The sequence below is a fragment of the Ranitomeya imitator genome, chromosome 8, assembly GCF_032444005.1.
Source record: "Ranitomeya imitator isolate aRanImi1 chromosome 8, aRanImi1.pri, whole genome shotgun sequence".
Lineage (NCBI taxonomy): Eukaryota > Metazoa > Chordata > Amphibia > Anura > Dendrobatidae > Ranitomeya > Ranitomeya imitator.
In genome coordinates this window covers 8,922,514-9,435,927 of record NC_091289.1, presented here as the reverse complement: position 1 = coordinate 9,435,927, position 513,414 = coordinate 8,922,514, and the positions used below count along the sequence as shown (strand labels likewise).

The 513,414-nt window shown below is 47.3% G+C and overlaps 16 protein-coding genes across 31 annotated transcripts in view; 7 read left to right on the top strand and 9 right to left on the bottom strand.

The window, feature by feature from the left end:
• The window catches only part of TMCC1 (transmembrane and coiled-coil domain family 1), a 60,512-nt gene extending 57,761 nt beyond the window's left edge, over positions 1-2,751 (top strand). For all 3 annotated transcript variants that reach the window (XM_069736236.1, XM_069736239.1, XM_069736237.1), the window contains 2 exons: positions 1-68; positions 1,149-2,751. The exon at positions 1-68 is cut by the window's left edge and continues 68 nt beyond it. In XM_069736236.1, coding sequence (XP_069592337.1) covers positions 1-68; positions 1,149-1,463 — 383 coding nt within the window. In that variant the 3' untranslated portion in view covers positions 1,464-2,751. The remainder of the gene's footprint in view (positions 69-1,148) is intronic.
• Positions 2,752-28,572: 25,821 nt separating this feature from the next.
• Positions 28,573-132,736, top strand: PLXND1 (plexin D1). 2 transcript variants are annotated; one of them, XM_069736235.1, is made up of 36 exons: positions 28,573-29,799; positions 74,024-74,200; positions 80,573-80,704; positions 80,788-80,888; positions 81,766-81,898; positions 85,749-85,926; positions 86,572-86,680; positions 86,760-86,856; positions 94,491-94,595; positions 96,722-96,811; positions 97,223-97,316; positions 98,881-99,044; positions 99,234-99,385; positions 99,894-99,993; positions 101,395-101,534; positions 101,917-102,090; positions 102,202-102,292; positions 102,529-102,801; positions 102,906-103,055; positions 107,133-107,247; positions 107,362-107,469; positions 107,736-107,848; positions 113,581-113,688; positions 118,034-118,164; positions 120,037-120,235; positions 121,722-121,868; positions 124,092-124,248; positions 124,340-124,443; positions 125,033-125,096; positions 125,485-125,519; positions 127,492-127,596; positions 127,819-127,982; positions 128,843-128,990; positions 130,681-130,821; positions 130,905-130,979; positions 131,068-132,736. In XM_069736235.1, the coding sequence occupies exons 1-36, from the start codon at positions 28,660-28,662 to the stop codon at positions 131,182-131,184; spliced, it is 5,631 nt and encodes a 1,876-aa protein (XP_069592336.1). In that variant the 5' UTR covers positions 28,573-28,659; the 3' UTR covers positions 131,185-132,736. The 2 variants fall into 2 exon arrangements, with proteins under 2 accessions (XP_069592336.1, XP_069592335.1); XM_069736234.1 differs by having other exon boundaries at positions 28,573-29,805.
• A 745-nt stretch (positions 132,737-133,481) lies between these two features.
• Positions 133,482-135,038, bottom strand: H1-8 (H1.8 linker histone). Its single transcript, XM_069736594.1, has 5 exons — positions 135,002-135,038; positions 134,416-134,699; positions 134,181-134,322; positions 133,912-133,964; positions 133,482-133,673 (listed from the first exon to the last, which is right to left on the bottom strand). The coding sequence occupies exons 1-5, from the start codon at positions 135,036-135,038 to the stop codon at positions 133,482-133,484; spliced, it is 708 nt and encodes a 235-aa protein (XP_069592695.1).
• A 10,125-nt stretch (positions 135,039-145,163) lies between these two features.
• On the bottom strand, positions 145,164-149,249 carry RHO (rhodopsin). Its single transcript, XM_069736233.1, has 5 exons — positions 148,755-149,249; positions 147,467-147,635; positions 146,760-146,925; positions 146,425-146,664; positions 145,164-145,774 (listed from the first exon to the last, which is right to left on the bottom strand). The coding sequence occupies exons 1-5, from the start codon at positions 149,113-149,115 to the stop codon at positions 145,646-145,648; spliced, it is 1,065 nt and encodes a 354-aa protein (XP_069592334.1). The 5' UTR covers positions 149,116-149,249; the 3' UTR covers positions 145,164-145,645.
• A 5,015-nt stretch (positions 149,250-154,264) lies between these two features.
• Positions 154,265-214,123, bottom strand: IFT122 (intraflagellar transport 122). Its single transcript, XM_069736227.1, has 29 exons — positions 213,963-214,123; positions 211,063-211,129; positions 207,978-208,062; positions 206,897-206,975; positions 205,011-205,087; positions 204,655-204,721; positions 203,364-203,510; positions 203,200-203,275; positions 202,901-203,092; positions 202,678-202,816; positions 202,359-202,561; positions 202,071-202,208; positions 200,429-200,593; positions 200,084-200,281; positions 197,368-197,508; positions 196,064-196,117; positions 194,158-194,319; positions 191,798-191,964; positions 177,972-178,143; positions 176,219-176,321; positions 175,974-176,114; positions 175,165-175,262; positions 174,745-174,845; positions 174,386-174,551; positions 167,867-167,978; positions 159,272-159,400; positions 158,591-158,667; positions 158,217-158,381; positions 154,265-155,147 (listed from the first exon to the last, which is right to left on the bottom strand). Exons 1-29 carry the CDS (start codon positions 214,019-214,021, stop codon positions 155,058-155,060), a joined length of 3,570 nt encoding a protein of 1,189 aa, XP_069592328.1. The 5' UTR covers positions 214,022-214,123; the 3' UTR covers positions 154,265-155,057.
• On the bottom strand, positions 154,311-155,058 carry LOC138647535 (proline-rich protein HaeIII subfamily 1-like). The gene is made up of 2 exons (XM_069736593.1): positions 155,044-155,058; positions 154,311-154,991 (listed from the first exon to the last, which is right to left on the bottom strand). The coding sequence occupies exons 1-2, from the start codon at positions 155,056-155,058 to the stop codon at positions 154,311-154,313; spliced, it is 696 nt and encodes a 231-aa protein (XP_069592694.1).
• Positions 214,124-214,199: 76 nt separating the features above from the next.
• Positions 214,200-220,743, top strand: MBD4 (methyl-CpG binding domain 4, DNA glycosylase). 5 transcript variants are annotated; one of them, XM_069736231.1, is made up of 7 exons: positions 214,200-214,348; positions 216,462-216,689; positions 217,098-217,807; positions 219,771-219,905; positions 220,059-220,208; positions 220,290-220,393; positions 220,518-220,743. In XM_069736231.1, exons 1-7 carry the CDS (start codon positions 214,323-214,325, stop codon positions 220,593-220,595), a joined length of 1,431 nt encoding a protein of 476 aa, XP_069592332.1. In that variant the 5' UTR covers positions 214,200-214,322; the 3' UTR covers positions 220,596-220,743. The 5 variants fall into 5 exon arrangements, with proteins under 5 accessions (XP_069592332.1, XP_069592333.1, XP_069592331.1 ...); XM_069736232.1 differs by lacking the exon at positions 220,290-220,393; XM_069736230.1 differs by having other exon boundaries at positions 220,290-220,743.
• A 1,560-nt stretch (positions 220,744-222,303) lies between these two features.
• Positions 222,304-240,051, top strand: EFCAB12 (EF-hand calcium binding domain 12). The gene is made up of 9 exons (XM_069736226.1): positions 222,304-222,354; positions 227,400-227,978; positions 228,118-228,318; positions 230,389-230,548; positions 230,626-230,867; positions 231,020-231,233; positions 231,315-231,486; positions 233,135-233,320; positions 239,885-240,051. The coding sequence occupies exons 2-9, from the start codon at positions 227,523-227,525 to the stop codon at positions 240,000-240,002; spliced, it is 1,749 nt and encodes a 582-aa protein (XP_069592327.1). The 5' UTR covers positions 222,304-222,354; positions 227,400-227,522; the 3' UTR covers positions 240,003-240,051.
• A 2,373-nt stretch (positions 240,052-242,424) lies between these two features.
• On the top strand, positions 242,425-249,494 carry RPL32 (ribosomal protein L32). Its single transcript, XM_069736224.1, has 4 exons — positions 242,425-242,530; positions 248,218-248,318; positions 248,404-248,585; positions 249,311-249,494. The coding sequence occupies exons 2-4, from the start codon at positions 248,223-248,225 to the stop codon at positions 249,438-249,440; spliced, it is 408 nt and encodes a 135-aa protein (XP_069592325.1). The 5' UTR covers positions 242,425-242,530; positions 248,218-248,222; the 3' UTR covers positions 249,441-249,494.
• Positions 249,495-249,901: 407 nt separating this feature from the next.
• LOC138647302 (cullin-associated NEDD8-dissociated protein 1-like) lies at positions 249,902-267,060 on the bottom strand. Of its 2 annotated transcripts, none has more exons than XM_069736223.1 (14): positions 266,895-267,060; positions 266,255-266,398; positions 264,030-264,184; positions 259,478-259,601; positions 258,833-259,089; positions 258,507-258,749; positions 255,954-256,246; positions 255,734-255,875; positions 254,162-255,655; positions 251,545-251,640; positions 251,261-251,430; positions 250,693-250,857; positions 250,472-250,579; positions 249,902-250,297 (listed from the first exon to the last, which is right to left on the bottom strand). In XM_069736223.1, exons 1-14 carry the CDS (start codon positions 266,960-266,962, stop codon positions 250,070-250,072), a joined length of 3,687 nt encoding a protein of 1,228 aa, XP_069592324.1. In that variant the 5' UTR covers positions 266,963-267,060; the 3' UTR covers positions 249,902-250,069. The 2 variants fall into 2 exon arrangements, with proteins under 2 accessions (XP_069592324.1, XP_069592323.1); XM_069736222.1 differs by having other exon boundaries at positions 249,949-250,297; positions 258,833-259,092; positions 266,895-267,027.
• Positions 267,061-271,125: 4,065 nt separating this feature from the next.
• SEC13 (SEC13 homolog, nuclear pore and COPII coat complex component) lies at positions 271,126-288,989 on the top strand. 2 transcript variants are annotated; one of them, XM_069736221.1, is made up of 10 exons: positions 271,126-271,252; positions 276,637-276,681; positions 277,320-277,435; positions 277,938-278,089; positions 278,228-278,361; positions 278,498-278,631; positions 285,151-285,274; positions 285,684-285,794; positions 286,465-286,576; positions 288,858-288,989. In XM_069736221.1, the coding sequence occupies exons 1-10, from the start codon at positions 271,250-271,252 to the stop codon at positions 288,875-288,877; spliced, it is 951 nt and encodes a 316-aa protein (XP_069592322.1). In that variant the 5' UTR covers positions 271,126-271,249; the 3' UTR covers positions 288,878-288,989. The 2 variants fall into 2 exon arrangements, with proteins under 2 accessions (XP_069592322.1, XP_069592321.1); XM_069736220.1 differs by lacking the exons at positions 285,151-285,274; positions 285,684-285,794; positions 286,465-286,576; positions 288,858-288,989 and adding exons at positions 279,442-279,562; positions 279,643-279,789; positions 279,871-280,976.
• A 4,227-nt stretch (positions 288,990-293,216) lies between these two features.
• Positions 293,217-308,079, bottom strand: TATDN2 (TatD DNase domain containing 2). Its single transcript, XM_069736219.1, has 7 exons — positions 308,018-308,079; positions 304,403-304,839; positions 295,736-296,149; positions 294,461-295,231; positions 293,862-293,989; positions 293,581-293,764; positions 293,217-293,407 (listed from the first exon to the last, which is right to left on the bottom strand). Exons 2-7 carry the CDS (start codon positions 304,823-304,825, stop codon positions 293,267-293,269), a joined length of 2,061 nt encoding a protein of 686 aa, XP_069592320.1. The 5' UTR covers positions 304,826-304,839; positions 308,018-308,079; the 3' UTR covers positions 293,217-293,266.
• A 4,740-nt stretch (positions 308,080-312,819) lies between these two features.
• IRAK2 (interleukin 1 receptor associated kinase 2) lies at positions 312,820-329,527 on the bottom strand. 4 transcript variants are annotated; one of them, XM_069736215.1, is made up of 15 exons: positions 329,407-329,527; positions 328,265-328,408; positions 326,833-326,856; positions 324,010-324,189; positions 323,675-323,785; positions 323,489-323,592; positions 322,701-322,889; positions 322,518-322,573; positions 321,931-322,042; positions 320,971-321,077; positions 320,101-320,293; positions 316,106-316,168; positions 315,814-316,023; positions 315,109-315,511; positions 312,820-314,502 (listed from the first exon to the last, which is right to left on the bottom strand). In XM_069736215.1, exons 1-15 carry the CDS (start codon positions 329,423-329,425, stop codon positions 314,390-314,392), a joined length of 2,028 nt encoding a protein of 675 aa, XP_069592316.1. In that variant the 5' UTR covers positions 329,426-329,527; the 3' UTR covers positions 312,820-314,389. The 4 variants fall into 4 exon arrangements, with proteins under 4 accessions (XP_069592316.1, XP_069592318.1, XP_069592317.1 ...); XM_069736217.1 differs by lacking the exon at positions 329,407-329,527 and adding an exon at positions 329,223-329,358; XM_069736216.1 differs by lacking the exon at positions 326,833-326,856.
• Positions 329,528-333,428: 3,901 nt separating this feature from the next.
• On the bottom strand, positions 333,429-336,689 carry VHL (von Hippel-Lindau tumor suppressor). The gene is made up of 3 exons (XM_069736214.1): positions 336,354-336,689; positions 336,090-336,218; positions 333,429-334,915 (listed from the first exon to the last, which is right to left on the bottom strand). The coding sequence occupies exons 1-3, from the start codon at positions 336,652-336,654 to the stop codon at positions 334,734-334,736; spliced, it is 612 nt and encodes a 203-aa protein (XP_069592315.1). The 5' UTR covers positions 336,655-336,689; the 3' UTR covers positions 333,429-334,733.
• Positions 336,690-341,388: 4,699 nt separating this feature from the next.
• On the bottom strand, positions 341,389-348,175 carry THUMPD3 (THUMP domain containing 3). Of its 3 annotated transcripts, XM_069736211.1 has the most exons (11): positions 348,078-348,172; positions 347,228-347,484; positions 347,075-347,152; positions 345,856-346,306; positions 345,392-345,807; positions 345,179-345,309; positions 344,580-344,649; positions 343,777-343,892; positions 343,551-343,658; positions 343,346-343,469; positions 342,098-342,429 (listed from the first exon to the last, which is right to left on the bottom strand). In XM_069736211.1, exons 2-11 carry the CDS (start codon positions 347,459-347,461, stop codon positions 342,250-342,252), a joined length of 1,908 nt encoding a protein of 635 aa, XP_069592312.1. In that variant the 5' UTR covers positions 347,462-347,484; positions 348,078-348,172; the 3' UTR covers positions 342,098-342,249. The 3 variants fall into 3 exon arrangements, with proteins under 3 accessions (XP_069592311.1, XP_069592314.1, XP_069592312.1); XM_069736210.1 differs by having other exon boundaries at positions 341,389-342,429; positions 345,392-346,306; positions 348,090-348,175; XM_069736213.1 differs by having other exon boundaries at positions 341,389-342,429; positions 345,392-346,306; positions 348,078-348,159.
• A 21,339-nt stretch (positions 348,176-369,514) lies between these two features.
• Positions 369,515-475,255, top strand: SRGAP3 (SLIT-ROBO Rho GTPase activating protein 3). Of its 2 annotated transcripts, none has more exons than XM_069736209.1 (22): positions 369,515-369,822; positions 430,659-430,854; positions 435,083-435,245; positions 440,639-440,701; positions 440,779-440,964; positions 442,205-442,333; positions 449,518-449,739; positions 449,821-449,922; positions 458,091-458,288; positions 461,412-461,496; positions 461,615-461,642; positions 464,248-464,278; positions 464,853-464,913; positions 465,051-465,128; positions 466,141-466,275; positions 466,424-466,529; positions 470,624-470,851; positions 471,322-471,401; positions 471,729-471,909; positions 473,098-473,247; positions 473,353-473,680; positions 474,233-475,255. In XM_069736209.1, the coding sequence occupies exons 1-22, from the start codon at positions 369,765-369,767 to the stop codon at positions 474,647-474,649; spliced, it is 3,225 nt and encodes a 1,074-aa protein (XP_069592310.1). In that variant the 5' UTR covers positions 369,515-369,764; the 3' UTR covers positions 474,650-475,255. The 2 variants fall into 2 exon arrangements, with proteins under 2 accessions (XP_069592310.1, XP_069592309.1); XM_069736208.1 differs by lacking the exon at positions 464,248-464,278 and adding an exon at positions 461,936-462,038 and having other exon boundaries at positions 369,536-369,822; positions 474,233-474,797.
• The last annotated feature ends 38,159 nt before the right edge of the window (positions 475,256-513,414 follow it).

Sequence of the window (513,414 nt, the reverse complement as noted above, 5' to 3'; positions counted from 1 at the left end):
AGCAGGAATTGGCCAGCATGGAAGAGAAAATCGCTTACCAGTCTTACGAGAGGGCGCGAGACATCCAGGTGAGGGATCAGGGGAGCCGCTTATACCTGGTCTTGGGGATGTGACTGCTGTGATCCGGGTCTGCAGTACGGCTGTGTTCACACACTGACCACTGCACTACCGTCCATATAGTTCAGTCTCTATGGAACTACCACACTGACGGGAACGTGTGCTGAGTTACCGTTCACCCGTATATCCATGTAGTCCATGGCTGCTGATTTGTACACACGGTGTGATATGACCCACGAGATGTAGCCTCAGACCTCCTAATCCGAAGAGGCTGCCGATGGTCAGGAGGAGGCTCGTCGGCCTTGTCTATCGGTCACTGACTACCGGCATGTTTGCTGAACCAGAATCTATTAATCGATTCACTCATCACATGTTTGGAAAATAATCTGGATTACTGCAGAAAGTCTGCAAGAATTAGTAGCCCGCTCTGTATTTTCATACATGCCGCAAGGAGAAGCTGAATGGGACTAATCGTCACACGGGTCTGCAGCACGTCGCCCTGCAAATCCACGGCAGAAATGCGAGAGTCAGCCGTTCTGCTGTGGATCCTCTAGTAAATCTGTGCAAATCCAATACGTGTGATCACAGCTGAGGGTTTGCTGCAGATGTACGCAGACAATCCAGTGTAACAGACCGATACATTGTAGCAAACCACCTGCTGAGACAATTGTGCAGCTCACAATCAACAGCTGAACAGTAGCCAATCGTTTAGCTATTAAGTTGGTTATATTTCTATTCAGTGACAGGAAGCAGGAACGTGCCGCAGAATTGAATATTTGCGATTTATTTAGGTCTCATGATATTTGCTGATATTATTTGTAACAAATTCATCAAAATGAACACTGTCCATGAATTCTGCGCAAAACCTAAAATTCCCTTTTTTTTCTTTCTTTCTTTAGTCTGTTCTGTGAATTCATAGCCTAAAAGTCTCCTGTTCGTCTAAAAATGTTTCAAAAATTGCACCAAAGTTTGTCATACATAAAATCGCTGCGGGGGCGACTGGAGTATATGGCATGCTGGGAGTTGTAGTTTTGCAGATTGGCTGTTGGTTTTCTACATCTGATCTGACGGTGTATTTTTTTGTCCTCTAGGAGGCGCTAGAAGCTTGTCAGACCAGGATCTCCAAGATGGAGCTGCAGCAACAGCAGCAGCAGGTGGTCCAGCTGGAGGGACTGGAGAACGCGACGGCTCGTAACCTTCTGGGCAAGCTCATCAACATCCTGCTGGCCCTCATGGCCGTGGTTCTGGTGTTTGTGTCCACTGTGGCCAACTGCGTGGTCCCGTTACTGAAGACCCGTGGCCGGACGTTGGGGACGCTGCTCCTGGTCCTACTGGCCGCGCTCCTATACAAACACTCGGATTCATTCTCTGGGTACCTGGAGAGACTGCTGTCACCGCCGAGATAACCAGACTCACGGACACCCCCAAGATTGGGAGTTGGATGGTACAGTCTTTACTTGGGTACATTGGGAGAGCCCACCTGGCCTGTGCCTGTGGGGGTCATACAGATTCTGATCACAGGGATAGTCCTTGAATTGAGGCCATTTTGAATTGGATAACTGCCAATTCACGCTGCCCCCTCCTCCTCACGCCTTAAAATCCAGGAGGGTCACAACGGGCATTCTGCAACACTCCAATATGAGTTATGTTTGCCCTTTGGGACTTGCAGTTTCTGGATCGGACTGGGGGGCAGTCGGACGTGAGAGTTTACTGTTTACATTGTGAGAGAATTTTGGACTTTTTACATGTTTTTACTTTTTTTTTTTGGAGGGGAGAGGGGTCTCCTCTACGACTGAAGGACGAGTGCTGCAATATGTTTTGTGCTCTGCTACTCCAGCACCTGCACCCCCCCGTCACCCAGGTCGGTGCCCCAAGGGGCGCCTCTGAATGCAGCAAGAGGTGGACGCTGTGCGTGGCAATAAGGCACGCCCGTCTGCTTCTGCCACCCTCCTGACCTGGGCACCATCAACTCGCCCAAGTGCCTTATTGCATCCATCTCTCGGGGAGGGGGGAAACTGTTTTGCAACTAAAATTTTGAGGTCAATAGGTGGCAAAATAGGTGTTCGAGGGGCTGGGGGGTCCAAACTGCCTTTTCACTGAATCCGTGCACTTCAGTCATTCTTCTCTGATTCGATTTAATCCTTTCCCGCCTGGAGCCGGCATTACAAGCGCCCACGGTGACACATTCCTGGAGATGACAGGCGGCCGCGACACCGGGAGGAGTGAGGAGAGGGGCGACCGAGGAGAAGATGGGGGGGGGGGGGGGGGGGGGGTAAAAGTCGCCACGTCAGCCCCTTTGCTGCTCAGGATGTTGTTTCTGGTGACATCTGCCTTCCTCACCCCCTGTGTAAACACGTGAGCGCAGTATTTCTGGTCGTTAGGTCCTTCTTTAATATTTTACGGTAGCATTGACGCTGTTGTTTGCCAGTGGGGCGACCTGCCGCAGTATCCGAGCCCCTCTGGTAGAGAAACGTGCACATCGATCAATTGGCCGCACTTTTTTTTTCTGAGATGCTCGTGCTGCTGTGAGCCACTAGGGGCAGTAGTGGTGTCTATGGGTGTGACTGGACGCAGCGCTCGCTCGGTACAGTGTTCCCTTCCTGCTGTGTGTACGGAGGTTTGTTATATCCTGTTTAATATTTTAATTATTATTTGGAGTGGGGAGCGTGGAATAAAAGTTATGTTTTTGAAGAACAGTTTCGTCGTTTTTGTTTGAAATTGTCACGTCAGACAAGAGAGGTGATGGCAGCCGAGGGAAATCCGGGAACGACCGGTGATGTCTTCTGATTGGCTTCTGACCACCGCCATGATGACGGCTTCCTGCCACAACTCAACCCTACAGACGATATTAGCTCATTGTCACCAGCGGCCACTACACCTATTTATCACAGACTAGCCGTGCCCCAGACAGGGGTAAAACCCCACATTGAGACCTGCGCGGTAGTCGTGCCCCACATTTTATCCCCATACAAACACTGATTGGACCCGGACCTGTAATATACCCCCATATAGGCCTCACAAAGCAGTAATGGCTCCGTCTGTCCTCCCTACACACTGGTGGCTCACTTTCTGCCCCACACAGCTGAAACATTCCCTATTGTGCCTCAGTGCAGTAGTTGTCCCGTGGTGCCCCCGCACAGTAGTAGACCCCACTTGATACCCTAGCACACAGTGATAGACCTTCTTGACACCCTAGCACACAGTAGTAGACCCCCTTGATACCCTAGCACATAGTAGTAGACCCCCTTGATACCATAGCACACAGTGGTAGACTCCCTTGACACCCTAGCACACAGTAGTAGACTCCCTTGACACCCTAGCACACAGTGGTAGACTCCTGTGACACCCTAGCACACAGTAGTAGACTCCCTTGACACCCTAGCACACAGTAGTTGACACCCTAGCACACAGTAGTAGACTCCCTTGACACCCTAGCACACAGTAGTAGACTCCCTTGACACCCTAGCACACAGTAGTAGACTCCCTTGACACCCTAGCACAGTGTTTCTCAACTCCGGTACCCAAGAGCCACCAACAGGTCATGTTTTCAGGATATCCTGAAAACTTGACCTGTTGGTGGGTCTTGAGGACTGGAGTTGAGAAACACTGCCCTAGCACACAGTAGAAGACCCCCTTGATACACTAGCACACAGTAGTAGACCCCCTTGACACCCTAGCACACAGTGGTAGACCTTGACACCCTAGCACACAGTAGTAGACCCCATGATACCCTAGCACACAGTAGTAGACTCCCTTGACACCCTAGCACACAGTGGTAGACTCCTGTGACACCCTAGCACACAGTAGTAGACTCCCTTGACACCCTAGCACACAATAGTAGACTCCCTTGACACCCTAGCACACAGTAGTAGACTCCCTTGACACCCTAGCACACAGTAGTAGACCCCCTTGACGCCCTAGCACACAGTAGTAGACCCCCTTGGTGCCCTAGCACACAGTAGTAGACCCCCTTGACACCATAGCACACAGTAGTAGACCCCCTTGATACCCTAGCACACAGTAGTAGACCCCCTTGATACACTAGCACACAGTAGTAGACCCCCTTGATACCCTAGCACACAGTAGTAGACCCCCTTGATACCCTAGCACACAGTGGTAGACCCCCTTGACACCCTAGCACACAGTGGTAGACCTTGACACCCTAGCACACAGTAGTAGACCCCATGATACCCTAGCACACAGTAGTAGACTCCCTTGACACCCTAGCACACAGTAGTAGACTCCCTTGACACCCTAGCACACAGTAGTAGACTCCCTTGACACCCTAGCACAGTGTTTCTCAACTCCGGTACCCAAGAGCCACCAACAGGTCATGTTTTCAGGATATCCTGAAAACTTGACCTGTTGGTGGGTCTTGAGGACTGGAGTTGAGAAACACTGCCCTAGCACACAGTAGAAGACCCCCTTGATACACTAGCACACAGTAGTAGACCCCCTTGACACCCTAGCACACAGTGGTAGACCTTGACACCCTAGCACACAGTGGTAGACTCCTGTGACACCCTAGCACACAGTAGTAGACTCCCTTGACACCCTAGCACACAGTGGTAGACCTTGACACCCTAGCACACAGTGGTAGACTCCTGTGACACCCTAGCACACAGTAGTAGACTCCCTTGACACCCTAGCACACAATAGTAGACTCCCTTGACACCCTAGCACACAGTAGTAGACTCCCTTGACACCCTAGCACACAGTAGTAGACTCCCTTGACACCCTAGCACACAGTAGTAGACTCCCTTGACACCCTAGCACACAGTAGTAGACTCCCTTGACACCCTAGCACACAGTAGTAGACTCCCTTGACACCCTAGCACACAGTAGTAGACTCCCTTGACACCCTAGCACACAGTAGTAGACTCCCTTGACACCCTAGCACACAGTAGTAGACTCCCTTGACACCCTAGCACACAGTAGTAGACTCCCTTGACACCCTAGCACACAGTAGTAGACTCCCTTGACACCCTAGCACACAGTAGTAGACTCCCTTGACACCCTAGCACAGTGTTTCTCAACTCCGGTACCCAAGAGCCACCAACAGGTCATGTTTTCAGGATATCCTGAAAACTTGACCTGTTGGTGGGTCTTGAGGACTGGAGTTGAGAAACACTGCCCTAGCACAGTAGAAGACCCCCTTGATACACTAGCACACAGTAGTAGACCCCCTTGACACCCTAGCACACAGTGGTAGACCTTGACACCCTAGCACACAGTGGTAGACTCCTGTGACACCCTAGCACACAGTAGTAGACACCCTAGCACACAGTGGTAGACCTTGACACCCTAGCACACAGTGGTAGACTCCTGTGACACCCTAGCACACAGTAGTAGACTCCCTTGACACCCTAGCACACAATAGTAGACTCCCTTGACACCCTAGCACACAGTAGTAGACTCCCTTGACACCCTAGCACACAGTAGTAGACTCCCTTGACACCCTAGCACACAGTAGTAGACTCCCTTGACACCCTAGCACACAGTAGTAGACTCCCTTGACACCCTAGCACAGTGTTTCTCAACTCCGGTACCCAAGAGCCACCAACAGGTCATGTTTTCAGGATATCCTGAAAACTTGACCTGTTGGTGGGTCTTGAGGACTGGAGTTGAGAAACACTGCCCTAGCACACAGTAGTAGACCCCCTTGACGCCCTAGCACACAGTAGTAGACCCCCTTGACACCATAGCACACAGTAGTAGACCCCCTTGATACCCTAGCACACAGTAGTAGACTCCCTTGACACCCTAGCACACAGTAGTAGACTCCCTTGACACCCTAGCACACAGTGGTAGACCCCCTTGATACCCTAGCACACAGTGGTAGACCCCCTTGACACCCTAGCACACAGTGGTAGACCTTGACACCCTAGCACACAGTAGTAGACCCCATGATACCCTAGCACACAGTAGTAGACTCCCTTGACACCCTAGCACACAGTAGTAGACTCCCTTGACACCCTAGCACACAGTAGTAGACTCCCTTGACACCCTAGCACAGTGTTTCTCAACTCCGGTACCCAAGAGCCACCAACAGGTCATGTTTTCAGGATATCCTGAAAACTTGACCTGTTGGTGGGTCTTGAGGACTGGAGTTGAGAAACACTGCCCTAGCACACAGTAGAAGACCCCCTTGATACACTAGCACACAGTAGTAGACCCCCTTGACACCCTAGCACACAGTGGTAGACCTTGACACCCTAGCACACAGTGGTAGACTCCTGTGACACCCTAGCACACAGTAGTAGACTCCCTTGACACCCTAGCACACAGTGGTAGACCTTGACACCCTAGCACACAGTGGTAGACTCCTGTGACACCCTAGCACACAGTAGTAGACTCCCTTGACACCCTAGCACACAATAGTAGACTCCCTTGACACCCTAGCACACAGTAGTAGACTCCCTTGACACCCTAGCACACAGTAGTAGACTCCCTTGACACCCTAGCACACAGTAGTAGACTCCCTTGACACCCTAGCACACAGTAGTAGACTCCCTTGACACCCTAGCACACAGTAGTAGACTCCCTTGACACCCTAGCACACAGTAGTAGACTCCCTTGACACCCTAGCACACAGTAGTAGACTCCCTTGACACCCTAGCACACAGTAGTAGACTCCCTTGACACCCTAGCACACAGTAGTAGACTCCCTTGACACCCTAGCACACAGTAGTAGACTCCCTTGACACCCTAGCACACAGTAGTAGACTCCCTTGACACCCTAGCACACAGTAGTAGACTCCCTTGACACCCTAGCACACAGTAGTAGACTCCCTTGACACCCTAGCACAGTGTTTCTCAACTCCGGTACCCAAGAGCCACCAACAGGTCATGTTTTCAGGATATCCTGAAAACTTGACCTGTTGGTGGGTCTTGAGGACTGGAGTTGAGAAACACTGCCCTAGCACAGTAGAAGACCCCCTTGATACACTAGCACACAGTAGTAGACCCCCTTGACACCCTAGCACACAGTGGTAGACCTTGACACCCTAGCACACAGTGGTAGACTCCTGTGACACCCTAGCACACAGTAGTAGACACCCTAGCACACAGTGGTAGACCTTGACACCCTAGCACACAGTGGTAGACTCCTGTGACACCCTAGCACACAGTAGTAGACTCCCTTGACACCCTAGCACACAATAGTAGACTCCCTTGACACCCTAGCACACAGTAGTAGACTCCCTTGACACCCTAGCACACAGTAGTAGACTCCCTTGACACCCTAGCACACAGTAGTAGACTCCCTTGACACCCTAGCACACAGTAGTAGACTCCCTTGACACCCTAGCACAGTGTTTCTCAACTCCGGTACCCAAGAGCCACCAACAGGTCATGTTTTCAGGATATCCTGAAAACTTGACCTGTTGGTGGGTCTTGAGGACTGGAGTTGAGAAACACTGCCCTAGCACACAGTAGTAGACCCCCTTGACGCCCTAGCACACAGTAGTAGACCCCCTTGACACCATAGCACACAGTAGTAGACCCCCTTGATACCCTAGCACACAGTAGTAGACTCCCTTGACACCCTAGCACACAGTAGTAGACTCCCTTGACACCCTAGCACACAGTAGTAGACTCCCTTGACACCCTAGCACACAGTAGTAGACTCCCTTGACACCCTAGCACACAGTAGTAGACTCCCTTGACACCCTAGCACACAGTAGTAGACTCCCTTGACACCCTAGCACAGTGTTTCTCAACTCCGGTACCCAAGAGCCACCAACAGGTCATGTTTTCAGGATATCCTGAAAACTTGACCTGTTGGTGGGTCTTGAGGACTGGAGTTGAGAAACACTGCCCTAGCACAGTAGAAGACCCCCTTGATACACTAGCACACAGTAGTAGACCCCCTTGACACCCTAGCACACAGTGGTAGACCTTGACACCCTAGCACACAGTGGTAGACTCCTGTGACACCCTAGCACACAGTAGTAGACACCCTAGCACACAGTGGTAGACCTTGACACCCTAGCACACAGTGGTAGACTCCTGTGACACCCTAGCACACAGTAGTAGACTCCCTTGACACCCTAGCACACAATAGTAGACTCCCTTGACACCCTAGCACACAGTAGTAGACTCCCTTGACACCCTAGCACACAGTAGTAGACTCCCTTGACACCCTAGCACACAGTAGTAGACTCCCTTGACACCCTAGCACACAGTAGTAGACTCCCTTGACACCCTAGCACAGTGTTTCTCAACTCCGGTACCCAAGAGCCACCAACAGGTCATGTTTTCAGGATATCCTGAAAACTTGACCTGTTGGTGGGTCTTGAGGACTGGAGTTGAGAAACACTGCCCTAGCACACAGTAGTAGACCCCCTTGACGCCCTAGCACACAGTAGTAGACCCCCTTGACACCATAGCACACAGTAGTAGACCCCCTTGATACCCTAGCACACAGTAGTAGACCCCCTTGATACCCTAGCACACAGTAGTAGACCCCCTTGATACCCTAGCACACAGTGGTAGACCTTGACACCCTAGCACACAGTAGTAGACCCCATGATACCCTAGCACACAGTAGTAGACCCCATGATACCCTAGCACACAGTAGTAGACCCCATGATACCCTAGCACACAGTAGTAGACCCCATGATACCCTAGCACACAGTAGTAGACCCCATGATACCCTAGCACACAGTAGTAGACCCCATGATACCCTAGCACACAGTAGTGGACCCCCTTGATACCCTAGCACACAGTAGTAGACTCCCTTAATACCCTAGCACACAGTGGTAGACTCCCTTGATACCCTAGCACACAGTAGTAGACCCCCTCGACACCATAGCACACAGTAGTAGACCCCCTTGACACCATAGCACACAGTAGTAGACTCTCTTGATACCCTAGCACAGGGGTCCCCAACTCCAGTCCTCAAGGCCCACCAACATGTCATGTTTTCAGGATTTCCTTAGTCTTGCCCAGGTAATAATTGCATCACCTGTGCAATGCAAAGGAAATCCTGAAAACATGACCTGTTGGTGGGCCTTGAGGAGTGGAGTTGGGGACCCCTGCCCTAGCACACAGTAGTAGACCCCCTTGACGCCCTAGCACACAGTAGTAGACCCCCTTGGTGCCCTAGCACACAGTAGTAGACCCCCTTGACACCATAGCACACAGTAGTAGACCCCCTTGATACCCTAGCACACAGTAGTAGACCCCCTTGATACCCTAGCACAGTGGTCCCCAAGTCTGGTCCTCAAGAGTCACCAACAGGTCATGTTTTCAGGATTTCCTTAGTATTGCACAGGTGATAATTGCATCACATGGACAGGCAAGCATTCAATAACCTGTGCAATACTAAGGGTATGTGCACACGTCAGGATTTCTGGCAGAAATTTTCCTGACAAAAACCGGACATTTCTGCCAGAAATCGGCATGTGTTTTTTTGCGTTTTTGATGCGTTGTTTTTTTTGCGTTTTTTCCAAATGCATAGAATAGCGGGAAAAACGCAAAAAAACAGCAAAATTAATGAACATGCTGCTTTTTTTTTTTACCGCGATGTGTTTTTTTTCGTGGAAAAATACGCATCATGTGCACAAAAATTGCAGAATGCATTCTAAATGATAGGATGCATAATGCATGCGTTTTTAATAAATTTTTATAGCGTTTTTATCACGAAAAAAATGCGAGAAAACCTGAACGTGTGCACATTCCCTAAGGCTATCTTCAAAACATGACCTGTTGGTGGCTCTTGAGGACTGGAGTTGGGGAACACTGCCCTAGCACATAGAGATCCTCTGTTTACTGCCTGGCAGCCAATAGAAATAGCTTTCTGCCTGCTGGTTGAGGAAGGAGTGGAGACTACTATAAAGCAGCTAAGTCTCCCTCTACAGGAGGAGTAAAGAGTATATTGTGAGCTGCCAGAGGGGGTAGGAGACTGATTTCTATTCACAGTCCACCCTCTGCAGTAGAGATTAGCAGCAGCACCAAGTGGGACACATTACTGGTGAATGAATGTGGTTGCTTCTGCATCATGTACATAGAAACCTACATGGTTGGGACTGTCCAAAACATTTCAGCAACCAACCTGCTGTGTGTGAACGTGGCCTGGACGGGGAGAGATGTGCAGCTGATAGAAAGCAGGGCATGAACCGCACAAGGTGTAATATGTGTCACAGACAGGAGATGGCGCTGCGCACACAACATTGGTGCTCACAGAAAAGGCCACTTCAGGTCTTCACCTTTGTTGTTACTTTTCTTGCATTTCTTTTTTTTTTTTTTTTTAGAATTCCTAGCTGCCTAAATGGAAGGATCATAGTGACGGCCAATCAGGGTTATATCATCACTCCATTTAACATATGACCGGTGTTGCTTTGATGTCATTGACCCCAGGTGATAAGGTCATTGGTACCCGGGGCATTTCCCATGTGAGGCCACAGGTTGGCGCTGCAGTGCTGCCATCTTTCCCGCAGCCTGTCCTGCTGCCAATAGGGTGACTTCATCTCTTATCAAACCTCCCAGCTTCGCTCCCCGTTTCCCCCGGATCTGAAAACCCAGGCGGCCGCTTATCTACAGGAAACACAACCTGGACAGACACAGAATTTCAGCTTGCGCTTCTCGAAGGGAAATGGTGACCCCTTCTTCTACCCTCGCCCTTCCTCAGACCACCCCCTGCGCCCTCTAACAATGTCCTCCAGTGCAGCTCCTGTAAGCCGCTGCCGGATTAGCAGATGTCCTGGATGATCAGAAAACTCTGCAATACACGATGCAGCCAAATGCAAATCTGGAGCGGAATTTCCTGCAAATTTTGCAGTCGAAGCAACGAATCCTCTCCATTATATTGGAAGCTTCTGGGGCACTGTTCACTTTGTTCCATCTGTATCCCTGGCCGGCCGAGGAAGATGATGGCACCTGAACGGGTGGTCTCCATCGCGGGGACGTGCGATCGGACCGAGGTTATCTGGAGTTGCAGTGGGGAGACTGTGGCAGGGGGAGGCCCAGGAAAGGTCCTGGTGGAGGCGGCTCCATAGACCCCACCAGCACCACCACCCTCCCCCAGCTTCGATGAAGGGTCAGGGGGCGCCTGTGATTAGGGGTCATCAGTAGGCTCCAGATATTATATTTTATGTCTGTAGGTCTCCATCATCCTAAATCCGGCTCCTGTCTTATAGCGGTGACATTAAGGTCCTAGCGTTTGGGGGACCCTGCGCTTTGGTGGTGCATTGGTTATAAGCCCCTCACCATGACGCAGCGCCCCCCATGGCTTCCATTCCTTTCATGCCTGAATATCCAGAGCGATGATTCAGTCACAGATCCGGATCTGTAAATCCTGGGCCCACCACAGTGACTCACGATGGCAGCTCTGAGACTGGAGGGGCCGCCGGGGGTCACTAAGCCTCAAACTACCCGGTCAATGCTGCAGGAGGGCACAGGCCAGGGACGCAGCGGCTCGTATTCGGTCCATCACCCTGGATTTGGTGCGGAACTTTGGCAAACAACGTTGGGGTCATGGCGCCGCTTATCTCCACTGCAAGAAATGCAAAGGGGGGGTGAAATCATATTTTTAACAAACAAAAGATCCTGGACCCAAATCCAAAAATATCTGCTGTGCTGTCACTTCTTGTGGCACACGGACCCCCACCGGATCCAGCGCTCATGTGCACCGGCCACAGATTTACACGGACTGCGATAGCGCCGTGGTTTCCTTATAGTAAGGGTTAATTCTGCATATCACAGCGTGATGGAAAGCGACGCCTCACACTCTGTATGTGACTATAATGAGCCCCCCCATGAACAGAGACCCCAAACCTGCAGGTGATAATAGAGCGGCGAACGGATTTAGGGGTCTATTGGGGCTGCATTGTTCTGCAGAGGAGACCCCAATTATCAGTATCTTTCCCTGGAGGAGGAGAAAGGATGTAAAATACAGAATAAACAAATTGTCACTTAGTCTCTTCCAGCTTTACTGGGGTCCTACATCCCCCCCGCTCATATAGGATGTGGCATCAGCGGCGATAATGACTCACAACCCCCCGTGCAGACGCCAGAGCTGTATAAACTGCCGACACACAGAAGCGGGCCCCTCCGAGCCAAACACCCTGCACAAAGGGAGAAGCCCAGGTTATACCGGCTGTACATATAGAATTATATACAGGAGATGCCCAGGTTATACCGGCTGTACATTTAGAATTATATACAGGAGATACTCAGGTTATACCGGCTGTACATATATAATTATATAGGAGATGCCCAGGTTATACCGGCTGTACATATAGAATTATATACAGGAGATGCCCAGGTTATGCCAGCTGTACATATATAATTATATACTGGAGATGCCCAGGTTATACCAGCTGTACATTTAGAATTATATACAGGAGATACTCAGGTTATACCGGCTGTACATATATAATTACATACAGGAGATGCCCAGGTTATACCGGCTGTACATATATAATTACATACAGGAGATGCCCAGGTTATACCGGCTGTACATATATAATTATATACAGGAGATACCCAGGTTATACCGGCTGTACATATATAATTATATACAGGAGATGCCCAGGTTATACCAGCTGTACATATATAATTATATACAGGAGGTGTCCAGGTTATACCGGCTGTACATATAGAATTATATACAGGAGATGCCCAGGTTATACCGGCTGTACATATAGAATTATATACAGGAGATGCCCAGGTTATACCGGCTGTACATATATAATTATATACAGGAGATGCCCAGGTTATACCGGCTGTACATATAGAATTATATACAGGAGATGCCCAGGTTATACCGGCTGTACATATAGAATTATATACAGGAGATGCCCAGGTTATACCGGATGTACATATATAATTCTATACAGGGGATGCCCAGGTTATACCGGCTGTACATATATAATTATATACAGGAGATACCCAGGTTATACCGGCTGTACATGTATAATTATATACAGGAGATGCCCGGGTTATACCGGCTGTACATGTATAATTATATACAGGAGATGCTCAGGTTATACCGGCTGTAAATATATAATTATATACAGGAGATGCCCAGGTTATACCGGCTGTACATATATAATTATATACAGGAGATGCCCAGGTTATACCGGCTGTACATATATAATTATATACAGGAGATGCTCAGGTTATACCGGCTGTACATATATAATTATATACAGGAGATGCCCAGGTTATACCGGCTGTACATGTAGAATTGTATACAGGAGATGCCCAGGTTATACCGGCTGTACATGTAGAATTGTATACAGGAGATGCCCAGGTTATACCGGCTGTACATATATAATTATATACAGGAGATGCCCAGGTTATACCAGCTGTACATATATAATTATATACAGGAGATGCCCAGGTTATACCGGCTGTACATATAGAATTATATACAGGAGATGCCCAGGTTATACCGGCTGTACATATAGAATTATATACAGGAGATGCCCAGGTTATACCGGATGTACATATATAATTCTATACAGGGGATGCCCAGGTTATACCGGCTGTACATATATAATTATATACAGGAGATACCCAGGTTATACCGGCTGTACATGTATAATTATATACAGGAGATGCCCGGGTTATACCGGCTGTACATGTATAATTATATACAGGAGATGCTCAGGTTATACCGGCTGTAAATATATAATTATATACAGGAGATGCCCAGGTTATACCGGCTGTACATATATAATTATATACAGGAGATGCCCAGGTTATACCGGCTGTACATATATAATTATATACAGGAGATGCTCAGGTTATACCGGCTGTACATATATAATTATATACAGGAGATGCCCAGGTTATACCGGCTGTACATGTAGAATTGTATACAGGAGATGCCCAGGTTATACCGGCTGTACATGTAGAATTGTATACAGGAGATGCCCAGGTTATACCGGCTGTACATATATAATTATATACAGGAGATACTCAGGATATACCGGCTGTACATATATAATTATATACAGGAGATGCCCAGGTTATACCGGCTGTACATATATAATTATATACAGGAGATGCCCAGGTTATACCGGCTGTACACATATAATTATATACAGGAGGTGCCCAGGTTATACCGGCTGTACACATATAATTATATACAGGAGGTGCCCAGGTTATACCGGCTGTACATATATAATTATATACAGGAGGTGCCCAGGTTATACCGGCTGTACATAAATAATTATATACAGGAGATGCCCAGGTTATACTGGCTGTACATATATAATTATATACAGGAGATACTCAGGTTATACCGGCTGTACATATATAATTATATACAGAAGATGCCCAGGTTATAGCGGCTGTACATATATAATTATACACAGGAGATACCCAGGTTATAGCGGCTGTACATATATAATTATGCACAGGAGATACCTAGGTTATAGCGGCTGTACATATATAATTATATACAGGAGAAGCTCATGTTATACCGGCTGTACATATATAATTATATACAGGAGATGCTTATGTTATACCGCTGTACTGTATAGTGAGTGGCACAAATAGAAAAAACTGACCAGCACACCCCAACTAGTGTGAATAGGTGCCAGCTAACATGACAATTCTAAGACAATATAAAGCTGCACCGTCGATGCGTGCCTCATAGTTGGGCCCCTGTCCTGAGACGCATTGACGTTGTAGTTTGGCTCATCCATATTGGCCATTTATGTGCTAAGTTCCTTCTTTTTACTGTGCAGCGAGTGATCCCAGCCCCGGTGTATGTCAGTGACTTCCATGTATACAATGAGCGTCTCCCCGGGGATTCTGCAGCATTATTCCCTGACAGGCAGCGTGTTGTGAGGCTGCGGCCCCCGCAGTCCCCACTTTCCTGTATGTACATTGTGGCCATATCCTCTTCCTTATGGTGGTCCCGGCTCTTTTTTGTCTGGTTCCTGCCTTTAAACCTGTGTTTCCTTCGGCCACTTCCTTGTTTTATAATAGCAGCAGATCCCTCTGGACGGACGCTTATATTTGTGGAATTACAAGTCCCAGCAGTACAGTCAGGGGTGCAGCTATAAGGGGTGAAGATCCATTGCGCCCCTCTACCAATTAGAAGACTCAAGCATTGTTAGTGGCCACTGCAGATGGGGGGCGCTGGTGGCTATTCGCACTATCACGTGTGCTGGAGTACATGGTAATTTCCCCCGATCACTATCACGTGTGCTGGAGTACGTGGTAATTACCCCCGATCACTATCACGTGTGCTGGAGTACGTGGTAATTACCCCCGATCATTATCACGTGTGCTGGAGTACGTGGTAATTAAACCCAATCACTATCATGTGTGCTGGAGTACGTGGTAATTACCCCCGATCATTATCACGTGTGCTGGAGTACTTGGTAATTACCCCCGATCACTATCACGTGTGCTGGAGTACGTGGTAATTACCCCCGATCACTATCACGTCTGCTGGAGTACGTGGTAATTACCCCCGATCACTATCACGTGTGCTGGAGTACGTTGTAATTACCCCCGATCACTATCACGTGTGCTGGAGTACGTGGTAATTACCCCCGATCACTATCACGTGTGCTGGAGTACGTGGTAATTACCCCCGATCACTATCACGTGTGCTGGAGTACGTGGTAATTACCCCCGATCATTATCACGTGTGCTGGAGTACGTGGTAATTACCCCCGATCACTATCACGTGTGCTGGAGTACGTGGTAATTACCCCCGATCATTATCACGTGTGCTGGAGTACGTGGTAATTACCCCCGATCATTATCACGTGTGCTGGAGTACGTGGTAATTACCCCCGATCACTATCACGTGTGCTGGAGTACTTGGTAATTACCCCCGATCACTATCACGTGTGCTGGAGTACGTGGTAATTACCCCCGATCACTATCACGTGTGCTGGAGTACGTGGTAATTACCCCCGATCACTATCACGTGTGCTGGAGTACGTGGTAATTACCCCCGATCACTATCACGTGTGCTGGAGTACGTGGTAATTACCCCCGATCACTATCACGTGTGCTGGAGTACGTGGTAATTACCCCCGATCACTATCACGTGTGCTGGAGTACATGGTAATTACCCCCGATCACTATCACGTGTGCTGGAGTACGTTGTAGTTACCCCCGATCACTATCACGTGTGCTGGAGTACGTGGTAATTACCCCCGATCACTATCACGTGTGCTGGAGTACGTGGTAATTACCCCCGATCACTATCACGTGTGCTGGAGTACGTGGTAATTACCCCCGATCACTATCACGTGTGCTGGAGTACGTTGTAGTTACCCCAGATCACTATCACGTGTGCTGGAGTACATGGTAATTACCCCCGATCACTATCATGTGTGCTGGAGTACGTGGTAATTACCCCCGATCACTATCACGTGTGCTGGAGTACGTGGTAATTACCCCCGATCACTATCACGTGTGCTGGAGTGCGTGGTAATTACCCCCGATCACTATCACATGTGCTGGAGTACGTGGTAATTACCCCCGATCACTATCACGTGTGCTGGAGTACGTGGTAATTACCCCCGATCACTATCACATGTGCTGGAGTACGTGGTAATTACCCCCGATCACTATCACGTGTGCTGGAGTGCGTGGTAATTACCCCCGATCACTATCACATGTGCTGGAGTACGTGGTAATTACCCCCGATCACTATCACATGTGCTGGAGTACGTGGTAATTACCCCCAATCACTATCACGTGTGCTGGAGTACGTTGTAGTTACCCCCGATCACTATCACGTGTGCTGGAGTAGGTGGTAATTACCCCCGATCACTATCACGTGTGCTGGAGTACGTGGTAATTACCCCCGATCACTATCACGTGCTGGGGAAAATGTGAAGTTTTGCAAAAATAATTGCATCCCTAAACTTAAAAACGACTGTCTGATACATCCTTAAAGGAAACCTGTCATCACATACATATACCCTAACAGAACACGCCGATGCACCTCAGGAAAAAAACAAGCTAATCGATCTCAGCTCCAGGGCCAGACCGTGCTCCCTTCCCCTCTGGCTGTCACTACAGTAAGCATTTATTTCCTGACTCAGACCTATAACTAACCCTTTATCTACTGTAAGCAAAAAAAATTCTTCTCTGGACCTGTACACACTACAAATGCTGCTGCATCAGTGTGCATCTTCTTTACAGACAACTCGCCTGCTCATCTCTGCTGCCAGCTTCTATGCATTTTCAGTCTGATTAACCCTTCATCTGCTCTAAGTATAACAAACTCTTCTCTGGACCTGTACACACTACAAATACTGCTGTATCAGTGTGCATCTTCTTTACAAACAAGCACACCTGCTCATCTCTGCTGCCAGCTTCTATCCATTTTCAGCCTGACTAACCCTTCATCTGTTGTAAGCATAGCAAACTCTTCTCTGGACCTGTACACACTACAAATGCTGCTGCATCAGTGTGCATCTCCTTTACAAACAAGCTCACCTGCTCATCTCTGCTGCCAGCTTCTATCCATTTTCAGCCTGATTAACCCTTCGTCTGCTGTAAGCAGAACAAACTCTTCTCTGGACTTGTACACACTACAAATGCTGCTGCATCAGTGTGCATCTTCTTTACAGACAACTCGCCTGCTCATCTCTGCTGCCAGCCTTTATCCATTTTCAGTCTGATTAACCCTTCATCTGCTGTAAGTATAACAAACTCTTCTCTGGACCTGTACACACTACAAATACTGCTGTATCAGTGTGCATCTTCTTTGCAAACAAGCACACCTGCTCATTTCTGCTGCCAGCTTCTATCCATTTTCAGCCTGACTAACCCTTCATCTGTTGTAAGCATAGCAAACTCTTCTCTGGACCTGTACACACTACAAATGCTGCTGCATCAGTGTGCATCTTCTTTACAAACAAGCTCACCTGCTCATCTCTGCTGCCAGCTTCTATCCATTTTCAGCCTGATTAACCCTTCGTCTGCTGTAAGCAGAACAAACTCTTCTCTGGACCTGTACACACTACAAATGCTGCTGCATCAGTGTGCATCTTCTTTACAGACAACTCGCCTGCTCATCTCTGCTGCCAGCTTCTATCCATTTTCAGACTGATTAACCCTTCATCTGCTGTAAGTATAACAAACTCTTCTCTTGACCTGTACACACTACAAATGCTGCTGCATCAGTGTGCAACTTCTTTACAAACAAGCTCACCTGCTCATCTCTGCTGCCAGCTTCTATCCATTTTCAGCCTGATTAACCCTTCATCTGCTGTAAGCAGAACAAACTCTTCTCTGGACCTGTACACACTACAAATGCTGCTGCATCAGTGTGCATCTTCTTTACAGACAACTCGCCTGCTCATCTCTGCTGCCAGCTTCTATCCATTTTCAGACTGATTAACCCTTCATCTGCTGTAAGTATAACAAACTCTTCTCTTGACCTGTACACACTACAAATGCTGCATCAATGTGCATCTTCTTTACAAACAAGCTCTCCTGCTCATCTCTGCTGCCAGTTTCAATCCATTTTCAGCCTGATTAATGTAGACAATTCTCTGCTGTGGACTCCAGACTGATAGATTTTCCTGAACTGATACATTGTAACAAACTATCAGCACTGAACAGAGGTTTGTGCTGCTTATGTCCTTAGCTCATGGAGGCTTCTCAAGACAACATATAATTGTAACAAACCCTCAGCTGAGAGATATCTTAGTCCCATGTAGGGGTAAACAATGTTCACATTCACTGACAGCAAGCACAGACCTTATAGATAGTGAAACATTAAACACAAGGTGTAAAGTTGCATGATTCGGCTTATATACATGTGATTGATCCATGCTGAGGTTGATCTCTCGCTATTGTTTTTTTTTTCGTACTTTTATTTTTCACTTTACAAGTTATTATTGGACTTTTCATGGCATTAACACAACAATAGTAATAATTGACTGGAGAAGCCTTTCAATCTATTTGTATATGGTTTAATATTATTACTTATATTACGTTTTTATTGTTAGCTAACTTTTAATATTTCAAATGTGTTATACCCCAGATGACCACTAGAGGTGCTGGTCACCTGACTATATAGATGGTCATCCAAAACTGTATAGATGAGCAAATAACTACTAATGAAAAATAATTGTATTTACATATTAATGACACCTAATCACACAATATCAGACCATCTCCTGAGTAAATGTCCTGAGACAAAGAGGTTATGGCTGATACTGAGGTTAACTTTTCACCCAAGACCAAAAAACATGGAGGAATTCCTCATCCCAGACCGGACGGGAAGTCTCCAAACAACAGGAATTGGTGTTCCTCAGTCAGCATGTTAACGCTGCAGGCTTCCTTCCTGCTGTTTCTTAGGGTCTTTACAGAGTCACAAATTCCCTTTCATCATTATTCTGCCCCCATCCATATCCCAGACCTTACACATTAGTTTCCATTATAAATCTGGTGTAAAACAAAGACGGGAATTCTGCAAAGAAAACATCTCAAGATGGTTCGATTAGAGAAAGTGTCACCTAGAATGTCCATATGACTGCGATTCAGAGAGCTAATGAAAATTGCCCCTATGTGCAAGAACATAACTACTATAATACTGCCCCTATGTACAAGAATATAACTACTATAATACTGCCCCTATGTACAAGAATATAACTACTATAATACTGCTCCTATGTACAAGAATATAACTACTATAATACTGCCCCTATGTAGAAGAATATAACTACTATAATACTGCCCCTATATACAAGATTATAACTACTATAATACTGCCCCTATGTAGAAGAATATAACTACTATAATACTGCCCCTATGTACAAGACTATAACTACTATAATACTGCCCCTATGTACAAGAATATAACTACTATAATACTGCCCCTATGTACAAGAATATAACTACTATAACACTGCCCCTATGTAGAAGACTATAACTACTATAATACTGCTCCTATGTACAAGAATATAACTACTATAATACTGCTCCTATGTACAAGAATATAACTACTATAATACTGCCCCCTATGTACAAGAATATAACTACTATAATACTGCCCCTATGTGCAAGAATATAACTACTATAATACTGCTCCTATGTACAAGAATATAACTACTATAATACTGCTCCTATGTACAAGAATATAACTACTATAATACTGCCCCTATGTACAAGAATATAACTACTATAATACTGCCCCTATGTAGAAGAATATAACTACTATAATACTGCCCCTATATACAAGATTATAACTACTATAATACTGCCCCTATGTAGAAGAATATAACTACTATAATACTGCCCCCTATGTACAAGAATATAACTACTATAATACTGCCCCTATGTAGAAGAATATAACTACTATAATACTGCCCCCTATGTACAAGAATATAACTACTATAATACTGCCCCTATGTGCAAGAATATAACTACTATAATACTGCTCCTATGTACAAGAATATAACTACTATAATACTGCTCCTATGTACAAGAATATAACTACTATAATACTGCTCCTATGTACAAGAATATAACTACTATAATACTGCCCCTATGTAGAAGAATATAACTACTATAATACTGCCCCTATATACAAGATTATAACTACTATAATACTGCCCCTATGTAGAAGAATATAACTACTATAATACTGCCCCTATGTACAAGACTATAACTACTATAATACTGCCCCTATGTACAAGAATATAACTACTATAATACTGCTCCTATGTACAAGAATATAACTACTATAATACTGCTCCTATGTACAAGAATATAACTACTATAATACTGCCCCTATGTAGAAGAATATAACTACTATAATACTGCCCCTATATACAAGATTATAACTACTATAATACTGCCCCTATGTAGAAGAATATAACTACTATAATACTGCCCCTATGTACAAGACTATAACTACTATAATACTGCCCCTATGTACAAGAATATAACTACTATAACACTGCCCCTATGTACAAGAATATAACTACTATAACACTGCCCCTATGTAGAAGACTATAACTACTATAATACTGCTCCTATGTACAAGAATATAACTACTATAATACTGCTCCTATGTACAAGAATATAACTACTATAATACTGCCCCCTATGTACAAGAATATAACTACTATAATACTGCCCCTATGTGCAAGAATATAACTACTATAATACTGCTCCTATGTACAAGAATATAACTACTATAATACTGCCCCATGTGCAAGAATATAACTACTATAAAACTGCCCCTATGTATAAGAATATAACCACTATAATACTGCTCCTATGTACAAGAATATAACTACTATCATACTGCCCCTATGTGCAAGAATATAACTACTATAATACTGCCCCTATGTGCAAGAATATAACTACTATAATACTGCCCCTATGTGCAAGAATATAACTACTATAATACTGCCCCTATGTACAAGAATATAACTACTATAATACTGCCCCTATGTACAAGAATATAACTACTATAATACTGTCCCCTATGTACAAGAATATAACTACTATAATACTGCCCCTATGTACAAGAATATAACTACTATAATACTGCTCCTATGTACAAGAATATAACTACTATAATACTGCCCCCTATGTACAAGAATATAACTACTATAATACTGCCCCTATGTACAAGAATATAACTACTATAATACTGCTCCTATGTACAAGAATATAACTGCTATAATACTGCCCCCTATGTACAAGAATATAACTACTATAATACTGCCCCTATGTACAAGAATATAACTACTATAATACTGCCCCCATGCACAAGAATATAACTACTATAATACTGCCCCTATGTACAAGAATATAACTACTATAATACTGCTCCTATGTACAAGAATATAACTGCTATAATCCTGCCTCCTATGTACAAGAATATAACTACTATAATACTGCTCCTACGTACAACAATATAACTACTATAATACTGCCTCCTATGTACAAGAATATAACTACTATAATACTGCCCCCATGTACAAGAATATAACTACTATAATACTGCTCCTATGTACAAGGATATAACTACTATAATACTACTCCCATGTACAAGAATTTAACTGCTATAATCTGTTATTTCTCAGCTCTTCTGAATCTTTCGGTAAGTTTTAGGTGTCAGCGCTGTGCCCGGGTACGTTGGCAGGTTCCATATAGTAATCACACATCAGCAGTGACACCGATTCCTGCTCATACCCCCCTGGCAGATGGTGACACGTTCAGACGTGGCGCGGTACGCACTGTGACACATTTACTTGTGTTGACACCTTCAGGACTGATAATCTTATTTTTGGGACTGTTCTGTAATCCGCCAGGTGTGGATCCTTCACAGCTGCCATCCCCCCTCCCCATCCTTAATCCGCACCATGTACGGCGGAGTGGGGCGAGTGCATCGCCCCTTTAATTCTACCCACTCTTGAGTCTTTGCTTATCTGTTATTTCTTTCTGAATTCTATCTGCTTCTGGGAAAGCTGGGTGACTACAAATATGGTCATTGTTATAGCCCCCTTTGCAGCCATTGGTGGCGCTGTGGCCCCGTCTTTATACTCAGTAACGGCCTTTGATTGGATCGGCAGATAATTTTAGATGATTTATTTTTATCAGAGTCAAGGCCGGGGCCCGAGGACTGTGTCAGATCTCCAGTAACGCCGACGAGATTTAACCCCTTCAGCCCAAGCACGGATTATTACGTACCGCGAAAAGTATTTCTGCCTCAAATCACTTGTTACTCAATCCACAAAACGGGAATCCTCACTTGATCTCAATGAGCTGTTCATCCTGAGCCACCTGGTTCACGGATTTAATGCTAGGAGAACAGTAGAGACTGACACAAAAACACAACATTTTTTGGGGAAAAGGAACCGGGGGTAATTCTCTACATCCAAGAGGCAGAACTCACAATCCAGTGACCCCCGATGAGGCCTGCTGAGGATGCCCGGCCCAGGGATTGACCCAATGACCCCACTGCCGCAGGGTATACGCTATATAACCACAGTATCCATTTTCGGAGGTTTCCAGCTCGCGGCACACCAAGGAATTTGATTTTTTTAAGCCAATCCCAGGACATGTGCCAGTTCTGCGTCTTGTGACATTGGCGGGTATATGATGAGATCACCCAAGAAGTGATGCCAGGAATGTGGTGGTCGGCACCGACCACCGCTGTGAAGGATACATTGTATCGTTTATATGGCAACTACAGGGTCCTCCATCCTTCTGTGCCTGTTAGCGCCTTGCTGTTTGCTCATGTTTATTGTATCTGTCTATATTTGCCCCCTTTTCACATGTAAAGCGCCATGGAATAAATGGCGCTATAAGAAAGTATAATAATAATAATATTAACTGCTACTTATATTGCCCACTGCATTGTATTTTGCTCATAGTGCCCCCTTGTGGCACAGTACCATAGAGAACAAGCACAGACACAACCTTGGACGGTAGGACCGGCTCTTCTTACGGAGACCATCTGAATATGGCAATGCTCCATGGGAAAATATGCAAATGAGCTCTCTTCAGGAAGGAAAGAATGATATCTCACTAGTGCCACCAACTGGAGGGAGGTCAGATGTAGAATTACACCTTTAGGGTTCACTTTATTTTTAATGCTCCCCCCATTTTTTGCTCCACAGCCACATTCCTCCCCTAGGGGACGCCGTTCACAGACGCTACACTAAGGCATGAACGCCCACATAAAAATGTATAATAATAATAATAATAACAGCCCACCTGCGCCCGCCGGCTGGAGACTTTCTATTCATTCCCATGGACGTTCCCATTAGATTCCCCATTTCAGCAACTGATTTTTTTTATTTTTTTTGTTATTTTTTTTATTGGTTTTGGACTTTTTTTTGTCTTTTTAGTTTCTACATTGATGAAACTTTCCAGAAATGCTATTTCACCATCCTGATCAAGGAGCATCGGAATTACACCCTGGTAACTGGGTCAAAAGCCCCAAACTGGAATTAAAGGGGACAATTTCCCAGAATCTGTGATTTTTGTGCTGGGATTTGTAGTACAGAGGTAATAATTACACCTGGACCCTGGAACCTGAGGGGCCACAAAAGTGCCCACAAGATAACACCAGGGCTATAAATGGCAGGTTTTGCATTGGTTTTCCCAGACCTGCAGCACTACTGAAGCCGACGGACACAGGCCACTCCTGCTGAGACTTGTAGTTCTACAGCCAATAGACACAGGTCATTTACAATCAATTATGCTGAGACTTGTAGTTCTACAGCCAATAGGCACAGGCCGTGTATACTCAATTGTGCTGAGTTCTACAGCCAATACACAAACTACATATAAGTCACTGTGCTGAGACTTGTAGTTCTACAGCCAATACACAGGCTACATACAAGCCACTGTGCTGAGACTTGTAGTTCTACAGCCAATACACAGACTACATACAAGCCACTGTGCTGAGACTTGTAGTTCTACAGACAATACACAGACTACATACAAGCCACTGTGCTGAGACTTGTAGTTCTACAGCCAATACACAGACTACATACAAGCCACTGTGCTGAGACTTGTAGTTCTACAGCCAATACACAGACTACATACAAGCCACTGTGCTGAGACTTGTAGTTCTACAGCCAATACACAGACTATATACAAGCCAGTGTGCTGAGACTTGTAGTTCTACAGCCAATACACAGACTATATAAAAGCCAGTGTGCTGAGACTTGTAGTTCTACAGCCAATACACAGACTACATACAAGCCACTGTGCTGAGACTTGTAGTTCTACAGCCAATACACAGACTACATACAAGCCACTGTGCTGAGACTTGTAGTTCTACAGCCAATACACAGACTACATACAAGCCACTGTGCTGAGACTTGTAGTTCCACAGCCAATACACAGACTACATACAAGCCACTGTGCTGAGACTTGTAGTTCTACAGCCAATACACAGACTACATACAAGCCAGTGTGCTGAGACTTGTAGTTATTATTATTATTATTTATTGTTATAGCGCCATTTATTCCATGGCGCTTTACATGTGAGGAGGGGTGTACATAATAAAAACAAGTACAATAATCTTAAACAATACAAGTCATAACTGGTACAGGAGGAGAGAGGACCCTGCCCGCGAGGGCTCACAATCTACAAGGGATGGGTGAGGATACAGGAGGAGAGAGGACCCTGCCCGCGAGGGCTCACAATCTACAAGGGATGGGTGAGGATACAGGAGGTGTGAGGACCCTGCCCGCGAGGGCTCACAATCTACAAGGGATGGGTGAGGATACAGGAGGAGAGAGGACCCTGCCCGCGAGGGCTCACAATCTACAAGGGATGGGTGAGGATACAGGAGGAGAGAGGACCCTGCCCGCGAGGGCTCACAATCTACAAGGGATGGGTGAGGATACAGGAGGTGTGAGGACCCTGCCCGCGAGGGCTCACAATCTACAAGGGATGGGTGAGGATACAGGAGGAGAGAGGACCCTGCCCGCGAGGGCTCACAATCTACAAGGGATGGGTGAGGATACAGGAGGTGTGAGGACCCTGCCCGCGAGGGCTCACAATCTACAAGGGATGGGTGAGGATACAGGAGGAGTGAGGACCCTGCCCGCGAGGGCTCACAATCTACAAGGGATGGGTGAGGATACAATGAGGAGAGAGGACCCTGCCCGCGAGGGCTCACAATCTACAAGGGATGGGTGAGGATACAGGAGGAGAGAGGACCCTGCCCGCGAGGGCTCACAATCTACAAGGGATGGGTGAGGATACAGGAGGAGTGAGGACCCTGCCCGCGAGGGCTCACAATCTACAAGGGATGGATGAGGATACAATGAGGAGAGAGGACCCTGCCCGCGAGGGCTCACAATCTACAAGGGATGGGTGAGGATACAGGAGGAGAGAGGACCCTGCCCGCGAGGGCTCACAATCTACAAGGGATGGGTGAGGATACAGGAGGAGAGAGGACCCTGCCCGCGAGGGCTCACAATCTACAAGGGATGGGTGAGGATACAGGAGGAGAGAGGACCCTGCCCACGAGAGCTCACAATCTACAAGGGATGGGTGAGGATACAGGAGGAGAGAGGACCCTGCCCGCGATGGCTCACAATCTACAAGGGATGGGTGAGGATACAGGAGGAGTGAGGACCCTGCCCCCGAGGGCTCACAATCTACAAGGGATGGGTGAGGATACAGGAGGAGAGAGGACCCTGCCCGCGAGGGCTCACAATCTACAAGGGATGGGTGAGGATACAGGAGGAGAGAGGACCCTGCCCGCGAGGGCTCACAATCTACAAGGGATGGGTGAGGATACAGGAGGAGAGAGGACCCTGCCCGCGAGGGCTCACAATCTACAAGGGATGGGTGAGGATACAGGAGGAGAGAGGACCCTCCCCGCGAGGGCTCACAATCTACAAGGGATGGGTGAGGATACAGGAGGAGAGAGGACCCTGCCCGCGAGGGCTCACAATCTACAAGGGATGGGTGAGAATACAGGAGGAGAGAGGACCCTGCCCGCGAGGGCTCACAATCTACAAGGGATGGGTGAGAATACAGGAGGAGAGAGGACCCTGCCCGCGAGGGCTCACAATCTACAAGGGATGGGTGAGAATACAGTAGGAGAGAGGACCCTGCCCGCGAGGGCTCACAATCTACAAGGGATGGGTGAGGATACAGGAGGAGAGAGGACCCTGCCCGCGAGGGCTCACAATCTACAAGGGATGGGTGAGAATACAGGAGGAGAGAGGACCCTGCCCGCGAGGGCTCACAATCTACAAGGGATGGGTGAGAATACAGGAGGAGAGAGGACCCTGCCCGCGAGGGCTCACAATCTACAAGGGATGGGTGAGAATACAGTAGGAGAGAGGACCCTGCCCGTGAGGGCTCACAATCTACAAGGGATGGGTGAGGATACAGGAGGAGAGAGGACCCTGCCCGCGAGGGCTCACAATCTACAAGGGATGGGTGAGGATACAGGAGGAGAGAGGACCCTGCCCGCGAGGGCTCACAATCTACAAGGGATGGGTGAGAATACAGGAGGAGAGAGGACCCTGCCCGCGAGGGCTCACAATCTACAAGGGATGGGTGAGAATACAGGAGGAGAGAGGACCCTGCCCGCGAGGGCTCACAATCTACAAGGGATGGGTGAGAATACAGTAGGAGAGAGGACCCTGCCCGTGAGGGCTCACAATCTACAAGGGATGGGTGAGGATACAGGAGGAGAGAGGACCCTGCCCGCGAGGGCTCACAATCTACAAGGGATGGGTGAGGATACAGGAGGAGAGAGGACCCTGCCCGCGAGGGCTCACAATCTACAAGGGATGGGTGAGAATACAGTAGGTGAGGATAGAGCTGGTCGTGCAGCGGTTTAGTCGATCTGTGGTTACTGCAGGTTGTAGGCTTATACAGCCAATACACAGACTACATACAAGCCACTGTGCTGAGACTTGTAGTTCTGCAGCCAATACACAGACTACATACAAGCCACTATGCTGAGACTTGTAGTTCTACAGCCAATACACAGACTACATACAAGCCACTATGCTGAGACTTGTAGTTCTACAGCCAATACACAGACTACATACAAACCATTATGCTGACACTTGTAGTTCTACAGCCAATAGACAGACTACATACAAACCATTATGCTGAGACATTATGTCAATACACAGACTACATACAAGTCACTGTGCTGAGACTTGTAGTTCTACAGCCAATACACAGAATCCATACAAACCATTATGCTGAGACTTGTAGTTCTACAGTCAATACACAGACTACATACAAGTCACTGTGCTGAGACTTGTAGTTCTACAGCCAATACACAGAATCCATACAAACCATTATGCTGAGACTTGTAGTTCTACAGTCAATACACAGACTACATACAAGTCACTGTGCTGAGACTTGTAGTTCTACAGTCAATACACAGACTACATACAAGTCACTATGCTGAGACTTGTAGTTTTACATCCAATAAGCACAGACCTCTTACATTCCACTATGCTGAGACTTGTAGTGCACCAACCAGTAGGAATAGCCTGCTGACAAGCCCTTATGTTGGGACTTGTAGTTCTACAATTGAAAGCTGTAAGCCTTCTCTGCCTGAGATGAACAATGCATTAATGACTTCCATATTCTGCCTGGTACAATTAGAATCTGCCAGCAGACGATGCCCAGTGCCACACGCCATACCACCCTGTGCCACTCCCTTATCCAACTGGTTTCTAGGAAAGGGTAAAGCCGGACACCAGGGGGGAGATTTCTGCTGTAGAGACCCTAAAACTCCACATTCACCCCAGCCCCCCTCCTCCCCGCCCCCGCCTTACATTACTCATTGTTCTGACTTATTATTTAGGGTGACAAAGTTTATTTTTGCAACATTAGGAACAAAAGGAAGAAAAAAAATGCAAAATGTAATCATTCTCACATGACAAAGCTGGGGAACATAGTGGTGAGGAGGGAGAGCCCGCAGGAGCCGGGGGAGAGGGCAGAGACGGGGGGCTCCGGCATATGTGACAGTCTGCAAAGTTGGAGAACAAATGAGAGTGGAGCAGAGGGGAGAGCAGGAGGAGTGAGGGGGAGGGTCGGCGGCGGGGAGCTGGGGGGCTGCACACTGCGGAGGAGCCAGCACAGACACATCACTAAGCGGTGCCATGCCGGACTGTGCCCGCACCAGCTGAGCCCGCACCATGGCTCCAGCCCTGGGCATCGCGCTCCTCCTGCTCCTCGCCCCGGCTCTCGGGCTGGAGCTGATCCACAGCTTCCACTGCAGCCAGCCCACGAACAGCTTCGCCTTGGACGCCGCGGGGCGCCGCGTCTACCTGGCCGCCGTCAACCACCTGTACCAGCTGAGCGGGGAGCTGCGCCTGGAGCTGGAGGAGCCCACGGGGCCCGTGCAGGACTCGCCCCTGTGCCATGCCCCCCAGATCCCCGAGTCCTCCTGCGACTTCCCCAGGACGTGGACCCCCAACTATAACAAGATCCTGGAGCTGGACGCGGAGCAGGGGCTCCTCCTGGCCTGCGGCTCCGTCCACCAGGGGCTGTGCGACCTACGGCTCCTGGGCAACATCTCGCAGCGGGCAGTGCCATTCCCCCCGCGCAGTGTGGTGCCCAGCATGCTGAACGTGGCGGCCAACCACCCCAATGCCTCCACCGTGGGGCTGCTGCTCCGGGGCCAGGAGGGGGGCACCAGGCTGCTGGTGGGCGCCACCTACACCGGCTACGGGAGCCAGTTCTTCTCCTGGAACAGCAGTGTGGCGGACCTGCGCTTCGAGAACAGCCCCGAGATCTCCATCCGGGCGCTGAACACCAGCCACCCCACCCGGCTCTTCACCTTCGACATTAGCCCCTCGGATGATAACATCTTCAAGGTCAAACAGGGCAGCAAAGTGCAGAACCGCATGGTGTTCGTGCGGGCGTTCCTCCAGGGCGGGTTCGGCTACCTGGCCATGAACGTAGACCCCGCCTCCACGGAGAAGGAGAGCTTACCCAGCAGCGTGCTGGCGCGGATCTGCCTGACGCCGGATCCGCGGGGAGAACCGCGCAAACTCACCGAATCCTACATCCAGCTGCGGCTGCGCTGCGAGGGGCCCCGGGGCGCTCTGTACGGGCGCCTGCTCTCCGTGTTCGCGGAGCCCGGACGGATATTCGGGCTGTTCGAGGGGAAAAAAGAGGCCGCGCTCTGCGCATTCGGGCTGGAGGAAGTGGGGCGCAAGATCCGCGGGGCGCGCACCGGCTGCTTCGTGACCCCGGGCAATGGAGAGGTGTCGGTGCTGGCCAGTGTGGTGCAGGGAAGTGGCCCCAGCTGTGAGAGGAAGAACATCCTGAAGGTAAAGGTAATGCCCAAATACTGGTAACTATGTGTATAGTCCTTGGGTCCTGTGTGTAGTAGAGCATAATAAATATGTGCACCCTCATTTTCTAAAGACCACCACTAATTCTAATCATCTGGACTGAAAGGACTCGAAACCCAATGTTGGACGTGCCATTGGTGCAAAATGTGCAGCTCCACAGGGGCCCAAGAGTTCAGGGGGCCACATCCACCTCCAAAGAAGGAGAAGTGGTGCATTAGGATGAGCTATTGGATGGCAAAGGGCCCATATATTGCTCTTGCACAGGGGCCCTCATCTGTCTCTGCCCGACACTGTCTAAACCCTTTGGTACTGCTTAGAGATTTCATTTATGCAGGGTCTCCATGTTATCGCAGCGTGAAGGATGCACTTGTCAGTAGTGCAGCCTCAGGCCTGGGCCTGCTGTGGTCTCCTCTTTGATCTACATAGTGGCGGCTTTACAAGAATGAGGCATGGATCACTGAGCCTAGGGGAATGGATGGGGAGACTCTATGAGGCATGGATCACTGAGCCTAGAGGAATGGATGGGGAGACTATGAGGCATGTATCACTGAGCCCAGAGGAATGGATGGGGAGGCTCTATGAGGCATGGATCACTGAGCCTAGGGGAATGGATGGGGAGACTCTATGAGGCATGGATCACTGAGCCTAGAGGAATGGATGGGGAGACTATGAGGCATGGATCACTGAGCCCAGAGGAATGGATGCGGGGCTCTATGAGGCATGGATCACTGAGCCTAGGGGAATGGATGGGGAGACTCTATGAGGCATGGATCACTGAGATTAGAGGAATGGATGGGGAGGCTCTATGAGGCATGGATCACTGAGCCTAAAGGAATGGATGGGGAGACTCTATGAGGCATGTATCACTGAGCCTAGAGGAATGGATGGGGAGACTCTATGAGGCATGGATCACTGAGCCTAGAGGAATGGATGGGGAGGCTCTATGAGGCATGGATCACTGAGCCTAGGGGAATGGATGGGGAGACTCTATGAGGCATGGATCACTGAGATTAGAGGAATGGATGGGGAGGCTCTATGAGGCATGGATCACTGAGCCTAAAGGAATGGATGGGGAGACTCTATGAGGCATGTATCACTGAGCCTAGAGGAATGGATGGGGAGACTCTATGAGGCATGGATCACTGAGCCTAGAGGAATGGATGGGGAGACTCTATGAGGCATGGATCACTGAGCCCAGAGGAATGGATGGGGAATCTCTATGAGGCATGGATCACTGAGCCCAGAGGAATGGATGGGGAGGCTCTATGAGGCATGGATCACTGAGCCTAAAGGAATGGATGGGGAGACACTACGAGGCATGTATCACTGAGCCTAGAGGAATGGATGGGGAGGCTCTGTGAGGCATGGATCACTGAGCCTAGAGGAATGGATGGGGAGACTCTATGAGGCATGGATCACTGAGCCTAGAGGAATGGATGGGGAGACTCTATGAGGCATGGATCACTGAGCCCAGAGGAATGGATGGGGAGGCTCTATGAGGCATGGATCACTGAGCCCAGAGGAATGGATGGGGAGGCTCTATGAGGCATGGATCACTGAGCCTAAAGGAATGGATGGGGAGACACTACGAGGCATGTATCACTGAGCCTAGAGGAATGGATGGGGAGGCTCTGTGAGGCATGGATCACTGAGCTTAGAGGAATGGATGGGGAGGCTCTATGAGGCATGGATCACTGAGTCTAGAGGAATGGATGGGGAGGCTCTGTGAGGCATGGATCACTGAGCTTAGAGGAATGGATGGGGAGGCTCTGTGAGGCATGGATCACTGAGCCCAGAGGAATGGATGGGGAGGCTGTATGAGGCATGGATCACTGGCCTAAAGGAATGGATGGGGGGCTCTACTGGAATCACTGAGTTTAGAGGAATGGATGGGGGTTCTATGAGGCATGTATCACTGAGCCTAGAGGAATAGATGAGGGGCTCTATGAGGCATAGATCACTAAGCCCAGAGGAATGGATGGGGAGACTATGAGGCATGGATCACTGAGCCCAGAGGAATGGATGGGGAGACTCTATGAGGCATGGATCACTGAGCCCAGAAGAATGGATGCGGGGCTCTATGAGGCATGGATCACTGAGCCCAGAGGAATGGATGGGGAGACTCTATGAGGCATGGATCACTGAGCCCAGAGGAATGGATGGGGAGGCTCTGTGAGGCATGGATCACTGAGCCTGGAGGAATGGATGGGGAGGCTTTATGAGGCATGGATCACTGAGCCCAGAGGAATGGATGGGGAGACACTACGAGGCATGGCTCACTGAGCCCAAAGGAATGGATGAGGGGCTCTATGAGGCATGGATCCTCACTGAGCCTAGAGGAATGGATGGGGAGGCTCTATGAGGCATGGATCACTGAGCCCAGAGGAATGGATGGGGAGACTCTATGAGGCATGGATCCTCACTGAGCCCAGAGGAATGGATGGGGGGCTCTACTGGAATCATTGAAAATCAAAGGGGGCAATAGATCGCTTGCATTTTTTGGCTTGAGAATAGACGGAACCATGACCCAGTTTGTATTGGATGGCGGAGACTTTTTGGCGTGGGCGCAGTTGTCAGTAATGTGCCAGGTCTGGGTGACCATCAGTCTATTTCCTGTACCTGCAGCCACAGCAATTGTTTGTTAGGCAACGTTCACATTAGCGTTTCCCGACGCTGCGTCGGGAAACGCTGCGGCAACGCATGCGTCATGCGCCCCTATATTTAACATGGGGGGCGCATGGACATGCGTTGTGCTGCGTTGTGCAACGCATGCGTTTTTTTTGCCGCAAGCGTTGGGCGCAGAAAATGCAACAAGTTGCATTTTTCTTGCGTCCAAATTTCGGCAAAAAAGGACGCATGCGTCGCAAAATGCAGCGTTTTTGCGAGCGCTTTGGTGCGTTTTTATTTGCGTTGTGCGTTGCGTCGCCGACGCAGCGGCGCACAACGCAAATCTGAACGTAGCCTTACATTGTGGTCACCAAGATGTTCTGCAGCAGCATCCACAAGTTAGAATATTGGCTTGTACCTCTCTATTTCTGTTCATGCTCAGATCTGCAGCTTAAAGGGGTTGTCTCAAGTTGCTAAATGACTAAAATTGCAACGTGCATCTAAGACACAGAGCTTTACAATTTACCTTTTATTTGGAAACAAAAAAAAAGTATCTTTAATCCTTTCCTGTGTAGCACTTTGTTAGTTTGTTTGCTAGTTTACTGGCCACCTGTGGCCTCAGAGTAGCCGGCTAGCTCAGCTAGCAGTGTATGGTTGCCATCTCTATGTTTTAGAGAAAAGCACCAGTTCCATTAAGTATTCGCGATTTTTGGCAACCCATAGCGCGAATACTTAATGGCGCTTTTCTCTGCAATCTGAGTTTGATAACAGCCCATGTTGTAGGGTCAAAACGTTACTACTACTATTTTTGGGATTGTCTTATAAATAAAAGTATATTTTTCCTGATTTTTTTCAATGCAGAGTATTTGTAATTTTATTACTGAAAAGTTCTGCATCTTTATTACGGTATATACTTTGTGCATTAATTTCTTATCAATTTCAAGATCTCTGCTTGTTTTAAATTAATGGGAAGATTTGTGTTAACATCTAGAGACTAAAAAACCTCTACAGACCTAAACTTCTCATACCTGAGCGTTTATTAACGTTGTATCAAGTGTAGACAATTGTCTATAAACTGAACACATCTGGAGGAGCTTTTCTCTCTCTCCAAGTCCTAGTAGTTTGCAACAATGTATCAGTCTGGAGTCCAGGCTACATAAAGAAGTCCTGTCGCCAGGTCAAAATGGGCAGTTTTTGCTATTCATGCTGCTCCCCCATTTCTTGTTTTTTTGTTTGTTTTTTTTGCAGAATAAAAAGGCTAATTAGTCAAATGGTTTCCAATAATAAAAGTAAAGAAACGGAAAAACAGAAAAAAAAATGGAGTTTATTGCCAAAATGGCGTGCAATGTGTCAGATGTGGTATCCTTTCTCAAGCCCTTTTTAAATTTCTTGTGCTGTTTTTCTATATATATATATATATATATATACAGTTAGGTCCATATATATTTGGACAGAGACAACATTTTTCTAATTTTGGTTATAGACATTACCACAATGAATTTTAAACGAAACAATTCAGATGCAGTTGAAGTTCAGACTTTCAGCTTTCATTTGAGGGTATCCACATTAAAATTGGATGAAGGGTTTAGGAGTTTCAGCTCCTTAACATGTGCCACCCTGTTTTTAAAGGGACCAAAAGTAATTGGACAGATTCAATAATTTTAAATAAAATGTTCATTTTTAGTACTTGGTTGAAAACCCTTTGTTGGCAACGACTGCCTGAAGTCTTGGACTCATGGACATCACCAGACGCCGTGTTCCCTACTTTTTGATGCTCTTCTTTGAGGCCTTCACTGCGGTGGTATGCAGTTGCTGTTTGTTTGTGGCCTTTCTGTCTGAAGTTTAGTCTTTAACAAGTGAAATGCTGCTCAATTGGGTTGAGATCAGGTGACTGACTTGGCCATTCAAGAATATTCCACTTCTTTGCTTTAATAAACTCCTGGGTTGCTTTGGCTTTATGTTTTGGGTCATTGTCCATCTGTAGTTTGAAACGACGAACAATCCATTTGGCTGCATTTGGCTGGATCTGAGCACACAGTATGGCGGCTCTGAAGACCTCAGAATTCATTCGGCTGCTTCTGTCCTGTGTCACATCATCAATAAACACTAGTGACCCAGTGCCACTGGCAGCCATGCATGCCCACGCCATCACACTGCCTCCGCCGGGTGTTACAGATGATGTGGTATGCTTTGGATCATGAGCTGGACCGCGCCTTCGTCATACTTTTCTCTTTCCATCATTCTGGTAGAGGTTGATCTTTGTTTCATCTGTCCATAGAATGTTCTTCCAGAACTGTGCGGCTTTTTAGATGTTTTTTAGCCTTTTTCTTCTTGATGCTTATGAGTGGCTGCACCGTGCAGTGAACCCTCTGTAGTTACTTTCATGCAGTCTTCTCTTTATGGTAGATTTGGATATTGATACGCCTACCTCCTGGAGACTGTTGGTCACTTGGTTGGCTGTTGTGAAAGGGTTTCTCTTCACCCTGGAGATTATTCTGCGATCATCCATCACTGTTGTCTTCTGTGGGCGCCCAGGTCTTTTTGCATTGATGAGTTCACCAGAGCTTTCTTTCTTTCTTAGGATGGACCAAACTGTAGATTTTGCCACTCCTAATATTGTAGCAATTTCTTGGATGGGTTTTTTCTGTTTTTGCAGCGGCTTGTTTCACCTGCATGGAGAGCTCCTTTACCGCATGTTTACTTCACAGCAAAACCTTCCAAATGCAGCACCACACCTCAAATCAACTCCAGGCCTTTTATCTGCTTAATGGAGAATGACATAACGAAGGGATTGCCCACACCTGTCCATGACATAGCCTTGGAGTCAATTGTCCAATTACTTTTGGTCCCTTTAAAAACAGGGTGGCACATGTTAAGGAGCTGAAACTCCTAAACCCTTCATCCAATTTTAATGTGGAAACTCTCAAATGAAAGCTGAAAGTCTGAACTTCAACTGCATCTGAATTGTTTTGTTTAAAATTCATTGTGGTAATGTCTATAACCAAAATTAGAAAAATGTTGTCTCTGTCCAAATATATGTGGACCTAACTGTATATATATATATATATATATATAAATATATATATATATATATATATATATATATACGTATATATATATACCGTAAATATATATATATATATATAAACGTATATATATACCGTACCATGAATATATATATACCGTATATATATATATATACACAAACACTATCTTAGTTCCTCCATTTTTTTTGTTACAGAATAAAAAGGCGCATATCTCCTGAAACCGTATAGCAGATAAAAATAAATAAATGTGAATATATGGAGCAGCCCACAAGAATAAATGTGACAGGTCCTCTTAAATACAGAATTGTCTATACTGAATACACACTCATATGTTAGAAGTATTATGTCTGCTTATGACTAGTAAGAAAAATGTTCACTGACAGCAAGCGGAGATTCTGAAAATGGTGTGGAAATTAAAAATAAGGTTGCAGAACTTGATTAACAAAATATATAAAACCCCAATTATTACGGCAGATGGATAACAGCACTTTCGTCCGGAACTTTGCGCCTCTGACCTGGGCCTGCCCCTGGCATTTTAAAGTTGCTATATAAATTAAAAATTAGGCGCTTAATCACACGGGACTTCGGGAAGGTGATTGAGCAATTAAAGAAATGTCCCTTCTGTCTGAAGACTGTTGCTTTAAGATTGAGCAGACATTAAAGATGTGACATTCCCTTGGAATCCGCTGAGGTCGCTCCTCCATTATTGTCAGACATATGTTATCCTGTTCCCACACACGTCACCTTTACAATCCCAGGACTGACCCTTTGCTGTGGATGACCCTTCTGTTGCACCAGGGGCATAACTGACCTTATGTAGTTTATTTAGAGAGTTGTAAGAGGTCCTCATTCTGCCATACTGGCACTTGTAGTTCTACAACTGCTTCTTATTCCAGTTTTCTGTATGATCTCCGTACAGTGGGATAAAAGCAGCAGAGACATCAGGGGGCATGATGCCCAATTAGGGAGGCATGAGGTCCGGACTTGTCTGGTGCCTCCTGGATGTGACTTCTTGGGTTTTTTCCAGGCTGGATGATTTTTTTTACTCCTTGTAAGCAGTTTGTCCAGAGCTGGCCACAATAATAAGAAAAAAAATCAGCGTACGTTGTCATAGATGCCTGAGCGATGCTTTATGGGACCCAAAAAACTTAAAAAAATAAACGTGTAGCGAAAAAAGTTCCTTTGTACCCAGTCACCACCCAGTGTTTGATTTAAGGGGGAATTCTGTCTTTCCGCACATGAAGCTTCCAGTTCGCTGTTGTCAGATTTGCGGCGGCGGCAGACTTACAGGAATGGGATCGAGTTTTATTACTTGTTCTAGTAAAAAGGAAGCAAAGTGGTGAAGTTTATGGACTGAGTAAACTTCCTCCTGAAGAGAGACGTGGGTGACAGAGAGGTGTAAAGGCCCAATCTGAGCACGGAACCATTGACACCTGAATGTAAGACTGTTCACAGCTTTTGTTACAATGTATCTGTGCAGGTAAGGCCACGTTCACACGTTCAGTATTTGTAGCCAAAGTCAGGAGTGGAAATTCCAGAGGAGAAGTAGAATAGAAACCCGTCACCGCTTCTGTATTTAGCACCCACTCCTGGTTTTGGCTTATAAATGCTGATATAAAATACCGACCAAATAGTGAACGTGTGAACTTGGCCCAAAAGGAATCAATCTGGAGCCCTGAATGTCCACCTTAGGCCGGTTTCACACGTCAGTGGCTCCGGTACCTGAGGTGACAGTTTCCTCACGTACCGGAGACACTGACTCACGTAGACACATTGAAATCAATGTGTCTCTGCACATGTCAGCGTGTTTTCACAGACCGTGTGTCCGTGTGCAAAACACGGAGACATGTCAGTGTTCGTGGGAGCGCACGGATTACACGGACCCATTAAAGTCAATGGGTCCGTGTAAAACACGTACCGCACACGGATGGTGTCTGTGTGCAGTGCAGGAGACAGCGCTACAGTAAGCCCTGTCCCCCCAGCGTGGTGCTGAAGCCGCCATTCATATCTTCTCTCCAGCAGCGTTCGCTGGAGAGAAGATATGAAAAATCCTTTTATTTTTTATTTTTCGTGTTTAAAATAAAGATCCCTGTCCCCCCCCCCTCCCACCCCCTATGCGCCCGCCCGCTGTTAATAAAATACCTACCCGGCTCCCTCGCAGCTTCCTATCAGCGCCAGCTTCTCCTGTATGAGTGCTCACGTGGTGCCGCCGATTACAGTCATGAATATGCGGCTCCACCTCCCATAGGGGTGGAGCCGCATATTCATGACTGTAATGGGCGGCACCACGTGAGCACTCATACAGGAGAACGTGCGGTGAGGAGAGGACGCTTCGAGGGAGCCGGGTGAGTATTTTAGTAACAGCGGGCGGGCGCACAGGGGGTGGGAGGGGGGTGGGGACAGGGATCTTTATTTTAAACACACAAAAAAAGGATTTTTCATATTTTCTCTCTAGCGAACGCTGCTGGAGAGAATATATGAATGGCGGCTTCAGCACCAGATGCAGGGGACAGCGCTTACTTGTAGCGCTGTCTCCTGCACGGTCCGTGTGGTACCCAGTTGGCACACGGGCGGCACACGGCTGCCGCACGTGTGCCACACTGATGTTCACGGTAAGCACACGGACACGGATAATTCCGGTACCGATTTTTCCGGTACCGGAATTATCTGGACGTGTGAGACTGGCCTCATAGGGGATTGTCTACACTGGTTGCAAATGTAGCAAACCCTCAGCTGGAAGGAAATGTTTCAAACACAATTCCAATCACTGGCAGCAAGCAGAACTCGTCAAAGTGATGAGAAATTCAAAAATAAAGTTTATTAGAAAATTGCAGAAGTTTAAATTATAAGAATTTACTAACAATTACACAAACCAATAGACACTTTAGGCCGTAAATTCTGAGCTTTTTCTGCTGCCTTTTATTCTCATGTTTTGGGCAGGTGTCCGCACCATAAGGCTATGTTCGCACTAGGCCTTTTTTTCAGCTTTTTCTTTATAATTTTATTATGCACATTTTCAGCTGCGGTTTTACAGTACCAGCTATTTCACAAATTTCATGCGCACACCTTGGATTTTAGGCTTTCCGTGTTTCTTTGCACAATAGAGGCTGTCACTTCTTTTAGCGCAAGAAAAACCAAGCAAAACCTGCTTTTTTTCAGCAGCTTCTTTCCTGCTAAGGGAACAGGTCAATTTGCTGCAGAAAAAATGCTGAAATAACGCCTAGTGTGAACATAACCTACTACATAATAACACTTCTATTGTGTTTTGCTGTGTTTTTATATCGCCTTTTTCCTTTACTTGATGTGGGGTTTTTGTGCAGACATAAAGCACAGTTTCTTCATTGCAGTTATTCTTTTAGTACATAAAACATGCATTTTTTCCAGGCTTGAAGCCAATAGAGAAAAAAAAATGCACAGAAAAAAACAAACATGCACAGTGGACAGGAATTACACACAAAAAACGCAGCAGATAGCATGCGGGAAGTCCTGGGGGACCTGCCTCTTGGACAAATCATCGAGATATATACAGGAGCTTCTCACACAATTAGAATATCAGGCGGGTTTGCTGCCAATCAAGCCCAGTGATACTGTTGTTTTTACACCAGGTATTGGTACATTTGGCAGTGTGGACAGGGGCCAAGTCCTGCTGGAGAATGACATTTCCATCTCCAAAAAGCTTGTCGGCAGAGGGAAGCATGAAGTGCTCTAAATTGTCCTGGTAGACGGCTGCGCTGACTTTGGTCTTGATAAAACACAGTGGACCTACACCAGCAGATGACATGGCCCCCAAACCATCACTGATTGTGGAGACTTCACACCAGACCTCCAGCAGCTCAGATTGTGGCCTCCACTCTTCCTCCAGACTCTGGGACCTTGATTTCCAAATTAAAGGGACACTGTCACCTGAATTTGGAGGGAACAATCTTCAGCCATATAGGCGGGGTTTTCGGGTGTTTGATTCACCCTTTCCTTGCATGCTGGCTGCAATATTGGATTGAAGTTCATTCTCTGTCCTCCGTAGTACACGCCTGCGCAAGGCAAGATTGCACCTTGTGCAGGCATGTACTACGGAGGACAGAGAATGAACTTCAATCCAATATTGCAGCCAGCGGGTAAGGAAAGGGTGAATCAAACACCCGAAAACCCCGCCTATATGGCTGAAGATTGTTCCCTCCAAATTCAGGTGACAGTGTCCCTTTAAATGCAAAATTTACTTTCATCTGAACACAACACCTTGGACCCCTGACAATAGTCCAGTTCTTTTTCTCCTTGGCCCAGGTAAGACGCTTCTGGCGTTGTCTCTTGGTCATGAGTGGCCGGACACAAGGAATGTGACACTTGTCGCCCATGTCCTGGAGACGTCTGTGTGTGGTGAAGCAATGACCCCAGCAGCGTCCGCTCCTTGTGAATCTCCCCCACATTATTGAATGGCCTTTTCTTAACAATCCTTTCCAGGCCGCGGTTATCCCAGTTGCTTGTGCTCCTTTTTCTACCACACTTTTTCCTTCCACTTTCCATTAATATTCTTGGATACAGCACTGTGTGAACAGCCGTTTCTTTAGCAATGACCTTTTGTGGCTTCCCCTCCTTGTGGAGTGTGTCAGTGACTTCCTTCTGGACATCTGTCAAGTCAGCAGTCTTCCCCATGATTGTTCAACCCATAGCCTAACCTAACATGCCCTAACATGTTGATCCAGAGGAAGGCAAAAAAAAACCATGTGGCAAAGAGTAAGCTCCACATTGGGGAAAAAAATTCCTTCCCGACTCCACATACGGCAATCAGACTAGTTCCCTGGATCAACGCCCTATTGTGGAGCTACTGAAACAGACTAAGGGACCTTTATAAACACTTAGGAGCCTTTACAGGTGTTTTTTTGTTAATTATTCTAATTTACTGAGATAATGACTTTTGGGGTTTCATTGGCTGTAAGCCATAATCATCAACATTAACAGAAATAAACACGTGAAATAGATCACTCTGTGTGTAATGACTCTATAGAATATAGGAGTTTCACTTTTTGAATTGAAGAACTGAAATAAATTAACTTTTTGATGATATTATAATTTTGTGAGACGCACCTGTAGACCTCGGCTTTGAAATGTATTTTTTTCTCTGAAAGGTTGAAGTTATTATTATTATTATAAGTGTTACAGAATAAAACAACCAGTATGAAATGACAGATCTGGATCAATTGTTGGGTTCTAAAGTTAAAGTTTATCAACATAATCCAGCCGGCCGGGTTGATATTACCTGTGGCCGCGGCCTGTTAGATTAGGTAAATGAAGATATAGGGGTGCAGCAGAACGTGACCCCAATTTTAATATTCTACTTCTGTGTAACACACCACTAAAATGGCTTAAAAATATTTTGTAATATTTACAATTGATTTACACAATATGATGCATTATTTCTTGACACTGAGGACTCTCAATTCTAAATATTTTTCTATCTACTGGCGAACACGGTACCAAGATATATTTCTTTCCTGTATCAAAATGGAGGATACCAGAATGTACCGCATCTTTATGGAACTTTTCAGTTCGCCATTAAAAGGTATCAACCACTTGAGGACTCTCAATTCTAAATATTGTTTTATTTCTTGATAACATCTCACTTCTTCTCACAGACAGGATGTGACATTGTTACTCTTCGTGGGTTTTCTGCCTCTGCGGAGGGTGGGCCGTGAAAGTTTGCTGTGTTGTGAAATTTCTCAAGAATTGGAAAACTATCTGACAAGTAGTTAAAAACATCCTCCCTTTAATCTATACCAAAAATTTGGCCTCATTCCGACGTCAGACTTTTTTCTGGCAGAAATTGGGAGCCATTATTCTGATCAGAGTGTGGAACGAGTGTCATCCGATTTCTTGTATGTGGAAAAATTAAGAAAAAAACCCCAATTTCTTCACTTTCTCCATTCCGAGAGTCCGTGAATATCGGCCGCACTCATATCTTCGGAGTGTGGTCCGATTTTGTTCATAGACCAAGTGACTTCCATTGACAGTTTTGATCTGACCCTCCGATCAAAATCGGACATGTCTCCCAATATTTGCCGAGGGCCACTTAGTCCGAATAAAAATATTGAATATGTGAATGGGTCCCTTAGAATATCATGGGTAAGAGTGCTGTCTGTTAAAATCATGGATAGGAGACGACCGCCGAAATCTCAAGTCTGAATGAGGCTTTATTTCCACATAAACAGAGCTGCGTTCAGAATTCTGCTGGAAATCCGTTCCGTACATAGGGTTGTTTCTGCAGCCGGTACATGGATTTTTGCAAGCAGCGTTCATATTAGTGCAACATTTCGGTGACAACACACTCATTTTAATTCATTCCCTAGGCTCCTGCAATGCACTGCTCTATTGTCACAGTAGTTTTCTGTGCGCAGCTCTGAATGTGACTGGAGTAGAAACCATAATATAATATGTACCATTGCTCCATATTGTAGGACTTTCCTGTTTCATAGCGCAGACAAAGCCGATCATCTTATGTCTCAGAATGGCGTAGAGTTAGGCCGGCTTCACACTCAGCGTATGAAAATACGGTCCGTATATTACGGCCGTAATACGCTGAAATGTCCCGAAAATAGTGGTCCGTAGCTCCTCCGTAGGCAGGGTGTGTCACCGTTTTTTGCGCATGGCATCCTCCGTATGTAATCCGTATGGCATCCGTACTGCGTGGTTTTCTCGCAGGCTTGCAAAACCAACATACCGCTATAGAAATGACCCATGTGTCCCAAAAAGAAAAAAAAATATATATATACTGTCTATATATATATATATATATATATGTCATTAGACACATATATGTATATATATTAATATTTATTCCAGCGCTATACAGCTTGAAAGCCGGTAATTCAATTACCGGCTTTTTCTTTCTCCTTCCTAAAACCCGACATGATATGAGACATGTTACATACAGTAAACCATGTCTTCTCTCCATTTTTTTTGCAGATTCCACACTACTAATGTCAGTAGTGTGTATCTGCAAAATTTGGCCGTTCTAGCTCTTAAAATAAAGGGTTAAATGGCGGAAAAAATTGGCGTGGGCTCCCGTGCAATTTTCTCCGCCAGAGTAGTAAAGCCAGTGACTGAGGGCAGATATTAATAGCCTGGAGAGGGTCCATGGTTATTGGCCCCCCCTGGCTAAAAATATCTGCCCCCAGCCACCCCAGAAAAGGCACATCTGGAAGATGCGCCTATTCTGGCACTTGGCCACTCTCTTCCCATTCCCGTGTAGCGGTGGGATATGGGGTAATGAAGGGTTAATGCCACCTTGCTATTGTAAGGTGACATTAAGCCTAATTAATAATGGAGAGGCGTCAATTATGACACCTATCCATTATTAATCCAAAGGAAAGTTCCCACGATCTATGAACATCCAGCAGAGGGCGCCTCACCGCAAATGAAGCTAAATATAGCTCATTGCTCTATATTTAGCCTCATTCCCCGGGGTTTTGCAGCGAGGAGCAGCCTGCATTAGCGGAACTCCTTGCTGCAAAATGTTTTAACCCCTTCAGAAGGATTTACATCGTTGGACGTTACAGATCTGCGGAGGGTAAGTATATTGTTGGTTTATTATGTTTTTTTACTCACAGAACGAGGGTCTTCAGTGACTGGATTGGGCGTTGAATAAAATACTGCAACAACCATTGTTTTTATTTCATTAAAATAATTTTAAATAATGTGTTTGTGTTTTATTTAACCCTTTACTACAATTGGATTAATAATGGATAGGTGTCATAATTGACGCCTCTCCATTATTAATTAGGCTTAATGTCACCTTACAATAGCAAGGTGGCATTAACCCTTCATTACCCCATATCCCACCGCTACACGGGAATGGGAAGAGAGTGGCCAAGTGCCAGAATAGGCGCATCTTCCAGATGTGCCTTTTCTGGGGTGGCTGGGGGCAGATATTTTTAGCCAGGGGGGGGCCAATAACCATGGACCCTCTCCAGGCTATTAATATCTGCCCTCAGTCACTGGCTTTACTACTCTGGCGGAGAAAATTGCGCGGGAGCCCACGCCAATTTTTTCCGCCATTTAACCCTTTATTTTAAGAGCTAGAACGGCCAAATTTTGCAGATACACACTACTGACATTAGTAGTGTGGAATCTGCAAAAAAAATGGAGAGAAGACATGGTTTACTGTATGTAAACCATGTCTCAAATCATGTCGGGTTTTAGGAAGGAGAAAGAAAAAGCCGGTAATTGAATTACCGGCTTTCAAGCTGTATAGCGCTGGAATAAATATTAATATATATACATATATGTGTCTCACTGACATATATATATATATATATACCTATTCTATGTGTACACATTTATTCTACCTATTCTACTGGAAGCTGTCAGTGTGATTTTACTGTATACCGCACTGAATTACCGGCTTTTCTCTCTAACAGCGCTGCGTATTTCTCGCAAGTCACACTGCTTGTCCGTGTGTAATCCGTATTTTTCACGCTTCCATAGACTTTCATTGGCGTATTTCTTGCGCAGTACGGTGACAAACGCAGCATGCTCCGATTTTGTACGGCCGTAGAAAGCCGTATAATACTGATCAGTAAAATACGGCAGATAGGAGCAGGGGCATAGAGAATAATTGTGCCGTATTTTTTGCGAGTTTTACGGACGTAGTTTCTGCGCTCTTACGTCCGTAAAACTCGCAAGTGTGAAGCCGGCCTTACAAGTAGCTTCACTTACTATTGATAGGACCAACATCCCCCGTAGTATTATAGCATTTATAACATAAGATTATTTATAACATAAGATTATTGTACTTGTTTTTATGATGTATACCCCTCCTCACATGTAAAGCACCATGGAATAAATGGCGCTATAAGGGTACGTGTCCACGTTCAGGATGGCCGGCGGTTTGGACGGAGCGGCAAAATCGCTCCGCCCCCTTCCGGAGACGCTGGATGTGTTCATTGCACACATCCGCAATCATCGCTCCCCACCATAGGGTCCTGTGTTATACCTTGCGGTGGCGCAGCGGCGCCGCAAGGTAAACGGACATGCTGCGTTCTAAAAAGATGCGCCGCATGTCCGGAATCGCAGGGCCGCCGGATGCGTGTTACCACGCATAGTGGAGACGGGATTTCATGAAATCCCCTCCACTATGCTGTAACATCTGGACGCTCTATGCAGCGTCAAACACGCAGCGTTTCCTGAACGTGGAAGCATACCCTAATAATAATAATCTATTTGTGTGGGCAGCTTTGCTGGGAGCAGACCCCACATTTGGAGCCTGATCCCAGCTGTGTGGGCAGACCTTGCACCGGACCTGTCTTATCAGCACAGGTCACAATCCTTCCCCTAGAACAATTGGCTTTATGGCAGCCTATAGACACAGCTCTGCACCATTGACCTTAATGGGCTCACACCTGCATTCAGTCCTGAGAGTATCGGTGCAGTAGCAGTGGCGAGGTCGCATACACCGCAGGAGATGATTGAGCCCTACTTAAAGGAAAAAAGCAATGCATGGATACTGCAAAAAAATAAGTACAAAATTGGGTATTTTCCAGATTTTAATATAATCTTAATATTCTCGCTTTTGTCTCCTGTTTTTTTTTTTTTCTTTCATGTCACTTTGCTTTCAGATTGTGTCTCGTTTAGACGTCTAATTACTCATCAATGCCTGGGAGATGTATTTTTGACGGCGGCTATTTCCGACCGAGTATACGTTGCGGATATTTTTGTGCTTCCTTCTTACATGTACAGTCAGTAATTATATTAAGACCATTGTACTGGACTCTGCATGGAAGAAGAAGAACTAGCGGGAGGTAGCCGGTGGGGGGGCCTGTATGAAAAGGACATTAAACCCGCCATCAATCTTCACTTGATAATTATCTCTTGCTCTCTGTTATCAGCCACTTCAGTCTGGCTTCTCTCCGGGGATCACACACAACATTCCACAGATATAATTGCATCAAATGTTGAGTGGTTCTGTATATTTTTGCTTTTCGTGTCTTGAGTTACATGATTTCTTCTCCACTCACATCTAAAGCTGAAGCCAGGATTGCGCTGGTTTCCTGTTACCGGAGAGCAGAGCATTGTGGGAGTTCAGATATTAGCGCTCGGCGGATTGGAAATGAACCGCTATCTGTTTTCAAGGTCAACCAGCAAAACAAAATTGGAAGCAGCTTTGGATGTGAATGGAGGAAACAAAACAGCAAAGTTTTTATAAAGTTGCTAAACTTTTTCTGTACGTCGTCTCATCCACGACACAGGGAGCCCACAGCGGTCACGTCTGGTACATGAAAAGTAAAGAACACGTATGTGCGGCGATACTCGATCCCGCGATGTATTTCCGCCGCCGCCGCTTTATGAGAGGGCTGTGGATGTAAAGATGCCAGAAGAGTGAATTCCGACTCCTCTTTTAGCCAATAAAGCATTTTCTGGGAGGGAAATAGAGAGTTAGTTTGTTTTCCCACGTCCTCTGTCCCCTGCGCCTTAATGAGTCACAGACGCTCGGATCCCGCACTCACAGCTGCTCCATTTCCCACGTCCCCTCCATCCGGAATAACTTGGATGTAGCAAGTAGCCCTTTTACCCCGGGTAGGCGGACAATGTGGGGACTACTAGTCCTGTTCTCCTTAAAGGGACACTGTCACCTGAATTTGGAGGGAACAATCTTCAGCCATGGAAGCGGGGTCTTTGGGTGTTTGATACACCCTTTCCTTACCCGCTGGCTGCAATATTGGATTGAAGTTCATTCTCTGTCCTCCATAGTACACGCCTGGGCAAGGCAAGATTACCTTGTGCAGGCATGTACTACGGAGGACAGAGAATGAACTTCATTCCAATATTGCAGCCAGCGGGTAAGGAAAGGGTGTATCAAACACCCAAAAACCCCGCCCCTATAGCTGAAGATCGTTCCCTCCAAATTCAGGTGACAGTGTCCCTTTAAGATCGGTTATGTCAGGGGTTTGTAATCTGTAGCCCTCCAACTGTTGCAAAACTACAACTCCCAGCATGCCCCGACAGCTGTAAGCTAGGTTTAGCAAGTAGTCCCTCTACCATGGCCAGGAGTGTATTGTAGGGACTGATATTTCTGGGTGTCCTGGTATCCATTATCCCATTGATTTGCAAATTGTGGCCTTCCAGTTGGTGCAAAACTACAATTCCCAGCATGCCCCGACAGCTACCGGCTGGATGTATCCAGTAACCCCCCACCTTTATGCAGGGGTGCATTGTAGGGACTGGTTTTTCTGTTCTCTATGAGACCAGTTGCCTCCTTGGTTGGCACCCTGTGGCCCTCCAGCAAAACTACAACGCCCGCCAACATGCCCCGAGACTGAGGGTATGTGCACACGTCAGGTTTTTTTCCTGACAAAATCCGGAGAATTCTGGCAGAAAATCGCGTTTTTTTCCGCGCGGATTTTTCGCGGTTTTTGCGCGTTTTTTTTGCGCGGATTTTTTGCGGAATTTTTGCGTTTTTTGTTTTTTTTTCCCTGAAAGTCATTTTGGCTTAGAAATCCGCAAAAAATCCGCAAAAAGAATGAGCATGTCCATTTTTTTTGCGGAATGCGTTTTTTTTTGCGGTAAAAAAACGCATCCATCTGCACAAAAAATCCGGAATGCATTCTAAATGATAGGATGCATATTTTTAGCGTTTTTGATGCGGAATTATAGCGTTTTTATAGCGAAATTCCGCACAAAAAAAAGCTAAAAATCCGGACGTGTGCACATACCCTGACAGTAGCTCTTAATCTCTATTCCATGACTTGCAATGTAGAGACTAATATTTCTATATTCCTCACTTGTTCACAATCTGTGATATGAACTACAAATGCCAGCATTCCCTAATCATTGGCAGAGCGTGCATGCTGAAAGTTGTAATTTTGCGAAAGCTAGAGAAAATATAAATAAAATATCCCTCCGAAATAAACTGCATACATTTGTGTTTCTTTAAACCTTATTTTTGGGAATTGCATTATGAGCAATTGTCTAATGCAATGTTACTATCAGAATCAATCCCTAAATTCAGAAGTGATTGCAGCAGGTTGTCCGGCCATGTTGAGAGTTGTAATCTTGCATATTGGAGGGTCACAAGTCGGAGCCCCTGTGTTTCTTCTAAAATATGCTACACTCACTTTTGTTTGAAGCCACTTTAAATAATTTGGGTCCTGAATTTGGTTCACAAACACTGATGTAAAATACTGACCAAATACTGAACGTGTGAACGTGGCGTAAGGAGTCAGTGAGCCCAGTAATGGCCCTATTCCTCCGCTGTAGCCACTTCTATTTTGGCAAGAAAAGGAGTTTGGTGTCGCTGGATTTGCTTTTCCTTTATCTCTTTATTATAACGAGTTGCATTTGTAAAGAGGCAATCGCTAAAATAGCAATTCCCCAATATATTTGAGATGACTGGATCTTGACCGTAATCTTATATCTTTCTATTTCTGCGTTCTACAAAGTTTAGAGATTCAGTAAATTCTGGTTGTTGGGGAGAAATCTGCTGTTTCAGGGCTGGAGGAAGAGCGATGTCTGGGAGTAATTTCTGAAATGGGCATTTGAAGCACAATGTAGATTACCAGATCTATGTCAGATGTGTTTGCGGCACAATGTTTGAGCTGGTTATTATAATCCTGCGCAGCGTCTGCCATACATTCGTGCCAGACGCGTTTTACATCCTTCCATTGTCCTCTTGCTTTCGGTGACTTCTCGTCAGGCTACAGAATTTAAGCCCAAAAATGTTTGCTGGTTAAAAAAAAAAAAGGAAATTGTAAATGAATCTGCCTGATCTGCGGGTTATGAAAATAGACCCTACTCCGAGGAATCTGGGGGAAGCGTTGGAGATTTTGGATTCCTTTCCAGGATCCTGTGCTTTGTATGAACTCTGCCAATTGTCGTGTTGTGTCCCCCTTAAATACTTTGTGGCCGCATCGTGAATCGGTGATATGGTTTGATACGTTTATGAAGGGTTCAAAACAATTAATCCTGAAAATCACTTTTCCTTCATTCAAACCTTATTGAAATATGGCAGGAAAAAGAACAATAACATCTGCGCTGTTTCAGGACGGGTTGCGACCTTTCATTTCCGCACCTCGGCCGTTATATTCTATGAATATTGAGTTTGAATCTGCACGTTTTATGGACGAAAAGATCCGCCATTTCTTAACTCACTCCAATAAAACTGTCAATTCTTGAAAAATTCCAATATTATGGAATCCAACCATCCAGAAACCTCTTCCCCCCATCAGTCAGTAGAATTACATGCTACCACGATGGTAATGTAGTAGTAAAAATCGCTATGAATAAAACCTCCATTATCGCGTTCTTCAAGTGATCATAGGTTAAGCTACTAATTAAATGTGTAAAAAAAAATCTAGCAATATAACCACCCTTTCCCCAAACATAAATGACACAATGTAAAAAAAAACACTTTTTTTTTCAGTATTGCCGCCTGTGTGCCCGAGCTAGTAAAATATACAAATATTAATTCCACATGGTAAATTCCAAAATAGAAAAAAGAAAAATGATTGCTGTTTTTCCACGATTTCATAAATAAAAAGCAATCAAATCATCATGGGCACCCGAAAATGGTATCTATCAAAACTGCAACTTGTCCTACAAAAAAGAACCAAGCCCTCGAACGGCTAAATGATAAAGTTGCTGCTTTTGGAAGAAGGTGAGGGAAAAAAGTGCAAAAATGAAAAATCAGCATGGCCTTAACAGGTTAAACGTTATTATGTCGCACTTTATGTCGTCCCATATTTTTATTTATTTTTCTTTCTGCAGATCCCCATTTCCGGGCCTCACATTGCGAATGTTTCCTCTTGACCAGTTTTGCGGGTGTAGGAGTTTGCTCCTGACCACCCTGTGAAATTCGTCACTGTCACGTCCCCATGGGGGGCCATCTTCTTCTCCTGTGTCCCCCCATGGCTGCAGTTATGAGCCGCTCCCAGCATGCACTGTGTAACCGCAATGTCTCCGTCTCTGAAATGCGCCGGTTTTGTGTAAACAATTCATCGTGTCATTTTCAGAGAGAGAGTTACTCAGAGGGAAAAAAAAGAAAAGCCGCAGAACAATTTTCCCAATTCTGAAGGACCATTCCCTTGGGGGAACACAGAGAACATTCGCTCCTTAGATAATTCACTGCTGTTACGCCATGCTTCAATCAGCCATTTTCAGACAGATAGCGAGATAAGAAGTGCGTCAAAAGCAAAAGCGTTCACAACGCCCATTGTACATGTCTCAGGTTCTTGGCGGCCATTATACATATCTCGGATTCACATTGGCCATTGTACATGTGCCAGATTCATGGCGGCCATTGTATATGTCTCAGATTCACATTGGCCATTGTACATGTCCAGAATTCAAGGCGGCCATTGCGTATGATTCAGATTCATGGTGGCCATTACACACATCATGGATTCACGACGACCATTGAACACCTCTTGGATTCATGGCGGCCATTACGCACATCTCCGGTTTCATGATGGCCATTGTATAGGTCTCAGATTCCCCTTGGACATTGTACATGTCTAGAATTCATGGCGGCCATTATACATATCTCGGATTCACATTGGCCATTGTACATGTCCAGAATTCAAGGCGGCCATTGCATATATGTCTCAGATTCATGGTGGCCATTACACACGTCATGGATTCACGACGACCATTGAACACCTCTTGGATTCATGGTGGCCATTACGCACATCTCCGGATTCACGATGGCCATTGTATACGTCTCAGATTCACACCGGCCATTACACACTTCTCTAATTCACTGCGGCCATAGTCTCTGGTTGGCATCCTTAATGGTTCCTTTTAGGTGGCACTCTGGTTGGCACTCTTATCTTAATCTAACCCTTGTTCCATACAGGACCATCTGCCCCTTTGAGGGGATGTTTGGGAAGTATGGTTATTGGGGCATTTTATGGGGCACTCGGACTGGCACTAGTAATGGGCACTGCCAATGCGGACAGTCTATGGCCGAATCTGTTTATGGAGGCTCTTTGCCTGGTACTGATTATTGGAGCACTCTGGCTGCCATTTTTACTGAATTAACAGCTCCTGGTCCCACTGACTGACATCTTAATGAGGAAGCTTTAAGGGGGCACTCAGACTGATATCTTAATTAAACTGATGGGACTAATTATGGGGATTGTTAATAGAGGCAGTCATTTTGAGCCTGGGTAATAATTAACGCTGGGGCTTATGAGGAGTAAAGAAATCTGGTCTGTGGGTGGTTTCACACTTGCGTTTTTGTCTGCAGCATTTTTTTTCAAAAAAACGCATGCGTTTTTTTTCCCTATATTTAACATTGAAAACGCATGCGTTTTTTTGTGTACGCGTTTGGTCGCGTTTTTTGACGCATGCGTTTTTTTACTGCATGCGTTCATTTTCTGAAATGCTACTTGTAGTATTTTTAGAAGCGTTTTTTGGACCAAAAAAAAACGCATGCGTTTTCATGCGTTTTTTTTTGGGTAAAAAAATACATTGGAGTCAATGAGGACGCATGCGTTTTTTGGTGCATGCGTTTTTTGCGGTAAAAAACGCATGCGTTTTTTTACTAAAAAACTAGAAAACACACTGATATGCCACCCCCCAGCATAAAGGTGATAAAATGAACCTAACCCTACCCCTAACCCTAACCCTACCCCTAACCCTAAGGGATCCTAACCCTAACCCTACCCCTAACCCTACCCCTAACCCTAAGGGATCCTAACCCTAACCCTAATCCCTTTATGGTTAGGGTTAGGGGTAGGGTTAGGGGTAGGGTTAGGGGTAGGGTTAGGGGTAGGGTTAGGGTTAGGATCCCTTAGGGTTAGGGTTAGGGGTAGGGTTAGGGTTAGGATCCCTTAGGGTTAGGGTTAGGGGTAGGGTTAGGGGTAGGATCCCTTTAGGGTTAGTGTTATGATCCCTACCCCTAACCCTACCCCTAACCCTAACTATTTCTGTTTTTAGTGGGTTTTTTACTTTATTTTGATGATTGGCAGTTGTCACACATTTTTCTGCATGCGCTTAAAAAACGCAAACGCATGAAAAAACGCATGTAAACGCGGTAAAACGCCGCGTTTTTTTCACCACATGCAAAAACGCATGCATTAAAAAAACGCAGCGTTTACACGCGTTTACATGCGTTTTTTCACCATGCGTTTTTTTTTGCGTTTTTTTTACCGCAAAAACGCACCCGAAAAGACGCCAATGTGAAACCAGCCTTAAGCGTTTCTGGAATCTATTGAGTAACGATGGTTCTCCTCCATAATCACCAGTGACAACTATTGTACAAAAAAGCAACAAGAGCAACACGCCGAGCGGCACTATCCTCGATGGCTTAAAACATCTGACAGGCTGTGTCAACAGATCCGACAAATAGAAGCACAACTCCAACGAATCCTGACTTCGGGTGCTCCCCAGAAAAAACAGTGTTCAATACGATCCAATACAAGAAATGAGGGCACTCACCAGTCTTCACCGTGATTCGTACTTTATTAATAGATACAACTTGTTAAAAATCCATGGCCGGAGTTGAATGAGCCGTAGCTCGTGTGAGCAGGGGGGGTCAGGACGACGATCGTTTCGCGCTGTGCTTGCGCTTCAACAGGTCCTGTTGAAGCGCAAGCACAGCGCGAAACGATCGTCGTCCTGACCCCCCCTGCTCACACGAGCTACGGCTCATTCAACTCCGGCCATGGATTTTTAACAAGTTGTATCTATTAATAAAGTACGAATCACGGTGAAGACTGGTGAGTGCCCTCATTTCTTGTATTGGATCGTATTGACAACTATTGTACACTTGAGGCCTGCTCTGAGGAACAAGATTTATTCATAAAATGTCTGTTTCTTATGTATCCCATGGCAACCAATCAGATTGCAGCTTTCATTTTTCCACAGTAGGTCTTGCACATGTAAGAAGCAATGTGATTGGTCGCTCTGGTAACTAGGGACTTGGTTGTGAAGCATAGCAACAGGACTAACTCCATACTCACTACTGACCAGGCCATTATTCTAGTCTCAGGTCCATACGCCATTATTACTCGTGTCCGCTGTGTTCTTGGCAGTTTTTACATCTCAATTTTTAGGTTTTCTTTCGGTCATCGCAGTGTGTGGTCAAAATCATCTGTTCTTTCTAGTTTATTGTTGGTGATGGAGGCAGAGAAGCAGATGTTTAATGATTAAAAAATGCACTTATTATGGATAACTCTGTTTGGCACTGATAATGAGGTGCTAATTATGGGGCCCTCTACCTGGCACTGGTAATGAGGCACTAGCTATGGGGCACTCATTCTTTTGGCACTGATAATAAGGGACGACTTATGGGGCAGTCTAGCTACTGCTGTAAATTGGGGCATAGCTTAAGGGGCACTCTTATGGGCGCCATTTATGGGGCACTGCTTCTGTGGCACTCTGACTGGCACCGATAGTGAGGTATTGCGTATAGATGCACTAACAGACACTGCTTGGGGGGCACTTCTTGGCTGATAGGTTTTATAGGGGGACTAACACCTTGTTTAAAAGCGTTTTCTTGATGACACTGTTGGTAAGGCCACCATGGGAGCACTCTGGCTGGCACTGTTATAGTCATCATGATAATGGCCTTGCTGTTTTTCATGCCAAACTTATTTTGGACTATCTAAAATCAGCAACGGGCATCTCTGGCTGGCATGCAGGCACTGTTATGGGGGCTCTGTGTGAGTCCTTGTGCTTGCAGGGTCCATAGTGTAACTCGGAGGTTATGGGCTCCAATGCAAAATCACCATCAGGACCCCCAACTACCCAAGGTCTATAATAGTTGAAGACACAAAAGAGCACAGTGAGGTCAAAAATACTCTGTTGTAAAAAAAAATCACAGTAATAAGCAAGTGCTAGTCAAAAGATGGAAAAAACAGGGTATTTAGTTGATACGTTTTTTGCAAAAAAATGTATACTAAGCTGCTCCACCAATCGTCAAGGTATACCCATATAGAGCAGTCCTAACTAATGTATATAATCCCTATCTGATGTATTTAAAAACCTGATCATCTGTATAGTACCTGTATAAGCAGGGTTCAGAGAGGGAATATCCATGTGGACATGCTAGATGGAACAGCTTTGATTCAAATGACCCATAAGGAGTGGTGGGCTCCCTAGTATTGTAGAAACAAGAGAACAATTATAGAACCAGAAACACATGGGCTACTTGCACATTGAACAAGTCTGTAGGAACCTGTTCACACACACCACCAAGAAACTTGAAGACACAAAAGAGCACAGTGAGGTCAAAAATACTCTGTTGTAAAAAAAATCACAGTAATAAGCAAGTGCTAGTCAAAAGATGGAGAAAAAAAAGGGTATTTAGTTGATACGTTTTTCTGCAAAAAATGTATACTAAGCTGCTCCACCAATAATCAAGGTATACCCATATAGAGCATTTGCATCAAAGCTGTTCCATCCAGCAGGTCCACATGAAATTCCCTCTCTGAACCCTGCTTATACAGGTACTATACAGATTATCAGGTTTTTAAATACATCAGATAGGGATTATATACATTAGGTAGGACTGCTCTATATGGGTATACCTTGACGATTTGTGGAGCAGCTTAGTATACATTTTTTTTTTGCAAAAAAACGTATCAACTAAATACCCTGTTTTTTTCCATCTTTTGACTAGCACTTGCTTATTACTGTGATTTTTTTTTTACAACAGAGTATTTTTGACCTCACTGTGCTCTTTTGTGTCTTCAAGTTTCTTGGTGGTGTGTGAACAGGTTCCTACAGACTTGTTCAATGTGCAAGTAGCCCATGTGTTTCTGGTTCCAAGGTCTATAATAGTATTGGAATTCTTATATGGGCCCAAGGGGCCTTGTGAACCCCCACATCCTAGGCTCCAGGTGCACCTGCAACCCCTGCACCCAATATAGTTACGCCCCTGTGCAGGGCTTATAGACCCATCCTCAGAGAACAGGACATGCCATTTGGGGGGCACTATTACAGCATATTGATGTAGGATCTGCGGGGGCTTTGGGTGTTTTTGGTGATTTACAGTTTGTGGAGCCGCAGTCGGAGTGGATTTTGCTTGGCAAGTGTTTAAATATCACTAAATTGCACAATTGCTTATTTCTACAGGAAGTGGGGGGCAGCGCGGCCTCATTGCGCAGACCTGACCCATATAAAAGGTGATGGTGGTTATTAGCAAAACGTCTTGGGGTTTATGCGAAACCTAGAATACATCTCGCCTCGAAAGTGTTCTGTGCAGTGGGTGGGCTGGCACCCGTATCCTCTGCCCGTGTCTGCGGGTGTGAACACTTTGCAACCTGCGGTCTGGGTACTTTATACTTTGTGTTATAATGAAACTGTGTTCCACATTGATCTTACTGTGCTGGGACAACGACAACATTCAGCAAAACCAATTCCCTTATTCTTCTACTTTCATGAACTACAACTTCCAGCATTGCAGTGCACTGAATCAATTCCTACTTTTTCAGTGTCTGTTTTTGCAAGAATTCTCACTTCTCCCTTTAGATCTGAATTTCTGGGTGATGCCTTCCTGACACAGCAAGTCACAGGCTGAAAATAAATGACTTGTAAATAGGAGTTTTACACCTTTCACTGCTGCTTCACCTCGTTTTACTGTCACAGTTTATGAGACTGCTGTGTGTCTAGGTCGTGTCAGCGCCTCTCGCTCTCTGGGGGTTGTGATTCATTACTTGGCACTGACTCACTACCTGATAGTCACCTTTAAGGTATTTTCTCCCTCAAAAAAATACATAGGGAGACTTGCCATTCTCCAGAGCTGCACTCTCCATTCTGCAGACAAGATTTCATGTCCCAGCATTCCCTGCTGCTTGATCAGAGTCTGCACAAGGAGTGCAGCTCTGGGGTATAGGGTAATACATGATGTAACTTAGGATCAGTAATGTAATCTATGTACACAGTGACTGCACCAGCAGAATAGTGAGTGCAGCTCTGGAGTATAATGCAGGATGTAACTCAGGATCAGTAATGTAATGTATGTACACAGTGACTGCACCAGCAGAATAGTGAGTGCAGCTCTGGGGTATAATACATGATGTAATTCAGGATCAGTAATGTAATGTATGTACAAATAGTGAGTGCAGCTCTGGAGTATAATGCAGGATGTAACTCAGGATCAGTAATGTAATGTATGTACACAGTGACTGCACCAGCAGAATAGTGAGTGCAGCTCTGGAGTATAATACAGGATGTATCTCAGGATCAGTAATGTAATGTATGTACACAGTGACTGCACTAGCAGAATAGTGAGTGCAGCTCTGGGGTATAATACAGGATGTAACTCAGGATCAGTAATGTAATCTATGTACACAGTGACTGCAACAGCAGAATAGTGAGTGCAGCTCTGGGGTATAATACAGGATGTAACTCGGGATCAGTAATGTAATCTATGTACACAGTGAATGCAACAGCAGAATACTGAGTGCAGCTCTGGAGTATAATGCAGGAGGTAACTCAGGATCAGTAATGTAATGTATGTACACAGTGACTGCACCAGCAGAATAGTGAGTGCAGCTCTGGAGTATAATACAGGAGGTAACGCAGGATCAGTAATGTAATGTATGTACACAGTGACTGCACCAGCAGAATAGTGAGTGCTGCTCTGGAGTATAATACAGGAGGTAACTCAGAATCAGTAATGTAATGTATGTACACAGTGACTGCACCAGCAGAATACTGAGTGCAGCTCTGGAGTATAATACAGGATGTAACTCAGGATCAGTAATGTAATGTATGTACACAGTGACTGCGCCAGCAGAATAGTGAGTGCAGCTCTGGAGTATAATACAGGAGGTAACTCAGGATCAGTAATGTAATATATGTACACAGTGACTGCACCAGCCGAATAGTGAGTGCAGCTCTGGGGTATAATACAGGAGGTAACTCAGGATCAGTAATGTAGTGTATGTACACAGTGACTGCACCAGCAGAATAGTGAGTGCAGCTCTGGGGTATAATACAGGATGTATCTCAGGATGAGTACAGGATAAGTAATGAAAGTGTATGTACTGTATATAGTGAATATATAATACAAGCTGTAAACATCACATGGGAGCTTTGGAAAGATCTTGATACTGTAACCTCCTGCTCTGTGACCTCCCCTCTAACACTCTCGCACCCCTCCAATCTATTCTAAACTCAGCTGCCCGACTAATCCACCTGTCCCCCCGCTATTCCCCGGCGTCTCCCCTCTGTCAATCCCTTCACTGGCTCCCCATTACCCAGAGACTCCAGTACAAAACCCTAACCATGACAGACAAAGCCATCCACAACCTGTCTCCTCCATACATCTGTGACCTCATCTCCCGGTACTTTCCTGCACGCAACCTCCAATCCTCACAAGATCTCCTTCTCTACTCCCCTCTTATCTCCTCTTCCCACAATCGTATACAAGATTTCTCTCGTTCATCCCCCCTACTCTGGAGCCCTCTACCACAACATATCAGATTCTCGCCTACCATCGAAACCTTCAAGAAGAACCTGAAGACCCACCTCTTCCTACAAGCCTACAACCTGCAGTTACCACCGATCGACCAAATCACTGCATGACCATCTCTACCCTCTCCTCCTGTATCCTCACCCATCCCTTGTAGACTGTGAGCCCTCGCGGGCAGGGTTCTCTCTCCTCCTGTATCCTCACCCATCCCTTGTAGATTGTGAGCCCTCGCGGGCAGGGTTCTCTCTCCTCCTGTATCCTCACCCATCCCTTGTGGATTGTGAGCCCTCGCGGGCAGGGTCCTCTCTCCTCCTGTATCCTCACCCATCCCTTGTAGACTGTGAGCCCTCGCGGGCAGGGTCCTCTCTCCTCCTGTATCCTCACCCATCCCTTGTAGATTGTGAGCCCTCGCGGGCAGGGTCCTCTCTCCTCCTGTATCCTCACCCATCCCTTGTAGATTGTGAGCCCTCGCGGGCAGGGTCCTCTCTCCTCCTGTATTCTCCCCATCCCTTGTAGATTGTGAGCCCTCGCGGGCAGGGTTCTCTCTCCTCCTGTATCCTCACCCATCCCTTGTAGATTGTGAGCCCTCGCGGGCAGGGTCCTCCCTCCTCCTGTATCCTCACCCATCCCTTGTGGATTGTGAGCCCTCGCAGGCAGGGTCCTCTCTCCTCCTGTATCCTCACCCATCCCTTGTAGACTGTGAGCCCTCGCGGGCAGGGTCCTCTCTCCTCCTGTATCCTCACCCATCCCTTGTAGATTGTGAGCCCTCGGGGGCAGGGTCCTCTCTCCTCCTGTATTCTCCCCATCCCTTGTAGATTGTGAGCCCTCGCGGGCAGGGTTCTCTCTCCTCCTGTACCAGCTGTGACTTGTATTGTTTAAGATTATTGTACTTGTTTTTATTATGTATACCCCTCCTCACATGTAAAGCGCCATGGAATAAGGGGTGTAATAATAATAATAATAATAATAATAATAATAATGTCACAATGTGACTTCAGGCTTTCCCTGGGAAAGAGTTACAAGGCTCACTGTGACGATCATAGCTGTAATTCCTGCAGGAGTCACTGTGACTTTGTTAGGCTATGTGTGGTCCACTGCGGATTTTTCCTCAGCAGATGTGATAAATCTGCAGGGCAAAAACGCTGCCATCTGTCCATCTGTCCATGCTCAGTGTTTGGTATGGAAGGGAAGTCCCATTGACTTAAATAAAGACGAGCTGCAGTACCAGACCCGGCCCGTGCAGAGGAGCGGCACGATTCTGGATAAATCATGTAATGTATTCTATTTCCAGAAAGCCCCTTTAAAGTAATTTTAGGTCATTTGGTTTGATTCCAGGTCCTAATGGAAATATGTCCTACTCCACGCAGGCCGACCACTAATTTAAAGCACGACTGCAGTCAATGGGTTGTGATTGAAATTTCTGAGGAGCAGCCTGGTGTAAATTACAGGATGAACATTTGTGAGAATCCAGATAAATAGAAGCAGATTTAATAGTAATAAAACAAGGGGGCTTCAATGATTTATAATTTTTTTTTTAATAAAGGCCACCCAAATATATTCCCCATCCCCCACTCCAGGACATTCCCTATTGCAGGTCTGTATAGAGCCAGGATTTTATGGAGAGCGAGCAAGACCCATGTCTATGCCATAAGTGCCACCGTGTAACAGCGCCCATACAGCCGAGTCACCACATACTATAGTCTCACTGTACAGACGTTGGGGCAATCCTACCAGTGCCCATATAATAGTACCAGTCCTACCAGTGCCCATATAATTGTGCCAGTCCTACCAGTGCCCATATAATAGTACCAGTCCTACCAGTGCCCATATAATAGTACCAGTCCTACCAGTGCCCATATAATTGTACCAGTCCTACCAGTGCCCATATAATAGTACCAGTCCTACCAGTGCCCATATAATTGTGCCAGTCCTACCAGTGCCCATATAATAGTACCAGTCCTACCAGTGCCCATATAATAGTACCAGTCCTACCAGTGCCCATATAATAGTACCAGTCCTACCAGTGCCCATATAATTGTGCCAGTCCTACCAGTGCCCATATAATAGTACCAGTCCTACCAGTGCCCATATGATTGTGCCAGTCCTACCAGTGCCCATATAATAGTACCAGTCCTACCAGTGCCCATATAATTGTACCAGTCCTACCAGTGCCCATATAATTGTACCAGTCCTACCAGTGCCCATATAATAGTACCAGTCCTACCAGTGCCCATATAATTGTGCCAGTCCTACCAGTGCCCATATAATAGTACCAGTCCTACCAGTGCCTATATAATTGTACCAGTCCTACCAGTGCCCATATAATAGTACCAGTCCTACCAGTGCCCATATAATTGTGCCAGTCCTACCAGTGCCCATATAATAGTACCAGTCCTACCAGTGCCCATATAATTGTACCAGTCCTACCAGTGCCCATATAATAGTACCAGTCCTACCAGTGCCCATATAATAGTACCAGTCCTACCAGTGCCCATATAATAGTACCAGTCCTACCAGTGCCCATATAATTGTACCAGTCCTACCAGTGCCCATATAATAGTACCAGTCCTACCAGTGCCCATATAATTGTGCCAGTCCTACCAGTGCCCATATAATAGTACCAGTCCTACCAGTGCCCATATAATAGTACCAGTCCTACCAGTGCCCATATAATAGTACCAGTCCTACCAGTGCCCATATAATTGTGCCAGTCCTACCAGTGCCCATATAATAGTACCAGTCCTACCAGTGCCCATATAATTGTGCCAGTCCTACCAGTGCCCATATAATAGTACCAGTCCTACCAGTGCCCATATAATTGTACCAGTCCTACCAGTGCCCATATAATTGTACCAGTCCTACCAGTGCCCATATAATAGTACCAGTCCTACCAGTGCCCATATAATTGTGCCAGTCCTACCAGTGCCCATATAATAGTACCAGTCCTACCAGTGCCTATATAATTGTACCAGTCCTACCAGTGCCCATATAATAGTACCAGTCCTACCAGTGCCCATATAATTGTGCCAGTCCTACCAGTGCCCATATAATAGTACCAGTCCTACCAGTGCCCATATAATTGTACCAGTCCTACCAGTGCCCATATAATAGTACCAGTCCTACCAGTGCCCATATAATAGTACCAGTCCTACCAGTGCCCATATAATTGTGCCAGTCCTACCAGTGCCCATATAATTGTGCCAGTCCTACCAGTGCCCATATAATTGTACCAGTCCTACCAGTCCCCATATAATTGTGCCAGTCCTACCAGTGCCCATATAATAGTACCAGTCCTACCAGTGCCCATATAATTGTGCCAGTCCTACCAGTGCCCATATAATTGTGCCAGTCCTACCAGTGCCCATATAATTGTGCCAGTCCTACCAGTGCCCATATAATTGTACCAGTCCTACCAGTCCCCATATAATTGTGCCAGTCCTACCAGTGCCTATATAATTGTGCCAGTCCTACCAGTCCCCATATAATTGTGCCAGTCCTACCAGTGGCAATATAATTGTAAAGAGAAGGAGATCCAGCTCAACGAAATAGTGAAAAATCCATAATTTATTTCACTCAAAATACAATGAAAGGACAAAACATCAGCATACAGAAAAAATTATAAAATCAAGGTCAACGCGTTTCCGGTGACTAAGCACCCTTAATCATGATACCTGGTACAAGACATGTCTGTATTTTGAGTGAAATAAATTATGGATTTTTCACTATTTCGTTGAGCTGGATCTCCTTCTCTTTCCTGTTCGTCCACGCCCTGACACAGCGGTTCCGTGCTCCGAGCTCCTGGGAATGTCGGTATGGTGAGCTGGATTTTGTTTTTTGCAATATAATTGTACCAATCCTACCAGTGCCCATATAATAGTACCAGTCCTACCAGTGCCCATATAATTGTGCCAGTACCCCCAGGGTCCATATAACTGTGCCAATCCTACCAGTGTGCATATAATAGTACCAGGCCCACCAGTGTGCATATAATAATACCAGTCCTACCAGTGCCCATAAGTGTGCTAACCCTTTCAGTGCCAGTATTATAGTGCTAGGTAGAGAGCTGTATTTCCACGTTCACACATTTTATCAGGCAGGTTTGGAGTCGCCGCGTTCCATAACTTGTCTTCTCGGAGTCGTCCATTCCGAAATTGCTCTGTACCTTACTGGAAAGCTCAGAAGACACTTGAGCATGTTTTTGAGAATTTTCTCAGCGGTTTTGCTTGAAAAAGTTGCTGGTAGTTTTTCCTATTGTTGAATGGTGTTTAAAAAAAAAGTCAGAAAATGTCAGTAAAAAAAACAAAAGGTCCAAAAACATTGGAAAAAAAAAACACTCAGCAGCCAAAACATCAAAAAAAGTGCTAAAGGAAAAACAATTTTCCTGAAAAATAAGAAACACGTTTCCTGAAGCATCTTCCTTTAGAAAAACTCCTGGCCTGAAGAAGACGTCATGAGTCCACGCCCTGAAACGTAGAACCACCCAATATATATAATGCCGGGGTCTCCGCTCGAGAGGTCAGTGGTGACGATTTTCTGAGCCGTCATTTCGCATAAAACCGCTTGTCGGCTGAGAGAAAGGCGAACAATCCGAAAACCCTGCGGAGCTGCAAGGAACAAGATTCCCGGTGTATTACACATCTCAGTAATAGAAACATTATGAAGCCGTGAACGCGCCAAAGAGCGGAGAGCGCAAGTCCCATCCCAAAGCTACTAGTCCTGCGGTGCGCAAACTCATGTGCTAACGATTCATACAAGACTCCAGCGGTCTGCGCGATGGGGGTAGGAAGGAGACCCTGCGTGTAATGTCTGCACATCGGAAGCTGGCAGCTATTGCTTTCTGTTATCAATTGTTCTGGAAACCAACAATAGCCTGAAAAGTCTGTGGCTTATTAACAGCATTAACTCCACCAGCGGGTCCTCCACCATCCAAAAATAATCTACAAAAACAGTGTGTTGCTGTATCTAAGCCTATGCTGTGTGATACTGTCTGCTGAGCTGTGTATCTAATCCTATCATGTGTGATACTGTCTGCTGAGCCGTGTATCTAATCCTATCCTGTGTGATACTGTCTGCTGAGCCGTGTATCTAATCCTATCCTGTGTGATACTGTCTGCTGAGCCGTGTATCTAATCCTATCATGTGTGATACTGTCTGCTGAGCCGTGTATCTAATCCTATCATGTGTGATACTGTCTGCTGAGCCGTGTATCTAATCCTATCATGTGTGATACTGTCTGCTGAGCCAGGTATCTAATCCTATCCTGTGTGATACTGTCTGCTGAGCCGTGTATCTAATCCTATCATGTGTGATACTGTCTGCTGAGCCAGGTATCTAATCCTATCCTGTGTGATACTGTCTGCTGAGCCGTGTATCTAATCCTATCATGTGTGATACTGTCTGCTGAGCCGGGTATCTAATCCTATCCTGTGTGATACTGTCTGCTGAGCCGTGTATCTAATCCTATCATGTGTGATACTGTCTGCTGAGCCGTGTATCTAATCTTATCATGTGTGATACTGTCTGCTGAGCCGGGTATCTAATCCTATCATGTGTGATACTGTCTGCTGAGCCGTGTATCTAATCCTATCATGTGTGATACTGTCTGCTGAGCCGGGTATCTAATCCTATCCTGTGTGATACTGTCTGCTGAGCCGTGTATCTAATCCTATCATGTGTGATACTGTCTGCTGAGCCGTGTATCTAATCCTATCATGTGTGATATTGTATGCTGAGCCGTGTATCCAATCCTATCCTGTGTGATATTGTATGCTGAGCCGGGTATCTAATCCTATCATGTGTGATATTGTATGCTGAGCCGGGTATCTAATCCTATCATGTGTGATACTGTCTGCTGAGCCGTGTATCTAATCCTATCATGTGTGATACTGTCTGCTGAGCCAGGTATCTAATCCTCTCCTGTGTGATACTGTTTGCTGAGCTGTGTATCTAATCCTATCATGTGTGATACTGTGTGCTGAGCTGTGCATATAATCCTATCGAGTGTAGAACAGTATCCTGGGCGTTGTATCTAATCCTGTCCTGTGTGATCCTATCTGCTATGCGAATGTAACCAATCCTAGCTGAGCTGTGTATCTAATCCTATCATGTGAGATATAGTCTACTAAGCTGCGGTATCCAAGCCCATCACATATATGATAAGTTCTGCTGAGCTGACTCTGTGCCCCCTTGGCTCGCACTATTGTATCTGGAGGACGATCTATTGTCATTGCTTCTGCAGAAACCTTATGACGTGACCAGCGATTATATCTCTAATAGTAAGATGACGAGTTCATAGATCACTGTAACCGAACATCTACTAACAGTGAGAAAATCTCCGCACGTCAGTAAAAAACAAAACCACTGGAGTTTCCATGTACTCGGCACTTTCTGTAGATCGTGACCTCAAACCTCTCTGAGATTTTTATTAATGGGAAAAGAGTTATGAGTTTATGAAAGGACTGTGGCTGCAAACCCCGAGACCAAAGAAATAAAAGGAAAAAAAACCCCGAGACAAAAGCAATAGAGGGAAAATCCCCAAGACCAAAGTAGTAGAAGCAAAAACCCGGAGACCAAAGCAATAGAGGCAAAAACTCATAGACCAAAGCAATTGAGGGCAATACCTGGAGACCAAAGCAATAAAAAGAAAAACCCAGATGTGGTGACTCGGAGGGTCGGCGGGGCGGTCCACTAGTCGAAACCGCATGGACCAGAGATTGTCCTGCCGAACGCCCGCACTTCCTTTAATATGGGCAAAACGCTACTCAGACAACATAGGGTGAGGGTAATACAGTGTGGCTATACTTTATTGAACCCCCAAACAGGCAGATAACACGTAGAACAGTCCCAGCACAATACCCAATATGGTGCACTTTACAGAGTCTCACCCTTCCGCTGACTCGCTGGGATAATGGCAGCTGTTACTTCAGAGCTTCCAGGGTCTACTACCCCACCTGTGGCACACACAGAGATGAGGTAACGACAAGCTTAGGGAGATGACAGTCCATTGAGGTACAAGGCCAGTTGACCCAAGGGTCACAACCTGGCTTCTCCCAACATCTCCATGGAGCCAGGAGACCAGCGGGTCCCAATCCTGGTTTTCTCCAAACGTAACCATGGTCCAGCGATGGTCAATGGAGCAGATTTATATTCTTCCAACCGGGGCCGAGGTCCTCTAGGTTTTTTCCTATAAGATGATAGATCTGTGTCTCTCGTGACGGATCCAAGATGAATTTTCAGCAGTCCTGTAGGATCCCCTGTATGTTTGAATGTCTTGGCAGAATCTATAGCTGTCTCTCTCTCTGCCTGTTTAGAGGCATGTAACCTCTTTTTATACTTAACAAGTGTCCTTCATTCAGTATTGACATAAAGAGTAAGATTGGAGATGAGATCAAGTAGCATTACTTCAAACATGGATAAGTCCCTAAAAAAATACATTTTGTAAATTTTATTGAAAAAAATGAAAAAATATTGCTACATTTTTAAACCTTCTAAAATGCTAACAAAATAAAAGAACATTTTGCAAATAGTGCTGATGTAAAGCCGACATGTGGGAAATGTTATTTATTAATGTTTTGCTGTGGTATGACTATCTGGATTAAAGGGATAATCATTCAAAGTTTGAAAATTGCTAATTTTTTGAAATGTTTCTCAATTTCTGATATTTTTTATAAATAAACACAAAACATATTGACCTAAATTTACCATTATCATAAAGTATAATGTGTCACAAAAAAATCAGTCTCAAAATCACTGGGATTTGTTGAAGCGTTCCAGAGTTATTACCACATAAAGTGACACTGGTCAGATTTAATACATTTGGCTCCGTGACTAAGGGGTTAAGGTTAAGGGGACCAATGTGGACCTTGTATTTTCTGCCCAGTTTGGCAGTGAGGGGGTTACTGCGATGCGGATGGCGCCCTGCGCACTTTCGTAGTGTGCGGTATTCTGACACTGTATTGCGGCACACTTGATGCGGATAGACATGTCTCTCCATCCCGGGCTGTCAGCGCCTCCTAATCCCACTTCAGATGCTATGAAAACACAAGTGCGGGTGCAGCAGTGGTCGGCGGCGATGATCACTTCTCTTAACAGGAGGATCGGATTCTGGTTGCAGTCTCATGACGGTCACAAGTGAGCAGGACAAGGGCGGCCGCAGTGTCAGGTTCCCATGTGAGGTTACAGGGCAAAGCCGAGCAGCCGGAGCTGAAATCATACAAGGAAATGCTGCACCACGTCTACTGGCTGAAATGTGGGACAACCTTGGCCTGGCTGCACCGGTACCTACGTACTACCCCCAGGGAGGAAGATAAGGGGGCTTATCCGGGGGGCAGCTGGGGTATTGTGTCGGGGGGACGCCAACAAGCTATGTATTCAGATTATTTAGACAAAGTGCTAATAGGGCAGCAAACTGAACCTTTACCCCTGGGTGTAAGAAAGCCCCTCTGCGGCTCTGGGATGGTGGGCTCCAGTGCTGAGTGATACCAAGGGGCGATGGAAAATCAAAAATACGATACCCGTTGCAGTTAAAGAGAAAATATGACAAAGACATTTCAGAAAATTACAATAGTGAGCTGGTACCGCCACAAACACTGGACTGAGGAACCCTCCACTCTTGGGGTTACATAAGTGCGGGGCCCCTGTGCACTCCCATGGGCATCGTAGGTTCCCGGGTCCATCGCTTCCTGTGGGAATAGCAGGAACATTAGTATTGAGCTGCTCCGTGACCATAATGGGTGCAGCAGCTGCAGTTGCCCCCAGGCCCTAGAGCCTCAGGGCCCATTATCAGAAGAACATCATCAGTAAAGGTAGTTGGGAGCCTGGTTAGAGATTTTGCATTCAGGCCCAGGAGCTTTCGTTACACCTCTTGTTTTCGGGGACAGACTTAAAAAAAAAGCATTGGGGGCCCCGTCCTGAAGCTGATCAGTGGGGCCCTTGTTCATGGCTTCAGGATAACCCATAAGGCAAGATTCACATTGTATCATGATGCCAGAATATACAACCGCAGATGTACAGTTGTGCTCAAAAGTTTACACACCCCGGCAGAATTTTTGCGTTCTTGGCGTTTTTTCAGAGAATATGAATGATAACACTAAAAGTTTTCTCCACTCGTGGTTAGTGGTTGGGTGAAGCCATTTATTGTCAGACTACTGTGTTTTCTCTTTTTAAATCATATTGTCAACCCAAAACATCCAAATGACCCTGATCAAAAGTTCACATACCCCATTTCTTAATATCGTATATTGCCCCCTCTAACATCTCTGACTGCTTAAAGTCTTTCGTGGTAGCAGTGGATGAGGTTCTTTATTTTCTCAGATGGTAAGGCTGACCACTCTTCTTGGCAAAAATCCTCCAGTTCCTGTAAATTCCTGGGCTGTCTAGCATGAACTGCGCGCTTGAGATCTCCCCAGAGTGGCTCAATGATATTGAGGTCAGGAGACTGAGATGGCCACTCCAGAACCTTCACTTTGTTCTGCTGTAGCCAATGGCAGGTTGACTTGGCCTTGTGTTTTGGATCTTTGTCATGTTGGAACTTCCAAGTACATCCTATGCGCAGCTTCCGGGCTGATGAGTGCAAATTTGCCTCCAGTATTTGCTGATAACGTGCTGCATTCACCTTTCCTTCAACTTTGACCAAGTTTCCTTTGCCTTTGTAGCTCACACATCCCCAAAACATCAGCGATCCACCTCCATGCTTTACAGTAGGAATGGTGTTCCTTTCATCATAGGCCTCGTTGACCTTTCTCCAAATGCAATGTTTATGGTTGTGGCCAAAAAGTTCAATTTTGGTCTTATCACTCCAAATTACCTTGTTCCAGATGTTTTGAGGCTTGTGTCTGTGCTGTTTTGTGTATTGTAGGCGAGATACTTTGTGGCTTTTTTTGTGCAGTAATGGCTTTCTTCTGGTGACTCGACCATGCAGCCACACCGCTAGTTTTCAGAGAGTCCTGTATTTCAGCTGATGTTATTTGTGGGTTTTTTTTTTGCATCCTGAACAATTTTCCTGGCAGTTGTGGATGACATTTTTGTTGGTCTACCTGACCGTGGATTTGTTTTTACAGAGCCCCTGATTTTCCATTTCTTAATCACAGTGTGAACGCTGCTGACTGGCATTATCAATTCCTTGGATATCTTTTTGTATCACTTTCCTGTTTTATACAGTTCAACTACCTTTTCCCGTAGATCCATTGACAATTCTTTTGCTTTCCCCATGACTCACAATCCAGAAACGTCAGTGGCTGGATGAAAGATGCAAGAGTCTGTCTGGATCCCAGAAACTCACTCCGCTTTTATGCACACACTGATTACAAGCAAACAGGTCACAGGTGAGGATGTTACCTTTAGTAGTCATTCAAACCCATTTGTGTCAACTTCTGTGCATGTTATCAGGCCACTGTGTTGTGCACTACAACCCCCAGCATGGAGGTGTCCATGGTGCTGCTGTTCTGTGGTCACCCGATAACTGGCGCTGAGATCTGAGCCATTACGGTTAACGTGAGACATCTCCTGTTGGATGTGACAGATGCCAGCTCTGCTGCCAGGTATCCGTGCGAGTGTGAAGCATCTGCCCCTGATAACGTGTGAACAGCGGCGTCAGCCTGCCTGGAACCGCCACTCTCTGGATCCATCTCCCTGCCGCACTCCTGACACTAATCTAATGAGCGCTGATAAAAAGCCTGATATCCGCTCCGTGATCATGGATTCTGCTGAGTGTCAGCTGCCAGAGACCGCTGCTGTTTACCACCCAGATCAGTGCAGCTGAGGATGTGTGCCACCTGGGTCTGCTGGGAACAGCTGCGGCAAGGCAGCAACAGGTTATGGCTGAGTACAGCTGCATCAGGGTGCCACCTGGGTCTGATTGAACGCAGCTTTACATAGGAAACATCTGAGCCTGGGTGGGCACATCTGGGGCCGTGTGTCACTGGGGACTGTTTGACTACAGCTTTACCGGGGAACGTTCTGAGTCTGGATGGGTCCAGGTGCTGCCTTGATCAGATTGACTTCAGCCTAACAGGGAAACCTTTTAGATGGGTCCAGGTGCCACCTTGATCTGATTGACAACAGCTTTACCAGGGAAACCTTTTAGATGGGTCCAGGTGCCACCTTGATCTGATTGACAACAGCTTTACTAGGGAAACCTTTTAGATGGGTCCAGGTGCCACCTTGATCTGATTGACAACAGCTTTACTAGGGAAACCTTTTAGATGGGTCCAGGTGCCACCTTGATCTGATTTACTTGAGCCTAACAGGGAAACCTTTTAGATGGGTCCAGGTGCCACCTTGATCTGATTGACTACAGCTTTACCAGGGAAACCTTTCAGATGGGGCCAAGTGTCACCTTGATCTGATTGACAACAGTTTACCAAGGAGCCATTTGAGTCTGGATGGACACAGCTGGGTTTGGGTGCTACTGGGGTATGTTTCAACTTTACCGGTGAACTTTCTGAGTCTGGATCGGTACAGGTGGTTCCAGATGCCACCTTGATCTGATTGACTACAGCTTTACCAAGTAGCCATCTGTTGGGTTGGATGGGCACAGCTGGGTTTGGGTGTTACAGGGCTATGATTCGGCTTTACCTGGGAATCCTCTGAGAATGGATGGGTACAGATGGTTCCAGGTGCCACCTTGGACTGACTGACTACAGCTTTACCAAGGAACCATCAGAGCCTGGTTGGGTACAGTATTAGGATGGCACCTGGATCTGATTGACAGCTGTGCCAGGTAACCATCTAAAAATGGTAGAGCTGAACATGGTGCCATCTGGGTCTTACTTGGTATAGCTAAATTAGGATATCGTAGATTGGCTACAACCTGTCCAGTAAACTATCTGAGCCTAACTGGGTGCAGCTGGGTGAGGGTGGCACTATGGTCTGACTGGGTGGAGTCCTGAAGGATGGGGTACAATGTGTTTAGAGTGACACTATGGAATGCCATGGTATAGCTAGGTCGGCATGCTGCGCGAGTACAACGGATCAGGATAGATCTGTTTCAGTTGGTTCAGTGTCACCGTAGGCCTCCTACACTTCGGCTGGACTCGTGTGACTATATGGTCGTAAGTTGCCCCTTGGTTGGACGTTGGTATACTGGTGCTTCTGGAGCGGTCCAACTGGATACAGTTGGTTCTGTACCAATGGACCAGGATATTGGCCAAACGCAAACCAGTCCAGTCCCGCAGGCAGGTCTAATCCATCCATGTAGGAGAAAGATGCCATTTGGCATGACCTCAGGGCACTCGGCAAGGCTGCGTCCATCAAGTCCCAAGACTTCCTGATGATTTACTATGGTATTTCAGGAGGGAAACAGAACTGGGCAGAGATCCGGAGAACCATTGATGAGAGCAGAACATCAGCTGCGGCCTCATTAGCCCTGGCATCAATGGGAAATAGATGGACCATATACAGGGCAGGGGTCAGGACTTTTCCTTCATCATGGCGGCCGTCTGTGACCATCGCACTTCCCTTGGCGCTCCCCTTCTGTAGTAGGACGATATAACCCTTTGTCCTATATGAAGGACCAGTGCCAGAGAACGCCGGGCACACGTCTGAGCGCCATTGATGTCTCCGATCCTCTGTCTTTGTTTTACTGGCAAGGACCGCAAACAGCTGTGAGGATGAGGGGGGTTGTATTCCATAGACTCTAGATCTATTCACACAACTGGAAACATCTGTGGTTGGAAATCCTGGAGAGCGCAATGTGTGGGGAAGTGTGTGCGGCCAGTGGAATAATGCCGCCAGACCTACACATATCGCCACGGCAGGCAATGGAAGCACTGCAGGCATTCCTCACTAACCTATAGCCGGGGATGTGAGATCCAGGATTATCTCTGTCTGGGTCTTCACTGAAAAAACAGCCTCTTAGGGTAATAGTAGTAGCAGTTGTAGACAGCCTTAAAGGCGAAGTATAACAAGTAAAGCATTTACTTCTTTAAAGTTACTATATGACAGATGTGTCCCTTTAAGTGACATCATTTAAAGAGTATGTCCACTTGTCATTTTTTATTGCTACATTGCATTCTTACATAAAAAGTAAAGCAACATTTCAATTTATCCTAATTAAAAATGTACTATCGTTTCGAAACTACAGCTCCTATACAGGTTTATGTGTCACCATAGTAACAGACTACAAACAAAGTCTGCGTAGTCTGATTTCACCTCCCATTTTCTCGCTAATATAGAATTGAATGTATGTCAGTAAAAGTTACAGAGGCTACAGAAAGGAACATAAACTGCAAGATTGGACTAAAGAGGGTTATTTGTAGGTTGTTAATATGGATGGAGACACATACATTTGCAGTGGAGCTGCAGACACAAAATGGTTACTTTTTTTACCTAAATATATGTATTTTGACTAAAAATAATTTTTGCAATTAGGTTTTTAAACATTTTTTGCTTGGATTGCCTTCGGTAGCCGCTGTGCTGCACGTTCTATTGCTGGCTGTAGAATGAGTTAACTGAGAATCCATCAGTGAGCTCGCTATGACGGTCTGCCTATAGCTGAGCTCCTCTCGGCTGATTTATGATCACACAGACCTCATCAACGTTGAATGTGCAGGAAACAGAGAGCCCGAAAAAAGCAAAATGGTGCAAATTTTTCAATGAAACTCAATTGAAAAAAATATTTTTAGCCCCAAATTTATGTAAGTAAAAAAAAAATTGTCCCAAAAGATCAACAACCCCTAATGTATCAGCAGCAGCTTCTTAATATGAGACATAAAGGAATCTTAAGTGCTTATTAGTAGAAAGTTCTAGTTTGGTGTCGGAAGCGTCTGAACAAACAATTTGGTAATTTTACAAATGTCGCTGACCCCCGTCTGAGACGAAGGATCCAGAATGAGTGTTTGGGGACTTGGGAATTCTGCAACATAAGTCCGATGGAATTTTCTAAATTTAGTCTGCGTGATTCTCAGGGCTGAGAAAGAAGAGAGGGTCTATCCAGATCAGAGAGCGGAAGGGAAACATGGGCACAGGTCAGAGGAAGAAAATAACATGCTGCAACAATGTATCAGGAGTCACGTGACTCTCCTGTATCTATACGCCAGTCTTCTACACCTGCCCTTCACTACAACTCCCAGCATGCCACCAAGATTAAATCTGCAAGATTGTAACATACTTTGGGTCCGATTTATGGGGGGGGGGGGGGCAGTCGCTTTTCTGTTTGTTCATGTATATGTTGATTTTTTTTTTTTTTTGTGCCAAACTGGGGAGTGTGATTCATAAGTTTTGCGCAAAATCAAAAATGTCCTTTTTTTTGAGTCATTTTATACCTAAGTCACGTTTCGTTAAAATGTCTCGCGCCTCTTTTTAGCATTTGCAGAAAAAAAATGTAAGCTAAATTTTGAGATTTTTTGTAAATAGTCACAATTGATGAATCGGCTGCAAATATCAAGGAAACAAACGTGGCCATCAGAAAAAAAATAAGCAGGCGAGATCATGTAAAATAGGCTTAAAAAAATCAAATTAGAAGGAGAACTTGGCACAAATCAAGAAGAAAACTGGACAAAAAGGCGCAAATCAATAATCAATTGGGGCCTGTCAGGCGTTAGGTATATAGCGGAGGTACAGTGTGATGATAGGTATATAGCGGAGGTACAGTGTGACGATAGGTATATAGCGGAGGTACAGTGTGACGATAGGTATATAGCGGAGGTACAGTGTGACGATAGGTATATAGCGGAGGTACTGTGTGACGAGCCGTGCGGCACATTGTCAGGCGATAGGTATATAGCGGAGGTACAGTGTGACGAGCCGAGCGGCACATTGTCAGGCGATAGGTGTGTATAGCGGAGGTACAGTGTGACAAGCCATGCGGCACATTGTCAGGCGATAGGTATATTGGAGGTACAGGGTGACAATAGGTATATAGAGGAGGTACAGTGTGACGAGCCGTGCGGCACACTGTCAGGCGATAAGTATATAGCGGAGGTACAGTGTGACGAGACGTGCGGCACACTGTCAGGTGGTAAGTATATAGCGGAGGTACAGTGTGACGAGCCGTGCGGCACATTGTCAGGCGATAAGTATATAGCGGAGGTACAGTGTGACGAGCTGTGCGGCACATTTTCAATGAATAGGTATATAGCGGAGGTACAGTGTGACGATAGGTATATAGCGGAGGTACAGTGTGACGAGCCGTGCGGCACACTGTCAGGCGATAAGTATATAGCGGAGGTACAGTGTGACGAGCCGTGTGGCACATTTTCAATGAATTGGTATATAGCGGAGGTACAGTGTGACGATAAGTATATAGCGGAGGTACAGTGTGACGAGCCGTGCGGCACACTCTCAGGCGATAAGTATATAGCAGAGGTACAGTGTGACGATAGGTATATAGCGGAGGTACAGTGTGACGAGCCGTGCGGCACATTTTCAGGCGAGGCGATAGGTATATAGCGGAGGTACAGTGTGACGATAGGTATATAGCGGAGGTACAGTGTGACGAGCCGTGCGGCACACTCTCAGGCGATAGGTATATAGCGGAGGTACAGTGTGACGAGCCGTGCGGCACACTGTCAGGCGATAAGTATATAGCGGAGGTACAGTGTGACGAGCCGTGCGGCACACTGTCAGACGATAGGTATATAGCGGAGGTACAGTGTGACGAGCCGTGCGGCACACTGTCAGGCGATAAGTATATAGCGGAGGTACAGTGTGACGAGCCGTGCGGCACACTCTCAGGCGATAAGTATATAGCGGAGGTACAGTGTGACGAGCCGTGCGGCACACTGTCAGGCGATAAGTATATAGCGGAGGTACAGTGTGACGAGCCGTGCGGCACATTTTCAGGCGAGGCGATAGGTATATAGCGGAGGTACAGTGTGACGATAGGTATATAGCGGAGGTACAGTGTGACGAGCCGTGCGGCACACTCTCAGGCGATAAGTATATAGCGGAGGTACAGTGTGACGAGCCGTGCGGCACACTGTCAGGCGATAAGTATATAGCGGAGGTACAGTGTGACGAGCCGTGCGGCACATTTTCAGGCGAGGCGATAGGTATATAGCGGAGGTACAGTGTGATGATAGGTATATAGCGGAGGTACAGTGTGACGAGCCGTGCGGCACACTGTCAGGCGATAAGTATATAGCGGAGGTACAGTGTGACGAGCCGTGCGGCACATTTTCAGGCGAGGCGATAGGTATATAGCGGAGGTACAGTGTGACGATAGGTATATAGCGGAGGTACAGTGTGACGAGCCGTGCGGCACACTGTCAGGCGATAAGTATATAGCGGAGGTACAGTGTGACGAGCCGTGCGGCACATTTTCAGGCGAGGCGATAGGTATATAGCGGAGGTACAGTGTGACGATAGGTATATAGCGGAGGTACAGTGTGACGAGCCGTGCGGCACACTCTCAGGCGATAGGTATATAGCGGAGGTACAGTGTGACGAGCCGTGCGGCACACTGTCAGGCGATAAGTATATAGCGGAGGTACAGTGTGACGAGCCGTGCGGCACACTGTCAGACGATAGGTATATAGCGGAGGTACAGTGTGACGAGCCGTGCGGCACTCTCAGGCGGAATGGTTTCCATTCCCTGACTGCATTCCATCACTTGGTCTTCAGCCATGATGCACGCAGGGAACGTGCAGATCGCTGCGCGCGGCTCCGGGGAGCAGTTTGCTTCGGAGTGTTTCTGCTTAGAAAAGTATTTTTATATTGTGTTTTATTTGCGTGTGCCCCTGAGGAGGATGCATGGCGAGGGATGGTGGGGGTGGGAGGCAGATGGGTGGGGGTGGGGGTGTCAGCCGCCTTGGCACGATCCCAAATAACAGTTTGTAGTAATTATCCCAGAGACTCCAGACAGAAACAATTAGACCCTGATTATTAAATCCCATGTTCATTGGCAAGTGTTGCGAGCGCCCTGGCAACTGTAGGGTTAATGGCCCGATCCTCTGACCTTTTGCTGAAATGAGCGATTTACGTAACGATAAAATCTATGTATTTTATGATCTGAATATACAGACCCCACCCCCCCTCCCCGGGTGCCTCCGTCTTTGGTTCTCATGGAGGCTCCATGAAATTGATTGAGCTGATGGTGCCAATGTCTGTTATAATAAGTGTGTTGTGCGGCCGGGTGCCCCCGGTGCCCTCCGCGCGGCTCTGACCACTTCCCTTGTCTCACACTGCTCTCTATTCTTTCCAGCTGCAGGATGAGCAGAAGGACTGTGGAGCGGCTCATCTCCAGCACCCGCTCGCTATCAATCGCCCTCTGTCCGCCACCGCGCTCTTCAAGGCTCCGGGGTTGACCTCAGTGGCAGTGGCCAATGTCAGCGGCTACACGGTGGCATTTCTGGGCACAGCCAGCGGGCAGCTTCACAAGGTAATTCACGAGATTGGGCCACCTGTCTGATCAATGGATGTCAAAGAAAAGGAATATGTGTCATAGATAATCTAGATAAAGAGATAGATAATAGATAGATAATATATAGATAATAGATAGATAGATAGATAATAGATAGATAATATATAGATAATAGATAGATAGATAGATAATAGATAGATAATATATAGATAATAGATAGATAATACATATATAATAGATACATGATAGATAGATAGATAGATAATAGACAGATAATAGATAGATAGGTAATAGATAGATGATAGATAGATAATATATAGATAATAGATACATGATAGATAATAGATAGATAGATGATAGATAATGGATAGATAGTAGACAGGTAATAGAGGATTGAGATAGATCAAATGATTGATCACTTTCATAGAATCTGAGTAAAGGGGTATGTCCACAAACATTTATCATTAATAAACTCAATACATAGTAACATAGTTAGTAAGGCCGAAAAAAGACATTTGTCCATCCAGTTCAGCCTATATTCCATCATAATAAATACCCAGATCTACGTCCTTCTACAGAACCTAATAATTGTATGATACAATATTGTTCTGCTCCAGGAAGACATCCAGGCCTCTCTTGAACCCCTCGACTGAGTTCGCCATCACCACCTCCTCAGGCAAGCAATTCCAGATTCTCACTGCCCTAACAGTAAAGAATCCTCTTCTATGTTGGTGGAAAAACCTTCTCTCCTCCAGACGCAAAGAATGCCCCCTTGTGCCCGTCACCTTCCTTGGTATAAACAGATCCTCAGCGAGATATTTGTATTGTCCCCTTATATACTTATACATGGTTATTAGATCGCCCCTCAGTCGTCTTTTTTCTAGACTAAATAATCCTAATTTCGCTAATCTATCTCGGTATTGTAGTTCTCCCATCCCCTTTATTAATTTTGTTGCCCTCCTTTGTACTCTCTCTAGTTCCATTATATCCTTCCTGAGCACCGGTGCCCAAAACTGGACACAGTAATCCATGTGCGGTCTAACTAGGGATTTGTACAGAGGCAGTATAATGCTCTCATCATGTGTATCCAGACCTCTTTTAATGCACCCCATGATCCTGTTTGCCTTGGCAGCTGCTGCCTGGCCCTGGCTGCTCCAGGTAAGTTTATCATTAACTAGGATCCCCAAGTCCTTCTCCCTGTCAGATTTACCCAGTGGTTTCCCGTTCAGTGTGTAATGGTGATATTGATTCCTTCTTCCCATGTGTATAACCTTACATTTATCATTGTTAAACCTCATCTGCCACCTTTCAGCCCAAGTTTCCAACTTATCCAGATCCATCTGTAGCAGAATACTATCTTCTCTTGTATTAACTGCTTTACATAGTTTTGTATCATCTGCAAATATCGATATTTTACTGTGTAAACCTTCTACCAGATCATTAATGAATATGTTGAAGAGAACAGGTCCCAATACTGACCCCTGCGGTACCCCACTGGTCACAGCGACCCAGTTAGAGACTATACCATTTATAACCACCCTCTGCTTTCTATCACTAAGCCAGTTACTAACCCATTTACACACATTTTCCCCCAGACCAAGCATTCTCATTTTGTGTACCAACCTCTTGTGCGGCACGGTATCAAACGCTTTGGAAAAATCGAGATATACCACGTCCAATGACTCACCGTGGTCCAGTCTATAGCTTACCTCTTCATAAAAACTGATTAGATTGGTTTGACAGGAGCGATTTCTCATAAACCCATGCTGATATGGAGTTAAACAGTTATTCTCATTGAGATAATCCAGAATAACATCCCTCAGAAACCCTTCAAATATTTTACCAACAATAGAGGTTAGACTTACTGGCCTATAATTTCCAGGTTCACTTTTAGAGCCCTTTTTGAATATTGGCACCACATTTGCTATGCGCCAGTCCTGCGGAACAGACCCCGTCGCTATAGAGTCCCTAAAAATAAGAAATAATGGTAGGTAACAGGTTTTTGCCCGGGTAGGGGGGGGGGGAGGGGGTGACAGACCGGGCCCCCACCAGTTGTCATAGCAGAGAGCACAGAGGGCAGAATACCCCATTACACCATTACAGACGCCGATAGTCCAGAATGAATCACAAAGGTTTGTTCTCCAGCAGGATTTCTGGATTATTGGGGGCCGTATTATCAGAATGTCAGCAGATTTAGGGTATCAGCTTCCAGTAATACTGGTAAATCTCAATACAGGAAAAACATATGTCTTTGCACTGTGTTAGCCAGTAGCAAAATATTTAGAATTGGGAGTCCTCAGTGGTTGATACTGTTTAATGGCTAACTGAAAAAATGGTAACAAATTGCAGCTGTGGTGACTCCTCAGGCCCCTTCATCAGGCTCAGAATGACACAAAATCTGAAGAGTCACATATTTATGCACAAGACACAGGCCATTTATAATGACCACGGGCAAGATAAAGATCCTCAACTCACATCAGGACCATGAGATCCCAGGTGCTTTCAGCTGCATCACATCTAACGGGGTGTACTTAATTATATGCACCAAATGTCCAGATGGCGGTTTGTATGTGGGGTAGACAGGGCAAAAGCTTAGAACAAGGATGAATTCTCATCCCCACACAATAAGAGAAAAAACAATGGATCCACCTGTATCCCAGATCACAGCACCATGGACGTGAGATTACTTGGCTTAAAAGGTAACTTCAAATCTCAGAGACACAGGAGAGTCTGGGAGCATAAACTGATGACAACCTGTGACACACTCAGTGCAGGAATTAATGTGTCTCATGGATTTGTCTTTCTACATGAACCATGGAGTGTGCTCCTCAGACCATGTGGGGTCATCACAACCCTGGACCAGACCCCAATCACAGGACAATAAAACTTCCACACTCCTTATCTTTCAACTGTTCCAATATTTACAACCACTGGGGACTCTGAAATGTTAATAATTTGGTAAATCACGATAAATTTATGCTGCTTGCAGAAGTTTACAGCGAGGGCGCCATTACTTCGGATGGCCCACTGTATACTTATCTCACACTTTCCCCTTGTTTTCCACTTTGTTCGTCGGCAAAGAGTTTGGCACAAGCACCAAAATGTATCTGAGCAACACCTGCCACAAGTGTCCCTGGACGTCGCAGGGTGGGGGAGGGGAAGTAGCTGCACCTGCTCCTCGTCACGTCCGATCCCGGTGGGTGATGTGTTGGGATCGCTGTGAGCATTTTCATGTTGCTTTCCCCAGATCCTGACTATACAATACACCCATGGAAACTTTTAGAACTTTTCTAATTTTTTTTTTCCTGAATGTTAATGGTGCAGAATTGCAGAGTTTGCTGCTCCAGATTTTTGTCTCACCTTTACCTGGTAAATATGCACTGCCGCCCCTCACCCGCAGAACTTGTGTATTCTGCATTCATACCTTTCCTGTGAAAATTGCAAATTCACTTAGCAATGAAAGAGATTATTTTCCAGGCTGGAGGTCGGGATGCCGCTCTGAAGACGCACGGCTGAAATACAGAACTCGAGTAGATATAACTGATCGCTATGGGGGATCACAGATCAGCTCCACATCTTCGCTGCCCTTCATCACTGCCCATTTTTCGCTCTGATCTGGTCATTATGGTGATCTGGTAAAACTCTCCTGAATTTGCATGGAAGTGGCCTCCTATCTCCAGCGATCGCTCGTTTTCCCTCTCGCACATTACTAATCCAATTCTGCCTACTTACGGAGACCTCTAACCCCTCGTTAATAGCGTGTAATTGAAATCCACATTTCTCGGAGAGGTTGTGATAATACATTAACGGCTGGAAAGAAAGCTTCCCCAGGATCTAATCCTCCGGAGGGGGAGGCTGGTCACTAGGGATCCTGGAACACAGAATTTCATCTCACACCTATCTCCCCCGATAACACCGCGCTATAGCGTCACAGCCCCAGTAATGGAGTAACATCCAAACAGATGCAAAGCTGTAATTGGGGTGACTTAGTTCTACGGGAGAGAACGGCTGATGTTGTGGGGGGCACTGATGAGTTTATTAATCCCAACAGACTGTGGAGGCAGAGTGACAAATCTGAGGTTATGAGCTGGAGGTAATGAATGAAGGAAGAAGAAGGGTTCAATTAATGGAAATGCTTTAATCAAATTTCCTCAGTGGTCATAGATTATTGTTTTGTTATCAGTGACAGCAACGACCTGAGGAGCATGAAGCCCTATGTAAAAGAAAACAATTACTATAATACTGCCCCTATGTGCAAGAATATAACTACTATAATACTGCCCCCTATGTACAAGAATATAACTACTATAATACTGCCCCTATGTACAAGAATATAACTACTATAATACTGTCCCTATGTGCAAGAATATAACTACTATAATACTGCCCCCTATGTACAAGAATATAACTACTATAATACTGCCCCTATGTGCAAGAATATAACTACTATAATACTACCCCTATGTACAAATATATAACTACTATAATACTGCTTCTATGTACAAGAATATAACTACTATAATACTGCCCCTATGTACAAGAATATAACTACTATAATACTGTCCCTATGTGCAAGAATATAACTACTATAATACTGCCCCCTATGTACAAGAATATAACTACTATAATACTGCCCCTATGTATAAGAATATAACTACTATAATACTGCTCCTATGTACAGGAATTTAACTACTATAATACTTTCCCCTATGTGCAAGAATATAACTACTATAATACTGCCCCCTATGTACAAGAATATAACTACTATAATACTGCCCCCTATGTACAAGAATATAACTACTATAATACTGCTCCTATGTACAGGAATTTAACTACTATAATACTTTCCCCTATGTGCAAGAATATAACTACTATAATACTGCCCCCTATGTACAAGAATATAACTACTATAATACTGCCCCTATGTACAAGAATATAACTACTATAATACTGCCCCTATGTACAAGAATATAACTACTATAATACTGCTCCTTATGTACAGGAATATAACTACTATAATACTGCCCCTATGTACAGGAATATAACTACTATAATACTGCCCCTATGTACAAGAATATAACTACTATAATACTGCTCCTATGTACAAGAATATAACTACTATAATACTGCTCCTATGCACAAGAATATAACTAGTATAATACTGCTCCTATGTACAAGAATATAACTACTATAATGCTGCCCCTATGTACAAGAATATAACTACTATAATACTGCTCCTATGTACAAGAATATAACTACTATAATACTGCTCCTATGTACAAGAATATAACTACTATAATACTGCTCCTATGTACAAGAATATAACTACTATAATACTGCCCCTATGTACAAGAATATAACTACTATAATACTGCTCCTATGTACAAGAATATAACTACTATAATACTGCTCCTATGTACAAGAATATAACTACTATAATACTGCTCCTATGTACAAGAATATAACTACTATAATACTGCTCCTATGTACAAGAATATAACTACTATAATACTGCTCCTATGTACAAGAATATAACTACTATAATACTGCCCCTATGTACAAGAATATAACTAGTATAATACTGCTCCTATGCACAAGAATATAACTAGTATAATACTGCTCCTATGTACAAGAATATAACTACTATAATGCTGCTCCTATGTACAAGAATATAACTACTATAATACTGCCCCTATGTACAGGAATATAACTACTATAATACTGCTCCTATGTACAAGAATATAACTACTATAATGCTGCTCCTATGTACAAGAATATAACTACTATAATACTGCCCCTATGTACAGGAATATAACTACTATAATACTGCCCCTATGTACAGGAATATAACTACTATAATACTGCCCCTATGTACAAGAATATAACTACTATAATACTGCCCCTATGTACAGGAATATAACTACTATAATACTGCCCCTATGTACAAGAATATAACTACTATAATACTGCCTCCTATGTACAAGAATATAACTACTATAATACTGCCCCTATGTACAAGAATATAACTACTATAATACTGCCCCTATGTACAGGAATATAACTACTATAATACTGCTCCTATGTACAAGAATATAACTACTATAATACTGCTCCTATGTACAAGAATATAACTACTATAATACTGCCCCTATGTACAGGAATATTACTAATAATACTGCCCTACGTACTATAATAATAATGATAATAATCTTTATTTTTATATAGCGCTAACATATTCCGCAGCGCTTTACAGTTTGCACACATTATCATCGCTGTCCCTGTTGGGGCTCACAATCTAAATTCCCTATCAGTATGTCTTTGGTGCTATAAGGTGTCACCATTAGTCGTTATATACATATCATTATTGAATACCGGTCTGTACTTTGGCAGATTAACCTTGATGCCGGGATGAATATTGTCAGCAGACAGTCTGTCCTGATCGCTCGGGGGCAGCCGGTTCACCACATCATGCAGTTTGACCCTGTGGATCCCACCTACCTCTATGTGATGAGCTCCCACCAGGTAGCCTGTGGACCGTGGTTTCTTTCTCCTGGTTCCGTGATTCTCCTATTATTCCTCGGTGCTTTATGTTCCTCTTCGTGCAGATGAGTCGCGTGAAAGTTGCCGACTGCGAGAAGTTCCTCTCCTGTGCGGAGTGTCTCCAGGCTGCGGACCCTTATTGCGGATGGTGCACCATGGAGGCCAGGTGAGTCTCTCAGCTCTGAGATGTTCGTGGATGGTTAGTCCTACAGTTATGACTATTATTCAGATATTTTTTTTACTATAATTAAAGGGACGGGCATCATAGATAGTTTTGAACAATGGGAATAATTTCCTACAGACATAATTGTTCCTTCAGTTGCAGTTCTTGTATTGCCCCCATGGTCAGTCCCTCTCAGACCCTCCTACTAAACCTCCTGTTCTGCCTTTTAGCCCCATCCCTTCCAGTGCCCCCCATTACGCGCCGGCCATAGTATTTGCTCCATGATGGCGACATGTTTATTTTTATGCTCTTATTTCCCCATTGACTTCTACAAGGTGAAACATTTTAGATAACAAGTTGCAACAATGTATCACTGGTCATGAGGCCACATTCTGCTCCGATTTGGGGCTGCTAATTCCTTCATTTGTTTGCAGCAATCTAATACGATTGTAGAGAACTTAATTTGCCGTTTGTCACCGGGTAGCGGCACAGACACAAATCTCACGGCGCTGACAATAGAACATAGAATGTGCTCATTACCGGGCCGGACGTAAATCACCAGCCACGGCCCAGGTTCACGCTGATGCTTCCATCTGATTAATTAGGCAGCGGATTAATATATGCCGCTACCTGCGACGGCAGCTATAGATACTGTCAGCGAGGTGTGAAGGTCACCGGAAGCAAAAGTGTCCGATCCCAGATAATTCCACATCACTATTCCGGCTCAGATCCCGTCAGCCTCATTAATTTCTCTTCAGCTCACTTCTATTAACTCTGGGAATTTTCCATTGTCTCTGCTGATTCTGCCTCTCTGGAGGGTGATGTGGGGGACGTCAGGGTGCGGCGGGGGACGCTCATATATATCCATGTGTATATACAGGTGCTCCATGCAGCAGGAATGTCGCTATTCTGAAGACTCCGTGTTCTGGACTGGCCCCAGCACAAATGGCACATACCGGTGCCCGGCCCTACAAGTCATCCCTAGGGAGATCGATGTGTCCTCCAACACCCAGGTGATAATAACGGGGCGCAAAAGACGGGGGGACAGGAAACGGTAGGATCGTCAGCGCATTCATAGCAAGATGAGCTACAGTGCCTCCATAACAGAGCCAGACACAGGGCCTCCATAACAGTGCCAGACACAGGGCCTCCATAACAGAGCCAGACACAGGGCCTCCATAACAGTGCCAGACACAGGGCCTCCATAACAGAGCCAGACACAGGGCCTCCATAACAGAGCCATACACAGGGCCTCCATAACAGTGCCAGACACAGAGCCTCCATAACAGTGCCATACACAGGGCCTCCATAACAGAGCCTGGCACAGGGCCTCCATAACAGTGCCGGACACAGGACCTCCATAACAGTGCCAGACACAGAGCCTCCATAACAGTGCCATACACAGGGCCTCCATAACAGAGCCTGGCACAGGGCCTCCATAACAGAGCCAGACACAGGGCCTCCATAACAGAGCCAGGCACAGGGCCTCCATATCAGTGCCAGACACATAACAGAGCCGGACACAGGGCCTCCATAGCAGAGCCAGACACAGGGCCTCCATAACAGAGCCAGACACAGGGCCTCCATAACAGAGCCTGGCACAGGGCCTCCATAACAGTGCCAGACACAGGACCTCCATAACAGTGCCAGACACAGGGCCTCCATAACAGAGCCATACACAGGGCCTCCATAACAAAGCCAGACACAGGACCTCCATAACAGTGCCGGACACAGGACCTCCATAACAGTGCCAGACACAGGACCTCCATAACAGAGCCAGACACAGGGCCTCCATAACAGAGCCAGACACAGGGCCTCCATAACAGTGCCAGACACAGGGCCTCCATAACAGAGCCAGACACAGGGCCTCCATAACAGAGCCAGGCACAGGGCCTCCATAACAGAGCCAGACACAGGGCCTCCATAACAGAGCCAGACACAGTGCCTCCATAACCGTGCCAGGCACAGTGCCTCCATAACAGAGCTAGACACAGGACCTCCATAACAGTGCCAGACACAGAGCCTCCATAACAGAGCCAGACACAGGGCCTCCATAACAGAGCCAGACACAGGGCCTCCATAACAGAGCCAGACACAGGGCCTCCATAACAGAGCCAGACACAGTGCCTCCATAACCGTGCCAGGCACAGGGCCTCCATATCAGTGCCGGACACAGGACCTCCATAACAGTGCCAGACACAGGGCCTCCATAACAGAGCCAGACACAGGGCCTCCATAACAGAGCCAGACACAGGGCCTCCATAACAGAGCCAGACACAGGGCCTCCATAACAGAGCCAGACACAGGGCCTCCATAACAGTGCCAGACACAGGACCTCCATAACAGTGCCAGACACAGGGCCTCCATAACAGAGCCAGACACAGGGCCTCCATAACAGTGCCAGACACAGGGCCTCCATAACAGAGCCAGACACAGGGCCTCCATAACAGAGCCAGACACAGGGCCTCCATAACAGAGCCAGGCACAGTGCCTCCATAACAGTGCCAGCTACAGTGCCTCCATAAACGAGCCAGACACAGTGCCTCCATATCAGTGCCAGACACAGGACCTCCATAACAGTGCCAGACAGAGGGCCTCCATAACAGAGCCAGACACAGGGCCTCCATAACAGTGCCAGACACAGGGCCTCCATAACAGAGCCAGACACAGTGCCTCCATAACAGAGCCAGACACAGGGCCTCCATAACAGAGCCAGACACAGGGCCTCCATATCAGTGCCAGACACAGAGCCTCCATAACAGAGCCAGACACAGGGCCTCCATATCAGTGCCAGACACAGTGCCTCCATAACAGTGCCAGACACAGGACCTCCATAACAGTGCCAGACACAGGGCCTCCATAACAGAGCCAGACACAGGGCCTCCATAACAGTGCCAGACACAGGGCCTCCATAACAGAGCCAGACACAGTGCCTCCATAACAGAGCCAGACACAGGGCCTCCATATCAGTGCCAGACACAGAGCCTCCATAACAGAGCCAGACACAGGGCCTCCATATCAGTGCCAGACACAGGGCCTCCATATCAGTGCCAGACACAGGGCCTCCATAACAGAGCCAGACACAGGGCCTCCATAACAGAGCCAGACACAGGACCTCCATAACAGTGCCAGACACAGGGCCTCCATAACAGAGCCAGACACAGGGCCTCCATAACAGAGCCAGACACAGGGCCTCCATAACAGGGCCAGACACCGGGCCTCCATAACAGAGCCAGGCACAGTGCCTCCATAACAAAGCCAGACACAGGACCTCCATAACAGAGCCAGACACAGTGCCTCCATAACCGTGCCAGGCACAGGGCCTCCATATCAGTGCCGGACACAGGACCTCCATAACAGTGCCAGACACAGGGCCTCCATAACAGAGCCAGACACAGGGCCTCCATAACAGAGCCAGACACAGGGCCTCCATAACAGAGCCAGACGCAGGGCCTCCATAACAGTGCCAGCTACAGTGCCTCCATAACAGTGCCAGACACAGGGCCTCCATAACAGTGCCAGACACAGGGCCTCCATAACAGAGCCAGACACAGGGCCTCCATAACAGTGCCAGACACAGGGCCTCCATAACAGAGCCAGACACAGGGCCTCCATAACAGAGCCAGACACAGGGCCTCCATAACAGAGCCAGACACAGGGCCTCCATAACAGAGCCAGACACAGGACCTCCATAACAGTGCCAGACACAGGGCCTCCATAACAGAGCCAGACACAGGGCCTCCATAACAGAGCCAGACACAGGACCTCCATAACAGTGCCAGACACAGGGCCTCCATAACAGAGCCAGACACAGGGCCTCCATAACAGTGCCAGACACAGGGCCTCCATAACAGAGCCAGACACAGGGCCTCCATAACAGAGCCAGGCACAGTGCCTCCATAACAGTGCCAGGCACAGTGCCTCCATAACAGTGCCAGCTACAGTGCCTCCATAAACGAGCCAGACACAGTGCCTCCATAACCATGTTAACCATAGTACCCCTAGATCTTCGCCTGCTACCTGCCCTATTAGAGTCCACACATAAGAAGTCCCATTACAGTGACAGTCGTCATATTACCACACTAGTACCCATTCCGCTATGGAGGTGCCCACACTGTGTCACCATTATAGCTCCAGCCTGATTTGTCTGTATACCCAGTGCCAGCCTTCAGCCATTATACCAGGGACTGTGCCCATGTGCCAGTCTTTAGCCATTATACCAGGGACTGTGCCCATGTGCCAGCCTTCAGCCATTATACCAGGGACTGTGCCCATGTGCCAGCCTTCAGCCATTATACCAGGGACTGTGCCCATGTGCCAGCCTTCAGCCATTATACCAGGGACTGTGCCCATGTGCCTGCCTTCAGCCATCATACCAGGGACAGTGCCCATGTGCCAGCCTTCAACCATTATACCAGGGACTGTGCCCACATGTCAGCCTTCAGCCATTATACCAGGGACAGTTCCCATGTGCCAGCCTTCAGCCATTGTACCAAGGACTGTGACAACGTGCCAGCCTTCAGCCATTATACCAGGGACAGTGCCCATGTGCCTGCCTTCAGCCATTATACCAGGGACAGTGCCCATGTGCCAGCCTTCAGCCATTATACCAGGGACTGTGCCCATGTGCCAGCCTTCAGCCATTACACCAGGGACAGAGCCCACGTGCCAGCCTTCAGCCATTATACCAGGGACAGAGCCCACGTGCTAGCCTTCAGCCATCATATCAGGGACAGTGCCCACGTGCCAGCCTTCAGCCATTATACCAGGGACTGTGCCCATGTGCCAGCCTTCAGCCCCCCATATCTCTGCTTCCAGCCCCTGTGATTGGGCCATGTGTGACTCTTCTCTCTTCTCCCATAGACAATCCTCTTGCAGATCACAGGGAACCTCCCCAGCCTGGCGCAGATGAACACATCCTGTGACTACGGCACTGGCGCGCTCCTGCCGGCGGCCACCTATGATGCCGGCAGTTCCCAGCACTGGGCCTACTGCGCCTTCCTCCCCAAAGATCAGATCCCAGCATTCGCTGCAAATCAAGGTACAACGTTCTGCAGCCCGAAACGTTCCAGTAACTTCTCTAGAAAATGTGGCTTTATTGGGAGTATTCCTTTCTTACTTTTTCCAATAACTCTGCTTGCTGTCAGTGATTGAGACCATTCTCCTTTACTTCCAGAGGCTGAAAACCTGACTGCTACTTTTTATGGCTGAGGGTTTGTTACAATTACATCCAGTCTAGATAATGCTTTAGATTTCATACATTTGATCTGCACTGACATATTGTAGCAAATTATCTGTACAGAAGAGAGATTTGTACTGTGATTGCGATTACAAGCCAAAAAGATTCACATTTGCCTGATACACTGAAACAAAACTTCATCTGTGAGCAGAACTAGTTTAGAGGTTTTTTTATCCTCTAAATATAAAAAAATATATATTTATTCACTGACAGCAAGTAGAGGCCTTGAAATAATATAAGAACTGTTCAGAACTATAGAATAACTAGGATTTAGTTACATAGGGCCGGAAACTTCTTAATGGCCAAATTACCGTGAAAATGGAAGCATTGAGCAGCCGCGGGTGATGGCAGATTACCGTGAAATTGCCCTGCGATTCGACCATTTGTCAGTCGGCCTGTACCTTTAAGGCAAATATATATGACCCCGACGGTCCGTCTTTCATCCAGATCACGTGACCATTACTATGGCCGTCGCTGTAGACGGGATCCACCTCGCCCAGCAGAACATTGTGATCTATGACTGTGAGAGGACACAGAGGATCCACCGGAAAACATCGTAAGATCCCGCGTTCTCTGTGTTCCGTTGTGGAACCTCCGCGAGAAGTTTTCTAACATTAGTGCCCACGATATTACAGGTGCACGAGCTGCGTGACGTCTCCATGGCCGTGTACGTGGTGTGAGAGGCAGCACAAGTGCGTGTACAACACTTCACACTGCGACGCCGCCATCAAGGTAAGAAACCCAGAGCCGAATAAAATGTAACATAATGCAGGGATGTATCCTGCAATCTGCTGCTCTGCTCACCGTTACATAGAAATGTGCATAAAAAGTTTTATATTATTTATACTGTTAATAAGTTACATCCTGTATTATACTCCAGAGCTGCACTCACTATTCTGCTGGTGCAGTCACTGTGTACATACATTACATTACTGATCCTGAGTTACCTCCTGTATTATACCCCAGAGTTGCACTCACTATTCTGCTGGTGCAATCACTGTGTACATACATTACATTACTGATCCTGAGTTACATCCTGTATTATACCCCAGAGCTGCACTCACTATTCTGCTGGTGCAGTCACTGTGTACATACATTACATTACTGATCCTGAGTTACATCCTGTATTATACTCCAGAGCGGCACTCACTATTCTGCTGGTGCAGTCACTGTGTACATACATTACATTACTGATCCTGAGTTACATCTTGTATTATACCCCAGAGCTGCACTCATTATTCTGCTGGTGCAGTCACTGTGTACATACATTACATTACTGATCCTGAGTTACATGCTGTATTATACACCAGAGCTGAACTCACTATTCTGCTGGTGCAGTCACTGTGTACATACATTACATTACTGATCCTGAGTTACCTCCTGTATTATACTCTAGAGCTGCACTCACTATTCTGCTGGTGCAGTCACTGTGTACATACATTACATTACTGATCCTGAGTTATATCCTGTATTATACTCCATAGCTGCACTCACTATTCAGCTGGTGCAGTTACTGTGTACATACATTACATTACTGATCCTGAGTTACATCCTGTATTATACTCTAGAGCTGCACTCACTATTCTGCTGGTGCAGTCACTGTGTACATACATTACATTACTGATCCTGAGTTACCTCCTGTATTGTACCCCAGAGCTGCGCTCACTATTCTGCTGGTGCAGTCACTGTGTACATACATTACATTACTGATCCTGAGTTACATCTTGTATTATACCCCAGAGCTGCACTCATTATTCTGCTGGTGCAGTCACTGTGTACATACATTACATTACTGATCCTGAGTTACATGCTGTATTATACACCAGAGCTGAACTCACTATTCTGCTGGTGCAGTCACTGTGTACATACATTACATTACTGATCCTGAGTTACCTCCTGTATTATACTCTAGAGCTGCACTCACTATTCTGCTGGTGCAGTCACTGTGTACATACATTACATTACTGATCCTGAGTTATATCCTGTATTATACTCCATAGCTGCACTCACTATTCAGCTGGTGCAGTTACTGTGTACATACATTACATTACTGATCCTGAGTTACATCCTGTATTATACTCTAGAGCTGCACTCACTATTCTGCTGGTGCAGTCACTGTGTACATACATTACATTACTGATCCTGAGTTACCTCCTGTATTGTACCCCAGAGCTGCGCTCACTATTCTGCTGGTGCAGTCACTGTGTACATACATTACATTACTGATCCTGAGTTACCTCCTATATTACACCCCAGAGCTGCGCTCACTATTCTGCTGGTGCAGTCACTGTGTACATACATTACATTACTGATCCTGAGTTACCTCCTGTATTATACTCCAGAGCTGCACTCACTATTCTGCTGGTGCAGTCACTGTGTACATACATTACTGATCCTGAGTTACATCCTGTATTATACTCCAGAGCTGCACTCATTATTCTGCTGGTGCAGTCACTGTGTACATACATTACTGATCCTGAGTTACCTCCTGTATTATACTCCAGAGCTGCACTCACTATTCTGCTGGTGCAGTCACTGTGTACATACATTACTGATCCTGAGTTACATCCTGTATTATACTCCAGAGCTGCACTCACTATTCTGCTGGTGCAGTCACTGTGTACATACATTACTGATCCTGAGTTACATCCTGTATTATACTCTAGAGCTCCACTCACTATTCTGCTGGTGCAGTCACTGTGTTCATACATTACATTACTGATCCTGAGTTACATCCTGTATTATACTCCAGAGCTGCACTCACTATTCTGCTGGTGCAGTCACTGTGTACATACATTACATTACTGATCCTGAGTTACATCCTGTATTATACTCCAGAGCTGCACTCACTATTCTGCTGGTGCAGTCACTGTGTACATACATTACATTACTGATCCTGAGTTACATCCTGTATTATACTCCAGAGCTGCACTCACTATTCTACTGGTGCAGTCACTGTGTACATACATTACATTACTGATCCTGAGTTACATCCTGTATTATACCCCAGAGCTGCACTCACTATTCTACTGGTGCAGTCACTGTGTAGATACATTACATTACTGATCCTGAGTTACCTCCTGTATTATACTCCAGAGCTGCACTCACTATTCTGCTGGTGCAGTCACTGTGTACATACATTACATTACTGATCCTGAGTTACATCCTGTATTATACCCCAGAGCTGCACTCACTATTCTGCTGGTGCAGTCACTGTGTACATACATTACATTACTGATCCTGAGTTACCTTCTGTATTATACCCCAGAGCTGCACTCACTATTCTGCTGGTGCAGTCACTGTGTACATACATTACATTACTGATCCTGAGTTACATCCTGTATTATACTCCAGAGCTGCACTCACTATTCTGCTGATGCAGTCACTGTGTACATACATTACATTACTGATCCGTTATTTACATCCTGCATTATACTCCAGAGCTGCACTCACTATTCTGCTGGTGGCGTCACTGTGTACATACATTACATTACTGATCCTGAGTTACCTCCTGTATTATACCCCAGAGCTGCGCTCCCTATTCTGCTGGTGCAGCTGTTGTTGCCTCCTGTAATTAATGCCGTGTTGCTCCCCATGTCTCTGCTGTGGGCGTCTGATTCACGGCCTCTCTTACAGCAGCTGCCATTTAGGACTCAGCAAAACAAAAAGATTAGTTGCTCATTAGCTGCTGCCCGGAGTTACTAAGGTGTTTGTACAGAAGGCCATAAACTAATGATGCCGCTACCTGAACTGCGAGGCCTCGGCCATAATCCCATTAATCAGGACCCTGCACTGGGGCTGAAATTGAATCTCTTTCCACCGAGCGCCTCATCCCTTAATTAGAGAAGATGGCTCTGAGGACTCATCATCTCGTTACCAGCAGCATTAGCCCCGGTGACTGGAGAAGGTTTTGTGTTTTTTGTCCTGTTGACGTGAGAATTTGCAGGAATCCGTCATAGACATCACTGATGTATCTCAGCCCGGAACATCTGAGACACATTTATCTTCATGGCCGAATGGGAAGATCCCGCGCTTCATTTGTGCTCGTTTTCGTGTTTTTCGCACACTATGAAGTATGCAGGGTCACGGGCGTAAGAATTATTTGTATACACTACAAGTACGGTCACCAGTTACTGAAAATGAGCAGAATTTCCCACAGTGAAGCGTTCTGGTTGCAATTTATGGAATAATCTAGAGTCATTGGGGCTGTAAGAGAGACTGGCAGCGAATCCGGGGAAAATGATATGCAAATGACATTCTCCAAAAGTAAAATGTCCGGGTTTATGGTGACGGCGTGAACCACACTTTGGGTCAATTTTTTTTCAAGGAAATAAAGGCGATAGTGGAGTATATTTGGTGCATTTTGAGTTTTAATACTGTGAATGTGAAAACTGCTCAGTTTCTTCTTCTACCTTTGCCTAAAATACATCTTTTTCTCGAGACTGCTCCACTTTTTCCATCATTTTTCAAATTTGAAAAGTCCCAATTTCTTTGTGCAGAACTATCCCAGGTAACAATGTAACTTTCTGAAAAGTTTCATTTCATGCAAAAATTTGGCATAAAGTTTGATAAATGACACCTTAAAGATGGGATTTTGAGAATTCAGAGCTCTAAAGGGATGTTTCTGTTTCTGCTTAACAGCAAAAATAAAGCAAAAAGTGGAGGGTTGTATGGGGTGAGGACGCATCGTGTGGCGGAGCAGCACTGGGTTGTATAGGGCGAGGACGCATCGTGTGGTGGAGCATCGCTGGGTTGTATGGGGCGAGGACGCATCGTGTGTGAGAGCATCACTGGGTTGTATGGGGCGAGGACGCATCATGTGGCGGAGCATCGCTGGGTTGTATGGGGCGAGGACGCATTGTGTGGCGGAGCAGCACTGGGTTGTATGGGGCGAGGACGCATCGTGTGGCGGAGCATCGCTGGGTTGTATGGGGCGAGGATGCATCGTGTGGCGGAGCAGCACTGGGTTGTATGGGGCGAGGATGCATCATGTGGCGGAGCATCGCTGAGTTGTATAGGGCGAGGACACGTCATTTGGCGGAGCATCGCTGAGTTGTATGGGGCGAGGACGCATCGTGTGGCGGAGCAGCACTGGGTTGTATGGGGTGAGGACGCATCATGTGGCGGAGCATCGCTGAGTTGTATAGGGCGAGGACACGTCATGTGGCGGAGCAGCACTGGGTTGTATGGGGTGAGGACGCATCGTGTGTGGGAGCATTGCTGAGTTGTATGGGGCGAGGACGCATCATGTGGCGGAGCATCGCTGAGTTGTATGGGGCGAGGACGCATCGTGTGGCGGAGCATCGCTGGGTTGTATGGGGCGAGGACGCATCGTGTGGCGGAGCATCGCTGGGTTGTATGGGGCGAGGACGCATCGTGTGGCGGAGCATCACTGGGTTGTATGGGGCGAGGACGCATCGTGTGGCAGAGCATCGCTGAGTTGTATGAGGCGAGGACGCATCGTGTGGCGGAGCATCGCTGAGTTGTATGGGGCGAGGACACGTCATGTGGCGGAGCATCGCTGAGTTGTATGGGGCGAGGACACATCCTGTGGCGGAGCATCGCTGAGTTGTATGGGGCGAGGACACGTCATGTGGCGGAGCATCGCTGAGTTGTATGAGGCGAGGACGCATCATGTGGCGGAGCATCGTTGAGTTGTATGGGGCGAGGACGCATCGTGTGGTGGAGCACCGCTGGGTTGTATGGGGCGAGGACGCATCGTGTGTGAGAGCATCACTGGGTTGTATGGGGCGAGGACGCATCATGTGGCGGAGCATCGCTGGGTTGTATGGGGCGAGGACGCATCGTGTGGCAGAGCAGCACTGGGTTGTATGGGGCGAGGACGCATCGTGTGGCGGAGCATCGCTGGGTTGTATGGGGCGAGGATGCCTCGTGTGGCGGAGCAGCACTGGGTTGTATGGGGCGAGGATGCATCATGTGGCGGAGCATCGCTGAGTTGTATAGGGCGAGGACACGTCATTTGGCGGAGCATCGCTGAGTTGTATGGGGCGAGGACGCATCGTGTGGCGGAGCAGCACTGGGTTGTATGGGGTGAGGACGCATCATGTGGCGGAGCATCGCTGAGTTGTATAGGGCGAGGACACGTCATGTGGCGGAGCAGCACTGGGTTGTATGGGGTGAGGACGCATCGTGTGTGGGAGCATCGCTGAGTTGTATGGGGCGAGGACGCATCATGTGGCGGAGCATCGCTGAGTTGTATGGGGCGAGGACGCATCATGTGGCGGAGAATCGTGGGTTGTATGGGGCGAGGACGCATCGTGTAGCGGAGCATCGCTGGGTTGTATGGGGCGAGGATGCATCGTGTGGCGGAGCATCGCTGAGTTGTATGGGGCGAGGACACGTCATGTGGTGGAGCATCGCTGAGTTGTATGGGGCAAGGACGCATCATGTGGCGGAGCATCGCTGAGTTGTATGGGGCGAGGATGCATCATGTGGCAGAGCATCGCTGAGTTGTATGGGGCGAGGACGCATCATGTGGCGGAGCATCGCTGAGTTGTATGGGGCGAGGATGCATCGTGTGGCGGAGCATCGCTGGGTTGTATGGGGCAAGGATGCATCGTGTGGCAGAGCATCGCTGGGTTGTATGGGGCGAGGACGCATCGTGTGGCGGAGCATCGCTGGGTTGTATGGGGCAAGGACGCATTGTGTGGCGGAGCATCGCTGGGTTGTTTGGGGCGAGGACGCATCGTGTCACGGGGCATCACTGGGTTGTATGGGTCGAGGACACATCATGTGGCGGAAAATCGCTGGGTTGTATGGGGCTAGGACCCATCGTGGGACGGAGCATCGCTTGTGCGGATAACCAAGTGCATCCGGTAGTAGATTGAAGTGTGCACGACTCTCTGAGGAGTGGAGCACACAAACACGATGCAAAAGTGAGTACTTGTAGTGAATATGGTGGACCTGTGCTTCACCATTGATCTCGGCAGGGCCCACCTGAGGATTCTTTGGATATCCGGGGGGCCAGTCCGTCCCTGGGCGAGGTCATTTGCAGCCACCGAATGGCACTTTGATACTCAGTAATACTTGTGTCACAGAAATAAGTTTGACTTTGCTACTTTTTTGGAATATTTCCATCCCTTGGCACAAAGCTTGACCTTGTTCTCTGAGAGTCCAGATCTTTAGGCTCCTCAAAAATGAAGGGCGAACCCGGCCAAAACCTAATCATCCTGACATTCCTGTGTGCGTCCTCCTCTATCATCGCACACATCCCTGAATTCCTCGTTCCTCAGACCACACACTATCAGCCCATTATCCCCGTCCAAAATAAAGTCATGTAAAAATAGCCGAGGTCACCTGTCCATGATGTGATCTCCCAAACGGAAGCTCTGAAGACTCCGCTATTGTTTGCCGAAAGCCGAGAATTGGAGGAAACTTGGACATCGAACAATAGGAGTACAGTATGATATCCCATGAGATCATACGACTCGAGACTACAGAAATATGTCGGCCCACTCCACTTCCTGACAAATTGTATTTTTCATACGTTGGGTGGCAATGTCTGTAATAGGCGAATGCTTCAACCCTTCTGCATGATTATTGATCACAAATTCCTAGACCTATGTCCTGCCTTCTGCACAATACTAAGACTACAAAAAAGTCACAAAATATCCTTGCAAGGAAAGAAAGTACAGGAAAATCGTAGAGAGCGGTGTAACATTTATGCACTAAGATAAGGTCAGGTTGGTTGCTTAAAGCCCTTATATAAAGGTATTGCAGAAATAAAAGCAGGCAATCTGATTTTCCTCTATTCTGGGCCATTTTGGTTGTCTACTTGTCCTTTGACCCCTCTGACTGATTTGTGTGTTGTTTTTAGATTTTTTTTACTCCCACTAGGATATAATTGTATTCATCAAGCCAAGGTCAGCCGGAGACCTCCAGGACTCTTAACGAGACAAGCCGATAATTCCCCATAGTATATTTCCAGTAACTGCTATTTGCCAGGATAAATCTCATTTCAAAAAGTAAATTTTTTTAGTAAAGTCCAAATCCCAAACGTGATATTGTGTCCCCTTCCTGCAGTACATTATGGGAATTAGCGTTGATTGTTATTGTGCCGTGTGATGTATGATTGCAAAATGTGTTTGCCTACACGTAGAATGAGTTGGTGCGAACAGCTGAAAAGGCCGTATTGTGGGTTATTTTATATAAAAAATAAATTATTCCCACTGAACATGGACGACAAATATAGGTGGGTAAATGAGGTTGTTACATGTGCCATTGTGGGGTTTACAAAAAATAAAACAAAAAGAGACAATAATATAAAAAATCTTCATTTTTCTTTACCACTACTAAAATGGATAGCTGTGCAGCAGCTTACTGACCTCTTTATATATCCTCCATAGAACAGCACAGACTGTCCTCAGATCACCACCAGGCACATTGCACCCACTCCTACAGGGATCGCCAAGGACTTCATCCTCTCTGTGGCCAATGTCAATGTGTCCCAGGTAATGTATCCACTCGTACAGCAGATTATGTGTAGGATTAGACATCGTACCCCAATATCACGTGGATCCACTGACAATGTAAGATCTATGGGAATACATTAGACCCTAACAGATTCTATACTGGAAGTGATCTCCCGATTCTCAGAGAGTGTTTGGGCTCAAACATAGTTTTGACAAACTTTTTAAAACTTTAAATATTTAAAAAAAAAACAAACAAATAAAATTCTTTTAAAAGTTAAAATATTGTGTACCGCCATTTTCTAAGTATAGACTATATGCCAGTAGTGGAGTTTGCATTTCACATAGTCAATGTTTCCATATCTTAGCGCATTAGTTTATATGTATATATACAGTTATAGCCGAAAGTGTTGGCACCCTTGATATTGTTCCAGAAAATTATTGCAATTCCACATGTTTTGTTATACACACGTTTCCTTTATGTGTATATTGAAACACAAAAAAAAAAATAAGGAAAAAAAATGCAAATTGCAGATCATTTCACACAAAACCCCAAAAATGGGCCGGACAAAATTATTGGCACCCTCAACTTAATATTTGGTTGCACCCTTTGGAATAAATAACTGCAATCAATGGCTTCCTATAACCATCATCAGCTTCTTACTCCTCTCAGCTGGAATTCTGGATGACTCTTCTTACAAACCGCTCTTGGTCTTTCACATGTGAAGTCGTCTTCTCCCAACAGCAATTTTAAGATCTCTCTCCACAGGTGATCATTAAGATTTAGATCCGGACTCATTGCCGACACTTCGGTACTCTCCATCGCTTTGTTTCCATCCATTTCTGGGGGCTTCTTGAAGTGTGTTCGCAGGAAGACCCATGACTTAGGACGCAAGCGCAGCTTTCTGACACTGGACATTACATTGCAGTCCAAAATCCTTTGGAAATCTTCAGATTTCATGATGCTTTGCACACAGTCAAGGCAACCAGTGCCAGAGGCAACAAAGCAACCCCAAAACATCTGTGAGCCTCCACCATATCTGACTGTAGGTACTGTGTTCTTTCCTTTGTAGGCTTCATTCCATTTTCGGTAAACAGTAGAATGATGTGCTTTACTAAAAAGCTCTATCTTGGTCTCATCTGTCCACAAGGCGCTTTCCCAGAAGGATTTTGGCCTACTCACATTTTGGCAAACTGCAGTCTCAATTTTTTATGTCTTTGTTTCAGCAGTGGGGTCCTCCTGGGTCTCCTGCCATAGTGTTTCATTTAATTTACATGTGGACAGATACTTCACACGGACACTGATCCACCCTGAGCCTGCAGGACAGCTTGGATTTCTTTGGAACTTGATTGGGGCTTATCCACCATCCGGACTATGATGCATTACATCCTTGCATCAATTACTCTCTGTCGTCCACGCCCAGGGAGATTAGCTACAGTGCCATGGTTTCTAAACTTCTTGATTATGTTGCTGACTGTGGACAAAGGAACATCAAGATCTCTGGAGACGGCCTTGTAACCTTGAGATTGCGGATATTGTTCAACAATTTTGGTTCTCAAGTCCTCAGACAGTTTTCTTCTCCTCTTTCTGTTCTCCATGCTTAGCGTGGCACACACAGACACACAAAGCAAAGATTGAGGCAACTTCTCCCCTGTTTATCTGGTTTTACGTGTGATTTTCTTATTGCCCACACCTGTTACTTGCCACAGGTGAGTGTGAACGAGCATCATATGCTGCAAACAAAGTTGTCTATCCACAATTTGGAATGGTGCCTGCAATCTTGTCCAGACCATTCTGGAGGTTTTGCGTGAAATTATGTCCAATTTGCCTTTTTTTTTTCTCTTTTTTTGTTGTACAAAAATAAACATTTGTATAACTAAACAATTAAGTGTAATAATTTTTGGGGAGAAATACTTCACTTTCTGCCATGACTGTTTATATGCCAGTGACTGCCCAATCATTTATTGCATATTAATGCCGCCATGTGTCACACACAAAGCACGTGCACCCTGCAGAGATCGCCGTGATCTGGAGGTTCCCACAAGTATAAGGACAGATATAAAATAATGCAGAGCAGAGTAATCTCAGGACCCAGCTGGACCCGGACGGTATAAATATGGCGGCGCTGTAGACCCGGCAGATGTTTCCTATGTCTCTCACCCTCTAGGATCTCGCCTTGGAATGTGACTTTGGAGCAGAACAGACTTTCCCGGCCAGATGGTTAAATTCCACGTCCGTCCTGTGCAGCAGCATCCTGGTGAGTAGAATGACCATCTATATGTGACGGGGGTCCGGCTGCAGTGTCACCCTGTGCGTGCCGCAGACTATAGCATGCACACTGCCCCCATTGGGCATCCAGGACTGTAATAATGATCGTCCTTCATGGATATAACATGTGTCCAGTCAATGCAAAATCTGAGCGAGACCCCCCCCCGCTGCAGACCTCAATCACCTGGGCCTGGGTACCACTGCAAATCCTGCTCCCCAGACACCCATTCAATATAATGGAGCAAGGGCACTGCATGCAAAAGTATTGGATCCCCCTCTCCAGACACAGGGCATCCTTAGTTATTGCACGTTTTTGGTCTAGAGGTCAACGTTTGGGGTCAGTGCAGCACTACACGTCTGTCTCCAGGACCCTGATCCACCATTGTATTCCTCCCACCAGCTCCACACGTCGGAGAACAGCCAGAAATTCCAGGTGAATTTGCAGCTAATGGACCATTCTGGACAATTTCTCGACAATCCGGACATGCTGACTGGTGAGTTAATGACATTTATTGCACTTATTATGCCGTAGATTAGGTTTATTGTATAGTTTACCATAGTTTTATCACATATGGAGGATGGAGTAATAACATAAAACGTCTTAAGGGATTGGATGAAATTTAAAGGGCAACTCCAGAGAGCATTAATATTAACACAAATGATATAGTAATCAACCCTAAGATGTATAGTGAAGATTTTTTTTAAATAAAATTTTGCAAATTTAGTATTTTTTTCACCAATTACTATGCAGAGATTTTCTTGCTGGGAGGAGCTTTGTCTTGTGCTCATTGTCGCCCTCTGCAGATGTTCTTGTGTATTTCCTAGGGCAGGAGTGACAGGACAGTTTTTATGTGATATATACTATATACAAGAAGACAGCTCGGGATGATAACAGGCTGCGAAGTTTGGCCCACGTTCCTTTACCAACTCATCAAATCCTTCCACTACAAAGACTCAGAGCGGTTTATCTGTGTGGGAGGATGAGTCGGTAGTTCAGGCTTTTGTGAAGTCTGATCATTTTTTACGCCTCTGTACAGACAAGGGGGTGAACTTTACAGTAAACACGTAGGATATATGGTCTGCACGGTGACCCCCGGGCGGACAGTCTGCAGGGAAGAAGAGCAGGCGCAGGGTAAAAGTTTGGAAAAAGTTTTTGCAAGTTATGATAACTGGAGTTACAAAGTTGTTACATTCATTGTTTTTTTTTCTCCTATGTTGTCTCATTCTCGCCTTATCTTTTCTTCTTATAATATACGGTAAATCAATACAAATATTTGAAACCAAAATATGTGCGAGAAAGTATAATGCAACATTGTATTCCAACAACGATCCGTATTTACATGTTCCCAACAAAGACCTTTATCGTAATCTACTCGTAAAGTGGGAATCCCATTGTTTCATTCTCCGGTCACTCCCAGAGCTGCATTCACAATTCTTCTTATATTCGTCAGTTCTAATGTGATTGGAGCTAGGAACTAAACATGGGCAAGATGGTGGACGCAAAAAGTTACATTGTGATAATATTGTATCTAGATGAGTAAAATTATATTTAAAGGGGAACTTACATTTGCAAAGTGGCCATCACCTTTAAATTCAATGCACGTTACATGCAATTTGGCTATGATACAGGTTGGCACCCAGCTTTCTCAGATCTCCCCATGACGACAAACTTCGAAGGTTCGGAGAGGAGTTGCCCTTTAAAGTGAACCTGATGGTACATTTCTGGAAGTATTGATACGGCTTTATAGGATCCTGTCCCCTAATAAAAATGATTTTTTTTTTGCAGAGATCCATAAGAAGTCATTCAATATGCAAATCAGACTGGAAGTGCACTGGGGGCGTGTTCAAGAAGAAGTCTTTGTTGTTTGTAACACGCCCCCGTGCACTTCCATCGTGATTTCCATACAACTTCTGTGCTGGATTTCTCATGACTGGTACAAAAAAGGAGTTTTTTTCGGAGACCGGATCCTATCCAGCCGTTCCTATACTCCGATATCCAATAAATGTAGAGATACATTTTCTTTTTACGGACACGTGGTCCCGTCTTTTGTCTCGTAGTTGAAGTCTATAACTGCGGGTCAGAAACCACGGACTGCTCCCGATGTCTCGGCCGGACAGATTTAGGACACCTGTGCACCTGGAGTGACAGCAGCGCCTCCTGCAGGCTGAACAGTGAACTGCTGCCCATCCAGAGCTCCTGCCCGTCCCCGGAGATCAGGAAGGTAGCACCGGCTGCATATTTATGGAATGAGGCCACTGCAATGTGATGTTTGCTCCATGTAAAATGCCTCATTATTAGAATTACCAGAGCCGGCTCATAAATATGGAGACAATACCAGGGGCCCCGGGGATCCGTTCTGCAGCTCATGTCATTTTAATAACGTGGTTTGCTCATTTGCTTCCCTTTGCAGATAGAGCCGGTGAGCGGCCCCCTGCTCGGAGGCACCATGCTCACCGTACAGGGGCGCAATCTCGGCAGTCGCTTCAGTGACATTACTGACAAGGTGAAGATCGGAGACGTTCCGTGTTTCCCCGTCATGGAGAGATATCTGGTGTCTGAAGAGTGAGTGCACAACAGTCAGAAGTCTAGGACACTAGCTCCTGAGATCTCTCCTACTGACAACCATTCCACGATGCAGTGGTTGTCAGCAATGCTGAACATTACCTGTGTATCGGGGTCTCCTTCCTGGCAAGATTTGGGGTCCTAGATCATAGCCACCCACAATAAGCCAATATGTCTGCCATCATGGAGCATGTCACCCAGCTCTCCCAGACTCCAGATAGGCAAATCTGCCCAGACATATAGTGATGAATTCTCTGCCACCATGTAACTTCATAACAAGGCAGAATACTGGGAAAGCTGAGTGATAATCCCTATAAAGATAAGCTTTAATGTTTAAATGCCTGATAACAGCAGACAATAGCATGCCATCACGTAGAGTAAAAGCTTGGACATCTTTTATCCTTCTCAGTCATCATGTCGATATATGTACTGTAGCTTACCATTGTATCAGCTTTACATGGCGGTGGTATATGGATACATTGTATACATTAGTGTTCTTTACATCCAGGATTGTGTGTGTGACCGGAGAGGCTCCCGCAGAGCTCAGCGACTGGGTGTCCGTGGACATCAATGGGAGAGGGCGATCTAAGGAGAAATATTCCTTTATGGTAAGTATCACCTGGTATCAAACATGTGGCAGCGTATCCACATACAGGAGCAGGAATAGACTAACTGCCGGAGAAGCCACCATGGTGGCCGGGAGGATCGGAATAGACTAACTGCCGGAGAAGCCGCCATGGTGGTCGGGAGGACGGAATAGACTAACTGCCGGAGAAGCCGCCATGGTAGTCGGGAGGATCGGGATAGACTAACTGCCAGAGAAGCCGCCATGGTGGTCGGGAGGACGGAATAGACTAACTGCCGGAGAAGCCGCCATGGTGGTCGGGAGGATCGGGATAGACTAACTGCCAGAGAAGCCGCCATGGTGGTCGGGAGGACGGAATAGACTAACTGCCGGAGAAGCCGCCATGGTGGCCGGCAGGATTGGGATAAACTAACGGCCGGAGCAGCCGCCATGGTAGTCAGGAGGATTGGGATAGAGTAACTGCCAGAGAAGCCGCCATGGTGGTCGGGAGGATCGGGATAGACTAACTGCCGGAGAAGCCACCATGGTGGTCGGGAGGACAGAATAGACTAACTGCCGGAGAAGCCGCCATGGTGGTCGGGAGGATCGGAATAGACTAACTGCCGGAGAAGCCGCCATGGTGGTCGGGAGGATCGGGATAGACTAACTGCCAGAGAAGCCGCCATGGTGGCCGGGAGGATCGGAATAGACTAACTGCCGGAGAAGCCGCCATGGTGGTCGGGAGGACGGAATAGACTAACTGCCGGAGAAGCCGCCATGGTGGTCGGGAGGATTGGGATAGACTAACTGCCAGAGCATCCGCCATGGTAGCCGGGAGGATTGGAATAGACTAACAGCCAGAGAAGCCGCCATGGTGGCCGGGAGGATTGGGATAGACTAACTGCCAGAGAAGCCGCCATGGTGGCCGGGAGGATTGGGATAGACTAACAGCCAGAGAAGCCGCCATGGTGGCCGGGAGGATTGGGATAGACTAACAGCCAGAGAAGCCGCCATGGTGGCCGGGAGGATTGGAATAGACTAACTGCTGGAGCATCCGCCATGGTGGCCGGGAGGATCGGAATAGACTAACTGCTGGAGCATCCGCCATGGTGGCCGAGAGGATCGGGATAGACTAAATGCCGGAGAAGCCGCCATGGTGGCCGGGAGGATGGGGATAGACTAACTGCCGGAGCAGCCACCATGGTGGCCGATAGGATCGGCCACCGCTCCAAGATGAGGGACAGGTAGCGAGGGTGCAGAGCGATGGATAGAGGAAGGCAGAGCGGGCGAGAGAAGAACATGATTAGACATTTCCAATCTTCATCTCATTTGCCATTATGATGGTCAGAATGTCAGAGTGTGACCCCGTTATTTATGGGGCCCCTGATCATGTGGAGATCTAATACTCCTCTCTCAGATCTTTCCTTACTTTGGGTCTTTGCAGTTACCGGAAGTCTTCAGCCTGACTCCAAATCTTGGCCCGAGAGCTGGAGGAACGAAGATCACCATATCCGGCACACATCTAGACATCGGAGGAGCGGTCCGCGTTCTGTTCAATGAGTCCCTGGACTGCGGAGACCTTATGTGAGTCACACAGTGTAGTGATAATTGCAGAATATACGCTTCTGTCTTGTGTTTTTACAGAAGTCTCCTTTGAGGCCACTTCCAGAATTCTTGATATCTCTGTGTCCTTATTCTCAATGGTTTCTACTTAACCTATTAGTGACCTCTGGTTGATCCTCTCACACTCAGGAGCACCTTTAACAGAGACAACCCATTGATCTGAATGGACACGGTGTAATACCTTGTTTCTTTTCTAGGGGTGCTGCAGGGAATTTGAGCACTTACTTGCAAATTTCCCAATAGATCACAGCTTTTTGCCAAGCACTGTATCAAGAAACCTGTCCAACAAGTAGGTTTAGTCCAAATCGGAAGACCCCTTTATTGTATTTTCCTTTCTTTATAGGCGAACGGAGAGCAGTATCCGCTGCACGGCTCCAGCAATGAAGGCCATTCCCACCCAGAGCGTCAGCATCTGTGTCCAGTTTGAGCAAAAGTCGTGTCTGAATGGCAACCTCACATTTCAGTACAAGGAAAACCCGGTGATCAGAAATATGGAGCCGAGGAGCAGTCACATGAGGTATGGATGCCCCCCAGGGTCATGAAGACCCTTATAAGACAGTCTGGAGGTCCCTGGTCATCATGGCAGTAGTGAACGCTTGCACACCTAAAATGTCTATGTCGCCCGCAGTGGTGGCCGAGTCATCACATTGACGGGAGAAAGATTCGATATGGTGCAAGATATGAAGATGAAGATCAGAGATCACAAGGGAGGACTAATGGTGAGATATCTTATTACCTATTTGGCGCACAACCATAAGAATAAAAAAAATGACTGCTATATTCCAAAAACAGCGCCACACCCGTTTGCAGGCTGTGTGCGGTATTGCACTTCATCGCCATTCATTTCAGTGGAGCTGAGTTGCAATATCAACGTCAACCTATAGACAGGTGTGGCGCTGTTTTTGGAAGAACTATAAGTTTAAGGAGCCAATCGTGACCCTTAGATTTCTCCTAGAATTGCTCCGTTCTCAGCGATGTCGTGATCACCTGCCCTTCCCCCACGGCCCCAAACTCCACCCTGGAGAGGAGAAACGTCAGCGTTGGGTTCTACATCAATGGTGTCTATGTGTCCGGTGATAGAAGCGACCTTGATGGTGACCCGTCCGCGGAGGAACATTCAGACGACAGGTTCATCCTGGAGTATCAGCCCGATCCAATGTTCTTCACCGCCAAGAAGGAGAAGTTGATCAAGCACCACGTCGGGGAGCCGCTGACTCTGGTGATACATGTAAGGAATCGCCCTTCATCCCACCATCGTGGTCGCCCCCCCAAACCGACCAGTCACAGCTCGGCGGGACGCTGACATAACCAGGTGACTATGATGTCTTACAGAAGGAACACGACGACCTCGGGCTGAGGGTGGATGAATATCAGGTGAAGGTCGGGCACATTCCCTGCGAGCTCATCGTCTTTAATGACAAGGTCATCCACTGCAGCATCAACGAGTCGCTCACGTCATCCGACCACTACCTGCCGGTCACGGTAAGTCATCCGACCACTACCTGCAGGTCACGGTAAGTCATCCGACCACTACCTGCCGGTCACGGTAAGTCATCCGACCACTACCTGCCCGTCACGGTAAGTCATCCGACCACTACCTGCCGGTCACGGTAAGTCATCCGACCACTACCTGCCGGTCACAGTAAGTCATCCGACCACTACCTGCCGGTCACGGTAAGTCATCCGACCACTACCTGCCGGTCACGGTAAGTCATCCGACCACTACCTGCCGGTCACGGTAAGTCATCAGACCACTACCTGCCGGTCACGGTAAGTCATCCGACCACTACCTGCCGGTCACGGTAAGTCATCCGACCACTACCTGCCGGTCACGGTAAGTCCTACCGGGCATCAGCTGCGGGCTCAGCCTCTTGGCATTCACCATATGTCCTGACTTTTAAGGGACATACACCATCTTTTTACTCTTTAGGGTTAATAAAGGAGGTCTCTACTATTTGGGGTCTTCAACTGTAACCTGTAAAGTGTGAAGCGTCCTCTGTCTTTGTCCTGTCCGGCATTACATAGACGTCCCCTGAGATTTGTGTAATTCTTCATCCCACCTGTGGGGGCGCCGCAGTGAAAAGGAACATTTCCTCCCGATCACTGAAGTCGCGTTATGATCGCTTATTGTCCAAAGCGGGGAACTTCTATAATATCTACAATCACATCATTGAAGAACCTCTTAATATCTTATTATGGAATTCTTAAAGGGATCCTCCAAACTTTTCTTATAATAAATGTATGGCCCATATGTGCTATACAAAAAGAAATGGCAGAAAGTCCCCCAGAGATCCTCTGCTGCTCCTCAGAGGCTCCTTCTGTTTTGGCCTGGTTAGCAGTGATGCATTGCCTCCGATTGGCTGCAGCGGTCATGTGCTGCAAAAGAAGAAGAGGGAATCACCCAGAGACCATGAGGACAGAAGAGCTGGGTGACTATGTGCTTTTTTCTTTTTTGATAGCGCGCTGGGGCCATAGGTTTGTTTATATGCAGAATCCCTCTAACGGGTAGAGGTCCCTAATTCGGGACCCCCTCTACTAGGCAAAGCGGAGAGAGGCTACAAAGAGCTTTGTGGGATGCAGCAAGTCCATAAATTACACAATGAGCTTATTGATTTTAAAGTGGACAGTGTAAAGCCTCAATTCTCCTGCGGGGGCAGTGCAGGGAATGTGAGCACCTGCTGCCAGATCACGACTGATCCAGTTCCAGTAATGAGTCCATGACTAATCCAGGACTAGACCAGTCATGTGATAACGGTCCCCATACACATTAGATCGGCCGGACCCGCTGATACCGGTGGTCTCAGCCGACAGTCCCATGTATTTGGGGTCCTCTGAATCTCTGCTGGCAGATGATGCCGGGGGGAGATAAGGATCCGACATGTCTGATTTTGGACTCCTGATCCTTTACTCTGGCAGCGCCTCTCCTAGAGAACGCGGGAACCCTCCTGTGCATGGGGCTGACAGCCATGCATTGTGTATGGGGCCCCCCAGCCACGGTGGCCGCTGCCCCCATAATATCGGGTTATCCAGCCGGTCTGTTACGCAATCGTCCCTTGTCTCATAGTGACCCATCTGCAGATTTACACGCGGGTCACATGCTGTCAGACCACAACCCTCATCATCATGAGAATAATCCTTGTTCTCTATTCTTGGCACCAAGTCTCCCAGAAATGAGCGGCATTCACTGCTGTCTGGTCAGATGACGGATGAACGTTACTGCGAGAGACTGGCCAAAATCCCCTAGAATAACCCAGAAATCCCCTGGTAGCCGGAGACCATCGTGTCCACGGGGGAACTGATAGATTTGTGGGTTTTAAAGGGTCACTTCTGAAGGGGGCGGCCAGGAAGGACATTATTCAGGCCCATGTGGCGGCATTTCGTTCTGGAGTTTATTCAAGTGAATGAGTTATAGGGGCTGATACTTAGTAATCAGGATAGTGATCAATGTATGACGGCCGGGGGTCCGACCGCCGGATGCAGGTTATTGCTATATACAGATCCCGATGCAGATTATTGCTATATGCAGATTATTGCCATATGCAGATTATTGCTATATGCAGATTATTGCCATATGCAGATTATTGTTATATGCAGATTATTGCTATATGCAGATTATTGCAATATGCAGATTATTGCTATATGCAGATTATTGCTATATGCAGATTATTGTTATATGCAGATTATTGTTATATGCAGATTATTGCTATATGCAGATGATTGCTATATGCAGATTATTGTTATATGCAGATTATTGCCATATGCAGACTATTGTTATATGCAGATTATTGCTATATGCAGATGATTGCTATATGCAGATTATTGTTATATGCAGATTATTGCCATATGCAGATTATTGTTATATGCAGATTATTGCTATATGCAGATGATTGCTATATGCAGATTATTGTTATATGCAGATTATTGTTATATGCAGATTATTGCTATATGCAGATTATTGCCATATGCAGATTATTGCTATATGCAGATTATTGCCATGTGCAGATTATTGTTATATGCAGATTATTGCTATATGCAGATTATTGTTATATGCAGATTATTGCTATATGCAGATTATTGTTATATGCAGATTATTGTTATATGCAGATTATTGCTATATACAGATCCCGATGCAGATTATTGCTATATACAGATCGCGATGCAGATTATTGCTATATGCAGATTATTGTTATATGCAGATTATTACTATATACAGATCACGATGCAGATTATTGCTATATGCAGACTATTGTTATATGCAGATTATTGCTATATGCAGATGATTGCTATATGCAGATTATTGTTATATGCAGATTATTGCCATATGCAGACTATTGTTATATGCAGATTATTGTTATATGCAGATTATTGTTATATGCAGATTATTGCTATATGCAGATTATTGTTATATGCAGATTATTGCAATATGCAGATTATTGTTATATGCAGATTATTGCCATATGCAGACTATTGTTATATGCAGATTATTGCCATATGCAGATTATTTCCATATGCAGATTATTGCCATATGCAGATTATTACTGTATGCAGATTACTGTTATATGCAGATTATTGCCATATGCAGATTATTACTGTATGCAGATTACTGTTATATGCAGATTATTGTTATATGCAGATTATTGCCATATGCAGATTATTGGTATACGCAGATTATTGTTATATGCAGATTATTACTATATACAGATCACGATGCAGACTATTGTTATATGCAGATTATTGCCATATGCAGATTATTGCAATATGCAGATTATTGTTATATGCAGATTATTTGTATATGCAGATTACTGTTATATGCAGATTATTGCCATATGCAGATTATTGCTATATGCAGATTATTGCCATATGCAGATTATTACTGTATGCAGATTACTGTTATATGCAGATTATTGCCATATGCAGATTATTACTGTATGCAGATTACTGTTATATGCAGATTATTGTTATATGCAGATTATTGCCATATGCAGATTATTGGTATATGCAGACTATTGCTATATGCAGATTATTGCCATATGCAGATTATTGGTATATGCAGACTATTGCTATATGCAGATTATTGCCATATGCAGATTATTGGTATATGCAGACTATTGCTATATGCAGATTATTGCCATATGCAGATTATTGTTATATGCAGATTATTGCCATATGCAGATTATTGTTATATGCAGATTATTGCCATATGCAGATTATTGTTATATGCAGATTATTGTTATATGCAGATTATTGCCATATGCAGATTATTGGTATATGCAGACTATTGTTATATGCAGATTATTGCCATATGCAGATTATTACTGCATGCAGATTACTGTTATATGCAGATTATTACTGTATGCAGATTACTGTTATATGCAGATTATTCCTATGTGCTATGATGACAGTGACACGTTCCCTTGTGAGAACCGAGTCTGCAGCGGTGTCAGGTTGTCAGTGTGCAGCCACCTTCAGGCTGACGGACGCCGTCACTTTGTCGCCTCCTCTTCTGTGGATCCTTATTTTTTCTGTTTGTGGATGAATCTTTTCTCTTGTGTTCCGTAGATCCAAGTGGGTAAATTTAACCAGACGATCACCATGCTGCACCTGGCCGGGATCGAGACGTCCATCATCGTCTCCATCGTCGTCTTCATCATCTTGCTGCTGTTCTGTGTTGTGGGTGAGTTGTGCGCCCGGCGCTCGCGCAGCGTCCGGCCCCTCTTTCGGTGATTTTTGGGGTCGCTTGCATCACCTGATCGATGCAGTCTCAGCTGTCTCTTCTCTTCTTTTTCAGCGCTCTTTGTCTTTTGCACCAAGAGTCGCCGGGCCGAGCGCTACTGGCAGAAAACTCTGGTGCAGATGGAGGAGATGGAGTCTCAGATACGCGAGGAGATCCGGAAAGGTAAGGAAGACGCCGCATTTTGCAGCAGTGTCACCAATGAATGCACAGAAGCCACGATGCTTTACTGTAGGATCTGGATATAATTTGCAGATAAATTATTAATTTAGGCCCCAGGACTAGGGGCCCCGTTGTGGCTGGTCCTCGTTTCACCTGCGTCACGGGGTGCACGTTCTCATCTCATCTTCTAACCCCAGAATTTTTCCATTTTTCATTGCAATTATTGTGACTTTTACATCAGTAAAACTTTCCTGTTTTTCTTTTTCAAGGATTTGCTGAACTTCAGACCGACATGACCGACCTGACCAAAGAGTTAAACCGCAGCCAGGGAATCCCATTCCTGGAGTACAAACATTTTGTCACCCGGACTTTCTTTCCAAAGGTAAAGCAGCTTTAAAGAAAAAAAAAACACACAAAAAACCCTCTAACCCAGAAGTAGCTGATAACAGAGAGCAAAAGATTACATGACCTGTCCTACAATCAACTTCTTCCTAGTTTTAAAGGGGTTATCCAGGATTAGAAAGAAACATGGCTGCTTTCTTCCCATTCAATTCCATGGAGCCAAGCTGCAATACCAGATACAACCCTTGGGTGGCGCTGTTTTCATAAGTAGCATTCATATTTTTCTAAGGATGAATAACCCATATATATGGCTGATAACAGGGAAAAATAGATTGTAGGTCTTTTATTAAATAAAAAAAAAATACCTTCACGTGACAATAACTATGATACATTACAAATAAAACACAACAGAACAAAACCTATGAACAAAGCTCCAATCACAAAGAAATAAACCGGAAATGGAACCAAAATGGAGAAAGTTCATGACCTACAAAACAGGTACAAGAAAGAAAAATTCCAATAAAATAAAGACAGCAAAACTAAAAGACAACAAACAAAATACTCATAACTTACATGAATACTGTAAAAATGATAAATAATAAATAATATAAAATCATGTAAGACCCCCGGCCCAGCTTCATTCATACTACTATATACACCCCCAACTACATTCACACCGTCCTATATACAATATTATATACAATATATACACTATAAACACATTATACTAAACCGAATATTATACAACACCGCAAACACAACACAACCCTACTGGTCCCACTGCCTTACCTTACAGCCCCCCTTACACCACCACATTCACCCTACAACAAACCGAAATACAATACAGTGTACAACATTAACATTTGTTTTTTTTTTTTTTTCCTTTTTCAATTTTTATTTTATTTTATTTATTTTATTTTATTTTAAATATATATATAATCACACACCTACTCTAACGATCCCGCCACCCCAGATCCAACTCTGACCCCAAAGTTCAGGAATTATCCGAGCTAGGATCAGGCCAGATCAGTCTCTTATTACCGCCGTTGAACCCCCCAATCCCCCACCCAACCTAACTAAGACCCTCTATGACAGTGGTCCCCAACTCCAGGCCTCGAGGGCCGCCAACAGTGCAGGTTTTCAGGATTTCCTTAGTATTGCACAGGGGTTGGAATCATCACCTGTGCAGATGATCACATTACCACCGATGCAATACTAAAGAAATCCTGAAAACCTGCACTGTTGGCGGCCCTCGAGGCCTGGAGTTGGGGACCCCTGCTCTATGAGGCTGGGATCACACATGCGAGAAACACGTCCGTGTTGCTATGCGGCCGCTCTCCGCTCCACAGTGCCGGCGCCAGAGCTTGGTTTTCACATGGGAGACAGGGACGTGTTTCTCGCATGTGTGATCCCGGCCTAATACACACTATGTACAATATATACAATACACTATATACAATATATACATAAACCAACATCACAGAACACAACCTACATTCTCACCACCCGAGGCTCAAGTTCGATGCCTGCAAACCTTCTATTCAGGGAACAGAAATACAAAACAAAAGTCTAGGGTGTAAAGATATCGGCCCACCACCAGGATATAGGAGCGTTAACGGACTAAGGCACCCCGAAGGAGAAACCCCTCCAGAGATGGGCCGCCCTCCGGATATGATGAGAGTCGGGGGGGATATGATGAGAGTGGGGGGATGTGATGAGAGTGGGGGGATATGATGAGAGTCGGGGGGATATGATGAGAGTGGGGGGGATATGATGAGAGTCGGGGGGATATGATGAGAGTCAGGGATATGATGAGGGTGGGGGGATGTGATGAGAGTCGGGGGGATGTGATGAGAGTGGGGGGATGTGATGACAGTCGGGGGGGATATGATGAGAGTTGGGGGATGTGATGAGAGTGGGGGGATATGATGAGAGTGGGGGGATGTGATGAGAGTCGGGGGGATATGATGAGAGTGGGGGGATGTGATGAGAGTGGGGGGGATATGATGAGAGTCGGGGGGATATGATGAGATTGGGGGGATGTGATGAGAGTCGAGGGGATGTGATGAGAGTCGGGGGGATGTGATGAGAGTCGGGGGGGATATGATGAGAGTCGGGGGGATATGATGAGAGTTGGGGGGATATGATGAGAGTGGGGGGATGTGATGAGAGTTGGGGGGGATATGATGAGAGTGGGGGGATGTGATGACAGTCGGGGGGGGATATGATGAGAGTGGGGGGATGTGATGAGAGTCGGGGGGGATATGATGAGAGTCAGGGGGGATATGATGAGACTGGGGGGATGTGATGAGAGTTGGGATATGATGAGAGTGGGGGGATGTGATGAGAGTTGGGGGGATATGATGAGTCGGGGGGGATGTGATGAGAGTCGGGGGATATGATGAGAGTCAGGGGGGATATGATGAGAGTGGGAGGATATGATGAGAGTCGGGGGGATATGATGAGGGTGGGGGGATGTGATGAGAGTCGGGGGATGTGATGAGAGTGGGGGGATGTGATGAGAGTTGGGGGGATATGATGAGTCGGGGGGGATGTGATGAGAGTCGGGGGATATGATGAGAGTCAGGGGGGATATGATGAGAGTGGGAGGATATGATGAGAGTCGGGGGGAAATGATGAGGGTGGGGGGATGTGATGAGAGTCGGGGGATGTGATGAGAGTGGGGGGATGTGATGAGAGTCGGGGGGATATGATGAGAGTGGGAGGATATGATGAGAGTCGGGGGGATATGATGAGAGTGGGGGGTGTGATGAGAGTTGGGGGGATATGATGAGAGTCGGGGGGATATGATGAGAGTGGGGGGTGTGATGAGAGTGGGGGGTGTGATGAGAGTTGGGGGGATATGATGAGAGTGGGGGGATATGATGAGAGTGGGGGGATGTGATGAGAGTCGGGGGGGATATGATGAGAGTCAGGGGGGATATGATGAGACTGGGGGGATGTGATGAGAGTTGGGATATGATGAGAGTGGGGGAATGTGATGAGAGTTGGGGGGATATGATGAGAGTTGGGGGGATATGATGAGAGTGGGGGGATATGATGAGTCGGGGGGGATGTGATGAGAGTCGGGGGGGATATGATGAGAGTCGGGGGGGATATGATGAGAGTCGGGGGGGATATGGTGAGAGTGGGGGGATGTGATGAGAGTCGGGGGATGTGATGAGAGTTGGGGGGATATGATGAGAGTGGGGGGATATGATGAGAGTGGGGGGATATGATGAGTCGGGGGGGATGTGATGAGAGTCGGGGGATATGATGAGAGTCGGGGGGGATATGATGAGAGTCGGGGGGGATATGATGAGAGTCGGGGGGATATGATGAGAGTTGGGGGATGTGATGAGAGTGGGGGGATATGATGAGAGTCGGGGGGGATATGATGAGAGTCGGGGGGATATGATGAGAGTCGGGGGGGATATGGTGAGGGTGGGGGGATGTGATGAGAGTCGGGGGGGATATGATGAGATTGGGGGGATGTGATGAGAGTCGAGGGGATGTGATGAGAGTCGGGGGGATGTGATGAGAGTCGGGGGGGATATGATGAGAGTCGGGGGGATATGATGAGAGTGGGGGGATGTGATGAGAGTTGGGGGGGATATGATGAGAGTGGGGGGATGTGATGAGAGTCGGGGGGGGATATGATGAGAGTGGGGGGATGTGATGAGAGTCGGGGGGGATATGATGAGAGTCAGGGGGGATATGATGAGACTGGGGGGATGTGATGAGAGTTGGGATATGATGAGAGTGGGGGGATGTGATGAGAGTTGGGGGGATATGATGAGTCGGGGGGGATGTTATGAGAGTCGGATATGATGAGAGTCAGGGGGGATATGATGAGAGTGGGAGGATATGATGAGAGTCGGGGGGATATGATGAGGGTGGGGGGATGTGATGAGAGTCGGGGGATGTGATGAGAGTGGGGGGATGTGATGAGAGTTGGGGGGATATGATGAGTCGGGGGGGATGTGATGAGAGTCGGGGGATATGATGAGAGTCAGGGGGGATATGATGAGAGTGGGAGGATATGATGAGAGTCGGGGGGATATGATGAGGGTGGGGGGATGTGATGAGAGTCGGGGGATGTGATGAGAGTGGGGGGATGTGATGAGAGTCGGGGGGATATGATGAGAGTGGGAGGATATGATGAGAGTCGGGGGGATATGATGAGAGTGGGGGGTGTGATGAGAGTTGGGGGGATATGATGAGAGTCGGGGGGATATGATGAGAGTGGGGGGTGTGATGAGTGGGGGGTGTGATGAGAGTTGGGGGGATATGATGAGAGTGGGGGGATATGATGAGAGTGGGGGGATGTGATGAGAGTCGGGGGGGATATGATGAGAGTCAGGGGGGATATGATGAGACTGGGGGGATGTGATGAGAGTTGGGATATGATGAGAGTGGGGGAATGTGATGAGAGTTGGGGGGATATGATGAGAGTGGGGGGATATGATGAGAGTGGGGGGATATGATGAGTCGGGGGGGATGTGATGAGAGTCGGGGGGGATATGATGAGAGTCGGGGGGGATATGATGAGAGTCGGGGGGGATATGGTGAGAGTGGGGGGATGTGATGAGAGTCGGGGGATGTGATGAGAGTTGGGGGGATATGATGAGAGTGGGGGGATATGATGAGAGTGGGGGGATATGATGAGTCGGGGGGGATGTGATGAGACTCGGGGGATATGATGAGAGTCGGGGGGGATATGATGAGAGTCGGGGGGGATATGATGAGAGTCGGGGGGGATATGATGAGAGTCGGGGGGATATGATGAGAGTGGGGGGTGTGATGAGAGTTGGGGGGATATGATGAGAGTCGGGGGGATATGATGAGAGTGGGGGGTGTGATGAGAGTTGGGAGGATATGATGAGAGTCGGGGGGATATGATGAGAGTGGGGGGTGTGATGAGAGTTGGGGGGATATGATGAGAGTCGGGGGGATATGATGAGAGTGGGGGGTGTGATGAGAGTTGGGGGGATATGATGAGAGTTGGGGGGATATGATGAGAGTGGGGGGATATGATGAGAGTGGGGGGATGTGATGAGAGTCGGGGGGGATATGATGAGAGTCGGGGGGGATATGATGAGACCTGATCTGATGATTCGCAGATGATACTTGTGATTCCACAGGAGACAGAACAGACACATTGTATCTGCTCAGTAATTAGTGTTTGGTGGGGATTTGGATGTGGACAATGGACTAGACGGGGGGCTTCATTATGGGCTATTGGGGGGGCTGCTCAGGCGGTATATGAGACTGCAGATACAGAAGAGGAGGCGGGGGCAGCAAAGTGATGATTCTTAGAACCGCAGATCCTAATTTTTTGGGAGGGGGGTGAATGAATAAAGGGAAGTAGAGCACATGTCTCCTACATAATAAAGCGTTCGATTGTGAAAGTCTGTAACACAACTTCCCATTCTGCACATCTGTCTCCCGAATCAGACCCTAATTTGGCCAGAGATCATCATGATCGTTAATTAAAGGGCCACTCCAGTCATAAAATCATCAGTGAGAGTGGGGTAGTAAATGGCGGGGGGATACAGGACCCTCAGGCATCCTAGTATAGTGGCTACAAAGTGGGTTTCTTCCTTGAGGACTGGGCTCGTCTGTTTAATGAGAATTCTGTAATGCTTCATTTACCCTCTGGGGGCGCTGTAGGAAGGCCGAGCATTCACTGAAGGTCATGAGCAATCATGTGATCAGCGTAGGTCTGTTCCTTACACCTAGGTGTGTTTCTTACAACCCATCTTTTCACAGTGTTCGTCCATCTATGAAGAATGTTACATCATCCCCCCGAAAAACTTCAACAGCCAGCTGGGGGTGCAGGTCCCAGAGACGCATCCATTACTGTGCGCAGAGTGGAAGGTGAGTCCCTCACTTCTCTGATTCTGCCTCATGTGACTAGAAATCCCCCCATGTAGTCATCAGAATCCAGCGATCAGTGGGAATTCCCAGCTATTCTCCATGCCGGTGGTTTCCATTGCTGTCATTTTTAGTGTTCTCACATCTATAAGAAAAAAATTATTTCTTACTTTTTCTCTCTTATTTCCTGGTTTGTTGAGCAGCAGTGACACTGTCATCTTGTAGGCAGAGCGGACACATGAGGGGTTGTCAAAGCCCCACCTGTGTCTGGAATCTGCCCCTCCATATTATTGGGACTCTTCCAATCACATCTCTGATCATTTCCCATCCCATCTCTGATCACTTCCAATCCCATCTCTGATCACTTCCTATCCCATCTCTGATCACTTCCAATCCCATCTCTGATCACTTCCAATCCCATCTATGATCACTTCCCATCCCATCTCTGATCACTTCCAATCCCATCTCTGATCACTTCCAATCCCATCTCTGATCACTTCCAATCCCATCTATGATCACTTCCCATCCCATCTCTGATCACTTCCAATCCCATCTATGATTACTTCCAATCCCATCTCTGATCACTTCCAATCCCATCTATGATTACTTCCAATCCCATCTCTGATCACTTCCAATCCCATCTCTGATCACTTCCAATCCCATCTCTGATCACTTCCAATCCCATCTCTGATCACTTCCAATCCCATCTCTGATCACTTCCAATCCCATCTATGATTACTTCCAATCCCATCTCTGATCACTTCCAATCCCATCTCTGATCACTTCCAATCCCATCTCTGATCACTTCCAATCCCATCTCTGATCACTTCCAATCCCATCTCTGATCACTTCCAATCCCATCTATGATTACTTCCAATCCCATCTCTGATCACTTCCCATCCCATCTCTGATCACTTCCCATCCCGTCTCTGATCACTCCCTATCCCATCTCTGATCACTTCCCATCCCATCTCTGATCACTTCCCATCCCGTCTCTGATCACTCCCTATCCTGTCTCTGATCATTTCCCATCCTGTCTCTGATCACTTCCCATTCCTTCTCTGATCACTTCCCATCCCATCTCTGATCACTCCCTATCCCATCTCTGATCACTTCCAATCCCATCTCTGATCACTTCCAATCCCATCTATGATTACTTCCAATCCCATCTCTGATCACTTCCCATCCCATCTCTGATCACTTCCCATCCCGTCTCTGATCACTCCCTATCCCATCTCTGATCACTTCCCATCCCATCTCTGATCACTTCCCATCCCGTCTCTGATCACTCCCTATCCTGTCTCTGATCATTTCCCATCCTGTCTCTGATCACTTCCCATCCCGTCTCTGATCACTCCCTATCCTGTCTCTGATCACTCCCTATCCCGTCTCTGATCACTTCCCATCCCGTCTCTGATCACTCCCTATCCTGTCTCTGATCACTTCCCATCCCGTCTCTGATCACTTCCTATCCTGTCTCTGATCACTTCCCATCCCATCTCTGATCACTCCCTATCCTGTCTCTGATCACTTCCTATCCCATCTCTGATCACTCCCTATCCTGTCTCTGATCACTTCCCATCCCATCTCTGATCACTCCCTATCCTGTCTCTGATCACTTCCCATCCCATCTCTGATCACTCCCTATCCTGTCTCTGATCACTTCCCATCCCGTCTCTGATCACTCCCTATCCCGTCTCTGATCACTTCCCATCCCGTCTCTGATCACTCCCTATCCTGTCTCTGATCACTCCCTATCCCGTCTCTGATCACTTCCCATCCCGTCTCTGATCACTTCCTATCCTGTCTCTGATCACTTCCCATCCCATCTCTGATCACTCCCTATCCTGTCTCTGATCACTTCCTATCCTGTCTCTGATCACTTCCTATCCTGTCTCTAATCACTTCCCATCCCATCTCTGATCACTCCCTATCCCGTCTCTGATCACTTCCCATCCCATCTCTGATCACTCCCTATCCTGTCTCTGATCACTTCCCATCCCGTCTCTGATCACTCCCTATCCTGTCTCTGATCACTTCCCATCCCGTCTCTGATCACTTCCTATCCTGTCTCTAATCACTTCCCATCCCATCTCTGATCACTCCCTATCCTGTCTCTGATCACTTCCCATCCTGTCTCTGATCACTTCCCATCCCGTCTCTGATCACTCCCTATCCTGTCTCTGATCACTTCCCATCCCGTCTCTGATCACTTCCTATCCTGTCTCTGATCACTTCCCATCCCATCTCTGATCACTCCCTATCCTGTCTCTGATCACTTCCTATCCCATCTCTGATCACTCCCTATCCTGTCTCTAATCACTTCCCATCCCATCTCTGATCACTCCCTATCCTGTCTCTGATCACTTCCCATCCTGTCTCTGATCACTTCCTATCCCGTCTCTGATCACTTCCCATCCCGTCTCTGATCACTCCCTATCCTGTCTCTGATCACTTCCCATCCCGTCTCTGATCACTTCCTATCCTGTCTCTGATCACTTCCCATCCCATCTCTGATCACTCCCTATCCTGTCTCTGATCACTTCCCATCCTGTCTCTGATCACTTCCCATCCCGTCTCTGATCACTCCCTATCCTGTCTCTGATCACTTCCCATCCCGTCTCTGATCACTTCCTATCCTGTCTCTGATCACTTCCCATCCCATCTCTGATCACTCCCTATCCTGTCTCTGATCACTTCCTATCCCATCTCTGATCACTCCCTATCCTGTCTCTAATCACTTCCCATCCCATCTCTGATCACTCCCTATCCTGTCTCTGATCACTTCCCATCCTGTCTCTGATCACTTCCTATCCCATCTCTGATCACTTCCCATCCCGTCTCTGATCACTCCCTATCCTGTCTCTGATCACTTCCTATCCCATCTCTGATCACTCTCTATCCTGTCTCTGATCACTTCCCATCCCATCTCTGATCACTCCCTATCCTGTCTCTGATCACTTCCTATCCTGTCTCTGATCACTTCCCATCCCATCTCTGATCACTCCCTATCCTGTCTCTGATCACTTCCTATCCCGTCTCTGATCACTCCCTATCCTGTCTCTAATCACTTCCCATCCCATCTCTGATCACTCCCTATCCTGTCTCTGATCACTTCCCATCCTGTCTCTGATCACTTCCTATCCCATCTCTGATCACTTCCCATTCCATCTCTGATCTCTCCCTATCCTGTCTCTAATCACTTCCCATCCCATCTCTGATCACTCCCTATCCTGTCTCTGATCACTTCCCATCCTGTCTCTGATCACTTCCTATCCCATCTCTGATCACTTCCTATCCCATCTCTGATCACTCTCTATCCTGTCTCTGATCACTTCCCATCCCATCTCTGATCACTCCCCGACATAGTTCCGCCATCCTAGACATTCATGGCCGCCAATTCCTGCATTGTTCTTAGGGTCCTTACTAACAAGTCCCCTAATCCTCGGACCCCTGTAGCCCTCTGGTGATCCTGAAACCTGAGCCGTGATTGCTCAGACTTAGGAGTTAATGAAGTGTCCCCTGTGCTTATGTGACGTGATTGGTGAAGACGTCTCCGCTTCCTCCTGTGGAATTTTTCGTCTGTGACACTCGAATCCCCTCGACCTTGGACTGTTTGTTTTGGCTCAGGCTCCAAAATGGCGCCAGAAATGAGACCGGAGAGGCGACATGGAAGGGTGTCATACCGAACGGGAGCAATACGACCAGCCGCCGTCCATCTCCATCCAGTGCTGTGGGACTGCGCAGAAGTTTAGGGGCTTCTATTAGGGTCCAGTCTTCGGTCCCCTTCAGTGGTGGCAATATTAGACTGCGAGCGGCCAGATCCCACGTCCCATTTTTTTCATTGTTAATTTCAGTTCCTGGTGGGAAAGTCGTCGTCCTACAGGAAATCACGAATCATCTCGTGTATCTGGGGCAGAAGCTCCTTATAAAACCGGTGGGGAAAAAAGGCAAAATGATTCCAACACTTAGACCCCAAATTTCGGAACATTTTAAGCGCCGCTTGGTCCCGGCCATGAGCCCCCAAAACTGCAACTGGTGGGAATGTTAGGAGAAGGGATCGGGCAAACCCGACGGGAACCTTTTTATTTCATTTATTGCATTCCTGCATAGTAAAAAGTTCTGCAATATCTCTGCTAGATGTCAGGGAATAGATCAATTCTCATGTATAAAAATGAGATGCAGGCACACGGTTCGTAGCAATCGTTGCAGCTTGAGTCGGACATGATGGCCTTTGGATATAAACCATAATGTTTCCATTCACCGGCAGCAAGCAGAGATCTTAGGAGCTGTCATCTATAGGAAAGACATGTGACTGCTCTGCATTAATTCCCACCGTCTGTGGCAGGTTCCAGAGAATTGCCGCACGAACATGGAGGAAGGAATCGCGACCCTGTCCACTCTGCTCAGCAACCGCCACTTCCTGGTCACTTTTATCCACGCGGTGGAGGCGCAGAAGGACTTCGCCGTGCGGGACAGGTACCGGCGCCATCTCACGCTCTCATCCTCCTTCGCCTCGAGGAAGGGACGTGTTCTGCAGCTGAAAAAATAATCTGCAAGTGAAAATGACTTTGGAGATCTCACATAAATAATTTCCTGAATATTCATCACATTTCAGTGAATTTTAAAACTTTTTCTATAGTTTTTTTGCTGCTTGGCCTCATCCGGTTCATTTATATGGAAAGCATTGGTGTGTAGAAAATGAGTGGGCATAAGGGTGGAGGGGCGCTGTGTCAGAGGGGAATGGGGCTATGGAGGGTAGTAGTATAAGGGGGGCATGGAGCACCAGTGGTGAGTAGTCGTGCCTGTAAAGAAGAGCTTAGGACAGGCTATTAAGCAGGGGTGGGACTTTTAGCAGTAACACAGCCTGTTAAGCAGGGGATAGGGGTTACAATAGTGGGACAGTGTCAGGGGGGGTCTAGCTTGTGACAAATGGAGGACAAATGTAGGAGGGTATGGAGCGTATGGCAGGAGGAGAGGATGGGCTTTAGTCAGACAGCATGTTAAGCAGGGGTGGGGTTTATGACACAAGTACAGCTTGTGAAGCATGAGTGGGAGTCATGATAGTGGGCCAGCCAGCTAATAATAGGTGGGGCTTATGATAGTGGGCCAGGCAACTAAGCATGGGTGGGGCTTATGATAATGGGCCAGCCAGCTAAGCATGGGTGGGGCTTATGATAATGGGCCAGCCAGTTAAGCATGAGTGGGGCTTATGATGGGCCAGCCAGATAAGCATGGGTGGGGCTTATGACAGTGGGGCAAACAGGAAAAGAAATCCAGCTTCCAAAAATATCAAGATTTATTGAGGACAAAATCCAAAGTCCAATGACATGGTTCACAGGAGACAAGCAAACAACTGACAGCACTCACAGTCCTGGGGCGCCCGTACACATCCAGGGAACCGTCCCGGATATAGTAAACCAAGAGAAGTAGAATGAACAGCGCTCCATCCGGGTGTAGAAGTCTTGGAAAAGAAGTTTATTGAGCCATAATACAGCAACGTTTCGACTGATAGACGGTCTTTGACAAAGACCATCTATCGGTCGAAACGTTGCTGTATTATGGCTCAATAAACTTCTTTTCCAAGACTTCTACACCCGGATGGAGCGCTGTTCATTCTAGTTCTCATGTTTCACAGGAGAATGAGTAGCAGCAGGCTACGCGTTTCGAACAATGAGTTCTTTTTCAAAGCTTTGAATAAGAACTCATTGTTCGAAACGCGTAGCCTGCTGCTACTCATTCTCCTGTGAACCATGTCATTAGACTTTGGATTTTGTCCTCAATAAATCTTGATATTTTTGGAAGCTGGATTTCTTTTCCTGTTTGCCTTATCGTTCCACGTGATGACTGCACGGTATCCGGGCTTCCCCACAACAAATGCCTAATAGGTGAGCTGGTTTTTCACTATTTTTCCTTATGACAGTGGGCCAGCCAGCTAATAATGGGTGGGGCTTATGATAGTGGGCCATCCAGCTAATAATGGGTGGAGCTTATGATAGTAGGTCAGCTAATGGGTGGAGCTTATGATAACGGGTCAGCCAGCTAAGCATGGGTGGGGCTTATGATAGTAGGACAACCTGTTAAACATTGGTGGAACTTATAATAGTTGTACAGCCTCTTGATAAACTGGGGAAATTATGTTGGTTTTCCATGGACAAGTCTGCAAATCTGCCAGCAGACAGCTCTTTCCCACCTAAAGGAAAAAATTGTACAAGGTGCACAAACATTGCCTCAAATACTCACATCCGTTACCATGCAGAAGCAGCAATTCTCACAAGGTTCCCTTGGTACACTGTGACCCATCTTTAGGCTCCTCTGACCGTTTCTCTCAATATTATATCCCCAATTCAGGTGTAACTTGGCTTCTCTGCTCACCATCGCCCTCCATGGAAAGCTGGAGTATTACACGAGCATTATGAAGGATCTGCTGGTTGACCTCATTGACTCGTCGGCTTCCAAAAACCCCAAACTAATGCTGCGCAGGACAGAATCAGTGGTGGAGAAGATGCTGACCAACTGGATGTCCATCTGCATGTACAGCTGTCTGCGGGTAGGGAGACTGCACGGTCTGTATAATGGGCCCTCCCATGCTGTAACTGGGGTCACACGTGCAGATAACACCTGCATGAAAAGTGAAGTAAGCACTGGAGTCATCACAACAGGAAGTGTAGCGTGCAGCTATAAATCCCTTCCTCCATTGACTAAAGCTAGGCACATTTTAAGTATCATTTTCCACACACGATATTTATACAGTCCTCGCTGCCGGCCGCCTGGCACTGAGGTGAAAGGTCATAAGTTTTGTTATGGTAGTGAAGCCCCCACTAATAAGCGTGAGCTGTAAGGAGCGGTGTCAGGGGGCGGCCTGGAATTGATTAGTTCCAGTCAGTTGGACTGTGCAAACAAATCCAAGTACAATTACCACCATGACCGTGAGATCACAAGGGAGAATGGGGATGATGGGGGGACGGCAAAAGGCGATCGCCTGACTGACTGCAGCCCTCCATCCATTGCTCCCCCACTGACTGCAACCCTCCATCCACTACATCTCCGACTGACTGCAGCCCACCATCCACTGCGTCTCCGACTGATTGCAGCCCTCCATCCACTGCACCCCCACTGACTGCAGCCCTCCATCCACTGCATCTCCGACTGACTGCAGCCCTCCATCCACTGTGCCCCCACTGACTGCAGCCCTCCATCCACTACATCTCCGACTGACTGCAGCCCTCCATCCACTGCGTCTCCGACTGACTGCAGCCCTCCATTCACTGCACCCCCACTGACTGCAGCCCTCCATCCACTGCACCCCGACTGACTGCAGCCCTCCATCCACTGCGTCTCCAACTGATTGCAGCCCTCCATCCACTGCACCCCCACTGACTGCAGCCCTCCATCCACTGCATCTCCGACTGACTGCAGCCCTCCATCCACTGTGCCCCCACTGACTGCAGCCCTCCATCCACTACATCTCCGACTGACTGCAGCCCTCCATCCACTGCGTCTCCGACTGATTGCAGCCCTCCATCCACTGCACCCCCACTGACTGCAGCCCTCCATCCACTGCATCTCCGACTGACTGCAGCCCTCCATCCACTGTGCTCCCACTGACTGCAGCCCTCCATCCACTACATCTCCGACTGACTGCAGCCCTCCATCCACTGCGTCTCCGACTGACTGCAGCCCTCCATCCACTGCGTCTCCGACTGACTGCAGCCCTCCATTCACTGCACCCCCACTGACTGCAACCCTCCATCCACTGCACCCCGACTGACTGCAGCCCTCCATCCACTGCACCTCCGAATGAATGCAGCCCTCCATCCACTGCGTCTCTGACTGACTGCAGCCCTCCATCCACTGCGTCTCCGACTGACTGCAACCCTGCATCCACTGCGCCCCAACTGACTGCAGCCCTCCATCCACTGCGCCCCCACTGTCTGCAGCCCTCCATCCACTGCGCCCCGACCTCATGTGTTATAATATCAGTCTTTGATGCTTAGTGGGCATTTAATTCAGACTGTCCAATCTTTTTCCCGCAGGAGACGGTCGGAGAGCCTTTTTTCTTGCTCCTGTGCGCCATAAAGCAGCAAATCAACAAGGGATCCATTGACGCCATCACAGGAAAGGCCAGATACACCCTGAACGAGGAATGGCTTCTAAGAGAGAACATTGAAGCTAAACCTATGGTAAGCAGCGCCCCCGCAGGATGGGAGATGGTATGGCATGCACAACAGTTATGGTAGGGGGCTTCACCTATCGACGCATTACAATACCGAAATGAAGGAGCCCCTCCCATTCTAACAGCTGAAATGAGTCCATTATAGGAGAGCCATGGTCGGGGTCCCTTCTCCCCCCACTAGCCAACGTGCTGGTGGATATAGAGGTGATACCAGTGCAGGAGGGTAGATTGCACCCGGACCCTTGTTCCTGAGGGGCCACAGTATCATACACAGCAGAGGTCGCTGCAGATTTTGCATCGGGGTCCACCCCTGTAATGGGAAAAGCATGGTACAAATTCAACCAATGAAAAGTGTCATGTTCCTATGACAAAACTGACTGGCCAGTGCCGCAGAGCGCGCGGTGACATCAGCAGAGCCGCTCACTGACAGACAGACTGACAGAATGACAAATGGGCACAAAAATATTTCATGTTTTTACAAAAAGTTTTGAAGTGTTACTTTGATGGATGATGGAAATGATCCATTGTTTTTCGAGCCGTCTCTTCTAACATTCCCTGAAATATCCCAGACAGAGGAAAGATTTAACCTAGAGCCGCATCCGCCCCGTCCTGGAGAATGGATGGAGGCGCTCGGCCCCAGGAGGGCTGTGATTTATGGCCCCTACCTCACGGGGAGAAGGGAAGACACTCAGGGGCAGAGAAGCTCCAGACAATGTGTCACCTCCAGAGAATCACAAATACCGGCGAGATTCATCACCGAGTTCTGCAACTTCCTACACTCTCCCTCACCTTCTCAAGATCTCTGCTTGCTGTCAGTGATAACATGAATTTCTCCTATTCCTCGCAGGCTACAGAACAGCCTGGACTCCAGACTCATACATTTTACTTGCACTGACACATTGTAGAAATTTTCAGGACATGGAAGAGATTTGTGCTGGTAGATAAAAGTTGTGGCTAAATCTCAGCATCCGGATGTGATACATTGTTATGTTGTGTGATTGAAGCAGAACGTCCGGCTTCAGGATCAACATTATCTTATATCTAGTAATGGACGCCAGTCCACTCAGCCGGCTCCCCTCCGCTGACCCCTTATAATATCACAGCTGATAAAATCAGCGGAGTGTCAGATTCCAGCCATTCAGATTATATAATCACATTATATCATTAAGACGTAATTACACAAGAATGTAACGTAATAGCAAGTAAGTAAACGAGGCTCACAAGACAGTATAGACGGGAAGGAGAAAACGCATAAAATGTGCAGTCAATGTGTACATTCATTATTTATCCTGTATTATACCCCAGAGCTGCACTCACTATTCTGCTGGTGCACTCACTGTGTACATATATTACATTACTGATCCTGAGTTACATCCTGTATTATACTCCAGAGCTGCAGTCACTATTCTGCTGGTGCAGTCACTGTGTACATACATTACATTACTGATCCTGAGTTACCTCCTGTATTATACCCCAGAGCTGCACTCACTATTCTGCTGGTGCAGTCACTGTGTACATACATTACATTACTGATCCTGAGTTACCTCCTGTATTATACTCCAGAGCTGCACTCACTATTCTGCTGGTGCAGTCACTGTGTACATACATTACATTACTGATCCTGAGTTACCTCCTGTATTATACTCCAGAGCTGCACTCACTATTCTGCTGGTGCAGTCACTGTGTACATACATTACATTACTGATCCTGAGTTACCTCCTGTATTATACTCCAGAGCTGCACTCACTATTCTGCTGGTGCAGTCACTGTGTACATACATTACATTACTGATCCTGAGTTACATCCTGTATTATACTCCAGAGTTGCACTCACTATTCTGCTGGTGCAGTCACTGTGTACATACATTACATTACTGATCCTGAGTTACATCCTGTATTATCCTCCAGAGCTGCACTCACTATTCTGCTGGTGCAGTCACTGTGTACATACATTACATTACTGATCCTGAGTTACATCCTGTATTATACCCCAGAGCTGCACTCACTATTCTGCTGGTGCAGTCACTGTGTACATACATTACATTACTGATCCTGAGTTACATCCTGTATTACACTCCAGAGCTGCACTCACTATTCTGCTGGTGGAGTTCCCATACTGTTCTGTGCAGCTATTCATACTAGACACTTTTGTAGATATTTCCTTGCATGTTTTGCTTATTTCGTTCTTATCGTTGGTCAGCGACTAATCTCCTCTAATGATCTCTTTGCAGAATACCAACGTCTCTTTCCAGGGCTGCGGCATGGACTCATTAACCGTACGTGTGCTGGACACAGACACCGTCAGCCAGTGTAAAGAGAAAATATTGGAGGCTTTCTGCAAGAACCTGCCCTACTCACAATGGCCGCAGGTGGAGGACGTGGACTTAGGTAATCACAGAGGCATCATACACCCATAATCATCAGACAAGAGCTCTGTCCAATCTTACATGTGTATGACTTTGTTTCAACCTTCCCACAGAGTGGTTTGCATTCAGTTCGAGGGGCTACATCCTCCGAGACCTCGATGACTCGTCCATCATGGAGGACGGAAGGAAGAAGCTGAACACATTATCGCACTATAAGGTACCAGGAAGTTTGGATGCCACTTTGTTCACCAGAACAGCTATGACTTTGACACCAGTATTGCCCGTGATCCCGTATTTATTTACCTCCAGTGTATACTAAGACCTTGCCACTGTAACACTTAAAGGGGACCTGTCACTTTCCATAAATATGTAATTTTTTTGCTTGGTGTAAATGCTGCTGTTCTCCTGAATCCGGCGATGTTTTTCTTTTGTCCCTGCTCCTCTCTATTCCTGAGATACGGCCCTCTCTTCCCTGTATATAAATTTAGTCTTGCAGCGAAGTAGGTGTGGTCATGACATAGTCTCTGTGGGTGTCACCATGAGGACCCGCCCACTAGGAAAGGATAGCTTCATATCCAGCGAATATGAAGCCATATCTTAGGAACAGAGAGGCACAGGGACAAAAGCAAAACATCGCCGGATTCAGGAGAACAGTGGCTTTTACATCAAGTAAAAACAATATGTAGTTATTGTAAGTCACTAAATCTGCCTTCTCCATATTAAATACATGTAGACCCGAGAAACTGCTCAATACTGACATATTATATGGATTATATCCATTATAATGAGGGTTTTGTCTGTGCCAGGTGTGTGATGGGGCATCGCTGGCGATGAGTCTGAAAGATCAGCGGGATAACACCCTTGGGCGAGGTGAGACGATCTTGAGGTCAGAAACCACGTGGAAAAGTAGTTTTCAATTTTTATGTTCTCATTGGTAAATAGAAAGTTTTGTAACATTTTAATATCCTTTATTATTACTTTCAAGATCTCTGCTTGCTGTCAGTGAATGAAATCATTCAGGTTTACAGAGACCTCGTTTATGTGCAGCTGACACCCACATGTAGGGTCTGACGCACTGAAAGGAGAAGCTCAGTTGCTTGAGATGTCTCATCTTTGGTTTATGAGCTGGGAAGGATCCATTAAGTTGTCCATAAAAGGGATCATTTACTATCCAGACGTTAAAGGGTCACACACTGCAATTTATCTGCAATTATGGGAGTAATTGTACAAATTAAGTGCGCTCTTTTTTTTCTTACAGTTAAAGATTTAGACACAGACAAGTATTTTCATTTGGTAAGTAACATATACAGCACGCACCACTGTGTGCATTATTGTAAGTACTCCGGTCACATCCAGAGCTGCATCAAAACTTTCTGCTCTCTCTGACACTGTAGAAGATGCTGGTTCAGTGTCTGCTCATTTATATTCTGGAAACTGTCATCTTTAGGATTATTCACATGCTGCAGATTTGTTACAGAAGTTTCTGCATACATCTGATTATTTCTGTGTCGGGTGCCTAGAATTATGCAAACCTTTTTCAGATGAACGGACTAGACTAACTCTGCCGTTTGCAAATATTTCCCTACATCAGGAAAAGAAATTCAGCATTACAGATCAGCTAAGCTGATGTAGGCCTTCTGTCAATTATCTTACTGTTTCCAGCAGAACAGTGAATTCAGCTCTGGAGTATAATGGAGTATTCATGCAAGGCAGAGACTTCTGCAACTGAAAATAAGTTCTGCTCATCTACGTAGATGTTCATGAGACGTTCTTGGGAATTTCTACAACAGATCTGCCACTTCTAATATATACGGTGCATTTACAGTGTAGGTAATGAAGAAAAAAGGACTACAATTCCCAGAATGCCTTCGACAGGGCATTGATCTGCAGCCATGGGCTGCTGCATTTGTAGCAAAGTGTTAAAAGCTTCATCCTGCTGCGTAAGGGTATGTGCACACGCTGCGGATTCCATTGCGGAATTTTCCGCAGCGGATTTGATTAAATCCGCAGTGCAAAAAGTACTGCGGATTTATCGCGGTTTTTTGTGCGGTTTCCACTGCGGTTTTAGACACCTGCGGTTTTTTTATATGGAGCAGGTGCCAAACCGCTGCGGATTCCGCACAAAGAATTGACATGCTGCGGAAAATAAACCGCAGCGTTTCCGCGCGTTTTTTTCCGCAGTATGTGCACAGCGGTTTTTGTTTTCCATAGGTTAACATTGTACTGTACACCGCATGGAAAACTGCTGCGGATCCGCAGCAAAAAACGCAACGTGTGCACATAGCCTGACAGGGGGATAGGGAGTGGCCACAATAATGATGGCGGCAGCCCCAAAAATTTTATTTATACAGATTAGATGGCGGCGGGATAGCAAACAATTTCACAGATAGGACTCAAGACTAATTGGAAGCCGTCTGCACTCTATTAGCTCCAGTGAGGGGCACAGGAATTTGGGGTCAGCAGAGGAATGTCAGGTGACAGCCGTGCCCCCCACACTGCGCTCTTCCTGCAGAGGAATGGGACATTTACACGAACCGATGATCGATAATCATAAGAATGTTCAATCCCAATTATCACCCCGTGTGAACGTGTCGCCAGTCACCCGACTAATGGGAACACAATTGTCAGGTGATCGGATTAGGATCATTATTGTCGGCAGCACATGGGGGTTCGTTGGCCATATCGGCTCCCCTCCCCCCCCCTCATAACGGGCCTCAAATGCCCACTGTTTACATAATCCTATCCCTTTAAGGTCTGTTTCATAGGGCTATCCTGTAAAAAATAACAGGCTCTTTGGAGATCATGATAATCCACTGCGTGTATTCATAGAGATATGATTCCAAAGGATCGGACAGCTAAGGAGGTCCCTACAGGTCTTAAAGAGACCAACTTGACCTCAATCTCCTTACCCCAAAAGAAGGGGTAAAAAGTGTAAAGTTGACTAAGATTCTAAATAGGTGATATCAGGGGTGCTCCCCTCATTCTTCATTGTCAATGTAGCTAGCCACAGAGACTGGTTGCTATGGAAAACCCCGCTTAACAACCAGCCTGTCAGATTAGGCCTCATTTATCAAAACTTTTGATGCCCAGAACGACCAGTCAGAGCTCAGCTTTCATGTCTTACACAGCTTTTCAAACATGAATGCTGATCTCTGATTGGTTGCTATTGGGCAACTAAAATGGTGCTGATGAACGAGCCCTATAAAGTTCAGTGAACTGATATAAATATATAAATTCTGATTATTTATGATCCGTAATGTTTCAGGTTCTCCCGACGGACGATATCCTCGAACATAAGAAATCGCATCGGCAAAGTCACAGGAAGAAGGTTTTACCCGAAATCTATCTTACCCGCCTCCTCTCTACCAAGGTACGAAAATCTGCTCCTGCCATTACCACTTATGTCAGGAGAACTCCGCCATGCTTTTCAGAAAAATGGCTGCTATCAAGACAGCATAGATGCCGAATATCGAGATTCTTGGCGGGTTACTCGCTGTGTGTAGAGAATGTTACCAGGGTCCGGACGCCGCTCATCGCCCCTTTTTTACATTGGTTCTCGGGGTTCGTCATCTCTATGTCTACTGGTTTTCAGGGAACGTTGCAGAAATTCCTGGACGACCTCTTTAGAGCCATCCTCAGTATCCGTGACGACCGGCCGCCCCTGGCCATCAAGTACTTCTTTGACTTCCTTGAAGAGCAGGCGGAGAAGAGGGGGATCTGTGACCCCGACACCCTGCACATCTGGAAGACCAACAGGTAGGAAGCAAATTCTGCATCCGGATCTACGAAGCACAAAAAAAACAAAGATATTTTCCAATTTCAACATCTCTGCTTATTGTCAGTGAATGGAAACATGTTGATTCACGCGGTGCTCCAAGAGCTCTTCGGGTTTCGATTTTTTTTCCTCCTTGCGTTTCATTTTTTTTGGTACCAGCTGTAGTTTTTATTTATACCATTTTAGTGTCCAAGCTACTTCCCGATTCCCTCTACAAAAATAAATGTAATAAAAAGAAAAGTGACAACAAAACAGCGATTTTGCATTTTTTTTTCCATTTTGACATTCACCACTTGGGTTACGTATTCTGATATTTGATTGTATATGCACATCATTTTTTTGGGAGGATGTTTGCGTTTTTTAATTTTTTTATTTTGTCCTCCTCTGGTTTATTGAAACTGATCGCTTGCGTGTATTGTAAAATTACTCATCTCCTCCTTTAAGGGTACAAACATGGCTGCCGTGTTAATGCCATCAGCACCTTGCGATCGTGGGGCTGGTGAGCATTGCAAGGGAACCGTTCCACCATTGCTAACCTCTTAAATGTCACTGTCACAGTTGACAGCAGCATCTAAGGGGTTAAGCGGCAACAATCCGGCTCGGACTCAGAATTGCAGGGTTGCATTTTGCACCACGGTCTTGTCACGAGGGCTCATAGTAATTACTGCTTCACATCTTGACTAGAGTAACGCTTTGGTTCCCCAAGACAAAAAAGACAAAATTAGCGCTACACTGTAACGAGCTCTGCAGCTTTGTGAGCAGGACAGGTCTCCAGGATGTAATGGCGGGGTCGTGTAGGTGCTGCATCTTCATCTCACCATTCTGCTTCTCCATCCTCCAGTCTTCCCCTGCGCTTCTGGGTGAATATCCTGAAAAATCCAGAATTCGTATTTGACATGGAGAAGTCGGACCACATGGACGCCTGCCTGTCAGTCATCGCCCAAGCGTTCATCGACGCCTGCTCCATCTCCGACATGCAGCTGGGCAAGGTGAGTCGGAGTGACGTGAGCAGAGATAATTATCGTCTCTGTTTATTTCCTCCCTGGGAGATTATATAGTATTTGTAAGCGCCCAGAACCCACATCTACCACTGTGTACATGTTGTCTCTCTGGGAAAATGCCCGACATGTTACTCACATCCCCTGGGACCGTATAAAACTCTGCCAAAAACACACAGGCTTCATATTTCCTCTGCTCCTCTCTGGCTCCATCATCAGCAAATACCAAACCCAGCGTCCTTGTAATACGTATTTATTAACTTTTATGCAGTTTTTTTTTCATCTTTCTCTACTCGGAAACCATCAGCAAGCTGGATAAGGCGGAAGTTCAGACAGAGTCTAGGCTGTGAATTTTGTCTAACTCATCAGCCTAATAAATACCCATGAGATCCGCGTCCGGCCCGGACTTTGCAGTCCGTATTTAGACCGTGGATGTCGGCCGTGTGACACCAGCCTAATACAATAACCTTTACGTTTTTAGTGTAAGATGATGCAGAAATCCCAGGTTACAATGTATGATCTATATGTAAAAATCTGAGCTCTTTTTTTCTAAATTAATTTGTGCTGATAAAAGACATCATGTGCTTTACTCCAGTCACATCCAGAGCTGTGCTCATGATTCTGATTGTGAAATGACTGCAATAACTTGGTCCCTATAATTTAGGGCCGCCGCGCTCTGCCGCTCTTACATTTACGTAACGCATATTGACAAGTTTCCTGCCATATCCGAAACTTTCTTAACATACAGTAAACATGGTGGGCACACATAACGGGGCACACGTGGTGGGACACACATGACGGGGCACATGTGATGGGGCACTCGTGGTGGGGCACATGTGACGAGGCACTCATGACGGGGAACACGTGGTGGGGCACACATGAGGGAGCACACATAAGGGGGCACACATAACGAAGGACACGTGGCGGGGCACACATGATGGCGAACACTTGACAAGGCACACATGGTGGGCACACATGACGGGGCACACATGATGGGGCACATGTGGCGGGGCACACATGATGGGGAACACGTGGCGGGACACACATGAGGGGGCACACATGACGGGCCACTCATGACAGGGAACACATAACGGGGCACACATGATGGGGCACACATGACGGGGCACACATGACGGGGAACACGTGATGGGACACACATTACGGGGCACACATGATGGGGAATACGTGCTGGGACACACATTACGGGGCACACATGACGGGGAACATGTGATGGGGCACACATTTCGGGGCACACATGATGGGGAACACTTGACGGGGCACACGTCGCGGGCACACATGATGGGGCTCCCTTTACATGCTCACAGTGACGCGTGGGCTCTTTGACAGCCTGCAGTGCAGATTTGGCCTCTGTGGGTCTCCGGGCTCCCGGCACAGCTGGGAATGTTTTCGGAGAGTTCACTGACCCACACTGATAAATACTTGCAGGAAACTGCCTTTAGGGGGACATGAAAAGAGCGCAGAGTAACAGTACCAGCGGCCACACACAGCTGCTCCGGAGACGGCGTGAGAGGGCAGCTATGGGGTCGGAACGACCCCCTGAAAGGTCGGGAATGCTACTGTTTAAAGGAGAAATTCTGAGCTTATTGGTGTATATGGGCTTCTGATTTCTGGGGTCTGGAGACCCTTCCTAATATATGCATGTAATCTAAATCTTTCCCAGGATTCCCCCACCAACAAGCTGCTGTACGCCAAGGAAATTCCGGAGTATAGGAAGATTGTGCAGAAATATTACCGGCAGATCAAGGAAATGAGTCCTCTGAGCGAGCAGGAGATGAACGCCCACCTGGCCGAGGAGTCACGGGTACGAGACAGCCGCTTAACGGTGCGGAGACATCTAGGGGTCCTTCATTGTAATCCACATTGTAATCCCCCCTTTTATTTTAGAAGTACCAGAATAAATTCAACACCCACGTGGCGCTGGCGGAAATCTACAAGTACGCCAAGAAATACCGCTCCCAGGTAGGCTGTGCAGAAAGCCGCTGACAACACCCTGCTCCTGTCAGCACGGCCACGGGCCCTCACCCGTCTTTACCTTCTCACCCCACAGATCGTCAGCGCCCTAGAAGCCAATCCCATCACCAGACGGGGCCAGCTGCAGCACAAATTCGAGCAAGTGATCGTCCTGATGGAGGACGATATCTACACATGCAGCAGTGAAGCGTAGAAGGGTCAGCACGGACCCCTGGACACAAGTTTTTGGTGAGGCCACCTCCAAGATGGTGGATATTCCTGCCCGTCAAGATGTGCACTGGACTCTACATGGAGTCATAAAAGAGCTCTTCACATCTCCTTGGTGGGATTGTCAAGGCTCGGGCCACACAAGGACACTCTTGGCCCCCATCGGGGTCCTACTCGCCAAATTACTTCATCCCTGTTTGTAGACCCACATTTCTTTTCCCCAACACTTTCTAGGAAAGACTCTTCTTCCTTTCTGCACTTCAGACATGAAAAAAAAGGGTGTCATCTGCGAAACGTGATAATACTGCAAGGGCACAACCACTGGAGTTACGAGTCCGTAATTCCCTCCACCCAGAACTCTGACTTCTGTCTTCGGAGCCTCATTCCGTACATCGCTCTACGAGTGCCTTATAGTCACAGATCTCAGGATACTTAAAGGCAGGATCTAGTGACCCATGAAATGCGTGGAGCACATGAGCCGCCGCTGTGCACAAAAATCCATTCCACCAAGGTAGGAAAGGAAGGGTTTACTTGATGTATACTGAGGCAGTGATGTATTATTGGGGGGACCACACGTTTAGTTGGTTGCATTGAGTCCTGGTCCTTGCAAGACTTTCCCTTTAAACATGGCTGCTCCATGGTGCAGAATGCAATCAATATTCCAGATGACTTGTGATGTCGCTGCATTACGGACAATCCACGATGATGTCACAGATCGTCAAGATATAAATGTAATATGAAGGAGCCGAGTAGTGAACGCCGTGAAGATCTGCAGAGCAGAGATGACGAGACAGACGAGGACCACCAAGCGGCAGCCATTGTATTGGACAATGGATTTACAATCTGGGGTGGTCCAGGGTAGTGAACGGGTTAACGTTATATTGCCTGGTGATCAGGGAAGTGAAGAGATCGGTCCCGGGGATCCACCTGGAAGAAGAGAGGATGATGTAACATGGCTGACATCACCACGGTGGTCAGTGGCCTCCTATTGATTTATTGCTGTGTGACGTGTGCACGGGCCACTGGGGCTCCACAGTCACTGGCCCCTGCTAGAAGGGTATTAGGAGCCATCGTTATCTTCCTGAGGACCCCCCAGGGTCTTTGCAAGGTTTGTAGTGGAATTGGGCTGGTTGACCACATGTGATCTGTACAGCAGACCGCCTCTCCATGCAGCACAGACTTGTTTAGGTTACACCCATGGAGTCTACGACACCACAGCCAGCTACATAAAACAAAGATGTGGCAAAAGTCTTCATTCCCAGCCATCTGCAATGCATTATGGGACACAGCCATGGCTAAACGCATTCTGTAAGCCACGGTCATGAAAGAGGAAGAATATATATATGATCCATCCAGACAACCACCCCCACTCTCCTTAGCGTTGCAGGCAGTGGATCAGGCTCTGAAATTCAGACCTTAACCCTTTAATGCCTCACAGCAGGGGCGATTATGCACACTGTATGTAGATGTATATAGAGGAAGATCCGTTTATGTATTAAAGTTCTATGTGATCTTTGTAATAAAATATTTAAAGCCCACGTCTTTATTTCTTATCACTCCAGTGACAGCCGGAGCTGCAGCAACACGGCCATTAACTCCCACCTTCTTACCACTGATTCTGCATCTACGGCACCAGAAAATTAGCAAATGTTTGTCGTCAATTTTTTTTGCCTATATCACAATCTGTAAAAATAAGTTCTAAATCTTTAAAACTCTCATTCAGTAACTATACATTAGCAGCAAGACGGACAGACCAGATCTTTTGTACTGAAGCATCTAATGAGCGTGTACAAAGATGGTTGTACGGGGGGGAGAAGGTGAGCTGTGACATGTGAACGATGGATCCATGTCACTTCGTGTCATTAAAGTTACAGTAGTGTCCTTTGCACACGCTCATTAGATGCTACCTGCAACATATAATGTCTGAGTCGGTCTAGTGCTGCTTGTGTGTGGATTTCTTGAAATATGAAGAACCCTGGCAGTGAGTGAAGAGTGCAATATTTTTATACGCAGCTTGTGATATGAAAATGTTAGTGTAACCCCAAAGCCTGGTTTAAAGAGCTCATATTCTGAGGACACATTCCCTTTAACACCACCATGCTTGAATCCAATGTACAGTTCTGCAGCTCAGTACTCCAGAGCTGAATTCACAGATGTACCAGCACCATGAGGGAAGGGGGTGCGGGAAGACACACGGACAGCTCCCATCTTATTAAACACTTTATTCAGAATAAATTAAAGTCACATTTACATAAGTTAAAAACCCCTGACGCCCCAGGGAGGTCACTTCTTCGCCTTCTTGCTACTTTTAGCTGTAGGTTTCTCCTCGCCATCCTTTGTCTTCTTGACCGGTTCCTTTTTGGGTTTCGCACCTTCTGCAGACAGAGCTTGGGCCTTTGGCTTCTTGGTCACTGTCGAGCCTTTGTCCGTCTTCTCCGCAGCAGACTTCTTTGGTTTGCTGCCAGCAGCTTTGGCCTTAAAGGAACATGAACAAGTCATTAAGTACCAGCACATCATACTTATAAGACAATGCAATCTTAATAGCCTCCAGCTGTTGTGGAACTACAGTTCCCAGGATGCTTAGACCAATTTCCACCTTCCTCTGGATCACCACAACTCCTAGCCTGCCCAATGGTGGGAGCTGTAGTTTTACAGCAGCTGCAGATCCTGGGAATAGACCACACACACAATGGTGGTCCGCAGATGTTCTCACCTCCGGGGGACTTTCCTTCTTGTCCGCAGCTTTGTCCTCCATGTTCTCAACAGCTTTAAAGAAAACAAGTGTTAACCAGACAAGCAGCAGCCTCCATCGCCCCCAGCACTGCACTCTACATACAGGAGCGGAGCCATCTCTCCAGTCACACCCAGAGCTGCATGCACCCATAGAATTGGGAGTAAGGTGAGCGGATTCATATCCAGGCACTGGTATCCGGTCTATAAAGGGGGGCACACACTGGTTTAGGTATAAAGACCCCAACATACCTTTAGATCCCACTTTTGCAGCCTTTGGTTTCTTGGAGACAGTTACCACCTTCTTCTTGGGTTTCACAGTCTTCTCCTTTGGTTGCACATTGGGATCCATGTTCTCACCCTCCACCTTAGGTTTGGCTCCAGGCTTCGCCAGCTGCAGAGAAGAGCATAACCCCCCTCATTACAGTACCAGCACCCCCAATATCCGGGGCAGTGGTGCGCAGCAGACAATCGTGACCCATCTTACCTTGAATCGGCCAGTGGCGCCCGATGCGTTGGAGTTTCGGGGTCTGACGAGGATCCCCTTCTCGAGGCCTTTGTTCAGAGCATTTCTCAGTAAATACCTCAGCCTCACCGGGTCCGCAGTGGGATGCGCCAGCAGGATATGTTTGCGGATGGCCGGCACAGACGTCCCCTTCCTCTCGGGGTTCTTCTTCAGAGCTTCCACCACCATGGAGAGCGTGGAGGGGCGGCTCAGGGTCTTCATCTTCACCACTTTAGGCTTTTCTTTGGTTTTCCCTGAAGTGGTCTCTTGTGATACAATGGAACAGAATGAGAAATAAGGCAGATTAAAGGGGCGGTTTCATCACAAGCAGCCACTTCACGGCAACACACTGGGCGTCCATGTATAGGGGCAGCAGACTAATAGTTTCTTTCCAATGGGTCAGTCTGGCCATACATGATGCCGCCATTTTATTTTAAGGTGCAGACCTTGTATTGTTAGCATGACCAAGGGTCTCACACATCGCACTGATCAGCCACGTGCACCCCCAATAGTACAAGGGTCCGCCACAAGTGTGACCCCAGCACAGACCGCACGCCCCCCATCTTACCTCCATCAGCCGCTGCAGCCATCTTTTTAGGCCCCATGATTCCTTCTCCGCCAGCCTCCTGGGCTCCTTATATCCACCTGTCCTCACTCCCATCCGCCCTGATGATCTCTGAGCTGCACCTGACCCACAAACAAAAAAAAAAGTTCTCCCATCACTGATCCACAGAGGGAAAATCAGCCCCAAATTCTGCAGCTTTCACCTTGTGCGTCTGAAAGGAGGAGATTTTTTCTTGCGTATCTGCAGCTCAGAGGTTTATTCAAGTCTTATCCACTTTTCTGCTGCTGTAAAATGCAGATTTTACCCATGGAAATCCTTGTTAGAAAATGTGGACGGCACGATAGTCGCGGTGCCGCACATATAGCGGATGTGTGTGATCAGTGCCCCTGATTAGTCCATGTCTGCACAATACAGGGCTATTATGGCAGGTACTGCTGTGTGCGGGCTGCCTGATAATACTGTATAGGAAGGGACTATATGGAGGGATGGTCCGTACTATATAGGGCACTGTTATGTACAGGCCGTGATACACTGCACTATGTGGCGGCTGCATGGCGGCATTACATGGCAAGCATATAGGGATATAGTGTGCAACTATTATCTGACCACTATATAATACTAGTATATGGCACTGTATGGTGGCATGACTCTATAGTAGTATATGGCACTGTATGGTGGTATATGGCACTGTATCACCATACAGTGCCATATACCTAACAAAGCCATATACCACTATACAGTAATATATAATACCACCATACAGTGGCACTGTATAGTATATGGCACTGTACGATGGTATTATATGGCACTGTATAGTATATGACACTGTATGGTGCTATTATATGATACTGTATGATGGTAGCATTATATGACACTATAGTACTATATGGCACTGTATAGTGGTATATGGCACTGTATCACCATACAGTGCCATATACCTAACAAAGTCATATACAGTGGCACTGTATAGTATATGGCACTGTATGATGGTATCATATGGCACTGTATGATGGTAGCATTATATCACACTTTATAGTACTATATGGCACTGTATGGTGGTATTATATGACACTGTATGATGGTAGCATGATATGACCCTCTATAGTACTATATGGCACTGTATGGTGGTGTCATTTTATGACACTATAGTAATATATGACATTGTATGGTGGTATTATATTGTACTATGGTAATGTATGGCATTGTATGGTGGTATTGTATGATGGTGGCATTATATGGTATAGTAGTATATGGCACTGTATAGTGGTATTTTATGATACTATGGTAATATATGGCATTGTATGGTGGTATTGTATGATGGTGGTATTATATGGCACTGTAAAGTAGTAGCTGTATGATAGTAGTATGTGGCTGCTCTATGACCGTGTTATATGACTCTGTATGTCGTTATTACTTAAGCACTATCATGTAGGTGCGGTATAATACACCAGGTTGCAGTCAGCCCTCTTGTTGTGCGCGGGGGCGACATAGAGAAATCATAAAGGTAAAATATTATTTTTTTTATAGGACAGTCCTGACTACAGTTATTCTTATTACTTTCCCCTAAGACGTAAAGGTGCAGCATATCGGCCATATTTGCCTTTGAACCTGATGCATAGTGCGGCATGTGCAGTAATTTGCCCATCTACCCTCAGTCGCCCTCTTGTGGTCATCACCGATATCACCATATACCAAAAGACAGAGGTTTAAGCAGGAAACGTTTTATGTGGAAATAATAATACAGTAATAATCTTTATTTTTATATAGTGCTAACATAATCTGCAGCGCTTTACAGTTTGCACACATCATCATCACTGTCCCCAATGAGGCTCACAATCTACATTCCTTATCAGTATGTCTTTGGAGTGTGGGAGGAAACCGGAGGAAACGTGGGGTGAAATATCTACAACACTATGAAGAAAAGACGAGACAACATTCAGATGATTCGACCGCGTTCATAACGCCTCATACATGCCTATGCGGACCCTCGTCTACACAAAATGGCGGTAAATTTCCTATTTACATCAGAATCGTGGCAATACCTGATGGACGCCACGGCCTCTGCATAAAGACTTTTCCCCTAAGTGGAAGATATCTACCTCCACAGAGATGAAAATCCATCTCCGAAGCACCAACCTGGGGAAGGAGAACTCCGCACCCAGATTAATCCATTCCAGATTGTCATGACATTTATGGGGCAAGTGATTTTTGGGGACTGTTAAGCTATTGATGAAAAAATATTAGCAATTTCTTAGTGAAGGTCTCAGCAATTAAAGGATTGCCCGGACTGTAGGCTCTTAGAGAAAGAAAGGCTTCAGAGTTATGCCATCTCCTGTGTTCCATTGGGTGGTGAGCGTGCCCCTCCTGCACCAGCCGAGCTCATAGACCGATGAGCGTGCCCCTCCTGCACCAGCCGAGCTCATAGACCGATGAGCGTGCCCCTCGTGCTCCAGCCGAGCTCATAGACCGATGAGCGTGCCCCTTCTGCACCAGCCGAGCTCATAGACTGATGAGCGTGCCCCTCCTGCACCAGCCGAGCTCCTAGACTGATGAGCGTGCCCCTTCTGCACCAGCCGAGCTCATAGACTGATGAGCGTGCCCCTCCTGCACCAGCCGAGCTCATAGACTGATGAGCGTGCCCCTCCTGCACCAGCCGAGCTCATAGACTGATGAGCGTGCCCCTTCTGCACCAGCCGAGCTCATAGACTGATGAGCGTGCCCCTTCTGCACCAGCCGAGCTCATAGACTGATGAGCGTGCCCCTTCTGCACCAGCCGAGCTCATAGACTGATGAGCGTGCCCCTTCTGCACCAGCCGAGCTCATAGACTGATGAGCGTGCCCCTCCTGCACCAGCCGAGCTCATAGACCGATGAGCGTGCCCCTCCTGCACCAGCCGAGCTCATAGACTGATGAGCGTGCCCCTCCTGCACCAGCCGAGCTCATAGACCGATGAGCGTGCCCCTCCTGCACCAGCCGAGCTCATAGACTGATGAGCGTGCCCCTTCTGCACCAGCCGAGCTCATAGACTGATGAGCGTGCCCCTTCTGCACCAGCCGAGCTCATAGACTGATGAGCGTGCCCCTCCTGCACCAGCCGAGCTCATAGACTGATGAGCGTGCCCCTTCTGCACCAGCCGAGCTCATAGACTGATGAGCGTGCCCCTTCTGCACCAGCCGAGCTCATAGACTGATGAGCGTGCCCCTCCTGCACCAGCCGAGCTCATAGACCGATGAGCGTGCCCCTCCTGCACCAGCCGAGCTCATAGACTGATGAGCGTGCCCCTTCTGCACCAGCCGAGCTCATAGACTGATGAGCGTGCCCCTTCTGCACCAGCCGAGCTCATAGACTGATGAGCGTGCCCCTTCTGCACCAGCCGGGCTCATAGACCGATGAGCGTGCCCCTTCTGCACCAGCCGAGCTCATAGACCGATGAGCGTGCCCCTCCTGCACCAGCCGAGCTCATAGACTGATGAGCGTGCCCCTTCTGCACCAGCCGAGCTCATAGACTGATGAGCGTGCCCCTTCTGCACCAGCCGAGCTCATAGACTGATGAGTGTGCCCCTCCTGCTCCAGCCGAGCTCATAGTGATGAGCGTGCCCCTTGTGCTCCAGCCGAACTTATAGACTGATGAGCGTGCCCCTCCTGCTCCAGCCGAGCTCTTAGAGTGATGAGCGTGCCCCTCCTGCTCCAGCCGAACTCATAGACTGATGAGCGTGCCCCTCCTGCTCCAGCCAAGCTCATAGAGCGATGAACGTGCCCCGCTTGTTCCAGCTGAGCTCATGGAGCGATGAACATGCCCCTCCTGATTCATCCAAGCTCATAGAATGATGAGTTTGCCCCTCCTGTTCCAGCCGAGCTCATAAAGCGATGAGCGTGCCCCTCGTGCTCCAGCCGAACTCATACACTGATGAGCGTGCCCCTCCTGCTCCAGCCGAGCTCATAGACCGATGAGCGTGCCCCTCCTGCTCCAGCCGAGCTCATAGACCGATGAGCGTGCCCCTCCTGCTCCAGCCGAGCTCATAAAGCGATGAGCGTGCCCCTCCTGCTCCAGCCAAGCTCATAGACCGATGAGCATGCCCCTCCTGCTCCAGCCGAGCTCATAAAGCGATGAGCGTGCCCCTCCTGCTCCAGCCGAGCTCATAGACCGATGAGCGTGCGCCTCCTGCTCCAGCCGAGCTCATAGACCGATGAGCGTGCCCCTCCTGCTCCAGCCGAGCTCATAAAGCGATGAGCGTGCCCGTCCTGCTCCAGCCGAGCTCATAAAGCGATGAGCGTGCCCCTCCTGCTCCAGCCGAGCTCATAGACCGATGAGCGTGCCCCTCCTGCTCCAGCCGAGCTCATAGACCGATGAGCATGCCCCTCCTGCTCCAGCCGAGCTCATAGACCGATGAGCGTGCCCCCCCTGCTCCAGCCGAGCTCATAGACCGATGAGCGTGCCCCTCCTGCTCCAGCCGAGCTCATAGACCGATGAGCGTGCCCCTCCTGCTCCAGCCAAGCTCATAGACCGATGAGCATGCCCCTCCTGCTCCAGCCGAGCTCATAAAGCGATGAGCGTGCCCCTCCTGCTCCAGCCGAGCTCATAGACCGATGAGCGTGCCCCTCCTGCTCCAGCCAAGCTCATAGACTGATGAGCGTGCCCCTTCTGCACCAGCCGAGCTCATAGACTGATGAGCGTGCCCCTTCTGCACCAGCCGAGCTCATAGACTGATGAGCGTGCCCCTTCTGCACCAGCCGAGCTCATAGACTGATGAGCGTGCCCCTCCTGCACCAGCCGAGCTCATAGACTGATGAGCGTGCCCCTTCTGCACCAGCCGAGCTCATAGACTGATGAGCGTGCCCCTTCTGCACCAGCCGAGCTCATAGACTGATGAGCGTGCCCCTCCTGCTCCAGCCGAGCTCATAGACCGATGAGCGTGCCCCTTCTGCACCAGCCGAGCTCATAGACTGATGAGCGTGCCCCTTCTGCACCAGCCAAGCTCATAGACTGATGAGCGTGCCCCTTCTGCACCAGCCGGGCTCATAGACCGATGAGCGTGCCCCTTCTGCACCAGCCGAGCTCATAGACCGATGAGCGTGCCCCTCCTGCACCAGCCGAGCTCATAGACTGATGAGCGTGCCCCTTCTGCACCAGCCGAGCTCATAGACTGATGAGCGTGCCCCTTCTGCACCAGCCGAGCTCATAGACCGATGAGCGTGCCCGTCCTGCACCAGCCGAGCTCATAGACTGATGAGCGTGCCCCTTCTGCACCAGCCGAGCTCATAGACTGATGAGTGTGCCCCTCCTGCTCCAGCCGAGCTCATAGTGATGAGCGTGCCCCTTGTGCTCCAGCCGAACTTATAGACTGATGAGCGTGCCCCTCCTGCTCCAGCCGAGCTCTTAGAGTGATGAGCGTGCCCCTCCTGCTCCAGCCGAACTCATAGACTGATGAGCGTGCCCCTCCTGCTCCAGCCAAGCTCATAGAGCGATGAACGTGCCCCGCTTGTTCCAGCTGAGCTCATGGAGCGATGAACATGCCCCTCCTGATTCATCCAAGCTCATAGAATGATGAGTTTGCCCCTCCTGTTCCAGCCGAGCTCATAAAGCGATGAGCGTGCCCCTCGTGCTCCAGCCGAACTCATACACTGATGAGCGTGCCCCTCCTGCTCCAGCCGAGCTCATAGACCGATGAGTGTGCCCCTCCTGCTCCAGCCGAGCTCATAGACCGATGAGCGTGCCCCTCCTGCTCCAGCCGAGCTCATAAAGCGATGAGCGTGCCCCTCCTGCTCCAGCCAAGCTCATAGACCGATGAGCATGCCCCTCCTGCTCCAGCCGAGCTCATAAAGCGATGAGCGTGCCCCTCCTGCTCCAGCCGAGCTCATAGACCGATGAGCGTGCCCCTCCTGCTCCAGCCGAGCTCATAGACCGATGAGCGTGCCCCTCCTGCTCCAGCCGAGCTCATAGACCGATGAGCATGCCCCTCCTGCTCCAGCCGAGCTCATAAAGCGATGAGCGTGCCCCCCCTGCTCCAGCCGAGCTCATAGACCGATGAGCGTGCCCCTCCTGCTCCAGCCAAGCTCATAAAGCGATGAGCGTGCCCCTCCTGCTCCAGCCGAGCTCATAGACTGATGAGCGTGCCCCTTCTGCTCCAGCCGAGCTCATAGACTGATGAGCGTGCCCCTCCTGCTCCAGCCGAGCTCATAGACCGATGAGCGTGCCCCTCCTGCTCCAGCCGAGCTCATAAAGCGATGAGCGTGCCCCTCCTGCTCCAGCCAAGCTCATAGACCGATGAGCGTGCCCCTCCTGCTCCAGCCGAGCTCATAAAGCGATGAGCGTGCCCCTCCTGCTCCAGCCGAGCTCATAGACCGATGAGCGTGCCCCTCCTGCACCAGCCGAGCTCATAGACTGATGAGCGTGCCCCTTCTGCACCAGCCGAGCTCATAGACTGATGAGCGTGCCCCTTCTGCACCAGCCGAGCTCATAGACCGATGAGCGTGCCCGTCCTGCACCAGCCGAGCTCATAGACTGATGAGCGTGCCCCTTCTGCACCAGCCGAGCTCATAGACTGATGAGTGTGCCCCTCCTGCTCCAGCCGAGCTCATAGTGATGAGCGTGCCCCTTGTGCTCCAGCCGAACTTATAGACTGATGAGCGTGCCCCTCCTGCTCCAGCCGAGCTCTTAGAGTGATGAGCGTGCCCCTCCTGCTCCAGCCGAACTCATAGACTGATGAGCGTGCCCCTCCTGCTCCAGCCAAGCTCATAGAGCGATGAACGTGCCCCGCTTGTTCCAGCTGAGCTCATGGAGCGATGAACATGCCCCTCCTGATTCATCCAAGCTCATAGAATGATGAGTTTGCCCCTCGTGTTCCAGCCGAGCTCATAAAGCGATGAGCGTGCCCCTCGTGCTCCAGCCGAACTCATACACTGATGAGCGTGCCCCTCCTGCTCCAGCCGAGCTCATAGACCGATGAGCGTGCCCCTCCTGCTCCAGCCGAGCTCATAGACCGATGAGCGTGCCCCTCCTGCTCCAGCCGAGCTCATAAAGCGATGAGCGTGCCCCTCCTGCTCCAGCCAAGCTCATAGACCGATGAGCATGCCCCTCCTGCTCCAGCCGAGCTCATAAAGCGATGAGCGTGCCCCTCCTGCTCCAGCCGAGCTCATAGACCGATGAGCGTGCCCCTCCTGCTCCAGCCGAGCTCATAGACCGATGAGCGTGCCCCTCCTGCTCCAGCCGAGCTCATAGACCGATGAGCATGCCCCTCCTGCTCCAGCCGAGCTCATAAAGCGATGAGCGTGCCCCCCCTGCTCCAGCCGAGCTCATAGACCGATGAGCGTGCCCCTCCTGCTCCAGCCAAGCTCATAAAGCGATGAGCGTGCCCCTCCTGCTCCAGCCGAGCTCATAGACTGATGAGCGTGCCCCTTCTGCTCCAGCCGAGCTCATAGACTGATGAGCGTGCCCCTCCTGCTCCAGCCGAGCTCATAGACCGATGAGCGTGCCCCTCCTGCTCCAGCCGAGCTCATAAAGCGATGAGCGTGCCCCTCCTGCTCCAGCCAAGCTCATAGACCGATGAGCGTGCCCCTCCTGCTCCAGCCGAGCTCATAAAGCGATGAGCGTGCCCCTCCTGCTCCAGCCGAGCTCATAAAGCGATGAGGGTGCCCCTCCTGCTCCAGCCGAGCTCATAGACCGATGAGCGTGCCCCTCCTGCTCCAGCCGAGCTCATAGACCGATGAGCGTGCCCCTCCTGCTCCAGCCAAGCTCATAGACCGATGAGCATGCCCCTCCTGCTCCAGCCGAGCTCATAAAGCGATGAGCGTGCCCCTCCTGCTCCAGCCAAGCTCATAGACCGATGAGCGTGCCCCTCCTGCTCCAGCCGAGCTCATAAAGCGATGAGCGTGCCCCTCCTGCTCCAGCCAAGCTCATAGACCGATGAGCGTGCCCATCCTGCTCCAGCCGAGCTCATAAAGCGATGAGCGTGCCCCTCCTGCTCCAGCCGAGCTCATAAAGCGATGAGGGTGCCCCTCCTGCTCCAGCCGAGCTCACAGGGGCAGATGCCAGCGAAGTAATTTTAGCTGGGGTATTAATAGTTGGGCATGGTGCAGTTGTAAGGAAGTGGATGTGCTGTCCACGGCCCCTTGAAGATATGTGTTGTGATATAATGCATTGCATGGTTTTAAACATGATTTTTTCTGTTTTGTAATTAGCATGCACTTAATGGAGTTAATAATTGGGACTGGCCCAGAATGGGAGGGGCTATGTGGGAAGTCAGAAGATGCTTCCTGATAAAGAGTCAGAAAGGGTCCAGTGTTCAGCAGAGAAAGACCTAAGGTCTGACAGATGGCAGACTGATATGTTATAGTGTGTTGTGTGCAAAGAGGTAAGACCAGAGATCATCCGATAACACGTCCTAAGCACCAAGTGGAACGTGAAGAGATATTTGACAGCCCACATGGCTGCCACCAGGAATTTCAGGGCCAAATAGTGGCAAAATTTCTGGGCCCCTTGAGACTCCGCCCAAGCTCCACCCCAGCTCTGCCTCCACCCCTGGATCTTTCCACAGTCCCACCGCACACTCTTGTGAAAACTCCACTTCTGCACAATATTGGGTCTCCAGAGCAGTAGGGTCGGGTCTACCAGCCAGTGTGGGCCGGGGTCGGGTCTCCCGGCCACTATGGGATGGGGGTCGGGTCTCCCGGCCACTATGGGATGGGGGGTCTGGTCTCCTGGCCACTATGGGATGGGGGGTCAGGTCTCCGGGCCACTATGGGACAGGGGATCAGGTCTCCTGGCCACTATGGGATGGGGTCGGGTCTCCCGGTAAGTATGGGATGGGGGTCAGGTCTCCCGGCCAGTATGGGATGGGGGTCAGGTCTCCCGGCCACTATGGGATGGGGTCGGGTCTCCCGGCCACTATGGGGCGGGGTCAGGTCTCCCGGCCACTATGGGACAGGGTCGGGTCTCCCGGCCACTATGGGATGGGGGGTCGAGTCTCCCGGCCAGTATGGGACGGGGTCGGGTCTCCCGGCAACTATGGGACGTGGGACGGGGGGTCAGGTCTCCCGGTCAGTATGGGATGGGGGGTCAGGTCTCCCGGCCACTATGGGACGGGGTCGGGTCTCCCGGCCACTATGGGATGGGGGTCGGGTCTCCCGGCCACTATGGGATGGGGGGTCAGGTCTCCCGGCTACTATGGGGCGGGGTCGGGTCTCCCGGCCACTATGGGACGGGGTTGGGTCTCTTGGCCACTATGGGATGGGGGTCGGGTCTCTCGGCTACTATGGGACGGGGTCAGGTCTCCCGGCCATTATGGGATGGGGTCGGGTCTCCCGGCCACTATGGGGCGGGGTCAGGTCTCCCGGCCACTATGGGACAGGGTCGGGTCTCCCGGCCACTATGGGATGGGGGGTCGGGTCTCCCGGCCAGTATGGGACGGAGTCGGGTCTCCCGGCCACTATGGGATGGGGGGTCAGGTCTCCCGGTCAGTATGGGATGGGGGGTCAGGTCTCCCGGCCACTATGGGACGGGGTCGGGTCTCCCGGCCACGATGGGATGGGGGTCGGGTCTCCCGGCCACTATGGGATGGGGGGTCAGGTCTCCCGGCCACTATGGGGCGGGGTCGGGTCTCCCGGCCACTATGGGACGGGGTTGGGTCTCTTGGCCACTCTGGGACGGGGTCGGGTCTCTCGGCCACTATGGGACGGGGTCGGGTCTCTCGGCCACTATGGGGCGGGGTCAGGTCTCTCGGCCACTATGGGGCGGGGTCAGGTCTCTTGGCCACTATGGGGCGGGGTCGGGTCTCCCGGCCACTATGGGACGGGGTTGGGTCTCTTGGCCACTATGGGATGGGGGTCGGGTCTCCCGGCCACTATGGGATGGGGGGTCGGATCTCCCGGCCACTATGGGACAGGGTCGGGTCTCCTGGCCACTATGGGATGGGGGGGGGGTTGGGTCTCCCGGCAACTATGGAACGGGGTCGGGTCTCCTGGCCAGTATGGGATGGGGGTTCGGGTCTCCCGGCCACTATGGGATGGGGGGTCGGGTCTCCAGGCCACTATGGGACGGGGTCGGGTCTCCCGGCCACTCTGGGACGGGGTCGGGTCTCTCGGCCACTATGGGACGGGGTCGGGTCTCTTGGCCACTATGGGACGGGGTCGGGTCTCCCAGACGGCAGGAACTTCAGTGACACAAAAAGACATTTGATTTTTTGTTTCTTTTTACTTGCAAAGTGCTCTTTATTACAGGTGCAGCGGGTCGGCCTAACCGTCACTACCAGACCTTACCGAGAAAAAGCAGAAGACGATAAAACTTTACAAAAATATTCTCTTCTGTTGCATTGCAAAAAATATAGGAGGTATGAAGTGTCCGGAGACTGCGGCTCTGCCCCGGGGGATGGCGGCTACGGAGCAGTGGCGCATGGAGTCTCTCGTCGTTGGGACCTAGTGGGATATTTACAGTCTTCGTAGGACGACCCCTGCGCTGCCGTGAGGGCCCCGAAGCGTCTGCGTCAGCAGTGAAGGGGTTCAGCGCGGCTCTTCTTTCTCGGGGGGCAGATACGTGTAACGTAATGGAAGGGGGCTTTTGCGTAAATCGTCGCCTTGGCGAGAAGGAGGCGGAGTGGGGGTGGTGGGTGCTGAGTGAGGCAGCGGACCCTGAGACAGGCCTGGTGGGCGCTCTTATGCCGGAGACACCTGGCTGGAAGACACAGAAGAAGCTTCTGTTTTGGAAGTGGCGGCAGAGGAAGTGTCATCATCACCAAAGGGATTCTTACCGCAGCACAGGGTGGTGATCATGCAGTTACGGAACTGTGGGAGTAAAGAGGAGACGTCAGCGATATCGGGGAACTGCAAGTTTACAAACTTTATGAGCTGGAATTTTTTTTTTCTCTGTCCCCCATGCTTTACACTGCTGCTCTGGTTTTATTATGGCATGTGTATATCTGCATTTCCCTTTGAAGTCTATGGTGGTCTGAACTCCACCTCCTGACTCATTAACGTCAAGGGCTTCTAGATTGTCCCTCATGCTTTACACTGCAACTGTTCTATTAAATCATAGCTACGATCGTCGGCTCTCGCTTAGCTGAGTTTTCTTTGGAAGTCTCTGGTAATCAGAAATCTAAGGCTTCAACTTTTGTCTTTCATGCTTTACACTGCAGCTGTGGTTTTGGTTGCTGTGTATAAGACAGGCTCAGCAGGAGGTCGGTGCATGGGGACATGATGATAATATCACACGAAGGGATGAAAAATTATAATCTTATAATCTGCAAGTAGCTAAACCTCCAATGAGAAAAATAAGATCCTCGGGGGCGGAGTCTGTTAGGGGGAGGAGCTTGAGCTTGGAATCTTCTATTTACCCTTTCTTGTGATGGTCTCATGCAGCTTTCTTATTGGTCAGACCCTAGAGACACCATATTGGGAGGATCGGGGAAAGTTCGGAGACTTTTGAGGTGACCTACCTGCTTGTTGAGCATGATGTAGATGACGGGGTTGTAGATGGCAGAGCTCTTGGCAAAGAAAGCCGGCAGAGTCATGAAGACTGGGCCGAATTCAGAGCCTTGATGGGTGAAGATGAAGAAAGCGACACTGGCGTAGGGAACCCAGCAAATCAGGAAGAAGACCACCATGATGACCACCATGCGGGTGACCTCTTTCTCGGCCTTCTGGGTGGTGGCGGATTCCTGCTGTTGGGCTGCTGCCTGTGGAGCGAGGACAGGAGTGAGCACAATGTCCGGACCCCTGAGGGACAAGGTGCCAGCGACAGAACGGAGGCCCCCGGTGCCTCATGCCTCACCTCCTTCACGGTGCACACCAGTCGGCCATAGCAGAAGAAGATGACGGTCAGGGGGATGGTGAAGTGGACGATGAACATGTAGATCACAAACGACTCGTTGTTCACCTCCGGCTTCAGGGTGTAGTAGTCAACTCCGCACGAGCACTGCATCCCCTCAGGGATGTATCTGCACAAGGGTACGGAGGCTTAGATACGGCAGTATCACACGACAGTTGTTTTTTTCTCACAGTACAAACTGCTTGCATTATTATATAGATCCTTTAGACCTGATGAGGCTGGTGACCTTACCTTTTACCCTCCATGTTAGAATGGATGTATAATAATTTTTAGTCATTCTCCGCCCACCTTTCCTGATTGACAGCTCCTCAAGGTCCCTCCTCCCTACTGAGATCTCACACTGCTCAGTACAAGCTGCGGCTGTCAGTAAGGCTGTAGGGGGGCAGAGAATGAATACATCAGACTCATGAGCTCTCTGACTCTTTAGCTGGACTCACAAAGTGCTTATTTTACTCGTATGATCACTCAGCCATTGATTGTCACAGTAAGTACACCAATCTCACTAGGTCCAAGACATCTATTTAATAATCTATAGTCTATAAAGTGAAATCTGATATTAGAACTATTGTAACTGAGAAATTAGATTAATATGTATATGTAGTAGCATTACATGATGTGGGTTGTAGTGCTATTCTTGGTTCTAGACCTACCTGGACCATCCAAAGAGTGGAGGCATAGCACAGGACAAAGCCATGATCCAGGTGAACGCCACACCCATGATCGCATGGTTCTCACCAAATCGGAAGTTGCTCATGGGCTTACAGACGACCACGTATCGCTCAATGGCCAAGACCACCAGCGACCAAAGGGACATCTCACCTGTCAGAGAGAAGGAAAGAAATTCAGGGCTGGGCATGGTAAAAGTCTAACATGATGAGGAAGACTTGGAGAGTCCGGGATGGAGGATGGCATCCAGAACCTCAGTGCAGGACAGTATTTACGTTCCCCAGTGGAGGACGACATCTGGGACCCCCAGTGGAGGATGGGAACTGTGACCCCCAGTGGATGATGGCATCTGGGACATCCAGTGGATGATGGCATCTGGGACCCCCAGTGGATGATGGCGTCTGTGACCCCCAGTGAAGGATGGTATCTGGGACCCCCAGTGGATGATGGCGTCTGGGACCCCAGTGGATGATGACATCTGTGACCGCCAGTGAAGAATGGCTTCTGGGACCCCCAGTGGAGGATAGCGTCTGTGACCCCCAGTGGAGGATGGCTTGAGACCCCCAGTGGAGGATGACGTCTGGGACTCACATTGGAGCATTGGATCTGGGACTCCCAGTGGAGGACTGGATCTGGGACCCCCAGTGGAGGATGACGTCTGGGACCCCAGTGGAGGATGGCGTCTGGGACTCCCAGTGGATGATGGCGTCTGTGACCCCCAGTGGAGGACGGCATCTGGGACTCCCAGTGGAGGATGGTATCTGGGACCCCCAGTGGAGGACTGGATCTGTGACCGCCAGTGGAGGACGGCATCTGGGACTCCCAGTGGAGGATGGTATCTGGGACCCCCAGTGGAGAATTGGATCTGTGACCCCCAGTGGAGGACGGCATCTGGGTCTCCCAGTGGAGGACTGGATCTGGGACCCCCAGTGGAGGACGGCATCTGTGACCCCCCAGTGGAGGATGGCGTCTGGGACTCCCAGTGGAGAATTGGATCTGTGACCCCCAGTGGAGGACTGGATCTGTGACCGCCAGTAGAGGATGGTATCTGGGACCCCCAGTGGAGGATGGTATCTGGGACCCCCAGTGGAGGACGTCTGGGACCCCCAAGTGGAGGACGGCATCTTTGTACTCAAAATCGACCATAACTTGGTCTAATTATTAAAAAAGTATTCACACCCCCATCCTGCGCGGAACAAAGGACCTGCCACTCGATGAAGCAGAAGACCCAGAAACCCAATCCCCAGCCGGGGAAATGGACGCCCAACTCACCACCAAGGGTAGCAAAGAAGCCTTCGAAGTAGCACCCGGTCTGCCCGAAGATGAAGTATCCGTGCATGGAGGTGTACATGGTGACGGTGAATCCACACAGGATCATGAAATGGTTGGCAAACGCCAAGTTCAGCAGGATATAGTTTAAGGGTGTTCGGAGTTTCTTGTGCTGGATGGTGACGTACAAGGTCATGAAATTGATTGGGAGCCCAAGAAGAATGAGCAAGAACATGTAAGCGGCCAAAGCGGAGTATTTCCATGGCTCTGCCAGGTAGTACTGAGGGTAATCAAAGGGGCTTCGTACCACCCCAGTCTTGTTGGACATGGGTATGTAAAAATTAGGACCTTCTGTTCCATTCATAGTGGCGGCTCTTAAAAGTCCCCTCCCCCACTAATCTAGAAAGAAACCACTTTTTTGTATCTCGTGCTCAGAGACACCCGAAAAACCCTCTGTTCCCAATAGAGCCGCTCTACAGAGTGAGCGCGGGACCCCGGCTCTTTATAACGTGCCACTTTGGGTAAGCCCCCATCATCGGTGTCAGCACCAAAGGATTTAGGTCTCTATTAATCATTTGCAATCCGCGCTAAGGTGGCAAAGTGATAATTGGCTTCACATAAACGTATTAAGAATACACCTGTCTGATGGGTAAGTACCGAGGAGGAAAGTGACCGGGGACAAATCCAGGTCACAGGGAGAGAAGGGGCCGAGCGGAGGAAATCGGGGGGAAATGTATCAATTCTGCTTCACAGAACATACAATGTATCCAGTGCGGATTATTGGGGTCACATAGAAAATAAAAGCAAATGTTCAAAAGTAATATCTCCTGCATTATTGTCTAGGACTATACCCCAGAGCTGCACTCACTATTCTGCTAGAACAGTCACTGTGTACATACATTACATTACCGATCCTGAGTTACATCCTGTATTATACCCAGAGCTGCACTCACTATTCTGCTGGTGCAGTCACTGTGTACATGAATTACATTACTGATCCTGAGTTACATCCTGTATTATACCCCAGAGCTGCACTCACTATTCTGCTGGTGCAGTCACTGTGTACATACATTACATTACCGATCCTGAGTTACATCCAGTATTATACTCCAGAGCTGCACTCACTATTCTGCTGGTGCAGTCACTGTGTACATACATTACATTACTGATCCTGAGTTACATCCTGTATTATACTCCAGAGCTGCACTCACTATTCTGCTGGTGCAGTCACTGTGTACATACATTACATTACTGATCCTGAGTTACCTCCTGTATTATACCCCAGAGCTGCACTCACTATTCTGCTGGTGCAGTCACTGTGTACATACATTACATTACTGATCCCGAGTTACCTCCTGTATTATACCCCAGAGCTGCACTCACTATTCTGCTGGTGCAGTCACTGTGTACATACATTACATTACTGATCCTGAGTTACATCCTGTATTATACCCCAGAGCTGCACTCACTATTCTGCTGGTGCAGTCACTGTGTACATACATTACATTACTGATCCTGAGTTACCTCCTGTATTATACCCCAGAGCTGCACTCACTATTCTGCTGGTGCAGTCACTGTGTACATACATTACATTACTGATCCCGAGTTACCTCCTGTATTATACCCCAGAGCTGCACTCACTATTCTGCTGGTGCAGTCACTGTGTACATACATTACATTACTGATCCTGAGTTACATCCTGTATTATACCCCAGAGCTGCACTCACTATTCTGCTGGTGCAGTCACTGTGTACATACATTACATTACTGATCCTGAGTTACATCCTGTATTATACCCCAGAGCTGCACTCACTATTCTGCTGGTGCAATCACTGTGTACATACATTACTGATCCTGAGTTACCTCCTGTATTATACCCCAGAGCTGCACTCACTATTCTGCTGGTGCAGTCACTGTGTACATACATTACATTACTGAAACTGAGTTACATCCTGTATTATACCCCAGAGCTGCACTCACTATTCTGCTGGTGCAGTCACTGTGTACATACATTACATTACTGATCCTGAGGTAGCTCCTGCGCTCTTTTTTCGGCTTTTATACAGCCGTCATCCAGCATATGGATTCGTACACTATTTTCTGCCTCTCGGGGTTTGTATACAGTGGTGGCAAAAATATTTACATATAAAATCTGGGTCACTATTTCACTTCTTAATAAAAGTGCAGACAATGGGAGAGATAATCATCAGCATAACTGGCTTAGCTGCCGATACAAGTAATGTAACGGTGATGTGACATAATACTAATTGTAACAAAATGTCCACAGTGAAACACTAGAATGTTAAGATTTTGTGGTTTCTTTGAACTTGTAAAGATTTTTTCCCTGCACTGTGTCTGGTCCTGGAGGTTGTCAGCGGAGCACAGGCGCGGTCTCTGGCTCCATGTCACCCTATTGGTTTGTCATGTGGAGCCTTATTCACGCGGCTGCCGGAGGTGAATGTGGCGGTGAGGTTACGTGTCGCACATGTGTTGTGTATTGGGATTGTGTTAGTTGATTCTGTGTAAGGATTCGGCGGCAGATTCCAGGAGAGAGAACTACAATCCCCAGAGAAGATGCTGCAGTGATTGCTGTCCGCGGAGCCCGGAGGTCATTAATCCCGAGGACGGAAGCAGGAGCCCCGTGTCCTACATCCCTGCAGCTCCAGAGGAAAGAACTGAAAGTATTAATATGATGAAGCGCAAGACTGTGCTGAGCCGTGTATCTAAGCCTCTCTTGTGTGATACTGACTTCTGAGCCGTGTATCTAATCCTCTCCTGTGTGATACTGTCTGCTGAGCCGTGTATCTAAACCTATCCTGTGTATACTGTCTGCTAAGCTATGTATCTAATCCTATCCTGTGATACTGTCTGATGAGCTGTGTATCTAATCCTCTCCTGTGTGATACTGACTGCTGAGCTGTGTATCTAATCCTATCCTGTGTGATACTGTCTGCTGAGCCGTGTATCTAATCCTCTCCTGTGTGATACTGTCTGCTGAGCTGTGTATCTAATCCTATCCTGTGATACTGCTGAGCCGTGTATCTAATCCTCTCCTGTGTGATACTGACTGCTGAGCCGTGTATCTAATCCTATCCTGTGTGATACTGTCTGCTGAGCCGTGTATCTAATCCTATCCTGTGTGATACTGACTGCTGAGCCGTGTATCTAAGCCTCTCTTGTGTGATACTGACTTCTGAGCCGTGTATCTAAGCCTCTCCTGTGTGATACTGTCTGCTGAGCCGTGTATCTAATCCTCTCCTGTGTGATACTGTCTGCTGAGCTGTGTATCTAATCCTATCCTGTGATACTGCTGAGCCGTGTATCTAATCCTCTCCTGTGTGATACTGACTGCTGAGCCGTGTATCTAATCCTATCCTGTGTGATACTGTCTGCTGAGCCGTGTATCTAATCCTATCCTGTGTGATACTGACTGCTGAGCCGTGTATCTAATCCTATCCTGTGTGATACTGTCTGCTGAGCCGTGTATCTAATCCTATCCTGTGTGATACTGTCTGCTGAGCCGTGTATCTTATCCTCTCTTGTGTGATACTGACTTCTGAGCTGTGTATCTAATCCTATCATGTGGGATACTATCTGCTGAGCCGTGTATCTAAACCTATCCTGTGTATACTGTCTGCTAAGCTATGTATCTAATCCTATCCTGTGATACTGTCTGATGAGCTGTGTATCTAATCCTCTCCTGTGTGATACTGTCTGCTGAGCTGTGTATCTAATCCTATCCTGTGTGATACTGCTGAGCCGTGTATCTAATCCTATCCTGTGTGATACTGACTGCTGAGCCGTGTATCTAATCCTATCCTGTGTGATACTGTCTGCTGAGCCGTGTATCTAATCCTATCCTGTGTGATACTGACTGCTGAGCCGTGTATCTAATCCTCTCCTGTGTATACTGACTGCTGAGCCGTGTATCTAATCCTCTCCTGTGTGATACTGACTGCTGAGCCGTGTATCTAATCCTATCCTGTGTGATACTGTCTGCTGAGCCGTGTATCTAATCCTCTCCTGTGTGATACTGACTGCTGAGCCGTGTATCTAATCCTCTCCTGTGTGATACTGTCTGCTGAGCCGTGTATCTAATCCTATCCTGTGTGATACTGACTGCTGAGCCGTGTATCTAATCCTCTCCTGTGTGATACTGACTGCTGAGCCGTGTATCTAATCCTATCCTGTGTGATACTGACTGCTGAGCCGTGTATCTAATCCTATCCTGTGTGATACTGTCTGCTGAGCCGTGTATCTAATCCTATCCTGTGTGATACTGACTGCTGAGCCGTGTATCTAATCCTATCCTGTGTGATACTGTCTGCTGAGCCGTGTATCTAATCCTATCCTGTGTGATACTGACTGCTGAGCCGTGTATCTAATCCTCTCCTGTGTATACTGACTGCTGAGCCGTGTATCTAATCCTATCCTGTGTGATACTGTCTGCTGAGCCGTGTATCTAATCCTATCCTGTGATAGACTGCTGAGCCGTGTATCTAATCCTCTCCTGTGTGATACTGACTGCTGAGCTGTGTATCTAATCCTATCCTGTGTGATACTGTCTGCTGAGCCGTGTATCTAATCCCATCCTGTGTGATACTGTCTGCTGAGCCGTGTATCTAATCCTCTCCTGTGTGATACTGACTGCTGAGCTGTGTATCTAATCCTATCCTGTGTGATACTGTCTGCTGAGCTGTGTATCTAATCCTATCCTGTGTGATACTGACTGCTGAGCTGTGTATCTAATCCTATCCTGTGTGATACTGTCTGATGAGCTGTGTATCTAATCCTCTCCTGTGTGATACTGACTGCTGAGCTGTGTATCTAATCCTCTCCTGTGTGATACTGACTGCTGAGCTGTGTATCTAATCCTATCCTGTGTGATACTGTCTGCTGAGCCGTGTATCTAATCCTATCCTGTGTGATACTGACTGCTGAGCCGTGTATCTAATCCTCTCCTGTGTATACTGACTGCTGAGCCGTGTATCTAATCCTATCCTGTGTGATACTGTCTGCTGAGCCGTGTATCTAATCCTATCCTGTGTGATAGACTGCTGAGCCGTGTATCTAATCCTCTCCTGTGTGATACTGACTGCTGAGCTGTGTATCTAATCCTATCCTGTGTGATACTGTCTGCTGAGCCGTGTATCTAATCCCATCCTGTGTGATACTGTCTGCTGAGCCGTGTATCTAATCCTCTCCTGTGTGATACTGACTGCTGAGCTGTGTATCTAATCCTATCCTGTGTGATACTGTCTGCTGAGCTGTGTATCTAATCCTATCCTGTGTGATACTGACTGCTGAGCTGTGTATCTAATCCTATCCTGTGTGATACTGTCTGATGAGCTGTGTATCTAATCCTCTCCTGTGTGATACTGACTGCTGAGCTGTGTATCTAATCCTCTCCTGTGTGATACTGACTGCTGAGCTGTGTATCTAATCCTCTCCTGTGTGATACTGACTGTTGAGCTGTATAGCTAACATTTTATCATTTACAGTAGAATCCAGGGAAGAATTAGTACAAATGATTTAATAATTTATATAAAATAATAATAATTATAAACAAATATAATTTCCCTGCTGGTCGGTGACGGCCGGTTCTGGTCTCTGCTGGTCGGTGACTGTCGGTTCTGGTCCCTGCTGGTCGGTGACTGTCGGTTCTGGTCCCTGCTGGTCGGTGGCGGTTGGTTCTGGTCCTTGCTGGTCGGTGGCGGTCGGTTCTGGTCCCTGCTGGTCGGTGACTGTCGGTTCGGGTCCCTGCTGGTCGGTGACTGTCGGTTCTGGTCCCTGCTGGTCGGTGGCGGTCGGTTCTGGTCCCTGCTGGTCGGTGATGGCCGGTTCTGGTCCCTGATGGTCGGTGGCGGTCGGTTCTGGTCTCTGCTGGTCGGTGACTGTCGGTTCTGGTCCCTGCTGGTCGGTGATGGCCGGTTCTGGTCTCTGCTGGTCGGTGGCGGTCGGTCCTGGTCTCTGCTGGTCGGTGACTGTCGGTTCTGGTCCCTGCTGGTCGGTGATGGCCGATTCTGGTCTCTGCTGGTCGGTGACTGTCGGTTCTGGTCCCTGCTGGTCAGTGATGGCCGGTTCTGGTCTCTGCTGGTCGGTGACTGTCGGTTCTGGTCCCTGCTGGTCGGTGGCGGTCGGTTCTGGTCCCTGCTGGTCAGTGACGGCCGGTTCTGGTCTCTGCTGGTCGGTGACTGTCGGTTCTGGTCCCTGCTGGTCGGTGGCGGTCGGTTCTGTTCCCTGCTGGTCAGTGACGGCCGGTTCTGGTCTCTGCTGGTTATCGGGATCCAGCGGCTCGTGGTCCCATCACTGTCCGGCCTCCTCGATGGGTTTCCGGCAGTACGGGCAGCAGTTGTGCTGGAGGACGAGGAGCTCGTAATCTTCTGTGTGAAACATCTGCAAGAAAAGAAACGTGACTGAGGACGTGATGAGGGCGGAGCGTTGAGGACGTGATGAGCGCGGAGCGACTGAGGACGTGATGAGGGCGGAGCGACTGAGGACGTGATGAGCGCGGAGCGACTGAGGACGTGATGAGGGCGGAGCGACTGAGGACGTGATGAGGGCGGAGCGACTGAGGACGTGATGAGGGCGGAGCGACTGAGGACGTGATGAGGGCGGAGCGACTGAGGACGTGATGAGCGCGGAGCGACTGAGGACGTGATGAGGGCGGAGCGACTGAGGACGTGATGAGGGCGGAGCGACTGAGGACGTGATGAGGGCGGAGCGACTGAGGACGTGATGAGGGCGGAGCGACTGAGGACGTGATGAGGGCGGATCGACTGAGGACGTGATGAGGGCGGAGCGACTGAGGACGTGATGAGGGCGGAGCGACTGAGGACGTGATGAGCGCGGAGCGACTGAGGACGTGATGAGCGCGGAGCGACTGAGGACGTGATGAGCGCGGAGCGACTGAGGACGTGATGAGCGCGGAGCGACTGAGGACGTGATGAGCGCGGAGCATTGAGGACGTGATGAGCGCGGAGCGTTGAGGACGTGATGAGCGCGGAGCGTTGAGGACGTGATGAGCGCGGAGCGACTGAGGATGTGATGAGCGCGGAGCATTGAGGACGTGATGAGCGCGGAGCGACTGAGGACGTGATGAGCGCGGAGCGACTGAGGACGTGATGAGCGCGGAGCGACTGAGGACGTGATGAGCGCGGAGCGTTGAGGACGTGATAAGCGCGGAGCGTTGAGGACGTGATGAGCGCGGAGCGACTGAGGACGTGATGAGCGCGGAGCGACTGAGGATGTGATGAGCGCGGAGTGTTGAGGACGTGATGAGCGCGGAGCGACTGAGGACGTGATGAGCGCGGAGCGACTGAGGACGTGATGAGCGCGGAGCGACTGAGGACGTGATGAGCGCGGAGCGACTGAGGACGTGATGAGCGCGGAGCGTTGAGGACGTAATGAGCGCGGAGCGACTGAGGACGTGATGAGCGCGGAGCGACTGAGGAAGTGATGAGCGCGGAGCGACTGAGGACGTGATGAGCGCGGAGCGACTGAGGACGTGATGAGCGCGGAGCGACTGAGGACGTGATGAGCGCGGAGCGTTGAGGACGTAATGAGCGCGGAGCGACTGAGGACGTGATGAGCGCGGAGCGACTGAGGATGTGATGAGCGCGGAGCGACTGAGGACGTGATGAGCGTGGAGCGACTGAGGACGTGATGAGGGCGGAGCGACTGGGGATGTAATGAGCGCGGAGCGACTGAGGATGTGATGAGCGCGGAGCGACTGAGGATGTGATGAGGGCGGAGCGACTGGGGATGTAATGAGCGCGGAGCGACTGAGGATGTGATGAGCGCGGAGCGACTGAGGACGTGATGAGCGCGGAGCGACTGAGGACGTGATGAGCGACTGAGGACGTGATGAGCGTGGAGCGACTGAGGACGTGATGAGCGACTGAGGACGTGATGAGCGTGGAGCGACTGAGGACGTGATGAGCGCGGAGCATTGAGGACGTGATGAGCGCGGAGCGACTGAGGATGTGATGAGCGCGGAGCATTGAGGACGTGATGAGTGCGGAGCGACTGAGGACGTGATGAGCGCGGAGCGACTGAGGATGTGACGAGCGCGGAGCGACTGAGGATGTGACGAGCGCGGAGCGACTGAGGATGTGACGAGCGCGGAGCGACTGAGGACGTGATGAGCGTGGAGCGACTGAGGACGTGATGAGCGACTGAGGACGTGATGAGCGTGGAGCGACTGAGGACGTGATGAGCGCGGAGCATTGAGGACGTGATGAGCGCGGAGCGACTGAGGATGTGATGAGCGCGGAGCATTGAGGACGTGATGAGTGCGGAGCGACTGAGGACGTGATGAGCGCGGAGCGACTGAGGATGTGACGAGCGCGGAGCGACTGAGGATGTGACGAGCGCGGAGCGACTGAGGATGTGACGAGCGCGGAGCGACTGAGGACGTGATGAGCGCGGAGCGACTGAGGACGTGATGAGGGCGGAGCGACTGAGGACGTGATGAGCGCGGAGCGACTGAGGACGTGATGAGCGCGGAGCGACTGAGGACGTGATGAGCGCGGAGCGACTGAGGACGTGATGAGCGCGGAGCGACTGAGGACGTGATGAGCGCGGAGCATTGAGGACGTGATGAGCGCGGAGAGACTGAGGATGTGATGAGCGACTGAGGACGTGATGAGCGTGGAGCGACTGAGGACGTGATGAGCGCGGAGCATTGAGGACGTGATGAGCGCGGAGCGACTGAGGATGTGATGAGCGCGGAGCATTGAGGACGTGATGAGTGCGGAGCGACTGAGGACGTGATGAGCGCGGAGCGACTGAGGACGTGATGAGCGCGGAGCATTGAGGACGTGATGAGCGTGGAGCGACTGAGGATGTGATGAGCGACTGAGGACGTGATGAGCGTGGAGCGACTGAGGACGTGATGAGCGCGGAGCATTGAGGACGTGATGAGCGCGGAGCGACTGAGGATGTGATGAGCGCGGAGCATTGAGGACGTGATGAGTGCGGAGCGACTGAGGACGTGATGAGCGCGGAGCGACTGAGGATGTGACGAGCGCGGAGCGACTGAGGATGTGACGAGCGCGGAGCGACTGAGGATGTGACGAGCGCAGAGCGACTGAGGACGTGATGAGCGCGGAGCGACTGAGGACGTGATGAGCGCGGAGCGACTGAGGACGTGATGAGCGCGGAGCGACTGAGGACGTGATGAGCGCAGAGCGAATGAGGATGTGATGAGCGACTGAGGACGTGATGAGCGCGGAGCGACTGAGGATGTGATGAGCGCGGAGCGACTGAGGACGTGATGAGGGCGGAGCGACTGAGGATGTGATGAGCGACTGAGGACGTGATGAGCGACAGGAGATGTGGTGAGCGCAGAGCGAGTGAGGACATGATGAGCGCAGAGCACGTGATGAGCGACTGGAGATGTGGTGAGCGCGGAGCGTTGAGGACGTGATGTGCGGGAAGCAGCGTATAAATGGCGGCTCGTACCTGGAAACAGGACTGACACATGGTGATGGAGACGTCGGGCAGCAGGGAGCGGTAGTACTGCCACTTCAGGGGCTTCGGCCAACGCTTCACCATCACGTCCCGCCGGCTCATGGACCTCAGGACCGAGCGGTTCACGATCACAGGGACGAACTCGGAGCCGCCCTGCTGCAATTGTAGGGAGAGAAGAACGTCAGCCACATCTTCACTGCAGGACCCCAATAATGAACAGGAGGGACGATCTGAAAGCTGCAGCGTCTCCCGCAGGGGCTGCGGACCCTAGACCAGTATATCTCTGGGGCATTTTTTACGGGTCGGAGATATAGGACATTTGGGGGCGATTTCTGGCCGCTCTCCTCAGATAACATAGAACTCACCTCAAAACTTAACTTTGCAGTGAACGGGTCGTCGTCCGGCGTCCTTTCATCCTCGTCCAGCCGTAGTGTCTGCGCATCTATAGTTGTGGGTTAAGGTAATGGCGGATGCGCTGTCACTATATACACGCGGCCCGGGACACTGCATATACCGCAGGAACCTCCCCTTAAAGGGCTCCTACACTAGAGTATTATTATTTTATGAAGGGGCCCATGAAGGCTATAAATTATAAAAAAATAATGTAATCACTGACCAGACCCCCCAGCCGCTCCCCTGCTGTCAACATTCCCCCACGGGTCTTCTCACTTCCTCTTCTGGTGGGAGAGGTCACGTGACTGCAGTAGCCAATCAGCAACCACTGATGACAGGAGATCTCAGCAGCCAGAGAGAGGAAGCGAGGAGACTGTTGGGGGGACACGGGCAGCGGCATATATATATATATATATATCATTTATTTTTAATTAGTCACATTTTTATATTTGTTTTCTTGGTGAAACTGCAAAATAAATAATTGGCACACAGGCACAAATCTAACCCGCGGCAGGTTCCCCTGCGGTTTTGTCCTTCTTTATATGCCGATTGGTCTATAGATGCAAAGTGTGAACGACTTTTCTCAATGTCATTTTTACACCATAATGTAAAACCCATGAATACTGCTGTGTGTGCACAGCGCCTGAGGATACCGGCTGAGGACAGCTCCTGCCACCTGTCCTTACTGGCGTTGCTCCTGGGGGCCTCCAGGTCGATGAGCGACGTGGCCTCTTCATCCGAGATCTCGTCCTCCAGGTAAAACTCTACCAAAGGCAGCACTTCTGCAACCAGAGGAAAAAAAACTGTGATTATAACAGCGGATACAGAAACTGCAAATCATTAATCATATTTATCAGGGTAAAACAGGATGGATAAAACTTGAAAGTGTCCATTACAGTCAGACTTAGTGGCTAAACCTCAAATCAGCTTCTTAGGTGGAAGGTAATCCTGCGAAACCGGAGTGTGATTATGGGAGATGAGCGCTGCAGAGGAGACAGGACCGTATACCCGCTGCTGTGAATACGGGAGATGAGCGCTGCAGAGGAGACAGGACCGTATACCCGCTGCTGTAAATATGGGGGATGAGCGCTGCAGAGGAGACAGGACCGTATACCTGCTGCTGAGTGTGATTATGGGGGATGAGCGCTGCAGAGGAGACAGGACCGTATACCCGCTGCTGAGTGTGATTATGGGGGATGAGCGCTGCAGAGGAGACAGGACCGTATACCCGCTGCGGAGTGTGAATATGGGGGATGAGCGCTGCAGAGGAGACAGGACCGTATACCCGCTGCGGAGTGTGAATATGGGGGATGAGCGCTGCAGAGGAGACAGGACCGTATACCCGCTGCGGAGTGTGAATATGGGGGATGAGCGCTGCAGAGGAGACAGGACCGTATACCCGCTGCTGAGTGTGAATATAGGGGATGAGCGCTGCAGAGGAGACAGGACCGTATACCCGCTGCTGAGTGTGAATATAGGGGATGAGTGCTGCAGGGGAGACAGGACCGTATACCCGCTGCTGATTGTGAATATGGGGGATGAGTGCTTCAGAGGAGACAGGACCGTATACCCGCTGCGGAGTGTGAATATGGGGGATGAGTGCTGCAGAGGAGACAGGACCGTATACCCGCTGCTGATTGTGAATATGGGGGATGAGTGCTTCAGAGGAGACAGGACCGTATACCCGCTGCTGAGTGTGAATATAGGGGATGAGCGCTGCAGAGGAGACAGGACCGTATACCCGCTGCTGAGTGTGAATATAGGGGATGAGCGCTGCAGAGGAGACAGGACCGTATACCCGCTGCTGAGTGTGAATATAGGGGATGTGTGCTGCAGAGGAGACAGGACCGTATACCCGCTGCTGATTGTGAATATGGGGGATGAGCGCTGCAGAGGAGACAGGACCGTATACCCGCTGCGGAGTGTGAATATGGGGGATGAGTGCTGCAGAGGAGACAGGAACGTATACCCGCTGCTGAGTGTGAATATGGGGGATGAGCGCTGCAGAGGAGACAGGACCGTATACCCGCTGCTGAGTGTGAATATGGGGGATGAGCGCTGCAGAGGAGACAGGACCGTATACTGGGATACACACTGCTGAGTGTGAATATGGGGGATGAGCGCTGCAGAGGAGACAGGACCGTATACTGGGATACACACTGCTGAGTGTGAATATGGGGGATGAGTGCTGCAGAGGAGACAGGACTGTATACCCGCTGCTGAGTGTGAATATAGGGGATGAGCGCTGCAGAGGAGACAGGACCGTATACTGGGATACACACTGCTGAGTGTGAATATGGGGGATGAGTGCTGCAGAGGAGACAGGACCGTATACCCGCTGCTGATATAAATATGGGGGATGAGTGCTGCAGAAGTGACAGGACCGTATACCTGTATACTTTCCTGACAAGCACATTGGGTCGTGGGCGAAGAGTTTGGGTCTCTGCATACACAGAGGTCACTCTGGGCTTTCTGCCCGGTGAGATCTTATGGCAGCCGGACTATATATAGCTCCATTGACAGACGTATCACTTAACCCACAGCTAAACCCTGATGTGCGGATTAGAGAAGGATTACCCCACTGTCCTGTAGTTACTGCTGTGCGGACGATTCAATGCGCCATTTAGTATGCTGCAATCCTTCCTCCTGCGCCTTGTAAAATATCATAGGGAACCAGGGGAATACAATGGACTCTCAGTGTAATAAAAAATTTGACAAGAATATCAGGGATTACAAGCCACAAGCTGGACCAAACTCTATCCTTCCACACCGCTCTCCTGATCCTCCTCTACAGACAATCATGAAGTTGCTTGATGAAACTCTGTCTGAAGCCACCACTAGGGGGAGCTCCCTGTACACAGAGACACATGATAAGATCCTGTCTGCAGTCACCACTAGGGGGAGCTCCCTGTATACAGAGATACATGATAAGATCCTGTCTGCAGCCACCACTAGGGGGAGCTCCCTGTATACAGAGATACATGATAAGATCCTGTCTGCAGCCACCACTAGGGGGAGCTCCCTGTATACAGAGATACATGATAAGATCCTGTCTGCAGCCACCACTAGGGGGAGCTCCCTGTATACAGAGATACATGATAAGATCCTGTCTGCAGCCACCACTAGGGGGAGCTCCCTGTATACAGAGATACATGATAAGATCCTGTCTGCAGCCACCACTAGGGGGAGCTCCCTGTATACAGAGACACATGATAAGATCCTGTCTGCAGCCACCACTAGGGGGAGCTCCCTGTATACAGAGACACATGATAAGATCCTGTCTGCAGTCACCACTAGGGGGAGCTCCCTGTATACAGAGACACATGATAAGATCCTGTCTGCAGCCACCACTAGGGGGAGCTCCCTGTATACAGAGATGCATGATAAGATCCTGTCTGAAGCCACCACTAGGGGGAGCTCCCTGTATACAGAGATACATGATACAATCCAGTCTGCAGCCACCACTAGAGGAGCTCCCTGTATACAGAGATACATGATAAGATCCTGTCTGCAGTCACCACTAGGGGGAGCTCCCTGTATACAGAGATACATGATAAGGTTCTGTCTACAGTCACCACTAGGGGGAGCTCCCTGTATACAGAGATATAGGATAAGATCCTGTCTGCAGTCACCACTAGGGGGAGCTCCCTGTATACAGAGATATAGGATAAGATCCTGTCTGCAGTCACCACTAGGGGGAGCTCCCTGTATACAGAGATACATGATAAGATCCTGTCTGCAGCCACCACTAGGGGGAGCTCCCTGTATACAGAGATACATGATAAGATCCTGTCTGCAGTCACCACTAGGGGGAGCTCCCTGTATATAGAGATATATGATAAGATTCTGTCTGCAGCCACCACTAGGGGGAATACATTTCAAAAACCTGACCTGCACATCCAAACATAGACTCAGTGTGAACAGGTGCTGAACCTAGAGTCGCCAACTCGTATATAGTTAAGTAAATAAGGCAGCACACCGCAGCGCTAGAACATACAAACTTGAAAAACGAAATTTGAACTGCATTACTGCACTAGAAATATGAAAAATGAGAGCTTTTAGTGCATAAAAATGGCCAAATTTATGTGTACCTGGTAGCCCCTTTACGGTATCTCTCATATACCAGGTCCTACGCTTGCCTTACCTCGCTGAGAATAAACGTCTCCATCTGAATGGGTACATGTGAAACCTCTTAAACACCTGTAGGCTAGGTCAGGTTTTTGAAATGTATTCTCTAGCCTTCTGATCGTGCATTCCGCCTCCTAGCCTACAGGTGTTTTAATTACAGCAGGTCCAATACCCCTCCACAGAGAGAGAGAATTCTAGTCTAAGAAGAGGTTTCACATGTACCCATTCAGATGGAGACGTTTATTCTCAGCGAGGTAAGGCAAGCGTAGGACCTGGTATAAGAGAGATGCCGTAAAGGGGCTACCAGGTACACATAAAATTGGCCATTTTTATGCGCTAAAAGCTCTCATTTTTCATATTTCTAGTGCAGTAATGCAGTTCAAATTTCGTTTTTCAAGTTTGTATGTTCTAGCGCTGCAGTGTGCTGCCTTATTTACTTAACCACTAGGGGGAGCTCCCTGTATACAGAGATATATGATAAGATCCTGTCTGCAGCCACCACTAGGGGGAGCTCCCTGTATACAGAGATACATGATAAGATCCTGTCTGCAGCCACCACTAGGGGGAGCTCCCTGTATACAGAGATACATGATAAGATCCTGTCTGCAGCCACCACTAGGGGGAGCTCCCTGTATACAGAGATACATGATAAAGATTCTGTCTGCAGCCACCACTAGGGGGAGCTCCCTGTATACACAGATACATGATAAGATCCTGTCTGCAGTCACCACTAGGGGGAGCTCCCTGTATAAAGAGATACATGATAAGATCCTGTCTGCAGCCACCACTAGGTGGAGCTCCCTGTATACAGAGATACATGATAAGATTCTGTCTGCAGTCACCACTAGGGGGAGCTCCCTGTATACAGAGATGCATGATAAGATTCTGTCTGCAGTCACCACTAGGGGGAGCTCCCTGTAAACAGAGATACATGATAAGATCCTGTCTGCAGTCACCACTAGGGGGAGCTCCCTGTATACAGAGATACATGATAAGATCCTGTCTGCAGTCACCACTAGGGGGAGCTCCCTGTATACAGAGATACATGATAAGATCATGTCTGCAGTCACCACTAGGGGGAGCTCCCTGTATACAGAGATACATGATAAGATCCTGTCTGCAGTCACCACTAGGGGGAGCTCCCTGTATACAGAGATACATGATAAGACCCTGTCTGCAGCCACCACTAGGGGGAGCTCCCTGTATACAGAGATACATGATAAGATTCTGTCTGCAGTCACCACTAGGGGGAGCTCCCTGTATATAGATATACATGATAAGATCCTGTCTGCAGTCACCACTAGGGGGAGCTCCCTGTATACAGAGATACATGATAAGATCCTGTCTGCAGTCACCACTAGGGGGAGCTCCCTGTATATAGATATACATGATAAGATTCTGTCTGCAGTCACCACTAGGGGGAGCTCCCTGTATACAGAGATACATAAGATTCTGTCTGCAGTCACCACTAGGGGGAGCTCCCTGTATACAGAGATACATGATAAGATCCTGTCTGCAGCCACCACTAGGGGGAGCTCCCTGTATACAGAGATGCATGATAAGATTCTGTCTGCAGTCACCACTAGGGGGAGCTCCCTGTATACAGAGATACATGATAAGATCCTGTCTGCAGCCACCACTAGGGGGAGCTCCCTGTATAGAGATACATGATAAGATTCTGTCTGCAGCCACCACTAGGGGGAGCTCCCTGTATATAGATATACATGATAAGATTCTGTCTGCAGTCACCACTAGGGGGAGCTCCCTGTATACAGAGATACATGATAAGATCCTGTCTGCAGCCACCACTAGGGGGAGCTCCCTGAATACAGAGATACATGATAAGATCCTGTCTGCAGCCACCACTAGGGGGAGCTCCCTGTATACACAGATACATGATAAGATTCTGTCTGCAGTCACCACTAGGGGGAGCTCCCTGTATTCAGAGATACATGATAAGATCCTGTCTGCAGTCACCACTAGGGGGAGCTCCCTGTATACAGAGATACATGATAAGATCCTGTCTACAGCCACCACTAGGGGGAGTTCCGTGTATACAGAGATACATGATAAGATCCTGTCTGTAGTCACCACTAGGGGGAGCTCCCTGTATACAGAGATACATGATAAGATCCTGTCTGCAGCCACCACTAGGGGGAGCTCCCTGTATATAGAGATACATGATGAGATCCTGTCTGCAGCCACCACTAGGGGGAGCTCCCTGTATACAGAGATACATGATAAGATTCTGTCTGCAGCCACCACTAGGGGGAGCTCCCTGTATACAGAGATACATGATATAATCCAGTCTGCAGCCACCACTAGGGGGAGCTCCCTGTATACAGAGATACATGATAAGATCCTGTCTACAGCCACCACTAGGGGGAGCTCCCTGTATACAGAGATACATGATAAGATCCTGTCTGCAGCCACCACTAGGGGGAGCTCCCTGTATACAGAGATACATGATAAGATCCTGTCTGCAGCCACCACTAGGGGGAGCTCCCTGTATACAGAGATACATGATAAGATCCTGTCTGCAGCCACCACTAGGGGGAGCTCCCTGTATACAGAGATACATGATAAAATCCTGTCTGCAGCCACCACTAGGGGGAGCTCCCTGTATACAGAGATACATGATAAGATTCTGTCTGCAGTCACCACTAGGGGGAGCTCCCTGTATACAGAGATACATGATAAGATCCTGTCTGCAGCCACCACTAGGGGGAGCTCCCTCTATACAGAGATACATGATAAGATCCTGTCTGCAGCCACCACTAGGGGGAGCTCCCTCTATACAGAGATACATGATAAGATCCTGTCTGCAGTCACCACTAGGGGGAGCTCCCTGTATACAGAGATATAGGATAAGATCCTGTCTGCAGTCACCACTAGGGGGAGCTCCCTGTATACAGAGATACATGATAAGATCCTGTCTGCAGTCACCACTAGGGGGAGCTCCCTGTATACAGAGATACATGATAAGATACTGTCTGCAGCCACCACTAGGGGGAGCTCCCTGTATACAGAGATACATGATAAGATCCTGTCTGCAGCCACCACTAGGGGGAGCTCCCTGTATACAGAGATACATGATAAGATCCTGTCTGCAGTCACCACTAGGGGGAGCTCCCTGTATACAGAGATACATGATAAGATCCTGTCTGCAGCCACCACTAGGGGGAGCTCCCTGTATACAGAGATACATAAGATTCTGTCTGCAGCCACCACTAGGGGGAGCTCCCTGTATACAAAGATTCATGATCAGCATCGCAATCATCCCTAGTGGAGACTTTGGGGGGTGGTAAGAGGCCATGACGTTTGCAGAATGACTGCTTTCTCATGAAGGTGTACCGCGGGTTTATCTCCTGGAGACATTACATTGTGAGCTTCTCCGCTGCCGATGTATAAACAGCAGATGGCGGCTGCAGGACAATATATCGGGGTCTGCGCGGCTCTGCTCGGTTAGGACACGTTATATATATTAGTAACGATTACAAGATGTCGTTGTAGGACGGCCATTCTCTGCGTGTTAGATCGTCTCCTCCATATGGAAGTCGTTTCTCGGCTTATTTGCTGATACTTTTGTAGACGTCTTGTGGGGCCGTCGTGTGGAAACAGACAAGGACTCGGCTGCAGCCGGATATTAGGGGGAAGGAACAATAAGTCGTGAGGTTTCCTTATAGATCAGGAACATTAATGAACAAGAAAGCAACATGGAAGCAGCTGCCGGCCAGCCTGCGAGTATACATGTATACACCTCCCGGAGCCATCACCACTCACCATACATCCACTACATGGGGAAACGTATGTGCCCCCCGCCCCCAGGAGAATTTCTGGCCTTCCGTACACATTAATATGGAGTCGCTGCTCCGCAGATATAATGGCGCTGCTCTTCTGGGAAGATTTTCTATAAGACTTTGGAGGCGTCTGTGGGACTCTTCATCCAGAAGATCATTTGTGGGGTCAGACCCTGATGTTGGGGTCCGGGCTCACAATCTCCATTATAGGATGGGGCTGAGGTCCGGGCTCTGAGCGGCCCCTCGTGTTTCCCCTCATGTCTGTATGGAGCTTGTGCCCTGGGCGCAGTCATGGGGGGCAGATAAGGGTCTTCCTCCAAACTGTTCCCACAAGGCTGAAGCTACAATTGTCCCCAATGTCTTGTGCTGAAGATGAAGATTTCCCATCACAGGAGCTGAGGGTCCGAGGCCGCCCCCTGATAACAGCCCATAGCATTATCCTCCTCCACCATCTGTACAGGGGGCACAATGCAGTCAGGGGGGAACGTCCTCCTGGAATCACCAAACCCAGACCCCTCCATGAGACGCAGATAGAGAAGTGCGATCCATCAGTGCACAGAACCCGTCTCCTCCTCCACTCCATCCGACGCTCGGCATTGTGCTTGGTGATGTACGGCTGCCTGCAGCTGCTCCGCCATGAAGCTCCCGGCAGGGGGCGCAGTGTTTGTGCTGGACTCTGCCGTTATGGGGTCAGCAGAGCGGTGGGGACTTTTCTGCCCTCTGCTCCTGAGGGTACGTGCCCTTGATCAGGAATTGCTGTGTTTTTCATAACCAGAGGTCAGATGATACAGCATAGTGGATGGGATTTCTAGAAATCGTGCATGTGCTCCTGTGATCGCCCTGAGGACGACAGATACAGCGACAATAGAATGTACTGGATGCGGTAAATCCGCACGGTGAAGACAAAGGATTTACCTCCGTGATTAGATCCTGACCATGGGCACGTACCCTCAGCACTCGGCCCCCCGCTCTGTAACATTACGGGGTCTCCACTTCGTGGCTGAGGTTCCTTCCACTTTTCAATGATATCTGTCACAGGTGATGGGGAAGATTCAGGAGGAGAAGTGTCATGGCCGGACTTGTTCCCCCAGTAGATCCTAGGACCGCGCTGGTATCAGGAGCTCTACACCACCGGCTGTTCTCACACATGGTAGTACAAGCAGACGGCATAGTGGGGGGCGGAGGTTATACCAAGGGAGGGAAAGGTGGTCCGGATATTACACACCGGGGGCAACGAGACTGAATGAGAAACCTGAATTCACAGTGTCCCCCTGGAGCCTGCAGCGACACAGACGCCATTGTCCATCCAGCACAACTCACCATAGGAGGATGCGGAGAAGACGAACTGCTGCCGGCAGTTGATGCACACGTTCCCCAGGTTGTTGAGGAAAGGATTGTTGGTTGAGCATCTGTAGCACATGGGGACGAGCTCCTGCGGGAAGAAGACGTGAGAGGTGAGCGAGTGTGGACACACCTGTCAGAGGAGGCCGAGAGTGGCCACAACTGTCAGAGGAGGCCGAGAGTGGCCACAACTGTCAGAGGAGGCCGAGAGTGGCCACACCTGTCAGAGGAGGCCGAGAGTGGCCACACCTGTCGGAGGCAGAGCGCGACCACACCTGTCGGAGGAGGCAGAGAGCGGCCACACCTGTCGGACACAGAGCGCGACCACACCTGTCAGAGGAGGCAGAACGCAGCCACACCTGTCAGAGGAGGCCGAACGCGACCACACCTTTCGGAGGAGGCAGAGCGCAGCCACACCTGTCAGAGGAGGTCGAGCACAGCCACACCTGTCGGAGGAGGCCGAGCGTGACCACACCTTTCGGAGGAGGCAGAGCGCAGCCACACCTGTCAGAGGAGGCCGAAGGCGACCACACCTGTCGGAAGAGGCAGAGCGTGGCCACACCTGTCGGAGGAGGCAGAGAGCGGCCACACCTGTTGGAGGCAGAGCGTGACCACACCTGTCAGAGGAGGTCGAGCGCAGCCACACCTGTCAGAGGAGGCCGAACGCGACCACACCTGTCGGAAGAGGCAGAGAGTGGCCACACCTGTCGGAGGAGGCAGAGAGCGGCCACACCTGTCAGAGGCAGAGCGTGACCACACCTGTCAGAGGAGGCAGAGCGCGGCCACACCTGTCAGAGGAGGTCGAGCACAGCCACACTTGTCAGAGGAGGTCGAGCGCAGCCACACTTGTCGGAGGAGCCTGAGGGGACCACACCTTTCGGAGGAGGCAGAGCGCAGCCACACCTGTCAGAGGAGGTCGAGCGCAGCCACACCTGTCGGAGGAGGCCGAGCGCGACCACACCTTTCGGAGGAGGCAGAACGCAGCCACACCTGTCAGAGGAGGCCGAACGCGACCACACCTGTCGGAAGAGGCAGAGCGTGGCCACACCTGTCAGAGGAGGCCGAACGCGACCACACCTGTCGGAAGAGGCAGAGCGCAGCCACACCTGTCAGAGGAGGCCGAACGCGACCACACCTGTCGGAAGAGGCAGAGCGCGGCCACACCTGTCGGAAGAGGCAGAGCGCGGCCACACCTGTCGGAAGAGGCAGAGCGCGGCCACACCTGTCAGAGGAGGCAGAGCGCGACCACACCTGTCAGAGGCAGAGAGCAGCCACACCTGTCAGAGGAGGCAGAGCGCGGCCACACCTGTCAGAGGAGGTCGAGTGCAGCCACACCTGTCGTCGGAGGCAGAGAGCGGCCACACCTGTCGGAGGAGGCAGAGCGCGACCACACCTGTCGGAGGAGGCAGAGCGCGACCACACCTGTCGGAGGCAGAGCGCGACCACACCTGTCAGAGGAGGCAGAGCGCAGCCACACCTGTCAGAGGAGGCAGAGCGCGACCACACCTGTCGGAGGCAGAGAGCAGCCACACCTGTCAGAGGAGGCAGAGAGCAGCCACACCTGTCAGAGGAGGCAGAGCGCAGCCACACCTGTCAGAGGAGGTCGAGCGCAGCCACACCTGTCGGAAGAGGCAGAGCGTGGCCACACCTGTCGGAAGAGGCAGAGTGTGGCCACACCTGTCGGAAGAGGCAGAGCGCGGCCACACCTGTCGGAAGAGGCAGAGCGCGGCCACACCTGTCAGAGGAGGCAGAGCGCGACCACACCTGTCAGAGGCAGAGAGCAGCCACACCTGTCAGAGGAGGCAGAGCGCGGCCACACCTGTCAGAGGAGGTCGAGTGCAGCCACACCTGTCGTCGGAGGCAGAGAGCGGCCACACCTGTCGGAGGAGGCAGAGCGCAACCACACCTGTCGGAGGAGGCAGAGCGCGACCACACCTGTCGGAGGCAGAGCGCGACCACACCTGTCAGAGGAGGCAGAGCGCAGCCACACCTGTCAGAGGAGGCAGAGCGCGACCACACCTGTCGGAGGCAGAGAGCAGCCACACCTGTCAGAGGAGGCAGAGCGCGGCCACACCTGTCAGAGGAGGCAGAGAGCAGCCACACCTGTCAGAGGAGGCAGAGCCCAGCCACACCTGTCAGAGGAGGTCGAGCGCAGCCACACCTGTCGGAAGAGGCAGAGCGTGGCCACACCTGTCGGAAGAGGCAGAGCGTGGCCACACCTGTCGGAAGAGGCAGAGTGTGGCCACACCTGTCGGAAGAGGCAGAGCGCGGCCACACCTGTCGGAAGAGGCAGAGCGCGGCCACACCTGTCAGAGGAGGCAGAGTGCGGCCACACCTGTCGGAAGAGTAATTTGTAAGAACATTTTTCTGAGCTTCGCCATAAACTGTGCCGGAGACGACCACACATTTACTTCTCTTCTAATAACTTGGCTTCGCCCCTAAAAACCAGAATGTTGCAGGTCTTAAACTGGTCTATGATGGGACGTACTGGGGTGCATTCATCTATTGGCCATAATACAAGTCAGATCGGCAAATGTGATCCGCGGCTCTGCAGCTTTGGACCAATGGTTCAGCACTTGCTGCCAATTAATAAAGTTGATGAATCAGACCCGCAGCGCGGTCACCCCAGAGGTGTCTTATTTATCCTTGTAAACGATCCGCATCGTGCTGGCTGATGGGAGTAGTAGTTTCTGGTATCACTGAGTTGCCCCCTACCCCGGATGACGTGGTCCTGGTGGTCGCTGACATCTCAGAGCAGAAATCTCAGCATAAATCAGATACGTCGGTGGAATACAGTGACGCCACAGCCGGGACCTTGAGCGCAGCTTTCCCCCGGGTCCCGCCGTTCTGTGTGACCTCAAAAATCTTCTGTGTAATTCTCTGGCAACTGGGAACGCTCAGTGGAAACAGATGTGCGCTCCAGCGCCGACATTAACCCCCTCTCCGCCGCCGACTAATCACATAATGATTTATTGTAGGTGAGCTCCACAGTATATTTTGGGACGCGAAGCGCAGATGACAGATGTTTATGTGAGCATTAAACAAGTCGTCCAACATAATGAAGCCGGGAAGTGGACGGATCCGCCGGAGCCGATTCATGTCACCGCTCTGAGCTTAATTAAAGGGACGGTTACACCGGAGGAGTCTCATCGGGTACAGAGTCACACGTGACAGATTTGGTGCAGAAGTTTCCGCCACTGAACCTCCCTCCATCTTACTGGGGTCCCTTCTGTGGAGGGTGCATGGACTTCTGCAATCAGTTGAATGGGACAGATTTGCAGATATCTACATGCCCTCAGAATCTGAAGCAAGGGCAAAAGTTACCGCTATAAAAAAATAATACCCAGTCAAGGTGGAGGAAATATATTCACGATGCCTAAGTAGCACGAGACGCTCCCTCTGAGGATGGCGCATTTCTCATTTACATGGCGGCTGTATTTATAGAGCGGCGTACTTGGGCTTACAGTCCTGGAAATACTGAAGGATCACGGCCCCAATGATGCACCAAAGCCGCCATTAATGAATCGCAGAGCGATAAGTCCCATTGTCCGATACCTTCCCCCATTCTATGGTTTCACTAAACACACAAACAGATGCCGAGATGTAGGGAACGGGCTTTACAATCTCCGGCTCAGCCTGACAAGGTCACGTTATATGTCTGCGGACTCATAGCCGGCTGTGTGCCCATGCCGTACCCCCAAAGTTATATCACCATGCTGGAATATCACCGTGTGCATGGTCACTTAACCAAGGCGGAGGCAAATCACAGAACAAACCTGGCACTAATGTGATTTACTGAGTTCAATGACTGCCGTGTAATGCAGAGGCCACACAATCTGCCAAGGAACATGACTGCAGACAAGGACAGAGATGGCAATCCAGACCTGGGTAACATTTAACACACAACCAAAACCTGTCAGAATTAAACTCATGCTCCCTCGTCATCATGGAGGTCAGTGCACCCTGCAGTCAAAGATTTGCAATCACTCTCATGATCATGGAAGTCAGTGCACCCTGCAGGCTTGGATCACGCTCATAATTATGGAAGTCAGTGCACCCTGCAGGCGTGGATCACTCTCATGATCATGGAAGTCAGTACACCCTGCAGGCGTGGATCACTCTCATGATCATGGAAGTCAGTGCACCCTGCAGGCCTGGATCACGCTCATGATTATGGAAGTCAGTGCACCCTGCAGGCTTGGATCACGCTCATAATTATGGAAGTCAGTGCACCCTGCAGGCGTGGATCACTCTCATGATCATGGAAGTCAGTGCACCCTGCAGGCTTGGATCACTCTCATGATCATGGAAGTCAGTGCACCCTGCAGGCCTGGATCACGCTCATGATTATGGAAGTCAGTGCACCCTGCAGGCTTGGATCACGCTCATGATTATGGAAGTCAGTGCACCCTGCAGGCTTGGATCACGCTCATGATTATGGAAGTCAGTGCACCCTGCAGGCTTGGATCACGCTCATGATTATGGAAGTCAGTGCACCCTGCAGGCGTGGATCACTCATGATCATGGAGGTCAGTGCACCCTGCAGTCAAAGATTTGCAATCACTCTCATGATCATGGAGGTCAGTGCACCCTGCAGGCTTGGATCACTCATTCTCATGGAAGTCAGTGGACCATGCAGGCGTGGATCACTCTCATGATCATGGAAGTCAGTGCACCCTGCAGGCGTGGATCACTCATTCTCATGGAAGTCAGTGCACCCTGCAGGCTTGGATCACGCTCATGATTATGGATGTCAGTGCACCCTGCAGGCTTGGATCACGCTCATGATTATGGATGTCAGTGCACCCTGCAGGCTTGGATCACGCTCATGATTATGGAAGTCAGTGCACCCTGCAGGCTTGGATCACGCTCATGATTATGGAAGTCAGTGCACCCTGCAGGCGTGGATCACTCATGATCATGGAGGTCAGTGCACCCTGCAGGCGTGGATCACTCATGATCATGGAGGTCAGTGCACCCTGCAGGCTTGGATCACTCATGATCATGGAGGTCAGTGCACCCTGCAGGCTTGGATCACTCTCAGGATTATGGAAGTCAGTGCACCCTGCAGGACTGGATCACTCATGATCATGGAGGTCAGTGCACCCTGCAGGACTGGATCACTCTCAGGATTATGGAAGTCAGTGCACCCTGCAGGACTGGATCACTCATGATCATGGAGGTCAGTGCACCCTGCAGGCCTGGATCACTCTCATGATCATGGAAGTCAGTGCACCCTGCAGGACTGGATCACTCATGATCATGGAAGTCAGTGCACCCTGCAGGACTGGATCACTCTCAGGATTATGGAAGTCAGTGCACCCTGCAGGCCTGGATCACTCTCATGATCATGGAAGTCGGTGCACCCTGCAGGACTGGATCACTCATGATTATGGAAGTCAGTGCACCCCGCAGGCGTGGATCACTCATGATTATGGAAATCAGTGCACCCTGCAGGCGTGGATCACTCTCAGGATTATGGAAGTCAGTGCACCCTGCAGGCCTGGATCACTCTCATGATTATGGAAGTCAGTGCACCCTGCAGGACTGGATCACTCATGATTATGGAAGTCAGTACACCCTGCAGGCGTGTATCATTCATGATCATGGAGGTCAGTGCACCCTGCAGGCTTGGATCACTCTCAGGATTATGGAAGTCAGTGCACCCTGAAGGACTGGACCACTTTCATGATTATGGAAGTCAGTGCACCCTGCAGGCCTGGACCACTTTCATGATTATGGAAGTCAGTGCACCCTGCAGGACTGGATCACTCTCATGATTATGGAAGTCAGTGCACCCTGAAGGACTGGATCACTCATGATTATGGAAGTCGGTGCACCCTGCAGGACTGGATCACTCATGATTATGGAAGTCCGTGCACCCTGCAGGCCTGGATCACTCTCATGATTATGGAAGTCAGTGCACCCTGCAGGACTGGACCACTTTCATGATTATGGAAGTCAGTGCACCCTGCAGGACTGGATCACTCTCATGATTATGGAAGTCGGTGCACCCTGAAGGACTGGATCACTCATGATTATGGAAGTCGGTGCACCCTGCAGGACTGGATCACTCATGATTATGGAAGTCCGTGCACCCTGCAGGCTTGGATCACTCTCATGATTATGGAAGTCAGTGCACTCTGCAGGCTTGGATCACTCATGATCATGGAGGTCAGTGCACCCTGCAGGCTTGGATTACTCTCATGATTATGGAAGTCAGTGCACTCTGCAGGCGAGGATCTGCGATCACTCTCATGATCAGGGAAGACATTGTTGTATTACAGTTTACATAAATTTTACTATGTGCAAACGCTCAAGCTGCGCTTTCCTTTGCAGTGGACTTATGATAAAAAAAACGCATGGTATACATTATTTTTCCAACGAGTCGATAGACATTGAATGTCCCTGTTGGCCTATACATTGCATCCTAGCACTCCGTTGGGGGATATGATTTGGCTGATCTTCCCCACGTAGACCCCTTAGTCACACACTTACCTCACTGTCATGGAATGGTTTGGAGCGGATAGTCAGAATTCCCAGCTCGATTGCCTCCTGGAATTTGCTGGGAATTCGGAGACCTTGGAGTCTCTCATACACGTGCCGGGCGAGTTTATAGGCACCCAGGGCTTTGCTTTGTTTGGCCAACGTGTACAAAGTGTTTCTGATGGTTTAGTCAAGGAGGATGCCGGCACAAAGGGCACATGGTTCACAAAGACTTAAAGGAGACGTCCAGTGAGAAGTCATCACCTAACCACAGGAGAGGTGACTGACCGCTGGGACCTGTAGTGATCAGCAGAACAGGGGTCTATTATCCCCATATGAAGGGAGTGGCGTGGCTCTAAGATAAAGGATACACTTTGGATATTCCCAGGGGACTCTCTTTGGTCAGACTGTGCAGCAGGAATCTGGAGATGTTGAATAACGTCTCTGGTAGGTGAGAACTGAATGGTTCATCCTGAAAAAGAAAAACAGAAAATGATAAGAATGGTGAAAAAATCTATACACGGAAATGCGCCTGGACACGACGCTAATCTATGGAAGCTACAGATGCTCGGTGACAATCACAGCACTTAAGACTGCAGGGCTTGCAACCCATCATATAAAATGGAGCAGTGGTGGTACATGCGTGTTCCCTGCACTATGCATGCTCAATGGGACGGAGCCGAGGACTGTACTTCTGGATTGGTGGGGGTCCTAGCAGTCAGACCCCACCGATCCACACGTTAGCACCTATCCTGGGGGTATCAGTTATTCGGCATTGCCCGGATACTCACTGTGTATCTCTGAATGGAGTGGTAGGCATGGTAAAGTTCGGCCAGATGCTGGAAATGGTGAAACTTGTGCAGCATGGCGTCCTGCTTCTCCTCATTATCTACAGGAAGGAATAAACAAAGTCATTAACACAACACGAAGCTTCCTGTAAAACCTGCAGATGTTAACGTCTGGTGTCGCTGACAGATTTGAAGGTCGGTAAAATGATCTCTTAGATCTCATGTGCTCGACGGACAGGTTAGTTTATGCCGAATGAATGGGACTTTTAACGTTTCACTGAGGATATGCTGGAAGCAAAAATACGAAGGGTTAAGACAAGTTCATGTCTGAGCTTCATGGTCTGTACACGGACCCCAAATAACAGGATATGTAGATATGAGGCTGCTAGTTCGGGGCCGGAGACCCTGCAGTTGGATTGTGGTCCGTACAGGGACTGTGACTGCAGCCGCCATGTAAAAATATGTGCAAATCCGACAGTAAGGGTGAATAGACAGTGTGCGTCGGAGAGTAAATCCGGCCATACACCTTCTATGGAGGCCTCGGATATAAGCAACGCTATAGGCATGGGGAGGCAAAGCCCAGGGCTATAGAGCAATACAGATGTACACAGCATGGCATCTGTCCCTCCATATAGCATATGTATAATTCATGGGTGTACGAGGTACATGGTATATAGCTACATACACAGATGTCTCCCATCCATGCAGCACCTGTATGGACAAGGTACATGTGCACAATCCCCCGATTCTGCACTATCGCTCCCATAAACAGCAACGCTGAATGCAGAACAGGACAGTAAAGCCTCTCTCACCTTGTGCAATATCCAGGCACTGCACAGACAGCATCCAGTAATAATAAGATGCGTCATTAAATCTGCTTTCCACCACGGCATTGTGGGTAAGCTGCTCCAGGACCCTGACGGCTTCGTCCTGGCGTCCGGCTTTGTGGAAGGCTATTAAGAGGAAGGCAGATAGTGAGGGTTATGGTGGACACATTGCAGCAGCCGTTCCCAATGGACGCCATCATCAGGACGAAGCAGAACTGCGGCATACTCACCCTTCTGGGCCTCTTCAAAGCGGTCGTTCTCTGCCAGCCATTGTGCGTATGGAACGTACACCTCGTCCTTGTATTCCGGATATTTCTCCACTAAAGCAAATGCCTGGAAATAGACAATGGCACTGTGTGACTGACGGGAGCGATGAGACAGGAGCACACGGCCCACCGGCAGAAGACGTACAGTGGGCAACGTTACAGCGTGCGCGTTGTCCTGATTCCGCCCTGCAGGGAATTCCCAATTTCTCAGCTTAAAAGGGGTCAAAAAATCAGAGTCCAGGTGTAAGTGGTGTCTGCGGCCTCGTCCATGCACTGGAGGAGGACGGGGTCTTCACGTATTGAGCAGAACTCTGTCGGGGTCTTGCACACAAGGTCCGGACGGTGGCCATGGACCGGTCTGGGTCATGGAGTTTGGAGGTTTTTTATTTCTGGTCTGGAGTTTTAAGATATGTGCCCACGTTATGGATTTTTAGCGTATTTGCGGTGGTTTTCCTCTGCGGAAAAAAAACCCGCTTACATTAAGCATCCCATTATTTTAATGCATTCCGCAATTTTTGTGCCCATGCTGCGTTTTTTTCCGGAGCGGAAAAGCATTGCAGAAAAAAACAAAGCATGTTCATTAATTTTGCGGAAAATCCGTGGTTTTACCGCTATAGAATTGTATTTGGACCATTGTAAAAAACGCTAAAAATCCACGGAAAAAAAGTGACAAATACGTGCAAAAAAAAAAAACGCAAGCGAAGGGAGTCCGGATTTGATCAGGAAATTTCTACATACTTTCTGCAATGTGGGCACATAGCCTTAGTAATTTTAGGGTCCCGTGTGGTCTAAATGATGTCGGGGTCTGTTCTGGCTCTGAATGAATTTTTATGGCTTTGGGTCCAAGGTCTGGTTACTTTTAGCATTTTATTTTTATTTTGGAAGGCTCATCATGAAGACGGTAAATTTAGAGTGAGTCACAGAGGCTATTCATGTTAAGGATCTTTAATGGGGTCTGAATTAGTTTTAGGGTCTGAACTGGGGTCTCAATGACTTTAATGTTTGATATGGGGTCTCAATGACTTTAATGTTTGATATGGGGTCTCAATGGCTTTAATGTTTGATATGGGGTCTCAATGACTTTAGGGACGTGAGGTCTTAATTCACTTTGGGGCCTTCTCCGATTTTAACACAAATAGATAATAATAAATCCTTAAGTTTGGAAAACTGTAAGAAGACCTCATCTTTGCTGCCGGTGTTCAGCGCAGACCCTTTACCTTACCGCAGACCATGTCCCACGCCATAGCGCAGTCTCTGCCATGTAGCCGATAACCAGTCTGGCGGGCTCCATGATTAGCACTGGTGATGGATGTGATGTTAGGCTACGTTCACATTAGCGTTTCCCGACGCAGCGTCGGGAAACGCTGCGGCGACGCATGCGTCATGCACCCCTATATTTAACATGGGGGGCGCATGGACATACGTTGTGCTGCGTTGTGCGACGCATTTTTGCCGCAAACGTTGGACGCAGAAAACACAACAAGTTGCATTTTTTTTGCGTCCAAAGTTCGGCAAAAAAGGACGCATGCGTCGCAAAACGCAGCGTTTTAGCGTGCGTTTTTATTTGTGTTGTGCGTTGCGTCGCCGACGCAGCGGCGCACAACGCAAATGTGAACGTAGCCTAAACGAGCACCAGGTCCCAATAGCCATTAGTGAGGACGTTACTTACTAAGCTGCGGGGACTCGCTGAGGTCCCTAATCCAGACCGGGCACTCACCTCCTCCCAGTGCTGTGTCTCCACGTGCAGCAGGACCAGCGCCTTCAGATCCCCGATCTTCATGTACGTCTCGGCCGCGTAGCCATGATGCTGCAGTTTCTTGAAGTAGTGAGCGCACCTCGACAGCGGCTCCCGCTCCGCTTTGTCCAGCTTCCTCGCTATGTCTATCAGCCTGCGGGCAAAATGCGACAATTCACATTGGCTCTAGAGCATCTGCCCAAAAGTAAAAACATCAGCTGTGAATATGAGCGGCAACCTGCACTAAGTACTGACATGTATGTATGGCACATGTATGATAGACACCCCTCCGGGACAGAAAACCCACCGAAATAATGCAGCTCCATGGGAGAGGGAAACATACCGCTACATAACTACATGTACACGTACACTACGTACTGCTACATAACTACATGTACACTTACATTACATAGCACTACATAACTACATGTACACGCACACTACGTACCGCTACATAACTACATGCACACGTACATTACATAGCACTACATAACTACATGTATACGTACACTACGTACCGCTACATAACTACATGTACACGCACACTACGTACCGCTACATAACTACATGTACCGCTACATAACTACATGCACACGCACACTACATAGCACTACATAACTACATGTACACGTACACTACGTACCGCTACATAACTACATGTACACGCACACTACGTACCGCTACATAACTACATGTACACGCACACTACGTACCGCTACATAACTACATGTACACGCACACTACGTACCGCTACATAACTACATGTACACGCACACTACGTACCGCTACATAACTACATGCACACGCACACTACGTACCGCTACATAACTACATGTACACGCACACTACGTACCGCTACATAACTACATGTACACGCACACTACGTACCGCTACATAACTACATGTACACGCACACTACATACCGCTACATAACTACATGTACACGCACACTACGTACCGCTACATAACTACATGCACACGCACACTACGTACCGCTACATAACTACATGTACACGCACACTACGTACCGCTACATAACTACATGTACATGAACACTACATACCGCTACATAACTACATGCACACGTACATTACATAGCACTACATAACTACATGTACACGCACACTACGTACCGCTACATAACTACATGCACACGCACACTACGTACCGCTACATAACTACATGTACACGCACACTACGTACCGCTACATAACTACATGTACATGAACACTACATACCGCTACATAACTACATGCACACGTACATTACATAGCACTACATAACTACATGTACACGTACACTACGTACCGCTACATAACTACATGTACACGCACACTACGTACCGCTACATAACTACATGTACACGAACACTACGTACCGCTACATAACTACATGTACATGAACACTACATACCGCTACATAACTACATGTACATGAACACTACATACCGCTACATAACTACATGCACACGTACACTACGTACCGCTACATAACTACATGTACATGAACACTACGTACCGCTACATAACTACATGTACATGAACACTACATACCGCTACATAACTACATGTACATGAACACTACATACCGCTACATAACTACATGCACACGTACATTACATAGCACTACATAACTACATGTACACGTACACTACGTACCGCTACATAACTACATGTACATGAACACTACGTACCGCTACATAACTACATGTACATGAACACTACATACCGCTACATAACTACATGTACATGAACACTACATACCGCTACATAACTACATGCACACGTACATTACATAGCACTACATAACTACATGTACACGTACACTACGTACCGCTACATAACTACATGTACACGAACACTACGTACCGCTACATAACTACATGTACATGAACACTACATACCGCTACATAACTACATGTACATGAACACTACATACCGCTACATAACTACATGCACACGTACATTACATAGCACTACATAACTACATGTACACGTACACTACGTACCGCTACATAACTACATGTACATGAACACTACATACCGCTACATAACTACATGTACATGAACACTACATACCGCTACATAACTACATGCACACGTACATTACATAGCACTACATAACTACATGTACACGTACACTACGTACCGCTACATAACTACATGTACATGAACACTACATACCGCTACATAACTACATGCACACGTACATTACATAGCACTACATAACTACATGTACACGTACACTACGTACCGCTACATAACTACATGTACATGAACACTACGTACCGCTACATAACTACATGTACATGAACACTACGTACCGCTACATAACTACATGCACACGTACACTACGTACCGCTACATAACTACATGTACACGCACACTACGTACCGCTACATAACTACATGTACATGAACACTACGTACCGCTACATAACTACATGCACACGTACACTACGTACCGCTACATAACTACATGTACACGCACACTACGAAGCGCTACATAACTACATGTACACTACATTGCGCTACATAACTACATGTACACGCACACACACACTACGTACCGCTACATAACTACATGTACCGCTACATAACTACATGCACACGCACACTACGTACCGCTGCATAACTACATGTACACGTACACTACGTACCGCTACATAACTACATGCACACGAACACTACATACCGCTACATAACTACATGTACACGTACACTACGTACCGCTACATAACTACATGTACACGTACACTACGTACCGCTACATAACTACATGTACATGAACACTACATACCGCTACATAACTACATGCACACGTACATTACATAGCACTACATAACTACATGTACACGTACACTACGTACCGCTACATAACTACATGTACACGCACACTACGTACCGCTACATAACTACATGTACACGCACACTACGTACCGCTACATAACTACATGTACACACACACTACGTACCGCTACATAACTACATGTACCGCTACATAACTACATGCACACGCACACTACGTACCGCTGCATAACTACATGTACACGTACACTACGTACCGCTACATAACTAAATGCACACGAACACTACATACCGCTACATAACTACATGTACACGCACACTATGAAGCGCTACATAACTACATGTACACGCACACTATGTACCACTACATAACTACATGTACACGTACATTACATAGTGCTACATAACCACATGCACACGCACACTACGTACCACTACATAACTACATGCACACATACACTACATAGCGCTACATAACTACATGTACAGGTACACTACGTACTGCTACATAACTACATGCACACGTACACTACATAGCGCTACATAACTACATGTACACGCACACTACGTACCACTACATAACTACATGTACACGCACACTATGTACCGCTACATAACTACATGTACACGTACATTACATAGCGCTACATAACTGCATATAAACGTACACTACATACCGCTACATAACTACATGCACATGTGAAGCTATGGAGAGCGTGCAAACAGAAAATCCAATGTGATGATCATCTCCGGAGATGGAGCGTCTCTGCGGGGGACGATAATGAGGGACCTGGTTTTGGACTCCACTCCCCTCGCTGCTCTTCTGCTACCAGGAAATGTTCCTACTTTCGATACTTTTGTTCAGATTTTTTACAACCCTTCCCCGTGCCTCTCTGTGCGCCCGTAACGTGATCGTGGGGCGCTGATGGGTAACACAGCTTTGTACGTGGCAGGTGGACAGAGTAGAAGAAGCTACCAAGTGGCTTCAAACACCTCATCTCCAGAGACCACCCATAAAGCCGACCGGTTTCAATGGGCTCCATGGAATACTTAACCCTTTATAACAACACGAGGGCTTGTTTTTTGCGGCTCGAGATGTACTTTTGAAGGACAACACCCATTTTATCATATGATGTACTGGAAATCGGAAACAATTTCCAAGTGCAGCAAAATAGAAAAAAAAAAGCAATTCTGCAATGTTTTTTTTTCTCTATTTAAAGCTTTTATTTTATGGTAAAAATGACCTAGGAATAGGATTCTCCAGGTCAGTACAAGTACGCAGATACCAAACATGCATTATTTTTATTTTAACTGGTGAAAAAAATATGAAATTTGCAAAAATAAACAAATAAATAAAAATGTTGCTTTTGTCGCAATTTTCCGAGAGCGGTAACTTTTTCATTTTTGGGGATATGGAGCTATGTGACGGCTTAATATTTGCGGGCTCGGCGTGTGGGCCTGCATCAAACTCAGGAAGCCGGCATATGACGTGCCAGGGGATCATATGTCTGTAAGGAGTTAATTTTTCCAGTGGTGGCGCTGCATGGAAATTGCACATATGGTCACAGGTAATGTAGAGATCACAGATGACCGCTGCTGATCACTGGGGCTGCCAGGATCTGATTTTAGGGGGAAGGATGATAAAGTCCTTTGAAAATGATCCAAGTTTTCAGATCTTTCAGTAAAACCTTTACACCTTCAGTTGCTTGACAAAGTCTTTATGTCCACGGCACAGACCATAAACGTGATGTGAGCGGAGCCCGGACCTGGAACATAAGGAAACATTTCCTCCTGGAAGTGGAAAAGATGAGCGAAGGGAAGAGACTGGTCAGGAAATCGCGTCCAGCTGCAAATAACCCTCTTCCTGCTCGGCTTTTATTTCCACTTGTTTTTCAGGTATAAAGCAAAACAAAAGGCTAAAGATAACCGAGGAGGGAGCAGCTGGACAATGGGGGTCCGGCTATTCTCTACTAGGAGCCTCTCACAGGACGCATCGCGCAAGGGCTGGTCCAAGGGTGACGGCTTCAGGGCCGGAGAGGTGGAAGGCCGGAAACTAAAGCCGGCTGAAAGCCGCTCCCAGCCCATGTGCCCAATAATCAGGTGATCCTGACACCTCAGTACTGGGGGATGTGAGCGCAGCCTGTCAGTACCGAGAGGTCCATCTACTAAACTGGACAGTATCCCCACCAAAAACATGGATATAATAACATCCAGGACCAGCATATGCCTGAGGAGTGTCCTGACACTGACTCTAGATGTCACACATCCTGTATTATCCTCCAGAGCTGCACTCACTATTCTGCTGGTGCAGTCACTGTGTACATACATTACATTACTGGTCCTGAGTTACATCCTGTATTATCCTCCAGAGCTGCGCTCACTATTCTGCTGGTGCAGTCACTGTGTGCATACATTACATTACTGATCCGCAGTTACATCCTGTATTATCCTCCAGAGCTGCACTCACTATTCTGCTGGTGCAGTCACTGTGTACATACATTACATTACTGATCCTGAGTTACATCCTGTATTATACTCCAGAGCTGCACTCACTATTCTGCTGGTGCAGTCACTGTGTGCATACATTACATTACTGATCCGCAGTTACATCCTGTATTATCCTCCAGAGCTGCACTCACTATTCTGCTGGTGCAGTCACTGTGTGCATACATTACATTACTGATCCTGAGTTACATCCTGTAGATCTTTTATTATAAAAATGAAAAACATAACAATAATAATAGCAGAAAACATAACAAAAATATTAGCCAGAAAATAATCAGTATACTGAACACTGGTCCAGCCGCTCATTCTCTCCTCTCGCACATATTATACAGTATATACAGAATAACTACTTTGACCTTCTGGTCCGGTCACCAAACAAAAATAACAAATAAAATAAACAATGGCAAACAAAAACTATATACATGAACTTTTTTTTTTAAATAAAATAACTACAAATATATACAATACTAAGCTATCCTTCATTCCCAACCCCCCGCACTGACCTGAGAGCTGGTCCTGCGTCTCATGCCTCAGTCCAGGTCCAACGTCCATAGGCCAGATCAGGCAGTGCCAGTTTTCCCCCAAACAACCCAGTGTCCCATAGTCCCACAAGATAATCCCACCTCCCCCCTTTTCCCACCACCCAACCTAACACCTACACCCAAATCTATATCCCTATATACAATATATACATTATATACAGCAGCACACACCACAATAATTACAAATCACGAAGCCCAAGTTCGGCGCCTGCAGCCCTACATCACTGTATAATGATCAAACAAAACAAAAATCTACAGTGTCAGCATCAGCCCACCACCAGGAAAGGAGATGACCAGACTAGGGTACACTAAAAGAAAAGCCCCTCCAGAGGAGAGCGGCCCTCCGTGCGCCCAGTCTCCCATACTCCAGAGAGCGCACCTTCACCAGGTCACCGAGTATGGTCCTAAACACATCTTCCACTGGGAGGATTTTTCGTTGCGTCGATACTAAGCACCGTGCGTTCCACGTGTGATACCTAACCACTGCGCTAACTAGAAATAAGGTGCAGCGGTCCCGACCACCAAGGTCTCCGAATGCTCCATAGGCCCATTCCGCATAGGAGAGACCGGCCAGCCGAGACCAGCCAATGAAGGCGCCCACCCTGTTGTACACCTCTGTGTTGAAGGGACAATGAAGCAGGAAGTGGTCCATGCTTTCCAGCAAGGTACCACAATGCTCCCGAGGACAATTCCTGTCCTCAGAGCTCCTACACTTCAGATTGTCCCTCACACACAGTTTCCCATGGAAGCAGCGCCAAGCTAAGTCCCAAAACTTCGAGGGGATCCTGATAGAATTCAAAAGATGCAAACCCACCCCAAGATCCCGACTTGGGCAGTCCCTGAGCGCCAGAGGCCTCTGGAAATGGGTCAACAGAACCCTATTGTCAAGGAGTTTCCTTGGCAGAGTCCTGATCTCCCACATTCCCAGACCCCACCGACGAATTACCTTCAGAACCAAGGTAGCGTAAGCCGGAAGATGTCCATGCGGTGTGCGAAGATCCTTCACTTGCCCTCCTGTCTCCCATTCCTGGAAGAAAGGCTGAAACCATCCCCTACAGGAGAATACCCACGGAGGAGCCCTCTCTTTCCAGAGGTTTGCGATATTGATCTTAATGAAGGTATCCACAAGGAATACCACAGGGTTGACCATACCCAACCCTCCTAGTCTCCTCGTACGGTAAGTAACCTCCCTCTTGACCAGGTTCAGTCTATTCCCCCATAACAGTTGGAAGAACAAACTGTAGACCCGAGTCCAGAGAGATTCCGGCAAGATGCATACACTGCCCAGATAAATCAGTAAAGGGAGCAGGTAAGTTTTGATCAGGTTTACCCTTTCCCTTAGGGTCAAAGACCAACCCTTCCATTGGTTCACCTTCTGAGTGGCGATCTCTAGCCTGCTGTCCCAATTTTGTTTGGGGTAATCCCCCTGGCCAAATTCGATGCCAAGGACTTTTGCAGAGACTTTGGGTCCTGGAAGGGTGTCCGGGAGATCAAAACCAGGATCTCCTCCTCCCAGCCAGAGACTCTCACACTTATCCCGGTTGATCTTGGACCCGGATGCCTCCGAGTAGCGATCTACCTCTGACACCAGCCACCCTGCCTCCTCATGAGAGGAAACAAACACAGTGACATCATCGGCATACGCCACCACCCTCAGAGTGGCTTCCGGTGCTGCCCGGTCCATCCCGATCCCGGCCAACGGTCCACGCTCCACCCTCCTAAGAAGAGGGTCAATCGCAAACACGTACAGCAGCGGGCTCAAGGGACAACCCTGGCGAACACCGGACCCAACCTCAAAAGAGCTGCCAATCCAACCATTCACAAGCGGGAAACTCTCTGCCCCACTGTACAAGGTCTTAAGCCAATCAACAAACCCCCCGGGCAGGCCATATCTCAGAAGGACGAACCAGAGGTACTCATGATTAACCCGATCAAACACTTTTGCCTGGTCCAGTGACAGCATGTACCCCTTCCAGTGACCAGCCCTACCCTGCTCCACTGCCTCTCGGACACTGAGCACAGCACTAAATGTGCTGCGGCCTGGAACAGAGCAATGCTGGGCCCCCGAAAGGAGTCGGGGTGCAAATTTCACCAGCCGATTAAACAGCACCTTTGCCAGAACCTTCCTGTCTGCATTGAGAAGCGCTATGGGACGCCAGTTCCCAATGCAAGACGGGTCCTTACCCTTTGACAAGATGATCAGAGCAGACCTCCTCATTGACTTCGGCAGAATGCCCGAGGAAAGACACTCATTGAATACCTCAGTCAAGAGGGGAACCAAAACGTCCTTAAAGGTCTTATAGAATTCAGATGTTAAGCCATCTGGACCAGGCGATTTTTTGGGGGCAAGCCCTTCAATCGCCAACTGAACTTCCTCTTCCCTGATCATTTCTGTCAAAACGTCAAGAGAGGGGTCTACCCCTGGTTCGGGGACAGCTTCAGCCAGGAAAGCCGACATCTCATCCCAATCAAGATCCCTCTTCCCCAAGAGGTGCGAGTAGAAGGATCTGACAACCTCCAGGATCCCTGATCTGGATCGTCTCAGGGACCCCGCAGTGTCGACCAGTCCTGTAACCACTTTACTATTCACTGACATCCTGCAGTTTCTGTAAGGGTCGGGCGAGCGGTACTTCCCGTAATCCCTCTCAAAAACCAAAGATGCGTGTCTATCGTACTGACACCTCATAAGCAAAGATTTCACTCTGGAGATCTCCTCGCGGCTACCTCCAGTTGAGACAAGATGCTCGAGTTTCCTCCTCAGACCCTGATACAGACGGTACCTGTTCAGACTCCTGAGGCTCGAGAGCTGGCGGAAGAATCTCGCCACCCTTTCCTTAAACATCTCCCACCACTCTGACTTACTACTACAAAGATCCAGTAATGGTACCTGGCCCTGAAGAAATTCCTCAAAGGACTGTCTTATCTCCGCTTCTTCCAAGAGAGACGAATTGAGCCTCCAAAAGCCTCTTCCCATCCGGAGGGTCTCTGTAACATTCAGAGAAAACAAAATTAAACAGTGGTCGGAGAACTCCACCTCAACAACAGACACTGCTGAAGAGACAGCTTCCTCCTTTAAATAAAACCTATCTATTCTGGACCTACAGTTACCTCTATGATAGGTGAACCCCTCGTGGCCTGGGGTGTGCCGAATGTGGACATCCACCAGGCGAGCCTCACTAGCTATACTATTAAGGGCGACGCTATCATAAGTCAGCTTGTCTCTGGAACCTCCTCTATCTCGGGGCCTCGTGACAGCATTGAAGTCCCCTCCAAAGACAACCTGCCGACTTGTAAAAAGGTAGGGCTTGATCCTCATAAAGAGACACTTCCGGTCCCACTTAGATTGGGGACCATAAATGTTGATGAGCCGGAGCTCTTGTCCCTTCATGAGGACATCTAAGATCAGGCACCTCCCCATTTCTAACTCAATAACCCGTCGGCATTCCACCGGTGCGGTAAAAAGGACCGCCACTCCGCTATACGGCTCGGCCGCAAGAGACCAATAGGAGGGCCCGAGTCTCCACTCCCTCTTAGCTTTAAACACATCTGCCATGTTTGGCAGCCTGGTCTCTTGCAAAAAGAAAATGTCAGCTTCAACCCGGCTGAGAAAATCAAAGGCCGCAAATCTAGCTGTATTTGACTTTATGCTGGCGACATTAATGGACGCCAGCGTCAACGGAGTGGGTACCGCCATCACTGGTGATTGAGTTAGATGGCTTTCTTTTTCCCACTCCCCTTATCCTCTGCCTCAGAGGAGGAATCCTTCCCCCTCTTTAATGACAATGAAGTATCCATTCCCACGTGTTTTTTATTTTTTTGGTCCTCGTCTCCGGACTCTGGGCCAGTCCCTCCCTCCAAGGATCTTACATTCCCAGAAGGAGGAGACTCGGCGTCCCCTGTGAGCCACGCCGAAGCCAGAACCTCACCCTCAGCTTCCTCCTCAGAGGAAGAGATGTTTTCAAGGGCTTGGAACCGGTTAGAAAGACCAACCAGAGGGGAGTCGGTTTTTCCTTCCTTAGGTACCTTGGTCAGAGCGGGAGAAGATGTTTTATCTCCCTTCTTTCTCTTCTTTTTGGTGCCGAGCTTACGCTTGTCCTCTAGCCACTGCCTATTATCCTCATCCATACTTTCATAATGGGAGGACTCTGAGGCAGTGGCACTTTCCTCCCTGTGGATCCTCCTGACCTCCTCATCCAACTCATCATCCCTCGGGGCCTCAGCAGCAAGACTGGCATCCAGGACAGGGGCCGCCCCAGTAGTACGAGGCTCGCCCAGCTCCCTATCCTGTCTGCGCTTGTCTAGACGCCTTAGCTGTGCAGGCGTCTTTTTATTGCTTTTCTTCCTTGGCCCCTCAGCTCCCTCACCCCTGCTAGTCCCTTCCCCAGCAGAATCAGCCTCACGGCTTTCTCCCACCGGGGTCACGACTGCATTAGCGAAGGAGCGAGGACAACGGCTGAATGGGTGACCTAACTCACCACACAGGTGACACCTAATCTCCACACAAGATGCAGCAAGATGGCCGATATCCCCACACAATACACACTTCTGCACAGTGCAGTTTGCGCTGAAGTGTGTGGGGTCGCCGCACTTGTGACAGAGCTTCGGTTGCCCCTGGTAGAAGACCAGGATACGATCCCTACCCAGGAAGGCAGATGATGGTATGTGGGCAACCGTACCACCTGAACGCTTAAGTTTTACCATAAACGTCCAGGCCCCTGACCAGATACCAAACTCGTCACGGTTTTTCTTTGGCATTTCTACCACCTCTCCATACCGGCCAAGCCACGTCATGATGTCATAACAAGAAAGTGACTCGTTACAAGTCATCACGGTCACTTTCTTGACTTGGTTTTGGCGAGACACCACCTGAACGGCAAAGTCTCGCCAGCCGGGCTCATTTTTTGTCAACTCATAGTTCGACCAGAAGAGCTCAAGCCCCTCCGGCCGAACAAAGCTGACATCAAAATTAGGTGTGGAATAGGGATGTATCAAGGCGTAGATGTCAATCGCACTAAAGCCCATCCTCAGCAGGAGCTCCACAACTTTAGACCTTGGAGGACACGCATCATTGCCCCTCCACTGAAGACGGACCACATTCCTACGCACACTACCCGGCCCGGCTGTTGGGAGGGACCACACTGTATTCCCCCCTCTTTGCTCTCGGAAGGCCCCGAGGCCATGCCTCTCTATCCAGAAGGATAGATCAACCTCTCGACCCTCTACTATTAGTGATCTCTCCCCCCTCTTTAGAGCCTCCAGGAGACGCCGTTGCAACATGCCGTCCCCAGAGCCCGGAGACGAGGAGGATGCCCTATTTCCCCCGGAGGTGACAGCGGCATAACTCCTGACAGGCGCTGCCACCACCGGGGGGGCAACCGGACCAGTGACCACATCCACACCATCAGCATCACCATTACCCACCTCCATAACCCCCTCACCCTCTACCAAACCAGCAACCACACCACTAGACAAAGAGTTTTCTGCATCCATACCCACCACCACATTCACTCCTGCTGGACCAGTGACAACAGGGGGTGACACTTTGGCCTCCGCATCATCAGGCACAAGGGGCTGAGTCTCCTCCACAGAACTGGAGGTGACCTCACCCCTGGTTTTTTGTGTGCCCTCCGCATCATTAGTTAATATTTTCCGCTGCTTCATGGTTGCTACCAGGCGTCGTTGATCTTTAGCTGCTGTGGGGCACCGCTGATCCTTAGCATCAGGATCTTGTTGACCAGCGGCACCAACACAAAATAGGACTTTGGGAAGACCGGAACTCCCAGCCCCGGTAACCCACTCACACTGCCGCCGCCCCTCAACTAAGTGATCAGCGGCAACAGCATTCAGGGGCACCGAGGCTACTGGAGCTGCCCCCGACACCGGGCCGCTCCCCCCTCCCACTGAGGAGCGGACCACAGTATCGTGGCCTGATCGTATGCCCGCCGCCGGGCCGCCCTCACTGTCGAGCCTTTCGGCTGATGCACCTGCTGCTACGTCCCCGCTACTACAAGCAGAGACGGAGCTCTGCGCCTCATTACCGTGCTCTGTAATCTCCCCGCGCCTTTGCACCGGATCCACAGCAGAACCCGGGCTGGGCTGGGCAACGGGGCTTATACAGCGAGCTGACCCTGCAGCCGACTCAGGGGGTACAGGGAGGGGGGCATATACATAGCTTACCGCTTCCTGCAGCTTTGGCTTGGTGGTTTTCTTTGCCTTTTTCTTCTGGCCCCCAGGTGCCTCCTCTGGTAAATCATCACCAAGATGGAAGTTCTGAAGGCACACTGGGGACTCCAGCAGCTTGATCTCTGCCATTAGCGCCCCTCCCTGGCCGATGTCACTGTACTCCCCAGAGCCAGCAGAACTGCGACGAGATGTCATTGTCGCCTGTCCAGCAGGGAGCTCGCTGCACGTGGCCTCTGAGTGGCTAAGAGGGCTGCCAGGTGGAGCTTTCTGCTGGTCATCCTCCTCCTCATCATCATCATCATCCACCTGGCACTCAGGCTGCAGCCCCATCTGCCTTTGCTCTCTGTTATCAGCCATTTCTCTGAATCTGTCTTCATTTATAAGCTTTTCTTTAAATGGTCCACTTTTTTCTCGAATAAATGTTTTTCTTACCTCCAGGTCATTAATTTCAAGCTTCAGAATCTTTACCTCCGCCTGGAATTGCGTCTTCCTGGGTCTGGAGGCGCCTGCAGCTTTAGCGCTTGTGCAGCGCAGCTCCTCCCGGAGCCTTCTCAAGGTCTTGCTAGCATCTTCATACTCACGAAGGTGGCTCATGACCCGGGAGGCATAGGTGGACACAGACTCCCGGGGTCTCTGCAGCGCCCAACCCTCCTCAGTGAGGTCAGCCTCACCTCCGTGAGCACTCAGCTTTCCTCCGGAAGGGCTGCCATCTTGCACGCTAGCAGGCTTCTCCTCCATGGAAGCCTTGCGGCTTCTCTGGGTCTCTGCAGACCTGGGGGGAGTAGGAGCCACATTGCTGCGACTCCTGGTGGAGCGTCTCACCCCCGAATCCTCTGATGTGCAGGCTGGTTGCTGGTTCCTTCTGCCCCCCGCCAGCCTGGTCCGGGAAGCAGAAGCCTGGGACTTGGCTCCTTCACTCATCCCAGGAAACCCACTCCCTCCCTGGGTAAGAGAGAGAGCAGGTCCCCGGGTGGAGAGATGGTGGTTCTCTGGAGCTCAGGAGCACACTGCAGGTTCAGCAGCGACCGCACCCACAATCAACACAATGAGCAGCAGCTGAGCTGCACTCACTACTCTGAAGGTGCAGTCACTGTGTACATACATTACATTACTGATCCTGAGTTACATCCTGTATTATCCTCCAGAGCTGCACTCACTATTCTGCTGGTGCAGTCACTGTGTACATACATTACATTACTGATCCTGAGTTACATCCTGTATTATCATCCAGAGCTGCACTCACTATTCTGCTGGTGCAGTCACTGTGTACATACATTACATTACTGATCCTGAGTTACATCCTGTATTATCCTTCAGAGCTGCACTCACTATTCTGCTGGTGCAGTCACTGTGTACATACATTACATTACTGATCCTGAGTTACATCCTGTATTATACCCCAGAGCTGCACTCACTGTTCTGCTGGTGCAGTCACTGTGTACATACATTACATTACTGATCCTGAGTTACACCCTGTATTATACCCCAGAGCTGCACTCACTATTCTGCTGGTGCAGTCACTGTGTACATACATTACATTACTGATCCTGAGTTATATCCTGTATTATACTCCAGAGCTGCACTCACTATTCTGCTGGTGCAGTCACTGTGTACATACATTACATTACTGATCCAGAGTTATATCCTGTATTATACCCCAGAGCTGCACTCACTATTCTGCTGGTGCAGTCACTGTGTACATACACTTCATTACTGATCCTGTGTTGACCCAGTGCTGTATTCAGAATTCTGCTGGCTACTATTGGTCTTACATCTCCACCCAGCCGTGGTCCCCGCTTAGCTCGATGGCCTTCATGTGCTCTCCAGCTGACAGATACATCTCGGCTGCCGCTTTTGGCTCCCGGATATTGCGGGCCCAGTCCGCTTGCTTGGTGATCAGAGTCTTAGTCTCTTTTGGGTCTCCAGATCCCAAGAAATCCTGAAAGAGAGCCAGCGTGTCAGTGCATGGTACAGAGAGGCGTTCGCGGCCTACCTTCCTATGGCTCGGGGAAAGCATCGTTATATATAATCGATATAGCGCCATCAAGAACCTCGTCCCAGGACCCAGCAATTCTAGATTGCCAGCAAGGGAAACTGACATTAACCCCTGCTGGCCTGAAAGGAAAAAAAGCTATATTTAAAACAGAGTGGAACCAGAGCTGCCACAATGGATCGTGACACATAATATGTCAATACTATTTGGGCACCTGACTAATTTATTTAGATCTGTGAGTTGATGTATCCGGGGGCGGCACATTCTCCTAGAACGCAAACAAGCATTATAATTCTGACTGTTTACTGAACACTCACTGAGCAAACAGATAGGAATGAGGTTCTGTTATTAATAATCACTGAAGCACTTTTGTTTATAATGTTGGTGTTGATTTAGTGAGGCATTCCCTTAAGGGTCAGATAGGGTAGTTGACGTGGAGTGGGGGCGCCATTTCGTCTCCCCCCAGGGTGCAACCTCCGCTGCCAGGTAGGGAGAATACTTAGTATCATCTCGATTTCCCTAGGTTATATCCTTTTGTAATTAAGTCATTTTTGGACCTGCATAACACAGTGAGGCTGATGGTTCAGATTATAATACCCTGATTTCATTAATATACCGGTTGTAGAGAGAAATCTTCCCAACGTTCCTCCATTCATTTGTAACGTGTGCCTGATGGAATCTCCAGAACTTGTCAGTGGAGGTCGTGCACATTTTCGCACACCTCATAACAGCTTCAATGTCTGAGACCCCAATAGGAAACGTGCCAAATAATGATGCTGCTTCTGTAACCGGAGGTCCTGACTGCAGCGGTGCCGAGTGTTACCTACACCGCGGTATTATGTAACCCCCTCCATAAATGAGCAAGGACAAGCATTGTCACCAAGTGCCGATGATGGCCGCTTATGACAGCTGCCCACTCATGGACCCCCTGAAGTGCATGTGGGGTCATTGCTCTAACATGCGGAAAAATGCAGCGATCTGCTCCTTACATAGCCCGATTCTCCCCCAAACATTGGACAAAGACTAGAATTCATGGAAGAAAATGGATCAAGAAAAGTGAGAAGAGAGGACTAGCTCTGAAAGAAAAAAAATGCATGAGCTACCTTTATGTTTCTGGTTAACTTTGGATATCCTTAGCCAAAAAGAAAAGGTAAGGAAGGATGTAACAGTCTGTGGCTCCTGTTGACTTCAATAGGAGCTGCATACAGAGAGCCCCCTTGTGCTGACAGTCAAGGTGGTCACAATCTTGCACATTGATTTATTGCTGCCCTTATTTGATTATTAGTGGAGATCCAACATCTATGATCCCCCTGAGGGGAAGCGGCACTGGTAGAGCCATGCGATGCATCTCATTTTTTAGCCACCAGACCGTGCACAGAACGGCAGATCCAATTCACTTGAATGCTGGAGACTGGGAAGAAAAAGTGATACAACACTACAGTGGTGCGGCAGCTACTAATTCACCCCGAGGTCGGATCCCTGCCGATTATAAAGTGATGGCGTATGTCAGTGACGTGCCACGGCTTTATAAAATCGGAATATCCTTTTAATTATGTCGCGTTCTAAAAAAAGAGCAGCCTTATCAAGTATATGAAGGAATCAGGAGGAGAGGGCTGGGAGCTTCCACGCAGTGTCAAATTAGGCTAAAGTAGAAAACACAGCGAAAGATACCGATCCTGCTGGTGAGCACAGCCATGATAGGAAAATAAAGGCTTTGCTCCGGCCGACCATCCGGGTAATATGTCAATATTTTATTAGAACATGTTAGAAAAGTTGAAAAGAAACCTGACGCGTTTCTGGCGCAGCAGTGGTCATCCTATGAATAATTATTATTTATTTATTTATATAGCACCATTGATTCCATGGTCTGTACATGAGAAGGGGTTACATACAAGTTACAAATATCACATACAGTAAACAAACTAACAATGACGGACTGATACAGAGGGGCGAGGACCCTGCCCTTGCGGGCTTACATTCTAATGGCGCCACTACCGCGCCAGAAATGTGTCAGGTTTCTTTTAAACTTTTTTTTTTTAACATGTTCTAATAAAATATTGACATTTTACCCGGATGGTCGTGCCGGAACAAATACTTGCGTTTCCTATATGAATCAACGGTCTTATCCGCGTACAGTACCTTGGCGTAGTCAAACATGCGCAGGTCTGTGAACATGTTGAGCGCTCGGCCCTCCTGTCCGCCCCTCTTGTACAGTTTGCCGGCCTCGTGGAACTTGCCCTGGTAGGCGTAGACGTCTGCTAAGAATAAGTCGTCGTTGGAATCTCCTCGCTTTTTCCGTTCCTTGAAAACACGTGAATAAAATATAATAATAATGTGTGCAACCTGTAAAGCGCTGCGGAATATGTTAGCGCTATATAAAAATAAAGATTATTATTATTATTAAAAATAGGGAAGAAGTGTTAATATTGGAGATTTTATCAGCAGACTATTCTCTGATCATTATGGCAGCAAAGTATAGTCCTCGATTAAAGGGAATGAATGGCGCTGAACATTTCTGCATGGGGAGGTCAGTGGTGCTGATGATGCTGCAGCGGCAGATGCATGTCTGGAGGCGGGCACGATGCATTATGCACGATACCCACTGATGATGCCCACGTCCTGGCAGGCACCTGCCGATGTAACGTCATCAGGGCCACTGACCTCCCGATGCGGAGGCGACAAGGTTGTGTGCACAATATCTGCCGATCACATACGTGTCCTGGCGAGCATCTCCCACGCAGTGTCACCACATCAGATACAACGCTGAGATCTACTAGGACGGCTTTCCCCGTTCACTGACAACAAGCAGATATCTTACCAGGCTGCATATTTTATCGCTGGTTTGACTATACTGAATATTTACTAGAAGATCCTCTGCGCCCCCCACCTGGAATCTGCTGCTATGTGGCAACCCATGGGATTTCACGGGGTTAACCATTAACCCCCGAGTCTAATGCATCTTGGAAGTAACAGGTGGCTCTGAGGACACGTTCGTGGACTGAACCTCTTTCCATATGTGTGTATCATACGTGGTCCCAGGTGGGGGGCTGACGTGAAAGGAGCATTGTGATCCAGCTGCCGTGTGAGCTCTGTGCTGACAGCGACCAGACTGGATTTAATATAAGAGCCGAGCGTCCAGCCTATAAATCTCGGAACGTCCTAAATACACTTTCGGCCTGTCTGCAGCAGTTATTAGCTCCTTTCTCTCACTTATAGACCTGCAGTGCACTAAACTACGACACACAGCGGGGTCTTTACTGCAAGAACTACAGGTGGGATTCTCCAGACCTCAGCCATTATCCAGGATAAGTGTTTCACTGACAATGCCGGGATGTATAGTAAAGGCGATCATTCCTGAAAGGTAAAAATCTCTCTGAATCTTTACATACTATATAAGGAAAGGCCATCGATATCCAAATCCCGAAAACCCCCTTTAAAATGCTCAAGGAAGGAAATGCCGGTCTTATTTTCCAGTCACAAACTTTTATAGACTGGCATAAAAAAATAAAATGTTGATTATATTGACAGAAGCGTTCTAAGTCCATCAGCACTGTGTGGCGGCTGTATACAGGAACAGCACGGATATCGCACAATATAAGAAATTTAGGTTGGTGGAGACGTCCATTTATAACAAGATTGAGGTCATCGGACTGAAGGCAAACAAGAAAAGGAAGGAAAAGGAAAAACGTGCAGAATGATCTACGGCACTCCCAGCTCCTGAGCCCCACACGTCAGATAACACAACTATATATAGTTATAAACCATTCTGCAGCACGCGATAGAAAAAGAAACTTACCCAAAAGGGCCGAGCTTGCATGAGTTTTGTCAATGAAAATGGATCAGACAGGTTGGATTATACCCGTGTGACCCTATTGTTCCTTTGGAAGGTAAACAAGTTATTTCGGGGAATCAGACGACTCCTTTAAGCAGCAATTTTATCAATGGATAAATGACTTATGACAGGAGTCAGTCGAGCGTGGGGAAGATTTACAGAAGTTGCACTGAATGGATCGGAGACGGGAATGACCCTCATTGGTGGACGCACCTCAATACTGTTGATCAGTTCCAAGTAGCGAAGATCTCTTATACGTATAAAAGCCTGAAAAAAAAAAAAAAAAACAGAAAAAAAAAATTAGATGACCCCGTGACAGCAAATCACTAGGTTAGGAGATAACTTGGGCAACGCCTTTGCTGTCTGCCGAGATCGCTATTTGCCGCTGCCACATCGTATCATGATACAGGCGGATGAGGACTTAATGCAACCTCAAGCAAGCTACAAAAAAAATCCACCACTTTTCATGACTTGCTTGTCACGGTGCACTGTGGGTTGCAATGCCACTTCATTTACCTGCATTATGATGCAATGTGGCCGTGGCACGCAACAATCTTTAGCCTCGAGACCACCAGCCTAAATGATCACTAGGGGTCTGACCAGGGAATTCTGAAGGGGCACAACACTGCATTTCCCTGTAGTGAGGATCCAGACTACCCGGCTGTGCAGGGAACTGTAGTCGGCCCTATAGACTTGCATGAGGCTGAGCAGCAGTGAAGGGGCCTGAGAACATCCTTGTAAAGGGAAACCAATGCTCCAAGCCCCTTCATTCTTAAAACCAATGTCAGTCCCAGCGTTCAGACCCCCCAAGATTATTGCACTGGAATAAACTAGCAATGTGCCATCACTTACCGAGATGGAAATACCCTGATGATTCACATTTTCACACAAGTGGCCTATCCCAGCCTTAAAGATTACAGATGATACTAATTACAGATTTGCAGCACATTAGCGTCCTCCGATCAGCAAAGAAATGTCATTATCCAAACTACAATAAGATTGGAGCAATGACTCAGAAAGAAATGAACACGGATCACAGTAATGAGGCCGTAATGGCTGATGGTAGTAGTGAGAGTCCTTGGACGAGCCGTCCGGTATCTAGAAGTGATGGTGCATGTAAAAAATAAAAGGCGTCTTCAGTTGTCAGAAGGATAAATAACCTGTTCATACACCTGTACGCTGTGCACGGAGTTATAATGAGGGAGAGGATGATGCGCCCCTGTCTGACACCTCGAGCATTGTCCCACCACCATCTAGTGCTGTAATCATCATACCCGATCTGTTAGCAGGATTGGCCACCATTGATGTGTATGGGGCTTTCAGTATACTCCGTGCTGCCGCTCTCTTTAATGATTTTACCAGAGTTTGTATTGGTGTCAGCAGTTTTCCATCCGAGCCCCAGACAGGATGGCCCTGCGAATTACAGGACGTGGCCAGGGCCTTCGTCTCAGGAACACACAGCAAACAAACAGATGAGGTCAGACAAAGCAACAAAGCATCAGGAAGCAGCTTGTCACCTTCTTAGAGGTCTCAAAATCCAGCCCTTCCAATGCTTCCATGGCCAACTCCCTCCAGTCCAGATCGGTGACCCCCAGGCAGGCGATCTGATAGGCTTCCCGAAACAGCTTTCTTTCCAGGTACTGATACATTGGAGTAGACTGCAAGGAAAGACACAAGATAAGTCAGGGTCACATCAAATGATCCAACACAGCGCACGACTATCTGAGACCCCGCTTACTATTCCAGACCGTTTCAGGGTGCCATATAGTCTGGACCCCTGACTGCCTGGCATTATGCAAGTCCTATGGACTCCAATATCTGCATCCATCTCTTTAAGTAAACCAAACTTTTTTTTTTTAAATACGAAAATCAACAATTTAAAAAAAATGACATCATCAAGGCATAAAATAGGTGAGCCGACGGGAATGCTCCCGAATAACTGACTACAGATCATACGTTTCATTACTAGAGTCCAATGGTCTCCAATCTGGTGTAAAAAGTTAGTCTCAGCATGTCCTAAAGGTTGTAGCATTGCAACAGCAGACTAATCCCAGGCTGTAGACTATTGTAATAACTGTAATTATTTTGTTCCTGCGCTATCTCTTGCTACTCTATCGCTCCTGTCTACAGCCTTGCACTTCTCTTCCTGTGTGAACAGGTCCCAACCTGTTCCTTCATTCTCCTTTCCTTCTGGCTTGTTTCTGTACCTGCATCTCCTGTGTGAACAGGTCCCAACCTGTTCCTTCATACTTCATTCCTTTCTGCTTGTTTTCTTACCTGCACCTCCTGTGTGAACAGGTCCCTACCTGTTTCTTCATACTACATATCCATACCTGCACCTCCAGTGTGAACAGGTCCCTACCTGTTCCTTCATACACCACACCAACCAGTCCTGTGTTCCTGCCAGCCCTGTGTTCTCTGCCGTGCCTGCCAGCCCTGTGTTCTCTGCCGTGCCTGCCAGCCCTGTGTTCTCTGCCGTGCCTGCCAGCCCTGTGTTCTCTGCCGTGCCCGCCAGCCCTGTGTTCTCTGCCGTGTCTCTGCCAGCCCTGTGCCTCAGTTTCAGCCATGCTCTTCTGCCAGTCCTGCCTGATGCCCGCACCTGTCCTAGTGTTCCGGTTCTCCAAGTGGGATCAGCAGCCACAGCCAGACACCACCCTGGAGTAGCACCTGGCAGCTGCCTGCTGCACAAGCCTGTCCTCACCATCAGAAGCTCCAGTGAAAACCCAGGCAGCTGTCATAGTCACGCCCCTTCCAGGGTAGTCTGGTTTGTGGCACAGTGGAGCCACAAACCCCCTGAGCTCACGCCCACCAGTCAGGGCGTGAGCGTGACATAGTCAAGTGCAAGTATAAACCCACACCCACCTGATGGAGGCAAAGATTGTAATTTTAGCCTCTAACAGGCTGGTGTGCATTGGTTTACCTTGTTTTTGTTGCATAGAATAGTATAGCTTCTTCACTATTCTGTACAGAGGTATCCAGTAAAGTGTGCAGCATTTGACACAGACACCTATGGGTGAAGTAAGCTGCTGTATCATACATTCTCCCCTTCACCGCCTTGGGATTCTCTGTCTTTGTGTTTTCATTTTTTCTTCCCTTTCTTCCCAGAAATAAATGGATTTACCATGTTCAATAAATGCCAAAACCGACCTGCTATTAGATTCCCCAGTTCATTACGAGTTCTTACGCACCAAACATGTTATTTTTCATTTAAGTAGGGGAAAAAAATTCCAAATTTTGTAAGAAAAAAAAAACTAATTCAAAGTTTTCTGAGACTCATAGCAGCTCTATTTTTCAGGATCTGGGCCTGGGTGGGTGCTTACTTTTTGTGTGCCAAGATGACATTTTTATTGATACCATTTTGGGGTAGATACGATGTATTGATCGCCTCTTATTGCAATGTTACGGTGACCAAAAAAACCCTATTTGTGGCGTTTTGATGATTTTTCTTATTAGGTTGACCGATCTGATTAATTTGTTATATTTTCATAGATCAGACATTCCTAAATGCAGCAATACCAAATATACGTATTTTTTTTATTGCTTTATTTTGAATGGGGGCAAAAGGGGGGTGATATGAACTTTTATGCTTTTTTTTAATAGCTTTGAAAACTTTCTTTCCCTTTTACTTGCTTCAATAGTCCTTTAGGAGACTTGAAGCTGCGATGATCTGATTGCCTGTGCCTCTCATAGTAGGGCTTCAGCACTGATAGGAGTAGCAATAATTATCATCTCCTATAAACGATGGCCACAGGTTGTCATGAAAACCCATCGGTGACCCATGATCACGTGAAAGGAGCGCCCATGGGTGTTTCTTGTGATGTTTCCTGATCACGCATATTAAATGCCGCTGTCAGAGATTGACAGCGCCATTAAACATGTTACCAGCAGCGGACGGATCGCAAATCCACCTGCGGCTGCTAAATGCACATGACAGCTGATTAAATCAGATGTCAAGTGCAGAAAAAAATTCAGGCTCAAGGCAGGAGCCCGCATCAAATGCAGGGACATGACCTTGGACGTATCTATATGTCTAAGGTCGTGAATAGGTTAAAAGCATCCGTTGGGGATATTGGTCCCTAAATCCTTCCAGCATAACCCTCTGATGTACACGGACTACTGACCTCTTAATGATGGCCGCCTGCACTGACACCACTAGGGCAGAGCATGGCCTGGCAGCATGTAGTGATGACACATATACCCGTCCCCCAGGGCATCGCAGATTACCAGTCTCACCTGGGGCACATCGACAGAAGACATGGAGTAGACGTGCAGACAGAAGATTTTGGAGCCGTTGTACCCCACCACAAAGCCCTGAAGCTTCTGCTGATGTACGGGGAAGTTACTGGCTTTGATGTTTAGGTATCCTCCTCCAGAAAAGCACAACATGTCCTCGCACTGCGTATTCCAGGCTACACTGTTAGCGTTGGGCTCCTACGTGGACAGAGACGTAACATAAATATCTGTAAGAACATTAGACGCCATACTGTATGTTTGTTGTAAGCCGCTCACATTTGACATTCCCGACATTCTGCATCCTTTATAAATTCTCAATGAGCCCCGATAATCTACAGTCCTGACCTGAAACAAGAGCTCCTTGGTCGTGATGTCATACACCAGACACGTGTTGTTCTCGTCCACCACGGCGAGTTTGTTGCGGCTGGCGCTCATGTCCAAGCAGCGGACGGATGTTGCCTGTTTCAGTAACGTGATGGCAAAGAGATTGTCCACGAAGATCTTCAGGATCTGATTGGAGACAGAAAGCGTTACACAAATAATTAATCACCACTTCAACAGAAGGTGATGATGCAGGAAAATAATTTGAGAGAAAAAGATCAACACGGACCACGAGAGCAAATAATGGGGGTAATGGGGGCACGAGCTACCAACTCTTTGCAAAAAAAGTTAAGTACATTTGTAAAAACATGAAACAGTCGCACAGCGCCACCCAGTGGTCATTGAGTATCAGAACATTACAATGACTTTGTGGGAGAAGTTAATGTTGTCTCTTGTCACAGGAAGCTTTTGATAACCTGCAGGTTGTTCCCCAACCTCTTGCAATGTGTAACATTTAAGCAAATCCCTTTAAAAGCAAATGTAAAATATTTTTAAGTGAACTTTTAATATAATTCAGAATACACATTGTGGGACATCTATTGACACCGTGCAAATTTAGACCAAACAATCATTAAGATTCGATAAATTTATTAAAACATATCCTTCTGATGATAAATTTTGGGCAATTCTAAATGTCATCACCTACAGTATTAGTTGGCTTCCTTTGTCCGAATATTTTTGAGACAAATTCTAAATTTCTCCTTAACACCTTCCCTAAGGAGAACGTACTTGTAAGTCTCATGTCGAGTGTGTGTGCACAGCAGTATACATGGCGGATAACGGCTGTGGTATACAGCTGGAACCTGCCCCTAACAGCAGCGAATGGAGTGAGCTCCGATCACTGCCATTTAACCATCTAGATGCCACTGTCAATCTCTGACAGCAACACTCAAATGGTACTAATAAGCGTCAGCGTCCGATCAGACGGCCATTATCCCCCCGTCACACAATCAAGGGTGCGACGGAAGCTGGGGACCCACAATCCTATCTTTGTAACCGCCTATGGCTGGGCTTCATAGGAGATTTTTCATTTCAGGATATGCTGATACTGTAGCATTGCAGTATATAGTAAAAACAATTACAGGCTCAAGTCAACTAAAAAAAAATGAGTAAAATTTGGTTAATTTAACAAATAAGTATCCAAATAAATAACATACAATAGTTCAAATCAGATGCTTTTTCCAATCTAAAAAAATAAATAAATGCCACATTTGGTACTGTCACATCTGGAAAAGTCTAAGCTATGAAAATATAGAATTAAAAAGTTATTTCCTTCTTTAGAAGCTATCACCTATCCCACAGGTAAATGATAACTTGCTGATTAGGCAGGGGCTGCCGCCGGGATCTCCATCACTCCAGGGGGCCCATGTCTCCTCTGCGACTGGGGCTGTACTGAGATTATGCAACCACTTCTCCATTCTTAGGATTGGTAGTTGCACATGTTCACTACGGCCCCGTAAACACAGAAGATTATGGCCCCTCTATTCTCGGGATTGGTGGGAGTCTCAGTGGCAGTTTCATACATTTATCATTTGGCCGGTCAGTAGGTCCTAAATGTTTTTTGGGCACTCCCTTTAAGCATTCATAGCAACCAAACAGATATTACCTGTCCGTTTTTCAGTCCCACTAACAAGCCTTCCCGTCCAGCAGGGCCTCCGATCACCTTTATGTACCGGATTAAAGATTCCATCATCCACTCTCGCTCCTTCACACCCTTGAAGGATAAACACTGCAAACGCTTCTCCTGTGATAAGACAAATACATAAAGTACACACAACCTCCAACATACACGAACAGTAAAGATCAGTAACATAAATGATTCAAGAGACACGTGAAAAGATATAGCATTAAGATACTATGCAGATCAGTGTTTGTGGAGGATGCTGTCACTCACCTGGCACAGGATAACATGCTGGGAGCAAACCACAAGCAAATTACATTCAAACTGTTTGATAATTTTTTCTTTGACTCGGTAATGCATGTCGGCGGCATCTTCGGAGTATAACTCATAGATCAGGATCTTCTCGGGCATCTGAATGGCCAGTCTGTTCTTATAGATGGCAATCTTCTTCACCAGCTCCCGGCATTTAATCCGCACTGGATGAGAGCACAAATCACCATGACTATCCATGATCAAGGCCAATATCATCTAAGCGGCAGGTGTATAAATTGTGCACATAGTATATACGTGTATATTCAGTACTGTGCTTTACCTTTCTGCTCAGTGATGAGATGCTGGACTATAACATCGGTCATGCAGTCCCTGAAGGCGTATCTGTCTTTATACAGTCCGTGCACCGTGCTGAAGATCAGCTGGTAGAAAGCAAGAGTACCATCCTGACATCCAATGACCTGGAACATAACACACAAATATTGGGCTTATTACCCTGTCACGCTCCTACTCAGAATCTCAGATATTGCATTACTCCGCCTTACCACATAGTTTGAGTCAGGTTTAACTTTGCATGTCCACACCCAGGAGTTCTGCTCCCCGATAGTTCCCAACCGTACCCCGTCCTTTGTGAACAGAGACACCTGCCTGTCGGATCCGCTCAGGACGATATATTCACCTTTAGAGAAGTAGCTGACGCAGCAGGGATCGCAGCCCAGGGATCTGTCCTTCCCAACCTACAACACATAACAATAGAGCAAATGCTAATGTACGATGACGGTCTTGGAGGACAAGTACAGGAACATGGGACCTAAAAGCTGCCGGATTATCAGATGTGCTGTACCTGCTTGCCGCTAAGCTGATAAAAGGATAACTTCTGCCCCCAGTCTGCCACCGCCAAAATGTCGTTGTGCTCGTCTCTAATGAGAAACACTTGGATCGTTAAGACGTGCTGCAACCTACTGATTATATTACACCAGCACATAAGCAGATATCAGAAATACTCACTTTGAAGGGTTCCAGAAGATAGACCAGATCGGTGACAGAGATCCTCCAGGTCGCTCGATTTTTACTTTCTCCTCGCCATTCTTGTTCCTTATGCTTACGACGCCGTTGAACATCCCCAGAGCGAGATACTGTCCGTCATTTGTCCAGCTTGTAATAAAGCAAAGATGTGGAGTTATAACAGTCTGTGTGTGCGGCGGGGGCCCGTAATTAAGTACCAGGTGGGCTACAATAAACGGCGCTGAATTGACAACCATGCACAGTGACACAACAATATTAAAGTGCGCCCCCGAATATATAGGAAACCATTGTAGGTCAGGAGTGTGCACTACCGTCATGTTTCTAAATAGCTCATCGCAGAGACTGCTTCTAATTGACAGCACAGATGAAAGATGGCCCATCATTTTCTTCTCAGGAGAGATATTCCACTGCCACATGTGGGTGGTTGCAACTTTCTCCACTCTCCCCACTGAAAACACACGAGTCAAGCTGAGAGTTCATCTGGATGAAGAATCAGTCTCTCGTGTGTGACCAGTCTTAAGACCCCCAGCAACTAACTCTCCGGCTCCTCCATACACAGGGAGAGCTGCATATCTCTTGGTGGAGAATCTTTATCACACTCCTGCACTATAATCGTTTTCTCTATAATTAAAAGTACATTTTAAGGGGAACGTCATAAAAAAAGATTAAAAAAACTGCTTAGCATGTTGTAAAAAAAAGAGTCCTAGTCATCTCGGCAATTCGCTGCCTCCCCTGTTCTGATGATTCCTGGTGCCTCACCTGTCACTATAAATCCCAGTAGCTGATCACGCCATACTGAAGGGACCACTGCAGCTAATCACCGCTTGGCTGCAGAGGCCACGGGGATAGATGATGCATGAAGTCTCTTTATTTCCATGCACCTAATCATGCGGCAAGAAAGTCATGATCAGCTGTAGATACTGACAGTGACTAATGAAGAACTGGGAAGCAATGGTCCGGAGCAGTGTTTCTCAACTCCAGTCCTCAAGACCCACCAATGGGTCAAGTTTTCAGGATTTCCTTAGCATTGCACACGTGGTAATTTCATCACCTGCTCAAGCATAAATTCCATCACCTGGTCAGTACTAAGGAAATCCTGAAAACATGACCTGTTGGTGGGTCTTGAGGACTGGAGTTGAGAAACACTGGCCCGGAGCATCAGGGGATTGGGGGACATGTAATGACAACATGACTTATTTTTTACTTTACAATATTCTAAGCTATTTTCATTTTTTTTAAGGAAAACCCCCTTAATAACGTGAGGATAAGTTACCTGCAGCAGGTGATCTTACTGCTCACTTTATGCTTGGAAACCGACTTCTGCTCTGGAGACCAAAGTCCTAATAAAAAAAATACAATATAAAAAAAAACACTTTTTTCTGTGTCTTTCCACGGTTAGTAGAGGCTTTCCTTCTACTGCTGAAATATCTGGAGAATGTCAGAAAAAGCAAAGTGGAATTCTACATGCACCGCTCTGACCAGACTTAGTGATGATGGCTGGATTGATACGAAATGCCAGCAGGTCCTACTCTAGCTCCTCCGCCATCATACCTACATATTATCTATACCAGTAATGTACATGTACCCGGCTACAGAGGCCAAGTAATGATGTGACTGTGAGGGACTCACCGAAATCACTAGAGGAGCAGGACGCCAGCTGATGGGTGACCGGGTTGTAGGATACACACTGGATGGAGTCATTGTGCCTGAAGAGAGAAAACACATAAGAAGTGCACCAAGGAAACACACAACAGGTCTACAAGATGTTACATTGTGGGATTCTAACACAAACTTCCTATAAATACTAGGTTAATAAGGGTTTTTCTTGACTTTATTATCGATTTAATATCCTAGGTAAGTAGATAGCACTGAACACAATAATGGAGCAGTGAGCGTCAGCCCCCGATGCCACCATTCTTTTTTTTTTTTTATAAAATAGATTTTTATTGAAAGCGAATATGAACAATACAATTTATGCATTTTCCAGTATATTACAAAATTTTAACATTTTCTAAACCCCCAACAATCCCAACAAAACCCAAACCTCCCCCTCCCCTGACAGCTCATACCCAGTTATACTTTTGTTACCAGTATTGATGGCTCTTTGAGCCATTTGACTCACTTATGTCCGCTTGTTCCTTTAGCACTCTCTACCTTTCAGAGGCCCTCATCCTCCCATTTCCCATAACTACTCATCCCAGCTCGAGCCACGGAGACCACATTTTGTCAAACGTTTCTATTTTCCCACGTCTTTTGTAGACCCGATGCCACCATTCTACCTGTCAGTCTCTGACTATATCGCTTGCAGTGCCGAGCCGCAGTCTGCACAATGAACACACAAGAGAAGAAAGTAGGAAAATGGGGGCGAGGTGAGGAGCATGTGGTCTTCTGTTATTCATTACTTTGTGAGGTGCTGTGGGGGCCGTCATACTCGGTGCGAGGATGTGGGAACATCATATTGTGGGGACAAAGGGGACTTGCATTATACTGTGTCTGGAATCACTGCGCAGGAATTATACTGGGGGCTTCATGTGGGGTCCTCATAATGTGCATGTGAAGGCTGGATCATACTGTGTGGGCTTCATACTGTGTGAGGGGGTTACTGTGCAGGCGTTATACTATGGGGGTTAAGTACTGTGTAATAATACAGTGGGGGCTTTCTGTGGGGTCCTCAGTGGGTGTGAAGGATGTTGTGGGGAAAAATTGTCTGGGGGAATTCACTGTAGGATACCATACTGTGTGTAGAGGGCATTTTGGGGGACATCATACTGTATTGGGGCTATAAAGGGGTATCATAGTGAGTGAGAACACAATATGTGTGAAAATACACGTTCCTTGTGTTTAAACGCTGGGAGGTTTGCTCTATTGTGACTATACCCATGTGCCCCGACACCTCCCACATACAGATTCTTGCTACAGGCTCTCATGATTTCTATGGATGCCTCTTGCTATGGTCCCATTATTATTACGGCAGCATTTTTTTTTATTGGTCCTTGTCCCTAGTCTTATACTTACCCGCCGCTATCTTCACCTTCTATCTCCAGAGTCTCCTGGAACGAGCCGAAGGTCACTTTTCAATGCAAGTCTATGAAAACCTTGTTCCGGCCTTGTTCTGGCTCTCACAGACTTGCATTGAGAAAGCTTGACATGTAACGTCTGACTTGTAACGTCTGGCTAGTCACAGGATGCGCCACATGACCAGAACGGCGCTGAAAACAAGTGAAGACGCCAATGGGTTAGTATGAGAGTACGGTTAGGGACCTTAAATTAGAAGCAACCCTGCAGCACTGAAAAAAAAAGCAAAAACAAAAGCACTGGAGTGGTGCTTTAAAGAACGACACTTAATCTATTTACATCTGATATTAGGGTTATATTACACATCCGTGTAATGTACGGACCCCAGGCTCCCCCAGGGTGACAGACATTCTCTGCCAGTCCCCAGCCCTATAACCTCTATATGTGGAGAACCAGCAGGCATAGCTGTAGAAATATGTGGCTCCCGATAACAGACTTACGTATACTTCAAAATCCCCTCCAGATCTGATGTCCAGATGATGACACTTTTATCAGCAGATCCAGATGCAAATCTTTGTCCTGAAAGCACCAAAAATTAAACAAGGAGGTAAGTGAGGGGCTCAAATTAGGAATTTATTCCTACATAGGACACACAGAAGGAAGTAGTAATTTCTATCAAATATATCAGGACTACTCTTCTTAAAGTACAAAGATGTGAAGGGATATTGTCTTCTTTGCTGGAGGCTGTATATGTAACATATTTTTGGAGGAACTAAACCCTATGTTCTCTCATTCTGACTGATATCTATAACCCTGTATGTAACCCCTTTTCCCATGTACAGCACCATGGAATTAATGGTGCTATATAAATAATAATAATAATCTGAGCACTGTGTGCATATTGAGGTAGGACCCCACGGCATCCCCAACACTGGATTACATCGTGTACTGTATACTACTTCTATTGGCTCTTGTGTCTAGATAGGTTGCTCCAATAGGGGCTGATATATAGGGGGCCATGATATAGGGAACCCTTGTGGGATATTGTGTATCTATATTCTAAATTACCTTTTTGATAATACCTCATTTACTTTTGACTACATTGACATCCCTATAGGATATGTGGGGATTGTCATATCTCATTTTTTCTTTATTGCATATGATATCTTATACCTACTATCTATTGCATCTATCTAGATTATTGTATCATTTACTGTATATATGTATATATATTCTTGATAGATGTATGCACTCTATTCTTATGTAGGGTCATTTAGGGCCACTTTGAGCGGGGGCGCCGCATCATTTACACTAGGGTGCCAACCTCCACGGACAGGTAGGGGTATTGTAGGACAAAAAGCAGGGACGATAGAGCTAATTTCCTAACCTTACACCTTTGGATATATATTTATCCTCAAAATGAAAGAAAATTGCACTGTCAAATGTACAGACAGAAAACAATAAAAACAAACATCAGGATCCAGCAAAGTGTAAAATGTCTGATCTGTGATCACTGTGCGCTGCTGTGCTCTGAGGTTATTCTGCATCTCCTCGGTATATGGTAGTGATCTGGGCATTCACCATCTTTAGCGTAGGCCACGCAGTACACCATGTCCTTGTGCCCCTTCAGAGGCTGCAGCAGGGTCCCGTCTGATGTGTCATACACCTAAAAAAAAAAAAAAAAAAAATCTTAAAAGAGCATCTAGAGCAGCTAATAAGATAAAGCCCATTACACTGTATAACATAACCCTGGAGATAATGCTATTTAAAGGGAGATTCTGGGTTTTATGTAAATCACTGTGAAATGAAAACGTCCACAACTTTCTAATAAACTTTGCTTCAATTCCTCATAATTTCAAGATCTTGGTTTAAGTAAATAGGGACATTACTAGATACATGAAAATCCGTGTGGTTTGTGTCTGACACCAGGGCCCGGTAAAACACGGCTCAATGCTTTACCCTGCAGCTCAGCTCCATTAGCTTGCAGAGATGACCAGTGACTTTAGCTACACTGTCTATTGGGGGAACCTGAAATCCACTTTCTGTCTCATCAGGTTGCTGATCTGTCCCCCCCCCCACATGCTTTAGGGTCACATTGCGTTAGTGCAACCCGTTTAGCGCTAGCGGGTTGCGCTAACGCAATGTTTTTAATGTGGCCGCGTCCCGGGGTCGCGGTAACGTCCCCGCTCTCGCAGATCCCCGATGATTACCCTTGCTGGAACTGCAGGTTTCTGTTCCCCAATCTATTTCAGGGTAGTTGAAGTCCCCCAAATAAAGACATGAACATGAAGAGGACGTCCATGCTGCTGCTGATAAGAGCCCCCCTGAAAGTGAGAGCCGACACTGCAGGAATGGCGACAGCACAGGAGGCGAGTATAAGCTTTTTTTTTTCTTATCGGTGCCAAACATGGGGTGTGAGAAGGTGCTGTCCAAGTAGTGGACAAAATCTTTAAATGATAACCAAGGCGGTGGAAAACAACTAAGAAGCCATGTAAGGCAATGTTCACACATCGCGATTTTTGCGGCTTTTTTTTTCTGCTAGCAAAACCAGCTACAATAAACACGTGTTGCTGCATTTTTGGTGTCTTTTGTGGATGCTTAGAGTTTAGTATCCCCCCAAATGGCAAAAAAGAAAAAGTAGGCGCGCACTTACCCTGTTGCGGTGAATATCACTTTATTAGGACATATAAACAAACGGATAGCAGGGAGGGATAGGGTCAGCCACGGACAACGATCGTTTCGTGCTCTACGGCACTTCAACGGGTCTCTACTATTGGACTTTGGATTTAGTATCCCCCCAACCCACTCCAAAAAAAAAAAATCATGATGCAACTTCCTTAAGGTTTTTGCACCAAAGACGCGGCAAAACCCGATTTTGCATTTTTCACACTTACCCATTGTTTCCTAGGGGTGAAAAAACACTGCAAAAACTCTCAAAGAAGTGACATGCTGCAGCTTTAAAAAAACACAGCAGTTCACCAAATCAGTCAGGAAAATAAAACCAATGTGTGTGCATGAGATTTCTGGCTTGGCTGGTACTGTAAAAAGCAGCTGAAAATTAGCATAAAAAAAGCAGCAAAAAACAATTCCTGGCCTTTCCTTGTCAGCAGAGAAATTCTATAGTGCCTTCAGACAAGGTTCAGACAGCAGCACATAGTGTTTCCCTCAGAACACAGTCATTCTACATGCTCTTCATGCCAGGAAAAAAAACATGTAAAAGTCCTAACATCAGCCTAAGGCCGGCGTCACACACAGCGTATGAAAATACGGTCCGTATATTACGGCCGTAATACGCTGAAAAGTCCCGAAAATAGTGGTCCGTAGCTCCTCTGTAGGCAGGGTGTGTCAGCGTTTTTTGCGCATGGCATCCTCCGTATGTAATCCGTATGGCAGCCGTAATGCGTGTTTTTATCGCAGGCTTGCAAAACCGACATACGGCTATACAAGGGATCCATGTGTAAAAAAAACAAAACATATATACTCTCTCTCTCTATATATATATATGTCAGTAGACACATCTATGTATATATATTATTACTTCATACAGTGCGAGATAGCAGAAAGCCGGTAATTCAATTACCGGCTTTTGCCTTTCTCCTTCCTAAACCCGACATGATATGAGACATGGTTACATACAGTAAACCATCTCATATCCCCTTTTTTTTTTTGCATATTCCACACTACTAATGTTAGTAGTGTGTATATGCAAAATTTGTCCGTTCTAGCTATTAAATTAAAGGGTTAAATGGCGGAAAAAATTGGCGTGGGCTCCCGCGCAATTTTCTCCGCCAGAGTAGTAAAGCCAGTGACTGAGGGCAGATATTAATAGCCTGGAGAGGGTCCACGGTTATTGACCCCCCCTGGCTAAAAATATCTGCCCCCAGCCACCCCAGAAAAGGCACATCTGGAGGATGCGCCTATTCTGGCACTTGGCCACTCTCTTCCCATTCCCGTGTAGCGGTGGGATATGGGGTAATGAAGGGTTAATGCCACCTTGCTATTGTAAGGTGACATTAAGCCAAATTAATAATGGAGAGGCGTCAATTATTACACCTATCCATTATTAATCCAATACTAGTAAAGGGAGCAGCGTCCGCGGCGCGCCAGGAGACACCGGCGCGTCGCTAGCGCGTGCCGAACATGGCACGCGCTAGTGCTGCGCGTTCCCATTGCCGTGAATGGGCGCGCTAACGGACGCGTTGCACGGCGTTAATTTCGCCGTGCAACGCTGTCTGTTAGCGCTTTCCCATTAACGCAATGGGAACCAAGCCAGTACTGCAGCTCTTCTTGTTCTGAGTTGCTCAGATCAATGCATGGAGATTTCTATTACCCCAAAGACTGAGAGTTTCTAAAATATATCAGGAGGCAAAACCGACACGGAGATAAACCGCGGCACATGATTCGAGGGGAGAGGCTCGGATACCATAAGGATGTGATTACACGTAGCGACTGGCAAAGGCCAATATGTGACGGCACTGATACAGTGTAATGTGGCGCTGAGTCCCTGCGCGGTTTCCCACCGTGATTGCACTTTACAGAAGCAGCATCACGTCCTTTCCGGTGTGTTTAATGCGCGGTTTACCCAATTCACATGAATGGAGCGGATCCCCGCTGCCACGTGTGAACCTTCCCCATGGATATATCTTCTCATACACTTATTACGTACCAACACTTTGTTTCCTGCGGCCACTATCAGCTGAGTCCCGTCAGGCTTAAATGCGAGGTCATAAATACTGGAAAATAAGAGGACGCAGCATTACGGGAAAATAAGAGGACGCAGCATTACCGGAAAATAAGAGGACGCAGCATTACCGGAAAATAAGAGGACGCAGCATTACGGGAAAATAAGAGGACGCAGCATTACCGGAAAATAAGAGGACGCAGCATTACCGGAAAATAAGAGGACGCAGCATTACGGGAAAATAAGAGGACGCAGCATTACGGGAAAATAAGAGGACGCAGCATTACCGGAAAATAAGAGGACGCAGCATTACTTGCCATCATTCTTATTCCCTTCCTATAACCTAGATGTGGATGCCGGACTAAGGTCCATGGCACTGTGCCTGCCAGACATAGCTGTCTACAGAGCCACAAGGCTGAATAGCTGCCACAATACGCACAATCAGCCCTTGGGTGGCATGCTGGGAGTTGTAGTTTGTCCACAGCCACGGGTTATACTCTGGCCAAGCATTTCCCAATGTCAAGAATCTGGATAAAATCGATAGGACGTCCTAAATCAGTTTTGTCTGGTCTTTAGAGATGATCTTGGCCCCCGGGCCACATCAATAGTCCACGACCAGGAACCTCCATACCGGGTTACTATGCAGCTGAGACCTCCGTACCTGGTTACTATGCAGCTGAGACCTCCGTACCTGGTTACTATGCAGCTGAGACCTCCGTACCTGGTTACTATGCAGCTGAGACCTCCGTACCTGGTTACTATGCAGCTGAGACCTCCGTACCTGGTTACTATGCACCTGAGACCTCCGTACCTGGTTACTAAGCAGCTGATACCTCCGTACCTGGTTACTATGCACCTGAGACCTCCGTACCTGGTTACTAAGCAGCTGATACCTCCGTACCTGGTTACTATGCACCTGAGACCTCCGTACCTGGTTACTATGCAGCTGAGACCTCCGTACCTGGTTACTATGCAGCTGAGACCTCCGTACCTGGTTACTATGCACCTGAGACCTCCGTACCTGGTTACTAAGCAGCTGATACCTCCGTACCTGGTTACTATGCACCTGAGACCTCCGTACCTGGTTACTAAGCAGCTGAGACCTCCGTACCTGGTTACTAAGCAGCTGAGACCTCCGTACCGGGTTACTATGCAGCTGAGACCTCCGTACCTGGTTACTATGCAGCTGAGACCTCCGTACCGGGTTACTATGCAGCTGAGACCTCCGTACCTGGTTACTATGCACCTGAGACCTCCGTACCTGGTTACTATGCAGCTGAGACCTCCGTACCTGGTTACTATGCAGCCGAGACCTCCGTACCTGGTTACTATGCACCTGAGACCTCCGTACCTGGTTACTATGCACCTGAGACCTCCGTACCTGGTTACTATGCAGCCGAGACCTCCGTACCTGGTTACTATGCAGCCGAGACCTCCGTACCTGGTTACTAAGCAGCTGAGACCTCCGTACCTGGTTACTATGCAGCTGAGACCTCCGTACCTGGTTACTATGCACCTGAGACCTCCGTACCTGGTTACTATGCACCTGAGACCTCCGTACCTGGTTACTAAGCAGCTGATACCTCCGTACCTGGTTACTATGCACCTGAGACCTCCGTACCTGGTTACTAAGCAGCTGAGACCTCCGTACCTGGTTACTAAGCAGCTGAGACCTCCGTACCGGGTTACTATGCAGCTGAGACCTCCGTACCTGGTTACTATGCAGCTGAGACCTCCGTACCGGGTTACTATGCAGCTGAGACCTCCGTACCTGGTTACTATGCACCTGAGACCTCCGTACCTGGTTACTATGCAGCTGAGACCTCCGTACCTGGTTACTATGCAGCTGAGACCTCCGTACCTGGTTACTATGCACCTGAGACCTCCGTACCTGGTTACTATGCACCTGAGACCTCCGTACCTGGTTACTAAGCAGCTGATACCTCCGTACCTGGTTACTATGCACCTGAGACCTCCGTACCTGGTTACTAAGCAGCTGAGACCTCTGTACCTGGTTACTATGCAGCTGAGACCTCCGTACCTGGTTACTATGCAGCTGAGACCTCCGTACCTGGTTACTATGCAGCCGAGACCTCCGTACGTGGTTACTATGCAGCCGAGACCTCCGTACCGGGTTACTATGCACCTGAGATCTCCGTACCTGGTTACTATGCACCTGAGACCTCCGTACCTGGTTACTATGCAGCTGAGACCTCCGTACCTGGTTACTATGCAGCTCAGACCTCCGTACCTGGTTACTATGCAGCTCAGACCTCCGTACCTGGTTACTATGCAGCTCAAACCTCCGTACCTGGTTACTATGCAGCTCAAACCTCCGTACCTGGTTACTATGCAGCTCAGACCTCCGTACCTGGTTACTATGCAGCTGAGACCTCCGTACCTGGTTACTATGCAGCTCAGACCTCCGTACCTGGTTACTATGCACCTGAGACCTCCGTACCTGGTTACTATGCACCTGAGACCTCCGTACCTGGTTACTAAGCAGCTGATACCTCCGTACCTGGTTACTATGCAGCTGAGACCTCCGTACCTGGTTACTATGCAGCTCAGACCTCCGTACCTGGTTACTATGCAGCTCAAACCTCCGTACCTGGTTACTATGCAGCTCAGACCTCCGTACCTGGTTACTATGCAGCTCAGACCTCCGTACCTGGTTACTATGCAGCTGAGACCTCCGTACCTGGTTACTATGCACCTGAGACCTCCGTACCTGGTTGCTATGCAGTTTTCAGTCCTCCATATCTGGTTGCTAGGCACCCATGAACCCTCAGCTCCCGGTTGCTATGCACTTTTACACCTGAAGCCACTGGTTGCTAAGCACTCGCAGCTCCTCGGTCCGCCTGCAGCGCCCGCGGCCTCCTTACCACTGCTCCACCTTGTCCCGGTCATGGACCTTGTCCACCCAGGTGGGTACGGCCCTCATGGCTCCGGTTTTCTGTGGTTCAGGAATCCGTTACCGTTGCTCACCGGACTCCGGTGTCACCACAACAGACAGGAGATTATTACCATACTGAGCCCCGCCCCGTGTCCTAGCTCACACAGCGCATGCTCCAACTAGACAGGTATGCGGGGAGCATGCGTAGTCAGGAGCGCTGATCAAGTCACGTGATTCTGCAAGGCTCAAACATGGCTGCGCCCATCCAGGACTGGTGACTATAAGCTGCTTCTTACTGCTGGGCATCAAGAACGATTGATAGCAGGGAGGAGGCGCTGCTGGCGATCAGATGGGCAGGATGAGGCCTAGGTGCAGGTAATGTTATGCTGTATTGTTATTTTTCATATTTGTGCACAAAATGGAAATAAAATCATAAATAATAATAAAGTCCCGTCATTAGGAGTAATGATGTGCCAGTCTGACCCAAGAAATCCTCAGTGATTGTCAGATCTGAAGTAATACAACTTTCGAATTGATTATTTTCCCTTTGCAGTTAATAACTCTGCTTGCTGTCAGTGACACGACATCTCTTGTCTACATTGCAATGCTGTGAACGTGTCATGCTTCTCACAGCTGAGGGTTTGTTCCTTTGTATCCAGTATAAACAATCATCTGTGGGGTAAATGCCTGTTCATCTGCACCAGTCTCCCTCCTCATGATACTTTGTTGCGCTGAGACGTTGTGGGGTCCAGAATAAAATGTCTGAGTGCAGGAAAAGTGCAACCAAGTATCAGGAAGGTAGGAGATCTGTGCAGATGGTGTAAGTATCCGGAAGGAAGGAGATCTGTGCAGATGGTGTAAGTATCAGGAAGGAAGGTAGGAGATCTGTGCAGATGGTGTTAGTATCAGGAAGGAAGGTAAGAGATCTGTGCAGATGGTGTAAGTATCAGGAAGGAAGGTAGGAGATCTGTGCAGATGGTGTTAGTATCTGGAAGGAAGGTAGGAGATCTGTGCAGATGGTGTTAGTATCAGGAAGGTAGGAGATCTGTGCAGATGGTGTAAGTATCAGGAAGGAAGGTAAGAGATCTGTGCAGATGGTGTAAGTATCAGGAAGGAAGGTAAGAGATCTGTGCAGATGGTGTAAGTATCAGGAAGGAAGGTAAGAGATCTGTGCAGATGGTGTAATTATCAGGAAGGAAGGTAGGAGATCTGTGCAGATGGTGTAAGTATCAGGAAGGAAGGTAAGAGATCTGTGCAGATGGTGTAAGTATCAGGAAGGTAGGAGATCTGTGCAGATGGTGTAATTATCAGGAAGGAAGGTAAGAGATCTGTGCAGATGGTGTTAGTATCAGGAAGGTAGGAGATCTGTGCAGATGGTGAAAGTATCAGGAAGGAAGGTAGGAGATCAGGACAGACGGTGTTTACTCTACAGCCTCAACTGTTCAGCTACAATTGTAACAAACCTTCAGCTGTGAGAAGCATTAGCAGGCGGTTTCCACTCACTAACTGCAAATGGAGATCTTGATCTGCACTGGAGAACTGAGAAGCAAAGTGTATCGCTTTTTTTTCTATGCCCTATTGATATACATTATGGTCTCTGACACTTATCAGAGGTTGGTAATTATATTTTTAATTCCGGTGCACCAACCTCTGGGTCCGCCACCAGTCTAAAGAGTGAAGGGGCCACAGGTCTGGTTTCACGCGTCGTCCCCGTGTATAGTTTCCCTGCACAGTGGCGCTCCCAGCCACCAGACTGTGTGGAGAATTACGGTCAACCCTATTCACATAAAGGAAAAGACCACCTTAAAGGGCTTTTTTTTTTAACTTAATTGCAAGTATTTTGGGATAAAAATAATTAATACTATTGATTTTCATTAACAATGTTTGACTTCAATAGCTTCTATGCTGCGCTGACTATTGTTGGTTCCAGAATGATTTGACTGAGAATCCATCAGTGAGCTCGTTCTACTGGGGACTTTGACTCTCTCTTATGTGTTCCTGAGCTGTTCTCAGCTAATTTATGGTCACATGAACGTTTAGATCTACTTAGATGTGGTCATAATTCCATTTTGGAGAGATCACAAAAAGACAAGTAAATGAAATACAAATTCCACTTCGACATTAACTCGCTAAAGGATTCTTAGTTAACTCGTTTGACAGACAGCCATGTGGATGAAAAGAAAGCGCTCAAAAGTGTCCAACGCTGCAAAATCTTTAGTGAAGCTCAAAATACATCCACTGTAGCAAAAAAAAAAAAAACACCTCCCAAAGTGTCCACTCCCTTTAATATGCCACAGATCCCAATACAAGGAGTCTCCAGGAGAAACAATATAGGAGGACGCATCTCCACACCACAGCTGTATTCCTTATGTTTCTTTGGTTCCAGAGGTTGATTCCTCCTTGAGGGAGGAGGGGATAGGGGCGTAAACGTTACCCCCTTCTGGGTTTGTCCACATTCATCTTACTTTTATTTGCTAATTTCTTCCAGGAAAGCGGCTAAAGATCCTGTGGAATCTGAAGCTAAGGATCCTGTGGAATCCGATGTTCTGCACTCACAAGGTGCTGCAGTGAATCCCTGCACTGACACAGAACTACCCAGCGATGACGGAGATTCTGGGCCTGACGTCCTGGATACAATTCCCGAGGGCTGGAGAAAAGTCATAACCCAGAGGAAGTCCGGAAAAACAGCTGGAAAATACAATGTATTATTTGTGAGGTCAGTCCCGTACAACAAGCAACTCACAGCTGCTGTGTACACTTACTGTGAGTCTCCAGAGTGCGGACGTCAGCAGTGTAGATGTGAATCCAGCTCTGGGTTGCGAGAAAACATTTACTAAGAAGCTGCAGCGCTGATCTATGTGTGTCTTTCACTCTCCTCCCTCCATTGGCTTCAGCATTCAGCTGTAATCTGATTCCTCAGTGAGCTGGCAGTCTGTCTTGGTCATATATCAGCAGAGAGAATAATGAGTTTAGGATGCAGGGAAGAAATAGAAGAGGCTCATAAGTGGAGAAAGGACTAGATTTCTCTGATAAGATATACTGCCAAGATTTTTCTATGCTCTTGTATTACGGGAATATTGCTCTATTGCACAGGAATAAGTTATTTCCTTGACTTGTTTCTCAGCCCCCAGGGGACCAAACTCCGATCAAAATGTGCCCTGGTCAAATATCTCCACGTCAATCACATCAAGGTCAAGATCGAAGACTTTGATTTCTCAGCTTCACCACTGAAGCAATTCACAAAGTGTGAAAGGCAAAGAGCGGCCAAGGGGAATGGAGCTGCAGGGAAGGACAAAGAGGAAGGACCAGCGGTCTGTGATCATGGGACCGAGGCTTCATACAATACCAGGACTGCGCAGGACGCGGAAGACAATAATGTCACCGTCCCGGAAATAGAAGTCAACACGAAGAAAGGCGGTGACCGGAAAAGAGTAAGAAGTGTCAGGAGGGCATCGGCAAGACAGCTAAACAGACCAAGGAAGCGTTCGGCATCCAAGCAAGAGGCTCAGATACAACAAAACACATCCAATCAAAGGGTTAATTCAAGGAAAAGAAGCAAAGAACATGGAGAGGATTTGATGAATGACCCCCAAATACTGTCGCCTGTTGACTCTGAAAAGATGGATAGGTCCATAGACCGGACTGAGACGGGTAGGCCGGAGGAAACCCATGACCAGTCCGTGTCCTGTGCTTTACAGCTGCCGACTGACACTGAGCAGGAGGGAACGGCAAGTGATTCCCACCAGGATAACAGCGACTCCGATCCCATCCCAAGATCACAGGTGGAGAAGAGGAAGACCAGCCCGTACTTCTCCAAGAAAGCCAAACGTGAAGGTTTGTGCTGATTTCATCTATGTGTCTATAAAGTGTGTGTGAATCATATATATACAGTATATAAGATTCAGCATATGTGCAATAATACTGGAAAAAGCGATTGCAGCAGCAGAATAGTGAGTGCAGCTCTGGAGTATAATACAGGAGGTAACTCAGGATCAGTAATGTAATGTATGTACACCGTGACTGCACCAGCAGAATAGTGAGTGCAGCTCTGGGGTATAATACAGGATGTAACTCAGGATCAGTAATGTAATGTATGTACACAGTGACTGCACCAGCAGAATAGTGAGTGCAGCTCTGGAGTATAATACAGGAGGTAACTCAGGATCAGTAATGTAATGTATGTACACAGTGACTGCACCGGCAGAATAGTGAGTGCAGCTATGGAGTATAATACAGGATGTAACTCAGGATCAGTAATGTAATGTATATACACACAGTGACTGCACCAGCAGAATAGTGAGTGCAGCTCTGGGGTATAATACAGGATGTAACTCAGGATCAGTAAGGTAATGTATGAACACAGTGACTGCACCAGCAGAATAGTGAGTGCAGCTCTGGGGTATAATACAGGATGTAACTCAGGATCAGTAATGTAATGTATGTACACAGTGACTGCACCAGCAGAATGGTGAGTGCAGCTCTGGAGTATAATACAGGATGTAACTCAGGATCAGTAATGTAATGTATGTACACAGTGACTGCACCAGCAGAATAGTGAGTGCAGCTATGGAGTATAATACAGGATGTAACTCAGGATCAGTAATGTAATGTATATACACACAGTGACTGCACCAGCAGAATAGTGAGTGCAGCTCTGGGGTATAATACAGGATGTAACTCAGGATCAGTAAGGTAATGTATGAACACAGTGACTGCACCAGCAGAATCGTGAGTGCAGCACTGGGGTATAATACAGGATGTAACTCAGGATCAGTAATGTAATGTATGTACACAGTGACTGCACCGGCAGAATAGTGAGTGCAGCTATGGAGTATAATACAGGATGTAACTCAGGATCAGTAATGTAATGTATATACACACAGTGACTGCACCAGCAGAATAGTGAGTGCAGCTCTGGGGTATAATACAGGATGTAACTCAGGATCAGTAAGGTAATGTATGAACACAGTGACTGCACCAGCAGAATAGTGAGTGCAGCTCTGGGGTATAATACAGGATGTAACTCAGGATCAGTAATGTAATGTATGTACACAGTGACTGCACCAGCAGAATGGTGAGTGCAGCTCTGGAGTATAATACAGGATGTAACTCAGGATCAGTAATGTAATGTATGTACACAGTGACTGCACCAGCAGAATAGTGAGTGCAGCTATGGAGTATAATACAGGATGTAACTCAGGATCAGTAATGTAATGTATATACACACAGTGACTGCACCAGCAGAATAGTGAGTGCAGCTCTGGGGTATAATACAGGATGTAACTCAGGATCAGTAAGGTAATGTATGAACACAGTGACTGCACCAGCAGAATAGTGAGTGCAGCTATGGAGTATAATACAGGATGTAACTCAGGATCAGTAATGTAATGTATATACACACAGTGACTGCACCAGCAGAATAGTGAGTGCAGCTCTGGGGTATAATACAGGATGTAACTCCGGATCAGTAAGATAATGTATGAACACAGTGACTGCACCAGCAGAATAGTGAGTGCAGCTCTGGGGTATAATACAGGATGTAACTCAGGATCAGTAATGTATGCACACAGTGACTGCACCAGCAGAATAGTGAGTGCAGCTCTGGAGTATAATACAGGGTATATTATGTAACCTATGTATAGAATTCATCACTGATTACGCAGGAATCACGTTTGTGATTTTTTTCCTGTCATTGAACCTCTTCCTATCTAATTATATAAGCCACTAATAATAATAATAACTATGTTTTCACTATGTGTAGATTGTAAAAGTATTGTTATTTTTCCTCCGCTCGCAGCTATGGATCCGCCTCGGAGGAAAGCTTTCTGTAAATGGACTCCTCCTCGCTCGCCCTTCAATTTAGTGCAAGAAACGCTCTTTCACGATCCTTGGAAGCTTCTCGTCGCCACCATCTTCCTGAACAAGACGTCTGGTGAGAATTCGTCACATTTACTGCTCTTCACTTCCCTTCCCCCTTTCCCCTCACAGCTGTATAACTGGGAGGTGCCACTCAGGAACCCTGGAAAGCTGGGTGACAGCCTCCGGTGGGTGCCGAGTTATCACCTGTCACCATCTGTACTAATAGGAAAAATGGCCGTCCCCGTCCTGTGGCGCTTCCTAGAGAAATACCCGACCCCAGACGTGGCGCGAGCAGCCGACTGGAAGGAGATGTCTGAACTTCTGCAGCCGCTCGGACTCTACGAACTCCGAGCGAAGACGATCGTCAGGTTCTCGGGTATAGCTGAGCACAGCCGTGATATAGCGGGGTCTGCGGCGGGGGAGGGGGCACTCATCAGCCCTGTGTTCTGTAATGCAGATGAATTTCTCACAAAGAAGTGGCGCTATCCCATCGAGCTTCACGGAATCGGAAAATACGGAAACGACTCGTATCGAATCTTCTGTGTGAACGAGTGGAGAGAGGTGCGGATCCCGCCGGATCCCGGATACAACGTGTCCATCAGGACTGTTACTTCTATTGTAATCCTGCTGTTTTTTATTCCCTTTCTATCCCCATAGACCGTTTTATTTTGTGTTTTTTTTTCAGGTTCGTCCGGAGGATCACAAGCTGAACTCGTACCACTCCTGGCTGCGGGAGAACAAGGACGCGCTCGGATTAGGCTGACGGCTTTATACGGATACGGCGCCATTATCTCTCCTATGTCACGTATTGTGTCATTTGTCACTTTTATAAACGTTGTATCTTTTATATCTGTAAAATATTAAATTGTTATAAAACCTTTTGTACAATAAATGTTTTATACCATTGAAAACTTTTTTTTTTATATAATGCATTAACCCCTTCACTACATATGACATACATTAACGTCATATGTCCTTTTCGGGTGGCCCGCATCTTTCCCTGCAGATGATGGTTGATTTAATCAGCCATCATGTGCCCCTAACAGCCGCGGGTGGAGTTGTTAACCTATTAAATCCCGCTATCCATCTCTGAAAGCAGCATTTAACATGCACCTTCAGGGGGAACGCGCAGTTCCACACTCCCAACAGTGCTCCTGTAATATGATCGCGCTGCGTCAATGGCTTGTCATGACAGCTGAGGGTCTGCTGAAGACCCCCCGTTCTTTCATTACGATCCTCCAGTGAAAACCAGCCAGTAGGAGGTCGTGATTTACCCTATACCAAGAGCTGAATCCCCGCAGTGCATGGCACAAGTGATCAGACGATTGCAGCTTCAAGTCCCCTAAGGGGATTATTAAATACAGTACAAAGTGAGAAAATAAGTTTTTAAAAATATGAAAACAAAAACACAAAAGTTAGAATATCGCCCACCTTTAGCCCCATTAAATATAGTACAATTTAAAAAAAAAATAATACACATTTGTTATCGCCGCATTCAGAAACATTGTATCTACCCAAAGTGGTATCGATAAAAACATCAGCTTTGTCCCAGCCCCAGATCCCCAGAAATGAAGGCTTTATGTAAATGGTGACAAAAGCAAATTTATTAATTTTTTTTTTTTTTTTACAAATTTATGAATTTTTTCACCACTTAAATATAAAAAAAAACTATATATGTTTTGCCATCTGCGAACTCGCACTGACCGGGGGGTCGTGTTCCCAGGTCAATGTTACCATATAGTGAACATGTTAATTAGGAACCTTTTAAAACCAATTGTGGCATTGCACTTTTTTTTTGTAATTTCAACGCACTTGGAGTTTTTTTTCCCTGGTTTCCAGTACGGTATATAGTATAATCCATCATGTCACTGAAAAAGAACAAAGCCCTCATACGGCCATATTGACGGAAAAATAAAAAATGATGGCTCTAGGAAGAAGGGGAGCAAAAAAACGATAGCGGTAAATCGCTATGTCATGAAGGGGTTAAAGCTGCTTCATCTCTCCAAGTGGAATATTGAAATAAATGTATTTAATTCTTTTTTTTTATTTTTATTTTTTAAGAAAACTTTTTCGATCACCCACATTTTCTAGTTTTAAAAACTAAATCAAAAGGCAAAGAAAAAATAAATGTGTCTGGTATCGTCCCGTCCATAAGAATCTGATCTATCAAAATATTTATCTTTTTTTTTTTTTTTAAATGTCATAAATGCAAATAAATAAATAAATAAAAAAAAAGTCAGAATTACCAGTCTAGTAGTTTATAGATCCTGGAAGAAAAAGAACAAAAAATAAAATGGAGAAATTAGCGGTGCTGGAAAGGGTTAAATTTCACAATTTGGCTATTGCATTGTCTCTGCCCTCGGTAGATGCGGTTTTGGTCTTAGCAAACATGGCGGCCAGGAGACATTCTGCAGTTGGGCCTCTTAGGTCTGCAGAGTTTGGCTCTTATCCAATCAGTGAGTGGGGGCGGTGCTGTTACCATGGCGAGCTGTACACACTGTGCGAAGGCGCTGGCTGCTCAGGTGTGTGGGGAGGCGTTCTCTGCACCTGGGGGGATAACACTGGTCCTCTACATCTGTGGGGGGATTCTGACAGATCAGGGGGCTTCTAAAGGAAGACAGGATACAAACAGCAGCCCACCCTCCAATTAGTGCTTTGCCGGGGAATATGCAAAACTTTTTGTACTTTTCCGTGTGTCCGCTAATCCAGAATATCTGATTGTTCGGCGCTTTCTGTTCACACTGATGTAATAATGCCCGGATGAGCGCGCGGTCTGAGACGTGTCGCCCCGCAGCGTTCTAATGTGCTTTGTCTTTTGGTTCCTCACGAATTTCACGAACTGCTTGTTGTCAGTGAATGGGAACATGGCTTACTTCTACAGAATGAGCGTCCGCTCACGGCTGATTGTTCGCTACTATTGCAACCAGTCCAGACATTGATATGAGGTCAGGATGGGGGGGCTGGGGCCAATGCTGGGGGGGGGAGGGGCGTAAAATGTTAGGATTAGGGCGAGGGTAAGAAAATATTTACATAGAAAACAGATGACAAAAATAATAACAACGTGTAACTTTATATTCTGATTTTGTCGGACTTCAGTGGAAAGTGGAAAATAAAGAATTATAACGAGAAAAGACAAATTATAATGAGATCGGCGTTTTCACAAGTGATTGGGGAATTCGTGGCTCAGGGACGGGGCTGGGGACCGCTAACAGTCCATGGACTAAGGAACACAAAATACTGACTGCGCCCCAGGTGTCCCGCGCTGCGTGTAATGTGTTGTGGGGCACTGTGGGGGCATCGTATTGCGTTGGGGTCACTATGGGGGCATAATATTGGGGTCATCGTACTGTATTTGGGTGGGAGAACTGTGAGGACATCATTATGTGTTGAGGGGCACTGTGGGGGCATCTTATTGTGTTTTGAGACACTGGGGGAGCACTGAGAGGACATCATAATATGTTGGGGGCACTGTGGGGGAATTATACTATGTTGGAGGCACTGTGGGGGATTTATACTATGTTGGAGGCACTGGGGGAATTATACTATGTTGGGGGCACTGTAGGGGAATTATACTATGTTGGGGGCACTGTGAGGGAATCATACTATGTTGGGGACACTGTGGGGGAATCATACTATGTTGGGGGCACTGTGGGGGAATCATACTATGTTGGGGGCACTGTGGGGGAATCATACTATGTTGGGGGCACTGTGGAGGAATCATACTATGTTGGCACTGTGGAGGAATCATACTATGTTGGGGGCACTGTGGGGGACTCATACTATGTTGGGGGCACTGTGGAGGAATCATACTATGTTGGGGGCACTGTGCAGGAATCATACTATGTTGGGGGCACTGTGGGGGACCCATACTATGTTGGGGGCACTGTGGAGGAATCATATTATGTTGGAGGCACTGTGGAGGAATCATACTATGTTGGGGGCACTATGGAGGAATCATACTATGTTGGCACTGTGGAGGAATCATACTAGGTTGGGGGCACTGTGGGGGACCCATACTATGTTGGGCGCACTGTGGAGGAATCATACTATGTTGGGGGCACTGTGGGGGAATCATACTATGTTGGAGGCACTGTGGGGGAATTATACTATGTTGGGGGCACTGTGGGGGAATAATACTATGCTGGGGGCACTGTGGGGGAATCATACTATGTTGGGGGCACTGTGGGGGAATCATACTATGTTGGGGGCACTGTGGGGGAATCATACTATGTTGGGGGCACTGTGGAGGAATCATACTATGTTGGGGGCACTGTGCAGGAATCATACTATGTTGGGGGCACTGTGGGGGACTCATACTATGTTGGGGGCACTGTGGAGGAATCATACTATGTTGGGGGCACTGTGCAGGAATCATACTATGTTTGGGGCACTGTGGGGGACCCATACTATGTTGGGGGCACTGTGGAGGAATCATACTATGTTGGAGGCACTGTGGAGGAATCATACTATGTTGGGGGCACTGTGGGGGACTCATACTATGTTGGGGGCACTGTGGAGGAGTCATACTATGTTGGAGGCACTGTGGGGGACTCATACTATGTTGGGGGCACTATGGAGGAATCATACTATGTTGGGGGCACTGTGGAGGAATCATACTAGGTTGGGGGCACTGTGGGGGACCCATACTATGTTGGGGGCACTGTGGAGGAATCATACTATGTTGGGGGCACTGTGGGGGAATCATACTATGTTGGAGGCACTGTGGGGGAATTATACTATGTTGGGGGCACTGTGGGGGAATAATACTATGTTGGGGGCACTGTGGGGGAATAATACTATGTTGGGGGCACTGTGGGGGAATCATACTATGTTGGAGGCACTGTGGAGGAATCATACTATGTTGGGGGCACTGTGGGGGACCCATACTATGTTGGGGGCACTGTGGAGGAATCATACTATATTGGGGGCACTGTGGAGGAATCATACTATGTTGACACTGTGGAGGAATCATACTATGTTGGGGGCACTGTGGGGGACTCATACTATGTTGGGGGCACTGTGGGGGACTCATACTATGTTGGGGGCACTGTGGGGGACTCATACTATGTTGGGGGCACTGTGGGGGACTCATACTATGTTGGGGGCACTGTGGAGGAATCATACTATGTTGGGGGCACTGTGCAGGAATCATACTATGTTTGGGGCACTGTGGGGGACCCATACTATGTTGGGGGCACTATGGAGGAATCATACTATGGTGGAAGTAATGTGCAGGAATCATACTATGTTGGGGGCACTGTGGGGGAATCATACTATGCTGGGGCACTGTGGGGGAATCATACTATGTTGGGGGCACTGTGGAGGAATCATACTATGTTGGGGGCACTGTGCAGGAATCATACTATGTTTGGGGCACTGTGGGGGACCCATACTATGGTGGGGGCACTGTGGAGGAATCATACTATGTTGGCACTGTGGAGGAATCATACTATGTTGGGGGCACTGTGGGGGACTCATACTATGTTGGGGGCACTGTGGAGGAATCATACTATGTTGGGGGCACTGTGCAGGAATCATACTATGTTTGGGGCACTGTGGGGGACCCATACTATGTTGGGGGCACTATGGAGGAATCATACTATGTTGGCACTGTGGAGGAATCATACTATGTTGGGGGCACTGTGGGGGACTCATACTATGTTGGGGGCACTGTGGAGGAATCATACTATGTTGGCACTGTGGAGGAATCCTACTATGTTGGGGGCACTGTGGGGGACTCGTACTATGTTGGGGGCACTGTGGAGGAATCATACTATGTTGGGGGCACTGTGCAGGAATCATACTATGTTTGGGGCACTGTGGGGGACCCATACTATGTTGGGGGCACTATGGAGGAATCATACTATGGTGGAAGTAATGTGCAGGAATCATACTATGCTGGGGGCACTGTGGGGGAATCATACTATGCTGGGGGCACTGTGGGGGAATCATACTATGTTGGGGGCACTGTGGAGGAATCATACTATGTTGGGGGCACTGTGCAGGAATCATACTATGGGGCACTGTGGGGGACCCATACTATGTTGGGGGCACTGTGGAGGAATCATACTATGTTGGGGGCACTGTGGGGGACTCATACTATGTTGGGGGCACTGTGGAGGAATCATACTATGTTGGAGGCACTGTGGGGGACTCATACTATGTTGGGGGCACTATGGAGGAATCATACTATGTTGGGGGCACTGTGGAGGAATCATACTAGGTTGGGGGCACTGTGGGGGACCCATACTATGTTGGGGGCACTGTGGAGGAATCATACTATGTTGGAGGCACTGTGGGGGACTCATACTATGTTGGGGGCACTATGGAGGAATCATACTATGTTGGGGGCACTGTGGGGGAATCATACTAGGTTTGGGGCACTGTGGGGGACCCATACTATGTTGGGGGCACTGTGGAGGAATCATACTATATTGGGGCACTGTGGGGGAATCATACTACATTGGGGGCATTGTGGGGTACTTATACTATGTTGGGGGCACTGTGGAGGAATTATACTATATTGGGGGCACTGTGGGGGACCCATACTATGTTGGGGGTATTGTGGGGTACTCATACTATGTTGGGGGCACTGTGGAGGACCCATACTATATTGGAGGCACTGTGGGGGAATCATACTACGTTGGGGGCATTGTGAGGTACTCATACTATGTTGGGGGCACTGTGGGGTACTCATACTATGTTGGGAGCACTGTGGAGGAATCATACTATGTTCGGGGCACTGTGGAGGAATCATACTATGTTGGGGGCACTGTGGGGTACTCATACTATGTTGGGGGCACTGTGGAGGTATCATACTAGGTTGGGGGCACTGTGGGTAACTCATACTATGTTGGGGCACTGTGGGGGAATTATACTATGTTGGGGGCACTGTGGGAGACTCATACTATATTGCGGGCACTCTGGAGGAATCATACTATGTTGGGGGCACTGTGGGGGAATCATACTATGTTGGGGGCACTATGGAGGAATCATACTATGGTGGAAGTAATGTGCAGGAATCATACTATGTTGGGGGCACTGTGGGGGAATCATACTATGGGGCATCCTGTGTTTTGGGCACTCTGGAGGAATCATTATGTTGGGGGCACTGTGGCATCGTACTGTGTGGGGAGCACTGGTGCTTCATGATGTGTTGGGGCACTTCACTGCGTTGGTTCACTATAGTAGCACTGTACTGTTTTGGGGGAACTGTAGAGGCCTCATACTGTGTGTGGGGGTAAATTGGGGGAAATCACTGTGCAGACATCACTTTCTGCGGGGACCATGCAGTACCTCAGTCTGGGGGCTGCGATACGTGTCCCACTTCCCTTTTGTTAGCAGTGCGTACTCCCTTCTGTGCGGCACAGTGGCTCTGCCACATCTTTGTTTTTAGAGGGGTAGCACTTTGCCCTTTTGCTTTGGGTCCCATGATGTCTCTTATCTCCCTGGATCTGATGTCCCGTTCCATCTGGTGCTGCTGACGCTACGGGAGGTTCGGATGCAGCCATTATCCCAGTCTGAGCTGATAGAACTGGTAATTGTTGGCAATTTGTACCTTTTTCAGCCTTTTTTTCACCTCCTGATGTCACCGGTCAGCTCCGACTCAGTACCTGCGACGATCAGACGGCCATAAGTGCTGACATCCCCCAGCACCCGAAACCCATGGTGCCCGGCCCAAATCTGTACGATGGCTAAAGAGGTTTCCTTCCTAGACCAGACCCCCAATAATGGGCCGACGGGGTGGAAAGAGCGGGACCTGGCCCAGACTCGCTTCTTCAGGGTGGCTTGCAGGACGTTCGGACCTCCAAAGTCAAGGATCCGACGAATCTTTGCTCCCCCAATGGAAAAATTGGAAGCGGAGAGACAAGAAATTAAAGGGGAGACCAATGTGGACTCCAGGGGCCTCCACAAGTCACAAGGTGATGGGACGAGAGTGATGGAGGAGCCGAGCCCGGCCGGGAGGAGCGTGTCAGACTGGATACTGGACAGGAAGAATCTCCGGTCACAAGTGGACAATATGGGGGACGTCGAAAAATGGCTGCAAGGAAAATCGGAGCTGACGGATCTGGAGAAACGTGTACGGAAAAAAATGGTGGAGAGACGAGAGGAAAGCCGGGCGTCCAGGGAGGATTCTGAGGATGTGGTGAGTACAGCAAGCCGAGGTCTACAACTACAATGCCCATCATGTAGGGACTACACCAAGAGGCAGCCGAAACCTCCGCTCCCCCTGATGATGGGAGTCATAGTCTTCTCTCATCACTCCTCCCTAATGTGATCTATAGGATGAAGAAGTCAGCGCGTCAAAGAGCGCACAGCGCAACAGGGTCACCCCCAGCATCCAGCAACCCAGCCCCGAAGCCCTGGCAATAATGGCCAACTACCTGCACCAACGACGGCTGCGCCTGGTGGATCTCTACAACCAGACGAACAAACGCAAGAAGAAGGAAATCTCCAGTCACGACCTGAAGTCTGTGAGGAAAGAGGTGACGAAAACATGTCCAGACTGTACTCATCGTGTAACCCGTCCACAGAGTTTGAGTGCTGCGGTAGTTATATCATCTACATAGGACGGTATTATAGTAGTTATATTCTTGTACATAGGGGCAGTATTATAGTAGTTATATAATTGTACATAGGAGCAGTATTATAGTAGTTATATTCCTGTACATAGGGGGCAGTATTATAGTAGTTATATTCTTGTACATAAGAGCAGTATTATAGTAGTTATATTCTTGTATATAGGAGCAGTATTATAGTAGTTATATTCTTGTACGTAGGAGCAGTATTATAGTAGTTATATTCTTGTACGTAGGAGCAGTATTATAGTAGTTATATTCTTGTACATAGGGACAGTATTATATTAGTTATATTCTTGTACATAGGGGGCAGTATTATAGTAGTTATATTCTTGTACATAGGGACAGTATTATATTAGTTATATTCTTGTACATAGGGGGCAGTATTATAGTAGTTATATTCTTGTACATAGGGGCAGTATTATAGTAGTGATATTCTTGTACATAGACAGTATTATAGTAGTTATATTCTTGTATATAGGAGCAGTATTATAGTAGTTATATTCTTTTACATAGGAGCAGTATTATAGTAGTGATATTCTTATACATAGGAGCAGTATTATAGTAGTGATATTCTTATACATAGGAGCACTATTATAGTAGTTATATTCTTGTACATAGACAGTATTATAGTAGTTATATTCTTGTACATAGGAGCAGTATTATAGTAGTTCTATTCTTGTACATAGGGGCAGTATTATAGTAGTTATATTCTTTTACATAGGAGCAGTATTATAGTAGTTATATTCTTGTACATAGAGGCAGTATTATAGTAGTTCTATTCTTGCACATAGGGGCAGTATTATAGTAGTTATATTCCTGTACATAGGGGGCAGTATTATAGTAGTTATATTCTTGTACATGGGGACAGTATTATATTAGTTATATTCTTGTACATAGAGGGCAGTATTATAGTAGTGATATTCTTGTACATAGGGGCAGTATTATAGTAGTGATATTCTTATACATAGGAGCAGTATTATAGCAGTTATATTCTTGTACATAGACAGTATTATAGTAGTTATATTCTTGTATATAGGAGCAGTATTATAGTAGTTATATTCTTGTACATAGACAGTATTATAGCAGTTATATTCTTGTATATAGGAGCAGTATTATAGTAGTTATATTCTTTTACATAGGAGCAGTATTATAGTAGTTATATTCTTGTACATAGGGGCAGTATTATAGTAGTGATATTCTTATACATAGGAGCGGTATTATAGTAGTGATATTCTTATACATAGGAGCAGTATTATAGTAGTTATATTCTTTTACATAGGAGCAGTATTATAGTAGTTATATTCTTGTACATAGGGGCAGTATTATAGTAGTGATATTCTTATACATAGGAGCAGTATTATAGTAGTGATATTCTTATACATAGGAGCAGTATTATAGTAGTGATATTCTTATACATAGGAGCAGTATTATAGTAGTGATATTCTTGTACATAGGGGCAGTATTATAGTAGTTATATTCTTGTACATAGACAGTATTATAGTAGTTATATTCTTGTATATAGGAGCAGTATTATAGTAGTTATATTCTTTTACATAGGAGCAGTATTATAGTAGTTATATTCTTGTACATGGGGCAGTATTATAGTAGTTATATTCTTGTATATAGGAGCGGTATTATAGTAATTATATTCTTGTACATAGGGGCGGTATTATAGTAGTTATATTCTTGTACATAGGTGCAGTATTATAGTAGTTATATTCTTGTACATAGGGGCAGTATTATAGTAGTTATATTCTTGTACATAGGGGCAGTATTATAGTAGTTATATTCTTGTACATAGGGGCAGTATTATAGTAGTTATATTCTTGTACATAGGGGCAGTATTATAGTAGCTCTATTCTTGTACATAGGGGCAGTATTATAGTAGCTCTATTCTTGCACATAGGGGCAGTATTATAGTAGTTATATTCTTGCACATAGGGGCAGTATTATATCATGTATGTATGTTTCCAGGCCATGATACCTATCAGTGACTTGCAGTTTGATGATTTGGTCATCTCACTCGGCATCAAACATCCAAATCACGTCAATTACAAGGAGCTTTCAGTTGGGCGCCATTTATGGTGGAAGAATACAAGAGCCGAGAGGAAGAGCGGCGGGTTGGTGACTCACGGTGCGGTAAAGTGGTCATGCGCCTTCCGACGCTCTGGACTTTTTTATTCTCATATGTCCTTTGTTTTGTGTCCGCAGATAAAGCACAATGGTTCCCGCCACCCGGTGATGCTCGGCCCGAGGCGTCTGTTTCTGTAACTCTCGATGGCTCATTTTTTTCCAGATGTAGATCCCGTCCACCACACAGTGCGCCGAGCGACAGCAGCAAATCGCACTTTTTACAGGTGCCCCCCATCAGTCTGGATGAGATGAGACCCCTCAGCTACGAGGACATGGAGGAAATCGGAAAAAATTACAGGGAAAGGAGACGAAGAGCACAGGTGAGGGCATCGGATACGAAACCACAGGGATGAAACATGGCAGGAACTACAAGTCCCAGCATCCTCATTTACCCTGGGGCTGTGATCCATCTTTCCTAAGCTCCTGATTGATAAGTCTAGTTATGCCTGTTGGGTATTTCTTCTGTCCTTAGAGCAACACCCGGCTATTAGAATGGCTGGAGCAGTGCCGCCTGGTGCGTAGCGGTAATGCCGCCATCGATGGCCACGCTCTGCCCTCTACGCTGGGAGAGGAGGCAGCGGACCGGGTGGAGCAGTTCAGACGACTGGGCCTGCAGCAATACTACCAGATCCTAAAACTGTGCCAGGCCCGCGGGGTGCCCCTCACCGAGACGCTGCTGGAACGAGGTGACACCCCGACTTCATCCCCACATCCTCGCGCTACAGCCGCTCTGAGCCTGACGAGATCCCATTTTTTCCTATGCGCAGCTTTACTGCACCCCGGGGATAAGCTGATCTGTGAGTCTAAAGAACATCTGCAGCTCCGACAGCCCGGGACAGCGCTCAGACCCAAGCATACGACCAGGATGGCGAACAATGGGGCGACGTCTCCAGAGGCGGCAAGAACGGGCAAGACGATGAGGAGTTCTTCAGAGTCCGGGTAAAAAGCTATGAGAACAACACAAATTATATGGGATCAATCCTGGCCCCAAAAACGAGAAAAAGCCCCTTATGTTAGGGGTTCAAACCATACCCCATCCTGGTGATAAAAGGGCAAAATCCAGCCATGGCCGAAAGTGTTGGCACCCTTGAAGTTGTTCCAGAAAATTAAGTATTTCTCCCAGACAATTATTGCACTTACACGCGTTCTGATATACACAGGTTTATTTCCTTTTGTGTTTATTGGAGCAACACAAAAAAACTGAGGAAACAAAGGGCAAATTGGACATAATTTCACACAAAACCCCAAAATGGCCTGGACAAAATTGTTGGCAACTTTCTGAAATTGAGTGTAAACAACTTTGTTTTCAGCATGTGATGCTCGTACAGACTCTCCAGTGGCAAGTAACAGGTGTGGGCATTATGAAAATCGTGTCGGAAATCAAACAAAAAGGGGAAAAGTTGCTTCAATCTTTGTATTGTGTGACTGTGAGTGCAACACTAAGGATGGAGAACAGCTTTGGAGACATCATACGAAGAGATTGGTCACTGGAGAAGGACATCATGGAAGAATAGAAGGAACAAGGCGAAGAGGAAGACCAGCAACCCGAGGGCTTGATACAATCATGATAACGAAACGAAGACTCTGGTGGACCCATCTAGGTTGGCACAAGATGGATCTTCCTAAAGATCGCTCATTCATCAAGTCACCATGGCTCGAGATCCAGCCTAAGGCTGTCAATAATAATAATAACAACAACGTGTAATTGTAAGAATTCTCTGGAACAATTTCAAGGGCGCCAGCACTTACGGCCATAACTGTATGTGTCTACCTGCCCTACTTATATCAGGAAACGACAAGATGGATCTCCAGAAACATATTCTCTTTGGTTTATTGCAAGGTGTGCCCCGATCTCACCGACCGATAGATAGAAGCAAGAGGACAAACTAATGTGAGGCCCTAAACTCATTGAATATCCTGAGTTACATCCTGTATGATACTCCAGAGCTGCACTCACTATTCTGCTTGTGCAGTCACTGTGTACATACATTACTGATCCTGAGTTACATCCTGTATTATACTCCAGAGCTGCACTCACTATTCTGCTGGTGCAGTCACTGTGTACATACATTACATTACTGATCCTGAGTTACATCCTGTATTATACTCCAGAGCTGCACTCACTATTCTGCTGGTGCAGTCACTGTGTACATACATTACTGATCCTGAGTTACATCCTGTATTATACTCCAGAGCTGCACTCACTATTCTGCTGGTGCAGTCACTGTGTACATACATTACATTACTGATCCTGAGTTACATCCTGTATTATACTCCAGAGCTGCACTCACTATTCTGCTGGTGCTGTCACTGTGTACATACATTACATTACTGTTCCTGAGTTACATCCTGTATTATACTCCAGAGCTGCACTCACTATTCTGCTGGTGCAGTCACTGTGTACATACATTACATTACTGATCCTGAGTTACATGCTGTATTATACCCCAGAGCTGTGCTCACTATTCTGCTGGTGCAGGCACTGTGTACATACATTACATTACTGATCCTGAGTTACCTACTGTATTATCCTCCAGAGCTGCACTCACTATTCTGCTGGTGCAGTCACTGTGTACATACATTACAGGCGAATCTTCTCTGCAAAGTCAGAATACAAGCAGGAAGAAGCTTCCAGAATCTCCGTCGGGGAAGCTCCGTACCCTCCAGAAGAATATGTCAAATGGGTTAAGGGAAAAGTCAGAGGGAAGAAGAAAGTCAGGACAGAGGCTCTGAAATGTTGGACGACCTTCGAGGAGTTCGAAGAAATGAGTCGGTAAGACGGAAAAGGAAAAAGCAGCTCCGTGTGGTGATGTAAACGGGGCCGGTCATCTTTGGCAGCACAGAGTATTTCAGGAGAGCAGTGCACTGTTGTGAATTCTGTGGCTGAATTCACTCCTGTGGTCACAAGTGGTATTGCAGCCTCTGGGCTTCCTCCCTCAGGTGTTTTGGTGAGCTCGTTGGCTGCCTTGCTATTTAACTCCACCTGAGTCTGTCTTCCTTGCTCCTTGTCAATGTTCCAGTGTTGGATCTGAGCTACTGCATCTTTCCTGTGGCCTGCTGCTCTGCTAGATAAGTGTTACTTTGATTTTGTTTCCGTTTTTTCTGTCCAGCTGTGCTATTCTCTTTTGCTGGAAGCTCTGAGACGCAAAGGGTGCACCGCCGTGCCGTTAGTTCGGCACGGTGGGTCTTTTTGCCTCCCTTTGCGTGGTTTTGCTTTAGGGTTTTTTGTAGACTGCATAGTTCTCTTTGCTATCCTCGCTCTGTCTAGAATATCGGGCCTCACTTTGCTGAATCTATTTCATTCCTACGTTTTGTCTTTTCATCTTGCTAACAGTCATTATATGTGGGGGGCTGCCTATTCCTTTGGGGTATTTCTCTGAGGTAAGTCAGGCTTGTATTTCTATCTTCAGGCTAGTCAGCTCCTCAGGCAGTGCCGAGTTGCATAGGTAGTTGATAGGCGCAATCCACTGCTGCTTTTAGTTGTGTGAGGATAGGTTCAGGTATTGCAGTCTGCAGAGATTCCACGTCTCAGAGCTTGTTCTATTGTTTTTGGGTTATTGCCATATCACTGTATGTGCGCTGATTACTGCACACTGTGTTGCCTGATAGCACAGCATAACAGTACAAGGAGCCCAAACCAATGATTCTCAATAGAGGGAAAAAAGAAGTCCTGACATCATTTTTTTTTCCTCAGCTCTGTCTTCAGTTTTTTTTTTTTTTTTCCCCTAGACATTAGAGTGCTTCAGGACACAGCTGTGGACATGGATATTCAGGCTCTGTGCTTCTCAATGGATAATCTCGTTATAAATGTACAAAAGATTCAAGATACAATTGATCAGAAATCTATGCTAGAACCAAGAATTCCTATTCCTGATTTGTTTTTTGGAGATAGAACTAAGTTCCTGAGCTTCAAAAATAATTGTAAGCTATTTCTGGCCTTGAAACCTCATTCTTCTGGTAATCCTATTCAACAGGTTTTGATTATTATTTCTTTTTTGCGCGGCGACCCTCAAGACTGGGCATTTTCTCTTGCGCCAGGAGACCCTGCATTGAGTAATGTTGATGCGTTTTTCCAGGCGCTTGGATTGCTTTACGATGAGCCTAATTCAGTAGATCAGGCTGAGAAAAATTTGCTGGCTTTATGCCAGGGTCAGGATGATGTAGAAGTATATTGTCAGAAATTTAGGAAGTGGTCAGTACTCACTCTGTGGAATGAATCTGCACTGGCGGCTTGGTTCAGAAAGGGTCTCTCTGAAGCTCTTAAGGATGTAATGGTGGGATTTCCTATGCCTGCTGGTTTGAATGAGTCTATGTCCTTGGCCATTCAGATCAGTCGTCGCTTGCGCGAGCGTAAATCTGTGCACCATCTGGCGGTATTGTCTGAGAGTAAACCTGAGCCTATGCAGTGCGATAGGACTATGACTAGAGTTGAACGGCAGGAATACAGACGTCTGAATGGGCTGTGTTTCTACTGTGGTGATTCCACTCATGCTATTTCTGATTGTCCTAAGCGCACTAAGCGGTTCGATAGCTCTGCCGTTATTGGTACTGTACAGTCCAAATTCCTTCTGTCCATTACCTTGATATGCTCTTTGTCGTCGTTTTCTGTCATGGCGTTTGTGGATTCGGGCGCTGCCCTGAATCTGATGGATTTGGATTATGCTAAACGTTGTGGGTTTTTCTTGGAGCCTTTGCGGTGTCCTATTCCATTGAGAGGAATTGATGCTACACCTTTGGCCAAGAATAAACCTCAATACTGGGCCCAGCTGACCATGTGCATGGCTCCTGCACATCAGGAAGTTATTCGCTTTCTGGTGTTGCATAATCTGCATGATGTGGTCGTGTTGGGGTTGCCATGGCTACAAACCCATAATCCAGTATTGGATTGGAATTTCATGTCGGTGTCCAGCTGGGGTTGTCAGGGGGTACATGGTGATGTTCCATTTTTGTCTATTTCGTCATCCACTCCTTCTGAGGTCCCAGAGTTCTTGTCTGATTATCAGGATGTATTTGAAGAGCCCAAGTCTGATGCCCTACCTCCGCATAGGGATTGTGATTGTGCTATCAATTTGATTCCTGGTAGTAAATTCCCTAAGGGTCGTTTATTTAATTTGTCCGTGCCTGAACACACCGCTATGCGCAGTTATGTGAAAGAATCCCTGGAGAAGGGACATATTCGCCCATCGTCATCACCATTGGGAGCAGGGTTCTTTTTTGTAGCCAAAAAGGATGGTTCGCTGAGACCGTGTATTGATTACCGCCTTCTTAATAAGATCACTGTTAAATTTCAGTATCCCTTGCCATTGTTATCTGACTTGTTTGCTCGGATTAAGGGGGCTAGTTGGTTTACTAAGATAGATCTTCGTGGTGCGTATAATCTGGTGAGAATCAGGCAGGGAGATGAATGGAAAACGGCATTTAATACGCCCGAGGGTCATTTTGAGTATCTGGTGATGCCGTTCGGACTTGCCAATGCTCCATCTGTTTTTCAGTCTTTTATGCATGACATCTTCCGTGAGTATCTGGATAAATTCCTGATTGTTTACTTGGATGACATTTTGATCTTCTCAGATGATTGGGAGTCTCATGTGAAGCAGGTCAGAATGGTTTTTCAGGTCCTGCGTGCTAACTCTTTGTTTGTGAAGGGATCAAAGTGTCTCTTCGGTGTGCAGAAAGTTTCATTTTTGGGGTTCATCTTTACCCCTTCTACTATCGAGATGGATCCAGTTAAGGTCCAAGCCATCCAGGATTGGACTCAGCCTACATCTCTGAAAAGTCTGCAGAAATTCCTGGGCTTTGCTAATTTTTATCGTCGCTTCATCTGTAATTTTTCTAGCATTGCCAGACCATTGACCGATTTGACCAAGAAGGGTGCTGATTTGGTTAATTGGTCTTCTGCTGCTGTGGAAGCTTTTCAGGAGTTGAAGCGTCGTTTTTGTTCTGCCCCTGTGTTGTGTCAGCCAGATGTTTCTCTTCCGTTCCAGGTCGAGGTTGATGCTTCTGAGATTGGAGCAGGGGCGGTTTTGTCACAGAGAGGTTCTGGTTGCTCAGTGTTGAAACCATGTGCTTTCTTTTCCAGGAAATTTTCTGCTGCTGAGCGTAATTATGATGTGGGCAACCGAGAGTTGCTGGCCATGAAGTGGGCATTCGAGGAGTGGCGTCATTGGCTTGAAGGAGCTAAGCATCGCGTGGTGGTATTGACTGATCATAAGAACTTGACTTATCTCGAGTCTGCCAAGCGCTTGAATCCTAGACAGGCCCGTTGGTCGTTATTTTTTGCTCGTTTTGATTTTGTGATTTCGTACCTTCCGGGTTCTAAAAATGTGAAGGCGGATGCTCTGTCTAGGAGTTTTGTGCCCGACTCTCCGGGGTTATCTGAGCCGGCGAGTATTCTCAAGGAAGGAGTCATTGTGTCTGCCATCTCTCCTGATTTGCGGAGAGTGTTGCAGAAATTTCAGGCTAATAAACCTGATCGTTGTCTGGCCGAGAAACTGTTCGTCCCTGATAGGTGGACTAATAAACTTATCTCTGAACTTCATTGTTCGGTGCTGGCCGGTCATCCAGGAATCTTTGGTACCAGAGAGTTAGTGGCTAGATCCTTCTGGTGGCCATCTCTGTCACGGGATGTACGTACTTTTGTGCAGTCCTGTGGAATTTGTGCTAGGGCTAAGCCCTGCTGTTCACGTGCCAGTGGGTTGCTTTTGCCCTTGCCGGTCCCGAAGAGGCCTTGGACACATATTTCGATGGATTTCATTTCTGACCTTCCCGTTTCTCAAAAGATGTCGGTCATTTGGGTGGTCTGTGATCGCTTTTCTAAAATGGTCCATCTGGTGCCCTTGGTTAAATTACCTTCCTCCTCTGATTTGGTGCCTTTGTTCTTCCAGCATGTGGTTCGTTTGCATGGCATTCCTGAGAATATTGTTTCTGACAGAGGTTCCCAGTTTGTCTCGACGTTCTGGCGAGCCTTTTGTGGTAGGATGGGCATTGACTTGTCTTTTTCCTCGGCCTTCCATCCTCAGACTAATGGCCAAACCGAACGAACCAATCAGACCTTGGAAACATATCTGAGATGTTTTGTTTCTGCAGACCAGGATGATTGGGTGTCATTTTTGCCGTTGGCTGAGTTCGCCCTTAATAATCGGGCCAGCTCGGCTACCTTGGTCTCTCCATTTTTCTGCAATTCTGGGTTCCATCCTCGTTTCTCTTCAGGACAGGTTGAGTCTTCGGACTGTCCTGGTGTGGATTCTGTGGTGGACAGGTTGCAGCAGATCTGGACTCAGGTAGTGGACAATTTGACCTTGTCCCAGGAGAAGGCTCAGCTTTTCGCTAATCGTAGACGCCGTGTGGGTCCCCGACTTCGTGTTGGGGATCTGGTTTGGTTATCTTCTCGTCATATTCCTATGAAGGTTTCCTCTCCTAAATTTAAACCTCGTTTTATTGGTCCGTATAGGATTTCTGAGATTCTCAATCCGGTGTCTTTTCGTCTGACCCTCCCAGACTCCTTTTCCATACATAATGTATTCCATAGGTCGTTGTTGAGAAGATACGTGGCACCTATGGTTCCATCTGTGGAGCCTCCTGCCCCTGTTTTGGTGGAGGGGGAATTGGAGTATATTGTGGAGAAGATTTTGGATTCTCGTGTCTCTAGACGGAAACTCCAGTATCTGGTCAAATGGAAGGGTTATGCTCAGGAGGATAATTCCTGGGTTTTTGCCTCTGATGTCCATGCCCCAGATCTTGTTCGTGCCTTTCATGTGGCTCATCCTGGTCGGCCTGGGGGTTCTGGTGAGGGTTCAGTGACCCCTCCTCAAGGGGGGGGGGTACTGTTGTGAATTCTGTGGCTGAATTCACTCCTGTGGTCACAAGTGGTATTGCAGCCTCTGGGCTTCCTCCCTCAGGTGTTTTGGTGAGCTCGTTGGCTGCCTTGCTATTTAACTCCACCTGAGTCTGTCTTCCTTGCTCCTTGTTAATGTTCCAGTGTTGGATCTGAGCTACTGCATCTTTCCTGTGGCCTGCTGCTCTGCTAGATAAGTGTTACTTTGATTTTGTTTCCGTTTTTTCTGTCCAGCTGTGCTATTCTCTTTTGCTGGAAGCTCTGAGACGCAAAGGGTGCACCGCCGTGCTGTTAGTTCGGCACGGTGGGTCTTTTTGCCCCCCTTTGCGTGGTTCTGCTTTAGGGTTTTTTGTAGACTGCATAGTTCTCTTTGCTATCCTCGCTCTGTCTAGAATATCGGGCCTCACTTTGCTGAATCTATTTCATTCCTACGTTTTGTCTTTTCATCTTGCTAACAGTCATTATATGTGGGGGGCTGCCTTTTCCTTTGGGGTATTTCTCTGAGGTAAGTCAGGCTTGTATTTCTATCTTCAGGCTAGTCAGCTCCTCAGGCTGTGCCGAGTTGCATAGGTAGTGTCAGGCGCAATCCACTGCTGCTTTTAGTTGTGTGAGGATAGGTTCAGGTATTGCAGTCTGCAGAGATTCCACGTCTCAGAGCTTGTTCTATTGTTTTTGGGTTATTGCCATATCACTGTATGTGCTCTGATTACTGCACGCTGTGTTGCCTGATAGCACAGCATAACAGTGCACTGAACCTGTGGGGAGTTTCCATCTGAGGATAGCACTCTCAGCAGAGTCCTAGCAGCACAGAGTATTTCAGGAGAGCAGTGCACTGAACCTGTGGGGAGTTTCCATCTGAGGATAGCACTATCAGCAGAGTCCTGGCCGCACAGAGTATTTCAGGAGAGCAGTGCACTGAACCTGTGGGGAGTTTCCATCTGAGGATAGCACTCTCAGCAGAGTCCTAGCAGCACAGAGTATTTCAGGAGAGCAGTGCACTGAACCTGTGGGGAGTTTCCATCTGAGGATAGCACTATCAGCAGAGTCCTAGCAGCACAGAGGATTTCAGGAGATGAGTGCGGTGATCTCGTATGAGGCACACAGAAGCAGTGGACGTGTGCGGCACAGATCACGGGGTGACAGTAATATTCTCTCTGCTGCTGAAACATGTCTCTTCACCAATATCAGGAGAGTGTTAAAGGGGTTGTCCAAGACTGTGGTATCCTTAGAAAAGGTCATTAATTACCAATCACTGGGAGTCCGACATTCAGCCCCCACCTCTCCCCCGCTGATCAGCTCAGCACAGCGCCGCACCCTGTGTAGTGGCCAATCCCGGAACTGCAGATCTGCTCCTATTGAAGTGAATGTATCTTAGCTGCAGTAGTGAGAACATCCACTACGCAGTGTACGGCGCTGTTCCACTCTGTACTGCTGATCTGTACGGGGGTCCCGGGTGTCGGACCCCCACCCATCTGATATTGATGATCTCTCCTATTTTACTAGGGCCCTGAGGCACCGATTCCCCCACAGCTTCTATACGTCTGATGATAACGCGTTCTGGCCGGGGCAGATGCTGGACAAGCTGCGTATTTATCTGCCCAAAGTGTCGGAGGCGTCCTGAGGCCGAGACCCCAAATTCTACATAATGGAGGGAGTAATAAACCGACTGTCTCACAAACCTGGTGACTTATTTGTAATGCGCTAACTAGAACTTCCAGTAATGTTCCGCGTGTCACAGCTGCGATATGAGGGGCTGTAGGTGGTCCGCGTTCTGCAGTGCAGCCCCTTGTGCTGCCAGTGACATGCAGGGGGCGCTGTCCTCACCGGGATTTCTCACCGTGCGGTGGGGTCACCTGCGGCTTCCGCGCCCCTAGACGAGGGTCCCACCTTTCATGTTCCATTTTCAGCATTGGGGTCTTATGTGGAAGAAGAGGCTTTCGGCCCCTCCAGCACCAGGTCCTGGGTACGTCTGCTGCCTCTGAGCTGTTCTGGGGCGCGTCCAAAACTTACTGGAGAAATTAGGCAATAACTGTGACCCCAACCATCCAATCTAAATGACAGCACAGAGTATTTCAGCAGAGTGATCTTGTGCCACAGTAGGAGAATGGCTCCAGCAGCGCAGAGGATTTCAGGAGTGGCGTGCATTGATCTGGTGAGAGGGTCACAGACTAAAGCTACACACCGGAAGCTGCCGTGTCCGCAGCAGCGCAGAGGATTTCAGGAGTGGCGTGCATTGATCTGGTGGGAGGGTCACAGACTAAAGCTGCAGACCGGAAGCTGCCGTGTCCGCAGCAGCGCAGAGGATTTCAGGAGTGGCGTGCATTGATCTGGTGAGAGGGTCACAGACTAAAGCTACACACCGGAAGCTGCCGTGTCCGCAGCAGCGCAGAGGATTTCAGGAGTGGCGTGCATTGATCTGGTGGGAGGGTCACAGACTAAAGCTGCAGACCGGAAGCTGCCGTGTCCGCAGCAGCGCAGAGGATTTCAGGACTGGCGTGCATTGATCTGGTGGGAGGGTCACAGACTAAAGCTACACACCGGAAGTTGCCGTGTCCGCAGCAGCGCAGAGGATTTCAGGACTGGCGTGCATTGATCTGGTGGGAGGGTCACAGACTAAAGCTACACACCGGAAGTTGCCGTGTCCGCAGCAGCGCAGAGGATTTCAGGACTGGCGTGCATTGATCTGGTGGGAGGGTCACAGACTAAAGCTACACACCGGAAGTTGCCGTGTCCGCAGCAGCGCAGAGGATTTCAGGACTGGCGTGCATTGATCTGGTGGGAGGGTCACAGACTAAAGCTACACACCGAAAGCTGCCGTGTCCGCAGCAGCGCAGAGGATTTCAGGAGAGAAGGGAGATGATTTTTTGGGAAGTCTTCGGGCCCCGATGCAACATCTCTATGATGGCTCCAACTACTTTACACCATTATGATGAAGAGGGGTCTTAGCCCCATAGGTATGGCGGTCCGTGTGTACGTGCCACCTCTGCACGCTTATAATACACTATGCGACCCTTATAGGGACCACCATAACCGGGGCCCTGAGGATGAGCGAGATGCACGGCTCCTGGGGGCCACGCTGCACAGGTCTCAGTTGCATCTCAGACGCTGAGCCCACTGCACACATGGCGGCTGCCGGCAGCGTCACACAGCCCGCACCCGAGTCTTACTGCTTTACTGACTTTCATCATGACAGTAACATTTATAGGGAATCTGTGAGTAGGATAAACCCTCCTGTGGGCATGTACGGCACAGGACGGTGAATAAAATGACACCTTGATATCTGTGATCCCATGTCTTATTCCAGAGAAATCCACGTTTTCTTTATATGTAAATGAGCTGTTAAGATCTATGGGCGGGACATAGATCTCCCTGAGAATCCGCCTCCGAAGATTGCTGTAAATGACAGGGAGCGTCACCAGACTGTCGGTCATTATATGTCTCACACCGGTAACGCCCCCTTCATTTTGGCTAAGCTCTGGAGGCGGAGTCTCAGGGAGATCTATGTCCCGCCCACAGATCTGAACAGCTCATTTACGTATTAAGAAAACCATGGATGTCTCAGGAACTATTCAGGGGATCGCAGACATCAAGGTGTCATTGTATTCAGCGTCCTGAGACCTACATGCCCATACAGACGGCTCAGGAGGGGCGATCCCACTAACAGGAGTGGGGGAAGGTGGTCGTTCTGATCTCATCAGCCTCCTGCAACGGGATTGTGCTGGCACTGTCAAAATGAGAAGAAAGAGAAACAATAATTGTAATGGCAGAATCGCTGTTTTGTGGCCACATCGCCACCCTACAAAATGGAATAAAGAAAGATCAGAAGGTTCCACAGACCCCAATGTGAATGAGAGGAAAAAACAAGAAAGATATAGATCTTGGTACCGTGTTAGCCAATAGATAGAAAAATATTTAGAATCAGAAGTGGCTTTAGTTCCATAAAGGAAAGAAGAGAAGACTCTCAATTCTAAATAGGAAAAAACAAGAAAGTCCAAGAAAACTGAATTATACAAGGCTGCAGTACCGCCGGGTGCCGCTATAGCAGTGGCGCTGTTCCGCCGGAAGTCCGCGGCTCCTCTTCAGCTCGCGCAGCGCCTCTCGCTCTCTCTTCCTCGGGCTGTCTGCGGAGAAGGCGGACGCTCCGGACCGGTGAGTGAATCTGTCGTCATCCGCGCGGATCCTGTCCCCTTCCCGTCCCTGCCGGTACCGCAGTGTAAGCCGGTGGTGTGACTGGGGACAGCCGTTGTTATTTTGTCCCTGGTGGGCCCTGTATACAGCCGGGATAGGAGGTGTTGGGTCAGCGGGGCCTGTGCTGAATATGGCGGCTTGTGTGTGCACGGGATAGGAGCGGAGTGTGGTACTACAAGTCCCAGCATGGAGGCCAGACTGATAACTGCGGACCCTGCAGACAGCCCCATAGCTCGGCTTGCTGAGGGCTTGGTGGCGCCCCCTCAGTGCGGGGTGATATGAGGTGGACTCTGGCGGCGGAGGGTGTTATATCCAGGGCCCGAGGTGCAGAGGGGGTGCTATAGAAGTGGAGTGGCGTTATATATGGACACTATAGAGGGGGGTGCTATATACAGGTCCTGTGGGGTGGAGGGGTGCTATATACGGGTCCTGTGGGGTGGAGGGGTGCTATATACGGGTCCTGTGGGGTGGAGGGGCATTATGTACAGGTCCTGTGGGGTGGAGGGGTGCTATATACAGGTCCTGTGGGGCGGAGGGGTGCTATATACAGGTCCTGTGGGGTGGAGGGGCATTATGTACAGGTCCTGTGGGGTGGAGGGGTGCTATATACAGGTCCTGTGGGGCGGAGGGGTGCTATATACAGGTCCTGTGGGGTGGAGGGGCATTATGTACAGGTCCTGTGGGGTGGAGGGGTGCTATATACAGGTCCTGTGGGGTGGAGGGGCATTATATACAGGTCCTGTGGGGTGGAGGGGTGCTATATACAGGTCCTGTGGGGTGGAGGGGCATTATATACAGGTCCTGTGGGGTGGAGGGGTGCTATATACAGGTCCTGTGGGGTGGAGGGGCATTATATACGGGTCCTGTGGGGTGGAGGGGCATTATATACGGGTCCTGTGGGGTGGAGGGGCATTATATACGGGTCCTGTGGGGTGGAGGGGCATTATATACGGGTCCTGTGGGGTGGAGGGGCATTATATACGGGTCCTGTGGGGTGGAGGGGCATTATATACGGGTCCTGTGGGGTGGAGGGGCATTATATACGGGTCCTGTGGGGTGGAGGGGCATTATATACGGGTCCTGTGGGGTGGAGGGGCATTATATACGGGTCCTGTGGGGTGGAGGGGCATTATATACGGGTCCTGTGGGGTGGAGGGGCATTATATACGGGTCCTGTGGGGTGGAGGGGCATTATATACGGGTCCTGTGGGGTGGAGGGGCATTATATACGGGTCCTGTGGGGTGGAGGGGCATTATATACGGGTCCTGTGGGGTGGAGGGGCATTATATACGGGTCCTGTGGGGTGGAGGGGCATTATATACGGGTCCTGTGGGGTGGAGGGGCATTATATACGGGTCCTGTGGGGTGGAGGGGCATTATATACGGGTCCTGTGGGGTGGAGGGGCATTATATACGGGTCCTGTGGGGTGGAGGGGCATTATATACGGGTCCTGTGGGGTGGAGGGGCATTATATACGGGTCCTGTGGGGTGGAGGGGCATTATATACGGGTCCTGTGGGGTGGAGGGGCATTATATACGGGTCCTGTGGGGTGGAGGGGCATTATATACGGGTCCTGTGGGGTGGAGGGGCATTATATACGGGTCCTGTGGGGTGGAGGGGCATTATATACGGGTCCTGTGGGGTGGAGGGGCATTATATACGGGTCCTGTGGGGTGGAGGGGCATTATATACGGGTCCTGTGGGGTGGAGGGGCATTATATACGGGTCCTGTGGGGTGGAGGGGCATTATATACGGGTCCTGTGGGGTGGAGGGGCATTATATACGGGTCCTGTGGGGTGGAGGGGCATTATATACGGGTCCTGTGGGGTGGAGGGGCATTATATACGGGTCCTGTGGGGTGGAGGGGCATTATATACGGGTCCTGTGGGGTGGAGGGGCATTATATACGGGTCCTGTGGGGTGGAGGGGCATTATATACGGGTCCTGTGGGGTGGAGGGGCATTATATACGGGTCCTGTGGGGTGGAGGGGCATTATATACGGGTCCTGTGGGGTGGAGGGGCATTATATACGGGTCCTGTGGGGTGGAGGGGCATTATATACGGGTCCTGTGGGGTGGAGGGGCATTATATACGGGTCCTGTGGGGTGGAGGGGCATTATATACGGGTCCTGTGGGGTGGAGGGGCATTATATACGGGTCCTGTGGGGTGGAGGGGCATTATATATGGGCACTATAGAGGGGGCATTATATACAGGTCCTGTGGGGTGGAGGGGCATTATATATGGGCACTACAGAGGGGGGTGCTATATACAGGTCCTGTGGGGTGGAGGGGTGCTATATACGGGTCCTGTGGGGTGGAGGGGCATTATATATGGGCACTATAGAGGGGGCATTATATACAGGTCCTGTGGGGTGGAGGGGCATTATATATGGGCACTACAGAGGGGGGTGCTATATACAGGTCCTGTGGGGTGGAGGGGTGCTATATACGGGTCCTGTGGGGTGGAGGGGTGCTATATACGGGTCCTGTGGGGTGGAGGGGCATTATATACGGGTCCTGTGGGGTGGAGGGGCATTATATATGGGCAATATTGAGGGGGCATTATATACGGGTCCTGTGGGGTGGAGGGGCATTATATACAGGTCCTGTGGGGTGGAGGGGCATTATATATGGGCACTATAGAGGGGGCATTATATACAGGTCCTGTGGGGTGGAGGGGCATTATATATGGGCACTATAGAGGGGGCATTATGTATGGGCACTATAGAGGGGGCGCTATATATAGGTCCTGTGGGGTGGAGGGGGCACCATAGCTGTAGAAGACATGGACGGCACATCCAAAACTCTGACATTAATCAATTGCACAGCAAAAATGTACAAAACTGAACACAAGGATCTTGGGTATCATCTGATTGGACTGTATGAAGCCCCCTGCTGCGTCATGGCAAAGCTCTTACGCTACGTTCACATTTGCGTTGTGCGCCGCTGCGTCGGCGACACAACGCAAATAAAAACGCTGCGTTTTGCGACGCATGCGTCCTTTTTTGCCGAAATTTGGACGCAAGAAAAATGCAACTTGTTGTGTTTTCTGCGCCCGACGCTTGCGGCAAAAAAACCGCATGCGTCGCACAACGCATGTCCATGCGTCCCCCATGTTAAATATAGGGGCGCATGACGCATGCGTCGCCCGACGCAAACACGCAAAACGCTAATGTGAACGTAGACTTAGTGGGTCCCTTCCCTTAATGGTGCGGCGCCAACCTCTGCTGAGAAGACACTATCAGCTAGTGCAGCGGCCTGGGTGCCCACATAGCATCTATGCTGGATGGAAAAGCACCCCACAGGCAGAGCAACAATGGCCGCCATGAAACACCAAGTGAAAGGAGATAAAAACTAGAAAGCTGAGAGCGATATAGGAGCAGCCCCCCTGCAGTATCCTGCTGAGGAGGCGACTATTGTTCCTGTGGGGCCTTCTCCTGCAGCATGGCTACTATTGGGCGCCTGGCTCTCTCCACCTGCTGGTGCTTTATCACGTCATCCCTGACCCGCTAGGGCCCCACTAAGAGGTGGCTCGCTGATGTTACCTGAGATCCTCGTCTTCAGTTTTGTACATTTTTGCTGAGCCGCCGTAGATCAGTCAGTTCAGGATTTTATTTTCCTGCCGTTGCATCTTATTGCATCTATAGGGTACAGCCACATTCACTCGCTCTTATGTCCGCAGACCCCCATGGTGTATTGTACCCTGCGTGTTATAGATTACTTCTCAATGGAGTCGCACAGAAGACTCTGCTCTTCTATACCGAGGAGGAATGTGTATATACTGTATACCGGCCAAAGGGGCACAGTTCTGGCCCCTGGTGTATATACACCGCCATATTCCCAGCCCATGTGATAAGCGCCAGGTGCATTCAGCCTAAGAGGCGGCCGTACTGGTCACCAATACTGGGTTATGGCGGACATTTTACTGGTCACTTGGAGGGTCTATGACTTAGCTGCTTAAGGAGATACTGATGGGTTAACACTCGAGCATGCTCACTCATCACTATTAGATAGGAATACCCCTTTTAAAAGATGGTATCTTGTTGCAAGGATGTGGCATCACGGTACGAACGGTGGTAACCTGACCTCTAGGGTTCCCTGAGAATGAAGGGGGCCCAGTTTGCCGCTGCTTCACCCTGACAGTGCAGCTGAGAGCCTGTAATCAGTGCAGGGTCCAGCTCTCGGCCCACCAGGCATGTTGTATGTTAGTGCGGACAGTAAGCGCCTCCATCCTTTAGTCTGTGGCCTGTGCTCTTGCAGCGTGCGGACAGTAAGCGCCTCCATCCTTTTGTCTGCGGGGCAGCCTGTGCTCTTGCAGCGTGCGGACAGCAAGCGTCTCCATCCTTTAGTCTGCGGGGCAGCCTGTGCTCTTGCAGCGTGCGGACAGTAAGCGCCTCCATCCTTTTGTCTGCGGGGTGGCCTGTGCTCTTGCAGCGTGCGGACAGTAAGCGCCTCTATCCTTTTGTGTGCGGGGCGGCCTGTGCTCTTGCAGCGTGCAGACAGTAAGCGCCTCCATCCTTTTGTCTGCGGGGCGGCCTGTGCTCTTGCAGCATGCAGACAGTAAGCGCCTCCATCCTTTTGTCTGCGGGGCGGCCTGTGCTCTTGCAGCATGCAGACAGTAAGCGCCTCCATCCTTTTGTCTGCGGGGCGGCCTGTGCTCTTGCAGCGTGCAGACAGTAAGCGCCTCCATCCTTTTGTCTGCGGGGCGGCCTGTGCTCTTGCAGCGTGCGGACAGTAAGCGCCTCCATCCTTTAGTCTGCGGGGCGGCCTGTGCTCTTGCAGCGTGCGGACAGTAAGCGCCTCCATCCTTTAGTCTGCGGGGCAGCCTGTGCTCTTGCAGCGTGCGGACAGTAAGCGCCTCCATCCTTTAGTCTGCGGGGCGGCCTGTGCTCTTGCAGCGTGCGGACAGTAAGCGCCTCCATCCTTTAGTCTGCGGGGCAGCCTGTGCTCTTGCAGCGTGCGGACAGTAAGCGCTTCCATCCTTTTGTCTGCGGGGCGGCCTGTGCTCTTGCAGCGTGCGGACAGTAAGCGCCTCCATCCTTTTGTCTGCGGGGCGGCCTGTGCTCTTGCAGCGTGCGGACAGTAAGCGCCTCCATCCTTTTGTCTGCGGGGCGGCCTGTGCTCTTGCAGCGTGCGGACAGTAAGCGCCTCCATCCTTTAGTCTGCGGGGCGGCCTGTGCTCTTGCAGCGTGCGGACAGTAAGCGCCTCCATCCTTTAGTCTGCGGGGCAGCCTGTGCTCTTGCAGCGTGCGGACAGTAAGCGCCTCCATCCTTTAGTCTGCGGGGCGGCCTGTGCTCTTGCAGCGTGCGGACAGTAAGCGCCTCCATCCTTTAGTCTGCGGGGCAGCCTGTGCTCTTGCAGCGTGCGGACAGTAAGCGCCTCCATCCTTTTGTCTGCGGGGCGGCCTGTGCTCTTGCAGCGTGCGGACAGTAAGCGTCTCCATCCTTTTGTCTGCGGGGCGGCCTGTGCTCTTGCAGCGTGTGGACATGGAGGCAGAGCACTGCAGCCAGATACCCATTCCATGGCTGGTTCCTTATATCAGTTTATGGAAGTTGGTCTGCGACAAGTCAGCAATGGCGTCGATCGTCACCGTAAATACCGACAGTAAAGATCTAACTAATCATCTGTTGTCTTTATTTAGATATCATGGCGGCTCTCCGACCTCTCATCAAACCCAAGATCGTCAAGAAGCGGACGAAGAAGTTCGTTCGCCACCAGTCAGACCGTTATGTTAAGATTAAGGTAAGTGCAGAGACCTACGAGTGTAATATGTGATCGATGCCAGCCCGGAGATGGCGATACCTCACGGCACATCTTCTTCCTGCAGCGCAACTGGCGTAAACCCAGAGGTATCGACAACAGGGCCCGCAGGAGGTTCAAGGGTCAGGTCCTGATGCCCAACATCGGTTATGGTAGCAACAAGAAGACCAAGCACATGCTGCCCACAGGTTTCCGCAAGTTTCTGGTCCGCAACGTCAAGGAACTCGAGGTTCTGATGATGAGCAACAAGTGAGTGACCGAACCTGGAGGGGGGCAGGATGAGGCCTGACGGGTGCAAAATCGCCTCTTGTAAAAGGACGTGTAAACGTCACTCCCTGTGGAGTCTGTCCACATGGTGCCACAGGACCTCAGTGTCATTATACCCCAATGTCTTCAGATCTCTGCTTGCTGTCAAGAATAGAAACTCTTGTTTACCCCATGGCTGGAAACTGATGAGGAATAGTTTTCATTTTACATTAATTTGTATAAAACTGGAGAGTTCTTTAATACTGAACTGGGAGGAGGTTATATAAGAGGGGAGGGGGTAATACTGGAAAATGGGAGGCTAAATGGTGATCCTTAGATGTAGAATATCACTTATTTAGGGGCTAGGTTTATCAGCAATCTCAAGATCGGGGCTCTGACATGTCCAAATTTCATTAGTTCTCAATGGAACAGCCAGAGAAAGCTAGATATCTGATTTATTACTTTGCTGTTCAGCTATTCCATGATGTGCATGTAGTAATTCAACATTGGGGGGCGCCAGTAAAGAGCATTTTTGCATGTGATGCCCCCTGACGTGACCCAGAAAGGCCCATGTGCATTACATGCTGGTTGCTGGTGAAAACTGTCTGCATGAACTCCTAATTTATACTGGTGCCAGTAAGACGATTGTTTAAGAAAATGAGGAACATCGTGCGCGGAATAGATTAGACGTATATCATACTAGATTCTCACAATCTGCTTCTTTCCAGATCCTTCTGTGCAGAGATCGCTCACAACGTCTCCTCCAAGAACAGAAAGACCATTGTGGAGCGGGCGGCACAACTCGCCATCAAAGTGACAAACCCCAACGCCAGACTGCGCAGCGAGGAGAACGAATAAACCAATCGCTCCGAGTATTTGTGCTAATAAACATAATGGGAGTTTTGGACTTTAGTCTGTGTCTTGGTTTTGGATTAGATAAAGTAATGATAAAAGGGCAAAGTATCTGAGCCTCATGTTCCACGAACGTAAAGAATTGCTTTCAGCGCAGCTCACTTCTTATTAGGCGCTTGCAAAATCGTATGCGCAACCGGTAGGTATCGTCCATGGGTCCCGTCCTGCATTTGTGGACTCATTCACCACCTGATCCAGAAGTCAGCAGCACTGGAGCCTCCTTTAAAGGGACTTTACATACATAAGTGACCCTGTTCTGAGTAGTTCAGCATCCGAGGGGATGGGGCCCAATACCTCCTGACACATTCCCCTCCCCCAGTCCATACCACCTGCTTCCACTTCATTGTATAAAGTATGGCTGCCGGTAGCCTCAGTTTTCTGCTCTATAATAACTTTTCCTCTGTAATCGGGTTTTAGGATTTTATTTATGAACACAACTTACACTTTGGTTTCCTATTTGAAGCCCTTCTAGATGCAGTGAGGCAGCCTCCTCGGCTTGGGCGGAGGTCACACTTGGTAGCCACTGCATTCAGTGAGTCGGGTTGGTTTTCTGCGCTGCAGCTGCTGTCCGACTCTTAGCTGATGTCCATCATCTCCGTGCTGCAGGCGGTCACCGAGTCTTTCTGGATGTTCTCCATCAGGGACGAGAGCTCGGGGTTGGCTCTGATCTGCATCAGGAACTCGGCCATGCTGTGACTGGTCTCCACCTCCGGGATTGTGAGCAGCGCAGTGATGGTTCTCATAGCCGAGCGCTTCAGCTCATCCTGCTTCTCGAACTCCTGCTTCACGGAGCCAGCCTTTACCTGCGAGCAGAAGGACAATATTATGTATCATTAGGAGGGACAATGATCGGGCTGACTGTTCTGCCCCGGTTACATCACATCAGGGGTCTACACTCCATCTATGCTGAGAAAATCTCTGGACATGTATCCAGTCTCCACGCGCACTCCTGGACTGGTTATTACCAGTGGCCATACCTTGGTGGTGCACGTGGCTCTAAGGGGTTCGATGAGCTGGTCCAGGCGCTGCAGAACGGCACTGGGGCACAGAGTAGCCAAACGGGTGAGGATGATGAAGGTGAGCATCTGCAAAACAAGTAGAGTGATGGGCCGAGAAGGCTTTCGTGGTGCAGACAAGTCGCCCTTCACGGGTCATGTCGGATGATTTCTGGGCTGTATGGAAGCCGCGGCTCAGTTACCCTAATGTCGTAGTGATCTTTCAGTCCGTCCTCCACGTGGTTCAGATATTCGTAGATGTCCAGCTGGTCCAGGCAGCTCTCCAGCAGCGTGTACATGCACTCGAACGCCGCCTTCCGGACATCCAGGCCGTCGTCCACCGTGTGCTTGAATGGGCCCATCTCCACCTGCCATGAAAATACCGGCAAAGATCAGCGAATACCTTGCAGTTACTTATTAAATTACATTTTTTTTATATTAAAGGGGCTACAATGTGCTGTTAAGTGGTGGTTTGAGGACTGGGACCCCCCACCATTCTGAAGTGCGCAGCGGCCGGCACAGAGTGGTGTCCATGCGTCCTTGCACGCTCCTGCAAGCGCTGCCCATTTTGCAGCAGTGTTTTCACTGACCGTGGGGGGTCCCGGTACACAGACGGACAAATATCAGTAGGTCGTAAACACATGAATTAAATGATGGAAAGATGTGAAGAGCTGCAGTACCACACCCAGCCTGAGGACAGGTGTGGCGCTGTTAAGAATCATCCCTTAGAGCATTGATAGTTGCACTGCTAGTCTGATACTGTCTCCTCACCTCACGGATCAGTTCTTTCCGTACTTTGGTCTCTTCGTACACAGGCGGAAGGACTCTGCTCAGAAGTTTCCGCACCAGAGACGGTTTGTTGTGAGCAGCTGAATTAAACATGACCAGAGTGACGCGACGGACATTGGGCTCCGAGTCCTGGAGGGGTTTTAAGAAATCGCCTGTGAATAAAATGCAGGTAAAACTATTTTAGTTCAGGTCGTCTTTACGTTTTCCGTTCACACTTGTAATGCAGGTTGGTGACCACTAGGTGTCAGTCTTGTGTCAGCCCTTACCGATGCAATTCTTCAGGAGGGGGTCAATGGGAGCCGGCTGGTCAGATATGGTGAATTTGATAGCGGTGACAACTGTGCTGCGAGTGTACGGGGAACCTGCGAATCGGGGAACAAGTGATGAAAAGATACACGGCGCATCTGCATGGAGGGCCTGTCATGTGGATGCTGATCTTGTAAATCACACCAGTAAGGCTACGTTCACATTTGCGTTCTGCCGGGCTGCGTCGGACGCAGCCGCGGCGACGCATGCGTCATGCGCCCCTATATTTAACATGGGGGGCGCATAGACATGCGTTCTGCTGCGTTTTGCGATGCATGCGTTTTTTCTGCCCCAAGCGTAGGGCGCAGAGGACGCAGCAAGTTGCATTTTTTTTGCGTCAATTCGGCAAAAAAGGACGCATGCGTCGCAAAACGCTGCGTTTTAGCGTGCGTTTTGTTGCGTTTTTGTTTGCGTTGTGTCTCCGACGCAACATCGCACAACGCAAATGTGAACGTAGCCTAAGGGAACTGCAAAAGCTTAGGAACACACAAGTGTTTAATATTGAGTCCAACAAGATCTCTTTACATCTGCATGTCGCTCCCCCTAGTGGTGACTAGAAATATGTAGTGATCTCCCCCGGTTGGTACTGTATAAATATTTAGTGAACTCCCCCTAGTGGTGGCTGTAAAAATATGTAGTGCACTCCCTCTAATAATGGCTGTATAAATCTGTATGTAGTGAGCTCCCTCTACTGGTGGCTGTATATAAATCTACGTAGTGAGCTCCGCCCAGTGGTGACTGTATAGATCTGTATGTAGTGAGCTCCTCCTAGTAGTGACTGTATAAATCTGTATGTAGCGAGCTCCACCTAGTGGTGGCTGTATAAATCTAGTGAACTCCCCCTAGTGGTGACTATAAGTCTGTATGTAGTGAACTCTCCCTAGTGGTGGCTGTATATATGTGAATGTAGTGTGCTCCCCCTAGTGGTGGCTGTATAAATCTGTATATAGTGAGCTCCCCCTAGTGGTGACTGTATAAGTCTGTATGTGGTGGCTGTATAAATCTGTAGTGAACTCCCCCTAGTGGTGACTGTATAAGTCTGTATGTAGTGAGCTCCCCCTAGTGGGGGCTGTATAAATCTGTATATAGTGAGCTCCTTCTAGTGGTGGCTGTATAAATCTGAATGTAGTGAGCTCCCCCTAGTGGTTGCTGTATAAATTTGTATGTAGTGAGCTCCCCCTAGTGGTGACTGTATAAGTCTGTATGTGGTGGCTGTATAAATCTGTAGTGAACTCCCCCTAGTGGTGACTGTATAAGTCTGTATATAGTGAGCTCCCCCTAGTGGGGGCTGTATAAATCTGTATGTAGTGATCTCCCCCTAGTGGTGACTGTATAAGTCTGTATGTAGTGAGCTCCCTCTAGTGGTGGCTGTATAAATCTGTATATAGTGAGCTCCTTCTAGTGGTGGCTGTATAAATCTGTATGTAGTGATCTCCCCCTAGTGGTGACTGTATAAGTCTGTATGTAGTGAGCTCCCTCTAGTGGTGGCTGTATAAATCTGTATATAGTGAGCTCCTTCTAGTGGTGGCTGTATAAATCTGAATGTAGTGAGCTCCCCCTAGTGGTGGCTGTATAAATCTGTATGTAGTGAGCTCCCTCTAGTGGTGACTGTATAAGTCTGTATGTAGTGTGCTCCCCCTAGTGGTGGCTGTATAAATCTGTATGTAGTGATCTCCCCCTAGTGGTGGCTGTATAAATCTGTATGTAGTGATCTCCCCCTAGTGGTGGCTGTATAAATCTGTATGTAGTGAGCTCCCTCTAGTGGTGACTGTATAAGTCTGTATGTAGTGTGCTCCCCCTAGTGGTGGCTGTATAAATCTGTATGTAGTGAGCTCCCTCTAGTGGTGACTGTATAAGTCTGTATGTAGTGAGCTCCCTCTAGTGGTGACTGTATAAGTCTGTATGTAGTGTGCTCCCCCTAGTGGTGGCTGTATAAATCTGTATGTAGTGATCTCCCCCTAGTGGTGGCTGTATAAATCTGTATGTAGTGAGCTCCCTCTAGTGGTGACTGTATAAGTCTGTATGTAGTGTGCTCCCCCTAGTGGTGGCTGTATAAATCTGTATGTAGTGAGCTCCCTCTAGTGGTGGCTGTATAAATCTGTATGTAGTGATCTCCCCCTAGTGGTGGCTGTATAAATCTGTATGTAGTGATCTCCCCCTAGTGGTGACTGTATAAGTCTGTATGTAGTGAGCTCCCTCTAGTGGTGGCTGTATAAATCTGTATATAGTGAGCTCCTTCTAGTGGTGGCTGTATAAATCTGTATGTAGTGAGCTCCCTCTAGTGGTGACTGTATAAGTCTGTATGTAGTGTGCTCCCCCTAGTGGTGGCTGTATAAATCTGTATGTAGTGAGCTCCCTCTAGTGGTGACTGTATAAGTCTGTATGTAGTGTGCTCCCCCTAGTGGTGGCTGTATAAATCTGTATATAGTGAGCTCCCTCTAGTGGTGGCTGTATAAATCTGAATGTAGTGAGCTCCCCCTAGTGGTTGCTGTATAAATTTGTATGTAGTGAGCTCCCCCTAGTGGTGGCCATATAAATATGTAGTGAACTCCCCCTAGTGGTCGCTGTATAAATCACCTGAGCTCAGCTGTTTGCACAGCCGCGGCAGGAGTTGTTCTGGGTTCACAAGGGTCAGTTTTCCCACACATTCGGCCACCACGTTCCTGGTGCCTTCCTCTGCAGCCTCGCAGTGCTCCAGCAGCAGTTTCCAGACATCTTCCTGGTACGGTCGCAGCTCCTCGCTGGGTAGGCATGTAAGCGCTTCTTTAAGAGAGTGGAGGAGCAGATACTGCCTTCTGAGCTGACCTCCAATTTCATGTAACAGGAAGGGCAGGAAATCTGCAGGGCTGCCCACACAGGCATTGCCAAGGGCATACGATGCTGCAGATTTCACCTCCTCGCTGGGAGACGCAAAAGCCTCGAGGATCACAGTCTTTAGCTCCTTCTGCTGGCTGCCAAGGCTCCGCTTGCGCCCAATTTCTGCCAGTGTCAAGAACGCCAACACCTTCACTGGGTCTCCAACACGGGGATTTTTGGCATCTTGTATGAATTGGGTAATGGAAGCATTGGATTCCTTAGGGCAGGCACTGGCCAAAGTGGCCACGCACTTGGCCACGGAATGGAAGGCCTGTTTGTGAAGGGTGGGCCCAGTGGACTGGACAGGACCGGTGAGTTGTTTGAGAAGATCGGCATATCCAAGGTGAGCTGTGTGGCTCATGACCAGCGCCTGCAAGAAGGAAAGAATGGACGCCAAGGCGCCTCCTTGGAGGAGAGCCGAGTGCACCAGCTGGAACAATTGGGGAAGGATGCGGGAACTAAGTTTGGGAAGAGAAGCCGGATGTGCAGATACCAAGGTGGTGAGAAAGTCTACAGACACTTGAGCCAAATGCATGTCCGATTCCACCAGAAGAGACGGAAGCTCCTCCAACACGGGCTCCAACATGGCGGGCTTCAAACAGTCATTGTAGTTCCTGACTAACACCTCAAGGGCCGATACTGTTCCTAGCCTGAGGGCTCGCTGGTTCTTACGTAGGAAGGACGCCAGAATCGGCAGTGCGTCCTTCAGCAAAGGCCGCAGGTCAATCTTGAGAGGAGATCCTGCAATGAGGGTGAGAACCCTCACCGCCGTCAGTCTCGTGATTTCATTGCGGAGACGTTCAAGAATGAGTAGGAGAGTGGATGGGAGATCATTCCCCAGTTGGTCTCCAAGATGGCTTATGAGATGACCCATGCAAGACAAAGCCCTCTCCTTCACCTCCTGGTCAATATCTGTCGCCTGCAATCTTTTCAATGTGGCGCTGAATAGCTCTTTGGTATAGGGCGAAGGCTCGGGGATCTTGGCCTGGTCCAGCGGTCGGATCACTTTTACCAACTGTTGAGCCACCAGCAGGGCTTCCGAGGTGATCTTGTAGAAGGTGTCAGAAATACAGGCGACCACCGGAGGTAAGAGGGCTGGAAGGTGAGGCTGGAAGCATTCGGGGGGATGACAGTTGAGGATGACGTGAAGGAACATCAGCGTATCCAGGCGCATGTTGGAGCTGCTGCCTTTGTCCGTCAAGGAGAAGGCGAGACCTATCGGTGGAAACACATATGGCCACTACAAGAAGACTTCTCCACCCAGTGCTGTCTATGGATATCATGGAGTCCTACCTGGAACCAATGCAGGGATATGCTGGGAGAGGCAGCCAGGAAGGGCAGCGGTCAGCTCTGTAAGAACTGCAAAGCATCCCTGACGAGACTTGAAGCTCTTATCCCTGAGCAGTTTCTGGAGAGACTTCATAACCGATGGAACCTAGGAAGGAAGGAGACCAAGGTGGTGACCAACAAGCATTGGCATTTAGAAGGCTCTTTGCCTCCCGACTTTGGTCACCTGTTTCTGCAGAGCGCTAAGAGGACTGTCCCCCTTATCTGAGGCCTCCACATTCTGTCTGCAGCTGTGAGAGCAGCGAGTCTGCCTGAGCATCGAGATGTACGCAGAGAACATGTCCGCCTTCACGTTCTCCTCTCTTTCCTTAAATCGTGAAATGATCGCTGGAGCCGCTGACCTATAAAATTCTGATAAAAGATCGGGTCTGGCGGTGATCAGAGTCTCCAGGCACTTAGCAGCTGAACGCCTGACTTTCCAGCTCATATCATCATCATCGCTGTATTCTTCATCACTCTCTAGAGACACAAAACCAACAGCAATGTTTATATTCTACTGTACATAGGGGCAGTATTATAGCAGTTATATTCTCATACATAGGGGCAGTATTATAGTAGTTATATTCTCATACATAGGGGCAGTATTATAGCAGTTATATTCTACTGTACATAGGGACAGTATTATAGCAGTTATATTCTACTGTACATAGGGGCAGTATTATAGTAGCTATATTCTTGTACATAGGAGCAGTATTATAGCAGTTATATTCTCATACATAGGGGCAGTATTATAGTAGTTATATTCTTGTACATAGGAGCAGTATTATAGCAGTTATATTCTCATACATAGGAGCAGTATTATAGTAGTTATATTCTTGTACATAGGAGCAGTATTATAGCAGTTATATTCTCATACATAGGGGAAGTATTATAGTAGTTATATTCTTGTACATTGGAGCAGTATTATAGTAGTTATATTCTCATACATAGGGGCAGTATTATAGCAGTTATATTCTACTGTACATAGGGGCAGTAGTATAGCAGTTATATTCTACTGTACATAGGGGCAGTATTATAGCAGTTATATTCTACTGTACATAGGGGCAGTATTATAGCAGTTATATTCTACTGTACATAGGGGCAGTATTATAGCAGTTATATTCTACTGTACATAGGGGCAGTATTATAGCAGTTATATTCTCATACATAGGGGTAGTATTACAGTAGTCATATTCTTGTACATAGGGGCAGTATTATAGAAGATATTCTTGTATATAGGAGCAGTATTATAGTAGTTATATTCTTGTACATAGGGAGCAGTATTATAGTAGTTATATTCTTGTACATAGGAGCAGTATTATAGCAGTTATATTCTTGTACATAGGAGCAGTATTATAGTAGTTATATTCTTGTACATAGGGGCAGTATTATAGTAGTTATATTCTTGTACATAGGGGCGGTATTATAGTAGTTATATTCTTGTACATAGGGGCGGTATTATAGTAGTTATATTCTTGAACATAGGGGCAGTATTATAGTAGTTATATTCTTGTACATAGGGGCAGTATTATAGTAGTTATATTCTTGTACATAGGGGACAGTATTATAGTAGTTATATTCTTGTACATAGGGGGACAGTATTATAGTAGTTATATTCTTGTACATAGGAGCGGTATTATAGTAGTTATATTCTTGTACATAGGGGCGGTATTATAGTATTATATTCTTGTATATGGGGCAGTATTATAGTAGTTATATTCTTGTACATAGGAGCAGTATTATAGTAGTTATATTCTTGTACATAGGAGTAGTATTATAGTAGTTATATTCTTGTACATAGGGGCAGTATTATAGTAGTTATATTCTTGTACATAGGAGTAGTATTATAGTAGTTATATTCTTGTACATAGGGGCAGTATTATAGTAGTTATATTCTTGTACATAGGAGCAGTATTATAGTAGTTATGTTCTCGTACATAGGAGCAGTATTATAGTAGTTATATTCTTGTACATAGGAGCAGTATTATAGTAGTTATATTCTTGTACATAGGAGCAGTATTATAGTAGTTATATTCTTGTACATAGGGGGCAGTATTATAGTAGTTATATTCTTGTACATAGGAGTAGTATTATAGTAGTTATATTCTTGTACATAGGGGCAGTATTATAGTAGTTATATTCTTGTACATAGGAGCAGTATTATAGTAGTTATGTTCTCGTACATAGGAGCAGTATTATAGTAGTTATATTCTTGTACATAGGAGCAGTATTATAGTAGTTATATTCTTGTACATAGGGGCAGTATTATAGTAGTTATATTCTTGTACATAGGGGGCAGTATTATAGTAGTTATATTCTTGTACATAGGAGCAGTATTATAGTAGTTATATTCTTGTACATAGGAGCAGTATTATAGTAGTTATATTCTTGTACATAGGGGGCAGTATTATAGTAGTTATATTCTTGTACATAGGAGCAGTATTATAGTAGTTATATTCTTGTACATAGGAGCAGTATTATAGTAGTTATATTCTTGTACATAGGGGGCAGTATTATAGTTGTTATATTCTTGTACATAGGAGCAGTATTATAGTAGTTATATTCTTGTACATAGGAGCAGTATTATAGTAGTTATATTCTTGTACATAGGGGGCAGTATTATAGTTGTTATATTCTTGTACATAGGGGGCAGTATTATAGTAGTTATATTCTTGTACATGGGGGCCAGTATTGTAGTAGTTATATGTTTGTACATAGGGGCAGTATTTGAGGGTCATACCTGGTTCTTCTTCACTTTCTGTCTCCATCGTCTCCTCTTCCTCTTCACTATCATAGTTGTAGTTAGGGTCATAAGAAATATACTTCAGACATAAATCCATGACTGTGGGGACATAAGGTGATATTTCTTTGGGGCAGCGTCTGATGAAGGAGTCCAGAGCCTGGAAACACTGCTCTTGCAGCTCATCATCTTCCACTTTACAGAACCCCACCACTAGGGGCACTATTCTCTCTAGATGTGGCCCTGGAGAAAGGACAGATGGGATGAGGAGGTAATAAATGATAATGTTCCTATAATATGCATTGGCATCGTGCCGCCTTCCTTACCCAGTCTGTGTCCGGCCTGCATGCTGACAGCGGCCACACACTGAATATACGTTCTAGTGGTGGATGTGGATTCGTTCTTTTTCATTTCGGCCACCAGATGTTCCAGCAGTTCTGTGAACAGGTTTCCATTGCAGGTTTGCACCAGGTGCCCCAGCGCCAGCACCGCTCTCTTCCTCACTGCAAGACGAGGACTGGTGAGCTGGGGCAGAAGACAGCTGAGGATGGAGGGGTGGAAGGAGTAGAGCGCTCCTCCCAATCTGCTGGGGGCATAGAGGAGATGAGATGGAGCCACAACAAAAATACACTCAAATATCAAAAGACTGACCGTCACCTGCAAACCGAAATCAGGTGTGTACAGGAGCTTACTAAGAGCAGCCATCGCCATATGTAACTAACAAAATAATGCTGTACTCTGTAGCGCTATAGCATGACAACGTGAAATATATGGAATATGAATCACATTACTGCACTAGAAAATATGAAAAATTGAGAAAGTATGAGATAAGTATTCTCAATTTTTCATATCTTCCAGTGCAGTAATGCGAATCATATTTATATATTTCATGTTGTCATGCTACAGCGCTATAGAGTGCAGCATTATTATGTTGGTAACAAAAATAAACTTCCTATAAAGAATCATCTCACCTTCCCAACATGTCCGACAATATATCAAGAGCCTCCAGCTGCACCGCAGCATCATCCCGCTTTCCTATAGCTCCGGTCAGTTGTCCTGTGATCTTCCTGCACACATTGGCGGCTAAAGTAGAGCCTGCAGGAAAACCATAAGAAATTAATTGATAATATGCATTATACTACTGATCCTGAGTTACATCCTGTATTATACCCCAGAGCTGCACTCACTATTCTGCTGGTGCAGTCACTGTGTACATACATTACATTACTGATCCTGAGTTACCTCCTGTATTATACCCCAGAGCTGCGCTCACTATTCTGCTGGTGCAGTCACTGTGTACATACATTACATTACTGATCCTGAGTTACCTCCTGTATTATACCCCAGAGCTGCGCTCACTATTCTGCTGGTGCAGTCACTGTGTACATACATTACATTACTGATCCTGAGTTACATCCTGTATTATACTCCAGAGCTGCACTCACTATTCTGCTGGTGCAGTCACTGTGTACATACATTACATTACTGATCCTGAGTTACCTCCTGTATTATACCCCAGAGCTGCGCTCACTATTCTGCTGGTGCAGTCACTGTGTACATACATTACATTACTGATCCTGAGTTACCTCCTGTATTATACCCCAGAGCTGCGCTCACTATTCTGCTGGTGCAGTCACTGTGTACATACATTACATTACTGATCCTGAGTTACATCCTGTATTATACTCCAGAGCTGCACTCACTATTCTGCTGGTGCAGTCACTGTGTACATACATTACATTACTGATCCTGAGTTACATCCTGTATTATACCCCAGAGCTGCACTCACTATTCTGCTGGTGCAGTCACTGTGTACATACATTACATTACTGATCCTGAGTTACATCCTGTATTATACTCCAGAGCTGCACTCACTATTCTGCTGGTGCAGTCACTGTGTACATACATTACTGATCCTGAGTTACATCCTGTATTATACCCCAGAGCTGCACTCACTATTCTACAGGTGCGGTCACTGTGTACACACATTACATTACTGATCCTGAGTTACATCCTGTATTATACCCCAGAGCTGCACTCACTATTCTTCTGGTGCAGTCACAGTGTACATACATTACATTACTGATCTTGAGTTACATCCTGTATTATACCCCAGAGCTGCACTCACTATTCTGCTGGTGCAGTCACTGTGTACATACATTACATTACTGATCCTGAGTTACATCCTGTATTATACCCCAGAGCTGCACTCACTATTCTGCTGGTGCAGTCACAGTGTACATACATTACATTACTGATCCTGAGTTACATCCTGTATTATACCTCAGAGCTGCACTCACTATTCTGCTGGTGCAGTCACAGTGTACATACATTACATTACTGATCCTGAGTTACATCCTGTATTATACCCCAGAGCTGCACTCACTATTCTGCTGGTGCAGTCATAGTGTACATACGTTACATTACTGATCCTGAGTTACATCCTGTATTATACCCCAGGGCTGCACTCACTATTCTGCTGGTGCAGTCACTGTGTACATACATTAATGATCCTGAGTTACATCCTGTATTATACTCCAGAGCTGCACTCACTATTCTGCTGGTGCAGTCACTGTGTACATACATTACATTACTGATCCTGAGTTACATCCTGTATTATACCCCAGAGCTGCACTCACTATTCTGCTGGTGCAGTCACTGTGTACATACATTACATTACTGATCCCGAGTTACATCCTGTATTATACCCAGAGCTGCATTCACTATTCTGCTGGTGCAGTCACTGTGTACATACATTACATTACTGATTCTGAGTTACATCCTGTATTATACTCCAGAGCTGCACTCACTATTCTGCTGGTGCAGTCACTGTGTACATACATTACATACTGATCCTGAGTTACATCCTGTATTATACTCCAGAGCTGCACTCACTATTCTGCTGGTGCAGTCACTGTGTACATACATTACATTACTGATCCTGAGTTACATCCTGTATTATACTCCAGAGCTGCACTCACTATTCTGCTGGTGCAGTCACTGTGTACATACATTAGATTACTGATCCTGAGTTACATCCTGTATTATACTCCAGAGCTGCACTCACTATTCTGCTGGTGCAGTCACTGTGTACATACATTACATTACTGATCCTGAGTTACATCCTGTATTATACTCCAGAGCTGCACTCACTATTCTGCTGGTGCAGTCACTGTGTACATACATTACATTACTGATCCTGAGTTACATCATGTATTATACCCCAGAGCTGCACTCACTATTCTGCTGGTGCAGTCACTGTGTACATACATTACATTACTGATCCTGAGTTACCTCCTGTATAAGGGTATGTTCACACGTTCCTGATTTCCATCCTTTTTTTTTCAGGACTGTTTTTTAAAAAACTGCAGCTCTTGGCAGAAAACGCAGGTCCTTTTTTTGGTCCTTTTTTGGTCCTTTTTTGATGCGTTTTTTGATGCGTTTTTTGATGCGTTTTTTGATGCGTTTTTTGATGCAGTTTTCTAGCCAGAGTCTGTGTGTTTTCTAGGAATTTTTTTAGGGTTAAAATGGCTGAACATACCCTAACCCTACCCCTAACCCTACCCCTAACCCTAACCCTACCCCTAACCCTACCCCTAACCCTAACCCTAACCCTACCCCTAACCCTACCCCTAACCCTACCCCTAACCCTATTCTAACCTTAGTGAAAAAAAAAAAATTCTTTATTTTTTTATTGTCCCTACCTATGGGGGTGACAAAGGGGGGGGGGGTCATTTACTATTTTTTTTATTTTGATCACTGAGATAGGTTATATCTCAGTGATCAAAATGCACTTTGTAACGAATCTGCCGGCGTGCAGATTCGGTGGGCGCACTGCGCATGCGCCCGCCATTTTGCAAGATGGCGGCGCCCAGGGAGAAGACGGCCGGACGGACAACGGGACCGGGTAAGTATAAGGGGGGGGAGATGGGGGCACGGGGGGGGCGTCGGAGCATGGGGGGGTGGGATTGGGGCACGGGGGGGCAGCCACACTGCAGCGGTTCTGCACCACAAACCGCAGTAAAACCCGCAGATATTTTTTTCATCTGCGGGTTTTACTGCGGGTTTGACCTCACAATGGAGGTCTATGGGTGCAGAACCGCTGCTGTTTTACAAAAAGAAGTGACATGGTACTTCTTTTTTACCGCAGCTAATCAGTGCGGTTTTTTTTTTCAATTCAGGACCATGTGCACAGTGGGTCCTGTTTTCCATAGGGTACAGTGTACTGTACCCTGCATGGAAAACAGCCGCAGAACCGCAGCGGCAAAACCGCTGCGTTTCCGTGGTAAAAAACGCACTGTGTGAACATGGCCTTATACTCCAGAGCTGCACTCACTATTCTGCTGGTGCAGTCACTGTGTACATACATTACATTACTGATCCTGAGTTACATCCTGTATTATACTCCAAAGCTGCACTCACTATTCTGCTGGTGCAGTCACTGTGTACATACATAACTGATCCTGAGTTATATCCTGTATTATACCCCAGAGCTGCACTCAATATTCTGCTGGTGGAGTCACTGTGTACATACATTACATTACTGATCCTGAGTTATCTCCTGTATTATACTCCAGAGCTGCACTCAATATTCTGCTGGTGCAGTCACTGTGTACATACATAACTGATCCTGAGTGACATCCTGCATTATACTGCAGAGCTGCACTCACTATTCTGCTGGTGCAGTTACTGTGTACATACATTACATTACTGATCCTGAGTTACATCCTGTATTATACTCCAGAGCTGCACTCACTATTCTGCTGGTGCAGTCACTGTGTACATACATTACATTACTGATCCTGAGTTACCTCCTGTATTATACCCCAGAGCTGCACTCACTATTCTGCTGGTGCAGTCACTGTGTACACACATTACATTACTGATCCTGAGTTATCTCCTGTATTATACTCCAGAGCTGCACTCACTATTCTGCTGGTGCAGTCACTGTGTACACACATTACATTACTGATCCTGAGTCATCTCCTGTATTATACTCCAGAGCTGCACTCACTATTCTGCTGGTGCAGTCACTGTGTACATACATTACATTACTGATCCTGAGTTACATCCTGTATTATACTCCAGCGCTGCACTCACTATTCTGCTGGTGCAGTCACTGTGTACATACATTACATTACTGATCCTGAGTTACATCCTGTATTATACTCCAGAGCTGCACTCACTATTCTGCTGGTGCAGTCACTGTGTACACACATTACATTACTGATCCTGAGCATGTAAAGCGCCATGGAATAAATGGCGCTATAAAAATGTATAATAATAATAATAATCTCCTGTATTATACTCCAGAGCTGCACTCACTATTCTGCTGGTGCAGTCACTGTGTACATACATTACATTACTGATCCTGAGTTACATCCTGTATTATACTCCAGAGCTGCACTCACTATTCTGCTGGTGCAGCCACTGTGTACATTAGTGACCCAGAGTTACATCACCAATAGTCTATGTCTCTCCTCTGATGTTTCCCAATTTTCTCCATTGTGCCCCAGCGTGTACCTGAGGTTGCTGCGGGAAGTTCCAGTATAACAGTCTTTAGTCCGATGCTGCAGATATCTCTCAGCTGTTCCTTCTCGGATAGCATGTTACTGCACAGAGTATCCACGATCATCTCCACCTGATGCTCCTTCACTTTTCCCACCAGAGGTCCAAGGCTGCAGAAAGCCATGGGAGTCCAAACCAACATTCAAAATCAGGAATAGAGTAAATATGGAGGCATGAAAAAGCCATAGAATGTGTAACTGATTGGTTATCCTTTACATGTGGGGCTTGTAGAACCTCAATAACTGTGAATGTATAGTGGAGAACTAGAGATAGATGGACCTCAACTATAAATATATGGTGGGAACTTGGAGATAGAGGGACCTCATTTGTGAATGTATGGTGAGAACTTGGAGATAGAGGGACCTCAACTGTGAATGTATGGTGGAGAACTGGAGATAGAGGGACCTCATCTGTGAATGTATGGTGGAGAACTGGAGATAGAGGGACCTCAACTGTGAATGTATGGTGGAGAACTGGAGATAGAGGGACCTCAACTGTGAATGTATGGTGGAGAACTGGAGATAGAGGAACCTCAATTGTGAATGTATGGTGAGAACTTGGAGATAGAGGGACCTCAACTATGAATGTATGGTGGAGAACTGGAGATAGAGGGACCTCAACTGTGAATGTATGGTGAGAACTTGGAGATAGAGGGACTTCAACTATGAATGTATGGTGGAGAACGGGAGATAGAGGGGCCTCAACTGTGAATGTATAGTGGAGAACTGGAGATAGAGGGACCTCAATTGTGAATGTATGGTGAGAACTTGGAGATAAAGAGACTTCAACTGTGAATGTATGGTGGGATCTTGGAGATAGAGGGACCTCAACTATGAATGTATGTTGGAGAACTGGAGACAGAGGGATCTCAACTGTGAATGTATGGTGGGGACCTGGAGATAGAGGAACCTCAACTATGAATGTATGGTGGAGAATGGGAGATAGAGGGACCTCAACTGTGAATGTATGGTGGAGAACTGGAGATAGAGGGACCTCAACTGTGAATGTATGGTGGAGAACTGGAGATAGAGGGACCTCAACTGTGAATGTATGGTGGAGAACTGGAGATAGAGGGACCTCAACTGTGAATGTATGGTGGAGAACTGGAGATAGAGTGACCTCAACTGTGAATGTATGGTGGGGACCTGGAGATAGAGGGACCTCAACTATAAATGTATGGTGGAGAACGGGAGATAGAGGGACCTCAACTGTGAATGTATGGTGGAGAACTGGAGATAGAGGGACCTCAACTGTGAATGTATGGTGGAGAACTGGAGACGGAGGGACCTCAACTGTGAATGTATGGTGGAGAACTGGAGATAGAGGGACCTCATTTGTGAATGTATGGTGAGAACTTGGAGATAGAGGGACCTCAACTATGAATGTATGGTGGAGAACTGGAGATAGAGGGACCTCAACTGTGAATGTATGGTGGAGAACGGGAGATAGAGGGGTCTCAACTGTGAATGTATGGTGGAGAACTGGAGATAGAGGGACCTCAACTGTGAATGTATGGTGGAGAACTGGAGATAGAGGGACCTCAACTGTGAATGTATGGTGGAGAACTGGAGATAGAGGGACCTCATTTGTGAATGTATGGTGAGAACTTGGAGATAGAGGGACCTCAACTATGAATGTATGGTGGAGAACTGGAGATAGAGGGACCTCAACTGTGAATGTATGGTGGAGAACGGGAGATAGAGGGGCCTCAACTGTGAATGTATAGTGGAGAACTGGAGATAGAGGGACCTCAATTGTGAATGTATGGTGAGAACTTGGAGATAAAGAGACTTCAACTGTGAATGTATGGTGGGGACCTGGAGATGGAGGAACCTCAACTATGAATGTATGGTGGAGAACTGGAGATAGAGGGACCTCAACTGTGAATGTATGGTGGAGAACTGGAGATAGAGGGACCTCAACTGTGAATGTATGGTGGAGAACTGGAGATAGAGGGACCTCAACTGTGAATGTATGGTGGAGAACTGGAGATAGAGGGACCTCAACTGTGAATGTATGGTGGAGAACTGGAGATAGAGTGACCTCAACTGTGAAAGTAGTGTAGACAATAATGGTAGAAGTGTATGAAGACCATGAATGATGTTTAGGAGCTGATGGGGAAGTGATGAATTTTACAGACAATGAACAGGAGGGTCACTGGGTCCCCACACCTCTCTCACCATTTCACTGCTAAGTTCTGCACCTCTCCATTTTTGTCTTCCAGCAGCTTCAGCAGCATTTTCACCACCCTCCGCTCGCTGTCCTCATCTAACTTGATGGAGTCCTTCTGCAGCTCCACCATCAGGTCATTTGTGGCCATGAACCTTTAACAGGAAGCAGAAAAAGTGTAAAATCCAATATCTCCAGGCCACGTGCCCTACATTTTATCATTGAATGGTATCTAGTGTTCTCTGTGATCAGCCATGGAAACCTGAACTGTAGTTTATATACGTAAACCGGGTGACGGATCAGAAGTGCGGAAATCTCCCCACCCCCCTGACCAGGTATCTCCAGCACTGAGGACCTCTATATACATTAATATCTCATTATAATGCTCCTGCACGATTATACGGCGGGCATTTTTGTCTTGCGGAATTCCGTCTACTTGGCAATCAGTTCTCTACTTAAAGGGTCATTGCTATAAAAATGTCTTCAGAATAAATGAAATCCAGGAACGTGCGGTGGGGTCCCGTAGGAATGGCGAGCACCTGTGCCCCCATTATTTCCCGATGACTGATCGGAGGGTGTAGCATTTATCTCCATAGATGTAATCCTACATAGATCCCCTGCCCTCCGGTTCCGTCCAGGCCCCCTCCTCACCTGAAGTCCTTGTCACTGGAAGTCATCTTCTCCAGCAGGCTGGAGATATGATAGGTGACATTGCTCATGGTGACAGCAGCACTGCAGCCAGTCTACAGGGAATCGCAGGGGGACACGGGGGCTGCAACTTTTGACCCCTGTACGGAGAAAATATGGCGACGAGAGTCATGCGGGGGTGAGGGGATTGTGTTTGCTGTCCCCTCTTTGGAAGTAACTGGAAAACCTGACACTGCTGGGATATTAATAGATGGAAAGACCCCTGCTGGACACCAGGCAGAAATACAGGGGGGGGGGGGTGCGCGACCATAATAACAGGGGGATACTGAAAAGTGAAACAAACTAACAACAAAAGTCAGATGGATAATAGTAAAACCTGGCAACCCCTGCAACAATCCAGCATAGAAATAACATGCAGAATCAACTGACAACAATGAATTAAAGTAAAAGATACAATGAAGGGTCAGAGAAATAGCCACAACCTGACTCAATGCACATAATAATCAATCATCACACCCCAGGGAAATGCAGGATTGTAATAATTGTAATAAACACCATGGCTGGCAATTAAGTGCAAATGGAAACTTGATATTTTTGTGAAACCTGATAAAGTGCCAGTGCATGAAATCAATAATAAATATCACTGCACCATCAAGTCTAAAGCAGTGAAGTGCATGATATAACTAGATATAATAAGTGGGGATGTGATTGTCTATTAGCAGCTGTCAATCTGATTAATAAGAACTATATCAGAAGTTTGCGCTGACACTGATGCCCCCTGGGCCTGCAGGACAGCTTGGATTTCTTTGGAACTTGATTGGGGCTTAGCCACCATCCGGACTGTCCTGCCTTACAACTTTTCATCAATTTTTCATTCCACGTCCAGGGAGATTAGCTACAGTGCCATGGGTTGTAAACTTATTGATTATGTTGGGCGCTGTGGACAAAGAAACATCAAGATCTCTGGAGACGGACTTGTAACCTTGAGATTGTGGATATTGTTCAACTATTTTGGTTCTCGTGTCCTCAGACCTGTCCTGTGTCCTCTGACCTCTGTCCCCTGTCCTGTGTCTCCTGTCCTCTGTCACTTGTTCTGTGACCTCTGTCCCCTGCCCTGTGTCCTGTCCTCTGTCACATGTCCCCTGTCATTTGTCCTGTGTTCCCTGCCCTGTGTCCCGTCTCCTGCCCTGTATCCAGTCATTTGTCCTGTGTCCCCTGACGTGTCCCGTCACTTGTCCCGTCTCCTGTCCTGTGACCTATGTCCTCTGCCCTGTGTCCCCTATCCCGTCTCCTGTCCCCTGCCCTGTGTCCTCTGTCCCTTGTCTCCTACCCTGTGTCCCCTGTCCGGTTTCCTCTGTCTCCTGTCCTGTCACTTGTCCTGTGTCCCCTGTCCTCTGTCCTGTGTCCCCTGTCACTTGTCCTGTCTCCTGTCCCCTGCCCTGTGTCCCCTGTCCTGTTTTCTCTGTCTCCTGTCCTGTGTCCCCTGTCCCTTGTCATCTGTCTCCTGTACTGTGTCCCCTGCCCTGTGTCCTCTGTCCCTTGTCTCCTGTCCTCTGTCACTTGTCCTGTGACCTCTATCCCCTGCCCTGTGTCCTTTGTCCTGTCCTCTGTCACATGTCCCGTCATTTGTCCTGTGTCCCCTGCCCTGTGTCCAGTCATTTGTCCTGTGTCCCCTGACGTGTCCCGTCTCCTGTCCCTTGTCCTCTGTCTCCTGTCCTGTGACCTATGTCCTCTGCCCTGTGTCCCCTATCCCGTCTCCTGTCCCCTGCCCTGTGTCCTCTGTCCCTTGTCTCCTACCCTGTGTCCCCTGTCCGGTTTCCTCTGTCTCCTGCCCTGTGTCCTGTCACTTGTCCTGTGTCCCCTGTCCTCTGTCTCCTGTCCTGTGTCCCGTCTCCTGCCCTCTGTCTCCTGTCCTCTGTCCCGTCTCCTGTCCCCTGCCCTGTGCCCCCTGTCCTGTTTTCTCTGTCTCCTGTCCTGTGTCCCCTGTCAATTGTCCTGTGTCCCCTGTCATCTGCCTCCTGTCCTGTGTCCCCTGTCCTGTCTCCTGTCCCCTGCCCTGTGTCCTCTGTCCCTTGCCTCCTGTCCTGTGTCCCCTGTCCCGTCTTCTGCCCTGGGTTCCCTGTCCTGTTTCCTCTGTCTCCTGTTTCCCCTGTCCTGTTTCCCCTGTCTCCTGTCCTGTGTCCCCTGTCCTCTGTCACTTGTCCTGTGTCCCGTCACTTGTCCTGTCTCCTGTCCTGTGTCTACTGTCCCTTGTCCCGTCTCCTGTCCTGTGTCCCCTGTCCTGTTTCCTCTGTCTCCTGTCCGGTGTCCCCTGTCACTTGTCCTGTGTCCTCTGTCTCCTGCCCTGTGTCCCGCCTTTTGTCCCCTGTCCTGTTTCCTGCCTCCCTGTCCTCTGTCACTTGTCCTGTGTCCTCTGTCTCCTGTCCTGTGTTCCCTGTCATCTGTCTCCTGTCCTGTGTCCCCTGTCCTGTTTCCTCTGTCTCCTGTCCTGTGTCCCCTGTCACTTGTCCTGTGTCCCCTGTCCTCTGTCCTGTGCCCCCTGTCCTGTCTCCTGTCCTGTGTCCCCTGCCACTTGTCCTGTGTCCCGTCTCCTGTCCTGTGTCCCCTGCCACTTGTCCTGTGTCCCGTCTCCTGTCCCTTGTCCTGTGTGCCCTGTCCTGTGTCTTCTGTCTCCTGCCCTGTGTCCCCTGTCCTGTTTCCTCTGTCTCATGTCCTGTGTCCCCTGTCCTGTCTCCTGTCCTGTGTCCCCTGTCATCTGTCTCCTGTCCTGTGTCCCGTCTCCTGCCCTGTGTCCCCTGTCCCGTCTTCTGTCTCCTGCCATGTGTCCCCTGTCCTGTTTTCTCTGTCTCCTGTCCTGTGTCCCCTGTCCTGTTTCCTCTGTCTCCTGTCCTGTCACTTGTCCTGTGTCCCCTGTCCTCTGTCTCCTGTCCTGTGCCCCCTGCCCTGTCACTTGTCCTGTGTCCCGTCTCCTGTCCTATGTCTCTTGTCCCCTGCCCTGTGTGCCCTGTCCTGTGTCTTCTGTCTCCTGCCCTGTCACTTCTCCTGTGTCCCCTGTCTCCTGTCCTGTGTCCCGTCTCCTGTCCTCTGTCTCCTGTCCCCTGCCCTGTGTCCTCTGTCCTGTCTCCTGTCCTGTGTCCCCTGTCCTGTTTCCTCTGTCTCCTGTACTGTGTCCCCTGTCACTTGTCCTGTGTCCCGTCTCTTGTCCTGTGTCTCCTGTCCCTTGTCCCGTCTCTTGTCCCCTGCCCTGTGTCCCGTCTCCTGTCCTGTGTGCCCTGTCCTGTGTCTTGTCTCCTGCCCTGTGTCCCCTGTCCTGTTTCCTCTGTCTCCTGTCCTGTGTCCCCTGTCCTGTCTCCTGTCCTGTGTCCCGTCTCCTGCCCTGTGTCCCCTGTCCCGTCTTCTGTCTCCTGCCCTATGTCCCCTGTCCTGTTTCCTCTGTCTCCTGTACTGTGTCCCCTGTCACTTGTCCTGTGTCCCCTGTCCTCTGTCCTTTGCCCCCTGTCCTGTATCCCGTCCTGTCACCTGTCCTGTGTCCCCTGTCCTCTGTCTCCTGTCCCCTGCCCTGTGTCCTCTGTCCTGTCTCCTGTCCTGTGTCCCCTGTCCTGTTTCCTCTGTCTCCTGTACTGTGTCCCCTGTCACTTGTCCTGTGTCCCGTCTCTTGTCCTGTGTCTCCTGTCCCTTGTCCCGTCTCTTGTCCCCTGCCCTGTGTCCCGTCTCCTATCCTGTGTGCCCTGTCCTGTGTCTTGTCCCCTGCCCTGTGTCCCCTGTCCTGTTTCCTCTGTCTCCTGTCCTGTGTCCCCTGTCCTGTCTCCTGTCCTGTGTCCCCTCTTCTGTCCCCTGTCCTGTTTCCTCTGTCTCCTGTACTGTGTCCCCTGTCACTTGTCCTGTGTCCCCTGTCCTCTGTCTCCTGTCCTTTGCCCCGTCCTGTATCCCGTCCTGTCACTTGTCCTGTGTCCCCTGTCCTCTGTCTCCTGTCCCCTGCCCTGTGTCCTCTGTCCTGTCTCCTGTCCTGTTTCCTCTGTCTCCTGTACTGTGTCCCCTGTCACTTGTCCTGTGTCCCTTGTACTCTGTCTCTTGTCCTGTGTCTCCTGTCCCTTGTCCCGTCTCCTGTCCCCTGCCCGGTGTCCTCTGTCCCTTGATCTGTTGGTGACTGCATTGGGGACGCATTATACGGTGCACACAGGACTCTGCATCCACAGCTGTGCGCGGAACCTTTGTACTTGGGAAACTTCCCCTATCCGGACCGGAAGTCGCTCTGCCCTGCCGGAACCGGAAGTGCTTCGTGCTGCTGGAGGCGCCGGGAGTTGCCACGTCTGACAGACACCGAAGAGGCGGCGAGCACAGCGGCCGGGAGCGGCACCATGGTGCGTATCATCCCCGCGGTGCACACTCCGGGCGGCCGCAGGGGGCGGGAGGGACAGGCCGGGGCTCCCGGAGGGACAGGGCCACGGCTCCCGGAGGGACAGGGCCACAGCCGAGTTCTGCTGTTGCATAGGACTGCGGGCAGGGTGTTATACTTACATAGGACTGTAGGTGACGTTACATTCTTACGTAGGATTTAGGGCAGCATCTGACATTTACATAGGACTGCGGATAACGTATGACGTTTACATGGAACTGCAAATAACAGTATTTACATAAAAGTGCAGGCAAGATAAATGTACTTAGGACTGCGGGGTATATACAACATGTTTACATAGGACTGCAGATTGCCATACATTTTTTCTACAAGGGAGGAGTCATTTTCATAGTGCTGTCTGTAAGATGAAATATAATCTTTAGACTGCATTAGAGACAACATTGTTACATGGGGCTGCGGTTGATAGAACATTGTGACATGGGGCTGCGGTTGATAGAACATTGTGCCATGGGGCTGCGGGTGCTACAACGTTCTTACATGGGGCTGTGGGTTATACAATGTTCTTACATGGGGCTGTGGGTGATAGAACATTGTGACATGGGGAGGCTGGTGATACAACGTTCTTACATGGGGCTGTGGGTGATAGAACATTGTTACATGGGGCTGTGGGTGATAGAACAATTACATGGGGCTGTGGGTGATACAGCATTCTTACATGGGGCTCTGGGTTATACAATGTTCTTACATGGGGCTGCGGGTGATAGAACATTGTGACATGGGGCTGCGGGTGCTACAACGTTATTACATGGGGCTGTGGGTTATACAATGTTCTTACATGGGGCTGTGGGTGATAGAACATTGTGACATGGGGAGGCTGGTGATACAACGTTCTTACATGGGGCTGCGGGTGATATAACATTCTTACATGGGGCTGCGGGTGATATAACATTCTTACATGGGGCTGTGTGTTATACAATGTTGTTACATGGGGCTGTGGGTTATACAATGTTGTTACATGGGGCTGTGTGTTATACAATGTTGTTACATGGGGCTGTGGGTTATACAATGTTGTTACATGGGGCTGTGTGTTATACAATGTTGTTACATGGGGCTGTGTGTTATACAATGTTGTTACATGGGGCTGTGTGTTATACAATGTTCTTACATGGGGCTGTGTGTTATACAATGTTCTTACATGGGGCTGTGTGTTATACAATGTTCTTACATGGGGCTGTGTGTTATACAATGTTCTTACATGGGGCTGCGGGTGATATAACATTGTTGCATGGGGCTGTGGGTGATGCAGCATTCTTACATGGGGATGTGGGTTATACAATGTTCTTACATGGGGCTGCGGGTGATAGAACATTTACATGGGGTTGTGGGTGTTACAGCATTCTTACATGGGGCTGTGGGTTATACAATGTTCTTACATGGGGCTGCGGGTGATATAACATTCTTACATGGGGCTGTGTGTTATACAATGTTGTTACATGGGGCTGTGTGTTATACAATGTTCTTACATGGGGCTGTGTGTTATACAATGTTCTTACATGGGGCTGTGTGTTATACAATGTTCTTACATGGGGCTGTGGGCGATAGAACATTCTTTCATGGGGCTGTGGGTTATACAATGTTCTTACACGGGGTTGTGGGTGATACAGCATTTTTACATGGGGCTGCTACCCCACAACGTGGTATTTATTGTTTTGAAGGTTTGCATTAGTACATGTAAAGAACATGCCGACACTTGTGAACATTTTGTTTTCTTTTTATTGTGAAGTAAACAACAAATAAGACAAAATGACTGACACGCTCAGTGTGCAGAACTGCTCACCCCCTACAGTCGGTACTTTGTGGAGCCTCCCTTTGCGGCAGTCACAGCTGCAGTCGCTTTAGATAAGTCTCTGAGATTTTCACATCTTCCCACTGGGATTTTTTCACATTCCTAAGTGAACGCTGCTCCAGCTCCTTCACGTTAGATGTTTCCTCTGGTCTTCACGTCTGACCACAGGTTCTCCAGTGGATTCAGGTCTGGGCTGTGACTCGGCCGCTCCAGGACATTCACACGTTTCCCCTTACACCACTTGAGTGTGGCTTTAGCAGTTTGCTTTGGGTCTTTGTCTTGTTGGAAGGTGAATCTCTGCCCCAGTCCCAAATCACCGACAAACTGAAGCAGGTTCTGCTCAAGAATATCCCTGTATTTCGCCCTTTCCATCTTCCCCTTGACTGAAACCATTTTCCTGTCCCTGCTGCCAGAAAACATCCTTACAGCATGATGCTGCCACCATGTTTCACTGTGGAGATGATATTCTTGAGGTGATGAGCTGCGTTGGATTGGCACCAGACACAGCATTTCCCTTGGTGGCCAAAGAGCTCAATTTTGGTCTCATGTGACCACAGAACCTTCCTCCATACATTTGGGGAGTCTCCCACATGTCTTTTAGTAAACTGAAAACAAGCCTTACAGTTTTTGTGTATAAGTAAAGGCTTTTTTTCTCCTCACTCTGCCATAAAGGCCACCTCTATGGAGTGTACGGCTTATTGTGGTCGTAAGGACAGATGCTCCAGTCTCTGCTGTTGAACGCTGCAGCTCCTTCAGGGTCACCTTTGGTCTCTGTGCTGCCCCTCGGATTAATGTCCTCCTTGCCCGGGCTGAACGTTTTGGTGGGCGTCCTCTCTTGGCAGGTTTGTTGTGGTTCCATGTTTTTCCCATTTGATGATAACAGATTTGATGGCACTCCAGTGGATCATCAGAAATTGGGAGATTTTTTTACAACCCAACCCTGACTTGTACTTCTCAATGACTTTGTCCCTGACTTGTTTGAAGATCTCCTTGTTCTTCATGGTGGTGTTTGGAGATCTCATTGTTCTGTGTGGTGTTGTTTGGAGATCTCATTGGTCTTCGTGGTGTTTGGAGATCTCATTGGTCTTCGTGGTGTTTGTGGTGTTTGCAGATCTCATTGGTCTTCGTGGTGTTGTTTGGAGATCTCATTGGTCTTCGTGGTGTTGTTTGGAGATCTCATTGGTCTTCGTGGTGTTGTTTCGAGATCTCATTGGTCTTCGTGGTGTTTGGAGATCTCATTGGTCTTCTTGGTGTTGTTGGGAGATCTCATTGGTCTTCGTGGTGGTGTTTGCAGATCTCACGGGTCTTCTTGGTGGTGTTTGGAGATCTCCTTGGTCTTCGTGGTGGTGTTTGGAGATGTCCTTGGTCTTCGTGGTGGTGTTTGGAGATCTCATTGGTCTTCGTGGTGGTGTTTGGAGATCTCATTGTTCTTCGTGGTGGTGTTTGGAGATCTCATTGGTCTTCGTGGTGGTGTTTGGAGATCTCCTTGGCCTTCGTGGTGGTGTTTGGTTAGTGATGCCTCTTGTTAATGGTGTTGCAGCATCTGTGACCTTTTTGAAATGGTAAAGTGTATATACTGTCAGCAATGACACACGTAGGATGTCCTCCTGAGTCCTATGAAGGTAATTGCACCACAAAGTTTTAGGGGCTTCATAGCAAAACGGGTAAATACATATGCACATGCCAATTTGTAGTTATTTGATCCCAATAAACATAATTTATACATATATTTTTCTGACTTCACCAACTTAGGGTACCGTCACACTATACGATTTACCTACGATCACGACCAGCGATATGACCTGGTCGTGATCGTAGGTAAATCGTAGTGTGGTCGCTGGGGAGCTGTCACACAGACAGCTCTCCAGCGACCAATGATGCCGAGGTCCCTGGGTAACCAGGGTAAACATCGGGTAACTAAGCGCAGGACCGCGCTTAGTAACCCGATGTTTACCCTGGTTACAAGCGTAAAACTAAAAAAAAACAAACAGCACATACTTACATTCTGGTGTCCGTCAGGTCCCTTGCCGTCTGCTTCCCGCACTGTGACTGCCGGCCGTAAAGTGAAAGTGAAAGCACAGCCGCTGTGCTCTGCTTTTACTTTACGGCCGGCAGTCACAGTGCGGGAAGCAGACGGCAAGGGACCTGACGGACACCAGAATGTAAGTATGTGCTGTTTGTTTTTTTTTAGTTTTACGCTTGTAACCAGGGTAAACATCGGGTTACTAAGCGCGGTCCTGCGCTTAGTTACCCGATGTTTACCCTGGTTACAAGCGAACGCATCGCTGGATCGCATCGCTAGATCGGTGTCACACACACCGATCCAGCGATGACAGCGGGAGATCCAGCGATGAAAGAAAGTTCTAAACGATCTGCTACGACGTACGATTCTCAGCAGGATCCCTGATCGCTGCTGCGTGTCAGACACAGCGTTATCGTAACGATATCGCTGAAACGTCACGAATCGTACCGTCGTAGCGATCGAAATGGTATAGTGTGACGGTACCCTTAGACTATTTAGTGCTGATGCATCACACACAAATCAGGTGATAAAAATATTTAAACACAGGTTGTAATGTAACAAAATAGGCAAAAAGCCAAGGGGGTGAAAAGTTTTGCAAGCCATTATACATGGAACTGCAGGTGAGACGACATCCTTGCATGGGGCTGCAGGTGAGGTGGCATTCTTACATGGGGCTGCGGGTGAGGCGGCATTCTTAAGCGGGGCTGCGGATGAGGCGGCATTCTTAAGCGGGGCTGCGGATGAGGCGGCATTCTTAAGCGGGGCTGCGGATGAGGCGGCATTCTTAAGCGGGGCTGCGGGTGAGGCGGCATTCTTAAGCGGGGCTGCGGGTGAGGCGGCATTCTTAAGCGGGGCTGCGGGTGAGGCGGCATTCTTAAGCGGGGCTGCGGGTGAGGCGGCATTCTTAAGCGGGGCTGCGGGTGAGGAGGCATACTTGCGCGGAGCTGCGGCTGCACAGTGCTTGTTGTAGTGGGAGCGGGGTTTTCCCTGATGGTACACGGGTCTGTGCTGTAATGGACGGTCTGTGTGTCACCTGTGTACACGGGTCTCTGCTGTAATGGACGGTCTGTGTGTCACCTGTGTACACGGGTCTGTGCTGTAATGGACGGTCTGTGTGTCACCTGTGTACACGGGTCTGTGCTGTAATGGACGGTCTGTGTGTCACCTGTGTACACGGGTCTCTGCTGTAATGGACGGTCTGTGTGTCACCTGTGTACACGGCTCTGTGCTGTAATGGACGGTCTGTGTGTCACCTGTGTACACGGGTCTCTGCTGTAATGGACGGTCTGTGTGTCACCTGTGTACACGGGTCTGTGCTGTAATGGACGGTCTGTGTGTCACCTGTGTACACGGCTCTGTGCTGTAATGGACGGTCTGTGTGTCACCTGTGTACACGGGTCTGTGCTGTAATGGACGGTCTGTGTGTCACCTGTGTACACGGGTCTGTGCTGTAATGGACGGTCTGTGTGTCACCTGTGTACTCGCACAGTCATCTGAACTCCAATCTTTCTTTTCTCAGGTTTCTGTAATCAACAATGTGGACACCTCCCACGAGGATATGATTGTGAGTGGACCATCCGGCTTCTTATCTGACATTTACCTTTCTGTAGAGATTTCATCTGGTGCTGTGTACAGGAAACGAGCAGCATTCGACAGCCAGTGCAAACACCACAATGTAAAGTGAGGAGCCCTAAATGCTGCTAATGGCTGCTGCACACGCACCTCTATTGCTCCTATGTGTCCCCCTTTGTTCTGCTGGGGGTTTGCTCTTGTCAGAATGAGTCTACATCCCCCTCTGGCAGCTGACAATGTCGCTGTTTCTTACTTCCCCTGTAGGAGCTCATCTGTACTACCGTGTGCTGCCGAGTTTTCTCCTTCCCTGACAATTAGGGAGAAAGCTATTCCTATTGGGTGCATGCAGTGAGCAGAGGGTCACTATGCAGAGACCTGGGGAGAGATATTGATCATGTGCAACCACCATGACTTGGTCCATTAAGTGGACGTGCACATTGCTGCCCCCTGGTGTTCACAGTGCACGACATGCTGTGTTCTAGGCTCTGGTGGTCAGAACCTGTGTCTCTTACCCTGCCGTCAGTATTGCCGGTGTTACCCTTCACGCCCCTTTTGAGTCCTTTCTACCATGTTAGTCCTTTGTGTATTTGGACGATTTACGAGAATGTTCCGCTTTTGTTTTTCTTTCAGCACGATGCTCAGATGGATTATTACGGCATTCGTCTGGCCACCTGCTCCTCCGACCGATCTGTGAAGATCTTTGATGTAAAAAATGGCGGTCAGATCCTGATTGCTGATCTGCGGGGGTGAGCGAGGCCGATCTTTACGTAACACAGATCACAGTCACCAGACCAAACTCTGACGAGAAGCCAATAATGCTAAAAACAGGCCCCGGAGAATAAACGACCCCAGTTGTCAGGATTGGCGTCCGTTTCAGTGGTCGGACCCCCATGTATTCCAGGGGATGTGCCATCGGTCTGTCCCCCTCCTTCATGCAGCTGCACACCAATGTGCACAGTCGCTAAATGTCGTATGTCCGGGATTAAGGAAGGCTTCATCTCCTCTGATCCCGATCATTTAACATAAATGGCGTCCGCCATGACTAGTAGTACACAGTACACCACACATTGTAGATGTGATCAGCAGAGTGAGGCTGGAAATATTAAAATTAACATTTACTACAATCACTTCCAAAAAGTTTTTTTGTTCTGTCAAACTTAAAAATTGCTAAAAGTTAGTTCTAAAGGCTGCAGGTTGTGTTTTTTTTTTTTTTTCCATTGTTTCACAACTTTCGGATTTGCGTTGCAGACACGAGGGGCCGGTGTGGCAGGTGGCCTGGGCTCATCCCATGTACGGAAACATCCTGGCGTCCTGCTCCTATGACCGTAAGGTTATTATATGGAAAGAAGAGAACGGGACCTGGGACAAGACGTACGAGTACACCGGCCACGACTCTTCAGGTGATGACGCCTGGCTGTATGATGGGGGTAGTAGTGCAGCACTTGTGGTGGTCTGCACTTGTTGCCTCCCCTCCCCATGAACTGTTCTGATATCGGACGACACTTGCAGTTTTTAACTCTGTTTTGTGTCCGGTTCAGTGAATTCTGTGTGCTGGGCCCCTCATGACTTTGGGCTGATGTTGGCCTGCGGCAGTTCAGATGGCGCCATTTCCCTCCTCACCTATACGGGTGACGGCCCCTGGGACGTAAAAAAAATCAGCAACGCTCACACGGTAAGTGCCAGTAAATAAGCAGATTTACCCTACTATATCACACCAGTAGGGGGCAGTGCAAGCACTTTAGATAAGATGACCCCCATGGGGCATACTGCGGCCTCAGTGTAGACGTTCCTGTACCTGTCACATATAGATCGGGTGTAACGCGGTCAGCTGGGCCCCCTCTGTCGTCCCGGGCAGTTTAGTGGATCAGCCGTCTGGGCAGAGGCCAAACTACATCAAGAGGTTTGTCTCCGGGGGATGCGACAACCTGGTAAAGATCTGGAGGTAAGTGACAACTTAGGTTTTACCTGCGACTTATATAAGTGAAGTCAATCCCCCATTACTTCAGGTTACAGGGGGCTGCAGCTGTACTGCTGGGCATGATGCGGGTCCCCATAGCACTGCGATACCTGTCGAGCTCCTGTGGTCGCAGCATGTGTTCTGCCTCAGTACTGAGGAGCAGATGGACGGTCGCCCACAGTCCGTACCTCATGTCATTGCATTGGTCATGGCAGCTTTCTGGAAGTCTTAGCGGTAGGACAGAGAAGTCGTGTCCTGGGTGTCATACGTAAGAATCAGACCGTTAGGCCATGTTCACATGTGCTGTATCCGCTGCAGAATCTCCCCCAGGTGGACGTTTGCAGTCCACAGAAAAGTAACATAGTGGATGAAAAACTTCACCCAGACACTGGGAAATTACATCCGTGTCCATTTATGTCACGGATTTTCCCAATTCAGCAGTGATATCGAGACTCCACAACAAGCCGCCGTTGTTGCAGATTTTGAAGCAGAATTTCTGGTGTACATTGGGTAAATTGGAGGAAATATGGCGCCGCTCGCCTCCCCTGGTCTCCGTATAACACGACCTTCTGCATTAATGTCATTGCGGCATCGGTCACATGGACGAGATTGGCAAAAAGAAGCGTCAGGAGAGGGGAGAACAGCGTTTGGGGTTGTTATGTACCCAATCTTCTGCCATAAATCCTCACTAACTTTGGATGATTCTTGAGGAAATGTGTGAATGAAGCAGGTATACGGCAGGAATATATAGAGGTGATAACGGCCGATGTAACCGGACCTCTGCTTGTGCCGCAGGGAAGAGGACGGGCAATGGAAGGAAGATCAGAAGCTGGAGGCGCACAGTGACTGGGTGCGGGACGTGGCCTGGGCCCCCTCCATCGGTCTCCCTACCAGCACCATCGCCAGCTGTTCTCAGGTAACACCGTCCAGGGTGGTCCGTGGTGTGATGGTGGAGGGGTCTGCGTGTCGTTTCCTGAATCTCTCGTCTTTTTGCAGGACGGCAGAGTTTACATCTGGACTTGTGACGACCCGACCAGTAACAGCTGGACCCCAAAATTGCTGCACAAATTTAACGATGTCGTCTGGCACGTGAGCTGGTCCATCACCGCCAACATCCTGGCCGTGTCTGGGGGCGATAACAAGGTACGGTGCACGGTGGAAGAGCCAAGCGGGCCAGTACATTAAGGTAATCTCTATTAACCCCTTCACTCCTCCTGTTTCCAGGTGACCTTGTGGAAGGAGTCGGTGGACGGTCAGTGGGCGCTGATCAGCGATGTCAACAAGGGACAAGGGGCCGTGTCTGCGACGACAGACGGACACCAGAACGAGCAGTGACCCCTCTGTGCCTCCGGACCCCGAATTCAGACTCTCTGCTCTATAGAAATCTCAGAAGGACAATTCCCCAAAGCTTTTATTAACGCTTTCATGGCCAAAATGGAACTGCAGATCCTTTCCCTAAGATCTGACTTTAGGACCTTTTTTTTGTCTTATTTTCCAATAGATTTTTTTGGTTTACACCTGAACCCCAAAGATCTTTAAAGATGAATATTTGACACATTGATTTTCAGCGTCTGGTGGCTGCCATATTGAATCGGAGACCAGGACCTGCTAATCGATCGTTCTATTAATTTATACCCCCCTAGGTCCTGTAGACAACGGCATGCTGCTCCTCAAGGGAGTTATTAGTGGAGCTTGTGTATGGTAAGGCAGGGGTGTCAAACTGCATTCCTCGAGGGCAGCAAACCATGCGTGTTTTCAGGATTTCCTTAGCATTGCACAAGGTGCTGGAATCATTCTCTGCAGGTGATTAAATTATCACCTGTGCAATGCAAGGAAATCCTGAAAACATGACCTGTTTGCAGCCCTCGAGGAATGCAGTTTGACACCCATGTTGTAAGGGGTAATTAAAGGGATTGTCCACTTGTCGTCTTTATTATACCGTGAGCCTAAGTGCTCTAAAAACAATAAAAAGCACCTACCGCTCCTGTGCTGCTCCTCACGTTCCCCACCGCTCACCTTTCCTCATCTGGAGTGTTTGGGGACTGAGGAACGCTTCCTCCCTGCTGCAGCTGCTGATTGGCACAGGATTATGAATGTTGTAGTTGGCTGGCAAGTTTGTGTTTAATTTTAAGAGCGGACTTGAGCCCTTGTTAAAAATAAAAAACACATTTGAAAACCCCTTTAAGTGATCCCAGAAGTCACGTCCTTCATAGTAGCCTCAGAATGGAGACCGCCCGGTGTTCCCACAATCGTTTCATTTTATAAAACTGAAATTTTGCTCTTTATTTGTAAACGTTTTGTTTAATTCTTGAAATAAAATATTGAATTATTTTATGTTTCTTTAGCTTCTGATTTGCAGAATCTCTACAATCGCTATATATATATATATTTTTTATATGGCTGCGCTGTGGGCTCAGAAATCCTGTTGCACAGGAGGTGCCACCTGCTATACAACAGACTACCTATCCACCCCACACAGACTTGTAGATGTCAGTGTCACAGAGCAGGAGAAGCTCAAGGTGTCGGCCGATTTCTAATTGCCCTCGTACTTTGACACCTTGGTCTCAGTACTGCTAAGTGTCGGTCGCTGTCTCCCATCTGTGCGCTGCCTGTTAAGTGTCATCCATCTATAGGAGCAGGTATGCTGAGATGAGATACAGATAGTGGGGGGCAGAGGAAGAGCTTTTCTGTGTGTTTGTTGGTTGGGCGGGGGTCTTCATCTTTATAGGAAATAGGGTCTTTATACAGCAAATGTGCACTCCTATCTGTTACACTACAGGGAGGCTGCTTTCCATTAACGCAGACACTGCCAGAAGCAGTGTGTGTGACAGGAAGTTCCAACACATATAGTTCTGGCAGAATGCTAATGAAAAAGAATCGCCCACGGAAAGATTGGATGGGAAAAATGCAGAATCAGGGAGTTAGGACAGTTCCTGGCCATATTAGACTGGTATCTGCACCAAAATCAATGGGGGAGAAGGGGACAGGAGAACAGGAACACCTGAAGATAGATGAAGACAAAAGATGCGGTCAGGAAGGAGAAGGGTCACAGAAACTAATCCATAGTCACAGCGCTGTCCTAATGGTGGAGAAGTAAAATCAGCCAAAGGGCAGAATCTGTGGAAAATAAACATCAGGTGAACATCCTGTAAAGCTACTATTACATGCCTTATCTCCTGCATTATACCCCAGAGCTGCACTCACTATTCTGCTGGTGCAGTCACTGTGTACATACATTACATTACTGATCCTGAGTTACATCCTGTATTATACTCCAGAGCTGCACTCACTATTCTGCTGGTGCAGTCACTGTGTACATACATTACATTACTGATCCTGAGTTACATCCTGTGTTATACTCCAGAGCTGCACTCACTATTCTGCTGGTGCAGTCACTGTGTACATACATTACATTACTGATCCTGAGTTACATCCTGTATTATACCCCAGAGCTGCACTCACTATTCTGCTGGTGCAGTCACTGTGTACGTACATTACATTACTGATCCTGAGTTACATCCTGTGTTATACTCCAGAGCTGCACTCACTATTCTGCTGGTGCAGTCACTGTGTACATACATTACATTACGGATCCTGGGTTTTATCCTGTATTATACTCCAGAGCTGCACTCACTGTTCTGCTGGTGCAGTCACTGTGTACATACATTACACTACTGATCCTGAGTTACATCCTGTATTATACTCCAGAGCTGCACTCATTATTCTGCTGGTGCAGTCACTGTGTACATACATTACTGATCCTGAGTTACATCCTGTGTTATACTCCAGAGCTGCACTCACTATTTTGCTGGTGCAGTCACTGTGTGCATACATTACATTACTGATCCTGAGTTACATCCTGTATTATACCCCAGAGCTGCACTCAGTATTCTGCTGGTGCAGTCACTGTGCACATACATCACATTACTGATCCTGAGTTACCTCCTGCATTTTACTCCAGAGCTGCACTCACTATTCTGCTGGTGCAGTCACTGTGTACATACATTACATTACTGATCCTGAGTTACATCCTGTATTATACCCCAGAGCTGCACTCACTATTCTGCTGGTGGAGTCACTGTGTACATACATTACATTACTGATCCTGAGTTACATCCTGTATTATACTCCAGAGCTGCACTCACTATTCTGCTGGTGCAGTCACTGTGTACATACATTACATTACTGATCCTGAGTTACATCCCGTATTCTATCCCAGAGCTGCATTCACTATTCTGCTGGTGCAGTCACTGTGTACATACATTACTTATCCTGGGTTACATCTTGTATTATACCCCAGAGCTGCACTCACTATTCTGCTGGTGCAGTCACTGTGTACATACATTACATTACTGATCCTGAGTTACATCCTGTGTTATACTCCAGAGCTGCACTCACTATTCTGCTGGTGCAGTCACTGTGTACATACATTACATTACTGATCCTGAGTTACATCCTGTATTATACCCCAGAGCTGCACTCACTATTCTGCTGGTGCAGTCACTGTGTACATACATTACATTACTGATCCTGAGTTACATCCTGTATTATACCCCAGAGCTGCACTCACTATTCTGCTGGTGCAGTCACTGTGTACGTACATTACATTACTGATCCTGAGTTACATCCTGTGTTATACTCCAGAGCTGCACTCACTATTCTGCTGGTGCAGTCACTGTGTACATACATTACATTACTGATCCTGAGTTACATCCTGTATTATACTCCAGAGCTGCACTCACTATTCTGCTGGTGCAGTCACTGTGTGCATACATTACATTACTGATCCTGAGTTACATCCTGTATTATACTCCAGAGCTGCACTCACTATTCTGCTGGTGCAGTCACTGTGTACATACATTACATTACGGATCCTGGGTTTTATCCTGTATTATACTCCAGAGCTGCACTCACTGTTCTGCTGGTGCAGTCACTGTGTACATACATTACACTACTGATCCTGAGTTACATCCTGTATTATACTCCAGAGCTGCACTCATTATTCTGCTGGTGCAGTCACTGTGTACATACATTACTGATCCTGAGTTACATCCTGTATTATACTCCAGAGCTGCACTCACTATTCTGCTGGTGCAGTCACTGTGTACATACATTACATTACTGATCCTGAGTTACATCCCGTATTCTATCCCAGAGCTGCATTCACTATTCTGCTGGTGCAGTCACTGTGTACATACATTACTTATCCTGGGTTACATCTTGTATTATACCCCAGAGCTGCACTCACTATTCTGCTGGTGCAGTCACTGTGTACATACATTACATTACTGATCCTGAGTTACATCCTGTATTATACTCCAGAGCTGCACTCACTATTCTGCTGGTGCAGTCACTGTGTACATACATTACATTACTGATCCTGAGTTATCTCCTGTATTATACTCCAGAGCTGCACTCACTATTGTGCTGGTGCAGTCACTGTGTATATACATTACATTACTGATCCTGAGTTACATCCTGTATTATACCCCAGAGCTGCACTCACTATTCTGCTGGTGCAGTCACTGTGTACATACATTACATTACTGATCCTGAGTTATCTCCTGTATTATACTCCAGAGCTGCACTCACTATTGTGCTGGTGCAGTCACTGTGTATATACATTACATTACTGATCCTGAGTTACATCCTGTATTATACCCCAGAGCTGCACTCAATATTCTGCTGGCGCAGTCACTGTGTACATACATTACATTACTGATCCTGAGTTACCTCCTGTATTATACCCCAGAGCTGCACTCACTATTCTGCTGGCGCAGTCACTGTGTACATACATTACATTACTGATCCTGAGTTACCTCCTGTATTATACTCCAGAGCTGCACTCACTATTCTGCTGGCGCAGTCACTGTGTACATACATTACATTACTGATGCTGAGTTACATCATGTATTATACTCCAGAGCTGCACTCACTATTCTGCTGGTGTAGTCACTGTGTACATACATTACATTACTGATCCTGAGTTACCTCCTGTATTATACTCCAGAGCTGCACTCACTATTCTCCTGGTGCAGTCACTGTGTACATACATTACTGATCCTGAGTTACATCCTGTATTATCCTCCAGAGCTGCACTCACTACATAGATGACATTGTTGCTGATCCTCGGGTACATGACTGCGTTCCTCGGTGACACATATTTGTTCTCGCCGTCTCTGACTTTTCCGTTCTGATATAGATGGAAATATCCGCAGACAAACACGACATCAGAGCAATAATAGAAATTCTTCCTGCTCCCTCCTGCGCTATCAGTCTCAGGTCCCCGGGGTCAGCACAGCGGCTGCGGTCACAATGGCGGCTCTCGTCATTCCCTCGTTGTGTGGGTTCAGTCGCCTCCATTTTTCTTCGGCCTTTCCTATAAATATGCCGCGGACTTCAGGGTGTGAAGACTTTCCCGTGAAGCTTCTTGTACGTCACATCTCCAGGTATTGACCATTTTCGCTGTGGACTCAATGTAACGGATTTTTTCCCATTTTGCAGATCTCCAGCGATGATGTTGGGTAAAGCTTCGCTCTGCGCCGTCGTCCTGTTTTGTCTCCTGTGGACGGAGGATGTGGAGGGCGGATCGAGCTTCCTAAGTCCGGCAGATATGCAGAAAAACGCGGTAAGTGGAGAGCAGCGATCACCAAACTGCAGCATTCTGGCAAAACTGCAACTCCCAGCATCCTTTTACTGTTGCCGTCCGGTCATGCAGAGTGATGAAGTTTTGCCATATCTAGAAAGCTACAACTTGGGGAAAAACTGCAAAAATAGCTGTAATTTGACCATATGTCATACACTAGTCGCATCCAGAGCTGCATTCACAGTTCTGCTATTTTCTCCTTAGATTTGAGGCAAGTACATCATACTGATGGATCCTGCTGGTTCGGCGTCTGCAGGCTGCCTTCAGTGCATTATAGCAGCTCACAGCATAGACCCAAGATAGGTGACGTGAGCAGAATTGTGAGCGCAGCTCTGGGAGTTTTGTAATGAATTAAGTATATAGATTTTTTTTACCTCTAAGTTTTTTCCAGGGCAAGAAAATACCAAAAAAGCTGCAGTACAATAATATGGGCCGCAGGGAGGCCGGAGACTCCGTGGGGGATGTCACAGACGAACTTTCTGAGGTTCAGGAAGAGATTGGGGTGTGTATATTGTGGGGTGCTGAAACGTGGGGTTCAGCTGCCTGAATTGTGCACCCACTGGGTCTGTGCCCCCGCTGGATCTGTGTTCCCGTTGGGTCTGGGCCCCCGCTGGATCTGTGTTCCCGTTGGGTCTGGGCCCCGCTGGATCTGTGTTCCCGTTGGGTCTGGGCCCCGCTGGATCTGTGTTCCCGTTGGGTCTGGGCCCCGCTGGATCTGTGTTCCCGTTGGGTCTGGGCCCCGCTGGATCTGTGTTCCCGTTGGGTCTGGGCCCCGCTGGATCTGTGTTCCCGTTGGGTCTGGGCCCCGCTGGAGCCGTGCCCTCGTCTTACCTTAAAGTGAACCTGTCACCTGAATTTGGCGGGACCGGTTTTCGGTCATATGGGCGGAGTTTTCGGGTGTTTGATTCACCCTTTCCTTACCCGCTGGCTGCATGCTGGCCGCAATATTGGATTGAAGTTCATTCTATGTCCTCCGTAGTACACGCCTGCGCAAGGAAAAATTGCCTTGCGCAGGCGTGTACTACGGAGGACAGAGAATGAACTTCAATCCAATATTGCAGCCAGCGGGTAAGGAAAGGGTGAATCAAACACCTGAAAACTCCGCCCATATGACCGAAAACCGGTCCCGCCAAATTCAGGTGACAGGTTCCCTTTAATCTTCTCTATTCCAGGTGACGATCCCTCTGGGTGTTAACATGATGGTGACTCAGGAGCAGATCTGGAGGCAGAAAGCGGCCATAGAAAACCTCCTGCTCGGACTGCTCGCCCTCGGCTCCCCTGAAGGTACAGAACACTGTGTTCCTGCTGCACGTGTGACGCTATAACCTGGGGAGGAGGGTTCATTGTCCAGAAAGTCACCCGGGTTATAGAACACGAATAGGTCAGCGGCCGCCAACGTATCCTACTACCAAGTCAATGCCTATATGGACAGACCTGAGACCGTGGCGGAGTGAGGGGAGGAATGAGGAGACAATGGAGAAGTGAGGGGACAATGGCGGAGTGAGGGGACAATGGCAGAGTGAGGAGACAATGGAGAAGTGAGGGGATAATGGCGGAGTGAGGGGACAATGGCAGAGTGAGGAGACAATGGAGAAGTGAGGAGACAATGGCAGGGTGAGGGTACAATGGCAGGGTGAGGGGACAATGGCAGGGTGAGGGGACAATGGCAGAGTGAGGGGACAATGGCGGAGTGAGGAGACAATGGAGAAGTGAGGAGACAATGGCAGAGTGAGGAGACAATGGCGGAGTGAGGAGACAATGGCAGAGGAGACAATGGAGAAGTGAGGGGACAATGGCAGAGTGAGGAGACAATGGAGAAGTGAGGGGACAATGGCAGAGTGAGGAGACAATGGCGGAGTGAGGAGACAATGGCGGAGTGGGGACAATGGAGAAGTGAGGGGACAATGGCAGAGTGAGGAGACAATGGCAGAGTGAGGAGACAATGGCAGAGTGAGGAGACAATGGCAGAGTGAGGGGACAATGGCAGAGTGAGGAGACAATGGAGAAGTGAGGGGACAATGGCGGAGTGAGGGGACAATGGCGGAGTGAGGGGACAATGGCGGAGTGAGGAGACAATGGCAGAGTGAGGAGACAATGGCGAAGTGAGGGGACAATGGCGGAGTGAGGGGACAATGGCGGAGTGAGGGGACAATGGCGGAGTGAGGAGACAATGGCAGAGTGAGGAGACAATGGAGAAGTGAGGGGACAATGGCGGAGTGAGGGGACAATGGCGGAGTGAGGGGACAATGGCGGAGTGAGGAGACAATGGCAGAGTGAGGAGACAATGGAGAAGTGAGGGGACAATGGCGGAGTGAGGGGACAATGGCGGAGTGAGGGGACAATGGCGGAGTGAGGAGACAATGGCAGAGTGAGGAGACAATGGAGAAGTGAGGGGACAATGGCGGAGTGAGGGGACAATGGCGGAGTGAGGGGACAATGGCGGAGTGAGGGGACAATGGCAGAGTGAGGAGACAATGGAGAAGTGAGGGGACAATGGCGGAGTGAGGGGACAATGGCGGAGTGAGGGGACAATGGCGGAGTGAGGGGACAATGGCGGAGTGAGGAGACAATGGAGAAGTGAGGGGACAATGGCGGAGTGAGGAGACAATGGCGGAGTGAGGAGACAATGGCGGAGTGAGGAGACTGGCGGAGTGAGGGGACAATGGAGAAGTGAGGAGACAATGGCGGAGTGAGGAGACAATGGCAGAGTGAGGGGACAATGGCGGAGTGAGGGGCCCCTCATCTGGAGCTGCCAAAACCACTAGACAAAGTGAAGGACTGCTGCAAACAGCGGCTCTCCCTCCAGCAGCAGAGCGGCACATGGGGTTTATATCTCTGATCACTAAACTATGAGCAATCGTCCATTCTGATCCCGCGGTTAAAGGGATGTTCCAGTTTATAAAATGTGACCCTTATTGAAACCATGTGATGCAACGTTATAAACCTCACCGCTCAGCCGAGTGACCACCTGCAGTTCAGCATCAATTTGCCGCTCAGACATTAGGCGTTTATAGGAGGGGAACTATTGTGAGCGGCTCCGTAGTGGAGGAGCACAATATGAAATGCACAAGAGGGCGGAGACTGCAGTAGGAGGAGCTCAGCTTAGAATTAATGTCAGTAGTGCATCATGGAAATTGTAGACTGCGACCGAATTCAAAAGGCAAAATATATAGGGGGCAAATGTGCGACCAAAAAGGCAATTACACATATACTACAATGGGTTTCTCATCCAAACACTGGAATGCCCCTTTAGGAGTCTCAAGTATAATCGTTGGCCTCCTGTAAGATGCTGCAGGCACCGTTATACCAGACTTCTCCCCCTATATATTGCTGGTGCAGGACAGACCCCAATGATTTGGATATAATAGATGCCAGTAGCACGCCATGACGGAGGAAGAGAAGAGTTCCCTTTAATAAAAAGTCTGATAATGAAAAAACTAACACTAAAGCCGAGCGTTATCAGCTATAATGTGTCGCGTAACAATATATATATATATATATATAAACTTATCCCGCACCCGCATGTACGGTGATTCCTAAGAGTTTCTTCTATTTGTCTCACCAGATCCCCAGGAGGAGGACTAGCCACCACACCCCATGCCCACCACCGCAGGACCCCGTGCCCACCGCCGCAGGACCCCATCCTGTCAATCATTGCACGAACCTTTCCATTAAATAAAATAGATGTTTACAAGCAGTTTATCCGTCTTGTGGTTATTTCTGACTGTCACGACCCAGCCATTTATCAGGACACAATTCACAGCTCTGGCAAAAAAACAGGAGCTGGAGCCGCCAAAAATCGTGTGTGGCATCTGCAGATCACAGGTTGTTGGATATTTTCTCTATGTTGGCTGAATGGACAAATCCTTCCTAGTGCGATGTCAGAGCTGAGTGTTATACGCCAGTCCAATAACTCCCTCCTCCAGATCCGAGAGTGCAGAATCAGGGGAAGCTGCAGCACCATCCCCCTCTGCTAACCTCCCAGCAAACCTGATCATAGCAAGGACCTGCAGCTACATCTCCCTCCTCTCCCCTCCCAGCATACCTAATCATAAAAAGGACCTGCAGCTACATCTCCCTCCTCTCCCCTCCCAGCATACCTAATCATAAAAAGGACCTGCAGCTACATCTCCCTCCTCTCCCCTCCCAGCAGGGCCGTATTTAGAGTTTCTGCTGCCCTAGGCACTTTTAGTGCTGCCTCCCCCTTTGGTGAGTATGACACTATCGGCAGTGACTTTGGCAAAAATCGCTGATGTGAAAGTCGCCTTTTGCAGCAGATCCGACAGTTTTTCCGCATCTGCCGCGTAATGGATCACTTAGGGCAACACTGCATTCGGCCTCATTCATTCCCTATGGGACTTACAGACATGTGCGGCTCTTGCGGTTTTGCCGCCATCCGGCAAATGCGGTACTTGCAGCAATGAGAAAAAACACTACTAGCAGTGTTTTATGTATCATCGTAAGTGCAAAACCGCAATTGCCGCACATGTTCGCAAGTAGCCATCATTACCTGTCCCTGCACCTTGCTAGCTCATCCCTATCCAACCCTCCCTGACCTAAAACTACACTATAAAGCTTCAGAAAAGCAATTTATTAACTGCCATATTCCTATGATAATGAGGGCTCTAGGCTACGGCGTAGACTGGGACGGGCAGTCTCCGGGTCTCCATCCTCTCTGTGCACACCCTCAGTCCCTGCCTCACTGCCTGTGCACAGACCTCCCTCCACCGCACCCGGTAATCACCGCTCGCAGTAGCATACCGGCAGAGGTGTATCTAGGGTTTCTGGCACCCGGGGAAAGAATTCATTTTGGTGCCCCCCCTCCGCCAAGGACATATGTGATTTGCACACTCAGTCATGTGCCCACGAGCTCCTCTCCCTAATGCTCTCAATGTTCAGTGAAAAACTAAGAGAAGCAGAAGAGAAGCTCGATGTCACAGGACCATAAGAGTATGTGTCCACGTTCAGGATTGCATCAGGATTTGGTCAGGATTTTTCATCAGTATTTGTAGCCAAAACCAGGAGTGGAACAATTAGAGGAAAACTATAATAGAACCATATGCTCCACTTCTGTATTTATCACCCACTCCTGGTTTTGGCTACAAATACTGATGTAAAATACTGACCAAATCCTGATGCAATCCTGAACGTGGACACACACCCTAAGTCTGAAAAATCGCATATGAGTGACGTGTCCATGTGACGACTACTGGAACTTGCAGAGCTGAATCCTGACATCGCAGCTTCTGAATTCTCACAACGCATGCACTGCACTTTTAGGATTCTCCCTTGCCGGTGGACAGTCATGTCAGCACAAGTATGTGATTTGTAGACTTCTGACCACATTCTGACTAGATGTGCCCGGCCTCGCTCAGTTCATTTTCATTGACGGAGGTCACGCATGTCTAGTCAGCACGTGATCGCATTAATGTAAATCCCCAGCATGAGAGAATCCTGACAGCGTGCAGTGTGCACTGTGAGAATTCAGAAGTCTGCAGTCACAAAGAATGACTGCAGACTCATCACAAGCCTGGACATCCCCTTTAAAAGGGACTCTGTCACCTGAATTTGGAGGGAACAATTTTCAGCCATAGGGGCGGGGCTTTCGGGTGTTTGATTCACCCTTTCCTTACCCATTGGCTGCATGCTGGCTGCAATATTGGATTGAAGCTCATTCTCTGTCCTCCATAGTACACGCCTGCGCAAGGCAAGATTGCAGATTGTGCAGGTACAGTATGTACTACGGAGGACAGAGAATGAGCTTCAATCCAATATTGCAGCCAGCATGCAGCCAGCGGGTATGGAAAGGGTGAATCAAACACCCGAAAACCCCACCCCTATGGCTGAAAATTGTTCCCTCCAAATTCAGGTGACAGTGTCCCTTTAAATCTCCTAACATATATAAAAACATGAGAGTTAGCATCACAAATAACATTTACATCCAGGTACCTGATAGATGACGTCGCCTCTGGAGCCGTTCTCCTTTTCTTCATCTTGTCCAGATCCCATGATGAGTTTTCTCATCCACAGCCGTCTCTGCAGACTTCCATCTTCGCCGCTCTTTTGCAGAAAGTCTCCACATGACACCCTTAAAGATACAAGTGTCATTATAATGCTCCCAAATAAAAAATTGCCCCTCACTATATTGTCTGCACAAAGTATGACCCCCACACTGTCCCTCTTATGGTACATGCTCTTCACACTGTCCTCTCCTTTCTATACCAGTCCCCTCTTCACACTGTCCTCTCACACTGTGTCCCCCTTATAGGGCCCAGTATTTATACTCCATATTTATACTCCATCCTCCCACACTGCGTTCATGCCTCCCCCATCCTCCCACCCTGCGTTCATGGCTCCCCCATCCTTCTCCCCTGCAAGCATGGCTCCCCCATCCTCCCACTCTGCGTTCATGGCTCCCCATCCTTCTCCCCTGCGTTCATGGCTCCCCCATCCTTCTCCCCTGCGTTCATGGCTCCCCCATCCTCCCACTCTGCGTTCATGGCTCCCCCATCCTCCCACTCTGCGTTCATGGCTCCCCCATCCTCCCACTCTGCGTTCATGGCTCCCCATCCTTCTCCCCTGCGTTCATGGCTCCCCATCCTTCTCCCCTGTATGCACGGCTCCCCATCCTTCTCCCCTGTATGCACGGCTCCCCATCCTTCTCCCCTGTGTGCACGACTCCCCATCCTTCTCCCCTGTATGCACGGCTCCCCATCCTTCTCCCCTGTATGCACGGCTCCCCATCCTCCTCCCCTGTGTGCACGGCACCCCACTTTTTTCCCTGTCATACTTACCTCTCACCGGCGCGCAGCACAGAACTTCCTGGCATCTCAGCGTCTTCCTTCCTGTCTTCAGCGGTCACATGGTAGCGCTAATTAAGGGTGATGAATATGCGCATATTCATCACCCTTAATGATCGGTACCATGTGACCGCTGAAGACAGGACGGCGCTGAGACGCAGTTGCAGCCACCGCTGGAGGAAGGTGAGTATTACGTCTTCAGGGAGGGAGGGAAGGGGGCGGGAAGGAGGGAGGAGGGGGGGGCGGGAAGGGGGGAGGGAGGAGGGGGGGCGGAAACTTGACCCCGGAGTTTTATAAAATAAAAAAAAAAAAAAAAAGGAAAAAACCTAGCTCAAGGGCGCCCCCCCGCATCCCGCCGCCCTAGGCACGTGCCCTCAAGTGCCTAGTGGCAAATACGGCCCTGCCTCCCAGCATACCTAATCATAAAAAGGACCTGCAGCTACATCTCCCTCCCAGCATACCTGATCATAAAAAGGACCTGCATCTGCATCTCCCTCCTGTCCCAGCGTACCAGATCACAGTAAGAAGCTGCATCCCCCTCCTCTCTTCCCAGCATAACTGATCATAGAAAGAAGCTGCAGCTCTAACCCCCTCCTTTCTATGACCAGGTTTGCAGGAAGGAGAGGAGAGGAACGTAGCTGCATCTTTCTATGATCGAGTATGCAGAGAGGAGGATGCAGCTTCTTTCTATGATCAGGTATGTTGGGAGGGGAGAAGCTGCAGTTGCATCCCGCTCCTCTCCCTGCATACCTGATTATAGAAAGAAGATGCAGCTACATCCCCCTCATCGCCTCTACTTTGGGAGGAGGGGGATGCAGCTGCAGCTATCAGTCTTCTATGCGATGTTTTACACCACGTGTCGCCCTAGGCGCAGGCTGTCAGTCTGTCTCGGCTCCTGTATACCCAGCACTTCACTAGTTGTTTTTCGTCATCCACCTGAACGGAGCGCATCACTGATATCTGGTGATTTTATTAGTGGGGGCCCACTTTACCCCAGAAAAGTGATAGCGTCTTTAATACCATTACATAGCAAAGAAATCTTAAAAGAAAAAAAAAAAAAGATTTTTCATTTTTAGTTTTTTATCAGACTTTAACAGGGGGAAAAAAAAGACACTGGACAGAAATCTTCTCTAATTTCAAGTTTTATTAAAACAAGACATCACAGAGAGCGGTACTATACACTATAGATCCGGTATGTGTTCTCCCGTAATTTTGCCATGACGCTTTTGATGGGTAAGTTTTGTAGCCTGGCGATTTCGTGAACGGTGTGTATGGCGAGACCGGGGTGCGAAAATTTACAGACGTGTTTAGGTACCTAAAGAAAAGGAAATAGAAAAAAGTATCATTAGCGACAGATACACAGATCGCTGGGATATGATGTAACACTGATGGACGCCGCCTGCTGGTTCAGTGTCAGCACGGAGGATGCTCTGCTACTGTGCATAGTGGGGGTAGTAGTGTTCACTGCAAACAGATGTTTCCCATTACCTGTTTAGGAACGAAATACGGGGCGTCCGTCTCCACAATCAGCCGGTCCAAGGGGATTTTTGTAACGGCGTCTCGCGGTGCCACAGCAGAAGGATACGTCAGGACGGCGGTGAAGCCCACCATCATGTTCGGGAACTCCTCCAGAAATGGCTCAATGTCTTGGTAGCTGCCGGTGAAGCAGTGTCTGCGGAGAAGGAGGAGGAGATGTTACCGAGGGTCCAGACCAAGCGCGTGAACATGGAGATCGGACACATGGAGATCGGACAGGGAACGTAACTCACCGGTGTATCTTGTAGTCTCGAGGAATCAATTTTTTCAATATTTTGAACAAGTCCTTGTCCGCACCCCGACAGTGAATGACCAGAGGTTTCCCCAACTGCACAACCAGCTTCAGCTGCTTCTCGAAAACCTGCTCGGGTGGAAAAACAGAGGAATGTTGTTAGTAAACCTGATAATAAAGTGCAACAAGAACTAAATCCCCCGCAGACGTGCTGTAACCCGTAGCAAACACACCACCAAATTTTTCATGATTTTTAAGAATTCTGCTTACTGGTATTTACTAGAAACCTTAAATATTGTATAATACATGGGGGCCTCATATCACTGATCGGGGCAGATCACAAAGACCTGTTTCCATGGTAACAGGCTACAAATGCCGTAGTCTGATCCCACTATATACAGGATCTATCCCGATCATGTGATGGACGCCGGCGCCCCTTACAGTCCAATTATTGGAGCCATGTGCCTCTGTGTAACTACGAAATGACAGCAAGCACAGATCAGGAAGAAGCGGGATGGGGGTTGGGTGGGGGGCTACACAGGTTACAGCAGAATAATAATTAAAAAAAAAAAAAAGAGTCTACAGAAAGTAATTCCTCACCATGATCTGGTCTGCGATCTCCGTGGAACATTTATGGGAATAGTCCAGACCCATTTCTCCGAAGGCGATAGCTTTCGGGTGCCGCAGAGCCATCATCATCTCTTCATGCAGGTACTTATCGTAATACTGAGCGAAGTGGGGGTGACAGCCAAAAGCCCCCCACACCAAGTCCTCGTTCAGCACCTGATCCCATGGAAGCCTGTGCAGCGTGCGAGGATCGCAGTAGTCGGTGATGCAGCCCTGAAACTCCCGGGGGAAGGTGGAGGTGAACTGTTCCCGGAGGTCCGCGAAGGACGACCTGTGCGCCAGTCTGGAGTAGAGCATGTCCAGGTGGCAGTGGGTGTCTATGAAGCCTCCAGGCAGGAACTTGGAGTCCGAACTCGTAGAAGGAATTTCCAGAGTGCGTCTGCCGGACTTGGTGGTGCGACCAGGGGTCCAGGCGTCGTCAGAAGACTCGTATCGCTTGTGGCTCCTTACTATGGGGCTGACGTTGTCGCTGGACATGCTGAGGCGACTGCTGTCCAGCAGGGAAGGTTCGGACGCGTAGCTGCTGTCTTGCTCTTTCTGGCGCCAGGTGCCACGTTCTGCGGGGGGTCTGTAGACGGGGGTGATCGGCTCAGTGTAACGCTCCCAGAGACTTTCAAACTGGAGAGTGTCATCATTTATAGAACAGCAAGGCGGGAAATCGTCATCCTGAGAAAATCTGGCCAGTGGCCCCACATCTTCTACGTCAGAGAAGTCACTTCCGATAGAAGGATCCTTTTCTGCTACCTGCAAAAATAGGTAATGATTACGGCCTGTTATCTCAAGAAATGGAAATGTGTCTCCCCCTCCGATAAAACCATGAGCGAGCATTACGGCCTGTGATCATGGCTCCCTGCACAAAGCCTCCATTAGCTGAGATAGCGGCAGTGAGAGGGTTAATTGACGGGATCAGCGTTTCCACAATCTGAATAATCTGGTGGGGGTCCGGCACACCGCACCCCACCTATCAGCTCTGTGCTCCTCCAGGGGGGGATGGATGGACACAATGTACAGCGTCTTACACTGTGTAGTGGTCGGTCAAGGTACTACGGGTTGGATCTCATTGACTTCACTAGGAGCCGCAGCACCAGAATGTGACACTGCACAGTGCACCGAGCTTTGGGCCCGTACACAGAGAACTGTGGAGGTGCCGAACATCAGACCCCGATTATACCAAGGACCTTTCCTAAGTGCAAGCCATCAAGATCCCAACCCCGCACAACCCCTTTAAGAAATTACTGCTGTACTCACATCATTATCACTGTCTTCATGTAAGAACACAAGTCGGGGGATTTCCTGCGGGACTTTGGCTTCAGGACTGGGAGTCACATTGATGACCGTGTGTCTCGGGCTGGGCGCTCGCTTTCTGTCGTCGCTGCTCTGTTTCCGGTCTCCCACAGCTTCTTTCTTGGAGAGTGTGGATTTTGGGGTTGAGCGGAGCGGAGGCGAATCTTCTGGATCAGAGCGAATACTTTTTTCCACTGGTTTTCTATCATGTGAGCTCCTGGTCTCGCCGTCCCGCGCTCTCCGGGGCGTCCCCAGGATGTCATTGAACGCCCTCTTGAACAGGAGAGAAGGCACTTTGATTTTCAAGCTTTGCTGTCTCATCTCCTCGTTACTCGATCTCCTATTAGAGTCAATATTTCTCTGCTCCTGGTGATCGCGCTGGAGAGAAAATGTGGAATATTAGTGGTTTGTGGGCACAAGAGAAAATCACACTGATCATGGTGCATTACACTGTATGGAGGACTATGGGCTGTGCATTATACTACATGGAGGACTATGGGCTGTGCATTATACTATATGGAGGACTGTGGGCTGTGCATTATACTACATGGAGGACTATGGGCTGTGCATTATACTACATGGAGGACTATGGGCTGTGCATTATACTACATGGAGGACTATGGGCTGTGCATTATACTATATGGAGGACTGTGGGCTGTGCATTATACTACATGGAGGACTATGGGCTGTGCATTATACTACATGGAGGACTATGGGCTGTGCATTATACTACATGGAGGACTATGGGCTGTGCATTATACTACATGGATGACTATGGGCTGTGCATTACACTACATGGAGGACTATGGGCTGTGCATTATACTACATGGATGACTATGGGCTGTGCATTACACTGTATGGAGGACTATGGGCTGTTCATTATACTACATGGATGACTATGGGCTGTGCATTATACTACATGGATGACTATGGGCTGTGGATTATACTACATGGAGGACTATGGGCTGTGGATTATACTACATGGAGGACTATGGGCTGTGCATTATACTACATGGAGGACTATGAACTGTGCATTATACTACATGGATGACTATGGGCTGTGCATTACACTGTATGGATGACTATGGGCTGTGCATTATACTACATGGAGGACTATGGGCTGTGCATTATACTATATGGAGGACTGTGGGCTGTGCATTATACTACATGGAGGACTATGTGCTGTGCATTATACTACATGGATGACTATGGGCTGTGCATTACACTGTATGGATGACTATGGGCTGTGCATTATACTACATGGAGGACTATGGGCTGTGCATTATACTATATGGAGGACTGTGGGCTGTGCATTATACTACATGGAGGACTATGGGCTGTGCATTATACTACATGGATGACTATGGGCTGTGCATTACACTGTATGGAGGACTATGGGCTGTTCATTATACTACATGGATGACTATGGGCTGTGCATTATACTACATGGATGACTATGGGCTGTGGATTATACTACATGGAGGACTATGGGCTGTGGATTATACTACATGGAGGACTATGGGCTGTGCATTATACTACATGGAGGACTATGGGCTGTGCATTATACTACATGGATGACTATGGGCTGTGCATTACACTGTATGGATGACTATGGGCTGTGCATTATACTACATGGAGGACTATGGTCTGTGCATTATACTACATGGAGGACTATGGGCTGTGCATTATACTACATGGAGGACTATGGGCTGTGCATTATACTACATGGATGACTATGGGCTGTGCATTACACTGTATGGAGGACTATGGGCTGTTCATTATACTACATGGATGACTATGGGCTGTGCATTATACTACATGGATGACTATGGGCTGTGGATTATACTACATGGAGGACTATGGGCTGTGGATTATACTACATGGAGGACTATGGGCTGTGCATTATACTACATGGAGGACTATGGGCTGTGCATTATACTACATGGATGACTATGGGCTGTGCATTATACTACATGGAGGACTATGGGCTGTGCATTATACTACATGGAGGACTATGGTCTGTGCATTATACTACATGGAGGACTATGGGCTGTGCATTATACTACATGGAGGACTATGGGCTGTGCATTATACTACATGGAGGACTATGGGCTGTGCATTATACTACATGGAGGACTATGAGCTGTGCATTATACTACATGGAGGACTATGGGCTGTGCATTATACTACATGGAGGACTATGGGCTGTGGATTATACTACATGGAGGACTATGGGCTGTGCATTATACTACATGGAGGACTATGGGCTGTGCATTATACTACATGGAGGACTATGGGCTGTTCATTATACTACATGGAGGACTATGGGCTGTTCATTATACTACATGGAGGACTATGGGCTGTTCATTATACTACATGGAGGACTATGGGCTGTGCATTATACTACATGGAGGACTATGGGCTGTGCATTATGCTACATGGAGGACTATGGGCTGTGCATTATACTACATGGAGGACTATGGTCTGTGCATTATACTATATGGAGGACTATGGGCTGTGCATTATACTACATGGAGGACTATGGGCTGTGCATTATACGACATGGAGGACTATGGGCTGTGCATTATACTACATACAGCTCTGGCAAAAATTAAAAGACCACCACATCACATCCCTGTCATGGCCGCCCATTCTCCAGACCTGACCCCCATTGAAAACATCTGGAATGTAATCAAGAGGATGATGGATAGTCACAAGCCATCAAACAAAGAAGAACGGCTGACATTATTGTACCAGGAGCGGCATCAGGTCACCAAGGAGCAGAGTGACAGACTGGAGGAAAGCTGCCAAGACGCAGGAAAGCCGGGATTAAAAATCATGGTTATTCCACCAAATATTGATTTCTGAACTTCATGAGATAAAACATTAGTATTGTTGTTTCTAAATGATTATAAACTTGTTTTCTTTGCATTATTTGAGGTGTGAAAGCAACGAGTTGTTTTTTTTTTTTTTTAATTTTGACCATTTTTCTTTGCCTAAAAAAAAATCTAAAATGTATTGCTTGGAACTACGGAGAGATGTTGTCAGAAGTTTATAGAATATATAAGCAATTTACATTTTACTAAAAAATATACCTATAAAGAGAAAAATCAGACAAACTGAACATTTTGCACAGATATCTACAGAAAAACTACTGCCACAAATGCTTTACTGCACTATTCATCCTCACATCCACCCAAACTTAAGAATTCCATTCCAATAGGACAATTCTTGCGAGCTCGTCACATTTGCTCAAATGATACAACTTTTCACAGACAGGCAAAAAAATCTAGAGCGTAGATTTAAGAACAGAGGATATCCAGCCAGAGAAATAACGAGGGGTTACCTTCGTGCTTCACAACAGAGCAGATCTAATTTTCTGTCTAAACCCCCTCGTATAAAGACCACAACTGCAGACACTGGTCCAAGATTTATCACAAAATTTAATTCAAACTGGGCCAAAATAAATCAAATTTTTAGAAAACATTGGCCCGTTTTACTAACTGACAGAGACTTACATAAACAATGAACACCTTACCCTTCCATCACATGGCGAAAGTCGCAGGCCCTGGGTGACACGCTCTGCAGGAGCCATTACATACCTCCTAAGACTAAGGTTACTTTCACACTGGCGTTTTTTTTTTTAATACATCGCAATGCGTCGTTTAGGGGAAAAAACGCATCCTGCAAAGTTGTTTGCAGGATGCGTTTTTGCCCCATAGAGTAACATTACCGACGCATTGCGACGTATTGACACACGTCGCAACCATCGTGCGACGGTTGCGCCGTGTTGTGGCGGACCGCCGGGAGCAAAAAACGTTGAATGTAACGTTTTTTGCTGCCGACAGACCGCCCCCACCCCCCCGCACCTCACAATGGGGCAGCGGATGCGCCGGAGAAATGCATCCGCTGCACCCATTGCGCGGCGCATCAAACGCTAGCGTCGGAATCTCGGCCTGACGCAATGCGACGGGCCGAATCCGACGCTAGTGTGAAAGAAGCCTAACCCCTTTTCAAGCACCAGTAAAGGACCACCCTGGGGATGTTTCCCTCGTGGAAATTGTTCAGCATGCCGAATCATCATAAGGACAAAGGAATTTTCAAATTCAAAAGGAGACAAGATCTGTAAAATTGTGCATCATATCACATGCGACACAGAGGCGATCATTTACCATATCAGCTGCCCCTGTGGTCTGATACATGACGACCAGAGCATTTAAAATTCGTATACAAGAACATGTCAGAGACATTAAAAATGCAGCACAATGTTTAGAATCACATCTCCTAAAAACTATTCCAAAACATTTTTTGGATGTCCATGCTTGCAATCCAAAAGGCCTGATAGCCCGGGGCATTGACCATGTACACATGGGCATCTGTGGTGGAAACCTAAAACAAAAGCTTCTGCAAAAAGAGACACTTCACACCATGACACCTCACGGCCTTAATGAAGCCGTCAGTTTCAAGTCTTTTCTTTAAATTCCATCTGTGCGCTATTTTAATTGAGTCATGCTTTTTTTTTGTTATGTATTTTATTCCAATATTTACTTCTCATCTCTATTTTCTAGATACTTTTTTCAATATGTCATTATTCATCATGTTCTACTTTATGAGGACCGGTCAACATGCAACATCGGATATGAGAAAAATATTTTTGGAGAGACAGCATCGGAGCACGGGGGGGCGGGCATCGGAGCACGGGGGGGTGGGATCGGGGCAGCCACACTCCGCCCACGCACTTTCGCCCGCTTCCCCGCACTTCCTGCTGCAGCGGTTCGGCACCACAAACCGCAATAAAACCCACAGATATATTTTTGATCTGCGGGTTTTACTGCGGGTTTGACCTCACATTGGAGGTCTATGGGTGCAGAACCGCTGCGGCTCCGAAAAAAGAAGTGACATGGTACTTCTTTTTTACCGCGGCTATTCAGCGCAGCTTTTTTTCCCGATTCCCGCATCATGTGCACAGTGGTTCCTGTTTTCCATAGGGTACAGTGTACTGTACCCTGCATGGAAAACAGCTGCGGAACCGCAGCGGCAAGAACGCTGCGGTTCCGCAGAAAAAAACGCACTGTGTGAACATGGACTAAGTGTTGTGCAATGACCTTTTTATATGTAACTATATTATGCACTTCCTGTTGGTAGATCCCTAATTACTACTGCTAATATTCTACCTAATGATTGCATAACGGGTCCACCCACTAAAAAGTAGTGCAGGTTAAAAACCCTTATTCTGACCTCTAAATAAGTTAACCATCTGCGTATGATAATACTTAGACTATAGCTGGACTATTCATCTTAACCGTGTGCTACACACTATATACCAAGACACTTTATGGTCCTTCTCTATTACGATAGCTCAATGTTAACCCCTCTATATCTCCTCTGTATATTTATATAGCTATACCCAAACATTGCAATCATCTAATCGTACCTGCTGATAGACACATTAATCCAGTTATCGCCACATGAGCCCGCTGTCATGTCTATTTAGACAGGCTATAACTTTATTACGGACTCTGGCATTATACTATCCTGTCTGTTATACTAGTACAGATCCGGCATGGACGTGCTTCGCGCATGCGCTGTGCTGGCCCTGTGTCTAGGGAGGCTCGGACGCATCACTATGGGCGGTGATGACGTCAGTCCTCCCACCCGACGCCCGCCGGGCTCCCTCCTCGCACGGCAGCACATCATGCGGGCTGATGTATTTATCCAGCGACCGGCCCCTTTCTTCAGACACCATGGAACTTGTTACCTTGTTGATCTAGGCGCAGACGCACTCTGGGCACGCGCTGCGCCGGCCGGATGCTGGGGGAGGCTTGGGTGTGTTGCCTCGGCGATGGGAGGTGATGACGTATGTCCTCCCTCCCATCGCTGGTGCTGCGCGCCGGGGCGGGGCATCATGCACAGCAGTGCGCCGATTCGCTGGTTAGATCCCAATCTTTAGAGATATATATCCATGACTCTCAGCTTTTAATCACGCCTCCTGACGAAGCCGTGTGGGCGGTGAAACGCGCGTCGAGGCATTACGTGTGCGACGGACACAGCGGCACACTAGGATCATCATGTCCCAAGGTAAAATAATATGACCTGTTACCTGCATTGCCAGACTCTGGGTCTAACCAACTGCCGGTATGATGTAACTGCCATCGCTGGGCTACATTGGGTGATTATTCAAAGTGGAGCAAACTGAAATTGAGAGCACCAGTTATTAATAACCATAGCGATATACCGCCCCCTTACCCTGCTTATAGTTAGGACTTTGATATCCATTTTAGCACATATGGTAAGCCTGTACCTGGACTTTCTGGCCCATTGTCTTGGAGACTGTATGCCGCTGTGCCCACTGGGACATGTTTCTTTTTCTTATTGCTAGTATCAATATTGTCGTTCTGTTGGTGTTGGCGATCTTTTAGCTGTTTTTCACTGATTATCTTCTGTTTAGAATTTTTGTCCTATTTTTGTATTATTTGTATTTAATAAAATTATATTTATTCACTCACACACAATACCCCCTTCCAATTATTTTGGGATCCACAATAGATTTGTTTTACAGGACAGAGCTATTGTTTCTGCTGTCTAATATTACTAGTATAAGGACCCAATTTGTTGCTCTTCTTAGCATCCGTCGGTAAAAATGATAGGCCTAAGGGGTTAACTTCTGTTTTGGCCACGGAAATCTTTTTTTAGGTTATACGGAGAGATGTTGTCAGAAGTTTATAGAATATATAAGCAATTTACATTTTACTCAAAAATATACCTATAAAGAGAAAAATCAGACAAACTGAACATTTTGCAGTGGTCTCTTAATTTTTGCCAGATCTGTACATGGAGGACTATGGGCTGTGCATTATACTGTATGGAGGACTATGGGGAGTGCATTATACTGTATGGAGAACTATGGGCTGTGCATTATACTGTATGGAGGACTATGGGGAGTGCATTATACTGTATGGAGGACTATGGGCTGTGCATTATACTACATGGAGGACTATGGGGAGTGCATTATACTGTATGGAGGACTATGGGGAGTGCATTATACTGTATGGAGGACTATGGGGAGTGCATTATACTACATGGAGGACTATGGGGAGTGCATTATACTGTATGGAGGACTATGGGGAGTGCATTATACTGTATGGAGGACTATGGGCTGTGCATTATACTGTATGGAGGACTATGGGCTGTGCATTATACTACATGGAGGACTATGGGGAGTGCATTATACTGTATGGAGGACTATGGGGAGTGCATTACACTGTATGGAGGACTATGGGCTGTGCATTATACTGTATGGAGGACTATGGGCTGTGCATTATACTGTATGGAGGACTATGGGGAGTGCATTATACTACATGGAGGACTATGGGGAGTGCATTATACTACATGGAGGACTATGGGGAGTGCATTATACTGTATGGAGGACTATGGGGAGTGCATTATACTACATGGAGGACTATGGGGAGTGCATTATACTGTATGGAGGACTATGGGCTGGCATTATACTACATGGAGGACTATGGGGAGTGCATTATACTACATGGAGGACTATGGGGAGTGCATTATACTGTATGGAGGACTATGGGCTGTGCATTATACTGTATGGAGGACTATGGGCTGGCATTATACTACATGGAGGACTATGGGGAGTGCATTATACTGTATGGAGGACTATGGGGAGTGCATTACACTGTATGGAGGACTATGGGCTGGCATTATACTACATGGAGGACTATGGGGAGTGCATTATACTACATGGAGGACTATGGGGAGTGCATTATACTGTATGGAGGACTATGGGCTGGCATTATACTACATGGAGGACTATGGGGAGTGCATTATACTACATGGATGACTATGGGCTGTGCATTACACTGTATGGAGGACTATGGGCTGGCATTATACTACATGGAGGACTATGGGGAGTGCATTATACTACATGGAGGACTATGGGGAGTGCATTATACTGTATGGAGGACTATGGGCTGGCATTATACTACATGGAGGACTATGGGGAGTGCATTATACTACATGGAGGACTATGGGCTGTGCATTACACTGTATGGAAGACTATGGGCTGTGCATTATACTGTATGGAGGACTATGGGGAGTGAATTATACTGTATGGAGGACTATGGGGAGTGCATTATACTACATGGAGGACTATGGGGAGTGCATTATACTACATGGAGGACTATTGGGAGTGCATTATACTACATGGAGGACTATGGGGAGTGCATTATACTACATGGAGGACTATGGGGAGTGCATTATACTACATGGAGGACTATGGGGAGTACATTATACTTCTGCTATGGCGTCTTGACTTCTATATACACCCCTGGTGATTATAATGGTTTATATTTTTCTATTCATTAAAGAACAGCGGCAGAACAGGGAACATATACCAGAATGAAGGAGATAAACATCAGGATGGGGGGCATATACATATATATATCATGGGGGGCCCGGTCCAAATCTTGCACAGGGGCCCTTAAAACTCTAGTACCTCCACTGCTTGGTCACACATTCTCGCTACAACAGTATTCACAAAGGACTTTGGGATCCCCATTCTTGATATTGTGGTGGTCTCTATAGCCAGACCCCTGAATATTGCTACTGAAGTACCTCTTTCTCAGGCGCCGCCTCTGATGTCTCTATGTGGGTGGCAGTTCTTTGGGATTGCACTCCGTCCGTTTGTCTCCTCTGGGCCCTCACAGTGGAGCGGACCCCGGTTCCGACATCCGGCCGGCGTCTAGGCGTACTCTGCAGGGGAGAGAAGATCACCCGCTGCTCTCGGGACTGGCTGCGACTCTCCACATCGCGCTCTCGGCTGCGACTCTCCACATCGCGCTCTCGGCTGCGACTCCCATCGTCGCGCTCTCGGCTGCGACTCCCATCATCGCTCTCTCGGCTGCGACTCTCAGCATTACGCTCTCGGCTGTGACTGACTATCCGTGACTTGCTGCTCTTCCGATATTTGCAAGGAGATACCTCGGGCGGACTCTGCCATCTATGCTTCCGTGAACCGCTCGCGCTCCTATCTGTCATGATGACTTTAAGAGCTAAAAAAAGGAAAAAAAAATGTATTCATTAGTCACAAGCGTAAAGATGACATTCAGCAACTTGTCATCCTTTCTGGACATCCTGAATGGGAGAGGGGACCCCAATATGTCCAGATCTCTACCAGATGTCAATATTAGAAAAACGCTGCAACATAAACACCAAAAATCCATCCTGCGCCTATAATGGAAAATGTGATATAATGTGTGAGAGTCAATAATCTGCGCTCACACGCCGCTCAGGATCCGTCACCAGCACTGAAGACGCGGTGGAGCCGTTCACACTCTGCGTTTTTTTTTAACCCTGTGTTGCTGCAGAAAAACCACAGCGGTAAATCTGCAATAAATTATACCTCACACCCACAACCTGCAGAGCAGACACTGAGTGGTCGGGGGGTCTGACACCCGCACCCCCGCAGAGCAGTCACTGACTGAGTGGTCGGGGGGTCTGACACCCGCACCCCGCAGAGCAGACACTGACTGAGTGGTTGGGGGGTCTGACACCCACACCCCTGCAGAGCAGTCACTGACTGAGTGGTCGGGGGGTCTGACACCTGCTCCCCTGCAGAGCAGACACTGAGTGGTGGGGGGTCTGACACCCGCCCCCCGCAGAGCAGACACTGACTGAGTGGTGGGGGGTCTGACACCCGCTCTCCTGCAGAGCAGACACTGACTGAGTGGTTGGGGGGTCTGACACCCGCTCTCCTGCAGAGCAGACACTGACTGAGTGGTGGGGGGTCTGACACCCGCACCCCCGCAGAGCAGACACTGACTGAGTGGTTGGGGGGTCTGACACCCGCTCTCCTGCAGAGCAGACACTGACTGAGTGGTCGGGGGTCTGACACCCGCACCCCCGCAGAGCAGACACTGAGTGGTGGGGGGTCTGACACCCACTCCCCTGCAGAGCAGACACTGACTGAGTGGTCGGGGGTCTGACACCCGCACCCCCGCAGAGCAGACATTGAGTGGTGGGGGGTCTGACACCCACTCCCCTGCAGACCAGACACTGACTGAGTGGTTGGGGGGTCTGACACCCACTCCCCTGCAGAGCAGACACTGACTGAGTGGTTGGGGGGTCTGACACCCGCTCTCCTGCAGAGCAGACACTGAGTGGTGGGGGGTCTGACACCTGCAGAGCAGACACTGAGTGGTGGGGGGTCTGACACCCACTCCCCTGCAGAGCAGACACTGAGTGGTCCTGGGGTCTGACACCCACTCCCCTGCAGAGCAGACACTGAGTGGTGGGGGGTCTGACACCCACACCCCCGCAGAGCAGACACTGAGTGGTGGGGGGTCTGACACCCACACCCCCGCAGAGCAGACACTGAGTGGTGGGGGGTCTGACACCCGCTCCCCGCAGAGCAGACACTGAGTGGTGGGGGGTCTGACACCCGCTCCCCGCAGAGCAGACACTGAGTGGTGGGGGGTCTGACACCCGCTCCCCGCAGAGCAGACACTGAGTGGTGGGGGGTCTGACACCCACACCCCCGCAGAGCAGACACTGAGTGGTCGGGGGTCTGACACCCGCACCCCCGCAGAGCAGACACTGAGTGGTCGGGGGTCTGACACCCACTACCCTGCAGAGCAGACACTGAGTGGTCGGGGGTCTGACACCCACTCCCCCGCAGAGCAGACACTGAGTGGTGGGGGGTCTGACACCCACACCCCCGCAGAGCAGACACTGAGTGGTCGGGGGTCTGACACCCGCACCCCCGCAGAGCAGACACTGAGTGGTCGGGGGTCTGACACCCACTCCCCCGCAGAGCAGACACTGAGTGGTCGGGGGTCTGACACCCGCACCCCCGCAGAGCAGACACTGAGTGGTCGGGGGTCTGACACCCACTCCCCTACAGAGCAGACACTGAGTGGTGGGGGGTCTGACACCCGCTCCCTGCAGAGCAGACACTGAGTGGTGGGGGGTCTGACACCCGCTCCCTGCAGAGCAGACACTGAGTGGTCGGGGATCTGACACCCGCACCCCCGCAGAGCAGACACTGAGTGGTGGGGGGTCTGACACCCGCACCCCCGCAGAGCAGACACTGAGTGGTCGGGGGTCTGACACCCGCACCCCCGCAGAGCAGACACTGAGTGGTGGGGGGTCTGACACCCGCACCCCCGCAGAGCAGACACTGAGTGGTGGGGGGTCTGACACCCGCACCCCCGCAGAGCAGACACTGAGTGGTGGGGGGTCTGACACCCACACCCCCGCAGAGCAGACACTGAGTGGTCGGGGGTCTGACACCCGCACCCCCGCAGAGCAGACACTGAGTGGTGGGGGGTCTGACACCCGCACCCCCGCAGAGCAGACACTGAGTGGTGGGGGGTCTGACACCCGCACCCCCGCAGAGCAGACACTGAGTGGTGGGGGGTCTGACACCCGCACCCCCGCAGAGCAGACACTGAGTGGTGGGGGGTCTGACACCCGCTCCCCGCAGAGCAGACACTGAGTGGTGGGGGGTCTGACACCCGCACCCCCGCAGAGCAGACACTGAGTGGTGGGGGGTCTGACACCCGCCCCCCGCAGAGCAGACACTGAGTGGTCGGGGGTCTGACACCCGCTCCCCGCAGAGCAGACACTGAGTGGTCGGGGGTCTGACACCCGCCCCCCGCAGAGCAGACACTGATGATCGGCCATAATGATAGGACAGTGATAAACCCCTTATAAAAAGTAAATAAAAGTATTTTCTGCGCCTTTAGACTCTCGTTCACACGTCGCTTCTTTTCCCCTTTTGTTACTTTCTTTTTAATCAATATTGATGGGACAAAAGGAGCTTTATCCACAAAATCTGCATATAAAACACCTCAGAAACGCAGCTTTATTCGGAATCGTCCTGCTTTGTTCTTGTGGGGGGGACAGAAGGGATCTAAACCGCTGGGTGTGAACTTCCCCGAGGTGCCACCGTGCGCTCGGCCGCAGATACTCGGCGTCACTCCCCGGTCACCAGCAGACTTTAACTATGAACGTTCCGCCCATAACATGCACTGTGCCCGGGGCCCGCACTCTATCAGGCCTGCTCTGTGGTACTACTAGTCCCAGCAGCTCACTGCCCTGTTGGTGTTTGCACAGAACCGACAGCTGAACCCGTGAACTGTACTGAAGCTACAAAGCACCGAGAACCGAGTTCTACCGGCGGCCCTGTCACACATGCGCACCACCCGTGCCGGGAGCGCCCGAACTTACTGCCGCACAGCACCGCCGCCCCGAGAACTCTGCTCTCCGCCTTCCGCGGCCCAGCGCCCCCTACAGCGCCTAACAGTGATTGGCTGAACCCTAGCGCGATACCGCCCCACCCCCTCCTGTTCTGCTCGTTTATTCGTCAGAAAACTTGTCCGCCTAATTGTTCGACTCTCCTATTGGTTGATGAAAGTGATGCGATTTGATTGGCTGATAAGTACAAGCTGATAACCAGTTTGTTCTAGTAAAAATTACAGAGAAGTAGAGAAATGTCACTTCACACGAGATTGTATCATAGAGAGGACGGGGCCGCACACGTGAGCCATGTATAGCGGGGCTATCAGTGCTGTGGCCAATCAGATCACTGCTTTCATTATCAGGCTTTTGGAATCTGATTGGAGTCTAGGTATGAGGCTGCCCAATCAGAATACAGCTTTCATTTTGGAAATAGCAAACACCTGAATGGTTGCTATGCACAACGTCGTCACTATAGCCCATGTGTATGTGATAGGGCTAAAGTAAAACATTATATATATATATACAATATACTAGATTGTGGCCCGATTCTAACGCATCGGGTATTCTAGAATATGCATGTCCACGTAGTATATTGCCCAGCCACGTAGTATATAGCAGAGCCGCGTAGTATATAGCACAGCCACGTAGTATATTGCCCAGCCACGTAGTATATAGCACAGCCACGTAGTATATTGCCCAGCCACATAGTATATAGCACAGCCACGTAGTATATAGCACAGCCACATAGTATATAGCAGAGCCACATAGTATATAGCAGAGCCACGTAGTATATAGCACAGCCACGTAGTATATAGCACAGCCACATAGTATATAGCAGAGCCACGTAGTATATAGCAGAGCCACGTAGTATATAGCACAGCCACGTAGTATATAGCACAGCCACGTAGTATATTGCCCAGCCACGTAGTATATTGCCCAGCCACGTAGTATATAGCAGAGCCGCGTAGTATATAGCACAGCCACGTAGTATATTGCCCAGCCACGTAGTATATAGCACAGCCACGTAGTATATAGCACAGCCACGTAGTATATTGCCCAGCCACGTAGTATATTGCCCAGCCACATAGTATATAGCAGAGCCACGTAGTATATAGCACAGCCACGTAGTATATTGCCCAGCCACGTAGTATATAGCACAGCCACGTAGTATATAGCAGAGCCACGTAGTATATAGCAGAGCCACGTAGTATATAGCACAGCCACGTAGTATATAGCACAGCCACGTAGTATATAGCACAGCCACGTAGTATATTGCCCAGCCACATAGTATATAGCAGAGCCACGTAGTATATAGCACAGCCACGTAGTATATAGCACAGCCACGTAGTATATAGCACAGCCACGTAGTATATAGCACAGCCACATAGTATATAGCAGAGCCACATAGTATATAGCAGAGCCACGTAGTATATAGCACAGCCACATAGTCTATAGCAGAGCCACGTAGTCTATAGCACAGCCACGTAGTATATAGCACAGCCACGTAGTATATAGCACAGCCACGTAGTATATTGCCCAGCCACGTAGTATATAGCACAGCCACGTAGTATATTGCCCAGCCACGTAGTATATAGCACAGCCACGTATTATATAGCACAGCCACGTAGTATATTGCCCAGCCACGTAGTATATAGCAGAGCCACGTAGTATATTGCCCAGCCACGTAGTATATAGCAGAGCCACGTAGTATATTGCCCAGCCACGTAGTATATAGCAGAGCCACGTAGTATATAGCACAGCCACGTAGTATATAGCACAGCCACGTAGTATATAGCACAGCCACGTAGTATATAGCACAGCCACGTAGTATATAGCACAGCCACGTAGTATATAGCACAGCCACGTAGTATATAGCACAGCCACGTAGTATATTGCCCAGCCACGTAGTATATAGCAGAGCCACGTAGTATGTTGCCCAGCCACGTAGTATATAGCAGAGCCACGTAGTATATTGCCCAGTCACGTAGTATATTGCCCAGCACAGAGCCATGTAGTATAGAGACTTAAAAAAAAACCATATACTCACCTATAGTTGAAGTCCTGCTATACTCACCCTCCGCCACCTTTCTCGCTCCTCGGGACGCTCCTGGGACCGTTCCATTGCAAGCGACAGCTTGCGGTCCCAGGGCTGGTGTGAGCAGGACCTATGATGACGTCACGGTCACATGACCGTGATGTCACGGCAGGTCCTTGTCGCACACCAGCCCTGGGACCGGAAGCTGCCGCTTGCAATGGAACGGTCCCAGGAGCGTCCCGAGGAGCGAGAAAGGCGGCGGAGGGTGAGTATAGCAGGTTTTTTAAATTATTCTTAACATGACCTATTTTTACTATTAATGCTGCATAGGCATAGTATGCATAGTAAATAGTTGGGGACACACAGGGTTAATAGCAGCGGTAACGGAGCGCGTTACACCGCGGGCCGTTACCGCTGCCAGTAACCCTGTGTGAGTGGTGAGTGGAGGGGATTATGGAGCGGGCGCCGGGCAGTGAGTGCAGGGGAGTAGGGGAGGGACTAATCGGACTGTGCCCGTCGCTGATTGGTCGCGGCAGCCATGACAGGCAGCTGCCGAGACCAATCAGCGAATGAATAACCGTGACAGAAGGACAGAGACAGACGGAAGTGACCCTTAGACAATTATGTATATAGATATCTAATAGATAAAGCTGAGTGTGTGTGTGTGTGTGTGTGTGTCTGGGATTGGCATCTGCACCGTCGCAGCTACAGCCACAAAATTTTGCACAGTCACACGTCTGGACCCCGAGAGCGTCATAGGCTACGTTGTGAGGCGAAATTTTAACCCCGCGTGTTCCAATTCACCAAACAGTTTTGCCCCTATCTACATAATGGGGAAAAAGTGAAAGGAAAAGTGTTGGAGGCAAATTGACAGCTGCCAGACGTGAACAAGGGGGACTTAAAGAATGAGAGCGATGGCGCCAAAGAGTATATACCGTACAGTTGCTAAGGTGGGGCCCCGACATGGAATACTCACCACACACGGGGATATGAACACACACACAAAATGCGCCACACACTACCACATGCTTGAACACATATATCACCCTCAGCACACATTTCACCACACATACACCAACCTCGCCACATAAAAGTCGAAACACAAAAGTCGCCGCGCAAAACTCGCCACATGCAAATCTCGCCACACGCAAAACTTGCACATGCAGAAAAATTGCCACATGCACAAAAGTTGCAACTCTTGCAAAAGTTGCCTCACACAAAACTTGCATACTCAAAACGCACCACATAAAACTCGCCACGCGCAAAACTTGCTGCACACAACTTGCTACACTAACCTGTCACATGCAACTCGACACACAAAAAGTTGCTACACGCATGTTGCCACACAAAACTCATCTCACAAAAGTCGCTACATGCATGTCGCCACACGCAACTCAACACACACAACTTGACACATGAAACTCACACAAGTCTGGTATTATCCTTCAAAAATAAAAGGAGATGACACACAGGTATATACTATATACAGGGGAGATGGCACACAGGTATATACTATATACAGGAGAGATGACACACAGATATATACTATATACACGAGGAGATGACACACAGGTATATACTATATACAGGGGAGATGGCACACAGGTATATACTATATACAGGAGAGATGACACACAGGTATATACTATATACAGGAGGAGATGACACACAGATATATACTATATACACGAGGAGATGACATACAGGTACATACTATATACAGGGGAGATGACACAGGTATATACTATATACAGGAGGAGATGACACACAGGTATATACTATATACAGGAGGAGATGACACAGGTATATACTATATACAGGGGAGATGACACAGGTATATACTATATACACGAGGAGATAACACACAGATATATACTATATACACGAGGAGATGACACACAGGTATATACTATATACAGGAGGAGAGGACACTGGTATATACTATATTCAGGAGGAGATGACACATATATACTATACACAGGGGAGATGACACACAGGTATATACTATATACAGGATGAGATGACACAGGTATATACTATATACAGGAGGAGATGACACAGGTATATACTATATACAGGAGGAGATGAAACACTGGTATATACTATATACAGGAGGAGATGACACTGGTATATACTATATACAGGAGGAGATGACACACTGGTATATACTATATACAGGGGAGAGGACACAGGTATATACTATATACAGGAGGAGATGACACACAGGTATATACTATATACACACACACACACATACATATATATATGCATCTATCTATCTACCCCCAATGGGGACTGTCATAACTGGAACCATGGCTTTGTTCACACATTCAGGTTGACACTAACATCCAATGACGCCTCCATTCATATGCATGATCAGGTAATAAAGGGATTGTTTACACTGGCTCATTATCAGCCGACTCCCGGTATTGTGCAGATTTGGCATTTAGGCTCAGTATTCTGTCTGTATTGTACATCAGTGGTTTCTATGACACGTTTCCACTCCTGGTTTTGGCTTCCAATAACTGATGTAAAATACTGAGTGTGTGAACACGGCCTAATGAGAATAAACAAGTGTTTAGCACCTAGTGACTTGTACCATTGTCCCATAGATGTCTATGACGTGTGAGGGCCTGGACACGATCCCACCATGAACTGGCGCCCGGGGCCTTACTGATCACTCAGCTGGATGACTAGACAACCCCTTTAATTGGTTCCCATACGCTCTACTAGGACTTCGAGGCGACATGGATGATGTGATGAACTGCACAATTCTATTTATTTTACACAATGTATAAAACCAATAATTACAAACAATAAAGTTGATCATTACAATCATTAAAAAAGTTAGAAAATTAGGAAATGAAGGGGAATAAATGACACTAACACCGAATGACAAGACCTTTCATTGCTTGTAAGTTACCAAAACTGAGGAAAGCAGGCGGCGTTTATAACACTATACAAAAGATATCACAAAGGGACAAAACAGTGCAGTGTATACAATCACATGGAATACAAAGGGATAACAGAAGTCCAAACCTGTGGTCTCAGGAGCTGCTCAGGTCTTTATGGCGAAGAACTACAGGGACCGGATCCTCCAAGACTGACAGTGACTACCATTCCCAGTCAGTATTTATCAGGTAAAAGCCACGCCCACAGGCCTCCCATTGGTGGGCTCCTATAGGGGCAGGTCTATGGGATGCGGCTAGGGTCCCCCCTATGTGATTCCTAATTTTTAGGCTATCTTTACCCCTGGAGGTCCCAGGCGGGAGATAGTAATGCCATGTTTCCCATCATGATGTTAGCTTTCTATAGATAGGAAACAAGGCACGTCTATATTGTTTTTCATCTGTCCAATATTAATTTGTGACTGATCTGCAGGCCGCCCAGTGATGTACATAAATACGTCACATTCGACACGTCATCACGTTATGTCTCCCATAACTATAGAATATACAAATATCACAAAGAAAACCAATGTTCATAACTGGACTTCAGTGCCAGAGTGTCCGATATAAGTTCCTGGGAAAGCCGGAAACATTACGGACTCTGTAAAGTGTCGCTCCTCCGGTATATATGTATACACGGTCTGTGATTCATCAGATAATCCCACAGCGGGGGTCTTGGCTGCAGAGGGGGCACATGGAGAGTTTTCTGAGTGCTGAATCTTGTTTCCTTCAGTTCATGATGAACCTTTCCTCAGTCGGTAATATGAGGGTGACACGTCCACTAAGACACAGTTTATGGATTTTTTCTCCATTACATCTATGACACGGAGGGTCGGCTCAAAATCAGCAATACGAGTCTATGGGACCATAAAAAAAAAATAAAAAATCAGGCATCACTTGGATGACATCTGAATTAGGTCTGATGTTCACGGACTGTCAGAAAGAAGAAGGTGGAGAAACTTAGTTTTTTCTTCTCCTCCACAAAAGAAAAAATCTGATGACACTGGACGCTGACTCTGATCAAAATAATTCATTCATTTTTCTCATACATGGGACAACCTTACACATGAATGAGGCCTTTGTTTGGATATAGAAAAACATGGCCGCCCGAAGCCAACATGTTTTTCTCATTTTATTCAACTCCTTTAAATTTGCTCCGGCTTCTTCCTCCCCGGCATAAGCACACAAGGGGCCATGATGCTTTATTGTCCTTGTGCGATGTGGGTAGGACGAGTATCCGACTATGCTGGGCCAGAACATGGCAGACACTGAGGCAGTCTCCGCAGAGGTAGATGAAGTCGGTACCCAGGAGGTAGTAGTGTTAATGGTGTATGCTCAGTCCTATAAGGGCCGCCGCTGGTGTAATACAACGTGAACTCAGTCAAACAGAACGGAGCTGTCCACCCTCTCGTCTTCGTACAGTCCGATCTCCTCCATCATCTTCAGCTTGGCTTCATTCACTTCAATTCCCCATGATGGCTCATTGCTTTCTGGAAAATGAGAAGAAAATAAGAAGGATCAGTTACACGCATTCTATAAAATAGGACGACGTTATGGAGACTTGTTATACACAGTCTGCTGGTGCGTCACTGCACGGGTTTCAACGGCCGAGCAGCTGCACACAGCCGTACATCACCAAGCACAATGCCGAGCGTCGGATGGAGTGGTGTAAAGCCGCCACTACTGGACTCTGGAGGAGACGTGTTCTGTGCAGTGACGGATCGCACTCCTCTGTCTGCGGCTGATGGAGGAGTCTGGGTTTGGTGACTCCAGGAGGACGTTACCCCCGGACTGCATTGTGCCCCCTGTACAGATGGTGGAGGGGGATAATGCTATGGGCTGTTATCAGGGGGCGGCCTTGGACCCTCAGCTCCAGTGATGGGAAATCTTCATCTTCAGCACAAAACATTGGGGACAATTGTAGCTTCAGAGTTGAGGGAACAGTTATGGGAAGTTATATCCGCAGAAGGCGACTCTATATTAATGTCTATGGATGGAGGAAGGGAGGTCAGAAAAGCCCCTGTAAAAGGAGGTGGATGTGAAGGGGAGCACATACTTTTCTCCATATAGTGTTATGACTGATACTTTCAGTTTACCTGTTGGTGAATTTGCCAATTTTTGGGATATGTTCCTTTCTGGGGTCCACGATTTGTCCTGATGTCCCGCAGAGGACGCTGTGGTCGGTACAGACGATGGCTCGCTCCGGTACCAGCTGTCATCAGGGTACAAGTCGAAGCTTCCAGACTCGTCCAGTTCACACGGGCTCCTCTTGAACACGTCATTTCGTGCTGGGCAACATGGCGGTGCGGATTGGCTGCTCATGGAGCCGACAGCTTTGGATGACCTGTTGGGCAGCTCCACCGCTTCTCCATGGGTGAAACCTACAGACAAGGACTCGTCACTCTCCTCTGGAACATTCACACTGGACATGTCGTCCTCCTGCGCTTCCTTCGCACAGGCCGTGAACGTCTCCTGAGCCTTCTCCATCATTGTTATGACCTGTTGTGGAATAGAAGAAAATATAAGGGTTAAAGATGATCTAGAGTATAAAAAAGTAAATTGTATAAAGGCACTGGAGACAGTCAGCAAGCAGGTAGACATGTGCCTCCATAGCAGATAGAAACCTCTATTGAAGAAGCAATGGGCGCAGTTAGCTTTTACCTATGCTAGAGACAAATGTCTTCCTTCTGGGGGGAAGCTAATGTGCATGTTTCTTTTCCCCGCATTACCAGATCTTCACAAGAAGAACCTCAGAGACATAGTAACACACTATAATGTACGGGATAATATTATAATGTCACCTCTGATAATAAAGTTCTCTTCTTAGTCAGACACAGGCAGACGGCAGAAGCCCAATGTATCGCAGAACTTCTTCCCAAACGCTCAAGTCTTCGATCCGTGTATTTTTGGCTGATTTCTTTTGCGCAGAGAAGGTCCACAGACTCCGATCCGGGACTGTCGGACTCTGCTTTTAATTTCACCCGCTCCACCTCCGTCAGGATAAGATCTTTCTGGAGGGGACAGAGGGCGACGTATTAGGTGGATCCATAAAAAGGACAGAATTAATGCAAAACTGCATGTGGCTGTTCCTACCAGATACGACGGGTCTCGGTCCTGGTCGGTGGGCTTCAGTCCGGTCAGGAGTTCTGCTAAAACCTGAAAGATCATATAACACATTGTATTAAACAAAATCCCTGATTGTCCGACATCGTCATACAGCAGATTTTCTGTTCTGGCTTTAGGACCGTCCATCATTCCCCCTTTTAATGTGTTTGGTGCAATTCTATCCCATACACTTGGTTTTTTGGAGATTTTTGCAGAAAGAGGAGTAATCAGTTCACCTGTCCAGAGAGGATCCAAATTCCACAGCAAGAACAAACCAGAAACAGTAGTTGATGCAACACTTTAATAAAATATAAAGCTTTTTATTTTCATCCAGTCAAAACCATAAGCATAGTCTTCTCCGATGGAGGTCTGCCTCCCATCAGGGCGCACGTTGGCTCTGTCTGCACCACTATAGTTGGCGCATATGTCCAAATCCCGTTTTGCAGGGGGGGTCCGGACGTAAACCCCGATGGAACCATTGAACATGGGCAAATAAAGTCAGTGTAAAAACCCTTTATAAATTCTGTGTCTCAATTTACGGTGGTGCAGCCGATATCCTTTACATTACTCCAAGCACTGGATACAATACACCAGAACTTGCTGCCACAGTTGATGAATTGTTTAATTAGATGCTTTATCTAATGCGATTAAATGAATTTTCTTTCCTTTTTCATCGTATTTACAAGGTTTTCCATTCATCGTATTCATTAATAAATATTTCCCCATGTTGTATAATGATGGTCAACTCAAGCAAATGTTCGGGAATTGTTGACAGTTCTAAGATAAATAATTCCAAACCTTCCAGGACTCTTGTTTCTCAGCCTTAATTACAGGAGAATTGCATAATAAAAGAGCCCGACTCACCCCCACATGTGCCTCATTGAGGAATGCAAATCTGTAAATACATTACACAAACAATGGAATCACATTAGATAAAAAGCATTTAATTCAACAATTCATCAACTGTAGCAGCAAGTTTTGGTCTATTGTATCCAGTGTTTACATCACACCAAAGTATCTGCATCAAAGAATCAATGAGGAAGAAGAGGCTCAATAACTCCAAGGCTATTAACCTTACAATGTTTCCAGACATTTTCTTACAGAACACAAAGATGATCAGAGGAACTTTCAGTTTGTTTAGGCCCTAAAGGCCCCTTCACACTAAGCGACGCTGCAGCGATACCGACAACGATGTCGATCACTGCAGCGTCGCTGGAGAGCTGCCACACAGACAGCTCTCCAGCGACCAACGATGCCGAGGTCCCCGGTAACCAGGGTAAACATCGGGTTACTAAGCGCAGGGCCGCGCTTAGTAACCCGATGTTTACCCTGGTTACCAGCGTAAACATTAAAAACTACATACTTACCTTCCGCTGTCTGTCCTCCGGCGCTGTGCTCTCCTCTGCACTGTCAGCGCCGGTCAGACAGAAAGCAGAGCGGTGACGTCACCGCTGTGCTTTCCGGTTGACCGGCGCTGACACAGGATGCAGAAGGAGTGCAGAGAAGCAGAGCGCCGGGGACAGACAGCTGAAGGTAAGTATGTAGTGTTTGTTTGTTTTTTTAAGGCTTCTTTCACACTTCAGTTGTTTGGCGTCACTCACTACCGACATAGTGACGGATTGACGGATCCGTCACAATTGTTGAGAAAACGGTTCTAACGGATCCGTTTTTTGACGGATCCGTTACTTGGGGGTTGTCTGGGAAAAGTATCTACATTTTGGAGCATGCGCAATTGAAAAAACGGATTGGGGCAATGGATCCGCCGAAAAAACGGTTGCGGCGGATCCGTCGCCCATATGCGGCCATTCTATGGAATGGCGGACGCGACGGATCCGTCGCGATCCGCCATTTCGGCGTTGACAAAAAACGTTTCAATGTCCGTCTATTTTCAGAAAACGTCCGCCAATTTTCGACGGATCCGTCGCATGGCGGATGGAATGGACGACCATCCGTCACAATCCGTCGCTAATGCAAGTCTATGGGAAAATAACGGATCCGTCTAAAAAAATTGACGGATCCGTTATTTGAGGAATATGGCGGTTTTAGACTGACGCCAAACAACTGAAGTGTGAAAGAGGCCTAACGTTTACGCTGGTAACCAGGGTAAACATCGGGTTACTAAGCGCGGCCCTGCGCTTAGTTACCCGATGTTTACCCTGGTTACCAGTGAAGACATCGCTGGATCGGTGTCACACACGCCGATCCAGCGATGTCAGCAGGAGTCCAGCGACGAAATAAAGTTCTGGACTTTCCCCAGCGACCAACGATCTCCCAGCAGGGGCCTGATCGTTGGTCGCTGTCACACATAACGATTTCCTTAACGATATTGTTGCTACGTCACAAAAAGCAACGATATCGTTATGTGTGACGGTACCTTTAGTGACGGAGCCTAATCTTAAAAATCTGATCATTATCACTTTATGTGGTAATAACTCTGCAATGCTTCAACAAATCCCAGTGATTTTCACATTGTTTTTTTCGTGACACATTATACTTTATGATACTGGTAAATTTAGATAGATATGTTTTGTGTTTATTTATAAAAAAAAAATAACAAATTTGACAGGAATGTAAAAAAATTAGCAATATTCAAACTTTGGATGATTATCCCTTTAATCCAGATAGTGATACCATAGCAAAACATTAATAAATATAATTTCCAACATGTCGGCTTTACATCAGCACCATTTGTAAAATGTTCTTTTATTTTGTTAGCATTTTAGGAGGTTTAAAGATGTAGCAGCAATTTTTCATTTTTTTCCAGGAAATTTATAAAATTATTTTTTTAGGGGCCTATCCAGGTTTGAAATGACTTTAGGGGTCCCATATATAGGAAAAAATCCCAAAACTGATACCATTTTAAAAACAGCACCCCCCCCCCCCCCTTGACATATTGAAAACTGCTGTCAGGTAACCCTTCAGGTTATTTTTTATTATTTTTTTATTATTATTATTATTACTAGATGGTGGCCCGATTCTAACGCATGGGGTATTCTAGAATATGCATGTCCACGTAGTATATTGCCCAACCACGTAGTATTATTATTTTCAGGAATTAATGCAAAGTGACATGATAGGAATGAACAAGTGTATTTTTACCAACTAAAGGATCAGGCCACTGTAGCCGGGAGACTCTAAGGCCGCTATTTGTTCATGAGCAAACATCAGGACCCCACAGTCATGAGCTGAGGGCACCGACTGGGATAAAGAGGAAGCCCCCCATACTCTGTTAACCATTTATATGATGCAGTCACTATTGACAGCAGCATCTAAGGGGTTAAACAGATATGGACGGTGACAACACTGATCGCGGCCGAGGCAGCAAGTTGTCAGCTATAGTGGACAGCCGACAGCTGCTGGATTGTCACCTTATATCTCAGATCAGTTAAAAGACGTATTGGCGATCATTAAGGGGTTAGGGATCCAAAGGTTAATTGTTCAGTCCGAGGGGAGCACATTGAGGGGGTTCTTACCTCCTGGATACCCGGCTAAATACTTTGTATCCTCGGGAATTAAACAAATGGCCGGATTTCATCTCCTTCACTAGTCAGAATAAGATACTCGGAATGTCTAATGTTTCTATTATGACGGATTGTTCCGTCTTTTACACAACACAGATTGATATTATTAATGAGGCCGTACATCGTATGTGTAGAGGTGCGATCACTTGTGAGATCCTTATACCCCGAGATCTCATTGGATCTTAGGTAATTCGTAAGAGGTTTCACTTCCAAAAAGCGTCAACCTCGACTGTATTTTTCTCTGGGATTCGTCCTCTGAGGATTGTGCCATTTTTGTGATATGATTTTACCAGATGAAAACAAGTTTTACATTTTATTGATCGACTGCTATTTTTGCTTTTTTTTTTTTGGACTCCAGTCTCTGCCCCAAGGCACATAGGAAGGGTGCAGGACTTTTTATTCCCTCGCCTCCTCGGCCACCACTGGAGGACCCCTGTGCCATAGAGCAGCATAGGCACTTACTATCCCGCAGGAGAAGATGTCCGTCTGTGCGCTCAGCTGGCCGCTCCGCAGGTACACGTCGGGCAGGTAAGGCTGGAACCTCTGCAGCTCCTGCGTCTTCACATTAGTGTAATTGGCCGATCGATCAGGACGGAATCGCGTCCCAGCGTGGCCTAACCGCGCAGTGAAATCCTCGTCCAGGAAGACGTTGGAGCTAAAAAAGTGAAGAGAACAAGGGGTTAACTAGGAATGTATCACCTTGTATTAGCGCACAGCATGTGACCCCTTCTCATTATTGGAACTACAACTCCCAGCAGTTTACAGAGTTAGTGGTGGCAGTGCCCGGGAATGAAGGAGCCGCAGGGCATCAATTCTGTTGTGAAGCGGATTCTGTGCAGCGCGCCATAGTCACTGGTGGTATCTAATTGGAGGGGGCTCGGACATCAGGGATTCCAATACCTAACCATGAAAGGGTTAATCATAAAGGAAACAAAAATGAGGAAGCAATAATGGAGGCGCAGGATGTAAGAAGTGAAAATGTGGAAACCTCCGGAGTCAGCGGCGGATGTGCGCACGGCGATATCCTGCAGGTAGAGAAGTGAGAAGACAGTGCGGCAGCTGAGGCCAACGACCGGCGACGGGATACAGAGAGATCATCGCCGGCACAGCGGGGAATGGACCACCGCCGGCACAGCGGGGAACGGACCACCGCCGGCACAGCGGGGAACGGACCACCGCCGGCACAGCGGGAACGGACCACACCGGCACCGCTGCATATGTGTTATACTAGGTGTTGGAGCTCGAAAAAAACCTCCCGAAGTTGCAACATTTTTGAGCAATTGCGAGTTGCAACTATGTCTTAAAGGGCTCATTTCCCCCCAAGTGTCTCACCTCTTAATATTACCATGAAAAATCCCAGCATTGTGCAAGTGACCGACACCATGTAACAGACCTACAGCGACAGCCAGCCGCCTCTCCCAGCCCAGGACAGATCCAGCCTGAAAAATACACAGAAGATCCACAAGCAGAATAGTGAGCGCAGCTCTGGGGTATAATACAGGATGTAACTCAGGATCAGTAATGTAATGTATGTACACAGTGACTGCACCAGCAGAATAGTGAGTGCAGCTCTGGGGTATAATACAGGAGGTAACTCCGGATCAGTAATGTATGTACACAGTGACTGCACCAGCAGAATAGTGAGTGCAGCTCTGGAGTATAATACAGGATGTAACTCAGGATCAGTAATGTAATGTGTGTACACAGTGACTGCATCAGCAGAATAGTGAGTGCAGCTCTGGGGTATAATACAGGATGTAACTCAGGATCAGTAATGTAATATATGTACACAGTGACTCCACCAGCAGAATAGTGAGTGCAGCTCTGGAGTATAATACAGGATGTAACAGTATAATGTATGTATATATAATATGTATATCATTAAAGTTTATATATTAGTAGTGAAGAGTGAAACAATGGTACATTTATTTATATGGACAACTTTCTAGTGCAGATATTTCCAGGCCTCCAGATGTTGAGAATTCTAGGAAGTGAAATTCAGGAAAGGGCCACGACCCTGTAATGGAAAGTCTATGAAGCGGCAGTAACTCCAGAGACTGGGGGAAGAGCAGAGATGAAAGAAACAGGAAGGACGCAGGGATGTGACAGAGACACGGGTAGAGCTGCCATCACCTATGGAATAATCATCGGCTACAGGAGAGGTGCTGTGTATAGAATATGTATATATGACAGTATATGTGTATGTAGCTATATACATGTGTCACCTATAGATAATTAAGGCTTTATCCGTCCATATAGGAGGGGGGGACGGTTACTTCCTCCAGGACTCACTTTCTGTAAGGCGACATCCAGAGACCCCTCGCTCATGAGACGGTGGATGAGACAGTGCAGGCCGCTCTCCACACAGAAGCCGAGCAGCTTCAGGAGATTGGGGTGATGACATCTGTACAAGACACGAGACAGAAGAGCTACAAAGGCCACAATTACACCATTGGGGTAAATTAACTTTACACAGCTGAGGGTTTGTTACAATTGTATACAATCTGGACAATTATCTGTGAGATAAACCCCATCAGCAGCAGCAATCTCTCTCCTCTCCTGACAGTTTGTTACAATGTGTCAGTCTGGAGAACAGGCTGGTCAGGGCAGAGGATTTTACTGACTAGATACAACTGTAACAAACCCTCAGCTGTTTGCAGTATTAAGTACAGACACATTCACACCTCGGCATTATTCACTGTTTAGAGCTACAGCTGCAGCATTCACACATGTCAGACGCTCGTCATACGGGTCTCTAGGACTTGTTATTCTATTCACTGACAGGCAGCGGAGTTCTCGACAATAGTAACACATTGCAGCACTGAGACGCTGCAGAACGTCCGCCATATACAGTGATGGGACAGAGGGTCCTCGCTTACCGAAAACCGATCTGAGCCTCCGTCTCACAGAAGGAATTCATCCTCTCCGACTGCCCCTAAAGAAAGTGCAGACATGACCCGGTCACACCCCGACACCTGCCAGAGATGTAAAGCCCCCCGGAGCAGACCCCCGGAATGGAGCAGACCCCCGGAATGGAGCAGACCCCCGGAACCACGCATTACCTCCTTCAGCCTCTTCACAGCATAAACATTGTCTCCTCTGCATCCCACAAAGATGTCCGCAGACTGTCCGCTGTGCAGCCGCCTGTTCACACTGAAGCCGTCTGTAGCCTCCTCCAGCTGCCGCCTGGTCCAGTGCTGACACGTGGTGTTCAGGGAGCCGCTGATCTCCTGCTGGGGGGCACGTAATGCCTGGGGGGGGGGGGGGGAGGAGCGTTACCGGACAGCCGGGGGTCCACACCACCACATACGGGGACATCCCGGAGACACCCAGGTTATACCGGCTGTACATATATAATTATATACCGAAGACGCCCATGTTATACCGGCTGTACACCTATAATTATATACAGGAGATACCCAGGTTATACCAGAGGGACATGTACAGGTATACACAGGAGATGCCCAGGCTATACCGGCTGTACATATATAATTATATACCGGAGACGCCCATGTTATACCGGCTGTACATATATAATTATATACAGGAGATGCCCAGGTTATACCGGCTGTACATATATAATTATATACAGGAGATGCCCAGGTTATACCAGCTGTATATCTATAATTATATACAGGAGATGCCCAGGTTATACCAGCTGTACAAATATAATGATATACAGGAGATGCCCAGGTTATACCGGCTGTACATATATAATTATATACAGGAGATGCCCAGGTTATACCGGCTGTACATATATAATTATATACAGGAGATACCCAGGTTATACCGGCTGTATATCTATAATTATACACATGAGATGCCCAGGTTATACCAGTATCTCACATACCTGATCTGTGCTGGACACCTGGTCTGAATAGGATTCTGTCCCCATGGACCTCAGCAGCTCTGATGGGGGTTGTGGTGGTGATGGGAGTGGTGGTACTTTGGATTCTAGAACACAGAGGATGATACAATGATTGCCTCCATGTCTTCCCTCCTCACAGCCCGTGTTATACCGTCCTGTAGTCTTTACCTGACACCATTTTCGTAACGCTGCTGCAGTGCCTTTCTGCTTCTTCAGAGGATTGTGCTGCTCCTTTCCTTTTCTCACAAGTCACGGGGGACATCGCCGGACTACAGGGGTCTGTGTAATAAATCACATTCGTAATCTGCTCATCACACCCTGCGCAGAGTCCAAGCGCTGCAGGACATGGCTCAGGAATATAATGCCAGAGCCGCAGTAAAGACTGACACAGGCAGCGCAGTGCAAGAGATGGAGCCAGTGCAGCATGATATGGGATCCCGGGGGGCACTGAAGTCTGGGGGACCCCCTCCCCCGGGGGGGCCAGAATGGAGAGTAACCCTTACACTGCTGGAGGATTTCTAGGGCCCGGTAGAGCTCCAGCTTCTGCAGGACGAGCTCCAGGTCGTGGACGGTGGCCAGCTTCTGCCCCCAGCTCCACAGCAGCTCCCCGGTGACGCAGTCGCCCCACCGCCGCCTCATGTAGAAGCGCTGGATGGTCGTCTGGTCGTTCACAATATGTGACGCTGAAGAAGAAAAATAAAGACATTTTACAGATCTCCGCTTGCTGTCAATGAACGGGTTTTTTTTATACAGGGAGTTAAAACCTTCTCTCATTCACTGTCAGAGAACACACGTGAGAGGTTACACAAGGAGCCAGCTTTTACTTTTATCATGTAGATTTTTCCTTCTGTGCTGAAAACTTCTCACAGCTGAATGTTTGTCACAATTGCATCCTCCACATCACAAATCCGTCGCCTGTTTTGTTACAATGTATCAGTCTGGAGTCCACAGAGGATGGTCTGGACGGGATAGAACTGTAACAAACCCTCAGCTGTGCGATGAACAGTTCTTTTTTCCAAAGCGTTTGATACCGTGCCGCACAAGAGGTTGGTACACAAAATGAGAATGCTTGGTCTGGGGGAAAATGTGTGTAAATGGGTTAGTAACTGGCTTAGTGATAGAAAGCAGAGGGTGGTTATAAATGGTATAGTCTCTAACTGGGTCGCTGTGACCAGTGGGGTACCGCAGGGGTCAGTATTGGGACCTGTTCTCTTCAACATATTCATTAATGATCTGGTAGAAGGTTTACACAGTAAAATATCGATATTTGCAGATGATACAAAACTATGTAAAGCAGTTAATACAAGAGAAGATAGTATTCTGCTACAGATGGATCTGGATAAGTTGGAAACTTGGGCTGAAAGGTGGCAGATGAGGTTTAACAATGATAAATGTAAGGTTATACACATGGGAAGAAGGAATCAATATCACCATTACACACTGAATGGGAAACCACTGGGTAAATCTGACAGGGAGAAGGACTTGGGGATCCTAGTTAATGATAAACTTACCTGGAGCAGCCAGTGCCAGGCAGCAGCTGCCAAGGCAAACAGGATCATGGGGTGCATTAAAAGAGGTCTGGATACACATGATGAGAGCATTATACTGCCTCTGTACAAATCCCTAGTTAGACTGCACATGGAGTACTGTGTCCAGTTTTGGGCACCGGTGCTCAGGAAGGATATAATGGAACTAGAGAGAGTACAAAGGAGGGCAACAAAATTAATAAAGGGGATGGGAGAACTACAATACCCAGACAGATCAGCGAAATTAGGATCATTTAGTCTAGAAAAAAGACGACTGAGGGGCGATCTAAAAAAAGACGACTGAGGGGCGATCTAATAACCATGTATCTATATATATAATTGCCTAAGGGTTTTTCCGTCTGTCTGTCTGTCTGTCTTTCTGTCTGTCTGTCTGTCCTGGAAATCCCGCCAGGCCTCGACCAATCAGAGACCGGCACAGCATCGACGTAGAAATCCAACGTCTCTGATTGGTCGAGGCCGCCAGGCCTCGACCAATCAGCAACGGGCACAGCGACGATGATGTCATAATGGTTGCCATGGCGACGATGATGTCATAAAGGTTGCCTCGACCAATCAGCGACGGGCACAGTCTGCTGCGAATTCTGGAATCATCATTGTCCATATACTACGGGGACATGCATATTCTAGAATACCCGATGCGTTAGAATCGGGCCACAATCTAGTAAGTATATAAGGGGACAATACAAATATCTCGCTGAGGATCTGTTTATACCAAGGAAGGTGACGGGCACAAGGGGGCATTCTTTGCGTCTGGAGGAGAGAAGGTTTTTCCACCAACATAGAAGAGGATTCTTTACTGTTAGGGCAGTGAGAATCTGGAATTGCTTGCCTGAGGAGGTGGTGATGGCGAACTCAGTCGAGGGGTTCAAGAGAGGCCTGGATGTCTTCCTGGAGCAGAACAATATTGTATCATACAATTATTAGGTTCTGTAGAAGGACGTAGATCTGGGTATTTATTATGATGGAATATAGGCTGAACTGGATGGACAAATGGCTTTTTTCGGCCTTACTAACTATGTTACTATGTTACTATGTTACTATGTTTACAGGCTCTCAGCCTTTGACAGCAGATGCACACTGACACATTGTAACGAAGGATGTTACAAAGCAGCAGAACTTGTCACATTTCCATATTCCGCCGTGTATGTCACTAGTATCCAGGTGCGTCATATGGGGCTCGCAGTATCCGGCCCCCGCTTGTCCCATCATCATAGATCACCCCACAAGCTGCGGCGAGGCCACGGTAGAGGAAGTGCAGGGCCCTTATCAGCCCGGCCTTCCTCTATTACTAAAGCTGAAGGAGATTTACAAATTGATATTAAGATCAGCTGCTAATTAATCACAACGGTAACGACCAATTACCACCGAGACTGATACTGAGCCAGCCAATCAGATACGTGGCCGGCGCAGAGAATAAAGTCTAACTGTGAATCACTGTGCAAATACAGCACATCACAAAAGAGAGTACACCCCCGACATGTCGTAGATATTTTATTATATCTGTTCATGGGACAACGCTGCAGATCTGACTGTGATACAATGTGCAGCAGTCGGTGCCCGGCTCGTATCACAGTGTAAATGTGTAAATAACAGGTCTAATCCACTGGTAGCAAAAGTGAGTACACCCCTAAGGGAAAACGGACAAATTGTTCCCAAAGTGTTGATATTTTGTGTGGCCACAAGTGACGAGCGAATGTGCTCAGATAAAGTGTTATCAGGTCATGCGCTCAGGTGCCAAACCAGTGTCTTCTGTGCTCGAATATGTCCGATTCTCCTCACCTGCATGTGTTCTAGCCGTGAGACCTGCAGGCGAGGAGAATCAGATTTATTATTCGAGCACGCAGCATATACTCACTTTTGTGATATACAGTACATTAACTTACTTATTCTGTACTGATCCTGAGTTACACAATGTATTATAATCCAGAGCTGCACTCACTATTCTGCTGGTGCAGTCACTGTGTACATCCATTACATTACTGATCCTGAGTTACATCCTGTATTATACTCCAGAGCTGCACTCACTATTCTGCTGGTGCAGTCACTGTGTACATACATTACATTACTGATCCTGAGTTACATCCTGTATTATACTCCAGAGCTGCACTCACTATTCTGCTGGTGCAGTCACTGTGTACATACATTACATTACTGATCCTGAGTTACATCCTGTATTATATCCCAGAGCTGCACTCACTATTCTGCTGGTGCAGTCACTGTGTACATACATTACATTACTGATCCTGAGTTACATCCTGTATTATACTCCAGAGCTGCACTCACTATTCTGCTGGTGCAGTCACTGTGTACATACATTACATTACTGATCCTGAGTTACATCCTGTATTATATCCCAGAGCTGCACTCACTATTCTGCTGGTGCAGTCACTGTGTACATACATTACATTACTGATCCTGAGTTACATCCTGTATTATACTCCAGAGCTGCACTCACTATTCTGCTGGTGCAGTCACTGTGTACATACATTACTGATCCTGAGTTACATCCTGTATTATACCCCAGAGCTGCACTCACTATTCTGCTGCTGCAGTCACTGTGTACATACATTACATTACTGATCCTAAGTTACATCCTGTATTATACCCCAGAGCTGCACTCACTATTCTGCTGGTGCAGTCACTGTGTACATACATTACATTACTGATCCTGAGTTACATCCTGTATTATACCCCAGAGCTGCACTCACTATTCTGCTGGTGCAGTCACTGTGTACATACATTACATTACTGATCCTGAGTTACATCCTGTATTATACCCCAGAGCTGCACTCACTATTCTGCTGGTGCAGTCACTGTGTACATACATTACATTACTGATCCTGAGTTACATCCTGTATTATACTCCAGAGCTGCACTCACTATTCTGCTGGTGCAGTCACTGTGTACACACATTACATTACTGATCCTGAGTTATATCCTGTATTATACCCAGAGCTGCACTCACTATTCTGCTGGTGCAGTCACTGTGTACATACATTACATTACTGATCCTGAGTTACATCCTGTATTATACTCCAGAGCTGCACTCACTATTCTGCTGGTGCAGTCACTGTGTACATACATTACATTACTGATCCTGTACTATACTCCAGAGCTGCGCTCACTGTTCTGCTGGTGCACTCCATACATTACACGTGATTACTATCCCTTTAGTTGTCAGAAGTAACAGCAGAGAATGAATCCTTCTTACCAAACCGCATCCACTCCCAGTCATTCAAGCTGTCGACACAGCGGCAGAAGTCGTCCAGAACTCTGGGTGGGACGTCAATGATCAGGGGGGATGAACTCCCGCCATTCTGTGAATGCGCCATAGTTGTCTTTTCTCCTGTTGTACCTGCAGAAATAATAAATAGCGTCACGACTTACGCACGGCGCTGACAGGACGGACACCAGGCATCAGTGCGTGCTACGCAATATCTTAAAGGGAATTTCTATTTTTGTAATAACGTGTAATCCTTTTATGATGAAAACTTTCAGTACTTTTAATAGACTTTGTGGATGGATTTTTTTAGCCTTTTTGCTGTCAGTGATTGGGAACATTCCTGTTTACTCGACTTCTCACAGCTGAGGTTTTGCTACATTTACATCCAGTCTAAATCCCCCAAGATCTTACAATCCCAACTCCAGGCTGATACATTGCGCCAACCGATCAGTAGATGGGAGAGGTTGGCGGTTCTGATGTCTTTAGCTCGCAGAGCTGGATACGATGGTAACAAACTCTCAGCTTTAGGGTTTTTTTGTAGCCTTTAGAATGAAAAAATCAGGAATTGTTCCCCTGAAGTCTCAGCGAGAGGAGACCATGAAGATGGCGTGCGGGAGGCAGAACACATCCTGAGCTCACAGGTGCAGGTGGCTCCTGGACTCTTCTTTGCAGCCTAGTTTGGAGCAGTTTCCGTCAGGATCTGCTTCCAAGAAGTTATCGGCACTTTTTTTTTTGCACCATCATTTATATTTTTCAAGACCTTCAGCAATAAAAAAAAAAAAAAAAAAAAAAAAAAAGAGCTTCTGGTACGAACACAAAATCCCATAAGAATGAATAGAAAGTGAGCGGAACAAACGTGTGTGTGAACATGGCCGATGGGTGAGATCCTCAGGGATGAGAGTCGGCTCCGTGTTCCAGATTTCACGCACGGCGTCTCGTCACTTACTTGGTGCTGCCGGGCCGGACTAGGAATCGGAAGCTGCAGGGTTTTCTACTACAGATCCCAGTGAGCGATGGCTGCGTCTGGCCCCGGGAGCCCGAGTTCTGCTTTATATACTGGGAGGGGCGGCACTGTGGGGGACAACCCCCCAAATCACGCAGGGATCCCCTCATTCCTTCCTGTCAGTCACCTGTTGGCGCAGACGTCATCTACTGCAGAACTTCCTCGTAGCGAGTTGTGCGGGGGGAGGTGAGGGACGAGGCCCGAAAATGCTATACAACCAGTAGAGCAGGAAGTGCAGCAAACCTCCGATGCGGGAAGAAGGAGGGGGCGATCTGTGACTACACAGGTGAGCAATACTGCTGGCGCTGCAGTCCCATGTAAATAATCACCAGTCACTATGTAGGCTGGGCTTCGATTCCTGATTATTTTCACTATCTCCGCTTGCTGTCGGTGGATGTTAACATTCAGTGGATAAAAAAAAAACCCAAAACACTACAAAGTTTTACATTTGTATCCAGCCGGGCAATCCTCTGTGAGCAAAACACTTCACAGCACAACTCTGCTTCTGATCGTTTGCTACAATGTATCACTCAGCTTAGATGATGAACATTCAAGGGGGAAAAGCTGTTCAATTATCTCGGGGGTTGAATTAGTAAAAATACCAAAATAAATCATCCTCGGCTGCTGTCACCGCTCCTATCGATGACGCAGCGGTCTAGTGATTGGCTGCAGCGGTCAGTTGACTTGAACCCCACACATTATCAGAAAAACCTCCAGCTCAAGTCACCGGATTGCTGCAGCCCATCACAAACGGCAGCGGTCCTCTGGCTGGCTGTATGGCGACGCCATCGCCTCCGGGGCAGATCATACAGCGGAGAGCGGCCAATGCTCCGGCCAGAACGTCGACAGCAGGTAAGACTTATTTTCTTATAGAACCCAACCTGAAGATAACAAGCATCTTTTTGTATAGACAACCCCTTTAAGACAGGATACAAGTGTGGCAAACACTCAGCTGTGACAAGTATTGGCAGTGTTTTAAGCCTTTGGGAAGGGGTGAGTGAGAATATCCCCAATCTCAGCAAGCAGAGATGTTCAACATGCTAAAGAATTGAAGCACAACAATAATTCAGCTTTCCCAGGCTCCTGAACAGCAAATCTGCAGCATGTCTCCTTCAGAACTCTAGTAAAGCTGGATGCTTACATCCTCTGTGCTGCTCCTCAGGACTCCTAGAAAGCTGGGTGAGCACTACAGTACGACCTGTAATGACGGCCATGACTTCTGCCATCCTGAAACAGAAAGTGCTGAACGGATTGGGAGCAGGGACATTTTTATTAGGGCTTAAAGGGATTTTCCATCTAAAATAAACTGTTAGATGAGCTTAAAGGGTTCTTCCCATCTTTGTAAAAGGGCCTGTGCAGGGACTGGTAAAAGACGCAACTTATTAGATACCTTTTTGTTTACAGCTCATTGCCAAGGAGACCGTCCACCGCTGCGGTCTGGAAGCAGTCGCTGAGCAAGTGCAGCTCCTAACCTGGTGAGAAGTATAGACCGGACACGGGCAGAGACCCAGGAGCTCCTGTGCAGCGCTGCGCACCGCCCCGGTCCAGCTCTGTGGGGACCACGATCACCATCAGCTGCACGTTCAGATCAGAGCCGCCATTACGCTGCTGGACTGAGCTGTCAGTCAAACAGGAGAAAAAGCTGCCGAGAAGTCGTCAGGCGTAACAGCGGGACGCTGAAAAAAAAGGATCTCAAGTTAAAAAAAAAAATTAAATTTATCACATGAACTAATATACAGGTGCATCTCACAAAAAAATAGAAGATCATCAAAAAGTGAATTTATTTCAGTTCTGCAATACAAAAAGTGAATCTCATATATTAGATAGAGTCATTACACACAGAGTGATCTATTCCATGTTAATGTTGATGATTATGGCTTACAGCCAATGAAAACCAAAAAGTCATTATCTCAGTAAATTAGAATACTTTATAACACCAGCTTGATAAATTATTTTAAAATCCAAGACATTGACCTACCGAAGTGTATGTTCAGTAAATGCACTCAATGCTTGGCCGGGCTCCTTCTGCATCAATTACTGCATCAATGCTGCGTGGCATGGAGGTGATCAGCCTGTGGCACTGCTGAGGGGTTATGGAAGCCCAGGTTGCTTTGATAGCAGCCTTCAGCTCGTCTGCATTGTTGGGTCTGGTGTCTCATCTTCCTCTTGACAATACTCCATAGATTCTCTATGGGGTTAAGGTCAGGAGAGTTTGCTGCCAATCAAGCCCAGTGATACTGTTGTTTTTACACCAGGTATTGGTACTTTCGTCAGTGTGGACAGGGGCCAAGTCCTGCTGGAGAATGACATTTCCATCTCCAAAAAGCTTGTCAGCAGAGGGAAGCATGAAGTGCTCTAAAATGTCCTGGTAGACGGCTGCGCTGACTTTGGTCTTGATAAAAGACAGTGGACCTACACCAGCAGATGACATGGCTCCCCAAACCATCACTGATTGTGGAGACTTCACAACTGACCTTAGAAATCCAGGTCCCAGAGTCTGGAGGAAGAGTGGAGGCCACAATCCAAGCTGCTGGAGGTCAGGTGTGAAGTCTCCACAATCAGTGATGGTTTGGGGAGCCATGTCATCTGCTGGTGTAGGTCCACTGCGTTTTATCAAGACCAAAGTCAGCGCAGCCGCCTACCAGGTAGAATCTATGGAGTTTCGTCAAGAGGAAGATGAGACACCAGACCCAACAATGCAGATGAGCTGAAGGCTGCTATCAAAGCAACCTGGGCTTCCATAACCCCTCAGCAGCGCCACAGGCTGATCGCCTCCATGCCACGCCGCATTGATGCAGTAATTGATGCAAAAGAAGCCCGGACAAGTATTAAGTGCATTTACTGAATATACATTTCAGTAGGGAACATTTCAGATTTTAAAGTCATTTTTTCAACCTGGTGTTAGAAAGTATTCTAATTTATTGAGATAATGATTTTTTTGGTTTTCATTGGCTGTAAGCCATAATCATTAACAGAAATAAACACGTGAAATAGCTCACTCTGTGTGTAATGACTCTGTAGAATACATGAGATTCACTTTTTGTATTGAAGAACTGAAATAAATGATCTTTTAGATGATATTCTAATTTTGTGAGATGCACCTGTGTCTAACATGTGAAAGAGCCCGATGGTCCGCTCCTTGTGCCAGCATGTTGTCAGAGGGGGCTGTCTGTCTGGATCATTTCTATAACGCAACTCCCTTCTTTGTCACAGCTGATGAACAGACAGAAGGGGTCCGGTCTAGCTATGGGAGTGAGCAGTCAGCCAGCCCCCTTCACACACAGCATTGATGACGTGCTGACCCATGTTTGATACAGGCAGGACTGGAGCACGTGAGTGAAGACAGAGGCACCTTCAAAGCGTCAACCATATTAGTAAGATGCATCACTTACCACTTAGAGCAGAATTATTTTTTTTTCAGCCATACATTCCTTTTAAATGGAAAATGACACGAAGCGTCACACTATCTGCTACGGTGCTTACAGAGCACAGAACCCAGACGCCAGCGTTATTTTTCCAAACCGCCCTGATGGATGGTTGGGGTTGTAGTGAGTCATTAGGGAGTCGCTATCAGTAATGCTGCAGGAAAAACACTTCAAATTGTTGTGAATTTTGGTAATTTGGTGCCGGTTACCGAGCTGCCTTGTAAATTTGATGCGACTCTCCAGCACAATCATAAATAAGACGAGTGTTCCCATGACGTCCCGGTTTTCTCTCTTGTGAATGCCACAAGCCACAATTCGGAGCCATCAGAAATACATTTCTGCGATTTTCCTATTCCCCCGACAGAACTTGCTAAAATCCCTGCATCTGGTACAGGAACAACCGCGTGCACAATTCCGGAGTGGATTCTCAGCTGCACACATCTTGTGCAATAATCCGCACTCTTTGGAGATCTGTTCGCTGCGGAATCAGTCCTAGCACAAACTGTCCAGATTTCACCAGCTGCATTGGTAAATCTGCAGGTTTTCAGCGCACCATGGATGGGATTTGGCCGAAATACCATCTCCAATGCTGCAACTCTCAGCTGATTTTATATCTGGAGAATTTGCTTCACATTTGACCTGTGTGAACTTAGCGTTAAAGGGAACCTTCCCTTTAATCAGGACACAATTAACACCATTTTCTGCCGTATTCAGACTCGGTCACTTTATAAGGGATGACAGAATCCTTTTTATTGAAAAAAATATAGATAAAATAACGTTGTGGTTCACAGATCAGATAGAAATCTACATCTCCGTGCATAAGATCTGTACAAGTGGCACACGATACACGCGACTGGCAGTGAAAAGGTCCCGATTTCTCGACCCCGTGGAGAATTACAGATGTGATATAAGGTTACGCTGCGGTATTGCTGCACCCAGAGGCAGATGACTGATAAATGGTGCGCGGCCCGTGTGACTGGAACGTTCACCTTCATTGCAGAAGGATCTTGCGGGAATCTGTGCAAATCGCTAAACGATCTCGGTTTCTTTTAACGCAGCCATTTGTTTTTTTTCCCCTAAAAAAGCTTGATGCACAGCTTTTCTTTCTAATGCCTCAGTGCATACGGACCAGTGTCAGAGCGCTGCTTGTAATACGGCTCTTCCAATAATACAGTGCACATACACAGTGTTAAACAGCTATATCTCCCGCCCATCCCCCCATACACGTGCATGCTCAGCTCTACGGAGCGTTCTTGTCATATTTCTATGTCGCCTACAGACTCCTCTGGCAGCTGATTATCATCAGAAGCTAAAAGAATGAGGCTTAGGCCGGGATCACACATGCGAGAAAGTCGGCCGAGTCTCGCATGTTAATACCCGGCCATACCGCCTGCAGTCCGGAACGGAGCATGCGGCCACATAGCAATACAAGGAGCCGCACGCTCCGCTCCGGAGTGCAGGTGGCAGGGCCGGGTATTAACATGCGAGACTCGAACGACTTTCTCGCATGTGTGATCGCGGCCGTAGAAATACAATATGTCCAACCCCTCCCTCCCCCAACACCCTGATGAGATGCACCCGAGATTCGTGACAAGAAGTAATCCTGGTGATCTACACTACTCGTCACTCATCCCGCTGAAGAACTGAATGCAACGGTTGATATTTATCAGTGTTACGGTCAGATAACCTGCAGGCTGACACGGCTGATAACAGGGAATAACAGCACCTGCAGAACACACAGTGAACGGCCGCAGGGCTCCAGTCTACTGACAAGTTGCAGTTTGCCGCTGCTGAGGATTTCCATTGTGGGCTGCGATAATCGCACGATATGGGACAGTGCAATTGGTCGTTAACTATATACAAGCTTTACAAAAGTCAGTCTTTTTCTGAACTCGTCATTTTACTGCTTTATGTTACACGTGTCCATCCGTACGGTGGGAGCGGTGAGAACATCCGCCGCCGATGAATCAGTCTTATTCTTCGCCATTATCTACAATGATCGACGTCTCCGTCCGGATCCATATCCAGATTACGAGTCTTCTTGGGGCGCCTGATTCCAGATGCTGAGGGCCAGGCGCTGCAGATCCTTCTGGACGTTGGGTCGGTTCTCCAGATCGTCGTACAGGGAGGTCACGATCTCCAGCTTTCTGTAATCTTCCGGCTTCACCAGATTCCTGATCACCTGAAGGCAGCAATCCTTCAATGTGAAGACTGTAACAGAGAAACACAAGCGGGTCCTTATAGGGGGATCTGAATGTGATGATGATACAAGTGTCACCTTGTTTGAGATATTTTCTACATCTCCATTAAAGGGACACTGTCACCTGAATTTGGAGGGAACAATCTTCAGCCATGGAGGTGGGGTTTTTGTGTTTTTGATTCACCCTTTCCTTACCCGCTGGCTGCAATATTGGATTGAAGTTCATTCTCTGTCCTCCGTAGTACACGCCTGCACAAGGCAAGATTGCACAGGGTCACACGGGGAGAGAGAGGCGTGTCACAGATGCCAGAACGCAGCTGGCATGGGTCACAGGGGCCTGAGTGGCGGTGGCACGGGGAAGAGGCTACGGTGCAGGGTCACAGGGACCAGAACGCTGGCGGCGTGGATCACTGGGGGGAGAGCGCGTCTGCAGCATGGGGTCACTGGGGGAGAGAGCGGCGGGTCATAGAAGCCAGAGCACAGCTGGCATGGGCGACTGGGGGGTAGAGAGTAGCGGCACGAAGTCACTGGGGGGGAGAGAGCGGCGCGGGGTCACTGGGGGGGAGAGAGCGGCGCGGGGTCACTGGGGGGGAGAGAGCGGCGCGGGGTCACTGGGGGGGAGAGAGCGGCGGGTCATAGAAGCCAAAGCACAGCTGGCATGGGCCACTGGGGGGTAGAGAGTAGCGGCACGAAGTCACTGGGGGGGAGAGAGCGGTGCGGGGTCACTGGGGGGGAGAGAGCGGCGCGGGGTCACTGGGGGGGAGAGAGTGGCGGTGCGGGGTCACTGGGGGGTAGAGAGTGGCGGCACGAAGTCACTGGGGGGGAGAGAGTGGCGGCACGAAGTCACTGGGGGGGAGAGAGCGGCGCGGGGTCACTGGGGGGGAGAGAGCGGCGCGGGGTCACTGGGGGGGAGAGAGTGGCGGTGCGGGGTCACTGGGGGGTAGAGAGTGGCGGCACGAAGTCACTGGGGGGGAGAGAGCGGCGCGGGGTCACTGGGGGGGGGAGAGAGCGGCGCGGGGTCACTGGGGGGGAGAGAGTGGCGGTGCGGGGTCACTGGGGGGGAGAGAGCGGCGCGGGGTCACTGGGGGGGACAGAGTGGCGGCGCGGGGTCACTGGGGGGGGGGATAGAGCGGTGGTGCGCACAGCGGTGAGCGTGCTGATCCGGTGCCAGTCGCGGGCGGTCACCTGGCAGGCAGATGTTCACCATCACCGGCTGCTGCTGGCCGTTGTCGTCGGCCGGGGCGATGTAGATCTCCCTCTTGTCCACGGTCAGCGCCACGTCCGTGTTGACTTCGCGAAACAACCAGATGTGACCTGTGAGAGGAGACACAAGCCGCCATGACACTTCACCCCTCTGCTTGCCGTCAGTGAATGGGCCGTGCCTGGTTACAGCTGCTGTACAATCACCAGGACGGTTCTCACCAGCGGACAGAGCCGCAGCTGACGTACCGTGGTAGGTGTAAATCCTGCGGCCGGTGCCGGGGAGCAGGACCGGGTACGGCTCCGGGTTCCCCTGGAAGTTCACCCAGATGGGCTGCACGGTGCGGGAGCTGCGGTTACAGAACAGGACCTGCGCCTGCTGCCGGCTGTTAAAGGACCGGAGCCGAGGAGGCCCGAACCCCGGCTCAATCTGCCGCAGCATCCCGAGGCTTCCAAACAATCCGCTAGGCCGCGACCAGTCACCTAGCAACCAAACTCTGACGTCACGCACTGTGCGCAGCCTCAGAGGCCGCTGGCAGCTGAAAGGCATTGTGGGAGTTGTAGTTTTAACACAGATGTCTTCAGACATTCATTCATTACACCCAATTATTGGACAATGTATCAGTGGAATGAGAGAGGGTGGGAGGAGAGGAGGGGGGGTAGAGGAGAGGAGAGGAGGAGGGGGGGTAGAGAGGAGGGGAGAGGGGAGAAGAGAGGAGGGGGGGGTAGAGAGGAGGGGGGAGGGGGGAGGGGATAGGAGGGGAGGAGAGGAGGGGGGGTAGAGGAGAGGAGAGGAGGAGGGGGGGTAGAGAGGAGGGGAGAGGGGAGAAGAGAGGAGGGGGGGGGTAGAGAGGAGGGGAGGAGGGGGGAGGGAAGAGGAGAGGGGAGAGGAGAGGAGGGGGGAGGAGAGAAGAGGGGAGAGGAGAGAGACTGGTGAAAAAAATGGGTCTGGGCGCCTGCGCAGGATGACATACACCTGTAGACTGGACGCAGCATCCTGATTCGGGGCGTCTACATTGACAATCAGATGATTTTTGGACGCGCTGCCAAGTATCAGGATGTCTGCAGATTTTTTAACACCCAAAATTCGCAACAAGCTGCGTTTTGGGAGCACATGAAAAATCCTGACGCAAACGCAGCTCCATGCGTCCCCATGTTAAGTATAGGGATGTAATCTGGATCGGGATACATCAGGATTGCTACACAACGCACCGTCCCAAAGCTCTAGTGTGAAGGCAGAGCCACCCGTGCAGCCCCTAACCAGGAGCCCCCGTTATATACAGGCTCCCAATACATTGTATTAACATTAGCAGCTATGACAGTCTACATTATGTCTGCACACTGTTCCCACACAGTTTCATCACGGTCCCATACAGCACATCCCTTGCTTCTGAGCATGCTCAGTCCCACATAACGGATCCATGCACATGGAAGCACGCATGTGTCCTAGATCTGTGCTCCATGGTAATTCCAGATGTGCAGCCACGGATCCGTCTGTGTTTCTGTGTGTTTTTCAGACGACACAAAACCACAACAAGTTGCGTTTTTGTTCGTCTGGTAACATATGCAGATACACGGATCCGTGGGAAAACGGTGACAACTGGATGCACACACAGGTTCCATCTGTCACCACTGAAAGTCAATGGAGACGAAAACGGATCCGTGTGCAGCCATTGTCGCACAGATTGCAAAATATGCAAGTGTGAAACCAGCGTAACTCTATATGATTGGAGCTGTGCTAGATCTCGCCACAGGTTCCGCCTAAAATCACTTTTTATTCCCCTCAGCAGCAACAACTGATCCATCCTCCCCCCTGTATGTTCCTGTCCTGAATCCTCCTCAGTCCTAATACTATGAAACCAAACAATCTGCTGAGTCCTCCTCCTATACACACTATACACAGTATATAATGTCATGGATGAGGCCAGTATGCCGAGTCCTCCTCCTATACACACTATATACAGTATATGCCATGAATGAAGCCAGTGTAGCTTTATTTGGGACTAGGGTAACTCAGATCCTGACTCCAGCACTGAAGGAAGGTGTAACACTAATGCTGGCAGTCTGGGGGCACTTAAGGGTTAACAATAGGAAGCCCTTGCTTTTCTTTTCCCATCCACCCTGTCCTGTGCTTGTCTGCACCATTTCTCCAGCACTCACACCATGATTTACATTCCTGTAGTCCTTGTGCCTCCTGTGATGTGTAGTGGAGGGACACAGCCGCCTGTACAGGCTGACCCACCCTCACTGAGCAGGGAAATGTGAAGAGAAAACCCACGGATGTTTTTTTTCCAAGTTTTATTCTCCTGATATCCTGGGAGATCCCAACATTACAGGAAAGCACCGAATCCCAGAAAACCAGTCCGGCAACTTCCCGGAAAATATTCAGTAACGAACCGGAATCTCTCTACTTCCGAGAATATTTCCAAATCCGGATCTAAAAGTCATAAATGTAAAAATAATGAGAAATACTGAGCGCAGCTCTGGAGTATAAAACAGGATGTAACTCCGGATCAGTAATGTAATGTATGTACACAGTGACTGCACCAGCAGAATAGTGAGTGCAGCTCTGGAGTATAAAACAGGAGATAACTCAGGATCAGTAATGTAATGTATGTACACAGTGACTGCACCAGCAGAATAGTGAGTGCAGCTCTGGAGTATAATACAGGAGGTAACTCAGGATCAGTAATGTAATGTATGTACACAGTGACTGCACCAGCAGAATAGTGAGTGCAGCTCTGGAGTATAATACAGGATGTAACTCAGGATCAGTAATGTAATGTATGTACACAGTGACTGCACCAGCAGAATAGTGAGTGCAGCTCTGGGGTATAATACAGGATGTAACTCAGGATCAGTAATGTAATGTATGTACACAGTGACTGCACCAGCAGAATAGTGAGTGCAGCTCTGGAGTATAATACAGGATGTAACTCAGGATCAGTAATGTATGTACACAGTGAAAGCACCAGCAGAATAATGAGTGCAGCTCTGGGGTATAATACAGGAGGTAACTCAGGATCAGTAATGTAATGTATGTGCACAGTGACTGCAGCAGCAGAATAGTGAGTGCAGCTCTGGAGTATAATACAGGATGTAACTCAGGATCAGTAATGTATTGTATGTGCACAGTGACTGCACCAGCAGAATAGTGAGTGCAGCTCTGGAGTATAATACAGGATGTAACTCAGGATCAGTAATGTAATGTATATACACAGTGACTGCACCAGCAGAATAGTGAGTGCAGCTCTGGGGTATAATACAGGATGTAACTCAGGATCAGTAATGTATTGTATGTGCACAGTGACTGCACCAGCAGAATAGTGAGTGCAGCTCTGGAGTATAATACAGGATGTAACTCAGGATCAGTAATGTATGTACACAGTGACTGCACCAGCAGAATAGTGAGTGCAGCTCTGGGGTATAATACAGGATGTAACTCAGGATCAGTAATGTATGTACACAGTGACTGCACCAGGAGAATAGTGAGTGCAGCTCTGGGGTATAATACAGGGTGTAACTCTGGATTAGTAATGTAATGTATGTACACAGTGACTGCACCAGCAGAATAGTGAGTGCAGCTCTGGGGTATAATACAGGAGGTAACTCAGGATCAGTAATGTATGTACACAGTGACTGCACCAGCAGAATAGTGAGTGCAGCTCTGGGGTATAATACAGGGTGTAACTCTGGATTAGTAATGTAATGTATGTACACAGTGACTGCACCAGCAGAATAGTGAGTGCAGCTCTGGAGTATAATACAGGATGTAACTCAGGATCAGTAATGTAATGTATGCACACAGTGACTGCACCAGCAGAATAGTGAGTGCAGCTCTGGAGTACACAGTTTGTTGCTTTAGTAAGTAGATTAAGGCTGTGTGAGAAAAAAGGAAAATTCAGCTCAGCCCTTTTGTTGCTTTCATAGTCCTTGCTCGGACAAGCGTCTCTGCTACACGCTGAATGCCATAACAGGAAAGAAGAGAAATCCAGCTCCGGAAGTAAAATCAAAAATTCTGTAATTCAAAATTTTAAAAACAAAAAAAGAAGAAAGGAAAAACGGCAGCTGGACATGAGCCTGGTGATTACCGGAGGAGAATACACGTGTAGTGTTCTTAGTCCTCAGAGGACCGGGCTCATGTCCAGCTGCCGTTTTTCCTTTCTTCTTTTTTGTTTTTAAAATGTTGAATTACAGAATTTCTGATTTTACTTCCGGAGCTGGATTTCCCTTCTTTCCTGCAGCAGATTGACACGTGTTTATGCAATGAGAAGATTGGCGGTAGTTGACAGTTTTGGATGCAGCACCAGTAATGCACCTTCTAGGCCGGGGGTCTCAAACTGTATTTTCCGAGGGCCGCAAACCATGCGTGTTTTCAAGATTTCCTTAGCATTGCACAAGGTGCTGGAATCGTTGTCTGTGCAGGTGGTTAAATTATCACCTGTGCAATACAAGGAAATCCTGAACACACGACCTGTTTGCGGCCCGCGAGGAATGCAGTTTGAGACCTCAGTTCCAGGCGTTGATGCTACATTGCAGCACGATACCAGTGAGGGTCTGAAATAAATCAGCTGCGGTCGGACTTCTTGTGGCTTTATCCTCGGGGTCACACCGCCACTTCCTTCACTTGTATTGTGCTGGGATGTAGCAGCGACACCATGCAGTCTGTAGGGTGTGTGCACATGTGCAGTGCGTTTTACCTACGGAAAAGCCTGCACACGAATGCGCAACGTGGGCACATAGCCTAAGCCTTAGCATATTATGTCAGTGTGCAGCCTTGACTGACACGCTGGTACTTGTGGTTCCACAGCAGGGGCTGTCACACACCGCTGCCCCGTTGGGTAAAGGTCTTGGTCGGAGATGGTTGTTACTTACATCATACAGAGATTTCCATGTAAACGCTAATTATGTCCCTGATTATATTTATATTATTTCCTGCAGGAAAAGCCTCATTATCTCGTTACAGCATCAGATGGGACATTAATTGCGGTGGTGGATCCGGATTTGCATTAATTTGTGCCCGATCCTCTATCGCTTAATTATGTGTTTCCAGGGTCTGTAAGATGTAGGAGTCTGCCGCAGGTTACACCGACACCAACGGGCCATTAATTGTGGCACAAACTCCTCCCGACGTGCACGGTGTCACCTGCCCATCAGGGCTCTGCTCATCCTGAGCTTCCTGGTTGATGAACAGAATGTCAGTATTGTCGAGTATTTAGTGTATTTTATGTGTGAGGGCGTCTCGGGTTTTGCACTTTGCTGTTTGTAAGTAAAAGCCTACAGATTGCTTAGGAAAACCATTTATTAACCTTGTAAATAAAATAAAAAAGGGACAACGTAAAGATTCTGGCCATCGGCGCACTTGTTTTTCGGAAACCACAGTAACTACTGGACCAGGCATCCGTTTTTAGTTTGCAAAATAAAACATTACAACCTTGCCTAAAACTTATAAATTTCCTTAAAGGTTTTGTCCCAAAAATAATATTTATGACCGATCCACAGCATGATAAAATGAATGGCCGCTGGGGGGTCCGACTGCAGTGAACATAAGTCACCTGTGTGTACTGAGCGTGTGCGACCACCACTCATACAGACAATGCAGCGGTCGCACACGCTCACCACTGACCAGGCATAGAGCAGTTTGGGACCCCTGTGTTCTTGTGATTGGTGGGTGTCCTGGCATTCAGACCCCCAGCGGTCACACATGTATCTCCTATACTGGGGGGTACAGGTGACATGTTGTTTATGGGACAGCCCCTTTAAGGCAAAAGTAAACACACAAACAACGAGCAGGCGCCCTGAAAATCCTGAACACACCCAAGTCCTGGAGTCTCTGAAGTTATACTGGTTTGGGGGAAACTGGTCACCAGCACAAGGGTCTTGTGGATGTCAGATGTGGTGGGTTTTGCACAGTTACATCCCCTCACTTATAGCCGTCATTGAGGAGATTGGGAAAACTGGGGAAAGACAAGTGCAGCAGGAGCTGAAATCTCTATACTGCAGCCCAGCTTCTGACGGAAATAACAGAAATGGCTGAAAAAGACGACGACTCAGGACCTGAAGTTATTATTTATGTGATTCACCAGCATGGTGGATGCAGGGGATGTTGGGATCAGTACGGCGGGCACTGCTGCTGCGGCACTTCTTACTCTTCTTTGGCAGGTGAGCTGGGGCTCAGGGGCTTGTTCTCCTCCAGTCTCTGGCTGGAGCTGTCGAAGAAGTCCAGGACAGTTCTCTTCAGAAGGTAGACGCCGGCGTGCAGGCCGCCTATATTCACCCACACCGTGTGCATCTTCCTCCACAGGTGCCCGGCTTTAGCCAGAGCCTGAAAGAGACAAATGGGGAAAGTTCTAACTAATAAACGTAAATGTGCACTATATGATGAGGGGACAGGGGAGGAGCGAGACAGGGGAGGCCAAGGGGCAAAGATAGAGGAGGCCAAGGAGCAGAGACTGGGAGGCCAAGGGGCAGAGACGGAGGAGGCCAAGGGGCAGAGACGGAGGAGGCCAAGGGGCAGAGACGGAGGAGGTCAAGGAGCATAGACTGGGAGGCCAAGGGGCATAGACGGAGGAGGCCAAGGAGCAGAGACAGAGAGGCCAAGGGGCAGAGACGGAGGAGGCCAAGGGGCAGAGACGGAGGAGGCCAAGGAGCAGAGACGGGGAAGCCAAGGGGCATAGACGGAGGAGGCCAAGGGGCAGAGACGGAGGAGGCCAAGGAGCGGAGACGGGGAGGCCAAGGGGCATAGACGGAGAAGGCCAAGGGGCAGAGACAGGGAGGCCAAGGGGCAGAGACGGAGGAGGCCAAGGGGCAGAGACGGGGAGGCCAAGGAGCAGTGACGGAGGAGGCCAAGGGGCATAGACGGAGGAGGCCAAGGGGCAGAGACGGGGAGGCCAAGGAGCAGTGACGGAGGAGGCCAAGGGGCATAGACGGAGGAGGCCAAGGAGCAGAGACGGGGAGGCCAAGGGGCATAGACGGAGGAGGCCGCGGGCAGAGATGGAGGAGGCCGCGAGTAGAACAGAGGGGACAAGGGAGGCCGCGGGCAGACACGGAGGGGACAAGGGATGTCGCGGGTGGAGACGGTGGGGGACGAGTAAGACCGTGGGCGGAGACGGGCAAGGCCGCGGAATGGCACTGGGGAGGCTGTGGGAGCAGACGGAGGAGGCCAGAAGAGTCCAGTGGAGAAACAGAGGGGATGGGGAGGCCGGGTATGGAGGCAGAGGGGACAGGTGGGACTTCTGCACCTTGATGAAGCATTTCCTATCATGGGTCAGGAGGACGGCCCGTCCTGTTCCGGCCCGGCACACGCGGCTCATCTCTCGGAGGCAGGCCGGGTATAGGTCCCAGTTTCTCTTCTTTGATCCAATTCTATGTGGATGACAGAAAACAGTTCATGTAGCAGCTGAGTGGTGACCCGGGCTCCTCTCGGAGGTCGCAGCTGCCTCTCACCTCTTCCCAAATGGCATATCTGTGATAATAACATCCACGCTCCCACTCCTCAGAGGCAAGCGAGAAATGTCCCAGTGAATGGGGTCTATCTGAAGCCCCTGGGGGGCGCTGTGCAGACATGAAGCAAGAAAGTGAGCAACTGGAAACAATCATGGAACTCTGCTATTTCTGCACCTGGGAAAGCTGGGTGACAACCATCACCACCAGTTCCCATAGAGGTTGTCACCTGTCCGCGCTGTGCTGCCTCCGCAGTAAGGAGCCGATGTTGCTGGAGGTTCTGTTCACTGCGTTCGTGTTGTTATCACCAGCGATGAAGAAACACCCGGGCCACTCGCTGACGCCCTGCAGGAAGACGGGAATACGTCACTTTCTTCTGGAGCCATCGGCCGTCTGATGTGCTCCAGGGCTTCACCACTTTGTCCTGCTCACACAGCGGAATCTCACATCGGTGCAGGTAAGGGATATTCGGGTGCAGCAGCAGAGAGGACGAAGCTCTGCTCACACACGGGGGTCAACGACTGCGCAAGTGTGGAACAAAGCAGTGCGGCAATTATTCATCGCAGCGGGCGGCATTTCGGCCATATGTGGAGTGTGGGGTCTGGTGAGAGATTTCTGCTACTGCTGCCTGAAGCCCCCGATAACCTGTAACACACCTCCCACTGTGTGAGCAGGACGGCTGAGGATTGGTCTTCAGCGTTCTACACAGAAGCCATTTAACAGTACCTACATTATAAGTTTTTAAATAAGTTACAGGCACTGAAATGTCCGGCTTATCTGAGGGGTCCGGGCTCTGAGACCCCCATGGATGGTGTGTTGGGTGCGAGGCCTGAGATGAACGCTTCTGTCTCAGTGCAGCACAATCCTTACAAGTGTTTTAAGCAATCCATGGGGGTCTCGGGACCCGGACCCCACAGATCTGCCGGAGTTTCCATGGACTATCGCATATAAAAAAACATAAGTTAGAATGTAGGTCCAACTCTGAGCCCGACCTCTCTAACAGCGGGCGCCTCCTCTGTGTCTCCCGTTTACCTCTATAGGGATGGCTCCGGTCCCGCACATTGGATCAATGACGACATCTGACGGCTCCAGGTCACAGAGTCTGAAAAACAAAGAGCCAGGATAAGAGCAGTGTAAGAAAACGACAGCTCCGATCTAATCCAGAAAGTCTGATAACCTGGCAGCTCCGGGTCCCACTCATCCTTGGCAAAGAAGATACAAAAGACAGAGAACAACATGGAGGCTTTTTCTGGAAACAGCTGCTCCCCTGACCGCACGTAGTGTGGACATTACAGATCCACTGCGCAGAAGTCAAAAGGGACGAACTTCACCCCATACGACCGGCGAACAGGAGAAGAGCCGATTTTGGAACATCACAGCCATTTTTTCTAATGCTAAACACCCCCTTTAATAGAATATTAGGCCTTGTGCACACAGTGTTCGCAGACACGACAGGTGAATTCACTCCTGAGGAACAGGTCAGACGGCGACCACAGTATGCTGTACGGCACTAGCCAAGAAGCCTCACTGCTGGCCGCCGTCTGACCAACGAGGAGCGGGGCCATATACGGTGCGGACAAGCAGTGTGCACTCCGCCTTACTGATAGATGGACGGTGAGAGCCGGGGTCACCTGAGCATCCCGTAAGCCAGAGTGGAGCGGAGCGTAGTGGGGCCAAAATGGGTGATGTTCCTGCGGTGCAGACTCTCCTCGGTCAGCGCGATGCCCACCAACATTTCATTGTAGCTGATGTTCAGGAGAACCTGGTGACAAATCGGGAGATGACGGTATGTACAGTATAATATATATACACACAGATACGTGCAGGGGACGAGGGGCGCTCACCTCCACATCAAAGTTGGTCATATCTGCCTTCCACAGGAAGTGCTCCTGCACGGCTCCGCCGAAGTCCCTGGCGGCCTCGTTGGATGTGAAGCTGTGTTTGTCTCCGGCCCGATTGCAGGTAACGCGGAATTTCAGGATGTTACTAACATCGGGAGAGGAATCGTTACTCTCCGCATCGTCGCTCGTGTCATTTTCATGCAAGACATTGAAGCAGGGAGTCGAAAACTCTGCGCTGTCCTCTGCCTGACTCTGCGGGGTCTTGCACTTCTCTTGCCCTGCAGGTGGCGCCGACTGCTCCTCTGCTGCACCGCCTACTGCTGACCCCTCTGCGCCCAATGCCACTGCTGGCTGCTCCTCTTCTGCACCGCCTCCTGCTGAACCCTCTGCCATTGCCGACTGCTCCTCTGCTGTACCGCCTCCTGCTGAACCCTCTGCCATTGCCGACTGCTCCTCTGCTGTACCGCCTCCTGCTGAACCCTCTGCGCCCGATGCCATCGCTGGCTGCTCCTCTTCTGTACCGCCTGCTACTGAACCCACTGCCATTGCTGACTGCTCCTCTGCTGTACCGCCTCCTGCTGAACCCTCTGCATCCAAAGCCTTCGCCGGCTGCTCCTCTGCTGTAGCGCCTCCTGCTGAACCCTCTGCGCCAGATGCCACCGCCGGCTGCTCCTGTTCTGCACCGCCCCCTGTGGATTTCTCCGCGCCCGATGCTGCCGTTGGCTGCTCCTCTGCTGCACCGCCTCCTTCTGACTCCTCCGCGCCCGATGCTGCCGTTGTCTTTCTCTCTTTGCTGCAGCCACCGGTTTTCTTTCTCTTCTTTTTCTTCTTCAGGTTGTTGTTTAGCTCCCACGTCTTCAGAGCTTTTTCCCAGGACAGTTTTGCAGCCAATTCCTGGAAATCCTGAAGCGCGGCTTCCTATAGAGACACAGGAGAATATTAGATGGATTAGGGCGGGCGCTGTTTCACAAAGAAAGCAGCCATGTTTTGCAATCGTGGACAACCCCTTTAATTCTGAGGTCTAGCAGCTTAACCTTTATTTGAGGCTCCATCCCTGTCTTGTCAGCTGTTTCAGCTGCTGCGCTGACCCTCCTACTTTACCCTGCAGCTCTGCTTCATTACAGCACCGTCGTGATCACGGACTCCAGCTTGGCCGTACAGTCTACTGGGGGCCGAAATCTCCAGCCGCTGCTCTTCTTCCCCCCATACTTTACCCTTTCCTTCTGCTCCATTAGTGATTAGTATATTGGTCCGCACACATTAGAATAAGTGGGAACCAATGTTTATGGGGTCTCTAGACTTCTCTCAGAAATGTGAAAGGATTGGGCTGCTGGATTACAATATGCCCAACCCTTCTGTTCTCAGGGGAGATGAGCTTCTCCCGGATCAGTCTGGCAGCGGCTTACTACTCATGTCCAGAACACCTGCACGCTCGATCGGACAGATCACGCATGTGTAGGGGGCAAGGAGCAGTGGAAGGAATGGCTCAGAGGCCAAGGCTGCTTCGTTATCCCTCCTCCATACTTTACACTGCAGCTCCACTCGTTCATATTAGCTGCTCAGCATAAAGTGCAGGGAAATCTGATTTCTAACACAGAAACTCAATAGTGGAGTTCCCCTTTAAGCAATCCGAATACTTTTGGCTACTCCTTACCCCAGGCGGCCATCTTTTCCATATGAACTCACCTTCGCATCCTTGAAAGGGAAATCTGTGAATTCTTGAACGACCACGAAGAGGTTGTCGACCGACCGCAACCGATGAACCTGCGACATAAACAGAGCGGCGTCACTTTAAGACCCGGAGGTGAACGTCTCCCGACGCGTTTTCCGTACTCGCACCTGCGCCAACGCGTCCAGGCCGATGTCAAAGTAGATTTTGCCGCGGTCTTTGCTGATTCTGCAGGGACGTCCCAGCTTCTCTTCTACCTCCGCGGCCGCCGTGAACTCGAAGCCGGTGGGCACAGTGGCCCCGACCGTCACCAGGGAGATGGCGGAGGATGCCGCGTCGCTGGCAGCGGGGTCATCCAGGGTCACCTCCGTCAGGATCTCCGCCACGACCTCCACCTCAGACATGATGGCAGCGCAGACGACAAACTCTGAGGGAAAAAGGGACAAGCTATAGTTAAAGGGGATGTGGTGGACAGAAGACATCCCCTTTAACTCTCTCATAGGCTGTAATAAAGTGGTGAAACCAGTGGACGTGTGGGAGAGGGGACTAAACCCCGCACATTACATCAGACGATGACGCGTCGGCCGTAACGATGTCACTGGTAACGGCGTCACGGTAACAGCCGATGGCGACTCTCCAGTCACATGACCAGAATCACAGCCTCCTCCAATCACCGGGAACCTTGCAGCGACCAATCACAGTGCAGCTTTCATGTCCTCTGAGACACTTCAGAAATGAAAGCTGCGCTATGATTGGCTGCCACGGAGGATGTAATTGTAGACCTGTGTCACATGATGCAATTTCTCGCCACCGACAGGAAAATGCAAATAAAAGTCCCGGAGAGAAGAGAAAAGTCATCAATAAAGAGCGGAGTGCAATGATGGGGAGTGAAAACCCTCGTCACCGCACTGTGCGCACAGCAGCCGGGTCACCGCCACCCCAAGTACAGGCCCCGGGGTGACCCGGCATCCTCCCCACTACATGCACAAAGTACAGATAACGTGTAACTGAGGATCATACCCCTGCAATTACCGGACACGGACTCCGCGGAGCTCCCGGCGTGCGCACTAGGAGGCGGACATGACACATCGATGATTCGGCGATCGACGCCAGGACTGGGGAATACGGAGGCAGTGGAAGAGGTCGGACGCCAGGTGGCGCTGTTCTGTACACTTAGTGTCCTGTACGGGTGTGACCACCAGATGGCGCTGATGTAACTACACTAGAGAGATCACTGCAGAGACTGCGTTTAAGTATCATCCTCCGGCCGGCGTCACACAATACGCACGAGCATCGGATGCGATAATTGCCCTCTGCTCCTGCTCTGTACCAGCGTCCTGCGTCTGCACTGCGAGCCTCTCACACAGAGCGGATCCGAGCACAGCTGCGGAGAAATTAAATTCTCCATCTCCTCCATTGCCGGGGTCAGCGTATATCGCACATCACTCTGATGATATCCCAGTGGTGTGCGCTGTCTCACTCACATCATAGGCTTATATGGGAGCGCGTGAGCCGAGAGTCGGCCGAGTGTCCGTGACAATCGCAGAATGCTGCATGCTGACCGAGGAAAACGGCCGACAAAATCGGCTGATGGGATCTGCCCCATAGTGTAACATTGGTCCGAGTGCAATGAGATTCTGTTATCACATTGCACTCGTCCGTTTAAGTCGCTAGTGTGACGCCGGCCTCAGGGACAGTGTATCTAATCCTCTCCTGTGTGATACTGACTGCTGAGCTGTGTATCTAATCCTATCCTGTGTGATACTGACTGCTGAGCCGTGTATCTAATCCTCTCCTGTGTGATACTGTCTGCTGAGCTGTGTATCTAATCCTATCCTGCGTGCTACTGTCTGCTGAGCTGTGTATCTAATCCTCTCCTGTATGATACTGTCTGCTGAGCTGTGTATCTAATCCTCTCCTGTGTGATACTGACTGCTGAGCCGTGTATCTAATCCTCTCCTGTGTGATACTGACTGCTGAGCCGTGTATCTAATCCTCTCCTGTGTGATACTGTCTGCTGAGCTATGTATCTAATCCTCTCCTGTGTGATACTGACTGCTGAGCTGTGTATCTAATCCTATCCTGCGTGATACTGTCTGCTGAGCTGTGTATCTAATCCTCTCCTGTATGATACTGTCTGCTGAGCCGTGTATCTAATCCTCTCCTGTGTGATACTGACTGCTGAGCCGTGTATCTAATCCTCTCCTGTGTGATACTGTCTGCTGAGCCGTGTATCTAATCCTCTCCTGTGTGATACTGTCTGCTGAGCTATGTATCTAATCCTCTCCTGTGTGATACTGACTGCTGAGCCGTGTATCTAATCCTCTCCTGTGTGATACTGTCTGCTGAGCTGTGTATCTAATCCTATCCTGCATGATACTGTCTGCTGAGTTGTGTATCTAATCCTATCCTGCGTGATACTGTCTGCTGAGCTGTGTATCTAATCCTCTCCTGTGTGATACTGACTGCTGAGCTGTGTATCTAATCCTATCCTGCATGATACTGTCTGCTGAGCCGTGTATCCAATCCTCTCCTGTGTGATACTGACTGCTCAGCTGTGTATCTAATCCTCTCCTGTGTGATACCGTCTGCTGAGCCGTGTATCTAATCCTCTCCTGTGTGATACTGACTGCTGAACCGTGTATCTAATCCTATCCTGTGTGATACTGTCTGCTGAGCTGTGTATCTAATCCTCTCCTGTGTGATACTGACTGCTGAGCCGTGTATCTAATCCTCTCCTGTGTGATACTGACTGCTGAACCGTGTATCTAATCCTATCCTGTGTGATACCGTCTTCTGAGCCGTGTATCTAATCCTATCCTGTGTGATACTGACTGCTGAACCTTGTATCTAATCCTCTCCTTGTGATAAGGACTGCTGAGCTGTGTATCTAATCATATCCTGTGTGATACTGACTGCTGAGCCGTGTATCTAATCATATCCTGTGTGATACTGACTGCTGAACCATGTATCTAATCCTATCCTGTGTGATACCGTCTGCTGAGCCGTGTATCTAATCCTCTCCTGTGTGATAAGGACTGCTGAGCTGTGTATCTAATCCTATCCTGTGTGATACTGACTGCTGAGCCGTGTATCTAATCCTCTCCTGTGTGATACTGTCTGCTGAACCGTGTATCTAATCCTCTCCTGTGTGATACTGACTGCTGAGCCGTGTATCTAATCATATCCTGTGTGATACTGACTGCTGAGACGTGTATCTAATCCTATCCTGTGTGATACTGACTGCTGAGCCGTGTATCTAATCCTCTCCTGTGTGATACTGACTGCTGAGCCGTGTATCTAATCCTATCCTGTGCGATACTGTCTGCTGAGCCGTATATCTAATCCTATACTGTGTGATACTGTCTGCTGAGCCGTGTATCTAATCCTATCCTGTGCGATACTGTCTGCTGAGCCGTATATCTAATCCTATCCTGTGTGATACCGTCTGCTGAGCTGTGTATCTAATCCTCTCCTGTGTGATACTGACTGCTGAACCGTGTATCTAATCCTCTCCTGTGTGATACTGACTGCTGAACCGTGTATCTAATCCTATCCTGTGTGATACCGTCTGCTGAGCCGTGTATCTAATCCTATCCTGTGTGATACTGACTGCTGAACCGTGTATCTAATCCTCTCCTGTGTGATAAGGACTGCTGAGCTGTGTATCTAATCATATCCTGTGTGATACTGACTGCTGAGCCGTGTATCTAATCCTCTCCTGTATGATACTGACTGCTGAGCTGTGTATCTAATCCTCTCCTGTGTGATACTGTCTGCTGAGCCGTGTATCTAATCCTCTCCTGTGTGATACTGACTGCTGAACCGTGTATCTAATCTTCTCCTGTGTGATAAGGACTGCTGAGCTGTGTATCTAATCCTATCCTGTGTGATACTGACTGCTGAGCCGTGTATCTAATCATATCCTGTGTGATACTGACTGCTGAGCCGTGTATCTAATCCTCTCCTGTGTGATACTGTCTGCTGAGCTGTGTATCTAATCCTCTCCTGTATGATACTATCTGCTGAGCTGTGTATCTAATCCTATCCTGTGTGATACCGTCTGCTGAGCCGTGTATCTAATCCTCTCCTGTGTGATACTGACTGCTGAACCGTGTATCTAATCCTCTCCTGTGTGATACTGACTGCTGAACCGTGTATCTAATCCTATCCTGTGTGATACCGTCTGCTGAGCCGTGTATCTAATCCTATCCTGTGTGATACTGACTGCTGAACCGTGTATCTAATCCTCTCCTGTGTGATAAGGACTGCTGAGCTGTGTATCTAATCATATCCTGTGTGATACTGACTGCTGAGCCGTGTTTCTAATCCTATCCTGTGTGATACCGTCTGCTGAGCCGTGTATCTAATCCTCTCCTGTGTGATAAGGACTGCTGAGCTGTGTATCTAATCATATCCTGTGTGATACTGACTGCTGAACCGTGTATCTAATCCTCTCCTGTATGATACTGACTGCTGAGCTGTGTATCTAATCCTCTCCTGTGTGATACTGTCTGCTGAGCCGTGTATCTAATCCTCTCCTGTGTGATACTGACTGCTGAACCGTGTATCTAATCCTCTCCTGTGTGATACTGACTGCTGAACCGTGTATCTAATCCTCTCCTGTGTGATACTGACTGCTGAACCGTGTATCTAATCCTCTCCTGTGTGATAAGGACTGCTGAGCTGTGTATCTAATCCTATCCTGTGTGATACTGACTGCTGAGCCGTGTATCTAATCCTCTCCTGTGTGATACTGTCTGCTGAACCGTGTATCTAATCCTCTCCTGTGTGATACTGACTGCTGAGCCGTGTATCTAATCATATCCTGTGTGATACTGACTGCTGAGACGTGTATCTAATCCTATCCTGTGCGATACTGTCTGCTGAGCCGTATATCTAATCCTATCCTGTGTGATACCGTCTGCTGAGCTGTGTATCTAATCCTCTCCTGTGTGATACTGACTGCTGAACCGTGTATCTAATCCTCTCCTGTGTGATACTGACTGCTGAACCGTGTATCTAATCCTATCCTGTGTGATACCGTCTGCTGAGCCGTGTATCTAATCCTATCCTGTGTGATACTGACTGCTGAACCGTGTATCTAATCCTCTCCTGTGTGATAAGGACTGCTGAGCTGTGTATCTAATCATATCCTGTGTGATACTGACTGCTGAGCCGTGTATCTAATCATATCCTGTGTGATACTGACTGCTGAACCGTGTATCTAATCCTATCCTGTGTGATACCGTCTGCTGAGCCGTGTATCTAATCCTCTCCTGTGTGATAAGGACTGCTGAGCTGTGTATCTAATCATATCCTGTGTGATACTGACTGCTGAACCGTGTATCTAATCCTCTCCTGTATGATACTGACTGCTGAGCTGTGTATCTAATCCTCTCCTGTGTGATACTGTCTGCTGAGCCGTGTATCTAATCCTCTCCTGTGTGATACTGACTGCTGAACCGTGTATCTAATCCTCTCCTGTGTGATACTGACTGCTGAACCGTGTATCTAATCCTCTCCTGTGTGATATTGACTGCTGAACCGTGTATCTAATCCTCTCCTGTGTGATAAGGACTGCTGAGCTGTGTATCTAATCCTATCCTGTGTGATACTGACTGCTGAGCCGTGTATCTAATCCTCTCCTGTGTGATACTGTCTGCTGAACCGTGTATCTAATCCTCTCCTGTGTGATACTGACTGCTGAGCCGTGTATCTAATCATATCCTGTGTGATACTGACTGCTGAGACGTGTATCTAATCCTATCCTGTGTGATACTGACTGCTGAGCCGTGTATCTAATCCTCTCCTGTGTGATACTGACTGCTGAGCCGTGTATCTAATCCTATCCTGTGTGATACTGTCTGCTGAGCCGTGTATCTAATCCTATCCTGTGCGATACTGTCTGCTGAGCCGTGTATCTAATCCTATCCTGTGCGATACTGTCTGCTGAGCCGTATATCTAATCCTATCCTGTGTGATACCGTCTGCTGAGCTGTGTATCTAATCCTCTCCTGTGTGATACTGACTGCTGAACCGTGTATCTAATCCTCTCCTGTGTGATACTGACTGCTGAACCGTGTATCTAATCCTATCCTGTGTGATACCGTCTGCTGAGCCGTGTATCTAATCCTATCCTGTGTGATACTGACTGCTGAACCGTGTATCTAATCCTCTCCTGTGTGATAAGGACTGCTGAGCTGTGTATCTAATCATATCCTGTGTGATACTGACTGCTGAGCCGTGTATCTAATCATATCCTGTGTGATACTGACTGCTGAACCGTGTATCTAATCCTATCCTGTGTGATACCGTCTGCTGAGCCGTGTATCTAATCCTCTCCTGTGTGATACTGTCTGCTGAGCTGTGTATCTAATCCTCTCCTGTATGATACTGTCTGCTGAGCCTTGTATCTAATCCTCTCCTGTGTGATACTGTCTGCTGAGCTGTGTATCTAATCCTATCCTGTGTGATACTGTCTGCTGAGCCGTGTATCTAATCCCATCCTGTGTGATACTGTCTGCTGAGCTGTGTATCTAATCCTCTCCTGTGTGATACTGTCTGCTGAGCTGTGTATCTAATCCTATCATGTGTGATACTGCTGAGCTGTGTATCTCAGCCTGTCATGTGTGAGACATTCCTAGAGATAATTCCTGGATTTCGGGCTCTGTGTCTTCTCCTGTGAGGTCTCGGAGTCCCCGGCAGCCATATTGTTGGGTACATGCAGTCTCCGGTATCATGGCCGCCGTCGCTCTGACGGTCCGGCGGTTTGTGCTGATAATGTCGCTCCGCGTTGGCAGCGATCTGGTCAGTCTGTGATTTGTGTTCTGTCATTATTTCCATGACACGGGGAGGTAGAGACGGAGCGGGATCGTTGCTGTATCGCAGCCAGGAGCAATGCGTCGCCCGTAGCAACCTAAGCCGCCATGTTGTATTATGTGCCCAGTTGGCGCCTGAATCACCTCTACATTTTCCCGGTCTCATATCGTGGGCGATTTATCATTGGTGCGGAGAAGGGAGAACGCGTCATTATATAGTCAGGATGACGCACCACAAAGTGACCAGGAAGAGCCGCCATGTTGTCTTCTGGAGCCGCCGATGACCTCTGCGGCCTGCGGTTAGTACACAGCTTTCCCACACTCCGGAATGACTGAACATGGCTGCGGCCAAGATTCGTTATCTGGTCGTGATCACTGTGGGCCGCTCAGGAGCAGCGAGGACGGTGTTACTGACGATTTCTGGCCTTTGCAGCATCTTTTGGTTGCCATGGTGACTAAGTGCGGCCATCGCTTCCCGCTGCTCCCAGACATCGGTCTAGAGTTTCCACGATGCAGTAATGCCGGATGAATGCTGAGAGGTGAGCGGCGCCCCGTGCTAACGACGGCTTCAGTGACCCCCGTGTCGGCCATCTTACACATCTTTCTCCAGTCACTTGTTTCGGGGTCTAGAAAAATGTTCGACAAAATCTGAAGGTCGCATGCAAAGGAATAAGGGGAGTCGAAGACGGGGCCCTCGTATATCAGACATTTAGGGCCCGGCCCTTAGAGTGGAAGACGGGGCCCTCATGTATCAGACAATTAGGGCCCGGCCCTTAGAGTGGAAGACGGGGCCCTCATGTATCAGACAATTAGGGCCCGGCCCTTAGAGTGGAAGACGGGGCCCTCATGTATCAGACATTTAGGGCCCGGCCCTTAGAGTGGAAGACGGGGCCCTCGTATATCAGACATTTAGGGCCCGGCCCTTAGAGTGGAAGACGGGGCCCTCATGTATCAGACATTTAGGGCCCGGCCCTTAGAGTGGAAGACGGGGCCCTCATGTATCAGACATTTAGGGCCCGGCCCTTAGAGTGGAAGACGGGGCCCTCATGTATCAGACATTTAGGGCCCGGCCCTTAGAGTGGAAGACGGGGCCCTCATGTATCAGACATTCAGGGCCCGGCCCTTAGAGTGGAAGACGGGGCCCTCGTGTATCAGACATTTAGGGCCCAGCCCTTAGAGTGGAAGACGGGGCCCTCGTGTATCAGACATTTAGGGCCCGGCCCTTAGAGTGGAAGACGGGGCCCTCATGTATCAGACAATTAGGGCCCGGCCCTTAGAGTGGAAGACGGGGCCCTCGTGTATCAGACATTTAGGGCCCGGCCCTTAGAGTGGAAGACGGGGCCCTCGTGTATCAGACATTTAGGGCCCGGCCCTTAGAGTGGAAGACGGGGCCCTCGTGTGTCAGACATTCAGGGCCCGGCCCTTAGAGTGGAAGACGGGGCCCTCGTGTATCAGACATTTAGGGCCCGGCCCTTAGAGTGGAAGACAGGGCCCTCATGTATCAGACATTTAGGGCCCGGCCATTAGAGTGGAAGACGGGGCCCTCGTGTATCAGACATTTAGGGCCCGGCCCTTAGAGTGGAAGACGGGGCCCTCGTGTATCAGACATTTAGGGCCCGGCCCTTAGAGTGGAAGACGGGGCCCTCATGTATCAGACATTTAGGGCCCGTCCCTTAGAGTGGAAGACGGGGCCCTCATGTATCAGACATTTAGGGCCCGGCCCTTAGAGTTGAAGACGGGGCCCTCATGTATCAGACAATTAGGGCCCGGCCCTTAGAGTGGAAGACGGGGCCCTCATGTATCAGACAATTAGGGCCCGGCCCTTAGAGTGGAAGACGGGGCCCTCGTGTATCAGACATTTAGGGCCCGGCCCTTAGAGTGGAAGACGGGGCCCTCGTGTATCAAGACATTTAGGGCCCGGCCCTTAGAGTGGAAGACGGGGCCCTCATGTATCAAGACATTTAGGGCCCGGCCCTTAGAGGATTTATATTCTGTTGCCTAGCAACAGATAATGGAGTAGCCGGGTGACTACCTCTGAATGTGAGGGAAGGGAAGTGACAACTATTTTGAACACCATTTTGAGCTGAAGGGTTGTCGGTTGTCAGTGTTAACCCCGTCCTCTATAACTCGCCACGTGTATGTGCTTTCCAGCTATATTTTTATTAGTTGCAGGAGGCCGCCATGTTTTGAGGCTGGGGGACGCTCTCAATCCCAACTGTGGCAACTTGTTCTATCATTTCGGCCATGTTGTCGGTAAAGATGGCGACCTTTGTACTTTGAGAGTTGTTTTTATTATGAATTTGCCGTGTGCTATTGTTCTATGGTTTCTCCCTAAACCTGGAGACTCTCGGGTTCATTGTCTTCTAAGAGAATGGCTGAAATCACTGACGACATCTCAGGCCTCGGGGATCCAAGATGTCTGCCAGGAGATTGTTGCCCTTAGCAACCAGTCAGAAGAAGGCCTAACACTGCAGTTTAGAAAATGAAAGCTGAGCCCTGATTGGTCACCGAGGGTCACAAGGCCTGTACTTCGCATGGCGGACCCCCACGACCGGGTCACACTTGTCATACCTCCATTTAATTTCTTGTAACAATGGCCGCCCCATCACGGCACCTCAGATTACATGACAGACATTTGTGTGGGACGCGAGACCCTCTCTGCGTGACGAGGGTTTTCTTTAACCACCCAGCTGGAATGTGGTAATGAGCGGCGGTGACAATGCCGCCATTATTCCAGATGGCTCTATGACCGTCATCGAGCTCGAGAAGGGGGGGACCAGTAATGGAAGGAATGCGGAGACCACTAATGACCGTGACGCACACCCCGTGTCATAGGGGTAACACTGAGATACGGGCTTACAGGGGTCGTCTGGTATGTGCCGAATTATTCGCCTCCATAGCAACCACTCTTAATGATGCTGACCCCCCTGGTGAGGGGCAGATTGGGGGTCCGATCGCCCCAACCTGGGATTGAAAAGCCCAAACCTCTTCAGAAATCAGAGTTGGCGCACATTTCCATTACACGGTGTCAATGACAGTACATGTGTCTGTACATGGAGGCTCCGCCCTCCTGGTAAACCCCACCCAATTGTCAGAAAACTGGCGAGGCCGATAGAAAAGAGGCAAAAAGCCTGGTTTACATAAAAATATGGCATTATACTACCAGTACAACGGCGCGGCGCCAATCAAAGGTGTCCTCCATTATATGTCGCGTGCTTTATACTGCACTGAAGACCTCCGCCTAACATCTGGACACAAATTGCCAAAAAATGTAAGTAAAAAACACAAACAAAATTCTAAGAGCAGATTCACATTGCAAGTTTATAAAGCTGAGACCTTCCTGGTGGGTTTTTTTCCTTTTTTTTTTTTAAACCAAAAATTCGGCAGCCAGATGGAAAAATAAAACTCGCTTCTTTTGAGATGTTTGTTTTTTTTTACAAATTTTTGGATTTTTTTTTTTTTTTTAAATGCAGGTATGTTCCAAAATCTAAGAAAAACAAACCGCTGTTTGAACGCACCCCAAGTGTTAAATCGTGGAACATATTAAAGTTTTATAAACTTTCTGGCTCCGATTCATCATTTCCATTTTTTTTGGTCACTTTTCTTTTTAGTTTTGCATTATTTTTTTTTTGTGTTTTAATTCTTCAAAAGCGTACGCGGCTCTTGGGTCTTGCAAAGAGTAAAAGTCATATTTATTTTTGTCGTTGTAATTTTTATTAGTGCAAAAATTGTACTAGAATTTCTGTCCTACATAAAATCACTCTGGGAGGACGATGGGGACTGGAGGATTTATGGGCAAAAATGAGAAACTTTTTGAAAAGTCTTAGATGATGAATCAGCCAAAAACATCTGGCAACCCCAAGCTTCACCCACAATGGCGTACGTACAAAAAAAGGAGAGCAATTTAAAAAGTGACTTTAAAAAAGGCGCAAATTAAAAGAAAAATTAGGCACAAATGAAAAACTGGCGTAAAACACCAAAAACGTAGGGAAAAAAAAAAGTCAGAAATGCAATAATGACTGAGGCCCTTTCCTATGATTTTCAAGATCTCTTCTTGAATGGAAACATTTTTCTTACACTAATACTTATCACAGCTGAGAGTTTGCTACCTTGTATCCAGTGCACACTATACTCTGAGCTGGGCCCCGCTGTCCTTGAAGAGGTGCATGTGTGCTGTGTACAGTCGTGTATTGTGCTGCTTTCCATACCACATTCCTACACCCGCAGCGGTCGGTCGGTGAGAACATGCGGCAACATTCACCTGGAGAGGTTGTAAAACGGAGCAGATGTGGAGCAGATGTGTCTCATAATGAGAGGATGGATTCACTTGGGAAAAGTCCATAGTCAGACTCGGGGGCGTGCCTCTATCATCCCGCTCCCCTGGACCCCGCTTCTCTCATCCCCACTCCCCTTAACCCCCGCTTCTCTCATTCCCGCTCCCCTCGACCTCACTTCTCTCATCCCCTTGAGCTCGCTGTCCTTGACCCCAATTCTTTCATCCCCACTCCCCTGGACCCCCACTTCTCTCATCCCCGCTCCCGTCTACCCCTCTTTTCTCATTCCACTCCCCTGGACCCCCACTTCTCTCATCCCCGCTTCCCTCGACCCCACTTCTCTCATCCCCGCTCCCCTCGACCCCACTTCTCTCATCCCCGCTCCCCTCGACCCCACTTCTCTCATCCCCGCTCCCCTCGACCCCACTTCTCTCATCCCCGCTCCCGTCTACCCCTCTTTTCTCATTCCACTCCCCTGGACCCCCACTTCTCTCATCCCCGCTTCCCTCGACCCCACTTCTCTCATCCCCGCTCCCCTCGACCCCACTTCTCTCATCCCCGCTCCCCTCGACCCCACTTCTCTCATCCCCGCACCCCTCGACCCCACTTCTCTCATCCCCGCTTCCCTCGACCCCGCTTCTTTCATCCCCGCCCCTGGATCCCGCTTCTCTCATCCCCTCGACCCCGCTTCTTTCATCCCTGCCCCTGGATCCCGCTTCTCTCATCCCCTCGACCCCGCTTCTTTCATCCCGCTTCTCTCATCCCCTCGACCCCGCTTCTTTCATCCCCTCGACCCCGCTTCTTTCATCCCCGCCCCTGGATCCCGCTTCTCTCATCCCCTCGACCCCGCTTCTTTCATCCCCTCGACCCCGCTTCTTTCATCCCTGCCCCTGGATCCCGCTTCTCTCATCCCCTCGACCCCGCTTCTTTCATCCCCTCGACCCCGCTTCTTTCATCCCCGCCCCTGGATCCCGCTTCTCTCATCCCCTCGACCCCGCTTCTTTCATCCCCTCGACCCCGCTTCTTTCATTCCCGCCCCTGGATCCCGCTTCTCTCATCCCCTCGACCCCGCTTCCCTTGACCCCGCTTCTTTCATCCCCGCCCCTGGATCCCGCTTCTCTCATCCCCTCGACCCCGCTTCCCTTGACCCCGCTTCTTTCATCCCCGCCCCTGGATCCCGCTTCTCTCATCCCCTCGACCCCGCTTCCCTTGACCCCGCTTCTTTCATCCCCGCCCCTGGATCCCGCTTCTCTCATCCCCTCGGCCCCGCTTCCCTTGACTCCGCTTCTTTCATCCCCGCCCCTGGATCCCGCTTCTCTCATCCCCGCTTCCCTTGACCCCGCTTCTTTCATCCCCGCCCCTAAATCCCGCTTCTCTCATCCCCTCGACCCCGCTTCCCTTGACCCCGCTTCTTTCATCCCCGCCCCTGGATCCCGCTTCTCTCATCCCCTCGACCCCACTTCCCTTGACCCCGCTTCTTTCATCCCCGCCCCTGGATCCCGCTTCTCTCATCCCCTCGGCCCCGCTTCCCTCGACCCCGCTTCTTTCATCCCCTCGACCCCGCTTCTTTCATTCCCGCCCCTGGATCCCGCTTCTCTCATCCCCTCGACCCCGCTTCCCTTGACCCCGCTTCTTTCATCCCCGCCCCTGGATCCCGCTTCTCTCATCCCCTCGGCCCCGCTTCCCTTGACTCCGCTTCTTTCATCCCCGCCCCTGGATCCCGCTTCTCTCATCCCCTCGACCCTGCTTCCCTTGACCCCGCTTCTTTCATCCCCGCCCCTGGATCCCGCTTCTCTCATCCCCGCCCCTGGATCCCACTTCTCTCATCCCCTCGACCCCGCTTCCCTTGACTCCGCTTCTTTCATCCCCTCACCGGTCCCTCTCCTTGGAGAACTCTCCATTATCCCAAGACGAGAACGCAGACGTTTTCTTCCATGTCCATTTTTCTTCCAGAGGGGAGGAAGTCGCTGTGTCCCCCCTGGCCTGGCACCGTAGGGGTCTCTTGCAGATTTTGCATAGGGGTCCAGGATCTTCACATTGCACCAGCGATCATATTGGGGGCTGACTCATTTTGAGGTGCGTCCAGCTGTAAACAGATTTTTGTCCTGATTTTTTTTTTTTATTACTGCCCTTCACGTTAGATCCACATTTCCCTTTTTTTCCTCCTCCATCGATAAATCGTAGACAGCCACACTTTGCTCGTAAAAGATCACAAATTCGTCTGCAGCAAATACTGTTAACCGTTTCCATCCCTCATGGTTAATATCTGCTCTTTGCAGAGTTTGCCTTCACACTGGAGTTTCTGTGCCGTTATTGATTCTGTCCCACGATGAACCCAAACAGACCTTATTGTCTGTATTGGGGTCCATTTGGCTGTTTGACATTTTAGCAGGAAGAAGTAAAGCAGAGCAGGCACGTGGCCGGTGTGTGGCCACCGCTGGGGCTTAGGGGATACCCAGGGGCAGGTCCGCACATTCGGGACACGGCCCTTTTGATGCTCCAGCACCGCATTTTCTCGTCAGAGCCGCTACCCTGCCTCTGCAATCGCACCCGGGCCCTGGAGCCTAGGGGGCCCTAAAAGTCACTTTGATCTATAGAAAAAGACTATTGCTATTAAAGATTTAAAATATTCGGGGGTCCCGTTGGAGCTTTCGCATCGGGGCCCATGAGTTTCAAGTTATGCCACTGTAAAGGGTCCTTGTGGCTCTTAAAGGGACCACTTCCTACTACTCAGGGTCCCAGCGGGCAGATCCCTTATGATTACTAAGTCCTATACTATAGGTAGGGGATAACTTTCAGTTCTGGGAATAGTCACATTTTGATCACCTTACAATACATGTAATACCTGCAGTGGCCACAAGGTGGATCCATCCGTTATATGACGCTTATTGCACGGTGTTATTTGGCCATTACATTGGGCAGGAGTCAAATATACTGGATCGGTGTGACCGCGGCCCGATAGACCCACCCCAGATACAGTCGTTGTCCAGCCGTCCTTACTATCTAATGCAGGACTGTATCAGCTATGGTCACGTGTCAGCTGAGATTTGTTACAATGTATCAGTGTAGGTAAATATAGGACAGAAGATTTGTGCCTCCGTTTTCAGCTCAGAGAATCAGTTTTCAGATTTGGGAACGGTTAATGTTACCATATCCCTCACAGCAAGCAGAGGTCTTGAAAATGGTGATGGATTGAAACACGTAGCATAGTAGAAAGTTGCAGGGCTTTCCATTATACAAGGATTATGCTCTTCTGCCCTGATCAGCCCCTTTAAGAATTCTAAACAGCGGAGGGGGGGCTTTGTTTAATTGGGAAGGGGCCGTGTACGCAGCCCCCCTGCAAAACTCCATCACACCCCGTGATACTACAGAGCATCTCAGCTGCTGGGTGGAGAAGGGGCTCTAACACTTGAATGATTCCCTATACAGAAAAGGCTTAGCCCCCCGCCCCACCCTATGGGACTGCGATTCCTCTGAATGCCCAGTTATAATGGGGGCGACCGGGGGGGGGGGGAGATAGAAGCAGCGCTGAATTACTGCTGCTGCCGGACAATGGGGACACTATGTGCTCAGTACTGCACAATCACAACTTCCCAGGCCCCTGCCATGGCCCGGAGGCAGATCAATGAGGGCGAGCGTGAGGAGGGGGCAGCGGGCGAAGGACAGGGTGGGGGGCAAGCTGGGTGCACTGGATATGGAGCAGGTGCCGGCCATATCTGAAGCTTCCACATCCTTCACTTTCCAGAAATAATAGAATGTTATTTGTATCTGCTCCAGGAAAAGCTCGGTGACAACCATCTATACTGCCGGGACAGACCACACCGGGGTTGTCAGCAATGGCAGATTAGGTCATGGGCTCAGACCCTTAAATTATGACATCAGACCAGACTTCTAACTAATGCAGACCCTAAACGAGACCCCTACATTAATGGGGATGTAGCAAGTATATAGGATAACCCCAAAGAATAGGGGGGTAGGGAATAAATGATTGATTGCTCGGGGAGCCGATTGTTGGGACCCCCCTGACCCCAACAATGTGACTTGGCAATTCATGACCGTACCTTAGACAACAGAGTGCTGGACCTCCGCTCCATTACTACGGGACACTGATTTTCACAATCATTGGGGGTCTCAGCAATTGGATCCCCAGATATAGTTATCCACTATCATATCTATAGTAAATATCCTTGGTGCAGCCGCTTTAATTCAGACCCCAAACCAGACCCCTAAATTAATTCAGACCCCCAAACCAGACCCCTAAATTAATTCAGACTCCAGACCAGACCCCTAAATTAATTCAGACTCCAGACCAGACCCCTAAATTAATTCAGACTCCAGACCAGACCCCTAAATTAATTCAGACTCCAGACCAGACCCTATATAATAAGACCCCCAAACCAGACCCCTAAATTAATTCAGACTCCAGACCAGACCCCTAAATTAATTCAGACTCCAGACCAGACCCCTAAATTAATTCAGACTCCAGACCAGGCCCTATATAATAAGACCCCCAAACCAGACCCCTAAATTAATTCAGACTCCAGACCAGGCCCTATATAATAAGACCCCACCCCAGATCAGACTTTGGGGTCACACTGCGTTAGTGCAACCCGTTTAGCGCTAAGCGCTAGCGGGTTGCGCTAACGCAATGTCTTTTTCGGGGTCGCGTTAAACGTCCCCGCTCTCGCAGATCCCCGAACGGAACGGACCTCGGGCCCGCCGCGGACGCTGCAAGCAACGTCCGAGGCGCGCTACAAAAGAACAGCACATCGCTAGCGCGTGCCGAAAATGACACGCGCTAGCAATGCGCTTTAACATTGCGGGCAATGGGAGCGCTAACGGACGCGTTGCACGGCGTTAATTTCGCCGTGCAACGCTGTCCGCTAGCGCTCACATTAAAACGCAATGTGAACCGAGCCATCAGCTCGGCCTCTCCCCTTCCTCCTATGATTGCCATGCTGTCATGCGTCTTACCAGGACCTGAAGAACAAATGTGCTTTGATTTCCCGTGATCTGGGTGTATAAAGTCAGAATTACCATCATCAGGATGAAAAGCTGGATGACAACCTGCAGTTGCTCTGTACTAGCAGCCATATTGGTTGTCAGCCCCATATATGTGGCATAACATGCAGTAAAAAATAAGATCTGGATAATAAAGGCAGAGGGGACTGATCTGGGAAGGGAACATCCATCAAAATGAATGTATTTGATTCCCCTTTAACTCCACTTTCTCCGATTTGCCCTCAATCACGGTCATTGCTGGAAGCTGGAGGAAAGGGAAAGTCTCTGTGAAAAGCAGAGAAGTGACCGGGGCCGCCAGACAAGGGGGGAGCTGGCTTCAGACCCCATATCGGGGGGCAATGACCCTCAAACAGATTACATAATGGTCTCACAGCCGGGGTCCAGCTATAGAGAATGAGTCGTATGAACCCTGGAGGAGGAAACCGACAAACTGCCGAAATCAGAGACGTGACTGCGAAAGGGGCGATCCGGACCCATAGAGTAATGCACAAACCTTTATAACCCATCCCCCACACTGACTGATAACGTGAAGTTTCTATCTGTAGGAACATAATAAAAAAATTCTGCAAGATTCTACTAATTCTTGTGCTTTAAATTGTCACCATTGCCCGGATCTCTGCTTGCTGTCAGTGGGAGCGTTCTTATCTACCGGCGGAAACTTGCACAGACCCGTCCCTGAGTCGGTGGTACAATCCTCTGTGAGAGAAACACATCAACAGTACAAATCCCTCCTGTGCTGATATTTTGTTACAGTGTATCAGTGCAGGAACAATGTATCAGTCTGAAGTCCATGATTATCCAGACTGGGTGCAAGTGTAAGAAACTCTCAGCTCTCACTCTATGCAGATGTTTTCAGCCTCTGGAAAATATTCCCCACTTGACAGCAAGCAGAGATATTGAAACAGTTATGGACACATAGGCCCCGGATTATCATTGCTGTTTCTGCAGTTTTCTGCACTGCGGGTGGACGGAGCGCTGCTGGGAAGGAAACGCAGTGAATGCAGCCGATGCTGCAGCTCCTTTACGTACAGACGGGTGGAGGACCCCCCAAAATATGTGGTGATTGATCAAGACTTTATACAATAGGAATACCCCATTACATAAAACCCTATAGATCCCTCCATAGTAGATCACAGCGCAGGGATCTGGGCCCTGCGTCGTCTCCTCGCTCCTGAGCCATGACATTAGCATGCATCCCCAGTTCCTTGTCTGTTGCCTCAATGACTTATTATTGCGGGCCTGGCTGAGCCAGTCCCCGGCACAGAATGAGCACTTTGTGTTGGTGTTCTCAGCATTTATTTCTCACCGCACGATGCATCATCCAGCATCAAAATGAGGAAACAATTAAACTCATTCATGACTCCATTCACTGACAGCAAGCTTCCCGGGACGTCTGACCATCAGTAACAGCACATGATGGGGGCTGTAGTGCTGCGGGGATCTCCAGACTGTATCACTCACCAAGGCTTAGATACGCTTAGACATACAGGCTTATTAGCACATATGATAAGCTGAGGTACACAGACCGTATCACAGATAATGGCTTAGATACAGTGGCTCAGCAGGCCTACAGGTGTGGAGTGTTCGGCTACGTCACAGTCCTATTCTTGTGGACATTCACCATCCCGTCAGCCCTCCAGGGAGCCACTTGCACTTATTACCCCGCATTATTCTGCTTTTCTCCATGCTCTCGGGATGCAGCCAATATCGCTGCTTCACTCACTCGGATCCGTCTCCAGGCCCGACCTAAATTCCGAAACCCCAGGAAACATCTGCAACCTTTGGATGGGTCTCGGCTCATTCACTGGCTCTGCTGTAAATTCCACTTTACGCTCAACGTATTCCAGTGAAATCCTGAGCTCGCCGAGCGTCCAAAATAAACAGCTTGGGTCACACGGCTGACGTGCACCATCCACTGAAACAGTGGAACAGCACAGCGTAACACATGGTACCAATGTACATGCGTAATGTTCACCACCTATAATGATATACAGATAAAGAAGCTCCAGAGCGGGAACACTTATTTTCTTCAAATAGCCATAAAGATATATGACTAAATGCTGTCAGTCTGCAGCCACCACTAGGGGGAGCTCCCTGTGTACAGAGATACATGATAAGATTCTGTCTGCAGTCACCACTAGGGGGAGCTCCCTGTATACAGAGATACATGATAAGATCCTGTCTGCAGCCACCACTAGGGGGAGCTCCCTGTATACAGAGATACATGATAAGATTCTGTCTGCAGTCACCACTAGGGGGAGCTCCCTGTGTACAGAGATACATGATAAGATTCTGTCTGCAGTCACCACTAGGGGGAGCTCCCTGTGTACAGAGATACATGATAAGATTCTGTCTGCAGTCACCACTAGGGGGAGCTCCCTGTATACAGAGATACATGATAAGATTCTGTCTGCAGTCACCACTAGGGGGAGCTCCCTGTATACAGAGATACATAATAAGATCCTGTCTGCAGTCACCACTAGGAGGAGCTCCCTGTATACAGAGATACATGATAAGATTCTGTCTGCAGCCACCACTAGGGGGAGCTCCCTGTATACAGAGATACATGATAAGATCCTGTCTGCAGTCACCACTAGGAGGAGCTCCCTGTATACAGAGATACATGATAAGATCCTGTCTGCAGTCACCACTAGGGGGAGCTCCCTGTATACAGAGATACATGATAAGATCCTGTCTGCAGTCACCACTAGGGGGAGCTCCCTGTATACAGAGATACATGATAAGATCCTGTCTGCAGCCACCACTAGGGGGAGCTCCCTGTATACAGAGATACATGATAAGATCCTGTCTGCAGCCATCACTAGGGGGAGCTCCCTGTATACAGAGATACATGATAAGATTCTGTCTGCAGTCACCACTAGGGGGAGCTCCCTGTATACAGAGATACATGATAAGATTCTGTCTGCAGTCACCACTAGGGGGAGCTCCCTGTATACAGAGATACATGATAAGATCCTGTCTGCTGTCACCACTAGGGGGAGCTCCCTGTCTACAGAGATACATGATAAGATCCTGTCTGCAGTCACCACTAGGGGGAGCTCCCTGTGTACGAGATACATGATAAGATTCTGTCTGCAGCCACCACTAGGGGGAGCTCCCTGTATACAGAGATACATGATAAGATCCTGTCTTCAGTCACCACTAGGGGGAGCTCCCTGTATACAGAGATACATGATAAGATTCTGTCTGCAGTCACCACTAGGAGGAGCTCCCTGTATACAGAGATACATGATAAGATCCTGTCTGCAGTCACCACTAGGGGGAGCTCCCTGTATACAGAGTTACATGATAAGATCCTGTCTGCAGTCACCACTAGGGGGAGCTCCCTGTATACAGAGATACATGATAAGATTCTGTCTGCAGTCACCACTAGGGGGAGCTCCCTGTATACAGAGATACATGATAAGATCCTGTCTGCAGCCACCACTAGGGGGAGCTCCCTGTATACAGAGATACATGATAAGATCCTGTCTGCAGTCACCACTAGGGGGAGCTCCCTGTATACAGAGATACATGATAAGATCCTGTCTGCAGTCACCACTAGGGGGAGCTCCCTGTATACAGAGTTACATGATAAGATTCTGTCTGCAGTCACCACTAGGGGGAGCTCCCTGTATACAGAGATACATGATAATATTCTGTCTGCAGCCACCACTAGGGGGAGCTCCATTTATATAGATTCAAGCAAGTCGCAGACTTCAATAATAAACCCATATGCAATCAGCTCCCCCTACAGGAGAATATAGGTAGAAAAATGCTAGGTACATTTTGGCTGTATGAAAGGAGCAGGGGATTTGGAGCTGTGTGTCAGAAACTGTGCATCACCGATTATCTAATGAATTAGCAATAATTATTGGTATATGTTCACATTCACTGTGATAGGTTTCTAGGTCTCAGTTTGCTGTCAGTGAATGATGTTGTTTGCACCCAGAGGCAGAGAAACCTTCTGGTCTGGGAAGTTTAGTCAATAAAACTTCACAGTGACAGAAATATCAGGCAACACAAGGCTGGTGATGCTGCCAAATTGGGCCTGATTCATACTACTCCCAGTGCTGCCAGATTCACAGTTGCTGTGTGGTGGGTTGTGCCAGTAACAACATTGCTGCAAATGACTGAGGAGCAGACAGGACTGAGGTATAGGAGGAAAGAAAGCAGTGACTGCAGGTGGTCCAGATGGGGGCTGCAGTGTCTGCCAGGAGCTGCTGCATAGAAGGAAGCAGTGGGGGTGGAGAATGGGGAGCACAGGCTGCATATAAGTGCAGTGACCAGGGGGGTGCATGCAGTCACTGGAGAGGAGAATGCAGTGACTGCACATAAAGGGGGGAACTACAAGGACTGGATGCAGTGTTGGAGATGTGGATGCAGTAAATGCATGCAGTGAGTGAGAAGGAAAATGTAGTGAATGAGTGAGGAAAGCAGTGATGGCAGAAAAGGATGCAATAATTAGGGATGATGCAATAAATGCTGGAGATGAGAAGGCATTGTTATAGAGGAGAGGAGGCTGGGGCAACTGCAGAAGGATGCAGAAACTGCATGCAGTAAGAGGAGGTATGGGAGAACAGGATGCACATAAGCATGCACTGACTACAGGTTTACATGCAATCCATGCAGAGGAGTGAGGGAACCACTGACCATGAAAAAGGATGCAGCGACTGGAGATGACAAAGCAGAAGAGCATGAGGTGACTGGATAGATGGGAGAGTTGGCTACATGCAGTGACTGAGAGAATGATGCAGTAACTGTAAGCAGGGAATCAGATGATGATGCAGTGATGGAAATAATGCAGTAACAGGATCAAGTGGTGGAAATAATGATGCAGCAATTGCATGCAGTGATGGAGATAATGATGCAGTAATTGTATGCAGTAATGGAGATAATGATGCAGTGATGGAGATAATGATGCAGTAAATGCATGCAGTGATGGAGATAATTATGCAGTGATGTAGATGATGATGCAGTAAATGCATGCAGTGATGGAGATAATGATGCAGTGATGTAGATGATGATGCAGTAAGCATGCAGTGATGGAGATGATGCAGTGATGGAGATAATGATGCAGTGATGTAGATGATGATGCAGTGATGTAGATGATGATGCAGTGATGTAGATGATGATGCAGTAAATGCATGCAGTGATGGAGATAATGATGCAGTGATGTAGATGATGATGCAGTAAGCATGCAGTGATGGAGATGATGCAGTGATGGAGATAATGATGCAGTGATGGAGATAATGATGCTGTAAATGCATGCAGTGATGGAGATAATGATGCAGTAATTGTATGCACTGATGTAGATAATGATGCAGTAAATGCATGCAGTGATGGAGATGATGCAGTGACGGAGCTAATGATGCAGTAATTGTATGCAGTGATGGAGATAATGATGCAGTAATTTGCATGCAGAGATGGAGCAAATGATGCCGTAAATTGATGGAGATAATGATGCAGTAATTGTATGCAGTGATGGAGATAATGATGCAGTGATGGAGATGATGCAGTGATGGAGCTAATGATGCAGTAATGGAGCTAAGGCTACTTTCACACTAGCGTTGGATTCGGCCCGTCGCAGTGCGTCTGGACGAGATTCCGACGCTAGCGTTTGTTGTGCCGCACAACGGGTGCAGCGGATGCATTTCTCCGGCGCATCCGCTGCCCCATTGTGAGGTGCGGGGAGGTGGGGGCGGAGTTCCGGCCGCGCATGCGTGGTCAGAAAAAGCGGTCCGTCGGCTGCAAAAAACGTTACATTTAACGTTTTTTGCTCCTGGCGGTCCGCCACAACACAGCGCAACCGACGCAAGATGGTTGCGACGTGTGTCAATACGTCGCAATGCGTCGGTAATGTAACTCTATGGGGCAAAAACGCATCCTGCAAACAACTTTGCAGGATGTGTTTTTTCCCCTAAACGATGCATTGTGACGTATAAAAAAAAAACGCCAGTGTGAAAGTAGCCTAATGATGCAGTAATTGTATGCAGTGATGGAGATAATGATGCAGTAAATTGATGGAGATGATGCAGTATTTGCATGCAGTGATGGAGATAATGATGCAGTAATTGTATGCAGTGGAGATAATGATGCAGTGATGGAGATAATGATGCAGTGATGGAGATGATGATGCAGTGATGGAGATGATGATGCAGTAAATGCATGCAGTGATGGAGATAATGATGCAGTGATGGAGATGATGCAGTGATGGAGCTAATGATGCACTATTTGCATGCAGTGGTGATGATGATGCAGTGATCAGGCAGGGCAATGCAGTGTCTGGCAGGCTGCTGGGAGTGTGCACTGGGTGTCCAGCAGCAGCAGCAGATCTGTTGTGGAGGAGCTGGGAGGAGCCGCTGACGTGCAGCCTCAATTCAACCCTGCAGCAGCAGCAAGAAAAGAAAGAAGGCGAAAAGGAAAACAATCCGTGCAGAGCCCGGTGCAGAGCGATGCTGAGCCCCATGTGTGCCGGGCGGCTCTGCAGGTGATCTCCCCAGCTGGGTGGAGGGGGATCTCCCGGGGATCCAGTGCACTGATTCTCAGGGAGCCAACACTGGGCACCGGGCACCCAGCCGGGCAGCATCATGTCCAGGTTCAAGAAGGACAAGGAGATCATCGCTGACTATGAGAACCAGGTGAAAGGTGAGTGCTCCCTGCTCTGCCCGGGCAGCGTTCCCATCCCTGCAGCCAGTGCCACCCTCCCTGCAGCCAGTGCCACCCTCCCTGCGCTGTTACTCTGGGTCCATCGCCAGCCCCCAGCAGTCAGGTTTGGGCATCCCTGTGCCATTGCACTTGTGATGTCTGAGTCTGGGCTGCAATGCAGCAAACTAGGAGGTCAGTGCCATAAAAAAGGCTGCAGAATCCAGTGTGCACCCAGGGCAGGCGCAGCTGCAGCAGTAATAGCCTGTATGGTCATTGTCCAGCAGCCCTGTACAGACCCTATAATAAAGATTATTATTATAATGTCTGGTGCCTGCTCATCCCTCCACCTCTGCTATTATTCCCTCAACTTGGCTCAGCTCCAGACCACAAACTTTCCCTGCTCCCCCTCCAACCCCACAGAAGCCCCCTCCTCCACCCCAGCCTATAACCTCCTGCCCACCTTTATTGTATATTGTGTGTGCCTTATGGAGGAGCTAGGCACCTTCCCTTGCTCAGGCAGTTGGGTCATGTTACAGAGCTAGGCAGTGCCATCTTAGCGCCCATCCCCAGTCTGCATTGTATCCCTGGTTCTGTGTATCCTATATCTCCTGTATATACATCAGCTGGGAACATGTCACAGTGTAACACTATCCCCAGACTTGTGTGCAGCACAATATTTGACGCCACACCCGTGCACTGCCTGTTATTCACAGTCAGTATGGAGGGAACATCATCTGACCATGGCTGCAGGCGAATACTTTACTCATTTCTGTGTATTTCTGCTACTTGTTCCCATGCCTGCAGTGCTGTGTCATGTGACCTGCAGGGTGATACAATGTATCACATGAAGGTGTCATAGATGAAATGTCTTATATGGATTCCTGACAGCACTTGATTCTCTGTAGGCCCAAACACAGACAGACTAGTGTTAACTACTCCTGTCAGTGAGGCGAAAAGTGAAAATATGATCAATCTTTAATAAATCGTATTATATCTATCAATAATGATTCAGAAAAAAAGCTGAACATTGTACAGCACCACAAAGGCAGTGTAGGAATCACAACGGGCAATGAAACATTAGGTGCAAGTAGAGAAGTAATTGAGTAAATATTTACTGAACAGTGAATAAATAAATAGATCTATAGGTGTTACATAATTTCAGTACATGAACCTATAACATAACCACTTACTGATACAGATAAGTAACTGCTCATAGAAGATAAAGACGATGCAGCGAATCTCTCCCTTATAGGTCACTTACTGTTCCAGTGCAAACTGCGAGACCCCGACGCGCGTTTTGCACCAGCTGAGTGTTAACTCTTACAATGCCAGAGCTGCGTTGCAACACTGGTGCTCCAATGGAAATCTGCCGACCGCGTGACCATGACCGTCATACTCCATGGAGGTCAATGGAAATTGGGTGTGACCAGTCCCATTGCCGTCTGCTGGGGAATCTGAAGACTTGAAACGAATCTTGATTCTAAATTGAGCAAAATCTTTGCATTTAAAGCTGCTATCTAGTAACTCATCTACCTTTGTTATTGAGGCTCTTATGAAGTGTAACATAAAAATTAGGATAAGAGAAACAGAAGCCGGGTCAGGTCCTCAGAGATTGTCCCCTGCATGTTCTGATGTCCCTCGATAAGAGCGATGAATGGATCTGTGATGTATCTGTCGTTCAGATCGCCAGAGAAGCGAGTGACAACCTCCACAGGCGAGTGACAACCTCCACAGAATCCATATCGCGGTTATATTGGTTGTCACACAGTTTATACAGAGTCGTATATGACTAAATATTGTCAGAAGCTGATGATTCCGGAAAGGATATGTTTGGGGGGTTCGGGGTGGTTTTTTTTCCCCCGGTTGTCTCTCTATCATTAGTTCTTCCTGAGTAACATCTAAATGATACAGCGCAGCGGTCACATGCGTGGGCAGAAATTGGCAGATGAAACTACAACGGCTCTAGGAAAGAGAAGCGACTCGCCAAGAAGCAAAGACGGAATACAATGTGAGAAGGAGGGAGTCCGAGGAGGGGTCCAGGCCTTCCCCTGTGAATCGTCATTGCACCTCCAGACCCCCATGAATACTGGCCCAGATAAGCCCCCCACTAGTGCCTCTATCACGTAGAAGGACGTTTGCTCCAGGAACGGTCATTGTGTTTGGAATTTTACCTTGTGCTGTGAAATAAGATTGATCTAATATCGTCTGGTGCCGACTTCGCTATTCTCAACCCGGGCTGGTGTCTGACAACAAACCCAGATTTGTAGAAGGGCTGAGCCCCCGAGGCGGGTGGCAGACCCTGGACCACCTGGGTGTATGAGGACGTGGGATGATTAGATGCTGAATTGAAGGGATTTTGCTGCATAGCTACAAGTTATTACAGGGCATCTAGTGACCGTGCTTTGTAAGAAGTGTGTTATGTTAGCGCACTATATTCCAATGTCATGCATGAGCGGCGCTCCCCCGACCTTATAGTCTTATAATGGGAACACACACAGGTCTCAGACCAATCGGATTGGTCTGGACCAGTCTCACAAGTGCTGACATTGGCCCGAGTTTGGGCCCATTTAGGCTACGTTCACATTAGCGTTGCGCCGCCCTGCGTCGGCGACGCAACGCGCGACGCATGTTAAAACGCGCGCAAACGCGCGCAAAAACGCGCGCGTTTTGCGACGCGTGCGTCGTTTTTGACGAAAATCGGACGCACAGAAAATGCAACTTGTTGCATTTTCTTGCGTCCGATGCTAGCGTCGGAAACGACGCACGTGGCGAAAAACGCCACCCAAAAAACGCACGCGTCCCCTATGTTAAACATAGGGGCGCGTCGCCGCTGCGTCGCCGACGCAACAGCGGCGCAACGCTAATGTGAACGTAGCCTTAGTCGGTCCTGACTGCAGCCATTGAACGACTGCCGATCTTCTGGCACCTGTTCAGACCAGAGCTCTCTGTGCACAGAAAGATCAGGAATACGTTAGTTCCGCCCGCCGGGAACATCATGTAATCGGCAGCACATCTCCAGATTACACAGGGCAATGTGCTGCCAAGAACAATGATTTTAATGCAGGCAGGAACGATCCAAGCGCTCAATGAACGAGTGTTTTCCCACGTGCCGATAATCAGCGAATCTTGACTCGACGCCTAATAACACAATGTCCCCATGATGAGCTGTTGGTGAGTTCTTGATGTAAAAACGTCACCAAAAATTCATCGTGGGAACACAGTATTAGGCCGCGGTCCATGTAGTGTCGCCTTTTTTGTGTGCAGAAAATCTGGTGCTGTCAATCATACGTAACGGAGGCGGGGACGAATGGTGCAGAACTCCTCGGACACACCCAGATTGCACTGGGCACCTAATTAGCATAAGTGACTGACCTTCAGATTCTGCAGAGGAGGCAGTGATTGGAGCGATTCTTATGGGGGCAATGTCCCCTACACGTCTGGGTGCTTAGTGTATATGCTCAGTTTGCGCTGACGGACTCCTTTTACCATTTACACACAAGTTTTTGGTCTGTTTGGACACAAACTACGCAGATATTTATACGTCTAATGGTTCCATTAAAGGGGGCGCTATATCATCACATAGACCCTTATCCTATGCGATCACTGCTTGTGGTGGGAGTATTGGGAGCGATGACCGACAGTGTCATCCATTATTATCAGTGAGTGTTCACACCATGCATTGCCTGGCACATGTAGTGTTCCAGAACTGGGCTGACATCTCAGCCCCTCCAAACATCACCTGAAAGGGGCTCCAGGCACCAGACAGCCCCTTTAACTTGTCATCAGTCTCGGTGAGAATTTCAGTCTTGGCCCAGAAGCTTTATAAGACAGAGCCGACATCATCGTCGCTTCGGGATGGGAGAAGCCGTGTTCAGACCAGAGGTTCTTACACCTTCCAGCCACCTGAATATGGAGGTTTGGTGCGTCTCTCCCCAAACCCTGGGGATCCCCTCATTCTCTGGATTGTGGGGGCTCTCAAACATTAGAGGGGGGCCCCGTCCCTGGTCCAGGGGGCATGCAGCTATTTTGTGGCTTAATCAATACTAATGAGGCGCGGGCCAGACGCATTAGCGCAGCCTGTGGACAATCTGCAGGACGCTCTCGTTGGCGGCTGATTCATTTGTATGTATCTCCAGAGCTGGAGCCCGAGGGACGAATAATTCCGCTTTTAGTTGATGGTCTCTGCCCGGGAGGAGGGGGCCGCAGATACAGGTTTAGCTTTTATATGGCAGCAGAAGGCCTTGGTGTCTCTACTGCAAAAAAAAAAAAATGCGGCATCAATGGATCCAGACAGGTGCAGATTGTCAGAGTCTGGATTATTAGCTGTATATAATAAATAATATGCAACTGTTTTGTGCTGCCATGCTTTATAGTGCAGCACTGCCTGTTCCAACTGGCTGCTATGGATAGGCATAAGGTCCGCAGACATTTCTCTCACTAATTGTCCTGGTGGGCTGCGGTGTATACATTCTAGTACAGCAGATTAGCCGACTATTCCCTCTCCCCGATACTTTACACCGCAGTGCTGCTTGTTTAGATTGGCTGCTGCATATAAGCAAAAATTCAGTAGATGAGGTGATATTCTCATTCCCCTATACTTTACCCTTCAGTACAGCTTCTTCAGGTTAGCAGCTCATCTACTGATTTGCTTACATGCAGTACTGCAGTGTAAAGTATAGGGGAGAGGGAATAGTCGCACTAGAATTTATACACCATGGATTGATGTGTATACTTTTTTCCCTCCCCCTTACTTTACTCTGCAGCACTGCTTGAATTTTGGACAATGTATGGGGGACAGTACTGTGGGGTATCGCTCCATGAAGTTATACCATTCCCCGTAAGTATAAGGGTATGTGCACACGTTGCAGATTTCCTGCAGAACTGCAGCTTTTTTTCCGCTCAGAAACTCTGCAAGCGTTTTACAGTACAATGTAAATCAATGGCAAAAAAAAAAAATGTTGCGATGGTGTGGAAAAATCCGCACAGAAAACGCAGCAGATTCAAAAAAGGACCACGTCAATTCTTTGTGCAGATCTGCTGCGTTTCTGCACCCATTCCATAATAGAAATCTGCAGGGGGGAAAAAAGAAAGAAATCTGCTCAAAAATCTGCAACGTGTGCACAGACCAAAAAAAAGGCGCAGATTCTGACCTGCGTTTTCTGCCAAGAAATTCAGAATCTCCACAGAAAATTCCAGTCAAATCTGCAACGTGTGCACATAGCCTTAATCTAGGGGTCTCTTCTACTGCCAGGTGGGAATTCTGGGGGCTGGTGAAGAATATTATTTCCTGGGGATTTTCCATTTTTCTGCAGAATGTCTCTGTTCTTTCCCAGCAGCGAGCAGATGTTATCCTGTATCTCATGTAGCGGCGCGCTCTTCTCCCCCGTCCTCCATTTTGCTCTGTATTGCGGTATTGAACGTCTTACCTGCCGCGGACATTTCCTTCCGGAGACATCTCCTAATATTATAGTCTTTAGTCCCATTTCCCGGGTTGGGGAGAAGGAGATACTGGGTGACTTGTTACCTCCATGGAGCCCTGTTTCCTAGATATATTTTGATCTATGGTCATGACATCCCCTCTTCTGCATCCCAAACTTATTGCATGGCTCATGAATGTAATGCCGCTGCCAGAATATACCCCGTCCCAGACTATGCCCGGGGTTAAAGTGTCCTGGACCACATTATACCCCTCCAGGCCAGACTATACCCCGTCCCAGACTATGCCCGGGGTTAAAGTGTCCTGGACCACATTATACCCCTCCAGGCCAGACTATACCCCGTCCCAGACTATGCCCGGGGTTAAAGTGTCCTGGACCACATTATACCCCTCCAGGCCAGACTATACCCCGTCCCAGACTATGCCCGGGGTTAAAGTGTCCTAGGCCAGAATATACCCCTCCAGGCCAGAATATACCCCGTCCCAGACTATGCCCGGTGTTAAAGTGTCCTGGACCACATGATACCCCTCCAGGCCAGAATATACCCCGTCCCAGACTATGCCCGGTGTTAAAGTGTCCTAGGCCAGAATATACCCCTCCAGGCCAGAATATACCCCGTCCCAGACTATGCCTGGGGTTAAAGTGTCCTGGACCACATGATACCCCTCCAGGCCAGAATATACCCCGTCCCAGACTATGCCCGGTGTTAAAGTGTCCTAGGCCAGAATATATCCCTCCAGGCCAGAATATACCCCGTCCCAGACTATGCCCGGTGTTAAAGTGTCCTAGGCCAGAATATACCCCGTCCCAGACTATGCCCGGGGTTAAAGTGTCCTAGGCCAGAATATACCCCTCCAGGCCAGAATATACCCCGTCCCAGACTATGCCCGGGGTTAAAGTGTCCTGGACCACATTATACCCCTCCAGGCCAGAATATACCCCGTCCCAGACTATGCCCGGGGTTAAAGTGTCCTAGGCCAGAATATATCCCTCCAGACCAGAATATACCCTGTCCCAGACTATGCCCGGGGTTAAAGTGTCCTAGGCCAGAATATACCCCTCCAGGCCAGAATATACCCCGTCCCAGACTATGCCCAGGGTTAAAGTGTCCTAGGCCAGAATATATCCCTCCAGGCCAGAATATACCCCGTCCCAGACTATGCCCGGGGTTAAAGTGTCCTAGGCCAGAATATATCCCTCCAGACCAGAATATACCCCGTCCCAGACTATGCCCGGTGTTAAAGTGTCCTAGGCCAGAGTATACCCCTCCAGGCCCAAATTTTGGTGTTTTTCCTGATCACCCACCCAAATCACATAATAGTTGCCCGGTGTATTGGGACCTTTAGGGCAGGGACACACGGCGACTTGTTGCATGCGACTTTTTATCCATGGCCTTACTGTAGACTAGCAAGTCCTTGCTACAATATAAACGGTTAAAGGCAAACACTGATACATTAATATGATCCTGCTTATTTTCAGGATAAAGTGCCTGCTCTGTTGTTGACTGCAGATTAAAGTTTGCGGGATGTCAACCAATCCATGGAGTCACCGACATTTGTGTGGATGACAATGTCGCAATTCAACAGATTCGCTGTGGCCATGATCTCTGCATCAGTTGCCCAGACTCCATTACGAGAGATGCCAGAGGTGTTCACAGATTCAGTCACATCTTGACTCAAGTAGTCCTGTCTTTTTTGTCATGGCAGTTTTCATGCGGTGGATGACTTTATCTCTGAGAAGGGAGTGATTGTCCTCTGTTCTGTCAGGATGTAGCTGATGGCCCGGAAGTAGCAGTTCCCATCACCTTTGGTTTTATATGTACGCCATGGTTGTCCAAGGGGGGTATATTCTGGCCTGGAGGGGTATACTCTGGCCTAAGCCACATTAACCCCGGGCATAGACTGGGACGGGGTATATTTTGGCCTGGAGGGGTATATCCTGGCCTAGGCCACATTAACCCCGGGCATAGACTGGGACGGGGTATATTTTGGCCTGGAGGGGTATATCCTGGCCTAGGCCACATTAACCCCGGGTATACACTGGCACAGGGTATATTCTGGCCTGATGGGTATACTCTGGCCTAGGCCACATTAACCCCGGGCATAGACTGGGATGGGGTATATTCTGGCCTAGGCCACATTAACCCCGGGCACAGTCTGTGATGGGGTATATTCTGGCCTGGAGGAGTATACTCTGGCCTAGGCCACATTAACCCCGGGCATAGTCTGGGATGGGGTATATTCTGGTCTGGAGGGGTATACTCTGGCCTAGGCCACATTAACCCCGGGCACAGTCTGGGATGGGGTATATTCTGGCCTGGAGGAGTATACTCTGGCCTAGGCCACATTAACCCCGGGCATAGACTGGGACGGGGTATATTTTGGCCTGGAGGGGTATACTCTGGCCTAGGCCACATTAACCCCGGGCATAGTCTGGAACGGGGTATATTCTGGCCTGGAGGAGTATACTCTGGCCTAGGCCACATTAACCCCGGGCATAGACTGGGACGGGGTATATTTTGGCCTGGAGGGGTATACTCTGGCCTAGGCCACATTAACCCCGGGCATAGACTGGGACGGGGTATATTTTGGCCTGGAGGGGTATATCCTGGCCTAGGCCACATTAACCCCGGGCATAGACTGGGACGGGGTATATTTTGGCCTGGAGGGGTATATCCTGGCCTAGGCCACATTAACCCCGGGCATAGACTGGGACGGGGTATATTCTGGCCTGGAGGGGTATACTCTGACCTAGGCCACATTAACCCCGGGCATAGTCTGGGACGGGGTATATCCTGGCCTGGAGGGGTACATTCTGGCCTAGGCCACATTAACCCCGGCATAGGCTGGGACGAGGTATATTCTGGCCTGGAGGGGTATATTCTGGCCTAGGCCACATTAACCCCGGGCATAGACTGGGACGGGGTCTATTCTGGCCTGAAGGGGTATATTCTGGCCTAGGCCACATTAACCCCGGGCATAGTCTGGGACGGGGTATATTCTGGCCTGGAGGGGTATACTCTGACCTAGGCCACATTAACCCCGGGCATAGTCTGGGACGGGGCATATTCTGGCCTGGAGGGGTATACTCTGGCCTAGGCCACATTAACCCCGGGCATAGACTGGGACAGGGGATATTCTGGCCTGGAGGGGTATACTCTGACCTAGGCCACATTAACCCCGGGCATAGTCTGGGACGGGGTATATTCTGGCCTGGAGGGGTATACTCTGGCCTAGGCCACATTAACCCCGGGCATAGTCTGGAACGGGGTATATTCTGGCCTGGAGGAGTATACTCTGGCCTAGGCCACATTAACCCCGGGCATAGACTGGGACGGGGTATATTTTGGCCTGGAGGGGTATACTCTGGCCTAGGCCACATTAACCCCGGGCATAGACTGGGACGGGGTATATTTTGGCCTGGAGGGGTATATCCTGGCCTAGGCCACATTAACCCCGGGCATAGACTGGGACGGGGTATATTCTGGCCTGGAGGGGTATACTCTGACCTAGGCCACATTAACCCCGGGCATAGTCTGGGACGGGGTATATCCTGGCCTGGAGGGGTACATTCTGGCCTAGGCCACATTAACCCCGGCATAGGCTGGGACGAGGTATATTATGGCCTGGAGGGGTATATTCTGGCCTAGGCCACATTAACCCCGGGCATAGACTGGGACGGGGTCTATTCTGGCCTGAAGGGGTATACTCTGGCCTAGGCCACATTAACCCCGGGCATAGTCTGGGACGGGGCATATTCTGGCCTGGAGGGGTATACTGTGGCCTAGGCCACATTAACCCCGGGCATAGACTGGGACGGGGGATATTCTGGCCTGGAGGGGTATACTCTGAACTAGGCCACATTAACCCCGGGCATAGTCTGGGACGGGGTATATTCTGGCCTGGAGGGGTATACTCTGACGTAGGCCACATTAACCCCGGGCATAGTCTGGGACGGGGTATATTCTGGCCTGATGGGTATACTCTGGCCTAGGCCACATTAACCCCGGGTATACACTGGGACAGGGTATATTCTGGCCTGATGGGTATACTCTGGCCTAGGCCGCATTAACCCCGGGCATAGACTGGGATGGGGTATATTCTGGCCTGGAGGGGTATACTCTGGCCTAGGCCACATTAACCCCAGGCACAGTCTGGGATGGGGTATATTCTGGCCTGGAGGAGTATACTCTGGCCTAGGCCACATTAACCCCGGGCATAGTCTGGGATGGGGTATATTCTGGCCTGGAGGAGTATACTCTGGCCTAGGCCACATTAACCCCGGGCATAGTCTGGGATGGGGTATATTCTGGTCTGGAGGGGTATACTCTGGCCTAGGCCACATTAACCCCGGGCACAGTCTGGGATGGGGTATATTCTGGCCTGGAGGAGTATACTCTGGCCTAAGCCACATTAACCCCGGGCATAGACTGGGATGGGGTATATTTTGGCCTGGAGGGGTATACTCTGGCCTAGGCCACATTAACCCCGGGCATAGTCTGGGACAGGGTATATTCTGGCCTGGAGGGGTATACTCTGGCCTAGGCCACATTAACCCCGGGCATAGTCTGGAACGGGGTATATTCTGGCCTGGAGGAGTATACTCTGGCCTAGGCCACATTAACCCCGGGCATAGACTGGGACGGGGTATATTTTGGCCTGGAGGGGTATACTCTGGCCTAGGCCACATTAACCCCGGCATAGGCTGGGACGAGGTATATTCTGGCCTGGAGGGGTATATTCTGGCCTAGGCCACATTAACCCCGGGCATAGACTGAGACGGGGTCTATTCTGGCCTGAAGGGGTATATTCTGGCCTAGACCACATTAACCCCAGGCATAGTCTGGGACGGGGTATATTCTGGCCTGGAGGGGTATACTCTGACCTAGGCCACATTAACCCCGGGCATAGTCTGGGACGGGGCATATTCTGGCCTGGAGGGGTATACTCTGGCCTAGGCCACATTAACCCCGGGCATAGACTGGGACGGGGGATATTCTGGCCTGGAGGGGTATACTCTGACCTAGGCCACATTAACCCCGGGCATAGTCTGGGACGGGGTATATTCTGACGTAGGCCACATTAACCCCGGGCATAGTCTGGGACGGGGGATATTCTGGCCTGATGGGTATACTCTGGCCTAGGCCACATTAACCCCGCGCATAGACTGGGACGAGGTATATTCTGGCCTGGAGGGGTATATTCTGGCCTAGGCCACATTAACCCCGGGCATAGACTGGGACGGGGTATATTCTGGCCTGGAGGGGTATATTCTGGCCTAGGCCACATTAACCCCGGGCATAGACTGGGACGGGGTATATTCTGGCCTGGAGGGGTATACTCTGACCTAGGCCACATTAACCCGGGGCATAGACTGGGACGGGGTATATTCTGGCCTGGAGGGGTATATTCTGGCCTAGGCCACATTAACCCCGGGCATAGACTGGGACGGGGTATATTTTGGCCTGGAGGGGTATATCCTGGCCTAGGCCACATTAACCCCGGGTATAGACTGGGATGGGGTATATTCTGGCCTGGAGGGGTATACTCTGGCCTAGGCCACATTAACCCCGGGCATAGTCTGGGACGGGGTATATTCTGGCCTCTTACACCGGCACTGCAGTAATGACTGACACCTAATGCAGGATGATGTCACTTTGTGTCACAGTGTATTTTCTATCTGCTCAGAAGTGGGCTGTGGGGGCTGTCAACCCGCCAATATACCCTGGACATGGCTGAATAGAATATTAGAAAAACTTTCCATGGACTTTCAGCTTCAGGACCCTCATTACGGAGTCGCTATGGTGACAGAAAGTTTCTCCGGTTGACTGGGTAACGCGGCGTGTTGGATCATTGATGAGCGGACCCCCAGTGATCGCTGCTGCACGTTCTGAGGAGCTTCATTAGTGGCTACAATAAGATCTCCCCTCATCTGAGCCCCCCGAGTTATGAAGAAAGTTCACAGCTGGGATCTGAACTTTATGTCGGAATTTGGAGATTAGAAATTCTTCCCCTGTCTCCCCTGAATACGGTCCCAGCACCTATGGATGCCTCCCCTCCCCCTCCTGAGCTGGCAGACAATGGTGGGGAGAGTTGTCCTTGTCCATCTGTCGGTTCCTTTCTGTGACCAGAAGATCATTAACGAGGATTTCTGGGTTTATGGAAATGAATCTCTAAAGAAAAGTTCTGCAACTTTGTCCAAATATATCATTCGTGTTTTTTTTTTTTTTTAAAGTCGCTTCTCGTGTTTTTTTGTTATTTTTGTGCCAAATTCTTCATCATAGCGCACGCGGGTTCATGAATATTGCACAAAATCCATAATACTTTTTAGTTTTGTCTTTAACCTTGTTTGCAACATTTTAGTGTAATAAGTCACTTTCCACTAAAATGTATCAAATTTTACAGGAAAAAAAGTACGAAAACCTATTTCAGCACTAGAGGGCTTTTTTTTTTTGCGACATTTTAAAAGGTCAAAATTGATGACTCAGCCGAAAATATCTGGAAACCCCAATCCCTACCCACAATAACAGAAAAAGAGAGAAAAATTCACAGGTGAATAAAAAGAAGCGAAAAACTCCCAGGACTTCACAAAAAAGGTGCAAATGCTACAATGATTCGGGTTTTCTGTGATACAATTCCTCACTGGTTTCAAGATCTCTGCTTGCTGACAGCATATGGAGTTATTTATTGTAGACGCTTCTACTTCCACTTGATAGAATGTGCTGGGACCCATTTGACAGAAAGAATAGTAGCTCCCGGTTGTCAGTTTTAGTCATTTCCAGGAGGAATAGGAGAGGAACAGCCCAACCAGACTAAGACTGACAGGACAGGACAGGAGAGCCTCTTTATGGGGCCCAGCGGAGGGCCCCTGTTACAGTCGCCATCTTCCCAGCCCCCTAATTGATCACTTGCGCTGTGGAATCTTCATGGGGCTTCTAGTCCTATAAAAGCTCATATATGGCAGCGGGAAATATCTACAGGGCACAAGGCAATAGGGTAAATGGAGACGTGAGTGCGGAGCGGGGGTCTGCTTGTGTACAAGGACCCCAGCAAGGGGTGATTGTGCTGTTTGGTGATGACCCCTGTGAGACCCATGGGCGGCCATATTGCTTCTCACCCAGCTTTCCCAGAATGGGATTTTACTCCAGGACTGGGGGGAGAATGCGGACGGCTCCTATTGTCCCCCCTTGTGGAGCATCACTGAGGTCTGCTCTTACTGCGCAGATCAGATCCGGCATCGCAACGCTTTGAACAGCGACGCTAAATATGCAAATCCTTTCCTAGATTTCGGAGAGGAGAATGTGCGACGGCGAGGATTATGGATAGAGCGGGGGCCGAAGCTCTGCCATCTCTAATATCCGGCCCGGAGAGAACACGGTACAGAGGATAATGGACCAAGAATGTGGCACAATCGCCCCCACTCTGTTTTTCCCAGACGGGGTCTGTAACATTCAGGCTATGTGCACACTTTGCAGATTCCACTGCGGATTTTTCCGCAGCGGAATTGCAAAATCCGCAGTGAAAACCCATCGCGGTTTTTACTGCGGATTTATCGCGGTTTTTACTGCGTTTTCTTCTGCGGATTTTCAACTGCAGTTTTCTATTGGAGCAGCTGAAAATCCGCAGAAAAGAAGTGACATGCTGCGGAATGTAATCCGCAGCGTTTCCGCGCGGATTTTTCTGCAGCATGTGCACAGCGTTTTTTGTTTCCCATAGGTTTACATTGAAATGTAAACTCATGGGAAACTGCTGCGGATCCGCAGCGGTCAAATCCGCTGCGGATCCGCAGCAAAATCCGCAAAGTGTGAATATAGCCTTAGGGCTCTTCTCCTATATGAGGTTGTTTGGAGCTCTTATCTATATGGCTGACAACCAATATGGCGACATTATAGCTCACACACTGGTTGGCACTCGGCTCTCTGAGTCTCAGATATAGGCAGAAAGTCTGTATATTGCTGTAGACATGAACAGACCCAACTTATAGGGGCGATGAGGGTAGGCCAACAAAGCCTGGAGGTGGGGGTCTCACGTGGCCTCAAAGATTATGCCGTCCCCAGATTGCATTCATACAAACAGTAATACAAGTTATGTCAGTGTGGACTTCTAGCTCCAGTAGAATGCTGTATTGAGAGCAGGGTAGAGTGCTAAATACAGAGCTGTGTAGAGTGCTAAGTACAGAGCTGTATTGAGAGCAGGGTAGAGTGCTAAATACAGAGCTGTGTAGAGTGTTGTGTAGAGTGCTAAATACAGAGCTGTATAGAGTGCAGGGTAGAGTGCTAAGTACAGAGCTGTATTGAGTGCTGTGTAGAGTGCTAATTACAGAGCTGTATTGAGTGCTGTGTAGAGTGCTAATTACAGAGCTGTATAGAGTGCTAAGTACAGAGCTGTATTGAGAGCAGGGTAGAGTGCTAATTACAGAGCTGTATTGAGTGCTGTGTAGAGTGCTAATTACAGAGCTGTATAGAGTGCTAAGTACAGAGCTGTATTGAGTGCTGTGTAGAGTGCTAAGTACAGAGCTGTATTGAGTGCTGTGTAGAATGCTAATTACAGAGCTGTATAGAGTGCTATGTAGAGTGCTAATTACAGAGCTGTATAGAGTGCTGTGTAGAATGCTAATTACAGAGCTGTATAGAGTGCTATGTACAGAGCTGGATAGAGTGCTGTGTAGAATGCTAATTACAGAGCTGTATTGAGTGCTGTGTAGAGTGCTAATTACAGAGCTGTATAGAGTGCTATGTAGAGTGCTAATTACAGAGCTGTATAGAGTGCTGTGTAGAATGCTAATTACAGAGCTGTATAGAGTGCTATGTAGAGTGCTAATTACAGAGCTGTATAGAGTGCTGTGTAGAATGCTAATTACAGAGCTGTATAGAGTGCTATGTAGAGTGCTAATTACAGAGCTGTATAGAGTGCTGTGTAGAATGCTAAGTACAGAGCTGTATAGAGTGCTGTGTAGAATGCTAAGTACAGAGCTGTATAGAGTGCTATGTAGAGTGCTAAGTACAGAGCTGTATAGAGTGATACGTACAGAGCTGTATAGAGTGCAGTGTAGAGTGCTGAATACAGAGACGTTTAGAATGCTGTATAGGGAGCTGTGTAGAGTGCTAAGTACAGAGCTGTATAGAATGCTGTGTAGAGTGCTAAGTACAGAGCTGTATATAGCGCAGTATAGAGTGCTGTGCAGAGTGCTGAATACAGAGTTGTTTAAAATGCTGTATAGGGAGCTGTGTAGAGTGCTAAGTACAGAGCTGTATAGAATGCTGTGTAGAGTGCCAAGTACAGAGCTGTGTAAAGAGCTGTGTAGAGTGCTAAGTACAGAGCTGTGTAGAGAGCTGTGTGGAGTGCTGTGTAGAGTGCCAAGTACAGAGCTGTGTAAAGAGCTGTGTAGAGTGCCGAGACCCCTAACCACACCTTCTGCCATGTTACATAAGGTGACAGTGATATGATCTTACCCTTTAAGTGTGGAGACCTTATATAATACTGCCCCGTAGTCTTCCTGCTTCTATATTTTATATTTTCGTAGGAAAATGCTGAAAACCTCCATCTCGTTAGGAGAAATCCAAGAAGCCCTCGAGGGCGGAGTCCTCATTAGGCCGCACATTTAATTCATTCCTTTCCAGAAAGCTCAGCGTGCAGGAAATATCGCGTATTCCACTCGCTTGGCCATTATAGCGGTTATATCACATTCTTCTGCTCGTATTCATGTGAGGTAATGATGACTGCGCAAAGAGTATGTGGCAGCATTACAGGATGTATTACATGACAGTCCCCAGTGTAAGTTTCAAATGTCTTCTACTGGATTAGAAGGACAGCTACTTTCTTCTAAAAACAGCGCCGCACCTGTCCACAGGTTGTGTGTGGTATTGCAGCTGAGCTGTATAATTGTAGGGGCTTTATGCGCTGCCCTACTGGCACTGTGCACACGACCCTATAGAAGGCGAGCTGCGTTACTTTGTAACAGAACAGTGGAGATCATGGATCTGTTTACTACAGAAGGTTCCTCATCGCTGTAACCTCCTGGTCCTGCGGTGTCAGCAGAGGCGCCGCTTATCTGACCGTACAGGCCCGTGCACACTGACGAGCGGGGATCAGACAGTTCTGCGAGATGTGCTGAGATTTCTATTCTATATATATCTGTGAGCGGCAGGCAGATGGCTGCGGGACTCATACAGAGCGGCCCCTCTTCTCCGCACTGGAAGATGAAATATTCATGAAGTTTTATTCTTTGCTGCTTCTGTTCTTTAAATACAAGAGCTGCGCTCTCTGCACCGTCTGATCTGTATTTTGGGATTTCTGGACACGATGCTGTGACCCAGCCTTAAATCCCCCGGGCCGAGAACCTCATTAGATTGGGAACGTCCAATTCTGACAATGGTGAAGGCCAAAAAAGCAAAATGTGCACAGGATTAAAAGGCACAGCCCCCTGTGTGATAATGTGCACCCTATGCGGCATTAATGTCACTGCCACCATCGCCTCTCCCCTGTATCGTAGGTGTTCTTCTCAGTAACAGCCACTCTAGGCACCATCACTGAGGAGCAGAGATCTGTCCGTATTCTAAGGCACAACTTTACCATTATGGATCTAACCTATTGGCCCGGGGGGTATCGGTGACCCGTGCTATAGGGGGCTCCATTGATGACCTGACATCTGAGGCTTCTGAACACCACAAATCATAATTGTACTAGTGGAACAGCTTTATTCAGACTTTTTTTTTGCATTATTTGTCACTGTCTGGCGGTATTATTTATGCACTGTATTGTAGTATTTACTCACAAACTGACACTATTATTTGTGCAGTGTGATGGTATTATATTGGCACTATATTCCACTGATGACAAACACTGTACGGTATAGTTTTCTGTGCACTGTATGGCTGTATATTATTTGTGTACTGTATAGTATTATTTACTCACTGACAGTATATTAATTTAGCAGCATATGATGAGGACACTGTACCTGGTATAGAATGACTCTTATTTTGTCAATTTCTGGCGGAATTATTTATGTATTGTATGATGGTATTTACTTACTGACGGTATATTATTTTTGCAGTGTTTGATGGATATACATGTATACCGTTGTATTTTAGGCTAGTGTTGTATTGGCATGTATAGTACGGTATGGCACTGACTACTAAGCACTCCCTGGTATAGTTTTCTGCACACTGTATGGCAGTATTATTTAAGCACTGTATGTTGCTATCGACTCACTGACAGTATATTATTTTTGCAGTGTATGATAGAAATACAGATTATAGCATTGTTTTTAGGTTAGTGTTATATTAGCACTGTATGTCAGTATTATTTGACCACTGTGTGGCGGGATTGATTCACTGACAATATTTATTTTTTCCTTATATGATGGCAGCATTGTACTCTGTACAATATTGTCTTGAGGTTACTGTTGCATTGAGAATGTATGGCGCTTATAACTGGGCACTGAGTGGCACAGTTACCTGCACACTATATGGTGGTACTGACTCACTATCCGACAGTATATTATTTTTGCAGGGTATAATGACGGCACTGTATAGTATATATATTTTTTAAGGTTAGTGTTAAGTTGTCAGTGTATGGTGTTGATAACTAAGCACTGTATGGTGGTATTATTTGGTCACTATGTGGTGGTGTTGACTCACTGACAGTATATTATTTTTTCAGTATGTGATGGCGGCACAGTATAACAGTATTTTTAGGTCATTGTTACAGTGACAGACGATGACGCTGAGAAGTATGTCTTGTACAGCATAGTTACCTGTACACTGTGTGGCGGTATAATTGAGCAATCACTTTCGCGAGCCTTCGGGATACAGTCTGTAACCCTTTTATTTACTGTACAGCTGAATAGCTATTTGTAGACTTCATTTATATTCGCTCCCTAGGTTTCGGCGCCATCGCACACATCAGTTATTTTGGAAGGATGGACTTGGTGAAGAATATAGGAGCAGACAGGAGATCTCAGCCCTGTTTATAATTCTGCGCACCGCACCCTCCGTCTCTCATAGCGTGAACCCGGGTCGAGAAGTCTGTCGGATACGTCTCAACCGGTCTGTTAACCCCTTCACTCCCGGTCTTCAGCCATGTGACAAGTCATTGTGTAGACTGGATTAGAGCGTCTCATCACTAACTGCTCTCTGATACAATGGTACACGTACTGGGGGTGGCCTTTAGTGCAGCATTTCAGAGGGGTCCACCATTAACATGGCTCAGTAGAGGCCGCCTTTGCACATGCTTCACTAAAGACCATCGCTAAAGTACTGGCCAGGTGTGGACTTCAGTTTGCCACTTCCAGGGTGGCCTTTACTGAGGCTTTTCCAGGGCAATCATGTCAGGGTGTTTCCTCTATGGAGGTCGGACTACAAGTGGCTTTCAAGGATGTCAAAAGTGAGTTTGATTCACTAAACATGTGGGATGACCTTTAGTGAAGCATGTTCAAACACGGCCTTTAGTGAAGCTCGGCATGGAGGTAGCCTCTATTTAGGCCGCCCCTACAGAGTGACCTCAGGCCAGTCATGTCCAGGGGTGGACTATAGTGCAGCATGTGCATAGTGGTCTTCTCTCTTGGCTTTTCTAAAGGAGTGGCCTTAGGCTAATCATATCCAGGGTGGTCTTTAGTGAAGCATATTCAGTGGTGGTCTTTATTTAGGTCTTTCTAAGTAGTAGTCTTGGGTAACTTATATACAGGGGTGGTCTTTATTTGGAGCTTTCTAATGAGTGGCCTTCGACTAATCACATCAAGGGGTGGTCTTTAGTGAATCATATTCAGGGGTGGTCTTTGTTTAGGCCAGTGTTCCCAAAACCCGGTCCTCAAGAGCCACAAACAGGTCATGTTTTCAGTATTTCCTTAGTATTGCACAGGTGATAATTGCATCACCTACACAGGCAATAATTCCATCACCTGTGCAATAGTAAGGAAATCCTGAAAACATGACCTGTTGGTGGCTCTTGAGGAACGGACTTGGGGAACACTGATTTAGGCCTTTCTAAGGAGTGGCCTTGGGCAACTTATAAACGGGGGTGGTCTTTAGTGCAGCGTGTGATTTTTTTTTTTTTTAGGCCTTTCTTAGAGCAGTGTCCCATACAAAGCTGGCCTTCGATGATGCAGAGTGGTGGTCTTTCATTTGGTCCTCACATTAGTCATGTCCAGGGGTGGTCGGTAGTGAAGCTAGTCCAGGGGTGGTCGGTAGTGAAGCTACTCCACGGTTGGTCGGTAGTGAAGCTAGTCCAGGGGTGGTCGGTAGTGAAGCTAGTCCAGGGGTGGTTGGTAGTGAAGCTAGTCCACGGTTGGTCGGTAGTGAAGCTAGTCCAGGAGTGGTCGGTAGTGAAGCTACTCCACGGTTGGTCGGTAGTGAAGCTAGTCCACGGTTGGTCGGTAGTGAAGCTAGTCCACGGTTGGTCGGTAGTGAAGCTAGTCCACGGTTGGTCGGTAGTGAAGCTAGTCCACGGTTGGTTGGTAGTGAAGCTAGTCCAGGGGTGGTTGGTAGTGAAGCTAGTCCGCGGTTGGTCGGTAGTGAAGCTAGTCCAGGAGTGGTCGGTAGTGAAGCTAGTCCACGGTTGGTCGGTAGTGAAGCTAGTCCACGGTTGGTCGGTAGTGAAGCTAGTCCAGGGGTGGTCGGTAGTGAAGCTACTCCACGGTTGGTCGGTAGTGGAGCTAGTCCACGGTTGGTCGGTAGTGAAGCTAGTCCAGGAGTGGTCGGTAGTGAAGCATGCAGAGCGATGGCCTTTAGCTGGTATCATCGAGGAGTGGTTTTTGGTGAAATGTTACCTTGGGTTCCTCTACCGAGTGACGTCTTGGGGCAGACTTCAGTGAAGCGCTTGTTACAGGTGGAAGCACCATGCTGACTCCACTGGTGACTAAATGGCCATCCTAGGTCTGTGGTCAGACCTGCGGCGGCCGGATCTGGCTGCTTTCTCTGTAGATTCTAGGATTTTTGCTCCTTACATCTGTCGCTCATCTCTCGTCGTTGACCCTTTCTTTGCCTGGTTCATTGTTTAAAATCTTGGAGTCTGTGAGAGGAAAACCAATTAGAAGCTGACAAAACTGATTTATCTCATTAGTGAGTCCCCATCTGGCTGTGTGCAAACGCCTGGCACGGTAACAATCCTCCGCCACGCATCCCTGGAAGGTCTGCTCTCTGCGCCCTGTCAGGACAGCCATGATTGCCGGAGGGATCCAGACCCGATGGCGGCAGAACCAAGTGGAACGTACAGAGATGGCGGCTTTAAAGTGCAAACACGTGGACGATACTTCATTCTATCTTTTATTTTAATCGGGATTATTTTTACTCCACATTTCAGTCCCACAATCCGTCAGCCGTGAACAGAAATTCTGTTATATTTTCTCCATTACTGATGCTGCCCCATACGTCTTTCGCAGGTGCAAATGATGGGATAAACGGAGGGGGCTTAATAGATTCCGCCGAGCAATGAGACCATTGACCATTAGTAATATCAAAGTAATGAACCCAGAACATTAGAGGATTGTGTTTATGTGGGAAGTAGAAGCTCGAGGAGATTGATGGACGTCCCGGCACTGAGCCGTGAGAATTACAGCTGGATGAGAACAGCTGAGCTGTCCGCAATGGGACACAGACAGTGATATATAGAGACGCACCGAGCCGGACCCCCAACACCGAGCCAAGGGCCCATCTGTAAAGAGAGGAAACACACAATGCAATCTCCAGTAGTGGAGTAATCAGTATTCTATATAAGATCTGGTTTTGCTAACTTTGCCCAGTATGTACAAGAATATAACTACTATAATACTGCCCCTATGTACAAGAATATAACTACTATAATACTGCTCCTATGTACAAGAATATAACTACTATAATACTGCCCCTATGTACAAGAATATAACTACTAAAATACTGCTCCTATGTACAAGAATATAACTACTATAATACTGCCCCTATGTACAAGAATATAACTACTATAATACTGCCCCTATGTACAAGAATTTAACTACTATAATACTGCTCCTATGTACAAGAATATAACTACTATAATACTGCCCCTGTGTACAAGAATATAACTACTATTATACTGCTCCTATGTACAAGAATATAACTACTATAATACTGCCTCCTATGTACAAGAATATAACTACCATAATACTGCTCCTATGTACAAGAATATAACTACTATAATACTGCCCCTATGTACAAGAATATAACTACTATAATACTGCTCCTATGTACAAGAATATAACTACTATAATACTGCCCCTATGTACAAGAATATAACTACTATAATACTGCCCCTATGTACAAGAATATAACTACTATAATACTGCCCCTATGTACAAGAATATAACTACTATAATACTGCCCCTATGTACAAGAATATAACTACTATAATACTGCCCCCTATGTACAAGAATATAACTACTATAATACTGCCCCTATGTACAGCAATATAACTACTATAATACTGCCCCTATGTACAAGAATATAACTACTAAAATACTGCCCCTATGTACAAGAATATAACTACTATAATACCGCTCCTATGTACAAGAATATAACTACTATAATACCGCCCCTATGTGCAAGAACATAACTACTATAATACTGCTCCTATGTACAAGAATATAACTACTATAATACCGCCTCTATGTACAAGAATATAACTAATATAATGCTGCCTCTTATGTACAAGAATATAGCTACTATAATGCTGCTCCCTAAGTACAAGACTATAACTACTATAATACTGCTCCTATGTACAAGAATATAACTACTATAATACTGCTCCTATGTACAAGAATATAACTACTATAATACTGCCCCTATGTACAAGAATATAACTACTATAATACTGCTCCTATGTACAAGAATATAACTACTATAATACTGCCCCTATGTACAAGAATATAACTACTATAATACTGCTCCTATGTACAAGAATATAACTACTATAATATTGCTCCTATGTACAAGAATATAACTTCTATAATACTGCCCCTATGTACAAGAATATAACTACTATAATACTGCCCCTATGTACAAGAATATGACTACTATAATACCGCTCCTATGTACAGGAATATAACTGCTATAATACTGTCCCTATATACAAGAATATAACTGCTATAATACTGCCCCTATGTACAAGAATATAACTGCTATAATACTGCCCCTATATACAAGAATATAACTGCTATAATACTGCCCCTATATACAAGAATATAACTACTATAATACTGCCACTATGTACAAGAATATAACTAATATAATGCTGCCCCTTATGTACAAGAATATAACTACTATAATACTGCTCCTATGTACAAGAATATAACTACTATAATACTGTCCCTATATACAAGAATATAACTACTATAATACTGTCCCTATATACAAGAATATAACTACTATAATACTGCCCCTATATACAAGAATATAACTACTATAATACTGCCACTATGTTCAAGAATATAACTAATATAATACTGCCCCTGTGTACAAGAATATAACTACTATAATACTGCTCCTATGTACAAGAATATAACTACTATAATACTGCTCCTATGTACAAGAATATAACTACTATAATACCGCCCCTATGTACAAGAATATAACTACTATAATACTGTCCCTATATACAAGAATATAACTACTATAATACTGTCCCTATATACAAGAATATAACTACTATAATACTGCCCCTATATACAAGAATATAACTACTATAATACTGCCACTATGTACAAGAATATAACTAATATAATACTGCCCCTGTGTACAAGAATATAACTACTATAATGCTGCCCCTTATGTACAAGAATATAACTACTATAATACTGCTCCTATGTACAAGAATATAACTACTATAATACTGCCCCTATGTACAAGAATATAACTACTATAATACTGCTCCTATGTACAAGAATATAACTACTATAATACTGCTCCTATGTACAAGAATATAACTACTATAATACTGCTCCTATGTACAAGAATATAACTACTATAATACTGCCCCTATATACAAGAATATAACTACTATAATACTGCTCCTATGTACAAGAATATAACTACTATTATACTGCCCCTATGTACAAGAATATAACTACTATAATGCTGCCCCTTATGTACAAGAATATAACTACTATAATACTGCTCCTATGTACAAGAATATAACTACTATAATACCGCCTCTATGTACAAGAATATAACTAATATAATGCTGCCCCTTATGTACAAGAATATAGCTACTATAATGCTGCTCCCTAAGTACAAGACTATAACTACTATAATACTGCTCCTATGTACAAGAATATAACTACTATAATACTGCTCCTATGTACAAGAATATAACTACTATAATACTGCCGCTATGTACAAGAATATAACTACTATAATACTGCTCCTATGTACAAGAATATAACTACTATAATACTGCCCCTATGTACAAGAATATAACTACTATAATACTGCTCCTATGTACAAGAATATAACTACTATAATATTGCTCCTATGTACAAGAATATAACTTCTATAATACTGCCCCTATGTACAAGAATATAACTACTATAATACTGCCCCTATGTACAAGAATATGACTACTATAATACCGCTCCTATGTACAGGAATATAACTACTATAATACTGTCCCTATATACAAGAATATAACTGCTATAATACTGCCCCTATGTACAAGAATATAACTGCTATAATACTGCCCCTATATACAAGAATATAACTGCTATAATACTGCCCCTATATACAAGAATATAACTACTATAATACTGCCACTATGTACAAGAATATAACTAATATAATGCTGCCCCTTATGTACAAGAATATAACTACTATAATCCTGCTCCTATGTACAAGAATATAACTACTATAATACTGTCCCTATATACAAGAATATAACTACTATAATACTGTCCCTATATACAAGAATATAACTACTATAATACTGCCCCTATATACAAGAATATAACTACTATAATACTGCCACTATGTACAAGAATATAACTAATATAATACTGCCCCTGTGTACAAGAATATAACTACTATAATACTGCTCCTATGTACAAGAATATAACTACTATAATACTGCTCCTATGTACAAGAATATAACTACTATAATACTGCTCCTATGTACAAGAATATAACTACTATAATACTGTCCCTATATACAAGAATATAACTACTATAATACTGTCCCTATATACAAGAATATAACTACTATAATACTGCCCCTATATACAAGAATATAACTACTATAATACTGCCACTATGTACAAGAATATAACTAATATAATACTGCCCCTGTGTACAAGAATATAACTACTATAATACTGCTCCTATGTACAAGAATATAACTACTATAATACTGCTCCTATGTACAAGAATATAACTACTATAATACCGCCCCTATGTACAAGAATATAACTACTATAATACTGTCCCTATATACAAGAATATAACTACTATAATACTGTCCCTATATACAAGAATATAACTACTATAATACTGCCCCTATATACAAGAATATAACTACTATAATACTGCCACTATGTACAAGAATATAACTAATATAATACTGCCCCTGTGTACAAGAATATAACTACTATAATGCTGCCCCTTATGTACAAGAATATAACTACTATAATACTGCTCCTATGTACAAGAATATAACTACTATAATACTGCCCCTATGTACAAGAATATAACTACTATAATACTGCTCCTATGTACAAGAATATAACTACTATAATACTGCTCCTATGTACAAGAATATAACTACTATAATACTGCTCCTATGTACAAGAATATAACTACTATAATACTGCCCCTATATACAAGAATATAACTACTATAATACTGCTCCTATGTACAAGAATATAACTACTATTATACTGCCCCTATGTACAAGAATATAACTACTATAATGCTGCCCCTTATGTACAAGAATATAACTACTATAATACTGCTCCTATGTACAAGAATATAACTACTATAATACCGCCTCTATGTACAAGAATATAACTAATATAATGCTGCCCCTTATGTACAAGAATATAGCTACTATAATGCTGCTCCCTAAGTACAAGACTATAACTACTATAATACTGCTCCTATGTACAAGAATATAACTACTATAATACTGCTCCTATGTACAAGAATATAACTACTATAATACTGCCGCTATGTACAAGAATATAACTACTATAATACTGCTCCTATGTACAAGAATATAACTACTATAATACTGCCCCTATGTACAAGAATATAACTACTATAATACTGCTCCTATGTACAAGAATATAACTACTATAATATTGCTCCTATGTACAAGAATATAACTTCTATAATACTGCCCCTATGTACAAGAATATAACTACTATAATACTGCCCCTATGTACAAGAATATGACTACTATAATACCGCTCCTATGTACAGGAATATAACTACTATAATACTGTCCCTATGTACAAGAATATAACTGCTATAATACTGCCCCTATGTACAAGAATATAACTGCTATAATACTGCCCCTATATACAAGAATATAACTGCTATAATACTGCCCCTATATACAAGAATATAACTACTATAATACTGCCACTATGTACAAGAATATAACTAATATAATGCTGCCCCTTATGTACAAGAATATAACTACTATAATCCTGCTCCTATGTACAAGAATATAACTACTATAATACTGTCCCTATATACAAGAATATAACTACTATAATACTGTCCCTATATACAAGAATATAACTACTATAATACTGCCCCTATATACAAGAATATAACTACTATAATACTGCCACTATGTACAAGAATATAACTAATATAATACTGCCCCTGTGTACAAGAATATAACTACTATAATACTGCTCCTATGTACAAGAATATAACTACTATAATACTGCTCCTATGTACAAGAATATAACTACTATAATACCGCCCCTATGTACAAGAATATAACTACTATAATACTGTCCCTATATACAAGAATATAACTACTATAATACTGCTACTATATACAAGAATATAACTACTATAATACTGCCACTATGTACAAGAATATAACTAATATAATACTGCCCCTGTGTACAAGAATATAACTACTATAATGCTGCCCCTTATGTACAAGAATATAACTACTATAATACTGCTCCTATGTACAAGAATATAACTACTATAATACTGCCCCTATGTACAAGAATATAACTACTGTAATACTGCTCCTATGTACAAGAATATAACTACTATAATACTGCTCCTATGTACAAGAATATAACTACTATAATACTGCTCCTATGTACAAGAATATAACTACTATAATACTGCCCCTATATACAAGAATATAACTACTATAATACTGCTCCTATGTACAGGAATATAACTACTATTATACTGCCCCTATGTACAAGAATATAACTACTATAATGCTGCCCCTTATGTACAAGAATATAACTACTATAATACTGCTCCTATGTACAAGAATATAACTACTATAATACTGCCTCTATGTACAAGAATATAACTACTATAATACTGCTCCTATGTACAAGAATATAACTACTATAATACTGCTCCTATGTACAAGAATATAACTACTATAATACTGCTCCTATGTACAAGAATATAACTACTATACTACTGTCACTATGTACAAGAATATAACTACTATTATACTGCCCCTATGTACAAGAATATAACTACTATAATGCTGCCCCTTATGTACAAGAATATAACTACTATAATACTGCTCCTATGTACAAGAATATAACTACTATAATACTGCTCCTATGTACAAGAATATAACTACTATACTACTGTCACTATGTACAGGAATATAACTACTATTATACTGCCCCTATGTACAAGAATATAACTACTATAATGCTGCCCCTTATGTACAAGAATATAACTACTATAATACTGCTCCTATGTACAAGAATATAACTACTATAATACTGCCTCTATGTACAAGAATATAACTACTATAATACTGCTCCTATGTACAAGAATATAACTACTATAATACTGCTCCTATGTACAAGAATATAACTACTATAATACTGCTCCTATGTACAAGAATATAACTACTATAATACTGTCTCTATATACAAGAATATAACTACTATAATACTGTCCCCATATACAAGAATATAACTGCTATAATACTGCTTCTGTGTATATGAATTTATCCATATAGGAAGGTGCTTCCTTCTCCGGTTGGTTCTCCTGGTAGTTGGTGCCTGTGAATCATCAGGATTTTTTTTTTTTTACTCTTTTGCACTGTTGTTCCAAATCATAAAAGAATAGAGGAACGTGCCTTTATAACTTTGTGTTCGGATGAAGCACCTGTGGTTATTGGAATAGTAGTAATAAAACCGTGCTTTGCTTGAGTTACTTTTTGTTGTTATTTTAGTTCACGATGAATTGTTTTGGGTCAGGTGATTGTGCGATTTCTTTGATATTCCATAACGATCACAGAGATGTTATTAACCAGGAGGAGCTTGAGAGGAGTTCTGTGATCTGTTGCGACACTCTGCACTGTCTCTTACGGTAGTTTGTATGTGTATATATTGCCATCACATTTTTAATGGTGCAACATTGTGATCAGGTTAAATAAATAGCTGACAACCCTGAAATTGTTCATAAAAATGTGAGATTGTCAGATCCTCGCCGGTATCGCTGAGCTGTCTGCTGCATTATAGGAGACTCTTCCAATTCTGACAGCACAAACCACCAGTGCCGACACTGAACAAGCAGGAGTGCATGCAGATCAGAGCTCAGCGCTGTCAGACCGAATCTATTTTTTCACGCTGATGTTGAAGCTGCTCAGTAGTTAAACTGCTCAGAACTTTCTTCCAGTTATCATAACTCATTTCCTGAACTTTTATGTGCAGAAAGTTATGAAATTGAGGAACTGTGGCTTTATGAGAACCTGCAGAGCGATGTGCCATAAAACCTGTACAGTTGTAGCAGAGCTGAGCTGCTCCAGGGTAGCAGAGCAAGGTTTAAGGCTGCAACATAATGTCTTACATTTTTACCTAGGACTGCAGGTAAATCCTAATGTCTCAATCAGACCTTTAAACTTTCGCCCCGTTATGTAAATTCCAAGACCCGGATTCATCATTTGCATTTTTTTAGTAATTTTTTTTTTGCCTTTTTGAGATTCGCTTACAGTTTTTGCTCCAAACTCTTCAAAATGGTGTATGGATTTTCTTCATAGTAAAAAATATTCTTTGTTGTCTTTCAATTTTTTTTTTTTTTTTTTACGCCAGAAAGTTGCACAATGCAGTAACATGTCGCACCAACACTAATATTTGCGCAAAAATATTTCCTTTAAAAAAATAAATAAATAAAAGTTGCAAATAATCGGCCTCAAACCTCTGGATTACAAAAAACGTGAGCACAGTGGTGAACCGAGAAATAGGAGAAGAGGTAGAAAATGGGACTTCAATAAGCGCAAATTAAGGAAGAATTTGGAGGAAAACAGAACATTGCCAATAAATGGGAAAAATGAGACTAACAATTGTTGCAATGTAATAATAAATCCAGCACTAAATGTGCAGGAAAGGAAGGTAAGGACTGACCCCCTGATGTGCAGGAAAGGAAGGTAAGGACTGACCCCTGATGTGCAGGAAAGGATGGTAAGGACTGACCCCCTGATGTGCAGGAAAGGATGGTAAGGACTGACCCCCTGATGTGCAGGAGAGGATGGTAAGGACTGAACCCTGATGTGCAGGAAAGGATGGTAAGGACTGACCCCCTGATGTGCAGGAAAGGATGGTAAGGACTGACCCCCTGATGTGCAGGAAAGGATGGTAAGGACTCACCCCTGATGTGCAGGAAAGGATGGTAAGGACTGACCCCCTGATGTGCAGGAAAGGATGGTAAGGACTCACCCTGATGTGCAGGAAAGGATGGTAAGGACTGACCCCCTGATGTGCAGGAGAGGATGGTAAGGACTGACCCCTGATGTGCAGGAAAGGATGGTAAGGACTGACCCCCTGATGTGCAGGAGAGGATGGTAAGGACTGACCCCCTGATGTGCAGGAAAGGATGGTAAGGACTGACCCCCTGATGTGCAGGAGAGGATGGTAAGGACTGACCTCCTGATGTGCAGGAGAGGATGGTAAGGACTGACCCCTGATGTGCAGGAAAGGATGGTAAGGACTGACCTCCTGATGTGCAGGAAAGGAAGGTAAGGACTGACCCCTGATGTGCAGGAAAGGATGGTAAGGACTGACCCCCTGATGTGCAGGAAAGGATGGTAAGGACTCACCCCTGATGTGCAGGAAAGGATGGTAAGGACTGACCCCATGATGTGCAGGAGAGGATGGTAAGGACTGACCCCTGATATGCAGGAAAGGATGGTAAGGACTGACCCCCTGATGTGCAGGAAAGGATGGTAAGGACTGACCCCCTGATGTGCAGGAGAGGATGGTAAGGACTGACCCCTGATGTGCAGGAAAGGATGGTAAGGACTGACCTCCTGATGTGCAGGAAAGGATGGTAAGGACTGACCCCCTGATGTGCAGGAGAGGATGGTAAGGACTGACCCCTGATGTGCAGGAAAGGATGGTAAGGACTGACCCCCTGATGTGCAGGAAAGGATGGTAAGGACTGACCCCCTGATGTGCAGGAGAGAATGGTAAGGACTGACCCCTGATGTGCAGGAAAGGATGGTAAGGACTGACCTCCTGATGTGCAGGAAAGGATGGTAAGGACTGACCCCCTGATGTGCAGGAAAGGATGGTAAGGACTGACCCCTGATGTGCAGGAAAGGATGGTAAGGACTGACCCCTGATGTGCAGGAAAGGATGGTAAGGACTGACCCCCTGATGTGCAGGAAAGGATGGTAAGGACTGACCCCTGATGTGCAGGAAAGGATGGTAAGGACTGACCCCTGATGTGCAGGAAAGGATGGTAAGGACTGACCCCTGATGTGCAGGAAAGGATGGTAAGGACTGACCCCTGATATGCAGGAAAGGATGGTAAGGACTGACCCCCTGATGTGCAGGAGAGGATGGTAAGGACTGACCCCTGATGTGCAGGAAAGGATGGTAAGGACTGACCCCTGATGTGCAGGAGAGGATGGTAAGGACTGACCCCTGATGTGCAGGAAAGGATGGTAAGGACTGACCCCCTGATGTGCAGGAAAGGATGGTAAGGACTGACCCCCTGATGTGCAGGAAAGGATGGTAAGGACTGACCCCTGATGTACAAGGACTTTGTATGTTCTCCCCGTTGGATTCTCCAATTTCCTCCCACACGCCAAAGACTGATAGGGATTGTAGATTGTGAGCCCCGATGGGGACAGCGGTGATAATGTCTGTACAGCGCTGAGGAAGTAATGGCGCTATATAAGTAAAATAAATAAAATGTGCGATTTCAACGGTCCTGCGTATCCAGGAAGCTTGCACATGCCCAGTGCTTTAAATGAAGGACTTGACTTGTGGTGTCACTTGCATCTGCAGCCATTTTTTTAGGACAGGAGCGGCATGCTGTATTAAAGGGGTTAATTTTAGCGACCTATTCTTCGACTGCCGACACCTCCAGCGATCAGATGATTAAAGGGGTGTTGGCCAGCAGCGGCGCAGCGCCGCACGTCGTGTAGTGGCTGTGAATGGCACTGCAGGTCTCCCCCGTTCACTTGTATCACTTGGTAGAATAAACACCCGCCTGTGAATTATGGGGGGATTCAATCCCTGGTGGCTTGGAGGAACTTTCCAGAGGAGATAAAGGGATTTATTTAACATGCGGACCCTTGAACGCGTCCTATTACTTTGATGTTTTATCTTCTTTTACATCTATAATTACTTATGAATAAAGCCGAGGAGGCTAATTATCCCCATGAATAATTAGTGCGTGTAATGAGCGCAGGGGAATACGCTGGGTCGGCTCCGCGCTCAGCTGCCGGATTCTGATCTGGTTCTGTCTCCAGGAGGACTGACACTATGGGAATACAGTCACTGGTTTCTACTACAACCCCCATTATCTCCTACTGTGGAGCCACACACGCTCCTTGCACCATCCTTGGGCACCTACAAGTCCGTGGTGCTATGCTGGAATCCATTGTGCCACATGGACGGTGGCGTGCTGCGTGGCCCTTAGCCCAGTTCATATACATGGCACTGCGCTGCACATCTGCATGTGTATGGAAGGCAGGACCCTGGCGTCTGCTGCATCCCTGGATGGTTGTGCACAAGTCCAGATACCCCTAACTCATGGGTCGTGGTGGCCGCTGTCGTGTAACGAGTGCATGCAGCCATAACGTGGCCACTGTAGCTGTCCTGTGCCGCCTATGAGGGTGATCTAAGCGTGTGACCATTGATGTTCCCTGGAGCCGGCGGTCCTGTCACCGTGCACTGTCACCGTGCACTTGGCCTCCTCAAGGCGCAGGTTTTCCTCTCTGGGCTCCATTATTAGTTTGGGTCCAGTCCAGAGAACGCTCATCTTGAACGTCTTGGCTCATGGTCCATCCAGCATATGAAAATCCTCGCGTCTGCCTGAGACCTGGCGCCATTCCCGGCTGATACGTTGTGTATCTGGAGTAATCCGCCACAGCTGCTTGTTGGGTCACCTCCGCCCCCGTCATCTACCTGCTCCTCGGCCATTGTGGAGCATATAACCTCCCTACATATGGGATTTGTTACAATGTGTCAGTCTGCAGAGCAGGTACCGGATTCTATAGACCGTATACTGCTGTAGAAAACTCTCTGCTTGCTGTCAGCGAATGACAACGTTTTTGTTTCTATCCAAGTGTTGAAAGCCTTGCAGACGGTGTGCTATTCACAGCTGGGGTGTTACTACCATTGTAGACCGTTCTCTGTGAGGCCAATACATTCCATACACTGTAGAGAAAGGTCAGGACACAGCAGATACTGTGGTGTGTAGCTTATACGATTGTGTAGCAAAACTTCAGCTGTGAGAAGTATGAGGCCTGTAAAAGGGAAATCCTGGCCCTGCTGGCTTCCATATTGGGTGGGGTCGACGACATCACATCCACAGATCTGTGCGCGGCTCATTTGTGGAAGCCCCAGATATCGTGCACCTGCTCACCCCGATGCAGAAGTCTGCGGACCAAATACCCCTTTATGGTCCATCAGTTTCTAACTGTAGGCAAGAACGTTACCGGCAGCAAATAGAAACCGATAACTCCAAGACCGCGATTCATCAAAGCAATTACATACAATGCTTTCAAAAGTTGCATTTGTGACTTTTGGTGTTTTGATGTCTTCTGCTACAGCCAAATCTCACATTGTGACTCCTCAGTGCGGAAGACCTGCTGACATTTGTCTGCACCCCTGTTCCTATGTTTTTGTGTATAGTGGAGTCGCTCTTTCTTGTTCCCATGTAGAAGCTCTGGGGGTTTTGGCTGCAATTCTACTTTGAAGATGACTTCTGGTCGGCCTTCACGGGGCAGTGGATGAATGATGCTGGACCAGGGTTGAAGATGACTTCTGGTCGGCCTTCACGGGGCAGTGGATGAATGCTGCTGGACCAGGGTTGAAGATGACTTCTGGTCGGCCTTCACGGGGCAGTGGATGAATGCTGCTGGACCAGGGTTGAAGATAACTTCTGGTCGGCCTTCACGGGGCAGTGGATGAATGCTGCTGGACCAGGGTTGAAGATGACTTCTGGTCGGCCTTCACGGGGCAGTGGATGAATGATGCTGGACCAGGGTTGAAGATGACTTCTGGTCGGCCTTCACGGGGCAGTGGATGAATGATGTTGGACCAGGGTTGAAGATGACTTTTGGTCGGCCTTCACGGGGCAGTGGATGAATGATGCTGGACCAGGGTTGAAGATGACTTCTGGTCGGCCTTCACGGGGCAGTGGATGAATGATGCTGGTCCCCCTGGTTGCTGCCAGTTCCGAGCTGATGGCACTGCTAGACATCTTTCCATTTCAAATGATAGTAACATACTGTGTTTTTCATCTGTTGCACTAAGTTTCCTTGGCCCAGTCTTACAACAACAGTCTTCAAGGTTGCTCAATTCTTGGTGCTTCTTCAGAAGTTCTTGAAGAGCCGATCTTCAAACCCAAGTCTGCTGTGAAAGCTTTTGCTGGGGAGAGACCTCACTGATGAAGTATAACTACGTTGTGTGTTGTTTCTGAGCTTTTTCTTGCCATGGTATGTGACCTGTCATATGACACTGTCTTCCATAACCTCACCTTTGTAGCAGAGTTTGGCTGCTCTTCACCCAATTCTAAGCCTCCTACACAGCTGTTTCTGTCTCAGTTAACGACCGTGTTTTGTCCTACATATGAAAATGATGATTATTTCATATTTGATATAATTGATAACTCAGACACCTGACTACAATCCAGCAATATCCCTAACCTTGTGCAAGTGATGGAGGCGACGGGCAGTCACTAGATACTGATGATGGAGGAGGTGATGGGCAGTCACCAGAAACTGATGATGGAGGCTACTTACTGGCGGTCACCACAAACTGATAAAGGAGGCGATAGGCGGTCACCAGATACTGATGATGGAGGTGACGGGCGGTCACCAGATACTAATGATGGAGGCGACAAGCGGTCACCAGAAACTGATGATGGAGGCGACGGGAAGTCACCAGATACTGATGATGGAGGTGACAAGCATTCACCAGATACTTATGATGTAGGCAACAGGCAGTCACAAGATACTGATGATGGAGGAGGAGACGGGTGGTCACCAGATACTGATGATGGAGGTGATGGGCATACACCAGATACTGATGATGGAGGTGATGGGCATACACCAGATACTGATGATGGAGGTGATGGGCATACACCAGATACTGATGATGGAGGTGATGGGCATACACCAAATATTGATGATGGAGGTGATGGGCATACACCAGATATTGATGATGGAGGTGATGGGCATACACCAGATACTGATGATGGAGGTGACAGGCAGTCACCAGATACTGATGATGGAGGTGACAAGCATTCACCAGATACTGATGATGGAGGAGGAGATGGGTGGTCACCAGATACTAATGATGGAGGTGATGGGCATACACCAGAAACTGATGATGGAGGTGACAGGCAGTCACCAGATACTGATGATGGAGGTGACAAGCATTCACCAGATACTGATGATGGAGGAGGAGATGGGTGGTCACCAGATACTAATGATGGAGGTGATGGGCATACACCAGATACTGATGATGGAGGCGACGGGAAGTCACCAGATACTGATGATGGAGGTGATGGGCGGTCACCAGGTACTGATGATGGAGGAGACCAGCATTCACTAGTTACTGATGATGGAGGTGATGGGCATACACCAGATACTGATGATGGAGGAGGAGACGGGTGGTCACCAGATACTGATGATGGAGGTGATGGGAATACACCAGATATTGATGATGGAGGTGATGGGCATACACCAGATACTGATGATGGGGTGACAGGTGGTCACCAGGTTCAGTTTACATTTTGTTAATTGATAGTTTATTTTTATTATCACTTCCAATTTTTTAAAACCTCTCACGCTGCAGCAATTTTGCACACATTTTTAATTATGGGACATCTCCAAAATCTGGAAGCAGCAGTATACCGGTCAAATGTAACACAGGCTAAATTCAGAAGGTCCACACTCACTTGTCTGGTCCATGAATAGCAGGTCAGGAGCACAGTGAAGACTGAACAGAGGAGAAGACGGGAAGATAAAGGGCCACGCTGCACGACAATATCTATATACGGTATATTTTTTACACCAGGAGCTGCAGAATCTGAGTGTCGCCCCCTGTGGTCACATTTAGTGGGGTATTATTGTTGCCTCTTGTGGTCACATTTAGTGCGTTGTTATATGCTATGTGTTTGTCAGGCTGATTTTTGTAGAATTATTATTCTCCTGGACGCTGGACACTCTCGCTGTCGGGATGCGTTTGGGTTCATGTAGGATCAATATATTCCCGTGATATCACTAATTAGCCGCCAGCGATTACATTATCGTCTGATACAAGACAGAAAACAGCAGCTCACGGTAATGTTATGTAGGGAGGCAACTGGATGAGATCAGGGGGAGACGGATGAGCAGAGCTGAATTTGACATTTAACCCCTCACTGTTTTATCTGACAAACTCTAGCTCCGCTATATCTGACAAACCCCTCTGTCTCGTGCAGTGTCTGGCCAACTCAGCACTGCTACATCAGACAAACTAACAATTTAGGGCAACATACATTGGTAACTCACGTGCAAAGCGGATCCGTAAAAATCACTGAGCGTTATCAGAGGGGTCCCTGTGATTATTACGGGGTCCATCTGGTTTCCGTTATGCTCCAGTCCTTAGAACGGAAGGGAAACCGCAGCATGTACAAGTTACTCAATTAAAAATGTAAGTTATCGACATCAGATAATCTCAGCTCTGCTAAATCTGACAAACCAATGCCATGATAATACACCTACCTCCGATCCACTCCACATAACTGATAAACCCAGTCCTGCTCCACCCGACCATCTCAGCACTGCTTCATCTGGTAACACAGATAATAATATTTCTGCTTCCTGCATTTGTGCTATGGATGAATCCGTCATACAGCAGGTACTGCCTCTGCACCCGTGTAATCAGCTGCTAGTACGGCGTGGATAGGATGCGAACACCAGTCCTAGTGACCGCGGCATCTACAGCGAATATAAAAAGTCTACACGCCCCTGTTAAAATGTGTGTCAAGTAAATAAAATCCTACCAAAAAGAATCATTTCAGAACTTTTCCCCCCTTTCCTTATAATCTGTACAGATCCACTGTAGAATAAACTGAAATCTTTTGGGGTAAAATAATGTGCTTGCCTAAATCTGCACACCCATACGCTAATGCTTTGGTGAAGTCATTCATGACATCATTCAGTCTTTTTGGCTCAGAGTCCATCACACGGCACATCCAGAATTGGCCATCTTTGCCCGCTCCTCCTTGCAGCAGCTCCACATCTGTCACATTGTGGGGTTATCTCCTGTGTACGGCGCCCTCTTCAGGTCACCTACAGACTGTCACTTGGGTTCAGGTCTGGGCTCAGACTGGGAAGTTCCAGAACTGCCATCTTCTTTTGAAGAAGCCGTTCTCTTTGTGATTTGGAGGTCGCTTAGGGGCGTTGTCGGCTGAAAGGTGAGATTCCTCTTCAGCTTTTTAGCAGATGCCTGAAGGGTTTGTTGCAGAATTGACTTACATTTGAAGCTGTTTATATTTCCTTCTACCTCAACTACAGCCCCAGTTACAGCTGCCAGAATAACAGCCCCAAAGCACAATGCTGCTTCCACCATGTCTCACTGTAGGCATGAGGATCTTCTGGCGATGTTCAGTGTTGACTTTGTATCTTTTGGAATTATGGCCACAAAGTTACACTTCAGCCTCCACAGGCTTCTGGCAGACAATGGAGGTTTTGGTAAAACATATCCAGGGTTTGATGTTTGTCTTTGTGAGAAAAAGCTTCCGTCTTACACCCGACCCCACAGGCCGGACAAATGAAATGATGAAAGTAATAAAACAATGCTTTTTTCCATTTACCCCTTTATTATAAAAATATCAAATAATAAAAGGCCTCACGATTGGTATCGCCATGTTCGTAAAGATACCCAACTATAACAAAAAAAAAGTCACAGTAGTTGATTTATACAGTGAACTCCATGAAAAAAGGCAGAACTGCTGCTTTTGTGTTAATTTGCTGTAAAGAGTCATGGACTGACCACTGATTATTATGTCCTCAAAACGCTGGGGACCTGCTGCAAAATCCGGACCCCTCGATCATGTTGCTGCAGCATCGGGGACCTGCTATAAAATCTGGACTCCCCAACTGACTCCTGATCATGTCCTCGAAGCACTGGGGACCTGCTCTAGGCCAGAGATGGTTCTCCATCCTCGCCCGCAGTCCTCCCTCTTCTTTACAGCACGTCCCCAGTGCTGCAAGGACAAGATTGGGGACAGCTGAGGGGTCTGGGTTTTGCAGTAAGACCCCAGTCCTTTGATGGCACAATCGGGGGGTCAGGTCAGGAGTTTGAGTTTTGTAGCCAGGACTTGATCAGGGGTCAGGTGTGGAGAATTGTGCAGCATCTCCCCGGTGATGCAAGATAATGATCAGGGGACATTTGGGGAGTCCGGGTTTTGCAGCAAGGAGGGCAATTCTGTGCTTTGCAGCAAGACCCCCAGTGCTTTGGTGGCACTATTGGGAGTCAGTTCTGGAGTCTGAGTTTTGGAGCGAGGCCATGATCTGGGGTCAGTTGGGAGGTTTGGGTTTTACAGCAGGTCCCCGATTCTTGCTCCTATGCTCCGCCATTCTGTTCTTTAGGGTGCTGAGTAGTGCACCTTGTATACGGGTGATCGGCCCTGCGGACAGCGGTCTCCTGTCGGATATTCTCAGATATGAGACCAGGTTTTGCAGCCATGTTGGACTGACTATAATATGCAGCTCTTTTTTCCCGTCACCTTGGTAACTCTGGGAATGGCTCCAGACGGATCATGCATGACTGCAGAACAATATGTAACTCTGCCTGGAATATTCTGGCGGGAGAGGAGTCATGTGTCTGGTCCTGGGGTTTAGAGGGGGCAGAACGAGGGATGAATAGGCTGAGAAGGTGTAGGGCTTCATACAGAGAGGTAAAAACCAGATCCAGAGTAACACTGCAACAATAACCATATAATACTGCTATACTGCAGCTGAATAAGGCCACCATATAGCGCTTTTCATTATATTACTATGCTGTGAAATCGCACACTATGCATATATCACCGTACAGTACTATATATTCCCCATATAATAATACTGCCATATCATACCTCATTATTATTACTGCAGTACAGACTCATGATTGTACCATACGATATACATAAAATACCCCAATACATTCCCTTATGGCCTCCATATAATACTGCCACATAGCGCATTCATGAGATTGCCATACAGTCAACATGAGCGAATCCTATTCTGCCAGTGTATAAATAATACTGCGATATATTGTAAACCTTCCATCCACCCGTCCCTGCACAGTGAGTGTAATTAGCAGCAGTGAAGTCCTGCGCTCCCTCCCTGCACTTAGCGTGGGCAATTAGGCAGAAAAGCTTTGGCGCTGTCCTCCGCTCCCCGTCTCAGCAGAGCCGCCATTACATCAAGTGTTCTGCTGGGTCAGTAAATCCTGCGATCAATCCCGCGCTGGGTTTGGACAGGCTATCGATTCCCGTTACTGCTAAATGGTTATCGGAAGGCAGGGTTATTTATGGGGGAGGATTTGTTGCTTTGTATCGGTTTTCTTCTGGATTATTTTCCTTTGAGCTTCTGTTTCGCCAGGAAAAGATAAGGAAAGTTCTGGTGACCCCGCGTGCAGGTGATCGCGGGATCAGTTTCCTCTTTTCTATAGTTGGTGGCAGTATAATTTGGGATCTCCGGGTGTTATATACTGGGAGATAAGGGCTGCACTGTATCACTGATCACTCCACACAAAATAATCCCAATTACAGCCCACATGGTTATACGCGTATATTGTTTCCGTTTTTATTCTATATCTTTTCTATATACGCTGTTGTGAGATGAGCGTCTTCCCTATGACAACACTTGCTGATTTGGGTTATCATCGGTATCCTCATACAAGTAATAGTCCGCTGGGAATTTCTGGGGTTTAGTGCATGAATATAATAAAAGGGGGTCAGTACCCAATATTAGGCTTTTATACTCTAGTCACCTTCAGAGCTGCATTCATATTTCTGTTGGTATATGTTATCAAGTGCAGCTGTTGTGGGCTCAGATCTTAGTCACTGTGTCTGTGGGGACATTTCTGTCTAGATAAAGTATTGCCTATATCTACGGTAGCAGAATGTAGAAAGCAGCTCTGGAGGTGACTGGAGGACAGGTGCCCACAATCAGTCACACCCTGCTAGGACCAGCACCTGTCTTGTGAGCTCCAGCACTTCCAGCAGGAGGCCCAGAGTCGGCCTCTCTTCTCCCCAGGGAGAGGCAGGCTTCCTTGGAGGCCGGCATGGCTTCCCAGGCTTCTGTTCCCCGGTCTGTGCTGGCGGGGGACAGAGAGCAGCAGCAGCAACCAGCCCAAGAGGGACTGAGGAGGTCGGGACGGGTGAGAAGAACCATACCCACCTACACCAACCCTGAGACGGCTCATCGTCCGCCCAGAGAGGGAGACAGGGGCGCCCCAGGCCCCAGGAAGGAGAGCCCAGGAACATCCTGGGGGGAGACGAGCTCCGGCGAGTCCACGAGTACCTTCTCCTCCCGAGTGGTCGCCATGCTACGTGAGTACGAGGACGCCGGCAAAGCACTGACCGGGCTGAAGGAGAAGCTGCGGGAGGCTCGGGTCCTGAACACCCGAGCCTCTAACAGGGAGAGACCCACGACCTCCCAGAGGTCCAGAGCCCTCAGAGATGAGATGGTCCGGTTAGTGCTCCTCCGGGAGGGGATTGAGAAAAGCGCAGGTCCCTTCCTGGAGACGTTTAAGAACCAGCGGCGGTTCTCAGAAATGAAGGGGTTAAATACCTCAGGAGAGCCGCCAGCCGGCGTCCTAAGCGACGAGGAGGAGGAGGACGACGTGGCTGTGACTGGAGTCCTACAAGCTGGAACCAGCCGGGAGAGTGAGTCGCAGATCCGACAACAGGGAAGCGGCCTCCCGGCACGGCAGAGGACTCCGACAGCACAGGCTGGAGTGTCAGCGGAGGAAGAGGAGGAGGGCGGTCTGCTAGAGGAGGAAGAGGAGGAGGGCGGTCTGCTAGAGGAGGAAGAGGAGGAGTGCGGTCTGCTAGAGGAGGAAGAGGAGGAGGGCGGTCTGCTAGAGGAGGAAGAGGAGGAGGGCGGTCTGCTAGAGGAGGAAGAGGAGGAGGGCGGTCTGCTAGAGGAGGAAGAGGAGGAGGGCGGTCTGCTAGAGGAGGAAGAGGAGGAGGGCGGTCTGCTAGAGGAGATCCGACAGCTGGAGTCTCCAGTGAACCTGGACCGCTTTTCCTTTGGTGAGGACGAGCCAGCAGAGGAATCCAAGAAGAGGAAGAAGACAAGGAAGGAGACTGCACGGGAGGTGGTGAGTTACAGATATGTACTGATGGATGATGTTACACCTACCGCCTCCTGTGTAAACCCCACCAAACCTAAAGGCACGGGCTCTGCAGTGGGTCCGGGGCATAGACAAGGTGGGGAGAGGAGGAGGACGTCCGGCGGTGCTGCCGTCTGTGCGGGGAACAGTGCAGGGGGCGAGGCTGTGGTGGTACTCACGGCGCCGGACATAGGGGACCCCGAGGAGTTTCCCTCCCTGCCCTCTGCGGCTAAGCCAGTTCTCACCGGGGCTGAGGGGGATGTCCACGCTGTTGCGAAAGGGGGACGGTGTGGGCAGACTCCATCTCTGCTCACTACGGCAGAGCCGGCCGGGGCTGTGGGGGGCAGGTCCGAGAGACTTGGTGCGGCGAAAGGGGGGCGCACTGTTGTGACAGGGGCGCAGTGCGCCTCAGTAGAGAAGAGGCATGCGGCTGCGACAGGGGAGCAGCAAGTCCAAAAAGGAAAAAAAAAGCAGGAAAAATCATCTGCAGGGAACACTGGGCGCCCTGCAGTGACAGGAGGACAGAGTGCTCCAGCGCCCAAACGTGACACCAGGACCCCGAAGTCTGTGGGTGCGGGGCAGGCGGCGCCCCCAACAAGCAGCGGGCCCATGATAATAAAATACAAATTGCTGCAGTAGGGGGGCAAGGCGCTCCAGAGACACAACACAGCACCAATCAAGGGAAACCGGGTGTGGTGCTGCACCCCTCCCCCGGTCCAGCAGGTGTGAGTGCAGAGAAGCCAGACACAAGTGAGGAAGGAATGGATGTGACTGTGGAAGGTGCAGAGAACACTGGGACAAATGGTGGTGAGAATACTGGTAATAAAGTGACGGGAAGTGGTGGCAATGGTAAGGGGAATGATGGGAGTAGTAGTGGAGTGAATGGTGGGAGTAGTGGTGGAGTAAATGGTAGTGGTGTTGCAAATGATGGGAGTAGTGGTGGAGTGAATGATGGGAGTAGTGGTGGAGTGAATGGTGGGAGTAGTGGTGGAGTGAATGATGGGAGTAGTGGTGGAGTGAATGGTGGGAGTAGTGGTGGAGTGAATGATGGGAGTAGTGGTGGAGTGAATGAGGAGAGCATTACTGGTGTTGGTGGAGGGGAAGCAGGTAGTGGTCCCGCTGTCCCCCCAGCGGTGGCGGGGGCTTCAGCCCCAAGCTATTCAGGAGCTGTCACTGCTGGGGGTAGTAGTGCGCCCTTGTCTGGTGACCCTGAGGATGGTGACTTGCAGCAGCGCTTCCTGGACGCCCTGAGGAGAGGGGAGAGTTCCATCAATGTAGAGGGGAGGGAGGTTGATCTGTCTTTCTGGATAGAGAGACACGGTCTTTCCGCCTTCCGAGATAGGGGGGCAGAGACTGTCTGGTCTCTGCCGACACCGGGGCAGAGGAGTAACCGTAGGAACGTGGCCCGTCTCCAGTGGGTAAGCAAGGATGCCTGTCCTGATCGGTCAAAGGTTGCTGAGCTCCTGCTGGAGAAAAAGCACAAAGTGGAAAATAAAACATAACTTTTAATACTCAAAAGTAGCTAAAAACAGTCACCCAAGTGAACATATAATACGGGACCATGTCACCACCATATACAATGGACACAGAGAGATGACAGGTCCTATACAGGATTAAAAGTTTTGGGACAACACAGGGAGAGTGCAGGGCATATGTTTACAGGGGTAGATGTGGACTGCCCTTGTAAGGGCGGGAGCTCGGGGGATAGTTTACTGTAGCCCCATAGGGATTGACATAGGGACTGTCATCTCTTCATGGTCCGGATGTCTGCTTGATTAAAAGAATATCCGGTGCTCCCTTGCCTGCCCACGGAATTGGTGAGACCATTCCTGTTTATTCATTAGTACAGTAAGCATATTTTACAGTACATGCTGATTACTGTCTATTGTGTCTATATGCGTCTGGTGGTATAGAGTCAGTTGCTGTCTTATAGATTGTTGAACAGCTTCTTTTGGATACTTTATCCCTGATTGATTCCGCATATATTGCTGGAAACTTTTAATCCTGTATAGGACCTGTCATCTCTCTGTGTCCATTGTATATGGTGGTGACATGGTCCCGTATTATATGTTCACTTGGGTGACTGTTTTTAGCTACTTTTGAGTATTAAAAGTTATGTTTTATTTTCCACTTTGTGCTTTTTCTCTAATTGTTAGTGGTATTATCTGCTAGATTTACATTCTTTATGCAGACTTTTTTGCTTTGTTATATGAGCTCCTGCTGGGGATGGGCTTCGCGGCATATGACATCTTTGCCTTGATCCATCCCTATGGGACCTCCTACTTCGATGTCAGCTTCGTGAGACCGGAGGGCCTTGAGCTTTTCTGGCCTCGCCATGAGCTGGCTCGGTGTTGCCCCGAATGGCGGGGTTTCCTCGCTGTAGCAATATCCCGCCAGAACTCGGTCAGGAAGGTGACCGTTTTGACCAGTAACAAGTCACTTTCCTGTGTCGACATCTCCACCTGGGTTGGACGATACGGCGACATCGTCGGTATTCCCGAGAAGACCCTCGATGAGCATGGTATCTGGTCAGGAGCCTGGACCTTCATGGTGAAATTGAAGGTTTCAGGAAACACTGTTACCCATATCCCTTCCTCAACATTTTTGGGGAGGGACAGGATCTTGATTTTCTACCGGGGGCAGCCTAAGGTCTGTCACAGGTACGGCAGCCCCACATACTTCAGTGCGCAGTGTACCACCCACAAATGCGCACTGTGTGGGGACCTCGGCCATCTTGCTGCTACCTGTGGCAGGATTAGGTGTAACTTGTGTGGTGACCTCGGTCACCCGTTCAGTCGCTGTCCGCGTTCCTTCGCCAATGCGGTCCTGAAAGCGGCGAGTGCGGGACAGGCGAAAGCCGGGACCAATCTCACCGGTGAAGGGACCAGCAGAGGCGGAGGAGGCAGGGAACCGGTGAGGAGCAGGCTGCCGCCATCCAATATCAGGCGGCAGGAGCAGCGCCATGGGAACAGGGGGCAGGGAGTAATGACCCTAAACTCTGACCCGGGTGCTTCACTTGCAGCTGAGGATCCTAAAGACAGCGAATTGAGCGAGGAAGTCAAGAGACTTGAAAGGGAGGAGCAAAAGGACGCCATGTCTAAAGCCCAGGAACCTTTATCCGGTGACAGTCTGGATGAGGGAGAGGGCGAGTGGTCACAGCAAAAGAAAAAGGGTAACAGGAAAACAACTAAGGATAAGAGGGGGTCCGGGCCTCGAGGCTCTTCCTTGGAGTGCGACCCCTCTGACTCCGTAGCCCTGATCCAGGTGCCATTGGAAGGTCCAGCCGCCCCCCCCTCTGGTGGATCTCTCTAACCGGTTCCGGGCCCTCCAGAGGGGGGCGATGGGGACCCGGGGCCGGAGGTTGCGGACAAGGTTGTTGGGGCTCAGGAGGTCGCTGGGTCTTCTTCTCAGGGGGCAAACACAAAGCCTTCTGGGGGGGACTACCTCAGGACCACCAGACGAGGGCCAGAGTGTATGTAAGGAGAGAATGGATGAGTCTGTTTGTCTTAAACGCACTAAAAACTCATCTATGTCAGAGGAAGAGGGTGAAACTGTTGGGGGTGGGAAGAAAAAGGCTATCTAATTCAATCAATCATGATGGCGGCACCCACCCCGTTGACGCTGGCAACCATTAATGTTGCCAGCATAAAGTCAGAAGCGGCTAGGTACATGGCCTTTCATTTTCTCGGCCAACTTGGCGCCGACATCTTGTTTTGCAGGAGACCAGGTTGACTGACCTATCAACTATGCATAAGGCAAGGCGGGAGTGGAGGCACGGGCCCTCCTACTGGTCTCTTGCGGCCGAGCCGTATAGCGGGGTGGCGGTCCTTTTTAAGACCGCAGCGGTTGAATGCAGATGATTGTTCGAGTTAGAAATGGGGAGATGCTTGATCCTAGATGTCTCCATGGGGGGACAGGAGCTTCGGCTCATTAACATCTACGGTCCCCAGTCCAAGTGGGACCGCAAGTGTCTCTTCATGAAGATCAAACCTTTCTTATTTTCGAGCCGGCAGGTGGTCTTTGGAGGGGATTTCAACAACGTCACGAGACCCTGTGATAGAGGAGGTTCCGGAGACCGGCTGGCTTACGATTGCGTCGCGCTAAATAGGATAGTAAGTGAGGCACGCCTGGTGGATGTCCACATCCGGCACAACACAGGCCACGCGGGGTTCACCTTTTTTAGAGGTAGTAAGTGCAGGTCTAGGATAGACAGGTTTTATTTGAAGGAGGAGGCCGTCTCCTTACCGTTGTCGGTTGTGGAGGTGGAATTCTCCGATCACTGTTTGATTATGTTTTCTCTGAGCGTTACAGAGACCTCTCGGATGGGAAGAGGTTATTGGAAGCTGAATTCGTCACTCCTTGAGGAAGAAGCTGTAAGACGGTCCTTTGAGGAATTTCTTCAGAGCCAGGTACCGCTGCTGGGCCTAAGTAACACTAAGTCTGAGTGGTGGGAGATGTTCAAACATCGGGTGGCGAGATTCTTCCGGCAACTCTCGAACCTCAGAAGCCTGAACAGGGATCGCCTGTATCAGAGCCTGAGGAGGAAACTCGAGCATCTTGTCTCGACTGGGGGTAGCCGCGAGGCGATCTCCAGTGTGAAATCCTTGCTAAAGAGGTGTCAGTACGATAGGCACGCATCTTTGGTTTTTGAGAGGGACTACGGGAAGTACTACTCACCCGACCCTTACAGAAGCTGCAAGATGTCAGTGAATAGGAAGATAGTGACAGGGCTGATGGACAGTACGGGATCCCTGAGAAGGTCCAGATCAGGGATCTTGGAGGTCGTCAGTTCATACTACTCGCACCTCTTGGGAAGGAAGGAACTGGATCGTGACAGGATGTCGACTTTCCTGGCTGAAGCTGTTCCAGAGCCAGGGGCTGACCTCTCGCTGGGCGTTTTGACAGAAGCGATCAAGGAAGAGGAAGTGAGACTGGCGATCGATGGGCTCCGGCCCAAAAAATCGCCAGGTCCGGATGGCTTAACATCCGAGTTCTTTAAGACCTTTAGGGACTCCTTGGTCCCCCTCTTGACTCAGGTGTTTAATGAGTGTCTCTCCTCGGGCACTCTGCCGAGATCATTAAGGAGGTCGGCTTTGATCATTTTGTCAAAGGGTAAGGATCCGTCACGCATTGAGAGTTGGCGTCCCATATCACTTCTCAATGTGGACAGGAAGGTTTTGGCTAAGATACTCTTCAACAGGCTGGTGAAGTTTGCGCCACGGCTCCTTTCCGAGGCCCAGCACTGTTGCGTTCCTGGCCGTAGCACTTTCAGTGCTGTTCTGGGTGTCCGAGAGGCCGTGGAGCGGGGCAGGGCAGGCCTTTGGAAGGGGTTCTTGCTGACCCTGGATCAGGCAAAAGCCTTTGATCGGGTCAACCACGAGTACCTCTGGTCCACTCTTTTGAGGTATGGTCTGCCTGGAGGGTTTATGGACTGGCTTAAGACCTTATATGCAGGGGCTGAGACTTTCCCTCTGGTAAACGGGTGGATTGGACAACCTTTCGGGGTGGGATCTGGTGTCCGCCAGGGCTGCCCTCTTAGCCCTTTGCTTTACGCGTTTGCGATCGATCCCTTCCTCAGAAGGGTTGATTGTGGACCGTTGGCGGGGGTGCCCTGGTGAAGGTGCGTTCTCTGGAGTGCGAAAGACTGGGTGCCCGGAGGGCGGCCCATCTCTGGAGGGGTTTCTCCTTCAGGGTGCCTTAGTCCGTTAGCGCTCCTATATCCTGGTGGTGGGCTGATGTCTTTACACCCTAGATTTTTGTTTTGTATTTCTGTTCCCTGAATAGAAGGTTTGCAGGCATCGAACTTGAGCCTCGGATGGTGAGAATGTAGGTTGTGTTCTGTGATGTTGGTTTATGTATATATTGTATATAGTGTGTATAATAGAGGGTCTTAGTTAGGTTGGGTGGGGGGATTGGGGGGTTCAACGGCGGTGATAAGAGACTGATCTGGCCTGGCCCAGGCCCCGCCTGGGGAAAAACTTTGGGGCCTGATCCTAGCTCGGATGATTCCTGAACTTTGTGGCCAGAGCTGGATCAGGGGTGGCGGAATAGTTAGAGTAGGTGTGTGTATATATATATTTAAAAAAAAAAAATGTTAAAAATAAATTAAAAAAACAAAACAAAAAAAAATGTTATGTTGTACACTGTGTTGTTTAGTTTGTTGTAGGGTGAATGTGGTGGTGTAAGGGGGGCTGTAAGGTAAGGCAGTGGGACCAGCAGGGTTTTGTTGTGTTTGCGGTGTTGTATAGTGTTTGGTTTAGTGTAATGTGTTTATAGTGTATATATTGTATATAATATTGTATATAGGACGGTGTGAATGTAGTTGGGGTTGTGTATAGTAGTATGAATGAAGCTGGGCCGGGGGTCTTACATGATTTTATACTATTTATTATTTATAATTTTTCTCTTACCCCATGACGGCACTAACGAGAGAGAGGGATCCGCCCTCAGGGACAGGAAACCCACAGGTTAAAAGGGCGGGACCTCTCCTCCACCTCAGTTCGGTTTCCTGTCCCCGACGGGGACCCACAGCTTACCATCCAGGAGTCCAGGGACCATCGGGCCGAGTTCAGGCAGCGGGGGGCCCTGCCACGGTCACGGGTGGATTCCTCCCTGAAGGCGCATTCCGGGGTCGGCGGGCCTCGTGGATATGCGCGGAGGGGAGGCAGTGACGAGGACCAAGCCTGCCTCTTCTCTTTTCAATGGAGGTGGTCGGTAATAGGTAGCGGCGGCTACCTGGAGGTTTCCTCCACCGGTCCATGAGGCGCACAGGGGGTGGTGACGCCGGTCACCGACAAGCGGCAGGACGCAGGGTGCAGCAGCGGCTGCAGAAGCTCCGTCCCTCCTGTGAGCCGGCAAGTAGTGAGCGCGCGCGCGAGGTCCGGCGACTTACTGCGCAGGCGCGGGGGTCACTTCCGGGGCGGCGCAGGGCACCTCTGGGTAAACCGGAAGTTGCCTGGCGCCGCTCCATCGGTATATATCCGGAAGGAAAGGGGCATACCGCTGCTCAGAGATTACCACTATGAGTGGAATAGAGCAGTCGGTGGAAGAAATTTCACAGGCCCCTGTGACAAAGAACCCGAAGGAGCGCCATTCTTCAAGAAAACCCACGCAGCGCAGCAGCTCAGGATCCCAGCGTAGCAGAGGCTCTGGTGGATCCAGGAGGGAGACGGTGGTTCAACTGGAGGAGGCATCCTCAAAGCCACAACCGGTATCTTCCTCACATTAGGAGGGTAAGTGACCTCCGTGAAAGTGGAAATTCTAATAGGGGTTTATTGTTTCCTAGGGAAAGAAATGCCAGGGGAAAAGTAAACATAGAGTATGCCCGCTTTGTTCAGCAGATTTGCCGGATTCATGGGTTAAAAAACTCTGTGCACCATGTATTAAGAACACCATTGATGAGGAGACACCAAGTTTCACATCTGAATTAAAAGATTTAATTAAAACCCAAGTAGCGGACGCATTAAAAAGCGTAAAAAACCGTAAAAGAAAACATAAAGAAAAATCTCCAGATTACAGCTCCAGCGAGGGAGATAGCTCGAGTGAGGATTCTGATAGCTCTACAGCTTCATCATCCTCCTCCGCATCTTCAGAAAGCGGTCGCAACTGTTTCCCAATAGATGAAACGGATGCGTTGGTAAAAATGGTTAGGGCGACAATGGGTCTGGCAGACACTCGTTCCAAAAAATCTGTACAAGATCTTATGTTTAGTGGCCTGGAACAAAAGAAGTACAGAGTGTTCCCATTAAATGAAAAAATTCAAGCCCTTATAAAAAAGGAGTGGAAAAGACCAGACAAAAAAGTACTGTTAACACCCAAAAGGAAATACCCATTTGATGACCCAGCCTGCGCCTCATGGGGAAAAGCGCCAAAATTAGACGTCGCCATCGCGAAAGCCTCTAAAAAGTTCGCTCTGCCTTTTGAAGATATGGGGACCCTCAAGGATCCTATGGATAAAAAGGCCGATGTCTTCCTAAAAGGGTCCTGGGAGGCCGCCAGCGGGGGGCTAAAACCCGGTATAGCTGCTACGTGTACAGCTAGAGCACTAATGGTCTGGCTGGATCATTTAGAGACTCAATTAAAAAATAAAACCCCGAGAGAGTCTATACTGGACTCTGTGTCAGCGATGAGAGGTGCCGCTGCGTATTTAGCAGATGCCTCAATAGACTCAGTTAGACTGACGGCAAGATCGGCTTCCTTCTCAAATGCGGCTAGGAGAGCACTATGGCTAAAGTGCTGGCCGGGGGACCTGCAAACTAAAGCTAAGTTGTGTTCCATTCCGTGTGAAGGTGAATATTTGTTCGGTCCCACCCTAGACGATGTCCTCGAAAAAGCGGTTGATAAAAAGAAAGCCTTTCCGGGATTCCTAAATCAATCTTATAGGCGGCCCTTTCGAGGAAGGAGGTTCACACAAAGACGCCCCCCAAAAAAACAAAAGGGGTGGGAAGACAGAAAATTCAAAAGAGGAGGTTTCATGTTCAACAAGCCGGATAATAAAAAACAGCCACAATGAGGGTGTGCCCCAGGTAGGAGGGAGACTGACCCACTTTCTTCCAACCTGGGAAAAAATTTCTGGAAGTGCCTGGACTCTAAACATTATAAAGACGGGCCTAAGACTAATCTTTCACACAATGCCACACAATCAGTTTGTGGTCACACCACGAAGAAAGTCAGAGATCGAGCAGCTGAGTATCCAGAGAGAAGTTCTCAGTCTTCTGGAAAAGAAAGTCTTACAGGAAGTTCCGCAACAGGAAGAGACGAGGGGGTTTTATTCTCCGCTCTTTCTTCGAACAAAGCCGGACGGAACTTTCAGAGTAATTATAAATTTGAAACAACTAAACAGATACCTGGTGATAGAAAAATTCAAAATGGAAACAATAAAATCATGTGTCAGATCCCTTATCCCGTCTTGTTTCATGACTGTTATAGACTTAAAGGATGCATACTATCATGTGCCAATCCATCCGGATTTCCGGAAATATCTCAGGGTTGCAGTAATGATACAAGGGGAACTGAAACATTACCAATACAGGGCTCTTCCGTTTGGTCTAGCCATTGCCCCGAGAGTATTCACAAAATTAATGGCGGAAGTAATGGCCCATATAAGGGAACAAAACATATTGATTGTGCCTTATCTGGACGACCTACTAGTGATGGGCAGTTCCTCTCTTCATTGCAGCCAGCAACTAGACAGAGTGATGGTAGCCCTATCGAATCTAGGATGGTTTTTGAACCTGGAAAAATCCAGGCTTATCCCATCTCAAGTACAGTTGTACTTGGGGATAGTAATAGACTCAACAAAGCAAGAGTGTCGTCTGCCGGAAGAAAAAGTATCCAACATGATACATCTAGTGAATCAGTTGAGTATCTCTCCTCTGATCACTCTAAGGAGAGCCATGTCCATACTGGGGTCAATGACATCCTGTATCCCAGCGGTACAGTGGGCTCAGAGCCACTCGAGAGATCTCCAGTGGGAAATACTAGAGGCGGTATCCCACGCAGGAGGAAATTTAGAAAAGCAATTAAAAATATCCTCTCGGACAAAAACTTCCTTAGCTTGGTGGACAGACCCGTCCAATCTCAGGAGGGGGGTTCCATGGGTATGGCCGGTCTCGATAATCCTGACCACAGACGCAAGTCCTTGGGGGTGGGGGGCCCACCTAAACAGGCAAATTGCCCAAGGTCCTTGGTCAGTAGAAGAAAAAGACCTTACTTCAAACATGAAGGAGCTTTTAGCAGTTCAGTACGCCATCAATCATTTTTTAACATCCCTCCGTTCCCACCACGTGAGAGTACTGACTGACAACAGGGTGGTAGTAGCATATTTAAACCATCAGGGAGGGACGAGGTCTCAATCCCTAATGAAAGTGACAAATTTCATCATGTCGCAAGCAGAAGCCAACTTGTCCTCCCTGACAGCCCTTCACATAAAAGGGTCAGAAAATCAAACTGCAGATTTTCTAAGCAGGACCCAATTAAAACAGGGGGAATGGGAGTTAAATACAAGAATATTCAAACGCATAGTGGATCTTTGGGGGGCCCCGGATATAGATCTATTTGCAAACAATCAAAATCGGAAAACGGAGGCCTTCTGCTCGATAGATCCTCGGGGGAGTCCAGTGGCTATAGACGCGTTGTCAATTCCATGGAAATTCCATCTAGCTTATGTGTTTCCTCCGATAGCTCTAATTCCCTTAGTCTTGAAGAAAATCAGGGAGGACAGAGCCAAAGTGATATTGATAGCCCCGTTCTGGCCGAAAAGAGTATGGTTCCCATGGCTACGCCTAATGTCCATAGCGGATCCATGGGTACTCCCAGATATCCCAGACCTTCTGCATCAAGGGCCAGTGAATCACCCACAAATAAAAAGTTTACATATGACGGCCTGGCTTTTGAAAGGGAACTGTTAACAAAAAGGGGGTTTTCTTCAAATCTAATTTCTACCCTGCTGGCTAGTAGAAAACCTGTAACTACCAAAGCATACGGCAAGGTCTGGAAAAAGTTCCTATCCACATCAGCAGTTACTCTATCAGATCAGATGCCAATTCAGGAAATTCTAGAATTTCTACAAAAAGGATTAGAGAAAGGCCTGGCAACAAACACCCTGAAAGTTCAGATTGCAGCATTGGGTGCCCTTTATAATCAGGATTTGGCGGGGAATCACTGGGTAAAAAGATTTATTAGAGCATCTACTAGGTCCAGACCAGTTATACATCTCACCGCTCCTCCCTGGGATCTGAACTTAGTCCTTTCAGCACTAACTAAGGCACCGTTCGAACCTTTATCTCAGGCTTCACTAAAAATAATATCTTGGAAAACCTGTTTATTGGTGGCCCTAACCTCAGCTCGCAGGATTAGTGATCTGCAGGCCTTATCAGCCTACCCACCTCTAACACAAATATTAGATGACAGAGTAATCCTCAAAACTGACCCTTCTTACCTTCCCAAAGTGGCGTCAAAATTCCACAGATCTCAAGAGATAGCGTTACCATCTTTTTGCCCCAATCCAAAAAACAAAAAAGGGGAGGCTCTACACACACTAGATGTAAAGAGATGTCTAACACACTATCTGTCAGCCACAAGGGAGTGTAGGAAAGGGAGGGCTCTGTTTGTCTGCTTTCAGGGACCAAATAAGGGTCACAAGGCATCGAAAGCCACGTTGGCAAGGTGGGTAAGAGATGCCATCAAGATGTCATATACCTCTTCCGGAGAACAAGCTCCGGACACAATTAAGGCCCATTCAACCAGGTCGGTGGCAACCTCTTGGGCTGAACGTGATGGAGCATCAATAGATCAAATATGTAGAGCAGCCACTTGGTCTTCCCCCTCTACATTCTTCAAGCACTATCAGCTTAATCTATCTTCTCCCTCAGACTTAACTTTTGGTAGGAGAGTTCTTGAGGCAGTGGTCCCACCCTAAAATTTTCATTCTTTGAAATTCTCTCGTTAGTGCCGTCATGGGGTAAGAGAATATCGTAGTTACTTACCGATAACGGTATTTCTCTGATCCCATGACGGCACCTGTATATTCCCTCCCTTCACGTATGGGTGTCCACACTACTTATAAATTAAGTCACGAGGTGTGCATAAAAAAAAAAAAAAAAAATATATATATATATATATATATATATATATATATATATATAGAGGAGCTTATATAAGTTATACAGTTATATTTTGTTGTGTAAAAATAACCAATTAAGTTACAGCAGAAATTCCCTGCAAGGCTCTGTAAACCAACTGAGGTGGAGGAGAGGTCCCGCCCTTTTAACCTGTGGGTTTCCTGTCCCTGAGGGCGGATCCCTCTCTCGTTAGTGCCGTCATGGGATCAGAGAAATACCGTTATCGGTAAGTAACTACGATATTTACAGGTATTCACGTAAGTTATGAGTATTTTGTTTGTTGTCTTTTAGTTTTGTTTTTGTTTTTATGTTATTGGAATTTTTCTTTCACGTCCCTGATTTGTAGGTCATGAACTTTCTCCATTTTTGTTCTATTTCCGGTTTATTACTTTGTGGCTTTTGTCGTTTGTTGTCGTCTGATTGGAGCTTTGTTCTTATGTTCTGTTCTGTTGTGTTTTATTTTGTAATGTATCACAGTTATTGCCATGTAAAGTATTTCATTTTATTTAATAAAAGACCTGGAGTAAAATATACCAAGCACGTGATGTGGATTGACAAGTGGAGTCTATAGAGTGCAACATTTGGCCTAATCTCTGCCAGCTGCCCCCAAATATGCCCGTTATGTCCATATAATACTGCCAAATACTACAGTATATACTACTTATATAATATTACTGTACTGAGTACAATGTATTCTCATATAGAATATGCATATACACTGCCATATACTACCTACATAATACTACCATTCGGGAGCCCATATTGTGCCATACAGTATGGATACGGTATATTGCTGTAAAATACCGAATTACAATACTATGTAGTTTCCATAAAATAGTGCCGTATAGTATACATATGGCAAGTACTGGACATATAGAGTCCATACATTACTGCCATATAGTACGAACATATTACCGTACCGTGAACACATATAGTGCCATACGGTATGTAGCTATCACCGTTACTAATGAGGTCCCCATACAGTGCTGCCATATAGTGCTGACATAGTATTTCCATAGGGTGAGCCTATAATAGTGTCATACAGCGAGTATATAAAATACTGCAGTGCCATATAGTGTGCCGTCATTACCACTATATACCGTTAGGTTTTGTTGTTCTTTCTCCAGCTCTCCATTTTCATTATCTCTGCTTGCTGTCACTTGCTTGTTTACAGACCTCACAGCAGAGGATTTGCTACTATTGCATCCAGCCTACACCATGGTCTGTGAGCCAATCAAATCAGCAGCAGAACTCTCTCTCCTGATAGTTTATTACAAAGTATCAGTTCGGGGTCCTGGCTGTTTAGGACACAGGATTGTCCTGACTGGATACACTGTAACAAAGCTTCAGCTGTGAGAAATATAAGACTAGAATTATTAGAAATCAGACTCATTTTTGGCATTTTCCCATGGATGGGGGCTGTAATGGAGAATCATCAGCTCTTGTAATTGATGTGTTTGGCAGCAAGCAGAGATCTATCACAAGGCTCTGCTGTGATGGTGGCTTCCTCCTCAGATCCAGTTTTGCTCTGCAGCCGCTTCCCCTCCATTGCTCCCCGCAGAGCCACTAATTACAGATTACAAAATGACTTGGAACTAAAATAGGAGCCGGAAAGGGACGATTTAAAGGGGCAGCGCAGGGTGCGGGGGGTGTCAGGTTATCTGCGGGGACACAAAGCTCAGGGAATCCCCGGTTGATCGCTCCGTATAACGCGGCTGTCATGGTTCTGATATGCGGCGTCTCTGGTCTCCCGGGGACGAGACACATGTGCGGCTCAAGTGGCAATTATATCAAATCCGAGGATTGTAACCAATCCCCAGACTGAGGGCGAAGGGCGAGGACCAAGGCAGCGTGACACAGGGTGGCCCCAAAATACGAGGACTGTTACCAATCCCCAGAATGAGGGCGAAAGGCGAGGACCGACGCAGCGTGACACAGGGTGGTCCCAAAATCCGAGGATTGTAACCAATCCCCAGAATGAGGGCGAAGGGCGAGGACCAAGGCAGCGTGACACAGGATGGCCCCAAAATCCGAGGATTGTAACCAAACCCCAGAATGAGGGCGAGGAGCGAGGCAGCGTGACACAGGATGGCCCCAAAATCCAAGGACTGTTACCAATCCCCAGAATGAGGGCGAAAGGCGAGGACCGACGCAGCGTGATACAGGGTGGCCCCAAAATCCGAGGATTGTAACCAATCCCCAGACTGAGGGCGAAGGGCGAGGACCAAGGCAGCGTGACACAGGATGGCCCCAAAATCCGAGGATTGTAACCAAACCCCAGAATGAGGGCGAGGAGCGAGGCAGCGTGACACAGGATGGCCCCAAAATCCAAGGACTGTTACCAATCCCCAGAATGAGGGCGAAAGGCGAGGACCGACGCAGCGTGATACAGGGTGGCCCCAAAATCCGAGGATTGTAACCAATCCCCAGACTGAGGGCGAAGGGCGAGGACCAAGGCAGCGTGACACAGGATGGCCCCAAAATCCGAGGACTGTTACCAATCCCCAGAATGAGGGCGAAAGGCGAGGACCGACGCAGCGTGACACAGGGTGGCCCCAAAATCCGAGGATTGTAACCAAACCCCAGAATGAGGGCGAGGAGCGAGGCAGCGTGACACAGGATGGCCCCAAAATCCAAGGACTGTTACCAATCCCCAGAATGAGGGCGAAAGGCGAGGACCGAGGCAGCGTGATACAGGGTGGCCCCAAAATCCGAGGATTGTAACCAATCCCCAGAATGAGGGCGAGGACCGAGGCAGCGTGACACACGGTGGCCCCAAAATCCGAGGATTGTAACCAATCCCCAGAATGAGGGGGAAAGGCGAGGACCGAGGCAGCGTGACACAGGGTGGTCCCAAAATCCGAGGATTGTAACCAATCCCCAGAATGAGGGGGAAAGGCGAGGACCGAGGCAGCGTGACACAGGGTGGCCCCAAAATCCGAGGACTGTTACCAATCCCCAGAATGAGGGGGAAAGGCGAGGACCGAGGCAGCGTGACACAGGGTGGTCCCAAAATCCGAGGATTGTAACCAATCCCCAGAATGAGGGGGAAAGGCGAGGACTGAGGCAGCGTGACACAGGGTGGCCCCAAAATCCGAGGACTGTTACCAATCCCCAGAATGAGGGCGAAAGGCGAGGACCGAGGCAGCGTGATACAGGGTGGCCCCAAAATCCGAGGATTGTAACCAATCCCCAGAATGAGGGCGAGGACCGAGGCAGCGTGACACACGGTGGCCCCAAAATCCGAGGATTGTAACCAATCCCCAGAATGAGGGGGAAAGGCGAGGACCGAGGCAGCGTGACACACGGTGGCCCCAAAATCCGAGGATTGTAACCAATCCCCAGAATGAGGGCGAAAGGCGAGGACCGAGGCAGCGTGACACAGGGTGGCCCCAAAATCCAAGGATTGTAACCAATCCCCAGAATGAGGGGGAAAGGCGAGGACCGAGGCAGCGTGACACAGGATGGCCCCAAAATCCGAGGATTGTAACCAATCCCCAGAATGAGGGGGAAAGGCGAGGACCGAGGCAGCGTGACACAGGGTGGCCCCAAAATCCGAGGATTGTAACCAATCCCCAGAATGAGGGCGAGGACCGAGGCAGCGTGACACAGGGTGGCCCCAAAATCCGAGGATTGTAACCAATCCCCAGAATGAGGGGGAAAGGCGAGGACCGAGGCAGCGTGACACAGGGTGGCCCCAAAATCCAAGGATTGTAACCAATCCCCAGAATGAGGGGGAAAGGCGAGGACCGAGGCAGCGTGACACACGGTGGCCCCAAAATCCGAGGATTGTAACCAATCCCCAGAATGAGGGCGAAAGGCGAGGACCGAGGCAGCGTGACACAGGGTGGCCCCAAAATCCAAGGATTGTAACCAATCCCCAGAATGAGGGGGAAAGGCGAGGACCGAGGCAGCGTGACACAGGATGGCCCCAAAATCCGAGGATTGTAACCAATCCCCAGAATGAGGGGGAAAGGCGAGGACCGAGGCAGCGTGACACAGGGTGGCCCCAAAATCCGAGGATTGTAACCAATCCCCAGAATGAGGGCGAGGACCGAGGCAGCGTGACACAGGGTGGCCCCAAAATCCGAGGATTGTAACCAATCCCCAGAATGAGGGGGAAAGGCGAGGACCGAGGCAGCGTGACACAGGGTGGCCCCAAAATCCAAGGATTGTAACCAATCCCCAGAATGAGGGGGAAAGGCGAGGACCGAGGCAGCGTGACACAGGATGGCCCCAAAATCCGAGGATTGTAACCAATCCCCAGAATGAGGGGGAAAGGCGAGGACCGAGGCAGCGTGACACAGGGTGGCCCCAAAATCCGAGGATTGTAACCAATCCCCAGAATGAGGGCGAGGACCGAGGCAGCGTGACACACGGTGGCCCCAAAATCCGAGGATTGTAACCAATCCCCAGAATGAGGGCGAGGACCGAGGCAGCGTGACACAGGGTGGCCCCAAAATCCGAGGATTGTAACCAATCCCCAGAATGAGGGGGAAAGGCGAGGACCGAGGCAGTGTGACACAGGGTGGCCCCAAAATCCGAGGATTGTAACCAATCCCCAGAATGAGGGCGAAAGGCGAGGACCGAGGCAGCGTGACACAGGGTGGCCCCAAAATCCGAGGACTGTTACCAATCCCCAGAATGAGGGCGAAAGGCGAGGACCGAGGCAGCGTGATACAGGGTGGCCCCAAAATCCGAGGATTGTAACCAATCCCCAGAATGAGGGCGAGGACCGAGGCAGCGTGACACACGGTGGCCCCAAAATCCGAGGATTGTAACCAATCCCCAGAATGAGGGGGAAAGGCGAGGACCGAGGCAGCGTGACACAGGATGGCCCCAAAATCCGAGGATTGTAACCAATCCCCAGAATGAGGGGGAAAGGCGAGGACCGAGGCAGCGTGACACAGGGTGGCCCCAAAATCCGAGGATTGTAACCAATCCCCAGAATGAGGGCGAGGACCGAGGCAGCGTGACACACGGTGGCCCCAAAATCCGAGGATTGTAACCAAACCCCAGAATGAGGGCGAGGACCGAGGCAGTGTGACACAGGGTGGCCCCAAAATCCGAGGATTGTAACCAATCCCCAGAATGAGGGCGAAAGGCGAGGACCGAGGCAGCGTGACACAGGGTGGCCCCAAAATCCGAGGACTGTTACCAATCCCCAGAATGAGGGCGAAAGGCGAGGACCGAGGCAGCGTGATACAGGGTGGCCCCAAAATCCGAGGATTGTAACCAATCCCCAGAATGAGGGCGAGGACCGAGGCAGCGTGACACACGGTGGCCCCAAAATCCGAGGATTGTAACCAATCCCCAGAATGAGGGGGAAAGGCGAGGACCGAGGCAGCGTGACACACGGTGGCCCCAAAATCCGAGGATTGTAACCAATCCCCAGAATGAGGGCGAAAGGCGAGGACCGAGGCAGCGTGACACAGGGTGGCCCCAAAATCCAAGGATTGTAACCAATCCCCAGAATGAGGGGGAAAGGCGAGGACCGAGGCAGCGTGACACAGGATGGCCCCAAAATCCGAGGATTGTAACCAATCCCCAGAATGAGGGGGAAAGGCGAGGACCGAGGCAGCGTGACACAGGGTGGCCCCAAAATCCGAGGATTGTAACCAATCCCCAGAATGAGGGCGAGGACCGAGGCAGCGTGACACACGGTGGCCCCAAAATCCGAGGATTGTAACCAAACCCCAGAATGAGGGCGAGGACCGAGGCAGTGTGACACAGGGTGGCCCCAAAATCCGAGGATTGTAACCAATCCCCAGAATGAGGGCGAAAGGCGAGGACCGAGGCAGCGTGACACAGGGTGGCCCCAAAATCCGAGGATTGTAACCAATCCCCAGAATGAGGGTGAAAGGCGAGGACCGAGGCAGCGTGACACAGGGTGGCCCCAAAATCCGAGGATTGTAACCATTCCCCAGAATGAGGGCGAAAGGCGAGGACTGAGGCAGCGTGACACAGGGTGGCCCCAAAATCCAAGGATTGTAACCAATCCCCAGAATGAGGGGGAAAGGCGAGGACCGAGGCAGCGTGACACAGGGTGGCCCCAAAGAACTGTGTGATGTCCCCCGATAGTGTTAGGGGTATCTCCATTGACCAGGTCATGTTGGGGGTTCTAGTGTATAGAGTATAGCAGACTTGTATTAGGACATGTTCGGTGGATGGGTTATGTTGGGGGTTGTAGTGTTCTATGTATAGAGTATAGCAGACTTGTATTAGGACATGTTCGGTGGATGGGTTATGTTGGGGGTTGTAGTGTTCTATGTATAGAATATAGCAGACTTGTATTAGGACATGTTCGGTGGATGGGTTATGTTGGGGGTTGTAGTGTTCTATGTATAGAGTATAGCAGACTTGTATTAGGACATGTTCGGTGGATGGGTTATGTTGGGGGTTGTAGTGTTCTATGTATAGAGTATAGCAGACTTGTATTAGGACATGTTCAGCAGATGGATTATGTTGGGGGTTGTAGTGTTCTATGTATAGAGTATAGCAGACTTGTATTAGGACATGTTCAGCAGATGGATTATGTTGGGGGTTGTAGTGTTCTATGTATAGAATATAGCAGACTTGTATTAGGACATGTTCGGTGGATGGGTTATGTTGGGAGTTGTAGTGTTCTATGTATAGAGTATAGCAGACTTGTATTAGGACATGTTCAGTGGTCGGGTCACGTTGGGGGTTGTAGTGTTCTATGTATAGAATATAGCAGACTTGTATTAGGACATGTTCGGTGGATGGATTATGTTGGGGGTTGTAGTGTTCTATGTATAGAGTATAGCAGACTTGTATTAGGACATGTTCGGTGGATGGGTTATGTTGGGAGTTGTAGTGTTCTATGTATAGAGTATAGCAGACTTGTATTAGGACATGTTCGGTGGATGGATTATGTTGGGGGTTGTAGTGTTCTATGTATAGAGTATAGCAGACTTGTATTAGGACATGTTCGGTGGATGGGTTATGTTGGGGGTTGTAGTGTTCTATGTGTAGAGTATAGGAGACTTGTATTAGGACATGTTCGGTGGATGGGTTATGTTGGGAGTTGTAGTGTTCTATGTATAGAGTATAGCAGACTTCTATTAGGACATGTTCGGTGGATGGATTATGTTGGGGGTTGTAGTGTTCTATGTATAGAATATAGCAGACTTGTATTAGGACATGTTCGGTGGATGGATTATGTTGGGGGTTGTAGTGTTCTATGTATAGAGTATAGCAGACTTGTATTAGGACATGTTCAGCAGATGGGTTATGTTGGGGGTTGTAGTGTTCTATGTATAGAGTATAGCAGACTTCTATTAGGACATGTTCGGTGGATGGGTTATGTTGGGAGTTGTAGTGTTCTATGTATAGAGTATAGCAGACTTCTATTAGGACATGTTCGGTGGATGGGTTATGTTGGGGGTTGTAGTGTTCTATGTATAGAGTATAGCAGACTTGTATTAGGACATGTTCGGTGGATGGGTTATGTTGGGGGTTGTAGTGTTCTATGTATAGAGTATAGCAGACTTGTATTAGGACATGTTCGGTGGATGGGTTATGTTGGGGGTTGTAGTGTTCTATGTATAGAGTATAGCAGACTTGTATTAGGACATGTTCGGTGGATGGGTTATGTTGGGGGTTGTAGTGTTCTATGTATAGAGTATAGCAGACTTCTATTAGGACATGTTCGGTGGATGGGTTATGTTGGGAGTTGTAGTGTTCTATGTATAGAGTATAGCAGACTTCTATTAGGACATGTTCGGTGGATGGGTTATGTTGGGGGTTGTAGTGTTCTATGTATAGAGTATAGCAGACTTGTATTAGGACATGTTTGGTGGATGGGTTATGTTGGGGGTTGTAGTGTTCTATGTATAGAATATAGCAGACTTGTATTAGGACATGTTCGGTGGATGGGTTATGTTGGGGGTTGTAGTGTTCTATGTATAGAGTATAGCAGACTTGTATTAGGACATGTTCGGTGGATGGGTTATGTTGGGGGTTGTAGTGTTCTATGTATAGAGTATAGCAGACTTGTATTAGGACATGTTCGGTGGATGGGTTATGTTGGGGGTTGTAGTGTTCTATGTATAGAGTATAGCAGACTTGTATTAGGACATGTTCAGTGGTCGGGTCACGTTGGGGGTTGTAGTGCACAGAGCATAATAGAATTGGATTAGGCCTTGTTGTTTGGTTATAAATGTCTTTGGACTACAGGATCCTGATCTGCCCATCATAAGGCCGGTCACACGTCCGACATTCACGGTCCTAAAGACATATATGAGGCTGTGGCGTTCGGGTCGGGGGACCCACAGCCGTCCGTACTTGGACCATAAACGTTGGACATATGAATCCGTCCTTAGAACACGCTGATATTGTAACATGGGGGTCTCGGCTGGACACATATCTTCTGTAACAGAGGCGATTGGGGGCCGATAGCTATGAGGACGCAGTATGGAGTAGGTGGGGGAGGCCCTGAGGAAATTCTAGGGCAGCTGTCCAAGGTCCTGACAAGAAGCCAAAGCAAGGACCAGATGTGGAGCCGCAGGCGCCCCACCATGATGAACAGAATGATTGTAACTACGGCTGATACATTGTAGACGCTCCGAGACAGCTACAAGGGATTGACGGAAATTATGGGAACTATAAGCCCAAAATACAGTTGACCGTAAGATATGGGAAAGTTTCAGGGACTAAAACACCTAATGTCTTCACTGTGGGGGAAGATATTTTCCCGTGCACAGCACACTTCCTGTCTGTCCCATTAGAATACTAGTCCTTTTGCAGATGCATGAAATCCCTGTTCTTGTGGTTCTAGGAGCACCAACATTGCTCCTGGAAGCAGTATTGGGGTTATGGAAACAGTCAGCAGTGTCCAATGCTTGGAAACTCCTGTTGTATGTGGAAACAGTCAGCAGTGTTCACCGTCACATCAGAGCTTGGAAGGTCATGTTATATATGGAGACGGCAGTGTTTGTCTCATATAACGAAACTTGGAAGGTCATGTTATAATGGAGACGGCAGTGTTTGTCTCATATAACAAAGCTTGGAAGGTCATGTTGTATGTGGAAACAGTCAGCAGTGTTCACCGTCACATCAGAGCTTGGAAGGTCATGTTATATATGGAGACGGCAGTGTTTGTCTCATATAACGAAACTTGGAAGGTTATGTTATATATGGAGACGGCAGTGTTTGTCTCATATAACAAAGCTTGGAAGGTCATGTTGTATGTGGAAACAGTCAGCAGTGTTCACCGTCACATCAGAGCTTGGAAGGTCATGTTATATATGGAGACGGCAGTGTTTGTCTCATATAACGAAACTTGGAAGGTTATGTTATATATGGAGACGGCAGTGTTTGTCTCATATAACAAAGCTTGGAAGGTCATGTTGTATGTGGAAACAGTCAGCAGTGTTCACCGTCACATCAGAGCTTGGAAGGTCATGTTATATATGGAGACGGCAGTGTTTGTCTCATATAACGAAACTTGGAAGGTCATGTTATAATGGAGACGGCAGTGTTTCTCTCATATAACAAAGCTTGGAAGGTCATGTTGTATGTGGAAACAGTCAGCAATGTCCGCTGTCGTGTGACGGCGCCACGTTCCTCGGTGCTTTGTGGTAACCTCTGTGTAGGACATTGAGGCTCCTTGTTCTGGAGGACACGTGAAGCCTCCCGTACACTGTAATTAGGTGACCTCTTTCTCAAGGCTTCATCTCCTGCCAGCCAAGTTATTAATGGTCGTCCTCGAGGGCAGCGCGTCTGACCGTCCATTTCCGTGTTTCCTTCTCCGCAGAGATCCGCAGCCAGCTGGTGGAACAGTTTAAGTGCCTGGAGCAGCAATCCGAGTCCCGGCTGTCACTTCTCCAGGACTTACAAGAGTTTTTCCGCAGAAAGGCCGAGATCGAACTGGAATATTCCCGCAGCTTGGACAAACTGGCCGAGAGGTTCTCCTCCAAGGTCCGCAACGCTCGGGAACAGCATCACTTCAAGTAAGCAGTGGGGAATGAGAGGTTAATGTCCCAGCTCGTGGTGCGGCCAGTGCCCTCTAGATAAGCAGTGGGCGCATGGTGTAGTAACCTGTCATTTTCAGATATTTTGAGGCATGAAAGTCTGCAAATAACTCATCCTTTATGTGCTGCCAGCTGGGCGGGCCGAGAGCGTGATCACATGTGGAGCGGGGTAATGTCGCCCCACCAGAGGCGCAAAATCGGGAACCAACCATGAGCCATTTTGGATGCTGGAACATGGGTGCGACTGCTACCTGTGCTCCAGTGCAGATGTATCCGTCCACAGTAATTCCTATGGGGAGAGGGGTTAGTTGTGGACCACTTCCTATACTAGGTGGTGATCAGAGGGGGTGCAATCCAAACTGGTGCCCTACACCCCCTGAGCCCCTACCAGGAAGAGCGATGGTATCGGCGGGCAATGCCGGAGAGTCGGGACTGAGGGTCTGGATGAGCGGCGAACCTCACGGTAAATGCACGCTGACAAAACACCAAGAGCCGACAAATCATCGGGATTTCACTGCAGATTTACCTCTAAGGGCCCGTGCACACCTTGCAGACTTGTCACAAAACCTGAGGGGCTTCCTGATGGCAGCAACAGTTTTTTGAGAACCTTGAAGTTTCGTGCACACGTTACTTATTTCTGACTTGCAGATTTCTATTTGCCGTGTGTTAATTCTCTCAGGGCTTCCGCTGCAGATTTCATTCATACTAATGAGAAGGAAAAAATCTGCACCAAAAATCCATGAAAAAAAAAACACACGTAAAAAACGCACCTATTTTGCGCAGCTTTTTTTGTTGCCAAGAGATATAGAACTTTCTGCATTTTTTGACTTTAAGGCCGGCGTCACACTGGCGTATTACATCGGATACGATATGCTAATGACCCTCGGCTCCTGCTCGCAGTCGTGCGTCTGTGCTCGGATTCTCTCGCACAGGGAGGATCGGAGCCGAGCTGCGGAGGAGGCGGAGAAATTAATTTCTCAATCTCTTCCATTGCTGGGGTCCGCTTATAGCGCACATCACTCGGATGATATCACAGTACTGTGCGCTGTCTCACTCGCACCCATAGGCTTATATGGGAGCGAGTGAGCCGAGAGTCGGCTGCTGGGAGCGGCCCCATAGCTTAACATTGAGTGCAATGCGATTTTTTTTTTTTTTTTTTTTTTTTTTATCGCACTGCACTCGGCCATTTAAAACACCAGTGTGCCGCCGGCCTTATGGGGAGAATCCACTAAAAGTGCACAACATAAAGTGACATGCTGCAGATGAAGAGAAAAATGAAGTGGCGTGCAGATGATATTGTGAATACCTCATCCATTTTTACTTGTTAGGCTATGTGCACACGTCAGGTTTTTTTCCTGACAAAATCCGGAGAATTCTGGCAGAAAATCGCGTTTTTTTCCGCGCGGATTTTTTGCGGTTTTTTCGCGTTTTTTGCGCGGATTTTTTGCGGATTTTCTGCTGTTTTTTTTTTTTTTTCTCCTTAAAGTCATTTTGGCTTAGAAATCCGCAAAAAATCCGCAAAAAGAATGAGCATGTCCATTTTTTTTGCGGAATGCGTTTTTTTTTTGCGGAAAAAAACGCATCCATCTGAACAAAAAATCCGGAATGCATTCTAAATGATAGGATGCATATTTTTAGCGTTTTTGATGCGGAATTATAGCGTTTTTATAGCGAAATTCCGCAAAAAAAACGCTAAAAATCCGGACGTGTGCACATACCCTTAAGCTACTTTCACACATCAGTTTTTTTGCATCAGGCACAATCTGGAGAATGTTGGAAAAACCGGATCTGGCACAGATTATGAAAAACTGATGCGACGGATCCGGCTAGCATATCTAGCTTATTGGATAAAAAAAAACTTGGAGCATGCTCAGTTTAAAAAAAAATGGAATGCGGCACCGGAATCGGTCATTTTCCGGATCCGGGACCTTCCGGCTCGCATAGGCTTCCATTCTAGTGTCTCCGGCGCTTCTGGCTTTTTCGCCGGAGACAAAAAACGATTTTATGGATGTTTTTTCCAGAAACCGGAAACGGCAGATTTGCCGGATCCGACGAAAAACGGACCAAACGCAGTGTCATCCGGCACTAATACAAGTCTATGGGGAAAAAAAACGGATCCGGCGGCAACATTCGCCGGATCTGTTTTTTTGAAATTTAGCCGGATTGAGCCTGACGGTGAAAACCTGATGTGTGGAAGTAGCCTTAGCCCTTACTGTTTTCTGCTTTGGACTTTCCATGCCCCATAGAAACCCTTCCTGAGAGCCCTTACTATATGTTCACATGCTGCAAATGTAAATCTGTAGCAAAGTGAATGACGCTTTACTAAATGTTATTGACCCGATCTGGAAAAATTCTGCAGCAGAACATAACAGAGCTGCCGATCTGAAGTCACGTCCATTTATGCTGCGGATTTTAGTATCGGCAAAGGTGAAATTTAATGCAAATTCTTGTGCAATAAATGCGGATTTTGATGAGTATTAGCAGCAGATGATCTGCAGAAGAAGACTTGTATGCATGTGTTTACCAGGGCTGTGGAGTCGGAGTCGATTTCAGTATAAAATGGACGGACTCCGACTCCAATCATATAATGAATTGGGTACAGTAGTACTATGCAGGATGTGCTGAATATTTTTTCATACAAAATTTGGGAAAGTTATGAAATGTCCCATAAATGTCTGTTCTGTTCCTGATCTGAGATCTCGGCTTGAATCTGTGCTGCACTTTCTGCACATGCTCAGTAGTGACCATGGCTAGGGAGTCAGTCAGGGAAATTGAGGAGTCGGAGTTTTGGCTTCCTGTCTCCACCACCCTGGTGTTTACACTCTGCTCGGATGCCCGCGGTCATCACCCGCTGTCCTGTCTGTGGCAGTGAGGGTCTGGGCCCCTTGGCAGCGCCTCTTTTCTCTGCAGAGTGTGATTACACTATGGGGGGCTTTCCTACAGTGCAGCTATAACTATTGTGTCAGGGGCTTGTGGTGGGGGATCTCAGGTGGGTGTCAATGAACTGGGAATGGGGGTGTAGGTATGCTGGGAGTTGTAGTTTCACAATAGCTGGAGTTTCAGGTGGCAGATCCCTGCCTTGGTGTATGGTTCAAGTTTCCTTTGTATGCTGGGGCTTGTAGTTCCCCTTAGTTTATGGCACTGCTGTGATATCCGATATCTTTCTGTCCATGTTTTATTCCAGTAGCGATTCTCATCGGTTAATTACTAGACTGAGTTTCCATTGATTTCCCGTCCAGATGAGAATTAGCGTTTGTTATCAGAGGGCGGCGATGAGTGTAAATCCTGGCTGATCTACTGATGCAGGTGGAGTATCGCACAGTGCAGCATTTATTTCCAGCAGAAATCGTAACGGCATATATTGGGAAACCTGAATAGTAATATGTGGAGCTTCCATTAAATGACCATAGGCGTGGTTACACAGCTTTCCTAGAATCCAGAAAGGTAGAGCTGGCAACTTGTGCAGTGATATGGGCAGTGACAATGTATCACTATCAGACAATGTATCATTGTGTCACTTGGCAGCTTTGTCTCCAGGGGTCTAGGGGAACTGTATTGACTGTCATTTTAGAGGTCACTTAGCTCATCCCAAAACAGAAATGGGTAAGTAATGACTAAAGGGAATATTTCACATCATGACAAATGAGAATGACTCAAGGAATTAGAGCTGAGTAGTAATTGCCTTATTTGCAGAGTTCTGCCATTTTCTTACAGATTATAGCACCACCTGGTGTTCATAGAGTATAACAATGTGCACGTCCAGCTAATGCGCTAACTGCTGGTGGTCGCACATGCTCAGTCACTACCCTCCAAGCCTGTCTCTGCATAGTGACCCTCTGATTACTGCCCGGAAGCCAATAGGAATAGCTTTGTGCCTGCTGGTCGGGGAATCCATGGCAGTATAGCTGAGAAGACTGCTTCTCTGTAAGCTCAGCTGTCAGAGGGAGGAGGAGACTGATTCTGTCCTGATCCCATTCCAGCAACGTCAAGGGGACCAAAAATTATGTAAAAGATGGCAAAGTCCAAGCCATAGGATTACACAGGACCTTGAGGGTAAGGTGGTGCCATCAGGAGGCATGCACAATGCTAGGAACACTGAATATTACATTGGTACAGTAATTACATTGATTTCTCATATGAAATTAACCCTGAAAGGGGAAGTGTTCTCTGCTCACCTCACTGCTCTGTAATGTTTTGGGGTTTTCAGGAAGGATCAGCATCTCCTCTCTCCTGTGAACTGCTGGTATCTGGTTTTGTCCCAGACCCGGCGTGAGAGCAAGGACCACGCCACGCTGAATGACCTCTTCCTCAATAATGTCATCGTCCGGCTGTCGCACATCAGCGAGGACGTCATTAGGCTCTTTAAGAAGGTGAGAATGAGGGGGCAAAACACCTTCATTTCCTTAGGAATGTTTTCCAATTGCTGCCCCCTCTCCGTGGTGGAGGCTCCATCACACAATGTCGGGTCCCAAGGAGGCACGTTGGGGTCCACATTGTGGTGTCAAGCTTATATCTGCTGTGTGGCCTGTGTCTCTGCCACATGCCCAGTCTATGCACGTGCCCGTTCTCTGCCGTGTGCCCCATCTCTGCTATGTGCTCTGTATATGCTGTGTCCTGTTCTGTGTGCCCCATCTATATGTGCCCTGACTAAGCGCACGTGCCACGCTCTGCCGTGTGCCCCATCTCTGCTGTACGACCTTTGTCTCTGCCATATGCCCTCTTCTCTGCTGTGTGCCCAGTCTATGCCTGTGCTCCATCTCTGCTGTGTGCCCAGTCTATGCATGTGCTCCATCTCTGCTGTGTGCCCAGTCTATGCATGTTCTCCATCTCTGCTGTGTGCCCAGTCTATGCATGTGCTCCATCTCTGCTGTGTGCCCAGTCTATGCATGATCTCCATCTCTGCTGTGTGCCCAGTCTATGCATGTTCTCCATCTCTGCTGTGTGCCCAGTCTATGCATGTTCTCCATCTCTGCTGTGTGCCCAGTCTATGCATGTTCTCCATCTCTGCTGTGTGCCCAGTCTATGCATGTGCTCCATCTCTGCTGTGTGCCCAGTCTATGCATGTGCTCCATCTCTGCTGTGTGCCCAGTCTATGCATGTGCTCCATCTCTGCTGTGTGCCCAGTCTATGCATGTGCTCCATCTCTGCTGTGTGCCCAGTCTATGCATGATCTCCATCTCTGCTGTGTGCCCAGTCTATGCATGTTCTCCATCTCTGCTGTGTGCCCAGTCTATGCATGTGCTCCATCTCTGCTGTGTGCCCAGTCTATGCATGTTCTCCATCTCTGCTGTGTGCCCAGTCTATGCATGTTCTCCATCTCTGCTGTGTGCCCAGTCTATGCATGTTCTCCATCTCTGCTGTGTGCCCAGTCTATGCATGTGCTCCATCTCTGCTGTGTGCCCAGTCTATGCATGTTCTCCATCTCTGCTGTGTGCCCAGTCTATGCATGTTCTCCATCTCTGCTGTGTGCCCAGTCTATGCATGTTCTCCATCTCTGCTGTGTGCCCAGTCTATGCATGATCTCCATCTCTGCTGTGTGCCCAGTCTATGCATGTTCTCCATCTCTGCTGTGTGCCCAGTCTATGCATGTGCTCCATCTCTGCTGTGTGCCCAGTCTATGCATGTTCTCCATCTCTGCTGTGTGCCCAGTCTATGCATGTTCTCCATCTCTGCTGTGTGCCCAGTCTATGCATGTGCTCCATCTCTGCTGTGTGCCCAGTCTATGCATGTGCTCCATCTCTGCTGTGTGCCCAGTCTATGCATGTTCTCCATCTCTGCTGTGTGTCCAGTCTATGCATGTTCTCCATCTCTGCTGTGTGCCCAGTCTATGCATGTGCTCCATCTCTGCTGTGTGCCCAGTCTATGCATGTTCTCCATCTCTGCTGTGTGCCCAGTCTATGCATGTGCTCCATCTCTGCTGTGTGCCCAGTCTATGCATGTGCTCCATCTCTGCTGTGTGCCCAGTCTATGCATGTGCTCCATCTCTGCTGTGTGTCCAGTCTATGCATGTTCTCCATCTCTGCTGTGTGTCCAGTCTATGCATGTTCTCCATCTCTGCTGTGTGTCCAGTCTATGCATGATCTCCATCTCTGCTGTGTGCCCAGTCTATGCATGTTCTCCATCTCTGCTGTGTGCCCAGTCTATGCATGTGCTCCATCTCTGCTGTGTGCCCAGTCTATGCATGTGCTCCATCTCTGCTGTGTGCCCAGTCTATGCATGTGCTCCATCTCTGCTGTGTGCCCAGTCTATGCATGATCTCCATCTCTGCTGTGTGCCCAGTCTATGCATGTTCTCCATCTCTGCTGTGTGCCCAGTCTATGCATGTTCTCCATCTCTGCTGTGTGCCCAGTCTATGCATGTGCTCCATCTCTGCTGTGTGCCCAGTCTATGCATGTGCTCCATCTCTGCTGTGTGCCCAGTCTATGCATGTGCTCCATCTCTGCTGTGTGCCCAGTCTATGCATGTGCTCCATCTCTGCTGTGTGTCCAGTCTATGCATGTTCTCCATCTCTGCTGTGTGTCCAGTCTATGCATGTTCTCCATCTCTGCTGTGTGTCCAGTCTATGCATGTTCTCCATCTCTGCTGTGTGCCCAGTCTATGCATGATCTCCATCTCTGCTGTGTGCCCAGTCTATGCATGTTCTCCATCTCTGCTGTGTGCCCAGTCTATGCATGTTCTCCATCTCTGCTGTGTGCCCAGTCTATGCATGTTCTCCATCTCTGCTGTGTGCCCAGTCTATGCATGATCTCCATCTCTGCTGTGTGCCCAGTCTATGCATGTTCTCCATCTCTGCTGTGTGCCCAGTCTATGCATGTTCTCCATCTCTGCTGTGTGCCCAGTCTATGCATGTGCTCCATCTCTGCTGTGTGCCCAGTCTATGCATGATCTCCATCTCTGCTGTGTGACCTTTGTCTCTGCCGTGTGCCCATGTCTTTGCCATGTGACCATTCTCTGCAGTGCGCCGTCTCTGCCGCGGGCTCTGTTTCCTAATTGTAATATAACTGTAGCTTGATCATTGCTCGATAAAAAAGTCTGCAACTTCCTTATAGACACTGGATATAATTTTAGCACGAGTCCTGCCTATGCATTGCCAGACAAGTCCTTTTCATTGCAGGTACTTCACTATCCCTATGACAACTCTTCCAGTCCGGTGCTGTGTTGGATATTAGAGGGCTTTATCTTGGATCACCCTCTTCATCATGCTCATACACACACTGGCGTGAAGCAGATATATATATATACAGTGGCATGTAAGAGTTTGGACACCGCTGGTCAAAATTACTGTTATTGTGAACAGTTGCAAGTTGAAGTTGAAATGATCTGTAAAGTTACAGATGACACATTTACTTTGTATTTTTGGAAAAAATATATATTTTCATCTTTTACATTTGAAAAATGACAAAAAGGAAAAGGGGCCAATGCAAAAGTTTGGGCACCCTGCACGGTTAGTACCTAGTATCACCTCCTTTTGCAAGTATCACAGCTTGTAAACGCTTTTTGTAACCAGACAATTCTTTCAATTCTTGTTTGAGCGATTTTCCTCCATTCTTGGAGAATTCCTCCCGTTCTGTGAGATTCCTGGGTTGTCTTCCTTCCTCTGCTGTTTGAGGTCTAGACACAGATTTTCAATGATGTTCAGATCAGGGGACTGTGAGGGCCATTGTAAAACGTTCAGTTTGCCCCTTTTGAGGTCTTATATTGTGGATTGTGACATGTGTTTAGGATTATTCTCCATTTGTAGAAGCCATCCTCTTCCTCTTTTTACCTTCAGCTTTTTTACAGATGTGTTATGTTTACATCAAGAATTTGTTGAAATTTCATTGAATCCATTCTTCCCTCTACTCGTGAAATGTTCCTCGTGCCATTGGCTGTAACACAACCCCAAAGCATGATTGATCCACCCCCATATTTAATTGTTGGCGAGATGTAATGTTTCCTGAAATTCTCTGCCATTTTTTCCAACACATACCTTTTGATCATTGTGGCCACAGAGTTCTATTTTATCCTCATTGGTCCACAGGACTTGTTTCCAAAATGCATCAGGCTTGTTTAGTTGTTTTTTTGCATAATTCTGAAGTAGAATTTTATGGCGAGGACGCAGGAGAGGTTTTCTTCTGATGACTTTTCCATGAAGGCCATATTTGTGCAGGTGTCTCTGGACAGTAGAACAATGTACCACAACTCCAGAGTCTGCTAAATCTTTCTGAAGATATTTTGCAGTCAAGTGGGGGTTCTGATTTGTCTCTCTAGCAATCCTACAAGAATCTCTCACTGACAATTTGCTTGTTCTTCCATTCCTTATATTGACCTCCACTGTTACTAGTAACTGCCATTTCTTATTACATTTGGAACTGTGGAAAGAGCAACTTGAAAATGCTTTGCTATCTTCTTATAGCCTTCTCCTGCTTTGTGGGCCTCCACTACTTTCATTTTCGGAGAGCTAAGCGGCTGCTAAGAAGAACCCATGGCTGCTGTTTTTTGGCACAAGGTTAGAGGAGGCTGGGTTTTCATAAAGCCAGTAAATTTGCATCACCTGGCCTTTCCTAACAATGATAGTGAAGAAGCCATAACCATAACAGGCTAACTAAGATCTGAAACCTTGGTCAAAGTTATCTGAGCACAAAAATCTCCAAGTGTGCATAATCTTTAGCATCGGCTCATTTTCCCTTTTGTAATTTTTAAAATGTCAAAAATTACAATAAAGACATTATACACACAATATATATGTGTATCTATGTGTGATTATATATATATATATATATATATATATATATATAAATTTCTTAAAGTACAAAGTAAATGTCTCATCTTTAACTTTAGTCCTAGTTTAGTCCCACTACTAAGACAACCCCTTCTGAAACGAAATGTTCAGCCCGATAAGATAATAGCCTATACTGGCCTCCTGTGCCGACTCCGTTCCAGGAGTGGCGGCACTCGCGGTCCCGGGGCTGTGATGCGGTGAGAAATTTGGGCGACAGCTGATCCCAGAGTACCTCTTCATGTTCATTTCGACAAAAGGCGGGGACAGTGACGCCAGCGCTGATTGAGCGCCAGTGTCACATATCACAACCCGGCATCACTGCCCCAGGACAGCGAGTGCTGACCCAGCTGGAACAGAGCCGGCACTGGAGGGGAGTATAACCTTTATTATTTTATTCGGGCTGAACATTCAGCTTAAGAAGGGGTTATCTCAGTAGTGGGGAACCCCTTTAACTGTTCACAGTAACAGTCATTTTGACCAGGGGTGCCAAAACAATTACATGGCACTGTATATATTTGTTCACATCGATTTAATTGTTGACGTTGATCCACAGGTTTCCTATTCAGTGACGGAGCAGGAATAATTAGCTGTGTTCTCCTTTGGGTATGTGCACACGGATTCTTGGCCACTGCGGATTTTTCCGCAGCAGATTTGATAATCTGCAGGGCAAAAACGCTGCACTTTTGCTGTAGATTTATCACGGATTTACCGCGGTTTTTCTGCGGATTTCACTGCGGTTTTACAACTGCGGTTTTCCATAGGGGCAGCTGTAAAACTGCTGAGGAATCCGCAGAAAGAAGTGACATGCTGCGGAATGTGAACCGCTGCGTTTCCCCGCATTTTTTTCCGCAGCATGTGTACAGCGATTTTGGTTTCCCTGTGAACTGTAAACTCATGGGAAACTGCTGCGGATCCGGCAGCTGCGGATCCGCAGCAAAATCCGCAGCGTGTGCACATAGCCTTTATGTACAGTGTATTTAACAATTCCTCTGTATCTTGCAGAGTAAGGATATCGGTCTGCAGATGCACGAGGAGCTGGCAAAGGTCACAAATGAGCTGTACACGGTGAGCTCTGGGGATATTTGCTGTTCATTCTTTCATGTCTCGGTCTGTAAGTCACCTTCTGCTTAAACCTTTCATAGGTGATGAAGACGTATCACATGTACCACGTAGAAAGCATTAATGCTGAGAGCAAACTGAAGGATGCCGAGAAGCAGGAGGAGAAACAGTTCAGCAAATCTGCAGAGCTCGGGCCCAACGCCCTGCGCCACGAAGACCGACAGCAACGACGCAGCTCTGCCAAGAAGATTGAAAAGATGAAGGAGAAGGTGGGGGGCACTGAACGGTGCGCGATTACTGCAGGCACCAAGGGGTTAAATGGCTCAGGTGCTGCAGGAGACACAGTGAAATAAGGAGACATTTACACATGTGTGCGCACACATAAATCTTCTCGTTATCTCTTAGGCTACGTTCACATTAGCGTTTCCCGACGCAGCGTCGGGAAACGCAGCGGCGACGCATGCGTCATGCGCCACTATATTTAACATGGGGGACGCATGGACATGCGTTGTGCTGCGTTGTGCGACGCATGCGTTTTTTTTGCCGAAAGCGTCGGGCAAAGAAAACGCAACAAGTTGCATTTTTTTTGCGTCGAAATTTCGGCAAAAAACGCCGCATGCGTCGCAAAACGCAGCGTTATTGCGTGCGTTTTGGTGCGTTTTTATTTGCGTTGCGTCGCCGACGCAGCGGCACACAACGCAAATGTGAACGTAGCCTTAAAGAGACAGATTCTTTTTCTGCATGCTACATCTAAAAAGCGTAATCATACCAGAACAATAAGTTATACAACTTTCTAATATACTTTGTGTTTACGTTTTTCACCATTTTCATGATTTCTGCTTGGGGTCAGAGAATAGACCTCTTATTTGTGGCTCTGATACACTGTGACGGACGCTGCACCTGTGTGAGCGCCTGGACTTGATACAACAGTTACACGTCCTCAACTGTACAAATATTAGATCTAACAATTGTTTCAGTCTGTGGATGTAAATACATAATATAATCCCATCCACTGACAGCAAGCAGAGATTTTGAGAATAGTGTGAAATTATGAACAGAACTTTCATAGTAGAATAATTACGCTTTGGTTATGTACTTTTACCTTCTGAAATTGGCTGCCCGGGGGAATAAGCCGAGTGCGGGACAATATAACTCCAGAGATAAGTAAAACCCATGGTAATCCTGCTGTTCCTGACTGCTCTGTTTACTGGATTATAAAATAATCAGATGTTTTCCAATTTGAGAAATGTCATCATTTATTCTCTGCTCGGTCTTTTTCTTTTTGGTTTGTGAAATTTCAGATTTTTTTGTTTTGTTTTGGTTCTCAGTAAAATGAAGTGTTGGATTCTTAAACTCCAAATTAAAGGCATATTACTGTATGATCACATAGAATGATACATTAATAGATTAATCATAACGTAAATTGTAATCTACTTTTTACCCCCTTTCATCATTTTGTTTTGTAATTTCTGATTTAAGTTTTGTTTTTTTTTTCTCTCTGGATTTTAGAGGCAGGCGAAATACTCGGAGAACAAACTGAAATGCACAAAGGCCAGGAATGAGTATCTGCTGAACCTGGCGGCCACCAATGGAAGTATCGGCAAGTACTACATCCACGACGTGTCCGACCTCATCGATGTGAGTGCTGAGATATATCTGACCTGCATCGCCGCCCTCATTATCCCAGATAGAAAAACAGATTTGGGGATTAATGTTCACAAAGTTTACATGGAAAGTTTTAGAATTTTTTAAGTCACTTGTCCTTGTGGCTGTATTGTCATTATTTGTGCCAAATTTATTAAGAGTATCGCACGTAGTTTGGAGAATCTTTAGATGTAAGACTTCTGTCTAGAATGGATTTTCCACTTTTTACACAACCTCAATGTGATTTTTGTCTGATTTTTTGAAAAAGTTGCATGTCATCTATATGGATGAAACTCTGAAAATTCTGGGGTCTCTCCTCTTTTGACGGGCTTAAAAATTGTGCAAGACTTTTACAAATATGTCTAAAAACTAAATATAACATAATTCACCCAAATTGGAGCAAAAGAGATGAAGATTGACTCCCTTTTGTGTTTTAACTCCTTACAATTTGCACAATATCTGCTCGTTGTTTGTGAGAGGAGACTTGTTTTTTTTCATTTAGGGGCTGGAAACCTGAACAGATGTAATGAGACTTCAGACTGACACATTTTACCTGCAAATGTAACAAACGTTCAGCTGTGATCGGGATGAGGTTTCAGCCACTGAATGTAAAGAAAATGTTTCTATTCTCTTATAACAAGCAGAGATCTCGACATTGGTGAATAACAAATACAAACTATATAACAAAGGTGTAAGACTATAGGCTGCGGTCTGGAGACTGTGTAGTAGCAACAGATGCAGAGAATTCAGTGATGTTTGTATCTCGCTTTTATACAATGAAAAGGCTTTTTGTAACTCTGTACCCTGCTGGAGGGCAGCAGATGGCTTCACTTCACAGCCCTCCCCTGTCTGATGATGATGACCCTCCTCTAATTACCTCCTCTCTGTCACAATGTAATGAGGGGGCTGCTGTCAGCACAGGCCGAGCCCAGGTGTTCTCCGAGACCCCCGAGACACGCTTAGTTTATGAATGTGCACATACCACGGGCTGTCAGTCGTGCCTGCATGATTTATATTTATGTCAGGAGGTTTATACAGATGTGAACAAGTCATTGTCATTCATCTAATGCGGTCACAGAAAAGACAACACTGCTGCCAGCAATCAATAATCTCAAAAGGACAAGTCCAGTTATATATATATATTTTTTTTTTTTTAAATTACACAAATAAAGGTATAAATAATACTGTCTACTACAATACTGCTCCTATGTACAAGAATATAACTACTATAATACTGCCCCCATGTACAAGAATATAACTACTATAATACTGCTCCTATGTACAAGAATATAACTACTATAATACTGCTCCTATGTACAAGAATATAACTACTATAATACTGCCCCCATGTACAAGAATATAACTACTATAATACTGCTCCTATGTACAAGAATATAACTACTATAATACTGCTCCTATGTACAATAATATAACTACTATAATACTGCTCCTATGTACAAGAATATAACTACTATAATACTGCCCCCATGTACAAGAATATAACTACTATAATACTGCTCCTATGTACAAGAATATAACTACTATAATACTGCCCCCATGTACAAGAATATAACTACTATAATACTGCTCCTATGTACAAGAATATAACTACTATAATACTGCCCCCATGTACAAGAATATAACTACTATAATACTGCTCCTATGTACAAGAATATAACTACTATAATACTGCTCCTATGTACAAGAATATAACTACTATAATACTGCTCCTATGTACAAGAATATGACTACTACTATAATACTGCTCCTATGTACAAGAATATAACTACTATAATACTGCTCCTATGTACAAGAATATAACTACTATAATACTGCTCCTATGTACAAGAATATGACTACTACTATAATACTGCTCCTATGTACAAGAATATAACTACTATAATACTGCTCCTATGTACAAGAATATAACTACTATAATACTGCTCCTATGTACAAGAATATAACTACTATAATACTGCCCCCTATGTACAAGAATATAACTACTATAATACTGCTCCTATGTACAAGAATATAACTACTATAATACTGCTCCTATGTACAAGAATATAACTACTATAATACTGCCCCCATGTACAAGAATATAACTACTATAATACTGCTCCTATGTACAAGAATATAACTACTATAATACTGCCCCCAGGTACAAGAATATAACTACTATAATACTGCTCCTATGTACAAGAATATAACTACTATAATACTGCCCCCATGTACAAGAATATAACTACTATAATACTGCTCCTATGTACAAGAATATAACTACTATAATACTGCTCCTATGTACAAGAATATGACTACTACTATAATACTGCTCCTATGTACAAGAATATAACTACTATAATACTGCTCCTATGTACAAGAATATAACTACTATAATACTGCTCCTATGTACAAGAATATGACTACTACTATAATACTGCTCCTATGTACAAGAATATAACTACTATAATACTGCTCCTATGTACAAGAATATAACTACTATAATACTGCTCCTATGTACAAGAATATAACTACTATAATACTGCTCTTATGTACAAGAATATAACTACTATAATACTGCTCCTATGTACAAGAATATAACTACTATAATACTGCTCCTATGTACAAGAATATACCTACTATAATACTGCTCCTATATGCAAGAATATAACTACTATAATACTGCCCCCATATACAAGAATATAACTACTATAATACTGCCCCCATATACAAGAATATAACTAATATAATACTGCTCCTATATACAAGAATATAACTACTATAATACTGCCCCTATGTACAAGAATATAACTACTATAATACTGCCGCTATGCACAAGAATATACCATAATACTGCCCCCATGTACAAGAATATAACTACTATAATACTGCTCCTATATACAAGAATATAACTACTATAATACTGCCCCTATGTACAAGAATATAACTACTATAATACTGCTCCTATATACAAGAATATAACTACGATAATACTGCCCCTATGTACAAGAATATAACTAGAATACTGCCCCTATATACAAGAATATAACTATAATACTGCCCCTATATACAAGAATATAACTACTATAATACTGTTCCTATGTAGAAGAATATAACTATAATACTGCCCCTATGTACAATAATATAACTACTATAATACTGCTCCTATATACAAGAATATAACTATAATACTGCCCCTATATACAAGAATATAACTACTATAATACTGTTCCTATGTAGAAGAATATAACTATAATACTGCCCCTATGTACAATAATATAACTACTATAATACTGCTCCTATATACAAGAATATAACTATAATACTGCCCCTATGTACAATAATATAACTACTATAATACTGCTCCTATATACAAGAATATAACTATAATACTGCCCCTATATACAAGAATATAACTACTATAATACTGTTCCTATGTAGAAGAATATAACTACTAGAATACTTCCCCCTATATACAAGAATATAACTATTATAATACTGACCCAAGGTACAAGAATATAACTATAATACTGCCCCTATATACAAGAATATAGCTACTATAATACTGCCCCTATGTACAAGAATATAACTACTATAATACTGCCCCTATGTACAAGAATATAACTACTATAATACTGCCGCTATGCACAAGAATATACCATAATACTGCCCCCATGTACAAGAATATAACTACTATAATACTGCTGCTATGTACAAGAATATAACTATAATACTGCCCCTATGTACAATAATATAACTACTATAATACTGCTCCTATATACAAGAATATAACTATAATACTGCCCCTATATACAAGAATATAACTACTATAATACTGTTCCTATGTAGAAGAATATAACTACTAGAATACTTCCCCCTATATACAAGAATATAACTATTATAATACTGACCCAAGGTACAAGAATATAACTATAATACTGCCCCTATATACAAGAATATAACTACTATAATACTGTTCCTATGTAGAAGAATATAACTACTAGAATACTTCCCCCTATATACAAGAATATAACTATTATAATACTGTTCCTATGTAGAAGAATATAACTACTAGAATACTTCCCCCTATATACAAGAATATAACTATTATAATACTGACCCAAGGTACAAGAATATAACTATAATACTGCCCCTATATACAAGAATATAGCTACTATAATACTGCCCCTATGTACAAGAATATAACTACTATAATACTGCCCCTATGTACAAGAATATAACTAGAATACTGCCCCTATATACAAGAATATAACTACTATAATACTGCCGCTATGCACAAGAATATACCATAATACTGCCCCCATGTACAAGAATATAACTACTATAATACTGCTGCTATGTACAAGAATATAACTATAATACTGCCCCTATGTACAATAATATAACTACTATAATACTGCTCCTATATACAAGAATATAACTATAATACTGCCCCTATATACAAGAATATAACTACTATAATACTGTTCCTATGTAGAAGAATATAACTACTAGAATACTTCCCCCTATATACAAGAATATAACTATTATAATACTGACCCAAGGTACAAGAATATAACTATAATACTGCCCCTATATACAAGAATATAACTACTATAATACTGCTCCTATGTACAAGAATATAACTATTATAATACTGACCCAAGGTACAAGAATATAACTACTACTGTATATTACTGCCCCTATGTACAAGAATATAACTACTAAAATACTCTTTTGTGCAAGAATGTAACTGCTGTAATGCAGCTCCCTATAAACAAGAGTATAACTACTATAATACTGTCCAAAATGGGAAAGAAAAAGGCTGTGTCGGCTGCTGAGAAGCAACAAATTGTGGAGTATTTAGGTCAAGGCATGACTATAATCAACATTGCCAAGACACTTCATCGTGATCATCGCACAATCAAGAAGTATGTAGCTGATTCCCAGCACACGTGTACGTGCTGATAAGGAAAAATTGAGGACTCTTTCCAACAGTCAATTGCGTAAGGTTAAAAGAGCAGCTGCAAAGATGCCTCGTCATAGCAGCAGAGAAGTTTTTGAAGCTGTTGGTGCCTCCAACGTCCCCAGAACAACAAGATGCAGGGTCCTTCAGAGGTTTGTACGTACGCCTTCCTGTCGACCACCTCTATCCACTGCACACAAGCAGAAACGGCTCCAGTGGCCAAACGATACATGAAGCCTGACTTCCAAACTGTTCTGTTCACCGATGAGTGCCGTGCAACGCTCGATGGTCTAGATCAGAGGTCCCCAACTCCAGTCCTCAAGGCCCACCAACAGGTCATGTTTTCAGGATTTCCTTAGTTTTGCCCAGGTAATAATTGCATCACCTGTGCAATGCAAAGGAAATCCTGAAAACATGACCTGTTGGTGGGCCTTGAGGACTGGAGTTGGGGACCTCTGGTCTAGATGGATGGAGTGGAGGATGGCTGGTTGATGGACACCCCATGAAAACACGGCTAAGGCGCCAACAAGGAGGAGGTGGAGAAATGTTTTGGGCTGGAATCATGGGGAGAGAGATTGTTGGCCCCTTTATGATCCCTGAAGATGTAAAGATGAACTCCATAATCTATGTGGAGTTTCTAAAACAACACTTCCTGCCATGGTTCAAGAGGAAGAACCGCGCTTTCCGCAGCAAGATCATTTTCATGCATGATAATGCACCGTCTCATGCTGCAAAAAACACATCTGCATCTCTGGCTGCTATGGGCATAAAAGAGGACAAACTTATGGTGCGGCCACCATCTTCCCCCGACCTCAACCCCATTGAGAACCTCTGGAGCATCATCAAAAGGAGGAGTGTCTATGATGGCGGGAGGCAGGTCACATCTAAGCAACAGCTCTGGGAGGGTATTCTGTCCACATGCAAAACAACTGAAGCAGAAACCATCCAAAAACTGACAAATTCAATGGACGAGAGCGTTCAGAAGCTTCTTTCCAACAAGGAGTCCTATGTGCAAATGTAACATCACCTAGAATAAAGATTTCACTTGAAAACTGTTTGATTTCATTTTGTAATAAGCTGATAATGCTTATTTGTTCAAAATTAAATAAAAAAGGTTGAAAACTCTGTGCATAATAATTTGGAACATGCATTTTGAGTGTTTATTTTTTTTAAAAAGATACTGTTTTCATAGGCAGTTTGTTCCAAAACATTGCAATGATACTAGAATAGTAGATGACTGGAAAATAACAATGACGGCGATTCAGATAGGTAATTTATAGAAAATATGAGGAAATATTATTTGCATAATAATTTGGAACACCGTGTAATACTGCTCCTATGTACAATAATATAACTACTATAACACTTCCCCTAGGTACAAGAATATAATAGAAAAGGTGAACAACCCTTTCTATGCTGGTCATAAACATGCAGCTCCATTTCAGCTGCCTCTGATTTGGTCATTACCTCTTCCTATATACTGGGCAGACCTTCTTGTCCCTGCCAGTGAAAACGTCATCTTCCTGTGCTGTAGCCAAGTGTTCTGCTAAGCAGAGTTCTTGTAGAAGTGTTCTGTGGTTTGCTGTAGTGCGTGTGTGTTTATCTCTTTGTCCCTATTCCCATTTAGTTTATTCCGCCCTGTACCTTATCCTCCTCTGTATTGTTGGTTAGTGCTTTTGTATGATAGAGGTTTTCCGTTATCCTTTTTTTGTCTTTGTGTCTTCTTGACACAACATTTCTGTCCCATGCGTCATGGGATGTATGAGGGGACAGATCAGGGTTTAACAGGAGCATAGTGAGGTCAGATACGCGGGCCTCTCTACTTTCAAGAGTACCCTCGGGACAGGGATAGTTAGGGTCCCAGTTTCAGGGACAGTTTGAGAACCCCATTCCTTAGCGAAGACTGTCACAGTGTGACATATGTTTACTATAATGCTGCCCCTATATACAAGAATATATCTATTATAAATCATCAGACTTGTATATTTGCTATACTAGATTATTGTGACTTTGCTTATCATTTTTATGACCGTTTCTTTGCTATGTAGTAGTATAAATACATTTCTCTAGATTTTCCCATTTTTCTACTTCTAGATCTTGTCACCGGTCTATAGTGATGATCGCACTGTTTGTACAATTACATTTTGTGTTGAGTTCTACATTGCATCTTAGAATTGCCGCCATATTAATGTCTGTGTTTTTTTTTCCCCAGTGCTGTGACCTGGGTTTTCATGCCAGCCTTGCTCGCACTTTCCGCACGTACCTCTCGGCAGAGTATAACCTGGAGACCTCCCGCCATGAAGGTCTAGATATCATTGAGAACGCGGTTGATAATCTGGATGCCCGCAGCGACAAGCATAAAGTCATGGATTTGTGCAACCAGGTTTTCTGTCCTCCACTAAAATTTGACTTTCAGCCTCACATGGATGATGAGGTGTGTTGTCATGCGGCTTATGATGACCTCAGTCGTGAAGGTTCTTTAATTGCTAGAATAACTCATGATGCTGCTTTGCAGGTGTGCCAGGTGAGCGCTCAGCAGCCGGTACAGATGGAGCTAATCGTGCGTTACCATCAACTACAATCCCGGCTAATGACCCTGAAGATTGAGAATGAGGAGGTACCTTCCCTATATGAAGTCACTTATGTAAAACTAACAAATTGGATAAAACCTGGTGCTCATAAAAATACAACAACTGGTCTTCCATGTAAGGCACAGGGTCTCAAAGTTTACCCATTTTTCAGGATGAGCTGTCTTGTGTACATGAGAATCAACATTATTTCTGTACATTACATAACTTGTATCCTTCAGTTTTCCTCTCTGTTAACTCTAATGTTACGTTGTCTCTGAGTTAGTGGGCATAATCAAACTGCTATTATGTTTCTCCTACAAAACACACACAGACATCAGACTCCTGCTCTCCTGTCTATATGTAACATGTTCAGAAGCAGCAGAAGAATTGAGGACATTTTACAGCAGGATTGAGCTGAGTAGCTGTGTATCCAGCACTTGGATGAAATAAACTGCTTACTAGAAAGCTGCAGCATGAAGAACATTATACTACAGGACTGAACAATGTAGCTGGAAATCCTGCATTAGGGGGTGAGATACTGTCATGTCTGAAAGTGTTGCCACCCTTGAAATTACACATGTTTAGTTATACACGTTTATTTCCTTTGTGTGTTTTGGAACAACACAAAAAAAGAGAGAAAAAAGGTAAATTGGACATAGTTTTAAAAAAAAAAATGGGCGTGACAAAATTGTTGGCTCCTTCAACTTAATATTTGGTTGCATCCTTAGGAATAAATAACTGCAATAAATCACTTCCTATAACCATCCATAAGCTTCTTACTCCTCTCAGCTGGAATTCTGGATGACTTTTCTTCTTACAAGTTTCTCCAGGTCTCATCTGTGAAGTCGCCTTCTCAGAACAACAATTTTAAGATTTCTCCCCACAGGTGATCAAAGGGATTTAGATCTGGACTCATTGTTGCCCCTTCAAAACTCTCCAGGGCTTTGTTTCCATCCATTTTTGGGGGACTCTTGAAGTATGAATGGGGTCATTGTCCTGCTGGAAAACCCATGACCTAGGACGCAAACCCAGCTTTCTGACACTAGGCACTACGTTACGGCCCAAAATCCTTTGGTAATCTTCAGATTTCGTGATGCCTTGCACACAGTTAAGAACCCAGTGCCAGAGGCAGCAAAACAACCCCAAAATATGTTTGAACCTCCACCATATCTGACTATAGGTGCTGTGTTCTTTTCTTTGTAGGCCTCAGTCCATTTTCGGTAAACAGTAGAATGATGTGTTTTACCAAAACGCTCTATCTTGGTCTCATTTGTCCACAAGATGCTTTCCCAGAAGGATTTTGGCTTACTCTCGAACATTTTTGGCAAACTGCCGTCTCACTTTTTCATGTCTTTGTGTCAGCAGTGGGGTCCTCCTGGGTCTCCTGCAATAGCATTTCATTTCATTCGCATGTTGACGGATAGTAAGCACTGACACTGATGCACCCTGAGCCTGCAGGACAGCTTGAATTATTTTCTAACTTGATTGGGACTGCTTATCCATCATCCGGACTATTCTGCATTGCAAACTTGTATCAATTTTTCCCTGCTGTCCACATCCAGGGAGATTAGCTACAGTGCCATGGGTTGTAAACTTCTTGATTATTTTGCGCACCGTGGACAAAGGCACATCAAGATCTCTGCAGATGGACTTGTAACCTTGAGATAGGTGATATCAGGTCCTCAGACAGTTTTCCTCTCCTCTTTCTGTTCTCCATGCTTAGTGTGGCACACACAGACACAAAATGCAAATATTGAGTCAACTTCTCCCCTTTTTATCTGGTTTTAGATGTGATTTTTCATATTGCCCTTGTATAACTGTTACTTGCCACAGGTGACTGTGAATGAGCATCACAGGCTGGAAATAAAGTTGCTTACCCACAATTTTGGAAAAGTGCCAACATTTTTGTCAGGCCCATTTTGGAGGGTTTTGTGTGAAATTATGCCTAATTTGTCTTTCTTTTCTGGCTTTTTTTTTCTGTTGTTTACACGCAAGGATAACAAACATGTTTAATAGTGATGAGCGAATATACTCGTTACTCAAGATTTCTCGAGCATGCTCGGGGGTCCTCCGAGTATTTTTTAGTGCTCGGAGATTGTTTTCATCGCCGAAGCTGAATGATTTACATCTGTTAGCCAGCATAAGTACATGTGGGGGTTGCCTGGTTGCTAGGGAATCCCCACATGTAATCAAGCTGGCTAACAGATGTAAATCATTTAGCTGAGGTGAGGAAAACTAAATCTCCGAGCACTAAAAAATTCTCGGAGGACACCCGAGCATGCTCGAGAAATCTTGAGTAACGAGTATATTCGCTCATCACTAATGTTTAACAAAACGTGTTATTTCAAACATTTTCTCAAAGAAAACCTTCATTTTATGGAACAATATCAAGAGTGGCCACACTTTTGGCCATGACTGTAAAACACTTAATAGAGGATATATATCTTGGTACCGTGTTAGCCAGTAGATAGAAAAATATTTAGAATTGAGAGTCCTCAGTGGTTGATACCTTTTAATGGCTAACTGAAAAGATGGTAACAAATTGCAGCTTTCGAAACTACACAGGTCTCTTCATCAGGCAAAGACTAAAAGAAATTCTGAAATTCTTCAGAAATTCTTTTAGTCTTTGCCTGATGAAGGGACCTGTGTAGTCTCGAAAGCTGCAATTTGTTACCATCTTTTCAGTTAGCCATTAAAAGGTATCAACCACTGAGGACTCTCAATTCTAAATATTTTTCTAAACACTTAATAGAAATCTTCAAAATGGAAAATATTAACAGCAGGACTGACAAGTGTTGCTGTGAATCAAGCTCTGGGGTGAGAAAAAAAACATTTAATAGAAGTAGCAACACCAGGGAGGACATTATACAGCAGTACTGAGCAACGTAGAAGACAGTATTGAGCAGAGTATCTTTGTCTCCAGCAGTGGGATGGGATAAAACTCTTCCTAGAAAACTGCAGCATGAAGGACATTATACTGCAGGACGGAAGTATTTAGCTGTGAATCCAGCACTGGGGTGAGATAAAACACTAAGGATTCACTCTCCCAGGTAGGCATTAGGCCTTAGGTAGCAGTGCAGTTTTGGGCCAAACACGTACATGTTGCACTGCACAAAACCAAACTCAAACATAAATCCCTAGTCTTGTCCAGGTGCTAACTAAACAGAACAGGCCCTGAATACTTCAGACACTGCTGAGCTAGCCCCAGTTCGGTCAAAGGAAACTGCTATTGACCATAGAAACCACTGACACTTGCAGTGTGCTGCACACGGCCTGTGCAAACTCTTCTCAAATAGATTCTGGCTTGTTTCTTTCTTCAACGTCCAGACTCATCCAGTCTGCTCAACCTCCCCAGCAGACAGACTTCGGGAAACAGCTAGCCTGGTTCCTTGCAGGGCTAACCAGGTGCACTAATAAAAGCCTTCATAGCTAGGATTTAACCCTAGCCTACCTGGCATTGCTACAAACCCTCCTCCTCTGTCCAAAGCCGAGGGCTGGGCACCTTCTGCCAACAACCCCCCAGTGCCTTCAGAGAATTAAATAGACCCAAAAGTGAGGCTCATGCTTGACGACAAGAGGGTGATCTAGTAACTTGAAGAATCTGCCCTTATTTTTGGATGCCGGTTTTCGGAAGCTCTGATTTTTGAATGGAGGCAAAGTTTGTGCCACTTTGACACTCGCAAGGTTGGCTTCTGACAGGGCCAACCAGCAAGAGTTTTCAAGTGAGTCCTTACCTTTCCATGGTTTTATTAGGTTGAAAAAATATATGTGAAAGGGTTTTTTTTCTCCCCTGGCCAGTGTACGCTATAGTTTACCTCTCCCACTTTGTCCACCACCTTTTATAGGGCCTCTGTCACTTGGTAAAGAACCTGTTCTCCCTGGAGCCACTAACACAAGTACCCGATCTCTTGGCTTAAATTGTCTCACGTGGGCCAACCGTATATGAGCCCCAGTAGTTTTCCTCTTGGACCTTGAGGAGGCGCTATTTAACTGTCTTTTCACTTTGTCTCCATGAGATAATTTGCTATGCCTGGCCCCTTGTGGAAACAAACTATCGGCACCCGACTCCTGAGGAACCGCCTTTACATTTTCCTTGGTAACTTTTACTATTAAGTTTCTGAGCTGGGCAGTCACATAACTGTCCTGGGTCTCCTCCAGGTCAGGTGTATTGGCTTACTTTCTCATCCTCCTTTCTAGCCTGTACAGTGAAAGACCATTCACCTGATGCATTATGTGGCCTTGTTACTGTAGCGACTCCTGGCAACATACTGGACTACCGGGTGTTACAGGTTTAGCCCATAAGTCCCAGAAGAATGGAAAGTCACGTCCGATGACAATGCAATAAGCCCTTGACCACTACCACCAAGGATCCATCATCCGTGCTTATGTCGACCTGGGCCACAGGAAAGTTTTTGATGTCTCCGAGGATACACCTAATGTCCACCACCTTCCCGGGGACTGGCACATGTGGGAGTGTGGCCCCTACCAGGGTCACCAAACTTCCAGAGTCTAGGACACCAGGCACTTGCACCCACTTCACCGTTGGCTGGCACACATGGGGCCCCTCGCCATGATGAGGAACAATACTGCAGGCGAAGTAGGAGCAGTGCCGGCCTATGTAGCAGTCCATTGGCTCTGAGATCAGTGGACAGTTGGCTGATATATGCACGTGGCCACGACCCCTCTACAGATAATCTTATGAGTTGAACCCCTGGAACCCAGAGCCCCAGATCTGACCCCTCGTGGGACCTAGGGCGCCCCTCAGAGGTGACCTTGGACCCCTTCTTCTAGGTATTCCTGACAGGTGAACTCCAATTCTCTAGACAAGTCAGTGAGTTCTCCACAGCCGAGTACCTCTTTAACAGGCATTGCATCCACCAATTGTAGGGATTCACTCACTCTGGAAGGCATTAAGCCTTAGGTAGCGTTCACACAGGCAATGCAGTTTTGGTCTAAACACGTGCAGTTTTTATTTTTCACAGGTTGCACAGCACCCAAACAACAAAATCATAAACATAAATTCCTAGCCTAGTCCAGGCGCTAACTAAACAGTGTAGACCCTGAATACTCCAGACACTGCAGAGCTAGTCCCAGCTGACACTTGCAGTGTGGTGCACACGGCTTGTGCAGACTCTCGTCAGAGAGATTATGGCATGTTTCATTCTTCAACTTCAAGACACATCCAGTCTGCTCAGCCTCCTCAGCTGATTGATGAATACCTAGACTGTTTATATGGAGTGCTAGCCAGGTGTACTAATCAAAGACTCTAGAGCAGGGGTCCCCAACTCCAGGCCTCGAGGGCCGCCAACAGTACAGGTTTTTTAGTATTGCATCGGTGGTAATTTGATCATCTGCACAGGTGATGATTCCAACCCCTGTGCAATACTAAGGAAATCCTGAAAACCTGCACTGTTGGCGGCTCTCGAGGCCTGGAGTTGGGGACCACTGATCTAGAGCTAGGATTTAACCCAAGCTTACCTGGCATTGCTACAACTCTTACTAGAAATCAGAAACGTGGAGGACATTATACCGCAGGATTGAAAAGTGTAGCTGTGAATACATTTCTGGGGTGACAAATGAGAAAACCTTTAATAAAAAAAAAAGAAAAGCAGTACCAAGGAGGATATTATACAGCAGTACTGAGCAGTGTAACTGTGAATCTAACTCTTGGATGAGAGAAACACTTCATAGAAAGTAGCAGCATGGGTCTTTGCATGCTCTGCCTCTAACACATGCTCCCTATATCTATATATACACACACACGCTACAATAACCATCTGTAATCTGCTCCCTCAGTGAGCTGTCAGTTTGCCTTGTTTCAAGCTGGATTTTAGCGTTTTAGCAGTTTTTTTTTAGAGTGACTCATCTGTTCAGGAGGCAGAAGAATTGGCTCATAAGAGGAAAAAGCAGATTTCCCTGCTAAAATATTAGTTTTTATATTCACTTGTACTTTTGATTGCTATGAAGTTTTATGAAACCTTTAAATAGTACAAGAAAAGAATGTGCGAATGCTATTCTGCCTCACATAATGGTATATTGTGTCCTGCAATATTCTGTGTATCCAAATGTTGCTATTAATGTCACAAAGTATCGTTCTGTGTCACAGCCTTTAGTTCTGCAGAATGCAGCGTGTCCCTGTGCAGGACTCTGTATCTTCTTTATATACAGTGGAGCAAAAAAGTATTTAGTCAGTCAGCAATAGTGCAAGTTCCACCACTTAAAAAGATGAGAGGCGTCTGTAATTTACATCATAGGTAGACCTCAACTATGGGAGACAAGCTGAGAAAAAAAAATCCAGAAAATCACAGTCTGTTTTTTTATCATTTTATTTGCATATTATGGTGGAAAGTAAGTATTTGGTCAGAAACAAACAATCAAGATTTCTGGCTCTCACAGACCTGTAACTTCTTCTTTAAGAGTCTCCTCTTTCCTCCACTCATTACCTGTAGTAATGGCACCTGTTTAAACTTGTTATCAGTATAAAAAGACACCTGTGCACACCCTCAAACAGTCTGACTCCAAACTCCACTATGGTGAAGACCAAAGAGCTGTCAAAGGACACCAGAAACAAAATTGTAGCCCTGCACCAGGCTGGGAAGACTGAATCTGCAATAGCCAACCAGCTTGGAGTGAAGAAATCAACAGTGGGAGCAATAATTAGAAAATGGAAGACATACAAGACCACTGATAATCTCCCTCGATCTGGGGCTCCACGCAAAATCCCACCCCGTGGGGTCAGAATGATCACAAGAACGGTGAGCAAAAATCCCAGAACCACGCGGGGGGACCTAGTGAATGAACTGCAGAGAGCTGGGACCAATGTAACAAGGCCTACCATAAGTAACACACTACGCCACCATGGACTCAGATCCTGCAGTGCCAGACGTGTCCCACTGCTTAAACCAGTACATGTCCGGGCCCGTCTGAAGTTTGCTAGAGAGCATTTGGATGATCCAGAGGAGTTTTGGGAGAATGTCCTATGGTCTGATGAAACCAAACTGGAACTGTTTGGTAGAAACACAACTTGTCGTGTTTGGAGGAAAAAGAATACTGAGTTGCATCCATCAAACACCATACCTACTGTAAAGCATGGTGGTGGAAACATCATGCTTTGGGGCTGTTTCTCTGCAAAGGGGCCAGGACGACTGATCCGGGTACATGAAAGAATGAATGGGGCCATGTATCGTGAGATTTTGAGTGCAAACCTCCTTCCATCAGCAAGGGCATTGAAGATGAAACGTGGCTGGGTCTTTCAACATGACAATGATCCAAAGCACACCGCCAGGGCAACGAAGGAGTGGCTTCGTAAGAAGCATTTCAAGGTCCTGGAGTGGCCTAGCCAGTCTCCAGATCTCAACCCTATAGAAAACCTTTGGAGGGAGTTGAAAGTCCGTGTTGCCAAGCGAAAAGCCAAAAACATCACTGCTCTAGAGGAGATCTGCATGGAGGAATGGGCCAACATACCAACAACAGTGTGTGGCAACCTTGTGAAGACTTACAGAAAACGTTTGACCTCTGTCATTGCCAACAAAGGATATATTACAAAGTATTGAGATGAAATTTTGTTTCTGACCGAATACTTATTTTCCACCATAATATGCAAATAAAATGTTAAAAAAACAGACAATGTGATTTTCTGGATTTTTTTTTCTCAGTTTGTCTCCCATAGTTGAGATCTACCTATGACGTAAATTACAGACGCCTCTCATCTTTTTAAGTGGTGGAACTTGCACTATTGCTGACTGACTAAATACTTTTTTGCCCCACTGTACATTGTATAATTAGCTCATTCCTGTCGTCTGTTCTCTCTCCTCTTATGTCCGCACATTGTAACAGAACTCCTCCTCTTTCGGTTTTCCTGTTAATAGAGTTGGCAGATGAGATGATTAAACAGAGTTGTGCCCCGGGGCCGCCGCTATCAATCCCGCTCTCTGCTCTGACACAATTGCGCGCTTTGTTTTGCATATGAAATTACTTTAAGTCCTTGAATCGTCCTCATCTGTCATGTTCATAATGATTCTGCTCAGCCATGTCTTGTCCTGTATTTCTACATAACCAGGCAGATTTGCAGCCCAGCACTCTGGGAAAGTTGAGGGACAGCCAATATGGCCCCCACTGCAGCTTTCGCGGAGATTCTCGACATAGCATAGGCTGTATATAGTAAATCACTTGTACGTGACCTTATCTGATCCCACAAATTCTATCTGCTGGGCAGGTGAGGAAGACTCTGGATGCCACCATGCAAACCTTGCAGGACATGTTGACAGTCGAGGACTTTGACGTCTCTGATGCCTTCCAACACAGTCGCTCCACTGAGTCCATCAAATCTGCTGCCTCCGAGACTTATATGAGCAAACTGAACATCTCCAAGAGAAGAGCCAACCAGCAGGAGACGGAGAGCTTCTACTTCTCAGTAAGAGACACTGAATGGCGTCATGTTCACCCAGTGCCGTCTCATGGCCCAATGTAATAGATCAATTATAATCCCAAGAAAAATGATCTAGTAATGGCTGCGAGGAAGAAAATTCAATTCATCCAGGTCATGTGCTGAGCTGAATTCTAGTTACACAAGCCAGATCCCGCTCCTGCACAATATCATATATCCCAGCGATAATATCCAGCAGTATAATAGAGGAGGTAATGTAATATATTCCCAGATGTGACCCATCCAGAATATTCCAATTTAGGGAGTACGTTCCCGAAGGAAGATACCACGAGATTTAAAGGCAATTCCATACAAATTATTATTGACCTGTCTGCTGCAGTAATTACCGTATCCTCACATTACACTGTACAGGTACTAGAATACTGCTCCTATGTACAAGAATATAACTACTACTAGATTGTGGCCCGATTCTAACGCATCGGTATTCTAGAATATGCATGTCCCCGTAGTATATGGACAATGATGATTCCAGAATTCGCGGCACACTGTGCCCGTCGCTGATTGGTCGAGGCAACCTTTATGACATCATCGTCGCCATGGCAACCATTATGACATCTACGTCGATACTGTGCCCGTCGCTGAATCAGAAACGTGAGATGTCTACGTCCTTTATGACATCATCGTCGCTGTGCCCGTTGCTGATTGGTCGAGGCCTGGCGGCCTCGACCAGTCAGACGCGGGATTTCTACGTCCTTTATGACATCATCGTCGCTGTGCCCGTTGCTGATTGGTCGAGGCCTGGCGGCCTCGACCAATCAGAGATGTGGGATTTCTAGGACACACAGACAGACAGACGGAAAAACCCTTAGACAATTATATATATAGATAATACTACTATGTACAAGAATATAACTACTATAATACTGCTCCTATGTACAAGAATATAACTACTATAATACTGGTACCTATGTACAAGAATACAACTACTATAATACTGCCCCTATGTACAAGAATATAACTACTATAATACTGCCCCTATGTACAAGAATATAACTACTATAATACTGCTCCTATGTACAAGAATACAACTACTATAATACTGCCCCTAAGTACAAGAATATAACTACTATAATACTGCCCCTATGTACAAGAATATAACTACTATAATACTGCCCCTATGTACAAGAATATAACTACTATAATACTGCCCCTATGTACAAGAATGTAACTACTATAATACTGCCCCTATGTACAAGAATATAACTACTATAATACTGCTCCTATGTACAAGAATATAACTACTATAATACTGGTACCTATGTACAAGAATACAACTACTATAATACTGCCCCTATGTACAAGAATATAACTACTATAATACTGCTCCTATGTACAAGAATACAACTACTATAATACTGCCCCTAAGTACAAGAATATAACTACTATAATACTGCTCCTATATACAAGAATACAACTACTATAATACTGCTCCTATGTACAAGAATATAACTACTATAATACTGCCCCTAAGTACAAGAATATAACTACTATAATACTGCCCCTATGTACAAGAATATAACTACTATAATACTGCCCCTAAGTACAAGAATATAACTACTATAATACTGCTCCTATGTACAAGAATACAACTACTATAATACTGCTCCTATGTACAAGAATATAACTACTATAATACTGCTCCTATGTACAAGAATACAACTACTATAATACTGCTCCTATGTACAAGAATACAACTACTATAATACTGCTCCTAAGTACAAGAACATAACTACTATAATACTGCTCCTATGTACAAGAATACAACTACTATAATACTGCTCCTATGTACAAGAATACAACTACTATAATACTGCTCCTATGTACAAGAATATAACTACTATAATACTGCTCCTATGTACAAGAATACAACTACTATAATACTGCTCCTATGTACAAGAATACAACTACTATAATACTGCTCCTATGTACAAGAATATAACTACTATAATACTGCTCCTATGTACAAGAATACAACTACTATAATATTGCCCCTAAGTACAAGAATATAACTACTATAATACTGCCCCTATGTACAAGAATATAACTACTATAATACTGCTCCTATGTACAAGAATATAACTACTATAATACTGCTCCTATGTACAAGAATACAACTACTATAATACTGCCCCTAAGTACAAGAATATAACTACTATAATACTGCCCCTATGTACAAGAATATAACTACTATAATACTGCTCCTATGTACAAGAATACAACTACTATAATACTGCTCCTATGTACAAGAATATAACTACTATAATACTGCCCCTAAGTACAAGAATATAACTACAATAATACTGCCCCTATGTACAAGAATATAACTACTATAATACTGCCCCCTGTGTACAAGAATATAACTACAAGAATATAACTACTACTAGATGGCAGCCCGATTCTAAAGAATCGGGAGTCTAGAATCCATATATACTTTATTTATTCAAATGTAAGAATAATACAATTAATAAATAATAGTAAGAAAGAACAAAAATAATAGGCAGTATATGGAGAAAACACCAAACAAAAGTTCAAAATTGGTGTGAAAATGTCACTGAACCACTTCACAACTAAATATATATAGTTTTGGTAAATGGTATTATCATTTTTTTGACGAAATTCGGCAGGAGCTTGAAGAGCAACGTCACTGGGCCGCCTCCACGCAGTAGAAACTTGCTGTGAGGTAAAAATTCAAAAATCACACCAAAATGGCGGGCGGAGTGTGTCACAGTACGGCACGTTTCTGATTGGTCGCTCGCAGCAGGCGGCAACCAATCAGACACTGGACACTGTTGACGTCACTTATCTCCGGACATTAGCTCCGGACATTAGCTCCGGACATTAGCTCCAGACATTAGCTCCGGACATTAGCTCCGGACATTAGCTCCGCACATTAGCTCCGCACATTAGCTCCGCACATTAGCTCCGGACATTAGCTCCGGACATTAGCTCCGGACATTAGCTCCGGACAAAGCCACGGAAGTTGGCACAAATTGCAGGAAGTAGTATTCTAGGCAATTATATATTAGATAATACTGCCCCCTATATATAAGAATATAACTGCTATATTATTTCTGTCCATCTTTATTTTAGAAATTTAAGGAATACTTGAATGGTAGTAATCTGATCACCAAGCTACAAGCTAAACACGACCTTCTGAAACAAGCGCTGGGAGAAGGTAGGTGGCCTTGGGGTATCTTACTCTTGGGGTGACTTTGCCTTCCAGCACGGTCTGTTATAGATATTTGTCCTCACCTCTGTACCATATAAATAATGTTTCTCTTTCTTTTTATCAGGGGAGAGAGCAAACTACGGAACCACAAGGTGAGCACTAAATGGACTTAGGAATTCAATGGCCCAATGATAAATCAGTGGGATGGGTGTATTATGGATGTACACAGCGGTAGTGATCAGTCAGGCTCAGATGTCTTGCAGCAGTTACCCTGGTTTTGGTTTTCTTTAGTCTACATTTACTTGTACCCTCCTTTTTGGACCCTATTTTGCTATAGTTGTAGTTTGCCTTCAGGGTTGCTGTAGCCTTGCTTTTCCATTTTGTAGTAGTCACCTTTTACAACATTTATCTCAGCATTATTGACACATTATTCCATTTCCCCCAGGCCCCCAAGTCTTCCCCCTAAACCTCAGAAAATGAGGAAGCCCCGACCTCGCTCCCTTTATAACCACATGCTCTTTAATGGGAATATGGAGCAGTTCATCCAGGTACTGGCGGTGGCTGTGTGGATGGGAGTCTGCTGCTGCGCCTGTGACTCTCTCGGCAGCTTCCTCCTCACCTACCGCTCTGTGTGCTCCTCCTCTCAGCCTCTGCGCCTCCTTTCTGACGCTCTCCTATAGGTTTCTGCTTTTGAGGACATGGGGTAGTTCCATCTATGTCATTCCCCCACCCCAGACATTTTCCAGAATCTGCTTATTTTGCGCAGTCCATGGTGATGTGCTGTAATTGCTCCATAAGGGCAGCGCGGCTCTCCGCTCAGATCTGTCCAGAGAGGAGCTGCCGGGGGACTGATCTGTGCATATAGGATATAGGAACCCTTCACAAGAAGTGATGTCCTCAGCAGAAGAGCTTAGAAAATCGTTCCCATCATTATTACCAGGTCCCAGGGGATGATATGGTTACATGTAGAGATGAGCAAGTCGATTTCATGCTAATCGAATTCATGTCTAATGTTAGAAAATTCACCGAACCCTGCAAATTTAGAAAATTTACAATTTGCACAATTTGCCAAATCATTGTCCACCGTCATTTTATATAATGCAGACTATTAAATCAGCCGGATGCAGGTGCAACTGTGTGGGCTTCCCCATAATGCCTTGCATCTATTACATCACATTGTCCAGCACAGCCATTCAGGAGGGACTTTCATAGCCTGTATAAAAGCCAAGGCAGGGAATGCAGCAGCATTTTGGGGTGAATCTGGATATTGAGAGAACGTCGCAGCTCAGACATAGATATAGGTAGAAAAAGCCATAAAACACCGAATAAACATTACAGAGAGGGTGTGACCACAAACAGTGACGTACGGTTACCATCTGTTTGCCCATAGCCAGATATTCGGTGCTCACCTTGACATTGTTAAGGCCGTTTTTGCGTTATAGAGTTTGAAAGGGTTGGATACAGTCCTAGGAGACCTCAGAGTGTTGCACACGTTTTCCGGCAAGCGATGGCTTTTAGTACTTGCGATTCGTAACAACTTTTTAAATTTATTTCTGTAGCGCCAAACATATTCCGCAGCTCTTTACATTTTAGAGGGGATTTGTACAGACAATAAAATACATTACAGAATAACATTAATCACATAAATCAACAGACACATGAGTGAGGGCCCTGCTCGCAAGCTTTCAATCTAATTTATTGGAAATATTTGAATTCGCTCATCTGTGGTTACAAGTCTCCAGGAATGATACTTTCTACTTGCACTGATACATTGTATCACAATAGGAGGGCAGGGAGATTAGTGCTGCGGTGGGTTTGGCGCACAGACTGGATACAATTATAATTATTTCTTTATAATTATAACATACCCTCTTCTGTGGAAAGAATCTAACAGTAAGGGCCACGGCAGCAGATCTCCCCAGTACTTTCTGCCGGACGCTCCGCTCTGTGATGCTCTTTTTCATGTCGTCCACCTCTGCAGCGGTCTCTCAGGAGGACGCTGTGTCTCCGCAGCCAGAAAAGTGTCTTCTGCAGTTAACTAGTTAGTCATGCCCAGCCTGGCGATTCTTTTCCATTTTTTGCATTAGCTGCCAGATTAACTGCAAATAAAGGAATTCAGTAGTAAATCTGAACTGCTGCCCCATCTTCATTCATGTCCATTCAGACATGTGATGGTGGGAGCCAGATAGTGGGAAGAGGTTGGTCAGAAACTGACAGCAGGCTTCCAGCGGCGCAGAGTATTTCAGGAGAGGAGGATGGTGATCCTAAAAGAAGTCATAGTGTGTATGGTCGGCCCGGACAGGTGACTGTGGGGGGAGGTGAGGATCAGACATGTCTGATCTCAGACTGACGATCCTTTTTTGTTTTCCCCGAGAACTGCAGTTAAATACGTCTGATGGCAGTCAGCCATCTAATGTGTACAGGAAGAACACGGAGCCAGTCACGTCTGCAATTAGTGGTCACAACTGACCTGCTTCAATACGGCAATCTAAACCCAGGCTTCTATAAATTAAGGTTTCAGCAGCACAGAGTATTTCAGGAGAGCAGTGCACCAGTGATCTATAAAACTAAGAGTGTACCGGACCCCCTTGTATGTATTTTGTGTGACCCTGTGCCTGCTGGGCTCCGGTGCCATGTGGGGAGGCTATGACCCCTATGTCCTTCTTTTGCTCCTGACTCTGCTGACTTCTCCTTTCTTTGTCTCTGTGCCTGTCGCTGATGAATCTGCTGTGTGTTTGTGTGTGTTACTCACATCAGAGGACGGAGGAATACTCGCTCCAGGAACCAGGTATTACTCCATTATTCAGCGAGAGCGTCCCCCACCTGCTGACTGAGAAGGGGGGTGACCATAGATGTAGATGTTCTCCCCTGACCGGTGGTCTAGTATACTGAGCATGTAGCAGTAATGGCAGCCGGATGTGTTATATATGCTATAGGATCATTCCTTCCCTGTCGGTTCTCCATAATCCCTGGGTGGTCAGACCCTTCCATGCCACCACTTGGCATCATTTTTTATGACTGGAAGAATCTGGTAATTATAAGTATTTCAAGTGAGGAGTGGACCGAGAAGAAGTAGTGTCTCCTCAGCAGCACAGAGTATTTCAGTGTTACTTCAGAGCAGAGCAAAGTTTTTTCTGGTGAGGTGTGCAAATCTTATAAGAGGTCAAAAACGGAGGTTTCACCAGCAGCACAGAGTATTTCAGGGCAGGAGGCTGGATCTTGGTTATCCCATAGAGGACAGGGCTGCATGGCGGACGACTACTCTACAACGGATAGGTTCAGAATGACCCGTAGTGACCGGAGGTGGATGACCAGAACTTGTGATCCGTCCACACTTACTCGCTATATGTCTTCTCTTCCAGGATTCGGGTCAGGCCATCCCACTAGTGGTGGAGAGCTGCATCCGGTACATCAATTTATATGGTGAGTCCGGTGTTTGTCATCTTGTGTATCAGTGATCTGACAACATGACGAGTTATGCCGGGTCAGGGGTTCACATACTTTTCTCGTACTGGGGTCTTACTCTGATAATTAAAGTGAGAACCGTCTGCTTTGTGCAGGTCTCCAGCAACAAGGAATATTCAGAGTTCCCGGATCTCAAGTTGAAGTGAATGACATCAAGAATTCTTTTGAAAGAGGTGAGAGACGCTGCGGAGAATGATCAATCGACACCGGACCTTCCACGACTTCATACGGAAATATCCGACTATGTGGTTGTGCCGTATGATTAGTATATAGGAAGACAATGAATAGCAGTAATGGTATACAGGCGCTGCATGGGCGACTGCAGAGCACAAGTCTCAGGTTTGGGTATTTTTGGGCCGTTCATTTTTATGTAAGTCAATCTTAGTAATTGTATAATAATGGCATAATATATGCTTAGGAATTATTATTATTTTTTTGCCATTTTCAAGATCTCCACTTGCTTTTCATTAATAACATTCCGGTGCCAAAAAGTATCAAAAAAGTTTTGTTACAAAATATCAGACGGTGAGGTATCCAAATTTTTCACTCCGGAGGTCAGGAATAGATCTCATCTGTGCTGATACATTGTAACAAACAGATCTGGTGAAGAAGGACCAGGTCAGGCAGGATCTTTATGACCTGGAGGGAAACAAATGGACGGTACTTTACCATTTATCAAGGAAACCTCTTCAATGGTGAGAAAAAAAATGTTGCAAAGTTTATTAGAAGGAGAATGTGCATTAAACTATCCACACTTTGGCATTGACTGTTACATTTCCAAAAAGCATTTTGTCGCTTAGAAAAGTGGCACATAAAACCACCGTGTGACCAGCTCACTGTGGCTGAAACCTGTAGTTCACAGCCGGCGTAGATATTGGTGCAGCACGGCCCATACAGGCGCCATTTCATAAACATTTGGGTTGAAGACCGCCATGCAAAATACCAGATTTGATTAATTCTTTCCAAAGTTTATTAGAAAATTGTAGAACCTTTAATTATGTAGCAATTTTATTAAAAACTTTGCTGCATTACCTCTGTGGCAGAGCAAAGGTGAAAGGGCAATTTTTTAAAGAATTGCAGTCGTATCGGCTTTTTCTTTACGGGCAAAAATAAGGAAACTTATTAATAAACCGCAAGGACACGTGGTGTGATTAGTCTGTAACGCTGCGATCTGCTACTTGTCAGGAGAGGACCCGCTGGTGGAGGATCACAGCGAGCGGGACATTAATTCTGTGGCCGGGGTCCTGAAGTTGTATTTCCGGGGTCTGGAGAATCCACTCTTTCCCAAGGAAAGGTTTCAAGATTTGATGTCTACGATCAGTGAGTATTGCCGCCGGGGCCGAGGCAGCGCTGTCAGCCTGTGTATGGAGCACTACAGACGCCTGTGGACCAGGGAATATACCAGGGGAAGGAGAACATTTGGGTTTTCACTCCCTGGGTGCTCACATTTTTCTCCTTTTTCTTTCAGAGATAGAGAACATGTCAGAGCGGGTCCATCACATTCGCCAGATCCTCATCACATTGCCCCGGGCCGTCCTCGTGGTCATGAGATATCTCTTTGCCTTCCTCAACCAGTGAGTCATTAGTAGCAGCAGGCGACTAAAAAAAAAGGGGTGCAAGCGGAACCGGAACCAGTGATCACCTGGTCCATAAAGAAAAAGAAATGATGCGGTGACTCAATGCTCCAATATGGAATCATCTTACTGTACAAATCAATATAATACATGGACATTTATTACATATACACTGGTAAAATCCACTTTAAGGGAGGATATTAGCGAAGGGAATGAGGATGTCGAGTCCATATGGGTTGAAATTCATGGAGGGAAAAATGGTAACAAAATTCTCATTGGGGTCTGTTACAAACCCCCAAATATAACAGAAAGCATGGAAAGTCTACTTCTAAAGCAGATAGATGAAGCTGCAACCCATAATGAGGTCCTGGTTATGGGGGACTTTAACTACCCGGATATTAACTGGGAAACAGAAACCTGTGAAACCCATAAAGGCAACAGGTTTCTGCTAATAACCAAGAAAAATTATCTTTCACAATTGGTGCAGAATCCAACCAGAGGAGCAGCACTTTTAGACCTAATACTATCTAATAGACCTGACAGAATAACAAATCTGCAGGTGGTTGGGCATTTAGGAAATAGCGACCACAATATTGTACAGTTTCACCTGTCTTTCACTAGGGGGACTTGTCAGGGAGTCACAAAAACATTGAACTTTAGGAAGGCAAAGTTTGAACAGCTTAGAGATGCCCTTAATCTGGTAGACTGGGACAATATCCTCAGAAATGAGAATACAGATAATAAATGGGAAATGTTTAAGAACATCCTAAATAGGCGCTGTAAGCGGTTTATACCTTGTGGGAATAAAAGGACTAGAAATAGGAAAAACCCAATGTGGCTAAACAAAGAAGTAAGACAGGCAATTAACAGTAAAAAGAAAGCATTTGCACTACTAAAGCAGGATGGCACCATTGAAGCTCTAAAAAACTATAGGGAGAAAAATACTTTATCTAAAAAACTAATTAAAGCTGCCAAAAAGGAAACAGAGAAGCACATTGCTAAGGAGAGTAAAACTAATCCCAAACTGTTCTTCAACTATATCAATAGTAAAAGAATAAAAACTGAAAATGTAGGCCCCTTAAAAAATAGTGAGGAAAGAATGGTTGTAGATGACGAGGAAAAAGCTAACATATTAAACACCTTCTTCTCCACGGTATTCACGGTGGAAAATGAAATGCTAGGTGAAATCCCAAGAAACAATGAAAACCCTATATTAAGAGTCACCAATCTAACCCAAGAAGAGGTGCGAAACCGGCTAAATAAGATTAAAATAGATAAATCTCCGGGTCCGGATGGCATACACCCACGAGTACTAAGAGAACTAAGTAATGTAATAGATAAACCATTATTTCTTATTTTTAGTGACTCTATAGCGACAGGGTCTGTTCCGCAGGACTGGCGCATAGCAAATGTGGTGCCAATATTCAAAAAGGGCTCTAAAAGTGAACCTGGAAATTATAGGCCAGTAAGTCTAACCTCTATTGTTGGTAAAATATTTGAAGGGTTTCTGAGGGATGTTATTCTGGATTATCTCAATGAGAATAACTGTGTAACTCCATATCAGCATGGGTTTATGAGAAATCGCTCCTGTCAAACCAATCTAATCAGTTTTTATGAAGAGGTAAGCTATAGACTGGACCACGGTGAGTCATTGGACGTGGTATATCTCGAATTTTCCAAAGCGTTTGATACCGTGCCGCACAAGAGGTTGGTACACAAAATGAGAATGCTTGGTCTGGGGGAAAATGTGTGTAAATGGGTTAGTAACTGGCTTAGTGATAGAAAGCAGAGGGTGGTTATAAATGGTATAGTCTCTAACTGGGTCGCTGTGACCAGTGGGGACCGCAGGGGTCGGTATTGGGACCTGTTCTCTTCAACATATTCATTAATGATCTGGTAGAAGGTTTACACAGTAAAATATCGATATTTGCAGATGATACAAAACTATATAAAGCAGTTAATACAAGAGAAGATAGTATTCTGCTACAGATGGATCTGGATAAGTTGGAAACTTGGGCTGAAAGGTGGCAGATGAGGTTTAACAATGATAAATGTAAGGTTATACACATGGGAAGAGGGAATCAATATCACCATTACACACTGAACGGGAAACCACTGGGTAAATCTGACAGGGAGAAGGACTTGGGGATCCTAGTTAATGATAAACTTACCTGGAGCAGCCAGTGCCAGGCAGCAGCTGCCAAGGCAAACAGGATCATGGGGTGCATTAAAAGAGGTCTGGATACACATGATGAGAGCATTATACTGCCTCTGTACAAATCCCTAGTTAGACCGCACATGGAGTACTGTGTCCAGTTTTGGGCACCGGTGCTCAGGAAGGATATAATGGAACTAGAGAGAGTACAAAGGAGGGCAACAAAATTAATAAAGGGGATGGGAGAACTACAATACCCAGATAGATTAGCGAAATTAGGATTATTTAGTCTAGAAAAAAGACGACTGAGGGGCGATCTAATAACCATGTATAAGTATATAAGGGGACAATACAAATATCTCGCTGAGGATCTGTTTATACCAAGGAAGGTGACGTGCACAAGGGGGCATTCTTTGCGTCTGGAGGAGAGAAGGTTTTTCCACCAACATAGAAGAGGATTCTTTACTGTTAGGGCAGTGAGAATCTGGAATTGCTTGCCTGAGGAGGTGGTGATGGCGAACTCAGTCGAGGGGTTCAAGAGAGGCCTGGATGTCTTCCTGGAGCAGAACAATATTGTATCATACAATTATTAGGTTCTGTAGAAGGACGTAGATCTGGCGATTTATTATGATGGAATATAGGCTGAACTGGATGGACAAATGTCTTTTTTCGGCCTAACTATGTTACTATGTTACTAAAATCATGGCAAAACCATGGGTGACCGTGACCAGCATGATCTATGAGTGAACCCTTGGGCCATGTTCACTTCTAGTGTAAATACCGCATTTTCTATAGCTTTTCGTTGTGTGCAAAAAATCTGAATTTAACAGTTTATAGAACATTGCACTTTCTTGGTGCTTTTTTTCCCCTATAAACTTCTTTGGGGAGTCTGAAACAGGAAAGAATAAATGCAATTGTGTTTTTAAGTGGAATTTTAAATGCTTAAAATAATGCACCAACAACGGATAAAAAAGGGTAAAACACATAATAATGCAATAGTCAGAGCAGAAAACCAGTGATTTCACTCAGGGGAACATGGCGTAATGGTGGAACGGGCTGCAGTAATAAGTTGGGGGTAGTGCTGAGCGGCACAGATTAATCAGGCAAGGCTGCCCCCTGCTGGATGAGACATTGGTGAACACGTATTCTGAGGCCACGTTCACACATTCAGTATTTGGTCAGTATTTTACATCAGTATTAGTAAGCTGAAACCAGGAGTGGAACAATCAGAGGAAAAGTATAATAGAAACATATGCACCACTTCTGTATTTATCACCCACTCCTGGTTTCAGCTTACACATACTGATGTAAAATACTGACCAAATACTGAATGTGTGAACGCGGCCTGAATCTGAGAGTTTTTCCCTTGTATGTAGATAAAGTTACATGTAATCATTATTGATACATTGCTGTTAATCAGTGGTGGCCCCCAACATCATACTCCGAGGGGCCGAAGAGCTCAGCTTCTGCTTCTAGTGGCCGCACAAGGGTGTAAAGCCCCATAGACTTTCTATTAAGCCGGTAAATGGCCGCATACGCCTGTATAAGCGCACTAAGGGTCTCCGGACCTTGTCTTTCACCAAGTAACAGGGGCTGCAGCATTTCCAAAACTCCAATTCTTCACTGTTCTCGATATTTCTGCTTGGCGTTAATAATTGGGAACAATAACTATTTACATCCAGAGACTGTGTGCTAAACATGGCAGTGTTTGTTACAGTGTGTCAGTCTGTGTTACTCACAGAGGATTGTGTACCCTGGACACAACTGTAACAAACCCTCAGCTGAGGGGACCATTAGGTCAGGTCTGTGTTTTCTGAAAGTGTGGGGTGTGCGGATGATCCCGCCGATGATCCTATCCTTCACTCAGTCTATTGGTATGTTATTAGTGGGGTGTAGGGGTATATGACCTAGCGCCTTCAGTAACTTGTGTTTTGTCCAGTTTATCCCAGTACAGCGACGAGAACATGATGGATCCTTACAATCTGGCAATCTGCTTTGGCCCCACATTAATGCCAATCCCCGATGGACAAGACCCGGTGTCCTGCCAGGCGCACGTCAATGAGGTCATCAAGACCATCATCGTCAACCATGAACTGATCTTCCCGTCTCAGCGAGAACTGGAGGGGCCGGTGTACGAGAAGTGCATGACGGGAGGCGAGGAGTACTGGTGAGCGCCGTCGCCTATATGTAGTCAGTCAGATAATGGTGCATGGCTCCATTCACAGAGTGTGAAGACTGGAAACCAAGATATCGCATTCCCCTCGTCAGTACGGATTATATGTCGGCCATTGTATCAGGCATTATACATGCCAGGGGTGGACAGAGACAGAACAGCACCCCAGTGCACAGACAGTGTGTGGGCCCTTTGCACCCAATAGATCATTATAAAGCACCTATTTATGTGCTGCTTTGGAAGTGGCCCTCTTACCTCTTGGGACCCAATAGTTTGTCCGCCAGATACAAGCGTATCCATTATTCTGACACTTCTCATATTCATGAGTGCAGAAATTAAAGGGATTGTTCAGGATTACAAAACCTGTCAATTTCCCAGATGTAGCCCCATGCCGATCCGTGTAGGGTTTGCGCTCAGTCAAGAGAATAATAGGACCTGCCGTAATATTGATTTTCTCCACCTAGCGACAGCCCTCACAGTGAGCCTGGTGCTATAGACGAGGCGGACCATGATAACGGCACAGAACCGCACACCAGTGATGAAGGTAGGTTATAAACCTGGTACTATTGTGTAATGGAAAGTTCCGGGACTCACTTCTTTATAACTTTCTGTTTGTTGTTACTGAATAGCAGCCTTCTGGATATAATTGTAGAAATGCTACAGATGAGTAGCACTAGACTGTTCTCATTCACTGACAGTAAGCAGAGGTCTCGATAGTGGTGAATTCAAGCACAAAGTACAGTGGAAAGTTTCCTAAAGAGTAATGTCTCCACCTAGTGGCTGATGTGGAGAATGCCGCTGGTGCACTGTTATGGTGATTGCTGCTTGAAGGTGTCTAAAACTCTTACATTTTTTACTTCTGTCTTCCTAGAGGTTGAGCAAATTGAAGCTATTGCTAAATTTGACTACATGGGTCGTACACCTCGAGAATTGTCCTTTAAGAAGGGGGCATCGTTGCTTCTGTACCATCGGGCGTCAGAGGACTGGTGGGAAGGTCGTCACAATGGAGTGGATGGATTAATACCGCACCAGTATATTGTGGTCCAAGACCTGTGAGTAATTCGGACACTGTCGTGTGATGGATAGACCATCATGTGACTGGTCATGGTCAGGGATAACATTACTGGTCCCCGTCTGCACCACTATTATCCCACTCATCCTCAGGTGACCCTCCTCTCTTACAGGGATGACCACTATTACCCCACTCATCCTCAGGTGACCCTCCTCTCTTACAGGGATGACCACTATTACCCCACTCATCCTCAGGTGACCCTCCTCTCTTACAGGGATGACCACTATTACCCCACTCATCCTCAGGTGACCCTCCTCTCTTACAGGGATGACCACTATTATCCCACTCATCCTCAGGTGACCCTCTTCTCTTACAGGGATGACTATTACCCCACTCATCAGGTGACCCTCCTCTCTTACAGGGATGACCACTATTACCCCACTCACCCTCAGGTGACCCTCCTCTCTTACAGGGATGACCACTATTATCCCACTCATCCTCAGGTGACCCTCCTCTCTTACAGGGATGACCACTATTACCCCACTCATCCTCAGGTGACCCTCCTCTCTTACAGGGATGACCACTATTACCCCACTCATCCTCAGGTGACCCTCCTCTCTTACAGGGATGACCACTATTATCCCACTCATCCTCAGGTGACCCTCCTCTCTTACAGGGATGACCACTATTACCCCACTCATCCTCAGGTGACCCTCCTCTCTTACAGGGATGACCACTATTATCCCACTCATCCTCAGGTGACCCTCCTCTCTTACAGGGATGACCACTATTACCCCACTCATCCTCAGGTGACCCTCCTCTCTTACAGGGATGACCACTATTATCCCACTCATCCTCAGGTGACCCTCTTGTCTTATAGGGATGACTATTACCCCACTCATCAGGTGACCCTCCTCTCTTACAGGGATGACCACTATTATCCCACTCATCCTCAGGTGACCCTCCTCTCTTACAGGGATGACCACGATTACCCCACTCATCCTCAGGTGACCCTCCTCTCTTACAGGGATGACCACTATTATCCCACTCATCCTCAGGTGACCCTCTTCTCTTATAGGGATGACTATTACCCCACTCATCCTCAGGTGACCCTCCTCTCTTACAGGGATGACCACTATTACCCCACTCATCCTCAGGTGACCCTCCTCTCTTACAGGGATGACCACTATTATCCCACTCATCCTCAGGTGACCCTCCTCTCTTACAGGGATGATGCATTCTCTGATAACCTGAGCCAAAAAGCGGACAGCGAGGCGAGCAGCGGACCTCTTCTGGATGACAAATCCTCCTCCAAGAACGATATCCAGTCTCCCACCGAGCACCTGCAGGAATACAGCTTTGCTGGCATTTTGGGCAGGTCCGTCCTGGTAACTTTAATAATAATAATCTTTATCTCACTGTGATAATACTGCAGCGCCATCCTGAAAAATGCAGATTAAAATCCCACCTTTATATATTGTAGGGTCCGGCTAAGATCTGATGGAGCGGCGATACCACGCAGGAGGAGTGGGGGAGACAACCATAGCCCCCCACGAGCGCTGGGGCCCTGTATTGACACCCCTCCCAGAGCAGCTGCCTGCCCGAGTAGCCCACACAAGCTATCCCTGAGCCGCGGACGGGTGGACAGTCCAGAAAAACGAAGAATGGCGACATTTGGAAGTGCTGGGAGCATTAATTTCCCTGAGAGGAAAGGACTAAATGATGGGATGCCCCTGCGGTCTGTCACTGGGGGGACAAGGCACAGCAGCCTGGGGGACCACAAGGCTTTGGAGGCAGAAGCTCTCGCTGAGGTAGGGAGGTCACTGATACATGTCCCGGACCCCGAGGTTACTGAGGTGCAAGGACTCCATCGTCACAGCACTTCCCCAACCCATAGCTCTTCTCCAGCTGATGCAAAACTACAACTCCCAGCATGCCCTGACAGCTGCAGCTTGTAGAACACTAGTAAACTTCCTATCAGAGTTTTCTTTTTCTGTTTTTTTCCTCTGATGTTTGCCATTGTATCTAAGTGGTTAAGCAGCAATAATTGGCGCTGGCTCTGACCACAGCTGTTAAACACGAGTTCCGGCTGTGTAACACGGCCAGCACCTGCCATGGTTGGTGCGCACTCAGGTCATGTGCACCATCAAGGGTTAAAGGAATATTACTGAGCCACCTAAAACCTCGACCCTCAGTGGGACCCCAGTGATATCTCAGAACTTTCTAGGGGTTTGTCTGATGCATGTGTGAATATTGTGACCCCGTTTTTTCTATCTCGTCCATCTACTCTTCCCAGACTTCGGCATTTTTCTCTCTTTATCAGTAGAATAACCATGGAATGAAGTTTGCATTTTCCATTTCAGGACATTGAGAAGACCATGAGCACGGCGCTGAATGAGTTACGGGAGCTGGAACGGCAAAATACGGCAAAACAAGCTCCGGACGTTGTGCTGGACACTCTGGAACCCATGAAGAACCCATCTCTGATCACCCCAAACTCTGAGCCAGTCAGCCCCCTGCACACCATCATGATACGGGACCCTGACGCCGCCATGCGGAGAAGTAACTCCTCCAACACGGAGATGATGACCACCTTCAAGCCAGCACTGTCTGCTCGTTTGGCCGGTGCACAACTGAGACCACCACCCGTGAGGCCGGCCCGGCCAATGGTCCAGCATCGATCCAGCAGCAGTAGCAGCTCTGGGATGGGCAGTCCGGCTCTCACCCCCACAGAGAAAGTGTTTCCTAATAATTCTTCAGAGAAGTCCGGGACTATGTAACTCTATGGTGATGGGCCATACTGGAAATAGCCAGAGCGGGGGTGTTCGGCAGAGGGGGCTCCAACGTTTACACTATACATCCCCTCTTTTCCATGTGGAAGATGGCCAAATATCTGTGCGTTGCTCCACCTCCTGCCCATTACCCAAACCAACCTTCAGATTGCCTTAAAACGCGTCACCGCCGTTTGGTAAACCACTTTCCGTTTTTAGCTTTTTCATTCCTCGGCTTTACCTCAGTCTCTGTAAATCCTGCAGAAAGGATATATGTATAAACGCCACTGGCGGAGTTGTAGGGTATATGAGGCGGCTTCTGTAGGATGAAGGAGACCTTTCAAGTCTGGGTTCATAGAAGGTCTTCCTAAGGATTGGAGACACGGTCACGGAGTGTGAGATCACTGGTCACTGTCAAAGCCTTTGGCGTAATGACTTGGGTTGATACGTGTTCAAGCCTAAGATGTAGGGACCATCATCTCCAGTCATCTGGAGCGATGTGTAAATGTGTACATAATTACTCTGAAATGTTAGCTTTGTTGTTAACCGTGTAGGCCACGGGCCGTGCGATGATAATATACATACAGGACCGTACATCTCATGTAGGGCAATGTGAATTGTGCTTGGATCCTGGCGGTTTTGTGCGGTCACTGGAATGGAGGCATATATGCACTATATATATATATATATATATATATATATATATGGAGCGCACACTATAACAAGCCCATAGACTGTAACCTCTGAGATTTTATGAACTTATCTGGGATCTAAGCTGGACCAAGAAATAGCACAGGAGTAGTGCGGAGTCTGAGGCAGCCTGGTCATGGGGGAATTATTATTATTTTTTTTAATCAAAAAGCAGTTTTATTGAGGTATACACATAATATAGAAAGTACCAGATCTTTTCTATGGCCAGTTGTAATGGAGAAGCTTCAATCCCCCACACGCAAGATTTGGCATTCAGAGACAATCGTATGTTATATACCTCTCTGACCAGCCCACATGATCCCATAGATCCATAAGGCTGAGATATGACCAGAACATATGGACCTAATCTTCACTACATCGTGGACATCCAATCTGTGGTTCATTTTCAGCAGAATAATTGGAGTTCTATGAATAAGAAATAATTGGGATCTTCTTAGCGCCACATTAACAGACACCTTTACGGGAATTCCAGAATACCTTCCCATCCTTCTGGAGAAATGGGCCCTATATCCCTTTGCCATCCAGACCTAATCAAGACCATAGGATGTCCTAAAATATGGGATAGCAAAGATCTGTTCATTAATTAAATCCGGCCTGTGGTTGCTTTTGCTTGTACAAGTATTCCCGAAGCCCGATGGAAGAAATAGTGAGATGGGCCATCACCCCTGGGCCCTTATAACACACCTTCACTGCAGGAGATCCACAGTTTCACGGCTGGAACGTCCATTTTATAACGTCCAAATATAACTGGTATAAATATGTCAGCCCTTGTTTCCTTCATTCACCGGACCCTTCCTCATGACAGAGCCCCCTCAAGCCTGGATTATTCCATAGGAGTATATTTGGAGTAGGCCCCTTACCCCACAGCTTTTTACCGGTCCACCACACTTTGTGTATCAGAGTATTGGTCGGGGCGTTACTGGATTTGGCTTTGAGTATACTTAACTCTAGGAGTTCCAAAATATTACCTCCTCCCCCGGGTATTTCAGCACCACGGACCCTGCGTCCATAGTCTGCTTTAATGCCCATCCACTGAAATGTTGAAGCCGAGAGGCCAGAAAATTGCCCCATGGATTAGGGACGGCTTCTGCCCTGCTCATTGGGCCACTGGCATTCTTCCAACTTTATTCTAGGGATGGGCCTTTTCCAGACCTGGTCCCAGTAGATATTCTGCATTGTGTAAACCAGTGCTTTGGGATCCAAATGGGAGAATGATGTGTGACGGAGTACAGATGGCACAGGGCACCTTTAATGAGGATTGTTCTACCAAAGACAGAGAGGTGGTTCACCCCGTGCTACGACTTAATTACCAGAGGATTCAGGTTTAGAGGGATGTAGTCATTGACCTCGCTGGTGATGGAAATGCTTCGGTATTTGAACTTTTGCACCACCGAGTTTGCTAAACATTCATTTGGTCGAAAACTTGCATTATTATCCAGGGGGAGCAAAGCCAACTTCAACTAATTAATGTTTAGGCCAGAAAGGACCCCAAATTTAGAAATGGGATCCATTATTAATGAGAGAGAGATATTCAAGTTATCAACAAATCATCTGCATACAGGACGATCCGTTCCTCTTTGCCGCCGTATTTAAAGCCCTAATACCCGGGTGCCGGCTAATGATACAGGCTAAAGGCTCTATGGCAATAGTGAATCGCAGGGGTGCCTTGTCGTGTTCCCCTAATAAGATCAAAACACTCAGACGTTTCCCCGTTCCCTCTTATTGTGGCTGTCGGGGTCTTGTACAGCACTGCCCTTAGCACTGCTCACATACTTCCTCCACACTATCAAAGGCCCGTGTGGCCTCTAAGGAGAGCACGGCTTTATTCTTGGGATCAGGCTGTACCGCTTGCAAATGCAAAAATGGCTTCGTAGGTTAATGGCTGTCGACGTAGATGGCATGAAGCCGGCGTGATCGGGTGACGTTATCACAGAGCTCAACTTATTTGCCAGGATTTTTGCCAGAATCTTGACATCACATGTGGGAATTATAGTGACCATGTGGCCCAAGTTTACCAGGACAGTAATGATGGAAAAAAGACTGAACGCCGCGCAATTGTAGATGAATACGGGGATCGTAATTTATCAATAAAGCAGTGAGTATTGCAGAAAGTGCAGCTGTCAGTTCTCCTTACTCTTCAGTAGCAGATTCTGGTCCATAGGGGGCAGTATTGTGAGGTGACTGTCAGGACATAGCTGATTGAGGAACTATTTTTGCAGCCAGAAATGTGTCAGGTCTAACTCCGAGGAGACGATGGTGATCACAGGAGGGGGCTGGCCGTGCCGTCCTGTCACACTGACATAACGGTCTATGTAATGGACACCAGGGCGACCCGACCCGACTGCTGCTAATTACAATGTACTCATCAGCAGTCTCCAATATGGAGCCATGTGCCACGGGAAAGACCAAGAAAAACAATGAAATAATCAGGAACCTGCTAACAAGTCTTTATCAATATGATCATTCACTAATCAGCATATTAGATTCCAATTTATCCCTACTATAAACTGATCTGGTCTTTTTCAAAAATACAGGATACAGTGTAGAAAGTTCTAAGCTTACACTGTGGTTATGTTGTCACCAAATATAAAGTCACATTAATATTTGTAGGACCCAAATCCCAGCTGCTTATATTCAACATTAACTGCCTTATTACAATTCTATTGTGGAATCAACCTGCATCCTGTATTAGGCCGGGATCACACATGCGAGAAACACGTCCGTGTCTCGCATGTGAAATCCAAGCTCTAGCGCCGGCACTTCGGAGCGGAGCATGCAGCTCCATGTGTTGCTATGTGACCGCACGCTCCTCTCCGGAGTGCCGGCGCCAGAGCTTGGATTTCACATGCGAGACACGGACTGTTTCTCGCATGTGTGATCCCGGCCTTATACTCCAGAGCTGCACTCTATTCTGCTGGTGCAGTCACTGTGTACATACATTACATTACTGATCCTGAGTTACATCCTGTATTATACTCTAGAGCTGCACTCACTATTCTGCTGGTGCAGTCACTGTGTACATACATTACATTACTGATCCTGAGTTACATTCTGTATTATACTCCAGAGCTGCACTCACTATTCTGCTGGTGCAGTCACTGTGTATATACATTACTGATCCTGAGTTACATCCTGTATTATACCCCAGAGCTGCACTCACTATTCTGCTGGTGCAGTCACTGTGTACATACATTACATTACTGATCCTGAGTTACATTCTGTATTATACTCCAGAGCTGCACTCACTATTCTGCTGGTGCAGTCACTGTGTATATACATTACTGATCCTGAGTTACCTCCTGTATTATACCCCAGAGCTGCACTCACTATTCTGCTGGTGCAGTCACTGTGTACATACATTACATTACTGATCCTGAGTTACATCCTGTATTATACCCCAGAGCTGCACTCACTATTCTGCTGGTGCAGTCACTGTGTACATACATTACATTACTGATCCTGAGTTACACCCTGTATTATACCCCAGAGCTGCACTCACTATTCTGCTGGTGCAGTCACTGTGTACATACATTACATTACTGATCCTGAGTTACATTCTGTATTATACTCCAGAGCTGCACTCACTATTCTGCTGGTGCAGTCACTGTGTATATACATTACTGATCCTGAGTTACCTCCTGTATTATACCCCAGAGCTGCACTCACTATTCTGCTGGTGCAGTCACTGTGTACATACATTACATTACTGATCCTGAGTTACATCCTGTATTATACCCCAGAGCTGCACTCACTATTCTGCTGGTGCAGTCACTGTGTACATACATTACTGATCCTGAGTTACACCCTGCATTATACTCCAGAGCTGCACTCACTATTCTGCTGGTGCAGTCACTGTGTACATACATTACTGATCCTGAGTTACACCCTGCATTATACTCCAGAGCTGCACTCACTATTCTGCTGGTGCAGTCACTGTGTATATACATTACTGATCCTGAGTTACCTCCTGTATTATACCCCAGAGCTGCACTCACTATTCTGCTGGTGCAGTCACTGTGTATATACATTACATTACTAATCCTGAGTTACATCCTGTATTATACCCCAGAGCTGCACTCACAATTCTGCTGGTGCAGTCACTGTGTACATACATTACATTACTGATCCTGAGTTACATCCTGTATTATACTCCAGAGCTGCACTCACTATTCTGCTGGTGCAGTGACTGTACATACATTACACTACTGATCCTGAGTTACATCCTGTATTATGCTCCAGAGCTGCACTCACTATTTTGCTGGTGCAGTCATTGTGTACATACATTACACTACTGATCCTGAGTTCCATCCTGTAATATACCCCAGATCTGCACTCACTATTCTGCTGGTGCAGTCACTGTGTACATACATTACATTACTGATCCAGAGTTATATCCTGCATTATACTCCAGAGCTGCACTCACTATTCTGCTGGTGCAGTCACTGTGTACATACATTACTGATCCTGAGTTACATCCTGTATTATACTCCAGAGCTGCACTCACTATTCTGCTGGTGCAGTCACTGTGTACATACATTACAGATCCTGAGTTACATCCTGCATTATACCGCAGAGCTGCACTCACTATTCTGCTGGTGCAGTCACTGTGTACATACATTACTGATCCTGAGTTACATCCTGTATTATACTCCAGAGCTGCACTCACTATTCTGCTGGTGCAGTCACTGTGTACATACATTACTGATCCTGAGTTACATCCTGTATTATACCCCAGAGCTGCACTCACTATTCTGCTGGTGCAGTCACTGTGTACATACATTACATTACTGATCCTGAGTTACACCCTGTATTATACCCCAGAGCTGCACTCACTATTCTGCTGGTGCAGTCACTGTGTACATACATTACATTACTGATCCTGAGTTACATCCTGTATTATACCCCAGAGCTGCACTCACTATTCTGCTGGTGGAGTCACTGTGTACATACATTACATTACTGATCCTGAGTTACATCATGTATTATACTCCAGAGCTGCACTCACTATTTTGCAGGCGATATAACAGAAATGTCACATCATTCCCTAGTTGTTCAGTCCCTTTCTGCAGGTTTATCTCTTTGCACTACAGGCAGTCTCAGGTACTGATAATACTTCTGCATTATAACAGCTTTGCTTTGTTGTTAGAAGTGTTTCAGGCACATACTTGTTGATTGTTTCCAGTAATATCCAGCAGAATTGTAATAAGTAATGTAAGAATGGTGCCCATGTAGAATAGACCACATGTGAACTAGGCTCCATCCCCTTCTGGATCATCTAGATGCACTGGAGTCTTTGTAACTTCGATGTCCTGTCCAACGTGTCCACTGCCATCGCCATGCCACCAGTTATCTAATGGCTTCCCTCATTATATGAAACTTCGGATACATTTTTCAAATCTTGTCCTACTCAGTAATTACTCAGTGGCTCCATTAAAAAAGGTCAGAAAAAAATCCAAACAAATGCATAGTAACATAGATTTGGTGCAGATATTGTTTGTAAGCAATTACTGTACCAAAAGGACCAAATATGACCTTGATAAAGAGTCCACAAAATGCCTCATCACTTGACGGCTTGTTCCGGCATGTGCTTGTCTTATAAAGTCTGGGCCGGCTTAATGTTGAGCCTTGTATTTTGTGATCCTCAAGGACGGCTATAGTTATAAAGCACATTAAACACTGACATCACTGTTGACCCTGCACACGACTTTCCATTGTCCATATAATGTAGATATTATATATGTGTCTCTATATGCACAGAAGTTTGTGATAACACACAGGGCTGTGACAAGCACAAGTGCAGGAAACGTAGCGATTATGACCAGGAATATGTGGCTATTTGATACCATGTTGCGATCTGAACATTCCGTTCCTACTGTAGATCAAGGGCTTCAGAGCGGAGCACAAGCGATACATGACTGACGGCAGTGTGGCCCCGTGACATGGGGGCCAGTGTACAGAACTAGACTAGTTCCACCATTCATCATAGTCTTTGGGTCCGGTTTTGTTGGATTAAAAAGGTTACTAACATTCAATCTTAAATTTGCGCCTTTTAAATGTTAGCTTGGTGTCTTGATTTTTTTTTAACAATGTGGCTACGGTTTTTCTTATCCAGATGTTTTATATTAAATATTGCACTTTTTTTTTACGTAGTTGTACTCCAGTACCCTATTGAGAATACTGAGGACAGGACCCCCGTAGCTTTCATTGTAGAGCCTCTGATGGTGCTATTTCGCTTGGCCTTCAGGCATGGCTGGGTTTGAACGTTAATATCAAATAATATCCGGATCAGTAATGTTTAATCTCTGGGACCACCACAGAGAGTGTGAGAAGCCTTGATCTATTTTAGGTGGACCTGCATATAAGATACAGAAATGACTGAGTCCACTCGGACTTGTTGCCCCCATTCTACCTGTCACATGTAGTTCACATATCATCCAAAAAGTCAGAACTCCAAAACAGAGGATCAGAACTTGAAGAATGGGCCTCCATAGGAACGGGGTTCACAAACTGTATGGCACTAGACAGTTTTCAGTGAATGGCATGAACCTTTAGGCTATGTGCACACGTTGCGGATTCTGCCTCTCCTGGCAGAAAATGCAGTTGTGGACTTGTCGCGTTTTTTGTGCTTTTTTGCAGCGTTTTTTTTTTGCGGATTTGCTGCGTTTTAAACCGCAGCGTTTCCGCAGCTGATTTTCTGCAACGTGTGCACAGCTTTGTTTTTTTCTCACATTGTACTGTAAATCAATGGCGGATCTGCAGCGTTTCTGCACCTCAAAAAACACTGCGCAGAGAATCCGCAACGTGTGCACATAACCTTACAGGGTACTTTGACTACCAATGAGAATTTACTAGGAGGGGTCCACGGTCATAACATTTCTTACTAGTCCTATAAACTGAAATGGTTTTCACCAGTCTATACCTTGATGATGGCATAATCACCAGATCTATAGCAATATGATGAGCTGCAAAGATGCCCACAATGAAAGGGAATTGACCTTTTTAGCTTTCACTTAAAAATATTACTACCCACATATAAAAATGTTAACAGCTCTATTTAAATCAAAGGGGCAATCCGAAGCCAAATGGAGGAACCCTTTCAGCTCTGTCCACATTTGTCACCTTTATTTATTGCCATAATGGGTATCAAATGAAAAAAATCAAGCAGCTTATGAATTAGAAGTTCCTTCGTTTTTCCCAGCTCCTCTGCAGTCAGCCTACAAACCGTGCGCAGTCTCATACTTTCTTCCCCTTTTCTGTGCTAACATACGGTACATTGGTAGGTTAGGAAGAAACAGAGGGTAGATCAGGGAGAGTAAGACCACAGACTCCTGATCAGTTTGTTTATAGTTTGTTACCATGGAAACAGTTTAGCACAGGAGCTGTAGAAACAAAACAATGGGATTTTTTTAATTATTGTAAAGTTGTTTCAACTTTCATAGAGGGAATAAAAAGAAATTGATTGTAGGGATGGCCATAACCTTTATGTGCAAAGCTACGGCCGCCCCAATCACTCGTAATGCGATGCTGGCATCTGCTGTGCTCAGAGGGAATCATGGACAGCGTGCAACTCATCTGCTGACGCTGCTCCAGATGTTCGGAATATTGTGTCACCTCGTTACTCACGTCTGCTTATCTTATGCCTGAATGTGAAATATCTGCAGCATCTCAAGTTCTCCACCCGGAATTCGGTGTCACATGAAATAGCCCATATTTTCCCTTATTCTCAGAGTAATGCAATGGAGGGATATTCCCCTTGTTGGGTAATATATAAATGTATGTATACTTCTATATGTAGCAGAGCGGAGCTGATCACGTGACTCTTTGCAGTTGCCTTGTTTGCCATCATCATTACTTGTTTACCAGTCCTATGTAAAACAACATTGTGCCAAGTCAGGGGCGGACATATCATTGGTGCAACCTGTGCGTCCAGGAGCTACCTCCAGAGCAGGTGGAATTGTGCGTTACGATGAGTCTTTGTCCGCCAAGTGACAAACTCCGCTCTGCCACATGACAACTCTTCTGCTTCACAAGATAAACTGGAGCATTGGCAGAGTCCTATCAGTGATGTGACGCCTTCTGAATGTCTTCATGCAGCGCAGACTTCAGATCAGGTTTAGGACTTTTGTAATTAGGCAAATTCCTAACACTTTACCAGTATTACTATTCCATTTGTGGTAAAATGATGCAAAGTGAACTCGTATATAAAAGTTTTGCTGCTCCATACGTCATCCGTGCTAATGACTACACCCAGGGATCTATAGTTACAAGCCTCCTCTTGTGAAGAGTGTATCCAATTTATATTGGATTGTCATACACGTTATTAGCCTGTAGGTGGCGCTGCCTGTATTAGACGGCTATTCACAGATGTGGAAACAGCGCTACTGCTGGTTGCTAGAGGGTACTGCATACAAATCACAAAACGATTGCAGTCCTCTAAAATGCAAGTCTGTATCCCTGTCTATATGAGATATTGTGTTTGTAGTGCACCAACATTAAGATACGCCTCTAACCACTCAATACCATTGTATCTGGAAACAAGCACAAAGACCCCCCACCCAGTGCGGACCTGTAGATTTGTTCATTTGTATGTAATTGCATTGTGTGATCTGCTTGTCTTGTTTCAGGCATGGGATATTAAAGGGATTCTGCATTTTTTTTTTCAAGGAAACTTGGACTAAATAATCATTTCCTGGATTCAGGCCGCTATTAACATACGGCCCCGCTGTCTGGGATAGCTTCCTGTGTCCTGTACCCCACTATATCTCCTGTTTGTAAGACCCCTGTACATACCTCGGCCTTTCCTGCTGTTATCGCCATTCTGTGCTGATCACAGACATCGGCCTCTTTACCTACTAACCTCTCGTACAGCCGACATCTCCTCTGGGGGTTCTGCCAATGGCTTTTTAAATCAGGCGCGGTCTCATCTTGTGGGGGGCACAAACTTTTTTGTCTTTGGGCCTTTGCTACAAAATGCTTATGTATGTCCACATCATCTAAGGCTGCTCACCTACATACCGTGGCCATATTGTCAGACCCACTGTACATACTGGGTAAATGGACAAGACCATTGCACCGGCCCTTGGCCTCCTGGGCCCAGCCATGGCGGGCGCTGCCATCTCTCAGCGGCTTCCTGGCACCAGAATCTGCTGATTGGCTGAGAGCTGCATAACTAATGTTACTGCCTCCATGACTATTAACGATGTGTATGAAAACGGCGCTCTGTGGCTGTATGCTAATATAATGTGCTAATGAAGCCGTGTATAATAAATATCTTGACTCAGTCGTTGAATAAATGGTCTCTTTTGGATATTTGTGGTGATCTATTGGGACTTACGCTGACAATCAACAGTGCGACATTTCTACATATGACCCTTCTATTAAAGGGGTTGTCCATGGCCGATACATTCAGGAATTATCCTTTGGAGTCCAATGCATCCAAACATTTTAAGGTGAATTGAAACTAGAATATATCATTGCATGAACGAGCAGGATAGTTTTCCTTCACTTAAGTTGGTGGAGAAAAAACGCAAAATGGATATGACACGGTGAGCTGAGAAAACAAGTAGAAGGTTCTGTAATTAGTGCAGCCCTATTCCACCCTGGGCAATGGGACATTATAAAATAATTCTCACAGCTGAGAAAGTGTAAAAACACAATTGTACAGTTACATAGACTGGATAATTCACTATGAGCTAAACACAAGAACAAAAAGATCCCTATCCTGAACTCACTATTCTGCTGGCGCAGTCACTGTGTACATACATTACTGATCCTGAGTTACATCCTGTATTATACTCCAGAGCTGCACTCACTATTCTGCTGGTGCAGTCCCTGTGTACATACATTACATTACTGATCCTGAGTTACATCCTGTATTATACCCCAGAGCTGCACTCACTATTCTGCTGGTGCAGTCACTGTGTACATACATTACATTACTGATCCTGAGTTACATCCTGTATTATACTCCAGAGCTGCACTCACTATTCTGCTGGTGCAGTCACTGTGTACATACATTACTGATCCTGAGTTACATCCTGTATTATACCCCAGAGCTGCACTCACTATTCTGCTGGCGCAGTCACTGTGTACATACATTACATTACTGATCCTGAGTTACATCCTGTATTATACCCCAGAGCTGCACTCACTATTCTGCTGGTGCAGTCACTGTGTACATACATTACATTACTGATCCTGAGTTACATCCTGTATTATACTCCAGAGCTGCACTCACTATTCTGCTGGTGCAGTCACTGTGTACATACATTACTGATCCTGAGTTACATCCTGTATTATACCCCAGAGCTGCACTCACTATTCTGCTGGCGCAGTCACTGTGTACATACATTACATTACTGATCCTGAGTTACATCCTGTATTATACCCCAGAGCTGCACTCACTATTCTGCTGGCGCAGTCACTGTGTACATACATTACATTACTGATCCTGTGTTACATCCTGTATTAAACCCCAGAGCTGCACTCACTATTCTGCTGGTGCAGTCACTGTGTACATACATTACATTACTGATCCTGAGTTACATCCTGTATTATACCCCAGAGCTGCACTCACTATTCTGCTGGTGCAGTCACTGTGTACATACATTACATTACTGATCCTGAGTTACATTCTGTATTATACTCCAGAGCTGCACTCACTATTCTGCTGGTGCAGTCACTGTGTACATACATTACTGATCCTGAGTTACATCCTGTATTATACCCCAGAGCTGCACTCACTATTCTGCTGGTGCAGTCACTGTGTACACACATTACTGATCCTGAGTTACATCCTGTATTATACTCCAGAGCTGCACTCACTATTCTGCTGGTGCAGTCACTGTGTACATACATTACTGATCCTGAGTTACATTCTGTATTATACTCCAGAGCTGCATTCACTATTCTGCTGGTGCAGTCACTGTGTATATATATTACATTACTGATCCTGAGTTACATCCTGTATTATACTCCAGAGCTGCACTCACTATTCTGCTGGTGCAGTCACTGTGTACATACATTACATTACTGATCCTGAGTTACATGCTGTATTATACCCCAAAGCTGCACTCACTATTCTGCTGGTGCAGTCACTGTGTACATATATTACATTACTGATCCTGAGTTACATCCTGTATTATACCCCAGAGCTGCACTCACTATTCTGCTGGTGCAGTCACTGTGTACATACATTACTGATCCTGAGTTACATTCTGTATTATACTCCAGAGCTGCACTCACTATTCTGCTGGTGCAGTCACTGTGTATATATATTACATTACTGATCCTGAGTTACATCCTGTATTATACTCCAGAGCTGCACTCACTATTCTGCTGGTGCAGTCACTGTGTACATACATTACATTACTGATCCTGAGTTATATCCTGTATTATACTCCAGAGCTGCACTCACTATTCTGCTGGTGCAGTCACTGTGTACATACATTACATTACTGATCCTGAGTTACATTCGTTATTATACTCCAGAGCTGCACTCACTATTCTGCTGGTATTGTTGGAAGACCATTCCCGGTGACTACCTCTTGAAGCTCATCAAGAGAAAGCCAAGAGTGTGCAAAGCAGTCATCAAAGCAAAAGGTGGCTACTTTGAAGAACCTAGAATATAAGACATCATTTCAGTTCTTTCACACTTTTTTGTTAAGTATATAATTCCACATGTGTTAATTCATAGTTTTGATGCCTTCAGTGTGAATGTACAATTTTCATAGTCATGAAAATACAGAAAAATCTTTAAATGAGAAGGTGTGTCCAAACTTTTGGTCTGTACTGTATATAAATAATTGTTTAGCTACAGAAAATATGGAAAAATACAGCAGTACCAGCCCTTTCCTACAATGACCAGTAGATGGCACCGTCTGACAGCATTCGGGTTTGCTGTATATAGAATGAATGGTAACTGAAAATATATTGTCTATTTTCGTGCATTTCTGGAAACTCCATGACTGTTCATAAATCACAAGCTGTCATCTTGCTCCAAGGCAGGACATTCTGTGGTTTTTAGTTTCAGGTCCGATATCTGCAGATGGCCTTGACTCTTGTATATTTTTTATGAAAATGTTTGGTCTTCTTCCATGCAATTTGTTTGTAAGACTTGTGGAGTTGTGTCCCAGGATGCTCTGCAGGTGTGTAGCTGTGAGGGGCTGCGGCCATGTGTGAGGGGTCTCTTGACAGCTCGCACTGCGCGGTGTGTTTGCACAGGGATAAGGAATTCATTTCAATCGGTTCCAGACTTTGTTCCTCTGCAGGGATCTGGCAGCACCAGGGATCTGCACAGGAGAGCGTGAGGAGGCAAACATTACACTACTGGACGGTTCACCTTGTTGTTTGCTGTAGTAACCTGCGCTTCCTTACGTTCCATAAACTATAGAGTGACTGGTGTGAACTTAATTTACAGACTTTTTTTGGAACAGAGCTGGTTATGTGCACAGCTCAGAACTATGGAAGTTAGGAGAGACACATACTGCAGCGCATGGAGTGGAGATTATATTATTAATTATTATAGCGCCATTTATTCCATGGCGCTTTACATGTGAGGAGGGGTATACATAATAAAACAAGTACAATAATCTTAACACAAGTCATAACTGGTCCAGGAGGAGAGAGGACCCTGCCCGCGAGGGCTCACAGTCTACAAGGGATGGGTGAGGATACAGGAGGAGAGAGGACCCTGCCCGCGAGGGCTCACAATCTACAAGGGATGGGTGAGGATACAGGAGGAGAGAGGACCCTGCCCGCGAGGGCTCACAATCTACAAGGGATGGGTGAGGATACAGGAGGAGAGAGGACCCTGCCCGCGAGGGCTCACAATCTACAAGGGATGGGTGAGAATACAGGAGGAGAGAGGACCCTGCCCGCGAGGGCTCACAGTCTACAAGGGATGGGTGAGGATACAGGAGGAGTGAGGACCCTGCCCGCGAGGGCTCACAATCTACAAGGGATGGGTGAGGATACAGGAGGAGAGAGGACCCTGCCCGCGAAGGCTCACAATCTACAAGGGATGGGTGAGAATACAGGAGGAGAGAGGACCCTGCCCGCGAGGGCTCACAATCTACAAGGGATGGGTGAGGATACAGGAGGTGAGAGGACCCTGCTCGCGAGGGCTCACAATCTGCAAGGGATGGGTGAGAATACAAGAGGAGAGAGGACCCTGCCCGCGAGGGCTCACAATCTACAAGGGATGGGTGAGGATACAGGAGGAGAGAGGACCCTGTCCGCGAGGGCTCACAATCTACAAGGGATGGGTGAGAATAAAAGAGGAGAGAGGACCCTGCCCGCGAGGGCTCACAATCTACAAGGGATGGGTGAGGATACAGGAGGAGTGAGGACCCTGCCCGCGAGGGCTCACAGTCTACAAGGGATGGGTGAGGATACAGGAGGAGTGAGGACCCTGCCCGCGAGGGCTCACAATCTACAAGGGATGGGTGAGGATACAGGAGGAGAGAGGACCCTGCCTACGAGGGCTCACAATCTACAAGGGATGGGTGAGGATACAGGAGGAGAGAGGACCCTGCCCGCGAGGGCTCACAATCTACAAGGGATGGGTGAGGATACAGGAGGTGAGAGGACCCTGCCCGCGAGGGCTCACAATCTGCAAGGAATGGGTGAGGATACAGGAGGAGAGAGGACCCTGCCCGCGAGGGCTCACAATCTACAAGGGATGGGTGAGGATACAGGAGGAGAGAGGACCCTGCCTACGAGGGCTCACAATCTACAAGGGATGGGTGAGGATACAGGAGGAGAGAGGACCCTGCCCGCGAGGGCTCACAATCTACAAGGGATGGGTGAGGATACAGGAGGTGAGAGGACCCTGCCCGCGAGGGCTCACAATCTACAAGGGATGGGTGAGGATACAGGAGGTGAGAGGACCCTGCTCGCGAGGGCTCACAATCTGCAAGGGATGGGTGAGAATACAAGAGGAGAGAGGACCCTGCCCGCGAGGGCTCACAATCTACAAGGGATGGGTGAGGATACAGGAGGAGAGAGGACCCTGTCCGCGAGGGCTCACAATCTACAAGGGATGGGTGAGAATAAAAGAGGAGAGAGGACCCTGCCCGCGAGGGCTCACAATCTACATGGGATGGGTGAGGATACAGGAGGAGAGAGGACCCTGCCCGCGAGAGCTCACAGTCTGCAAGGAATGGGTGAGGATACAGGAGGAGAGAGGACCCTGCTCGCGAGGGCTCACAATCTACAAGGGATGGGTGAGGATACAGGAGGAGAGAGGACCCTGCCCGCGAGGGCTCACAATCTACAAGGAATGGGTGAGGATACAGGAGGAGAGAGGACCCTGCCCGCGAGGGCTCACAATCTACAAGGAATGGGTGAGGATACAGGCCGTGAGGGCTCACAATCTACAAGGGATGGGTGAGGATACAGGAGGAGAGAGGACCCTGCCCACGAGGGCTCACAATCTACAAGGGATACATAGTAACATAGTAACATACTTAGTAAGGCCGAAAAAAGACATTTGTCCATCCAGTTCAGCCTATATTCCATCATAATAAATCCCCAGATCTACGTCCTTCTACAGAACCTAATAATTGTATGATACAATATTGTTCTGCTCCAGGAAGACATCCAGGCCTCTCTTGAACCCCTCGACTGAGTTCGCCATCACCACCTCCTCAGGCAAGCAATTCCAGATTCTCACTGCCCTAACAGTAAAGAATCCTCTTCTATGTTGGTGGAAAAACCTTCTCTCCTCCAGACGCAAAGAATGCCCCCTTGTGCCCGTCACCTTCCTTGGTATAAACAGATCCTCAGCGAGATATTTGTATTGTCCCCTTATATACTTATACATGGTTATTAGATCGCCCCTCAGTCGTCTTTTTTCTAGACTAAATAATCCTAATTTCGCTAATCTATCTGGGTATTGTAGTTCTCCCATCCCCTTTATTAATTTTGTTGCCCTCCTTTGTACTCTCTCTAGTTCCATTATATCCTTCCTGAGCACCGGTGCCCAAAACTGGACACAGTACTCCATGTGCGGTCTAACTAGGGATTTGTACAGAGGCAGTATAATGCTCTCATCATGTGTATCCAGACCTCTTTTAATGCACCCCATGATCCTGTTTGCCTTGGCAGCTGCTGCCTGGCACTGGCTGCTCCAGGTAAGTTTATCATTAACTAGGATCCCCAAGTCCTTCTCCCTGTCAGATTTACCCAGTGGTTTCCCGTTCAGTGTGTAATGGTGATATTGATTCCCTCTTCCCATGTGTATAACCTTACATTTATCATTGTTAAACCTCATCTGCCACCTTTCAGCCCAAGTTTCCAACTTATCCAGATCCATCTGTAGCAGAATACTATCTTCTCTTGTATTAACTGCTTTACATAGTTTTGTATCATCTGCAAATATCGATATTTTACTGTGTAAACCTTCTACCAGATCATTAATGAATATGTTGAAGAGAACAGATCCCAATACTGACCCCTGCGGTACCCCACTGGTCACAGCGACCCAGTTAGAGACTATACCATTTATAACCACCCTCTGCTTTCTATCACTAAGCCAGTTACTAACCCATTTACACACATTTTCCCCCAGACCAAGCATTCTCATTTTGTGTACCAACCTCTTGTGCGGCACGGTATCAAACGCTTTGGAAAAATCGAGATATACCACATCCAATGACTCACCGTGGTCCAGTCTATAGCTTACCTCTTCATAAAAACTGATTAGATTGGTTTGACAGGAGCGATTTCTCATAAACCCATGCTGATATGGAGTTACACAGTTATTCTCATTGAGATAATCCAGAATAACATCCCTCAGAAACCCTTCAAATATTTTACCAACAATAGAGGTTAGACTTACTGGCCTATAATTTCCAGGTTCACTTTTAGAGCCCTTTTTGAATATTGGCACCACATTTGCTATGCGCCAGTCCTGCGGAACAGACCCTGTCGCTATAGAGTCACTAAAAATAAGAAATAATGGTTTATCTATTACATTACTTAGTTCTCTTAGTACTCGTGGGTGTATGCCATCCGGACCCGGAGATTTATCTATTTTAATCTTATTTAGCCGGTTTCGCACCTCTTCTTGGGTTAGATTGGTGACCCTTAATATAGGGTTTTCATTGTTTCTTGGGATTTCACCTAGCATTTCATTTTCCACCGTGAATACCGTGGAGAAGAAGGTGTTTAATATGTTAGCTTTTTCCTCGTCATCTACAACCATTCTTTCCTCACTATTTTTTAAGGGGCCTACATTTTCAGTTTTTATTCTTTTACTATTGATATAGTTGAAGAACAGTTTGGGATTAGTTTTACTCTCCTTAGCAATGTGCTTCTCTGTTTCCTTTTTGGCAGCTTTAATTAGTTTTTTAGATAAAGTATTTTTCTCCCTATAGTTTTTTAGAGCTTCAATGGTGCCATCCTGCTTTAGTAGTGCAAATGCTTTCTTTTTACTGTTAATTGCCTGTCTTACTTCTTTGTTTAGCCACATTGGGTTTTTCCTATTTCTAGTCCTTTTATTCCCACAAGGTATAAACCGCTTACACTGCCTATTTAGGATGTTCTTAAACATTTCCCATTTATTATCTGTATTCTCATTTCTGAGGATATTGTCCCAGTCTACCAGATTAAGGGCATCTCTAAGCTGTTCAAACTTTGCCTTCCTAAAGTTCAATGTTTTTGTGACTCCCTGACAAGTCCCCCTAGTGAAAGACAGGTGAAACTGCACAATATTGTGGTCGCTATTTCCTAAATGCCCAACCACCTGCAGATTTGTTATTCTGTCAGGTCTATTAGATAGTATTAGGTCTAAAAGTGCTGCTCCTCTGGTTGGATTCTGCACCAATTGTGAAAGATAATTTTTCTTGGTTATTAGCAGAAACCTGTTGCCTTTATGGGTTTCACAGGTTTCTGTTTCCCAGTTAATATCCGGGTAGTTAAAGTCCCCCATAACCAGGACCTCATTATGGGTTGCAGCTTCATCTATCTGCTTTAGAAGTAGACTTTCCATGCTTTCTGTTATATTTGGGGGTTTGTAACAGACCCCAATGAGAATTTTGTTACCATTTTTCCCTCCATGAATTTCAACCCATATGGACTCGACATCCTCATTCCCTTCGCTAATATCCTCCCTTAAAGTGGACTTTAGACAAGACTTTACATAGAGACAAACCCCTCCTCCTCTCCGATTTTTACGATCCTTTCTAAACAGACTGTAACCCTGTAAGTTGACTGCCCAGTCATAGCTTTCATCTAACCATGTCTCGGTTATTCCCACTATGTCAAAGTTACCTGTAGATATTTCTGCTTCTAGTTCTTCCATCTTGTTTGTCAGGCTTCTGGCGTTTGCGAGCATGAAGTTTAGAGGATTTTGTTTTGTTCCAATCTCCTCACTGTGGATTGTTTTAGAAATGTTCTTACCTCCCTTCTGAGTATGTTTTCCTGGGTCGTCTTTGTTCGAGTCTAATGTTTTTCTTCCCGTCCCCTCTTCTTCTAGTTTAACGCCCTCCTGATGAGTGTAGCGAGTCTTCTGGCGAATGTGTGTTTCCCAAGTTTGTTGAGGTGTAGTCCGTCTCTGGCGAGGAGTCCATCATACCTGTAATTCACACCGTGGTCCAGGAATCCAAATCCTTGTTGTCTGCACCATCGTCTTAGCCAGTTGTTTGCATCAAGGATCCTGTTCCATCTCCTGGTGCCATGCCCGTCTACTGGAAGGATAGAAGAAAAAACTACCTGTGCATCCAGTTCCTTTACTTTCTTCCCCAACTCTTCAAAGTCCTTGCAGATTGTCGGTAGGTCCTTCCTTGCCGTGTCATTGGTGCCAACATGTATCAGAAGAAATGGGTGGACGTCCTTGGAGCTGAAGAGCTTTGGTATCCTATCGGTCACATCCTTGATCATCGCACCTGGAAGGCAGCATACTTCTCTTGCAGTTATGTCCGGTCTGCAGATGGCTGCTTCGGTGCCTCTCAGTAGTGAGTCTCCCACCACCACCACTCTTCGTTGCTTCTTGGCTGTACTTTTTGCTGTCACTTGTTGCTGTGTGCCCTTTTCTTTTTTGCTTGCTGGTATTGCTTCATTCTTAGGTGTGCCATCTTCATCCTCTACAAAGATTTGATATCGGTTCTTCAGTTGTGTGGTTGGTGATTTCTCCATGGTCTTCTTGCTTCTTTTGGTCACATGCTTCCACTCATCTGCTTTTGGAGGTTCTCTGACACTTTTTGCACCTTCTGTGACCAGTAGAGATGCTTCTGTTCTGTCTAGAAAGTCTTCATTCTCTTTGATGAGTTTCAAAGTTGCTATTCTTTCTTCCAGACCCCGCACCTTTTCTTCTAAAAGGGCCACTAGTCTACACTTCTGACAGGTGAAATTGGATTCTTCTTCTGGTCGATCTGTGAACATGTAGCACATGCTGCAGCTCACCATGTAGGTTGTCACATCTGCCATGTTGCTCCTAGATCCTGCTGACTTGCTGTGTGTTTTCCTTCTTGTGTAATCTACTCAGCCAAGCTCTCTTGCAATAATGTCCTACAGGCAAAAATTCGGTTTGGTGATGCTTTCGAAGCAGCTGGTCCCGGCTGTACCCAACGATCTTCTAGCTTAGGGAGACTTCGCTTCTCCCAGAAGGCACCTGGAATATGCAAATTAGCCTCCTGAAGCTTGAATCCCTGGTTTGGTGATGCTTTCGAAGCAGTTGGTCCCGGCTGTACCCAACGATCTTCTAGCTTAGGGAGACTTCGCTTCTCCCAGAAGGCACCTGGAATATGCAAATTAGCCTCCTGAAGCTTGAATCCCTGGTTTGGTGATGCTTTCGAAGCAGCTGGTCCCGGCTGTACCCAACGATCTTCTAGCTTAGGGAGACTTCGCTTCTCCCAGAAGGCACCTGGAATATGCAAATTAGCCTCCTGAAGCTTGAATCCCTGGTTTGGTGATGCTTTCGAAGCAGCTGGTCCCGGCTGTACCCAACGATCTTCTAGCTTAGGGAGACTTCGCTTCTCCCAGAAGGCACCTGGAATATGCAAATTAGCCTCCTGAAGCTTGAATCCCTGGTTTGGGTGAGGATACAGGAGGAAAGAGGACCCTGCCCGCGAGGGCTCACAATCTACAAGGGATGGGTGAGGATACAGGAGGAGAGAGGACCCTGCCTGCGAGGGCTCACAATCTACAAGGGATGGGTGAGAATACAGTAGGTGAGGGTAGAGCTGGTCATGCAGCGGTTTGGTCGATCGGTGGTTACTGCAGGTTGTAGGCTTGTCGGAAGAGGTAGATCTTCAGGTTCTTTTTGAAGGTTTCGATGGTAGGCGAGAGTCTGATATGTTGTGGTAGAGGGTTCCAGAGTTGGGGTGATACGTGAGAGAAATCTTATATGCGATTGTGGGAAGAGGAGATAAGAGGGGAGTAGAGAAGGAGATCTTGTGAGGATCGGAGGTTGCGTGTAGGTAAGTATCGGGATATGAGGTCACAGATGTATGGAGGAGACAGGTTGTGGATGGCTTTGTACGTCATGGTTAGGGGTTTGTACTGGAGTCTCTGGGCAATGGGGAGCCAGTGAAGGGATTGACAGAAGGGAGAGGCCGGGGAATAGCGGGGGGACAGGTGGATTAGTCGGGCAGCAGAGTTTAGAATAGATTGGAGGGGTGCGAGAGTGTTCGAGGGCATATATTTTATGATAAGCTACTTCCCTTACCTCGGAATATGTGCCCACAAAGAAATATTGTACCTAGTGAAGGTCGTGTTTCCAGGGCCCACCAAATACAGTAAGATGCCTTTTCAGTGTCCCCCACAGACAGTGTGATTCCCCCCAGTCCTTTCCCCCACATACAGTATGATGCCCTTTCAGCGTCCCCCACTTAGTGTAATTGCCGTTCGGCGATAGTTTGGTTGGCAGCCATCTCGGCCGTCTCTCCCTAAAGGCCCCTTCACATTAAGCGACGCTGCAGCGATACCGACGATCCGGATCGCTGCAGCGTCGCTGTTTGGTCGCTGGAGAGCTGTCACACAGACAGCTCTCCAGCGACCAACGATCCCGAAGTCCCCGGGTAACCAGGGTAAACATCGGGTTACTAAGCGCAGGGCCGCGCTTAGTAACCCGATGTTTACCCTGGTTACCAGCGTAAAAGTAAAAAAAAACAAACACTACATACTTACCTACCGCTGTCTGTCCCCGGCGCTCTGCTTCTCTGCACTCCTCCTGTACTGGCTGTGAGCACAGCGGCCGGAAAGCAGAGCGGTGACGTCACCGCTCTGCTTTCCGGCTGACCGACGCTCACAGACAGTACAGGAGGAGTGCAGAGCGCCGAGGACAGACAGCGGTAGGTAAGTATGTAGTGTTTGTTTCTTTTTACTTTTACGCTGGTAACCAGGGTAAACATCGGGTTACTAAGCGCGGCCCTGCGCTTAGTAAGCCGATGTTTACCCTGGTTACCAGCGAAGACATCGCTGAATCGGCATCACACATGCCGATCCAGCGATGTCTGCAGGGAGTCCAGCGACGAAATAAAGTTCTGGACTTTGTTCAGCGACCAACGATCTCCCAGCAGGGGCCTGATCGTTGGTCGCTGTCACACATAACGATTTCCTTAACGATATCGTTGCTACGTCACAAAAAGCAACGATATAGTTAACGATATCGTTATATGTGAAGGTACCTATACACTGGAGCGTTTGATCTGCTGTGCACTCTGGTGCTCTCTCTGAGAAAGCTGCTGCTAGACGTCTTTACTACTACTTATCTCTCCAAGAACAAAAGAACCTGCAGTCCAAACTTAACGGGTCTGACTTGCTGGGACATCCAGTGATCTCGAGATCGATGCTCTTTAACCCTGTCCTGAATAGAGCAGTGATACACATACTCTACCTAGTGTCATGCCCCTGGATTCGATCCCTTGTGTTTGTGTTCGGCTTCTCTTTCTGCCAAGCAACAGGAGACACCTTTTCCCTGGGTGTTTGGGTTCTGCTTTTTAGGCTGCAGTCTGCTTAGTTTCACCCAGGTGTTTTCATTTCTCATCCTATCACCTTTTGGGTGCAGCTTAATATTCTGTCCCCCTGATGGTCATAGATTAATTTGGATGTTCTGACATTCAGTTGATGCTTGGAGACAATGTATGAGATTCCAGGTAAGGATTTTCGCTTTGCTGTTTCTTTGCATTTATCTTATATTTACTATTAGGAAGTAGGCAGTGTACGTGTTTACAGTAATTGATTTATTCTTTGTTTGGTATTTCGTTATTTACTTTACTGGGATCTTTCCTTTGCTCAGCACACTTCTGTGGAGATAGAGCGCTGTTGCATTATCTTAGGGTACCAAGATCACGGTCAGTTAGTGACAAACCAGGGACAGAATAGGGTATTTTCCAGTCAGAACAGGGATCTGTTAGGCTACTTTCACACATCAGGTTTTTTGTTTCAGGCACAATCCCGCAAATATAATAAAAAAACGGATCCGTCGCAAATAGTGAAAAACTGATGCAACAGATCCATTTTTCTGCTGGATCCGGTTTTTTGTTTTTCACCCAGGAATGTTCTGGGGTGAAGGAGAGAGAGGGAGAGAGAGTTTGTTAAACTCTCTCTCCCTCTCTCTTTCCTGGATTCGGTTGCCAGATTTGGCCATTTCTACCTGCGTTTCATACGTTTTCCGCCGCACAGAAAACACGTTCCTCTGTACGTTTTTTCCATCCGCCGGAAAACAAATTTTTGACGGATGCGGCAAAAAACGGATGAAACGTTAGGACACCAGGCGCAATCCGGCGCTAATACAACTCTATGAGAAAAAAATGGATCCGGCGGGAAAAAAAAACTGATCCGTTTTTTTTTTATTTGCCGGATTGTGCCTGATGCAAAAAACCTGATGTGTGAAAGTAGTCTTAGGTTCAGGTTTTTGTCCCCCTGGTTTGTTTGCTACCCGTGTGCTTGTGCAGTCACAACACCTACGCTCCATTAACTGTCTATGTGAATGGCAGATGAAGCCAAACGCTGAACTCTTCAGTTAATTGACAACAATAGGGGTATGGAGTGGGGGGCGAGCATGCACTTCTACTCCATTTAAGATGTGACTGCAGATGCCAATTTTTGGAGTTCCAAAGCCATAATCTTAGAATCACTGGGGTTGGCTAGTTATCCCTTATCCTATTGACAGGGGATTACCGTACCTTTTTTAATGCTTTAGTTACTTATAGAGATTGTTTAATTGTATCTAATCCATTTGTTACAGTCTGTCATTGTCTAAGGAATTTAAGGACAAAAAAAATCAGGTTTATAAGAAGGCAAAGATCAAGCTGCACAGTCAAGAAAAAGCATTTAAAGAAAATTTTCTGATGAGGCGATGGGGAAACAACAAGTAGCAGCCATTAAAGAGAATCTGTCAAAGTGAACTTGTGGCTTGGTGTGGTAGACGAGAGCCATTGTTTGGTGGATTGCTTGGTAAGATACATAGTGTGGATGCAGTTGTTTGCTGTGCACTTGCCATGGGGCGGCTCATTAGGCACCATTTATCTCACATCGGCCCTCGAGCTTCTTATTTTTTGTCAAGAAGAGCCACACGACCATTTATAAATTATAAATGCTGCATCGTGGTAAGATTTAGAAATGTTCTCTTACTGCATTTGCAAAATGCCTCATTTTTTCTTAAATTGTCATCAGCAACTTTAATTAAATTTCAAGAAAAAAAACAATCACCATCATTATCATGGAAGACCACTCTTCTGGCTGATTGTTACAGTTTCATTCAATGACGTTATTATAACATTGTTTTTCATGTTTATTTCCCATCTACAACTAATTAAATAATATTTGTGGCAGTTGTGAACCTCAAATTAGTTCATTTCAGATCGTTAAACCCTGCGGAGCTTTCATCAATATGCAAATATATGCTCATCAGGTCAGGCACACATTGATGTCATTAATGTGCAAATTAAGTAAGAAGCATGGAGCGAGAAACACACTGATCTGTACATTTATAGCAAATGCAAAAAAAGCATCGCATTCTATATGGCTAATCCTGCAGGTTATCAAATATTATTATTACATTCTCTATTGCTCCCTCTTATCAGCCGCTTTAGAGTGCGAAGAAGCTCAGTGCCTGAAATCTGCACGGAGGATGTTAGCTGCCTAAAATTCGTAGAGTTGGCATAAGAGCTCTCTACATTTGACAATTACCTTTCACAACTGGTTCAGGACCCAACAAGAAGGGGGGCACTGCTAGACCTAATATTAACCAACAGGCCAGACCGCATATCAAATATAAGGGTTGGGGGTCACTTGGGAAATAGCGATCACAAAATAATAAGTTTTCATGTATCCTTTAAAAAGATGTGTAGTAGAGGGGTTACAAGGACACTAAACTTCAGGAGGGCAAATTTCCAACGGATGAGAGAGGATCTTGGTGCAATTAACTGGGACGATATCCTGAGACACAAAAATACACAAAGAAAATGGGAGACGTTTATTAGCATCCTGGATAGGACCTGTGCACAGTATATACCGTATGGGAATAAACATACTAGAAATAGGAGGAAACCAATATGGCTAAATAGAGCTGTAAGGGGCGCAATAAGTGACAAAAAGAAAGCATTTAGAGAATTAAAGGAAGTAGGTAGTGAGGAGGCATTAAATAAATACAGAAAATTAAATAAATTCTGTAAAAAGCAAATCAAGGCAGCAAAGATTGAGACAGAGAGACTCATTGCCAGAGAGAGTAAAAATAATCCTAAAATATTCTTTAACTACATAAATAGTAAGAAACTAAAAAATGATAGAGTTGTCCCCCTTAAAAATAGTCTGGGTGAAATGGTGGATGATGATGAGGAAAAAGCCAATATGCTAAATGACTTTTTTTCATCAGTATTTACACAAGAAAATCCCATGGCAGACAAAATGTCTAGTGATAAAAATTCCCAATTAAATGTCACCTGCTTAACCCAGCAGGAAGTGCGGCGGCGTCTAAAAATCACTAAAATTGACAAATCTCCGGGCCCGGATGGGATACACCCTCGAGTACTGCAGGAATTAAGTACAGTCATTGATAGACCATTATTTTTAATCTTTAAAGACTCCATAATAACAGGGTCTGTGCCACAGGACTGGCGTATAGCAAATGTGGTGCCAATATTCAAAAAGGGAACAAAAACTGAACTCGGAAATTATAGGCCAGTAAGCTTAACCTCTACTGTGGGTAAAATCCTGGAGGGCATTCTAAGGGACGCTATACTGGAGTATCTGAAGAGGAATAACCTCATGACCCAGTATCAGCACGGGTTTACTAGGGACCGTTCATGTCAGACTAATTTGATCAGTTTCTATGAAGAGGTAAGTTCTGGATTGGACCAAGGGAACCCAGTGGATGTAGTGTATATGGACTTTTCAAAAGCTTTTGATACGGTGCCACACAAAAGGTTGATACATAAAATGAGAATAATGGGGATAGGGGAAAATATGTGCAAGTGGGTTGAGAGCTGGCTCAGGGATAGGAAACAAAGGGTGGTTATTAATGGAGCACACTCGGACTGGGTAGCGGTTAGCAGTGGGGTACCACAGGGGTCAGTATTGGGCCCTCTTCTTTTTAACATATTTATTAATGACCTTGTAGGGGGCATTCAGAGTAGAATTTCAATATTTGCAGATGACACTAAACTCTGCAGGGTAATCAATACAGAGGAGGACAATTTTATATTACAGGATGATTTATGTAAACTAGAAGCTTGGGCTGATAAATGGCAAATGAGCATTAATGGGGATAAATGTAAGGTCATGCACTTGGGTAGAAGTAATAAGATGTATAATTATGTGCTTAATTCTAAAACTCTGGGCAAAACCGTCAATGAAAAAGACCTGGGTGTATGGGTGGATGACAAACTCATATTTAGTGGCCAGTGTCAGGCAGCTGCTACAAAGGCAAATAAAATAATGGGATGCATTAAAAGAGGCATAGATGCTCATGAGGAGAATATAATTTTACCTCTATACAAGTCACTAGTTCGACCACACTTAGAATACTGTGCACAGTTCTGGTCTCCGGTGTATAAGAAAGACATAGCTGAACTGGAGCGGGTGCAGAGAAGAGCGACCAAGGTTATTAGAGGACTGGGGGGGTCTGCAATACCAAGATAGGTTATTACACTTGGGGCTATTTAGTTTGGAAAAACGAAGACTAAGGGGTGGTCTTATTTTATTGTATAAATATATGAGGGGACAGTACAAAGACCTTTCTGATGATCTTTTTAATCATAGACCTGAAACAGGGACAAGGGGGCATCCTCTGCGGTTGGAGGAAAAAAGGTTTAAGCATAATAACAGACGCGGATTCTTTACTGTAAGAGCAGTGAGACTATGGAACTCTCTGCCGTATGATGTTGTAATGAGTGATTCATTACTTAAATTTAAGAGGGGACTGGATACCTATCTGGAAAAGTATAATGTTACAGGGTATATACACTAGATTCCTTGATAGGGCGTTGATCCAGGGAACTAGTCTGATTGCCGTATGTGGAGTCGGGAAGGAATTTTTTTCCCCAATGTGGAGCTTACTCTTTGCCACATGGGTTTTTTTGCCTTCCTCTGGATCAACATGTTAGGGCATGTTAGGTTAGGCTATGGGTTGAACTAGATGGACATATAGTCTTCCTTCAACCTTAATAACTATATGTAACTATGTAACTATGTTTTCTGGTTTGGTCTCTGAATTAATTTTCAGAATCAAGAATAGGTTCTGATTCATTTAATTGGGTTTCAATTAATTTTAGGGATCTAGACAGGAGTTTGATTCCTTGTAGAGGATCTAAATACATTTTAGGTCTGGTTTTGGGTCTGAATTTATGGTTCTGGCCTGGAGTCCCATTCATTTTAGGGGTCTGAATTATTTGTAGTAGTCTGTTGTGTTTTGAGGTCTATCGTCTTAACCCCGAAGTGATGAGGCCAAATTTTTCAAATCTGATGTCACTTTATATGGTAATAGCTCCGGAATGATTGCACATATCTCAGTGATTTTGAGATTTTTTTTTCGTGACACATTATACTTTATGTTAATGGTCAATTTAAGTCCATATGTTTTTTTGTTTATTTCTAAAAAAAAATTTTTTTTTACAAAAATGATAAAAATGTTGCAATTTTCAAACTTTAAATATTAGTCCTTTTAATCCAGATAATCATACCACAAAACATATTTAATACAACTTACCTCATGTCTTTTACATCTTCATCATCTGTAAAATGTTCTTTTATTTTGTTAGGATGTTAGAATGTTTAAAATTGTAGCAGCAATTTTTCATTTTTTCAAGAAAATTTACAAAACTTTTTTTTTTAGGGACCTATTCACTTTTGAAGTGACGTTGAGGGACCAATATATTGGAAAACCACCTAAAGTGATACCATATAAAAAAACAGCGCCCTAAACATAATAAAACATGCCTTCAGGTATTTTATTAAGCTGTCAGGTACTTTTCAAGAATTAATGCAACGTGGCATGACGGGAATGGAAAAGTTTAGTTTTACAACGTAAAATGTTGCTAACTTCTGGACAGGCCACATGATCTGAGGATGCCTATGGGGTTAAAGAAAGAGCATCCCCACTGTTAACCATCTAGATGCCGTAGCAATTATTGACAGCAGCATCTAAGGGGTTAAGCGGCCATGTTAGGTGCCTACATCAATTGTGGCTGATGCAGGTAAGTGGGATACAGCAGACCGCAATTGCATTATCATCCATTGGGGGAAGCTATTAATTTATCTCACGTCAGTAAAAAGAAGCATTGGTGGTCTGACAATAGTAAATCTATGAAGTTTGTGATACATAATAATAGTAATGTATATTATATCTATATATAGTGATTGTATGACTGCCACTGCTGCATAAGACGACACAAGCAATATACTTGGTGCATTGTGGTTGTTGCAGGGAGGCGTTATAGATTTTGTATTACAGCTATGAACTCCAGGTTACGCTACTCGTACATCGTACATTTCGTGAACCTCTCCTCAAGCCTAGCACATCTCCCCACCCCCTGGGTATCTTATGAGCATTATGTCCCGCTCATTCAGTCTACCTCCATGATTAGACGGATGGGTGATAATGGCAGCCGAGCCCACAATACCTCCTGATTCATGCTGCGGTTATAGTCACAGCAATTCATGTCCTCCTCACTTTTTACAATTTTCTACTATTAAGAACACATTTTGCTGAAAAGGCTCACAAAGAAAACATCCGTAAGTCGTTATTCCAGAGTGAGCGAAACCTGGATCACTGTGGTTTGGCGGATACCGGCGCATTATTCATTTGTGGGAAACCGTGAACTTCAGAGCGGCAGGATCTGTGAATGTGAGAGAGTGCCGCAAATTATCTCCAACTTTACAGGGACCGATCAAACTGCAGACGGCAATAGACACATGACTTGTCATCAATCGAATCAAACTGTATAAACCAGAAATAAAGGTTTTCATCCTCTATGCAATGTGACTCCAAGTGTCCTAGGGGTGTTTCCTAATTGTGAAGTCCTGAACTTTCAGCCCCGTCCCCTGTGAATGATGTATGTAGAGTCCAATCAGTGGAAGGCTAGGAGCCAGCACTCTCAGTGGAGGGGTGCGGCGGAGGATGATGGGTGCGGCGGAGGATGATGGGTGCGGCGGAGGATGGTGGGTGCGGCGGAGGATGGTGGGTGCGGCGGAGGATGGTGGGTGCGGCGGAGGATGGTGGGTGCGGCGGAGGATGGTGGGTGCGGCGGAGGATGGTGGGTGCGGCGGAGGATGGTGGGTGCGGCGGAGGATGGTGGGTGCGGCGGAGGATGATGGGTGCGGCGGAGGATGATGGGTGCGGCGGAGGATGATGGGTGCGGCGGAGGATGATGGGTGCGGCGGAGGATGATGGGTGCGGCGGAGGATGATGGGTGCGGCGGAGGATGATGGGTGCAGAGAGCACAGGACTACTCACTTAGGAACCTCCCCCTGGACACTTGGAATCTCAGTGTCAGGCAGACGACATCTTCTATTTCTGGCTCATGTAGTTAGTGTGACTAGATGTACAGGCATGTTGTCACTGCTTTACAAGTCACCTATGTAGAGCTGTCAGCAGAGTTCTCTGCTCATAGTTCTGCTGGGTCAGTCGTGCTGAAATACTCTGGCTGTGTGCATATGTTGCATTTTTGCTGCTATTTTGTGGAGGTTTTTCAGTGTGGATTTGTCACAAAACCTGCAGGGTTTCCTGATATCAGCAAAGCGAATGAGAATCCTCACGTCTCATGCACATGTTGCTTATTTTTTACTTGAAGATTTAAATCTGCAGTGTCATTTCTTTCAGTGTTTTTGCTGCACATTTCACCCATATTACTATGTGGGTAATTGCATAAAAAGCATGTAAACCTGCAGCAGAAAAACAACAAACATGCATATGTTTGCTTCTGCGTTTCTCCACCAAGTATTTAACGTGTGCACATAGCCCAGATTACAGACAGCCTGTGACCATAATGCTCCTCTTGGAGCGACACTACCATAGATATGCTGTGCGCAGCTTTCATCCTTGATTAGCTCTTTTTCAGCAGCCACTCATGTCGCCTGATTTACTGCGCTAAATCGGATAGATCGGAGGCTTAACTTTGCAGATCCAGACTTCCTTCAGACATAAGAAAATCTTTCACACTTATTCACTTGAAAGCTAGATTCTACATCAGCCTGAAAACCCCCGTATTACAATGTAGCTGTGTATTAACAACACCTAATGAGGCATAAGTACATTCAAAGCACCAAGATGACACAGGACAATGCCCACACACTCACTATATCTGTAGGCTCGATTGTTGTCAAAACTCAAATGCCGTCTCTAACTACCATAGCGGCAGATAATCCGGAATCAATGAGCAGCGGTCGAGCATCTGGAGCACAGAAAGTGGCTGCTCAGGTTTTCAGACTCCAGTTGGTGTAGTCTGAAGTTTGCCAACCACTCTGCATGTTTGTTATACCCTAATTTTTAGGGGATTGTTCCTGCCCCTTTCATCCTCATTGCTGTCCCTAAACTGACAGTAAATCAGAACCCCAGTTATCCCTGTCTGGCTCACAAACATGTTTCCTCCCGTATGAACCAGACTACCACTGACCGGAGTTCTACCTTTGGGTGATTGATGCGGGTCTCTTCACCATTTAGAATAGCAATTTCTTTTTGAGCCATAAATAATTCCTTCCAGAAGAACATGTTCTCATAATGAAACCAATCATCTTCTTTAAGAAAGAACCAATGGCCATGACTCCGCAGGAACAGATTTCCTTCCTCAGTATAGGATCGCTGACCAGAAGCAGCGGATACACGCAGTTATTGAGCGGAAGTGTTTGCTTTAGTTTGTTTTATTGACTTGTTTTTCATTCACTATTCACATTCCTGTCCTTGGACATTGGGAGGACCTGCATATCTTCAAAATTAACATTTGTATCTTATCTTATTTGTAAATAAGAGAATATTTCAATATTGTTGCAGGGTCTTCAGTTGTAAGCCCCGACAGCACCACTGATCGTGGCAAGAACGCAACGTGACAGGAGTCTTAGGAAATGTATCTAGAACACCAATTACAATATGATGTTAAAAGTGGACATTCACATCAATTTCAAGTTTTACTTTTTTATAATGTAGCACCTCACTATTATTATCACTATCACTCACTATTGTGCTGGTGCAGTCACTGTGTATATACAATGCTTTGCAAAAGTATTTGGCCCAATGGAACTTTTCAACCTTTTCCCACATATCAGGCTTCAAACATAAAGATGCCAAATGTAAATTTTTGGTGAAGAATCAACAAGTGGAACAGAATTGTGAAGTTCAACGAAATTTATTGGTTATTTTAAATCTTTGTGGAAATTCAAAAACTGAAAAGTCGGCCCCTTTACTCTCAGTGCAGCAAACTCAGTCCAGAAGTTCAGTGTGGATCTCTGAATGATCCAATGTTGTCCTAAATGCCTAATGATGATAAATATAATCCACCTGTGTGTAATCAAGTCTCCGTATAAATGCACCTGCTCTGTGATAGTCTCAGGGTTCTGTATGAAGCACAGAGAGCATCATGAAGACCAAGGAACACAACAGGCAGGTCCGTGATACTGATGTGGAGAAGTTTAAAGCCGGATTTGGATACAAAGTGATTTCCAAAACTTTAAACATCCCAAGGAGCACTGTGCAAGTGATCATATTGAAATGGAAGGAGTATCATACCTCTGCAAATCTACCAAGACCCGGCCGTCCCTCTAAACTTTCATCTCAAACAAGGAGAAGACTGAGGAGAGATGCAGCCAAGAGGCCCATGATCACTCTGGATGAACTGCAGAGATCTACAGCTGAGGTGGGACAGTCTGTCCATAGGACAACAATCAGTCGTACACTGCACAAATCTGGCCTTTATGGAAGAGTGGCAAGAAAGCCATTTCTCAAAGATATCCATGAAAAGTGTTGTTTAAAGTTTGCAACAAGCCACCTGGGAGACACCGAACATGTGGAAGAAGGTGCTCTGGTCAGATGAAGCCAAAATCGAACTTTTTGGCAACAATGCCAAACGATATGTTTGGCGTAAAGGCAACACAGCTCATCACCCTGAACACACCATCCCCACTGTCAAACATGGTGGTGGCAGCATCATGGTTTGGGCCTGTTTTTCTTCAGCAGGGACAGGGAAGATGGTTAAAATTGATGGGAAGATGGATGGAGCCAAATACAGGACTATTCTTGGGGAAAACCTGTTGGAGTCTGCAAAAGACCTGAGACTGGGACGGAGATTTGTCTTCCAACAAGACAATGATCCCAAACATAAAGCAAAATCTACAGTGGAATGGTTAACAAATAAACGTATCCAGGTGTTAGAATGGCCAAGTCAGAGTCCAGACCTCAGTCCAATCGAGAATCTGTGGAAAGAGCTGAAAACTGCTGTTCACAAACGATCTCCATCAAATCTCACTGAGCTCGAGCTGTTTGCCAAGGAAGAATGGGCAAGAATTTCAGTCTCTCGATGTACAAAACTGATAGACAGACAAAGCGACTTGTAATCGCAGCAAAAGTTGGCGCAACAAAGTATTACGTTAAAGGGGCCGAATAATATTGCACGCCCCATTTTTCAGTTTTTGAATTTCCACAAAAATTTAAAATAACCAATAAATTTTGTTCAACTTCACAATTGTGTTCCACGTGTTATTGATTCTTCCACCAACAATTTACATTTGGTATCTTTATGTTTGAAGCATAATATGTGGGAAAAGGTTGAAAAGTTCCAGGGGGCCGAATACTTTCACAAGGCACTGTATATTACATTACTGATCCTGTCCTTATCCTGAGATACAACCCGTATTATACTCCAGAGCTGCACACACTATTCTGCTGGTTGATTAACTGTGTAATATACACTGCTCAAAAACATAAAGGGAACACTTAAACAACAGAATATAACTCCAAGTAAATCAAACTACTGTGAAATCAAACTGTCCACTTAGGAAGCAACACTGATTGACAATCAATTCCACATGCTGTGGCACAAATGGAATAGACAACAGATGGAAATTATTAGCAATTATCAAGACACCCTCAATAAAAGAGTGGCTCTGCAGGTGGGGACCGCAGACCACATCTCAGTACCAATGCTTTCTGACTGATGTTTTGGTCGCTTTTGAATGTTGGTTGGGCTTTCACACTCGTGGTAGCATGAGATGGACTCTACAACCCACACAAGTGGCTCAGGTAGTGCAGCTCATCCAGGATGGCACATCAATGCGAGCTGTGTCAAGGTTTGCTGTGTGTAACAACTCTGCTGGCATCACGGCATGGCCTCGCATCTCTCACACTATCTTACCCACTGCTCCAGGTCATGATGTGGTTTCTGTTTCATGCCAGCTCCATGTTCTGTGTCTCTGCTCTGTGCATGCTTCATGGCTGTGTGTATAGGGGGGCGACACCTGAACTCTCTGGTTCTTATAGGAATCAGGTGCATCTGTCTAATCTGTTCCTGACCAATTACCAAGAGGCCTCCAGTATATAGTGCAGCTCCCCCCTGTTGACTGGGCCTGTGCAATGTGTTAACCCAGTTTGTGTCTTGCTTCTGAGTTTGCCAGGCCTTGCTCTGTGTTACTCCCTCTCTGGAGGCATTTCTCTGTGCTATTGCCTTGATCTTGTTGTCCGCCCTCCAGGAGGCAGAATATCCTGGTCCCTGTGTCTTTGTCCTTGTTTCTTGTCTTGTTCCTTTTCCTTGTCTGAACTTAGTCTTATCTCGGTCTCCTTGTCTGTGGCTTCCTTCCCTACTTTGTCTTACCTTGTGTTCTCAGTCTGCTTACACTCCGCACTCTTGTGGCTCTGCCTGCTTTGTACCTTTGTGGCTTTACCTCTGCTCCGCACTCCTGTGGTTCTGCTCCTTTCTACTCTGCGTATCTTCTGCTGCTGCAATTATTCCTTGCTGCAGCTCCTCTCCACATTCCTTGTGGCTCTGCTCTGCTGCAGAAACCTCGCGCTGCAGCTCCTCTCCATATTCCTTGCGGTTCTGCTCTGCTTAGCTTTTATTGCTACACTATCTCTTGCTGCTCTACCATTCCCATTTGCAGCCTTGCGGTTTTCTTCCTGTGTGAACAGGTCCCAACCTGTTCCTTCATTGTCCTTTCCTTCTGGCTTGTTTCCGTTCCTACATCTCCTTCATACCTCATTCCTTTCTGCTTGTTTGCTTTCCTGCACCACCTGTGTGAACTGGTCCCTACCTGTTCCTCCAAACTACATATCCGTACCTGCACCTCCAGTGTGAACACGCCCCTACCTGTTCCTTCATATACCACATCAACCAGTCCTGTGTTTCCTGCTGTGCCTTCCAGTCCTGTGTTCTCTGCCGTGTCTCTGCCAGCCCTGTGTTCTCTGCCATGTCTCTGCCAGCCCTGGGTTCTCTGCTGTGTCTCTGCCAATCCTGTGTCTCAGCCATGCCAGCCTACTCGTCTGAGTTTCAGCCGTGCTCTTCTGCCAGTCTTGCCTGCTGCCCGCACCTGTCCTAGTGTTCCGGTTCTCCAAGTGGGATCAGCAGCCACAGCCAGACACCACCCTGGAGTAGCACCTGGCAGCTGCCTGCTGCACAAGCCTGACCTCACCATCAGAGGCTCCAGTGAAAACCCAGGCAGCTGTCATAGTCACGCCCCTTCCAGGGTAGTCTGGTCTGTGGCACAGTGGGGCCACAAACCCCTCGAGCTCACGCCTACCAGTCATGGCGTGAGCGTGACACTGTGTCTGTCAGGAGGAGCTACCAGGACAGGCCAGTACACCAGGAGACATGGAAGGGGCCATAGGAGGGCAACAACACAGCAGCAGGACCACTACCTCCACTTTTGTGCAAGGAGGAACAGGAGCAGCACTGCCAGAGCCCTGCAAAATGACCTCCAGCAGCAGGCCACATATGTGCATGTGTCTGCACAAACGGTTAGAAACCGACTCCATGAGGATGGTCTGAGTGCCCGACGTCCACAGATGGGGGTTGTGCTCACAGCCCAATACCGTGCAGGACGCTTGGCATTTGCCACAGAACACCAAGATTGGCAAATCCGCCACTGGCGCCTTGTGCTCTTCACAGATAAAAGCAGGTTCACACTGAGCACATGTGACAGACGTGACAGTCTCGAGACGCTGTGGAGAGCGATCTGCTGCCTGCAACATCCTTCAGCATGACCGGTTTGGCAGTGGGTCAGTAATGGTATGGGGTGGCATTTCTTGGGAGGGCCGCACAGCCCTCCAGGTGCTTGCCAGAGGTAGCCTGACTGCCATTAGGTACCGAGATGAGATCCTCAGACCCCTTGTGAGACCATATGCTGGTGCGGTTGGCCCTGGGTTCCTCCTAATGCAGGACAATGCCAGACCTCATGTGGCTGGAGTGTGTCAGGAGTTCCTGCAAGATGAAGGCATTGAAGCTATGGACTGGCCCGGCCGTTCCCCAGACCTGAATCCGATTGAAAAGATCTGGGACATCATGTCTCGCACCATCCACCAACGTCACGTTGCACCACAGACTGTCCAGGAGTTGGAGGATGCTTTAGTCCTGGTCTGGGATGAGATCTCTCAGGAGACCATCCACCTCCTCATCAAGAGCATGCACAGGCATTGTAGGGAGATCATACAGGTACGTGGAGGCCACACACACTACTGAGCATCTTTTCCTTGTCTTGAGGCATTTCCACTGAAGTTGTATCAGCCTGTAACTTCATTTTCCCCTTTGATTTTGAGCATCATTCCAACTCCAGACCTCTGTGGGATATTAGTTGTGATTTACATTGATCATTTTTAGGTATTATTGTTCTCAACACATTCCACTATGTAATGAATAAAGATTTACAACTGGAATATTTTATTCACTGATATCTAGGATGTCGAATTTTAGTTTTCCCTTTATTTTTTGAGCAGTGTATATATTTCCCTAACCATAATGGCTTAGATGAACTTCTATATAATGCAAAGTGGGCAGTTAGATTTCCTCATCTAATGATTTAAAGGGGTTGTCCGCTACTGAACAATCTCAGATTAATCAATTCAGGACCCCATATATAATGCAATCCGTAGATACTCACCTCCTGCAGTGCCGATGTTCCCTGAGGGTGATGTGACTAGCCTCACGTGCAGGTGGCAGTCAATAATCGACCTTTTTGGTGAAAATGGTAAAGGCTTCAGCCTGCACATGACAAGTCACGTCACTCTACAGGAACAGCGGTGCCAACATCAGGTGAGTATGCACTGTATTTTTTTTTGTGGGGGGTCCTGAATTGAAAAGCTGGGGTTGTCATGCCTTTAAGAAACGACTACACTTTCTACATAGTGCAAATCACAAAACCAAGGGAATATTAAGAGGTTTTGTATGGAAGCGGCAGTCTGCAATTAAAAGGTGAAGATACTAATCTAACATCTAAATAGGACTTCTGACTCTTGCTTTGTCGCTAATCTGAGTAACAATCAGTATAACATTACAGCTCCCTAAGGTGTTGTCAGACCACTTTTCCACACACCCCAACAGTTATTCTGGCTAGTTATTCAGGAGTAAGAATCAATAGGGATCATCACCTAGGATTTGGTCTTTGAGATATTCCGTAAATCAAAAAAGGCTGAATACAAATGCCTTCACCGAAGATTTATATTTCCTGGTAGCTACGATATTTTAGAGGAAATGTTCTTTAAATAACTATGAGATCTGCGCCCATTAACACAAATGTCAGGCTGATTTATGGACTTTTTTTTTTTACCTGTACTTCAGATCTTTCAGGGGAATTTTATTAAATGGTTTTCCAACACAGCCACAACTCACAAAGGATGAGACGGCGATGACAGCTACAAGACTGTGAATCTGTCACAGCTGGAATTGTAAGATTAGTCCCGACACAGAGGAAAAAAAAACGCTCAATGACTGGGAAAAACTGTCAGCAAAAATGTCAAAAGTAAAAGACAAAAGTCCTCGCTGGAGAACAAGTACAAGAAGGTGACTGCCTGGTTATCCACACTGGAAATCTACAGCTAAGAGCTGCAAACGGATTGTTCAGTATTAGTGTCCAGACATTTCCCAAGAGTTTCAATAATGCCTCAAGTAAAAAGTTCTCCATTTAGGCCAACCAAAAGACATCAAAGTGTCCCCAAGGTTATAATGATGAATCATTTTAGCTTTTAAAAATAGAGCAGGAGCACAGTATGAGTACCTCCTAGAGACATGACCCGTAACCCCTGTACCATGGGTTAAGAAAATGGTAAACATATGGTCAGTGCTCACGGTCCTCCATCTGTCCCACTAGAGTAAATCCTACATGAAGATGTCGCTCATCGGGTGCACAGGTTTTCCCGCAGTTGAATATCTTCACTGATGACACAGGATAAAGGTAGATTCACACACTGCAATCAAAATTTAAGCGTAAAGGAATTTAAAAATGCAGCAAAATAATACCGTTTTGAAGCAATCATAAAGAGGAAACACATCTTAAGGGTTTAGGGTAAGGGAAGAGTCAGAGAGCTGTATAACTTGAAAAAGGATTGCAAATCAATGCTTGGACTGGCCATTGGCTCTCCTGACCAGAGCGTGACAGTATACAGTGCCTTGCGGAAATATTCGGCCCTCTGGAACTTTTCAATCTTTTCCCACATATCATGCTTTAAACATAAAGATACCAAAAGTAAATTTTTGGTGAAGAATCAACAACAAGTGGAACACAATTGTGAAGTTGAATGAAATTTATCGGTTATTTTAAATTTTTGTGGAAATTCAAAAACTGAAAAGTGGGGTGTGAAGAGGGAGCAGCCGCCATCTTGGATACGGGCATACTAACAGAGATTGGCGTGACTCCATTTTGTCTCCTGGTCACAGGTCTGCAGAGATGAGCACTCCTGGCCCCCACCTTTTCTCATGAATAAAGTTCCTTTTAGCATGGTAATGGAATTAAGCTCAGTGTAGCAGGCAGAAGGTACTTCAAGGCTCAATGAGGAAGCCACACCAGTAGGGGACAAGGAGGTGCCTGGGGGCTCAATTAAAGCATGCATGTCAAGTGGCCACAGGAAACACTTCTATTGTGGCCTTCCAGTCGAACCGTCTCCAACATGGAATCATGACTTATGGATGCATCGTCCGAGGTACAGGCTCATAAAAAATATCCCCCTCGCCTTAAAGAAATTGCGCATCTGACAGTGCAACTCCCGGGTCCGTGGGAGTTTTGCAACCTGAGATATGGAGATCAGCCTCCCACAGTGACCGAATGGGTACGGGTTTGGTCCCTGTGCGACCGGCAAAACAAACCTCGTGCGCTGGTACTGCCCGTGTGCTGATCCGATCATCCTGAGAGAATTTATCCCATTTATTAGATATTGGATACAGATCTTGCAGGGAAGCTGAAGGGTGGAGATTCTTAGCCCACCCAGGTACAGGGGGAGGGACACAGCAGGGTTAAGAGCTGGGACTCTTGGAGAGTGGGGCAGAACAGAGGAAAATGACTAACTAAGGAACTAAGGGAGAGGGTATGCCAGCCAGAGGGGAGCAAGCACACGCTTTCTGGGGGCTGCTCGGCAACTAAGTCTTGGACCTGCGGAACGTTGAGCCCCCCGGCTTCCACAAGCGACCTGCAACCTGGTAAATTGATCTCCAGCTTTATACCTCTAAGCCTTGCCTTGTGATTGTTACATTTTACTCTGACTGTAACTCTTGATATATTTTTACTGTATATTTCTTGTAACTACCTAGTGCGCCCTTAAGGCAATTAAAGCATACATTAATTTTGGGCTGATCCATTTACTCTGAATGCGAATCTTAGAATACCCAGCGTGGGTAACAGGGCAGTCTCACCGGCGGTCATTTGTTCAGGTGCAGTTCCCTAATTGACCTGAGAGACAAAGGGGGCGCCGGAGACCTGTGCCTGTGTAGTTACGTCAATCCAATCCCCACAATCCAATCCCCACATGTACTTATGCTGGCTAACAGATGTTAGCGGCAATAAAAACTAAATCTCAGAGCACTAAAAAATACTCGGAGGACACCCGAGCGTGCTCGAGAAATCTCGAGTAACGAGTATATTCGCTCATCACTATTCCTTACACGTTAGATAAAATTAGTTGAACCCACCAATTTCTCCTAAATAGGCCTATCATTTCATGTGTATGGGGCCTTCAGACTCTACCTTGACAGATCAAAAAGTCTGAATTCAAAGGAAAGGAGTCCGGAAGGGACAGAGGAGTACGCCAGTGACCTAGTAATCTGGAAGGTACAGAAATGTCTGGGGACAGAGGGGTGAGAAGGAGGGTAGAGAATAGTCTGGAGGAGGTGACATAGGGGTCTGGAGAAGGAGAGAGAGGTTACAGAAGGTGCAGAGATGTTCAGAGAAGGGGACAGATTAGTCTTGTTGAGAGAATAGAATGGGTGGAGATAAGGGGAAGGGGAAAAAATAATAAATTACTGATAGGGGTTTGTTATAAATCTCCAAAAATAATGGAAGCAATGGAGAATATCCTCATAAAGCAAATAGATGAAGCTGCGACTCAAGGAGAAGTCATTATTACGGGGGACTTCAACTACCCTGAAATAGATTGGGGAACAGAAACCTGCAGTTCCAGCAAAGGTAATCGGTTTTTGACAATTATGAGAGACAATTAC

What these genes read in the sequence shown, in the direction of transcription:
- PLXND1 (XM_069736234.1), top strand. Translation starts at nt 28,660, where the DNA reads ATGGCTCCAGCCCTGGGCATCGCGCTCCTCCTGCTCCTCGCCCCGGCT. An exon ending in TGGTGCACCATGGAGGCCAG is followed by an intron (nt 80,889 to 81,765) that starts GTGAGTCTCTCA and finishes GTGTATATACAG; the next exon opens with GTGCTCCATGCAGCAGGAAT. An exon ending in CAGACAAGTATTTTCATTTG is followed by an intron (nt 125,520 to 127,491) that starts GTAAGTAACATA and finishes GTAATGTTTCAG; the next exon opens with GTTCTCCCGACGGACGATAT.
- H1-8 (XM_069736594.1), bottom strand. Translation starts at nt 135,038, where the DNA reads ATGGGGCCTAAAAAGATGGCTGCAGCGGCTGATGGAG. An exon ending in GGCTGCAGCGGCTGATGGAG is followed by an intron (nt 134,700 to 135,001) that starts GTAAGATGGGGG and finishes TTGTATCACAAG; the next exon opens with AGACCACTTCAGGGAAAACC. An exon ending in AGAAGGAAAGTCCCCCGGAG is followed by an intron (nt 133,674 to 133,911) that starts GTGAGAACATCT and finishes TGTTCCTTTAAG; the next exon opens with GCCAAAGCTGCTGGCAGCAA.
- RHO (XM_069736233.1), bottom strand. Translation starts at nt 149,115, where the DNA reads ATGAATGGAACAGAAGGTCCTAATTTTTACATACCCATGTCCAACAAG. An exon ending in TGGTGTGCACCGTGAAGGAG is followed by an intron (nt 146,665 to 146,759) that starts GTGAGGCATGAG and finishes CTCGCTCCACAG; the next exon opens with GCAGCAGCCCAACAGCAGGA. An exon ending in ACATCATGCTCAACAAGCAG is followed by an intron (nt 145,775 to 146,424) that starts GTAGGTCACCTC and finishes TTACTCCCACAG; the next exon opens with TTCCGTAACTGCATGATCAC.
- IFT122 (XM_069736227.1), bottom strand. Translation starts at nt 214,021, where the DNA reads ATGAGGGCCGTACCCACCTGGGTGGACAAGGTCCATGACCGGGACAAG. An exon ending in CGGGACAAGGTGGAGCAGTG is followed by an intron (nt 211,130 to 213,962) that starts GTAAGGAGGCCG and finishes CTTATTTTCCAG; the next exon opens with TATTTATGACCTCGCATTTA. An exon ending in CTTTGAAGAGGCCCAGAAGG is followed by an intron (nt 176,115 to 176,218) that starts GTGAGTATGCCG and finishes TCCTCTTAATAG; the next exon opens with CCTTCCACAAAGCCGGACGC.
- MBD4 (XM_069736228.1), top strand. Translation starts at nt 214,323, where the DNA reads ATGGGCAGGATGAGGCCTAGGTGCAG. An exon ending in AGGATGAGGCCTAGGTGCAG is followed by an intron (nt 214,349 to 216,461) that starts GTAATGTTATGC and finishes AATTTCTTCCAG; the next exon opens with GAAAGCGGCTAAAGATCCTG. An exon ending in TACAATGTATTATTTGTGAG is followed by an intron (nt 216,690 to 217,097) that starts GTCAGTCCCGTA and finishes CTTGTTTCTCAG; the next exon opens with CCCCCAGGGGACCAAACTCC.
- EFCAB12 (XM_069736226.1), top strand. Translation starts at nt 227,523, where the DNA reads ATGGCTAAAGAGGTTTCCTTCCTAGACCAGACCCCCAATAATGGGCCG. An exon ending in TGAAGTCTGTGAGGAAAGAG is followed by an intron (nt 228,319 to 230,388) that starts GTGACGAAAACA and finishes GTATGTTTCCAG; the next exon opens with GCCATGATACCTATCAGTGA. An exon ending in AGGAGTTCTTCAGAGTCCGG is followed by an intron (nt 231,487 to 233,134) that starts GTAAAAAGCTAT and finishes CATACATTACAG; the next exon opens with GCGAATCTTCTCTGCAAAGT.
- RPL32 (XM_069736224.1), top strand. Translation starts at nt 248,223, where the DNA reads ATGGCGGCTCTCCGACCTCTCATCAAACCCAAGATCGTCAAGAAGCGG. An exon ending in ACCGTTATGTTAAGATTAAG is followed by an intron (nt 248,319 to 248,403) that starts GTAAGTGCAGAG and finishes TTCTTCCTGCAG; the next exon opens with CGCAACTGGCGTAAACCCAG. An exon ending in GTTCTGATGATGAGCAACAA is followed by an intron (nt 248,586 to 249,310) that starts GTGAGTGACCGA and finishes GCTTCTTTCCAG; the next exon opens with ATCCTTCTGTGCAGAGATCG.
- LOC138647302 (XM_069736222.1), bottom strand. Translation starts at nt 266,962, where the DNA reads ATGAGCAATGTCACCTATCATATCTCCAGCCTGCTGGAGAAGATGACT. An exon ending in TCCAGTGACAAGGACTTCAG is followed by an intron (nt 266,399 to 266,894) that starts GTGAGGAGGGGG and finishes TTCCTGTTAAAG; the next exon opens with GTTCATGGCCACAAATGACC. An exon ending in ACTTCCCGCAGCAACCTCAG is followed by an intron (nt 259,602 to 264,029) that starts GTACACGCTGGG and finishes GTTTTCCTGCAG; the next exon opens with GCTCTACTTTAGCCGCCAAT.
- SEC13 (XM_069736220.1), top strand. An exon ending in CCTCCCACGAGGATATGATT is followed by an intron (nt 276,682 to 277,319) that starts GTGAGTGGACCA and finishes TTTTTCTTTCAG; the next exon opens with CACGATGCTCAGATGGATTA. An exon ending in CCATCGCCAGCTGTTCTCAG is followed by an intron (nt 279,563 to 279,642) that starts GTAACACCGTCC and finishes GTCTTTTTGCAG; the next exon opens with GACGGCAGAGTTTACATCTG.
- TATDN2 (XM_069736219.1), bottom strand. Translation starts at nt 304,825, where the DNA reads ATGACAGATAGGAGCGCGAGCGGTTCACGGAAGCATAGATGGCAGAGT. An exon ending in ATGAAGACAGTGATAATGAT is followed by an intron (nt 295,232 to 295,735) that starts GTGAGTACAGCA and finishes CTATTTTTGCAG; the next exon opens with GTAGCAGAAAAGGATCCTTC. An exon ending in AGATCGCAGACCAGATCATG is followed by an intron (nt 293,990 to 294,460) that starts GTGAGGAATTAC and finishes CCACCCGAGCAG; the next exon opens with GTTTTCGAGAAGCAGCTGAA.
- IRAK2 (XM_069736215.1), bottom strand. An exon ending in TGGATGTCGCCTTACAGAAA is followed by an intron (nt 321,078 to 321,930) that starts GTGAGTCCTGGA and finishes TGTATTTTTCAG; the next exon opens with GCTGGATCTGTCCTGGGCTG. An exon ending in ACATCTTCTCCTGCGGGATA is followed by an intron (nt 316,169 to 320,100) that starts GTAAGTGCCTAT and finishes ATGATCTTTCAG; the next exon opens with GTTTTAGCAGAACTCCTGAC.
- VHL (XM_069736214.1), bottom strand. Translation starts at nt 336,654, where the DNA reads ATGCCTTTCAGCTGCCAGCGGCCTCTGAGGCTGCGCACAGTGCGTGAC. An exon ending in CAGGATTTACACCTACCACG is followed by an intron (nt 336,219 to 336,353) that starts GTACGTCAGCTG and finishes CTCCTCTCACAG; the next exon opens with GTCACATCTGGTTGTTTCGC. An exon ending in GGTGAACATCTGCCTGCCAG is followed by an intron (nt 334,916 to 336,089) that starts GTGACCGCCCGC and finishes TCTCTGTTACAG; the next exon opens with TCTTCACATTGAAGGATTGC.
- THUMPD3 (XM_069736210.1), bottom strand. Translation starts at nt 347,461, where the DNA reads ATGTCTGAGGTGGAGGTCGTGGCGGAGATCCTGACGGAGGTGACCCTG. An exon ending in GCCTGGACGCGTTGGCGCAG is followed by an intron (nt 347,153 to 347,227) that starts GTGCGAGTACGG and finishes TTTATGTCGCAG; the next exon opens with GTTCATCGGTTGCGGTCGGT. An exon ending in ATAGGAAATGCTTCATCAAG is followed by an intron (nt 342,430 to 343,345) that starts GTGCAGAAGTCC and finishes TGTCTCTTTCAG; the next exon opens with GCTCTGGCTAAAGCCGGGCA.
- SRGAP3 (XM_069736208.1), top strand. Translation starts at nt 369,765, where the DNA reads ATGTCCAGGTTCAAGAAGGACAAGGAGATCATCGCTGACTATGAGAAC. An exon ending in CCGGTACATCAATTTATATG is followed by an intron (nt 464,914 to 465,050) that starts GTGAGTCCGGTG and finishes TGCTTTGTGCAG; the next exon opens with GTCTCCAGCAACAAGGAATA. An exon ending in ACCGCACACCAGTGATGAAG is followed by an intron (nt 471,402 to 471,728) that starts GTAGGTTATAAA and finishes CTGTCTTCCTAG; the next exon opens with AGGTTGAGCAAATTGAAGCT.